General features: G+C 39.4%; 5 protein-coding genes and 1 long non-coding RNA gene across 10 annotated transcripts; all 6 read right to left on the reverse strand.

The window, feature by feature from the left end:
• Window positions 1-5,504: 5,504 nt before the first annotated feature.
• LOC121524186 lies at window positions 5,505-17,264 on the reverse strand. Its single transcript, XM_041809462.1, has 5 exons — window positions 16,981-17,264; window positions 15,976-16,082; window positions 14,591-14,704; window positions 14,240-14,353; window positions 5,505-6,473 (listed from the first exon to the last, which is right to left on the reverse strand). Exons 1-5 carry the CDS (start codon window positions 17,262-17,264, stop codon window positions 6,256-6,258), a joined length of 837 nt encoding a protein of 278 aa, XP_041665396.1. The 3' UTR covers window positions 5,505-6,255.
• A 938-nt stretch (window positions 17,265-18,202) lies between these two features.
• On the reverse strand, window positions 18,203-30,728 carry LOC121524187 (serine-rich adhesin for platelets-like). The gene is made up of 9 exons (XM_041809463.1): window positions 30,371-30,728; window positions 28,101-28,216; window positions 27,107-27,260; window positions 26,818-26,905; window positions 26,104-26,253; window positions 25,474-25,590; window positions 19,750-19,902; window positions 19,504-19,629; window positions 18,203-19,018 (listed from the first exon to the last, which is right to left on the reverse strand). The coding sequence occupies exons 1-9, from the start codon at window positions 30,466-30,468 to the stop codon at window positions 18,203-18,205; spliced, it is 1,818 nt and encodes a 605-aa protein (XP_041665397.1). The 5' UTR covers window positions 30,469-30,728.
• Window positions 22,346-24,895, reverse strand: LOC121523198. Its single transcript, XR_005993036.1, has 3 exons — window positions 24,851-24,895; window positions 22,514-22,651; window positions 22,346-22,389 (listed from the first exon to the last, which is right to left on the reverse strand). It is a non-coding gene; the product is annotated as an uncharacterized LOC121523198 (long non-coding RNA).
• Window positions 30,729-60,281: 29,553 nt separating the features above from the next.
• On the reverse strand, window positions 60,282-396,834 carry ptprua (protein tyrosine phosphatase receptor type Ua). Of its 5 annotated transcripts, none has more exons than XM_041808357.1 (31): window positions 396,599-396,834; window positions 297,441-297,569; window positions 231,547-231,818; window positions 216,961-217,042; window positions 206,827-206,942; window positions 201,345-201,516; window positions 197,817-198,110; window positions 180,566-180,886; window positions 175,344-175,453; window positions 166,739-166,940; window positions 157,969-158,071; window positions 151,856-152,135; window positions 144,498-144,534; window positions 130,784-130,922; window positions 126,989-127,018; window positions 126,423-126,541; window positions 123,209-123,396; window positions 116,346-116,418; window positions 113,400-113,476; window positions 109,225-109,242; window positions 101,204-101,240; window positions 93,645-93,742; window positions 90,379-90,495; window positions 87,749-87,903; window positions 84,326-84,461; window positions 83,430-83,579; window positions 80,877-81,191; window positions 75,231-75,356; window positions 71,257-71,414; window positions 68,083-68,218; window positions 60,282-61,335 (listed from the first exon to the last, which is right to left on the reverse strand). In XM_041808357.1, the coding sequence occupies exons 1-31, from the start codon at window positions 396,666-396,668 to the stop codon at window positions 61,273-61,275; spliced, it is 4,323 nt and encodes a 1,440-aa protein (XP_041664291.1). In that variant the 5' UTR covers window positions 396,669-396,834; the 3' UTR covers window positions 60,282-61,272. The 5 variants fall into 5 exon arrangements, with proteins under 5 accessions (XP_041664291.1, XP_041664288.1, XP_041664290.1 ...); XM_041808354.1 differs by having other exon boundaries at window positions 126,423-126,583; XM_041808356.1 differs by lacking the exon at window positions 126,989-127,018 and having other exon boundaries at window positions 126,423-126,583.
• Window positions 396,835-474,809: 77,975 nt separating this feature from the next.
• Window positions 474,810-478,106, reverse strand: LOC121523232 (stathmin-like). Its single transcript, XM_041808023.1, has 5 exons — window positions 478,034-478,106; window positions 476,243-476,286; window positions 475,986-476,152; window positions 475,701-475,892; window positions 474,810-475,617 (listed from the first exon to the last, which is right to left on the reverse strand). Exons 2-5 carry the CDS (start codon window positions 476,256-476,258, stop codon window positions 475,555-475,557), a joined length of 438 nt encoding a protein of 145 aa, XP_041663957.1. The 5' UTR covers window positions 476,259-476,286; window positions 478,034-478,106; the 3' UTR covers window positions 474,810-475,554.
• Window positions 478,107-493,554: 15,448 nt separating this feature from the next.
• On the reverse strand, window positions 493,555-504,400 carry LOC121524188 (homeodomain-interacting protein kinase 1-like). Its single transcript, XM_041809464.1, has 6 exons — window positions 504,391-504,400; window positions 504,061-504,233; window positions 503,641-503,834; window positions 502,321-502,500; window positions 502,100-502,223; window positions 493,555-493,743 (listed from the first exon to the last, which is right to left on the reverse strand). Exons 1-6 carry the CDS (start codon window positions 504,398-504,400, stop codon window positions 493,555-493,557), a joined length of 870 nt encoding a protein of 289 aa, XP_041665398.1.
• Window positions 504,401-524,143: the final 19,743 nt, after the last annotated feature.

The raw sequence follows: 524,143 nt of genomic DNA on the forward strand, positions 1-524,143 counted from the left end.
GTCTCATCTCTGCAGGGTGAGAACTCATCTACTGTGCAATAGGTAATGTGTGCAAACTCCATATTGAAGCAAACAGATGGAAAACAGATGGAACTGAAAGAGCAACACAGCTCCACAAAAGCAGCACATTGTGGTCTTTGCAGAACTAAATTTAAATTGTCACACAAGAGGACGGTTTAAACCTTTTTTCCCCCTGTGGGAAATCTAAAAATAGCAGTTACTAGCATTAAAGTCACACCATGCCACCCGGAGGACTCTCAACCAAAACAATAACATAATTCAAAGTGTACAGATAAGATTAATAACTAGTTTTCCACTGTGTAGCTACAGTAAGTAGGAGGTATTCTAAAGGAAATAGACTTACTATCAAACTTGTCACAAAAAGTGTTTAAAAATATCAGAGAGGGAAGCAGAAAGGTCCACAACACGTCTATAAAAGCTACTTTAAAGCTATCATTTGTTGATGGAGATGAGCAGATAAGTTAGCATTAGGCTAAATACCTATTGAAGAACATGCAAGCTGGCACATGGCTAATTAAGGGAGTGAATATTTCTGAGATCGAGACTGAGGACGTCATGTAAAATATTTTTAGATGGATTTTGATTTAACAGATTAGCAACATAAACATGAAGCAGCCGCTATGAGACGAACTTCTGCTTCAGCCAATAAAATCAAAGATTTTACTACACTTAATACTTTGTGCCACCATGTTGTGGCATTGAGGTCAGGATGCTGTGTGAAAGAAAAAGTTCATGAGTTGTAAATACGACTTGGAGAGATGTTCCATTAGCCATTTCTGGTCTGAAGTCTGAAAAACAAGTCGGAAAACAATTTATGATGACAAATTGAACTCAGTATAAGATGGTAAGACCCCAATTTTATTGAAATGCTAACTTTTAACGTGGTGTCTGATGGGACCTGACTGCTGGTTAGCTATTTGTTGTAATAGTTTGTCGGTGTTTTCTCTGGAGGGTGTTCAGAGCTGCCAACTTTCCAGGAAATTTAGAAGAACTGCATGCGCAGAGCTGGCCAAATTCTTTTTGGAGTATGCAAGCACACACAGCTGTTTTTTTTTTTCACCTATTAATTTATTTAACCTAACCCAAAGAGAGCATGGCACAGGGCAGAGCGTGGCTCATTTTGCGCAGAATTTACTATTGTGTTGATTAAAGACGGTAGTCTGAGACAAACTTCCTTTTTGAGTGTGTCTTGTTTCTTAGCTAAAACCCTTGGTGTAGTGCAGGGTACACACAGGTATGTGGAGTAAACCCATTCATTACTTTTAAGTCTCTAGTACACCCATTTCTAATTCCTTTCTGATGCCATCAGTCAGATTTTTGCTCCAGTTTTTTCCAAGGACAGGGTAAGCATGACTCACCTTACTTCACCCTTAGTTGTAAAGTACTCTCCTTGGTTGTTCTGGTGAGAATTTAAGGATAGGTCAGTCACAGCTAAAATAAAGTGGGTTGCACCTTGTAGTCCTATGAGATATATATAGCAATGCAAACAGAGCTGGCTGTGCTACGTTCTATCAGCTTGTTTCCCTCATCAGAATTTCACATTGACCCTTACTCCTTAAAGTCAAGCAGCAGAAGTTGCAAGAGCAGTCAACACAAACCGTTTATCCTTTGCTGGATCCCTACACTCATTACAAAGATATGGTACATAAATTAAGAGCACGCCCACTTCTGCATGCACCACTGCACCGCAGTCTTGAACTAACACAAGGGTTGAAATGTTCTCCCAAAAGCAACAAACTAATTGAAATGGATAAACGGTGAATAAAATAAATATCACAAACATTAATTTCTCTAAACTATTCATTAAAAATTTAACTGAATTACTGACTAGACCATTTTCTAAGACTATAGCTTAAAAATAACATACCCTAACCTAATGAAGTACCATATATCTCTTTAACTACAATATCTTCATGAATAAACCTGGTATCAAAGTAAAGCTGGCTTTCTCCAGTGATGTAAAGTAAATAAAGATGGAACATGGAAAATCTGAAAGACTTTTGTCTGCTTAAAACCTTCACTCTTGTAGAGTAATTAGCTCAAGTAAAATGCTGTAGCAGCCTCAAGAGCTCTGTTGGGGCTCATACACCAACATCTTACACATGTCAGGATTTATCTGCAAAAGTTAAGCAGTGCAAAGTTCCAGAGGTTTTAGTATTGGCACACACAGGCAGAATCTCCATTGTGCCATTTTGGAACCATATTTGCCATTTTATATTACCCAGAAACCAGGCTGTAAAACTTTTTAAATTCATTCATTGGTGACTATATGATCTGGTCAAGTTCACAAATATGGCCACAAAGAAGATCGTAGCCACAAAGATCCTTAAACAGCACTTGGACTTATGCCTGGATACCAAGAAAGAGGTGGATTGTTTTTGACTCCTTGGCCTAAAAAACTCAAATAAAAGCAAGTCTGTTTGTCTGATTTCTAGTCAGAAATACCAAATTGAAAAGCCAAGACCCATCTGTCCAGATAAATATCTTGTTTCAAGATACTACAAGCAAGAAAAAGTCCTTGATTATTAAAATTGGTATCAATCTGCTAATGCATGTAGCAAATATTGCTGACTGAGTTTTTTTAAAATTAGACGGCGATATCTAAATCTTTGTTTCAAGACACTTGAGCAATATTTGCTTGTTGCATGTCCACACATTTTTACTTAGTTCAATCAATCCAGACCTTATTTTTCCTTTTTGCATCTTGAATTAAAATATTATTCTGGACTTGTAAGTTAAATGTGGCTGACAGTTTTTTTGGCCTAAAAAGTGGAGAAATAAACTATGTTTGATTTCCATTGTTTTGACTCTGATTAAATGTGATGTTAAGAAGATCGACAGAACAATAAACTGACATCTTGTTCCTCGTTCCCCCCGAGATGAAAATGTTAGAGGTCATCTCTGCACTTGATACTGACCGCAGTAATGTGGTGAAGTTTTTTGAGTGCTTTGAGGAAAATGACCAGACTTGTCTAGCATTTGAAATGCTGGACAAGAGTCTCTATGACCTGATGAAGGCCAATCATTTTAAACCGATGTCTCTTCAAGAGATTAGGCCCATCACACAGCAGGTTTGTACTACAGTAAGACAATTTACGTCTAATTCTGGGTTCTGGTTTAGTTTAAATGGCAGATTAACAACCTAAATCTCCCAAAATAGTTGGTAAATAAAAACTGAACTGAACAAACAGTTTTGGCAACAACACATCTCCAAAAAGTAGGGATGGGAAACAAGCATAACTGGATATACAGGGAGCATTTTACAAAGGCAGAGTCTCACAGAGGGCAGGAATTTACCAGTCTGCAAAAATCTGCATCTGACAATTGTGGAAAGACTCAGAGAATCAAATATATTTCATTAAGGAAATATATTTGAAAGGACAAACCATTGAAAAAATGTTAAATGAATTTTTTGTATGTTATGCTCATAAATCACTGAACCACTGATCTCTATTCAGCAGCTCCTATAAAACAATTTTCTCCCTGTTTGTTTGGTCTCTGCAGCTGCTGGTGGCTTTGAATGCTCTGAAGGGTGTTGGTGTTATTCATGGTGATATAAAACCTGATAACATCATGTTGGTTGATCATCAGAACCAACCCTTCAAAATAAAATTAATTGATTTTGGCCAAGCTGTGAAGGCTACCAAAGCTTTTGCCGTGGGAGACCATACAGCCGGTCAGATACAGGTTTTATATCACATAGACATGTCACACAGCTCGTCTTTTGGTTTTTAAAGCTCTTCAGCATATTTCATCCTCTTGATCTCTTGTCTCTCCTCCTCAGAGCTCTAGAAGTCGCCCTGGGCCTGCCGTTTGATGAGGCTATAGATGTCTGGGGGGTTGCCTGTGTGTTAGCCTTCATGTACCTCAGAAACAACCTGTTTCCGATACACTGTGAATATCAGATGGTATGTTATCAACCTTACATGTAGTGATCGGTTTTTGCAGAATAGTCATCTGATGTGATCATGTTGATTTTGTGTGCAGATGAAGCAGCATCAGCAGAACTGCAGGCATTGTGCCGGACCATTGTGGTAAAGAGGGAGCTGAGCTGAGAGGCAAAGCTCTCAATTTACCGGTCGATCTACCTCCCAACCCTCACCCGTGGTCATGAGCTCTTGGTAACGACCGAAAGATGAGATCACAGATACAAGTGGCCGAAATGAGTTTGCTCTGGAGGTTGGCGGGCTGGGAGGAGACCATGTGGAAGACCCAGAACTCGCTGGAGTGATTACGTATCCTGTCTGGTCTGGGAATGCCTTGGGAACCCCCAGCAGGAGTTGAAAAGTGTCACTGGCAGGCATGAATATCACTCACCTTTCGGCGAAATTCGCAGTTTTGAAACCAAAATAGGTGACCCATGTGAATCATGTAGATCCGTGGGGAATTTTTTTTTTTTTTGGGGGGGGGGTATGGACAGGACATGGGGGTATACCAGAGAATATCAGTGAACTGCGAACATGTGCGCACGCCTAAAGGGAGCCTTGAATTCGATAAAAACATTCACTCTACAAGTGCGAGAGCATGGAAATATAGCATGAAGGGCCTCGCATCACCAGTTTTTTCTCTGGGAAGGTAGGGGAATACTGCTACCTGATTGGTTTGTGAAGTGTACAAGCAGTTTGCCCGTGCTGACCAAAGCATTCGGAAGCTGAAAAGAAGATGCCTCGCCGATTTGGAAAGTGGAATATAGCTAACTGAATTTGGTGAGTGATGGTTTCAATAATTTCAATATTTTCTGGTATATCTAAGTTACCCAGGAACTCTGTTGACATAGGCTTAACATTAGCTACAGGTAATAAATCACTAGAAAATTAAAGCTTGCTGAAAGAGGCATGGTGTCATTAATGCATAACGTTAGCTAACACAGCAGGAGAGATAACCAGGGCTTGACATTTACACCCGCCAACTAGCCAAATGCGGGTGGATTTCGGCCATGGCGGATAGCAGTGTGACTCTAACTAGCCACGATGGCAGTCAGAATTTATCAGTGTCACAACTAATGCTTCACTCTGACCATGCTTGTCTGTTAGTCGTTATGATTTAGGCTTGTTACAGAGAGGCCTTCAGCACATAAAGGCTCAAATTTCCCTCCAAAATAACTGGAAAGCCTGGACTCTTCATCTATTCATGCGTTTTTACGCAGCTCCAAGGGCTTTGATACTGTATGACACACAGAAACGCAACACTCACACACATTTACTGACACACACACACACACACCCCTACTCGTATTTGTCACTTTGCGGGGCCCCACGTTTTTTACCCAATTGTGGGGCCCACCCTTTCCTTTGGTCCCAGACCACTGTAAAAAAATCAGGCAAGCTTAAAAAAAAATAACAAAATTTTCAGTCACTTTAGGTTAGCCATATTCTAAACTTTTTTCCTGTGCTAATTTTTTAGACCTCTGTAAAAAATCAGGCAAGCTTAAAAAAAATCAACAAAATTTTCAATCACTTTAGGTTAGCCATATTCTAAACTTTTTTTCTCTGTGCTAGTTTTTTTGGTCACTTATGGGACACGTTTCTAGCATTTGTCACTTGTGGGATCCACTTCCACACACACACAGATATTTCTAGTCCTTCTACCTTTGCAGGGACCAAAAACTAGATGGAGATATCAGTTGTTTCTATAGGTTTTTTATTAACAAAATACTGCAAGGCTGCATCAGAGGTTTACATCCTGCATCTTCTCTCCTCACATTGGGTAGACAGGGCAGTGATGATCAAAAAACAATCACCTGCTGAACATGAATCAACTGCTGATTATTACTGTGAGCTTTGATTACAGGAAAGCAGTCTGACAGCTCCTTGTGTTGATAAGAACAAAATATAATAACATAAAAACATGATAACATTGGCAACTTTGACAGCTTTAGTATTTCAGATGCCCTTACTGGAGGTAAAACAGAGCACAAACATGTTTTCAGATGCTCTACAGTCTCAGATATATTAAGTAGATTCTGGAATAAACATTTTAATGTAAAGTGGTTATATTTATGAATACTGCAGCACATTCACTGAATAATTTCAGAAATAAATAGTCAGACTGAGTGGGAAGTTGATGCACCTGAGCTCAGTGTACGTTATAATGCAAGAATCTATTTTATATATATGAGACTTCAGAGAATATAAAAACATTTTCGTGTTCTGTTCTGCCTCCAGTAGGGCTATCTCAAATATTATAGCACTTCCTCCTACAAGCCTATCTTTTACCCTGTACAGAGAAACACTTTCACTCTAACTTTCTTCGCAGAGAAGCAATTCGATTTTTAACAAAGTACTTCACTGCCCTCCAGTCTCGACTCTTCAGGGCTTGAGGTTCTGCAGAGATGCAGCGCTGACAGTCCTCCTTCCCTGGGACTTGGTTCATCAGAATGAATTTCTTTAAATGGCGTTCTACTGCAGCACATTCCTCTGGTGTCCAGGTTCTTTTAACAACAGTTTGTTTACCTAAATGGGCATGAAAAGGACAAGTTACAGAGTTGTAAGAACTTTAACTTCTAACTAGAACTGAAACACTATCAGATTGATTCCATTGGTCATCCAATGAAGTACTGACTTGGTTGAGACCATACAGGACTGTCCCACAGTCAGGAAAAATACATAGTTTTACCAACCATTAAAGGTGTGTAAAAATGGGACTATCAACATCTAACAGTCAATTCTGGAGTGTGATGCTCATTTCTCTGGTGATAACTGTGGAAACAAGTGAAGTTTAAAAATCAATACATGCTTAACTGTTATTTGGTTCCTTCTATGGTGCCATAGAAACAGGCAAAATGCAAAAATCCAAGATGGCAGCGTCCTTGGAGGGGACCCTCCCTATGTATGAATAAAAGGCTTATTCTGAGTTAATTTAAAACATAAATTTAAAAAATGTGTTATCAGATGTCAGCACTAATTTAGATCAATCTACTTATAAATGTTATGTTTCATTTTAACCAAGCTTGTTTTGCTAAATGCTAATAGGCTAAATATTACACACTGCACCTTTAACTAAATACCTCTTGCACACACAACCCCCTAGGTGTCACAGAACTAAAATCTATTAAAGGCCAGGTGACGGAGGGCTTTTAAATAGCTTATCAATGGCTTAATCAAGCCCAGATTTCGAATATTATCCACCCCACTATGTGCTAATAAATGTTCAAAATGCAGAGTATTGTTCATTCATATGCAGACCAAAAAGGCTTCAGTTTTTGTTGTACTCCTACCAGGGTTACAACAGAACAAATTCTTGTTTTTTTTTCAAAACTTCTGACATGTCCCCTTTATCAAACTGATGTCCTTCATTTCCCTGTTACTACAAAAGTCACATAATTAATCCATGAAATAATTCATCAAATAGACACAGCATCTTAAAGGGACCCAAGTTAATCCCATGTCACTGTTCACCTACTGGGTGTGCAGTGTTTCCACTGCCATGCAAACATAATTTGCCCACTTGCCCAGAAAGACTTAACCTGGTCCCCCACACATGAGTTACAGTTGCGTCTACAGAGCAGCAGGTACCTGTGTAGAGTCATTTATAGATCTAATTATGGAGATGTTTGACAGAACTTATAATAAGGCTGTTTTTCTATATGAGGACTTAATATTGATCTAGAAAATCCTTGTGATTTGAGGTCATCAACTGACTTCATAAATTCAATGTTAAGTTTGAGTCTTTTTCCAGTAATTACATAACCAACAAGAATTACATCACAGAGTGCAGCTGTTATAGATAATATTTTTACAAATACAACAGCAGACAAAGTGGAGTGTGGGATACTGATGACAGATATGAGTGACCATCTGCCTCTCTTTGCTGTTTATAAAAACCATGACTGTACTGATATAGAAATCAAAAAGGAGATATTCAAAAAGAAACAGGTCACAAGCAGCACTGATGACATTAAATGAGGACCTAAAAAAACAGAAATTGGACATTTTTGGAAATATCGATAGGTTTATATGAAAAAAACTGTAAAATCCAATGTCTTGCCCAGAAGAATGTGACTGACAAACAAGTGATGGCATAAGGATTGAAAAACTCTTTCAAAAAAAGAAAAAAAAGTTATTTAGATTCTTTTTAAAAATAATAACAAAAGAGGCAGAAAATAGGCATAAGAAATATAAAAATAAGTTAGTATGGATAATAAGAAAACAATAAAAATACTAGCTACATGGGGAATAATAAACAGTATAATAAAAAAGCTATATATACTATAATAATAATAATATCTTGAATTTATATAGCGCCTTTCAAGAAACCCAAGGACGCTTTACAGGAACACATAGACATGGACAAACTATGTGAAGGTAGGATGAGTGTAAGGGTGGTTTAGTGAAGACTGTAGGCTGTGGTGAACAGGTGGTGCTTGAGACGTTTTTTGAAAATGTCCAGAGATGGAGCGCTACGAATGTCTGCAGGAAGAGTGTTCCAGAGGGTGGGGGCTGCAGCACTGAAGGCTCTGTCTCCATAGGTTCGGAGTTTGGTTTTGGGCATGGAAAGTAAGCCGGTGTCTGAAGATCGAAGGTTGTGGAATGGTGTGTATGGATGGAGGAGATCAGAAAGGTACTGGGGAGCCAGAGCATGGAGAGATTTGTATGTGAGGAGGAGGACTTTGTAGTTGATACGGGACTTGATAGGGAGCCAGTGGAGGTGGATGAGGGTCGGAGTGATGTGTTGCCAGGGTCTAGTGCTACTAGTCAACTTCTGGTGACCTCACATCCAATGCCTGAGTTACTTACTCCACTCTGCCGGGCCCGAGAAGTTAAATAGCCCTATTATACTTCAACAAATGGAAACCAGACTACAGAGTCAGAGCAAATTAACAGAATACTTAAACACAACAACAATAAAACCCCGAACAAAGCGAAGCGCGGCGTGAGCATTTAAGAGATCCAAGAGTCAGACCAGAGGCAGCGAACGCCAGCAGCACTGCAACAGCATTCATCCCCACAGGAGACTAACAAGCATGCTAGTGGAGTATTGGAGATGCTAACCGAACTAAGGAGCCTCCAACAAGAGAATAACCACTCTTTCAAAGACACTAAAGCCTCACTCGAAAGACTCGAATCATTGGTGAGTGCGATAAAACAGAGAATTGATATGCTGAATGAAAGAATCACCCCAACGAAGCAAAGGGTGAGTGAGACGGAGGACAGGAGCACACAGCAGGAGAGGACATTGGCACACCTGCTCAGAAAGGAGGCTAGTATAACAGCTAACATCAATCATTTGGACAGTGCTCAGAGATGCAATAATATCAGAATTTTCCAACAGAGAATCTGCGGAAAGAGAAAACATCCACGCATTTCTAGTTGACTTTACTTTCCTCATTAAAACTCCCTGACAATCTCGACATCAACATAGTGAGAGCTCACAGATCAGCTGCAACAATGCAGAGGGGCTGAGTGCCCCTCCACGACTGGTAATCATACGTTTACTGACTACAGAGTAAAACAAACAATATTACCGCAGGCTTGGGAGCAGTGGACCATCCGGTTCCAGAGTCTGAATGTCTACTTTGATCACAACTACTCAGTGGAAGTTCAAAGAAAGAGAAAACATTTAGAGAGGTGATCAAAATGTTGAAGAGGAAAGACATCAAGGCACACTGCCTTCACCCAGCCCTGCTTTAACTTTTTTTGGACTCTGGTACAAGGATCTTCGCTCTATCGGGGAGGCCCAGCCAACTCCGACTGAACTGGAGATCAACAAGGAGGTTTCTGACCAGGACTTACTTGAGAGGGATCAGCAGTATTTAGGATGGACAATACAGAAGGTACGAGGAAAATCTTTGGCTCATCAATCAATCCATGCAGGTACCAACAATCATTCAGAAGGGCACAAGAACCACCTTCATTATGACTACGGTTCCTTAACTCGCTTCAAGGTCCCCAGACACACACATTGGTGAGCACTTGAGATCACATGGTGAGACATTTGTTGTAATAGAGACATTAAAGAATAATGTTAAGTTTCAGGGCAAAATCCAGACTCCCCTCATCTTATTTTAGGTGGAGGGTGGAATGCTATAAACCGGTAAATGAGAATAGACCTGGTGAGAGGACAATACCTCAGGAAGCCACAGCGAGCATGCAGAAGAGCGATGCCCACCCAGCAACATGACAGACTTTTTAAGTGATGGTTTGTTGCATTTTTACTCATTGTGCACCACAGAGAAATTGAATTTTCTGCCCAAAGTACAGCAGGGTTGGGCTGACATAACTAATATTAAGGAGTCTGTATATTTTGTATATTTTCTTAGTCATCCCAATGGTTTTTTGGAGGTCTTTTTATCAAAGAGGGCACTTAGGGTTGTTTTTTTGTGTGTGTTTTATGTGATGGCAGACATGTTTAAAATATTTCACAATAAAATGTTTTACATTCACATGTATGGAAACCAAACAGAGTATGTTTTCAAGGGTACACAATAGCCACCCCAGTATCGATAGCTTTTTGCGTCAAAACAGGACGCAGAACTAGAAGAAAGCTCTAGCTCTCATGCACCTTTTCTGCCGAATAGGATGGACCTGGTTTTTCAGGGCAGGGCAAAGAAAGGGATCATTGCAATCCATCAGCTATTTGAAGGGTGTAATATTAAATTATTTGAAAGATAAATATGGGCTCAGCCATAAGGACCATTTCAAATATTTACAAGTCAGAAGCTATCTCATGTCACATAAAGATTGGGATGCATTAAGAAAAACACCGGCCCCACTGGAATCAAAATGAATTAGTTCCATCTTAGAGAAGGACAGCGTTAAAATAATATCAAAAGTGTATAAATGTTTGCAATCTTTTATAACAGGGAATACTTCAGAAATTAAGGAGAAATAGGAACCGGAATGAAATGCGATTATTGAGGAAAAGACTTGGAGGAGGTGTGTGAGAGAACCCATAAAATCACCAACAGCCCAGCCTGGAAAAAATTTAGTTGGAAACTGTTAATAAGATTTTTAGAACAGCCAATATTGTTTCTAAATATGATCAAAGAATAACAAATTTATGTTGGAGGGATCAAATTGGAGACCATACACATATCTTCTGGAAGTTCTTAAGATTGAAATCTTGTTTGCAAAGTATCCACTCAGAGATACTATCCATCTTAGGCATTGATTTAACCCTAGACCCTAGGTACTATATTATAGGCTTGACCCTAGTGGGATTGGTAAATAATCAGAAAAATTATGTATTGCATACACTCTTACTGATTGCATGGAAGATGATCACCTTATCTTGGCGTAACCCACACCCTCCCACAATACAACAATGGCATAAAAGATAGTGTCCATATAATCAATGGAAAAAATAACAGCTAAAACACAATTGAATTTGATTTTTTTTTTTTGAAAAGATGGAGACCTATAATTAACTATCTCAAACTATCAACGTGACTCCTCTATGTCTGTACTTACTACTAATTGAATGCAGGGTATTTATCCTGTTGAAGGATGAATGAAATGAGATTAGCCCACTTGCTCAATTACGAGTTGTTTTGCCTCTATTCACTTGTTTATTTTGTTTTATATGTACCTACATGTAGGCACATGTGTCTATGTGTTGGTATGCACACCTGTGTGTATTAGGGATGTAACGATATGAAAATTTCATATCACAGTTATTGTGACCAAAACTATCATGGTTATCATTATCATCGCATTGTTGAACTGTGCTCAAAATGTTCAGAAAGTACTGCTGCATGCCCACTCTGTAAATAAGGGAAAAGCAAATGTAATAGTATGAATTATAATCTGCAGAGCAGTGTCTGTTCAAACTGCACATGCACACCCGCTTCTGAGAGAGCTGCTGCTGCTTCTCCATGAATTAAGCAGTATCACTGTGAGTTTTTTAAAGTGTGGTAATCAAACACAGTTTTGACGATAATTAAAATTTGAAATGGTAACAATAACCACAAATTTTATCACGGTTTATCGTTATACTAACCTTGCAAAGCAGATGGACACGCCCGTTTCCTTGTTTTTCACTGGTGAATCCATCTTGTTAAGCACCCATCTGAAACGTTTGGGCCCGATTAAAAAGTGACAGGACCAATCAGCGACAAGGGGCAGTGCTTTCAGGCGCAGCAGAGTCGTGACGTTAACAAGCAGCAGCAAGAGCTGGTGCAGTTATGGAGGAAGAGATTAGCGTGGATGCTGCTAAAGCGCCAGTTTATCAGAACTTGACATTTCTTTGTTAAAAGAAGAACAAAGAACAGCAGTGAGTTGTTTCTTTTAAAAAACGACAAAAGTCGAGTACTTACATGACTACAGTCGCCATGTTTCGCGTTTATCCTTAGTAGCTGCACACGCGCAGCTTGATAACTGCTACGCCACGTGTTTTGTTTCTCTTACTGGCCCGTAGAGATCGAGACAGAACGCGTTCATCCAATCACACTCCGAGTTTTTTTCAACTCCTCTGCCTTTTCTCAGACGTTTCCTATTGAAGCTGTGTTTCACACATCCATCTGGCATGTCAGGTTATCGTTATACCAGTTATCGTTACATCCCTAGTGTGTATATGCATATGTACTTGTGTATATGTATACGTATATGGGTGCTAGCTTTGAATCAAGATTGGAAATTTGTTAACTGAGACCAAATACATGATGACCTATCTTTCCTTATTTATTTAATCATCTCTGTGAGAGGAGTCAGTTTATGGAACAAGCTGGACAGAGAAACCAAAGAAACTAAATCAAACTTCATCTTTAAAATTAGAATAAAAACCATCATGTTAAGAAGATCTGATGAGATCTTGAAGCAAAGTTTGGTTCTGTCTCTGTAGTATTTTGGATTCATTTTTTTACCTTCTTTTCCAGATAAAGTGTAGGTTGAATCCATGTTTCTTATAGAGGAAGTGAGGGCTTCTTTGGCCCTGCAGCTATTTGATTTAAAGTTTTTGTGTTTTATTATCTACATTGTTAATTACTGTCTGGTAAAAGGGGCTGATCATATAAGCTTATTCTTCTTTCTGCTCCTTTTCATTTATTATATTGCTTTTTGCTAGTTTGTATTGAAGTGCTTGCCTTTATTACTAAAAAAAATAAACACTGAAATAAAACAAAATGAAATTCAGCACAGGTGGGGCAGGTAAACTGAGTAGGCCTTAAGTAAGCTATACTGTGTTAAATATCAGAAGAAATTAGACTGATAAAATGATGTTGTCCAGGTTAAAGTGATTACAAACATGTTTCCAGATCTATGGCTCCTAGTTAGAATGTAGCTGAGGATCTCTGGTTTTAAACTCCTGTAACTGGTTTTTTAATCTGACTTACAGCCATGTGCTTTAGTTACTTAAAGCACAACAAAGATGAGACTGCAAATACCAGACTAACAGAGACTCAACAGAGAATTTCCCCAAAGCATGCAGATCATATATATTAATAGGAGTCATCAAGTGAATTTATTATTTATTTTCTGAAAGTGAAGCTAATTTGTGTATTTCTTTTTACTGCATCAGGTAGAGATAACTGTAAATCCAATAAGTTTAACATGTCTAACAACATTTTATTACATTGGGCATGTCCAAGATGGTGACATTTAGTGAGCTTTTATTTATTATTATTTTCCTTGATTCAGAGATTCTTAATATCAGTTAAAAACTTGGGAACAAAATGTTCAAAGCTGTTTTTATTTTTCAAGATGGAGGATTTTACAGATAATTAATAAATCTGTTTATCCCACAACTCACCACAGTTCTCCCAGCTTTAAATATATGCATATTTAGGGATATTCCTCCCTCACCTGTGGTTTTCACAGCCTTAAAACTTGATCATGTAATAGAAAGCCATGTAGCCTCTGTGATACCATGATGCAGATACCAGAGCTTCAAGCTTGTCTATAAATCACAATCACATTCACAATCCGCAACTACATGAAATTTAAATGCGTTTTCCTGTTAACACAGAGTTTGTGGGTTTGCATATCTGTTCATACACTATTCTGATGAATTTGCTGACTTTTGCAGTGAAAAGGAAATTATGATCAATTATTTCATTGGAAAACATGTCAGAGTTATTAAAAAAAACAACATATTTTGTTGAGAATTAAATTTAGTGGATATAGTTCCTGCACCTCTGATTGCAACAGATAGTTACAGGCTAACTTGGTCTGATAGAAGTTAGCTTTTTCACTGTACTCCATCTATCTAGCTTACTACACACTAGGCACTGAAGTTGCATATTAAATGTCGCACAGTCAAATAACCTGCCGTGTTCTTAACGTACCTCTCTTTTTTGAAAACCTTGTCTGGTTTTGGGCAGACGCTGTAGAGGTCCTCTCTTGTAGTGATGCGGTGCTGGCCTCATCTTCTGATTCCTGAGCTTCTGGTATACTGCCATCTGGTCAGAGAAAATAGTTACAAGACAGCTATAGACTAAAATATGAATATGAAGTAGCTCTTGGTAAGCTGGCTGCATTTTTGTCTGTCATGCATACCTCATTTTGTCATTGCGACAACTATAAAATTGTAGTAATAGAGAGTAAAGATTTCATATAATTTGTACATGGTGCCTGTGTCTTTAACAGATAAACAGGCAGAATTTGTCCATTAACCTGCCTGATTCTTCTTAGCTCACCTCTAGTTTTTGCAGAGCTTCTCTGGTTTTGGGCAGATGCTGCAGATGTGCTGTCTGGCAGTGGCGTCACACTGTCCGCATCTTCTGACTCCTGTGTCTCTGTAATGCCAGCAACTGGGTACAAAGAAAGGCCATTTTTAAAAGGAACCATGCAATGAGGAGGCCACTGAGACCTTGCAAGACAATGATTGCACTGACTGGGAAGTGCTCATCTCTCAGACAAGTGTGGAGGAAGCTATTGATGTTCTCACAAATCATATTATCTTTGTAAACACAGGGTTATTGTATTAAAAGTGATGATGATAAGAATCCAGGACCACTAACAATTTGAAAGACACAAAAAAAATTAGCCTTTGCTTCAGGACACAGGACTGAGGCTGAACTTATTTAAGGCAGGCTAAATAATGAAATAATACAGGAATTTTAAGACAAAGGTTTGCAAGAGACCAAAACCAGGGATGTCTTGAAAGGTGTGAAGACATACTGGCTTTCCAAACACCGAAGTCCAACATACGCGCAGCTTCGAACTGGAGTGGGAGGAACTGAGTACCAACCTCGTGTACAATGTGCCTGCTTACACTGATATTTGTAGAGTTTTCAACCAAGGGATATTGAGGGGTGCTCAAGAGAATACACGTGAATAAAGCCCCTGTGCCTGACAATATAAGCAGATGCCTTTTTGGAGCTCGACTATAACTGACACTGAAGGTAAAAAGCTATAAAACTAAGCATTTTTAAGAGTGTATGTATGTAGATATCTTGGCAACCAAATCAACGACAAGCTTATTTTGAAGAGCAGCAGTAAATGCTTTCACTTTCAGTAAAGAGTTTCTGGGCCAGTCAAAAGTATTCTGAGCTTTTCATGGATGCTTTGTGGAACCTTTACCAACCCTTTAACAACCCAGTGTGGTTTGGAGCAACAAGTGCTGAACTGAAACCCTTGAACAAGATTGTGAGGACTATGAACATCAGACAGGGACAGGAGCCTCTCTGCAGCATCCACAAGAGACTTACAGGAAGACCTCATAAATTGCAGTAGGAAACACATACCTAACACCCACTAGGCCCCCCATGTACTCTGTGCATCTATATAGTTCCTTGTCACTCAGACTAAAAGGATTTCTTCCTCTACCCTTAAGCCCCCTGCTAACAACACAATAACCTTTGCACCTACTTCTGCACCATTAAGAGGGCTGTTGTAGAAATGTGCATTTTTAAATTTATGAATAAAGAGTTATTTAAGGTCCTTTAAGAATTTTACAAACACAACATATTCCATAGATGACCTAAGTGATAACTGGTTTGTGTTTGTTGAATTTGTTTTATCTGTAAACTGTACGAACCAAGTTCCTCTTGTTCCCCATGAATAAATTCAAGAAGCTTACCTCTCTTTTTCGCAAACTCCCTCCTTTGGTTTTGGGCAAAAGTCCTTTCTTGTAATGACGTGATGATGGTCTCATCTTCCGACCCTGGCCTTCTGCCATGCTGGCATCTGGCAACAGAAAAAAGTTAAAATAAATAAACAAGACAGAACTAGCTTTCAGTAAGCTGACTGCATTTGATCCTTTTCTTCATGATAATTTAGTATATAGGGTGAGTCTATAAAGTCACCAAATATGTTAAAGCTCTAAATGTTGTGTGATATCATCTCTTTTCCCTATTTCCAAATGTGCATTCCCAATAATTGACATTAAGTAGGGGAACCTGCTGTCATTGTATAGCCAAAGAAGATATAGACCCAAACATTCTAATCAAATGACTGATAATTCATAACCAGTGTCAAAAATGCCTCACACATACCTTCCATGTCCTCTTGTGAACAAGCTTCAATTTCAACAGTCTCTGAAACGTGAATTGACAAAATACTGTATGAATGAGCTGGACAGCTGAAAGTGTAGTGATCCACCTCTGACAATCAAGAGTACAACAAGGGGAACATAAACAGCTAGACTGATTAAATAAACAGTTAAATTTAAATTGTGCCGTTATAGTCAAACTCTAACCACTACAAACTTGCCCTGTTCAAACCTCTTTCCATTAAAAAAAAAAAAAAAAAATTATATATATATATATATATATGATTATGAATATATGACTAAGTACCATTTGGATCGATGTGAATTTCATCCAAGCTCTTTCCTTTGTATTTGCCTAGCTTTCCCTGCTCCAATGCCAGAAGAACTTTGCTTATTTTGGCGAGCTGGAGGGTCCCCTCTGGAAGGCGGTAGTGCTTTCTGTGTACATCAATGTTATGCCCAAGGAAATCTGCCAGCTGGTCAAGTTCTGTGTTCTTCAGATTTAGAACAGTAGAGAGTGTTGCAATGTGCTTCCTGAGTTTTGTTGAGGTCAGAGCTTTGGGATTTTTGATATCACTACATTCATGCACTAACTGTCTTATGCAGTCAGAACCCCTGAGGTGGTGGACAGAATGAGGCAATGCAAACAAGAAACCATTTTCAGTCAGTACCCCACATTCTTCTCGCTTCTCAACCAGAGTATCAAGAGATTCCCTCATGAGTGGAGTGAGGAGAACAGGAACTTTCCTTCCTCTCTTTCCAACAATGGTTATCCGGACAAAATGTTTGCAAAGCTTCTGCTCAAGTTCTGTAAGGGCCAAGTTAACATCTTCATGCGTTTCTGATAGGTCTCTTGACAAGTACACAGACAAGGGCATTTTGGATACCTCTCCTTCTCTCCGTCGGTTGAAGAGGATAACTTGTGCCAGCGTCACTTTTGCCAGGTCTTTCCAGTTTGAGAAACCTCTTCTTTCAGGGCATCTAAGTGTTGCTGTTGTTTTTCAGACAACTGGGCATGAAGACTTTGGACATCCTGTGTGAATGGTAAGAGTTGAGGAGAATTCCACTTCGACTGGTCGAGCTGAATCAGTGCTTGGCTTGCAATGTCAAATTTCCAGCTTTCTTGGTATAGCTGTGCAAATTCCTCAGCGTCTTGGACTGTTTCTTTATCTCTAGCCTTCAATCCTTCAGACTTCTTAAACATGGCCAAAGCAAGCAAGCTGTGTCCAACTTTGCGAGCCAGTGATGGACATTTATATTTGCCTGTTTCATCACTGAATCCAGCTAAGCATCTTGCAGCAGTGACAACATGAACATACTTTTCAGGTTTTATAAGTTCTTTTATAGTCTTCGCTGGTGCAACTTTTTGCTGCCAGTATCAGCCTGCCAAGCTCCCTCAGCTTTTGTCGAATATGCTGGTGTTGGCTGATTACCCTTCGTTCTTCTTGAACAGTCTGTAGCCGTACTCAGAAGGTAGCGGTCTTTCTTTACAGCTATTGCAATCTCGTCTTGATTCATATCATTCAAGAACTTCCAGTATGCATCACTAAATCCAGGAGGAGCTGGTTCAGCAAAAGCACACAGTGTCTGGATCCTTGTTTTACCTGGTTTAGATGTCTTGTCCTGAGGCTTGAATTTGCAAACCTGAAAATGTCGCCACATGACTCGTTTGTAAACAGTCCATAGCAGTACACACAAGGTAGAAATTTTTGTCCCTCAGTCTTTTTCTTTGGCTGCTTGAATGGTATTATCTTTCCTTTCTGGCTCTCCAAAACTTCAGTGTTATGTTCAAAGTTTCCTTTGTTTATTATTAAATCTAAGTGCAGTCGTCTTTCTTTTTAGTTTTTTTGGAACTGAATGCTTTTGAAACGTCAATTTCATCATTGTGGCTACGTAACAAATGTCTTGACATTTTTTGAACTACTTTTTTACAATAAAAGCAGTGATGCTTCTTGTTATACCGTCTTGAACCATCCTCCTTCTTCAAAACTGGATTAACATAGACAGATGCATTGTTTTCATGGTTTTCAAGCTCATGCTCATCAGTACATGTTTGCCCCACCTTCTCTTCATTCATACAAGTGCTTTCAGCAGGACCATTGTTTGTTTCAAAGCTGCTGCTCTGACTGGAAGACTCAAACCCCCTCTGACTGGAGGATTCAAACTGGCTCTGGCTGGAGGACTCAAACTGGCTCTGGCTGGAGGACTTGAACTGGCTCTGACTGGAGGACTCAAACTGGCTCTGACTGGAGGACTCAAACTGGCTCTGGCTGGAGGACTTGAACTGGCTCTGACTGGAGGACTTGAACTGGCTCTGACTGGAGGACTCAAACTGGCTCTGGCTGGAGGACTCAAACTGGCTCTGACTGGAGGACTTGAACTGGCTCTGACTGGAGGACTCAAACTGGCTCTGGCTGGAGGACTTGAACTGGCTCTGACTGGAAGACTTGAACCTATCCTTACTGGAAGACTTGCATCTTTTTGGAATAGTAGATACTTTTTTCATATTCTTATTTGCCATGGGTATTTCCAAGCTGCAGTCACTGTCTGTGCTCTCCTCCATGGGACCTGGAATATACTCCTCTCCACTATCTGCACTTGAGGCATCTGATCCTACAAGAATCTTTTGCATCTTGAGAAGAAAAAGAAAACCTAAATTAATAACTCAACCTCCTCCCTCCCTTATACCAAATATGATTAAAATGTATAACTGTCTAGGCAGTTTAATATGTGTTAAAATTATGTTCATTCAGAGTGGTATGAGTAAAATTCAGGTGCTTTCAGTCAAGAAAATTCACATATTAAGAGAAACGCTGTTACGTTACATCAGACTAAGGAAGCCAAATTTAAAAAGAATTGACTTATAAGTTTATATTATAAAAAAAAAACACAAATCTACTACAATATTAGGTAGATAACATTAATAACTTAAAAAATTTAATAAAAATACGTTCATACATTAAACGCAACAGCGCAATAGACATGCTCATTGATGATAGTCTTTAAGACTGCATCATCCATAAGCATGTCTGGAACTTCAGTAAGGGAACTCTGTTTTAAGTTTGGGGGGCACGATCCTCAAAGTGATTACCCAGAAAAAGTAGCTAGGAGACTTACAGGATGGACGCAGCCTCTCTTTGGCCTTTGTGAAGCCATCTCAGACTTAGACCAAGTAGATGTGTCCTCTGTAATGTCATCACTTGAATTGTAGAGGGCATCAGAATATTTGGATACTTTTCTCATCTGTAAAAAGAGTGTGTGGTCAGCCTTTTTCACTAACCATCAAAATAAATGACAGTTGACAGATTTAGAGGGGAAAGGTCTGTCACTTAGTTATTGGCATTTAAAGTGTCAGGGTCATACCTGAATGCTTTTTGCCCTTCTCAGCTTTGGAACAACTTCAATGTCTGATTGCACATCAGAATAATCCTTTATAGAATCCTCATAATCGGTGTCTTCCACAATACTCTCATCTGAATCACTGAGAGGTTGACCGAAATCTTCTAATTTATGCATCTACAAAGAGAGTTGTGTTAGGAGGAGGTTATTTATTTTGTTTAGTTTTGCTAAACATTATGTTAGAAGAAAATATTCTAGTTATGTCACAAAAATGGAGTAAATATATCACAATTTGTTTGTCAAATGTTGAAGTAAGAATTAAAAAGGCACACCCTTGGCAGAAATGTACTGGAATGTTTCAGAAAATATGAATGAAAGCAATAGCAATATTTACAACTAAAATGGCAGCACCTACAAAAAAAAAACAACACCAAACTCACCAACTAGAGCAAAAGACATGTAATCATGACTATCTGACCAATTATATCGTTGCCTTCTTAGAATAATTGCCTAAGTCATTTTGACAAAAATGATTTTATTTGGAATAAATCAACTCCTTATGATGCTGCCCACCTCTGGTAAAATCGTCTACATCCTCAGTTTAACAGATCATGTGATTTTACACCTTCAGCATATTGCCTATGTCAGGAGTGTGACTTAGGCAGTTTTATTTCTGCCTAAGTCAAAAGACAATGTGACTTAGGCAATTGTACAAGCTTGTCAAGATGGCAGCTGCTTCAAGGAGGAGAAAAATCTACCAGGCCACAGAAGTTATTGCCATGGTTTAAGGCTCATCCCCTATTGGTAAGTGATGAGGTTTACCATAATACTGGCTAAGCTGTATTTGGCATAGTTATTTAGTCTTTTTAGTCAGCATTTTAGTCAACAAAATAGCTAGCTAAATAATGCTACCTAAAGCTTGCTAAATGATGCGCATGAACTAAGCTATTATACCTAGCTATTTTGGACCAAGAGTAGAAAGTGGAAATCCAGTTTTTGTCTATTTTTTTTCCACATTACAGTCTAACTGCTTGAAATGATTTTTTATTACTAATTACCAAGGATTGACATTTTAAATGTTTTTTTTTTAAATAATTTAATCAGAATGTAACTTTAACATAATATTAGAAATCGTATCACCACTTGACTGGTAATATAGTATGCCTGTTGTGCAGTGTCTGCACACAGTAAAATGAATTTTTTTCAGAATGATCACCCATTTGTGACCGTATACCGCAAAGAGTTAAAATGTTTTTCCTCTTTGGTAGGAGACGCTGGAATAAGGCTAAAACCTTATTACATATGCCTCTATGGGGTTCAGGTCAGGCCAGTTTGCTGGCCAATCAAGCACAGTAACACCATGGTCATTGAACCAGCTTTTGGTACCGTTGGCTGTGTGGGCAGGTGCCAAGTCCTGCTGGAGAATGAAATCAGCATCTCCATAAAGCTTGTCAGCAGAAGAAAGCATGAAGGTCTCTAAAATGTCCTGGTAGATGGCTGCGCTGACTGTAGACTTCAGAAAACACAGTGGACCAACACCAGCAGATGCCATGGCAGCCCAAACTAGAGGTGGGAATCTTTAGGCAGCTCACGATTCGATTAGGATTCATAGGGCTACGATTTAATTTGTAATCGATTATTGATGCATTTAGCTGCACTTGGGTTTTCTTACATTTCTGTTGTCCTCACTGTGTAAAACATAACAAAACATTACATTTTTATTTACAAAAATAGAGATAAATTAAATGTCCACTATCTTCAAATGGAAGACATGTGTAAACTGGAAATTTACAATTGCACTGAACGAAAGGTAGTAACATCATTTCCTTGTAACATTTCTGAAATTACAGACATAAAAATGTCTTTTTTCAGAGATGAACAGTTGGTAATCTAAAACTTGCTGTTACACACTGTGTGTCAGAGTTCCACCTTTTGTTCCTGCTATTCCAGTATTAAATATTGAAATTACTAATGATTATTGATTATTAGACATTCATAAAATGATTCAGAATCTTTCCCCCTCGCATCACGATGCATCTAAGAATCAATTATTTCTCCCACCTCTAGCCCAAATCATCACTGACTGTGGAAACTTCACACTGGACTTCAAACAACGTGGATTCTGGTCCTCTCCACTCTTCCTACAGACTCTAGGACTTTAAAAAGTGTGTTATGCTGTTTTGCTGTTCTGCTTTATTGCGGACAGAATTGATGTGTTCAATTGCCTAAGTCACAGAGGCATGTTCAAAATTTGCCCAAGTCATTTATTTTTCTTATGTTACAATTGACAAACATTGTTTTTAGTTGGTCAAAAGTCATCTGTTGTCATGACCTTGTTGAGAGAAAGAATAAAAAATATCATAGATTCAACAAATGGTGCAGTTTTTGTGTCTCCTGAAAAACTTGAAAAATTGACTTAGGCCATTATTTTAAGAAGGCAACGATATGTATGTCTCACAGAGTAGTTAGTAAAAGAGGTATTCAGTTTGGAAGGTGTTAAGCTTTAAGTGATAATACAGAGCAACAACAGAGAGGCTTTCAGGATGGTAACAGTCTCTACTCACCCTTTGTAAAGCCATCTCAGACTTGGACTGAGCTGAAGGGCCCTCTGTACTGTCGACTTGAATCGTAGAGATCATCAGAAAAATCTGGAACTTTTTTCATCTGCAGAGAGTGTTATGTTATGGAATGGTTATACATTTTAGTTTGCATTTATCAAAATCAATTAAAGATAAAAGATTATCGACCAATCAATAAATTATTGGTGTTTAAAGTGTCGGGGGCATACCAGAATGCTTTTTGTCCTTCTCAACTTTGGAACAACTTCATCACAGTGTGGACCCAATGGCTGGTCATTTAAACAATCCTCATCGGTTTCATCAGTGTCAGAATAATCCACCAGGGATGACCCTCTGATAGTAAATTCCTAAACATCATTAAAGAAAAATTAATCAGGGAGGTTGAGCATAACATATCTTATAAACACTGTGGTGCAGTTACCACAAGCAGACTGTACATGTTTCACTCTAACTGTGCTGGGCTGTTAGCACCAGCGCTCATGATTAAGCCATTATTTGCAATGAGGCTCAGGTAATAAGAAAAAAGCCTGTTTTTTCTTCACATGAAGGCACACATGCTGTTCGAATTAAAAGGTGTGGATTTGGCTCCTTTTAACAAGTTGAAAAAGTGCATAAGTGGCACAGTCCTTTAGCACAACAGTCCCTCAGTATCAACAAAAAGCGTGGTATATTCCTGGAGGTAAAAATATTCAAGAGAAAGAAAATTTTGCATATGTGATGACACTATTCTGATAAGCATAAAACTGTTGGCCAAGTACAACTATTTTTCTAGGAGTCTCAAACTCACAACATAAGAAAAGAGGCTGCACAGTTCATTTTCCAAAAAGTTTTCCTCATCATACAGCAGTTTAGAAAGTGTAAAATAAGTACAGGGAAAACTTATGGTAACTTTAGAAGTGAAAGGTGTCACCCATTGAGAAAAAAAAATCACATAAAGAAAGATCCACATAATGGGCCCCAGAAGGGTCAGTCTAAGAAGTCTCCCTATCTTGACATCTTAAAAGAAGCCTAAAAAGGGGTCTCACTTCAAAATATTTTCTTCATCATGCAGCGGCTAAGAAAGTGCATTATTTGTATTGTAGATACTTCAGTTTGGATGCTGTGAAGTGTTGTCCTATAGGTTAACAATCACTTAAAGAGGGGTCCATACGGAGGGCCCCATAAGGACACGAACTGAAACTTGTGTGTGTGGAAGAGAAAAGTTGGAAAAACCTTTTGTAGGAAGAGTACCATACAGGGCCCCATGAAGACATGATCTGAAACGTGTGTGTGTGAAACAAGTAGGCTGACCAAATGGAGATCAAACAGAGACTAGTCTGTCAAGTTAATAGTGCACCCTGTAAAAAACTCAATCACATTCATTCTTTCCATTACCTTTGGTCCATCAGCAGCAGCAGCATTCTCATCATCATCATAAACACAGGAAGACAGATTAACAGGAAGCGCAGCCATCTCTTCTTCTGGTGCTGGAGCCTGCTTGGATGTCACCTGGTGTTTAGACATAAAACAAGAAGACAGTGAGCTCTGACAGGAACCATGAGTCTGGACAATCTTACAGGGCACAAAGACATTTTAATCTAGTGCCCCATGAGGGTCAGTCTAAGAAGTCTCCCTATCTTGACATCTTAAAAGAGGCCTAAAACGGGATCTCACACCAAAATATTATCTTCATCATGCAGCGGCTCAGAAAGTGCATTATTTTTATTGTAGATACTTCAGTTTGGATGCTGTGAAGTGTTGTCCTATAGGTTAACAATCACTTAAAGAGCGGTCCATACGGAGGGCCCCATAAGGACACGAACTGAAACTTGTGTGTGTGGAAGAGAAAAGTTGGAAAAACCTTTTGTAGGAAGAGTACCATACAGGGCCCCATGAAGACATGATCTGAAACTTGTGTGTGTGTGAAACAAGTTAGCTGACCAAATGGAGATCAAATAGAAACTATTCTGTTGAGTTAATAGTGCACCCTGTAAAGAACTCAACCACATTCATTCTTTCCATTACCTTTGGTCCATCAGCAGCAGCAGCATTCTTATCATCATCATAAACACAGGAAGACAGATTAACAGGAAGTGCAGCCATCTCTTCTTCTGTTGCTGGAGCCTGCTTGGATGTCACCTGGTGTTTGGACATAAAACAAGAAGACAGTGAGCTCTGACAGGAACCATGAGTCTGGACAATCTTACAGGTCACAGATATTTTAATCTGGTGCCCCATGAGGGTCAGTCTAAGAATTTCTTCTATCTTGACATCTTAAAAGGGGCCTAAAAAGGGGTCTCACTTCAAAATATTTCTTCATCATGCAGTGGCTCAGAAAGTGCATTATTTGTATTATAAATACTTCAGTTTGGATGCTGTGAAGTGTTGTCCTATAGGTTAACAATCACTTAAAGAGGGGTCCATACGGAGGGCCCCATAAGGACACGAACTAAAACTTGTGTGTGTGAAACAAGTAAGCTGACCAAATGGAGATCAAATAGAGACTAGTCTGTCAAGTTAATAGTGCACCCTGTAAAGAACTCAATCACATTCATTCTTTCCATTACCTTTGGTCCATCAGCAGCAGCAGCATTCTCATCATCATCATAAACACAGGAGACAGATTAACAGGAAGTGCAGCCATCTCTTCTTCTGGTGCTGGAGCCTGCTTAGATGTCACCTGGTGTTTAGACATAAAACAAGAAGACAGTGAGCTCTGACAGGAACCATGAGTCTGGACAATCTTACAGGTCACAGATATTTTAATCTGGTGCCCCATGAAGGTCAGTCTAAGAAGTCTCCCTATCTTGACATCTTAAAAGAGGCCTAAAACGGGATCTCACACCAAAATATTATCTTCATCATGCAGCGGCTCAGAAAGTGCATTATTTGCATTATAAATACTTAGTTTGGATGCTGTGAAGTGTTTCCTATAGGTTAACAATCACTTAAAGAGGGGTCCATACGGAGGGCCCCATAAGGACACGAACTGAAACTTGTGTGTGTGGAAGAGAAAAGTTGGAAAAACCTTTTGTAGGAAGAGTACCATACAGGGCCCCATGAAGACATGATCTGAAACGTGTGTGTGTGAAACAAGTTAGCTGACCAAATGGAGATCAAACAGAGACTAGTCTGTCAAGTTAATAGTGCACCCTGTAAAAAACTCAATCACATTCATTCTTTCCATTACCTTTGGTCCATCAGCAGCAGCAGCAGCATTCTCATCATCATCATAAACACAGGAAGACAGATTAACAGGAAGTGCAGCCATCTCTTCTTCTGGTGCTGGAGCCTGCTTGGATGTCACCTGGTGTTTAGACATAAAACAAGAAGACAGTGAGCTCTGACAGGAATCATGAGTCTGGACAATCTTACAGGGCACAAAGATATTTTAATATAGTACCCCATGAGGGTCAGTCTAAGAAGTTCTTCTATCTTGACATCTTAAAAGAGGCCTTAAAAGGGGTCTCACTCCAAAATATTTTCTTCATCATGCAGCGGCTCAGAAAGTGCATTATTTGTATTATAAATACTTCAGTTTGGATGCTGAGAAGTGTTGTCCTATAGGTTAACAATCACTTAAAGAGGGGTCCATACGGAGGGCCCCATAAGGACACGAACTGAAACTTGTGTGTGTGGAAGAGAAAAGTTGGAAAACCTTTTGTAGGAAGAGTACCATACAGGGCCCCATGAAGACATGATCTGAAACGTGTGTGTGTGAAACAAGTTAGCTGACCAAATGGAGATCAAACAGAGACTAGTCTGTCAAGTTAATAGTGCACCCTGTAAAGAACTCAACCACATTCATTCTTTCCATTACCTTTGGTCCATCAGCAGCAGCAGCATTCTTATCATCATCATAAACACAGGAAGACAGATTAACAGGAAGCGCAGCCATCTCTTCTTCTGGTGCTGGAGCCTGCTTAGATGTCACCTGGTGTTTAGACATAAAACAAGAAGACAGTGAGCTCTGACAGGAATCATGAGTCTGGACAATCTTACAGGTCACAAAATTTTCCTCACATAAAAACTGCCTTTGAAACATCATGTTACTACTCTACTACTATGTGTAACTACTATCCATGTCCTCAAAGACACCTGACTTTATGATCCATTTCTATGTAATAATAATGCAGAAAATGACATAGAAGATTGGAATATTTTTAAGTTTGGAAAGCAGATCCTCTGCACCAACACACCACTTTTCAAGTGCTGGTTTCAACCTTGTGTAGACAGTTTCATTAATTTGAATGAAAGCGTGAATGAAAGGAACTTCCCATGTCACTATTTTTTCTTAGAAAAATATACTTTGGACACTGGTTTTACTATGACTCAAAGATTCTCATTTAAGAGACATAACGTTGTGTGAAGGGAAACTAACATCTTTAAAAATTATGTAGTGTAACCAATGCATGATCTAACAAGCTCACCTTTGACGCCATGGCCATTTTGAATCACCATAGTTGTAATCAAGTTCCATTCCTACTTCTATGTTCCTCACAGCAAACAGACACAAATGTGGCCTGTTGTTTACTATAACTTTGTTCATGATGCAGTTCGGATATTTGTGGTTGTCATTCACTAATCTTCCAAGGGAGCCGTCTTCCTTGGATGCATCAATACTAAAGATAAACAAAACAATACATCAAATAAATATAACCGTGATAAAATATATCTTCACAGTTTTATTAGAAGAGCCACTTGAGGTTTAAAGTACATTAAGTCTAATATTTTACTCATTCATTTATCAAATATTTAAACACGTTCCAGGTCTAAACAAGAACACCCTTATTGCTACTAAAAATACATCTCATATACGTCACCACTGGCTTTTCTTCCAATCAAACTCATACAGAAATGCACTCTGTGTCTCTGAGTAGTTCCTTGACTGGCATTCTTCTGCTGATATGAATTCACCTCTGTACTCCAACACAAAAGAACCTTGCTCGATTGGTTCGGTAGCAAACACTCCTCTTCCTATAATAACACAGAATTAAATAAACTTAAGTAAAAGTCACACCAAGTTGCTTTAACCTTTCTCATACAGCATGAAAAAAGTCTGTACACTGTAGCTCCCATGAACTGACCCCAGATTAATATGCCACCCCCCTCCTTTGGGAAGACCTGTGAGCTGGATTTAATTTCCTAAATGCTCTGGGGACATACTATCTCAAACAAAGAGATGACTTTATCTAGTTATTGGCCAGATTGAATTCATGATTGTCACAGGTCTAATGATGTACTTTTGTTCTGTGAGCATCTTCTCTGAATAGTTTTCTTTCTAAAAATGTTTAGAATGTGACATGACTTTTTAAATACGAGGGTTTTCTGTTTAACAGGGACCATCATGTGATGACCACATGACCTACAAGCCTGTATTCTGGTTCTCCGTTTGTATAACTACTTCTATGCATTAACTTAAAATGTCACTTCTGAATATGCCAAACAGTTGCACAGTGTTCAGACCTTTCACATTTTCATTACAGTCTTCTATTGGTCCAGCACTTACCTTAATGGTACTTGAATGTGCTGGACACTATACACAGCAAAATAAAATGAATAACTTTACATTTCTATATTTGATTTTACCAATGTGTACCTGAAACTTCTCTGATGGAAATCAGGCTCATTTATACATGCCTATACCTAAACGCATTGGATTTTAACAAGACAGCAGATTAAAGCCAGTAATTTCTATAAGATATCTTCTGAAAAGTAGCCTGAATCCTTCTTCATTCCAAATGAAGAGTGTTAATGAATGGTATTTAAAAATCTGTTGCTGTCATTTGCAGCTACCAAAAGGACTTCAGATCATACCTTTGATATTATTGATAAATCTCTCTGCAAACCATGGCTTGTCTCTCGCTGACAGAATGTATGAGATTGCATCTTCAACAGGCTTTATCCTGGCCTTCCTTTTGGACATCATGGCTCTGTGAAAATATTTTAATATCATTAAACAGCTGTGCAGCATGAGAAAACACATTGCTCATTAACTAATTTTGTAATTACAAGAACACATTTATGTCCCAAGGTTTATGATATTCGTGGAACTGTAGCTTTGCACGTCATTATTTATTTTCTCAATTATGAGAACATAGCATGTGGTACGAATATCGCTATCTTGGATTCATGCTTCAATTTTTGTGACTCACACAGATCGTTAACCCCTGAATAATGACATCGGTTGACTATTACTCAACGCTTGTTACACTTTAGGGGGTGGCCCGACCCCAGAAAGCTTACCTGAGCTAACCGAGCCTACCGCAACACTTTCCCTGACCAAGCCCAAGCCTCAGACCACAGTTAGCTTACCTGACCAGGCCCAGTGTTGTGCAAAGGTAGTTATCCCTGATAGAAAGTGTTTCCCCTGTCTGCGGGAGCGCGCACGTCTTAACAGAGAGGAAGTAGAGTGCTACAAGGCTGGGATTTCACACTACTGAATGGAAAAATACTATCATGAAGATTGTTGTATGTCTCTTTTAAGTGTTGTCGTTTTGTCAGTGATGTTTTGTTAAAGAGCACAAAACATATCTATCAAAATAAATGACTTTCTTCTTTGAAATTCTTAAGGTTGCCAAACTGTCGTACATTATTACACTGTGAAGCACCATTAAAAACGGATCTTAGAACGTAGTAGTGTTCATGTAATGCTTTATGTCTCTTCGTGCCATGGTCATACACTGAGTTTTGACTGCTCTTGGTGATACTTTTTCATCGACTACTGTAACGTACGATCTTCCAGAAGTTGTCTCCACACTTTCAAAACAATAGCACATATCCAAGAAAAATGTGAGAAATTGACCTAGACGTAAGACGGGTAAAACATCCAAACAAAAGCTTGTAAACAATTATAATTTTTAGAGACACTATTTGGAAGCTAAGTTTAAGACTCTGTCATCACCATTTGTAAGAATTTCTTAATCTGCATATTCAGAGCAAAAAAACAGAACATCACCGCTCCATCTTAGCACACTGGTCGCACCATTGAGGTTGCATTATTCACTTGAAATGGAATTCATAATAACCTGAATCCAGCATTATCAAACGTTATTTGTCAATACCAATGTTTCTTTGCATAATAAGACCTGGCTAAACCAACCCTTGGATATTGATTGTGTATTTTTATTACCCTTGTAATAAAAACAATTACCTTGATGCAATTTATAATGCAATGAGGGATACACTTTAGAGCAGGCTCAAAAATGAGGTCTGAAATAATTTGTATGCCCCTGTAACTCAGGATAGAAGTGAGCTAACCTGTTCAAACCAATATTATCAGGCTTGGTCAGAAATGAGCACAAAATAAATCTTATGAATGTTGTTCATGATTTGAGCATTCTGGAGGGGGGAAACACTTTATAGCAAGCTCAAAAATGAGGTCTGAAATAATTTGTATGCTCTGAATATGCAGATTAAAAAATTCTTACCAACGATAATGACAGAGTCTTAAACTTAGCTCCAAAATAGTGTCTCTAAAAAGTATAATTGTTTACAAGCTTTTGTTTGGATGTTTTACCTGTCTTCCGTCTAGGTCAATTTCTCACGTTTTTCTTGGAGACAACTTCCGAAAGATCGTACGTTACAGTAGTCGATGAAAAAAGTATCCCCAAGAGCAGTCAAAACTCAGATAACTTTTGTGCTCTTTAATAAAACACCACTGACAAAACGACTACCTTACTACATTGGCACAACAGGACCACAGTTAGCTTCTGACCAGGCCCGCGCCGGGCCCCGGGCGACAGGTAGCTCCTGACCGGGCCCGAGCCTCTCGCCCCAGGTAGCTTCTCTGACGAGGCCCGGCCGGGCCCCGGCGACAGATAGCTCCTGACCGGGCCCGTGCCTTCCGCGTCGCATATAACGTAAACCGAAGCACAGAGCTTGTTTTACAATGATTTATCTGGCTGTATGTGAAGTTTTTGACCACTAAAACATGACGCTACGTGTGATCGGATGCCCCTTTAAGCCTGCGTTGAACCCTGGACGATCGCTCTTAGCACAACAGTTTCTACCGTACATCACCTTCTATAGTAAAGTACGAGATGAGCGTTTCCGTAGAAATCGGCAACAACACGTTTATCAAATACCTTATCAGACATCTGTTCACGTAAGACGGCAAGTTGAAACTCCGCACTTCATGTATTGCAATCGACTCTTCCACCGTCTCCCAGCTCGGCCATCTCATGAATATTCACCGGGTTAATTAGCCATGTGCTCAGCCGGATATGCGTCATCAGCCGGATGACGCATATCCGGCCGAGCACATACGCTACCGTCTCCAAAGCTAATGGTTAGCAGCTAACTAGCTTAAGATAACAGAAACGGTCTTTCATATTGGTATCCTGGGAACAATGCTTTCTATATGCAGATATTCATCTGTTTAATGTAATAAATTAAAAAAACGTTATTTAAGTTAATTTAGAAATAAAATAAAAACTAGCAACCTATTGCTAATTCTAGCGCTAAAATAAGCGTCTATATCAAATGGCACAGTTTGTAGTAATAGTAATGTTGTAATAGTTTGTTTCTTGTAGTCCCACAAAACTCTATATAGTCAAAAACATGTAAATTAAAAATAGTATAAAACTGGAAACAAACTTACCTACTTAATTTGAGAAATTCTTCAGTTGGTACAGCATCGCTCTGTGATGTGATAACAGCATTTCAGCTCTCAAACAAATCCTGTAAAATCCCGCGAGACTATGACACTTAATGTTCAAGGCGTCTCATTGGCTAATATCACGCACACTTCAGGAAGTGTGTGTGTGGCTGCAGTGGCATCAAAAAACCTCTAGGGGGCCAGAGAGCAAACACACTTCACACACACATTTCCAGTTTTTGTCACTTTGTGGGCCAAGTTAGAAAAAAGCATGAGGAGCATCAGGGAAGGCTCCAGAGCCAGTTTCAAGCAGTAAACGGTCTGGGGCCCAGCATTTTGGCCCCACAAGGATTCATGGCCCCATACCGTTGGTGGGCTACCGGTGGTATGGCCCCACCAAGTAATAAAAACGAGTGCACACAAGCTAACGTGCTGGTAATGTACACTGAAGGTTTCTTTCTGTTTAGGGAAAATGTTTCAGAATGTTGAGGATAAACTCAGACCTGAACTTTATCCTTCTGCTTTAAAGTGCCTCTCTGTCTGTGGAGGATCTGCGCATCTGTGCCATTTCTGTGTGTGCTCCAACTGTGTGTCTCTGTCACTCGTGCCAGCCAGGGCGGGCAGTGTGTCTGAATATTGCTAGATTAATACTCCATTTATATTCTTTCTTTGTTGAGGGCGATCAAAACAATAAAACCTCCGCAAATGTGCGCATAATCGAAATGTTTTTAAAACCTTTGATACGTTTGTATTTTTATTTGCCATATAATAATTAACAGGTATAAATGACGAGAGAAACTCTGAAACTTTGAATCAGTTAACTGAGGCAGTGAGAAACAGAGACAGAAGGATAAAAGTCACTGATCACTTAGGAGTCAAAGAGGATTCAACTAAACAGTGATTTTTTTTTGCTTCTAATATTAAACATCAGACATTACAGTTGGTTAATGTTCTCCAAATGTGAGCCTCATGCACCAAATATATGTCATCTATTATTTAAACAGATATTTTAAATAATTTTAGAAACACATATGAAGACATTTCCACCATACAGTTTAAAGGAGAATAGAGCAGAGGACAGGAGGTTTGACACTTAACATTCTCTGGTGGAGATTTGTCAGAGTGAAAATTAGAGATGTTCTTGTAATCTACTGTAGTTGTTTCTACAAACAGCCAATTAACAGTATTTTATTAATAGCATAAACTTAATATCCATTGAACGCATAAAAATCTAAGAGTCTTGACTCTTAGATGACTGTCTCTAACAGTGAAGTATGACATATCTCTGTAGTGTGCTGTGTACAGGGAGAGGTGCTTTATTAAGAGGAGAGCTGATATTGATCATATTGATGAGGAAAGGTAAAGCATGTATGTCGTATCATACCCTTTGTACCAAATTTGGCATATAGCTCATAGTTTCCAAACACCAAAATTGTGGCTAATGGAAATACCGGGTGGCTAGTAAGTTTGCAAAACCACTAGCCACTGTGGCTTGTCAACAAAAAAAGTTAATGTCAAGCCCTGGAGATAACGTAGCTATCTTAACAAGCCGACTACATTAAAGTTGTGCTGTTGCGCATTTCATGAGAGAAGACGTCAGTCTCATTTCTTATATAGCATAATGTGACCATGTATAGATAGATACTTTATTATACATTCGTACTGTCTTGTAATTCTGCTTGATTTTTCTCTCAAAATGCATTAGATTGATGGCTCTGGATAAGCGAATGAAGATGGATGGATGGATGGAGACTGAGGAGGTTTTAGGCTTTTATAAGTCAGGAAAAATAAGTGGTTGTTAAATCTGTTTGTACAAATTGAGAGTGTATTTAAAACAAATCAGGCTTAATTCTTGAACTAACTTGATTTAATCACCTGATTCACCATTTTGAAATCAAATGTGACAAATGCAAATACAGATCCATTAATACAACAACGTATTTTATTATTCATATCATATTTTCTTAACTGAATCTTAAACATCTTGTATTTGTGCCTTACCTAGATGGTCTAGGTGGTCTACCTAGTCATAATGATTATAGTGCACTAATAATTAAATGACTGACATCCAAACATTTTGTCCTTATACATTGGATGATAAAAGAAGTGGAGTCAGCATCTAAACATGTATTTTCTCATTTTTTTCATATCAAGGATTTGATTGTTGTTTCTTGATTTCTTTTAGAAATCACAAGGTTTCAAAGTTTGTGGTGATACTGACCCATAGCCAAGGCTATTTCTTTAACTAGTCGTGAAAACTAAAGTAAACTTGTGTATTGTGTAGTTTTATTGTTACAAAATGGACCAATCTGTTTTTTTAAGATCTAAAATTGTCATGGTGTTTTGAATATGTGTTACCTAAATGAGTCAAATATGTAAACGAGTGCAACCAGACACTTGGCAGAATCTTATGTGACATAATGGTTTCAGCCTATCAGACATTTTTGGAAGCACAGCTAGACTTAGCTGGACAGTTAACCTGCTCCAGAACAGGCTAGTTCTTAAGTCTACATAACCATGGTTACTGCAGCTAAGACTCAAATTAGTCATGTTGATGGAAAAGGTTGCTATCAAAATCAGACAAACTAACTGAAGTAAGCCTTAACCCTTTATCCACTTTCATGGTATACTCCTCTGGTCAGACCCACAATGCCACTCTTGGCTTTGCAGAGCTTGAGGGACCTTGACAGATCCTGGTCCAGACCAGGATCAGCTCTGACCTGTCCGTCTGTCATGATATAAGTGTGAGTGTTTCTCTGGTTGCTGACGCAGAGAGCTGACAGGTCCAGCAGAGCAGACAGATTATTCGTCCATTCAGGTTGAAGCATTTTCTAGAACCTGAGAGGTTTGTATTTCTTGTGAGTGGGCGTGGCTTCAGCCCATTCATCAACACACCTGCAACATTCTAGAGCAGATTTTACCGCCTCATTTTTAATGCTTTGAAGCTTAATTTGTAAAGTTAGAGTGTTTTTTTTTCCTTGAAATTTGGCCTGGTGGTTCATAACAAACTGGCCTTTCATACAACAAGCCTAAATTACAGATTTATTATCACTTTACAGGGACTTTAATGGAAAAATATTAAAAAGGTATCCAAGATAAAGTTTGGCTTCATAGACCTAAGTTATTAAAACATTAGGGTTCAATATGTGGCAGATGGATTACTCTAAGTACAGAGAACAGCAGGATAGACTTGGAAACCTTTCTCAAGATTAGTTTTTAATCCTCTGCTTCACAACAATAAAACTTCCTGGTTATTTGTCACATGGCATGCAGTTGACAAATCAGGAGGACTAAATTTTACGTAAACCTGATGGAAACCACAGAGGCAGATTCAACGTATTTATGTAACTGTCAGTAGATACCTGAGAATCTCTTTTTAAAAAGTCATGTTGTGCTTCTGTTAACACCAGTGGTGTAGTGTGGGGTAAAGGCAGATATACAGAGTATACCAACTTATTTTTCAGTCTTCATACAGCAGACCCACTTCTAAAGAGAGAGTACACTGAGTAAAAGCTGAAACTGAGTTTTAGAGTCACTGAAGGACACTTTTAGCACTCTTTAAATGGCTACATTCTCAGCCTTAATTGGAAAAAAAAAGGTCTTTGTATCATTCAGCTTTAAAAAGAGAAGAACCAAAGATCTGTCAGAATATTCAGAATGTATGAGTACTGAATGTTTGTAAAGACAGTCTTCTGTCTGTACATTGCTAAACACAGAAGACTCTTGAAAGTGTCTCTGTCTGAATCATTTACACTGATTTACTAACAGCTATAGCTGCATACACCTTTGTTCAGTTTAGAACAAAGCAATCTTAATATGCATGAATAAATACAAGTAACACATTGGGCGGCTTGCTAACACGCTTCTACAGCAACATTTTGAAAAACTCAAAGATACACTGGCACACTTCCTGGAAGCTGTTTTTATTTTTCACAAACTGTCAAGCTGTTCATGAGCACGCAGCCATGCTACACACATTAGCCTCTGTAGCTGCAGGCAGCACTGAGTTACATGAGCATAGAGCTACCACCTACACCAAGGTGAAACTTCAAACAAGAAAACATGTTTAAAATTCCATAGTAGCACGCCAAAGCCACAAGATGTTTTCTTCCTATTGGCTGTGATATTATAGATATAGAAAATGAATGAAGGGAATAAACACACTGATGATTCTAGCAGTGATATTTGAGGATAAGGTAGTGATGAATAGATGTTTACCACAGAAGTTGAAATCACATTCCAGTTTCTAAGATAGTCTATGGTTACCATTTTAAAGAGTAACCCTGAACTCACAGTGATAATAGGCCCATTATGATATCATTCAAAACCCACTGAAATGAAAATGAAATTTCAAGCCATTTATTTGGACACAAGCACCAGATATGTGTTCATAATTCAGTATACATGGTTACATTAAAAAGGGTAGGTTTTCTGTCTAAAATCTTATGAGGTCAGTGATTCTCTACAAAATAAACAGTAACATTTCCATCATAAAGGCTTTTGAGGCTTTTATTAATGGGCAGATACTGTAGCCTATGTATTGTATTCACTTTAAAAGATAGAAATCTAACTTTTTAAAAGTTCTGTTAATTGTCAGTGTTGATATTAGAAAGTGGAAGTGTTTAGGAACAACAACTCAGTTCACTTTTTCACAGGAAACTCCACTGATTTTTGTCACAGTCTGACCCAACTCTCACTCATACTGTGTGAGCACAGGTCGTGCAACTATTAAGAGAGTCGGCTTGAATTTGCACTGAGTATGCCCAGCTTAAGCCATGACAAAGCCCAAAAACATTGCTTCCCAAAGTGTTGGACATGCCCCCCTCGTGGGCCTTAAAGGTACTACAGGTTGGCCACAAACAGACATTTACATTAAACACTGGAAAAGGAAAAGTTTGGATGTACAATACTATAAAAAAAGATTACCCCATTGGGTGAGAACCAATTGAATTAAGTTTTTTACAACTCAAGATAAGTCACTACTTGAGGCACAGGTGTGTTTAGGTCACACTCAGTCATGAAGTGCACTGTATGTAGGTATATGGAGCATATCCACTTAATTTTTCGTCTCCATTGAGTATACCCACCTCTACATGGACCACTGGTTGCAGCCAATGTATTGCAGCTCTTCCTCTCCCTAATAAACTCATAAAAAGGCCAAAAATCTATACCTTAAAAAAAAATAAAAGACTTTCAACTTAACTTCATGCAACTTCTAAAGTTGAGCTAAAAACTGCCATTTGCTTGTTGACAGCTGAGATAACTGTATTTCATAATTTTCTCTACAGTATCTTATGATTATCACTATTTATCTGATAATTCTTAATATAGTTTAGTGGCGTTTATTTCGAATATGTAAAAGCAAAACAATGAAAAATGGTCATATACCTTCAGTTCTGTGTCTACACAAACTTTGAAGAGAGAAAGAGATGAAACAAAACAATTACAAGAACACTTAATGATCAAGATTACATGTTCGAAAAGGAGCGGGAAGAAGTGCAAACCTATTGAATCCCACCCCTTCTTAATAAATTATAACAGTTCACATGGCATTTCAACAGCATCATCATTTAAAACAATATAAATAAGCTACTTAGAGCAACAATCTTTAAGTTGTGCCAAAAATCTTTCTAATTCAAAATAGGACTATTTATGTAAGCTTCTTAGTACAAAAATTGAACTGTATATCAATCTGTATCATAAGATTCTGACTTTTTTAACAAGATTTTATACGTTTTTTATGTTAATCTGACTAAAACTTTTGGGCTTCCACATTCCTACAGTCAGTCTGAACCACCATGGTAGAGACAGCCACTTGGTGTGCACTGCTCCCTGCAACCGTGCCCATCTCTGCAGGTGGTGAGTCCACAGGGAAGCGGCTCCATGTGGGTCTTTTGGGTTATACCCTTCTGGGCCCAATGGAGAAAAGCCTGGCCACCAAACGCTAACTGCTAGAGTGACCTGGACGTATCCCAGGTGGACGTGGTGGATGTTGTAATCGCTCTTTGTAAGGGCCCTCCTCCTGGACCAATTTGCCTTGGGAGACCCAACCAGGAGCTAAAACCCCTGACAACACAGCTCAGGTCCACAGGGCCACGCAACCCTCCACCCCCCATCTCAGTATGGTAGCAGTTCTCAGGGGTGCTGGACCATTGTGGTGAAGATGGAGTTAAAGAGTTCAGAAATCCTGAGGGAACTAGGAGTAGAGCTGCTGCTCTTTCACATTGAAAGGAGCCAGCTGAGGTGGTTCAGGCATCTGATCAGGATGCCTCCTGGGCACATTCGGCAGAGAAGAGACCTTGGGGAAGACCCAGAATACACTAGTGGATTATAAATCATGTGATCCGGGAACTCTTCCAGGTTGAAAAGTGTTGCTGGGGAGAAGGATGTCTGGGTTGACTTGCTTGGCCTGCTACCATTGCAACCCAACCCCAGATAAGTGGAATAAGATGGATGGTCACAGACAGATGGATGGCTAGATGGGCATCCATATATCAGAGACCACGGTTTTTAAAAATATCCCCCAGCCCCTTAACATTTCTGATATAATACACAACTCATTTTTTGAGTTTGATTTTCTGCCATTTAAAGGGTTAAAACCCTAAAAATGATTAAGAATGTAAGATTGTTCACCAGGACTGAAGTTGATTTACAAAATTTAACCCAAAAATGTTGGTTTAAAATTCTCAATAATAAAAGTTTTCAATGTATGTTATTGGGAGTGGACATTGCTGTCTTAAATGGCTTTAGCATTAGAAAATTAAAGTGATACCAGAGGGTTAAGAGGAGCTGTTATTTAAAGAGCAGAAGAAAATAGCTCAGTGTAACACTTGTCCCTCTATTTAACTCAGCTTTATAGCTCCATTGTGTGACTAAACCTCAGATCTTTGCTTACAGCCTGGGGCCCTTCAGGAAGACTATAACTAAGCCAAAACAGAATCTAATTGCTGTTACTGAGGGCAAGTCTTCAGTGTATGACTCATTAAGTTTAGTTTTAATGAACTAGTGTAGTGCATGATTAGGAGTGCAGGACAAAGACCCCGATGCCCCATCACATTAGTGAGCTTTAGTGTCTGACAATTTTAGGTCTCGGAGAGTCAGGGGAGTGGGTAAGGGCTCTCAGACACCAGACGTTTATTTTTGGAGGATCGGTATTGAATCTTTCAAGGTGATGAGAAGGGAACTTTTACTTCAGGCTATGAAACCGGCATCCAGGCCAGGCATCAGACTCCAAAGTGCTCTCACTTCAAATGCGTCAACAGCTGAGGGTAACCAAATAATGATGCAGTTTATGAAGGATTTATAGCAAACACCAGTGGAGAAACTTCAGAGCGAGGTTTAAAGATACTGGCGCGTTATTCATCAACCAATATGCCACAGCTCCTTCAGCTATCTCTCCTCATGCTGTGCTGGTTTGTGTCCTGGAGCTGTATACTCGCTGTGCACTGCTATCATTAGAGTGACAGACATGCATGGTTTCACTCAGCTCTCTTGTGCACATCAACATTTTACTCACTGGTTGCAGGAGTGTGATTGCAGAGACACAGCAATGTAGGGTTTTGATCCCAATAAGAAAAGCAAACTCTGCAGGGAATGAGTTTGAATGTTCAAATTGAGTTTCCTCCTAAATCAATATTACTGAATGCTTTGCTAACCTTAGAGATCTTTTTAAAAGATACAGCGAGAAAGATCCCCCCGGAGCTCCATCAGTGCATCCTGAAATCACTTTCATTAACAGTTCTTCACTGAAACATCAGCGTGTTAAATTAAAGCAGTCAGACATACAGCGCTGGAGAAGATTGCAGGAAACACCGGCTAAACTCAATCGCCGATGGCATCTCAGGATCAACTCAAGTTCAGCGTTCAAGGTGAGGATTCACAATTTCCCTGTGGAGAAACTCTCTTAATCTCCCTCTACCTCTCACTCTGTCTTTTTTAGCCATTTCCCTGCAGAGAAGAGAAACGCCGTACGTCAGGCAGTACAGGTTGTTCTTCCTCAATTCAGACCTGCTGAATAAAAAGATAACAAGAGCAAGAGCTGAGCACACAACCAGTAATCTGTACATCAGTAAGTTTCAGCATTGAAGCTACAGTATGTTGGATTTTCTCACAAAAATGTGTTCTTCAAATACACTACATGAACATAAGTATTTGGCCCTGCCTGTTAATCGATGAATTCAGGTGTTTCAGTCAGATCTGTTGCCACAGGTGTATAAAATCAAGCTGGGTTGGAGATTGCAAGCCAAACCTTCCCATCCAACATTAGTGCAGCTCTACAGCAGTGGTTCCCAACCTTTTATGTTCAGGTCCACTCCCTACTTGTATCTAAGAAAAAGCTGAGCCTCCCCAGGACCCACACGCAAAAGTTAAGCATCAATTTTAGTTGTTTCATTGACAAACTCCCAACATAACAGGCCTACATCCACTTAAGATCTATGTATAAACTTTTCATTTTTATGGGTGTGTGTTAGGGTCACTCAAGTTTAAAAAGTCCTTAATTTACAAGAAAAGTATATCTATTTTTTAATTTAAAAGTTGTTAAAGTGAAATAAAACAGAGAAGATATGAGTCATTTCGAGTCAAAAAGTCAAACATCCAACCATTATATTCAGTTTAGTTCCTTGTCAATTTTTTCTTAACACTGCTGAAAATGTAAGATTCTTAAAACTTAAAATTTTTAAATTTCATCCATCCATTTCCTACTGACTGGTTGCCAGTCATTCGCAGGACTGACATATAGAGCCAGACAACCAGGCGCACTCACATTCACACCTAAAGCCAATTTAGAGTCACCAATTAACCTAATGAGCATGTTTTTGGTGGTGGGAAGAGGCCAGAGTACCTGGAGAGAACCAGGCCCTGATCAGGAAGTGAACCAGGGACCTTCTTGCTGTGAGGTAACAGCGCTAACCCCTGCGCCGCCATGCAGCCCCCATTTTTGAGTTTTTACTGTCAAAATTCTAAATTTTTAAACTTGGAAATTGCAAGTTTAATAAATCTGACTTTGTTTTCTTATATACAAACAACTTTATCATTTCAAAAATTTTGATTTTTTCCTCCTACAAATGTTAACATTTTTGCTAAAAATTAAGATTCTCAAAATTGTTTTAATCATTAAGTTGGCCCTTAAGCATTATGTTTCTGATCTTGATTTTTTTTTTATCTTTTTTTTTAATTTGTACATCTAACTTTGGACTCACCAATCTGACTCCCAAACAGCAAAGCAGGACTCATGACTTCACAGTCCAGTGTCAGTGTGCTTTACACCACTTTATCTGATGCTTGGCATTGGACGTGGTGCTATGGGGTTTGCATGCAGTTGCTCAGCCATGGTAACCCATTCCACAAGCTCCTGTCATTTTTGTTCTCACAACGATGCCAGTGGAAGCAACAACTTTGACGTGCCCTGCACCTTAGCAGTTGTTGACTCCACTCTGATTTTACATGATCCTTCACTTTGGGGCTGAGTCGCTTCTATTTTCGAATAATGTCACTTACAGTTGACTGGAATATCCAGCAGGGAGGATATTTCAAAAAATGTCTTTATGCCAAGGTGACATCCATCACAGTACCTTGTGTAAAGTCACTAAGCTCTTCAGAACAACCCATTTAGTATCCCAAATGTTCGCAAATTGAGACTGCATGGCTAGGTGCTTGACTTTATACACCTGTGGCAATTGGTCTGATTGAAAAAAAACCTGAATTCAGTTATTAACAGGAGAGGCCAAAGACTTTTGTCTATGATTTAAGGTGGATCCGTGACATGATTTGAAGGAAAACCATATTCATTTTGCTTTTATTCCTTTGTTATATGTTCACTTTTAATAAACCTTTCTCATGTGCAGGTTGGAAATCTCAAAAATATTTTTTTTCACCAGTTCTGGTTGTCAAGGAGATCACTTCTGTTAATGCAAAACTTCTTCCATTATGGCAGCTCTACTGTCAGCATAGGTCAAGCACCAAAGAACTTCTGTTATGATACATTTGCATGATATTTACTCTGATTTTATTTTCATTTCCCTACTAAAATGATCATCATGTGCTCTTTCTTCCCGTTTGCCTTGTAGTCCTGCTGTGATCCATGTTTGCTGCTACTGCTGGTAAGCAAACACGTCACTGAGCTTTCTTCTTTCAACCCTCTGTTACTGTAATACGTACAACCATGAGCGATAAAAGTCATATTACATAACAGCTTAACTTTTCCTCTCCCTCTTGATACAGACAGACGCAGCCTGTTGGTAACATTGGTTCTTTTATAGACGAGCTTTTGTTTTTCCTGCCTCCTTTTATCTCCATGCTAACCCAAGTCCACAGTTTCAAAGTGAGGCCTACAGCAGTGAAGAGCCCTGTGCTTTCATACAGCTGGCCATAAAAGTAGAAGAAACCATTGATCATACCTCTGTGTGTTCACAGAGCCCTGCTGTTATTCACTGCCGCTCCCTCAGGTCTATTTCATGGCACTGCAATTTCTTTGAAATTGTGCTTGACAACATACACACACATTAAAACACACTCACACAGCTCCTTCATTTAGATAATAATAAAAACATCTCTCCTCTAAATGGTCGTTATTTTTGGTATCTTAATCTCAACGGAAACATTCGTCCCGGGGGTTAACTACTTTAAAAGACCAATTCACATCTTTGCTTGGTGATTGGCTATTGATTTTCTATCCTTGCAGTAAATTGGTCTGCTGCGTTTGCCCAACAGAGACAGAGGAAAGAACTATGGTCCTTTGCCATTTCATTTCTTGGGCCATTAGCACTAAGGGATTTATCAAGTGTAGTTCATGGACTGTTCGTCATGTTCCAACATGACATTGCTTCATTGTTTTAAGTCCATAAAACGGCTCCAGTCCAGCGATAGTTCAGAGGTGTAATGGTATGGAGCACATTATACGAGCAGGTATTGACTGGAGACTCCCACAGGAGTCAGTGTGATACAGTGGACATGAAAGGCCAGCTGTGGCATCAGACATACATCTGATACTTTGAAGCAAACACATTGATATTTTATCTCTTGCCATCTGAACTGAGCTCAGTAAGTAAGGATTTTGTGTTTGTGTTACTTCTTTGTTGTAACATTGCTTCGTGACTACAGGCAACCTAAAAAGACAAGTTTTTCCTTGCTGTGTCTATATGATAAGCAGGTGTTGCCATGCTGGTTTTCTCAGCTGTGAAAAGCAAACCACTTTGAGCAAAGTCTTCACTACACCATCTAACTTTCTGGCTGACCGCTGAGGGCAGCCCTACAGATGGCTCTGTCTGTGTCTGACTGACTGAGCGATGCTACTTTCAGGGCCCTACCATAACAGAGTTGGGTTTGCTTGGACTAAATGCTGTCAGTAATGGCTGCTTCCACTGTGGTAACTAGAGCCATACATACAGAGTTTTGCTATGAGCAGGGTTCAGGAGGGACTGAAAGCCCTCTAATGGCTGCCTCCACTGCTCCAATACCTTAGATTTAGCATTAGCCTCTGTTTCACCAGAACTGCACCATGTTTCTGTATGACAACGAATAAAAACAACCCTATAAGCTTTTCCTGTTGGGAAAGATGTTTTCACTCCTCTGCTGACCTGTTTCGGGACGACTATGTGATAATTAAGAGGGAAAGGGTAACTTCTTGTGTGAATGCTTGTATACAACGTCTGCTAGACGAACGGTTAGCTCGGTTGTAGCCAGACCAACACATTTCTTCATCACAGTTAGTGCTGACAACAACACTGAAAGCTTTCTGCAACAGAAGAAGATGTTGTGATTCCTAGGCCTCACTTTGGCATGATTATGTGATAGTTACGGGAAAAGAGTTAGTTGTTGTATAGGCTACAGCTAATGAGTTGTTGTGTCTGTGACTGAGCTGCAGCAGCGCTTTTGTTTGAACCAGACAACGTGCCAACCAAGCACAGAGAGCAACACTGAAAGCTTTCTGTGACAGAAAAAAAAGTTCTCCCTCTACTCCTGGTCTGTTTCGGCATGGTTTTCCTATCATGGCGGTGGGCTGGTCCAGTATTGTTTGGTGTTAGCTGTTAGTTTGGATGTCACAGTTGGACCGTTGCAGTTTACTCCGAGCTGGATCGCTGTTCTTGTTAAAACCAGAGCAGAGAGACACACCGACAGCTTGTCTTGTGCAGAGGAGAGGTTTTTGCCCGTTTCCTGTAGTGATGACTCCCCTTCATGCCAAGGAAAGAATAATTTTGGATTTTTCATTGTTTTTTTTGTTTGTTTGTTTGTTTGTTTTTTCATTTTTTCCTTTTGTTTTACATTTCAGTTTAGTTTTAATTTGTTTGTTCCTCCAGGTTATGAGTCTAGTTTAGTTTTTATTAGTTTTAGTGTTAGTTTTAGGTTTTTTGGCACCATACCTGTCAGGGCCGAGACCTAAAAAGCCCTACCACTTTTCATTTCATTTATTCAGTTCTGATGTTTGTATAAAACTCAAACCAAATAAGAATTGTGTGAAGTCTTCTCCAATCAAATCAGGGGATTTCACTCTCTTCAGGTTTGGGCATTCATGTCAGTCATTTTGCTGTTGTCAAAGACTAGAACTAAGGAGATTTTGTCTTTAATTCTATTTTATTTTAGTTAGTTTTCTAAGCACAGGTTTAAGTTTTAGTTAGTTTTAGTTTTCTTTTGAAAGCTTAGTTTTAATTTTGTTTCAGTTAACAAAATGTGCACAAATAGCAAAGAATACAGAGATCGTATTTACCCCTCTGTTCTCTAACTGCAGCTGAGTCGATTTGTGTGTCTGTCTGTGTTTAACCACTCAGATGCAGTAGAAGAAAAGCAGGAGGGGAGGGGGGATGAGGCCGCTCAGGGCTCATCTCCTCACACACAGAAGGAGACAGAGAGAGAGAGAGAGAGGGCAACATGTAGCTTTTTACATTTCAGTAACCACTTACTATAACTTTGGCTAAAAATAATAAACTACTAACAATCATGACAAAGTCACTCTGCCAGAACACACATTTCAGTCAGACATTTCCCCAGGCTTCCCAGGTAGTTGCGGTCAGCCATATACTAGGTTTTAACCTAGTCTTGTTTGACATGTTATCAATTTGTTGGAGGTGGAGGATGATGGAGGAGATTTTCTCACTGTCATTACAGGGTCTAAAAATTCAGTCATCCTTTTTAGGGATGTAATGTTCACAGAGGTCATGGTCCAGTTCCTACTATGTGGTCACAGCTCTATATGGGTGCAGTTCATCAGGGGGTAATCCTCCTCATTTATTAATTTTAACTGACAGTAGTGCAGCTACACTTTGTTCCATTTATCATTTAGAACTGTCTGTGGTAGCTGGTACAGCCTGTGATGTATTAACTACAAAAAACATTTAAAAAAAAATCCAGATAAAAAGATGCAAAATGCACAGAAATGAATAGCCTCATTATTAAGAAATTACAAAGTAAATACAACATTTAAAAAATGCAAATTTTAAAATGTGCATTCTTAGGCACTGCATCATGTTAATGGCTAATGTAGTATGCTGTGACTCCATTGCATTGTTTTTAGTAAATAGCATGTTAAGGGCTATGTGTGGACATGTATAGGTAGAGAACACCAATGTGCAATTCTTGTGCAAAATCATGAGTTGTGTTTGTCAGTGACAGACTCTCAGAGTAGCTTATGTAAAAATAGGTTGGATGGTTGTAACAGCCTGTGCAGAGCACTTCAGTGACTACTTGTAGGCACTGTTCTCTGCGTCTACATTGATTTTGAAATTTGTTAGCATTGCTAGTGTTTTCAACCCTCTGTTAAGGAGAGGGAAAAGAAGCCAACAGTTCTTGAAGCTCTGCTGTTATCACTATTATTCTCATTATTACCATTTTTATTGATAATGACACATGAACCAATCAGTATATGATATGAATTTTTTAAATAAGGCAACTGAAAAATATTATTATAGGGTTATATCTTAGAGCAGGGCTATTCCATTAGTTTGGAAGGAGGGCCAGTCTTTGAAAAAGGATCCAAAATGAAGGGCCAGAGAGATATTGCATCATGCGTATGCATAATAGTTTTATAACTTTTCAAACAAACTGTGTTAAATTTTATCTTCCACAATGACCCAAGCGTGCTTTCGTAGTCTTTGAATCTGTAGAAGGCTTCATTTCTTGTCACCTAAAATTCATGCTACTGCTAGAGATGCTGATTTAGCTCTCTCTTGTTCTACAAGCCTGAAAAATGGTGCAACATTGTTGCTCGTAACAAAATCTTCACACAGCAACATAGGAGACAACACATGATCATCACTTGCAATTTATGTTCTCTCTGTACGAGTAGAGTCAGGACAGAGTGTAACAGATGTCAGTGTTACCAGCAAACACAACTAACAGATAAATAATAATAAATGATAAGCTGGAGGGCTACAGGTAGGCCTATTTCATGCTCATTTATTTCCTTTGTTATAGCTGGGAAAGCAAACAAGTCATTCCTGCTGTTTAATGGTGATTTAAGATGATGCCCTACAGTTTACAAAGAAAATATCACTCACAGCTGGAGATTCTGTTGTGGCCTTGCTTGCTTTGGGAGTGTGTTCAGTCATACAACCAAAATATCAAACATGGCAGGAATCCATCAGATCATTCAGAAGCTGCTGGTTGGGCCGTGGTCTGCTGCAGCAGATATTATTATTTTCTTTCATAAACCTCTATAGAAGTCTACTCAAAGGACCACTAAAAGTGACCTCAGGGGCCTGACCTGGCTCCACTGCATGTAACTGAATAGCTTGGTCTTAGGGTGTGAATCTCTGTGCTGTACTGTGGCTGGATGACTATAAAATCTACCAGCCACAAACATTTTGTAAGCCACTCTATTTTAACAAGCAGCACTATTTAATGAGGTATATAATGAAAAAAAAATCAAGGCTTATAATATTCATGTTATGAGCTATATTGTTGCACAAATATTCTGAACTGTGGCTCATTTGAAACCTTGTTTTTCAACCAATTGTCCCGTATGCAACCATGCAAACATTTGCCCTGCTTCCTTCATGGACAAATTCATGAGCATTTTCCTGCTTTATAATTGTCATTATAAGACTCACTAAAATTAAATATTTTTGCTTTTTCTGCAGTCTCAAGCCAAAATTCAGGCATTGTTTAACTTTTTGGGCTTAAGACAGGCAAGACATTGGTTTAAAGACACCTTCAGCAAATATGTTAGTTGCAGTGGAGATCTACTCTTACATGATGCTGAGTCAAACCATCCTAGCACACAGCTGCCTCGCAACATTTGATATCAGCTCTGACACAGGAGAGAGCAGGAGGTAAGCTGTTTTAGTCACTGAGTGTAGGTCTGCTTGGCTTTGCTCATGAATTCAGTGGGAACAAGCAGAAAAAAGGGGTTTAATCTACGCTGTTTGACTAAATCACAGTTTTAGGTAAGGCTGCTTTTGTTTGCCTGCCCCAATGACCAGTAAGTTGAGCAATTTCACCTGACAGTGCTCACAAATATACCCACATTTGGCTTATGGAAGGTATTATTTTTCCACCCTGATGTGAATGCATGGAGGCAAAAGCTTGACAGACACAAGCCTAGCATTCCCCTTTTAAACCATTTAAGTGAGAGCATAAGATAATACTTTATTGATCCCCACAGGGGAAATTCTCTGTGCACACTAAAGAGGTTGTCCTCAGGCAATCAAATATAAATTCTGCTATTTGAGTTATTATTTACTGCTTATAAACTTGTGATATATCAACATCTAGCCCACTCTATCTCACACAAAATAATCCATAGAACAAAGTTTCTTGAATCTGATATATGAAGCTTAGTTCATACAGGACATGAAAGTCTTACACCCTGCTGCAATCAGCTGACTGAATCATTGTTTCCTGGCTTTCAAAGCCAATCACAACTGTTTCTCTAAACAAGGCGGTCCTTTTAAATGAGACATCCTTTTCACTGATACCTGCTTCACCAATGCTCTTGCAGCACTGCCACTTGCAAGACTTCACCTGTACCGCCCAAGCTTCCTCCTTTTTAGCCATTTTTTTCTGTTGCACATGCATATTCACTCTGGTATACCTAATAAATTGATCAGTGAGTGTAAATTCTTTTTAGTTTAAGTAGTGCTGTTGGAGGCAGCTGTGGATCAGCAGGTTGAGTCAGTGGTCTCTCAAGTGTGAGGTCAGGGTTCCATCCCCAGCTCGTGCTGTAGCATGTCAACTTGGTTTAGGGCAAGACATTTAACACCCAATTGCATCAGTGGCATGTAAAATTTTATGAATGGGATTAGTTCATTCTGGTGGCCACTCTTCATGGCAGTTTTTACTATTAGTGTGTGATTTGGAGTAGATGGGTGTGTATGGGTGGCCTGTGATGTAATCAGACAGTTAGAAAAAAATATTACACAAGCTTAAGTCCATTTATAGTTACCATTTTAGTCTAAAAAAGGCCAAATTACAAGTTTTAAATGCTTCAGTAGACTTCAGTAACTTGTTGAGCTATGTATGACACATACTGTATAATAAAGATGGCTCTGAATCCCATTTGAAATAAATATATATTCATGGATTTTCCACCTCTGGAGACAGTCTCTGCAGTCCAAGTGTGACAGAGAGGAGCGGACAGCCACAGCTAGAAAACAAAGTCTCAAGTTAGAGCGGATTTCTGGTTTCCATGCAGAGCAGAAAGAGATGATCTACAGAAGAGGCAGTCACTCAGTTCCCTCTAACTCTCCGTCCTGTTCTTTTACCTACTTTTGCTCGCTGGCAGATGAAAGGCCTCTGAGCCCCTCTGGAGCTCTTTTGATTTCTCTGTGTCATTCAAATGGAAGTGAAAGAGAGTCTGCAGAGCACCCAGCTCGTCTGCACACTGTGAATACCAAACCCCCATCACTATTCATTAAATACACCGGACTGCAGTCTTACCCTGCTTAGTATGTTTAGAGCTGCTGAATGGATGAAAAAAGAGGATTCAGCAGGAGCAGTGTCATTGTGTATTTGGAGAACATTTATGTTATTGTAGACTGCAGGACGAAATGTTGGAAACCATTCCTTTTTGCTCGTTATGCAGTCTGCTCGATACTTGGGGTCAGATTTAGAGGGCTGTCCATTTCATATTTAATTTCAATGTACATTATGAGCTCTGTTTTTAATGCGATTCAGCCCTTTCTTAAACTATATTTGTTGTGATTATTGTTTACTTGGTCTTTTTTCAGTGTTGACTGTAAAACAAACAGACTGTAAAATCCAACACTAAACACACAGGGCACTAAGATGGTACTTAGAGATGCAAAGTCTTTTTGTTGAAGTATTTTAGTGGAGCTCATTACTAATCCCGGTGGTGAAACATCCCTCCTGTGGTACCATGCTCTCATCTGCTCCATATGGAGAACAGGCATCATCTTTACTGACTGCAAGAGGGGAATTATTGTCCTGATCAGGAAGGAAAAAGGGTGACAACTATGGGGGTATTACACTTCTCTCAGTGCCTGGCAAGGAAATTGCTAAACAGGATCCATGATCCGCTACTCGAACATCAGTGGCCTGACCTTTAAGACATTACCCCTAAGAGGTCTTTGGTGGACAACAACCTGCCACTATACCCTCTGGAGGATTCTGGAGCTCCACGGGATCCTATCATCCTGCTGATGTCAGCCCTTTGTTCTGGTACAGAGAGTGCTGCAAAGTGTGGGGGCTCCACCTAAGACTTCTTCCCAGTTGATGCTGGGGTGAGGCAGGGGTGTGACTTGGCCCTATCATATATATATCCAGATCTCTGAGGTTGACACAGAGATAGAATGGTGTGTTTTCACCAAGCGATCCAGTTTGTTTCAGTTAGTTTGTAGTAGTTAGTTTCAGAACCTATGATTAGCTCAATCCTATTGATGTGAATTCATGTTATTATAGTGATAAATATACTTTATTTTTCTCAGATCTGTAACAAGTGTCAATCTTTAGGCCCAAAAACAATGCTTTATTCAGAAACATTTTGCATTGGTAAATGCCTAGGGGAGAAAGGAAAGTGAGCTGGCTATCGTTGTTAAAAAAAATAATAATAATAATAAATAAATAAATAAATAAAAGATCTTATAATCTTTTCAGACCAGTTAGTTGGCAGCCACATCTTGCCTAAGCACCACTTGATTGTCATTTCAGCATGCGTACACACCAGGCCTTTCAAACTTCCTATTGAGTGTTGCATTATAAGGGAGCCATAGTTGCCTTGTTTTACCAAGTATTTATGTCCACAATGGTACAGTATGTTTGCAGTATGTTTCTTGATGACCCTGAGGAAGACCACAAGACAAAATGTATCAATCTAAAAAAGCTGATCTCTAAACTTCAACTGTTACTGGAGCTGTCTGTTTCTTAATTGGTGTCACATTCAGACTTATGTTGTCTCAAAGACGTCAGAGAACTGGGTCCTTGTCAACACCTAACAAAACCATTGAACTATCAGAGCCCAAAAATCTCTCCAGAACCTGCAGTGGCACATAATCCTGCAGTTATTAGAGAAGCAAGCAAGCAACTTTATTTATGTAGCACATTTCATTATAGGAAAGCTCAGTGTGCTTTACAATGAGGGTTTAAAAACATCAACAATTATTTCCATAATAGAAGGCTTGTAAATAATCTCATCAGAGATAAGACAGAAATTAATCAGTTGGAAGCATGGTATCATTAAAGGAAAGAAAATGGGCACATGGATCACATAAACATACAGAGAAGTTATTTGTATGCTTTGGGGAATAGATATGTTTTTAGTGTAGTTTTAAATAAAGACAGAGTAGAGATAGACCTCATGTCTGCAGGGAGGTTGTTCCAGAGAAAAGAGCCACAGTAACTGAAGGCTCCTTCAGCAGCCTTTATTCTGATTCTAGGTATTGCTAGAAGACCATCACCTGAGGACCTAAGGGGTCAGGTTTGGTTATGGACAGTGAGCAGGTCAGAAATGTATTCAGGGGCTGATACACAAAGAGCTTTATAGACCAGGATTTTAAAAGGGATTCTGGATTGTATGGGGAGCCAGTGGAGCAGTCTGAGGACCGGAGTGACATGATCATTATTTCCTAGAGCATGTAAGGACTCTGGAAGCCGCATTTTGAATTAACCGTAGTTTACTAAGTGATTGTTTGAGTAGTCCGGCATATAGTGCATAACAGTAGACAGTTTTGGGTGATGAATGATCTGAGTTTGGATATGTTTTTCAAATGATAGGATGATGTTTTGGTGATACTGGATATATGGTTTTCAAAGTTGAGATCTGAGTCCAAAATGATGCCAAGGTTTCTGACATGCTCACTGTATGTCATGGATATTGAATCTAGATGCAACTGAAGATGTGTTCTTTTGTTTTTTGGGGCCAACAATAAATATTTCAGTTTTATCTGGGTTAAGTGTTAGGAAATTGTTTGCCATCCAACTGTTGACTTCCTGTATGCAATGTAGAAGTTTATTTACTGAACTAAAATCACCAGAAGAAATAGAAATGTACAGTTGTGTTTTACCAGCATATGAGTGGTATGATATATTGTGTTTATAAAGGACATCTTAGAGTGGGAGCATAAATAAGTTAAAAAGAAATGGTCCAAGGATTGAGCCCTGTGGAACACCAGATAAAACATCTCTTCAGCAGAATTAAAATTACCAGTTGAAACGAAGAACATTCTGTTTTGTAGGTAGGATGAAAACCACATGAGGACAGGACCAGACAAGCCAGAAGAACTGTGGAGTCTGTGAATGAGAACTTAATGATCTACTGTATCAACAGCAGCTGTAAGATCCAGTAGGACAAGGATTGAAGTTTTTTGTGTGTCACTGTTGATCCTGAGGTCATTGATTACCTTTATGAGGGCTGTTTCTGTACTATGATTGGTTCTAGAGCCAGACTGGTATTTGTCATGTATATTGTTGGTTAAGAGATAATGTTTAATGGTTGACTTGGTTGAAAACAACTTTTTCCTGAATTTGCTAATGATAGGGAGGTTGGAGATAGGTCTATAGTTATTTATGATTAATGGATCTAAGTTGTTTTTCTTTAACACAGGAGTCATGACGGTGGATTTAAGAGCAGTAGGACAAATGCCAGTCTGCAAAGAGCTATTATTCATGTTTACCATATGATTTATTAGACAATGAGAGACAGCTTTAAACAAATTGGTGGGGAATGGATCAAGACAGCAGGTGCTGGACTTATGACTCTGAATAACTTCCTCTAGAGTTTGTGAATTTGCCAGAGAGAAAGTGTGCATCAAGCCAATGGAAGTAAAACTATTTAGCGGCGAGACAGGATCAGTTGAGTTCCAGTGAGAATTTAAGATGTCTCCTCAAAGATGGGAAACTTTATCATGAAAGAAGATGGCAAACTCACCACACTTGGCATTAGAAAGGAGTTCTGGTGGGGAGGTTTTCAGTGGATTAATCAATCTGTCAGTTGAAGAAAATAGGAAGGTTGGTGAGAAAGGAGATTGGTTCTAATGTACAGTGAAAATGGCATTCTATAGTGTTGGAGAATTTTGATCTGATATGATAAAGTTAGAGATATATTTTTTCCAAAGCTGGAGAAATTCTTAGCCGGAAGATGAGATAATTAAGCCCAGCACTGTGGAGAATTGCTGCTCTTACTAGAAATAAGTTTAAAAAACAGAATGTTGTTGAAAACACAAGAAAGTGTTTACAAGCACATTCTTATTGTAGCCCAATTATTCCAGTCGACAGATGATTTCAGCTACTACTACTGCCACACAAATACCAGCTATAAAAAAGATGCTGTTGGCACAAAGTCAATTCATGCCTAATGAGTAATGAATATCTCTGTGGCTTAATGAATTCAACCAATTTGGTGTGGTTATATTATCTTATAGAGACAGGATTGAATCCTGCTTTGAACAAATAGCTTCAACGCAAGGAGCAGTATTGGTGTAGTTTTGCTAAAAAAGTAATCCATTACTTATTTACTCCTTGCTCCTGTTTTACAGGTAGTTTGAGCATTTACAGTAATGCCAGCAGGGTCCAAAACTAACTTTTTCACTTACCAGCCAGGCTGGCTTATAAGTGAAATTTCTTACCAGCCAGGCAGATATTTTACCAGCCAACCAAATAAAAATTGCTTTAAAGTGTTGTAATTTGCTATCAGTATTATTTAACATGTCATTTGGGTCTTGTATACAATTCTCAATCAATATTTTAAGAGTATGCACTAATACTAGCAAAAATGTATGCTAAAAGAGACAAAAAGTGAGTAAAAAGACCGTTATTATGCGTAGAACAACAAATGAACTTGCTTCTGTCCATTCTTGTTTTTATAACATCACAATTCCAACCCTCCTTTATCTGGGCTAGGCAAAATGACTCCAGAGATACTCTGACAGAGTTACTTAAATTTTATTTGTGGTTTATCATTTATTTATTATTCTATTTTTCTTAGAAGTTTAGTTTTCTTATGTTTGGTTTAGTTTTAAACCTTGTGGTCCATTTAAGAGCCTACAACAAATCAATGTATTTTTTTTGTATACAGTCTTCATTAACAATCTAAATGGACCAAAAAGAGACAATAGAAAAAAAATGTCTAGGCACCTTCACCACGCGGTTAATCTGTAGTCCAGACATGAAGGTGTATCTCCTGCTCTAACCACAGCTAAGAGGGACTGCTGCGTGAGGAGTGAACTGCCTTTCAGTGCTTTGGGACGGGGAGGCCCACAGCAGCTACTGCTGCTCAAGAAGCGCTACAACGATACATGCTTTCATGTCAGAGTCTCCAAAACTCTCCAGTAACACCGCTAGTCGCTAGAGGGGTCTGAAAACTCGCTAATATAGCGACAAAGTCGCTAAGTTGGCAACACTGCAAAGAGGTACGACAACACGATAACAAACACCTATCTGCCTCGGCACGCTGTGAATGACGTCATTACTGACGTACCTACATGACCAAAGATCGTCTAGGCCTGAAATACACATTACTCTGCCAGGAAACCAGCCGATACCAGCATCGTTCTCCAGTAACAAAAAAATCATTTTTTTGCTTGTAAAAAAATAACTCGCCAGAGTGGCCTTAAAAATTTACCAGCCAGAGACAAAATCTACCCGTAATTGGCGAGTGGCAAGTGTTAGTTTTGGACCCTGAATGCCAGTTATGAGATTTCTATTTTACACTAAATTTAATGTGATTAATGTAATTACTTTGGACCGTGTTACACCCAACATTTTTAATGAGCACTTTCTCGTAGTGCGATGTATAAAACCCCCAACAAAATAGCTCTGTCAATGTATGCATATATGTAGGATGAATTCAAATAAGGGACATGCAGTATTACATGACTTTTATCAGTGAAATGTCAGATTGAAACAGTGTGGTGTTCTGCCAGTGTATTCTCCCATTTTTAACCAGCTGGTGCTTTTTTTCCCCTGCAAATTAAACATACCCCAAGGCTTCGCATTTTGGGTACAATTGCAAAGAAAGCTTCAGTGGTTCATGAGGCATCATTCACTTATTACTAGTAAACACACACACACACAAAATTACCTCATTTGAAATTAACATTGGAACCAGCTTAAGGGAGAAAAGCTGTTAAAGCTAGCCTCTTTGCTTGGTATAAAACATGGCACATTTTGTGCTGTCAGTTATTATAGCTGTTGCACATAAGTAATGATCTTACAACCAAAATATCCCCATTGTGCTGAATTTTTGGACAAAAGAGATAGGAACACATGGTGAGATTTTGGTTTAAGAGCACGTCTGTTTGTTTTCCACTTACAGTAAAATGATCACTTAAGCCAATCATCAAATATCATCTATTCTTTAGCCACTAAACCAAACATCAATATCCTGCTTCTGACAATGTCCATCCCCTAACTTATTCCACCCTTGCTCATTTTTTAGGCTGCACATTCATCCGTTTAGACTCCTGTGTTCTCAAAGACATCAGAGATCTGGGCCCTGGCCAACACTTAACAAAACATCAAACTACTGGAGTCAAAAATATTCTTCCAAATCTTCTCTGGGGATGAGCAGAGTCTAGTTCAATAGAGTTTATTGAGTTCTCTTCATCACAGCAGAAAAAGTAAATTCAAGATGACACCCAGAAAATCAGCTCGCTTTCCTTCTACAAGTTTCTTCTTTTCAACTCTATTTGACCCCCCCCCCGATTTATAATGGTGTGTAGGGGGCGTTTGGTGCTTTACATATGTGATGGTGCAGCATAAATACATGTGATGACTCACTGGGACACCACATTCTAAGATGATGGAAATATATAGAAACACTTACAGATGAATCAGTCTCACACCATGCATGATGTTTACCTCCAACCCTTTGCAACATCCATTGTTCCAAAAAATATATGTATGAAAGTGAAACCATAAACCAAACTCCTTTGGGGGACCTCTGTTGTATTTACCTGTCTACTTTAAAAATACCAAACTAAAGGAAATGCACACCTTTAGCTCACTTCTATTACATTTTGACATGATCTTAAATACACGTTCTCACACCTCAGGTCCACATTCATCATCATGAGGGCTATGACAGCTGTGGATTTATCAAAAGTGAGGAGAACGGGGGGGTCAGAGTGCACAGCATCACTCATATCAGTCAGCTCGTTGCAGGTTAGGTCACCTCTGAAGCCCTGGGCCTCCCTCTGAGCTTATTGTCACACACTGAGGTGGAAGATGGAGATGCAGGCCCTGTGAACCAGAAGCCACCGGGATACAGTGAGGTCATTATTGACTTGCTCCCAGCCATTGCCTCGCTTCTTCCCTCCCACCTTAATAGATTAAGTCGTGGGCGGGAGAACGGTCTTGGTTTTTTTCTCATCTTCTGTTTTCAGCACAGCCACAGGCTACCCCGACTGATGTGCTACCTTCCTCCCAAACGACGTATTTGCCATTAACTGCCTGCTTTTATGGACGTTCTATCATCAGAGGCTGACATAATCAATGACGATTGCCGTACCGGACCAGACATTCTCTTTAAAAACACCGGCTTTCATCGTCAGCAGCTCGACCAGACTGAAATAGGTTTTTGCAGACCCTGCGCCACATTATTCGATTTGAGCGTGTAAAGAGATGAGAGAGGCTTCCGATCCACATGTGCGTTAGGAGCAATCTAATTTAATGCAATGTAAAGTCATGTCAGAGATAAGATGAATCCGCACAGAGATAAAGTGAGCTTAAATTGAATCTGCCATCAGTTGGAGAGAACACAGATATGTCTTTATTCAGCAGCAGGCTGTGCTCCACCTCCCAGAGTGAATTCGTGTCAAAATAAAGGAGATATTAATTGATTTCGGTGGCTGGAGACTTAAAGGGGCATTCTGCAGTTTTTGAACACTACTGGACTAAGAATGCCTTCCTATTCAAACAAAAGTCAATAAAAAACAGAAAGTTCAAGTTGCATCATGTGGAATCTTTGGACTTAAATGTCTGTATTAATTCAGTGACTACTCTTTTGTCACATATACTTGTTGGTTGAGTGTTCAAAAATAGAGAAATTCATAATATATAAAATTTGACAGTATGTGTCTCGTCATAGTGACTGTAAGAGCAAACATATATCTATGCAGATTTTTAATGTGGATGTGTGTTTAATATGGATTTTTATCCATTAGCTTTGTAAATTTGACAGGAGAGTACAGTAGAGGCTCAAATGTTAGGTGTAGTGACTACAAATCACTGTCAGTGGATATATTCATGCGGCTGCCTCCTTGGTTAGGCCTTGAAATTGTTTGAATGACATGGCATTCTAGCAATGTGCAGCATGATACTCACCCCTTATTTTCACCTACTTAAGGTGATAGAGGAGAGTCAGCTGTAAGTCCATTCATGCTTATGGGAATCGCTCAGACCAATGAACTTTCTTCCACTTGACCATGGAGTCACCCACATGCCTTTTGATGAACTTGTCCAGATTTAACCTGAGTTTTCTTCTAGAGTGGCTTTCTGTTTGCCATTCTCTCATAAAGCTTTGACTGATAGAGAACCAGGGAAATATACTTTTCGATAACCTTTTCTCTTAGTTTCTTGGATTGTTCTTTTGTTTTCATGGTGTAATGGTAGCCAGGAATACTGATAAACCTGGACAAAATTGGACCTGGATGAAACTGGATCTCTCTCTGACTACAATCACTTGAGAAACATTCACTGCACTCAGGTGATCTCCATTTTACTATTTTATGAGACTACTAGCGCTCATTGGCTGGACCTCTGGTGTATTTTCAAGTAGGTGAATATTTATGTAATCACTTACAATCCCCTCCAAAAGTATTGTAACAGTGAGGCTCAATTCCTTTATTTTTGCTGTAGATGAAAAACATTTGAGTTTGAGATCAAGAGATGAATTTCTACACTCTGTTTTAGATTTGGGTTTTGCCTGTGCAGACTGCATTTATGGTTGAGAGGTGTAACCAATATAAAAACCAGAGAGCTGTCTATGGGTGAAAAACAAGCAACTGTGAAGCTGAGAGAAGATGGAAAATCAATCAGAGCCATTTCACAAACATTAGCCACAGCCAGTACAACCATTTGGAATGTCATAGAGAGAAAGGAAACCACTGGTGTACTCAGTAACAGATGCTGAACGGGTAGACCAAGGAAAACAGCAGCAGTTGATGACAGACACAACTGTTTGTGACATCAGCAACAACCTCCAGAGGGCAGGAGTGAAGGTATCACCATCTACTGTTCACAGAAGACTTTATGAACAAAAGTACAGAGGCTACACCAGAAGATGCTAACCACTCATTAGCAAGAAGAATAGGAAGGCCAGGCTGGAATTTGCCAAAGAGTACAGGGACAAGCCTCAAACATTCTAGGACGAAGTTTTATGGACTAATGAGACAAAGATGGACCTCTACCAAAGTGATGGAAAGGCTAAAGGTTGGAGAAAGAAAGGATCTGCAGATGATCCCAAACATACATAATTATCTGTGAAACACAGTGGAGGTAATGTCATGGCGTGGGCTTGCATGGCTTTATTTGGGACGGGCTCATTAATCTTCACTGATGATGTAACACATGATGGCAGCAGAAATTAACTTAGAAGTCTACAGAAATATTTTGTCTGCCAATTTCAAGAAAAGTTCAACAAAACTGAGATCCTTCATCATGCAGCAAGATAATGACCCAAAACACACAGCTAAAACAACAAAGGAGTTCATCGGAGGCAGGAGGTGGAAGGTCATTGACTGGCCAAGTCAGTCTCCAGAGTTAAACACTATAGAGCATGCATTTAAGCTGCTAAAGAGGAAACTGAAGGGAGTAACCCCGCAAAACAAACAACAACTGAAAGAGGCTGTGGCAAAAGTTTAGTGATGTCATATTTGATGCAGTTACTGCAAGAAAAGGATTTACAAATACATATTAAGTCTTATTCACTTTAATCTATTTTAAGTTGCTCTGTTCCAATACTTTTGCTCACCTAAAAATTTGGTGCTCCGGAAAAAATAAAGCTATGTCCTAAGTTGTGTGTTAGATCCAGATGTAAATACCTGGAAATAAAAGCTGAAATTTTGATTTATTGTCTCAAATTCATCCTTTGATGTCAAACCCAAATGTTTTTAGTGTACAGAAAAAATAAAGGAACTGGGCGCACCATTACAATATTTCTGGAGGTTACTGTATTTTACAATACATTTTTTAAATGTAATTTCCATTACTTTGTAGAAATTTGTTTTCACTTCAACATTAACAAGGTTTCTCTATATTCTGACAAACATAGAGGGCATCCGGCAGTTATTGTGTGCATGCAAACAGGAGTCAAAATCCACTACATTTCCAGCCTAAGAATAATGATCTCTTTAAGAAACTGTACCTCAACATGGTGAGATTGTCAGCAGGAATTATATTGCGGTTGTCGCATCTTCAGACCTCCTGCTGATGCTATGCCAAAACACTTTCCAAGCTTTTGTATCTATTACTCGTTCAGACCCAATTCAAAAATAACTTTAAAAACACCACATCCCATCAGCCTATTTAGCTGCACACTATGAAAACCACAAGCCAGGTGTTGATTGATTACACAACTCTTAAACACTGCAGTCTGACATGACAGACATAAAGAAGAAGTCTTCCTGTGGAGCGTTTTAGCCTGAAACTAAACACAAACAGTAACCCACCACCTGCAGATTTGTTGTAAAAATCAGCCTGGTGTTGTTTATTATCATCTCAAAGTTTGCTAAAACAGCTCAGCGTGCATGCTCTTTTATGTGAATATTAATAACTTATGAGTTCAGCAATCAAAAGGCATGCATAAGTCTGTTTTGATTGCTCTCTTAGTAGGAGGGTGTGACAATGAAAAATGAAACAAAAGAGCAAATAATAAAGCATTCATGTGCAGAGCTGCAGTGACTGCAGGTAGCCCAGGCCTGAAACACTGCCTCCACTTTTTTAAGATTACTGGGCTTTATTCCCACCTTTATCCACTAATTAGATAATCTGCATGGTTGTGCTGATTGCCTGGAATGAATATAATATCCGTGTGTGCAGAAAATGTCCTGTGATTAATGAAATCATCAAGATAAGTGTCCCCAGATACCCACCAGCCCGCTTTCTGTTTCTCATTGCATTCAGTCATCCAGATAGTCTCAGTTCCAGCGCTTGAATGCAGCCTTTCAGCGTGAAACAATAGCGGCTACAGTAATCGCAGACACCAATGCTGTGACAATGAGGCTAGAAGAGAACTCTTAAGCGTTCAGACCAGTCTCTGAAATGAAAGAAGTAGCAGCGACTGCAGCAGCACAAGCAAATCTAAAGACCAGTGTTTTCTTTCCAGCAACATGTGAAGAAAAAAACGCATTTCCAGCTTTGTGTAATCTGACATAAACAGATGCTTTGAAGAGAGCTTTGTCTCTGTCCTTTTGTGCGCAGCACATAAAAGCAATTGTGCTTTTTTATCCAGTTTGCATTATTCTGCTTTTTGTCATATTTAAATGCAGTAAATGGAGATCTATTGGCTTCAAAGGACAAAGAGAGACTGTAATTGAACCTTGAAGACGACACTGACAGCCAAACAATATGCTCCAGTGTGACCTTTGAGCTCTCGCCCATCGTTTGACTATTTCTGGAGTTCATTTCTCCTCATGTAAGAAAACCATAAATCATTGGTGTCTTTTTTCCCATTAAAAAAGTGCACAGTCAGCAGATAGGCAGAGGGAGTAAAGTCTATTGATAAGAAAATGAGAGCAGAGTGCAAGAAAGGGTCAAACATTGAATCACTAGAGCTTATCAACCATTCATAAAACACAGAAACTTAATGTGACACGGCTTGTAGAGCGCCACGCACAGATTAAGAGCATCAGCCTCTCGATCAATGGATCATCAAGACCCTCCAGTTAAAGAGGTGGCTCAATCCTAGAGGCTCTGTTTGGTGCTAATGATAAAGAAGTCCATTAAAAATGCTAATTAAATGATAAGCATAAATTAAAACAGAGGTCAAGTAAATTAACTGTTGGATTTCTAAGCAGCAATATCTCTGAATGTGCTGAGGAGGGCATCAACATGTCTTCCATCAATGGGGCTAAAAGATACGGGAGCAGAGAGCAGCTGGAGCCAGAAAAGATGTAACATTTCTAAATCTCATAAACCATTTTGTTGTTTCAATGGAACATAAACAGCATATCAGATGTTGTAACCATATTTTACCATTCCATGAAAAAAAAAAATAGCTGAGTTAGAATGTGATAGAAGAAACACATTTAGAAAAAGTAGGAATGGGGCAATAAGAGTCAGGAAAAATAGGTGGTACTAATGAAGACCAGCTGGAGGAGTAATTTCCCACTAATTAGGTTAATAGACAGTGGATCAGTGACATGACTGGGTATAAAGGGAGTGTTTTAGTTTAGGCAGAGTCTCTCAGAAGTAAAGATGTGCAGACGTTCACCATGGCGTGGGCAGCTTACACATCTGGAAAGGCACTATCAGTGCATCCATCACAACAGCATAGCTTCACGGAAGAAGGGTCCAGGTGCTGAAGGGTCATGCCTGCAAACTGTTGAGCAGGTAGGATCCAACATCAGACAAGAATGGGACAACATTCCTTTCCAAAACCTCCAGCAACTAGTCTCCTTACTTCCGAGACATTTACAGACTGTTGTTAAAAGAAGAGGGGATGCTCCACAATGTTATGCATGGCCCTGTCTGTACTTTTTTTTAGATGTTTTGCTTCCATCACATTTTAAAATGAGCTTATATTTTTATGAAACAGTAAAATGTCTTAGTTTCAGCATCTGTTACGTTGTTTGTGTTCTGTTGTGAATAAAGTATGGGTTTATGAGATTTGCAAGTCATTGGATTATGTTTTTGTTCACATTTTACACAGTGCCCTAATTTTTTGGAACTGGGGTTGTATAAGCAATTTCCTCTAATAACAATTCAGTAATCAAGCACCAATTTCACTAAATATCTATCAGGTTTGACAGCGACCCCGCCAAAATAAAACACCACAAATCTTAGCTGTTAGGCAACAACATATTTTATTTATTTTCCTGTTTTATACACTATTTAGAAAATAAAACACATTGAATAAATACAAATTTAGAAAGCAACGGATCTCGCCGTATTCTCACAGCAACACATGGTTATTCTTACAGATCTCTCAGGACTAGCGGGGGGATTCGCATCACAGAATCCACCCTAAAGCAGACTTGGGCCACACACTGCGATGAAACACTTAAGACTGGGCATGCAGATGCTGAAGTGGTCCCCATTTACAGACACAGAGAGGATGAATTGGCACATTGATTAAGACGTAGAGAACATCTAGAAACAACCGGGGCAAGGAGGAAAAAATATCTATTTACAGGTGAAATAAATAAAGAGAAATTAGGTCCAAGACAATTTTACTGTACAGATATGTCCATCAGATATGACCGATGCTTTCCTTCACCCTCAATGCACCTTCAATCATCAGCCTAGCCCATGAGGGAGTTCAATATAGTACAGTACAACATGGGATGTTCACCAACAGCAGATTGCACCATTTACAGTGTTACAAACACACAAATATCAGCCAGCGGTTGTGATCAACTGCTATTCCTTTTCAGTGTTTGTTCATAGTAAGGCAGGACACAGCTAGACTCAATCCCGTCATTCAGGTGTACGACAGGAAGTCCGGCTGCCTTGACAGTGGCTTGGATAGAAAATTAACTCCATTCCTGTGAGGTGTCCTCTGGTTTGGCGATGTAAAGTGGCACAAAGGAGTACGAGTTGGATCAGAGCGCCAAGGAAAAGCAAAGAAAGAAAGGGAAAAAAAAGAAGGTTTCAGTAGTATGTTACAAGTTGTCCAGCAAGCTTTCTCTTTCGGTCTTTATGGCAGACAGCGTTTCATCCAGGCATGGAGAAGAACACAACCAGAGCTGTATACATGGACTACGGAGGCAGGAGCAGAGATCCGGGATGCAGAATCCAGGGTCTGGACCTTCTCCTCGTAGAGGGCCAAACAATAAGGGATTGGTGCTATCTGACCTCCAAGCAGTCCAGGTACTCCTGGGCCAGGTCATAGCAGAACCGGTACTGCTCCTGAAACAAGAACACAAACGTTTTATAAGACAACAGTAGCTAATTTCTATAAGCAACAATCCTTGGTAGGGACTTTCATTGGAAGCTTATTTCAAAGATGATAAAACACAGTTTAATGGTTAGAAAATGCTCTGAAAACAGTGACAACATAATTTTTTATATCTGTGTGTAACTGCATTTGATTGCTGAGACTCATGCTTGCACCACCAGTGTCTTGACTCAAATTCTCCTTCTTTCAAGCTCCCTGTCCAAAGTCCAGGCTAATTAAATACTAATGTGCCCCAGTTTGAAATGGCCCCTATACTGGTTTTAACAAATTGAAATACCAAACAATACACAACAGATGTTTGCCACAAAGATTTGGACCAAAGTATTTGGCCATACCTGTCAATTACTGAATTCAGGTGAATCAATCAGATCCATTACCAAAGGTGTATAAAATCAAGCACCTAGCCATGCAGTCTCCATTTGCAAAAACTGATGATACTAAATGGGTTGTCCTTAAGTGACTTCAAGTGTGGTACTGTCATGGATGCCACCTTTGCAATTAAACACTTGGTAAAATGGTATTTTTGCTTTATATTCCACAGTGAACAGTAGGTGATATTATTAGAAAGCAGACATGAGTTTCCATGTTTGAGCTTGCATGCAAGCCTCACATTATCAAGTTCAATGCCAAGTGTCAGCTAGAGTGGTTAAAAGTACATCCACACTGGACTGAGGAGCAGTGGAACCACACTTCTCTGTTTGGCGGTCAGATGGGTGAGTCTGGGTTTGGTGGATGCTGGTAGAAAGTTACCTGCCTGATTGTGCCAACTGTGAAATAAGGTGGGGAAGGGATAATGGTATGGGTCTGTTTTTCAGGGTTTGTGCAAGGCCCCTTATCTCCAGTGAAGGCCAATCTTAATGCTTCAAGTATACCAAGACATTTTGGACAATGCTATGCAGAGGTGGGTAGTAGCGCATTACATTTACTACATTACATGTGCTTGAGTCATTTTAAAAAAAATCCTACTTCTGGGAGTAGTTATTGAGCAGAGTACTTTTTACTCCTACTCCATTACATTTGTGATGAAAAAAATATACTTCTAATCCATTACATTGGGCAACACACTGGTTGCTACTTTTACTTGTCTATAATTTATTTTCATGAAGTATTTACACTCAGCTGAGCTCTCACAGCAGTGTGAGGTAAAATCCTCAGCACCACAGAGTAAACAGAGGAGTGACCCCTCCCCCTTAACTATTAACAGTTGGAGGTAATGGCTGAAGATGTAATACCTGCGTTTCCTTCAGAGGAGCATGTTTATCCCTGGACCAACATCAAGACTCTTTGCCTTTCAAATGACGAGGAACAACATCCACATAATGCGCTGCCTACTGTGTCTACCTAAAATGGTGGAAATCTCAAGCTTCAAAAATAGCATGTCAAATCCAAGAAAGCATGTTATGGTAAGTAAGCTAAACAAGCTAATGACTGCACTGCTGGTTAGCTAAACGTATACGTTCAAGTCTCTGTTTTAACTTGCAGACACAGTTGTGTCAGTGATAAATGATGTCATGTGTCCAACCACCTCTGCAACTCTGCCAAAAATTTGATTTCACATGGCATTATTTAAAGTTAAGTCATAGGTAACTGTTATCATGTCCGTGTGGCATATCTCCTATATCAGTGATTATATTTAACATGGTTATAACGTGGGGCTAGTAGGCCAAAGTTGTCTTTGGTTTTAATAAGTTTCAGTTTAGCTTGCCAATTTTTTTGAATCATAATCAGGATAAAAATTCATAAATTGGAGCTAAAAAGTAAAAATTAAATAAAAAAGGGCAAAAGTCAGAAATGACGCCAGTTCATAAGATTAATTTCATAAATGTGAGCCAAAAATCATGAATACATGATAAAGTAAATATGTGATTAAAAAGTAAGAACTGCAATGTACAAATTCATGTATGCGAGATTAAAATCGTCATGTAGAAATATGATAACTATTATGAGAGAAAAAGTCTGTTTTATCTCATTATATTGAATTTTTCATCCCATAATTGTGATTAACAAACATAATTTGACTGCTGCTTTATGTATAAAGTAAAGCATTGTATTAAGTATTAAGTTTTTATTTCTTTTACTTTTGGCAAGTTATGCTACTTTATTTATGACAATGTGCAGTTTACATTACTACCCCTGAATCATGTCGTAATGCAATACATTTTAATAAAATGCACAAAATGAAGTTACTCACTACCTGCGTAGTCTTTTAATCAAGTACTGTTTTACTCTTACTCAAGTACTCATTTCTATAAGTACTTTTACTTCTACCTGAGTAATTATTATTGTTAAGTACTGGTACTTTTACTTGAGTACTGTAACTGTGTACTCTACCCACCACTGATGCTATACTTCCAACTTTGTGGCAACAGTTTTGGGAAGGCCCTTTTCTATTCCAATATGACTGTTACCCAGTGCACAAAGCGAGGACTATAAAGACATTGTTTGATGAGTTTGGTGTGAAAGAATTTGACTGGCCTGCACAGAACCCTGACCTCAACCCCCATCAAGCACCTAGAGGATGAACTGGAATGAAAAATGAAAGCCAGGCCTTCTCATCAAGACCTCATTAATTCTCTACAGAATGAATGGACACAAATTTCCACAGAAACACTGAAATGCTGTGGTAAAGTCTTTAACGTACATGTCAGTCAGTTTTAGTGACTGACACTAAAGTAAGAGAAACTGATTCACAGCATACTAATGATCAACACAGGCTTTAGTTCTAGCTTTGGCCCCAGTCACTTTTAGAGTCAGAGAAGTCTTTTGTAGGAGTGTCAGTTCCCATAACAACCAGCGAATGTTTTTACCCGGACACCCCATTTCTATTTTCCCTTCTATTCCTCACTTAAACATGGACAAGGGACGAGGAATACAGGAGACTGAAAAGCCACTCAGATTGTCTTAAATAAATATTTCTGCATCAGTAATATCCATATCCATGATTTAAAGGTTCTTTGATTTAAGTCAACATGGGGGAAAAATATCTGGCTCACAGCTGTCAAAGGTTTGTCAATACAAAATACCATACCAGCATTTGTCCACATTCAAAGTAAAAGTATTAGATGTCATACAGTTGAAAAGGAGAAAACTGAAACTCACAGAGCAGAAAAGTGAATATTAACAGCTGCAGTGTGGAGGTTCAGTTCATCCAGTGCAAGTGTCCCTGGTGATTCTGACATATTTTAAAGTGTAATCATTTCTGGTGTCCTCATATGAGGACATCACATACTCAAAGGAAAGTAAAGTTGCCAACCAAACAAAAGCTCAAGTCTCAAAAGGTTGAAAAGAAAGTCCATCCTATAGTCAAGGATTTTACTATGCTGACAAAAATGAAGCCTGAGTTAACCTTTCAGAGTTTTCTGCAGAGTTTGTCATCTCAGAATCTTAATAAAAGCCTTCTAAGACCACAAAGGATTGACTTAAATATGTGTTTCACAGGCAGCCAAAATATAAAAAAAATGATTAAAAGCCATGAGGGGAAACAAAACTTGAATTATTCAGTAGAACAGTTTCTTTTAATTTCTTACTGCTTCCATACTTTATAATATGTTTTCAAATATTGATTAAATTTACCTGATATGCCCCTGTAAGCACCTTAAGGTCAATAAAAATATTGTTAAAGCTTATTTGATCTGCCTTTAACAGAAAGGAAAAAATTAATTCACATCCCCTGAACGTATTCTGAGATAATCATTTAAGAACAATTTGATAGATAGTAACCAGAGCTCAACATATCCTCTTCTGATGAGGTGTAGAGCTCATTTGATGTGCAAAAAAAATACTCATCACCAGCAGCGGCTGGTGAAGAGGGCACTACAGGACGGCCCCACTCCCCACAAGGAGAATGAAAGACCTTCCCTGAATGAGGTTTTTAAAGATTTTTTTTTGAAAATTATAAAAACATCTATATTTTTTCAATACAAGAGATAAATGCTGCTCAGGGACCACAAAATTTAGGTAAGGTTACTTTAAGATGTAGCTGGTCAAGTGAGGGTGATGATCATTTAGGGTAGGGGGCTGAATTTGCTCCATCGAAATTAGGGCTGGGTGATATATTGAGTGTACTCGATGTTTCCCAGCTTTTGCCACCCACGATGTATAAAATGACTATATCATGAATATCTGGGTATAAATTATGTGGAAGTTTTGAGCTGTCAGCATGCATTTCTCACTCGACTTTAGCTTCTCCCATTGTCCCTGAATGCATCTCTCACAGCAGAGAGCTCACTCTCTCTCCTGTGCCCATCCAGAAAACTCCTCTGCACATGCGCATCAGCGGCAAGAAGCAAGGAAAGAGGAAGGTAAACAGAGCAGCGTGGCTAGATAGCGGGGAGTTAGCTGACTTTTGAGACAGCAAGAAACAACGCTGGATCTGCAGCATTGAGCAGTCGTTCAACTTCGAAAAGGAAGAGGTCAAACTCGTGGTATTCGTTAAAATATGCTGCAAGATGTCTCCGAGACAAGGGCGGCAGTAACACAACACGTCGCTAAAGACATGAGCCCAGTGTTGTTGAAAAGACACTTAACCCAGGACACGAGATTTGCCTGGGTGCCTACAGTCATTCTTCTGTGTGTCCACTCTATCTGAATCCCCCTGACACCCCTACATGCATCATGAACCTGGCCATCTCCATGCGTAATTATGGATGTCTTTTAGTGCTGCACTAAGACCAAACATGCCAGCCAGTCATGAAATAGGACAGTCTGTGTCCAGATTAGGATTGACTGTTCAGTTATTAAGTAATTTTCACCATTATCAGAGGAATTTTTACTGTTTGAAAAGACCTGTAGTTAAATACGCCACAGGATTTATAGACCATGTCCCGTTTAAACGTAAGTGATCAAGACCACAATTTCACCTCTTGTTGACATAAAATTAAATCTTATGTAAATAAAATTAGTAGATATTAGTTTGGCATTACAGATTTATTACTAGACTTACTAGACTTTGTTCATGTGTTTTAGTCATGTGTTGCCTGATTAGCTGATGCTGATCACCATGCACCTGAGCTTCAGCTGTCTTCTTGATATACCTGGTGGTGTTGGCCCTCCCTATGAGCTGAGGTATCATTATGACTACAAATGGACGTGGCTTTGATACAAAGAAACAATGAAATCAATCTAATGAAAAAGTGTGTCTGTCTCTCTCTCATGTGGCCTGGTCATAGTTTAATAGCGGTTACTGGAACATGAGGCTGAGAAGTTTGTGCAGATTTACAGATGCATGTAACTTTTGCAGATGGATGCTCAAATCAAGTCCTTTAATTGAATTTTATACAGACATGCAGTTCCTGTCAAGGTCTTGATGAGAGCAGGTGCAGAAGAGATGAATTTCATTATTTCCAGCTCCATTTGAACATATTAAAAACTTTTATTGGAAAAGGATTGTGGGTTCTAATTTAGATTGACTTTGCCAAAGACAAGAAAACACACAAACATGCATGCACGCTTCGCGCGCCAACACACACAAACACACAACCACACACACACACACACACGTGTGCTTAGCACGCCAACACACACACAAACGCACAGTCTCTCCCATTCACTTCATATGGGATATATGTGGCTTTCTGGGGGACTGTATGTGGATGAGAAGCCACCCACAGTGTCCCTCCATCCTGTTAAAGCATTGTTTAAATGGGCTGCTTTATTGGAACAGCTCCATGTGTGTGTGTGATCAGAGCTTATTGAGGGCTGTATGTGTGTTAATCAGCGATGTCATCATCAAAGGGCCAGTGCTGCTGTTGCCATGGTAATTAATGCCTGCACGGGGGGGCACAAAATATCTTCCCATGGGCCTCAATTGGGCTGCAGGCTGTGAGTTTGAGACCCATGATTTAGACAAACAGGTGCATGGTCTAGTTGTTTCCTATTGCTATTGCTATATGCTGCACTGAGCTAAATATCCATGAACACAAGGGTGGCCTTAGTATAGCTTTACCTTTGGTTTATAGACTAAGGGAAGAAAAAAGAGCAGTATCAACTGAATGATTTGCTCAGGTGAAAATCAGAAACTTATCACTCCAACTCTCCACTGATTTACATCTTAACTAGGAGGCTTAGAGCTGCAGACAGGCTTGAGGAGTCCATGGATGTGGAGAGAGAATCTGAGTCTGTGTAGATGAATTCATGGGATTTGTTTATCATAGGAAAAACATGGAATATCTCCAGCCTTCATCTTTAAAACCTTTAATTTATTTTTTCTCTTTTAATGTTCCTTTGAAACACTTTTCATGCTTGTCCTCAAAAATCACTGTCAGTCTGCAAAAATGAAACAAATCCATAATCCGAGTGGGACAAAGAAGGTCAGGCACCTTTTACTTCAGCTATAGAAAAATAAAAAGATGCCTGTTTGGTTTTAACTGGTGTACAGTGATGCCTGATCCACTTGTTTGTAAGTGTTTATGTTTTGAGGTGACTGTGGGTGGAGCAATTTGTAACACTGTTTCCTTCACAAGTGATTTCACTCTGACTGAATGCAGAGTGTCAGATTATAACAAAACATCCCTGAACTGACACAAAATGTTAGAAATTATGGGTACAAACAAGATGTTTCCTTTTTGAAGAATGTTTGATTTTTTTTGTGACAGTGGCTCATTTGAAACCATTGTCTTCTATGTTTGTTATTGCTCCATTGTTCTGATAAATTATCCCACAATAATAGTTAAAAAAAATAAAAACGTCTCCTTTCTCACCATTGTCTCCACCATGTTTGGCTTTGAGTTTCGCAGGGTTTTGGCAGCAAAGAAAACGTCCACCATGCTGTGGTGCCGAATCATTTCCATTATCATGGTGCAGGCACAGAAAGTTCCGCTCCGACCTCCGCCGTTCCTGCTCCAAAAGAGACACAAACACACACACAGAGACATATAAATGCATGAACAAGCAGCATTAAGACATGAGTGACCTAATAAAGATGTGGTAGAGCAGCTCAGACGATCTCTCAGTGGGGGAGCTTTAGAGTGAAATGTCATAGTTTGACTGAGCACAGATCAAGCATGCTGTCAGAAAAAGGCCAACTGGCAGACTTTCAAGATGAATATCAGAGCAAAGTTCTCATTAAAATACAGGAGCGGGGATTTAATCAGATATGAGATGACTAACACACATCCTGACCTCCAGAGATCAAAAGGGCTAATGCTAATGCAGCTAATGTAAAGACACACACACTGTGGTGACTTTTTCCTCTCTGTCACACAGAAGATTAGTTTAATAGCTGCAAAACTATACCAGCTTTTTTAAACGTGACCATGGTTTCTAGAAAAAACAACACCAAGGTGAGTATTGTAAAGCCTTATGACTTCTAATAAGAACACGTCTACTTTAAAGTCCAAATATTCAGACATCCACACTGTCATGGATAATTTAGTCATATTTTAAACAGAAAAGAAAAAAAAAATCATAAAATATGTGATTCAAATGACATTGGAGATTCTGACTAAAACAGTTGGATTCCATTTACATGGACTAATGCTTAAAATGATTGAATTGTGCTAATATGTAAAATAAAAACTTAGATTGCTTCAGTTGATCATAATCAGAAACTGTCATTATGGGGCTCGATTTAACCATCACACTTTGCTGACAGACAACAAAATTGGTATAAGCACATCATGGAAGATGCTGCTCTAAAGCCTGATTTATGCAACCTCAGTACCCAAAAAGCTTGGGACACTGTGTAAAAAAATTGATTGCAATGATTAGAAAATATCCTAAACCATTTTTTTTTTCACAATAGAACAAAACTAGATATCAGATGGCAAAAAGGAGACATTTTACCTTTTCATGAAAAAATATGAGCTCATTTGTATTTTGATAGCAGCAACACATCCCAAAAAAAGTAGGGACAGGGCAACAGAAGGCTGAAAAAGTACTGTAAGTGGTACTAATGCAAAATAGCTGGAGGAGCATTTTGCAAATATGGAACAATATCATAAAATGTTCCCCAATGTAAATTTGCTTAGGCTTGAAATACTCCACCATCTACAGTACATATCATCATAGATTCAGAGAATCTGGAGAAATCTTGCGCGTAAGGGCCAAGACTAAAGGTCGGTATTGGATGCATGTGATCTTCAACCCCTTGGGTGGCAATGCACGATTCTGTACAGGAAATCACTGCATGATTTCCAGCTCAGGAACATTTCCAGAAATCACTGTCTGTCAACACAGTTCATCTTGCCATCTACAAATGCAAGTTGAAGCTGTATCTGATGCCTATTTCCTAGATTTCAGATGAGGATTGGTATAGATGTGTATGACACAATGCACAACCACAAGCTCACAGGTTTGGAGAGAGTTTGCGTGGAAGAACCTCACCAGGTTTTTCATAAAGCCACAGATTAAGAGCAGGCAGCTAAAAACCTCACAACCATGCTGGAGGTTATGTGGAGACCAAGAAAGCATATACACATGTGTTCTGGAGCTGTTCTGCTTTAAAACCCTTCTGGAATTCTGTAAATACTACTGTGAATGCTATAATGGGCTATGATATTCCATATAGTTGTGTTGTCATGTACCTTGGAAACACTGAAGACTGTGGGAAAAAGTGATCGATACTTGTTCGAAATCCTAATGGTGGCTTGTAAAAAAGCTATAACTAGAAACTGGTATAAGAGCTGAATCTCCAAAGAAAAAACACTGGTTGGAGATTATACAGGATATATATGTAACGGACAAGTTGACACACCAACTAAAATTCAAAGGAAATGAACATGAACTGATATGGAGGAAATGGACTATGTACATTGAAAGTGATACTAAAGAATGATGTGACTATGTAAGACTGAGAAGAATGCCTGAAATCTCCATGAAAACCTTTGTGTTTTTGTTGATATGTCTCTGGAAATGCAATTGTACTGTTTATGTTGTTGGAAAATGAGGAAAAAATAAAAGTTATAAAAAAAAAAAAAGTTGAAGCTGTATCATGCACAGAAGAAGACATATGTGAGCACGATCCAGAAGCACTGCTGTCTTCTCCGAGCCAAAGCTCATTTAAATTGAACTGAGATGAAATGGAAAACTGTTCTGTGGTCAGACAAATTGAAATTTGAAGTTCGTTTTGGAAACCATGAATGTTTTGTCCTGTGGACTTAAGAGGAAAGGGACCATCCAGCTTGTTATCAGTGCACAGTAGAAAAGCTTTCATCTCTGATGATATGGGGTTGCATTAGCGCTGTGTGGGCAGCTTACACATCTGGAAAGGTACTATCAATGCTGAAAAGCACATAGAGGTTTTAGAGCAACATATGCTCCCATCCAGACATCGTCTGGACAACACTAAACCACATACCACATCCATCACAACAGCATGGCTTCACAGTAGAGGAGTCTTTCACCAATAGAAAACAATTGGTGCATTTTAAGCAAAACATTTGGCAAAAAAGACCAAGGACTGTTGAGCCACTAAAATCATACATCAGACAAGAATGGGACAACATTACTCTCCCAAAACTCCAAAAACTGGTGTCCTTACTGCCAAGCAATTTACAGACTATTGTTAAAAGAAGAGAGGATGCTTCACAATGGTAAAATGTCTCAGTGTCAACATCTGATAGGCTGTTTAAGTTTCACTGTGAATAAAATATTGGTTTGTGACATTGAAAATTATTGCATTCATGCAGTGCCCCAACCTTTTTGGAATTGGGTTTATACCTATTCTAGCACATCTTACTCTAGTCTTTTGACTGTTTATTGCTCTTAATGTTACAAAAGTTATATTTCATAACCTATGTAGCACTTTAAAATACTCTGTATATGACTAGTGCAGAATGAATAAACGTGCCTTCCCTCGCCTAAAGAGTAATATCAACACTGGCCGATAAAAGAGAAAAAAGGTTGCATATCAATTTGTATGCAGGCTGACTCACAGGCAGTGTACGATGGTGCGTCCCTCTCCACACTCCCTCTGCCAGTTATGAACCTGAGCCAGGAGGCTAATGAAGGCTTTCTTGGAGTCGGGCACGTCGCGGTATGGAGACCAGCGCAGGAACTGGAAATGACGTACCACCAGCTGGCCTTCCTGCAGCTAAAAGAGAACAAAAAAGGGGAGAGAGTTTAGGGAAGAAGAAAAGTTAGTGAAGGTTTCTTGTCTATGCATTAAACACAATCATGTACGCCTTAAACTCATCAGGTATGCTCCATGCATCACAAGTATATTCAAACGTCTATGTGGTTATCAGCCAGAGGGGATTCTGTCAACACTTCAAACCTGCATGAGTTCAACTGCAGGGCTCCGTTCTCAGCTTGTAATTGGTTGTTAAAGTTTCACTGTGAAAAAAAAACACTGTAGCTCACATCAAAATGGCTGTTATTGGAACTGATCTTATCATAGACTAACATGCAATCAGAGCTGAAAGAATCGATAAGGAACAGCTGTAGCTGAAAGGCAGTAAATCCCTCAAAATCACAGTCTTTATCTGAAATGATGTGCTGAAATACAAAACTAGATTGTTGAACATAGAAATAAAGAGAAACTGAGCCAAGGCTTTCTTCTCTTGTCTTTTTGAAGTTATAACACATACTGGGGGGGGGGTTAAGATAACAGCAGGGGTTAACCCAAATTTCTGTTTTCAGCATTTGCTGGAAAGTATCCAAAATAATTTCAAAAAATCTGGAATTTTGACACATTTTTTGCTCTATCTACTGGACAAAGAAGTACCTTTTTGGGACAGAGGCTAGCAGTGTCTTGATCTGTGGAGTCTGTATCCTCGGTATCCTGCAGAGAGGCCATGTTGGAACAATTTTTGATTCTGTGATATTGTGTTCAAAGGGACTGTTGAGAGTGGGAGGGCATTAGCAAGGAGGGTTTTGGCCACCGTGAGGGTAAGGTATGGTGGCACAGGAGTTAGGAGGGTTTGTCAACTAGTGGAAACTTTTGGACAAGGACAAATTTGCTTTTGTAGAAAAAATAATCTATGGGAGATGACTGAAGGGCTGTTTTAGTCCAAGCATGGAAACTAACAGAGTCACTACAGTCTAATACGGGAGCTGAAACTACTCTAGATTGTTCAGACAACACCATGACATGAGAGCTGGGCACGTGTTCTTTAATCTGATGGTCTGTTATTATTATCGAAAGAGAACAGTATGGTTTACACATCTGGAATCATAAAAAACTTTCTAACATTGTATGGCATGAAAAATACGTAAACAAAGCAGTTTTCCAAATAATCCTGACATTGAGGAAATAACACACTGACAGCACAGGGCTGAATCATCATTCATATTAATTTTTAGCAGAATTAATGTATTACATCTTATCCAATTTAGCATCTTTGTTAACAGATTAATAGATGATGGAGTTCAATTTCTCATTAACTGTGCCCACCTCTGCCAGACAAGGGTGTAACCTCAGACAAACAACACATCATGTAACACAAAGTCAGAATAAAAACATCTAATCAGGATATTTCAATACGAGCAGATTTAAAAAACAAAAGGGTTTCATCAATCATGTTTGTTTCATTATCACATTAAGTGTCAAACAGAGCCGTATCTGCTCATTAAGAAGGTCTCAGGACTTAATGTACCTATTAATATAATCATGTAGGTGATATAGAGAGAAGCTTTATTATGCTGTATATCATTCCCACTGCTGGCACCGAGGTCACTGTTCAGAATTCTTTTATTAGTGCCGGGCTTCATTAACCCTCCTTAAAATAAATGAATTGATGTCGAGCCAGGGAATGCCTCCCACAGCAATGCGGAGCTGGAAGAGTTCTCTGCTGAGAGAGGACTTGAGCCAGCGCTTTTGACCGTATCCAACATTACAGCGGAAAAAACATGACATTTATATGAAAATTAAACATCTAATTAAAGAGCAATTCCGCTGTTGACTCGGTCAGCCTGACAAATCAAGGCAGCTTTGATTAATTCAGATTCCTTTTAAAACATAACGTTTGTAAGGACAATTATTGGCACTTACACTCGTTGACCACTTTATTAAGTACACCTGTTCAAAAACTCAATAATGGAAGTATCTAATCAGCCAATCATGTGGCAGCAACAAATGCATTTAGGCATGTAGACATAGTCAAAATGTGCTAAACAAACTCAGCAACAGGGTTAGGAATAGAGGTGATTTATTGAACATGACATGGTTGTTGGCGTAACATGCTCTGGTCTGAGTAGCTCACAAACTGCTGATCTACTGGGGTTATCATGGACAACCATCTCAAAGGTTTACAGAGAATTATTTGAAAACAAGAATATATCCAATGAGAGGCAGATCTCTAGGCCAAACATCTTATTGATGGAAGAAGTCAAAGGAGAATGACCAGACTGGTTTGAGCTATTAGAGAGGCAACAATAACAATTCATCAAAACCGAGGTAAATATAGGACTCCTGAGAACTCCTTATGTGAAATGCTGTTCAGTCCACCTATCAATGAGTCATCTGCATAAAACAAATAGCAGATTATTTGTAAAAACAAAAAAACAACAGCACTCTTAAATAACTACCTTGAGGCAGTCCAAAGTAACACGTCTCATTTTTTACACTATGTCATTAGAGAAAGCTCTTTGCCTCTTGTTCGTTCGGTTGCTTTCCATCCATTTTAATGTAGTTCCTTCTCTAAAAACAATAACATCAAAAGCCAAACTGAGATCCAGTAACGCTGCATCCACTTAGTGTGTTTTAACTAGCTCCCTTTTTCAATCTCCATCATTTGTATCAGAGCCGTGCAGATTGAATGACCAGTTCTACAGACCTGATGAAGCAGTTGATAAGTGTATGCCTTTCATGAGACTAAATAATGGCATACGAAGTGAAGGGTAAAGAGAACACAATAACAGTCGAGCACTCAAGAACTACAGAGCTTGGTCAAGGTGAACATGAAACTAATGTATTATATAAAATGAATTCAATATGAGAATTATCAGTCTTAAGTCCGTGTCTAGTTATTTTTACATTGATGTGATAATACTTTATACAACTCTGGGAAATAAATGCAAATACATTCTTTCAGGTTCTGCTATTTAAAGCCTTAAAGGTAAAATATGCTCATTTCTTTGCACTAAAATGTCTATACTGATCACAATACATTAACTATTATGTTATACAGTATGTATACAGTCATTTCTACGGTTTAGCACTTACATTATGTCAGATATCTTAATAGTGTCTTGTCAGCAGTTGTCATGGTACAGCATGTATACTGTTCCAGTGAAAATGGGAAATGCTGGATTTTGAAGAAAAGACTGCTACAGACAATTTTTTACACTTTAGAATTGTTACAGGATGTGCCTCCTTATGCTGACTGGGAGTTCAATCGTCTAAGCCTACCCCTGGAAGCGTGCCATCCTCTGTGTCTTACTTTTTGTATTGAGGACTGTGTTCATTAAAACTGGATAGGGTATATTTACTAAACCAAGGTTTGGTTTATTTGTTAAATTTCTTATAATGAGGGAGAAAGGGCACTATTGACCACTTTTCTCCCTGTATGTGAAATTCATCAATGAAACCAAAACATCCTTATACTGTGTCGTAAATAAAACATATGGACTTCTAATTTTAATGAACAGAATCCTTAATTCAAAACCAGCAGATGTAAGTGGAGCTGAGAAGTGCTGGTCTAGACTCTTCATATTGTGTTATTGTTTGATTAAGAGCCTCCTGGTGTCTTTTTTGTTTTAGTAAGCTCAGTGTTTTGTATTTGGGAAGAACATTTCCCAGAGCTTTCAATTTTATGTTTTCCTTTGGGTGTTTCAGTGCAGAAACTGATTAAGGGACTAAAGAGATGCCGTTTCTTACACCTAAACTAATGCAAAGAATAAGTTTTTGTTTGATTTGTAGCCAGCCTGAATAACTTGGGGTCTTTCTTTTTGGGCTGTATCAACTTACCCGAGTGATATTCTGCACCCCAAAGAGACGGATGATTACGTCATCATCAGACGTCCTGGATAAGAGCTCTACGGTCATCGGCCCAAACTGCTGCAACCCCGGTTCAGGCCAATACTGCAGACAAGGCTGAGGAGAGAGGAGGGAAGAAGCAGAAAGGAAAGGGATGAGGAAAAGGAAATGAGGAGACGAGGAAAGTGAAGGGATTGATGGAGAACAAAGAAACAGAGATGAAGAAGAGACATGAGAGGAAAAGAGAGGAGAGAGGTTAACAGGTCATTAGCCCACGCTGCTTGAGGCAGGACAATTTATTATGTCAGCAACCAGTGATGGTGAAGCTCACTAACAAGACACCTGAGTATTGACAGCAGAGACAATTAGCCTAAATGACAATGATTATCTACAAATAGCAACCGTAAATTAAATGAGGAAAAAAAAAACAACCCGCTTATTCCCCAGAACAATCCTTCACATGAGCAGCGGTCACCTAGCTTGAATAATGCATGAGCGGAAATCATTACCATTAGCACATTATAAATTAATGGAGTCGGAGACCTTGGCTATGCCTCAGAGAGATAAACAGGAAGTTAGCCAAGAGGTTGGTGCACGCAAAAAGCCAAGGTCTCCCGTCACTGCTGCTTCAGAGACGCGCCCCTCTGGCCACCAGGAAGGGAGAGGGGAAAAAAAGACACAGGAGAGTGGCGATGACACACTGACGTGTGCTGCGGTCACTTTGGGGTTGAGGGGACCCCTGGAGTAGGAAGTGATAATGGCATTTCACATTGACAGAAGGGTATTAACAGGTCACATTGGAAAGCAGGGGGAGATAAATATTTATGCATTCAGACAGGAGACAGGCAGCTCCGACTCAGGAGGGCAAACCCAGAGTGTCTGTTAATCCACTGGCAAGTTGCAGACGAGAAAGGAGAAGAAGAAGAAAAGAGTGACGGAGCAAGAAGGACAGGTTGCAGCTGACAGGCACGGCTGGAGATGTTGAGAGGGAATCCAACATGACACGGTGACAGAGAGGAGATAGGGAGACGGCAGAACCAGCCCACGCATGGGCAATTGTGGGAGAAATGATCAGAGCTTGTGACGCAGACACAGTGTATGCAAATTACAGGGATGGCCTAAATGAAGCGTTGTCGCTTTGTGGAAAAGAATAGGTTCAAGGAAATAATTGTTAGGGTTGCAGTTGCTAGCAATGATGAGTTAATTGCAATTAGATGAAGATCTTACATGAACTTATTGTATCTTAAATGTTATACCATTAATCCTTCTTTATTACATTTGGCTGACTACAAATACTCCCTTTTGGCCCTTAGCTGTATAAAAATCAACACTACAACTGAGCTTTCCATTTTTTAGATCTATTTTGGGGCTTTAATGCTTTCATTCAGATAGAGTCAGAAACTTGGGAGTGACAGAGTGGGAAATGACATGTGGGAACAGAGCCACAGGATGATTTGAACCCAAGGACAACAGCCTCTTCACACGGGGTGAGCAGACATAACCACTAGGCTGCCAGTACCCTGACACCACTGCTGTTTCTCTAGTGCCACATTGTAGGCAACACCTACAATGTGGCAGCACTTATAGCCTACTGATATAAGTAGGAGAAGGAGAATACCTGTGCAAGGAGTACTGGAGAGACGAGAAACAAATACCTTATTTGATCATCCATCCTAATGAAACTCAGTTTGTCAGTGATGTCTGTAGACTGTCAACAGACTGAAGCTGCCTTAAACAGTTTTGCAGTGCAGCCCCCCACTACAAGGAGGTATGATAGGGTGGTAATAAGAAGCTAACAGAATTTGAGAGGATGATTTTGGGAAAAAGAGTGAAAGGAGTCCAGGAGCTGTTCATTGCATGTCTACCCCACTTACTCTCCTTGTGCTTCTCGGCTCTCTAAACTGTCCTATTGAAATGAAGGCAAAAATTAATTACAAAAGAATAATAAAATAAAATAAAAAGGAGGCTGCAACTTTACAGAAAGTTATCACAGGATTCAGCTGATTTACCTTTTCTAATGATTTAACATGTCAGATACTGATGTGATTTTGCAAAAGAGGTACTTAGGTTTCCTTTTTATCCTTGATCAGAATTTTTGATTGTGCACACTGCAGAGAGCATCAATCATACAGCAGGTTTCAGTCAGTTTGATATTCATGGTTTGAAATGTGTTGTCTGTGTGTATCAAACTGGTGTTTGAAGGTTAATTTCAGAAAGGCTTTTTATCACTCTCTTTTTCTCCCATATAACTCTTTATGCTGTTTGTATAAGTCTGCGCATCCAGGTGCCAATCAGGGTAGAAAGATAGAAAGCATCATTTCAGTACAGACTTCTTTACATCTGTGCGCAATCTTGCTGTCAATAGCTGAAAATAGCAATGTGGCCCCTGTTCTACTCTGTTACATGGCTGCATAAACAAACAGGCATTATGAGATAGTTAGGTTTCAGTAAGAGCCATAAAGAGGGGGTCGCATGAGGAGAAAGATAATATATTATAATTTTTTTTAATTGCATTATTTCAGCAGTTATCTGTGTCTAGAACTACCTCTATAAACACACTGGATTGTCACATTTACAACAAAAAATACACAGAAATACAGTGGCTATAGAAAGTATTCACCTCCTTGGATGTTTTACCCTTGATTTTATAACTCAGTCACTGTAAACATAATTTGGATTTTTTTAAAAAAAAAAAAAAAAAAAAAAAAAAAAACCTCTAATGTCATGGTAAAAACAGATTTCTGCAAAGTAATGCAAAACAAATAAAAATATGGTAAAATACGTGACTGCATAAATATTCCCCCTCTTTAAAGTGACTGACCTAAATGGGGATCACCTAAGTGTAGTGAATGTGTCTCAAGTGATTGTATTGAAAAGACACCTGCGTCTGGAAGGTCCAGTCACTGGTTCACCCATATTCCTGGCAACCATTGCACGAGAAAGACAAAAGAACACTCCAAGCAACTCAGAGAAAAGGTTATTGAAAAGTATGAGTGGATGAAAAAAATTCCAAAGCATCTCCCAGAGTTCAGTTGAATTGACTATAAAAAAAAAAGAAATATGGTACATGTGTTAATCTGCGTACATCAGGCCGTCCTCACAAACTGAGTGACTGTGCAAGTAGACTAGTGAAAGAGCCCACCATGACACCTATGAGTTACAAGCTTCATCAGCTGAGATGAGAGAGACTCTGCATACAACAACTGTTGCCCTGGTTATTCACCAGTGAAAGCTTTATGGGGGAATGGAAAAGAGAAAGCCACTGTGAAAGAAAACTTGATTTAAATCTCAACTTAAGTTTGCCATAAGGAATGTGGGAGACTCCATGGTGAAGTGGAAGAAAGGTCTTTGGTCTGACAAGACCAAAATGGCGCTTTTTGGCCATCAGACAAAATGTTATGTTTGGCAGACATTGAACACTGCACAACACCACAAACGCACCATCCCCAATGTGAAGCACACTGGTGGCAGCATCATACTGTGGGGATGCTTCTCAGTAGCCGGCCCTGGTAAGCTTGTACAGATAGAGGGAAAAATGAATGTAAAATTGCAAAATTTAGGAAAGTCCTGGAGGACAATCGTATTTAGTCTGCAAGAGAATTAGGCTTAGGGGAAGATTTCTTTTCCAGACAATGACCCAAAGCTACAGCGAAAGCCAACAAGGTGAATGTTCTGGAGTGAATGAGTCAAGCCCAGACATCAATCCAAAAGAGAATTTGTGGTTGGACTTGAAAAGGGTTCTTCATGCCCAATCCACATGTAACCTGACAGAACTTGAGCAGCTTTGCCAAGAAGAATAGAGACTCAGTGTTGTAACTGCAGCCAAAGGTGCATCTACTAAATACTGACTTGAAGAGGGTGAATATTCATGCAATCACTTTTATTTACAATGCATATTTTTATTCAATTGACATTACTTTATAGGAATCTGTTTTCACTTTGACATTAAAGAGGATTTTTTGGTATAAAAATAAAAGGGAAAAAAGCCAAATTATATATACCATGATTGAATTATATATTCAGTAAAAGTGTAAAAAATCCAAAGGGTTGAATACTTTTTTTATAGGCACTGTGAGGGTGATAACTGACAATAACAATATAAAGGGTTTACCCCCTGCTGTTTTATCCACCCACTCAGTCACTTCGTCTTGGTGCTGGATCGAGTTCAGTGCACATTAATGTTTGTTTTTCTGCTAACTACCAAATGTGTCCTCACTGCTCTGTTATAAACTATAAAAGGATCATGGGCCTTCTGGTGTAAAACTTGTTGTCCATTCAAAAGTTTAATGTTCTGAAATCCATATGAACTGCTGCTACCTCCCATTTTAATTGATTAAACAGAAATTTTCATAGAAAAGTTTTTGACAACATTTTTTAGAATGACTTCTCTCAGCATCTCCATCTATGGCTGACTTCTTGCAACCCTGTCCTCCCTGCGCTGCATGACAAACAACACGTGTGATCAGGCAGAAACTCTGCCAAACCAAAAAACCTTGGCATAAAATTTGCCAGCAGACTCACAGCCTTAATGAGTACAAATATTATTGTGGAAGGAATTTAAAGGAGTTTAAAGGGCAAATGACAACTTAATTCTGAAATTGAAAAATGTCTTTTTCCATCCTGCTTCAGCTACATCTAACATGATCTCTGCTCAGTTTAATGAGGTGTGCAGGCAGAGATGTATAATGGCCATAGATGTCTGCTGCACAGATCTAACAACATGCTATCCTGACGTTATTTTTCTTTTCAAAACTTTACAGGATTGATATTTGATAAGCTCTGTGTCTTTTGCAGCTGGAGTTGTTTCATTCCTGTCGAAGTTGGGAAACACTTTTTTATTCTTTTCCAGAAATGAAAAGAGCTCCTCGCCTTTGAGAATACTTAGACGTAAAAGAAGGCTTCTTCTGATCTCTCAGGATGGAGGAATTGTTATTTTAAGACGAGTCTGCTGGCTAAGTAGACAAAATTTATGAAGGAGTGTGCCAACATTATGTTCTACATTACTGTTTTTTAATTTCTCTACTTCTGCTTTGGTCTGCAGCTTGCACTGATAAATTGGATCTGACACTCTACATTCCAGAAATCTCCTCCAGGTAACTCATGAGTTGCATTTTTAAAGGGAAAGCTGTCACTGTCAGAAGTTAAACCTCTGTTGGACAAACTACATGCATGCATGCATGAGTGTTGTCTGTGAATTTGCATCTATTTTATGACTTTAGATGTAATTGCACCGCAGGATAAAGACTTGCACTGCTTAAATGGTACCTAAATTCCCTGAGTTTTGGCCATGATGCATCCACTCTGCAATACAAAAAAAAATGCCTTGAGAATATCATAGACAGAGATGGGAGGGATAGGGCACAAAACACCTCCTCCTTCATGCTGACACCACCAGCTGCAACATCATACATAACGAGCATTGCTTGGTTCTGTAGCATGCTCGATGGCTAAAGCACCAGTGACAGTTCTACAAGAGAAATGTGGTTTGAAGTAGAGGACCACAGTGGTCCAGCACTATAGCGGCCTAAAATGTTACCACTGGCAGTGAGTGCTGAGGTAGCCAACATTGATGTCATAGAGGGGAAGGAAAGGAGAAGACATCTCTGAATGGTAGACAATGCCACTGTTTCCTCTTACCCAGGCAGAGTTGGACTGGTTAAGCTGGTTGAGCATCACCACAGAGGTGCACCCGTAGTCGTACACCAGCCTCCAGAAGTCAGTGGTGGTCCCCGGCAGAGGATGTGGCGTTACCACGAAGGCGGCTGGCCGGAGGAAGCTGTCAGCGAGCGCTGCGTTGATGTAGTTGCTGCTCTCTCCTTCAGTGGTGACCAGGAAGGCCAGGGAGCGGTCCGGTGGCAGGACGTCCATGCTTCGGTTCTTCTCACGGTTTCTGGGCATCAGAGAAATGCTGCATTCCTCCACGTCCAGGTGAGGAGTCACCGAGTTCAGAGTCTGAGGACAGAGCAGAGGGGAGATAAGGAGGGGGAGTGTGCAGAAAAGATAATCAGAAAGGTTGGCATGTTTGTGCATGAGAAAGAAGTGTTCAAATTTATGATGTAGAGATAAAATGAAAGACTGAGAATGGAGATTAAGATAAGAGGTGACAGACATAGAGGAACAGAAATGGGATCAAAGAGAGGTGGACAGACCCAATAAAAATATTCTCCACTCAAACAGCCTCACTGCCAATACTTGACAAGCATAACTATCTCCAATCATCACTGGGAAACTTTAAAAACAAGTTAATTATCAGTCATAACCCCCTCAAGGCTTAATGGATAAAAACACATTTTGCACAGCCTCATACATTATGAATAAGAAAATTATGAAGCAATGGGAAATAGAAAGGACTGTTTTCTAACTGGCTTCATTTTCTGAATGACTCCCTATCGGTTTGGACAAATGAACAGACCATTCCAGCTCATAACTGAAATATTGTGTTGGTAACAAGTTGCAATTATGAGGCTGTCTTATTGGACGTCTCATATGAACAGCAATGAGAGGGTCATTGTGCTGCTTTGGATAGAATATTTATATTGCTGCACAAGGTCGCCCAGACAACAACTTTGTGATGCTGGAAGTAAATGTACTAGGCTGAAACTTCACATAACAGATAAACACGTGTTCCTCAGCTTTTGTGCTGAGCAATAATGTAAGTCACGTCTAATGCAGTCAGCTTTAGCCATGACAGCCTTCTCTCTCATGCATTAGCACATTTCTTTCTACAGTTGGGTATGTAGCTTACAATGAACATACAGAGAAAGACACAGTGCATATGTAAAAAAGGAAAACATTAGATACGGACATATTATCCACTTTTAATAGATCTACCTTGAAACCCAATCTATACTTGCTGCTCTGGTTAGGGAAGAATTGGTGCTTAGACCTACCTGTAATTTCTAAGACCAAAAGATTATTACTCTTCTCCCTGTTTGGTGGGACTCTGAGGGCCTCACATGCTCGAGAAGTCTTGAAAGTTTGCAGATGCATCAGTTCTCAAAGATGTTTGCAAGATTTTGTGGGCTTCAAACAGAGTGAATACCAAAGTGTCCCAACGGGGCCCCCAGTTTTCAAAGTTAAAGCCCCCTACTTTAACTTTGCCCATAACTCTGAAATTTGGTGGGAAGTTGCAGCTTTGTTTGACTTATTAGATGTATTGTTCAATACAGAAAGCTTTGTGTAGGAACACACTGTTAATTTAGTCTGCATGCAGAGAATAAAATAAGGTAGACAAATATTAAAAATGGTATAATATTGTTAACTAGTGAACAGTGTAGGCAGAGACGGGGCATTGGACTGGATAGGCTGTAGGCAAAAATGCATAAGTATTAAAGTAACAACCTTTACTCCTCAGTGCTGTTTATCATTGTGATGCATAGAAATAGATACACATAAACTGTGTGGGTGATTATTTTCTTCAAGCTGTGATACTGCTAAAAGCACACTGGATTTATCATCAATTGCATCTATTCACCCTGTCTCCAGGTTCAATTCCTAAAACATACTGACTAATGATATCAAAGAGCAAACACAAGCATAGACTTGTCTTGCTTGCGCAGTTTGCTCTTGTTTTGTGTCTGACTGTGGAGATGAGCTGTCTCCACTCTTAGCTGCACAGAGCTGAGCTCTAATCCTGAGAACATGTCATTCCACAAAAAGATGAAGAGCTAGAGGTAAAGATGACACTTCTGATTGGTAGATTTTGAGTTCAGATTTAAGAAGTGGGATTAAAGAATGTTAGCAACGTAGCTATGTTACCTATGTAGCTCTGTATCCACACAGCTAATGTATCAACGTCAGCTATGTTTGCTGTGTTCGAATGTTTTCATGGAGGATAGGCTTTATTCTTATAAGCAGACTGTCTACTTGGCTTCATCAAAAATTGTATCATTAGATTATGGAGGTCAGGTTTTTAATTTTTTTCACTTTTGGTATAATAAAAGTGAGCTTCCTTGTTTTCTTTCAAAATAAAAGCAGGTCTGTATCCAAAGAGGACGTCAATTACCCTCAGTTTAAGACAAAAAGCATTTTAAATGCAAAAAAATGAAAGATTAACAGGAGTTTTGAAATAAATCAGGACTAAAAAGTCACTTGAAGTTATTTTGCCAACTTTCAACAGGAATTAATGCTGTGTTATAACAACTGGAACAAAAAGATATTTGCTGACATTGATAAAATCAGATTTCGTACCTGAAACTCCTCTCTGAGCTGTGATGTGTTGCTCTGAGAGTCAACCTTCAGCATCTCCTTATAGGTGAGAGCGAACTCATTGACCGGGATGGCCGTCTCTCCACACAGACACGCCTCGAGGATGGCATCATGGATGAAGACATACTGCTCCTGAAAGACAAGCACAAGGGGAAATAATCACAAATTTATCAAGCCATATAAAAAAACACTCCTTGCACTTATGGACTTCCTCACTATTAATTGCCCACTTAAGAGGAACAATGCTGAATTTAATTACTGCTGCTGAAGTTGGCTATTAGTAAAAACTGTCAAACATTTCTCACATTGCAGTGCCCACTCTTACTCATTGTTTTCAAGCAGAAAATTGCATATAAATGGGCAAAAAGTACAGAAATCACACATCAGAGGAGCCAAACACTGCCCACACACTGTGCTTATAAAGCGTCATGAGCTGAGCAATTAATGCGGACGCTGGCAGATTTGTTTTGACATCCAACCAAACAAAAGATCAAAGAAACAAGAGTACATTCAAAATGACAGTCGTTTCACTGTCCTTCGTCCAGCGTACTTAACATATTTAATGTGGCCTGGAAGGGTTTTTACGTATGTCCAATCTAGTATGCTTGTGTCGTACCATTTTATGGAACCTTTTTCTTTGACACATGCATTATATATCATAGAATTTAATTGTGATAGAGTATTTTAACATTCTGATATTGGAAACTGATGTTCTATATCTGATTATTTCTTCCTGTACTGGCATTTGTTGTGAAAGAACTTGTTTCAGAGGCTTTCGAATCCTAAAAATAAAAAAAAATTAGGGTGGACATCATGATAATGGTCAAACACCACGGATGAAACAGGCTCTTTAACTACAAAGTGGCCCTCTCACTCACTTCGGTCTGGATCATGTTGATTCGTCGAGAGCAGAGGGTCTTGACACAGTTGTAGATGTCTACCACTCCTTCACACTCAGCCATATCCAGCATGACATCCAGCACAATGTAGCAGCCGGTCCTGCCTGCCCCCATGCTGTTACAGAGGAGAGAGGAGAGAGATTGACAAACCTGAATACAACACTGAAATGAAAAAGTCTCTGCAGGGAGCCTTTAGTAATGATCAGGATTTTTTGCACAAAGCCAAGTGTAATAAGACGCTTTGTTCTGGAGAGAAAGAGGAGAAAGGCAGTGACCATTACGCTCCCATATCAGAGAAAAATCTAAGATGGAGTTTGAGAGTGAAAAACCTTTTAGTCAGGGAGCGGTAAGACATTTATAAACACTCTGCGTAGTGGCCTATGGCTTCCATGTGTGGGTCTAACACAGCGATGAAGGCTGGAGTGGGTGTTTGTGAATGCATCAGCCCCCTCTTGGTACGCTCTTTAAAACCCATCTGTGCGCCTGCGATGGGATGCTTTGTGCCTCAAGAACACATTTGTCTTCATAGTTGTTCCTGTTTTTTTCCAATAAACAGTGAAAGCATCTCCCCACAGTGCATCAATATTGTTGAGGCAGCCCATCATTTATGATAAGATGCTGAGGGATCCGTGCTTTATCAGAATTAAAAGCAGCAATGAGCTGAAGGAGAGGCAGATTGGTTTAAAAGTACTACCATTAAATCAATAAAAGATCTCAGCATCTTTGTTATTAATAAAAATGAGAAAACATTTTTCCTGTGAAATTTTAATTTCATATTACCGCTGATATTTTTACATTCAGACGCTGTCTGTGTTGCACTTAATTAACCTATCTGCTTAAGTTTGGGGCAAATAATTCACAACACAGTTAGGTAATGAAAAATAAAAAAACAATTTAATCTCTCATGTTTGACCTTTTCGATGTCCTTCACTAAAGTTTGAAAATTGGGAGACTATTAAACGCCATGGCTTTGTTAAAATTAAGTGAACTAAAAGGTGTTTTTGTCTCCTAGAACTCCACAATAGAAACCATCAGAGAGTTAGTGTCTTTAACCTCTTTAAACTTGGCATCAACAAAGTTCATCATCTGTTTTGGGCATTCATTCATAATGCTTGGTGTGGACACACCTTAATGCAGAAGAAATAGGAGAGTTGTGGTATTTGTACTTGAGAAGAAGAATTTGAAACATTTTTAATGGCAATTAATTACACACATACAAAAATATTTGGCTAAAACTGGCAAAAAAACTTCAAATATAGCCAAAAAGTGCTCAAAATAGGTTAAAATTGGCAAAAAGACGGGGCAAACATGGGGGGACAGTGGCAAAAATGGGTTCAAAGTGGCACAAATGGTCAAAAAGCTGAAATAATTGGTTAAAGTGGCAAAAATTGGATAAAAGTGCCAAAGATGGCTAAAAATGCCATAAAGTTGAAAAATAAAGGCAAAAATTGGCATAAAGAGGCAAAAATGGGTTCACAGTCACAAAAACAGGCAAAAAGCAGCAAAAAAAGGTCAGAAAGTTGCAAAATAGTGGCAAAAATGTGCATTAAGTAGCCAAAAGGGTGAAAAACATTTAAAAATTATATGTAACTGGCAAAAACATTGCCAAAAAGGTGAATAAACTGCTCAAAAGTGACAAAACAGCTGCAAAAATGGAAGTAGAGTGGCAAATATACATTAAAAGAGGAAACAATGTTGCAATAACATCAAAAAGGTGTTAAAAGGGGCAACAGAAGTAGCAAAAATGGGTGGAAAATGTGTTGAAAGGGGTTAAAAAGTAGAACAAACAAAAATGCCAACAATTGAACCCAGTTATAGTTTGACACACTTTTCAGGTCCAAAATGAGGCAGCTGTTAGCCAGGAAGCTAGCAACAGTGCTTCTGATCCAACACACATGCATTGATATCATCAAGAAATCACAAGTGGGGAGGGCCAATCCTCTGAGTTTTTCAAGGGTCCAAGCCAATTCTGTGGGGAGCTCTGCCTTAATCTTTAACAAAAAAAATTATTTCTTTGGTTAATCAGAGTAAACAAGTATAGAAAAGGATAAAAAATAGAGATATTCCTCTGTAGATTTCACCTACTACACATGTATAGATATGTTCCCTGTGAGCAAAACAGATGTTTCTGGTCAAATAAACATTCAACAGTCATACAGAGAACAAAAGCCACACCGATTCCTTGATCATGTTACAAAATGCTGCTTCATCTTTGTGACTTTATTCTATTTATGTGTGAGATATCCTGATGAATGCCTGTTTTTAGAGTTTGATTTGTGCTGCTGTCACTATTGTGTTCTCCACCTACAGCAAATATGCAGCACCGAGATACTTAGTTATTTTAGGGAAATTTATCAAAGCACACACTCATGCAGGAATAGAAAAGACAAAGTAAGGCTGTGGAGATACTTGCAGTTTAACCTTGTGTTCCTGAACAAATCCAGCTGGGTATTGAGTGCTGTAAATGCTGGATGAAAGCTCTGGAGAGCATGTTAGTGAGCACAGGGTGAATACAACTACCTGTATGGGATATAAACAACAAGCACGGTGATACTCAAAGAGGTTACAATGTAAATTCTAACACCAAAAGCAACCTGATATAGACATGAATAATCAACGGTGATATCAGATCGGCTGAGGTGACAGTGAAAAAAACCCACTGTCAGCTCCATCTGCACTCCGTTTCTATGACATTTTCCTTTATGCACAGAGATAACAGTCCCAGCGTTGTGATTAATTTGGTGACTATTAACTGGTGACTTTCAGCCAACTGTGTTCTTAGATGTCGTCATTACAGCAGCTTTCAACACAGAGAGTGTCCTTGCAAATGCCTAGAGTGTAGTTTATCATTATAACATCAAGACAGTGCCTATTCATCAGCCTAATATTTCATGAAAAGCTCAACTAATACAAACAGCCACAGTCATGTGGCCGAAAGTCACTAATTTACACAGTCACTCACTGGACCAAATCCTCAATCTTATTTCCATTAGTATTATTGGTTTTAAATCCAACCATATTGATTCGTCACCATCTGGTCTGACAGGCATATTTGTCTTGGTGAAATTTCAATAGAGCATTGTTTAGATGGGAACAACTGTGGACTTGGTTTACCAGTCTGTCATTATAACTTTCTGCCACTTGGCTTGTTTCCACTCTGCCTCTTAATTGCTCATACTAGCCGTGCACTCTGCATGTTGCATACACATTACATTATGTTTTAGGATGTGTGCAGACACAACAAATGGATGCAGAGGATGCATGACAGCCATGATGTGCATGCATACGCATTTTTAACAGCAAGTATATCTCCTGCCTAAGTGTGTTGAAGACCAAATAAAGACTAACATGATCAGGATCTTTGTCAGGCTCATTATAAGGTTGGAGGGTAAAGACAGTTACCTGCAGTGGACCACCACAGGACCAGCATCTGGAGGTGTTGAGGCTTTGACCCGGCGTAGGAAAGCCAGCAGGCCGGTGGCGTGGTACGGCACCCCATGCTCAGGCCAGGAGGTGAAGTGAAACTGGCACACCTCATGTTTGGCTGGGTAGCCCCTCTGGAGGAAACAGATGTTAATGAGAAATGTTATTTTTAGTTTGAAATTAGAAACAAATTACCATAAAATCCAGTGTACCAGACACACTTTCAATATCCACTTTTTAATGTGATAATTTGTCTATTGTCAGTCTGACTGAATGGACATACTTGGACTTGAGGGTCCCATATATGAGTGTTTTCCTGCTTTTGACACCATTTACATGCACACCTGGTCTTTTAGATCCCTGCATATGTCATAAACAGTAGTATCCCATTTCTGATTATGCATCTGATTAGCTCATGTGCCTTTGATATTCATTTTTACAACACAAACAGAAATTCTAAAACCCAAGATATAGACACCAATGTATCTCACTAACTTAACACAATTAAATGCCAATATCATGTTACAGATATGGTGTATCCAACTCATTTCCACCAAGTGAAAAAGAAAGTGACTACAAATACTTAATACTTCCTCAAGTCAGACTGGTGTCAGGCAATCACTGCCACCTCTTAAGACAAGGAAACAATGTAAATATATGCTGCCAAGACTTAGGAAAGTGGTGTCTTGCAGCCTGATACCCACAAACTCAATGTTTTCTCTTATCTAAATTTCCTATTAAATTCTTTCGTTGCAGACAGACATTGCTAAGCCTCAGAAGACAGTCCCTGTTGTTGCTGCTGCCATGTTTGTTTTGCTGGTAAATCATTTGGCCGAGGCAGTGCCTGTGCAAGGAGTTGGCAGCTTTCAGAAAGCTAAGTATACAAATCACTGTTTGTCATTTTCTTTCAGAGAGTTCTATTTAGTGAAATCAGGTTCTGACAAAAAGGCTTATGTCAATCATTAGGACTTAATCACAGACTTTTGAACTTATTGGGCAAAGTCTGAGTGGCATCAGCCATTTGGTTACTAAAGCGGGGCTTTCAAGTCCAATCTGAGGGAGCCACCATATTGAAAATTTGGTCTTAAATTAACTTTTGATCAACCTCAAGTGTAGATGGGGTAGACTGTTAGAGTCAAAGAGAAAATTAGGTACATTTGACATTTGTTTTGCCTCATTCATATACATCTGTGCTAATTTCATCTGTAGGAAAGTGAAACACTTTATTTTGTAACTGTTGGAATTTTGGAATAAATGGTCTCATTGTTTTGTTCTATATCTCCTGTTTTTCCTTGTATGAATTTGCCATTTATGATTTGGAAAACTTCATGTCCTACAGGAAAATGCAATGAAGTCTGTTTTCTGTTGGCACTACGTTGGCCTTCAGCTTCCTAACAAACAGATTTTGTTGTCTTGCAGTTACGTCAGCCATGCTCTTATTTAAGTTTTAGGCATCTAGAGGGTTAAGGATTCCCTTACCGGCCAGACGTGCCAAAAGCCGAGGCTTGAGAGGGCAGCCAGAGTTATGCTTGACAAATGTTGACACACGTGTATTGCTTGGCAGCCAAGGTCAAGCTAGATGGCATCTCTTTATTCTGGGTCTCTTGACTGCTGGTGATACATCTGGAGATTACTGGCAGTTTTCGGCACTACCATGGGCTTGTGGCAATCCTACTACCTGCCTGCACGGGACCTTCAGCCGTGCTTAGTTGCCAATTCCATCCCTTACTGTGCCCTTAAGGTGTGGCCTTTGTTATTTTTCCAACAGATTATTTTACCATGCCCCTGGTAATATGCAAAGACATCAAGCGTGAGGTTGAGGTTGAGGTTGTGTTCATCCTCCTTGCCACCCAATGGTGCCCTCAGGCAGGCTTACTCGCCATTACAGGCCATACTGCAGCCTAAATATTTGGCCAATATATGCCTAAAAGCTCTGCACAGTACTGCACATATTTCAACTTCCTCATTGAAACCGAAATGGAAAAACGATTTAAAACAGTGCTTGCCTTTTACAGCACCAACTATTCCAATGCAAATCGTTTCTGAACCAGGCAACAAACAAGTTAATTTCTGATGTGAAAAAAAAGCATTTAACATGAGTTGAGTATGTGATTGAAAAGGTTTTGCAGCCAGCCTCAAGTGGACACTAGAGGAACTGCAATTCTCTGCATGTACTTCATTTTTAACCACAGAATTTTCAGCTTGGTTCTAATACTGCATCTTTTAAAATTGGGGTATACTGTTGTGTAAAAAAACCACATTGATTTCTGGTTTAAATAAAAACCCCTCAGTTAAAGACAACAAGGAAACAGCGGAGGTGGGTAGCGCAACTCACAGGAAGTGTGTCTGTACTTTGCAACTATCACTCTAGGCTGATAGCTAAACGACCAGCTAGCAGTAGTATAAACTCCACATGGTAAAACAATGGTACTAAAAGAGCAAGACAGCTGTACAGAAACCTCATGTTGTTTTTGCAAAATTAATTGAAATTCTCATATAGGACAGACTGTGTCTTACCAGTGCATTTTATGATCCGGATTAAGTGAAACAAACCTCCATCTAAAACAGAGAAGCATTGTCTAGTGTGCAGCACACTGAGTATGACTCACCCTTTCCATGGCAAAGGTGCGTACGGTGTACTCTGCCAGTGTTTCTGTCTTCAGCAGTGTTATCTTAATGTCACCGTAGAGCTCAGTGTCATCGGGCCAATACTTACAGCACTTCATCTAGATGAACCAGAAACAGTTCAAGTTTAAAAGGGTTCACATGCACATGAAAGACAACAAATCTTCACAGCAATGGGCACTGATGTATACACCTGGAGACATATTTCATCCCCTAATCCCACTCTGACCTTTGCTAAATGTTTTGACTTTTCTACAGCCGCTCCAATCTTCCCCACCATCAGATTTCAGACATAAATGTGTTGACTCCAAGGTGAGATAAGATTTATTTTTATTGATGATTTCTGGAGGCATCTCTCTCTCTCTTTGGAAATTGAACTTACTGTCAGAGATGGTGTTATTTTCCTCTCTCTGTCCCCTACCAAAACCTTGAGCTTTTGAAGAGAGTGGCTTTTTATTTCTAAATTGATATAGTGTTTTCTGGGTGTCAACATTATCTTTCTCTGCTGGTTGCATTCAGTTTTCAAAAATTCTACTCCTTTCACCTACAAAGCCTGAACAAGATGATAGAGTAGCGCCATCGGGGATGGAAGTGGCACATGAACTGCCAAGTGAAAAGGTGAGATCTTAAAAAACACTTTTATCATACAGAGTTTTTTTTTTTTTTTTTTAGCTCTATACTGCTTTTGTTCTACTTTTGTTGTCATTATACATATTCATTCTTTCAGGAAATACACTTCATTTTGGAACTTGGCTGCTGTTCATTCACACTGACCATTTCTTTGGTACAGCTGTTTGACTGCCCATTAACACACATATCTATTCAATCACATGGCAGCAACCAGTCCATTTAGGCTTTGTGAATCTGATGCGCTTGAGTTCAAACCAAGCATCAGAATGGAGGAGAAAGGTCATTTAATTGCATAGCAAGAAGGTGCCTGGTTAGGGTTAGGTTTAGGACAGTGGTTCTCAACCTTTTCAGCCTGTAACCCCCAAAATAAAGGTGCCAGAGACCAGGGACTCCACTGCACCTGAAGGTGGTTAAACATAGCCATGCACATAAAGAATAGTCATGTGCAGACAATGCTGCCCATAAGGAGGGACAAAGGGGGAAGGTTTCTGGGACCCTACCAAACTGGAGGCCAATGGAGGTCAGCAAAATCATCGTCCATTATGAAGTTAAGCGGTGAAAACCATATTTTCTATTTCACCTGAATAATAACCACTCTTATCAAAGAAAATATCTTTATTTATTTATTTGTGTAGTGAATGAATGAAATGAAAATAACTTTGTTAAATACACAATTAAAATGGGTTGAAAATGGCTAAAATTGGTTAATAATGGTAAAAATGGTGGCAAAGGTGATGAAATTGGATTTTTAAAGAACATAAATGGGTTAAAGTGGCAAAAATGGGCACAAAAGTGGTAAAATGGGATTAAAAATTGGCTGAAATTGCTTTAAAGTGCAAAAAAATGGTGGAAATTAGATGGAATGGGATGAAAAATCAATATAACCTGGCATAAATGGGTTAACAGTGATTTAAATGGGCAAAAAGGGTTGTAAAATGTGGTTAATAGTGGCAAAAATGGGTCAAAAGAGGCAGCATAAGGCAGAAAATGTCAAGAATGGGTTTAGAAATGGCAAAAGCATGCAGAAAAAAGTGGTGGAAAGGGTTTAAAATTGACTCAAATTGGTTTTAAGTGACAAAATAAAAAGTGATGACAAAGGGTTAACATTTGGTTAAAATAGTTGAAAGTGGCAACAGTGTAATTAAAAAAAGATTCTTAGTTTTTTTAAGGCATCTGGTGACCCCCTTTCAGTGTCTCATGACCCTGGGGTCCCAGCCCCAGGTTGAGGACCACTGGTTTAGGAGATATGGTAGGGAGAGTAGGTGAAAGCAGGGCCTTTCTGTGTGGAGTAGCATACATTTGTAGGTGCTCCCAAACGACATGCTACAAAGGTGGATCTAAATACATGCTCATTAGGTAAATTGGCGTCTCTAAATTGCCTGAAGGTGTGAATGTGATTGTAATGCCCAATGACAGCTGGGACTTTCTCCAGCCCCCTAAGACCCTGGAAGAGACAAGTGGATGGATGGTTTATGGTGCTGTCAGGCTTTAATACTGTTTACATCAAATTCTGACCACATCATCTAAACATTGAAGCAGAATTGTTGCAGATTTAACAAACCTGCCCACACTCTTCTACTCTTCTTCTATTTTTTTGAACTAATGTGAAATGTAGCCTCAGTTTGGTTTTCTTAGCTGACAGGAGTGGGGTGGGACCTTCTGCTGTAGCCCATCTGCTTGGGCTACGGCAGGAGCCCAAACATGTTTTGCATTTGGAAAATGCTCTTCTGCACACTTTGGTTATTGGCTGTTTGTCACTGTTGCCTTTTTTAATCTCAAACTAGTCTGCTCCTCTGACTTGAGCCATCAACAAGTCATTGTGGTCCAGAGAACTGCTGCTCACTGGATATTTTCTCCATTTCTGACCATTTTCTGTAAACCCCAGAGCTGGCTGTGTTTGAAATTCCCAGTGGATGAGCAGTTTGTGGAATACTTAGACAAGCCCATGTGGAACAAACACCCATGGCATGTTCACAGTAAAATGTTCACACATAACCATCTCCAGGGTTTACAGAGAATGGTGAGAAAAAGAGAAAATATCCAGTCTTACTGATGGCAGAGGTCAGAGGAGAATGGCCACACTGGGTGCCACTTATGTCAGCTACAAAGAGGAAACTGAAGCTGCAGTTCACATGGATTCACTGAAATCCATGATAGAAGATTGGAAAAACATGCCCTGGTCTGATGAGTCTTGATTTCTGCTTCCACATTATGATGATAGGGTCAGAACATGAACGCCTGCCTGAGCAGTAACCAACAATTAATAAATACAAATAAATACAAAATTTAGGCCCAAATTTTCCTTTGGTGTCTTGAAATATCATTATATTCTGAAGTAATGTTTGCCATTCAGTTCTGCAGGAATGTATATGATAGTAGAGGACATGATGTTCCTCCACAGACCTTCGTAAACATCAAAGCTTTGACCTTGTAGCACCAAAGCAAAAAGAGATCACTCATGATCACACAGCAGCAGCTATTTCCTCCCACTACACAAAGCACAACAGCACTTCCTCTGATGTATAGTGAATGATAAAGGGAGCTCCAGGAAAGCACATTTCCTCCATTCATCATGGCAGCTGGCTCAAGAGGTCACAGGACAAAGGGAAAGAAAACCTACCCTGCCCACTTCAACCAGCTTGGTGATCATGACAATACTGAAGCAGTTCTCTTGCCAAACCATCCGCCAGAAGTCGTAGATCATCTCCTGCTTTGGGCCTGCGGAGGAGGAGATATACAGGAGAGGTATAGGTGGAGGAGTGGGTGGGGAAAAAAATGAGGAGAGGAGGATAGGGAGGGCGGAGAGATGAGCCATAAGTCAGAGAAAATAGCAGCAATAACCATCAATGTAGAGGTGCTGTGTAATCCATGCCAGGGAACAGAGTAACAATGTGTCATTCATGAACTATTGCCTGCTATGTGTTCTACCAATACTACAGAGGAATGTCATTTCAATACACCCACAAATCCTGCGCTGTTGTGCAAACAAGCTCCTGTATTGCCTTTCGCAGGCAGCGGTGGCTGACACAAATCACAGCCCACCGGAGAAGCTGACACTTTCATTGATTTCATTACACCTCAGCTTTGATAATATCACAGGGTCCTCCTTCATACCCACTCCTCTGCCAAACACAGTGCACCCCTTTATGAACAAGATGTTGATTCATCTCCACCCACATAGTTTGTTTAATAAGAATGTTATCTCTTCACTCGTACACAAGCAACTACATGACTTTTGTGAGAGAAGGTTATCAGCCTTCATATTTTAGCGTGCAGGAAACAGAGCATTACTTGTCGCTTTTTTATGATACAATTCCTTTATTTTACTCTCATTTTTGGCTGTATGCTTTAAATATACATAACATGATATGATAAAGACCAGAGATCAAAGCGTTCCTTTTATAACTGTATTAATCGCTTGCTATTTGTCATTTTAGGCGCATTGTAGTTGCACTACTGTAGTTGGGCAGCAGCTGGACGCGACTCACCTTCCTGTTCTCACAGTGATAGAAAAATGGACATGCACCTCCTTTAGAAGTCTAATTTCCCTAAAAAAGCAACCTCAGAGGAAGCCCAGGGGACAATACAAAAGTATTTTGCAACTTGTGATATTAAACGTTTCACTTTTTGCATTTCCCTTGAGATATTTTTGTTTAATTTCCTATCCATAGCAAGTGCTTTTTTCATCGTTAAGCCAATGCAATTACTTTCCCAGGTTTGGTTTTACCCAAACAGACAGAAGAATGTTCTCACTGAGAGAGTAAAAATTACAAAGTAAAGGCAAGAAAAGTTTGGCCTCTTGAATTTCTACACTCAAACCCTAAAAAGCTTAATCAATCCATCCACTTTCTACACCACCTATCCCATTTGGGGTTGCAGGGGGCAGGAGCCTATCCCAGCAGTCACTGAGTGAGCGGTGGGGAACAGCCTGGACTGGTGGCCAGTCAGCTGCATGGCTAAAAAGTTTAAATGCTGTCAAATTTATCAGGGATTGATGATGTAAATAAGTCATTTTGTACATGCACTCCTTAATATTCTTTATGTTAAACAAGGGTTTTGACAGGAAAAAAAAACACTTTAAATCTATTTCCTAGCTCTAAGTAAAAGTTTGTGACCAGACTAGCGTAGCAGTGAAGCACTCATTGAAATAATCATCTAAAAGTCAGGCTCAAAAATGTAATCTCTACTGTGCTCTCCTGATCATAATGTTCAAACAAAATCTTGCTGTATTGAAAATGGTCCCCACAATACAAATCCAGTATTAACACCAAGCGTCAATGTTAAAATCAGCATGATCACACTGATTTCCTACAGAATTATCCAGACAGCAACCAAATGATTTAATGCAATTCAGCATGACTCAAGATACAGTGCTTAACAAATTTATTAGACCACCCTACCCCTAACCAAAGTAAGGTTTATGCCACAGCTGCCCTAAATTAACAGCATTGGTAATTACCAAAATCATTTTTTATGTTTCTGCAATGGTTAATACACCAATATGTAGAAACTCTTGAACCCAAAGGATATTTTTAATGCTAAAATATAATTATTATAGTTATCCATGAATTTTCAGATGCACTGATTTACAAAAAAACTGAAAAAATAGTAAAACACATTAATATTTCTTGATTAATATGTCAAATTATAGTTATTTACTTGCATTCCTAAACAGAAAAATTAGTTTTAGTGGTTGAATGTCATCATGATTCATTTCTGATTTCTCAGAGAAGCCCAGTGAGCTGGCTCAAATTTGGGTGAATTCACTTTGAAATCCCTCATTCCTGTTCAAAATGGTAAAACATAGAGAGCTCACTGAAAATGAAAAAGTCCGCATTAAAGCACTTCATGATGCTGGATGGTCTTTGAGACAAATATGACAGGTGGTCTAATAAATTTGTTAAGCACTGTATCTCGGCACAACTTTTCCCCCCTACTTCTCTCTTTGTATTTTTCTTGCACTAAGGTGGGCAAGGAACAAGTAATGAGGGAGATGACAAGCATCAGGAGTGTAAAGCACCAAATTCCCTTATTTTTTCACTTTTTCACTCACAGAGCTTGCTAGCTTGCTTTATAAAGTGGAGATAGTCGTGTATTATTATCTCTTTCTGTGTTTAAAATATTTCATACTCTGTCTTGTGTCAACACTGATGCAAGACTATTTGTCTCAAAGCTGTCAAAAGTACTTAAATACAGAGTATCTCATTTCTGTTTGTCTGCATTCGAAATAAAAGTGTTACCTGTAATGTTTTCTACCAAACTGCAGTGATGCATTTTGGAACGTCAGCATGTGATGCTGTGTGATGCTACACAACGACTACTGCTTGCATGCTGTTAGGACATGATGTAAGATCTATAGATTTCTTCAAGTGTAAAATTAATCTGATCTTTTTTGATTCACTCTGGCAGAGCTCTGAGAGGTGAAGCAAAATTTCAAAATAAAAGCACCAAAGGCATTTTGGTTAGTTTTTCATTTAGTTCTCTAAAGCAGCGGATCTCAACTGGTCAGACATCAGGACCCACCATCACCTCCTTAAGAGAAATTGTGACCCAAATTTTTGAAAATAACCAAGCACTCAAATTCATCTAATAAAGAATTTGGCAGTTTGGACCCTAAATGGAATATACACAATCAATCAAAGAGCCAGGCCAAAATGATCATTTTCTTTAAAAAGAACATCATTACAAAAAGAAATGAGAGCATGCATCTATTTTACCTGATTTCCCAAGACAGGATGGAATTTGGATAATTTCATTAGGGATTTTATCAATATCTTGGAAGAACCTGCTTGTTATCCAAAGAAAAACAGATGAGGAAATTGTAATCTTGTGACAAACACTGAAATTTATTCATCCTCATAGGAAAACCTAGTATAAATGTGCCCTTAGGGCTTCCATACAGTAGACGTTTTAAAGGATTTTTTTCCCTGGCACACATTTCACGACCCACTTGAAAGAGCTTTGCGACCCACTTTTGGGTCCTGACTTACCAGTTGAGAACCACTGCTCTAAAGTGCAGGAGGGTTTTTGTTTTTGCTTTGAAAATGGCATAAATGGAAACAAAATCTAACTGAAATTAAGATATTTGATGACTGTGGTATTAATATCCACATTAAAAATGAATTAAAAAGCTGCTAATAAAAGATTCATGTTTTAACAGACTGTTAAACCATTAAATCATCATAAATTTGGACAACCTTGATCGAAATGACTATGGTCCTGACTAAATTAAATTAGCAGGAGCTGACAGTGTTGAATGGCTCTAACAGAAAGACATTGTTGTGATCCAGTGAGCAGATTTCAAAAGCATGGAGAGATGTTTGGGAATGTGACTGAGATAGAACACAAAATCCCTGAATGCAGTCTAAAAACGGTACAGAAAGCAGCACACAGGCCTGTAGAGGTCTTTGTCTCCACATATAAACAAGACAATGAGGTATACTGAGCCCTGTTTTCACATCCTATTTTTTTTTTTTTGTTGTGTTTTCTTAACAAGAGAAATCAAAAGCTTCGCGTTTGACTACAACCCCCAGGGCAAACATGCAGAGACCTCTGTAGACTGTGAAATACAAATGGGAGGAGGAGGAGTAACAACCTTACTTTTCTGTTTCAAAACCAGGCCATGATTGGAGTCAAACTAACACATTCTCTTTCCTAACAGCGAGATAACGGTCTCTTCAGCGGTGGACACAAGGTCGGCTGGTGGCAGCTGATGTGTGTTTTAAATCACACATGTGGGTGATTTCTCCGTTTTCCTTCATTTTTATTAACTTTTTCATCAGTACCTCCCCTGTTAGTGATGAAATACAGGTTCCTATGTGTATGTATGATATATGAGATGTTAATTTTTCAGCTTCATAAGGAGAAACGTGCTAAACGCACCGCCAGAGGGACACTGCAGTCATCTGAGACCGATGATGTGTGATCCCTGTGCCTGGGTGAATCTGTATGCAAAGCACAACATGCTGCCGCTTTGGACTCGCTCTTTCAGAGTGCGCTTGACATTTCTCCTCCTCGTCCGCCTCTCCTCTCATCCGCCTCCTCCCACCCTTCCTCCCTCATCTCTGGACATAATAGAGAGTTAGCCCAGAGCACCTGCTGCCTGCCGCACATTCACAGCTGCCGCAAGACTCGTCAAAGATACAACAAATCAACTTCTACCTGCAGAGCACCCGGGGCCCAGCAGCAATACACAGAGCACGATGGTGGGTGCATGCAGAGCGTGAGGTGCAGGTAACAGTTTTAATGATGCAGTACAAGTACTGTGCCCTATATGTGCATGTTCGTGCAGTAAATAAATAGCTATTACATCAGCTAAAAAAATTATTGTACTGTCGTTTCTGCCTTAGGGCGCTTTCACACCTATAGATCCTTTTCTTTGTTCTGATCCAGATGATAAAATGATTCGTTGTCGTTTTTTTCCTATGGGTCATTTTGTCTTCACACTGTACTATAGTAAAAACAGCCAGAGAACACCCCAAGGAAGGATGATCTTTACGCCAAACATGCTTTCCTAACTGTCTGAACAAATGGAGTGGGTAATAGCTGTCCTTTGCATAACCAGATGGCTCAGAAATGCTTGCAAGTTACTTAAAATACCAACAAAAAAGGTGTTAACTAGCACTGAAGAACAATCCACACAGAAACTTAGCCCAACTGATGCCCTACCTGCCCCCCCTTCAACTGAAATACATGGTTTGAAAGATTGGAAAGATGGGATCTTTGGCAATTAGAATATTTAAAATATGAAAACCACACAGTTTAATGGGTATTTATGGGCCAAATTTAGTGGCCAGTGACCTAAAAACTTTTTTTAAAGAGGGACTGGCAATGTAACATCTTAAAGCAAACTAAGTTAAAGTTATACAAAGACCCAATCTTGTGACCGCCATCATAAGCTGACATCACATGCCTTATGTGTGGTCTTTATCAGCTTGAAAGAGTTGGATCTTTCCTTTTCTAAAGTTGCTAATACATGTGAACTTGAAAAATACGTTAACAGGCAGGAACGGGAAAGCCCTTGCTGAATGGTTGATTGTTGGTCTTTCCAAACTGAGTCTGATACCCTCAAATTCCACATACTCCACGTATATTGCGTTTTGCGTGCACAGTGCCTTTGCTCAAAGGAGAATGCGCGACCTCACACACTGGAAGTGTTCCCGGGGTGCAGGCCTAGGCAGCTGGAGACTTGAGATCACAAGATCACAGGAGTACTACGAGTCATGCTAAAAAATTACTTAAACATCAGATTGTTTTGCCTTTCTGGGGTTGATTTGTCATTTAGACATGATTCCATTATTTTTTGCTTCTGCCATGGGTGAGTTTATCAGGAAGTTAAAATGTCAAGGGTTAAGTTAAAAAGCCTTTAATATCTCAGGGCATATGTAATAAAAGACAATAAAATCAAGCGAGTCAAGCGAGTGTGCCCTGGTGGCTTCTCCGTTTTTTGAACAATTTATACTTCACTCTTCAAGGGCACCTGGCTTTTACCTGGAGTTTACCACACGAGAGCATACGGTATATTTCTCCTTTATAATGTTTGTTTTCTACAAAGGATGTGCGGTCTCATGTACAAATCTGTGGTTTTCCACCTCAAAAGGTTACTTTTCTTCTTCAGTGGTGTCTCTGTGACCCACTCACCAATTGGTGACCTGTTGCTTGTGCCACAGGTTGTCAGAAGATCTAGTTTTTACATTATAGTGTACAACCCAGATTCCAAAAAAGTTGGGGTGTTGTGTAAAAAACACAATGCAATGATTTGCAAATCTCGTAGACCCATAGTTTATTCATGATAGAACACAAATAACATATCAGATACTAAAAATGAGATATTTCACCATATCATGAAAAATATGAGCTCATTTTGAATTTGATGGAAGCAACAAATCTCAAAAAAGTAGGGACATACCCTCTTCTTTTAAACACAGTCTATCAACATCTGGTCAGTTGCTGGAGTTTTGGAGAGGAATGTTGTCCCATTCTTGTCTAATGTAGGATTCTAACTGCCCAACAGCCCTGGGTTGTCTTTGCCAGATTTTTCATTACATGATGAGCCAAATGTTTCCTGTTGGTGAAAGGTTTGGACTGCAGAGAGACAGGTTCAGCATCTGGACTCCTACTGTGTAGCCATGCTGTTGTGATGGACACTGTATGTGGTTGGATGGGGGCATATTTTGCTCGAAAACCTCTGTATAGTTTTCAGCATTGATAGTGCCTTTCCAGATGTGTAAGCTGCCCACACCATAGGCACTCATGCAACCTCATAACATCAGAGATGCAGGCTTTTGATTATATGGGGTCATGATATTTGCACTCTGCTTTTAACTACACTTTATACAGTGACACAACTTTTTTCTTTTTGAAATTGGAGTTTTAAAATAACAAGATATTTTCTGTAAATTGAAGGAAAACTTTAATATTTGGGTTGTTTTCCAGGGAACAATTTCAGTCATACTTAGAGTAAAATTTCACTGAGCAGTCCCACAGGAATTGAACATATTGGCACCCTTCCATCGCTGACTAAACCGCAGAAAGTATTCGTGAGCAAAATGTGGAATAGACAGAGCGGGAGCGAGAAAGAGATTTTTGGAGGTTACTTTTGTGAAGCGGCAGAGCTGAGACCAAAGAGAAGGATGGGAAGAAATCAGAGGGGGATTACGAAGTGAGAAAAAAAACATATTCAGTGAATAAATAGGATCAGAGCTGGAGAGAATAAAGAGAACGTCTTTCTATCGGTCTCTTCTCTCCTTCTCTTCTGCCGCTCACTTTCTCTCTGAGTGTGTGTGGCTGCATGCCGCTCGGGGAATGCAGTCTATATGATGTATCAAACCAACATCACAGAGCTGGAGCGCCACACATGCAGATGGCAGGGAGGAGAGACACAATCGAGAGCGTCACACAGAGCGACAGTCAGTAGTGTTACAGTGCGGATTGACTGACGGGTACAGTCAATTGTTATGAGAGTTTTTCTCTCTCAAGCAGGAAAGGGAAGCTTTACGATGAAAACTCCAGATGTGAGTACGAGGCACCGCAGAATCTTTGTTGTTGACGCATTAATAATTCAGGAAAGTCATTTTCATACTGTCAGCTGGGTTCCTGAGTAAAGAATGCCACAAACAAACAAACAAACAAACACAAACATTAGCAGTCAAACACCACCGCTGGGTATTTTGCACTCACCTTGAGTTGCGATGAAGTGATTTGATCGCTGGTAGCCCTGTATGGCAAAGATAGAGGAGAGAAGAAAGAAAAAGAGATGGAGAAAGTTAATAATTACTCGAGTCCATGATGAAGTGAGACTCAGGGACCTCTAACTCTCATTTCACCCCTCCCATCCATTCTCTTTCTCCATTTTCAGCCTCAAGTCATCTCTTATTCATCTCAGAGCCCGGTTTGATGTCGGCACTCTGCTAAATTTCAGCTCTGAAGATATTTCTGTGGTCGCAATTGCTAATCAGCACTGTGCTTTCTGCTGATGACACTCGAATAAGAGAAAAAAAATACACAGGCATGTTTGACCGGCCGGATTCTGTGTGCTGCTTAGGCTCTGAGTTTGGCACTTGAATGATAATGCATAGAGAAATGGCATTAATTCAAGTTTTTCCCTGTCTGTCTCCAAGCCAGGTCATTACATGCAGAGTGAGGGGAGCTGCATTTCAAAGGCGGACCCGGCGTGTGGTGCTTTGCATGCAGCCAAGGCTGCTGATCAAAGGGAGATTGACAAGTGAGGGATCTTCAGCTCGGGCAGTAATTCTACCTGAGTGACACTGACTGATCTGGCTGTCTCCTTTCTGCCCAGTCTGGTATCAGTGCCGTTATGATACAGCCTGCACAGTCAGGTGGGCTATTAGCACTGTGCAAGCCTTTAACCATGCTAACCCTGTGCGCTGAATGCAAAGCAGCCAAGCATGATGGATGTAGAGAATAAAGATTAGCGCTGCCTCTCATCACTCACAGGTAAAGTGATTCCACTGTTGGATATGGTAAACATTTGTACAGATACTGTATACACATCATCCTCTCCCCTAATACCATAGCATACACACCACTTTCAGGCTTCTGACGATCGTCTATGCACGTGCCATTTTAAGCAGCTGTGGCTCAAAATGATTTTAAGTCAATGACAGCAGGAGGTCTGCTCTGTCTCAGATTCATCACAGTTGTGTCAGGTTTGCTTATGAAAATGTATCGGCATCTAATGGCATTTTATCCTCTGATGCACACACTAGATGGCTCTAAGATTCTAAAAACATATCTAAGAAAAACAAAAATGAAGACAATCAGAATCCTTCACTGCAACATCCATGGTTGAAACCTATCAACCATGTCAAACAAAAGGAGTAGATTTATAAAGTTTGACATTATGCTGGCAGTTTGCAAAGCATGACATAAATATTACAAAAAATGCATGGGACTAAGGTGAGCTGTGAGACCACCGAGAAGACATACAGTGATGTTTTGCACTATCTCAGCACTAAACTGAGTAAAAGCTAAACTAACTAAAATTATAGACTTAACAACATTCCATAAATACAATGGGGAAAAAGATCAGAGATTTAATGCGGGATTAGATTGTGTATAGTCTCGTTTTAGAAGTAGTTAAATGAACAGTGGCTTGCTTTAGCTGCATTAGCTTAAGCTTAATTTAACATAGCTATGCTAGCAAGTAATTACAATGACTACAAAAGCCAATGCAGCTAAGCAAACTTTAGCATAATGTGCTTTAGCAAATGTAGCTACATAGATAACATGCCTACATAGCTGCTTTGTGAGCTTAGCTTTAGGTACATTAGTAATGTAACTAAAGCTAGCATAGCTATAAAGATATGCAGATAACATAGATATGCAGCTTATGTAGCTGCTTTTTGAGCTTTCCTTTAGGTCCATAATCAACATAGCTCAATTAGCTACCTACCTCTGTTATCTACTTAACTTATGCAGCTAAGGGAGCTACGTAGGCCATGCTTCCTGTGTTAGAATGTTTCCATGGAAAATATATATATATATTTTTTTTTTTCCTTGCCAACAGACAGTTTACTCTGCTTTTTTAAAGCTATGTCAGGTTTTTGATTTGTAACTTTTGGTATCTAACCTCTTGGTTCCCACTGTTGAATGTATACTCGCAAACTTCAGGCTGCAGTCTATTTTAAAACAAGATCAGCACACCCAGGATTTCTTACTTAATCTAGCCCCAAAGCCCCAAACCATGATGGCCCCCTTCACCATATTTCACAGTTGGGATGATGTTTTGATGTTGGTGTGCTGTGCCTTTTTTTCTCCACCATCAAGGGTTTAGAGATACTTTTGTAACCCTTTCCAGCTTCATGCAAGTCAACAATTCTTGATCGTAGGTCCTCTGACAGCTCTTTTGTGCCAGGCATGGTTCACATCAGGCAATGCTTCTTGAGAACAGCAAACTCAAAACTGGTGTGTGTTTTTTATAGGGCAGGGCAGCTTTAACCAACACATCCAACCTCATCACATTGATTGGACTCCAGGTTGGCTCACTCCTAGCTCCCATTAGCTCTTGGAGAAGTCATTAGCATAGGGGTTAACATACTTTTTCTACCCTGCACTGTGAATGTTTACATGTTTTGTTCAATAAAGTCATGAAAACATTTTTTGTGCGGTATTAGTTTAAGCAGACTGTGTTTCTCTATTGTTTGGACTTAGACAAAGATCAGAACACATTTTGTGACCAATTTATGCAGAAATCCAAGAAATCCCAAAGAGTTCACATACTTTTTCTTGCAACTGTATCTGACTTAATCAATGTCCTTCTGTTGTCATTAATGCCTGCTCTGCTCTGGCTTTATTGTTGCTTCTCTCCCTGCCTCAGGCTTTTCTTGAAGGCAAAGGAAGACCAGGTTATGTGCAATGTTCCTGCTAGTTGCTTTCCATGGAGGCTTGTGGTAGAGCAGGGGGATCCCAGATCTACCACACCGCCTAATATAAATAACAGCAATAAGAGCAAATAAATAAGTGATAATAAAGAGAAAAATGTATCACTACAAATCATGTGTTTTTCTTGACCAAGTGGTCCTGACTGAGCTAAGGTCTGAAGCTCAGCAGTGGTGAGGTTGAGTCAGTCAACCATGTTTAAGTTTCAGCCTTTATACTCTAACATTAGCTTTTTCACATTTGCTGATTGGATTAATGCTTCAAAAACTATGCAAGTAGAGTTAATTTGTGAACACTGATGAACAAAATGTGCAAGTATCACATTTATTTTTCAGCAATAATCCAAAGTCCCAAAGAAAACCCCATAGCCTTTTTGTTTGATGGAACCTGCACAATGCTAAGCTGGCCAATATAAATACATTATCCTTGCAGCACATCATTGGTCTACACCCTTACACATTCACACACACACCAATGCACATGTATGTACTTTCCAGCCAGGCAGGCACACACATTACACTACATAACTGTCATGCCACAGAGGGGAGTTGAGATGGATGGCTATCAATATGAAAGAGAGCAGTGAGCCTCATTCCCATTGCTGAGTTTTCCAGGGCCAACCAGTTTCCTGTCTGTCACCTTGGTAACCACCCTTTTCCAACAGCAGGCAAGCAGAAAAAAATGAAGCAATGAGAAATCATAATATATCTTAAAGGAAAATAAAACATGCAGAGTTGCTTCAGAGATGTAGTGAGCCTATCAATGCTATCTAAGAGGACAAAATTTGTTTCATTTTCCAACGTTTAGTCAACAAAAAACTTGTGGCAAGTCTGTGACCTTGTTGTGTGCAAGTAAATGAAACCAGTGCTCAAATATATTATGCTTCTCAGAATCCACTTATCCTGATGAATCTTTTAGCCTTAATGGAAGCCACTCTCGTCCAGAGAGAGGGAATACCATAGAGATTTCTCAGGCTAACTTCTGTGTAATGAAAACTATCAGGGGTTTTTAAAACACCTGGTGTTTAATGAGTCCAACTGTGAGATCTAGAAATTTAAATGACTTCATCCTGCATTTGAAGCCATTAGCATTAAAAGTGAAATAAAAGGAGGTAATAAGTGTTCAACAAGATGCCAAAGCTTGAGTTCAAACCTAAAATAAACAGTAAAAAGTCAAACCTGACAACTGTTTTAAAGAGTAACTAAACTACACTTTTTATAGCTGTAAACCTATGTAAATGGGTATTTAGTTGATTTGTTGATCAATTAGTTTTCAAATTTTTGACATATGAGTACAAAATATTAAAATTGTACATTCTTTGTTAGAAACACTGCTCTCTACAAGTTGAATCCCAGTGGCTGCAACTGAATTTTTCTACTGGCTGATATGGTGGCAGATGGGATACCAGTTGTCGTCTCCACAGAGATTTATATAAGCTTTACCTTTAGTAACGCAGCAGCCAAAAGCTGAAATCCCCAGGTATCAGCAAGCTCCACCAATCAGACATTGCCATGATACTCTAGGATTATGGGGAGTGTAGTTCTTAATGATATCAAACATTATCCATGTTTTTCCTAAAATTTGTTTGAACTGACTGAAGAAGAGGTTTTTCACCTAAATTATATACATTCAAACTAGTACTGGATATTTCTCTCAACTTCACGATACAATGCATATTATGATATACCATGATTATGGATGATACACATGTCCTAAGATGAATTCACCACAGTCAGCTGTTCTTTGTTGTACAGGATACTTGTAAAGGTGTATTTTTACAGATACTACAACTTAAAACACTTAAACTCTGGTACTCAGAGATCATAGAAGTACATTAATATTTTTTTACAGCGTCAATCAGTGCTGAAGTGTGACAACACAATGTGGCTTGGTGTGGCAAGCTTCACTTTTGATGCTAGTGCTAATTAGCCTGCTGTCTTGTCACATGTAGATGGAGGTTGGTTGTGCTGATGCAGTATTTTACCTTGTTGTTGCAGAGCTTGCATATACTCCAGACCTGGTGTTTAAAGAAACCAAAACTAATCCAGTATCTTTGCTTCGGTCTTGCTGGCAGCCAAAAGACTTTCTCAGCCATATTACCAAAGGTTTGTTTTGATATGAAGCATGCGCTGCATCATGCAGTTAAATGTCTTCTGCCACCTCCTAGCTTTTTTGCTAACAGCACCAGGAATGTGTATTTTAAAACTGCCATCACAGCATTTGAGGCAATATAGATTCTGTAACATCTGTATTGATACAACAAGGAGCATGTTATTGTCATATTTTTTAGTACAGGCCCAGTACTACTAAAAAAAATAGCAGCTAAGAGCAAGCTCAACCTCTCATAAAGTTACTGTGACATTCTAGGATTGTGGGTAGTATAGTTCTTTCACCCAAGATTGTCAATAAACTGGATGATGTCATATGAACTTTTATCTTCTACAGGAAAAACATAACACTATTTTGCATGCAGGTAGCATGTTGTACCTTGGATTGTTTTAACATTCTGGCTTGATGTTAAATCTTATATTCAAATCTGCATTATTGTATTATGACTGCATTATGATGTTGTGGTGGCTGGTTGGGAAAAGTACAATGAGTGAGCCTTTGCCCTGTCCACAATGTCCTAAAAGTATTTTTTTTTCTTTTTTTTTGAAAAGCGATAGAAGCTGTATCTCAGCTGAAACTCTGGGATTTAGTTCCACTTTAAAAGAGCAGTTGAGTTTTTACCCCTGTGTTACCTTTCAATGTGATCACTGCTTAAGCAGCACCAAAATATTCCAAGACCTCATTTAGTGTGGAGCTGATTGTGTAGGTGGACTGGCTATTGAACACTACAAACAAAAGCTGTCCAAAAAGGCTTTTATCCACTTGATATCTTTGATGAAGCCTTTTGTTTTTCTACATTAAGGGTACTAATTTAAATATGTCCTCATTTTAAGGATATATTGTATTATCAAGCATCTCTGCCTCATTAGCTGAAGTTAGGAAGGTTTGACATCACTTATAAAAGTTTTTTGCAAATAGCCAAAGTACATTCAAATTAAATTGGATACCACTGTAAACTAACCCAGATACCAGTATGCCATTAGCATCATACTGGACTACGGTTACATGACTTCTTAGTTAGTTGTAACTAAAAGAATAACCAAATCCCATAGAGTCAGCTTAGGTGCATCTACCCTGGGATTTCAAAAAAAGCCTTCAGAATGTCATAGGGAGGGAGGAGGGATAAGCAACGCCAACGCCAACGCCAACGCCCAGCTCTACTGTCCCCTATCAGCAACAGCATCATTCAGTCTATGCTGCTTTCTAGATGTAATTACTATTCATAACTTCATAACCATTCATGGTAGACTTACCACAAGCTATGTAAGTGTGATACAATGATATATGGTCATGTAGAATAAAAAACATAGTTTATTAGCAATCTTAGGTAAAATTACCCGTAATCCTAGAGTGTCACAAGGATGTTGCTGATTGGTTGAGCAAGGCTTTACCTCTGAAACTTCCATTTTCTGCTTTTACTTGTGTATCAAAGAGTTGTTTTTCCAAAAAAGGTTAAACATCTGCTTCTAGTGAATTCATGGCCATTCTTTTTAAAGAGAAGCATTTTCAAAAAGGGAGAGATTGTTATATGACCCTGTAGAAGATATGACTACCCACACTACCCACCATCCCAGAGTGAGATATGTCTCTGATTGGTGGAGCCCAACCTTTCCTGCCACCTTCTTTGTTTTTCTGATATTAGTGAATTCACTGCCGTTTTTTTAAAATAAGAAACACTTAAAAAAGGGAGGCGATGATAAATGACTTTGTGGAAGACATGACCTAGTATGTTATCAACCTTCCAAACCTAAGAAAACAAACAATTAAAATATTGTTTATCCACAATATTTTCAAAAGCACTTCACCTCCCACCATACCTGAGAAAAACAGTGTTATCTCTGATCGGTGGAGCCAGCCTATACCTTAAAATTTGGTCCCTTGGCTGCCACTAGTGAAGTTAACAGTTGTAGAAAAAGTAGGTGGTAACCATTAAGCCCTGTTGCCTTCTGGCGCTACATATGTCGCTTGGCACCAGATAAGTCAGTGAAGCAGCACAAAGTTTAAATAAATTTATTGGGAATGATATTGCACTTTATGCATTTTAAAATAATTTTTGGTCACTGAATAAGAAATATTTTAACCTGACCAGAAATTTGTATTACCTTGCATATAGTACCACCAAAAGCAATAAGATTATTATTATTATTATTATTATTATTGTTATTATTATTTTAAATATGGCTATTCATATTGGATATTGATACTTATGTATCAGAATCAGATCAGATCTGTAAAAAAGTAGATCAGCCCATCTCTTAGGGTAGCAGCTGAAAATATTTTCCACAAGCTGCTGTCAATCCTCAAACAGCTTAAATTATATGCAAAATATGACAAAGCATTTTGATTGAACGATAATAAAATCCTATATCCTACACTAAGAGCCAGTATAGAGTAATCAAGAGAGTGAGCAAGCCATGACATCATTGATAAAGAAAGATCATTTACTGGAATTATGCATAATCTCATTTGAATTTCATTCAAAGGTTTGACGACTAAGCCTCCAGATCCTCACTCCTCTGAGCATCTTTAAGGGCTTTTGGAGGATTCTTAACATGGCATATTAGGAACTACTTCCTTTTCAACCAAAAACTGAGGACTCATGATTTAAGAGACATGAGATGCAACTTTTGTCACCTCCTGCAGCAGACTGCAGCACACGAGTCAGTGAGACTGATTGTGTCACTTTAGGTGTGATGTGAAAATCCCTCATCTGAAAGATGATGCTTGGTGATATTTGCTACTAGAAAAGTGCAATATCAGGCACTTTTGATTCTTGCACTTGAATGCATCATATATCTGTGTTTTTCCTCAGTTCGCTGTTATGAAATATGTTGACTTGCTGTGCTGTGATGTCATTAAACTCGGCCTTCTTCCATGGTTCTCTATCTGACCTAGTCTCCTCTCCTCTGTGGCGTAGGTCTTTTATAGGACAGTCTGTGGTTCAGCAAGAACTCCAGGCAAGCATCTGGCTACGGATGAGAGGACAGAGAGACTGCCGTACTAAGTTTGAAGAAAAAAATTAACTGGGGAAAAGTGATGGCTAAAGGCAGACAGGCTCAGCAGCTCAAAGCGATAAAAGGGAAGGAAGATCAGCTGCTGGTGGGAAGCCATGGAGGGCTGGCGGGGACAGCGAGAGGGGGCAGCATGGAAAAGGAGAAGAGATGGAAAGAGAAGAGAAGCAAGGTACTTACTTCCCTGTTTATCCGAATCTAAAAGATGCCAAAAGGTTGAAAACAGGAGGGCGGAAAACAGAGAAAGAGAAAGAAGGAAAGTAGGGAGGGAAACAAGAGCTAGTTATTGTGATTAAAGATCAGGTTAAGAGGGGGATGAAATGGTTAGAGAGCAGCTTGCCTTGAGCACCTGTGGAGAGAATCATGTTCAACAGCCTTTAATTCCCATGTTTCCATGCAAATGACACAATGTATTAAACTGCAATCAGCAGCTTCAATGCCGAAACCTTGGAACATGTTTGTGGCTAAGCATTCAGATTAAGCAGATCAAGCAGTCTGATGATCAGACAGGTTGTAAACAAGCCAGCAGTTTATCCAGATAATCCAAAGAACTTTAATTGGAGGCATAACAAAAAAGAGCACTGACTGAAATTCCTCCATGCAAAAAATATTGCTCACAAAATGGTCAAAGCTGCAGGAAGTGTTAACTTTAGTAACTGCTTAACAGTTTTGGTAACTTTACTGAAAGTTTTTTCCTGTCAAATCAGCTTGACAGAACTACCAGCTTGTTTGAAAACTATCCATTTGTCTGACTGCTTGTGGTTGCAACAACTACTCTGATCCATAAGACCTCCCTTGCATGATCAACCCCCAAATAAGGGCCAATAAAGGCTCAAACTGATGACAGGTTATCCTCAAACCAAACTCCTTCCTCCTACAAAAGCAAACAGAACTTTTGCAAAACAGTTTGGGGTTGCTTTGCAGACTTTTTTCAACAAGGCAAGGGAGCCTGAGCCTTGTGCACCAAGGGGCCTCAAGGTACAGTCATCATAGGTGTTCAATTGATCTGAGGGAATCTTTGAGTTACTTTTAATGACTATAACGTTTATTTCGGGTGAAAATAAGGAGCTGAGAGTGAATAAAATGGCATCAAAATGTATTTTGATTTTCCAAACTTCCTAGGAAGAACAATTTGCCCCAACAGCAAACTCCAAGGCCCTCAAAGACCCCCCAAAAATGTCTTCATATCAAGTAAATTACAGTTCAGTTAAACCATGTTGACATACTGAATAATGATAAATGGATGGTCTAACTTGTGTCCAGGTAAACTGATGTTTAATGGAATTCTTTGTTGACAAGTCCTTGTTCAGTTTTCAGTTTTCTGTTAGTTTACAAGTGTATAAAATCATGAAATTACCAAACTCAGATTTTCCAAGTTAAAAAAAGCTGCACTGTTTTCTTACAGTGTGAACAGTGCAAGACACATAAAATCTGACCTTTTCAAATCAGATTCAGGCCACTTTCGTATGTGGTTCTAAATCAGATACATATCTATTCTTTTGGAAGTTGACTACAGTGTGAACAGGCAAACAAATAAAAATCAGATCTGAGAAGAAAGATCAGAATTGAGCATTAAGGCCTGCAGTGTGAATGGAGACTATTTGTGTTTTCAGATCCTTTACTCATAAATATATGTAAAAAGAAGCTCAAAACACTAGATCAGAGTCATGTCTTGGATGCTGTCAGTGTGTTGTTTCACTCTGAGATAGTCTCTGTTTACAGGAATGACTTTTTAAAGTCTGTTTGGTAATGATAATATGATAATTCTGGACAAAAAACACAGGTACCTCCTTATTGTTCAAGATAATTTGATTAGGCTCTCCACTGCAGGTTAAGACAAACTGCTTATCTGTTTTGACTTTATAATCTAAAAAAGAAGGGAAGTAGCTATGCAAGGATGGAAAATAAGTGATGTTATATATGTTATATATACAATCATTATGTGTGATGTAATGATAACAAGCTGGTTGTTCCCTCTCCTCTTAAGTCAACAGGACATGGGACCCATGCTTTTCAAAAAAAAAAAAAAAAAAAAAAAGACAAAGAAAAAAAATCTATTTTTGATTCATCTGACCTCAGAACAGTTTTCCATTTTGTCTCAGGCCATAGAACATGAGAGGTGTTTCTGGACCGTGTTCACATATGGCTTCTTTTTTGCATGATACGGCTTTAACTTGCATTTGTGGATGGCACAGTGAACTATGCACAAAGATTTCTCCAGATTCTTTTAATTTTAAATACTATGTACTTTAGATGGTGGAATATTCAAAGTCTTTGCAATTTCACAATGAGGAACATTTTCTTAGTATTGTTCCACAATTTTTAGCCGCAGCTTTTCACAGATTGATGAACGTCTGCCCATCTTTACCTCTGAGAGACTCAGCCTCTCTAAAATGCTTCTTTTAAACCCAGTCATGTTACTGGCCTGTTGCCAATTAAACTAATAAATCGCTCCAAGCACCCCAACGTTTTTGGAACTGGAGTTGCATATTCCAATAATAGAGGAATCTATACTGCCTGTGATGATCATCAAGAAATAATTACTGAAGAGATGGTGCTTTCAGCTGAATTCAAGCCCTTTTCTGTTTACTTTCTTCTGATTCCTGTCACCAGTTTGTGCTTCCTGCCACTGAGTGGCTTTAATTGCAGTGAGTCGGCCCACTGTAACATTACACGCATATCCTCTATTATACCCATTAACATAAACATGCACTGTAATTACCTTTAAAGCAATGTTGCAGCAATTAGAAAGCCTAGGAATTAATTTGTTAAGTACAAAGTAAATATAAGCAATGGGGAAAGGAGGTTAAATGGAGTAAGCTCAATGAAACCTGTTTTCTTTTTCAAGGATGCTCAAGGATGATGAGACAAGTAAACTGGTTTCCTGCCTTCCCTGCACAAAAAAAACTGCCAGACAAAGATACAAAAAAAGAGAATTTGCCCTCCATATGAAGAAATTTAGTTTTTCAATTTTTCTGCTCAGCCGTTGAGCCATTACTTCCTGTGCTCATTGTCACGTTATCTTATTCTTAACAAATTACTGCTGCTTGTAGCACAAGTGTGACAGAAATTCTTTCATGAGCACTCAAGTACAAAAAGGCCACCTGACAAAAGGTGTAAAAACAGCAAACTGTGTATCTAAGAAGAATTTAATGTGGATGGAGCCACTTTTGTTTTCAATCTATCCAAAACAGACTGCAAGAAAAGGAACAAGTAATGATTTAGCAATAAAAAAAAAATGCAATGCCTTGCTGGTGCGGCCCAAGGATAATTATGTAAAACAGCACAGGAAGAAGAGGAAAGGACAAAGAAACCTTTCAGTTTAACCTTTAAAAAAAAGCAAAGTTCCATTTATCCCGACCTTGACGTCTTCAGTGAATCATTTGGAATCATTTTGCTGCTCTGTTGTGAGCCAGGGGTCTTGGCATGACATGCAGGCATTGCTGTAGATGGAATAGTTAATGACATAAAGGTCCTTGGAGCACTGGTACTAATGGAGCCCTCATGGAGCACTAAAGGGGATAAAACGGCCCTGCTGAGCTCTGTATGCTTTGACATACTGCTTTAACAAGCACCACCCACATACGCTGAGTCAGCCATCAGCTACTGATCTTCTCTCCACTTTAAATTTCCTTTTGTTCAGCAAACAAAAGTATAAACAAAAGCTGTAGCTCTGTATTCAGGGAGCAGACAAACTTGCGTCATTCCCTGCAATGAGGGTTTTAGTAAGTAGGTCCAAATGTGCATGTAAAACTGTTGAGAGAATTTCCCCATTAGCCTCAAGTGACCCTCCTATTGTAAGCCAGAAGGAGACTCCAGACCCTTGGTCTGCGCCGAATGAAAATGTTAGTTTATGTGATGCAAAGCTGCAGAAATTGGATCTGGCAGGAGTGTGCACTGCTGGAGTGACCAGAGAGACTCCCAGAGACACTCACTCAAGCAGAACTGTAGGTGAGATCAAAATATCTGAAGGTAGATGAAAGGATCAGCTGTGTTTTATTGGGTCCAATTGCAGTGCAATGTCGCCTCACCAAGGCATTTTGGTGAGCCATGAGGCCTGTTGCTCTCAGCTTATGGGCTCTTGTAAGGATCTGTGGAGTTTCTGCAATAAAATCTTACATCAAAGCCCTGCATGGAGTAGCGCATGTGGATAAATTCTACTTGTGGGTGAGATTTCTTAATGACTGACAGCTTTGAGGATCAGACTTTGACAATAGCTCAGGAGATGATCAAGCACCGATTCAACTTCGATAATAAAAGGGTACAAGCTGTTCAGGAGAAGTAGTTGGATCAGTAAAGACAGAGAAATAGTGGAAGGAGAGGGAGGAGGAAGAATAAAAGTGAAGATAACTTACATCTATGTAGTTGGCATTGACATAATCAGAGCTGGGGTCAGCAAGTAAAGAGTGGAGCTTGACTCGATGGCGATCATCTGAAAGGAAAAAAAAAAACACTTAAAGCTCAGTGATTATACAATAAAAAGACAAATTGTGAATAGCCTCATATGCACTTCTGAAAATTTAAGGATAGGCTTACTGAGAAAAAAAGAAATCTTAGTTGTTGTTTGTACTTGTGTGAAGTCAGATTAATGTATAAAACAGGTGGAGTGTTTCCACAACCCAGACTGGGATAAGTGCTGTAAGTGAGTCTTAGTGAAATTGCCAAAAGAGAACCATAATGTATTGTGGTGTTATGTAATGCAACATGAAAAGCACTGTTATATTTGTATCATCATATCATATTGTATCATATCATACTGAACTGCATCGCATTGCATTGCATCATATCTCATCTTATCTTATCACATCACATCACCTCCAATTTTATGAAATGGTAACAGACTGCTGGTGGATATGTTACATACTGTACCATATCTACTATATTGTATCTATTGTATCATATTGATTTCCACTGTACAATTTCTGATCATATTATAACAAACTATAAAGTAAGATGCTGAAGTCTATCTTTTATATTGTATCATATGTAATTGTTTCTATGTTGTGTCTTATCATACCAGGAGTACTGTATTGTATAACATCATGTTATATCAGATTGAATTGTACGACACTGTAACAACTGTAACTGATGAAATCATGCCACATATTATGCTGCATGATATTAAGGTGGATCTAATGGGATCATATTGTGTATCATTCAATTTGATCTAAAATACCATGTTGTACTGTACTGTATCATATCGTAGCTAATGTACTGTACCATATCATATTGTATTAGAATGGATCATATTAGACATTATATGTCGTTATATTTAACATCTGTTGTGCCATTTCTAACTTAGTTATTATAATGTCTCAGATTATACTGTACTGTCATGTCATATCAGACTGTCAAAAGGTATCTACTGAACTAAATCCAACAATGATATTGTATCGCATCAAATCATACTGTATATTGTAATGTATTGTATCATAATGTATTGTATCGTATTGTATCGTATCTTATCATATCATATATTGTATGCATCATGATGTATTGTTTTGTAATGTTTTGTATCATAAATATAAAATATAAAATATTTCATATTTCATATAAAATCTAATACATCACGCTGTCATATCTGACATAACCTTTGCGCCATTTCTAGCATATGTATCATATTTGTTTCAAATTATACTGAACCATGTCATGTCATATGTGACTGTTTTGTATCATACTGTATCAAATGTACCTAATGTACTGCATCATACTTAGGGTCAATCCCATTTCTACCCCTTGGCCCTTGTCTTAGCCCTTCCCCTTGGTTCTGCGCATTCATGTCAGGGGAAGAGGTACCCTGATTCTCTTTTGTATCAAGGGCTAGTGCTAAGGGCCAAGGGCTACATAACCCTTGAAACAAAGATTTTTCAGGACCACACTTGAAACCAAGGGGTATGATGAATTTCCAACCATGCACTGCAAAATGGCACAATGGAGGAAGGAGGTGTGTTAATGTTAATATTTTCTGCATTTATAAATGATTATAGAAAATACGACAGTTGTGTTTTCTCATATATTCAATTTGTAGTTACTAGGGATGGGAATTTATTGTATTTTCAGTATGTACACATGTAAACCAGAGCTATTAACGCCAATTTTGGCTCCCCCCCCCCCCCGTCGCAGTGTAGCATGGGAGGGTTGTGGCTGCGCCCCTCCCAATTTCGTTGAAATACTGTACCTGTACTTGTACTGTACTGTGTGTCAATGACAATAAAGGCCTAACTATCTATCTATCTATCTATCTATCTATCTATCTATCTATCTATCTATCTATCTATCTATAAATACTTGGAGAAGATCAACACAGAGATCCATAGTATGTTTACAAGATGGTTGAAACTTTATTGTCACCTCTGATGACACCTCTGATGTTAATCGGCAATATGTGATGATGAACAGCAATCAAGATACGATGCGGTACGGTACAGTATGGTACGGTACGATATAGTATGGTATGGTATGGTATGGTATGGTATGATACGGTACAGTACGGTATGGTATCAGCTTGAACATCTCTTTAAGTTCATAGTTTTATGGATTTGTCTTTTATGGATTTGTCTTGTGCTGTGTTTTTAATGCTATAAGATATTTTGTAAAGCACTTTGGTCACCTGTGGGGTGTTGTAAAGGGCTATATAAATTAAGCACATATACATTTACATTTTAGTGTTAATATCAAACTCACACTATTCTTTGCCTGCCATGACATGAATCTGATTCTAGCTTTGGTGGCTCAAACATGTAGAGCTGGACTGATCCTGTAGAGCAGACATTCAAGCCCTCCATCATCTTGTTGTGGCATTTTTAATAGTTGTTATGTGCTCATCTTTCCCAGGATTAGCCATGGTGACAACCCATTCAATGGACAAGTCCACAGCATCCTTAAGCTGGAATCAGTTCCCCTTTTTTAGGAATTTGAAACTGTCTTTTAAATATTAAGAGTTGTTTTCATTGCTGAAATTTTGCCTGGTAATAAATAACATGGTCTTCTGTTCAACAAAAAAAGCTAAAATATGTATTTTCTTAGTTTTACAAGGACATTAACCAAGCACAAATTACACTGCAAATAGAAGTGTTCTTTCTATGGAGTAACAACCACTAAACTGGGAATAAAATAATTATTGTGTGGCTCAGGCAGATGGAAGTAGTGTTGTTAAATGGTGATTAACTTTACAGTTTGTGTATGAAAGCCATTAACCTTTCAGTGTGCTGTAACCTGTACTGTAAAAGTGGAAACCTATTGACATAGAGCCAAGTAATAACAGCTTCAGTGTTTGCATCTTGTAACAACCAAGTACTCACGGCTGAGTAAGCTGTCGTGCCTTCCTTTGGTCTTGTCCTTCTTTTTGGTGACATCCCAGCCATCGAAGAAACTCTGCAGAGCAAAGCAAGAAAAAAAAGACAGAGAAGGTGTTACAAAGGCAGTGGGTGATGTGTCTTTGATGCACCGTGAAACTCGCATTGAAACAACTCTAAAAATGCAAGTGTTACCCTGAGGTTGTCTGAGTAAGTTTACTATTACAGCATCTTGCCAAGTCATCAGCAGACATCTGCCACAACATAGCGGGGAGAGACTGAGGCTGAGAGATGACACCCTACACTGAGAGACGGCTGTGGCCTTGAGACGGAGGAGGCCGCCCACTGCAGTCATTCTCATTCTTGTCACTATCTCAGGCTCGCTGATTGAAGGAGCCGGTGCTCTATAACACCTCAGTGTTAAACTGCTAAATTTCTGACAGCTGTTTATGACACCCATCTTGTAAATCAGTTGCTGTAGCACGATGACTCATTGAATATAAATCAATAGAAAAAGTAATGGGAGAGCAAAGGGAGAAAATAAACAAATGCAAGCACAGATGGACCAGGCTCAAGTCCTGTCATATTCGGATATATTGTAAGTCTTAGTCTGATCTTCTTGCCGTTTCAGATGGCACACCCTAACTCTCGGACTGATGCACACTGTCTCTCATCTGCAGCCAAACAATGCCCCAAGTAAATTAGGACCACCTGAGGCCCAGCAGAGTCACACAAAGCAAGCTGATCAGGGGATTATATCTGCTCCTGGATCCACTACAGGTAATGCCTTATCTAATCCTGTTAAAATAAAAAATTCCTTGGTAGAGCACCAGCACCAGATTGTTTTGGGGCTTTGGCATTCATCTCAAACTTCATAGGGGTTCACTTCCTTTTTTTTTTTTTATCTTTCTCTGAAGTACTGAACCCAACTCAACAGTTCATCACTTCACACAGTTTGAAATTCAGCAACACTAGAATAAGGTACTCGACATCAGAATAGTTAAAAGGTGACTAATGAACAATCTTCTGCTAGTTTACCTACAGTAAACTAAAACTGACATGGTTGCTGTTTAGCTAACTGAATGGTAACTAACCAGGGAATGAACAAGTAATCAAACACCAGGTAGCCAGGGAACTGATGCGTGACTAACTACTAGTTATCCAGGAAACAATTGAGTTCCAAATGCTTGTTAACAAGGGAAATGATCAGTAACCAGGTGCTGGTCAACCTACACTAAGTTGCCACTAAGTTGCCAAGTTGCTATGTGATGAATTACAACAAGAACTGGTAACTAACTACAGAACTAATATATCGAACTGATGGTTAACCAGGGAATCAACAAGTAATTAATTGCAAGTTAACTAGGAAACAAATGAGTCATGAACAGCTTGTTTACCTAACAAAAATCAACACAACTGCTATTCAATTAATGACAAATTAATTAACCAGGGAAAAAAATGAGTAGTTAACCGCTGGTCAAACTAACCACGAATTGGCATAGCTGTTGGTGAAGATGGGGTAATGTACAGATAATCAACCAGGAAAATAAAGTGCAACTAAATGCTGGTAAACCTTTACTTAAATAGGCATAATTGCTATGTAATCAATGACTAAAAATGCAAATAAACCAAGGAATGAATAAGTGATAAATTGCCAGTTAACAGGGCACTGGTAAGAAATTAACTGCAGTGTCCAGATGTGCAAGCCTGATTGGGACCATGTACTCAGACTCGGTGTTGTGATTGCAGCCTAAGATGCGTCTACTAAAAGGGGGTGGTTATGCACTTATTTTACCTTGCATGTTTTTGTTTAATTGACATTACTTTGTAGAAATATGTTTTAGCTTTGACAAAAAAAAAAAAAAAAAAAAAAGATTTTTTTGGTAAAAATATTTTAAAAAAGGCAGATTATATTGACCATGATTGCTTGAAAAAATAAACAAAAGATTAGAACATGCAAGAGAGTGAATACTTTTTTAGGCACTTTAAGGCCTTGTGCCTCTTCCTTAGAACTGACAGTGATGGAAACTGAATTTAAATAAAGTTAAAGGTCTGTATGATGATTGTTTAAATTAATGTCCATGTTAAAAATAAATTTAAAAAACAAACAAACAAAAAAAACATGTCCATAAATAACAAATATTGGATTAAAAAAAAAAAAAACATGTGCCTAGCTCTGGTTACCAGGCTGATCAAAAGTTAGAGACAGCCATCGATGGGCTTCAAAAGTCCACTTAAGGAACTCTAATAGGTTGACATTTCTGAGACTACCAGTGAGCTTGTGAGATGTTTAGTCTATGAGTTCCAGCAATATCTGGGCTGAATCGCTCTGGCAGTGACATACTTTCTCTCTCCCCTTTTTCTCACTGACTCTGGTTCCAGATGATGGTTAGCAACCAGAACACATACAGTATCCTAACCACACTGTGGGCTTGGCTCACTCACAACCCCCCACAATGCCTTGCAACATGTCTGATCAATGGCAGCAGCACGACCCTGTGGGAAATAAGGGTTATGAAGTCTGACAGCGGTGTGCACGCAGATCCCCTTCATCTTGTTTATCTCTCCAGGCGATGGGGAGCCAGACTGAGGAGTGAAAAAGCGACCTACATATTGATTTTGGAAGGGGGGAAATTTGTTGGCCCCTCAGGGATCTTAATGAAACAAAAAAGTGCATCTGGCTTACTGAAGGTTGGCGTGTGAAAAAAGGACTCATCACCACTTGTTTGAAGTGAAGGACGATATATAAAAGCAAAAGAGTAACTTCTGGAAGCATAATGAGTCCACAGAGCATCACAAAGTTCAGCATGTCTGCACTTCTTCTGTTATGCACATTAAATAAGGCATCAATTTACTACTTTTTCAATCATGTAAGATCCTCTAATGAAATCTCTTACAGTAGACAGTAGTTTGCAGTTACACATAGGCTTTGCACACCCTGTTAAGATAAAATTATGCTATCTGTAATGATGGTTTTGGGTATGTTTCTTTAAAAGTCAGAGAAAGTTTGGTCCAGTTATTGGGGCAAGTAGAGTTTATAAAAAATCCAAAGGTTCATGCCTTGTCAATACAGGGGTGCTCTTGAGAGGTCTTTCTCACTACGGCTTCATTACAGTACCATGTGAACACCAAGACATTCTTTGAACATGATATTGAACAAGATCTCTGATCTACATGCATCCTTTACTGAGCTCGTGAAGAAAGTGCAGCCTTTTTGAGAGCCATATGTCTAAGTTTTACTCCTACCCCTTGCCCCTTGTTTTACTTCATTTTTGCCTGACAGTATAGATTTTATTTTTTCTGGAGAGATGTCACAATCCTTCTCATAAAAGACAATGTTATATGGACAACTCAATAGTCACAGTTCCTCTGATCAGGGGTGTTGCGGGGATGAGAGGAAACAACTCCCCACACAGAAGTTATTTAAAGAGAGGTGGGCAGTGGACAGAAGTAGCCATTTTTGGGCAAATGACAAGAGAGGCGCCCAGCTATGGGACAGTTTGGGCCAATGAGAATGGCTCCTCATTCTACTGATTTTGAAGAATAGGGAAAAGGAGTTAATTGCCCCTGGAGAGTTAATGTAGCTGCCATATAGCCTTTATTGTTGTCATAATCTGGCTCACTGCACAGGTGCCCGTTACATCGGCGCTGAGTTAAATAAAAGGGAAGCTGCATTCATTATTTTCCACTTAATACAAAAGCTCCAATAATATGAATCTTCAACTAAGAAAATTATGTTGAGGAAGGCAAAAGCATTTAAGCAGCCTGTTTATCTTTAACCCTTTGAATACTCCAGACTATTTTCAGGCTGCTTAGAGAGGTAACCGGTTGTGCTGCCTGCATATAGCAACCTTATTTAGTCCAAAAGTCAGCTAACTCAAGAAATCCACGATAAAAGCACTATGTAGACAGAGACTTAAGGTCTGGTTTGCTCAGGGATCAGAACCTGCGGCTCCAAAGCCCTGCAGTGAGAACCGGTACTGTTCTGTCCCAGGAGTGAGAGATCAGGTTGTGGGAGTATTGTGCTCAAAAGAAGAGCTAAGTTTAACATCTGAGCTTTGCTTTTATACAACAGGGGGGAGAAGGGAAACGTAAAACTAGATGCTGATCTTGGACGAGTTTAAGGTGATATTACCTATGCGTCAAACACACTAAAGCTGTGTCAGCAGAGAGGATGATGGAGATATCGTTGCCTACAGCATGGAAAACTAAGACTAAGGAACTTTTAGTAGCATCAGTAAAGGAAGAGGAAAATGAGGCAAAGGGATCGTCAGTCATGGACTGCGTGGACCAAAAGACAATGTAAGCTCACATTGTATTGTTATTCTCAGCTGTGCCGTGACGTCTTAATAACTGATTAGAAGATTGTCGAGTTTAATGGTGAGATAGTGAATTACTACTATTTCTGTAGTTACTATAGATGCATTGTTGTTTACAGCTTTTGATTTCCAAATTTTTGGGCTAAATGAGTGTTAACATGGAGCTGCCCTTGGTGCTGAAGACTGAGACTGACTAAGTGAGGCACAGATAGGCTGCCTGTGAACAGCTGATTCTGCACTTTTCCCCCAGTGTACATTTTGAGTGATTGTTGTGTTTACATTATATTTCTATGGACAGTTTTTGAAAGGATTCTGGTGGATAGCACATGATCAGCAAAGAAATAATAGAGTTTTTGTTTGTTTGTTTTTTCTGTGGGTAATTTTGCTGAGCTGTAATTTGTACTGTAGAGATTATATTGCACATTGTTAGGTTGTTCTGTGTTGTTCATTTATTGACCTACTCGGTCTCCAAGTGTTCAGGTCAAGCTTATTATTAACATTTGGTTTAATGTTGGTTTAGATTTTAAAAAGGGCTGGTCTCTTGAAAATGCATGGGCATGTCAGTCCTTCACTGCCTAGATATCTTATTTTTTTCTAATTTACATCAGCATTTCGCTACGAAACCAACTGACCTATCCATAAGATTCCCCAAGCAAGGGCTGTGGAAATACATGATTTTTCCTGAATTGATAACTTGTTTGCTTCTCTTGTGAGTGTCTAGAAGTAGGTGGAGTCTGTAGTTAATGAGCGTTATTTCAGTTTAGGCCCTCCTGATATTCTTACTGTGGTTGAGCTACAATGGCATTACAGGGATTATTGGGTACATTTCTGTACCAGAATTAGGTGATGATGTTGTTAAAGGTCGATAGCTGCATAGCAACACTAGACTGTAGCCTCATTAAACTGTTTTGTTGTATCAATGGCTTTAATTAAGTAAGAGGCTAATATCAATTAATGCTTGTAGAGGGACTTCATAGAAGGCCGGGAGAAAGATGTGGATAATGGAGAAGAAAGCAGGGACAGTCAGCAAGATGAGGATGATGGCGGGGAAGCAGGGAAAATTATAACAAGATTTTTTTTCTTGGGGTTGTGAATAGGAGGAGAGGTGCATAAAGAACCACATTAGATGAAGACATACATATGCAGTATTAGAAGCATTTTTTTTAACATGGAGGTCAGAATGCTAAAACGGTATATTGTGTCAAACTTTGGGAATAGACTAATAAACACAAACTCTATTTTTGAAGGAAATTGTACACATTATTGTAATTTACCCTTAGTAAAAAATATCACACATTGATATAGGAAATTACAGTGCAAAAATAAGTTATAATGCACGGATATTCATAAAACGATGCAACATTTTTTGCTTGGCTAGCCGACTTAGGGGGGCCCAGTGTAATATTTTTCTGGGGGCCCAAAATCACTAGCTATGCCCCTGCTTTGATGATCTCTCAACAGCGATGGAGTTACTCTAATGACCACTCAATCCTCAGCGCTTTAACTTTGTCCATTTCTGCACTACTGCCGCTTTTTGTAACCCAGGCCAATTTACACATCTCTGTTTAAATCTTTATTTATATGTTTATATTTATTTTTTTGCATTACTGCCACTTTGTTGACTATGTATTGGTCCATTTTACATTGCCCTGTTTTTCTGATTTTGTCAGCTGATGAAGCAATGAGTGTCTTTGAGGAGAAGGAGAACATAGTGCCTAGCACTGCGACTTTAAACATCAGTTACATACCAGATTTTTGTTGATTTACATGGTTAAGCTGCATTAAGCTACAGTCCAAAACCACCCCAAAGGTGTTGGAGTGAATAAGAATCTGACACCTGCTGTAATGTTTAGACATCACAGCATTTTCACCCAAACAAACTGAAACTTTTAGTCTTTGGATCTACTTTCCCGAAATGCAGGAAGGTTTCTTTTATCCATGGTGGTCTGTGTTTCTTTGCTGTTGTTTCAACATTTTTTTTCATCCTACCACAAACAAAACCCAATCAAAGCTTTCTTAGAGATCTCTCTGACTTTATACAGAGTGAGACTGCACAACTGTGCTGGACTGTATTTTGGTTTAGAAAGGGATTGTTGTTTGGTTTATTAGAGGAAATTCAGTTATTATTATTTCAAGGTAAATGTGTGATGTTATATGGGATTTGCTCAAAAGGCTGACACTGTTGTTTTTGGGGTGGACTTTCTCCTCTTTTTCTTTTTGCCTTTCTTTTGTAGCATCCCACACTTCCTTCAAAATAATCTTTGTTTGAACCGACGCATACAGTACAGTACAACCCGCAGGGCTCTGTGTGTGCAGCCCACTCAAGAGTAAACCTTCTTCCTACTAACCTTGCAGGTTGAAACTTTAGTTTTTTTCAGTGAGTATTTGTCCCACTGAAACAGAGAATGGCCCTCCCAAAACTGCTGCCACAAAGTTTGTAGGAATAATGTCATATACCTTAGTATCATTCCTTAAATTGTAAATGACATTTGACATTTCCATCAGGGTTTGCTGCAAAGACATCTTGTTCAGTATAGTGTCATTTCTTACCTCATATTCTTGCTTGAAGCCATATCCCTCTGCTGTCTTCATCTGATTAATATGCTGGAGGAGGTCTGCCACCCTCACAGCTGGGTGGAGCTGACCTGTGTGATAGGGCGAGCTCTTCCTCCGACAGTGACGGTGGGGTGAGCCGCCCAGTAAGCTGCTGGACTCGTTGACGGAGCTGCGCTGATCATCTAGAAACATGAAAAAAGACTGTCAAAGGCATAGTTAGGGGTTTTCATGGATCACAGTGAAGTAGTTGTGGTCTTTCTGACCGTGCATATGTGCATGCATTATACTGTTTCAGCACTTTTATGAGCAATATTAGGAACTTTAATACCTGTGTAGTTGGAGTAAGGTAACCCTTATACTTTAGACTGCTTTGATATGGAAAAATGTGCCTTTTCACAAAAAAATTAACATCAAATAAAAGCTAATGTGTTCCATTTACACATTTAAAAGTAAATTAGAGTAACTGAATTAGCCATGGAGGGCTGGAGCTTGATCCGGGCCAAAAAAAATTAAGCCCAACACTAAATGAGTCTGTGTACATCCTCGTCCGTGCCCATCTCATGCCCTTCCAGTATATTTCCAAGTGTGAACCAAATTTAAACTCTGATTTAAAGTTGGCTGTTGTAATCTAAGTATACAAATGGAGCAGTGAGGATGATGAGCAGAAAAGCACAAATTAATACATGCTAAATGCACAGAGCTTATTGGAAAGCATCATATGGTTAACAGGGACTGCAGTGTTGTTCACACACCTCATTGGAAAACTGAGTTGCATTACAAATGTGTGTGCAATTGCTCACTACCCATCTCACATGTCCCCCCACCGCAGTGTATCACTGTGTGTCTGCTGAGTGGACTGGACTGGGGGTGCCACTTTTAACAGCATTTCTCCCTTATTATGTTAAAGCATACATTAAAAAATAGTGAAACTATTTTTCATAAATAAACTGCTTTGAGTGCAAATTTTAATCTAAATCTATTAATTTGATAAAAGTAAACTTTATCATTATTTTGTCATGGTTTGATTAACTCCTTATTGGGGGTTTTGATGTGTACCAAAATCTGGGTTTCACCACAGGGAGTTGATGTGATGACATGGCAAATTTCAATTTGGACCTGATGCTCTGCTATAATTCAGCTGTAATCACACAAGCTTGACTAAATTGTATGTACTTAGCAACAGTCTCAGTCTGTACATGTCAACATTTGAAATTTTATAAAATTCACAGTGTGGTCTACTGGCAACAGGAAGTAACTGCTTCTGTTTCATTACCTACCATTCCTATGTGGCGATCGAATTCCACTCAAATTCATTCAATAACGTCCAAAGACCTTCACCATGGACCACTATGCTATGCTACATCAAATGCTGTGGCAATGATAACTTTTTTCCTTTTTTTTTTTTTTTTTGCTATTTAATGTTAAAACCTGGCTGTATGAAAAGATGATCAGGAGTCTGACCCTGCAGGCTGGGTCAGGCAGGTTGTGATTTGAGCTGCCAATGCCACCGTCTGTTTGGGGTCATTCCTCCAAAAATGATGAGTGTCAAATGCTCAATTTCTTGTTTTTCTAATGTATTTTTGTGCACCAGATACTCAAAACAACTCTTTATTTTTCTGAAGAAAAACTTATTTCATTTAAATAATAGATGTCTTGTACCACTTAAACAAAATGCCAAGTTGACATTCTAGCACAATAAAGGCGTCATTGTTCAAATGTAGTCCAACTATGCCCCTATAATGACAGACAACCACCTGAACTGTACTCTTGCCTTACACAATAAGCTTCCTATATCTATATTTTCATTGTAGCATTTGTTTTTGCATATCTGCCTTTCATAGACATACTGTAGGTTTAACTCAGAACCATTTTCAGACCTAGAAAACACTTTTTAAAATGTCAAGCTGTTTTCATGACTTCTTCACCAAATCCTGTCTGTATAATTATGAACTCTTTGTCTCTGTCTGCCTCAGTGAATGTCACTGTGATTTGTGGCAAGTTTTTACCTTTTTATTATTGTTAGGAAAATTGTTTGTTGACCTGAATGCATGAAAAACTATTGTTCTTTTTCAGCTTCTTTTTTCAGCATGTATCAGAGAATACAGAAAAAGACACACAGAAGTCTAGACCAAATATGACAGGGAAGGTATTGCAGCTGCATGCTAATTGAAAGCATGCTATAAATACTGACAACATATGATGTTCTGATCATATTAACTGGCAATATAAAATTACATAATAAACTTACAAACACTATAATGCTTGTGATGTTAGCATACTGTAAAGGCCAAAAAGTACAAAGTACACATTATTATTTTGCGTCCTCTCCTCACTCCTATGTACCCTCTGTGTTTGCACACTGCCCTGCAGTCTCATGTCCTTTAAGGACATGAAAGAGGACTTTCTCTATACTAATTAGTAGAAATGCTCATTTAATTTAAGGTTAGGAGCACCTAACATTCATCAGCTTAAGAACAGAGATGAGAGCAATTCAATAATTAAAGAGTGTGTCAAGAATGCCATACAGGTTTCTCTTAGGAATTTTCTTAAGAAAATCTAAGGAAGATATCGGTGAGTGAGGCATAATGATTTTTGGTCACTAGTTTTCTGATTTCTAAATAGAAACTAGTCAAATATCCAGTTTTCTTTGTTGTACATGGGAAGTGAGCCAGAAATAAGAAAATTGCTTGAATTGCTAACTTGAAACAGTTAAGAAGGAGAACAGGGATTGACAAAGGGTCAACTGCAGTTAGAAATGACAAATTCTTCAAATGCTGCCCTTAGAGGATGATTGTCTTCATGAAAACACATGTCCAACTCTTAAGAGGGCCAGAGGCAGTACAAAATTAGGAAGAGGCGGCTGAATCAAAGATTTAAATGCAAGAAAAGCCCTGACAGTGTTGACATACTTCACTGTACATTGTGAACTATGCTCTTTTTTTTAATGTAAACATTGGCTGAAAAAGTCTAGGGGGCAGCTCAAGGAAAAATCAACGTTTCTGCTGAGATGTAACGTCTGACTGGCACTGTAGAATATTCAAATAGACAAGAGAGTTGCAAGGGATTTCTCTGTTGAGAGCACCTTATGGCATGGCAGAACAGATTGGATACATGCTTGCAAGTAAACATGGCTGAAGGTCAGGAAGGAGGAAGCTTCATCTCGCTAGACACTGTCTCTAGAGTACCCATATGTTCCTCGCTGTCTTACTTCGAGCGTTGCAGCCGTGGGCATCCATGAAGGAGTGGGCCATCCTCTCATCTTGCTGGAGAGTGCTCTGCTCCGTCATACTGCAGTCCAAGGAGCTCAGCTTCCGACTCTTCTCCTGCCTGTAGGACATAGCTGCCTTGTTTATGGCCACCTTCTTCCTACTGTAGAGATGCAGAGAGAGGCAGGGGATAGAAAGAGAGAGCGATAATAGAGAACAGGGCAGAATAAGAGAAAAAAACAGGCAAAGAGATAAGGAAGAAAGGAAAGGAGGAGTGGGGGAAGATGAGAAATTGGACTGTGGGGGGGTAGGTGCTACAAGATTGAAACTGGACAGGGGAAAAAGTGTGATTTTGTGATAGCAAAAGAGTGCCAGGGATGTATTGGGGTGGTGGTGGTGGTGGTGAAAGGAAGAGGACAAAGAGGACAAAGGAGAGGGGTCTACACTGTAGGATGTGGCGGAGAAAGCAATGCTGATTCCACTCTAAGATCCGGGACTACGAAGGGCAAGCAAGGGGAAGATGGCGTCAGGGATTTCAGGGTGAAAGATGGAGAGAGGAGTAACTTACGGGTAGTAAGGGTAAGAATAGAAGTCCCTTCTGATTAGCATGAAGGAGGAGGAAAGGAGAGAGACAGAGAGTGAGGAGAAAAAAAAGAGAGGTGACTATGGTTCATCAGAGAGATAAATGAAGATGCTCAGTGTGTGGGAATGTTTCTTGCAAGCAATTATGAAAGTGGTCCAAAGCATAAAAAAATCAGGAAATAAAGTCAGTGTCTTATGACGTACACCGAGCTGATACAGAATAATCTGCACTAGGTTTTGACTTAATTTTTTACCATGACCATTCATTTGAAAAAACATTACTGAAACCTTTAACTTCTTTCACATTCAGTTTCCACTAATGTCATTCTCAGAGTAGGGGCTGTGGCCCCCTGTACTTTGGAGAGCTTGTTGAATAACCAGCTAAAATGCCAAGTGTGTGCTTTTATTGTGAAATGCTGCCTCATCCAAATAGAGTCTCTGCTAGAGCAGTGGTTCTCAACTGGTCAAGCTTCATTACCCACCATCACCTCCTCAAACGGATAATTTGTTATTTTATTTTGGTATTTACACTGAGGTGTGGTAGAACATGTTCCTAAGGCTCCTGGGGGAGGGGGGGTGAAACTCAAAATGTTTTGACATAGCATACATTGGAGCAAAAACACTGCTTTTTGACCCATTTTTTGCAACAGTACCCATCTGTAGGACTCTGTAGGCACATATTAGACTTGTGATAGAAGAAAAGATGTAATGGAACAAAGATAGGACATTTCCTTCAAAATAAAGCCCATCATAGACTTTTGCTACGGATTTTTTTTCCAGGCACACATATTCAACCCACTGGGAATGGCTTCTATATCCTGTTTTGTGTCCCGTCCCACCAGTTGAGAATGAAGGGTCTAATGGATGCATACAATGCCTTTAAAATTATTCAATCTCTTGGATGTTTCACCTTTCATGACCATATAATTTGGCTGTTTTGACACAAAAAAAACCTCCCTAATGTCAAAGTGAAAACAGTTTCTACAGAGTAATGTGAATCAAATAAAAATAATTAATGCCAAATAATACAATACAATACAATACAATAACTTTACTAATCCCCAAAGGGAAACTCATTTGTCAAGAGTCTCACATGTTTATGGTAGAATTATAAAGTCTTATTGCTGATGGTATGAAAGATCTTCTATATCTTTCCGTCCTGCAATGAAGAGAGAGGAGTCGTCCACCACTGTTGTTTTTTTCGGTCATTTAGGGTGATATGAAGTGGATGATCCATGTTCCCTAGAATGGCCTCCACCTTCTTCATTGTGCATCTCTCTACCACATTCTCCAATGAGTTTAACTTGATTCTGACCACAGAGCCAGCTTTTTTCCCCAGTTTTTTCAAACACTTTGCATCCTTGTGTTTTACACTGCCTCCCCAGCAGACTGTAGCATAAAACAGAACACTTGCCACCACAGACTGATAAAACATCTGCAGCATCTTAGTGCAGATGTCTAGTGATCAGACTCTTCTCAGGCAAAAGAGGTTGCTCTGCCCCTTTTTGTAGATGAAGTCTACGTTTTTAGACCAGTCCAACTTATTATCTAGGTGTACACCTAAATATTGTTATGATGTCACCACCTCGATGTCCACGCCACAAGTGTTCGCTGTACAAATAAGTGGCTGCATAAATATTCACCCCTTCAAATCACATTTAGAAGATGTACCTCTGGCAGCAAACACAGCTCTGAGTCTGTGTGGATAGTTCTCAGTCAACTTTATTGGATTGAGGTCTGGGCTTTGAATCGCCTACTGCAGAACATTCACCTTGTTTTCTTGAAACCATTTCTGTGCAGCTTTTTCTGTATGCTTCGGATCATTGTTTTGCTGAGAAAAAAAATAAAATCTTCACCCAAGCTGTAGTTCTCTTGCAGACTAAATAAGACTGTCCTCCAGCATTTTCATGTAAAAAAAGCACCATTTTGGTCTCATCAGACCAAAGAAGCCTATTCCACTTGACCATGGAGTCTCCAACATGCCTTTTGGCGAACTCTGGTCAAGATTTAATATGAGCTGTCTTCAACAGTGGTTTTCCCTTTGCTACTTTCCAACAGATCTTTGACTGGTGAAGTACCCATGCAACAGTTGTGTGCAGAGTCTCTCCCATCTCAGCTGCTGAAGCTCGTAACTCCTTCAGAGTAGTCATAGTAGTCTTGTTGGCCTCTCTCACTAGTCTTCTTCTTGCATGGTCACTCAGTTTGTGCGGACAGCCTGATCTAGGCAGATTTACATATGCCATATTCCTTACATTTCTTAACTTCGGGGGCTGTCCAGTGCTTTGGAAAATTTTCGTATCCATCCCCTGACTTAAACTTTTCAGTAACCTTTTCTCTGAGTTGCTAGGAGTGTTCTTTTATCTTCATGGTTTGTAGAAATCTGTTATCACTTTCCTATCAAGAGATTATTATTATTATTACTATTATTTTTTTAAAGCTCAATGATATTGACCATGGGTCACGAAGTGGGTTGTGAGGCTGTTCCAAGTTAGTTGTGAATGTATGCCTGGAAGAAAATATTTTGCAAAAGTCTAAGATATATTTGTATCGATTTTTTAGGACACATCTACATTACTTTGTTGTCTGATTTTTTTCTCAAACCACCTAATTTTACTTTAAAAAGTGGTTATAACTGACAAATTAAAGAAATTTGGGATGCAATTTGCTTTTAAGAAGGTGGTTGGTGGGTTCTGACACTAGACCAGTTGAGAAAACACACTAACAGCCCAACCAAAGACAGAAAATCTGAATTTGAGCAGGTTAATGTTGACATCAACATCAGTTATCTATGAATGGGATTAACTGATACTGAAGATAATGTTTTTTTCAATAAATTTTAAATAGTCAACCGAGTTAAATCATAAATTTACGGTGACTGAACATACAGTAAAAAAAAAAAAAAGCAATTTTGCATGTTAACTAGTCAACACTCCTTTTTATGTGAATTTATCTGTATTTAATGTTTAGCTTCTACTTTGAAGATGAGATTTCTTAACTCCTCCTTTTTAAGAACATATTTAAATCAAAGTTCTTCTCATACATGCAGAGTGAATATATGCAAGAACGTCTGCTCCTTTTCTCTCCTGTGGATGTCTGGCTCCTTTTGTGCCTGTGAGATTGCACCGCTGAATCTTATCAGTCACCGCCTCTTTCCAGACATCCATTCATTTTCCCTCTATTCTCCAAGAGAAAATTCCTCGGGTGGAGAAGTTCCTCTTACAAAAAAAAAAAAAAAAAAAAAAATAGGCACAAACAACCTTCCTAACCAATTACTTGCCCATCCACTGGCACCTCGCAGCTGCTCGCCTCATGTAATTGAGTGGGCAATGGAATAACATGCCCCTTGATGAAATATTTCACACTCAGATGAGTGTTCCACCATCGCCCAGCGAGCGAAGGAAGAATACACTCCAGGTGCGGTGGACGACAGAGGTAATTTGCAGGTGGAATGCAGCCAGCGATTTCCAGTGTGAACTGGCTGCATTTGAATGTGCTCAGCCAGTACGCAGACCTTGAAATTAAAAGATGAGATGAAACACAAAAGCTGGGCTGCAAAAGCAGGGGGAGTTTAGGATTAATGCGCTCCTATTCCGCTAACTCTGCTAGTAATTCACTTGTGTTGCCAAAAGCTTTCCTCAACAGACCCTGGCTGCCAAGTGGGATAGAGATAAATTTACTCCTTTGAATGGGTGATGTAGGAACAATATGACTGTAAATGTTTGAATCTGCAAAGGTCTCATCTCATATCAGCAGACACAAAAACAATGTCACAGCCACTCACCCCTTCTTCACGATGATGACGATGGCTCCCAGCAGCAGAATGAGCACCACCAGACCACCAGCACAGGCCCCGAGGATCAGACCCATGTCCTCGGCATGCTGAGAAACCTCCAGAGCTCGCTTGGAGTCCTTGCAGGCAGCTGCAGAAAATGAAAAAGAGAAGAAGAAGACATTCACTGTCTGTGGATGCCAGATCTAAAAGCAAAAAGGAGATGCAGCGTGTCTGATGTCAATAATTCATTGCCACATTCATTCTCGCTTAATTACCACAAACAAACAAAACTATCGCCAAGAAGATTGGCAGCCTCTGCTGCATCATTATTTAAGTCTGCTGCTTGGAGAATGCGGCTGGATTTCTTAACTGATTTATGACACAAAAACATGAAAAACCCGCTCTTCTTTTCCCACAGAATGAGCCTAAACTGTGAGATCTTCAAAATGATCAAAGAGACACATATTTCAACATATGTAAATTATGTGCTTTCATTTGTTTGGGTTTTTGCATTTATGTAAATACAGTTTTAAAATGCAAAGTGGTGTTTACAGCAGGATTTAAGATAGCAGGTATTTATGACTAGTTGTCCATAAGATATAGGTATTGACCAAGAAAATGCCAATAGATTTTTTGCACATGATATCACATCACAACTCCAGATGAAGGGATTCCTGCACAGGAAAGTACTATCAAGCAACTAGGAATGCAGGATATTATCAGCACGATAATATTGGCAGATATTAGCTTCAAAACTTAAATATCAAATCGGCATATATGAAAACAGGGGCGTAGCCTTCATTTCAGGGGTGAGGGGGACAGATTGCTCAGGAGGAAGACGATTTTTATTAAATGATTTATTGAAAGATCCTCTTCCATTCAATCGCATCAAACAACCAAAAACACCTGATGATTACAGAAAAGCATGAAAGTGAGAATTTTATGAAATGTGCAGAATAAATGAAGAAAAAATGCCAAATAATTTGACCTAAACCTCTTCACAACTCTCAAAACCTTTGAAATTTCATAATCCTATGGCCTCTCCAGACCCATTTAAATTTGCTGCAGCATGGCCAATTTTCATTTGCTCAAATGGCCGAGTCTGCTCTGAATGGTCAGCTTCCACGCACCCTAACAGGCACCACCCGCACCGGTGCAGAGCTGTGTTTGTGATTGTTGTAACCATGGAAGTTAGCCGCCACAGCCACAACAAGAGTCTGCTGTCACTTGTGGAGAAGCAAGAAAGAAAAACACACAGCCTTAAATACGACGACAGCTAATTTGATGACAAGGGAATACAGTGCCGAGGTGGATTTGTAGCCGGTTTTGGCTCTGGACAACTTAGAGCTGAGTCAGGGAAGAGGACTGCCCACAGAGCTAACTAACGTTAGCCGCCGTCGCTAGCATTAGTTAGCGGCAGCGGCTACATTTAGCCGAAGTTAGCTGTTACTTTAGCAACAAAGCTGTCGAAGTCAGTCCACCAGGAATCACAACAGTACTGTAAATTGTCTCCGCCATTGTTATTGAAAAGGTGCTGTTTGTTAGCCTGTCTGTCTGCTTGCCGCTTGGCAACGAATTGGGCTCTCTGCTTAGTGCAGCTGAAGCCGACGCTGCAGTGGAAAACCGGATCATATGTTTCTCCACAAAACACACGACCCAATTTCACACAATTCACCAAATAAAGTCACATAGTTATGGTGTGTTTTAACAAGTTATAAAGCCGTGCATGCACAATAGTAATCTGTGTGGTCCAGTAAGGAGCAACACTCGCTCTGGTTGAGTTGTTTTTATACATCGATGGTAGTGTCGGGAAATGAAGAAAGTGTTCGTTGGAAAAATATTTAGTACCGTCCCACTGTCCATGCTCACTGCTCACAGAAAGACATGCAGCACTGTAGCCTACATGCCACGGTGCGTTCATGGCAACTCAGAAATATGAGTGCCAACTAGTTAAAATGAATTTAACATTATCCAACTCGGAATTACATGCCAGTAAGTGCGGGGACAGAAGGGGCAGGTATAGGAAGTGCGGGGGACGTGTCCACCGCGTACCCTGCGTCCGCTACGCCCATGTATGAAAACATATCAAAATACAGAATAATCAGTTATATCAGAAGTATGAATTATATATAGGCCTCAAACATCTGAAAATACAACTTTACCAACAGGTCAAGATTGTTCCAAGGGTGCCACACATTCAAAGAGGCAAACTGTGAGCCCTGAACATTTTGAATGAAGCCCCAAATGTAATTCAGTCAGGATCCGTTTCTCAAGAAACATGATCCACGGCAAAACATGGTTGCTCTGGGATCCCCCTGCCCTTCCATGCACCTAAGCATTAAGCAGTAACAACACTTGTTCCTGCTTTTTCCATGCCGTTAAGGCAGGAGGAAAAGCAACAAAAACCCTGAGCAGAGCAGGCATCAATGACAACAGAATGACACTGATTAAGTCAGATATAGCATAGAGGAGGAGCTTGGGTGGAGGAGGGTTGCAAGAGGAGCTTGACATGAAAGCGACAGACCATAGCCTGGCAAGAGCAGTTTAAATAAGGCAGTATGAGAGCAGTTAGCCAAAAGCATGCTTGGAGCAAATCAGCTAGCAGTCAGCTGACGAGGGCTTGCACGACATCAGCTGATCTCAATTATGGCAATGCTTGACTCTGTAGTCTGCCTGAACTAATGTTATACATTCACTAACAACTACCATACTGTCTATTTCCACGCTCCTAACTCAGTTCCTCTTTACTCAGTCTCTCTTTTCAAAGAAGATGCTTGGTACTCTTCATAATAACAAAAGGTGTGTATTTATCAGTATTGGTATCAGTATTGCTTAAAATAAGTTTGGAAATATCCACATAACACATGTCATCAAAAATCCATTATCCCTTCATTCAGCAGTTCAAATTGCCAAAACAATAAAATAAAAGCTACTTTTGAGTCCCCAAAGTAGTGACAGATCAACAAATAGCTCTAAAAGCTGAAAGAGAAAAATTGGCAGCTATGATTAAAAGCCTTTGTCCTAAATCTGGAGAGGCAGTCAGAAAACACTCAAATATAGTCAGTGTCCACTAAGCAATCTGGTTTGGTTCAGTACAGTTTGTCATGGATTGCCCAGTAACCCTGATCTTGTTTGTGCTTCCACAGTCGATGTCTTTCCAGTCTCGCTTGCTGTGATGAGATTGACTCAGACATGGTCTTTTGGCCCCCAAAAAGGAATCTGGCATTCAAATTGCAGTCAGCTGATCTCAGAGAGGCTTGTTCATGAATGACATAATTTTTCAGTCACTTGCACTTTGAGTTTTCTTTGCTAAATTGTCCATGAACTTTTCCTTCAATCAATGGAGATGCCCTCCACTGATCTCAGCTCTATGGCAGAGTGGCTAGATAGAAGCCTCTCTTGAGTGGTATGAAATGACCAGCTCAGCATGATCTACCAACCCCCCCCCCCCAAAAAAAAAATCACAAAATTGCAAGGGGGCTTGATAACAACAACTTTCTAACACCAGAAGCAAAACAAAATGTGAGGTCTTCGCTGAAAGAAAGTGAATGGAGTGTCAACTTTCTGCTGTATGTGACTTCAAGAATCTTAACATGTAAAAAGCAAATGAAGTGATCAGAGCACAATCCTTTTAAGGAGTTTTAGACATATGAGCTGTCCCTCCAAATTCTTGTTCCTTAATAGACACACAATAGTTCATAGTTCCTGTAGGCATGTTTAAACTGCTGCTTGCAGATCTCTCTCTCTTTCTCCCTCTACCCCTTTTGTTGACTGTCCCTTGATTTCACTATGAAAACACATGCCCATACATTTAGCCAGTGCTCTCCATGGGACTGAAACAACATCACAAAATCCATTAAACACACTGCACACTACACATACAGTAAGAGCCCCATCACAATATGTTTCAGTAAATGTAGGCTGGGTCAATGAGGCCGCACATTTTCTCATGCTGAGATACGTTTCCTATGTAAATTCCACCACCGTCCAGCATAGGCCCATGATTTGGAGTAAATGTCGGCCTCTAGTGACAAGATCTATTCCGTCAGCAGGGATGAGATCATATGAAACAATGATGCAATTTTTTAAGGTCAGGGATTCAACCTTGTTGTTCTCTCCAAATGGAAAGCGTATGAATACAGCGTTTGCTTAAAGTACAGCAAAGTCTTGGGAGTGTGTGTCAAAGTCTGTGCGGACTATCAGTCTCTAAATCGCTCACTCTGGAGCGTGCTCTATGGCGCTGAGCGCTCCACATTTCTTGTCGTATTTTGCTCCCCCAATGTTACGTATTAATTTAAGATAGGCTGAGATGTTTGCTCACAAAATCAGTTAGTTTACTGGCGTGCCTTGCATTTTGTGTTTGACAGACTGGCCGCTCTTCACGTCAATCACGTCACCACTGGGACGACTGATAGATACCGGTCATACAACTTTATTCAAATCACACATGATTGACAAGCATAGCTTCTGCAATTGCCTGGTCGATCGCGATCAACGTATTGGGCACCCCTGCCTTAGATTGTGAGAAAAAAAGATTCTCTGGTGGGATTAAATCAAGATTGAACTGTTTGGTCTAAATACTAAATGTTATGTCTGGAGGAAACCAGGCACCACTCATCACCTGTCCAATACGGCCCCAACAGTGAAGCATGGTGGTGGCAGCATCATGCTGTGGGGGTGTGCAAAAGTATGACCCTGACAACACAACCAAGACAACACAGGAGTGGCTTAGGGACAACTCTGTGAATGTCCTAGAGTGGCCCAGGTAGAGCCGTGACCCGAATCATGGAAAACCACTGAAAGACCTGAAAATGGCTGTCCAACAATGGTCCACATCCAACCAGATAGAGCTTGAGAGGACTTGCAAAGAAGAATGACAAAAAAAAATCCTCCAATCCAGGTTTGGTCTGAATGCACTGTACTCTTTGGGTGGGATTAAATAGGTTTGCCCTTATTCCCTTTTGTTTTCAAATGTGTCAAAAAAATAATTGTTTACATTTTATTCTATTTTTGCCTACCATTGCATGATTATTAAAGGAATGTTCTTTAAACTTTTCACAAATGTCCCTGGTGACTTAAGGGTAAAGTAATCTTTTGAAAAGATATCTTGGTAGTAATAGGTCAAAGGTCAAGGACATAGGGATCAACTTCATCTTGCTTTTTAACATGATATCTCAAGAATGCTTTTTGCGATTTTCTTCAAACTTTGCACAAATGCTAACCTTGACTCAAGGATGAGCTGATTGCATTTGGGGGTCAAAATCATGGTCAGCCCTTACTGATAATGTTTCTACAAATCTCACTACAATAGAAAACAGTGAGTGGATACTTCAAAGAGGATTACAACTGCTGTGATGATCTTGTATGTAAGAAAAAAATCTCACTACATAGAGGACCACCTTTGAAATATCATTTCATTCACCACAGAAGTATTTTAGTAGAATATATCACTAAAATACTTCAAAGGCTGTGACTCACTTTAAAGTCTGATCATTCATTTTATATGCAATAAGTTATGAATCAAAAGGGGTCGACGCTGTTGCAGATCTTGATGGCTTCCAACAATATTCCTGGCATGATATTTGTTGTGCACTGATGGTGGTGCTAAATCCAGCAGGCTGATACAAACAAGCTGGGCATGGAGTCAGCCATGTTAGAGGTCACCACAGAGCGAGTTGGAGCTTTCTCAGAGTAGCTTTTACCAGTTAAATAGTTTGAAAGGGAGTGCTACGCTATGCAAAAGCTACACCAAAATCAATGTTAGTTGCCTCAATGGAATAAAAGGTTTGAACACTGTTTCAGAGCACTGATATCAACAACATAAGAGAGTGCAAAGCAAAGCTAACCGTGTTTGGCTTTTGTGAGAGACAACGCTCTGGTTATCTTACACAACTGATGCCTGCTCTCATTCAGGCAGTCCTTTCCCTCCTACCCATTTGTCACAGTCTCAGCGCATTTCTGTCTGCATTTTCATCCTAGCAAGCCCAGAGCATGAAATCTCCCTCTCTGTGAATCATCTTGGACCCCTGCTGTGTTCTATCCAAAGGTGAAAAATCGCTAACAAGGATGAATGAATTGAAGGAGTATTTTTACACTGGTTGCAGCATGCTCGGCATTAACATGCTTTTTCATTGATTAGAAAACAAATAAGACCAGGAGATTAAAATAAATGCAAAGACACTGGATGACTGACTGGATGACTTTGAAAGCAATTGGATGACATGTCTGTATCCAAACAAAGCACCTCTTCTTAAAGTTAGGAGTGGGTTATTACTGTGTACTGTATGTGACTGGAAAGACAAAAAGATGTAAAAATAAATAAATAAATAAATAAAAAATCCAAACACAGAAGCAGAATGCTAAGTTTGGCTTGATTAGAACTGGGTTGGTGGTGAGTATGGCTGCTGGCTGTCATTTCAGTCTGACAGACTTGCCATAATCACAGAAATCATGCCCAGTGAGTCACTCCACTCCTAGGGTCTGATTTAGAAACTGGCTATCACGGTCACTTTCACTGCACCCAAAAAATACAGCAGTGACCATACAGGGGAGTCCACAGGGACGTATGTGTCATCCTAATTTGGCACTTCCTTCTGTTGGTTGGAAATTTGTCAGGCACAAAACAAATACATCCAGGCTGCTCTCTAATTAAGCCCTTAAAAAAGGCCAGAACTCTTCTGCATATTTAAAACAAGCACTGGCACTGCTATAGACCCCCAAACTTTTTAGACTTCAAAAAAAAAAACTGTTGAACCTTTTGGATGAAACCCTTATGGGTTTACTCCCAGTCAGTGGTGGACTCAGGAAGTTTGAGGGGCAGCGGTGGAAATGATAAAAGGGTACCTGTATATTGTTGTACGTGGTGGGAAACCTGTACACAAATAGTCGTCATACATATATAGTGAAATAGGTAGAAACCTTTGTTAAAATTTAATATTTTTTTAGGATTATGCCTACAACACCTCTGCACGAGGAATTCTTAACAAATAATTTCAAATTCAAATTATTTCACAAAAAAAAAAAAAAAAAAAAAAAAAAAAAAACCATTAAGGATAACAGCTTCAGCTTCAATTTGGATGTGACTGGCCATGTGGAATATACAATTACCTACATAGCATCTCTAGTTATGCAATTAACATTACTACATAAGCAAATGAAAGTGAGTTAACTTTAGCAACATGAGCTTTAGCAAATGTAGCTACATAGATAACATACCTACTTAGTTTACATAGCTGCTTTGTCAGCTTAGCCTTTGCTGTGTTGGCTACGTAGCAGCATTAGCTGCATAGCTCCGGTATCTACAGTATATTTAAGTTAGCTTTAGCAACGTGAACCTTAGCAACATGAGCTTTACTAAACATAGCTATAGCTAACATAGTTACATAGATAGCTTACATGACTACTTTGTGAGCTAAGCCTTAGCCATGTTATCTACATAGTTGCTATATCTATATTTAAGTTAGCTTTAGCAATGACATGAGCTTTGACAAATGTAGCACAAGCTAACTTAGCTACGTATATTATGTTGATATATAGCTTTGTGAGCTTACCTTTAGCTACTTCAGCTATACAGCTCTGTTATTTGTGTAGCTCACTAATCTAACGGAGCTTGGTTTGCTGTGTTACAATGTTTTCAGGGAGAACAAACTTTTTCCCTGTAAGCTGACTGTTTGCTTAATTTTTTAAAACATTTTGTAATACAAGCATGTATTTCTGTTCTGATATAAATGGTGTTTCAGATGTGTCTGTGAGAGTGGTCATCAGAGATACACTGTCTTGGAACCTACAAGCATGGTTTAGCTGTACTGCAAGCCTTAGAACAATTGCAGCTGGTGAAGATATCAGAATATCAGACTGGACAAAATGTCTTTATTATTGATGGAAAATCTAGTTTTGTTCTTCTCCTGACTGTTGAACTCACTGAGTGGCTCCACTGGTTGCGAAGGTGTGTATTGGTATGCCAACATCTGCTTGTCTGGAATTTGTGTGCTATGTTTTGTTGTTCTGATTGGCCTGTAATAAATGTGACAGAGGGAACATTAATCCAACCACTCTCTATGTTTTTACTGGTCCATGGGGTGTTCCCAGAATGTTGCCCTTGGAGATGAAACAGTCTTTCTGGTGTGTCAGTGCCTTGCCAAGTACAACCCCAATTCCACAAAATGTTAGGACGCTGTGTGAAATGTAAATAAAAACAGAGTGCAATCAAATGAATCTAAGAGCAATGTTATTTTAATGCTACATTTATTTATACTAATTCCCTCTATTCCATTACAATCCACGCTGCTAATGCTACATTACTAAAGCTATTTTAATTAAGGCTTTGCAGTTTCCTACAAAAAGGGAGATAGATGTATGGTCACAACCGCCATAAATTTGTCTTTTAGTTGTTGTTTTGTTGTTTCAAGTGTCGTTCTCCTCCTCTTGCTTTTCTCCCACACCAACCCTTACTTCTAGCCCTCTCCAACCCCAGTGCAGCTTCGGCAGTGAGCTGTCAACACGTTTGCTGCTTAGAATAGTCAAACAACACTCTGACTGACCTGGATGTGTGCAAAAAGTCAGAAAAATGCCCTAGAGAAGTTTAAGAGCCACTGTGCAATGAGACAGCAATTAACCACCTAGAGGTTTATACTGTATTTTTAAGTTAGTGGCCTGTCCATTCATTTATAATGTAATTTACAATGCATCATCATATGTTTTATCCATTCATTTTTATTTATGGCCGTTTTGAAACTGATACACATTTAGAAGGAAATGAATTTCCCTTGAATGTGAATCCATTTCAGATGAAAAAACTGTCCTGTGTGTAAAGGCCTTTCTGAAGGCTTTGCAAAAAATTGAAATGACCATCACTATTTAGGCTAATCTAGAAACCCATTAAAGGTTTCAAGAGCACTCCTCCTCAAAGTTGTGTCACACTCAGCAATCTGTTGCTTCCATCTGAACCTCTCTTTCTAAATATCACTATTTAAATTAACTAAATAATTCAATTTATTCAAAGTAACTGGATTCAAATGAAGACCCTGGCCTTGCTACAGTACAGCAAATAAACAAATCATTTCAGTATTTATGGTAAAAATCTTTCTCATTCAGCTGTCACACATTTTAGATGTTCAGATAAAAACTTAATGTGAATTTAATGGCTTCCTGTCAACTGAGCTGTCATGAATAAAAACCCTGCTGAATCTTTCAATTCAATTTGATTTGTTATGTACATGTCCTCAATGTTCTTCGGTGTCAGTCAGCTAATGTTGGCATCTGAGGACACGAAGACGAAAAAAAGTGCCTGAATGGTAGAAAATAATACAAACACTCGCCCACCTTTGTGCTGGATTCACAGCTGGCAGCATCTGTGTGTGGGAAGCCTGTGAGAGGAAATGAGAAGCAGCCAGGAACGGACCTGTGTGGCCCTCTGAGGGGACGGGAGCAGCATTAACATGTCCTCAGGCAAGGTAAGAAGAGGCAAGTTTATTTTTAGAGCAATGGTACAGGGTAGTAACTGCACCATAAACTGAAGTGAATAGTTTAATTACAAAGGAAAAACTAATTTTGAACAACAGGGCAGATACCGAAGTTTAAAATAACATTTCAGCTGATTGTTAATGATGCCATGTTTTTAAGGTACTCCTTTGGTTTCAGATTTCCACAGTGCCTATACTTTCTTACATATAACTGGAAAAACAGATCAAAGTTTGTCAAAGAGGTCACTTCTTCTACCAAGTAAGATGATCTTCTCTGAATCAGCAGTTATGTACAGTAAATCAGATTTGAGCATTAACCCTTTATGGAGCAAGGAACCATATATGGTCACTTCGGTCTACTTCCTTTGTGGCCTCCCCTCCAGCTTTAGGTATGACAGTAGCACCAGTACGATTTTTCTCGGCCAACATCACACCATCCAACTAATCAGCAGAGGCCCAGACCATCTCAAACTTCCTGTTACCCCCAGAACTCCCAAAATGCAGGTTTACATCTCTTTTAGACCTTAACAAAAGGCCCTGTAGCGCCAACATTATGTAATAATGCCCCATTATGTAATAACCCCAACCATAGGACTTAGTGTGGGCTCCAAGGTATGCCCTACCCAACTACCTTGCCCTAACTCTAACCACGTAGTGACTTATGCCTAAACCTAACCCCCCTTCAGGGCTCTAAACACCTAACCTTAACCCTAGGACTTAAGGTGGGCTCCAGGGTATACCCTACTACCTTGCCCTAACCCTAACCGCTTAGTGGCTTACAAAATGAGGCGTTATTACATAATGACTTGAAAATTTGTTACATTATTACATAATGGGGCATTATTACATAATGTGGTGCTACAGGCCCTTACATCACAACTTACCATGGTAAGTTAGCCTGTCAAAAGGGAAGAAATCGTATGACACCTCCATGCATCCCTTATGATGACATTTTTTCAGTAGCTCTGGTTCGAGGAAGCATGGTTGTTTTCTGAATCCAATTGTACAGTAGCATTCAAACAAGAAACATTTTTCTCAAGGTCAGCATAGCTTTCTGTCGCAGATTGACAACAAACTTCCAAGGAAAAGTAAGGGACAGGGTTGAAACATGGACATGTACTTGGAACTGACCATGTACATTTATATGATGTGACAACACTTCTAATCCAGATGTGCGCCAGAGGTGGGACCGCTTCAAACGTGAACCAAGAAGTGAATTTCTCCCTCATTGTGAGGAATTTATGAATGAAACCTTTTTTCCGTTTCGTAAACACAACTTACCAGTTTCTTTTTTAACTGAGCAGGGTCCTCAATTAGATATAAGAAGTAAACAGCAGAGATTTTTTTTTTCTCTAACACAGCGTACAAGGAATTTAAAACAAGTTTTGCAAAAGTGGGGTCCCTGCCAGAGCCTCATACCATATGGGGGAATCTGAGATTAACCCTGCAAAGTCAGGGGATTGTCCAGATTCCATGTCTGTGATCAGGCAGATTCACCTTGTGAAGCTCCAATCTGAAAAGACTGTGTCAAGTCTGAGAACAGATCGGACCAATCAGTGTCATTTGAGAAGAGCAAGGTTGTAGCTACGGTTGGGGTTTAGTTGTACTGCAAGCCGGTAACAGTGGCAGACGCCGGTGTGGCCATCAGCTCTGATGAAGTTACAGATGCATTTTTACTAGCACTAGAAGACATTTCTTTACAACAAGGACAGCAAAGAGCCACATTGGGCCAGTGGAAAAGCCACTTTACAGTGGAAAAGATGTTTTTGCTCTCCTCCCTACTTGCTTTGGCATAGGTTTGTAATAGTTACAGGCTGGGTTGGGTTGTTAGCTGGAATATTATGGCTGCTGATGGAGAGATTCACCCTGATCCAAATACAGTGGCAGTCTTTTCAGAATTGCACATTTCTTTCTCCTGAACCACTTAAGCATGAGCTTATTACACCACCTGGCTCCAGTAATAGCTCGCAACCACTGCAGTTATTGTAGCTAGTCCGCTCTGGAGCCTTGCATGCCCACTATATCAGATGCTTAGTTGCTCTAACTGGCCTGTAATGAGTGAAACCGACCAAATTTCCATTCCAATCACCCTTTGAGAATTTTTCTGAGAGGTTCTGCCCTTCCTAAGCATTTTCAATGAGTTGTTGTCCAGATGTTGTCCAATGGATGTGTGAAACAATCCAACCGGCATTCAGGTCATGGGACGGCGAAGTTCGAGAACTCCCGGTTTAGATTACTACATTTAATCCTTGGAATGCCTTCTCAAAGATTAAGAGGAGTCTGATTCAGTCTAGATTGTCTGGCACCAACATCAGTTGCATGTTCAAAGTCATCATTCTTCCCTGTTCTAACCGGTGACTGTTAATATGAGTTCATTTGAACAATCATAGAAGAGAACTGATCTTATGGAACGCAGCACAGATGTATATATATGCACAACTACAGTTATATAGTCTCCTATAATCCACCTCCTCCACTTATGTGACACCAAGGCCAACGATAGTAAAGCACAAGTCATTGATGCCATCACTCTACAGATAAGAAAGAGTTCAGGGAGAGGAATCCAATTTAACTGCCACCTTTCTCAAGAGCACTACAAACTTCAGACATAATTCAGCAGGGAGGAAGGAGGGGAATAACTCCATTTCACCCTCTGTCTCTCTCCCTCTCTCCCCCATTGTTTGAACTGAGAGGCTTCTATCAGTGTCTGTCTCTCAAGCAAACACTCCTGGTCGCTTCCTCTCTCAGGGAGGAGAAAAAAAAAGCAGAGTCTGGATTTCAAAGCCATCAGAGCCCAGGAGGGGTTTGCCAAAATGTCAGTGTCAGTGATTCGAGAGGAGCAGAGTGAGATGCGTGTTTGCTTTCACCTCTCCTCCGGTCTGTCTCTGTTGAGGGGGAGATTGGCACGGGGGGCTTCCTTTCTGCAGCACCCAAAACAACACTAAGTCCGTGTCAAATCCCATAAGCAGTGAACCTGATCCAGGATAACAGTGAAGACTCTGACATGCACCCTGCACCAAATCACTGGAATCCAACACTGGTTGTGATCACCTACAGAATCACAATTTCCTTTTTTCAGTGAAATGTCGGCCAGGGAAAGATAACCGGTGGCCTCTGTTTCACCCCGGCACGGCTGGATCATTTTTAGATTTCCAGCTTGCTATAACCTGTTTCTTATTTTTACATCCTCATTATGATTCACAATGCTTACATTTTATTCAGCAGCTTAATTGCTGAGACAAGGGGATACAGTGCTGCAAGACAGAGTTTAACAAAGGAGTCCACGGGGCCGACAGCATAGCAGACAGCTGTTAAACAAGTCCCCAGTATCACACTATTATCTGAACTTGTATTTAAAATTATCATTATTTATTAAAATTGTCTCATTTAGAGTCCCTGCACAAGTGAACCATCAATATAATAACATCTATTGCAACCACAATGGCCCATTTATATATCAAAACACTCACACAATCACGAAAACCTGAGCTTGGCACACGTCTAATAACCAATGTGATGATGACTTATTAGAAGTTTTGGGGGGAAAAGAGGAATCATAACTGCATCTTAAATATTATTTCTAAGATTCTGAATTTAGTCAAGCTTCATCAATCTATGTTTTTAAATATACTTGTCAATGGCAGCTTATTCTGCCATCGACAAGTATATACGTCAAGTGCTAAATGACAGTAAAGTGCTTCAGGAATGACTCAAAGCCCAAGTTCACAACAAACATCACTGACTGGAATTAAAATAAATATAAAAACAACTGCTGACCATTACTTTAGGGATATGCCAGCCAATTCAAGATAGACAATAAGAAAAAAACAACATCCATCATGTGTTTTCTTTTAAAACACATGCAATGTTTTTTGTTTTATTATTAAAACTACTAAGTTCCTCATTAATACTTCTTCAGCTGGCATAAGCTCCCACATTCAACTCTTATCTAAATATCTGCAAGTGAAGCACAAATTACTGTTATTTTAGTTTCAGGATTTCCTCTCTGTAACTGCATTACTACAATTAGCTGATAAAAACATCACAAATATAAAAGCCTAATTATTTTTAAATGCACTTGACTGTGCTTTTAAAGGGAAAATAATGGGATATATCCCGAAATATACATCGATTTATAAGTTTGAATCAAAGTTTAGGCCTCAATGAAATCAAAGCTTGAGATACTGAAAGATCCACAGTCATACAATTCACTGATGTGAAAATATTAGATGTACCAGCAGAAATAGAAAGATAGGCATTACCTTTGCGAGCGATCCTGATGCAGTTTATTCTGGTCTCCTGTGGGCAGAAAGAAGAGGCTTGATTAATTCGCTTGGCTGAATTCAGACACAAAGATGAACAGAAACATTAAAAATGCGAGCACAGAGCGGGTTAACTTTGTGTCAGAATCCACAACCTTGTCTAGAACTTGCACCACAGGCGGCTGTGTGTGTCAAAGTCACTCAGACCTTTGCTACGTGGAGGAAGTAATAGAAATTTCAGAGCGGATGACATCTCTGTGTGATATGAGACACCTGTGCTCCTCTTCACCATGTGAGGTCCCTCGACCCCCGGCCCACTGATTGACTCCATCTCTCCTCAAACCAGCCACCTCTATTACAGCAAGAGAGGGCCATGTTCCTAAATTAAGATTTAAGGAAGTTAAATCAGCCTTTATAGGCAATTATGCTAATCTGTGCTGTGAGATTGGAGTCAGAAACCTTTCACCTAAAACGCGTGCCAAATTACCTTTTTTAATTGGAAATCTGTTTCAAGTGGAGCTCCATCTCCTCTCATGTTGAACAGTGACAGATCAGCCATATTTACTCCCACTCTGGGGTTATTAAAGCAGCGTCAGGTAGTATGTCTTGTGTCACTCTGTCCTCTGTCAAGGTGGGCTTTTTTGGCCTTTTGGAACAGAAAGACCCAGAGCTTGTCAAAGTGGTAATTTAATGCAACTGAGCCTCCAACCTTGTTAAGAAGGATATACAGAATATTGTAGAGTCACAGTCCTTGGGGGAGACTTTCATCAAATTTGTTTGAGTATTGGATCTGCTTATCAAATCTGAACTATTTCTAATCCCTTACTGAATCCATGCAGGACCAGCTTTCAAGGTTTATGAGTAAATCAAGTTATAGATATGAAAATCATTACAATTCATGCAGAGAATCAGCATTTACATCATTCCTCATAGCCATCAGACTCCATTTATAAAAACGATTTCACTCTTCAGACAAAAGAAGTTTTGAGTGTTTTGTTGTTGTGATCCATAGATAATTTTTTAATGATTATTCATCAGCAAAATCAAGATCTTTTGTACCCAGCATTGCAAAGTCTGTCTACTCCCTGACTAGACAACAGAAGGGAACTGTTACTAAGTGGGTGCCAGTGCTGAATAAATATTTACTACTGTGTCTCTACTGCTACCGATCCTCTAACCCAAACCACTCCACAAATCTGTATTCCACAAATCTGCATTATCATGATTATCATGATAACAAAATCTTCATGTATAAAGGAAACAATCTCAAAAAAACTGGGACAGGGCTATGACATTTTACCATTGTGAAGCCTCCCTTCTTCTTTTAACAAAAGTCTGTAAGCGTCTGGGAAGTGAGGAGACCAGTTGCTGAAGTTGTGGGAGATGAACGTTGCCATTCTTGTCTGATTAGGGATTCTAGCTGCTCAACAGCCCTGGGTCTTCCTTGTGACAGTTTTCATTTTTATTAAACACTAGACGTTTTCTACTGGTGAAAGGTCTGGACTGCAGGCAGGTCAGTTCAGCACCTGGACTCTACTAATGCAAAGCAATGCTGTTGTGATGGATGAGGTTTGTGGTTTAGCATTGTCTTGCTGACACGGCCTCCCCTGAAAGAGACGATGCCTGGATGAGAGCATTTCCTGCTCTAAAACCTCTTTATACTTTTCAGCATCGATAGTGCCTTTCCAGATGTGTAAGCTGCCCACGCCATAGGCATTAATGCAACCCTATACCAACAGAGATGTAGGCTTTTGAACCGTGCGCTGACGGCAAGCTGCATGGACCCTCTCCTCTTAAGTCCACAAGACACAGCATCCACAGTTTCAAACTAGAAAAGCACTCTGAAAGCGCAGACCTCCGCCATTAGCCCTATCTCCCAATAGTGAAGAATCCTTTAAAAAATTCCTGGATCCGTACCCACGTGCCCCCCACCACGGCATTCGCCGATTACTCCCTCCTCAGTGGGGTAGACACGCGGTGAAGCAAAGCTTTGGCTTTGCTATGGGTGGACTGACATGGTAGAAGCATTACCTGCTGGTGCCAACAGATGCACTGACAGTCTCACCCATGGTCTCACTGGACGACTGGAATTCATGGCAGAGGGTGAATATTCCTCTATTCCTCTCAGCATTGTGAGTGTTCTCGCTACAATTCGCTGTCTTTCTCTCTGTTACGCTCCAAATCGTCTCCTCAACCGCATGTGCGTCTTTCAAACTCTATAAACTCCAAAACTTTGAATAGAAACACACCCAAAAATGCTGCTGGGATTGAAGTTACTTATGTCCGCCATCTCCTGGTGTAAAGTGGTAACAGCGCAGACCTCCTCCATTAGCCCTATCTCCAAACAGTACAAAATCCTTTAAAAAATTCTTGGATCCAGACGGAGATCCGTATCACTCTCAAAATCTAATCAGTTCTTCCTTATGCCATTTCTGACATTTCCTGAAAATTTCATGAAAATCTGTCCACAACTTTGAGTTATGTTGCTAACAAACAAACACACGAACAAACCCACCTGATCACATAAAATCCTTGGCGGAGGTAATAAGAATTTCAAATTTTGATTCGTCTGACCACAGAACAGTTTTCCATTTTGCCTTAGTCCATTTTAAATGAAAAAACAAAAACAAAACAAAAAAAAAACATGTTTTCTGGATTGTGCTGCATGTGGCTTCTTCTTTGTATGATATAGCTTTATTTTGCATTTGTGGATGAAACAGTGAATTGTGTTGACAGGCAATGATTTCTGGAAGTGTCCCTGAGCCAATGTAGTGATTTACAGTACAGAATCATGCCTGTTTTTAATGGCCCAAAGATCAGCATCCAATATTGACTTTTGGCCTTGTCCCCTGCATACAGAGATTCCTCCAGATTCTCTGAATCTTTTGACAATATTATGTCCTGCTGATGGTGGGGTATTCTATTTTACATTGAGGAACATTTGTCTGAAATTATTCTTCAATTTAGAAGCAGTTTTTCACAGATTGGTGAACCTCGGTCCATCTTTACTCCTGAGAGACTCTGCCTCTATGTAGGTGTCTTTTTATACCCATTCATGTTAATGACCTGTCGCCAGTTAACCTTGTAAGCTGCAAAATGCTACTGCTATAACTGTTCCAGTCTTTTGTTACCCTGACTGCTTTTTTCTAGATGTGTTGCTTCTATCAAATTCAATTATATTTAATGAAAAATATTATATTTTTCAGTTTCAACATCATATGTGTTATGTTCTATTATGAAAAAATGGGTTTATGCATTTTTAATTTACATTTGACAGTGTCCTATTTTTTGTGGAATTGGGGTTGTATTTCAAACTACTAAGATGATCTGACAGCAATTTGTAATGACTGTTAACACATACTTTATTGACTATCAAATTGATCAATCTGATTGCACTGCATATCAAGCTGATAAATATAGGACTCATGGTAGCCTGCTAGCTAGTTAGCACTTTGAACACTAAGCTAGCATGCTGCAATACAGTCTCTCTGAAATCTAACACAAAAGTCACATTTTTCAACATACTCAATGTACATTTTTGACAAAAATATTACAGATTTGCATAATCCTACATGAGTGAAAATGATGGGTTATAGATAAATGCAAAGTAGAGACAGAAAGTATCAGACCACCAACAAACAGACACTGGTTTGGAGAGCCATTAAACTTAGCATAAGAATTTCTGCTGTACTCTCCTGATCATTACATTCAAACAGAAATGGTCCTGCAGCATTGGGAAGGCTTCTCATGATCCAAATAAAATATTTAATCCCAGCATGTGACATCCATAAGGATCCATAGTTTGCTCCAAATCTACATGTAAAAGAAACCTTTTAAATTCACCCAAACAGAGCTCAAGCAACACACAACTTGATGCAGGTGAAGCAGCATATTTTGGTGTTTGCTGATCTGGAGCTGAATAAAAACACATCTGAACTCAACCCCTCTACCCAACACACACCAGTATGTCCAGTGAGTAAAAACTGTGATGAGTGACAGGTAATCCCAGCTGATAAGTGAGGATAAACACAGCAGAAGGCTCAAAATGAAATATCAGCATGCTGGCATTTTCATTTCTAGTGTAGTAGATAGCTGTAATCGATATTGAGTCAAACAGATATGACAGAGGGGAAAACAATCAGAGAAGGGTGTGCTTGTTTTTCTGCTTGTGTGTGAAATGACACTGGCAGCAGTAATCATGCATCTTTCAAGTGTCACTGAAGACGATCTGCCAAAACAATTAGTGTTTCAATCCAATGGCAGCTCATGGTCCACAGTAGGCCTTGCATGTCTTATTTATTCTTGGTAATTGTCAAAATCATTTTCTTTTTCTTTCTCCCTGAGCAGCACATCTCCCCAAAAATAGAAAAAGGATGGGAAAAAAATATTGTCAGAGCAGGGCACATGTGAATTAATATTTAATCACTAGCTTTAGATACTTTGTGAATTTTAATGTGGACTTTACTTTTTGTGTTAAAGATACAGTGTGTAGCATTTTTGCCCTGAAATTTCGATGAAAAAAAAACCCAACTTCTTCTGTGTTTCATATGTTTTTATTTGAGTTCCTACATTGGCTTAAATGACCCAGCCTGTTCATCACTGTCGTGGAAATGCTGGATATTCCTCGACAGATTGCTGTACAATAAAGTGGGAGCTGGTTGCTTCTAACGGTTGCGAGTTCACTTGCCCAAGCTCACCCCCAAAATGAAAAACTCTATCCCCCTAACCCCTGTTTAACTTTACTGTAACCTTTTCGTGGCCCCACTAGGCAGTTCCAGGTTGAGTAGAGACCAGACATGATGCTCAGGATGCCCATTTACATAGCTTAGTTATAAGAAGTCCTCTTGTTATTGTTCTTAGTGGGCGCTCCCTGGCAGCGGTATTGATACACTGTGTTTAAAAGACTTCCTCAAAATAGTGTAGTTTGAAACCATGACTTAAAAGCCAGTACATGGATGCCTACTATATCAAATAGAATGTTTAACATTGTTAAAAGTTAAGAAATATGCAGGAGTGCACGTACAAAATGACCCACTGAATTCCAATAATCATGTCCAACTCAGTAGTCTACTTGACTTATGGACTCTGTACATTAAAAACTGCAATCTATAAGATTTATTTATTGAAAATTGAACCAATTTCCTGTTTTGCAGAGTGAGCAATTGCAGAATACTTTGCAAGTAGCTTTCAGCATTAACAAGAAAGGCCACTTTAACTCCTTTTCTCCCTCATTATGTGGAATTCATCAATAAAACCAACAGAGTGGTTTGCATCAACAAATACCTTGACATGCCAGAGAGCCTGTTTCATAAATACCCTGAATAGGATATATTCCACATTCATTTGGGAAATCTCCCATACAAAATGTTAAAAAAAAATTCTTGGAGAGTAATTAGTCTGTCTGCCACAGTCATTACAGGCCAATCAGAGCAACATAGCAAAACAAGGTAGTAGATATGCACAGCTCTGTTAAGTAAGGTGAGCTTGGTAGGCTGACCCTGTCTGTTGTAGTTTACGAATGCTGGAGCTTGTTGGTGGATAAATCTCATGCCAATGGAGAAGGAGGAGTGCAAAAACATATTCCCTGCCAGGAGCTTTCAGTGTGGCTCCTGTGATATTTTGAATAAATGTGACCCAGTTCTAGTAAAACTGATGCTTTACTATAGCTACAGCCAAGCTAAACACTAAACCTGGCAGGCATTGCTATTGGCTTCAAGTACAACTAAAACCCACCCATAGGTGCAGTCTATGGGCTGGTTTCGGGCTGGAGCTCTGCAAGATGGATTTGTCTGATGATGGACATGGAATCTGGCCAATCCATCTGCTTTGCACAGTGAATTGACAAAAGCAAACATAAAATGACTCACGGCAGCATACATTGAACTATTCCTGCAGAATGTCATAAATTTGCAGCCACATTGTTTGTAATAGAGAGCATTTATTTAGATCTTGTGTGTGTCAAACTTATTGGAATATCCATCAGTGCTGGCATGGGTATTTCAAGGGTTAAACTACCTAGCAGCAACATCTAAAAATGGATGTACAAAATACTGTAGTTCCTCAAGTCTTACATGCCTATGTTACAGTGTCAAATTGTATTTGAAGGCTTTTAAATGCCTTCATCTACAGAAGAGAAACAGGAAGGAGTCAGAAGAGGGTGTAAGAATGGGAATTACATGCGGGAAATGAGCTTCAGGCCAGACTTGAACATGAGCAACTGCATACAAGATGACACTATACCCCAAGGTTGTCTGCGCCTCTTAAATATGATTTTTTACATAACAAATACAGCCTAGCCTAGTTTGAAGACAGCTGTGGTTTGAATGTTTTAAACTTTTATGATGTAACTGATTTTCCAGAAGGTTTAAAACCGCCTCAGCCTCACCTCTCTGTTTGTTTCAAGTTCAATCCAAAGTTAGTTTGAAACAACATTTTGAATAAGCCGGACACTATAGTCTTGACTCAGAAGCCCCCATCAGTACCCAAATGGCTGATGTCACTCATGCTTTTCAAGATATTTTCCACAGTCCTTGATAACTAGCCCAACATTGCATGCAGTGAGAAACAACAAAAGTTTTGTTGTATTTCTGCATCGGCCTCACTTTTGAAACCAGAGGCTACGTCCACTTTTTTTCTGCAGAGTGTACCACTCAGATAAAGTGTGTCGGCTTTGTCGAAGGCCACGGACTGGCTGTGATCTTCATCTTCCAGCACCCAGAGGAGTCTGGCTGCATCCTGTGAGGACTCTGACACTGATATCTGCGGCCAGGCAGGCGCAAATAAGCACCATATGGACCTAATGATTTAAACAGCATTTACTCCCACTGCTGCTTTGCACACTGGTCACACTGCTGCTCCTTATTCATGCTTCAGGGACTTTTTCCAATGCTAAGAGTTTCTTTTCAAGCCTGGGAGGCAGAGTTTGATTTTTCCCGGCAGAGAAAAAGATTCTAAAAGTTTGTAGAGAACTTGAACATGAGGGAATCTGAGTAAACAGTTTATTCTGGATGTAATTATCTCCCAAAATCTTTTTGGAATCATGTTGCCACTGCGACTGTGTGATGTTTGAGAGGGATTTTCATTTACAAACGATGCAACATCACCTACTTCGATTTAGCAGAGGGGAAACAATCGACCAAAAGCCATCCTGAAAATGCATTACACACATCAACCAATTGGATACAAATAAAACCTTGTTTATGCAGAGAACTGCTTCCCCTCTCCTCCAGTGCACTACCTCCTACCTTCTGAGTTGCTTGACACAAATCTAAATTGACTGCCAAGGTTGCTAAAACATTAAAGTAGCGTGTCTGAGCTGCAGAAACAAAAGCTCAGTCAGGCATTTTAATACTTCTTACCCCTCTGAAGTTGCTGGTGGCCTGAAAGTAGATGAGGTAGTTCTTCGTTGGGTCTAAAGGGCTGTTCCAGTAGCCGTTGTAGGTGTGGTTGTCACCCACGGTGAAAGGTGTAGCCTCGGGTAGACTGCTTGGAGCCAATTCGGCTGTGTAGTAGTGCGGGGCCCCTTTAGCCTGGGCTTCATTGTGGGAGTTTGGTGTTGGGAAACAATCGACAGAGCCCAGCTCTCTCCTCCTCACCTGACGGGATCCATCTTCTTCAACAACAACCACCTGGTAGGCACTGGAAGAGGGAAAATAAGTCAATTAGGACTCTATAGAGTACAAGCTGCAATGTAAGCAAAATGTAAACCAAATTTATGACAACCCTGATGTTAAGGATGGTTTCATATTAGTGCCCCAGTCTAGATCTGAGGACAGTTGACTCCAAAGTCAACTGTCAAGTCAAAGACACCATGCCCAAGTCAGCTTGAAGAGGTGATCTCCGGCACAATTCATGTGGACTTGGGGACCGTCAGCAGAGATGTGAATGTAGCTACTCATCAACAAGTGGAGCTATAAAGGCATTTTTAAACATCTCTTGTCTCTTCATATCAATACAGCATGGACCAGTTCGTTGGAAATGCAGAAGTAGGAATTAAAAAGATGGTCATTGTTGGTATCTTAAATATCATTAAAAACATCCATAGTATTGCTGGGAGTTCCAATGTCAGACACAATTTAGGTTTCCACCATCATGAAATTTTAATAATAACTGTACTAGATGCAGTTGTGTCCATAGGATCTGTCATGAGGTAAAAGTTTAAGAGTTTGATTTAGACTTTCCCCATAAAAGTAAATATTTTTGTATATTAATTGTTATCAAATGTCATTTTTTTAAAATATTTTTTTGGTTTTCACTCATTTATTGTCTCTTTTAGAAACCTTTAAGAGTGTCTCAGATCAACTAGTGCATGTGTTGAGGATGTAAAATCCACAACTAAAACTTCAATCCCAAAAAAGCTGGGGCGCTACTTAAAATGTAAAAACAAAAGAAAGAAAGAAAACAATGCAGTTATTTACAAATCTTACAAACCATAAAAAAGAGAGAACATAAAAACATACCAGATGTTGAAACTGAGACATTTTTACATTTCATTAAAAAAAAAAGAAAAAAAAAATTCACTTTGAATTTGATGGCAGCAACACATCTTAAAAAGGTATGAATGGGGGAACAAAACTTATATCACTTATATCAAGTGGTTCTGACAAAAAGGCAGCTGGAGGAGAATTTTGTAACTTCTTAGGTAAATAAGCAACAGATCAGTGACATGACTGACTATAAAAGGAGCATTTTAGAGAGACACAGTCTCTCAGTAGTAAAGATGGGCAGTGGTTTACCATTCTGCCAAAAAACTGCATCTAAAAATAGTTCCTCAATGGAAAATTGCAAAGATTATGAATCATCATCTACAGTACATGATATCATCAAAAAATTTAAATAATCTGGATTGATCTCTGTGACCGAGGGACAAGGTTGAAGGTCAGTATTAGATGGTCTTAATCTTGGGGCCCTCAGGTTGCACTTCATTAAAAACAGGCATAATTCTGTACAGTAATTCACTGCATGAGCTCAGGAACACAGAGTCCAAACTTTTCTGGAGCTGGGGCTTTTATTATGTTTTGTAATTGTGGTTTTAATACCACTAATCTAAAACACTCATATCAAAGTACGATCAAAACTTGAGTTGACTTAAAATATGCTGAGGGAAATACTAACCTTATATGCACAGTGGAGAATAATAAATTTTAAATGCCCAACAGTCCCACACTAACAACAGTTAGATCTATTTTAGCTAGTCATGGTCTAGTCTTTCTCATGGAGAAAAAAAAAAAGTAGTCAATAAACATTTTGGTTGTAGTTTTTGTCAATGAAATTAACATGGGCACATACAGATGTTACAAAAGTGAAAACAGAAACCATCATGCCAAATCTAAAAACGCCCTGTTTAAGACTTATCTCTGGATTTACCAGTGAAAAGACACACACAGTTCATATAGAACTGTAGCTAGCTGCAGTCACAGGCGTGTGCCTAAAGCAGAGCCTGAGGCTGAAGGAACAACTGTTCAGAAAACAGGACTATTGTACTCAATCACACAGTAGGTGCTGCACTGGACGGCAGGTATGTCTGGTTAAATTTGAAACACAGAGCCACAGAGCTGAATGTTGATGTGAAGGACAGCTACAACAAACAGTGAATCACTGTTGAGTCTTTCTGATTAGTTGAGTGTACCTGAAGGTTTGTTTACAGTCTGTCTTATTGTCTTACTGTTAGGGTCTTTTGCTCCATCATTTTTCTTTTTATCACTGTCATCTTGTCTAAAGACGTCAGCATTCACTCTGTAAATATAACACTAATTAACCGTGGGGATGACAGCCAAAACTACAATCCAAGATGTATAAAATCTGCTTTACCCTTGGCACAGTGGTTTATTCTAACAGTGCCAGTTCTTTAGAAGTAAAAGCAGAGTTGGATGCAAATTGTGGTTTGTGTTTATGAAAGCAATTACAGATATTTTCACTTGAAAAGAAATCAGAAACTACAAAATAAACATATTAATGAGTAATGTTCTTCCATTCCAAAGTACTTTCCAAAAGCTTTGTAGGACTAGACAGGCTTGCAGTCGCTTCAACGAAACCACAACCATATTTACGGCCTCTCTCATTAAACTACGCTGATTGGTCAAGTCATTCTCTGACCTGGAACACATTTGATCAGCTTGAAACTGCGAGATGTATCCACCTGATGACAGCTATTAAATTGGACAAATCCAACTGCTTTGCAAGGTTAAAAGTATATAAGCTGGCCTTTATATCTTGTTGTAGTTTCCTGATAACTCATGATGTCTGGGAGACAAGGCATCAGAGCATTTTGAACAAATTGAAGATGATCCCAAAAAGTTTAATTACTGTGCCAACAGCTTTTGGCATGCCATGCCATGCAAGGCCATGCCATGCCATGCTATGCCTACCACTTTAAATGCAAGCAGTCTACAGGCTCATGAAGCAGATTGTTAGGCTACAAGCCTTCATGTGTAATATGCTTTTAAGGTCTCCAAAATACAGGCTTAATGAGTAAGAAAAGGGACAGACTGAGCCTATGAGAGAGTGAATCCTTAAAGTCTGGAATAGAAATACTTCCTTACAAATGAAAATATGGATCAATGAGCAAAATTGGTCAATATTGGCAAAAGTCATTTTTGACTGTAAAAGGGTGTGAATCCTTAGTAGGACATCCCTGTTAGGATTTAGCGGTGTCCAATTTTTAATACCATTTAACCTTTCCCAAATTTCCTATGCTAAACATATTAACCTCACATGAATAACACTGTATAAGATGCAGCTTAGACCAAGTGTGTGCCGACATGCAGAGCCATACCCGGGAAGCACAGCATAGGCCTCTACATGAGCTTAAGAAAGTGCTGCTTTTACCAAGTCTGTAAACATAATAAGCCCGTTCAGCTTGTATAACAGGGATGCTGGAAGTGTAATAAAGTTGTTCATAAACCACTGATAAACAGAGTTGCATTAGGACAGAGGATCAAATAAAGATTGATCTCTTTTTCTTCTTGCACTGGGCACAATCCGCTCTTTTCCTCTCTATCTTGCTCAAAAGTTGTTTTAAAAATAATCAATAACTATAATCAGACACGTTCTAATTATGTTATGTGTGCTTAAAGTTAGATAAAGTTGGGCTAGTTGATCACAACAGCTCCACTCTTACAGTAATGAACACTGGACTGTGTCCAGGATGTTTGTCTTAATAGTGGCTCTGGAGCATACTCTTTTTCTCTGCTCTGACTGAAAGGACATCTTTGGATAAGATCTACGACACAGCTCATCTGGCACACCAGATAGATTTGTTTCACACATCCATCTGGAAAACCACTCATAGGCAGCGTTTGGGAAAGGGCAGACCCTTTAAATTAAAAAAAAAAAAAAAAAAAAAACTCGGAGGGTGAATGGATGAACATTCCGTCTGTCACATCTTTACAGGCCAATCAGGGTAACATAACACGCGACGTAGCCACTACTGTGCTGCGCCACTACCGAAGGAGTAAACTCCACAGAGAATTGCATAGCGCGAACTATGCCGACTGTAGACATGTCAGCACATGACTTTTGTCTTTGTTTTTGAAAAGAAAACAACTCAATGCTGTTCTTTGTTCTTCTTTTAACGAAGAAATGTCATCAATATCTGATAAAACTGATGCTTTAGCAGCATCCACGCTAATGTCTTACACCATAATTGCACCAGTCTTTTGTTGCTGCTTGCTTACGTCACGACTCCACTGCACCATAAAGTACTGCCTCTCGACACTGATTGGTCCAGTCACGTTCTAACCGGGCCCAAACGGTTCGGATGGGAGCTTTGCAAGACGTATTTGCCAGAGTGAGAAACACAGAAACGGGCCTATCCATCTGCTTTGCAAGGTTACAACACAGCTAAACTGTATTTGGATGTTTATTGCATTTCTATGGGCAGCACCCTTTATAGTTAGCCTTCTAAAAAGGGTGCCATTTTTGTTGACAGGTTCTGTATTTTACAGATAAGGGCTATATCAAGAGGAATTCAGTCGTCTCGTTAAGCATCTTCAAACACAGGCAGTGGTGCTGCTGCTGAAAACAGACACTCTTAAGCATTTATTATACACAAGCTCATTACACAGCAGTGTTAATTTCGGCGACTAAAACTATGACTAAAAATGTTTGTCGGCAGCGTTTTTTTCCATGACAAAAACTAGACTAAGGCTAACAAAAATAGATCTGTGATGACTAAAACTGACAAAAGTAAGTTTCGTTTTTGTCAGCATGACTAAAACTACACTAAAATATAATGTTGTTTTTGTTGGACATTCAAAATCTGTGTAATTTCTCCACTGTGGATAAACCGATGCACCTCTAGCAATTCTGCCTCTCAGCTGTAGAAAGCAGGGACCCCAGATTTGGCAGGGTGCATAGAACACACTACCATGACTATGTACCAGATTTAGACAAGAAAATAAGTGCTTAGACTTAAAGTATAAACTAAAATGTGAGGACTTTTTATGGACTACAACTAGACAAAATGTTTTGGAGTTTTCATCAGCTAAAACTTAAAAGGGTAGAAATGATTAAAATGTGACTAAAACTAAAAGACATTTAATCTCAAGACTAAGAATATGACTTAAATTGAAAATAGCTGGCAAAATTAACAGTTACACAGCTGTTTTTAATGAAGGTGATTAAAGGGATTGAGTGACTGTTTTAAATGACCATATTAGCACCCAAAAATACACTGTACGCACTGTTAAAACATACGACAACCCTAAACTTTTAATAGAGAGGTCACTTCAGCACTCTGTTATTTGTACAACTTCAACCCGAGAGTTTAAAGTTATCTCTTAAATCCACTGCTTGTCTTAAATTCCAATATAAATGTCATCATTTCTCCAGAGACATCAATATTTATGACCCTCTAAAGACTGTGGGTTTGTATAGTGTGGCTTTCACAGGATCTGGCCTCACATCCCCTCAAACATGACACTATCTCCGTTTCTGTTGGCCTTGTTATGTTTGAAGCAGAGAAATTCATTCTCCCTGAGTGATTGGAGTTTCTTTTCAGTCTCTCAGAGCCTGAAGCTTCCATTTTTCTCAACCTGCTTTCTAAATGAAATTGGAGTATGCAGCTTGTTACGTTGACACAACTGTCAACCAGTCAGCGTATGACTGGTCGCCTTGTGCTGTCATTCCCAAACTGTTTGACACGGCGATTCAGGTATCAGGATGAAAAGGGTACAGATGTCTCTTTTGGCTGTTGTTGCAGCACAGGCTCATCAGGAACAATCTGCTGTTGGATTTAGTGTCCTGATATAGCCAGAGCTGCATGTAGGCGCAGATATGTGGTAATTAAATACAAACTTTTCCTCTCTGGTTTGTCAAACATTCTTCTCAAAATGGTACATGCTGTGCTACACGCCTAAAGAACTATTTTCTGCTGTCTGGAGAGCGCCTTTTGACGGCAGCTATAAATATCACAGCGTGCTTGAGTGCTGAATGAATGCTGGCGTAGGAGTGAGCTGTGTATTAGTTGTACCTGACAGGAGCTCCTCTTGCCAGCGCAGGGCGCAGCAGCACAGTGATGGTGCTCTCCGACTCGCTCAGTGGAGACGGGATGTCTTCATAGTCAAACACTGGGGCTGTGGAGGGAAAATAACACGAGGAAAGTCAGAACGAAGCTCTCAAGAAGTCAGAAAAGTTGAAACAAAACAGAACAACTTTGTCCACGATATCCTAGAGAAACAATTGGTACCACTCTGAACGCACAAATAAGCAATAAATATTTAACAATAAATGAGCACCTAACTTCTCGTTAATTAGGGACAAAAATACAGTTTGTAGCTGCAATTTGACCTACACCAAACTGGCACTGAAACAACGAATCAAATCGGTAACCCACATCAAACTGGTTGAGTTACTAGGTAAGGAAATGGAGTTACTACCCAGATCACTGAAAGTAGCATCAGTTACTTTATAAAATTTGGTGTGTAGTTATGAGAGTGTAATAAAGCTTTCAGCTAGAACTGAGGTGGCTGGGGTGGTGGAGGTGAAGCTTTGCTAGCAGCAGAGTGGTGTGATTAGCACTGATGAAGCAGGGATCAGTAAGAAGGACATGAGACTGAACTATGATTGGCTAAGAGAGCTGGGAGACAACAATTATATCAGTCGGGCATATGACTTCCGTGTCCTGCATGAACTGATGCTAAGCTTATGTAGAAACTACGCTTATTATCGTTTAGGCCAGTGGTTCACAACGTTGGGGTCGGGACCCCCGTGGGGGTCGCCAAATGCCTTAAAAAAATAGAGAATATTTTTTAGATGACATAAAACTGTATATTTTAGCTGTTTTAATAACAATCTAAGCATGAATTACTTGAAAATAAATATATAAATATTAGATTTGGTGCTAGCACCCTGGATAACTGTTCCCTCATTTGGGAGCTGAAAGTGTGTCAAACTGTTATGGGTTGTTTTTTTTATTGGAAATATCTATTTCTGCAACTTTTAACCACTTTTGCCACTTTAGTCCAATTTTGCCTGATTTTAACCAGTTTTCATCACCTTTACCCATCAATTTTAACACATTGTTTACACTTTTTAATCGGTTGTTGACTATTGTTGCATCTGTTGACCCAATATTAGCACTATTAGCCCCTTTTACCACTTTTGACGCCCATATTTTCCCATTTTAACCACATTTCATTATTTGTGATGCCCATTTTTTGCCAGTTTAACCCATTTCTGCCAAATTTTGCATATTTTCCTGCCTCAGTTAACTCGTTTTTGCCAGTTCCAACCATTTATTTACACTTCTAAATCCCATTTCACCAAATTTGTTGCATGTTTTTGCCACTTTAACCCATTATTGCCATTCTTTTTTTATTTTGCCACTTCTAACCCAATTCAGCTACTTTCAAAATCCCATTTCACCACTTTTTCCACTTCCATTTTACCAATTTTAGCACTTTTAACCAACTTTTATTCTGTTTGTAAGAAAATTGGTTTATATTTTTAAGAAGAAGATACTTAGGCACAAACAAATAAAGAAAAGATATTTGGGATATTTGTTGCTTTGGCAAGAGTGATTATTATTTAGGTTAAATGTATGGATATCACAGCTTTACTTAAACATGGGCCCCAAGTTTGAATGTGTCCCAGACAGCCCCCCCCTATGAGCGGCCTTGTCTGCACATGACTACTCTTGAATGTGCATGGCTGTCTTCAACCACCTTCAGGTACAGTGGGGGTCCCTAGTCTCTGGCACCTTTATTTTGGGGGTTGAGAAACTCTGGTTTAGATTATTGATTCCCTGGTTTGATAGTTAGTTATTGACTCTTTGTTTTGTTACCTAGCTTAACCAGTAACTATGCTTATCTTTGTATGACTTCTTACACAATGTTACCAAAGATAACTGATGAATGAAAAGATGTTGCTGCACTTTTGCTGAGATATTTCAGTAGTTTTTTCCACCATAAAAACAGGGAGTGTGTTCTCTTTATTCATTACCCGCACACGTCCCCTGTGTGCTACAGTGTGCAGGCCTCCCACACACTGCCACTGACTGATGATGACTAGAAACAGCAGCCAACTACAGAGAAAACAAGAGGCCCTTATAATATAATTAGGGCAGATCTCAAAGCAGCACAACCCTAGAAAAGCTCTGGGGACAATAAGGTTGAGTGTTCCCATCTCTGTTTACTACCGAGAGTGAATTAACTGGAGTATGTAGTGAAGCAAATGGCCGCCCTGGTACAACAGATAAGCGGAGGCAAAAAAGGCTCCGGAGTGGAAGTGGAAGTGTTTCTGCTTCCGAAGGCAGAGGCTTTAATGCTTGTTGTTAAAATCTGCTTGTGTAACCTGTCAGCCAAAGAAAAAAGGAAAAAACACACACAGTAAAGTTTGCACACAGCAGCTGATGTTTTATTCTACAAAAAGGTTTCAAAGGACTGTGCACGCTCAGTGGTTTAATCCAGCATGAATTATGAAAAGACTAACAGTGCAACATTTCATTTTCATGCTCGCTACAAGAACTCGGAGCAGGAGCCAACGTCCCAGTGGGCTTATTTGACAGTGTAGCCAAGGGAGGAGCATGTGATACTGCAGGTTGTACATCTGACAACTGAGTCTGCATAGACCTCCTTTAAGAGCAGACAGAACAAGAACAAATTATAAGAAGGGATGGAGAGTAAGGTGCTCTTTTTAGGGCTGGACTGGACAGAAAATGGTTTTGCTGCTCAATACAAAAAGTCAAGAGTTCAAGTTTCTCCCACGCATCCCGCGCTGTTGTCTCATGCCATTAAGAACAAATGACTAACAGTTTGTATGGTTAAAAACACCATCTGTCTTTACACGCTGTTATCCTACCAGTAGTCTGAATATCAAGTTATAAAAGAATAAAGCTGGAGTAAATTGATTTTGGCTTAAAGCCCAAAAGGCCTTGCTGATATCTGAAATTGAACTGCTTTACTCAGTGGTTCTCCTTCTTTTAATGAGTTTGTTTGGAAAAAGAGGAGACTTCTGTGGTAATTTCTTCTCATGTTTTAAACCATGGGAAAGTACCATGGTAAAATTAAATATGCTGTATTTCTAATGATCAGTTTATTAGGTATACCTAATGAGATGCTTATAAATCTAATCAGCCTACGTGTGCATTTAGGTACGTAGAGTACCTAAAAAAAGTATTTTCCCATCAGATGTAACCCTTTAATTGATTTCATAAACCACTTAGTCAATAAAATATCAGTATTCCTGGATACCATTACACCAAGAAGACAAAATAACACCCCAAGTAACTCAGAGAAAAGGTTACTGAGTATAAGTCATGGGATGGACACAGAATAAATTCCAAGGCACTGAAGTGTTTAGTTAAATCTATCAAGAAATGGAAGGAATATGGCACTTGTTTAAAATTTCCCAGGTCAGGCCATCCTCACAAACTGAGTGACCATGCAAGAAGGAGACCAATAAGAGAGACCACCAAGACACCTGTGACTACTCTGAAGGAGTTACAAGCTTAGATGGGAGAGACTCTACATACAACAGCTGTTTCGGGGTTCTTCACCAGTCAAAGATTTATGGGAGAGTGGCAAAAAGAAAGCCACTGTTGAAGAAAACTCTTCAAATCTCATCTAGAGTTTGCCAAAGGGAACGTGGGAGACTCCATGGCCAAGTGGAAATAAGTTCTTTGGTTTGATGGGACCAAAAGAGTTCTTTTTTGCCATCAGAGAAGACCCTTTGTTTGGTAGACACCTAATACTGCACAACACCGCAAACGCACCATCCCCACTGTGAAGCAGGGTGGTGGCAGCATCATGCTGTGGGGATGCTTCTTGCAGCCGGCCGTGGAAAGCTTGTAAAGGTAGAAGGTAAAATATATTCAGCAAAATGGCAGGAAATCCTTGAGACAATCTTATGCAACCTTCAAGATTTGTTACACAGTTAAATTTTCTGAAATCTTTTATCTCAGTGCCCTTTTGAATTCTTGTGATACTTTTAGTTCTTTGAGATTTATTTTCTTGTCTTACTTTATATAATTAATCTCATTGTGACTTTGGCATAATGCTACTTCCTGCTTGATTACACAATGCATTTTAATTTTCTACCTATGAGCTGCCCTTTTTGAAAGGTGATTTATAAATGACGTTATTGTAATTATAACCAAGTAGGGCATGGCTTTACAAAGAGTCTCATCCTAGAAAGGGCTGGGCTTGACAGTGGCTCAATTGTGCACATTTCTGCCTACAATACAATAACATCTGCTGAATCTAGAGGATATTTTCTATTGAAAACATAAAAAGTTCATCATTCAAGGAGTCAAAGTGAGTTCCGAAGTAACATGAAACATATAAATGTCCATAATTGCTTGCTAGTTATTATGGCATGATGTTAGTAAACAAGGGGAGCCCCCACAGCTTCAAGTTGTGATTTCTATTACTCCAAAATGACTTTTAATTCCCTCTTTACATTTAGCATTTCTCATTTATCAACAGGCACATTTGGTGTTTTGGTCCAGCCTAATCAAAACACACTGCAAGTTGGAGAGATGATGTGACACTTTACATTATGCATTTATTGCTTATTGTTCATTCCTCCTCCCTAAAGGCACAGCTCTGGCAGTATACAGCCACTGGCAGTGAGCATGACTGTGGCCACTCTGCCCGCCTCTGCAAAGTCAAGCTGTGTGTTTTTATGTTTTCTTTTTAAATTGGCCTACGGCTGCATTAGTGGTTGACTCTCTTACTATTGACATGACTCTAGGAGGTTTACTGTAAGTACTTTTTACTACCACTGACATTATCCATGAATGTGTGGTTATATCACGCAGGATTTGTCCTTGTAGTTCTTCTATCAGATGAAACAGCTGTGTCAGGGTTAGTGCAATGCACAGCCCACTCATGACAAAGCATCCCCTGATCGTTGTTTGTTTTACAACCATTATAAACTCTGGTGTCCCGGCCAAAATCAAACAACCCAAAGCACAGTCATGGTGAGAGCTAGGGATGCTATTTTATGTTTTATATATATATATATATTTATATATATATGTGTGTGTTTTGTTTTGTTTTGTTCTTTTATATATATATATATATATATATATATATATATATTTTTTTTTTTTTTTTACACAGCACACCAACTTCATTGGAATTGGGGTTGTACATCTATTGGCAAAAAAAGGCATGATGTTTTATCTGGTTAACTAGCTTATGCATCATCTGCATCATAGCGCTAGTGTCTAACGTTTAAAATAGTGAATGCACTTGTATAGTGCTTTTGTTGATGACAACTCAAGGCGCTTTGACACCGTGTGTCACAGTCACCTGCTGATTTTTGAATATTTATTACCAAATACATTTTCAAACAGTCATAAATATACACACAAGTCAGCCAAACATCTATCTATCTTTCTATCTGCTCTCTGTCTCTCTGCTTCTGCTCTGTGCTTGCCATGCTCATGTGTGTATTCTACCAGTGAAGATGACAGCATGTCATTCTTTGGCAGTCGTACAAAAGGACTCCCACATATGCTGCATTCAGTTCCCCCAAATCTAGTTCAATAGTTTTGCCCAGAGAGCTCTGGGTTTTGCAAAACAGTTTCATATTGCACCCAGAGCTGTGCCCTGCTCACAGCACCTCAACCTCTACCTCTTCACAAAGTACTGTATTATTGGGATTTTCCATGAAACACACCTAAAAAGGTGAGGTTGTCTTATTCAGGGTCTAGACTTTTATACACAAACCTTCACAACAATAGATGAAGTCCCCTATCTGTATAGCAGGTGTACCACTTACAAAACCACATGTCACTCAAAGCTGCAGAGACAGTTAGGAGGTTTTTTCCACTGAATTTGTCCCAGTTGCATAGTGACAGTAACCTGAAATGCCAGATGGATTTGTTTTAAACATCCACCTGAAAAACCTTCAATACTACGCATTTGGGAAAGGGCAGAGCCTTTGAAAAAAACTTGGAGTGTGATTGGATGAATGCTCTGTTTGTCACATCTTTAGGGGCCAGTCGGAGCAACAAAATACGTGACATAGCCATGACCGAGGTGCGTGTGTGCAGCTACCGAGGAATGACGCGAACCATGGCGACTGTAGACATGTCAGTACACACCTTTTGTCGTTATTGAAAAGAAACAACTCACTGCTGTTCTTTGTTCTTTTAACGAAGAAATGTCGTCAATTTCTGATAAAACTGGCGCTTTAGCAGCATCCACACTAAGCTCTTCAGCCATAATTGCACTGGCCTCTTGTTGCTGCTTGCTTATGTCACAACTCTGTTGTGCCCGAAAGTACTGCCTCTCGCCTTCTAACTGGGCCCAAACGATTCAGATGGGAGCTTTGCAAGATGGATTCGCCAGTGAGAAACAAGGAAACAGGCATATCCAACTGTTTTGCAAGGTTATAGTGACAGTGTTTTTTATAACTTTGTAGTCTTTTTGACAACAACGTAGCTTAATAAGATGTGACATCAGTGAACCACTGTTTTCTATTTCATGGATGAATTTCATAATGAGAGAAAAAGCCATGATGTCTTTGAGGACAAAAGAAACAGAACCTAGAATAACTAAATAAAATTAGCACCTTTTGGAGGGATGGTGTTCTTATAAGTTTCTGAAAATCTAATCTAAACATCTATCACAGTGAGAAGTAGAGGCTAGAGAGCAGAGGAGACACAGCAATCCCTCCTCCTCCCTAACATGTTTTTTTACATCTCCAGTCAACCTGTGGACATTTTTTCCCTGTTCACCTCAGTTAACAAACTTGCGTGGCATGCTGCCAGGACACCATTTACATTGATAATGATGGTTAAAGTATTAACTATATGATTACCCATAGGTTCATAATTCTGGGATTTTTCACAGCACAAAGCTGGAAGGCATTGGCACTTTTAAGACACTGTTTTGATTTTCTTCCAAAATAAAATGGTCTTCTTGACAAAAACATTATTAGCTCTTCAATAAATGTGAGCTGCCATCCCACACAGTCCTGACATGGTCTAAACTAGCAACGTAAGCTGTTTGTGAACAAGGATTCCAACAAAATAAAAGTTTATTTTCTCTCAGATTTTCCAGGATGCTGAACGGGACATCAACGTTTTATATTACATTTTATTTATATTTCTTACCTCCAAAGGTCTAGCCATGTGAATATTAAAGTTGGGTTGTTTAAGGTGTTGAACAACACAAAAAGACAAAAAATCTGTTAAAAAAAAAAAACCAATATGTTTGACAATCTCCAAGCACCAAAGTATTTGATAGTTGCATCTCCTGATGTAAAGTGAAGGGATATCTTCTGAGGTATTCGAACAGCTTACATTCTCAATTCCTGTATGGATTCATTAAAAAAAAAAAAAAAACATGGAACCATCCACCCGCTAAGTCTCACTTTTGTTAAGGGAAAACATCAAAATGAGAAGTGATGTTCCAGCTAAGAAAGCATAATTATCAGAGCAGCTGCAGATACATTTTTATAGATGAGTGTTTTTCTTTAGATTTCCCCACAGACTCAGGATCTATACACGGGTCCTTTTCACTCACAGTGTCTCTATTTTTGTTTCTGCTGCATCTCCTTTGAAAGATAAACATATACGCACATTGACAGAACAAAGCTGTTTGCTCTCCAAAGTGAACATGTAAGGTTCACTATAATTTAGCTCTGATATTTCATCAAATATGGCAAAGCATGTCTAAAAGCTGGAAGCCTGAGTTTGTGAACATAATTGGTGTAATTTAAAGGAATAACTGATTGAATCAGAACCACTTCAAAAGAAGTAAATAACAAATCTGTACTCAAATATCTTTATGTTTTGTGGTTAAAGCTTCAACTAAAAGCATATTTAGTTAGGATTTTTTTCTTTTTACTTTATTGATGTTTTCAAAATGAAGTCCACATCATATAGATGCATTATCAAAGTGCATAGTTTAATTTAACTATTTTAAACTTTGGGGCCTTATCTTGAGGTCTTTTTTTGGACTAGGGATGGAACGAGATGTGACAACACAAAGGCATAAGGACATATCCTTGAGAATAAAAGCACATGACTTTTGCCACATACTTTTTTTCCAGACTCTTGTGACCCCCTAAATAATTTTTGACAGCCTACAAATATTTAAAATTGAGCTCACAGACGATGAATCAACATAAATTCTGTCTAATCCTGTCTTTGTGTCTGAGATTGTAATAAATAATTAAGTTATTATTTTGTGAGTAACACTAGTGCTAACTGTGACTTTTTTTTACCGTTTCTCATGTTGTGGGAATGATTAAGTGAAATATAAATGAAATCATCCAACAACGTATTTTATTCAGTACCATGTTGGTGTTTTTTTGTGCTCAGAAATCAAATAAAAGGAGAGAGGTTTAAAGTGCCGGCTGTAGTTTGGTCTGATTGAAAGGTAAAACCAAATTATACTGTGTAAATGTCAGTGCACCTGCCTGTACAGGCACACCTGGCTCTTAAAGGGGAATGAGAGATAGCGCTCTGATTTTTGTTTGTTTTTTTGTCTCCTGCCCAAATTGAATCGTAGTATAATCAAGGCCCATAATCCATCTTTTTTACGCTTTGCATCTTTGATTGTGCTGGATTGTGAACCTTGTAGATATTCACATGTAGACAGCCACGCAAATCACTTTGCACCATATGCTTTAGACTTTGTGATTTGCAGCATCAAAAAAGGGTCCTATGCATCTTAAAAATAAAATTTTCATTCTGTGCTCAAAAATATGCATGCACTTACACAAAAAGCACTCAACTACTCCTTAACTTAGCCAGCCATTTAAGATAAAACAGTCAGCCTCACCAGAGATGTTGGTGGTGATCTCAGTTAGCGCTGTCTGTCCAAACCCCTTGGCGGTCCTGGCTCGCACTGAGACAAGGTAGGTGGTTCCAGGATGCAGGCCGGAGAACATGTGGTAGGTCTCATTCCTCAGCTTGGACACAGTGCGGCGAGGCCCTGGGACGTTAATGCCAGGGTCTGACGACTCGATGCTCTGGTAGCTGATCTGGAAACAGAGAAAAGAAAAACATTTAAAATTCAAAAAGCAACTCTGACATTTTAGTCATGCTCATAACATCAATGCTATGTTGCTGATGTTTAGCAGGTACATTGTGTATCTCAATCACTATATAAATCATTCTATATCATAACCAACACAAAATCAGATGGGCTGAACTCAAACCGTTCTTTCTCACAGGCCAGACGTATACGTTAGGATGAAATTAGACAACGCATAAATCAATATGAATTACATTTTTTTTTACATCACCTGCTTCAAAGTTGTAAATTGACCGATTTATTTAACTCGCAGCCTTGTTAGCAATCATCAAAGTAGGAAGGGCTGAACTAAAAAAACAAACAAACAAAAAAACTGTGATTGCATTATTTTGACTCATATTGCATATGCAGTGTTAACTGTTGTATTGCAGGGACCAATCATGTTTATGTCATTCTCATTTTTGACAAGAAAAAAAACCCCACAAAAATAAGGAAACTAATATTTCTTGCAAACTATTCAAGGCAATATTGACACTTGAATTATTGCATGGCGTGTAGAGCATAACATGTTGCAAAAAATGCATTAAACTGATATTTTGACATAAAAGGTTTAAGAAATATTGCAGCCTCAAATATTAGCACTCTTTAAAAATCTGAGCCTTCAGATACTTTTTAACCACATTGTCTTGCCTGTATTTATTGTTTATTAAAGCTTGTAAAACATCAACCCTGTGGTGCCAGTCAAGCTCCAAACATGCTTTTATTCAGGACAACTTGGACTTTAAGAGTGTGTGTGCTGCAGTAATGTCACTTGAACTTTACAAAAGTAATGATTACCATGAAGACAAAGTAAACAAAAAACATGGAAATCAAAACTCAAAGATTTTTGATTGTGGCACACAGTAAACAATAATGACAAAGAGCATTCTGCCAAACTTGTTCTCCCATCACTTGAGGACGAAAAAGAAAAAAAATCATTCTGTGACCAAAAGTGTTCAAAATATTCACATACTATTTACTAAAAAAGGCTTTTCACTTTTATATTGGCAGATTATGAGCAATTTCTGAAAGCAGTTCCTATCTGCAGTGACGCAGAGGGCCACATCACAGGCTCTCTCCTCCAGCTTCTAAGGCCCCGTTCACACGGAAACGAAAACGCTATACTACCGTTTCGTTTTGGAATCGTTCCAGGAAATATCCGCGTAAACACGGAACCACTGAAACGACTGCAAATGCTGTAGTACATATGCCAAGCCTATATGTGGCGCTGTAACGCTGCCACGGAAATGCACCAGAGTAGAAGAAGAATATCACAGAAAACTAACACAAACTTCCATTTAGTTGCCCTTCTGGTTGTTCTCTGCGTTGGATTTAAGAACATATGGCGTATGCGTTTCGCGGTGGTGGTAAAGGAGTATTAGATGTTTCTGTAAAAGCCACAGCAAGCTCTGTTGCTTCTGCAGCATGAACACAACCGTGTTGTCCACTATTATTGTTTTGGCCTAACTCGCGCAGGCGCCTAAAGGGCGCTACGCTGTGTGTGACGTAATCGTTTCAAAAAAGATGCGGATAGCCGTCCACACGGAGACGAAACGGTATTCGTTTACAGATTTATGCACTCTGTGACCCGGTTTCAAAAAGTAACTTTTACAGTCACCCGAAACGCCGTTTCCATGTGAATAAAATGCAAGTGGAAGAAACAAATCGAAAATGGAATAAAACATGGATAAAAAGAGATTCAATATTGGAGTTACTTGTGTGGATTTAATCTTTAAATGCCCCGGAAAGTCACCCATGGTCCAGGCTAGCTATAAAAGCTACTGTATGGCTACAAAGGTATGGATAGCATATAAGAACGGCAAAACAGAGGGCTCACATGACCACTCTGACAACACTCACTCCAGTGGATGACAGAAGTATCATTCCTGACATTAAGCAACTATGCATTTTCTACGTCTTTTAAATAAAAGCTGCAGTTTACCACTGAGGTCTGAAACAATACTTGGAGGTAGGAGATAGCTTCAAAAGCTTTTTCTTTTTTGTTTAACCCTGCTATATATTAAACTATATGCAGGAGTGCATGTACAAAATTACCCACTGATGTACAGTGATCCCAGATTAATGTGGCAATAGGTACACTTTTTTAGGAATTTATGTTTTTTTTTTGTTGTTTTCTCTGTGCAAGTAACCCAGTCAAGGTTGACAATTAAGGGATCAGATTCCCTATAGAAAATTTTCAATCTTATGCTTTTATTTTGAAATTTTAACTGTGTCAAGCTTTGAGTACCTAACTTCCTATTGGGACAAAAAAGTGACTTAATTTTGAACAAAAATTCGGAAATTTTGGTAGATATTGACACTAACTTAATCATCGAAAAGGGACTTGGTACAGATTTAAAAAACAGATAAAAGGAGCAAAAGGAAAATATTAAAAGGGGAAAATTTTAAATTACAACATGTGGATTACTTTTGACTTCTCCACGGAGCTGTTCGTGAGTTTTTCAAGTAAAATGGTACAATCGTAGGAGAGGTGGTGTCCTTGGTTTAGATCACTGTAAAAATAGGAAGACACTACAGTGAGTCACATCCAGCTGGTGCCAAGCTACGATAGCTTATAAAACACAACATAACATGATTTTAATTCTATTTTAAAAACTGGATCTTTAATTTCTCACTTTAATCTTTTCCTGATTAACGGACCAACACTGACAGCCCTAACTCTAACATACAGTGTCTACTTTGGGTGGAATTCATGAAGACATTTTTCTGTGTTTAAAACCTTTAAAAGGTTAAGGATAGCAGATATTAGTCAGACGTTTCTGAAAATATTACATAGTTCTCTGTCTTGAGTGGCATTCCCGTGCAAGAAATATAGAAATGATGACCCAAGATGGCTTTTTATGGCACTGAAAAGCTTTTACAGCTGTTCCTGCATGAAATATTAGAGTGTAGACCAATTCTAAGGTAAAGAATTCAAATAATTATGGTACAAATTGTATTGACTGCACAGCCAACAGAAGCTGAGCCATTTTCTCCAGGCTTACATCATCTGACCGACTGACCAACATCCACATAACTCCAGTGAAAAGGCACTGAGGCCCATTAAGAGCAATATAGTTCAGTCACTTAGATTTGTGGCTTTAACCTTGGCCTGTGTTCAAATGAGGTCTTTAACTATATAATACCATTCTTTAGTCAGTGCTGTAAGAGCCTGTCGACTGTCTGTAATATGCTTTACACAGCCTATAGCTCATTTTTCACACCACCTGGAAGATTGAATTTAGATGGCATTTTATTTAAAGGCTCTCTCATGAGAAACGCCTCTCAATTAATCTTGAGACGACTGCAAAACGATGTCAACTCCCGGCGCAGATCTAATAAATCTCCTGCTGTGGTTAGCCACTGATAATCAGACTCGGGATGATTCAGTGTCATATTCTCGCTCTACATCTCTGTTAGCCTTATTTAACATGGATTTCTGGATTAGTTAACAGAGCAAAACCGAAAAAAACGTAATGATTACAGAGCATAACAAGAAGAAAAAAAGACCAGATCCTATTGTTAGGAATGTGGGAAGCAAATAAGCAGAGAATCAACCTTGGACAGGCAGAGCAACATGCTGCTTGGACTCTTTATTCCTATGTAAACTTGTAAGGTTGCAACACTGTGACCCAGCTGCTCTGCCCTGCACTGCTTCAGAAACAGACCCAGTGGGCAGGGGCATGCTCTGTCACAGGGTGTAAGACCGTGGCGTGGAAAGAAGACTGCAGACATGGACCCTGTGAGAACTGTGGGTTAGAAATACACAAGACCAGAGTTGTAATGGTATGTATATTAGTAACAAAAATGTCATGGTTTAGAGCATGTACTCATTTGAAAAATACATCTGAGTAGAGGCAAAAGGCAACCACCCATGGCAGTATCCTAGTTGTAGGAATGGAGAAGAAGCAGATGCAACTACATAAGATGATGGTAGCAAGATGACACAGCAGAGAAAGAAGACCCACTTGCTTCTTTACATCAATGCGAGTGGAAACTTTCAGTATGCAGTAGGGCTGTGTTTTGGCAAGAATCTGTCCATACGATATAGTAATATAAGCTTGTCAACACTAATAGTGTGAGTGTGTAATTATGGTTGCATGAGTGGAGACCAGCAGTAGCTTCAACAGGCATCCACTCTTTTCACGTTAGCCGTTAGCTATAATGCTATCACTATGATGTCTAGTTCTCAGAATTTGTTGTGTTGTCTGAGTATTTCACTCATGACATGACATATCTTGCAAACGACTTGACTCTTGTCTAAGTTTGCAACGTCTTTAATGTTTTGGAAGGCAAAATAAGTCCACATATCTGCTTTGAATGCAGCAGAAGCTGCTGTCATTTTGCCGGAGAGATACAAGTGACCAGCTCGCTCAGACAAGAAGGCCCAACGCAATCTCTTTGTCGAAAGAGAGGAGAAGAGGGAAGAGTCAAAAGGTTGAAGTCTGCTGAATGTGTTTCCATACTTTCTAACACCCCAAGTATACAGCGTGGTTCTTCTTTGGAAACGTGTTGCTAATCAACACCAGACAGCTTCACCCACCAGGGCAAAGTAAAAGAAAGCAAATGTCAACCAACTTATCCAAGCTGTTTTAAAGGCCTCAGGATGTGGAGTCAGGAGGATTTACCTTAGAAAATATATTGCATATGCAGTCATTGAGGACCTGTTCTTCAAGTATCTATCACAAGTGCTCAAAACTTCACAACATACGTCCCATCTTGTGTACACATTAGTTAGTCTATAGTCGTTAACTAACATATCCAAGCCATGAGTGAGTAAGGGTTGTTAGCAGAACCCACTGTTTACTTAATACAGACTGATGTTGTGTAACACTTAAAGCAATATCTCACAGTGATTACTCACTTCATCAACTAATAATGACTCATAATTAAACATTAAAAGGTGCATTATAATCTTATAGACTCAAAAGCTAATCATACATGCTACATTGCCTCAATAGGTCTATATTTGGTTTAGTCCTATATTTGAATGCCTCTCTACACCAGTGATAACCTGGGCCAGAGGCATAAAGGTGTAGGTTGTCCATTTGTCTGTATGTACATACATCTGGGCCATTATTGAAAACAAAGTATCTTAAGAATGCTTTGAGGGATTTCCTTCAAACTTAGCATTGATGTCAAGTCCGCCTGGAGTCCGCCTAAGGTAATTGACCCTCACGGTCATTCCTTGTGAATTTCATATCTCAGGAACACTTGAAGGAGTTTTCTTTCAACTTTGAAGTGACAAAAGGCTTCACACCTTGCTTGGGACATTTACAGGAGGGCTTTGACAGTCGATGTCTATCAAGCACAAATGGCTAATATATACATTTTTGAAAAATACAGTGCCTTTGATAAATATTCACCCCCTTGGATGTTTTACCATTTCACTGAGTGGATAAATCAATCATGGTAAATACAATTTGGCTTTTTGTTTTTTTTTTTGTTTGTTTGTTTGTTTGTTTTTGTTACAAAAACCTCTTCAATGTCAAAGTGAAAACGCATTTCTACAAGGTCATTTTAATTAAACAAAAATATCTCATGTAAGTAAGCTGCTGCATCAATATTCACCCCCTTCAAAGTCACTAAGTTAATTCAACAGAGTTTCACCCCCACATTTCGTTAAATGGGGATCAGCTGAGTGTAGTGAACGTGTCTCAAGTGACTGTAGTATGAAGACACCTGTGTCTGGAAGGTCCAGTCACTGGTTAGTCAGTATTCCTGGCTACCATTACACTATGAACACAAAAGAACACTCCAAGCAATTCAGAGAAAAGGTTATTGAAAAGTACAAGTCTGGGGATGGATACAAAAAAAAAATTAAAGGCACTGAACCTCCCCCAGAGTTCAGTTAAATCCATTAAAAAGAAAAGGAAGGAATATGGCACATGTGCAAATCTGCCCGGATAAGGCAACTACTGTATATCATTATTTACCTCAGTGTTAAGCACTGTGGTGGCTGCATCATGCTGTGGGGCTGCTTCTCAGCAGCCAGCCCTGGAAAGCTTGAAGAGGTAGAGGGTAAAATGATTGTGTTCAGTCTGCAAAAAAACTACGGCCTGGTGGAAGAATTATTTTCCAGCAAAACAAAGACCCAAATTATAGAGGGAAAGTTAATTGTTTAAAGATAAGAAGGTAAGTGTTCTGGGGTGGCCGACTCAAAGCCCAGACCTCAATCCAAAGATGCCCTATTCCCATGCAACCTGACAGAACTTGAGCAGTTTTGCAAAGAGGAATGGAGTAAAATTGGTGTGTCCATTCGTGCAAGCCTGATTGAGACCTATCCACACAGACTCTGTGTGATTATTGCAGACAAAGATGCATTTACTAAATACTGACTCTAAGGGGGCAAATATTTATGCAGTCACTTATTTCACACTACATGTTTTGGTTTACTTTACATTACTTTGTACAAATCTGTTTTCACTTTCAGGTATATTTACCATGATTGATTTAGAAAATCATAAAGGGTAAAACATCCAAAACGGTGAAAACTTTTCACAGGCACTGCATATATCTTGGATGTTTTGTTGCATTTTTCCAGTTAAACTGAAAACATAACAAACTGTAAAATCAAAGCCAAGGTATTGTTTAAACTGTGACCTCAGTGAACCATTACACTGGACTGATCTCACAGCTTTGTGCAAATAATCCATAAAGTTTATCCAGGTTTAAAGGGGAGCAGCCACAGGTATAACCAGGTACTGGCTAATGTTGATTCTCAAACCCTGATAATAGTTTCTGCCCTAGAAATGCAGTGCTGCATATTTAGAGCAGAAATAATTTGGAGGTTAGGGGCAAGGCCGCCTCATCTGTATGCTGAGCAAGGTTACAGCTCCGCTCAGTCTCCTTGGTTCCCTCAGCTCTGAGCTTGTGTTTGTGAAAGAAAACTAGTTTCTCTCCTATCAGGCGACCATGTGTTCATCTATTGTGGGTCTTCACATTAGCTTGCAGAGTAAAAAATCCAGAGCGAGTACTACAAAGGTCTACGGGTTGATTTAAGGCCATCAATAATTAATTAGAAACATTTAAATGTGCCCCCTTGTGGAGGCATCTCTTAGGCAAATAAGTAATTAGAGCAGTTGTCCCCCATGTAATTACAGCCTGAAGTCTGGGCCCTAGCTTCATTACCATATGAACATGTACAGTAAATCCCATGAACTGTGAAAAGTGGGTCCTCCCCACTCCACTGGCTCAGACTCATGTGTTCTACCAGCGTTAAGGCGAGAAACAGAAAAACAAGCCAGGGGGGAAATCACGCTCAGGGAGTCTTTAAAGAGAGCAGAGGAGACTTTGCCTTCATTTGAGTCATTATTCAGAAAGAGAGGGAGGATAAAATAGATATCAGCAAGAGGAAAATAACATCCTACACCTGCAGAGGATTAGTGTGATGTGAAAGAAGCCATACCTCCGCTGACTGTAGTGTTCATCTGGAAGCTATTTTTGATTTAGTCTTAGGCCTAGTCCACACATAGGATGTTATTCTTTAAAAAACAGTTTTCCCTCTGTTGCTTTCAAAAATACTTCCATCTGTAAAAGCTAAGTTTTCACAAACATTTGTGTCCACATGAGAGTGAAAAAGCACACTCTTGCATGGGCAAAGAGCACACTATGTCAACAGCAGTCTGTGAAGGAAAAGAAGCTCACTCAGCCATGTCCTTGACATGTGAACATTTTTACATTGTCCCTCTACAATGACCTCTCCATGGCTGAAGTTGACTTAACTGGTTCTCATCTGAGACCACCAATGCTGATGGTGGATTTTGTGTCTTCAGAGTGTTGAAAGAAGCAGCAGTGAACTCCATAGTCCATTCAGGTGTCTCTGTTTATCAACATAGTAGGAAAGCAACTGTGTGTGCATGTGGCAAGGTGTAAACAGTCTGGTTAGCAAAGTTAACCTTAGCACAAGTTTAGCTACCCACCACTGCCATGTACACGAAAAGTCACACACCAGTGCAATCAAAATGACCCCACAAGCCCTAAACTCTGTTTTTCTTGTCTTCAATTCTGTAGACATAGTTTTTTAAAAGTTTTTTATTCATGTGTGCATATTGACATTCAGTGTTCCCCATACACCTCAGTTAATGTACCAAAAGATTCGGCTGCTGTTCAATTTCACCAAAAGTTTCAAGTTAATGCATTGTTCAACTGTTAAGCTAATTGTTTTCCAACGCCTTAGCAAAAACGCATGCACACCAATCAGTAGCTATAGCAGAGAACTAATGTTGTTACTTATTGGAAACTTACAGCAGTTGTACGTGAATACCCAATCTTTAATATTAGCTGTGACTGTGAACCACACGTTTTCATTGATGAAATGAACACCAGCAAACTTTGGATTATCTTTTGCTTACCTAACAAGATGTCTTACCTCATACTGCGTGATGAGACCGTTGGGTTCCACAGGTTCCTCCCACTTAAGAAAGATCATATCATCCAGCGGGGTGAAGGTCAGGGACTCTGGAGCGATGCCGCCAGGAACTGCAGCAACACAGAAAAACAGCCTACTCTGAAACAAACACTCGGTTTGGGTCTCAAGTTAATGGACTCTTGGGCAGACACACCAGGGGGGTAAAAACACCGTTGACAGAGCAAAAAAAAGGCACAAAGCCAGGAAGGAAAGGAGGAGGACAAAAGAAAATCAGGATCACAGAGATAGAGCAGGGGGGTGATGAGAGGAAACGGTGGACTGGCTTGCTCCCAGCCCTCTGGATGAATTGAGATTCTGGCTTCTACTGTCTGATAACAGAGCACCACGTCTTGGAGGATGACAGCAGATTTTTCTTCTTTAGCACCTCACATACAGAAAACAGCAGACTAATCCAACCTGTGAGTATCTCTGTGCAAATTGTGGCTTAACTCAATGCATCTCTTTAAAGGTGGACTCCTTTTAAGGTGCATGGAGTTCTGGATGGTTTAAGAAGCAGTAAGGATAAATGACCATTATCCCCCTGGCATACAAATTTATTGTTAATGCAAAATAAGGATCTGCAAAAACAAATAACAAAGATCTACATTAATCATAATAAATATATGTTATTAAAGCTAAACAAGCAATGCTTTCCTACCCAACATGGGCACATTTTTACCACTATTCTGACCATTTGTTGTTTCTCTGCTTGACCCACCAAGACAGACTCTTTGCCTGAGCCATGTCTTTATAGTACTTCACAGGGAAACACTTGTTGTCAAACACTGCATTATTTCACTAGCAGTGCCACATTTTAGCAGCTTTTCTCCCTCATTAAAACAAAACTCTACATTTAAAGAAAGATGGTACATAATTGGTAAATAAGCTACTTTGAGTGTATTTTTTTAATTACTTTTTAATTCAAGACATGACCAGTGGAGCTAGACAGTGCATTTTTTGATTCGTTCAGTTGTGCACTCGGGGAAGTTCCCTGAAGTAAATACACCCTACAATGTCTTAAGGGGTCTTTGAGTCCCTTCAAGCCCAACCTGGCTTTTCCCTGAGGGAAGTGACAGGGATCCTAACCAGATCACAGGTTTCAGGCCACAGATGACAGCAGGCTGGTCTTGGGCATGGGCAGTAAAATCTATCCTTGACTATGTTTTCAAACCCTACATCAACCTGGATGAAAATTAGCGGCATGTATTTAGTATCATTGTCTGCTCTTGCGTCTTTTTAATGCTATTCTGGTGCTCTACAATGAACTAGCTGTCACCTCTGATTTATTAAAAGGTACCCAGGAGGCCTCAGAAGCAGGAGCTGAGGGCTGCACAGCACAGTGAAGGAAAATCCTGCTGTACCCATCAATCCTGACAGCTAAATCTGCTTCGACCAGGCTGCAGAGACACGGTGTGAGCAAAGCACTACACCAAGGTTTGATTGTTGAGCCCAATAGGAAGCAGACGAGAGGAACTGTCACCAGCTGCGGCTCAATTACTGTAGATGTGAGGGGGATGGCGGCTCTTCCTGTGACATGAGGATTGAGGACTGTCGGACTGACAGGGTACCATTCAGCGGCTCAAAAGGAACACTTTTCATCAGCACTGACATTCAGAATTTGCAGCAGAGCACTAAAAATATAATAGGGAACTCTTATTGGCACACTTTTTCTTCCACTATCTTACTGATAAAAACAAAAGAATACAATTTTAATATTTCTACATGATGTATGTTATTACAATTATGTCAAATCTCTCCTGCCTTGAAGACAGCAATTCTTAAATAGACATAATTTCTAGTGCTGTCTGTTTTCTTTTTCAAATCTCTTTTCTGCCTTTAGATTTAATCTGTTTTCTTTTAATGTTCTTTCCTACATTAAAATAAATTATGGCTGTTTCATATCATCCCTGTCACTCTCTCTTAGTCACTCCACTGGGTCAAGAAAATCCTTAAATACCATTCAATTACACAGAAAATACTGCTTATTCCACACAACAATAAGTGTGTGACATTCTCTGGGAATTTGCATTAGAGAGTGCCTAATCTGCTGATGTACACAGGAAAATATTAATTCAAAGATAAGCAAAATCATTTTACCATTTTGCTACCGGCCGTGGCCCAGGCTGATTAATGTTCCACCGGCCGCCATTTAAAAGGCTGATCTTCCATTTAGTTACGCTGATCCAGCTTATTTTGTAAGTCAATATTTGTGTGTTTTTTTTGCTGCTACTAGATGACTAGAGGCATGTGCACAATAATTATCTGGGCATGACGGGGCATGCACAGAAAAATAGAAATTCAAGAATTTCTGAAGCAGGAGCTGATAGAATGTGACAATAAGCATGTGCTTACAGAGAAATATGACCCTGTTTCCTCTCATGATGTGGCATTAGAGATGCACTCTTGTTTGTCTAGATAAACAAGCTGGCCACTTTATTAGGTATAGCTTTTCAACTGATTATTTGTGCAAATATCCAGTCATCAAATCACATGGCAGCAACCAATGCATTCAGGCATGTAGACATGGTCATGATGATGTGATGAAGTTCAAACAGAGCATCAGAATGAGGAAGAAAGGTGATTTTATTTAGTGTGCTATAGCTATTGGTGGTCTGAATACTTCACAAACTGCCTATTCACTGAGAATTTTCACACACAACGATCTCAGACAGCTAAAAGGATATTTCTGTGTCGTTTAAAATCAAACATGTCTTTTTTGACCGTTAACTTGCTATGTCTTTCTACTTTTCTACCAGTAGCAAGCTCCCCTTTATCTGTGGTTAAAGTATTTACTTTTGATTCACCAGAAGTTTCTTATTTTCCTTGAAAATAAAAGCAGGTTTTTATCACCTCAAGGGGCAAATTACCTCTGTTTTAAGTCAGAACAAATAACAAATTTAACTAGGTTAACAGTTTGTTGAAAAGACTTCTTAGATAAATTCTAACATTTAAATGAGCTACAATATATGGACAAAAGTATTTGGCCACACCTGTCAATTATTGAATTCAGTCGTCAATCAGAAGTGCAATGTTAATGCGTCTGCATACCAAGACATTTTGGACAATGCAATGCTTCCAACTTTGTGTTAACATTTTAGGGAAGGCTCTTTTTTATCACAGTCTGATTGTGCCTCAATGCACAAAGCAAGGACATTAAAGACATGGTTTAATCAGTTTGGTGAGGAAGAACTTGACTGGCCCACACAGAGCCCTGTCCTCAACCCCATCAAGCACCTTTGGGATGAATGTGAACAGACACTACAAGCCAGACCTTCTCATCTAACATCAGTCCCTGACCTCATAAATGCTCCACAGTATGAATGGGCATAAATTCCCAAAGAAACAACTAAACTGGAACTCCTACAGTCATTGTGTACATGCACTCCTGCATATTTTTTTTAAAGAATAACAGTGTTAAATATTGTAATTGACAGAGTGAGCTTTTAAAGCTGTCTCCTTCCTTTAAGTCACGACCACACTGGTGTGCCAGAACTACCTACTTTTGAAAAATCAATCTAAAAGTCAACATCACAAAATACCAGATGGAGAAAACGTACAAGACATAAATAAATGTAGTTACTTTGTTTATAGTTGACCCAGGTGGAAGTACAATTACTGGCCAATAAATCTACTCAGGTGAAAGTAAAATGAGATAATTTTAGATCTTTTTGCTCCATGTACTGAGTACTGAATAGCTTCTGGGGAGTTGCACAGTAAAATTCAATCTTTCATTATTGGCAATGACAATTCGAGAATATGGATCTCCAACCAGGCTTTTCAGGTAAAGTCACACCTTTCTATAAAGTGAAATGCAATAGTTGTTTAGGATGTAATGTATATTCAGTCTCTTACTATGTGCTACTGGCCTTTATACTGAAAGTCAAACAAATGTGCAGTGTTCTGTCATGACAGAAAGCTAGAACCTCCTCGTTTTGGCTTTTAGGTTTTCTTTTTTTCAGTAACTGTGTGTGTAATGAAGAATAATACTTACCCCCAAAAGAATTATTGATCTAAAAATGTACTCAAAACAGTAAAAGTACACAAAAACTGCCACTCAATTACAATAGATTGAGTAAATGCAAAAAGTTATTTACCACCCCTGCAAAAGTATCTCTTTGCATTCATTTGAAAATCTGTAAATCTAGAAACTGTGAAGAGTTGCTTCATATAATAAAAATAGACATAGACATTTTTTCATATGCAAAACAGTTGAATTTTCAACTTTTATTCATCCTAACATTGCTCCTGCAGCCTTGACCCTCTGGCTGGCACATCCACAGCAGACTAAAGAGCAACAGTGATGGGTGAAAAAATACAGCTGCCCTGGAGGGTTTCAACAAGCTCCTACTCTGAGACAGAACAGACTAAATTACATGCCGACTAAGATGCCACAAAATGCAGTCAGATGTAAGACTTTTCTGGTATATTTGGAAGACAACAACACATATGATTTATTTTGGGGCATACTAAATCTTTTCTCTGCCATGCTAAATAGCACGGGTGACTATGTTTGAAAAGCAGCCTGTGACGGAGCCAGTCAGTCTTTGTGCACTGTGCTTAGCCTACAGGCAGTTTTCTAGTGTTTGCATCCTGTTTGTCCTCATCTCTGCCTGTTGATTCCTGACTCTTTTACTAACCTTGTAAATGGATTTGGATGTCTGTTGCCTGACATTTTCAGTTTGTATCAAAATCTGTCAGTTAAAGTGCCTCGATCAGGAACAGCACAAAGAGCAGTGAGATCAGAAGGGAAACCTGAACCTAAAACAACAAATATGAAAAGTTATTGGTTTGAGTCATAAAGAAAGCTAAAATTAGTGAGCAGCCACTGCCAAATGCCATCATAGATAGGAAATGAATGGAGGCCCTGAGCAGATACACTCCCAAAAATTCTGTTTTACTCTGTTTCCCCATGGTAACAAGTAGGTTTAACTTTTCCCTCAAGATCAAACTTCATCTATCTTATCTTCTGATATCAACACTTTTATTCTCATGATTAAAACTTGATTTTTATTTTTTTGTGGTTAGATTTTTTGCTAAACTTCAGTTGTGATCAAAACTAGTAAAAACCAACTGTTTTCAGGATTTAACCCCCCCCCATATTTCCCTCTGCGCTGTCTCTCTTCAGCTGTCCTATCCAAATAAAGGCATGAAGCACAAAAAAAACACTCTTAAAGTGCACTCACTGTCCTCCTCGGTCTGGAAGGTGACCTCCCTGCTCTCCTTCTTGCCTTCTGGGTTGGAGAGCGCCAGTCGGACATGGACCGAGCGGAAAGGCGGGAGGTCTCTCAGGGTGAAGTGAGACGTGTTTCGATCCACAGATAGGCACTCTCTGACGGTGGCGTTGTTCCCTCCGCTGCCGCCTGTAGGCATGGAGTAGCGGTAGCACAGGGACAGGGAGTAGGTGTGACAGCGGGTCAGGTTGTAGCCCAGGGGCTCCCACTGGAGGGCCAGCTGCCGGGGTTGGATCTCTGTAGCAGTCAGACCCCGCAAGGCACGCATGGGCTCTGTGAAAGAGACAGCATAGGTCAAAGAAATAAAAAGCAAAATGAAAACTTGAATTTATATTTTCCCCCTCAAAATGAACTGCATCAAGTATTGGACAAAGTCTGAGCGCCATGACTCATAGGTTAGTGAAGATGTCTTTTGAAGCTAATCTGTGGACATCTAAACCAACTTCGGAAAAACCTAGAAACAGAAAGAGGTTGAGTCGAGGCGAGCCAAATTACAAACATTTATAACCACCTAAGACCCTGCATGCACATATGAGGACATTACATCTTGGCTTTTTTACAACATAGGAATGCTTTCTGCTATTAGAATTTTTTAGTAACTGTCTGGAATGTACATTGAAATTTAAGTAATTTGCTTGGAAAGTTTAGATAATCTGCTATGAGATTTTCAGGAATGTTTATGGAAATTGTAAGGAATTTGTATATTTTGGGGCAATTGCCTAGAAATTTAAAAGTATTTTCATGGACAATTTGGGTATATGTTTGTATAATTTGCAGAGATTCATTGGAACTTTTGGAGGATCATATTCATATGAATTTGGAAAATTTGTTTGGATGTTTGGGGGAATGTGGATATTTTCAGGCATTTCCTTGAAAATTTAGGAAAATTATTTGCATTTTTTAGGGAATTTGCTTTGAAATTTCTAGTTTTTTTCATGGATAATTGGGACATCCATCTGTAAATTTGTGATTTGTGGGATCTTTGGGAATGTATTTGACATTTTTCTGGAATTTGAGCAGAAATTTTTAAGGAGTATTGGCTTTGAAATTATGGGAAATTTTCTTAAAAATTCCCAGGAATTTACATGAAATTTTATTTGTTTTTAATTGATATGTTTGGCTTTCATAAGAAAGTTTCACTGAAACTTTTGGGGAATATTTTAATTGATTTTGGGATACTTTTTCATAGGATACATTAAAATATTTTTAGCAATTTTTACAGATATTTGAGGTAATTTTATTGAAATCTGAGGGAATTATGTGGATTTTGGAAAGGAAAATTTGCAGACATTCCTGTTCAAAGACAAGGCTGAGCTTCTAAACATATCAGGTCCAACAAATCCTAAATAAGTAGGAGGCAATAAATAAATAATATGTCCCAATTGTGCACAAGGTATGGAATATACTTGCTGCTTGATTCTTTGCTCTGCTGCGTCATAAGGGGATGCATCTACTGTTAATGAGTTTTTATTATGACCTCTGTTCTGGTGTGTGTTACAGTTGCAATGAAAAAGCAAAAATTAGGAAAAGAATATGGATGAAACATGGCTGAGATAAAGGTGTAGTGGTTGTGAGCTTTACAAGTATGTTGGTTGGTGATGCAACCCAGTCTGCTCAGTCACATTGCTTATAAAAAGCATCCAGGAGGCTGCAACATTACAGGACACAGTAAAACGATGTTAATAACATCACACTTTTGAGGATTATTTGGACAAAAAGATGGTGGTGACAAGCCTCTTTTCAGATCACATCCCCATGATCTTTGGAAGGACAAATCTGGCCAAACATTAGGGTTAAAATCATCAACGGTCAATCAGACTGGCAGTGTGTTTTCCTGCTTGCAGCTGCCGCACGTGTCCACTCTGGCACACACCATCCCAGCTTTCCAACCAGGAGCTCAATAAACTTCCCTACCATTGACCTCATTCAGTTTATAGTGGGTCTGAATCAGCACTGGACTGGGAAGAAAATTTGGCCCTGGCATCTTTTGCCAACTGGCTATTTACCCTGGTGGGACAAGATTAAACTACACTGTTTCTTCATGCCCTTAGTAAGTCTTGTAGATCAATACTCTAAACTACTGCAATGCTGAGTGGTAAATGACATGGGCAAATGAAATTATGTGTAGTGTCCCTTTCACAAACTCTCTTGTTGTCAAAGGTGAACATAGTGGAATAAATTTAAATAAAAAAAAAAAAAAGTGAGATTAAATCATATCGGCCCCAAAGTGCACTGGCCCACCAGGAAAATGCCCTGTATACCAAATTGCCGGTCCAGCCCTGCTCTGAATGTGCTGAAGATTTTTCTGCCTCTTTTGTTTGTTTTCAATCCTATTAATAATTTATTTTAAATGTTTATTGTTGTTTTAAACACATTTTTAGCCCTATGGATTCTATTTTTAACCATTTATTTCTGTCTCTTAAATACACCGCAAGAAAGCTGATGAGTAACAATTAGTTTCCTTCTGTGTATGTAAATTCCCAGTAAATTCCCAATAAAGTGAATCTTGAATCCATGATAGTAACTATTCAAAATAAAAGCATTCTGCAACTAGAAGAGCACTCAGAGAGCGCAGACCTCTGCCATCAGCCCTATCTCCTAATAGTGAAGAATCCTTTAAAAACATTCCTGGATTCAGACCGTGATCCGAATGACTCCCAAAATCTAATTCGCCGAATTCTCCCTCCCCGGTGGGGTGGAGACACAGTGAGGCAAAGCATTCGCTACGTGTGGACTGTCATGGCGAAAGCACCCATGGTCTCACTGGATGACTGAAAGTCATGGCAGAGGGTGAATATTCCTCTGTTCCTACCAGCATTGAGAGTTTTCTTGCTACAATTTGCTGTCTTTCTCTCTTTTACGCTCCGACTCGTCTCCTCGACCGGGCGTGTGTCTTTCAAGCTCTATAAACTCCAAAACTTTGAATAAGTTACTCATGTCCGTCACCTCCTGGTGTAAAGTGGTAACAGCGCAGACCTCTGCCATTAGCCCTATCTCCAAATAGTACAGAATCTTTTAATAAATTCCTGGATCCAGATGGTAATCCAGATCAGTCCCAAAATCTAATCAGTTCTTCCTTATGCCATTTGTGACATTTCCTGAAAATTTCATCAAAATACGTCCATGACTTTTTGAGTTATGTTGCTAACAAACAAACAAACTAACAAACCCACCCAATCACATAACTTCTTGGCGGAGGTAAAAATGAAGGGAGTTTCTCCAAATAAAAGCTAAACTGGAATTTTACCTTAAAAAGCACAAATCAGACAATTTATTAAGAGACACTAAGCATTCCAAACAAAACTTGTTTGTACTTTAAAAATCAGCACTTCAACATGGAGTGTGTTTGAAGGCTTTCAACACTGGAGGTTCCTGCTTGGTTCCTGTGAGACACTGGCTCCTAACCTTGGGTCTTGGGCCCAAAATTTGGCCTAATATCATCCAGTGTGTAGCCAGTGTAATATAAATTTATCATCTTTATGTGAAAGAGGAGAGTGAGCATAGGGATTTTAAGAGACTCAAAAGTATCTTACGATAGAACTTCTGTTTTGAGAAAAGCCTGTTGTGGCAGTTTGGACTTGTAATTAAGACATCTCAGAGAAATCCTGAGAGCAGACCTTGAACATCCAGGAGGAACTGCATATCCAATCCTGTCCCCCATGATGGGATCTCTTCAAACAATGTGGCTGGGTAGACAGGTGTCTAGCTACTTGTCTTTTACTAGATGTTGATACAAAAGTAGACAATCGATGAATACATAGATAGAAAACAATGTTTGGTTTATGTCTTGTTAGACAGAAGTACATGATGCTCTCCGCTGCAGCAGAGTTTGGGGATTTTTGCTGACAAGATAAGTGTATTTTTCACCTAAAAATCTTCCTCAGTACAGAATGAAAGAGAAACTCTGATGGGGGAAAGGAGACAGCAACAGTTGCAGCTGACTTTACAAGCTTACACTCTGGGGTTATAGAGAGGTGAACCAATGGAAAAAACTACATAAAGCTGCCTAAAGTTATAGAAAACACAACCTTTAATATTCCCTTCTCTCTGAACATGAGTGAGGTTTAAAAGGAGAGTCGTGCACGGCCTTGGCAGACAATCAATGGTAAATGGTGGAAGCCTAATTAGCGCTGTCATGTGTGAAAGCTGTGGTTGCTGATCTGCATGTCCCTGTCATGCCAAATGTCCAGTTTCAGGCACAGAGGGAGTTATTTCTGTCCCTCAGTATAGCCGGGATCTTCAAGTGTACTGCTGAGACATCAGATTAACCAAGAGGACAGCAATGCCTTCAGCAAGCTATAGACGAGCAGTGGAGAGCTGAAGAAGTCTGGAGGGCCGGACAGAGGAGGTGACAGCTACAGACGTCTGCTGCCTCCCTAAACACAGATCAGACAATGCTGTGTAAAAAAAAAAAAAAAAAGAAAAAAAAAAAAGAAACAATGTCATGAAGGAGACGTCGGCTCTGAGGGGATAGAAAGCAGACGTGGAGAGAAATGTCCTCGCTGATTTGAAAGACGTTTGGAAAAGAATGAATAAAAGGCTTTGTTAAGTCGTATCCTGAAATAAGATACAAGCTAAAACTTCTCCTTGCCTTAGTTTCTCTCAATCATGCAGCAATCTCAAAACCCATCAGCTATCAGTCAGCAATGATTTAGCTCCTGGGGCTACTTGCCAATATACCAGGGCTGCTGCTGCTGCTGCCTTAGGATATCTTTATAACTCAGGACCAATACCAGGGAAGAGACAGCATCTTCCACTATCCAAGTCCAAGGATCAGCTTCAAAAGAAATAAGGAGGTGTGAGAAGAGAGAGACGTTTACAACTACTACACTCTAATAGCTGCAGACTTTCTAAGGGTGTATGCTTCTTTGGCACAACTGTTTCATACTGGGCCTTAACATGATTGTCACTTCTCATATCTCCCCTGCTGTTCAGCTTTAACATAGCATTAGGCAGTAAACTGCTCTAAGCTGCTCTAAACCCATTTTGATTAGTTTTGCCCTTTAGACCAGTTCTTGCCACTTTTCGCCCCTTTTTTTCCACTTTTTTGAGTTTATTTATTTATTTATTTATTTATTTATTTTACAACTTCATCCAGTCATTTTTGCGTCTCTTGATTATTTATTATGTATTCTTTTGCCTCTTTTACCCATTTTTTTATAATGTTTTTCCAGTTTTTGCCACTCTTTAACTGATTTTCCGTCCATTTTTGAAAAACTTTTGCCACTCATCAAATCATGGATTTGTTGTTGCCCCTTTTAATGGGTTTTTGACATTTATTTGCACTCTTTTACCTCTTTACACTACTTAATTAGGCCATTTCAGCAATATTTTTGCCCTTTAATCTATTTACTTATTTTACCATTTTGGTCACTTTTTAGTGCTCAATTTTGCTATATTTGCAATATTTTTTCCACCAAACCCCTTTTAAAATCTTTTCACTACTCTATCTGGCCATTTTTGCAACATTTTTGCCAACTGTAACTGATTTTTGCCCCTTTCTGCAACACTTTACCACTCAGACCATTTTTGATTCTGTTTGCTGGTTTTCGTCTTTTTTAACCTGCCTTTTTTTGCCCATTTTAGCCACTCCTTTTCAGTTCTGATAAGGCTGTAAGTGCCTGCCAGGTATAACAAAGCGGGGCATTAAATACATCATTAGCCCGCGGAAGCCTGTTTATTCCACCAGGCTGAAAGGCTGATTATCAAGAGCTATAAATTTAATGATTTTCTTGTTAATCTCCTCACCTTTTGGTCATTGCTGCTGTATTTTTTAGCTTTGTCGAATGGCTTAAGTAGAGGCTGTTGATGAGTTTTCTCTGGCACAAAGTTTTGTTATCCTTTATCTTAAAAAAGTCCTTTTAGTCCTCAGGGTGATGTTTTTTTTTAGATGCAAAATTAAAGTGGTGGTGTTCAAGGCGTGTTTTCCTCCTCACATCACGTACTTTACAAGCGATGCAAACAGCTTATTTGCTGTCAAACTTATCCCTCACAGCCAACATGTTAAGTTTGTTGTTGGCGCACATCTGGCATCATTGCCTGCGCTTGATTATGATGTCACATTATCGGCCGTACAGATTGGCGTAAATTTCATTATCGGTCAATACCGATACACTGCCAATAATATTGTGCATCCCTACATTTTACTTATTTACTAATACTGTGTGACTGTGGTCATCACAGTCAGGCTCTTCGCAATCCGTCAGGTTCTTCACAATAAAAGTTCGTAAACATAGACATTAGCATTAACATAGGCTATAAATATGTAATAAATATGTAAATATGAGCACATTGGACATCAGCAAAAATCTGTCATCTATTTGTTATGGGTTATGGGTATCGAAATCTTGGTCAACTGACTGAGGTCCAGTTGTCCCCTCCATTATGACTTTTGATTTTTTGGGGGGGTCAGGGGTGGTGGTGGGAGGATTCAAAGCATTCTCTACAATGTAAAATTTTAGACAAACGGTGGTAATACTGTATACCACTGGTTTAATTGTATTGAGACTTGGATACCGTCAAGCCCCATTATATGTCAACAGGTTCCTCCAGACTCCTTTGCTCTCCAGGCAGAAAATGTTTGCCTGAAACATGATTGGATAATTCCTACCAGCACTCCAAACAGAAACTAAAACATTTCTGTCTCATGAAATCCGACCGTCTTCTCCAGATGTTTCACTCACATGCAGATTCGTGTTCACAGATAAAATTTGAAGTGAAAACCTGCAGTTAAAGGAACTCAAGAGTTACTTTTCTGATGTTACTTTATTCAAAATATCAGCTCACTAAAGCAGTCTGAACCAGCTTAAACCAGGTCTGCCATCAGCGGCCCGGTGGCTGAATGCGCAATTTCTGCTCCAGACACCATTACTCATCATTACAGCAGCACCACAGCAGACTCCATCCTGTCCTTTCCACCCGCCAGTCGTCCACCAGTTCTGCCTCAAACTGACATTCAGCTTGATTAGCCTAATCAGAGGGATTAGCCAGAGGCAGAGGCAGTGAAGAAGGGACAGGGAGGCCGCACAACACATGAGCACACACAAAAAAGATGAATGAGGGAGAGCCCCTTTGGGTTTGCACATTTCATCTCATCCTTCTCATCTTTAACAGCTGCCTCAGTGAGCTGCCACTAAGGCCTGTCCCCCCTGCCAGGAGCCAGGCTGGAATTATGATGGAGTACCAGTGCACACCCTGGTACTACCAATGAAACCACAGGGGCTTCAGACTCATGACATGCATACACTAAAGGATTCTTTGTAGCTATCTTCATTCTGAATTTAACCTTGGTTAATGAAATTGTTCACCAGCATTATGATGCTTTAATCAGATAACCATCTCTGTAGAGGTGTGGGAAGTATGAAGGGCCACCATAGCCCATAATTTCTACATAGTCTGGCTGTGCAGTGGTCCATCTACACCATGCACCCTGGAGCCAATCGCAGCCATTCAATCTCTGTATAGGTTGTTTTCAGAAGATGTCACATAACCCACCAAACTCCAGATGGGGGGCGGGAAGTGATTTCTGCATCAAGAAGAGCTACAAAAATGCTATGTTTCTGTGCTGTGAATGGCTGTGCCTCAAAATGGGTTTTAAAAAAAGAGAGCTACTTTCTACTCCCAAAGTTAGAGCATGCAAAGTTGAAAAGTTTAACAAGCTCACAGCAAAATGGCAGCAGACATGGATCAAAAGCCTCCGTCTAAAGTTGGCATCAGTGACAGCACCACTCGTGTGTATGTAGAGATCACTTTGTAAAAGATAAGACTGCCAAAATTTAGCTACTTAAAATTACATATCTGGTGAAGAGTGGAAATATTTAAAAAATTAATCACAATATCACTCAGTAGATTAGAGTTTGTTTAATGCTAGTGCTGCATCCATCTATGTAAAATTAGAGTTGAAATAGTAATATACAACAGTGATTCTCCAGGAAACACACTCACCCAAGCAAAAACAAGATGTAATCATTCAATGCTGCTTTCAGTCTGAGGTCAATGACTCCGTCACACATGAAATAGTTGTAAGTCTCCAGACTCTTGTATGCCATTATCTGGCTAGCCATGTAGGTGGAGGTCAGCAGGAATAAGTAACTTGTGATACTGATCACCTCCACTCCAGGCAAATCAGTAAACCCATGCAGGGAGGCATAATGTTATCCACAATATCAGTTAGGGCAGATGATTATTGGTTGTTTGTACGAGTAAACTGTGAGGTTTAGACAGGACCAGCAGACCTGCATCAGCAAAGTGTTCTTTGTGTTATCCTCATTCCTTAAATTCTAGAGTATATATTTTTACAGGACTGAAATTTTTGGGACTGACATATACTATATTGCCAAAAGTAATCGCTCACCCATCCAAATAATTTAAATCAGGTGTTCAAATCACTTCCATGGCCACAGGTGTATGAAATCAAGCACCTAGGCATGCAGACTGTTTCTACAAACATTTGTGAACAAGTGTAAAGTTTGGTGGAGGGGAGATTATGGCGTGGAGTTGTTTTTCAGGAGCTGGGCTTGGCCCCTAGTTCCAGTGAAAGGAACTTTGAATGCTTCAGCATACCAAGAGATTTTGGACAATTCCATGCTTTCAACTTTGTGGGAACATTTTGGGGATGGCCCCTTCCTGTTCCAACATGACTGTGCACCAGTGCACAAAGTAAGTTCCGTAAAGACATGGATGAGAGAGTGTGGTGTGGATGAACTTGACTGGCCTGCACAGAGTCCTGACCTCAACCCGAAAGAACACCTGTGGGATGAATTAGAGCAGAGACTGAGAGCCAGGCCTTCTTGTCCAACATGAGTGTGTGACCTCACAAATTCGCTTCTGGTGTCTCTGGAATGGTCAAAAATTCCCACAAAAACACTCCTAAACCTTGTGGAAAGCCTTCCCTGAAGAGTTGAAGTTATTATAGCTGCAAAGGGTGGACCCACATCATATTAAACCATACAGATTAAGAATGGGTTGTTACTTAAGTTCATATGTGAGTCAAGGCAGGTTAGCGAATACTTTTGGCAATATAGTGTATTTGTATGTTGGTATCAGCTAAAATAAATGTTTGAAAATTGGCATATTAGATAAGATATGACATTAGATATAGATAAGATTTCAGATTAGATATGAGCAAAAATCCAATTCATCTAGTTTCTACATTGCTGTCATTGAACCAGGCAGGGTATGACCTGGACTGGTTACCAGTCAATCACAGGGCTGACATGAAGAGGCAACCAACCACTCACAATCACAACAGAGTCTCATTTAACTTGATAAGAATGTCTTTGGACTGTGGAAGGAAGCCAGAGTCAGGTCAGGTCAGGTATTGGAGCATTTGCTTCTTCCTCACTCCACCGCCTCAACCTTGGCCCTGTGCTTCTCTGGCCTTCTGATGGCCATATTCCAGGCCTGCACCAGGCTCATGCTCCATCTCTCAGGGTATCCTCCCAGATGACCCCTCAAGGACAGACGTAGTCGACCCTAAGGCCAGGAAGCCAGACTACCCAGAGAGAACTCTGGGTAAATGCAAAATTTCCTTGTGGTAAATGCACAAGGAGAACATGCAAAATCCACCAGGATTCACACCATGAATGTTCTTGCTGTGTGGCAGCAGCATGAACTCCTGTGCAGCAAAATCCAGTATTCTGCATCCCTCAATATAAGGGAAAAATCACTTTTCTGTAGAGTGTACAAATCTGAAAAAAGTGTATAAAGCGTACAAAGCTGAGTGCAGGCTCCTCCAGAGCTTTAGTGACCTCATTTTCCTCTTTTCCAAATAATTCCCAACTAGTATTTTCACTTCCTGTCCCAGGCTATATCTGATTGATCCAAGATCCTGGATCAAACAAATCAGTAAGTCAAACATGGGGAAGCAAAGAGCATACAGTCAACTTTAAAATGAAACACCAGGAACAGACTACCAGTCATTTACCCAAACACTACATCGAAGTCACATGAAAACAGGAAGTGAATAAACAACAAATGAACCTGCTGTTCACTGTTGGTCGCAATGAAACTATGGCAAGGAGGGACGCCTTCACTGATGGATTATGTGGAACAGATGCAACCAATATAAAGAAAACTGCATAGTGTTCAAGGTTTTCTGTGTAATGCAAATGATATCGATGCCAATTCGACTAGCATCATCCAAACATTTCTCCCTCATTAGGTCATTTGATTTGATTGTATTTAATTCATATTAGAGATGCCTAAACAGAGCAGAAATCTGTCATTATCTGGCAACTTTTAATTAAAGTATTTGATCAATAGTTGAGATTAATGTTTGAAGTCACCAAACTTATCACCTGTGGCTAATGATCTGATGTCTCTGGCTGGAAGAAGCACTGTGTGTGATGTGTAGTGTAATCTATATCTGAACTGCCAGCCAACAAGAAGCAAACATGACTGTTGGCTTGAAAGTACCTCAGTCAACATGTCTGTCACTGCTGCTAGCAGAATCACATAGGCTTATTAAATTGCCAAACAGGTGCAACATTTATCCAGGATTTCATAATACTTATTATATTTCAATGTGTTTCCAGCAATGTAGACATGGCTTTTCCCTATTGTATAGTGGAATACCAGTCATCATGTCCATGTCACTTTTTTTAGCCACACAAAAAGCATGGGCACGGCAGAAAAAAACCCAATGTGCACATCATTCATTTAGCAACTGAAGCGTGGCTCGGTGCGACTGGCCACCCTCGACAATGGCCCCCTTGGGATTGCAATCCTCCGCACCAGTAAGTATGAAATGTCACACTTTACAACTGTCCAAAAAGAGGAGTCAGTGTGCTAAAAGAAATGGCTTTCTGTGACATATTAGGAAGACAAATTCATCCAGAGTTTTGTGTCACAGGGCCTCTGCTGTCTGCTGCTCTCTCCTCGGGGGATAAAAAACTTCAGATGTGAGCTATGGGAGTTGACAGGAGGTGGGCGAGCGGGAGACGCTGACGAGAGCGGATCAAAGAGTGTGGCAGGTGACAGGGGTGTCATGCTGTCTACTTGACAGAGTGGCGGGGTGCCTCTTTCAACCCGATGAACAACACGGCGGCTAAAACACGGATGAGTGGTGGCGAGAGGACCGTCTCATCTGGGAGCATGACACAAGAGCCTCGACAAGCTCTACAACTAAACTTTATGCTGCAGCAGACAACAGGGAGAGTGACATCTACCCTCCAGCTCTGCAGGACAAGGGCATAGGGCTTTACAGCACAAGTTCACACACCAGCTTTCAGCTAAAAAAAAAAAAAGCCAGGTACCCCATCTCTGTTCTTTTGATATAAAGGCTGAGGTGACCAAGCTATAAGGTGACATAAAACAACGATCCTAGTCTATTGTCAAACATCAGGCATGGTTGAACTGACGTCAACAGTGCCTATCCTGACTGACCAATAGGAACTCACATGATGGTTTTTATGCTAACCTCGCTAGTTTTCTTAGCTTTATCCCATTTAAACTTCAACTTCAATTTGAAGGACAGCCAGCCTTTGTTGTCCCCTACTTGACACATGGTGATGAGTCTGTCTGTTTTCTTATATAGGTCATTTTTGGAAGTCCGTCTTTTTAACCGACTTTAACAGACAGTAACGTTGACAGACACATCTTTATGAACTGCTAAAAAGGCACACAGTGGGTAGAAAGCTCTTTCTTTGTTTTCAATATCTCTTGTGTAGCTTTTGCAGTTCCATGTGTCATGTCAGTGATAGGAATAGTAGTCTTGGTGTAGCTGGAGTCATGATAAGGTAGGTAGAAGGGGGAGGTAGAGCATCAGCCTAATCTGGCAGGGGTGAGTGCTAGCCCCAGTCAGGGCATCCTAGCTCAGCTCCTCCCACCCTCTTACTAAGCCTGGGTTTGTTGAAGGTGGTAATGCTGTTTGGCCATGTGGTAAGGTAGGTAAGACAGCGAATGTCTCCATGCTGGCATGGTAGGAGGGGTCATGGCTCTGGGATGCTGGAGATTACTGTTCAACCCTCTGAAGATGTTGTGGGATTAGTTGGGCGCAACACAGAGGAAGGGGGCATCCCACTTGACAACCCTGGTTAAGTTTTGGCTTCTTGCCCACCTGTTGTCATGGTTGACAGGTTTAGGGACTTTGATGTGGTTTGAAATCATTTAAAACAGTGGTTCTCAATTGGTGGGTCAGAGCCCAAAAGTGGTTGCAGAAATTCTTTCAGACATTTTTCCCTAAATAAACTTGACTGAATGAAAAAAGTCAAAAACTTTGTTCTGATTTAAGGAGCAGATGGTGGGTCCTGAGTCTCAAGTTGAAAACCACAGATTTAGAGTGAGTGAAGCAAAAAAATAGTGTTAAGGTATCAAAAATCTGACAACCTTGCCTACATGTAGCTTGGAATAACTTATAGTCAAAAGTAGGGATAACCCTAAATAGTCAGATATTCAATATCTTCCTCAGAGCCCCATTGAACCACCAATCTCTCAATCAAACCTTTATTTATGAAACAAGGATCGTTCTATTCCAGCTAAAAAAGGCTGTTAAATTTCTATTTTTACAAAGATTTGCATGTTTTTTTTTTTTCTAATAGATCATGACTCATAGCCTAGCATGAATATTAGCTTACGGGTTAATGTGTTTAGTGCATTAATGAAAATAATTCAGGCACTTTTAATCCATCTCCTTTGTGTGTGCATAAATTATTCACCAGGATAATCTTAATTCAAGATGGACTATTCCATTTAGCATAGCCATTGGAGTAGCAGCATCTCAGCTGGCCTTTAAACCTCTTTATTTTATTTTCAAACAGCTTAAAATGCTAGAAAAAGGATTCACAAGTGTGGGAGCTAAAAGAACATATCAAGGATGATTGCAAAAAAAGATAAAATGCAAACTGTGTCAACAGATAGTGTCATACTACTCAACAAGTAGTACAGTGGCCTTCCACTGAACAGCTACTGTAGGTTATGAACATCAGTAAGCTATGAGCCTTCTGTATTATAAACAGGGATGTGTAATATGGTGATAAGGTCAGCAGGATGCAAATTAAAGAGTGAGAAAATGGATGGAACAAGTCTCATCATAGAATGAATCGTTATTCCAAGTCTACAACACACAGTTTATTTACCTGGTTTATCTTTTGTGTCAAAAATGAGAATATGGATCGAGAGCAAGCGGTGAAATCTAACCAATCAAATTCCAATGGAAACCCTTAGATAGACAAAGCCCTAATCACAAGAGGTAGTTCTGTATTTTTATATTCAACTGACAAATCAAATGATCAACTCTTTGTTCTACATAAAACTTTCCCTCTATCTCTATAGAAATCCCACAACCCCTTTCACTCTAAGTACGACTATAAACAAAGCAGAACTCGGCTCCTTATATAAATATGTGTTTTCATTAGAGCTAAGCCTTGGATAAATGGAAAGCATCAAATAACTTCCCAGCTGCAGTGAAAACAAACACTCCATTTGTTCTCTGTAGCTGCGGGCACAATACAAGATGTTAAGTGATGCATCAAAGGAGTTTGATGCAGCTCTGAACTCAGGTAAATCTCACAACATCAGGGCACCAAATGCTTCTGAAAGATGATTTCTCGGGCTATGTACTCCAAGAATCACCAGGTGGTCTACTATAACCTCGTTTTGTGCTAATAATTAAATCCTCAGTATGCATTGTGCTTTTATGGTCATGTAACAACTTATCAAAAGCCACCTGTCCACTTGCACTCTTTCAATTCAAATAAAAAACACATCACGATTTCAGACTGAGTCTATGTTTCCTATGGTGCTGCCCTGTATTTGAGCAAACAATATTGGATCAGTGCATAAACTTGTGTACTCGCCAATACCAATACCTGCATTTAAAACAGTATCGGACGTATTTCTAATACTGGTATTTGAATCAGAACAACCCTAACATTTTGCACTCTAATGAGCCATAAAGGACAAAATTGCTTACTGTGAAAAAAATTTATGAAAAAATAAATACAAGAATTTACCTTTTTTTTTATAATTAATCCATTTTATCAACTTCAGGCCTGATCAAAAGCACCAAAAAAATGAATATTTTGGGGATTTTGGGGACCTCTTAAAATATAAAAATATTCTGTAGCTTGGGAAATAATATTTAGACAATTTTAAATGAATGTTTTTCACAGTGGACTATTTGTCCTTAGGGTGCAAAATTTGAATGATACCAGAGGGTGAAAGAAAACATATCATACACCTTTCCCACCTTTAACATAGTCTCCTGAGGTCTGAATAAACTGTCTGTGCTGTGCTTTGGTCAAAACATAACATGGATCAAGCACCAGAGGAAGTTATAATCCACCTCTGAATAACCTTTCTCAGATCAACTTGTTTTCGTGTCTCTCTTTGAATGCACAAGCTCCTTCTCACTCCAACTCTCTCACTCTCCCATGGGGTGTGTGCTGACACAAGTTAAGCAGTTAGAGTACATGACTGTGGGTGGAGATCTATGGGGGAGATAGGAGGTGAGAGGCAGGTATTATCATAATGACTCCTTGACATCCAAAAGGGCACACATTCTTAACAGATCATCAGATTTCATGTTGTCTGATGTTGACAGACCATGGACAAAAGGGCTGGATTGGCTTATGTCACATTTTGTGGGTGGGTAGACACTCTTGATACCCAAATATGTGCAAAAAACTAAAAAAAGGCTTGTTTCATTGATATGTACCCTTTCACTATTTGTGTAATGTATTTAGAACAATGACAGTCACTACAGGTACTGTGGCTGCTACTAGAACTACTAAAACAACTGTGTTTTAGGAAATGTCTTTGGTATGTTATATCAATGTCTTTTTTGTGTAACTATTCTGACTTTATATAGCAAAAGGATATATTTCTCCTCTTATGCCAGATGTCTAGCTTTTCTGAAGTAATTGGTCTCCATTGCTTTTCTGTTTATATGCTCTGTTTATATGCCAACAGAATGCATGCACAACTGCCATGATGTAACTGTAACACCTCCTCAATAATGGTATATCTTGCAGGCTTTATGTGCTGCTGTCAGCCCAGTCTTTCTTTATAAATCCTATTGAAAACAATACCTCTCAAATATTGAAATTTCTTGCCCTTGTTAATGTGATAAGAATCGATTCAGTAAAGGGTGAGGAGATGTGTGACTAGACTTATACATCAATCAAATATGCATATGGATCACTCTTCACCTAACAGACTTTTTGCCATACAGTTACTGACAAAAAAGTATCTTATTCCCATTAAAAATGAAACACCAAAGCAGCTATTATTGTTGCTCCTGACCTAAAAGAGTTAAGAAAACAGCTGTAAGAGACAAAAACTGCACAGGAATCAGTGGCTGGCAATGCCTTCTTATATGTTATTTTTAGCCTTTGTCTTTAAGTTCTGCTAATCTTCTCACTGAAAAATAAATGCATCATCAGTTTTTATCAGTTCATTTTTTTTGTAACCATGGATGGAAAGAATAAAACAGCTATGCAGAAATACAAAGGCATGCTGAATTCGAGTAATGTGAGAATGATAAGTTTTAGCAGAGTCATGCATCTTTTGAGGCACATTGTGTTGATTGGGTTCAAGAGGTTAAGTCATTTCTTCAGCAAAACTGTCCTTTCAGATCCACAAATATGAGGATCTGCTTCCTTTTATTGATTTGTTTTTTCCAAATTAAATATTCCAAGGGTTTGGGCAGTTGGTACAGCACAATAAACATTTTAAATGTCACCTTGGATGTTGCAAAACACATTCTAAAGACTTGAGGCCATTTCTGGATGACAAACTTAATGGATTGATTCTTTTCATGACTTGTTGCATTGTTTTTAAGGGACTTCGAAAAGGTTGAGCAGTCTAAACCGTCCAGCAAGAGGAGACAGGAAAGCACAAGTAGAGGGTCTTGCTTTAGCAGACAGATGTTTCCATATTGGTAGAATGTAACAGAAAAGATGAACACAGTACTATTACACTTCCACAGTTATGCTTGTCATAACAAAAGCTCAGAGAGAAACCCCCTGTGATTGTATAGAATTCTTCCCAGCTCAGATGAATCAAGTCATTTCTAGGGAGAATTAATGAGGCGCTACAATCAACCTGTCCAGCTCAACTGAGTTTATTGTCTTCCCAGCCAGTCCCACCATACAACTACAGATCGATATCCAGCTTGGATCAAATAAATTCCTGCCCACTAAATCTTCCCAGAATCTGGGTGTCATGACTAATAAATAGCTTACCTTTAAGATTCACATGGTCCTGATTGCTCAGTCATGCCAATTTACCCTCTAAAACATGAAGCTATCAGACCCTACCTAACAGAGCATGCAACACGCTTCCTGGTACTGCTGCGCATTGACTATTGCAAATCATTACTGGCAGGCTTTCCTGCATGCACATTTAGACCTCTGCAGATGATCTAAAAAAAAGACGCTTGTAGCAAGTCTGGGCTCCAACCAACCTAGACAGCACATCACTCTTCTGTTCATTTCCAGTTGGAGCTCCGATCGCAGTACTTATTGCTTACAAAGCAGCTACTAAAACTGCTCCTGTATTCTGAGAATCCCTCTTCCAGTCTGGTGGCACCAACTCCTGAGTCTTTACAAGTTACTGTTTTTGGGTTAATAAGCGAAAATGCATTCTCATTTAAAATGAATGGGGCTGGCGGATGAGCAAAATTTCAAAGTATTTTTCACCAAATTCATGCCTCCAAGACATGTTGAGCACATTTCAGGCCATTTGGAGTTGATTGATACTTACTTTCAAGTTTTAGAGATGGAAAAAGAGTTAGTACTTTTGGGGTTAGGATTAGGATAAGCTTTAGAGGAAGATGTTAAAAACAGAGGACGTAGTGTATCAGAATCAGAGAATCAGAAAGACTTTATTGTCATTGCTGTTGGTTAATGACCTTTTGTTTGGAACTCACAGTCCAGCAGTGTATGCCTCCAGGGTTAGGGATAGGGTTAGGTAAAGGAATAATTCAAGTTTTGTCTTGCAAAACAGATCTCCAAGTCAGTTCAACTCTTGATCGGGAGGTACTATGAACTTGGAAGTTGTGTAGGGTTAGGGTTATGTTACACTAAACCTACCCTATACCGAACCCAGTCCTATCATTCCAATGGCATCATGTCGGTCATGATGATAGATCTGGGGTCAGTGTGTAGTTTGTCAGTCAAGTCACGGCAGAAATATATGGCTCAATGAATGACAGGGTTAAGTGTTATATATAACAATAAGGAAGTAATTCTTTGTGGCTTACCAGCACACTTTGTCCTGCTGATCAAAGGCGGTCCCGGTGCTCCTGTTCCCCCCTCTCCAGGCCGTGTGAGCAGGACACTGATGCGGTACTCTGTGTCCGGCTCCAGATGCCAAACTTTATAGGTGAGGGAGCCCACACCGTGTGTCTCTGTCCACGTAGACTGACTGGCCCTGTACTGGATCTCCCGCCTGATGACTGGCCCATCACCAACAATGGAGTTTGTGTTGAGCTGAATGATCAGATAGGTGGGGCCTGCCCGCAGGAGCTGAGGGGGAGCGATTGGTGTCGGAGGCACTGAAAGAGATTTCATTACAGAATCAAGGTTCTGGTGTTGATTATAAGAAATATTATTTGAAAAACAGGAAAGTAGTTATGAAATTTGTCCTCGAAAAACAGCTATGCAAAACTGTTCACTTAAACTGAAAGAGACACAGATTTCTAGCAAGAGGTCAAGGATTCATGTCATTGCCCTTCTCTTCTTTTTGTTCCCAGTTTAATAACATTATTTTGTGCTCTGCTTAAGCACTGAATCAGAAAAAAATGTTTCAATATCATCAGTTCTATTAGAGAGGGACCGAGGGAGAAAGAAAAAGAGTCTCTTGAAACCAGTAAATGTTTAATTTTCTCTCTAATGATGTTGAATAAGAGCTTATTTGCATGAATAATTGTATAACTAATTTCATCCTCTGCATATAAAAAAGCTTCATGGATAATGTAACCCTTATAAAACCAGGTAAACATCAAATTAATTTATTGTCTGCTGTTGTGTATGAGTGGGCAGAGGGGGCTGTAAACAGTGATTAAACCTGCTGGGGTATTTTGTGACATGATTTTTTAAAATATGATGGCATGATAAACATTGTTAGGGCCTGCTGTTTTGCTGTGGAAGAATTTAAAGGAGCACTATATATAAATTTTGTAAATTCAAGACAAGACTGAACTTAACCGGGAAAAAATTAATTTTGTTGCTCCCTTTGCTTGGAACGAATTGAAAAAGGACCTAAAACTTAATGATGTGGTCTCGTTGGATGATTTTAAGAGGATGTTAAATGACTTCAAGGCAGGAACATCTGGCTGGCTGTAGATGTTTTGCTTGATTTAGTTACGATTGTGGGCAATTTTGACAAATGTATGCTGTTTAATTTTATTACTCTGTGTCTCCTAATGCAGTTTACTTTTGTTTCTTGAATTCTGCTTTTTGTCTATTGGTGCATAATCTTGCTCTGAAAATGTGTTAATTGTTGCTGCCTTGATCAGGACACTCTTTAAAAAAGATTTTTAATTCAGGCAAGGTTTTCTTAATTAAAAAAAAATGAATTAAGAAAATCTAAAAGAGGTGTTTTAAGCTCCTCTTTTTTACTTCTGTCTTTTATTGCTGTAAATGGATGAAGCAGGACTACTGTAACAAATCTGCCACTACCATACACGAAGTACGTTGTCTAAAGCATATGGTGCAAAGTAGGGCTAGGCAATATGACCTATTATTTACACCATGGTATTTTTTCTTGCCCTGTACAATAAATGTGTTGTTATCACAGTATTGTGGTAAGAAGTTTAAAAGAGATGGTGCCTTTAAATGCATATTCAGGTGTTACACCCCCCTCTCCTCACCCAAAATTAAGTCTGTGGTGGAAAACTGAACTAATGTCTGAATGATTTTATATTTATTCACTTCTCTGTAATTGTTCCTGTAAGTTTCATTTCTCTCCTGCTGAGGTGTGCAAAGCTGCTACCGAGAACACATTCTAAAGCGGGTCTTCACATTAAATCCACTCAAGAAAAAACTATTAACTTTTGTTGTGGAAAAAAACCTTGATGAAATAGCAAGTTCATCATTTATTGAACTTAGAGTTTACACAGCTGCTAAAGACAAACTGAGTTGATCCACTGCAGCATGCAGCTGGTGGTCAACAGAGACGCTCTGCAGGGCCAGTACATTCACTTTATGGTGTTGTAATTACAGACATCATACTTGGAAAGAAAAGCATCTTTGTTTGCCTTTTTACTGTATTCCCCATTATAATTACAACATCACAAGTGGATGAAGTTTGATTAGTTACCTGGTTGTATGCAATGCTACATTGACACCTGCTGATGATTCAGACTGTTGTCTGTCACATATCACTCTATCACAGCAACAATTGCATTGGTTTAGCCTTGTGTGTGCACCACAACACAACTCATGCATTTTAACTGGTGATGACTTGAATTCCAATCCATCCATCTATCCATCCATTCATCCACCAACAATCAAACCAAGCCAATTTAAAACAGTGGTTTCACCAGTGGTGAAATGTAAAAAACTGCAGTTCCTCAGGTCTCCACTAGAGGCTGACTGCTGAAGCACCAGAAGTCACATACACCCCTCACGTTAAAATGCTGATCTTTATATCAGAAAAAAACATTACCAACCTAGTTCAGGGAATTATTTTCATCAGAAAAGGTAAATATTATGTTAAATAAACTTGGCACCAAAGTTTTCTTTGTTGTAACAATACTTCTTGGCAATAAATATTTTACCATTGAAAAGCCTATCTATTTATATTTTAAATGGTGCCACATTTGTAAGGAACATGCATTTGTGGGATGAGCAGCAGAGCTGAGTATGAGGATTGTGGCCATAAAAAAAATTGCCAAATCTTCGACAATGCCAAAACACTTATTTTGCTGTTGCTATTGACCCCAGGTGCCTGGTTGTCACCTGATTGTCAGCATACTATTTAACATACTACTGTACAAAGGATAGCTTATTTTGATGAGAATGAGGAGGGAGAACACAACATGTGTTTTGTCTCATCCCAGAAGTGCCAGATTTTGCATAAAAAAGAATTCACCCCCAACAAAATTTTGGAGAATGAAAGTGCTGAGTAGCAAGTGATTTTCAAAAGCCACTAGAAACATTGGTTGGTAAGAAGAGAACTTAATGTTAGAGGTACAGTGTATAACATCTAGCCTAGTAGCATAAAGCAGAACAAGCCTGGTGAAACTGAAACACAACATTTATAAGAAGGCTTGTCAAAATTACCCTTAAACCACCTTAATGTATAAAAATGTTTAATTTTCATTAACTTTGAATAAGCCTTTGTCATCTCCACAAACTGCTGGTTTTTGGTGTATGTTTCTACAGTACCATAGAAGGGACCAAATAAAAAATACATATTTGTTAAATTTCACTGGGTGCACTAGAGGTGAGTCTAGAATCTGACTGTTAGATGTTGCTAATATTTCCAATATTACACACTGCACCCTTAAGTCCAGGTGGGTAGTATAGTTATTATGTTTTTGTTTTTTGTGTTGTTTTTCCACACACAGGTGGCTTATTGTAAGTCTACCTTGAATGGTTATGACATCATGGCTAATAATCAAACCCACTATGAAGAAAGTTGTGATTTTTACTTCCAGGATTCCACTGTTAAGCTCTAAATGGTCTCTTCTGTGTTTTGGATTCATATCATGACACCTCTTGCTATAAGTAGATGAATTAAATCACAGATAATGGGCTTGTCATTGCTGTTTAATATTGCTTACCTCTGACAATGAGTTCTCCAAAGTTGGAAACAGTTGCACCCTTGGGTGACAGGGTGATGCAGCGGTAGAGGTCCTGCTCCCCACGCTGCGCCTCCACCTGGAAAGTGGCCATCAGCCGTTTGTGGCTCAACCGAGACAGCTGGGGATTGTCCAGCACCATGCCGTTTCTCCGCTGACAGTCGGACAAAAAGCAAACAGAGAGAAATGAGTCATGAGCACAGCAACCCAACCACACATGTTTACCTGAAGTCTATTCAAGTGATTAAAAACAGGCGTCCAGCTGAGAAGCAGACAGACAAAGACAAAGGACGGCAGGAATTAGCTTCATGGGATGGCAAGATAATAAATACGTGATAAATGTCATCGCTAACAATGGTGTTTTCGCCGGTGAGGGCGGTGACAAAGGCCTCCCAGGCTGCTGTTTGCAGCACGGACGAGCGAGCTGACATCTCCTCATCTATCGCCATGCTAATGTGTGAACGCTCCAGGCACACGGGCAATTGGCTCAAGCAGTGAAACAGGAAATCAAAGGCCAGCACTCGCAATAAGCTGCTCCAGGTGCGAGCCACAATATATGCGGCCCTCACACAGAATGAGCAGATGATTATGTAAACTGTCCCCTGCTCAGGCTTTTTACAAGTAAGTGGCTTTGACAGCTGCATGTTTGAATTGGTTTAGGAGGACAGAGCTGAGAGAAAACATGAAAATTAGATGTACAGCGGCTGGGTTCACCCGCCTAAAGCTGCAGGTGTTAACTCATTTTAACTTTCGTTATGGTTTCAGCATAATCTGTTTCTTTTTCATACAAGCTCCAAAGACTTTTGAAATTTGTTTTCCAACTCCTGCTTTTGTTTTCAATTCTTTTTTTTTTAAAGTAAATCTTCAAAAAAAATCACAAAGAAGAAGATTAATAGTTCGCAGAGGTTACGGTTCATTTTGTACTTCAGATTTAGAGTCACAGAGAAAAATTAAACAAAATGTCCTGAATGACTTATTCTAGGCTTCTGTGATTTATTTTGACATGACAGTAGTGCAGGAAACAGTTTGTTCCACCTTTATTCTTTAGAAACATGCCCCAATCCTAAAATGTTAGGATGTCATTTAAAATGCGAAAGAAAACAGAACACGGTGATTTCTAAAACCTTTTTCTTTTTTTCTTCTTTTCATAAAGAAATGTTTTCCTCTTCTGATGATAATATTACTCCTATTGCTACATCCATGCTAATCTCTTCACCAGGTACCACTGGCTGCTTGCAATTGCTTCGACTCATCCACATTCGTAACTACTGCCTTGTTCTACAACGCTGATTGGTCAGGTCAGAATTTAACTGCAAAAGGAAGCGTCTCAGTTTTGTGAGATTGGCCCAGCACTGTGCCAGGCCATGGTATGCAAGTTTCTCTGTGCCGGTATGTATGTGTGCATTCATCATTTGCCAAAATGCCAAAATCCTATCCTATTCTATCCTATCGTACCGTACCGTACCGTATCGTACTGTATTGCATGGTGTCCTTTTGTGATGAAACTGGTGATTTCCACCCCTGCTGATGACAGATTTGGATTCTGCCCATTCCATCTGCCTTTGAATGTTTTGTCTGCCAAGCATCTTTATTAAGATTTGGATGTAAATCTGACTGGGCTCGTAACACATAGATGTTAAGGATGTTAACATCATCTGAGAGAACCTGTGTTTAATGCGGGCCAGAGGACAGCAGTAGAAATTAGATGCTAATTGATGAAGAAACATTATGCTAACAATTTGTTTGGACTACCTAAATAGAAGAAAGATTGGAGAGGAGCAGCTCCAGACTGGTCCAGAGAGGACGTCCACAGTGCCACAGAGATCAAAGAGGAAACAGCAATTAGCAGAGTCGGTGCTGATGATTAAACGAGCCCCGAACAACAAATAGAGGAACAGAAGGAGGTAATGGTTTGTGATATATTTCTATTTTCTGCTCTTGCCAGGTTTTTTGGCTTAATGAGAAAGTAGGGAGGAGCTGCAGCAACTGGAAATTCACTGCAGCGTACTGTCAAATTACAAAACACGAACCTTTATTGTTTGTGTGCGCATTGCTGTGTGTATATGTGTGTGTAGCTCCGTCAACAAAGTCGCAAACTTTCACACTGATAAAAATGGCTCTTTCACATGCCAATGATCTTCAAAGGCTTCAATCCTGAGATGAGAGAGAGGGGTGTGTGAAATAAAAATCAGGGAGGAAACACTGGGGATGGATCACCAAGTAGAGTGAGATCTCATTTGCAAAGCGCCTTCCCCCTACCGCCATCATTTCAAAAGCACTTAGATGTGCAGGCATCAAGGCCAGAGGAAGAGTGCAGGCATTCAAGGATGGATTTTTGAAGACTAATATTAGCTCATATTCAAGCTAAGCAAATTGAAACTATTTTCAGGAGGTGGATGAGAGAAATTACCTCAGGGGCTTTTGTAAACTAAATGCCATAACAATCAAAAAGCTACAAAAAGCAGAGGCACAAACTTAATAATCTTCCCAAAGCCTCAGATGAATCATTTCCTTGCAACAACAAAACCATTAAAGCACAAACTTGGAGTCACAAACTTAATGCATTATTTATCAAATTACAATAAAATGGCTGGTTTTACACTGGCTGTTAACATCATGGCCCCCTTAGGACTTTAATGTCTACTGTGCAGGTCATCACCAGGTCAGAGGAGGCGGCTCCTGGTCATATTCCTGAGCTAATAATTTAAATGTGACTTTAAGTTACATTTAGTCACATTTAGTGACCGCTTATCCTGTTCAGGGTTGTGGGGGGGCTGGAACCTATCCCAGCTGTCATTGGGCGAGAGGCAGGGTACACTCTGGACTGGCTGCCAGTCAATCACAGGGCTGGTTTATAGAGGCAAGCGCTCACATCTATGGGCAATTTAGAGTCATCAGTTAACTTAATAAGTATGTCCGTGGACTGTGGAGGAAAATACTACCACTCCTATAACTCCCCTGTGTGCAATGGGTAAATGATGTGAAACTGGTCTGGAGAATGTAGCTTACATTAACAGTGCTACAACTGCTAGTCTACATCCCTCCTCGGAGGTTAGCGTATATAATTTTGCACTGAATATCGTCACTAAGTACCTCTGTTAGTAAGTAAAACCTGGCACAGCCACTTTATGCCCATTTTCTGGTTTAAAACAGTGCAAAATTGCACTGCTCCTACGAGATGCTATCAGTGCTATCAGTTCACTACTCTTTACACTGGATTTAGAGCACTATAGAAGGCAGTAGCCATTAACTGGGGCTGCAGAGGCCTCTAGTGGCAAGTGACTGCATTACAGTTTAGAAAGGGAATTTGACCAAGATTGCAGGCCTAAAATGATTTTTAAAAAAAGTAATTCTGGTGCTGAGTACCAAAGGATTAGGTGTTTAAACATTTAGCCAGCAAATTATATCCATAGATACTCCAGGGGACAAAGGGGTACACTATTACAGATGGTATAGCTTATAAGAAGTCGATAAGAGGGAGTTGTAAGTCATTTTGTACATGGTTTCCAGTAGGGATGTTACAGTTCACAGATTTGTACTTCAGTTTTAGGGTTACAGTTTGGCATGAGCAAAGGTGGAAAAAGTATAACAGTATTGTACTCAAGTAAACGTACATTTGATTTAACCAAAGTTTACTTCTGTTGAAGTAAAATTATTGACCCATAAAACCACACATTTGTACTCAAAAAATACAAGAAGACAAAAAGGCTACTCCATTACACTAATTTGGCATCTCCTGAATTGACATTAAAAATGAATACAGCAATAAAAAGCTGAATAGAATATGTACGTCCTGGAGCAATGTATGATATTCATGATTTATAAAGTGTGTAGTCAAGTGGTTGTTAAAGGAGAGAATGTGTAGGGGTTAATCATTAGAGGTGTAACGATTCATCGATGTATACTGTATAGATACATCGATTGGTTGATAAATGATCCAATCAGGTTAATGGAAAGTCAAAACATCGATCTAAATTGATGCTTCAAGCTATGTTTTTATATTGAAATTCCCACGCATGTCTGTTGATAGTTTCCGCCCCAGGGCAGTGTCCTTGACAAGCTAGCTAACTAACAGCGGTGGCTTAAAGTTTTGCAGCTGAGGGAAAGAGAATATCCTTTCCTATCACGGTTGTGTGGATATATTTCGGACAGACACTACTGTAAGACGGGTCTCTCCCTTTAGTTTGCAGACTACCTCTACATCTTCATACACATACACAACCATCATATGAGATCTTTCACACATTAAAACACTCGACTCATTATGGCTGAGGTAGCGCAAGTGCTGTCTGCATTGCGCATAAAATCACCTGGTATCGATTGGAGGCCCCTATATTGAATAAAATCGAAATCGTATCGTGACAGATTTTGTGGTATTGCAAAATATTGTATCATCCAAAATATCTAAATAGTACCTGTCACGATCCTCGTCTGTTAAGTTTATTTTTCACCTTTTTCGCACTTTCATGTCTGTTTCATTTTTGCTGGTTCTAATTTCTCTTTTCTATTTTTAGATCAATCACGCTTCATGCACCGCGCCCCCGCCTTTTCCTCTCCGACTCTCCTTACCTCTTGTGTCACTCACCTCGTCCCCTCCCTCTCCTGTTCTCCGTCCTGCACGCTGCTCCTCACACCGGTCCTGCATCACTAATTAGTCATAGTATAATACTCACCTGCTCACCCACCTCCTTTGTTAGTCCGTTGACCTTTCCTGTCACGTACCAGCTCTCTAGTTTACTCACGTCTTTGTTTTCATCTCGATCTCGACCACGCCAGCCCGTTTTGACTCCGCTCCTGCCTGCTGCTTATTCTGTACCTTTGCCTGTGAGTTTTGGAACTTCTGGTTTTTGACTTTGGACTGTATTAAAGAATCTGATTTTTGCCTCACGTCAACCTGTCTGAGAGTCTGCATTTTTGAGTCCTGCAATTCTGTGTTCTGGTCCATGGTTCTGACAGTACCAGTATGAAACTGGTAACTTACCCTCCTAGTCATGCTAATTCACCTCTCATGTGAGTCAGTAATGGACTGCAGCCTGCACTTTCAATAGAAGCTGAGATCCTCTACTTATGTATATCCACACATAGTCTTTAAAATGTATTACCATTGGTTATGTCTTTGACCCTCTCAGCTTTCACATGGTGCAACTGTGGCTCAGTATGTAGTCTTATGTTTATGTGTTGGGAAAGAAACTTAACCCTAATTTGTTCTCACTGCTTCATCAGTGGCGTGTAAATGGGTGTTGGACGCATTTGAATGGGATCGCCTAATACTGATGGCTATTTCTAAACAGGAACTTGCAGTGGTGCATTCACATCAATACATAATCCTATCAGCTAGAAGCTGCACATGTTTTTGTCTTAATCCTTTGTGTCTTCTCTTTACAGTCAAACTTTTTCTTGAATTGTCCGGAGGCTTTTGGCTTGAGTGTTTGAGAAACAATGATAATAAGAAAAGTCCTCTCACCTCCAGGAGGTAGGGATCAGACTCGGAAACTTTGCCTGTGGCGACACACTGGAACGAAGCATTCTGCCCGGCATTCACCTCAACGTCACCCAGCCGAGAGAAATGAGGCACCTTGTCTGTGGAAGAAGGACACACAAGACGCACATATACACAAACAAACACACAGTGAGGAAAGTGGCACATCTGGAGCCAAGCATCACTGTCCAAACACATTACACACACAGATGCGATCTGTAATTTATTCAGAGTTTGTACCACAACCACATATGTCGGCTTTGACACATGGGCACATACACATGCAACAGCCATGTATAATACACATGTAATATACTGAATATATGCATTAAATAAGCCATTACACCTTTAATGGACTTTCTTTATCAATTTTTAAAAATCATCCAGAGCTGTTTTTGTGCAGAACTTTCCAAATGCATTAAGAGAAAAAGCTGCTCATATGTTACACTAAATAACTTATGAAGACAGACTTTCACTTATTCTCATGTTTGCAGCCACGCAGAGACTGCTTTTGGGGGGCATGAAACACTCTGCCTGCATTTATCAGAAACAATCTAGTTTTATATTCTGATCTTTTTTTAAGCCTTTATCAAGGGAAGCCCTACTCCACTCAATCATACTAACATATGTCATAAAATATAAAACAGCCAAGGTTCAGATGCAAAGCTGGGTGAGTTTAAACAAATGAGTATATTAAAGATTGCTAGACTTGTCCTTGGATGAAGGCATGTAGTGAATGTAGAAAAACTGAATCTTATTAAATTGAAATATCTCACATAACATTTACTCTCCTCAGGCACTAATCATGTTTGAGTACTTCACTTATTCTAGCTTTTTGTTCTTACTGATTTATTTAAAGATTCCAAGAGCTGAATTTACTGCACCTGCATTAAATTTTGACATATGCATCTGTTGATGATCAAATAGTTGCTAGTGCCTGATTTACACTTGGTTTGTGAAAATTCACTGCAGCATGCTCCATAGCCCTGACTTTATGCAGACTCAAAATAAAAAAAAATAAAAAAAATGTAACAGTGCACCAAAACAACACAGATTTCAAGCCCTGTGAATGGTCTGGTATCGGGTGAGTTATTTCAGCAGACTTACTGTGTAGACCCTAAAGTAAAATACAGTGCCTTTAAAAAGTTTTTATCCCTTTGGCTGTTTCAGCTGAGATGAAAGTCACTCTGCATAAATGTTGCCCAGGTTCTTCATCAGTCAAAGCTCTATCGAAGAGTGGCAAAGAGAAAGTCACCACTGAAGAAAACTCATATTGAATCTCAACTAGAGTTGGTAAAAGGTGGAAGAATGTTCTTTGGTCTAATAAGACCAAAATGGTGCTTTCGGTATGTTTGGCAGAGACCAAACACACATAAACACATCCCAAATGTGAAGCATGGTGGTGGCAGCATTATGCTGTGGGGATGCTTCTTGGCAGCCGGCCCTGGAAAGCATGTAAAGGTAGAGGGTAAAATGAATGCTGCAACATATAGAAACATCCTGACGGATCTTAATCAGTCTGCAAGAGAAGTATGGTTTAGGAGAAGTTTTATTTTTCAGACAATGACCCAAAGCATACAGCAAAAGCTACACAGAAATGGTTTAAAGACAACAAGGTGAATGTTCTGGAGCATGATTGAGACTTATCTACTCAGACTCAGTGCTGTGATTACAGTTAAAGGTATATCTACTAAATACTGAAATACTGAATTGAGGGGGTAAATATTTATGCAGTCACTTACTATACATTACATATTTTTATATCATAGACATTAATTTATAGTAATATGTTTTCATGTTGACATCAAAGAGCTTTTTTTTTCTTTTTTTTTTGTAAATTGATTTAGTCAAAAAAGACAAATTATAATGACCATGACTGATTTATAAAGTCAATAAAAAGTGTAAAACATCCAAAGGGGTGAAAACTTTATATAGGCACTGTAAATGGTTGTGCTTTACTTGCCAACATCTGAAAAATATCATGGTTAATTTCCTCACTCATCTTTCAGTGGACAAAAAAAGCTGCAATAACTGCAGTATAATCAACTGCTGCTCAATATTTATTAAGTCCACCATGATACGTTCAGTTTCTGATATGATGGTGTCTTGTATACAAACAAAACAGACAGGATGTTGTTCAGCTCAGGCCCCTGCAGTTTGAAAATGCCGGACTGCACTGGCTATGTATTGAAATTGAGTCCTGCCAGTACGAAGAGCCCCAGCTGTGGAGACGGACCCTTAGAATCTCCTCAAATTTGAGTTAATGTTCTAATACATTTGGCCTTTTAGTTATCAGACCGTTTGCACTGTTTGACCTGTACTGCTTCTTGGGAGATTTTTTCACTGCTCAGTTGAACAAATTATATAAAAGCATGTTACTGACTAAATTAAGATGACTTTTGTTCTCTTTTAATCAGGTTACACTGTCACCTGTAGGAAGTCCCAGTACACAGCAAAGCTTAGTGGACTGACCAACCACAAAACCAGCTGATATATCAGAACATGAATGACATGATTGCTTTCTACGACCAAAAAAAAAAAAAAAAACAATAAAAAAAAAAAAATAAAATAATAATAATAATATTTAAAAAATAAATAAATAATAATAATAATCAGGTCAACTCTAAAAGATGTATCTTATTGTTTTAAATATTGGCAAAAGACTATTCTTGTTCTGTTGAAAAATAAATGTGCTTATTTTAAGCAGAAATTTCTCAGCATCCATCCCTTGTTTTTTGGAGCTGATTGTGTGCAGTGAAATGACACGCCTCACTGTTACTTAGTCATGCCAGTCTCCTCCAATATACACACACAGCATTACATTTGTTTGCTTAAATGTGTGAAGCACCATATGGCAGCCAATCGAGTCATAAAACAACAAAGTGCCACCATCTCGCAGTGTGCCATATTTTCAGGTAATTCATTTAAGGCATGCAGTGGAGTCTTTTATTGTAAACAATCACATTTGAATTTATAGATTTTCTACACCTCGTTTTTCCCCTCAGGTCCTACAAATGGGTTGAACTGATTTCTCTCCTAGCAGCTGTTTTCCTTTCCATCTGGCGGAATATTGGAATATTGCTATTAAAACATGGAATCCATGCTTGAGTAGAGGATATGAATAAAACCAGGACTCAGTTATCTCAACATAACTAAAAGTGACTCTTTTTGTAAGAAAACTTCACCAGGGACATTCAATGGGAGCAAAGTAAGCATATCTTAATTTAAAATCAACACCTTGTATCTTCTTTACTTTTAGGAAGTGTACACTTCGTTTCTGTTCTTTTCTCTAAGTCTCTTTATTTGGTCAGTTTTGTTCACTGTGCTAGAGAGGGTTACAAATCCATTTCTAAGTATTTGGGACTCCAGTGCCAGGTCAAAATTTCTCCACAGCAATATGAAAGACCAGTTATTGGAAACGTTTGCTTGCAGTTGTTGCCACCAAGGATGGCACAACTGGTTATCAGGTTTAGGGGGTGGTTCTATGAATCTGTTTTTGTCATTTTCAACGTTTTTTTTAGCAGCTAAGAGATGCAAACATTCATGCATGTGCTAATCATGCACTGAAACATTTAAGACACAGTCGGCATTAAAGGGAAGGCCCAAAAAACGTTACATCCTTTTGGCCCTGGGGGCGGGTAAACAAACCATTTACCCCAAAGCTGAGGAGTTGCTGTGTAACTTTCTGCACTACTAACTATAAAATACACATCTTCAATATTATATTTTAACTTTTTACTGGTCTGAAGCACAGGGCTGAGTGGGAAAACATGTCGGCTGCAGGCCATGCAGCGTCAACATGAACAAATGTGACTTTATGTCTTTCCAAGAGATTCAACAGGTAGAAATCTGGGAGTGACATAAGTGGAATAATTTGTTCAGTCATTTATAATGAATGGATAGCAATTCAACCCCTTCCCGTTTACTTCATGAAAGCATCTTTTTGTTAACTAACAAAAATGGCTCAATGTAGGACATTACAGCTTGTTAAAATTAGCATTAGTGTACTGCACTTTTTAAATTATTATGTTCTTCCCCTGGACATGCATGGGACAGAACAGCATCCCCCCACCCACAACCAAATGTGATCCCAACATGATTGTTGCTACTGAAATGAAAAAAGCAAATTTATCTGTAATGGTAATATTTGCTTTTGTTGCAAAAGCTTAAATACTGTAATTTGAAATGCCTTTTGAATGCTCTTGAGAAAAGGTATTTTCTATAAAAAGATGCATTTTTCCTCATAATTTTGCTTGTATACTAAAGTGGTACTTTAACTAATGATTGCTTGGCATCATGCATATAAAAGGACAACTTTTAATAAAAGCTGCTTTCACTGCTCACTTCAGATATTTAAAAGCATTCCAACTAACTAAGAACATTAAAATTATGAACTTTGTGGCACAGTGAATACTGATAAATGCAAAATATTTTCCAACTGTTTCAGCGGCACATCTATACCGCTGGTTTCCAGTGAAGGGGTTGAGAGGGGGACTGTGAGAAGCCTGCAAAAAATTAAAGAAAAGTTTTGCAGCCATAACAGCCTCCATTCTTCTTGCTTTCCATGAGATTGTGCAGTGCTTCACTGGGACTTTGCGCCCATTCATTCATTCATTAGAGCTTTTATGATGTCTGGCACTGATGTTGGATAAGAAGGCCTGGCTCCCAGTTCATCCCAGAAGTACTCGATGGGGTTAAGGTCAGGGCTCTGTGCAGGTTCTTCCACACAGAACTCATCACACCATGTCTTTATAGTCCTTGCTTTGTGCACTGGGGCATGGTCATGTTGGAATAAAAACTGTTGCCACAAAGTTGGAAGCATAGCATTGTTCAAGATGTCTTGGTATGCTAAAGCATTAAGATTGTCCTTCACTGGAGTTAAGGGGTCTAGCCCAAACCCTGAAACCAGCCCCATACCATTATCCCTCTGTGAGCTCTTCAGAATGACCCATTTCTCATCACAGATGTTTGCAAATGGAGACTGCATGGTAACAGGTTTGATTGCAACACCTGAATTCAATAATTAGCAGGTGTGGTCAAATATTTTTGTCCATATGTCTTTGGATCAGTATACTGTACTAAAAGCCCTGTACTGGTACAAATGCATGTACTTCTACAAACTACTGAGGCTAAAACAAGGATAAAAAGATTGACTTTTTCAGCATGAGAGGAAATGTCAGTTTCTTAACACAGTTTTAGTCTAAACACATATTTGTTAAGTTCCCATCCTGCCTTTAAATGTTGTGTTTCTGCCTCCTACTCTGCTGGAGAGATCTCTCAGGCAGTGAAACACAATGATAACATAATGAGAAAATAATAACCTCCATCGTGTTAGTGATATATCAAAATAAGACTAAATTCTGCTGTGGTGTAAACAGGATGTGGCTCCGGGCGAATTGTTTCTGCTGGGCACCAATGTGTTGGACTAAATTAAATTCTCTTACCCAGGCCGCAAACATTAATGCTCCGTTTCCACAGAAACCATCGGCAAAATCTGGCTGAGGACACGATGATAGAAATTACATCTCATATTTTCTTATTTTTCTTTTTTCTGTCTGCTGCCTTTACTGCACTTTCTCCGCCCAACAGGAAAAGTGCCGGGGTAAGACGTTTTCTCAGGTTATTTTGTCTGCAGGAAAGGAGGATAAACTTTCAAGTCATCTTTTAAAGACGCGCCAACAGCAGCAATTATGAAACAAGTAATTTGTGGATGAGGCAGCTGTATTAATAGGAAAATTTAATTTAAAATCAAAACGCCCGGTAGTGTGAATGTGTGACCTGTTAAGCCTTAATTAATGCCTCCAAACATAAACAGCAGTGAGGTAATTTAGAGTCTCAAAAGTACTCCGACTCTCTAAATGAATGATGCTGCGTCCTATTCCTGATGCAGGAGGGACTGGTTCTGACTGGAACATGTGTTCAGAATAAAGACATAGGAAAACAACACAAATGTCACACACCGACTGTGAATACAAGCCTAATAGTTGTTACATTTGGCTTGAATCTCCCCTGAGGGGGCAGACCATGATTCATGCTGCATGTGAGGGAATGTATGCCAGATTACTAATGTTTACTTACAGCTTTGTTTGTCAGTTTGTGTTCAAGCGTGGCTGCTGGTGCATTTACCAACTGTACAAGAGGAAATGTGGTTAAGCACATGAATGCACTTTCTGTATGAGAGGATGCGTGTTTCTATGCATGGCTGAATACACAGCAGATATGCTTTATAAGTCATGTATCTATGGTTTACATATGCCTGTAAAACAGCCCTGCAGGGCTACTGGAGCCTTACATATGAGCTAACAGACATGGTCAAGGTCTAAGAGCTTACATCTGCACCAAAGACAAACTCATGAACCATGATGTACAGTGGCCCTGAAGGTCAACTGCAAAAATCATATATCTAAATGAAAGATTTTTAAGTGATTCATTAAAAACAAAAACATTTAAGAAACACAAAACCATTTTATGAAACCCTAACCCCAAATTTAATATATATATTTTTGCATTTCTTAATTTTTTTGTGTTTGAGCTATAGAAAATTTATGGTTTATTTAAATTATTTTGTCTTTTAGAAAGATGTGTTGCCTGCCATGTTTTTTTTTTCCATAAAAAATTTGCTATGAGATGATTGTGACTCACAAAATAATCTTGCTTTTCAAATTAATTATTTTTTATTATACAATGGTTTCAGGTTTTTTTTTTTTTTTTGGTTTTTGTGTGTGTGTGTGTGTGTGTGTGTGTGTGTGTGTTTCAATAAATGCTTTTCTAATCCAGTATTTTGTTTTATATATTTTGTTTTTTGTTTTTTTCATTTTTGCACATCATGGTCACAAAACATTTCAAACTGTTTTTAGATTTCAACAAGTAATTTAAAAGGTGCATTTCACGAAACTGTTTTAGTGTGTCATGATATCTTTTTTGTTCTACAAAATGTTTTTGTATTTTCAGAACATTTTCTATGAATCTGATGACTTTTGGAAGATATTTGTTGTGTTTTAGATTTTCAATTTTTTTAATGAAATGATTGTGTTTCATAAAATATTTTAACTGGAACATTTCTGCTTTTCATGATATATCATATCTTTTGTATGTTTTATCAAATAAGTTTTTTGTTTCTTTAAATTCTTTTGTGATTCCTCATCATTTTTCACTTCCATGATTTTTTCTTTTTTTTTTTTTTTTTAATCATGAAATAAGTTATTCGTGTTTCTCAAAATGTTTTTTGGTATTTATCATAATTTTTTGGTTTAATAAAATGTATTTTGTTTCACTAAATATTTTGTTTTTTTTCGTGTCCTAAATATTTCTGTTCTCTTTAAATGTTTTTGTATTTAAGATTTTTCTTTTTTTTTTTTTTTTTTTTTGTGAATTTCAGGAAATGTTTTGGTGTTGTTCTTTTTTTAAGTTGTTGCTTTCTTGCTAGTTTTTCATACATTGAAGCATTTTGGACGTGACAAACATTTTTACTTTGAATCAAATTATCTTGAATATCTATTTTTTTGTTTGTTTGTTTGTTTGTTTTTTGTTTTAAATGTTTTTTTTTTTTTTTTTTTTTTTTTGTCCCTAAAACATCTCTGTGTTAGTTCAAATGTTATTGACTTTTTTCAGGGACTTTAAAATACATTTGTTTCTCTCCTTTTCTTTTCTTTGTTGCATTTTAACCAATTTTTCTGCAATAAAATCAAACATTACTGGAGTTCATTTAAAATTTCTTCTTGCTGTTGAACAATTCTGGGTACTTTTTTCTACAGCATAGCATTCAGAGATAGATCTTGTACATACTGTATGAAGTCTCCTCAAAACCTCAGTGGGAACTTTCCTACTCCACTGCAGATGAAGTGACAAAGGGCAAACTTTAGATGAGCTCTGGTTAGAGGAAAAATAGTAAATGAGATCTGGTTTTAGAGGAGGTTATTTCAGTTCCTCAGCCTGTTACCCAGTGAGGATTCAATGATTTATAATCTGCGGACAGTCTGATTTTTGAATAGAGCCAGAAAGGGATATCTGAATTTCATGAGCTCATAAATACGCTGCATTATCATTCATTAACATTTTCCCACATTTATGCAGCTTAAAACACAAAATTACGGTTTTCACTGATGGACAGTTGAGATCTAAGCTGTGTAGTTTGACAGATAAACAGATAAACCATGTGTCAGAGCAGCAGTTATCAGTGACTGCATCACTGTATTAAGACGTTGTTAATGTGTTACAGTACTGAAGTTGCATTAACATTTTTTCCCTGTTAAGGCTGAAGAAAGGTTTAAATTTGAAGTACCTTTTAGTGGCCAGTATGCTTCTAATACAGATGTTTCTCATAAGCCTTAAAGCTTAAAACTGACTTCCTTTGGATACCAAAATGGTCTTTAGGTTATCATACACCCACCACAAAATGTAAAAGGGCCACAGATTTGCGTTACTCCTCCCCCATTTTCCCTCTTTGATTTCTTCCTCTATCCACACTTCTGTAAAGGCACACATTTTCTTCTTCAAATTGGGGGACATGAAAAGTTTCCAGTGTTGCTCTCTGCCCTTGTTTTAATAAAGAAATGCTGTCTAGCTCTGACAAAACTGTCACTGTGGCGAAGCCCGAGCTAATTGCGCCGCTAGCAGCTGTTGCATATATACACACTCACAGTAAAACTAACCCTTTTCCCTGTAACAATCCCACACTCATGCCGAAGCATCTTTCACATCACAAAAAATGTTTGGTGTTGTTTTTCGTCTTTGTTTCATTCAGAAATGTGGTCCAGTTCTAGTAAAACTGATGCTATGCTAAAGCTACAAAGCTGCACATTACCACTGCACTGGAGGCATTTCAAACAGCATCAGGTCCAACTAAACCCCACCCACAGCTACTGCCTCTTTCTCCTCAAACGATGCTGATCTGAACAGTGTTCAATTCGGCACAAATATTCAGGATTGGAGCTTTTCAAGATGGATTTGCCTGATGGCAGGGAGTCTGGCAAACCCATTTGCTTTGCAAGGTTAGTCAAACATAGGCAAGTATATTGTTAAGATTGGTCATGATGAAGCCATATGTAAACAAATGCAAGGTAACACAGCAAGTTTATCCCAAGACTTAGAGATATAATCATGAACAGATAATGGGGGTGGAATGTGGTTAATAAGTTATAAAAAAAGAGCAAGAGTTAAGTATTTGTTTTCATTTGGGCCTCTTAAACTAAAATTAGACCACTGTGGTGCAATTAAACCCTCAGTGAATCAACTGGAGCCCAGCAAACAAATAATACATGACCAAAAATCATCTATAAATGAGTGAAATTTAATTAAACATTAAATGATACTGGATTTAGGTCAACTTTTTCCCATCAATGACTCATTTAGAATCTCCTAATTATGGAGTAATTATCCAGTCTGATATTCTGCATCATATCACAGCTGGAAAACAATAATTAGAACTGTCAAATGGATAAAAGCGAGCTAATAAAAAGCCAATAATGACCCCAAGTTTAACTGAATATTGTCTTCTACTAAAGCAGATGTTATCTCTTTCGGAAGTCAGACTGCATCAATGCAGCTTTTAATATGATGACTACTTCCAGCTCCATTGGACGCCTCAAATCGGCATGGGATCTAAGTATCAGCGTGGAAGCAGGAGAAAAGGGTCTTTTGTGATGGTTTCACAGAGGCTGTGTACCAGGATTGTAGGGAGGAAATAGCAAAGGTAACAGAACAGAACATCATGTAACATCCCCGGCACTCATAAAGCTCCTTGATATCCCTCTGAAGACAAAGAGACAAATACACCAAGAGAGGATCAGAGTACAGCTACAAGCTGTCCTTTTCATGCCGGTAACATCATATTAGCCTTAAAAGCACCCAGCTGGGAGCAAAGCCATCAGAGGAAAAGGTCAGCCATTTTCCCAGGACAAAAACAAAACCTCCCTCTGTGTTATTACAACCATTACAAATGACAGGTGCCATGTATATGTGCCTCAGTCAGTAGGATTGCATCAAGTCTTCAATCACCTTCAGGAAACTGCTGAACTCCAGGAGGTCAGGCGGTTTCCGGTTTGTTGTTCAGCTGGAAACTTTCCCAGGGCTCAGTAAAGGTCAGGAGGTAAGGTAAGGTGGAGAAGAGAGGGTACTTACTACAGGGGTAATTGAGCAGCACAATGTCGTCCAAAGCAATGTAGCCCTGTCGCTCCTCAGAAACGGTGGCTTCAAAGATGACCTGTGGAGACAATGGATGAGTGAGATGACTACACACTGTTACATCTTGAGTGACAAGGAGATTGACAAAGTGGGAAATTAGAGAGGATGGGATCCAAAGGCCTGTCGACATCAGGGATGCATCGATTTTTCATCAATTCACCAGAAGATTTAGATTGGGACTGAAACACTAGTCAGGGCTAGCTACAAAAAAGACAATTTTATTCTTAGCTAGGTAAACAAATATATTGTCATTATAAATTATGTAGTGACATTTTTGCTTAGAAACATAACGCAGCCATGGTCACATGCCCACAAAACTATATGTTTAAATTTGATGTAAAAAAATAATTTACTGTTTAGCAATGATTTTTGTCAAAAATATATCCAGTTTGATTTCAAAATGTCAAATCAGGGACTTTTAATCTGGAAACCAAAGGACTGCAACAAAGTTTGAAGGTTTTCAGTAACAAATAAATGAAAATGTACTAAAAGACAAGAATCTGTGGGCCATGTACAGTAGCTGTCTTTATTTTCAGTGTGGTATTCAGTTAATTTCTGAAATTAGAGGGTAATAACCTTTTTATATTTTGCTGCACCTATTCCTTTTCTATAGCTGCAGTGAATTGAGCTCTCAAAGCCACCATACCTTCTACTACTTTGCATTCATTCTGCTTTTCATACATCAGGCAAATTGTCTCATTTGCTGGGCCCCGCTTTGTTTGTACAAAGTGCAAGGGGATTCTACTGTAGTCATTTGTATAATAGGTTGTGTTTGCATGTGCACCATCAGTTGGATGCCAAGGTAATTCCTCCGAGTCTGGCACAGTCATTCTCAAACACACTTTTCTATACGTGAGGGCAGATGCGGAGGAGCTTAATGATGGCTCACAGCTCGGAGCTGAGTGAATCGATGGCAGTGGGTGCGTTGACGCGTGATGAATTGAAGAGTTAATCGGTCAGACGTCTCTAATGGCCCGACACAGGAATGAAAAATAAAAATAAATTAGTGGAAAGAAAGCCTTAGTCTGTTTCCATCTGCCAAGGCCTTTTGTGGTATTGATTGGCCCGAGGCACTTAAAGCCTGATGTATTGTCAACATTGCAATCTATTGCCTGTCTGTGTGCATGGTCACAGTCTGACTTCCATCCAGGCATAGCATAGATAACCACAGGTAGTGAGAGTGGGTAATTCTCACGTTGGCAGCACCACATACACACACGTGATGTAGAGGACTGACTTTCATCTCCCCGCCTGTTAATGCACTCAACCCTGAAGTTTGGAGTTTGTCGCGCTGCGGTTAAAAGTTGCTTGTAGAGGGAATGATTCGGGCTCTGCTGACTGTAATCACTGCTCAGAAACCCAGAAAGACTTCATCTTCACACTCTGGGAGGCCTTCGGATTCACTTTGAGGCCCGGCGTGAGACTTGCTCATTTAGATGAGTAAGTGAACATTTAGGCTGTGTTTAAAAACTCCTGCAGCTGCTGCATGCGCTGATGAAAGGGACAGTGGATGAGGAATAAAGGGATTTATTCATGTGTAGTGCACTGTACAGTAAAATCAAAGAATGAGACTTATTAAGGGACAACACAAGGAGAAGAGAGTGCAACATCCAGGCTTGCTAAGCAGTTTAATCCGCATACACCAGGGTACTACAGCAGTTTTCATGTTTTTGAAACCTCTTAGCTTGGAATATTTCTACACTATGTAATACTCTATAGTTAAAAGTATATCTGGTCAGTGGGGACAATAAGGGTGATAAATAATAACCCTGAGTGTGTGCGCACAGACCTCTTCCTACCCCTGCTTGAGTCGGGGTCCAAAGTCATAAAGTCTAGATCTGCCTCTGCTTGTTTACACGCACGTCATGTTACAGCAGGCTCTGTTGTTGGGAGATAAGGGGTAATAAAGACAGGGGCATAGCTTAGATTCTTGTGAAGTCAGAAAATTCCCTGTAAATATGTGATCATCTTTCCGTCATTGATAAGACAAGTGCATCAATCCAAATAAGTGAATCACTCTGTCTGTCTCTTAGTAAAAGTCGCTCACTGACAATCTTTCCTCCTTCCACTAATAATCTATCCAGTTCAAAAAAGAGTATTTTGAACTTTCAAGTATTTTGAAAGTGAACTTCATTGAGTCATTTTGTACATACGCTCCTGTTTATGTCTCAATGTATAACAGTGGTAAATGCTATCTTTTGTGGCAGCAGCCATAATAAGATATCATATCCTATCACATTGCATTGGTGGATGGACTGTATCTTACCATGCTGTACAGTATGAAATTGTATGGTTTTGTATCATATCGTAATGTGCAGTGTAATGTTCTATCAAACCGTATCATTTCATATCGCACCATACTGCACCGTACCAACTGTACAGTAATGTACCATACTTTAACATACTGTATCATATCTTGTCACATCATATCATGATGAAATGTTTTGTATCATACCACATCATGCTGTGTCATATTGTACTGTATTGAACTTTCTGGTATCATATTGTATTCAATCATGTAATATCACATTATAATGTATTGTGTTTTATTTTATTGTATTATGCCGCACTATTCCATACTATGTGTACAGTTAAGTATACTGTCTGTACTTTACTGTTTTGTATTGTAATTAATCATATTGTTTACTATTGTCTTGCAACAGATTGTATCGAATCACATTATGCCGTACTGTACCATATTTGTTCCATGGTGCACTTTGCTTAACTGTATCCTTGTGTTATGCCACATCATATCATATTAAATTGTATTGTATTTTATCTTACTTTGTGCTGCTGCATCATGTTGTACTGCAGTGTGCTGTACTGTATTTTACTGTTTTGTACTGTATCATATTGTATTGATCGTATCATACCATATTGTGTCATAACATAGGCTACCTTAACTTACCATATCGTATCGTACCATATTGTGTCATGATGTACCATATCGTATCGTATAAAATTGTATTGTATCATAACCTACTGTGCCTTACCATATTGGTTTTTACCGTACCATATCATAACGTACTATATGGTATCCTCTCCAATCATATCCCATCAAATCAAATTGTATGGTAACACACTACATCAAATCCTGCTGAATTGTATCATATGGTGCCGTATCCCATACGGTATCATACCACATCAAATTGTATCGTAACATACTGTACCATATTGTACCATATTGTACCTCACCCCTTGTTTCCACATACAGTATGTATGGTTGCAGATGTAAGTCAGCTGAAAGTGTGTTCATTCCTATGGGAAACTCTTTGTTGTCAGACCTGCCTGCAAAACTCCTCCCCTCAGTGTCATTTGTACTGTATTATATCATAAAGTGCCATAACTTATACCATATCGAATCATGCCATACCATATCATATCTGATCATATCATACTGTATCGTACTACATCACACCATACCGTATCATATTCTACTATATCAAATTGTAACAAACCATATCGTATTGTAAAGTACCTTATCATATAATAGTGTATTGCACCGTACCGTATCGTATCTTACTGTATTGTATCTTACTGTATCATATCGTACCGTATCACATCTAAATAGCGAATCAAATTGTACCCCATCTGGCTTTAATATAATGCAAACTTTAACACAGAATAACATTGTAGCATCATCTTCAGATACAACCTCAGCAGCAAATCAGACGAAGATGGGTGCTGCGTGAATACAGAGTATACAAAACAGCCTAAAACCATTTGACTCTGCCATAAAATGCTGAGATTTATTACTTTTATCAAGATGTTATTCTATTCAGGATTACATTCAGGAAAATGAGAGCCAATTACAGCACAGAATGGTGAGATTGGGCAATAATCTGCTGAGGAAACAAATAATACATGGTTGTGGCTCATGAGTTTCTTGTTTGTTTTTTGGGGAGGTTTTTTGTGCCTGCATGTGTTATTGATTTTGTGAAGATGTGTGCTTGATTTGCCTGTGCTTTCTTATGCTGCGGTGTGCCGAGCTGTCAGGGCCTCCATAGAGATGGGGATATAAAAAGATGTATGCAGAGAAAACAGCGAGAGGAAAAACACCTTGAACATGGGCAGTGGAGATAGAAAAAGGAGAGCTGGAGGTTTAAGCCACACGGATACTGTTTGCCATGGCAGGACTTGATAGCATCTTTAATATTTGATAGCAAAGTTTCACCATTCTTTTCCAATACTTCAACAAGTTGGAATGCGGGAAAATCTATTCAGGCTCAAAGATTATAAAAAGATGGATGGATGGATTCATTCAGTTAATAATGAGCAAGAAAAAAGGATGCCTGGAACACAGCAAAGGCACAATTTGTGAATCAAGTATGAATCAAGCTTTGGTTAACTGCAAACGGGAGGGGGTAGTTTTCCTAAGACGGATGGCTGTGTTAATGTAAGCGAGGAAAAAGCATGAGAAATATATCCAGGCGAGAAAGAAAGTTCTGGCACAAGAACGGCAAGTGTGGACAGTAAAGAGGAGGGAAGCAGGTGGACAGTCATATTCGATGTAAAAATCATGCAAGCATTTTAATATGCACCTCCTGCTGCATCGTGTTTGCCTCATAAAATTCAATGCGGGAGAATTGATAGTGCAAGGGAACAGAATCCATACTGCAGCCCAGGAGGCGTTGCAGCGAATACATAAAATCAGTGGTGGCAATAAAAGGGATTGCATTAAAACAAGATTTGCACAGTAATTAATATTTCAAGCTTTTAGTTTCCATTACAGCGCTGTACAAATTATTTATGAGTGCGCACTAATGATAAAGCTCTCAACTGATCTGTGGACGCCATCAATCTTCATGAGGAATTTGATTAACTTAACGACTTGCACGCAATCGTTTGAGGAATATGGTGAACAAATTTGAAACAATGTTCTCTTAATTGATTTCTTCAGCTTAGAATGAGGCCAACATGGTGGATCCATATTAGCAATATGGCTGTAAACACTGAAATATAAGACGTTGAAGCACCTGCCACCTCTGCAGCCCGAGGGAATAAAGTGAGGAGAGCAGTACAGGAGGACAGGACAGCATATGCTCACTGTTTTCTTTGTGACAGTGTGCATGTGTGAGTGTTTCCCCTGGCCCTGTTCAAAACTTGGCACTGTTGCATATTTACTAAAAGTGGATGTGGAGCCAACAGGAAGCATTCTGGAGGTCAAATGCTGGTCATGCTTCAAAATAATGCTAAAACATTTATATAAAACTTCTGCTGAATGCACTTCAGTTTAGACCAAGAGAGAAAGCAAAGGTATGGAAGGTTTTAAGTCCATATTAATGCTTCTGCAAGGAACTTTTGGAGCAATATGTCTTACATCTTTGCTGATTTTATCCTGAGCTTGCACAAACATACCCAGCTTTATTTGACAACTAAACTAGTCTGAAATTTCAATCTAGATACCAAACTTATACAAAGACATTTAACTCCAACAACTGTTTCCCTTAAGCAGGATGGAATTTTTTTTTTTTTTTAATTTCCCTTTTTCCAGTTATTTTTGTTGGTGGTCTCTTTTTTTAAGCTTACACACCAATTAGACTGTTTCATATTTCCACTAGAATAATACATTTTACATTTAGCTGGGAAACCTCCCATACAAAGTTTTTGGGAAGGGCAGGACTTAAAAAAAAATTCTTGGAAGGTGACTGGAACAATGTTCTGTCTGTCACATTTATGACAGAGCAAAAAGACAAAATGAGGCAGAGGACATGCGTAGTCTCAGAGCTTACCTGATCTAACACTACCGTACTGTAATGTTTGAATGGCAAAGCATGCCAAAGTGTACTGAGAGTCATGCGAAAACATCTCTGCTAAGAGAAGCTCTTTGCTCTTGTTTAATAAGGAAATGCTGCCCAGTTCTGCTAAAACTGCCATTATACTACAGTAGAGCTAGGGTGACGCATCGACATAATCAGCGTCACTGATGACATGAATACATCGAATCACATTCCATGCATGGATTCATCACTAGGAGAAAAATGGCTGCATGCTGTCAGAGACTAATGCTGCAGGTGGGCTTGTTGAGGGCAAAAATCCTCCCTTACTCTTACTCTTGAGTAACAGCATGATACACTGTGAGCTATACAGAGTAGAAACAGCACATCACAGTAGCACCACTGCTACGCTCAAGGACCTCAATAAAAAGAAATAATAATAGAAAATACATCCAGAGACAAGTTGAGATTTTTATCTCATTTGAAATTTCACAAGTTAGCATTTATGAATGTTTTTGTATCATTCTGGGTTTTCCTACAGACTGAAACTACTACCACTAAAACTCGTTTTTCTGTTCAGGAATGCAAGTAAATAACTATAATTTGACATATTAATCAAGAAATACTAATGTGCTTTACTATTTTTTCAGGTTTTTTGTAAAATTTTTGTAAAATTTGAAAATTCATGGATAACAACACTAATTATATTTTAGCATTAAAAATATCATTTGGGTTAAAGAGCTTCTACATATTGGTGTATAAACCATTGCAGAAACATAAAAACTGATTTTGGTAATTACCAATGCTGTTAATTTGTTACTTTGGGTGGCGGGCTAATAAATTTGTTAAGCACTGTATATGTTATTATATAACAATATAAAATCCAATATTCATCTGACATCTAAAATGGACCTAGAATAAAGATTTCAAGGTTTAATCTTCGATAAATTAATAAGTTTATATCGAAAATTCTTTGTTAAACAAAAAAGTTGAGAGAAAGTGACCCATGCAAGCATGTAATTACTCATGAATATTTGTTTACGACAGGCAGAACTACAAAAACACAATAAAGGTCCCAAATACTTCAGCTTCCACTCCAAATATATCAAATTAAGCTATTTGTGCCTTTGTTTACTTAAATATCCAAATCAGAAAGCACTGCTTTATAGAATACATAATGCATTAAGGGCAAAGCTTGAACAACAAAATCTGCTTAATTACCTGGTGTATCAGATTTAATTTGATAAATTTTTGATGTACAAAAGTCCTGTGGTGCATGTTAAGTGTCCCTTAGTAAATAATTTGTAAACTGCACTCTTCTGGTTGAAGTCATCAGGTTTTTAGGAGGAGATAAATCATCACCCTGAGGATACAGAGGGCCCTAACAAAAGTGTATCACATACAATTCATTTGGCTTCACAAGGCTAAGAAAGTTGATGTCTGCTTCATTATGGAAAAGATTCACTGTACTCCAATATTTGCTGTGGTCTAAGTTAAGACAGTTGGTATCTGTTGCATCAATTTTAGCATTTCCTTCCTACATCTACCTCATTTAGTGCTTCAGCCTGACAGTTGTTCATCACTGAATGAAATGCTTCTTTAACTGCACTCAATGGAAGATTTGACTACAAAATTCAACAATGCTCCCTACAAGATAAATTTTGAGTCTTAAAAAAGTGTCTGTTAACCCAAAGGTTTCTGCCTGACCAACACTTGAACTAAAAAATGTTCTAGTTTTCAGAACAAAAAACCCCATCAACAATAAACATTTCACACCCAGAAATATTGGCAATGCATTTTTAAACCTCATATCAGTAAAAAATGCAAAAGGCCAAAAAAGACTTCAGATCGCAGTCCAACATATCTCTGAAGCCGTCTGTCTTTCCTGAGGGGCTGTTGATGCTGGCTGATTTTTTTTTTTTTTTTTTTTTTTTTCTTTTTCATTTAATCTCGACCACCACCATCAAAACCACCCACACACAAACACAAACACACCCAGAAACACACTCTCTGCTCCAAGCTCTGTGAAGTGGTATCGCTCAGTGTGTGAGTGGAGCTGCTGCTCAGTGGCCTGTAGGGGCCGATCTGTTGGCTGGGAGTGCTGGACAGTGATCTTTATCAATGGGACTAGATGGATGAGTGGAGCCCTGTGGGGCCTGTGCTCAGCTTTGAGCGGGTGCAGAGAGCGCTGCTGAGGGAGGGCGACGCCTCCTGGGGCAGAGTAAAGAGCAGAGTAGCACTGAAAAGAGTCAAACTCCTGTCCCTCTTCACCCAGCAGAGAGTCACAGTTTGTTCATCAGGCTGATGTCAAACACTCCTCGCTCCTCTACACACCTTCACCTGCTTTATCACATGCTGCCGATCAGTCTTGGTCCAATCAGTAAGACCAAAAACTTTGCTCTAAAGGCTGGCCATAAGCAAGATGATTTAAGGTGACTTTAGGCCAGATTTGCCCAGGGAATTCCCAGCCTTTTGATCAGAGGCTTGTTGCAAATAAAAATGGTGGGGCAAGCAGACAGGGCAGCATCCCCAACAGGATCTTACAAACTTTTACAGCTAACAAACACAAATACAACAATATCTTTACCTCCACCACTATCTGAGGCCAGCACCATGTTGAACAAGTAAACCCATGCATCCCTTTCCCCAGCAACACTTTCCAACTCCAGTCAGGATATATAGTCCTTCCAATACATTCTGGGTCTTCCCAGTTGGACATGGCCAGAAGACCTCCAAAGGGAGGCACCAGACAGCATCCTGATAAGATGCCTGAACCACCAACTGGCCCTTTCGAGGAGCAGCAGCTCTTCTCCTTTATCTCTTCAGATGTCAGAAATCCTCAACCTATCTCCAAGGCTGAGCCACACCCCCTCGATTAAACTCTTTTGGTTGCTTGTATCCAGGATCTCATCCTTTCCGTCATCACCCAGAGTTCATGAACATAGGTGAGGGCTGAGAGGTGGATCGACCAGTAAATAGAAGGCTTTGTCTTACGGCTCAGCTTCCACTTCACCATAACAGATCGACACAATGCCTGCAGTACTGCTAACGCTGCACTGATCCACCTGTCAATGTCATGCTCCTTACCCAGTGAGCAGGACCCTGGCATACTTGAACTCCTTCACTTGGAGCAGAGACTCACTCCCTGGAGGGAGGATTAAATGATAAAATATCAGTTGAAACAAAATCTTTTTAAACTTTCATCCTGACTGTGGTTTCACGCTTTTTAAAAGCAATCAACACCCTAAAGTCCTGTGATGTGTGACCAGCCTGGAACTTTTTTATCCACTTTTCCACATACTTTTTGCACATATTGTAACTCGAGGTAGAAAGTGAGCCAATGGTCGCTTGTGAAAAGTTCACATCAAAAAGTTTTAAAATTTGTGGACTAATGCTGCGTTCGATTAACCTCAGAAGTCAGATGTCGGAACTGGGAATGACGTCACGTTTGTCTAAAATACCGCGTTTCCCAGTTCTTTGCGTTCTTTTCCTCACAGCCACGATGAGTTGGAAAAACGATGGATGCTGTTCTTGCATTGTTTTTAGCAACACTGACCAGATGACATTGACTGACACTGCACAGAGGTTCATGCATTACACGACTGTTGCTACACTACATGCAACCCAGGGTAGTGCTGGGTCTACAGTTCCTAAAAATGCACTGAGAAACACGTAATGCTTTGTGCCACAATATTGTGTCATCAAGGTCGGGCTGCTGTGTGAAAGAATGAGTTCACGAGTTGTAATCACAACTTTGGGAGACGTTCCATTTGCCACTTCCAGTTGGAAGTCAGATAAAATAAGTCATAAAATGAGTTACGACAACAAAAGGAACGTAGCATTACTCCAATATCATTTGTCTAAGGCTGACAATACAGTAGATGATTTTTAAATTTTGAATGATTTTAAAAACATGAAAAATAACATACCTAATCCTTTTAAACAAAGGCAAAGATATAAGCACACTAAAACAAGGTTCTCTTCAGGTGCACAACCAAAAAAGACTGAGTACAAAACAGATGATTTGGAACTCAGATATGTCCTTAAGAGTTGCCTGATTGCTTGGCACAGCAGTGTACAGGCCACAATGAAGGCATTCAAACACACCTTCTTCCTTAGCATTGGGGTTTGTGACAATTTCTGACATAGGAAACGCCCCCTCAACCATCAGTGGGGGTCAATCTGGCCTTAAATTGGGCTATAAATCAGGTACTGTGTGGCCAATCCCACAGAGACAAGCTAACTCTTAGCAATGTACTGAGGTTTTCTGAGCCGTACTCACTGTCCACTCTGGGTCAACGATCAAACTAGAAGGACAAGGTTACCATGGATGGAGTTAGGGCTAGGGGTAAGGTACCTTGTGAAAAAAAAACCCCAGCACCTACACTAAATAAAACTCAAGCAACACAAGCCTATTGGTGGATTAAGAACTGGCCTATTGCCTACAATGAAAGATATCATGAACATGAAATCTATGCCTCTTGAATGTGAGAAAAGGTCTTTTCCTTTTCCCCACTGAGGCATGTATGACCTGACATGCCAGATAGCCTGTTTCACATATCAATGAAATGGAAAAGATGTTACATCCATCATAGACAGTGTTTAGGTAAGACAGTTTGGAGGATGTCTAAATGAACACTCTTTCTGTCACGTTCATTACAGGCCAATCAGAACAGCAAAATATCTGAAGTAGAAGACATGTGCTGGCCTAGGGTTTAAACTATACAACTCTCTTCACCAGGCACAGTGTTGCTTGCAGTTCTGCCTCTTTCTCCACACATGACACTGACTGGTTCTGTCATTCTCTTGCCGGGAACAAGCTTGAAGCTTTGCAAGATGGATCTTTCTGATGACAGACAGGGAATCTAGCCAATTCTTTGGCTTAGTGAATGCAATCCCTAAGACTGCAACATCTCTATATAAGTGGTTGAAAACTTTGGGAAATTTGAGTCACAAGTCCACATTAAAGAGGTCAAGGTGGGTCCTGAAGCTAAGCCAGATAGAGCTACTATTTCAGAAAATTCAAACAGCTCTTATCATGGCTGACACTTAAAAACTTCTGGGTCATTTCTCTCAGTTAATAAGCTCCCTAACCAAAAAGAACTATCTGAATGTACCCCTGGTTTATTGTACAAATAAGACGATCTTTCCTCTGCCTGCTCTGCTGGCAGGAGGACTACAGAGAACAGCATGGTCTCATCACTCAGCCTGTGTGGACATACATCACCAGAGCAGTAGATTACATCTGTTATGCACGATGTCCAAATGGTAAACACTGCGGCGCTAAGCAAACTCCCCGCCTGTGCCTGGCTGCTCTGATTGTACACCTCGGCTTCTCCCTCTGAGAGCATCAACCCCTCGCCCGCTCCTCCTCCTCCTTCTCCGCCTCCTCTGCGACAGTGTGGCAGACAAACTTCTGACGTCCGTGCAGATACAGAGGAGAAGAAAATCATTACTTTAGATCAGTTTGGCTGTTTGTGTGAGGCGCCCAGGACAGCAGAGCTGAGGATGGTAAAGCGCAGGCTGTCCGCATTGATCTGTGCAGCCCTCTAATCTCATTAACTGGCTCTTGATTTATTGAGATGGGGCCTGGAGTGCGCCAAGGTTATGGAAGCAAACACCGAGCCTTCTCCCCCGCATTGAGGGTCGCATGAAATTGAGGTCAATTGACTGTTCGCAGGCCCACGCTCCCACAATCCCTTACACCAGCTATTGCCTTCTCATTAACGACTATTTTGGATGTGGTAGGGGGGGTTGAAGGAGGCATAAGGCCTGGTGGGAAGAAAGAGAGCATTAGGGGATAAATTATCGGCCGTAATGAGGTGAGTCAGGGCTGCATCCAGTCATCAGAATCTTACAAGCTACACAACAGCGCTAATAATGCAGCATCGACAATACAGGCATCAAACGGAGCTATTGATTACACTGCAGCACGCAGGTAAATTGACCAATAAATAAAGATACAATACAAACACACGCCCAGTGTAATTACACACCTATTGAGCCACTGTGATATACGACACAGCTGCAATTTGCTAATCTCTGCATGTTGTTTGAGTGATAGCAAGGCTGAAAGTTAGTATTCAGTGACCATTGAGCTGCTCAATGGAGCAGCTGCTGCTTTAGTGTATAGCTATGTGACTCATATAGCCTTTTAATATGCTAATTCTGGGAAGTAGTTTGTTTTGCATATTCACCATTCCAGTGCTTTAGTGATGCTACATATTGGCTGCTTACAGAGAGTATATCTGAAGTAGATACAGCCCTATTAAGTTACTCGTGTTGCATTTCTTTTCTCTGTTCTGTTTTTGGAGTTTATAGAGAAGAACATTTTTTAAGAAAGTTCTGGTAGTGTGCCTTCTGTCTTGGCTGACAACTTGTCGTGGTAAGAACTTGTAATTTACAAAGTAAAGCCATGCTTTAACCTTAAAGCCAATTGTATCATTGGATGAATGATAAAAAACACCCTCCAGTGGATCATGGGCCTAACGCATCAAATGTGATATAAAAATATATATCTGAAATGTTATGTCAATTGTGTGTTTTTTTTAATTAATGAACATCTCAGTTCCAAAAAAGGATACTTTTCTGGCTATTACTTAAGGTATCAGAGTCTACAGGGTTAAAGCAGAGGTTCTCAACAAGGTGTCCAGGCATCCCTAGAGGGGGCGCCAAAGATCTCTAAACATCAGCTCTGACGCTGTCAAAACTAAATGAACATACTTAAAAAGAAGAAACATACATAATGTATAAGAACCAACCTGAAAGATTTTTAAATGAGGAGAACCTGTTTATTCTTGAGCAAAAAAGTCAAATTTTTTAGAGATAAACACCCCAAATTTTGCAAATTTTAAAAAGTCAGAAATTGTCAAGAAAAACCTACATTTTGAGATTAGAAGCTTCAAATAATCAACTATCAAAATCATAAATTTACAACACAATAAAGTCACAAATTTACCAGAAACCAAACTGATAACAGTGGTTGGATTTTTATGTTTTCCACTTTAAAATCGCAAAACTTCAAAGTTTTGGTTCATGTAAATTTACATCTTATAGTCAGAAATGTATACTTTTTTTTGTAAAGTAACTTGTTAAACTTGAGCATTTCAATTTTCATGGAAGGTTCTGAAACACATCCATCTGGCATGTCAGGTTAGCAACCATCGTTTCCATAAAGAATTTCAAATTTTGATTTATTTAACCACAGAACAGCAGTATTTCTGGATCTGGTTAATATATGGCTTCTTTTTCATAATGCTACTTTAACTTCATTTGTAGAGGGCACAGTGAACTGTGTTGACAGACAATGATTTTTGGAAGTGCTCCTGAGCCCATGCATTGATAGTACAGGATCAAGCCTGTTTTAAATGCAGCGCCAGAGGGCTGAAGACCACTAGCACCAAATTTTGACCTTTGCACACAAAGATTACTCCAGATTCTTTAAATTATTTGATGGTATTATGTCCTGTAGGCAGTGGGATATTCAAAGACTTCACAATTTTTGAAACTGTTAAACAATTTTTCAATGGTTTTCTGAAAAATGTTGAACCTCTGCCCACCTTTACTTCTGAGAGACTCTGACTTTCTAAAATACTTATTTTATACCCAGTCTTGTTATTCACCTGTTGCCAAGTAACCTCATTAGTTGCACAATGCTCCTTCAGCTTTGTTTCATTGGTATCACATACCTTTACAACCTTTTGTTGCCCTGCCCCTACTTTTTTGAGATATGTTGCTGCCATAAACTTCAAAATGAGAAGACATTTTTCATTAAAAGGTAAACTGTCGGGGCGCAGGTGGCCTTGTGGTGAGATTTGCAAATCATTGCATTCTGTCATTTGCCCGTCCACGCAGAAGCATAACTGAGTCTTAGTACAAAAAATGTCACACACCCAAACCATGCACACTGGGTCTGTTAAATTCTATTTGTATGTACCGCAAAAAATTAATAGAAAGTGGCAAATTGTTTCATTCTGCAATGAAAATAAGCAGTGAAGACCAGCCTGTGGCTCTGTCACTCCTTCAAAATCACTCTGAATCCATCCATCCTGACAGAGTGCTTCATACAGCACCAGCTGTGCAAAGTTGGAGAGATGGAGGACACAAACTAGGCAATCAAAACCACATAATCCAGTGTCTGTTAGGTGACTGAGCAAAAAATGTATCCCTTTATCTAGTACATTTCCATGGTAGATATCCACATGATAAACAGGAGAATCACAGAGTTTGAAGTGAGGATTCGGTGTGAGAGAGAAAGAGAGATGGGGGGGGGCAAGCAGGAAATAGCAGGAGCCGATCTGAATCTTCAATAATCACACTACTTCCTCAGATGAGAAGTTTTGCCATGGTAAACCTTTAACTTCACATTACAAATATTGCGGCATAGTCTGCATCATATTTTGAAAGGTGGAGCGCTACCTTCGACCGCTTCCTATCAGCTATGCTTGTTTTGCTGATTCAGTGAGCTGCTACCGACATCATTACTCTCGTGCGAGAAATGCTGCGTTCGTGTCTGGCATGGAAAATTGACTACTCTTCCACTCTCTTACAGTAACAAGGATGTGTTTAGGTACCGAAACATGGTACCATTTGATTTTGCGTGAATTGGTACTCGGGAGTACCAATAGAATTCCGTCAGTACCTATAAAAGTACCGAATTAGGTACCCATCCCTAATTATGATACTCAGTGGCTCCAAATCACACTGTATGTCTACCGAACATCACTAAAATCACGTAAAAGATTCTTCTACCCTTATGTTTGTGTGGTAAAACCTTGCACACTCTATAACAGGTGAAAGCTCTTACCTGGTATTCACTGGGCCAGAAAGTGCTGACGGCGAGCTCCACCTGGTGCCACTGGCGACCCTGGGAGCCTGAGATATTCCACACCGCGCTTCCCTTGGAGCCCCCGTTCACCCGTATGTAGACCTGCAGATCCCCGGGGCTGTGTCCATCACGGCTGTACAGGAAGTAGCTGAACTGGATGCAGTGTGTGTCGTTCTCGCTGAGCGGGAGCAGAAGCAGCTGAGCGCGTTGGCCCCCAAAATGCTGCGATGAGTTGACCATCATGAAGGACCCTGGAGAGATGAGATGTAAAAAGAAGAAAATAATGTCAGACATATCATTTCCTGAAGTGTCATTCAATTACAGCTCGGTTATTAGCAGCAGACTCTCACAGCTAGAGAGTGGTCTGAAGATGAGTCATAATATACCGTTTGACCTTGCAAAGCACAGACTCTTCCTTTGAACAGTAACTGCTTTATCTACATCCACTTCACAAATAAGGGCTTCTTTTCAATTCTCACCTGCAAGACAAGCACTGAGAAACCTAAAATATAAAAACCACAAAGATCCACACTCTGAACTTCAGCTGTAACACCTCAGCCAGGATAGATATGTCCTGTTAGCCTTTGACCACCTTTATTTTTAAACCTGGTAAAAGAGGCAAGACACCAAAACTGACAGGCTCAAAGGTTGTTACCACGAATATCTCTGTGATTCACACTGGTTATCTGTCTGTATTCAGCCAGTCTCTGAGCCCCGTTTCCATCAGGTGTGCAGCACTGCCTCAGATGTTGTGTTAACAGAGGTGCAGAGGCTTTTACTTTGGACTGAAGTTCACAGAGTCACTGCAAGATGCCTGTTTCCTGCAGTGAAGAGAAACCAAGACACCAAGAGCACTTAGAATATTAGACAAAATAAAGAGCAGCACCCTGTCAAAGATCACAATTAAGAAGACACAAAATTTACAGTCCTGTGCATAACTTTTGGGTATGTTTTTGAGTCTGCATTAAGGTGTAGATTTGGTGAGCAGCCTGCCTGAGGACACACTGGATGAAGGAGGATTGACACAACCCAGGCCTTCCTCTGGATTTCCTTGCATTTTACCAGAGGCATGGTGAAATAATATGCTGGATAAATAACAAATCTTTAGGGCAGTGGTTCTCAACATTTTCAGCCCACAACCCCAAAATAAAGGTGCCAGAGACCGGGGACCCCCACTGTACCTGAAGGTGGTTGAACACAGCCATGCACATTCAAAAATAGTTATATGCAGACAAGGCCGCTCACGGGGGGGATGGGGGGGCATCTGGGACCCATTCAAACTTGAAGCCCATGTTTAAGTTAAGCTGTGATATCCATACATTTAACCTGAATAATAACCACGCTTAACAAAGCAACAAATATCTTAAATATATTTTCTTATTTGTGTGTGCCTTAGTATCTTCTTCAAAATGTAAAACCAATTTCTTAAAAACAGAATTAAAGTGTGTTAAAATTGCTGAAATAGGTGGGAAAAGTGGTGAAATGGGATTAGAAGTGGCAAAAATAAGAAAAGAATGGCACCAATGGTTAACGTGGCAAAAACGTGGCAAATTTGGTGAAATGGGATTTAAAAGTGGAAATAAATAGTTGGAACTGGCAAAAATGGGTTAACTGAGGAAGAAAAATGTGATTTTTTTTTTTCAGAAATCTGTTAAACTGGAAAAAAATGGGCATCAAAAACAGTGAACTGTGGTTAAAATGCAAAAACAGGCGTCAAAAGTGGTAAAAAGGGGCTAATAGGACTAATATTAGCTCAACAGAAGCAACAATAGGTAAAAATTGATCAAAAAAAGTGTAAACAATGTGCTAAAATGTGTTAAAACTAGTGGGAAAAAGGTGATGAAAACGGGTTAAAATTAGGCAAAATTGCTGTAAAGTGGCAAAAGTGAGTGGAAAGTGGCAAAAGAGTCCAAATTGTGCAAACATTGATGAAAAGTTGTTAATGATTGTGGCAAAATTGGGTAGGGAAAGTGGTTAAATAATGGCACAAAGAGATACTTTCAATTAAAAAAAAATCCATGACAGTTTGACACGCTTTTCAACTCCCAAATGAGGAAACATGTATTTAGGATGCTAGCACCAAAGCTACTGATAAAATGTTTTTCATTTTGTATTCTACTAATTTCATGGCTATAATTTCACTAAAATGGCTAAAATATACAGTCTGATATCTTTTAAAAATTATTCTCTATTTTTTAAAGCATCTGACGACCCCCTCTCAGTGTCTCACGACCCTCAAGGGGGTTCTGACCCATACGTTGAGAACCACTGCTTTAGGGTAGTGTATAGGGTGGAAGTGGTAAGCAGGGAGATAGTAGGGCAAGTCCCTAGTTGTGCTGTGGATATTTCAGGGGTCTGACAACTGAGTGATCTCTGGGTGTATCACCAAGGCTGAAAAAGCCTATAAAAAAGAAATGCTGTTGAACTTGACTTTGACTTGACTCTGGCTGCCCTCCCTGCTCTCTCCAGCCCCAGGTTGTGGCACTAAATATAGGCCTTAGAGATTTGATCAATAACAGTTGTTAAATATATAAACAGTTGTACAAGTAGAATAAAATGGTTATAGAGCAAGAAGACAAAGATAACAACGGGAAATATAAACAGAGCTATATGAAATGAACTTATACTGAGTAAATAATAGTAAAATAAGAATCAAAAATAGGCAGAGTTAAATGAAATGGATGTTGAAATATTTCTTACACAGACAGCATCCTGATAATTGGAATCTAAAAAACAAAAACGTATTAAATTGTTTCTGAAGCTCCATCAACACAGTTGTAACACAGTTTCATCTGGCTATAGCAGCTGCTTTAATCCAATATGGCAAGACACCTTCTGAATTTTCATTTTCACTACAAACTAGCAGTACCAAAGTCTGAACTAGAATGGCCATCTGAGGCGGCAGACCCATGCCTAAGCAGCGCCACTGAGGAACTTACGCTCCCATTGATTACTATGGTGTTCAAAATTTCAAAGTCCAAGAAAAACCAAACGGGTGCGCGGATCATCACCAAAATCTAATCGATTCTTCCCTGTCACTATCCCAACATTTCCCGAAAGTTTAGTGAAGATCTGACTTTCTGTTCTGGGGTTATCTTGTACACATACAAAGCAAGAAAGCAAGAAAGAAAGCAAGCAAGAAAGAAAGAAAGAAAGAAAGCAAGAAAGAAAGAAAGAAAGAAAGAAAGAAAGAAAGAAACATACATAACCCCCTGCCGATTTCAGACTGTAGACTGAGACCCTCCTTTTCAAATGGTCTTTGGTCCATATCAGAGTTTGATTGACAGCTTTTACACCAGCAAAAAAAAAAAAACTACACCAACATAGCAAAAATACCTGGGTTTGTTTCAGTAGAATCAGCTCAGGTGAGAAAGGACTCTAAATGTTGGGGATGACATGAACCAGTTAGTGCAAGAATCAGGAGTTTGACACCTGAGACCAGTTTTAAAGATGCCTGCACTAATCTGCACCATGCAGGGTCATTTTGAAGCACTGCTCCTAAACAAGCTGCCATTTTTGATGTATAACAGGCGTTCCTGTGGCAATTTGGTCAAAGTAAAAGTCTGACTCTTTTGGCCTGTCTGATGACTAAGATAGCAGAGCATGATGGGATATGACCTCATGAGCTGAAGTGTCTAATGTTCTCTTAAATCAAGTTTAAGATATCGTGGCTTTCCTTTTTATTTGACAGATTGAACCCATTCTTTCAAAGACGAGTGAATTTAAGAAACATCTCTTTCTTTGTTATTTCTCATGAAGATAAACACAAATAGACAGCACATCTGGCACCAGGCTGTCTGTGTTTATTACCTTGGACTGCTTAAATTGGCCTTGGGGATCACATCCTTCATCTCTCTAACTCCTAATCTTCCATCATCATCATCCTCACATCCATTCTTTGATGCTGTCAGCAGGAGGGACAACACATCCTAATTGCACACCTAACCTTCACATTGGCTGGGATGGGTGCATCAGCTGAAGACGGCCATGGTGTGGATGAGCACAGACAGCGGCATCGTGGGTAGTGTAGTCGCCTTGGCACTGTAGTAGAGTGAGATCGTAATCAGAGCTCTGCCTCTCGCCATTAATCACGCTGACACTGTTATTAGGCCATAATGGCAGCCGAGGGAATGCTTAAACCAGAGAGATGGCTGTAATACTTGCACGCTGACATGCAGGACACATATCAGCACTCACACCATCCCACTCACTCTCTCTCTTACATTCACAGTTTACAGGCCCAGAAAAAATCTTGCTGACCTTCCCAGGAGAAAGTGGCATCTTCTTTAACTTTTGTCATCTTTCTTTCATTTTGTCCTCATTTCCACCGCCTCCCTTTTCTGTCATCTCACTCATTTTCTCTTTCAACCAGCATCTTTTCATCCTAATTATCTAAACTCAAACCATTTTAAAGATAGTGACTAGAAAGTTGATTGATTTAAAGAAGATCGACCTCTGCATTCTGTTTCTAGGTAAAAGTAGAAATCAGAATCAAAGAAAGCATCACTGAAGGTTTTCATTTAATGGGTTGAGAAATGTTCCAGAAAGCAGCTGATGCTTTCAAGAATTTCTGCATGAAGAGAGCCAACACATCATCTTTTTAGTCTTTAATGCAAGGACGTTTTCTACTGAATGACACTATTTACGAAATATTAAGACAAATATATTTAATGTTTTCCTTTAAAGGCTAAGGTTCTATTTGCTCACAATTGAAAAGGTTTCAAATTTTAATTTTAAAAGTGAATCATCACTATTTGGTATGATTACTCATCATCACATTACAAAGTTGACTCTAACTTTAAAACAGCAATCAAATCAGTAAGTAAGAAAAGTATCTACAAAAAGAACGGTAGATACAGTGATGGAATCAGCCGCGGAAGCTTGTAACTTCAGAGTAGTCATAGGTGTCTTGGTTGTCTCTTTCACTAGTCTCCTTCTTGCACGGTCACACACTTTGTGAGGACAGCCAGATTTAGGAAGATTTACACATGTGCCGTATTCCTTCCATTTCTTGATGATGGATATAACTGAAAACAGAGGGATGTTCAATGCCTTGGAAATATTTTGTATTTAACCCCTGAGTGATACTTTCAAATAACCCTTCTCTAACTTGCTCAGAGTGTTCTTTTGTCTTCATGGTGTAATGGAAGCCAGCAATACTGATTAACCAGTGACTGGACCTTCAAGACTTCATGCTACAATACACATTCACTGCACTCAGATGATCCCCAATTCACTGATTTTGAGACTACTAGCATCAATTAAAGGGGCTGAAAATGTTTTTATAATACATATTTTCACTTAATTGACATTACTTTGCAGAAATCTGTTTTCACTTTGGCATTAACAAGAACTCTATAGGCACTGCATATGTAAGCAGTGATATTTAGTACAAGAAAATTAATCATAAAAATTGGTAAAAATAGACCTGTGATCATTGCACTTTATAAGTGTCACCTGAATAAATTTCAATCATATACTCTGTTATCAAAGTTTAAAAAAAGGAGTGTAAAATCCAGTCATGTCTTCCCAAGAGCTCAGTGTCTCATCATACACCTAGTAACTATTTAAAGTTTGTGCTAATACAGGAACAATTCTGGAGGCTGCTTTTTCCATGTTTTGTGAAATAAAACATTTAAATTCCAAACAGAAAGTGATTTTTCAGAATAAAAAGGTTCTATCTGCATAAACTTGTTCCCAAAAATACATTTGCAAATATAATAGAAAGTTAATTTAGCCCATTTAGAGTAAATTCACTATGAAAGAGAGTGGTACCACCTTCTAGTCTTTTCTGTTTTAGATACCAAAACTTTGATGCTCAATATCTAAAAACTGCCCAGAATGCATTCTTCATTTGATTCACAAGTTAAGAAACTAGGAGGCATGAATAGACTTAAAAATTTGCTTTCAAATGCAAAATAATGCAATGTGTAAACATGCACTGATCAAACGTAATTTAAATAGTTTGACAGCCCTAGTAATTATGTATTAAATAATTAGCCCAATAAACCACTAAATATAGTCATGTCTGTGGCTCTGCATACACGTTTTATGAAGGGAGATTTGGCAAGCCACTTTATTTGGAACACCTGTTCAAGTGCTAAAAAAAATACTTTCTTTTTATTTCACCTTTAATGTATATTTTGGGCTTTTTATGCATTTATTGTAGAGAAGGACAATGGATAGAATGAGAAACAGGGTTGAAAGAGTAGGGAAATTGGCCACAAGCCAGACCTGAACCCTGGCTACCTATGTACATGGGTTGTGACCTGACCACAAGATCTTCTGCCCCTGAAAAACCATCTAGTACAAAATATAATCAGCCAATCTTTCGGCAGCAACCAATGCATTAAAGCATGTAGACATAGTAAAGAAAATGAGCTGAAGTTCAGAGCATCAAAATAGGACAGAAAGGTGATAATAGTGACTTTAGCAGGATGGGTTAGTCTGATCATTTCACAAACTTCTGAACTGGGAATTTCATGCACAACCATCTCTAGGGCTTAAAGAGAATGGTTAGCGTTCAAGAAAAAACAGAGAGTGGCAGTTCTCTGGAGAAAAATGCCCTGCGGCCAAAACTCAGAGCTTAGTAGCCTAGTTGGTAAAAAATGTAATTGTTGGACTCTCTCCCATCTGCTGAACTTTCCCCTTTGGCATAGATTTTAATTGTTTTGTAAGCTGTTGTTTCATCTCTAATGTGGATGTTTCTTGTCATCTCAGTTGCATTGACATGTTTTTTATCAGTCTGTCAGTGTAAATAGAAAACAGGTCAAATGCCGGGTCAGATCCTCGGACACTCTGGATATGAATGGATTTTAAATGCATGCCATGGAGCCTCCTCAACCACTGTCTGTTGATCCCTTGGCTCCATCCTTTCTGCACCCAAACCACTGATGAGATGTCAAAGTGCCAGAAATACGCAGTGATAACAAGCAGCTGCTGTCCTCTGAGATCTCGACGTATTCCTGGACTATGCTGATATTTTCTTCTCCCTCACCTGCCTGCAGAAGAAGCCTGGGCATGCTCTGGCTTAGCCCCACTCACCTGCCGCACCTACACCTCAGCAGCTCCAAGGTGCAGCTGCTTTGATGTGCCGGTTCTCGGGGGGGCTCTGTGGCTAAATTGCTTTTTTCTTTAGCTATGAGAGCTGGACCTCGTCATTGTTGCAGGGCAAGTCTCCAGCTGTCCTTTTGACAGCAGGACTGCACTAAGAGAGTGAGTCAGAGACAGTGAGGAAACCTGATGCCATTTTTGTAACTAACACTAAATAAAGGCAAAACAATCCTCAAAAGAATCTCCTTCTGTAAGGTCCAGCCAACCTCTAAATCAGGTGAAGATGACCAGTGGGTTAAAAAGCAGAGAAAAAGCTACTTTGTCAGTATGGAGATTTAAAGACAGTACAGCTTAAAAACAGCAACAATGATCTGTGTAAGTAAGAAATTTAATTATCTCAACTCATGTTGCAAATGCAAAATGAATTGTTGTGATGAAGGCAAATACTGTTTTAATGTCATTCTTTTCTATTAAGAAATGCAAAAAAAAATGAGATGGTTTTTGCGAATAAATCTTGACAATATTAACACTTGAGTGTTTGCTTGATATGAAGAGTGTTACAGTGCCTCTAAAAATATTCACCTCCTTGGATATTTGACAGAGTTTATAAATCAATCATGGTCATATAAATTGGCTTTTTGACAAAAAAAACTAATGTACAAGTAAAAACAAATTTTGACAAGGTAATGCAAATTAATTGAAAGTATATAAGGTAAAAAAAAAAAGTGATTGAATAAATATTCATCCCCTTTAAAGTGACTGACCTAATTCAACAGAGATCTGACCAGTTGCTGCGAGAAGTCTGGCAATTAGTGAAATCACCTCAGTGGTGTAAATGGTACCTGTTTCTCGATGGTCCAGTCACTGGTTGATCAGGATTCCTGGCTACCATTACATCAGACTATACATCACCACAAACCACTGTGCACGGTGCTGGCAGCATCATGCTGTGGGGATGCTTCTCAGCAGCCAGCCCTGGGAGGTTTGTAAAGGAAGAGGCAAAATAAAGGAAATACTGGAGGATGATCTTATTCAGTCTGCAAGGGGATTGTGCCTTGGGTGAAGATTTATTTTCCAGCATGACAATGACCCGAAGCAAGCAAATAGTGACTTGAGAGTAGAGATGTTCTCACGCGTCTATTTCCCCATTCGGCTAAATGCGAAGTTAAATTCTGTTTAACTGACTAGTCTAAAGAGAAGAAAATACTTAGAAAAAAATCAGATTCATCACAGGGTGGTTTTGTTAGCAGGTGTAATGTGCTCCTCTTTACAGATAAATATTGTGCATTCATATGTGGCCTCATTTCACTTCAGTTAAGTAGTAATACATTCAGTGAGTTTAAATCTCCACAGCCTACCACTCTATTTCCACTTATTACTGAAAAACTGTCACAACCCACTGTTCCTAATACAGGCTAACTGCTATGCTTCACAAATTTACATCTGATGATGCACCAGCTAATCTGATACACAACCACTGAAACGTGGACATCCCTACTTGAAAGGGGTAAAAATGTATGCACCCACATATATTGCATTACATATTTTTGTTTAATTGACATTACTTTGTAGAAATCTATTTTCACTTTGACTTTATTTATTTACGTATGTATGTATATACGTATTTATTACCTCCAACAAGGAGGTTTTGTGATTGGGTGGGTTTGTTCGTTTGTTTGTTTGTTCATTCGTTTGTTAGCAAAATAACTCAAAAAGTTATTGACAGATTTTCATGAAATTTTGAGGAAATGGCAGAAATGGCAGAAGGAAGACCCCCCCCCCCCAACACACACACACACACACACACACACACACACACATTTCAGGTTGAAGGAATATTGTACCTTCTTTCAATTTGAAAATTGCTGTATGCCAGAATGCAATTTATACAGAACTTCAAGTAATAACCCAGCTTTAATCTTTACAGTGGGGCTTTCTAATAATACGTAGTACATGGAGAAAATCTAAGATGCTGAAATGAACTCTGTGGTCTTCACTGGCACCGCACAACAGCGGCACTCCTGTGCTCTTTGTGGCGCTTCAGTCTCCTGCCCTGATGTGGAGTCATAAGAGAGGAGGCTTGGACATTATCAGTATGACTGAATATCTTTTTCAGTCATTATTATTGCCACTTTATTACCCTAACATTTAAAAGTAGGGGACAAAAAGTCCCAGCGTGCCTTGCCCGTGTTGACAAGCATAAAGAGAGGAGCTGAGAGATGATCAGCTGAAGGTTAAAACACCAGCTCATAAACAAGCCCAGCCTCACTTTTTATTTCAAGTTGATGGATCAAGTCAACATGATTGATGCAGCAATTAGAGAGTTGATAAATTCATAAAGATATTTCAGCTCTGATAACCTTACACAACAACCTTAAGGGCACAGTGGCACATACTGTATCACGCACACGCCGCTTGGTGTAAGAAAAAACACCCAATGCACGGAATTTCTCCATAAATCCATAAAAGCAGATAAGGCTCCATCTATTTCTCCCATGACCCTGCCAAGGGCGCAGGAACATGCATTAAGAGATTAGGGGACGGCCTCGGCTCCCTGAATTCATATCGGAATGCAGGGTGGGAACCTGAGTCATAGGTCTGCCCGTTTTTATCACACTTACACCGAGAGGGGAGAAAAAAGGAGACAAGCCAAAGTGGAAAGGAGGGGCGAGGAAGTGCAGCAAGGAAAAAAAAGTGAGGGCGAGATAGTGAAAGCTTTTATCTTTATGTTTGTCCCCATCATTTTTCGTTAGCTTTCCTCGCTGCCATCAATAACTCTTTGTATAACTCAGGCAGCCCTATTCTACACCCTGATAACAGCATCTCTCCTCTGGAAAGGCCAAGCTGAAACCAGGTGCATTTTAATCAAAATTTTATCTAACATTTTCAACCTCCCACCACCACTTTCACCTCCACCTGCAGTCGCCGTGAATAACGGTGCACTGATGTTGATCGAGTCTGTGTGATCAGTGAGAGCGGACTGCACTATTTTCCTCGACCCTCCTCCTCCTCCTCCAGGGCATCAAGAGAAGGTCATCCAAGATTTTCAATTTCGTCTTTCAGATCTTCATTTGCTTTTTTCCTTTATTCTGTTTTTTTTTTTCCTGATATTGCATCCCGGAGCGGCGCTGGCCTCAGATGATACACCTCGTACCAGAGAAGTGAAGTGCGGTGAGCGTGGATGATTGGGAGGGCACAGATTGGTCTCGCTGCTTGCTCCTCTTTGTATCTCTGGCTGTAGTGTGTGATCTCCTCGGCTGGCAGGAACACTGGGGCTGCGGCTTGTTTACCACGGCCAAAAGGCAATGCAGATTTTGCCATTTACAGAAAGTGACACAATGCTTACACCGTGCAAATGGGAAATCTGCAAACCAACAGCAGCTGGTCATGAATGCGACACTGACAGAGCCTAAACCGACCCGCAAACAATACCAGTCTGACTGCAGCCGACAACTCAGAGCTAATGAACTCCCCAGGTGAGACTCAGGAGCCAGGCAGGAAACCTGGAGCCTGCAGACAACAACAACAGAGTCATTATTGTGTTTCTACTCTGTCGCTTCCAAGATGCACCGATTAGCACCACATACCGCGGAAATGTGCCAGAAATACACACTTTCACTCTATATGCAAACACTGTGTCAAAGGCAGAGGTATTGTCTGAGCTCCTGTTCTGTGTGTGCTGCAGGATTACTCATATATGCTCTTCTCCTGCAAAACACATTCATGTACAGGCCTAAAGAAGAGTCTCTTTATTCTGGTAACCTAACCACAACCAGACTTTTAAATTGCATGTAAACATGTTAGCCTGAATGACATTGTACTCTTGATTTTTGGGGGTTTAACTCCTGCATTTATTCACCTCAGTCAGCCTCAAAGTGATCTTAACGATCTGTGTATGCTACTGGATTTTAACCAGAAGTTAAACAGTATAAATGCAAAGCTTAGCAGAAATCATGCTATTGTTCAAGTATGCATCACTGTACTCTACAGCAGTGGTTCTCAACCGGTCAGACATCAGGAACCACCACTGCCTCCATAAGAGAAACCATGCCCCATATCTTTAAACAATTTCAACCTCTATAATTGATCTATTTGGATAGTTTGGACCCTAAATGGAACAAAAAATAGTCAATCAAAGAGCCAGGGCAAACTAGACATGTTTTAAAAGAAAATAATTACAGAAGGAAAGGCATGCATGCATTTCATTTTCCCAAGACAAGATGGAAATTTGAAAATTTCATAAGGAATTTCATCAATATCGTGGAAAAACCTGCTTTTCATCCAAAGAAAAGGAGATAAATAAGTTTAACTCTTGAGACAAACACTGACGTTTACTCATCATCATAGGAAAACCTTTAGAATACATTTATGTCCCCTTAAGGCTTCCAAACAGTAGACTTTTTGCCACATTTTGTGACCCACTTGAAAGAGCTTCTGGACCCACAATTGGTTCCCCGACCCACCAGTTGAGAACCACTGCTCCAGAGGGTATGAAGGAATAAAGTTAAGTGTAGAGTATGTACAAAATGCAGAGTTGCAAAGTTGTCCATGTTTTACTTTTCAACATACAATCAGTTTGCTCAACTGTTTTTGATTATTTGGTATGTGAGACATTTGAACATAAATCCCTCTAACATATATTCAGATATATACAGGTGCATCTCAAAAATTTGGAATGTCATGTAAAGGCATGAAAATGAATGCTTGGACTAACAGTAAAGACTAATCTAGGAGGACTTTTTATGGACTAAAACTAGACTAAACTGTTTTGAGTTTTTGTCGACTAAAACTGGACTAAAACTAAAGGATAGAAATGACTAAAACGTGACGAAAACTAAAATGCATTTCATTTAAAGACTAAAATGGAAAATAGCAGCCAAAATTATCACTGAAGAAAAGGTGCACAAGTAAAAGTGATGAGCTCAGCCTTCAGAGGACTGTCAACCAAAGCAGATTCAAGAACTTAAGGGAGCTTCACAGAGTCCTTGATCAAGTCCAGAGTCAACGCTGTCTGCCATCTACCAGGAGATTTTAGAACATTTCTTTCTTCCATCTGCTGAGAAGCTTTATGGAGATTCTAATGTCTTTATCCAGCAGGACTTCGCACCTGCCCACAAGGAAGCCAAAGCTACCAGAAACTGGTTTGCCGACCATGGTGTTAGTGTGCTCGATCAGTTAGCCAGTCTCTGGGGAACTGTCAAGTGGAAGGTGCAAGGCACCAGGCTCAACCTGGGCTTCATAACATCCCAGCAGTGGCACAGACTGAAGTGAAGTGGCACTGCTTTTGTGATGTCACCAGCCTCAGCCATATAATAACTGACATGCTACCAGTAACATAAAAATGGTGAAATTTGTAAATAAGTTCTCTAATGTTATAAATATGAGTGCAGGATGAAAGGTAAATTTGAAATTCATATTTCTATTTCTCCACTATAACACTTGTTTTATTATTTTTCAAGCTCAACATTTATATCTGAAGTTGGTGGTATTACATGCTGTTGCAAAATCCTGGTAAAAAATCCTTCAACCCAATCCTCTCTAATGTCTTGCTAAGGTTATGTCGAAAAAGCCTTAGCAGCACTGTAACAGCGTTATAATGATAATTTCTTAGAGCAAGACAAATTAGAAAAACATTATTTTCCACAAAGTAATCCAACCAATTGCTCCGTCTTCTGATAAAACATTCAGAGGTTGAACTCTACAAATGGCTGCCATCAACAGTGTATTTGACTCTCGCCAAGTCTAATTATTGTCTCTAAAACCACAGCACAGTTTCAGCCAGACAAAATGTCACAGGAGATTTGCTGCTTCTGGCCTTGGTCCATGAAAAGTTTAGTTGTGGTCAACTTTTCCCAGTGTCAGACTTGTTGACCACTCTCACTTCAGCTCCCTTAAAATGATGCTTTGTAATAAAAGATGGATTCTTGCTCTGACTTGCAGGATGGATTTGGGGTATCCTAAAAAATAAATCTGATCCTGATCCCAACTTCAACTCTAAACACTGGTGCAGAGTCGAAGCGATGGCTGGCTGACAGACGGCAATGGATGGAGGTGGACTTGATGTGGGGGAATCTTTCCAGTGTCAGAAATCAATAGTGCATTAGCAGCCGCCCAGCGACAACGTGTGGGCCGACTATCCTCCCTCAAACCACTGCCAGCTCTCCTCCCTCCTGCTGCATCCTGATATATACCACCCGCCCTCAGCCTCTTCATCTCACTGCTGTGATCTACTGTTTGTTTCATCTTGCCGTCCCGCGGGCCTTTTGGGGAGCTGCTGTTCTCTTTGCTGTCTCTTCATGCCAGCACTACTCGCTCTCTCTGCCCTATTTCTTCGAGGTTTTTCTGGCCATTTCGTAAACAGAGCATGTCATTCCCGGGGTCCTGCGTCTTCCCATTGCTCTCTCATGTTGGGGACAATCAGGGCTGCACCGAGGCATCCTGGACTAATAGGTGCAGGAGCTGGGAGCGATTCCTTAGGGAGCCTCCTGGCCTGAAGGGAGTGATTCAGAGGGTCTTTTTCAAGTGCAAGACTTTAGAGTGCATCGATCAGCATGCATCATACTTGAAAAGGCAGTAGGAGTCTTTATATAGATAAAAAAATAAGATAATTTCAGACCAACACCTCAAGGCTTCTTCCAGCAACCAGGAAAGGAGTTTGTATAACAAATGGAAGAAGCCTGCATATAGGACTTGATATGGACCAAAAATCCAAAAAAGATATCTGTACCATTTGATGTTGACTGACAAAATTTGGAAAAGAAGGACAAACTGGTGTGGAATGAGGGAATCATTCACTCCTTTTAGCTGTTTTTTTTTTTTTTTTACTTAAGTCTGCATAATGCAATTCAAATTAGCATTCAACAAGATTTTACATCATTCGTGCAGGAACATCTAGATGAAGTTGTATACATTTCTTCAATGAAATTTGTCAACAATATTTTTTTTCCATGAAATCACAAGATGATGCCAAGCAGAAATAGGAAATTGATAAAGTCGTACAAAAGCAGGTATTGTTTCGTTCAGGCTACTAAGATTAAAACAATGTTTCCTGGTGGGTAGACATTTCTTACATTTCTTTTCATTGACTTTGTCAACATTTTCTATACTCTTAAATATCATGTGTTTCTACAACAGTATGTTAGGGCCACTCAAAAATGAATATCTGTAAGTTTTACAAAAAAAGGTAATCTTATTTTGGAGAAAAAAAAAAGTTGAAGAAATGTGAGATTATAAAGTTGCAAGGTTGCAAGATACCAAACACTGAATTTTCTTAGTTTTTTACATTTTTTTATTTGAAAATTTGGACTCTGTAATCTCTAAAATACTGGTTTATAAAGTTAAATATATCTGACATTTAAAGTTGTAAATTGACAAGAAACCAAACTCAAAACAGGAGTTGGGTAGCCTCAGTTTATAGAAATGTTTCTTCTGAGTTCAGATTACAATGACAATGTGACGATTCTTGGCTTAAACTACAAGTACTTCTTCACTGCTCAGTCTCAGTATAAGGTATAATTTTTTCAGGCTCTCAGCTGCAGGACTCGTAACCTGGCACACCAGATGGATTTGTTTCACATGTCCATCTGGAAAACCTCTCATAGACAGCGTTTGGGAAAAGGCAGAGGTTTTGAAAAAAACTCAGAGGGTGATTGGATGAACGTTCTGTCTGTCACATCTTTACAGGCCAATCAGAGCACCAAAACATGTGACGTAGCCACTACAGAGGAGTAAACTCCATACTGAACTGCATTACGTGAACCATGGCAACTGCAAACATGTCAGTACATGACTTTCTTTGTTTTTATTTTAACAAAGAAATGTCATCAAGTTCTGATAAAAACTGGCACTTTAGCAGCATCCATGCTAATGTCTTCAGCCATATTTGCACCAGCCTCTTGTTGCCGTTTGCTTACATCACGACTCCGTTGCACAAAAGTACTGCCCCTCGCCGCTGATTGATCCTGTCACTTTCTAACGGGGCCCAAATGGTTCAGATGGAAGCTTTGCAAGATGGATTTGCCAGTGAGAAACACAGAAACAGGCGTATCCATCTGCTTTGCAAGGCTGCTTTGCAACCGACTTCTTTCAACATTATAATCCCCAAAATTCTAACATTTGGTCCCTGTAAATTTAGGACTTTTTACACTCAAAACATCAAGTGTATAGCGTTAATGTTAGGCATTGATGGCTGTTCTGCTCTGGGTTTATATGTTGGTTATTTCTTGTGTTTAATTATTGAACATTTGAGCTTAGGTTTCTATCTTATATGGTACACAGGTATCCCTTTACCTTTATGCTAGTTTTTATAGATGTTTTGCTCTTGGAATTATTGCTTTCACATACACTGGTGAAATAAAATCAATATTTACAGTGAACCTATTTTTTTCTGTAAAACAATCCATTGATAATCCAAACACATGATCTGAAGCTCTGGTTTGATATTCCTTTTATATTTCATCATCTTTGAGTTGCCAAACATCTGCTGTGGTGAAAACGTCTAATGGATGTGACTGAGGCCATTCAGGGCGAGAAAAACAACACTTTCTTAAGAAAGAAAGCATCTCCTCCTGACAAACATTATCATCGTTTCCATGATGAGGCCCTAATGGTCGTGTTTACGGTGCTGAGGAGAGAATGCCATAATGTGACAGGCTGAAGAACAGCTTGGACCTTGAAATTTCTCAAACATCAAGCTGAACAAAGAGGTGAGAGAACAAAGAGACTCACAACATGTTGTAAGAGCAAGGCCCATTACACAGTGTAACAGGAGGACAAGAAGTCAGCCGCAGTAACCTGAGGTAAGAGGAGGAAGGGGCTGATCGATAAATTCAGGTCCAAAAGAGTCGCTGGCTTCCCTGCTGCTTGGCAAAGACAAACAAAATCCTCAAACCCATCTCCTCACAGATAAGGCCGCTCTTTGGCTGTATTTGCTCCTCACTGATAAGGTGAGAAGAAGTGAAGTTTGAGGCCGGCAGCCCAAAACCAGATTTTCACCCACTGGTGCAGTGAAGAGTAGGGCTGGGAAATATATCCAATTTTTAATGTATATATAAATATACTTTAAAGTGAGATATAGGATAATACTGATTATATTGATATAGTTCATGTTGATATTCATTTGGAGAAAACAAATGTCAGGCCTAATGCTCAGTAAAAGGATTCTTTACTGTGAGAACCAATGGCAGTCATTTTCATTTCATTCCAATTATTTTATTTTTCAATGAGCATTTTTATAGAATAGAATACCAGTAATTGTCATTGCACAATGCACAATGAAATGACAATAAAAGGTATACTATTCCATTTAAAAACACTCATGGGATGCATGGTATTGCAATCATGATAACAGTTTTAGCAGATTTTACCTTCAGCTGATGAGAAAATTTCTTCCCCATTTAACAACAGACATATCAGCTATCAACAGGATAATGCACCATGTCACAAAGCTCAAATCATCCTAAACTGGTTTCTTGACAGTGAGTTAACTGTACTCCAACCTCCACAGTCACCAGATCGCAATCCAATAGAGCGACTTTAGGATGTGGTCAAATGGGAGATTCACGCCATGAATGTGCTGCCAACAACTGTGCAGCAACTGTGTGATGCTATCATGTCAATAAGGACCAAAATCTCTGAGAAATGTTCCAACACCTCGTTGAAACTGTGCCACAAAGAATTAAGGCAGTTCTAGAAAGGTGGTACTAGAAAGGTGTACCTGATGAAGCAGCTGGTGAGTGTATTTTCTATATTGCCATTGAGCTAAAAATATATTTTCATTCTTGAAAAATCTCCTCTGCTCACTCACTGCGGGCCAGGAAACTTAAAGCTTTAAGAAAAGCAGGGCTTGGAGGAGGGGCCCCAAGACCTGCAGGGTTGGATTTGAGTTGCCCGTATATATGAGGGGGCTGGCTGTGAAAGATCCCAGGCCTTCACATAGTTTGAGAGCGATCAGTTTGGCAAACCCTAACCCTAGCCCAAAAAAGCAGGGCTTGGAGGAGGAGCCCCAGGACCTTTGTGATGGGTTTAAGTGGCCCAAATAAATATAAGGGAACTGGCTGTGAAAGATCCCAGGCCTTCACATAGTTTGAGAGCGCTCAGTTTGGTGATCCCTAACCCTAGCCTTAGCAAACCCTTAAATATTTTAGATTCTGAGGCTCTGAGGTTTATCATCACTGATGTTAATGCTCACTGCTAATGCTGTCACTGCTTGTATGAACACGTTGGATAGTCTTCTCTGTCTGCACTCAGGCTTAAACACTGGTGTTTCCTTTTTTACCAGGCCATTCTTAGTCTATTTCCTTCCTTCTGACCCTCATCAACCAGAAGTGTACAGGAACTTAGGATTTCTGATCCCAGGATTGTTTTCTAATGTCTGTTCCAAACATCAGGACTGAACTAGGGGATAGGGGTTTAAATGTGCTTTTCCCTTTGCGTATAATAAGCCCAAAGAGCAGAAACTTAATTAGCTGATCTCATTGGGCACTCTAAAGAAGAAGGTAAATGACTTAGAGGCAGACACATCTGGCTGCAGATGTTCTGCTTTGTACTTTTATAATTGTGGTTTAATTTAGACAAATATCAGCTCACATTGTTATGTTTATTTCAATGTATTCATGTAACTCACATCATGTTTGCTAGTTTCAAATCTTTTAGATTAAAAACATAATAATTTCAACAATAGCATCCTGATCAAATACCAGTCAAATAGTTTAAGAATCAGTAAGTTTATAATTGGGTTTTGTTACAGTATCTGTCATATTGATGAATATAACAAGTATCACCATTTAACTTAACGACACTGAGATATGATTTTGGTCTGTATAGCCCAGCCCTAGTGCAGAGCTGCAGCATCTGTGTGAAACAGGATGAGTAAAGTGAGCAGAGGACTTGATCTGCCAGGCTGGATCAAGGCCCACTGCAGGTCCCACTCCCACCCACCTCCCCACACAGTGTGGCAGAGATAAGGGCCTATCTGTTACAGTCCCACTGTGTGCCAGTGGCGGATATGGAGAGGTAAAGTGCATCTGGAGGGGAGAGGGAACCATCTGGTCGGGATCACCTTGAAGCTGCAGAGAGCAGCACTTCTTCTCCCTCCACCTGGTCCTTCCTTGAAGCCCTGACCCCCGCAGTATAATGTGGGGCCGAGGTGAGCATGGGCAGGAAAATGCTGAACTGCTGGATGTGGAATTTGAAAGAACTATGGGTGCCTAGGAGTTGACAGAAACAGTTATTGAAGTGTTTGCCTGATGCAGGGTGTTGAGGCAGAACACAGATTGGAGGATTGTCTGTTTGAAGGTGCTGACAGCTGTGATTCGGTGCCAATAAGAAAATACTCTTACTATCTAAGAAACTCTGAAGGTGTTTCCTACAGACTGTCATTCACTTGAAAATCCTCTTGATCTACATTGTAAATATTTGATGAAAAAGTTAAATGAAAAAAATGATGCATTATGAATGAAAAAGTAATAGTAAGAAAACAATGAAAAAAATTTAGCAAACTAAAGTCAAAACTCTCTATAGAGGGCACGTACTGATGTCACTTCTATGCAGATGACTGTCTTTTTCCTTTATAAGATCACTTTGAAAAGATAATGCACTTTTAACTAGCATGGAAACCAGTGGGTTTTTTTTCTAATATTTAGCACAGAATGTTAACTTTTTCAGTAGTATTATTTATCCTAACTCCCAAAATCCACATACTCTGCATGTGCTGCATACTAGGTTTAGCAGTGCTTTCCACTTGGTGCTCTAACAACAGACTCGAGATCTCAAGATCACGGAAGAACTGTACGTTTCTAAAAACATTAGGAAGTCAACTCAAAATCAACTTCTCTTTAACAACAGCACTGCAGTAGCTCTGCGATCCACTGACCAACCGGTGACCTTTTGCTTGTGCAACAGGATGAGATGTAATGTCAACATAGTAAAGATTTACCATCCCAACGCCTATGCAATGTTGTATTTTAATGTTGATGCCCACTGACATCTCAACCTAGCTTCAAAATACCAAAATATCCCCTTACATGAGCATTAAAATTGAGTCAACTATAAGTGAGTGGGGTAATGACTGCAAAGGTGTATGGTGTGTAACTGCTCAGCTAATTTCATAGTTGAAGAGTTCTGAGATTCATCTGGCATTAATGTAAAAACTAAAGATGTGTGGCAGCTGCTTCATGGAAAGAGTTTTCATAGCTGAACAGTTGTACGCACCAAGTCCAATGCCAAGCTTCGGATGAAGGGGTAAAGCACACTGACACTGCACAGCAGTGGAAACATGTTCTGTAAAATGATGAATCACTGTTCCCAGTTTGGCAGTCTGGGTGTGACATTATCTGCCTGACTGCACTGTGCCTACTGTGAAGTTTAGTGGAGGAGGGATAATGGTATGGGGCTGTTGTTCAGGGTTTGGGCCTAGACCCCTCATCTCCAGTGAAGGCCAGTCTTAATGCTTCAACATACAAAGACATTTCAGACAATGTTATGCTTCCAACTTTGTGGAAACAGTTTGGGGAAGGCCGTTTTCTATTCTAACATGACTTTGCCCCAGTGCACAAAGCAAGGACTATAACAACAAGGTTTAAGGAGTTCAGTGTGGAAGAGCTTGACCCTGGCCCACATAGAGCCCTGACCTCTACCCTATAAGCACCTTTGGGACGAAGTGACACAGATTGCTAGCTAGGCCTTCTCATCCAACATCAGTGCCTGACCTCATAGATGCTCTAGATACTGAATGGGCACAATTACCCACAAAAGCACTCCAAAATCTCTTGAAAAGCCTTCCAAGAAGAGTGGGGGCTGTTAAATCAGCAAAAGAGGGACAAACTCCATATTAAAGTTCATACATTTTAATACGTCATTACGGTCCTTGTTGGTGTAATGGTCAGATGGCCAAATACTTTTGTCCATTCGGAGTGATCCATTTCAACTTCTTAAAGTGCTTTGAATGTTTGAACAGACAAGCCTGCCTTTCCTTACCATAGTAGGTGTCATGATTCATTTTTACTGGTTAGCAACAAAAATGGGATGTTGCATTTGAAAAGTTATTGTCAATTTATTAAGTCTTATTTTTTTAATTTCAAATGTATTTCAGTACATCACCCAAAAATCTGTTTTCATTTATTTTAGATCTACATTGGAGGGGAAAATGTAAGAAAAATAGTTTTAAGCTTCTACAGTATATCAAACCAAGTAGATGAACTTTGAGCTTGTGTGAGTTTAGTTTTAAACTATCCACTGATTAAATAAAAAATATGACAAGATATTTATTAAATTTCTAATCTCAAGCTCTCCTCAGGCTTTTGATATATTCTGGGGGGTTTCAGTCTGTCTGCAGGGGGCACACTAAGGCTGGCTCCTCATTCACTGAGGCCCCATCATATAACAATGTGTCAGTAATCTCCAACCGAAACACCGTTGGATTAGAAGGGAGAGTGGTTTAAATTTTAAATGTGCCATTCAAAGGCAGACCGTTAACTGACTATGGGGCCTTTCAAATCCCTTTTGGGACTGAAGTAACGGACTAACGGCTTAACGTACCCCACACACACTCTCACTGAGCCCATAAGTTATTCAAATACACCCACGCCTCAATGCCATTGGCTGCCAAGAGCAACAAAAACAGCCAATAGCCCGGCTGGGGGATTCAAATGGTCCAAACAAAAATCAGGCCTTTCTTCCAGTTCATTTACCATCAATGATTCACGCTTACACACAAACACACACCCACTGCTGCTCATTCAAAGTCATCCCTCTGACAGACACAATTGAAAGGCATTTGTAATCCCCGTGATCTTAATTCATATCCTATGAGGCTGCAGTTTTAATGGTACAGCTCCCAGCAAATAAAGCCTTGGAAATTGAAATCAATAGTAATAAATCAGCATAATAAGCATCTCCACTGAAGATGGAGAGAAAGCGCACGCTGTTCTCAAATCTATCATTTGACATTTATGAGCGGAACTCTTAATCCTCGGATCTGCTAACAGTGAGAGAGGAGCTAACCATCTGAATACAGATCAGGAGGAGGAGAGCACGCTAATGTCCAGAACGAGGCTGCAGAGGCTGATCCTTCACCTGCAGCAACCTCGGGTCTCTAATTACAAGCAAACAGAGATGAAAATCCTGATGAGGGCTAAGGGGGAAACATGCACAAAGTTTACAGCAATTACTTTAATTATTTGCCCTTCGCAGTAGAAGAGGAGCTAGCAGGTTTGGAGCAAGGTCATGACTGACTGCAGATAAAAGGAACCCTACAGCAATTAGTGATGTGTCAGTGCTGAAGTTTCTGATCAATTCAGAGAGCCAACTTTACTAAAAGTGACCAATCCCACCAAGTCATGACTGTAAAAGTAACAGCGACAGAGAATTCAACACAACAGTTCACTGGTCATTTGATAAGGTTCACAAAATCTAACCAGCCAATCACGGGACAGCAGATTTTGCATGTCTCTGATGCATCATCATGAAAAAATCTGCTTCTTAATGAGTGCCTTTTTTGTAATACATGCCTTACACCCATTTCAGACTTGGTGCTTTTTTTGGTGCATGCAGCAGTAGCAGATGTCAGTTCCAAGTTGCACCTTGATGGCTTCTAGCCAAGAAGCAAGTGTGCTGTCTTTTGTCACTGCTATCAAAGCTCTGTCTTTCTTTGTTTTACCTCAATATAGCTCCCTGCAAATGCCTTGGTTCATTGTTTAACTGACAATAAAAGCATTCTGTTTTACTGAGGTGAGATTCTCACTGAGATGCCAAACAGGACTTTTACTTTGAAAGGCACAAACCAGATGTGTACTCATACTGTGTTAGTTTACAATAGTTGAAGTCTAGGGAACAACTTTATAAGACCAGTGCTTGAGTGCTTTTCATATCTGTTTTGGCAAAAAGAGTTGGCTGGCTCAGTGAAAATATAGGCGAGTCCTCTATTCTCTAGATTCTCCATGTGTGAGATGTGGCACAGGCCGTCTGAAAGTCCTGACTTCTTCATGCAAGCTGAAATGAAAATAAAGCCAAGATGCATCCAGTGTGTGAAGGTGATAAGGTGGAGTTATTGATGAATCTCCACGAGACATGAAACATAAAGCCTAATGTCCAGACAAAGTAAAAGCCCTGTTTGGCATCATACTTGCATGTGTTACATGATGGCATCTCACAACAGCACCATGCTATGGTCTCTGCTGAAGCAAAATTGTAATATGTACAGGAAAGACAAACCTTTATTGATCCCTCATTGAGGGGAATTTGGTCATTAAAACAGTGCAACGGGAGAGGGACAAGTAATGAGCAATATATAACAAAAGTAAGAAAGAAAATGTACCAACAACACTTAAATATGATATAACAGAAGAACAGCAAAAAGGATAACATAACAGCATCATTTACATATCTACATGTGCACATAATACTTTTGGAAGGACCAAGACCCCCCCTCCCAACCCCCACCCTTAAAGGTGGAGTTTATTTAATTGAATTGTATTTTCTATAAAGCGCCAGACCACAACAGAAGTCATTTAAGGATACTTTCCCTATAGAGCAAGTCTATACCTCATCCCTTTATTAAGCTGTAAACCCAGGAGAAACACTGAAAGGAAAATACAGAACACAGAGTGTATCATATTGATGTGAAATAAGGGCAAAATAATTTCGGCTTACATTACACATCTGAAAATAAAAATTTAAAGTGCTAATAAAGAGCACAGAAAAACCGCACCGTTTGGAAAAATGGCTGCAACATCTTTGGGACTGTTTGAGTATATACAAGTGTTTTTATGCATATTTATAAAAATGCACACTGGTTTTCTTTCTGGAGCCCTCCAATATCAACTCCAATGTAGTGGATGCAGTCCAGCATCCATTACGCACATGTTAATAGAACAAAGCCAACACATATATATATTTGAAGGTGTGTATATCGGCCTACATGAGTTTAGGAAAATTCATTTTAGCAATGTGTATCCCTACTTGAAAGGACTGAATGGATTGTGTGCAAAGCTCAACCTGCATAGTGGTTAAACCCTACACCACCAGATAGTTTTAGAAAGGTGTGATGCTATTCAAAACTGAATATGTTTTAGCGACTACACCCCGAAAACCAATCCAATGCAGATCAGTCAATCCAAGACCACTTTAGTCTGAGATATGAGACATCAGAGTATCATCAGTATGCACTGAGACACGTCCACAACTAACCTATGGGTTACCGTGTGGTAACCAAAGGCCAAAATGGATGGTAATGCATGGTAGAAAAAGTTCCAGAGACTGGTGTTCTCTCTGATTACATAGTATAGGCTGTTTATATGTTCCTTTGTTAGTAGTGTTCCTTTGATACAGTCACAACATTAGCTGAAAGATGCAGAGCTGCCAGCCATATTTCCTCTCCCAGAGCCAGTGTGGTGCAAGGTCACAAAGAGAACCAGTCGACAATAATGCATGATCAGGTGAAGAAGCAGCAACAGAGGCATCCCCAAGACAGCCATCTCATCAGTTTTATTACTCAGAGCAAGGTTTGATTTAAGACGACAGATGTAGAACAACAAATAAAAGCCACAGACACGAGTTCTCAGCCATGCAGTCAGGGTAATTCGTCGTCTCTTTTCCTCTCTTGTCTCTGTGTGCAGTGCACTGCAGATGAACTTAATGCCAACAGCCCCCGAGCGCAGTCCCAGAATGCCTGCAGAACAATAGCAGTGGTCGTGGCAGAGGCTGTTAGAGTTGTGACAGCAAAGCAAGTGGCTGGAATTGAGCGGGAGAGGATGGGGAATACTGCTTTGTGTGGGTGTGAGTGTGTGGAAGGGTTCAAAAGGGAGAGCAGTGAGTGCCGGCTGTTGCCCTCCTCTTGGGGGGGTGACAAGAGGGTATGGCGGGGACACAAAAGGTCCCAACAGACTGGAAACGAGGTAGCCAGTGAAAATCCTCCACACACATCTGATGACACACACACAAGCATTTTTACACAATCCCATGACAGCACCCCCCAGCAGAGCACGAGAGAGAGGAGGGGAGTAAACTGGAACTGGGTCAAAAATCCAATTAATCCGTGACAGGAGAGGCGGTTTGGAAGACACTCAGGAGAGAAACCACAAGAGACTGTAAACAATACACCACTGACCTCTGACCTGTGTGTGTGTGTGTGTGTGTGTGAGGGAGAGAAAGGAGAGTGTGTGGTTATGTAGTGAGTGCATTCATTTAGGATCAAGGTCAGGCTGTGCTTGTTGTTCAGATAGCAGATATAACGCACCATTTGTGATTATCTATATACAGTCTTAAAGGAAACTAACTGACTATTATCAATTGAACCTTGAAGTATGGATAGAGGTTGTGTACTTCACTGATACGAATACTATATTTAAGGCTTCTTAACCATCCTAGTCTTTGTTAATGACATTAAAAATGCTACAACGTTCATGCCGTATTTGGTGCCTATGAGAAGTAGTCAAGCCCTTGGATGTTCTACCCTGTCGCTGACAAAATATCAATCATGGTCAAAATATACAGTGCTTAACAAATTTATTAGACCACCCTAACCCTAACCAAAGTAAGGTTTATGCCACAGCTGCCCTAAATTAACATTGGTAATTACCAAAATCATTTTTTTGTTTCTGCAATGGTTAATACACCAATATGTAGAAGCTCTTTGATTGTTATCCATGAATTTTCAAATTGACTGATTTACAAAAAAATCTGAAAAAATAGTAAAGCACATTAATATTTCTTGATTAATATGTCAAATTATAGTTATTAACTTGCATTCCTGAACAGAAAAATGAGTTTTAGTGGTTGAATGTTATGCTTGATTCATTTCTGACTTCTCAGAGAAGCCCAGTGAGCTGGCTCAAATTTGGGTGAATTCAATTTGAAATCCCTCATTACTATTCAAAATGGTAAAATGTGGAGAGCTCACTGAAAATCAAAGAGTCCGCATTAAAGCACCTCATGATGCTGGATGGTCTCAGAGACAAATATGACAGGTGGTCTAATAAATTTGTTAAGCACTGTACATACAAATATTTTTTGAAAATAAAAATAAAAAATCCAACCCCTTCAAGTCAGTATCTAGTAGATGTGCCTTTGGCTGCAATCCCAGCAGGTCTCAATCAGGCTTGCACATCTGGACACTGCTAATACAATGCTGATACATTGCTAAGGCCAGTCTGTGGTCTTTTACTGGCACACAGCTCATGATTTAGCACAAAAATCCCTATACCTGTTGTTTTTTGACAAGTATGCAAACAACTTTTTAACAACCGCAAACTTTATAAATCATAAATTTCTCCAAACGCATTTTTGTTTTGCTCTTTCTGGTTTATTTATGTTATGATTTCAAGTCAGGAGACACTACTCATTCCTATGTTGACTTTTCTTTTGCTTCATCTTGGTTTGCACATTTCTGCTTCATATTCCATCTCCAACAGACTGTACCAACTATCACAGGTAGTTTTAATCAACACAAAATGGAACAAACTGGAGCTGTCACTAACAGCACTTCAACGTAGCAGCTGTACTATAATCAATATGTCTGGCTAATTCATGATGAATCGGTCATACAAAAAGAAAAATGAAATACTAATTCATTTCAATGCAGAAATTCTCAAATTTAAATGAAAGCATAAAAGTCTTGGTCATAATGGAAAAGGAGAGAAAGCAGGAATATGTGGACAGCAGGGTTGTCTTTCAGCGAGATCTGGAGGTGAGATGTTAACTGTCAGTTTTAGTATCTGTCAACAATAGCATGCTAGCTAACGCTTGCCTCAGGGCGAGAACGTTTGCTGTTTTTTGATAAACCATCAATGTCTCCTTGTAGAGTTCTCACTCTGTGGCTGTTGCGGTTTAAATCCGTCTAGATCCAAGTTTTAAATCCTCACCATCCCACTGTTTTTTTATTAATAGGAGGAGAAATTTACCATTCTCACATTACCAGATCACTTGGCCACACACTGGCCCCCAAAAAGGGCCCAAACCAGATTAATCCTTCAACTAAGGGATTGGTAATCTGTGTGCCATGCCTGAACTTCAAACTTGACTTTTTTAAACATCTTTTACTGGACCTGTTTTAGTCTGAATTATGGAAAATCAGTATAAAAATACAGATTGATCTCAAGACTCAAACTTTGACTGTAATTTGTTTTGTTCATTTGTATTTTTGAATGCAGGTGCTAAATCCAGAATAAAGTCAAAGTTTAAACTCTGTGCCCTAATAAATTTTCTTGTGGCCCTAATCCCCTTGAATAGAGAATTTAACCAAACAAACGGGGAGTGTTATTTTTCCTATCACAGCCACGCTTGCTCTAATCCTTCTACAGCTCTGAACAAATCCCTCCTCCTTTGGGGGGGTACAGGCGAAGTTTGGAGTCTGGTAAGAGGGAGTGAAAGTGGGGAAAGTGCATGTTCAGGTCCCCTGGGGATCCGGAGATGTTAATGTGGGGCGAATGGGCTGCGACAGTCGGGTGGCAGCAGGGATGTCAGCAGGGCTGTGGAGCAGTGACTATGGGTGAGAGGTGTCAGCTGAGAAGATAAATAATGTAAGGCCTGCGGGATGTAATAGCAGCTGTATGATTCAAGCTAGTGACGCTCCTGGGGATGCTGCATTCTCATGGATGACAAAACCCACAACCATCTGACGTTTCCACAGTCAGCAGCCCGGCACACAGACGAGGAGGGGGAGAAAAGAGAGAAACAGAGAGAGAGAAGAGACACAACAGCAGTTCAGATCTGGCTTTAAAGTCAGCTTGTGCTTTAAGAGTTACTCTTCACTAAACAATAAAAAAAAAAATCACTGTCGTACTTGCAGAAATCATAAAAAAGCAATAAAAACAGAGGGAAAATCACAGAAATTGAGCAGAATTATCAAACAGTAGAACAGCAGAGCTCTACTTTTCAAGATGTCTCAGAGAACCAAAAACTTCAGTGAAACTAGATCTGTCTGACAAGATTTAAACTAAATTTTTGGATATAAGGATGATTCAAGAAATGCTTACTCAGTATGTGGGGTGTACAGGGCTGAAATTCAGCAAATAAACCATCTTGAATCAAGGCTTTATCTTGAAAACTAAAAAGAGAGTACACTGAGCTGAAAAAGGAAGGTTTCTTATAAAAATGCATGTAACAAAGCCTCATATAACTTTCTACTGGATCAACAGCCCATTAGCGCAGCGGCATGCTCGACGGTAACCCTACTCGGACAAACTGCCCGAGATGTGTTGCTAGAGACGTTCCAGGGATTTTGAGTCAATCTGCGCTGTAGATGGGTTAATTGCGTTAAAATTTTTAATCAGATTAATCACGATGATGGATTAATCTGCATTAACGTGTTGATTTTGACAGTCCTGCTTCATACGTTTCTTTATGTATTCTTCATTCTTGTTTACTTTTTATAACTTAATTTGCATAAAACTCTTAAAAACAAGGGTTCACCTTTATCTTTTTAATTTTTGTGTGACAGCTTTAAAACAAAACCTATCTTACTGAAACATTAATTTAATTAATTATTGGCCAGACTTGCTACTCTGCATATCGTTTCTAAAAACCTGTAAGTCTCAAATGAAACGCTAAGTCTTACCAGGCAGCTGTAAATGTTAACACATTACAACTTCAAATGTTTACTACTTCCTATTAAGACCAAATGAACCTAAAGACTATATTACCTTGACTGAAGACAATTCTTCCCCTCTTTTTGCAGCGTGTCATGAAATATTAAAGCAGGCTGCATTACTGGTCACTCACTATTTTTACAGCAGGTGTCGTCAATCATCTGTCAGAGTCAAAATATGTGCAAGCTTTCCTTTCAGTATGGATTTACCCTTGAACCTTTGACCGTTCACATTTGAAACATGATTACTTCTGTGCCTCCTCGCTGCTTTGATTTTGTCAGCTGTCAGTGAGAAACATGTCACTGCCCGCTCTGTTTGGTCTCCCTCACTGAGATTTGGGTCCTGTAATAACTATGAAAGTTTTTATATTTGGTTGTTCAGAAAAAAAAATCAAAATCGGACTGAGCCTGTTGGGACTGGCTGTGTTTGTCTGTGGATTTGCAGAGACTTAGCTGAGTAATAGCTTTGTATTGTTGCAGCAATAACCTCGGCTTGGATAAGAACGCAAGATAAGCCGGCCTGATGCTGACAAGACGTCCAAGAGGAAGTAGAGGAAGATGCAATCCCAAATGAATTATACAAAATAAGGAAAAAGTTAAAAAATGCTTACACCAAGTCTGCGTTTTCAATTTATTTCTAAACATGTTTTGAATTGTTATGGAAAAAAGCTCATTTTAGGTTAAAGCAGGACTTCAGACCTCTCTGGGACAATCTGTTGACTTTGTTAAAAAAAAATCAAAATATTGACACAGCATGACTGAATGTTTTTTAATATATTTATTCATCTCTCGATGCCTGCAAGTTTGAATTCCTGAGCAGTTGAAAAAGAGTTCATGTGGGAACAAATGTGAAAGCGCTAATGCTGACAAAAACGTCATTAAATCAGTTCGATCACCATAAACTCTGGAGTGTAGACACTCTTAATACCTATTTTTTCCCTCCTTACAAGTCAGCTGCTTCCTTTAAACCAAACAGCGATATAAAACGCTGGAACACGTGTAGAAAGTACAGCTGCAATTATCACACAATGCATGCACCCTACTGTTATTGAAATTTTCACCTATTTCTTCTTATTCCAAGCCCCCACTCAAAGCTGGGACACGTCCTAGGGATGTTTATGATGATCTAGTGTTACATGTGAAGGCCTACCTGAACATCCAGGAATCATCTAACTGAATACACTTAATAATAAGTGAAAAACTAGTAAAAAGAGGTATAACTTCTCCAGCCTCAGCTTTGGTTTTAATAGCACAGCAAGCTGCTACAAACAATCATTAGCCTGTTAGCACCAGTTAGTACAGGCCATTTGTAATGATACCAGGGGAGAAGATTAGCCTACGAATCACTGCTGCATATAATCAGATTAAGTTTTGAGGTAGGTGAAGGAGTTTTTGAGCCATCATGGATAACATCAGCTACAAGAGTGGAATAGATGGATGGCAAAGAGCAGCATGTTGATAAAATGACTGTTACTACCAACTCATGTATGGATCTAGTCATATGTTACTGTTAGCCACTTTTTCTCTAAGTAGCAAAAAGATGTAACAATATTAACATTTCATATCACAGATATAATTATCCATAATATTGCAGTTAGCAGCTAAAGCCAGTGAGTGCATCCACCCCCACAGTTGGAGTTGTTTTTTTTTTTTGGTTGTTGTTTTTTCCCGCCTTAAGCCCACAGTGAAAGGTCCTGCATTTCTGGTGCATTATCCTGATTTGCTTTGTTCTTATGACTTGGTTATCTCACTGCTTAAGTTCTCCTTAGGCCTCCTTGCTTGTCTGTGTCCATGCTCCGACAGATCTGGACAGTGACAGAAGAGCAAAGGAGAAAGACAGCATTGTCTCCTCGTACCAGAAATGTTTCTTTACGTCAACCAGTGGATGCTTTATTTCCATTCACCGCAGTAAATAAAAACCTTTTTCATAAGTTGTCTGACTTTAATTAGGGTGAAATTAATTCAGAAGGGATCGTTGACCGTCCCAAGCTGTAGCGCATGCGTTGTTCAGGAACCATCTCTATGGAATGGATCTTTATGGAGTGCAATGTGACCTAAAGCATACCTTTCTGCTGATCTACAGACAGCTCCTGGCATTAATATCCCTTCAAGGACCTTCTTAATCCAGACGCAAAAGTGGTGTATACAGAGCTTTGACTTCACAAATCCACATTGCTAAATCCATGATAATATGGCTATTTATGTTTTTTGTGATGAAAAACTTAACTATCTTAGGGATTTGAAACCTCCTTATGGCTCTGACTTGGTATAATTAGCTTGATATGAAGATACTCTGGTACTTTTTTTGAGTGGTTTCAGCTCAGCAGGGGTTTGATATGACATGCCTAGGAAATTTCCTTGGCTACCAAACTTTATTTTCAGGCTAACTTTTTTTACCCTGGGTGCTTATTTAAACTCCACATACACATCTGAAATATTGATTTTCTTTTATATATTTACCTCACATCTGATGCACAAGTTTGTCCATGCCTCGAGGCCCCTTGGTGCTCCAGGCCCCAGGCAGCTGCCTACCTCTGCTTAATGGTAAAACCACCAATGAGGATCCAGTGCTGAAGCAGGGTGTTACAGCCTCACAATAAATCATTCACTGAGACGTGTGAATGATTTGGTGACAATGCTGTCATCCCTTTACTGACAGAATCCCACGAACACATTGAGGCCTGTCACTGTAAGACAAATAAAACAGCTACATCCCTGACTGGATAAAATCAGGACTCAGGAAGGGGTGGAATAAAGGAAGACTGGACCAGGGAGGAAGTAGGAGGTAAGTAAAAGAAAGAGGAGGCAGTTTGAAGGACCAAGAGAGGGGCTGTAAAGTAAAGAGAGGTAAAATATGGAGGAAAGAAAGGAGCAGATGGGTCAACAAGGGGGGCTGACTGATTAATCTGAAGGGTGAAGAGACTGAGAGAGAGAGAGTGAAGGAAGGAATAATATGTGAGGAGGTGAAGCTTCTACTCGTTCTCATTTCTGGGGTCGACTTTGCCTTAATCAAGGCTCTGAGGCCCCCGCGGGTGCAGTCTAGGCCCCAGGACTGTTGTGCTGCAGTCTGCAGAGGGGTGATCAATCAGAGCTGGTGGCCGCCACGCAGATGCTCTGTCGTACCGGTAACTAACACACACACAGAGGAAGTGAAGGCGACAGTGATGAATGAGGAAATGCTCAGACAGTTTAGGAGGCGCTGACTCTCCTCATCTGCATAATATAGTGTCGCATGATCTCACCTCACTTTGTGCCTCCTCGTCCTCCTTTAACTTCAGTTTTCTTTTCTTACAAACTGGAGTCATCGGCAACTTTAACATTAGGCAAAGGAAGGCAACTGCCTGGGGCCCCATCCTCCAAGTGACTTTAAGATATGGTTGGATTTCAACTGGCAGTACCAATCCAATCCAACTGTTCTGAAAACAGTAGCTCATGCATGCTGTTTTATCGAGCAGCAAGGAAGAATTGAGCTCCTTTTTAACACTAGCATACACCATGGCTAAAGTAAGCAAAATATAATGTTAAACAAAACTGTATCTGATCAGTGCATAAACATGTGTAACTACTGAAACCTGCATTTTAAGCAGTATCTAAGATGTTTCTGGTCCTGGTAACAGAATCGGAACAACTCTGATTTTAATCATGCAACACAAAAGATTAATGCCAAAACGCGTACTCAAAACCAAAAGGAGCAAGAAAGGGTGAATTTTGAATGTGGTCTTTTAAGGTCCGATCACTGGTTAATCAGTATTCCTGGCTACCACTACACCATAAAGACAAAAAAACACTCTAGGCAACTCAGCAAAAAGGTTACTGAAAAGTAAAAGTCTAGATCAGGCTGTCCTCACAAACTGACAGACCATGCAAGAAGGCAAGCTTCAGCAGCTGAGAGAGTCTGAATACAACAACTGCTGCCCAGATTCTTTACCATTTAAAGCTTTATAGGAGAGGGACAAAGAGAAATTCACTGTTGAAGAAAACTCAGATTAAATCTCAACTAGATTTGGCCAAAAGGCATGTGGGAGACTCAGTGGTCAGGTAAAAGTAAGTTATTTGGTCTGAAGTGATGAAATTAGGCTTTTTGGCCACCAAACAGTGCACATCCCCACGAACACACCATCCCCACTGTGAAGCACAGTGTTGGCAGCATCATGCTGTGGGGATGTTTCTCAGCAGCCGGCCCTGGAAGGCTTGTAAAGGGAGAGGATAAAATGTATGCACCAAAATATAGAAAACCCTGGTGGACAATCTTATTCAGTCTGCAAGAAAACTATGGCTTAGAAGAAAATTTATTTTCCAGCAAGACAATGGCCTGAAGCATACTGGAAAGCTACACAGAAATGGTTTCAAGACAAGGTGAATGTCATGGAGTGGCAGGTACAAAGCCTAAACCTCGATCAGATAGAGAATTTGTGGCTTGACTTGTTCATGCCAACCCTGTGAAACCTGACAGAGCTTGAGCAGCTATGCAAAGAAGAATGAAGTAAAATTGCAGTGTCCAGATGTGCAGACCTGAGAGAGACCTATCAACACAGACTCAGTGCTGTGATTGCAGCCAAAGGTGCGCCTAGAAAAGACTGACTTGAAAGTGGCGAATATTTATGCAGTCACTTATTTTAACTTACAGATTTGCATGAAATCAACATTACTTTGTGGAATCTATTTTCACTTTGACATTAACATGTTTGTTTTTGTATTTCTTGTGAACAAAGACAAGCTATATAAATAAAAGTAAACAGTTTTTATAGGCACTATATGCCCACTTAGGGCTCACTTTTTTAAGCCCGATTTGGGGCAAGATTTGCCTCCCCCCATGATTGTGGGGGCGTATCCCGAGAGAAGCCTCATCGCGAACGACTATTTCCCTGAATAATCCTAATGTGTGTGGTGTCAACACGATTGTTTTACTACTCCAAATCTTATTGTAGCCTCCAAAATCCCAAATCGTAAATATCAAACACATTTGATACGAGTCTAGGTCGTAGTGCCTCTGACAAAGTACCCACAACAACCAATGAGAGTGAGCAGATGGGGTAGCGTCACAGCAAGATCATAAGTAATTTCACCGCTCACAACCATAAACGCAGCTTTAACTTAACTCCAGCCTTTCTCATGTTTTATGATTTTTGCATCACCTGTAATGCCAGGGCAGCCTGTTGTGGAGGGACAACAAGAGGGTATCGACAGACATCCATGTTTGTTTGATTTTTTCCTGAAGTCACATGATCACCGAGGTCATTGGCAGGTTGGCAGCTGTGTGGTCTCCAGTGATCTGACAGTCTGGCTGAGTCATTTAGTGTGTGCGTTCAGAGGATTAAAGATAAAAAATATTTTGAAATTGTCCTTTTATCTGTGGTCTACCACGGTTTTGAAATTGTTTCAGATTTAAAAAAACGTGTAGTGTGTGGCCGGCCTAAGTCATCTGCTTTGTTGATTTGATTGGCCCATAATAAATGAAACAGAACATTTGACAAATACCCCTAAAGATCTTGAACTGATGGATGAGAGACATATTTTATGCCATCTGGAATGTTAGGTTATTACTAAGCTAGGAGACTAAACAATGAAGGGAAGATAGTAACAAAGGAAACATGCAGTTGTCAGTCATTAGGTGGCATTCTTGAACCCACGGGATTGATGGTAGTCTTACTGTTAGTAAATCTTAAGTCTTTGTAAAATCCTAGACTGTGACTAAAATGAGTATGCCTCAGAGAGTTGCTGATTCATTGTCTGCAGGAGTGAGTCAGACATAAGTCTTTTAAAAGTGTATTAAACACTTTGTCTGTGGAAGGCTTCAGTTTATGTTGCTCTCATGCATCCGGTGGTTTCATTCCATTGAATTTCATCTGCCTCAGGTAAAAAACAAAAATCAATCCACAAGTTTAATAATTAATGTAGTTTATGTTAAAGGCGGGCAAATCAGTTTTCTGACAATGTATCGACAGAACACTTTAGAACAATAAACTAATATAGTAACAGAAAACAAAGCTACCATTTCCCTTAAGAAGAGTTTATGAATTAGTTTTATTTTGACATTTAGTGCTTTAATCCAGAAGTAATGTTTATATTGTTTGGCAAAATGAAACTCCTCAATCCAGCCACTGCTTCTGTGCATTATTTGTCTTTCTTTGTGTTTATGACAGTGTGTACTGAAGGAGGGCTGCTGTATAAACTCGGTGCATTATAGACTCTATTAATCACAACAATGTTCTGCACCTTGAACAATGACAAAGCTCAAAGTGCTGAGATGAAAAAAAAACTGAACTGCTGAGCTGAGATGGAAAACAAAAGAAGGCTGATTTCAATCTGCCACACACTGAAGACTTTCAGAGCACGCTGGTTAAATTTAACATTCAGAAGACTGCTCTGTCTTTAATGTTTATTCAATGATTACTGCATACTTCTTTGAAAACAGGCAGGATATAAACACAAACACTACCACAAAAATCAGCAGCAGCAGCAGAAACATTCAGCTTTACAGCTGAATGCTTGGCTAATGTTGGTGTTTTGGCCACAGCTTTACCTTTAGAGCAAACTATACAGTATATGCATTACATGAGAGAATGACAACCACGTCAACTACATTATTCAGTTTACTACAAAAAACTCCACTAGGGGTCTGCATATGATTACCTGTGACACTTTTCTCCTTTTTTGGGCTCATTTTTTAACATTTTTTCCTTGAGTTGCAGGAGAGGCAAATATCCTTCTCCACCTTCATCAGCGCTTGAAGCTGACAGGTGCGAGAAACAAAAGCTCTGTTATCACAGCTGCAGAGATGCACCTGCAGGCTCTGAGATCACACTTTATATTTTCATTTTTTTTGACATGAAAGTTCCTTCTTCCTGCAAAAACAATCTAACACTTCTAGAAAGCCTTTCACCGTAGTGGAACTTTCTTCAATGATCTTTTTAGCCCTATTTAGACTGAAAGAGTGAACAGAAGACAATAAGACCTGCGCATATTTAATACTAATTCATTACAGCTCCTTTAGAGATATGACTCATGCAGCATTCAAAGACCACTTGAAGGCAAAAATTACTCAAAAAACTAATTTGATTTGCAGTGCCAAGAGAAACTTTTCTGACTTTTAATTACTTTATCGCTCTCATTTTCTCTATCTTTATGGTATTTTAGTGGAAACCAGAGAGAAGTACTGGAGATAGTGCCAGAGCTAGACATCGAAAGACAGAAAAAAAGAAAAAAGGGTGGGGGTGATGTATTGTGGGGATGTGGACTTTGCTCTGTCTCTGTCAGGTCTTTTTCAACAGGCTTTGAAGTGGCTGAGTCCGCAGTGCCAGGACGAGGGCGGATACGGACCATGGAAAACAGGATTACAAAGCCTCTCTCGTCCAATTAATTATCCGCCTGTTTGGGGAAATAATGTCTCCTTATCTCCATGTGCCATCGCTGCAGAAGTCTTCACCCTTTCTGATGGTTGGGGAGTTTCAAATCCAACTCTGGAGGATATCAGAGGGTAGAACGAGACCGTCTCCACCAACTCAAACTCAGTCTAATCAGGAGGAATGGTCCCTCATCCAATTAAAACGCTTCAGAAAAAAAATTTCCATCTCAGATTCATCTGAGCTGTTATTAAGAAATGGGAGACTTAATTGGTTTTGTGAGGAATTTAAAAGTGCTTTCATACCTGGATCATTTGGAGAAGTACATCCCAAATAAGGGGGGTGGGGGGCCTGGTGGATTCTCTTATGGCAATCTATTCTAAAACAACAAAAATGAGCCAAGATTATCTAGAAAAGGTGACTTCTGTTTGTATCCTGGAGCAGTTTATTTTCGATAAGAATACAACTGACCCAAGGATAGAAGCAAATCACTGCATGACTAATTAAACTTCAGCAGTTATATTAGTAGCAGCAGCAGTATTAGTAGAAATACAGCTACTAGGCAATTTCAACTACAACTGATTATAAAATTATGAAAATTATACTGGTACTTTGTAATCCAATAAGGTCCTTGCACTTCTTTTGGTGCTCTGGCTCTAATTAAAATTTTAAAAAAGGCTGATATTATTCACCGATCATCACAGGACTCAACAACATCGACTAGGCCTTCAGCTTGTTTATTTCACAAAATTTTGTCCAGTTTGTAGAAAAATGGAAACTTGTATTTATCATCACTAGAACCTCCACTTTTACCAAACTGGTCTACATTTTTACAGAGCGTTTCTGTCAACACTGCTAAAAGGGGTTTGAGAGCAGCCATGTTTACTGTTGACATTATCCACCTGTGGGTTCCATTGCCAACAACAATGTTACAAAAGATGCTGACCAGTATAGTACTCACAAGTGCCTATTTTTCAAAGTAATATTATATTAGATATTGGTAGGTTTTGTTAATAATGGAGACTTTTTTCTACATTTTGGCTGCTTTTTACATAATGCAAACGGTGCACTTTTTGGAAACTCCTTCCAGGTTTGATATTTTTAGTTGTGTTGATTTTAACACCTATTTTAGTCTTAGTCTTAAGATCAAAACGATTACGGTGTTAAAAACTCTGGCAGCAGTAGGAATGAATGGTCTGCAGTAGCGCTCCTTCTGTGAAGGTGGGTGTAACCGTATTTGGCTGAAGGAGCTGTTCAGAGCTCCAACAGGATCATGTAGAGGGATAGAGGGGTTTGGTTGACCAAAACGCAAAAACATGTTAGTAACATTTTAGTCCATAAAATGTCCTTAAAATCTGAGTGAAGGCATTTGTTTTTTTCAACTAATCACTTCAGCCAAATGGATGTTAAATCACTACTTTAATTGATTTTAAAATGCACAGATGAAAATAGTGATATACCTTGAAGGGCCTATAAAAAGTACTCCTCACCTTGGAAGTTTTACCCTGTAATTGATTTTATAAATCAATCATGGTCAATACAATTGATTATTATTATTTTTATTTTTTTTACGAAAAATACAATATAAACTAGGGCTGGGAAATTAACTGCAATTCAGATTAAATCGCAAACGTTGCAAAAGTTGCAATATTTCTAAAACTTGAAATGTGTCAAAATAAAAGTTTGATATCAGACATTTATGCACACTGTGCAAACATTCAAGTATCTTTAATAATAAAAAATCCTGCTTTACTTGTTTATGTTTTATTTATTTATAATCAGATGACATAAAATTATCATCCCTTCAAAATAGGAATCAGAACCAAATTTGCAAAATGAGAAAAAAAATGCAATTAGATATTAGTTTAAACTGTTTTGTCCAAGTATATTCTATCTAATATTGTGAAGATTACAATTTAGAATGTTTTATTGCTTGTACTTATTGAAAAATAAATAAGATAAGAAACCCAAAAATAATTGCATATTGCATATTGAATCGCAATTGCAATATTGAGAAAAAAATTGCAATGACATTATTTTCAAAAGTCATTCAGCCCCAATAAAAACCCTCTTCAATGCCAAAGTGAAAACAAATTTCTACAAAGGAATGTCAATTACTCAAAAATATGTAATGTAAAAATAAGCCATTGCATAAAAATGACCCCCCTTTAAATCGACTTACCTGATTCAACAGAGGTCCAACAAACTGGTGCTAGAAGTCTCATAACTAGTGAAATGGGGATCACCTGAGTGCAGTAAATGTGTCTCGAGTAATTGCAGTATAAAGACTCCTGTGTCTGCAAGGTCCACTCACTGGTTAATTGGTATGCCTGGCTACCATTACACCACGAAGACAAAAGAACACTCCTAGCAACTCAGACACTTTACAGCATATAACAGTGCATTTTGCATTTTGAAGACTGAGAGGAGAAAGTGGCATGTGTGGATGGGATTACCTTTTTAATCCAATAAGGAAGACCTCCATTTTCAAAAAACACTCACCAATGTGTTGACTTGGCCTTAAACAAGTTCAGGATTCCAGTAGTCTTTTAGAAATATCTGCTTGCCCCATGTAGTGACTCTGGTCCCCAAGGCTGGTTGCCTGTGTTCAACTCCTTCGCCGTATGTCATTTCACACTCTACCTTTTCGTTTTTCCACCGTCCTGTCTCTCCAGTTAAGTGATGAAACCCCATAAAAACAAGCTCATTAGACATGTATACAGTGGACACTAACAGAGAAACATTCACAGAGACTGCCATGGTCACACATTAAATCCTAACACCGGTCCAGCACTAAAATCCCCTCTCGTTGATGCACCAGTTCACAAGTTTGTTCTTTTTTGTGAGTGCTGACAGACATTTAACAAATGAGCTCATCTGCCTAAATGTCAATGATGCATTTTGACCTCTCTGCTGCTCCAAGACAACCTATGACTCATTTTGTTGGTGGGCTTACCACCCGATTTACAACACTGCAGTGTGAAAACAAAACAATCCACGGGCAAAAATGCTACAATGAATCATTTTATCACCTGAATTGGAACAAAACAAGTGAGCTATAGGTGTGGGAACACCCTCAGAGTTGTTTTTCTTTGAAGTAAAGTAAAGTAAAGTGAAGTGGTCTACCAGCTCAATTTTTTTTTGCTGAAGAGTTTTAGGTTTTGTTTGTGCAGCAGCATCTCTATGATGTCTTTGTTCTCCTTGTGGAGCTCTGAGAGCGAGGGAAAGCAGAAGGCTATGCTTATCTATGCCAAGGGCAATTCTCAAAGTCATAACCCTCCATTCGTTGTTTGACTCTAGCCTAGACTAAAACTGCACAGCAGCAACAATGATACAAGAGAGCCTGTAGCTCCGGCCAAAACACTGCACCAGTGTGGGCGGCCCAATCAAAGTCATGCATTCTTCTCGGTGGGAGCTGCAACCCCCGGTTAAAGATAGCAGCACATCCTGGAGTCTGGTAAGCCCTGCTGTGTGCAGATTCCTTCCACTTCTCTGTCTCTCTCCCTCTGACTGCTGCTCCAGGAGAGCATGTCAGTTCATCTAAACATAAAGACATGCCAGGGGGAAAGCCGAGACAACCCCCTTCCTCTGAAGCAACCTGGTGGTTCCCATGGGTGCTCCTCCCAACATCACTCCGAGTGGTCAGCAAGCCTCGTAGCTGTTTGACTTTAACAGGCAACTAAAGGGTGATTCAAAGACAAGCAGGCAAACAAGAGCAAAGAGAGAAATCTCAAGTATTTGTCGACCTGTCAGTGGTTGGCATGCAAGGTCTGGATTTAAGAGGGAAGGCTTGTCGGGAATTGACTCTTGCAAAAACAAAACGTCCAAAAGAATATCCTGCAAACAAATATATCCAAGCACCACAAATCTTAAGAGTAACTGTGAGAAAAGGATGGGGCAACAAGAAATATGCCACAAAGTTTCTAATAAACGGAATTGTTACAGTTACAGAAAAACTCTACAACTGAAGGTAGAAGTACAGTGGTGGGTCAAGAAGAAAGGGGAAAATTATGGAAATGATTTACTGTCACAAGTATTTAGGCATTTTACAATATGACAGAGCAGCAGTAACTCTTCAAAATCTGTGTTAAGCTGGGTCTGCTCTGGCAAGACCAAAGCAGAAAGTCAACCTCATAGCAAGGCAATGCATACTGATGAAGAATATGCTCTATGCATCCTTTAGGAACACCTAAAGTCCCTGGTGGGAACTCTTAACTTGGTGGGTGACTACACTCACGGTGCACATGTGTCAGGGAAGTTAGCTGCCCTACAGCATCACACCAATCAAATCGTAGCATGGCATCAACACGACCAATTGAACCAACTGGAGACCTTGAGACTACCCTTTAGAGTGCCGATAACGACATTAGTCTAGAGGCAGAAGAGTCAGAGTTTTTATAAAATAAGAATTTACTAAATTGCTACAATGATGGCAAAATAAAACAAAACTTAATGACAGGAACACTCCAACACCAGTGGTATTATGAAAAGAAAAAAAAGAAAGATGGAGTTTTAATGATGTGAATAATGGGGATACTGTACTGCTAGTGTGAGTTTAGCATCGCCAACTAGCCACTTTGTGTGGTTGATGGCTTCATTGATACAGGACCATGATTTACATAGGAATATTCTTCTGCAAATAGGGCGAGTGATAAAAATATTCCCTTCTCTCTGCAGCTGTACAAGTGATTGAACTGGCTATTTGGCTGTGTTTGGATGTTTTCAATTGTGACTGTGATGCTTCAGTCTGCTTGTCTGGATTAACCTGTGTGTGAGAATAATAATACTTAAATTGTTTTTGTTCTATTGTGGTTGCTTGTGTGCAGAAATGAGCTACTTCTTGTCATATTAAGGTAATATTATGTCTGGTTTTGGGTTTGTCGAGTGTTGAAACGGGGTTTGTGTGTTCGATTGCTCTTACATAACTTGCAGACAAGAAGATCCAGAGACAGAGAGTGTCATGCCAGTGTCATAAGTATAATTTGGCCATACAAACTTTACATTTGTATGACTGTGTGTAAAACAGGAGCTTACAGTGCATCGTCCTAAGTAAAATACCCCAAATTTGACCAATTGCCAAGCCACAGCTTTCAAACACCAGAGAAGCTGGAAGCAGAAAAGTACTATTCTTCTTAATGTAGTTTCCAATTAAATGCATGTCTAAAGAGCAAATTTTGAACAGCTACAGTGCCATGAAAAAGTAACTGCCCCCTTTCTGATTCCTGATGTTTTTACCTTTCCATTGCACTGTAACATGTTATCAATGCTTTTGAAAGCTTAAGATCTCTGCAGAAACACCTGTGATCATCTCAAGTTTCTCTGTTTGAGGTGGCTCACTTCAGACAGTCAAAAACATTTGTGCTAAATAGGCCAAGTTACTTAATGTTACTTTTATGGCTCTTAAATAAACCTCAAATCTAATTAAAACTGTGTAGTAATAATGCCAACAGCTGGATCTCTGGTATCCATTGTAGAGAGAGACATCCTTACACTAATGTGTCTGCAAGTGGGAAACAATGGCAATGGTTAACACTGCAGCTGGCAAACCAATTCCAAAAAATGCACCTATTAGTTATTCTGAAATCTAAAATCTAAAATAGGGCAGGGTAACAGAATTTTCATTGTTGACGAGGAATGTTTTAAAAACAATGGGATCATTTGAGCTGCCATATGAGCTTACCATCAACTAAATGTTCTTTAAGTGTCATATTTAAGTGATAGCAAGTGGGAAAATACTATAACAGAAGCTGATAATTGGCAATGACAGGAGCTATTTAGCAAATCTGAACAATGCAATTGGTGTCCAACATAAGCCAGTGGTTGTGCAGCCAGAATATCCACCCAGCCATTATCTATCCTGCTGTCCTGTTTGGGCTCGAGGGGGGCCAGAGCTTTTCCCAGCTGTCATTAGTAGAGAGGTGGGGTACACCCAGGACTGGTTGCCTGCCATTACAGGTCTGACATACAGACACAAACAACTGGGCATGCTCTAACTCACACCTACGGAGAATTTGGTCACATCGATTAACCTAACGAGCATTTTTTTGCTTTCTGGAGGAAAGCCTGAAAAGAGCCAACCCATGCAAACTCCACATAGAGGCCCTATAGGAAAAGTTGACGTGTCCAGTTTGTGGACATTTTCAACACAATAATATAAAAGCAGATCCCACAAAAAGACGCAGTAGATAAAACTCACCGCCTCTTTGGGGTTTCAAAGTAAACACAATACAGAAAAATAAGAGGTCATCATTCAGGCAGAGTAAGGCCAAATCTTTAGCACTACTTTAACAGCTTTTAAAAGAAGCCAAATGATGTCTTTCAATTCCCAGGCAGAGCTTTCACATTCGGATGTGAGCGTCTGTGAGTGGAAATATTTCCTTTGACATCATCATCTTCACTGCCAGGCTTATTTCCCAGGATGCCTCAGCTTTTTCAAACACCAAGCACAGTGTCGGATGTTTAGCAGCACCATTTCTAATTTTAATCCTACAAACTTTCAATTTCACCGTTGTTGAGATGAGCATGTGGGAATGAAAGGGAAAGAGATAGTGACAAGCACTCGTCATTGGGCGGTCAGCTACAAGACGAAGAAGACGAAGAAGCCAATTACCCGTGTGGGGAAGCCGAGCGTGGGGAAGAGTGTACCGGGACTGCCTGTTCCAAGCCCGATAACCCTCCTGTGTCATTCTTCTGTGTCAACCAGAATTTTATCTGCTGCTTGGAGGGAAAAGAAAGCCACCACATGGCAACAACATCCACCCAAAGAGAGCTGAAAGCAACAGAATTAAGAGCCAGGCAACCACAGGGGCAGTTGATACACAAGTGAGCTAAAAGGAAATGGAGAAGCTGGAAATTCTAACTCACATGGGGGGATTTATTACGCACACTATCAGGAAGGATAAGGAAATTTGAAACAGGGAATTAAAAAGTAGGACTAGAGCAATATTTTGGTATGTGTCTGACAATACCGCCTCTCTGTTTTTCATGTAATCCATCTCTGAAATGACATCATCATCCTCACTGCCAGCCTTATTTCCCACGATGCCACAGCTTTTTTTCAAACACCAAACACAGCGTCGACTGTGATAGGATGTTAAAGGCAAATGTCGCTTGTACCACTCGTAATCTTTGGAGGATTCTTGATCTCGACTGGAGAGAAGTTCGGCGACTGGCGGGAATAAGAAATGATCAACAATAAACTTCAAAAACTCTGCCGGGAACCTACTGCCTGTGTTCAGGATGAAATAAAACATTACATCATGTCTGCTCCCGCTCTATTTCTGAACAACTTGTACAACCTGAACATGATTTTTCTCTGTTTGCTGGTTTAATCAAAGAGTAAAGATTCAGGGAGGAATGTCTGCATAAACAAAATTAACAGCCTCATTCTAATTAACCCCCTGACATTTTTAGTATTCACCTCTATAAATTGCAGCAGTAATGAGTCCTCAAACATGGATTTGATTTTGCATTTTAGTGCTTCCAGTTTGCATGGCTCTGAGTTTTCATTTAGATACCTGAAATTAGGTCCGTAGAAAACACACCATTTGAAGAATGTAACATTTTTTGTACAACATAAAACACACATAAAATGTATCCATATTATAAAATAGAAGCTTTCTCACTCTTATAAAAAGCAGTGACTAATAAGAGGGCAATCTCAGAGGTAATCGCCAATCATGATCTATCATTGTGTGACATATGGCTTGAATATAGTCTGCTTGTGTGGTCTGAACTTGCCTGTTTTTATATATTGAGATATGCATTATTTAGGGCATGGCTGATATGACCCCTGCCAAGCATGATAGCTGAACACCTCAGCCTCAACTCCGTCTCTTGTGTGCAACTTGCACTGCAGACCCTGACGCAACATAAGGCAAACTGGGTTGATGATGGTGCATTATTGTTGCTATATAAGTGATTGTGTCTGCTGCAGGTCAATTTGAATATATAGGGGGAAAAGCATTTTTTAGATTTTTGGGGGGTCAGAGGCTCACATTCCTGACCAGCCCAGCCCCTGGTATTGTTCAGTGTTGAGTGCTATTGTCAGTCTGAACAAAAGCTAATGTTGAGAAAGCTCCCACTCATCTGTTTTCTTCAACATGTAAGCTTTAGAATGGCTATCACTCTTTAAGACAGCATTCAGAGAGCAGAGCGCTGAGGGACCCAACACTGGAAAGACTGGGGAGCATGGGGGAAGAATCATTGCTTTTTTTTTTTTTTTTTTTTTTTTTTTTAAACAATGTGAGCAATGGGAAGGGTCAGGGTTGGGGAATAGCCCAGCCCAATCTGTCAAATATTAAAGTTTTACCAAGACTGTGGCATGCTTAAATATACAGAAGCAGAAGTGAGAGGGATCTGGCTGCAGACCATACATTTCTGACATTACAGACTAAGCAACATTAAATGTATAAAACAGAGAAAAAAGTCAGAGGTCGAATTTGGGATTAAATTATGTATAAACCCATTTTAGAAATAGAAAAGCCAGCAGTGGCTTGCTTTAGCTTTGGCAAAAGCTAACACAGCTACATTACCTACATAAACACATTACATCATTAGTCAATGTAGCGAAGTTAGCTACAGCAACGTGAGCTCTAACATGGACAGCTAAAGCTAACAAAGCTATGAGTATATATCTATGTAGCTTACATAGCTGCTTTGTGGGCTGCGCCTCAGCTACATTATCTATGTGGCTCCATTTCCTACAGCTAAGAAAGCTTTAGCAACATGAGTATTAGCAAACATACTCAAAGCTAATTTAGCTACACAGATGACAAAGATATGTAGCTTACATAGCTGCTGTGTGAGCTTCGCTTTAGCTATGTAAGCTGAGTAGCTTGTGGTTATCTAAGTAGCTTACACAGCTAGTGAAACTACATAAGTTATGCTGGTTGCATTTGAATGTTTTCATGGAGGATAAGCTTTTTCTCCTGTAAGCAGCCTGTTATTAGGTTTTTCTGGTCAGGTTTTTAACTTTTAACTTAATTTAACTTTTTGCTTTTATTTCAATTTTGAGAGGTTTTAACCCTTCATATGAAGCATGATTATTCAATCCATACCAGGCACAACTGCTACCCTCTATCCTGCTATTATTACTGAACCCAGTGATGGGTACCCAGAACATCAGGCATGGTTGCATTCCAATCCATGTGTTCCATGCCCCAACTACACATGCCTGGGACTGCCTCTTCAAGTCCACTAAGGCATGGTGCCCAAGTATGCTACACTTGCATTGGCACACTGACCAAATGGAACCAGATTTTGGGGTCAACTGCACTTCCCTAATATGAAGCCACACTAAGATGTTTACTTCAATTTAATCAGTTAACTTGGTTCAAAATGAACAGAAAATAACAGTAACATTAATGTTGACACCTTATAAAGTCTGATGGTCCACCCCATGTGCTGCCTCCTCATATAACAAACTTTTTCATGTCATATATCACTACGAAGTTCTGATTCTTCTATCCCTGACCCTTTTAAGATCCAACCAACACAGCAGTTGCAATCTATGCATCTACTACACCATCTGCAAAGAAAGAATGAACATGTGAAGATCTATTGTACTGTCCTCACCATAAAATAGTAACAAAAATGGTCCTAGCATACCGTAAAGACTCCCCATGATCCTGATGTTTACTTTAGTACGTTACATCCATAAAAATCAAGGGATTACTTTAGATCCACAAATATTATTGATAAAGTATTGTAAGACGTCATGCTAGCTAAGATCCAAAAGAACAGAATCTCACGTAGATCAATGGAACAAGCAGTTTTTCACAATAAAAGCACCCAGAGTGGATACCTGCATTTTTAATAAGCTCTTTAAAGTGCCAGATGTTAAAAACTCTTGCTAAGAAAATGACACAAAGCAAACTAAATGGAGGTTAAAGGATTTGGTAACTGTTTGTTAATTAAAAATTCACATTAAAATCAGTTAAAACCTTCACACAAATCATTAAGGATTGATGGATGTGTGCCGTGCTTTGGTTACTACAAACTCTGTGGGTACTGGGAATCTGGACTCTTTAATAATAGTTCTTATCACATTATGCTCATCATAACGAGGAGGAAAACAAACCTTAAACCACACTGTTGAGAATATCTTGAAAGAAATGTCAAAGACAGCAAATTGCTGGTATTTGATGACCCAAAATGAGAGTTGGTTGGAAGATTTCTCCCACTCGGCAGGTCAGGGGAAGTGTCAAAGCTTCCCACAGGGATAAGTGAAGTGCTCACATGAGACGGGGACAGGGAGTCTCTGAGGCTCAGTCAGATATTGGGGACATGTTGAGTAAGCTCTCTGATATAACATCCAAAATAGGGCATACCCCTGAGTGAAGTGAGAGGAAAGCGGTGCTTAGGTGAAAAGAAGCCACGATGCGTAACCGTCAGCCTCCCCCCGCTGTGTGAACCAGCAGCCTGTGGCCTGAGTCCACTGAGTCAGGCTGAAGGAAAGTTGCTCTTTAGTGAAAGTCTGTTTAATTACCAGACAGAGTATCAAGTGAAACTTCAACCTCCCTCCAGACGTGGCAGCTTCATTATCCTGGGAGGATTGGTGGTTTTACGCTCACAGGCAGTGTCACAAAAATCATGTAGAATCAGCTGAAATACTTTAACGGTGCATTAAAGGCCAGAGCTCCTCAGTGATGTTAATGTGAAAATATCCTCCAGAGGTTTTTGTCTAATTCAATTTTAAGACAAGGTGTGATAAAGAACAGAGCGACTCAGACTGGGGTACCAGGGTTTTTTCTCTTTTAATCTAGGAAGTTGAAAACAAATCTAACCTGGCATCAAACCAGGCAAAAACAGACAAACCCAATATTTTTAGTGGAAATGCATTTGGTTCTTTAACACAAGATCTTTACTGTCACCCTTTAGAACTCAGCACTAAAGAAAACCCAACTGAGAGCCTTAAATCTAATGTTTAAGCTACACTACTGTTACATTTTCAGAGCTGGGCACACGTGTCTATTGTTAGTTACTGATATTAAGTTTTTATTCATTTTTAATTTGGATGTTAAGTTAAAATGACTAATTCTTGATTCCCAACAAATTCCCTATCTTACATAATTAGGTCCTTTTTCCGCACCAACTCAAACCTACTGTGCACTGTACGTTATTATCTGACATCTTACTACTATAACTGGCTGCTTCTCTGTCTGTCTTGATTTGCATGCCACACCACTGCTTCAATTGTCTGTGCGACTTTTTAGAAGACTTTTTGGGTTTTCTGATTCCAAACTGGTGCCATAAAAAATCCTAAATACAAAACCTAGGCTTTGTCGTAGTTTACGAAAGTTAGAGCTTGTTGGTGTATAAAACTCTTGGCCAAGGCCAGTTCTGAGAAGTGCAGTCGATGTGGCTCTTTTCTCCTGTTTCAATGTCCAGATGTGCTCAAACTGTTGCTAAAGCTACAAGATAATAGCTTCAATAGTAGCAATCACTTCTACCAGCTAGCAAACTCATGCCAAAGCATGTCTGGTGAAGAGCGAAAACCTTACAGTGTGGTTCTTTGCTGGTGTTTTAATAAAGAAAGGTGCTACAGTTCTGATAAAACTGCTACTATAGTGTATGTACACCTGCGCTAATGGCTAGTCAGCATTTGTGCAAAGCAAAGTTATTAAATTAAGCACTTCTAAAAGTTTTCATTAATAAAGTTGATCTTTTGAGCTGAATGGCCTTGAAAAGTCACACATTCCGCTTTGGTACTTCAAAAATGTTTGTGTTGGGTCTCTCAGGAGCAGAGGTCAGAGATTATGTGGTATCAGCAGATGCTTGTTAAGACAAAGTTCTTTGAAGGGTTTTTACTTTGTTCACAAGTTCAGTCAAAAACTTTCCCCATGTATTCTCCTTTTTCCTGACTTTAAAGCTCCAGAGGTTTTGATCTGGCTGGAAAATATCACTTATTGTGCATTATTTAAATGGCCATTAGTCTGGTAAGCCTCATCCTTCCTGCGCACAGCTCTAGGCTTTCATTAGTACATCAGTTATCAGCCCATTATATGCAAATGATTCATCCTGACTCTGGAACCTATAATATATAATATATCAATTACGCTGACAGGGAGACAGGAACAGGGAGAGGAAGCAAGGGGATATGGGAATATTTCCTAAAGATAGACTGGCTGTACTTGAGGAGGTAGACAAGTTTAGAATGAAACTAAAATTAGGCAAAAGAAAGAAGAAATAATTGACAGTGAAAGGAAGGAGAAAGAGAGTTTGGCTAAGACGAGTGTGCATGGCAGCCACTAAATCAAAACAGCATAAAACTCTAATGGGACCTACTAATACCTCATTGTTCCTCTGCCAGCCCCAGTATGTAAAAAAAAAAAAAAAAATGCCTCAGTGACGTTTAACTAAAAGGAAAAACATGATCTTATTCTGATATTAAAAAAATCATTAAGTACAATGTTTCCAAAAAAGTTTTGGAAAATGTGATTAAGGGTGCTTTAACATTAGGCATGATTGCTTTCCTCCTGTCCCACCTGCTGGTTTACTTTCAAATTAGTAGCATAGTTCTGTAAAGTATGACAAAGCAAGTGGTGGTGTGCAAACAGTTGGGCTGGCATAAATGGTTGCACTGCAACCATTTATGCCAACTTTTATTTATGCTCTGTGCAGGCAATGGAGACCATCCTGTAGCAATAGATTTTTTTTTTTATTGTTTTAATCTGAATCCCCAACAAGAACCCTCTACCTACTACCAAATCTACTGTGCAGCTCAGAGGAGGAAATCAGCCTGTGCTCTGCAGATACCATGCTGCTATTTAACTGAAACTTAGGGATGAGTATAGAAAACCAGTACTGAGATGGTACCAGTACTAAAACATCAGACCAAATTACAACACAGATACTGATACTTAATTTTAATACCCTGCCATCCAATAAAAGGTAAGAAACACATTATGGAATTTGATTTATGTGTTATGTTACACACATTTCCATTTCTCTTTGACCGGCATCTAATAAAGATATACTGTACTGCCAAAAGTATTCACTCACCTATCCAAATAATTGAAATCAGGTGTTCCAATCACTTCCATGGCCACAGGTGTTTAAAATCAGGCACCCAGGCATGCTGACTGTTTCTACAAGCATTTGTGAAAGAATGGGTTGCTCTCAGGAGCTCAGTGAATTCCAGTGTGGTACTGTGATAGAATGCCACCTGTGCAACAAGTCCAGTCGTGAAATTTCCTCACTCCTAAATATTCCACAGTCAACTGTCAGTGGTATTATAACAAAATGGAAGCGATTGGGAACTACAGCAACTCAGCCAGGAAGTGGTAGGCCACGTAAAATGACGGAGCGTGGTCAGCAGATGCTGAGGCTCATAGTGCACAGAGGCGGCCACACAGATTGCACAGAGTCAATCGCTACAGACCTCCAAACTTCATGTGACCTTGAGATTAGCTCAAGAACAGTGTGTAGAGAGATTCATGGAATGGGTTTCCATGGCTGAGCAGCTGCATCCAAGCCATACATCATCAAGTGCAATGCAAAGCGTTGGATGCAGTGGTGTAAAGCATGCCATCACTGGACTCTAGAGCAGTGGAGATGCGTTCTCTGGAGTGACGAATCACGCTTCTCCATCTGGCAATATGATGGCCCAGCCTGGGTTTGGGGGTTGCCAGGAGAACGGTACTTGTCTGACTGCATTGTGTCAAGTGTAAAGTTTGGTGGAGGGGGGATTATGGTGTGGGGTTGTTTTTCAGGAGCTGGGCTTGGCCCCTTAGTTCCAGTGAAAGGAACTCTGAATGCTTCAGTATACAACGAGATTTTGGACAATTCCATGCTCCCAACTTTGTGGGAACATTTTGGGGATGGCCCCTTCCTGTTCCAACATGACTGTGTACCAGTGCACAAAGCAAGGTCCATAAAGACATGGATGAGAGAGTTTGGTGTGGATGAACTTGACTGGCCTGCACAGAGTCCTGACCTCATCCTGACAGAACACCTTTGGGATGAATTAGAGCTGAGACTGAGAGCCAGGCCTTCTCATCCAACATGAGTGTGTGACCTCATAAATGCGCTCCTGGAAGAATGGTCAAAAATTCCCATAAAGACACTCCTAAACCTTGTGGAAAGTATTCCCAAAAGAGTTGAAGCTGTTATAGCTGTAAAAGGTGGACCAACATCATATTAAACCTTATGGATTAAGAATGGGATGTCACTTAAGTTCATATGCCAGTCAAGGCCGGTGAGCAAATACTTTAATCAATATAGTGTATTTCTGCAAATCATTTATGATACCCAGACAGCTATCATTCTCCAGCTGACTTTCAATACATGTTTTTTTTTTTCCCCTCAAAAGTATTGATTCATGCACCAGGCACCGGCACAGTATAAAAAGTATCTATTTAACATCAGACAATCTTTGGACCTTTGGCCCTTAGCTATTATGGGCATGGAAGCATAATAAAAGTGACTCCTACTCTGTCTCTCTAATCCCAGCCATTACAAACTGTAACATAAGAGCTCATATACAAAGGCACCGCATCACACTACGCTGCTCTTGTAAGAAGTGCAAGTGATGTTTGAATTATTTTATTATTTCAGGTATGCAGGGATATTTATGAGAGGATATGGAAATGTAAATGCCAGTAAGCAGCTTAACCTGTGTAACACCTTTATCACAGCTGGAGCTATTAGCTACAACACTGTGCTTTGCTGTACACTTAACATAAGTAGAGGAAGGCACTCGCACTCTTACTCACATTCCTCACCCCATAACTGTTGACTTATATAACACAGACATCCATTTGCACTTACATTGTAGACTTAACTCTGGAGTGATATTTCCATAAATACACATGGAGTGATGCAGAAAATAAAAATATGTCAGAGCAGTACAAACAACCCCTGCTTCCCAGACTGCTGCTGTATATTTAGATCAACAGCCAAAAAAATATATACATGTTATGATTCATATAAACATTTATTTGAAAAAGTGTCTGCCCTGCTGCTTTGAAAATACTTCAGTGTGGCTTTCTAGGCTGCGTATATTATCTACAAAAGAGAGAAACGCCAGTGGGGATGCAATCATACTTTGCATTCAAAACAATAAATTGGCACAAATTTGGGCAATGAACAATAATTTAACAAATTAGTGAACAGCTAAAGTGTGTTCCTTCCTCTACAATGACTGTAATAACAGCAACATACAGCGAGTGCACTCACTTTGCAAAGTGTCTCTGTCTGGGGCTTTTACACAAGATGTGAGCAGCTTGGTTTGTCTTCAGCCCAGCAATGTAGCAACTCCTTTAAATAAACATTTAAAGGTGTGTTTTGACTCATGATTAGGTTTTTTTAAGCCCACGGAGGCTTGGGCTTCGGTGTTGACTGAAGTCAGAGAAGCAACTGTAAACTTCATAGCTGCTTAAACTCACTGTTACTTCTGCAAAAGTTAAATCAATGCCAAGCATGCAATTTGCATGCAGTGCTTTTGAGTGCACATCCACACCTGGACACGTTATAGTTGTGACACATCTTAGCAGGTGAGAAATGAAACTTAAAACTATAGTTGAGCAGGAAGACAAAACCATTTTTCTGTGGTCTTTGCTCAGGCATAAGTTGTGTATGGCATCAAAAGTGTTTTAGGAGGAGAAGGGTAGCTGTAATATGCTTTTAAATGTGTTACTATTTAATTTTGTAATACCATGAATAACTGTCCAACTATAAAAGGAAAAAAAAAAAAAGATTTAATCACTGCATTTATAGCAGCCAGTGTTAGATTCATTATGAGTCTATGGTGCTTATACTGCTTAATGAGAACAGAGATAAAGCATCCAGAAAGATCAGTAAACCTGCACTATGTGCAGCCTCATATTACTCAGGAAGAGAGAGAAGAGGCTGTTTATGCAGTGGTGAGACCTGTTTGTTAGGAGAGTCACTTGCTGTGCAATGTGCTGTTAATACCAGGTATTAAAAGCTCAAGCAAACACTGAAGGGCATATAGGCAAAGCTAATAAATAATGCAAATCCACTCTAAATGCCTTTCATAAACTGTGGAGAGCTTAGTGAGGCCGCTGAGATTGACCCCCTTGTTAGCATAGGACTCCAGAGCCAGATTCACAGACGCAAAACTGAAACTGAAAAAATGAGTTTTTTAAGGACACAAAGAGGGAGTCTAAGGTAACATTTAGACAGTCTAGGAGCCATTTTGGAAGCACATGGAGAGCTGTCTGTGAACTGCTATCAGTCTGAGTTAGTTGATGATGGTTAGCATTCCCATTTCTAGCATGTTAAGTGTCATTCCTTTTGGTAAATGTGTAATCTTATATCCATTTTTTAGTCATTACATTATGTAAGATTTTTTTCAACTTGAGCCTTGAGATAATACAATCTCCAGGTAATTAAGAAAACATGGTCATTTACATGTATATGGAATGTCTTCTGCGCAATATGAACAAGCAGTTGCACCATGATTTTCAACAGTAGCTTGTTTTCAGACCAAAAAAGCAATCCATTTTTTTTATACATAGCCAATGTTAAGACTCCAATCTCACAGAGCAAACAGATGAATGTGCCTCACTTGTATATTCCCGCAGGAAGAGTCTTTCAACTCCTGCCAGAAACCCTATCAGCACTGTCATTAAATCGTCTATCTGCACTCAGATTCTCCTGACATCCCGACAAAAATGCTCAAACCAAACTCCCTTCAAGAACACATCGTCTTAAAATGTTGTTTACTCTCCTTATCTCCCTGGCAAACCTGTCTCACCATGTTATTTCAGTATCTTTTGGACCCTTTTTGTGCAATTAAATCACAACAAAAGCAGTGACGGCTGAGGGTGGGGGTTACCATCATATTTCTATTGGAATGAGCCATGTTTATGACAAGCTTTTTTAACTGATATGACCTGCATCACACAGTGCTCTGTTTACAGGACTGTCTTTAAAGTCACGGTCATTATGGACGGGCTGACACATTATTTTTAAACCTTCATATCATACAGGCTGCTGTGACAGATGGCTCCTGTGGGTCTGAAGAAGCACACCTTTATTAATAATGCTAACTCATGCTTATGATTGAATGTGACATGTTTTAATAAAAAAAGATTTAAAAGTCACAGAAAGAAACTGTGCGAAGTGAACGAATGTGGCATGTTATTTTTGATTGAGAATAAGATTAAACGTGTTATTCTTGAGGTTCCTCATTATCTGTGCAGAAAATGTCACACTTTGAGAAAAAAAAGACTAAACTGCTAATAATTCCCATGTCAAAGCTCACAAATGAAGACTTTCTCTGCTCATATTTTAATCTCTTTCAAAAATGTGGCAGCACAATGTTCACACCGCCATTAAAAAGTCTCGCCTATTGAATGAAGTGATGATAGTGGTCAGCTGCAGTTCTCCAAAGACAATGGTGAATCAGATGAAGCCTGTGTAATCACACTTCTGTCTCACAGCATAATAAGCCAATCAGCATGCGCTGTCACTGTAATTTCTATAGAATACTATACATGGCTGGTGCACAAGGATAAAAAGTGTACATTTCCCTCTTGACGGTGGATAATTCAACAACTGTGTAATGCCTACGGTCCAAACTTGAAAAGAGAGCACAGAAGTTATAGATGGCTTTGGGGCTGTCCATTTTTTCTCAACTGCTGAGTGCAATTTCACTATTTGCCCAGAGCCTTTATCGTCCAACGTGCCACAAGAGGATAAGAAAGCAACAGGAAAGTAAAGTTCCACATGGAAAAGTCGGGAAAAAAAGTTTTATCGCTTTCCCCCAGCCTATCTCCTTAATCTACCCACAATACATTGAGTTTTCTCCTTCACAATATATTTCTCCATCCTGTTTTCGTTTCTCCGGTCTCCCATGGATTGCCCGTGGCATTTAGAGGGCCAATTCAGTCTCCACACACACAGTTTATGTCCCCCCTAAAGTCTGATAAAAGAAAGTGAATTTACAACCTCAGAGGAGTCAACAGTTGCTCTGACAAACTTCACTTTTTCAGGAAAAGATAAAGATTCCCAGTGTTACAGGCTCCTATACATTTTCCAAAAGAGTAAATGTTTGTTCTGCTGCAAACTGAGACCAAACCAGGTCTTAGTAGCCAAAGCATGGCTCACACTTTTTAATGCTTAACAATCACAATTAAGTTTATCCATTTTCAAATTGGGCATTAATGTGTAAAGAGATAATCATAAACATTAACTTTCATCAAAATTAGGTTCTATTTACAGCATCTTTAAGAAGAGCATAAAACCTCCTAACTTTGAAAAATATAGTAGTTGCTGGGCCTGGTTGCATCACAGTCCATAGCCAATCAGCAATTAGCTTCATTTTACAGGACGTGGTTAAGAGGTGAAAAAGGACATGACTATTGTACTTGAGTAAAAGTACAATTACTCTGGTTAAAATTAACTTCAGTTAAAGTAAAAGTACTTGTCTATAAATCTTTTTAAGTAAAAGTAAATAGTATTTATTTTAAAGTTTACTTTTAAGTTCTCTTTTAAGAAAAGTTACTGAGGAGATGTACATTAGAATAAGATCTTTCCTTATTGGCCATAACAACAAAAGAATATAATGCTGATACAAAGCAGGGCTGTACAGTGCAACATATATGTCGCAAATGCTACGAGAAAATTGACCAGTGCTAAGAGGTTTTCACTCCTCATCGCACAGGTGCTATGACGAAGTGAGAGAGGCGTATGCATGCCAGACGTGCAGATAAGACTTAAGGTTTGACTTGTTGCCCCAAAAACTTCACTCCACTTTGATTTGAGATTTGAATTTCATGCCCAGTCCATTTATTTCTTATTTCTGATACATTTTAGACTCAAGCAGAATGTTTTTTCCTCTCGTCAAGCACAATCCTGTGTGTCTGGAGTGCGAGCGGCCACGCTCCACAATGGTGAGAGAGTGACTGCAGCTCTAACAGACGGGGTAGTCTCAAGGCATAGTACAGGTGTCATTATGTTGAAGAGGAGCACTGCTTTAATCCCAAGTTTTATTTTAAGGCACGTAGGCTAAACGATGTTCAAGACGTGTTTCTACTAGCTTACTTCTCTGTTAGCCTTGTCCTCTCCAATTATGCACTGACGGTCGCAGTGAGTTGGCTGTCAGTGAGAGGACAGAGCTCTCAGCGCAAACCTCTGATTAAAGATTAATGTATAAAACAATGCATTTTTTTCTCCACTAATATCATAGCTGCTGCTGTTTTGTTAACAAGACAGTACGCGTCTGAATTAAGCATACAGGTCCAATATGACATGGACAGACAGACAGCAGTGTACGAGGGAGAGAGAAACAGGAGCACGGAGAAGTAGATTAATACAGCCCCACACTGCATAAACTTTGTGTGTATTGTTAGGGTAAAGACGCGACTTAGAGATAGAATTTTTTAAATTACCATTGAACTCCAACAGTACCGATGTTATGATTACACTGTTAGAGAGAAAAGAGTGTCTGTTCATTTACATTAGCTCTATAAACATCAGACCCCAGTGTGATACTACAATATGGACCAAACTCTTACAGTGTTTAATTAATTTCTACTAATGTTAGGAATACTGTCCTATTACTCTGAGTATCAGTAAATATATAAGGGGTATTGAAACTATGGGCTGTGGGCCAACTGTAACCCTTGGTCCTTTTGAATTGGCCTGCAAGAAATCCATTAAAAAAGGCCCACATAGAACATAAAACTTTACTATATTTCTTAGTTTGACTAGGAATGCACAATATTAGGGTTTATACTATATGGGGATATTTACAAATTAAATTTAGCCGATATCAATACCAATATATAAATGTAGATTAGACCTAACACGTAAGTCCTTTAAAAACAGTTAAAGGATGAACATCCTGAAGTGTTTCTTTAAGAAACACTTAAGTCTCTAGAACATACTAAAGTTTAAGTTATAAGGATGAACACAGAAAAAGACTTCAGCTGTCTGTCAGTCCTGCCAAAAGTAAAAAAAAAAAAAACAAAAAAAAAACATGATGAATATAAACAAAAGGATTCCAGTAGATCCAGCAAATTCAGCAGATTCCAGCCAATCATATTGCTCTACTCATCTTCAAGCACCACACTTCTATAAAGTTAGTCAGCTCCCAGCAGTTGGCTCTTGTTTTGTGTCTGAATGTGGAGATGAACCATCAGCATCTCTCTTCTCTGTGATTGACTGTTTGCTTTGGTAGATATTAATGAAAGCTGTAATTTAGGCCATTTTGGTTTTGTTTTTCAAGTACATTCACTTACTAGGCATATATTTTGGTAACATATTGGTTTTGGAGATGTAACAAACATTTTATATATTGTGCTACAGGTTTTTTGTTCTGTGCTACAAGATTGTCAACCTCTGTAGCACCACCGCTATGGGCAAAAAAAGTTAATGTACAGCCCTGTAAAGTATTTACCCCTTGGATGTTTTACCCTTTAATTAATTTTAGAAATCAATCATGGCCACTAGATGCCATGTTTGGTTGACACAAACACTGCACATCATCACAAACACACCATCCCCCACCGTGAAGCATAGTGAGGGCAGCATCATGCTGCAGGGATGCTTCTTGGCAGCCCGCCCTAGACGCTTTGGAAAGATAGGGGATAAAATGCGACAAAATATAGGAAAACCCTGGAGGACAATGTTATTCAGTCTGCAGGAGAACTACCACTTATTTTCCAGTAACACACTGTACCAAAGCATACAGTGAAGCTACACAGAAACAGTTCAAAGACATCAAGGTAAATGTCCTGGAGTCAAAGCCCAGACCTGAATCCAAGAGGTAATTTGTGGCTGGACTTGAAACGGGCTGTTCACACTCAATCCCTGTGCAACAAAATCAAGGTTTAAAATGATCACAAGTTTACTCTTGTCTTCAGCAAATCATGTTGTTTTATTATATGAACATAGTCAACAAACACCAGGAGCAGTCTTGCAAGTACGAAATAGGAGCTGGAAACTAGTAAATAAAGTAGGGAGAAAAGGAGCCCACGGTTCAGCTAGACAGATGACAAAGAGGAAAACTGGAGGAGGTGAGCAGACAGTAAGAATGCCACTTTGACCTGTCCTCCCCTTTGTATCATGGAGCAAAAAAGGTGGACAGAAATCGCTGCAGCCCTTAAAAACTATGCTGAGTTTCCTATAGCTTGCTCTAGCCAAAAAACACCCCATTTTCCAACATGACTTTCAAAATAACAGCATAGAAACCAAGTAAATATTGGATACTTTAATTGTGGAGAACTTGTTGGAGTTTTGTTTTCATATAATTAACTTGGCTACAATTAGTTGGGTTTTTTGGTGGAAGTAACAAGTGACAGTATTTACAGCTGTGCCAACCACCACAAGTCGCACCCACAGCATGCTTCTTTTAATCATCCCCAGCTACTGTAGTAGCACACCTACTAGTATTTATGGCTAGGCCCTTCAGCTGTTCATAGTTCATGCTTAAAACTTCAATAACGAGACCCTACACTGAAAACAAACTTATGAAAAAGTCACGTGATCAAGAGAAGCTGCTCTCTGTTAATGTGCCATTTAAATGCAAAGAGTCATTTTGCCCTGGATCATCACAGCCAGCAGTGTTAGAGAGAGAAAAAAGCAGAGCAGGGACAGGCGAGAGGGCAGAAGGTGGAGGCAGAAAAAAGAAAACATAGTTTGAAGTTCTGCTCTGCAAATGAGGAACACTTTCAAACCCTGAGAGGGAAGTTTGAAGGAAGAGGAGCCTCAGGAGTCTGCAAAGTTTCACAAAGCTAACGGTGCATGTTGGGCTGCTGCTGTGATAGTCTTTCTGGCTCAAAGGTGATTTATTCTGAACCAAAGCTGCCAATGATGATGACTTTTTTTTTTGCCTGGGAGCCAAATCATATTTGCATTCAGTTCCTGTTTGAAAAGGTGGGGATGAGTGTTTGAAGAAATCTCAAAGCAGACATCATGTCTTTGATTGGATAAATGTGCCGCGTCTGGGTAAGGTCTTATCTTCTCTGGACTATAACGTCTGTTTCTGCCAACATTTTAAGTGGCACGGAAAATGAATAAAAAGAGCTTTTCTATATTTGATTTGTATGGCAATATGCATTTAAATTCTCAACCATCTGCTTAAATACCAACAACTAATTAATGTTCTGTTTTTCCTTTCAGGTTGTCTTTCTATTAACTTCATGGGAAATGTTTCACTTTGATTTACAGGTGGTTATTTTTCCCAAGCTGACAAAGATTAACTATCTAATGTTGTTTAAACAAACTGCAATGAACCCCACATGGCTACACTACGTGTGCTTAATTAAACACTGAACTACTTTCATTCACAAAAGCATGTGGCACAAAGAAAGATGCTATTTGCAAAAGACAATTTTTAAGTATGCCCCAGTCACATGTTTTGTCACCTTTAATAACCTTTGAGTGACATCAGCGGATACTAATACTGATAATGGTCATATCTATTGTTCTGATATAGCAGCTGGATTAGCAGTTGGTCAGTCTACTTAGCCTTGCAGTGCACTGGAATGTCCTACAGGTGGCAGCGTACCCTGATAAAAGAATCACTTAAGTAATCCTTATTCAGTCAACAACATCCTTTTACTTCTTTTGCTCAACAGAGCAGCACAAGGAGTCCTGATAATCAGTTCTCAATCCATCAGGGAATTTTCTAGAAATAACATGAATTAAATTTTGTATACTTTTTTTATCAGGATTAGTTTTTTGACCAGTTCTCAAAGGGACCCTAGTGCATCAAAGACCTAAACATGGCCACATGGCCATTGCCTGTAGTGGGTTTAGTTCAACACAACTCCAGGAAAATCTCCTTAAAGCTTCAGTGAATCTGGCTGTTCTGATCCAGCAGTTTAATTTACCATTAAAAGAGCAGCAGAAACACTGCCCACCATGCTCAGGTATTATGTCTACATTCCCACATTGCTCCAAATGAAAAGAAAAAAAGGCATCTCACATCCTGCATTATGGTTCTGACAAGCTGGCTGAGAGATTCTGAAGAAGCCCAGTGGTTTTAAAAAAAACCCTGCAGAGCTGAAGGGCGTAACATGTTCCTTTTTAGCTGTAATGTTTCATGTCATTGGTATTCCACTGGCTGCTGGACGCAAATCAATACTATTGAGCTGCTGGTGCCCAATAAACTAAGTTGTTGTCTCAATTGCAGTCTCTTTAGCGTCTCAGAAAGAATTTAAAGCCCTTGGAAAAACTCGAGGTAGAATGTATACTTTGCTTTAGAGGTCCTCGTGGAAATCTCTGACCTTGCATATTCTCTGTGAGCTGCAGGGTAAACACAGCACGTTAAGAAAGATCTGTCTTCAACGCTCTGCCAAACATAACCAATGAAGCTGACTTCATACTCAAGACGAGCAGGTAAAGTCATTTTTCCATTCTAACAAATACAGAAAGCTCCCTCACAGCTTGACAGCAAATCAATTACACTTCCCTGTACTACATATTGATGTGATGTTCAACAGGGAAGAAAATGTACAACAATAAACTTTCTGTTTGTGTCTGTGTCTTGTGTGTGCTTTTAGCCCACCATTTTCATGTAGTCCATTTGAATAGCATCCAACCGTGCCGTGCATTTCAGAACAAACCGCTCCCATTTTAGTCAGTCTTTGTCTTACCACAGCACATATCATGGTCTGTTTCCACTGTAACCAGAATGCACAAGGCATCAGGTCAACAAAAATTTTATTAACAAAAACCTTATTCAGACCACCGTTCATGTAGTAGACTGCAAATCAGACTACGGTTCACGAGTGTAGTTGCACTGAAAGTCGGTAGCATTGGCTGCATTACAATTAGATGAGATGTAGCTAATATATAGTGGCACATTTTATCTGGACAGCATTTCTTTTTTAAAAGAGGAACAAAGAACCACACTTAAAGAATTTCTTGACAGAGGATGTTTTTAGAATACTCCTGACTAGCCTAAGCATGAGTTTGATCCACCCACTAGCTCCACAAACAGCCCCTGCCAGCCTGGCTAACATTACTTACCAGAGCTGTGCATGGCCACTACCTCATATTGCCTTGTCACTCTGACTGACCCATGCAGAATGTGACAGAACGTTAATGCCATCATCCTATGAGAATATTTTTCAAGTTCTGCCCTTCACAAACACTATGGGTTTCCCAGATGGATGTGAAATTTCTCTGCAATAGATATATGAAACCGTCTAGTGGTGTTGAGAATAACATTTTCCATGATGATGTGAACTATGCTGCATCGATGCAGAACCAGCTCACAATCAATGCAAACTTCTTGTGTTTTTTAACCTGTCGCTGGACCTATTGTAAACCTTAAAATACAACCAGTTTCCCCTCCAAACTTCCTTCTGGAACTTTGTCCCATATCCACACAGGATCTCTGGAGCTCAGTCAGAGTGACCATCAGGTTATTGGTCACCTTTCTTACTACTGCCCCCGATTGCTTAGTTTTTCTGGGCAACCAGCTCTTATGCTTAATGTCTTCAATTTGTGTAAAGATGTTTTACAGCTCACTGTTTCTAATTATGTTGCCTCATGAAATTTTTGCTTGTGTTTTGGTTTTCATTTTGTGAAACATTTTATGCTGACTGCATTGTGTATTTTGCTTTCAAAATAAAGCTTAAATTAGAAAGTATGTATAAATAACAAAGAAAATAAAAACACCTTCCAACATATTAATCAGAATATGATATTTGACATGGCTATTAATCCCACCTTCATCTTATGCTCTACAATCTGGACTTCCACTCATCGGAGCGTGTGCTCATCCCGACTGAAATTGACCTTCTCTAATGGATGAAAAGAAGATAAAGCATTGCCTTTGTGGCGCTGCCAGCCCCTGAGGAACACCAGGAAGTGTAATCAGCAATGACCCATGTTAGACTCCACCAATCCCGCCGAGTTCCTTAACATACCCAGCATGCCCCAGGGGAGCCGTGCCTGGAACAGCGGAACAAGCTCTTGATAACTGCGAATGAATTATGAAATCCCGGATGTCTGTCAGCTCTTTCCACAAATTGCAACAATTTACCCGAGCCAGCAGCCTATAACCAGAACGGTGCACACTTCTATAAGTGTTTCCTCACAGATGTATGGCTGCACTGTAGAAAAACAGGCCATTTTAAATAGACACATATATGTAAAATGTCAGCGCTGATTGGATGCAGGCCACCTGTGTAGATGCATGACAGGATTAAATAGAAAAGCAGCGAGGGAGTGAATGTGGGAAAACAAGCTGTCAGGGGTTTGATGATGGAGCACAGTCCAGAGAAATAACATATTTGGCATAAATCACGGAGAGAACCTGGTGAGCGTGCAGGCACGGAGACTGCAGGTCCATTTTAGCATCTGAAAACATTCAACTAGAGAGGAAATAACACGTGCTCAAACTTTCTTTAACACACGATGAGAGCCTGCTGTGATTTCTGGTGAGAGCAGCCGGATTTCACCGCAGGTCAGCGATGTGTAATCATTATTCGTCAGCTTCTACTTTATTTTTAACCAGGGTGATCTTGTTTTAAGAATTTCTTGCATCATCCACCAAACTTGCTGCAGTTTGTAGAGGCTGTAGAAATGAGACAGAGCAGAGTGCATCTGTAGTTTATTTAAAAGAGATTCCAGCTCAGATGGGGGGGCATAATAAAATTCCAAAGCTTGAACGACTCATCTGATGGCAGGAAATAAACTTTTTTTGCAGGAAGTCTGAGGCTTTTTGTCTAAAAATTGATTCTTTGTCAAAGGTTCACTAATTTCAGCTTCTAAAGGATGTGTTATTTTTCTTTGTTAAGACTCAAAGTGCAGGTTTTTGCTCTTTGAGGAAAAGTTTTAGTCACTGCTGTTTGAACAAAGGCTTCTTTTATGAGCTGTTATTTAGCACATTAACTTTTCTAAGGGATAGAATCAAAGATATAATACATGGCACTTTATCTGAGTCTTAAAATCGACTTATTTACTGTAACATGATTTTTACTGCTTCTTTTTATACACACAGCAACTTCACATTAGAGTGCAACAGAAGGCACAAAAATTAAATTCTGTCACCCTTTCAGTTCTAAATTGTTTATTATTGAATTCAGGTGATTCAATCAGACCTGTTGCCACATTACCTAGCCATGCAGTCTCTGTTTGCAAACATCTGTGGTATAAAATGGGTCATTCTGAAGAGCTCTGGGACTTCAAGCGTGGTACTGTGATAGATGCCACCTTTGCAAAATTTCATCCCTGCGGATTTTCCACAGGCAACTGTAAGTGATATTATTAGAAAATGGAAGCGTTTAGTAACAACAACTCAGCCATGAAGTGGAAGAAAATGCCAACTCTCTTCTGATTCCCTAGCTGAGCAGTTCTGAACTACCACTTGCATAAATGTAAGCATAAACACTGTATGATGGGAGCTTCATGGAATGGATTTCCACGGCCAAGCAGCTGCATGCAAGCCTTACATCACCGAGTTAAGTCATGCGTCAGAAGGAGTGGCATAACATCGATACTGGAAATGTGACCTGTGGAGTGACCAATCATGCTTTTCTGTCTGGGTTAGCGGATGTGAAAAGATCGTTACCTGTTCGACTGCATTGACAATGAAGTTTGGTGTAGACAATACATCACTCCAGTAAGACTATACCAATTTAACCCCAATATTCCTGATGTGTGCATTTAATGTGGTGACCAGAAGGGGTCTCTGTTAAACCGCATGTGAGAGTGTCCTTTAATATTTTGTTTCTGGAAAAGTGTTTTAAATATAAGCAGCAAATTTATGGGTAAAGAAGTTCCTCTTAACCCCAAAATATGGATTCTTAATATCTACCTGGATGTCAGTGCTTAATGTATGTTTCCTTGGGGCTGAAAGATAGTGTGTCCCAGTGGTTGAAAGGAATGAATTTTTATCTTGCTCTTGAAATGACCAGCTATTCTACAGAAGAACAAACTTGACAATTTTTAGTGTGTATGGAACATTTTATTTATTTATTTATTTATTTATTTTACAGTAATGGCTTATCAAATGAGGAATCGTCATCATGGACTGATGAAGAGATTTGAGTGTTTATAGGGTTGCTGTTTTATATGTTTTTGTCTCATTTTACTTTGTATTACTTCCTTTATTTTTCCTTAAGAAGTGTGTCATTTGACAACTTGTATACTGTGTTTTCTCTTTTCATAAAACAAGACAATAAAAAGATGTTGTTATGTCATAATCCTCCACTAAACTGTAAAGTTTAGTGGAGGAGAGATGATTGTATGGGGTGGTTCTTCAGGGTTTGGGCTAGGCCCTTTTCTCCAGTGAAGGGCAATCTTAATGCTTCAGCATACCAGGACATTATGGATAAAATACTATGCTTCTAACTGTGTGGCAACAGTTTGGAGAAGGCCTTTTTCTATTCCAACATGACTGTGACTGACTATAATGACTGTGAATTTTTGATGAGTTTGGTGTGGAAGAACCTGACAGGCCCACCAGGGCCCCGACCTCAATCCCCCCATGCACCTTTGGGATGAACTGGAATGGAATGGTTACACTATTCTTGCCGTGATGGAGGGGTAGGGTGAGGTGCCAAGGCTAGGGCTGCATGGCCCTTCAAATTAAGATATTCTAGAGGCACGTTGCAAACCGAGCATTTTGGAAAATCTCCCAGATGATTTAAAGTGAGCATTAAAATAGGAATGAATGGTAGAGTAAGAATTTAGCATAAAAAAACAAGAAAGTCTACCAGACCAGGCAAATTCAAAGTCATACCTAATGAGATGTTTAGTGAGAGTATATCCAGTTAATGGAATATGTAAACATCTTTCTTTTAGGAGCAGCTCCCACACCATTAGCAGATAATAAAGTTCTGTTGCTCTTTATCTTGGACCAAACCCTTTATGATTGTCCTGCTGTTTGTACTCGGAAGTTATCATCGTCCCTGTTTGGACGCTCTGTAACTGACAGACTCCTGCACAAACAGCCCCATTCAGTTTTCTGTAATTTTGTTTTCATTAAATGTGTCATTATTTTATTCAGAGCTGCCGTAATGGCAGTGCAGCACATAAAAGCTGCGGCAGGCCTTCTTTATAGTAGACCAGCAAGTTTTTCTGTGATGTGTTTTTGTGTTTATGACTATTTCTAGACCACACGGTAAATATCATCAGACTCTCAGAGCTTCTCTGATGCATGTTTGTTTTAACAACACAAATATTTGCAGATACCTGCAGCAGGAGCCCGACTTCAGAGCTGAGATAGTGTTTTAATGACAGTCTGTCTGCTTAGAAGAGGAAGGCTGGGAAACTTTCTCTGCTGCATTTTAGTTTCTGGTTTCTCTTCTTACTGCTGCTTCCTTATGAAAGTCAAAGGGCTTTAAATTTGCTTCTGGGGGAGAGGAAAGGTACATCCTGAATCGGTCACCAGTCAATCACAGAGACAAACAACCAGGCACACTCACAACTATGCACAATTCAGACTGGAGATTGCTTGCTATTAACAACACATACGTGGACACCTGATGACTACCATAGGTCCCCAGTGCTGGTTTGACGCATCAGCTCTGTATGTCCTCAAAATTTAAAGTGACATGAACACAAGATGCAGTGTGCACAAAGACAAATCGGGCTTGTAGCATTAGTTAAGGCAGACCACTGAGTCAAGTGCTGCTATAATTGAGATCAGCTGATCTCACACAAGCCCTCATCAGCTGATGGCCAGCTGATTTGCTCCAAGCACGCTATTGTTCTCATGTTCTACTCTGTGCTGAAGATCTCTCTGCAAGCTGTAGCAGCAACTCTCCTCTACCCCAGCTCCTCCCTTATACTGCTTCTGACTTAATCAAACAGGTCCAAGTTCTTAGAGACAAATTGATACATCAAGTCCACAGTTCCCCACATTTTTGTGATGTGTTACTGTCACTGATCAGAGACAAACATATTTGTCAAGCTAGTGGAGACAGATAATCCTGTTTTGGAGATCAATGTAGGCTATAAACTTCTGAAAATAATGGGATTAGGAATGTAATGAGGTTGCACTTTCATAAATTTTTGCATTAAATAAATATCTGATGAGGGTAGAGCAGACGCCCATATACAGAGGCTATAGTTCTTAATGCACTGGTCGCAGGACCAATTCCCGGTCCCTGCACTGTTTGGTGCATGCCATCCCCCTCCTCTCTCCCCATATTTTCTCTGTCTTCAGCTATCCTATCCAAATAAAGGCAAAAAGCCCCAAAAATAATCTAAACAATATATATCTTAGGATATTGTGACACAACAAAAAACTATACAAAGGGTCATTCACAAGGACTCCTTTTGTCTTTTTTAATGACCACGTCAGTCAGCTGAAAATCACTAGCTAACACAGGCACTAATTAAACCAATACACCAGGATGTTTAGGCTGGGCACAGAGGAAAATGTTGTAGAAACAAAGTTTAGATGATGTGTTCTGACAACCAGTCATCAGTGAGCTGATCTAATGTTACTACTGTATCGGGATATCACTATTATGTTAGTTCAAACCTCAGAATTAACATTTAAGCAACCTCCATGTTTACATCCAGCACATCAGGTAGTTTTAAACAGCCCAAGCTCTCTGGTGTGCCCTCTAGTAAAAAGCGTCACATATAGCAGGGCTTGATAAAAACTTTCTATGGGTTTCCTAGGTAGTAGCCACTCTGAGTTTTTACAAGCCCTAATACTGTTGCTGGGAAATAACGTTGAATATAACCATGACATGCTTAAATTTACTTGAACTGGATTTATGATGCTTTGAAATGTTAATGATCACTGTAGTTCCCTCACTTTTCAGGATTTCTCCTCATCTGACCTGGAGAAAACACAAACTGAAAAAGTTTGCAGTCTCACTGCAATAAGCATCTAATTTACAAATACAGTCAAGCACAGTTTTGGTGAAACACAAGTGGCAGCACTGATTAATTCACCCCACCAAAGTAGCTAGTGGTTGTCAATGTGATACCAGTCATGGATAAAATCCACTCACATTGTACGGATTGTTGAGTGTTGATGTCAAGCCCTGCTGCTACCTGACAAGAATGCTCATTAAACAGCTGAATGCATACACCTACGCAAGATGAAAGAGCATATATCTCCAGTTTTAGACTCACCAGTTAACCTAACGAGCACTTCTTTGGTCTGTGCAAGGAAGAAAAAAGTCACCCATGCATAGGGAGAGCATCCAAAATCAACACATTACAGTCAGAATCTGAACCAGGACACTTCCTGCTGAGTGGCGCTAGCGTTTACCACTGTATTACCATGCAGCCCTTATGTATATATACTAACCTGGAAGATGAACGTTCTGTCAGTGCTGTTCTTTGTTCTTCTTTTAATAAAGAAATGTTGTCAAGTTCTGATAAAACTGACGCTATAGCAACTTTCTCCGCAGCGCCCAAAAGTACTGCCCCTCACTGATTGGTCCTTTCACTTTCTAACCGGGCCCAAGTGATTCAGAAGGGAGCTTTGCAAGATGGATTTGCCAGTGAGAAACAAGGAAATGGGCGTATCCATCTGCTTTGCAAGGTTATATACATGCATGTTTTGTTTAGGTTTTACTCATTAAAGCATGGGCAATTGTTTGTTTTAATCTGATGGTGTTATGGTTGCACTTTTGGTCCACATCCTTCCCTTGTCACCTGAATTGTGGTATGTTTGATGAGACATACAGTTAAAACACTTGCGTTGTCGCCACTAATCAAGAAGTTGCTTCTCTATTTCTGGCATGCACCAAACTTCATGCATCATGTTACTAACAAATATCAGGGTTGTGCTTTTGTTGTACTTTCTTCTTCAGTCAGTTTACTTCCTGGCAGGCTGTTCTCACATAACAATCCTGCTCAGGGGGGCACAGATGACCTTGCAGCAGGGTTGTACCCCAAGTAAGGAATCAGGCTTACAACTGGCACAATAATGTGTGCCAGCCTTTGGCGTCACAAAGGTTTTTTCACTTTTGACTGTGATTAAGATTTGCATCTACCTCTAAGAAGATCCGGGGTAGGATGAGGCCAGTTGTAGGTCCTGATCAGCTGCCAGTCAAAGTCGTCCTCTTGGCCCTGTCGGTACTCACACAAGCCAGGGTCGGAGTCCTCATCAAAGGTACAGCCAGCTGAAAAGAAAGACAACATCAAAGTCAGATAAGTACAATTAAATCAGTGAATTTTGTTGAGTTTTACCAGGAGAAAGCAGGCAGAGAAATGCATCACTGACATCTCAGCAATGATTGCTCAGTAACATCCCAGCAGGCTCACTGTAAATGTGATAATCCATCAAAAAGCGGATCATCCTTACAGCTTTAAAGTAAATTGCAGCTAATGGTTGGTACCAGGCAGTCATAGGGTGCTACCTATCACCTACTTCCTCAAAATCTGCTGCCATTTGGTGCAATTAGCCGTGTGCTGTGAAAATGACACAGCAGCCACAGGTCAGTGCAGATAAGCAGGAATAATGGGCAGCGGTGCCACAGCAAAGGAAGGGGGTTCTTCAGCTGATGGAGGACAACAACAGGCCGGCTCTCAGGCTGTGAAGGTGACTCGACCCCGTCTGGCCCCTAATGGTTCCTTTCACTAAGCTGCCATTATCACACAAACCACGGGCTTTTAAAGCCACCAGACTGGTTGTCAAAGTTAGAGGGGGCGTGAAATAATGTTTGCTTGTTTAATTGGTTAGAAAATTCACACACTTCTGAAAATCTGGTAATATATAGGCTGGGCATGGGGGACAGAGATGTCCCCATGCCCACAATGTAGGTGAGCCTTATGACTGTGGAGGGTGTATGCATATACAAAAGAGTGATGCATTTTATTTCATATTCAATCTTAAACTGGAGCTGTGGTTTATTTTCTTAGTTGATTAAATGGATTAAAGGGTTGTACTCATCCAAGTGCAAAATGTCTTAAAGTTTAATATTTTCAAAGCCAACCACTGCCCAAATGTTGATCTTTGAGGGAAATGTAAACCTGATTCGCCTTGTAATAATTCAAGACAAGACTTTTGAAAGAAACACTGCACATCAAGACATACTGTCCTTATTAGATTGACATTTTTATCTTTTTTATGTTAATGTTGTGCAAGGAAACAGTCGATTAAAACACTGTCAGGAAACTTAAGAAAGAGATTCAAATGTGGGCTGTCATTTTTGTTCAGTGCTATCTGGGCGGTGATTGTTCTTCTTCCCACATATTTCTGATTGTTTAACTTCATCTATAATTTAGTAACTTCTTACTTATTGTTCTCTTCACTAAATCTACACTCAGCCCAAAGTTGAAAAGGCTGTAAGGATGACACTTGTGAGACTGGCTCTTGCATAGTACTGAAAGTAGATAAACAGGGCTTTGTGGAAATTGGTGTCATTCTCAATGTTGGAAGTCATTGATCGAGTCAGCTGTTTTTAAACTACTATTTAAGGTCTGACAGTTTTATCCTATTGTCTTGAATTATCTATGAAACCAGGTGGCACAACACATCCAACTGAAACCGTGTCTTCAGGTAAGGATTTTACTTGGCCTGCCAATCGGCATCGGTGCATAAAACTAATGCCAAGGCCAGTCAGGAGACATGCAAAAATGTTGTCTCTGCCAAGACAAGCTTCCAGTGTGGCCCTTTGCTCTTCTTTGGAAAGAAATGTGGTCCAGTTCTGATTAAACTGCCACTTTTCTACATCCAGCTAAATCCAAGCTAGTTGCAACTGCAGCAACAGCCATTAGATAAACCAGAAAGCCCCACTCGTAATGATTGCAAACTCATGCCTAAGCAGACCAGGAGAAGAACAAAAACTTCTTTCCCATCATGAAAAGCTGTTAGTGTTGCTCTTTGCCCTGTTTTAATAAAGCATTGTTGTCCAGTTCTGACAAAACTGCCACTGTGGCTACATCCAAGCTAATGACTCCACTCGCAGCCATTGTATACAACCAATCACACAGCTCTCACAAACTCTGTCAACCTGCTTCTGCCAAGCAAAGCAGTTTGGCAGAAGAGCGAAAACATCCTACCCATCATGAAAAAATTTAATGTTGTTTTAATTCTTTATTTCATGCGGAAATGTGGTCCAGTTGTGGTAAAATCAATGGAGGTCACTGGAGGTGGCCATTGCAGATGGCTTTTCAGTACAACTAAGCCTTGCAAGTAGCTATCACCTGAAATGACACTGATTGGTCTGAACAGTGTTCAGTTCGGCGCAAACACTGTGGATCGGAATTTTTTAAGATGGAATTGCCTGATGACAGAGATGGAGTCTGGCAAATCAATCTGCTTTGCAAGGTTATCTCCTCTTTGCTGCATTAAGCATCATACTTATCCTGATTAGGGATGGATCCAGTGGTAGCCCCGGCCAACCTGGGCCACCTGAAATCTGATTGGCCACCCCAGAATTCTTGATAATGACTTGCTTTGTCAGTCACTAATGCTATCTGAAGGCTAAATAATTAGCATAGACGAGCAACCATTCTCCTTTTCTTTGTTATTACATATGCACTGGAAAGGCAAAAAGCCTCCACAGTAAGATCTTTTGTATCAGTACCATGCACAGTCATTTTATGAGACAAATCACACATGGTCATGTGATGCTTTCTGTGTCTAAAACGTGATATGCAGAAAACAGACAGTGCAGACGGTATAAGCTTTTAAAATAACTTTAACTATATATAAAAGATATACTTCAACCAAAATAAATAGAAAGAAATTACAGATAGCCCAATAATGTTAATCTGTGATGTAGGATGTTTTATTCTCCAGTATACATTAATGTACATGGCGTTGGTTTTGCCAACTTTCATACACAAAAGATGAGGCACATCAGTATATCAAATTAGCCCTCATCCTTGGGTTTTCTGTATGTGGCTCTCAGTGAAAAAAGTTTAGACAACCCTGGCTTTTTTCTGTGGAAAATATATTGAAAAAAAAAAAAAAAAAAGAAGAAGAAAAAAAAAAAAACAAAGTTAAAATAAAATAAAAACCTAAGGTTAATATGACCTGTGGTTTAATGGATTTAAGAGAAAAAACTGCACTAAAAAATACCATTAAAAAAAAAAAAAAAACAATTAGAAAAACCAATGAAGACCAAAACCAATGTCTAAATAATACTGTACATATTCTAGGGATACACTACAAATAAATATAACCAAAGAAATGACAACACAGTGAGAAACAACACCTTGTTTGCACCAGCAGATCTTTCCTTTTGCAGAGGGTAAATAGTTTGAGCACCTTTGTCCTTGTGTTTGCAGCTTGTGCAGAGTTTTGCTGCTTATCTGACTCCAAACCAACTCCCATCTATCTCAACATGCCCTGAGCCCTCTGTGGTCCCAGGACCCTCTTCACTAACAGATCGTATTAAGGCTTGGCAGCAGTGCTGCTGCTGTTAAAGAGCTCCTCTGACTCCCTGCCAGCTTCTGCTTAATAGTATCCCGTCTGGCCTACTCCCCCAAATGTTGCTTTTGTGCTTTGTTGAGACACTCCATCTGTTTTCTTTAGTAATGTATAAGTTTTGCAACTAAAGAATTATTGCATGAAGCAATAAACTGCTAAGAAGACTAATTTTGGAGCGCCGCTTTCAGTGTTCTTGCTGACAAACAAATACCACCATCCCCAGCACCCCAGCCCTCTTCCCCTCTGCCTGAAGCCAACCAAGAGTTTCCGGGTGTGTAAGCAGATCAGGGTTTTAATTGCCTCCTGTGTGAGGGCTGCTTGTTGTGCAGCATGCGCGGTTATCTGAGGATGAGAGGGCTGAATGGTGGAGCAAGCCCTGCAGTGAAGGCCCGCCTTTCATCCATGAGCCTCTAGCTCCAAGAAGAAATGTCACCATCAGACACGTCCCAATGATTCCCCTCATTAAGACCCATCTTTCCCAGCCTCCTTTGCGGTGTGCCCAAATGAGCTTCCCTTGCAGCAGGAGGGCGAGCCCACGTAATTAGAAAAGCCACGTGCATTCTGCTCACTTCTCAATGATGTGCATGTGTATGTCTTTGGTTGTGTGCTTGTTTGTTGTTTTCATGTGTGCTTAAAAACAACTAAAATGATGCTGAATCTGTCAGTGTCAGACAGGCGAAAGACTGCAGGAAAGAATTACTTCTGTTCATCACAGCAACAGGGGATCTGGCTAACCTGGGACTAAAGATTGTTCAAATTTCAACATTATAAAAACTTGAATGAGTGAAAGCCACCTCTCAGAAAGCTAATTGCTTATCAGAGACGATACGCAGCTCTGTTCCGCACAGTCCCTGAGCAAAGCACCACCATGCAGAGCACCAATAACACCCAGAGATGTGGACCGTGAGACTGGAGATAACTTCAGTGAGCCGCTGTCACAGCTGACAAGCTTTTCAGGAGGAGAACAAAGAGAGAGACATAAATAAATGTGCAGCAACCAGGAGCCCTCCTCTTTGAAAGGTATGGAGAGCTAATTTGCCAAACAAGACCGCAGCTTGTCTTTAGATACCATGCCTGGGATGCGTTATCTGTGTTTGGCTTGTCTTCGTGTCTCTGCATATTCTCAGTCCTTTCTTCTGTCTGGCAAGGGAAATATTTTCTTAACCAAGAAAGTCAAAGTGATGCTTTTCTGTTCCTCTGCAGACAGACTGCAACCTTTTCAATTGAGCTTGACAGGAGATTTTTTTAGACTAACCAACTAGAGGGAGAACAAAATCCTTGATTTGTAATTATCAGAGCCAATTCAGTTAGCTGGAATAAAACCAGTACCTCTGTACACAGATTTGCTTCAATTTCTTTGCACAAAGGTACAAAAGAGGTGAAAAACTTTTTAAAGACATCCTTAACTCTCTATCAGAGATGACTCTTTTGATCAGGAACAGCTATCTGCTGATTTTTACTAAAAATATGTCATCAGTACAACAAATTTAAAGCATCTAGTCGCAAATCACCAAAACTGTGTGTACGGTGTAGTGTGATATAAAAGCAAATTAGATAGCAAATAAGAATTAAACACATCAGTACTGTTTATCAAGATTAACCAAAATACAGCACCTTTGACTGTTGGCTTAAAAAATCTCTGTCATTTTGTCCGCTGACCTGGATAAGTCAGCCTAATCTAATCAATCAGCATTGACATGGGCGAGGAAAAAGGAAAGAGGTAGGTGAAAATGCATCAGGAGTTTCAGAGAGCAATATTTCCTCATTTTTATTTACTTTCCTTACCCAACTGAACTTGTTAGCTTCCTTTCCAGTAGGAGATAGTGCCTTAAAAATATCCATCTCTGGTTTTGAAATGTATTTTGCTCTGAACTACATAGCACCACTCTGCCTTTGCCTGTCTTTAAAATAAACCAGTAGCTGTTATATTCTATACAAGGGGAGCCTGAAAGTCACAGCATAGAGAATTACATTTTAAACTGATGCAGTGTGAACACTGAGTGCACAATATGATATGACATCTTGCATGTAGGACACAGTGATAACAACGTAAAATATATGCATCAGTTTCCTCTGATCGTTCATATGCATGGGTTAGAATTTGCTTTCAGGTGCTTACAATTTGCCGTTAGGTCTGTTTCTCATAGATTCCTTACTCTGCATGGGAAATGTTGCATGCCATCTGCAAGCCCTGTTTTGTGTGTATGCCAAAGTTTAGAAATGAGACCCCAGGTAATTCAATACCAATAAGTTTACTGGCAACCTCGACAATATGTTCTAACTTCTCCTCCTCAAACCAGGAGATGATGGCAAAGGCCAGAACAGATTCCATCATTGTCATTAGTTCTGCACACCGCAGACTAGTTGAGCTTCTGAAGAAAGTGCAGTCACTACATCAGTATTCTGATTACACCCATGACAACACCCTGGTACGTATATCTAGGAACATGCTCCATGGTCCATCTCTTTATTACTAGCAAAGCACGGCAAATTGCAGAGAGGACTTCCAGGTATACGCTATACTCTGTAAAACTTCACCACACGTGACAACTACCAAAACAAGGACAAGAACATTTTACATTACATCACACACTCTTCTTCACCTTTAGTGGGCAAGGAGAGTCACTCTCCTTTCCTTTCTCCACCTATGTGACAGCTTTTTTCTGACGTTGCTTCAATCAGGACAAAATACAGACCAAACGTGGACACTGAAAATTAACTTAGAGTGGCAGTGTCACAGCTGACCCCAGACATGAGATCTATGTGCAATTCAAGCTCAAACTAGTCACTAAAATTATTGCTTGACAGGAAGTAGAAGGTGTGACTGGGGCTGTGTGTTTAACATTAATCAATTAAGTGTGATATCTAAAGTGAGCTATGGGAAGGCTTGAAAACATTTCCATCTAACAAGGAAGTCTGGAAATCTGCTCTGTGTTAATTTGGTAACCTGTGTCATTCATGTTCACTTTGAGAATTTTGTATCCAATATTTTTTGTTGTTTTCTTTTTTACTCAAATCATAAATCTGCTGCCATATTTCACCAGATCCAAACATGCAGCAGATAAAAATGTGTTTTCTTTTTTTAAATGAGACTTCTGATCAGAGTAATCCTCTGTGTGCTGAGGATTTGGGGATTTTACTTAACAGCCGGCAGAGCGTGCAAAAGACAGCGAGGAATCTCATTAATACAGCTCCTAATGATGATCTAAATACTGTTCCAGAGGCTTCCCTGTGATATGTTGGAAATCCATTGGGAACACCCAACATGTGTCATTTTCCTCTCACTTTCACTTTCCTAAAATTTGAAATAAGTCAAATATGATAAGGTTATGGCTATTCAATATTATCCACCAATCTCAAGCAGCACAGGAAAAGGGAAGGGAAAAGCCACAACCACTCACTCCTTCATGCAGTCAACAGTTGTATCATCTAACAATCTGTGCTGCTTTTGCAGATTTTAGGCCTTCATCAGGGTTATTAGCTAAGACACTGTAAACATATACTACCGACGCAGACATACGTATCTCCTAACCCAAAGTATGTATGTATGCATTGTGTTGATAAATTCCCTGTCTATTTTAGCTGAAAGACGTGCATGACTCAAGGAAAAAGTAGGAGAGCCCTCTATTCTCTAGATTCCTCACATTTGAATTGTGCACATCTTTAGCAGATTTTTCGTGGCTGATGAGCAGAGATCAGACAAGGTCAGAGAAAGTGAAATCACAGTATCCAACCAATCATCAGTGGCCCAGAGTTTCTCAAGTGTCTCTTTCAGTCCCACAGGAATAGATTATCTGGCTTGTGGGCTTCATCATCAAGGCTCAAGGAAATAATAGGTGAGCACTCTATTCTTTAGATTCCTTACACTTGAGATGTGCTCATCAGGTATGCAAAATGTGGTGCTTATGCAGGCTGTCTGAAAGCCCAAACTTGTTAACATGCAAACCAAAATGACAATCAAGCTTTGCCCATATTATTCAACCAAAAAAAGAGCAGAGAAAATCGCACAGACTGGCAAAAATAAACTACTACACAACTGACTTCATATGGCAGATAATTTGATCTAGACTTTTAACCCTGTGTTAATTAACCATTTCTGTACTCTGCAAAGTAAAGATATAGACATCCTTCATCAGTAATCCCCAAAGGCCCTCTGGTCCAATAAGAACAGAGCTTTTTTGGCAGGTCTGTTGTTCAGTCAGGAATCCAGAAAGTTTTATTCCATAAGTGCTTAAGACCCCGAGAGAAATAGGACACCCCAAAAAAACTGCAACCACTAGAAATTCAATTAGACTCTAGACTATAAACTGAGTAATGGTGGTGGCAAAACTCTTAGCAAATATATGAGTTTCTTTCTCTTAAAAGTGAGGTTTTGCTTTTGTAATTTAGGTGCAGCAACCCTTTACGAGAAGCCTTTCAAAAGCAGTCAGGAGTTTAATACCTTCTAGTGCCCACAGAAGAGTTAATTGAATCCTATTAATGGCGTTTCTTTCAGTATCAAAGTCAGGAGGTGGCAGGAGGGGTATAACTCTGCTGCACAAAGTGGCTGTGAGGCAGCCAGAAGAGGCCCTGGAGGGAGATTAATGGGAGGAGGTGTCGACTGGCCTGAAGTGCTTGCACTGGACCATAGGTACAACTGTCCGACCTCGCCCGCTTCTATGCTGAAGCCTGACTAATAGCCCTGCGCAGCAGACGCATCATAAATACATTGTGATGGAGAGGGAGGAAAACAGCGGCCTCTTACATAGCATTTATCCTGGAGAGGGAGAGATAAATTAGAGGGGCGAGGCAGGGACCGTGGGCCGGCTGAAGAGCTCCTCAAACTGAAGGAGGAGAGGCAGAGAGGGGCGGGGATAATGAAAACAAATCACAGATAGAGCTGAGCGTGTTTAACAGAAGGACTCATGGAAAAAACAGGAGTTATGTCTGTCTCCTAAAGCTTCACAGTGTAAAACACAGAGGGGCGTTATCAAAGTAGTCTGGGATGAGGACTGGTGTCTACTGATCACACTGATCCTTCAATCATACTGATTTAACCAGAACACTCATTTGTGATCACCCTCACCCAAAGAGTGATGATATAGTGTAGGGAAGTGCAGCAACTGATTCTTACACATCAATTGAGGCAAGATTGAAAGATTTATTTTACTATCTCATTTCAAGACCCTGAATAATCAAAGATGATGACACCTGGAGATGTTGCAACACCATTTTTTTTCCTTCCTACTTGAAATTCTAGAACACTACTACATCAGCAAGCTTCAATAGGAAATGTCTGAGAAAAGGCAGAGGCTTTGAAAAAAACTCAGAGTGTGATTGGGTGAATGTTCTGCCTGTCACATCTCTACGGGCCAATCAGAGCAACAAAACACACGGCGTAGCAGCTACTGAGGAATAACGCAAACCATGGCAACTATAGACCTGTAGTACATGACTTTTAACTTTTTTGAAAAGAAAACAACTCACTGCTATTCTTTGTTCTTCTTTTAACGAAGAAATGTTGTCAAGTTCTGATAAAACTGGCGCTTTAGCAGCATCCACGCTAATCTCTTCCTCAATAACTGCACCAGCTCTTGCTGCTGCTTGTTAACAACACGACTCTGCTGCACCTGAAAGATGGATTCGCCAGTGCAAAACAAGGAAACGGGCGTATCCATCTGCTTTGCAAGGTTAGGGTAGGGCAGCATCAGGTTTTCATCATTCTAATAACATCACTTGCAGTTGACTGTGGAATATCCAGCAAGGATGAAATTTCATTAACTGTCTTATGCAAAGGCGGCATCCATCACAGTACCAATCTTGAAGTCACCGAGCTCTGCAGAATGACCCATTTTGTATCACAAATGTTTGCAAATGGAGACTGCATGGTAAAGTGTTTGACTTTACACACCTGCAGAAATGGGTCTGACTGAATCACCTAAACTCAATTATTAACGGGTGTCGCCAAATACTTCTGCCCTCCACAAAGATAGAAAATAAACTGTAACATCAGTGTCAGCACCTTCATAAAGGTAAGCTAAATAACCCTACAATAGAGCCAGAAATCTACCAGAAACAAGAAAAAAGTGATACTGAATCAGAAAACCTCAGTGAAAAGTTGTAAAACCTTTAAAGAAGCCACAGGAAGAAATATTCTATCTGGGAAATACAAAAATATTGCCTTGGCTTAAAATATTCCATCATTCCAGGACTGCATTTTTGAATTTTGCTTTTTTCATCCTGATGTTAAAGAAAAAGATGAAGTTGAGTTCTGGGGTAGTGCTTCGCCTTGTGGATAAGACTTTTTTTGTTTACTGTTTTAATTCAGACATGAAGCCCCAGTCTTGTCACCAGTCGCTCCTTTTATCTATATTTTTTAATCTGACTTAAACTTGACTGGGCGAGACCTGACCTGAAATCTCCCTGCGTTGATAAGACTGCTCTATCTGTTAAGCTCATTTTCCCATTGCATTAAAGTGAATTCCTCCGGCAGACCTGGTGATATTGTGTAACCGGCAGCAGAGCTCTGCTGGCAGCCCTTTAATCAGAGCCGCTCAGATGCAGCCGCTCTGTTGGGACTGAGGATCCAGGATGTTCTGCAGCTTCTCTTGTTTGGTTTGAGATAAAGCTCTGCTGCTGCGTGATTTGCATTTGAGCATGTGCAGGCAATGCATCAGACTTGACAAGTTTACTTACAGATGGGGAGGGAAGAGAGAGGTGGGGGGGTTGAGATAGGACGCCTTACAGCTCATCAATAGTGAGCCAGTGGAAGAATAATTTGAGCAACACTTCGTCATACACTCCATTAAAAACAGCTAGTGCATTTTCAGAAGGCCGAGCAAGCAGGAGGGCAGGAAACAGCGTGAGAGATGAAGACCAGGGGGAAGAGATTAAAAAAAGGAGCATTTGCCAATATATAAGGAAGTTTTTGATTGACAACACCAAAAGCAATATGCAGTTTCAGACAAAAGTCACCAAGAGCCAACACTGGCTGTATATAAACTTGACCTTTCTGAATTGAATTTGATGCTTTTCAACCTGAAACTGCATTGAGACCAAAATAATACCATCATAAGATCAGAAAACTTGCTGAAGGTAGGATGTGTGATGCTGCACAAAAAATATGTCTACACAACATTAAAAATCAGTAGCAGGCTACACGATAGGTCTTCAAAGATTAGACTAGTTACTTTGCCAACATGCACAGAGCACCCACCATCAATACTATGCCTCATGCAGCCACGATCTTGTTCATACAATGCTTATACAAAGTACCCCCCCAACCAACTCTCACCCCCCCAGGATGTTTTGCCCTTTTAGTGATTTCATAAAACAATCATGGTCAATTTACTTTAGCTTTTCAATGAAAAATCCTTTTAATGTCAAAGGGAAAACAGATTTCTACAAATAATATCAATAAAAAAATATGCAATGTATAATAAGTGCTTGCATAAATATCCATCCTCTTTAGAGTGGCGGACGTAATTCAACAGAAGTCCAGACAATTGGTGCTACAAGTCTCACAGTTAGTGAAATGGGGATCACTTGAGTGAAGTGAATGTGTCTCAAGTGATTGCATTAGAAAGACACCTGTGTCATGAAGGTCCAGTCACTGGTTAATCAGTATTCATGGCTACCATTACACCATGAAGACAAATGAGCACTTCAATCAATTCCGAGAAAAGGTTATCGAAAAGTAGCGTTCAGTAAATCCATCATCAAGAAATGGAAGGAAAATGGCACATGCGTAAATCTGTATATTAGGCCTCCTCACAAACAGACTGAACGTGCAAGAAGAAGACCAGTGAGAGTCCATCAAGACACCTATGACTACTCTGGAGTTACAAGCTTCAGCAGCTGAGATGGGAGAGACCCTGCATACAACAACAGCTGCCCAGGTTCCTTACCAGTCAAAGCTTTATGGGAGAGTGGCAAAGAGAAAGCCACTGTTGAAGAAAACTCAAATCAAATTTCAACTAGAGTTTGTTTAAAGGCATGTAAGAGACTCCTTGGTCAAGTGGAAGAAAAGTTATGTGGTCTGATGAAACCAAAATGGAGCTTTGTGGACATCAAACAAGACACTACATTTGGTGGACACCAAACACTGCACATCACTACAAACACACCAATACCACTGTGAAGCACAGTGGTGACAGCATCATGGTGTAGGGATGCTTCTTAGCAGCGGGTTCTGGAAGATTTAAAAAGGTGGAGGGTAAAATGTATAATGTTGCTGAACTTAAAAAAGGCTGTTCACACTGTATAAAATGGAGGAGGCTTTATGCAGTCACCTATTTTACATTACACATTTTTATTCAATCAGCATTACTTTGTAGAAATCTGTCTTCACTTTGACATTAAAAAGGTTATATCATCATATTTTTTGGAAAAAAAAAAATCCAAATTATATCGATGATTTATAAAATCAATTGAAGAGTAAAACATCCAAGGGGTGAATATTTTCATAGGCACTGTATGCCCAATGAACTCAACATTTGCCTTTGGTCTCCAAAATGTTAATTTTTCCATGGAGGGCAAAAGTCCTTAACAATTCTCTCAGGGTTCTAAAGATATAGAAGATGAAGATGTTCAGAAGAATGGCTTGGAAAGCAAGGGATGAATGGATAGGCAACACAAAAACAGGATGCCTCTGGCCTCAGCTATCACTGGTGCAGAGGCACAAAAATAAAGCAGGACTTTTAAAAAAGTTCATCCATTGTTCAAACAAACATGGCTGACAGCAAAGATGTTTTCCAATGCTTGTTGTTAGCCAGCCATGACTTTCTGAGGCTCTTAAATAGAGAACCCCAGAAAGCGTTTTTCCTGCCTGCATGAGTCCATCAAGTTTAAGTCTTGGTCTCCCCCTCTCACATATTTCTTATTTATCTAAAAACATCTCCATGGGAACGGTTTCCAAAGAAAATCAGCAGCAATGCTTGATCTACAATAGCTGATATTCTTCTCAGTTTTATAAACTCGCTGCCCATAGCAGGACAAAATATGAATATTTATTGGCTTACAGTGTTGACATCATTTAGGGCTTTCAAGCAGACCCTCAGGTGCTCATGTTAAACTCTGACTGATGAATTCAGTTGTCACTCTATATTTATGCCAAGTGCATGTTCTTTCAGCAGAGCCTAAAATCAAAGACAAAGCTTGGGTTTTATTAATAGCTGAGAGATGCACAAGCAACACCAATCTTGAATTTAAGACTGATGATAAATTCAGCAAAAATGTCTTTAAATTCTTTTGAAAATTTTTAAAAAGTTTTCACATGCTTTAATGGTTGACTGTTAGCAGTGTCTCCATCTGCTGGGTAATAGCATCACATGAAACTTAAAAAAGAGATATCAGGAAGATTGGAGAGTAGAGAGGAATTTAAGTGCTGTTCCTGCTTTATCACAATTCCCAAACCTATTTATCTTTAATAAATTCAAATCAAAGTCATGTGTTTCCAATATTGGACTACACATAAACACAACTTCAATCACAGCTCCACTCCCAGATTCAGAATATAAAAACATACCTGTGGCAGAGCAGAGTGGCTGTATCTACTGAGACTGTGATAACCCACGTGAGTAAACAGAAGCAAGATCAATCAAAATGTACTTGGCTGTGCTACACCTGCAGTCATTCATCATCATTTATCATTATATGGGGATTTGACTGGAGATACCCAAGCATGTTATGACTGATGGACTGAATCGCTAGGCTCTTGCGACCTTTACAAGACAGTAAATGTAGAGTAAATGATCCAGTAATGGCTATATGTCTGTCCAAGCTGAGGCGGACCCAGCCATGAGTCTCCATTAAAGGAGGATGAACTATGTCTCCTCTGGACTGTACCCATGTTTCTCATGCATAAGCTGTCCTTTTCATCACTGTCTTCAGAAGCATGAGTATATCTCTAATGGAAATACTTAAGACCTTAGAAAGACACTCTATATTACCCACTTATTTATAAGTAATGTAGCCGTTCAGCCATTCTCAACGTCCACGGCATAAAGTACACCCGTTAAACCGCTTATCATCAGGACAGGATAAATCCGGTTGAAGACAAATGGTGTGAAACTGAATCACAGAATGAAACTAATGTTAGCAGTGCTAGCACCACCATCCTTTTTTTTGCAGATTAACATCCACATTCCTGTACTCAGTGTCATCATTAAATTATTTGGCCATATGTGAGTGTAACCTCACACAGCCTGTTCACAGCTGCTATTCCTTAACATGTTATCATTATGCTTATTATTATCACATGCTTCATTATAGCAGCCTTTAACTGGAACTACAGTGATCACCAGTGACAGGTGAATGTGTTACAGTTAAGACAGAGCATCTGACCAGGTTTTTAGGCTTGAAATGATTCAAAATTTTAAGAAATGGGTTATTTGAATTGTAATTCTAGTACCAAGGAATCCTTATGCTAGCTAATAGCTCACATCCAAAGCCATTTGGAGATCAGCTTCAACATGACAGCTTTTTAGTAGCTAAGGGCAATCTGGTGAAGTTCAAAGCAGGCAGCTGGGTTAAGTGACTTTGAATGTTTCAAGCATGCACATGCGCATGCATGGGCAACCTGTCAGCGTAGAGTAGGTAGAGATCTGTTGAAAGGTCAATGGAAAGAAACTTTGCATGATTCCATGCCAGCAACAAGTTTGATCCTTAGAGCACAGGTAGTCTAGACTTTATGTCTGAGCACCCCATTTACAGAGGATGGACCTAGGTTCAAACCAGGCATTTTTCCCAAATGCCACCTCCCACTCTTTCTCCTTAGTTTCTTCTGAACTCCCTCCACTTGTGGTAGGTGGAATCACCGATAAAATTTCTGCCATGGAATTGATTTTTAAAGCACCATCATCACCGGTTTAAATGCATGTGTTGTGTTATAGTGCACATGAGGTATAACCAATGCCACTGATGGAGTAGAAGAGTAATATGTGACAGACAACAGCACAACCTGAGTCAAGAGCAGCCAGGTAACAAGCCAAACGTCAACCATTTGTGTCAGTGTAATGAACATGCAGCACTGTAAAACATGTTCTCTCCTCCCCAAGTTTGATGTCTGTAATAACACCAACATACAGCGAGTGTACTCACTTTGCACAGTGTCTCTGTCAGCCTGTCTGGGGCTTTATTACTGTGGCGATTTGTGTAATAACAGTTCAAACAACTTTTTAAAGGTATATTTTAGCTCATGACCCACCATGATGATTCAAAGAAGTGAACTATGGTGTTAAAAGCAGCTGTAAACACTGTAGCATCATACACTAACCAGTAAATCAATGACACACATGTATTTCCTTCAATTTCTTCACAATAAAAGCATGTAGTTGTAATTTTGCTCAAGTGCTTTCAATATAAAGATCCCCATCAGGAAATGTAGTATTGTCAACAGTAGCCTGACATACCTCAGCAGGAGAGAAATGAAACTTAAAATTGCAGGTACAATAAAGAAGTAAACAGATTTTTAGAAATGTTTAAAAACTGTTTTCTGTGATCTTATGCTCAGACGTGAGTTGATTACACCATCACAGACTAGTTTTAAGCCTTATTATGAATTAATATGCATTATGACTTTTGTTTTTGCAACACTGTGATATAGTACCATTACCACAAAGTGCAAAAAAATACTGGATATTAATCTTAGGCCATATCACTCAGCTTATAAACTGATTATATCCTACTTATACTGAGCTTCTCAGTATTTAGGGTAACAAATCTTGCACCCATCTTAAATCTGAGTTCCCTCAAACTGCATGCAGCACTTTCCCTGATCATATTTGCAGTGGATGGCAGTCTTGGCACTGCAGGGCATATGCTGTTGTGTGAAATTGTTCCATTACTGGTCCATGATGGTTCACGTCCCTAACTGCGTCTTGGGGAAAATCCCAGAAGCCCAGGTCGGCCGAGGCCAGCACTTTCCAATAATGTTTTTTATCAGTATTTCTAAAGGGGGGAGATTTTTACTGCCTCACAGCAAAATGCAACAACAGTCTTACCTTCAGGGGTTTGCTGGCTTGGTGAGAACAAACAGTTTAATGAATCGTAACAGGATGGAAAAGAATTTGTTCCTGCTAGAAGACTAATAAAGGGCATTGATTGGTTAATGTGCTTTAAACTGAGCTAGTTACCTGTTTAGAAGAATTCTTGTTTCAACAGTTTTTGTTCCTGACCTTATGTGACTCAGCAGCACAGACAAACTGGTCCATATGCAAGGAATTTAAATGGTCAGTTGCATTATACACCAGGAAGCTCGGTCCTGGCTATAAGAGATAGACTTCACCTTTTGTCAGCATTGAGATGCTTTAAAAAGCCTCTTCCATTGGTTTATTTAGATTGAAAAGGAAGTCAGCAGACAAAGCAGATGCTTTTCATTAGAGCAGGCTCTCTGCTTTCATTTCTGGTTTAATCTTTCCGTCCATCCACTCCATTGAGACATCAATTACAGGGCTCAATCTCCCGCAATCAGAAGGTGCACTTTAAAACCTATCAGCACTGCTTATCCAGTTAATGCTATTGTCAGAGACATCACGAGGAAAAGCGAGCATGAATAGCAGCTGATGAACAGACACAGAGTTTGTCCGATGAGGCTCAAATCGCTCTAATTAAGAAGACGAAGAAGAGTTTGTCTTCAGTACCTGCACTGGTCCTGTTCACTGAGGGGGAACAGAGGATGGGGGGGTGACGGATACACTCAGCTACTGTTGCATATGAAAATTTAATCAAGAGTGCTGGAGGAGACACTCTTCTCCTCATGTGGTTTTAAGTGGTTATGTCAAGTCTTTTTGTCCCCGGCAAGAGAGAAATATTAATTCCAGGAGTGACCTAAATGCATTAGTTGAAAGCTTCAAATCTCTGTTTAGTAGTGATGTATTCAAATTGAAAACTTTTACTGTCCAAACCCATAAAGTCTACCTTCTTCACATAATGAATGCTCCTTAAAATGTGATAATTTCTTTCAGAAATTCACTTGAAGTTGAACCCATCCAACCCTGAAGTTTTAAAAAATGTCTAAAATATTGCCCACATCTCTCTGCTGCATGTTATTTTCAGTTATGATAATGATGTGCATAGATTTACACAACATGCACGACTGCATGATGTCCCGAGAAGCGACCGCCCGTTGGCTTTGATGTCGATTTCCATACAATCAAATGGTAAAAATAAAACGCTCTGTATCGCTGCAAGCAGACTGAAGTCAGTCATGTGAGACTGCAGCACCGCTGATTGTGATGGTTATTTATTGGCGGCTTTCTTCTTCATGTTGGCCACAGAATATTTTACGCTTTCACAGTCCTGGTATTCACCACGGGTGGTTGGCCACAAGAACAGAACGCTCAGTACATTTTTATTTTTCATTTTTAACACTCTGGTGACAAAAATAAAGTAGAAAAGAAAATATGCACAGAAAGCCAGGCCGATAAGATGCTGGGGTTCGAGATCACACAATCTCTATCCCTTCTCTGTCCTCAGAGCCCCACAGGCCCTAACACGGCGGCTGCAGCTCATCCCCAGGGTGCTCCAAGCAGCTGCGGGGCCCTGACCTCCATTACAGAGACGGCGCTCTGACTGCATAGCCTCGCTGCTGTCCCCCGTCCCAGCAGGCACAAAGCCAGACAATACACTTAAGCAAACCTCACTGTGTATATGCAAACAGTGTGCAAGTGTACAAGTTATTTCTGAAAGCGGCTCCACAGAGAGGTAAGTTTCTTCTAAGAAAAATCCTCAGATGTTATTTCAACTTTCTGTAAAGAATGCAAGATAACTTGGTCAGTTAGGCACTCAGATCTGTTGTTTGAGGCAAACATAGATTAGAAAAACACTTAAATAACAGAGGATTTATGCAAAACAGTGTTAAACACTGGCTAATCACATTGAAGCTGTCTCCTACTTCCAAGTCATGGTTCCAGATAAAGATACTCCTAGGCGGCTATTTCCCTATTTGGCTAAGCATACATTTAAACTGCATTTAACTGACCAGTCTAAAAGGAAGACTTAGTCAGAAAACAGTCAAATTCACCATTGGGTCACTGTGTCAGTGGGTATATGATGTGTTGCGGATATGCTGAGTAGAGTAGCTAGCTTCTAACTTTAGCAGTGTGGCTAAAGTTAGCAGCCAGCTCCACCAGCATTCGTCCCTCTTTGTAGAATTATGCCACACTTAATGTGGTTACTCATCACCTCAGTTGAGTTGTTATGAGTGAGTTTAACCCTCAACAGCCTACATGCAACATTATTTCAATTTTCTAGATCAGAATACTGCCTCACTGCGCCGTTCCTAAGACATGCTAACTGCTAGGCTTCTCATGTTTACGTCTGGTGAAGTTTCAGGGGAAAGATCTGGCAGGACGGCAGCTGCCATTAACTGAGGGTGCAGCAAGTACTAGTGATGGGAGGCTTCATCACAGTCTTAAAGGGCCAGGAGTCCAGGCCTGTATTTATAAAAAAGGATGGATAACTAGTGTAACCAGGGCTTGACATTAACTTTTTTGCTCACCAGCCATGGTGGCTAGTGGCTTTGCAAACTTACTAGCCACTCAGTATTTCCACTAGCCATTTTGGTGTTTGGAAACCACGAGCTATATGCCAAATTTGGTACAAAAGGTATGATATGACACACATGCTCTACTTTCCCTCATCAATATGATCAATATCAGCTCTCCCCTTAATAAAGCACCTCTCCCTGTACACAGCACACTACAGAGATATGTCATACTTCACTGTTAGAGACAGTCATACTAGAATCAAGACTCCTAGATTTTTATTTTCTTCAATGGTAGTAAGTTTGTGCTAATATTAATAAAATACTATTAATTGGCTTTTTTATTAGGAAAAAAACTACAGCAGATTACAAGAACATCTCTAATTTTCACTCTGACAAATCTCCACCAGAGAATGTTGAGTGTCAAACTTCTGCTGTCCTCTGCTCTATTCTCCTTTAAACTGTATGGTGGAAATGTCTTCATATGTGTGTCTAAAATTAATCAAAATATCTGTTTAAATAATAGACGACTTACATTTGGTGCATGAAGCTCACATTTGGAGAACATTAAACAACTGGACTGTCTGTTGTTTAATATCAGAAGCAAAAAAAAAAAAAATCCCTGTTTAGTTGAATTCTCTTTGACGTCTAAGTGATAAGTTACAAACTTTTATCCTTCTTCCTCTGTTTCTCACTGCCTCAGTGAACTGATTTAAAGTTTCAGAGTTTCTCTCGTCTTTTATACCCGTTAATTATGGATATATGACCAATCATGATACAAACGTGTCAAAGGTTTTAATAACCTTTACATTATGTGCACATTTGTGGAGATTTTATCATTTAGATAACCCTTAACAAAGAAAGAATATAGATGGAGTATCAATCGAACAATGTTCAGACACACTACACACCCTGGCTTGCATGAGTGACAGAGACACACAGCTGGAGTGCACACACACACAAACGGCGCTGACGCGCTGTGCTTCCATGGGCAGAGAGAAGCTTTAAAGCAGAAGGAGAAAGTTCAGGTCTGAGTTTATCCTCCAACAATCTGAAACATTTTCCCTAAACAGAAAGAAGCCTTCAGTCCACATTACCAACACGTCAGTGCGAGTGTGTATCAGTATATGCATGAGTGTCGTGTTCATGAGTGTCATGCAGCATCAAAGCCCTTGGCGCTGCGTAAAACTGCACGAATGGATGAAGAGACCAGGCTTTTCAGTTATTTTGGAGGGAAATTTGAGCCTTTGTGCGCCGAACAGCCTCTCTGTAAGCCTAAATCACAACGGCTAACAGACAAGCACGGTCAGAGTGAAGCATTAGTTGTGACACTGATAAATTCAACCCGCCATTGTGGCTAGTTAGAGTCACACTGCTACCCGCCATTGTCGAAATCCAAGCGCATTTGGCTAGTTGACGGGTGTAAATGTCAAGCCCTGAGTGTAACTGTCTCATACATCTTTGATATCCAAATTTAACTGCTTAGTCAGTTAGCCACATACATCTATAGTTTCAGACCACATTGATATAGCAGTGAATCATTCATTTGACTGAAAACTCTATAAGTCCACATTATTAGATACATCTCTTTGACTTCATTTGATTCACAAATCTACGTACTGGTAAGAACTGCTTCATATTGTCAGTATAAACATGCAATTAAGATTCATTCATTGCAACTTGTCTGAGGCCATCGTCCTCTGCTGGAAAACTGTGGATTGCTCCCTCCAGATGGGGAATGAGTCCTTGCCACGAGTGAGTCTTTGCACCTAGTGATGGAGTTCAAGTACCAACCATGATTAAAGAAATGTAATCACTTGCACTTGGTCTTGAAAATATCAAACATACCCATTGTTTGTGACTTACAACATCCAAAAAAACCCCAAGCTGATTGTTGCTTTTCAAATAGGAGCAAAACTCAGCCCTCATGGTGTCATGTTCTTTGTTTTATTGAGCGTTTAATCACACCTGGCTGCCACTCAAAGCAGACTTTTGCTTTCTAGTGGGGATAGAAATAATCACATTTCTCTGTTTTATCTAAGAGTAATGTTTCACATTCCATTAGTGAAACTCATTTTTACTTTCTGGCCAACATCATTTAAATTGTGATGCATCCAGGGACTCAATATGATATTTTTTTAAGCACCTTGTTGCATCTTGGCCAAATAATTGAGCCGCCCCAGCAGGTTGGTACATTATGGCTCTGTTGCTGAGTTTAATGTACTGAACATATGCAGAAATACTGCCCCTTTGAGAGCCAACTGTCAAAAAGTTTAATAAAAAAACATGAGGCACAAAGCAGCTGTTACCACAATAGCACTTAAGAAATCAGCACACACTCATGGCGAGCACAAACAATATGCTAAACTCACATAATAGGGCGCTGCAGCCACGGCGATGAGAGCCCCTTTTTTGAAAGAGATCAGCACTCCTCGGAGAGAGTCGCACTGTCTTCGCCTCGACTTAATTACAGCTCACACCTCCTCTCTGTGAGCGCTGAGGAGAGGAGACAGGGCTTTGATTCAGATGCCCCAAGGAACACTTGATCCTTTTCTTCCGGTGGCATCATTTACTTCCCCTCTCTAAGCCCCTCTGTCTCCTACTCTCACTTTTTATTCCTTACTTTTTTTCACCCTACTTGTGCGGCGATTATTTATGCATCTTTCTAGTAGCAGCAGAAGGTTACAACATTCAGAAGAACTGTAAGGCAGGGACACACAAGAGGCTTTACATCACATTAGAAGCAGCACTATGTATATTTAAATGAGCACTTGTACTAAGAAGCTTAGCTGGAAGAGTGCTGTCCATTACTACAACAAAATATTACCCAAATGTCCAAGATGCGGACATAATTGCTCTTTCATGAGCTGCTTAATTCCAGCACACAAGGAAATAATTCCTGCGGCTATTTAGAGTCACCTCAATTTCTGCAAGAATTAAGCAAAGAAAGAAGGTCGAAAATGTTTATTCTCATCAAAAAGCCTCTAAATGCTGCTCTTTTCTTTCAAAGGGCACCACACAAAGCAGGAAATTTCATGCCAATAATTGGAAATTAATAGAGATTTACCTTCTGAATAAATAATCATGCAGCTGGTTTTTTTAAAATGCTTTAGCATGGTTAACTAGTAGATGGATGAGAAATTAATGTCACTCAGACTTTGTGAGCAATGCTTTTGGTCTGTTGAGGAATTAAATGCCAGCCTGCAGTAAATGGCTAATTTCTTTCACTAATGCAACAAAATCAAAATAAATTGATTACAGTGGTGCCTCATCTAGAGAATAAGTGTGCATGTTAAAGACTGATTTCTAGCTCTTCTATTTTTCCTGAAATTTCTATGAAATTAGACATATTTCATCAAGATGTAAGCTTTTTTTGTCTCAGCTCGCGCAGAAAGTGAATTAAACAACATTAGCAACGGATATAAAACAGTGTGCTTTAAAAGAAAGTGGCATACTATGATGATAGTAGACAGAAAGTTTACTCCCACAAGTGAAATTTGCTTTTCTTTAAGCTACATTTGAACAGATCATGATGATGTTTTATTTACGCCCACCTTGGGCTAAAGGCCGAAAAATAATGTATCTGATGTTCTCACCCCAAACTCAGTTTAGGATGCATTTTCTTTCCTGCTTTAAACAAGTTTTGGTTTGTTTTTCTTAATGAAATTAAGTGACATAAAAATGATAATGCCCTTAAACAAAGCAATGACATCACGTTTGCAATACGAGCAAAAATAGTTAGCTCATTCTGTCTGAAGAAACTGATGAAGCCTAGCGTTACTTCACGAAAGTCATACACCAGCTGGATCAGCTGGTAGCTAGCCTCACCTCCCCCACTCCAGCTGCCTCCTTTATAGCTTAAAGCTTGTTGCACCCTCATATTCAGATTCATGCTACTATGGATTAATTGCCTCGGAAATAATTTAATTGTTTTCAATACACACTGTCTTATTTATGGAATTATTTATTACTTGAATTTGTTGAAAAATACATAAGATTAACCCAAGAATAATTGCATATTAAATTGCAAATAAAATATTTTGGGGGAAAAATCGGCAGTAGATTATTATTGCAAATCATTCAGCCCTAGTTTATTGTATTATGGTTTTCAGCATGAATTAAATACACTGGTACACTGAATACACTGGGCAAAACCTCATTTCTCCATTTTTCATGATTTTGATTTCCGTTCTCATAAACCAGTGTTATTGGACCCTTTACATCTGTCAGTGGGTATTAACCCATTTTAAAGCTATATTAACGGTTAAAAAAAATGCTGATTATGGACATTCATTATTATATTACTGGAAAAACAGTATTTTTTTAATTCCCCGAAAGTGGGGATTTTGGAGCTACAAGGTTTTGGCTGACACCAGCGATTTTCAAGTAACAACAAAAAATAAAAAAATGAACCGAACATTGGAAGGTGAATCTTTATCAATAATGTCACCAGTAGAATTTCTGACACAGAATGGTTTCTTCCTGTGTTGCATTTTCACCCTGTACATGTGTGGAGTCCTGCAGCTTCCTCCAAAGACATGCTCATTAGGTCAACTGGTGTCTCTAAATTGTCCGTAGGTGTGAGTGAAACTGCTTGTTCGTCTCTGCATGTCAGCCCATGGGCCATGGGTGTAGCACAAGGGGAAAAAAGGTACTGATTACCCAGGCCCACAGCAGAGAGGGCCTGCAATGAAAAGTGTTTTGTTTGAAATTACTGTCATTATTGAATCAAAAGTAACTAAATAAGTCAGTCAACATACTGACATTTGTAAAATACTGGTGGTGGTGGTTGGGGGGGGGGGGGGTCCAGATGATATAGTCCAATGTAAATTCAATTTTAACCATAGTAACAATATTGCTCATAAATGGGGACATTGCAGTTAAAAATACATTAAAAAGCAGGGATATTTGTAATTTGATATAACATTTGTTACTTGGCTAACCGGTTAAAGGGGGCCCTGTGTTTTATTCAAACTGGGGGCCCAAAATCCCTAGCTACGCCCCTGTGTCAGCCCTGTGACATACAGACAAACAATCTTTACGAGTGACCCTGAAAGATATGCAGCAGACTTTGTAAAAAGCGTCAATCTCTTAATATTATTTTAGAAGGGTCAGAGTGTGTTTTTGAGTGGTTTTTACGTCTTCTAATAACACAGGAATAAACTAGACTACTGATAAGTACCACGGTCACAGTACAGCACTTAAAGAATAATGATAGCTGTCAACAGCACAAAAGGAGATGAGTCAACAAGTCAATTAAAGGGCTCAGTAACATGCAATTCAATCTAAACACTGCCCTTATTTACTTCAACATAAACCATAAGCTGCAGCTCACAAGAGAACACTGACACTGTGAGTGGAGAGAATTAAAAGGGGGAGATTTATTGTCGATGAATCCACACAAGTTCTTCTTTCACACTGAAGTGAAAGACAAGATGTCGAAGTCCTTTTTGCTGAAGCGTGCTGCCTCTTTATGTCCTTTTCAACAAAACAAGGCACTCACAGAGCATCAGCCTCGCATTACCTAAAAGGTTCAGAGGTCAAGACCATCACATTTAAAGTACGGGGAGGGTCAGGCTGAATAGAAAACCCAAAAAGCGCTCTGAGTCATCCTGCCAGCAATTATACACTGTATGCGCTACCAGTCTCATAGAGGAAGAGGGAGATGTGCAAAATTGAACAGTCCCATGATGCATTTCTAGGACAAAAAACCCTGAATGACAAATGGTGAGGACAGGATCAGGGCCAGTTGAAATAAAGCCACAACACCCCGCTGTCATAGGGCTGATGGGTCAATGGCCTAATGCAATTTCTACAAGTGGGAAAAAAATCAAATCTACTCTAACAGGATTGTAGCAACTGATGTAATAACTCCAAGATAACAATATTTCCTCAGAGGGTGTATCATATTCTGCTATTGTCTACTCCAGAGGCTTAGGGTATGATGGCTTCTTTACATTTTTCTCCACAAAACAAAAAGTTTCTTCTTAGACACCCCGCCGTACAATAAAATAGAGATGGCAAGCAACTTTGAGAATAAGCAGCAACTGTAGGGCCATTAAAGCAGCAATATGTCACTATTCAGCCTTAAATAGTTGTTTTAGAGTCCGTTAAATTAAGCAATCACACAAGAGGGACTGATGTTTCACTGAATACTATCACTGCTGTGTTTCAGTCGTAGAAGTGGAGGCTGCAGCAGCGACAATATTCAGAACATCTTAATCTCCAATGTGATATTGCTTTATTTCAGGGTATATAAAAAAATCTGACATCAGCTGTAATACTTTTGAAGACATTTTTAAGACCTTCTTCACCTTATCGCAACAAATTTCTAACTGACTACATTAACAGCACGGTTGTGAATATGTTTTATGCTTCAAATGTGGCCACAAAAAATGTGATGTATCTTAATGTAATATGAAAATGAAACTTTTGTAGCATTTTAAGATTAGTTTAGGAGGAAAAAATGACAAATTAATCACTTGTTTGATGAGTGGTCAACAGGTACGTCACTTTAAATGAAGTTTACGCAAATAATTGTAAGTCATCTTTTCATCTCCCCCTTAGTAAAGGATGGTCCAGTGTTTCCTAGGTTACAGGAGATATTAGAGGAAGTCATGAAGCTCCTTTCCTTATCAACTAGAGAATTCGAACAGCCTTAATCATGGCCGACACTAAAATACCTTTAGGAACCTTCCTAAGCAAAATGAACTATTCGAACAGACACCTCATCACAAACTACCTGGCTGCTGCCTTCTGTCGACACATGAATGCTAGCGATGTCAGCATTAGTAGACTGAGACCTGCAAGCATTACACTCTGCACAAGCGCCACCACGAAGTGACTTTTATTTCCAAAACTTTATCAGGCATAGGGCTCAGCCGTGGCTCCAACTTCTTCTCCTCCATCCGCTTCCCAGAAAACTCAAACTTGCATTTAGCATTCATTTACCTGCATACATTACTGCAGCTAAATAGAGGCATAGTGAGCGTTGAGCATGCACTCAGCTGCAGAATAACGTGAGTTTTGGCAGAGTTCCAAAACAGTTGCTCCAGTGACTAAATACTAAATATAAAACACAAAAGCAGAAAAAAATGCCCAAAACCTCTTTAGATGAAAGTAAAATAATGCATTTTAAAAACTACATATTCTAAGACTTTCTAGTCTTGCGTTAATTATGTTTTAATGCTTTGTCAAAGCCTTAATTCTGACTAAATTGATTTATCAACTTTTAAAACTTTTGTAGAGCAATCTGCAATGCCAGCCCTTACTGGGTGAAAAAACCTCCTTAAAAAAGAATGGCGGTAAATGGGAAAGAAGAAACTGTACCATTTTTTAAAATGTGAAAAATGTGTAGTTTAATGGTTATTAGGAAATGTATCCACTGGCCAGTGAGTTAAACATAAGGTTTTTCTGAACAGGGATCAGCATTGTATTCTTCTTAAATAAACAATCAGTGCCTGTTAGACTCTCTCTCTCCATCAAACTGGATAAATGAGCCTTTCTCATGATCAGAAATGACACAAACTGATAGCACAGAGCTTATGTTTGTATTTCAACCATGTTAAATGAGTTGGATCTTAAATTTTAAAACAAACATTTGTGAATGTGTGAGGCAGGGAGTGTGACTTCGTACTGTCACAGAGCTATCACTGGGTTAAGGCCGACTTGGATCAGAATGGGAAATTTGGCACCTGCCACCAGGCAAATGAAGGTATTTTGGAGCAGTGTCAGGTGAATTTGCCAAACCTGCCAGCTGCAGGGTCATGTTAAAAAAAAAAAAAAAGTAATGTAACAGTGATTTTAAGACAGGAAACAGCATGAACAAAAACCCAACCTTCTGCTTATTCCTACTAACTTTATGAGTACAGCCAAACAGATCCATACACTCATGGACCAAAGAGTCCTATATAGTTAACATTCCTGTGAGAAACCTACCCATTTTGAGCCCTGTAAATAAAAGGTACATTTATTCTCTTGTTGACCCTATTCTGTATATGCCTAAGTAGTTCAAAAACATCCTGCTGTTCTTAAACACAGGGCATTTGGAAATAGCATTATTATATGTGAAAACAAAATCACACTCAAATTTTCCAGCATTTTCTTTGATTGTGATATCTCGCCAAGTGTAATAACTTTATTTGAATAGTTCTTGTCTTTGACATGCAGAGAAACAAACATAAATTCATTGTAATGTCTCAAAGTGGCTCCCTAAAATGAGGAAGTTCATCTAATTTCAGGGAACTTTTGCTTGTAATTTCCTGAAATAAGATTTCTAGATCATGTTAATGAGGCCTACTTGATTTGTAATTACATATTATTGAGAAGAAATTAGACTAATGCACTTGCTAAGATTTGAGGTTTTGCAGTAAAAATATTTTCACTGTGCCGTATTCATGCAACCAACAAAAGATGGTACAGCACATTAGGAAAGTTTTCACCATGGAAACTGGCAGCTAATTTAACTGTTTATAGAAGAAAGACAAGCAAATAACTACTTTGCATTCACTGTGTTAGAAAATTTCAGGGAAAAATGTTTTCACTTCATGCTTTTTATGCTGGAACAACAAAGAAAAACAGTCAAAAACATGTTTTCCTATCAGACCCATGAAGTCACTATGCATTCATCGCAGAAAGGGAAACTGAAGTATTATTATTTTTATCACGTTTGGAGGAAAAACAAAAACACAAGGCTTTCTGATCCCTCTGGTATCTTTAAAAAAGGAACATATCTCATTATTGTGGTTAACATGAGGGCTGTGTGCAGCTTAATGAGTCCATGATGTATTATCTCTCTGTACTGAATGCCCTGATTGCAAAAACAGCTCATTCACAAATATTTGGTGTCCTTATGTATTAAATGTTGCTAATTACAGGCAAGTTTGACTGAAAATCACAGAAAGACTTCAGTTTGTAGCTTATGCTCAATATTTTGCAGTGCTCATTTTGCCAACTAATTTGGTTCAGTTTTATTATACAAAGAGTTGAATATTTTTTCTCCTATTCAACTAGGCAGCTAAAATTCTTAATACAGAAAAACAAGTACACTTTTTACACTCAATACTTCACCAACATGAAACACTGATGACATATTTGCATTAGGGTTGTCAGTTTAAATACATTAGGTCTAAATAGTACACATTTATCTTTAAAATCCCAATAATCGCATGCTAATATCTCATGTTAGTGGCACCCTAAGATGTTTGACAGCAGCTAGATGCTACACAGTGTCTTCCTGCTGATACTGTCACGTGAAACAAGGACACTGCTACTCTTTTAATGCCTCATTTTGCAGTGTACAAGTGGACAATTTACAAATCTGACCTCGTGATATTAACCATTTGTTTTTCAATCCGTAGCAAATTTTTTTTTTTTTGTCACGAATTTGCAAATGTTTATACTTTCAGTCTACCAGAAAGTTCTGAAAAGTGTAAATGCAGTCACATTAATGTGGAACCACTGGACTTCACTGAGTCATTTTGTACATGCACTCCCACACAACTAAAAAACTTATATGTCAGTTAACATGGGTTAACATTAACATTATATGGGTGTTTTACATTCATATCATAGATGTATACATTTGGCTAAATGAATTAAATCAAAAATAAATGTCTAAAAGTCACATGAAATGCCACTCTGTGATTTCATATGATTACCAAATCAAGAAACTGGTGAGCACTGCTTCACACTGGACTCTGTTTTGGAATGCCTGATAACTGAAAATGTAAATATCGCAAGCAATGGGCTAAAACCTTATATCTCTGCTTTTTTAATTTTGAATTTCTTTCATAAATCAGTGCTATTAGTCACCTTTTCTGTCATTGGACTTAAGCAATTTTAAAGCAATATAAAATGTCAAAAAGATGCTGACTATGACCATTCAGTGTCCAGAATGTGCATTAAATTTTAAGTAATTTGCTTGAATTTGCTAATTTTATTGCTAATTTCATTTGTTTTTCTAGAAAATTGCATTTAGTTTTATTTACAAATGTATTTGCTGATTTTGGGGAAGTTGATTGAATTTTATTTATTTATTTATTTGCTATTGGGGGGGTGGGGGGTGAAATTGTCATGGAAGTTTATAGAAATGTATTTGTAAATTTTGGGAGGGATTTGTTTAAAATCTCTGGGAATTAGTTTCAATTTTTTTAGGAATTTCTATCAAAAAAGGCTTGATCATGAAGTTCCACTTAAAGGTGCAGTGTGTAATATTTAGCCAAGTATCATTTAGTGGAACAAATTTGGTTAAAATTAAACAGATTTGTAAGAAGGTCTATCAAAATTAGTGTTAAATCCCCTAAATACAAAAAATGCTTTAAAAATTACTCAGAATAAGCCATTTCTTCATACATAGGGAGGGTCCTCTCCATGGATGACGCCATCTTGGATTTTTGCATTTTGCATTTTGATGTTTCTATGGTACCACAGAAGGAATCAAATAAATTACACACACTTTTTTTTTTTTTTTTTCAAATACCACTTGTTGCCACAGTTTCCATCAAAGAAATGAGCATTGAATCTGGAACTGACTGATGGGTGTTGATATTAAATTTCACAAACTGCACCTTTAACCATTTGGGGATTCTTTAGGGACATTTTGGGGATTCCTATGGCTTATTTTGAAAAACCTTTTAAGAAATTCATAGAAATTTTGTTTTTTTCTTTGAGATTTTAGGAAAGACGATTTTGAAAATATCCAAGAAATTCTGAACTTACAGTGGAAACAAAGCTCTAATGCCTATCCAGTGCTGGATCTGCTGCAGAATTAGGACCTTCAGGAGATTAACGGACATCATCCTCAGTAAAAACTTCTTGTTCAAAGAAAAAGCTGAGCTTTCAAAATTATGAGGTTCTCTGAATCTTATATATGTGTGAGAAACTAAAAATGCATTCCAAACAAAAGTACAGCTCTCAGGAGGTGAAACAGGATTATCACTGCTTCACAGTTTATTGACTTTCTCCAGACATGTTTCAGTGAAAAATCCTGCAAAAACTTGACATATTGCACTAGAATCATCTGTGAGCTGTGTGACGAGACGAGGCTATGCTCTAAAGTTGAGCCTGTAATTATCACAGCTGGGTCTTGCTCTATTTGAAATGATGCATTCAATAGACTGGCCTTGACATCTTCACAAGTGCCAACAGAAACCACGACAATGTCCTCTCTTCCTCCTGACGCTCTGCACTGACTGATGATAACCTCCTTCACAGGGCTGTATAAGCTTATAATGAGGTGCTTAGCTGTGGTCACAGAGACGTACAGATCTGATATGCAGGCCTGTCGAGTCACTGGGGAAGAGTTTAAGGGCTGTAGAGCAAGGGTAAAGAATTACAAGGGCTGGGAATTTGTGCTGCATATTAATCGTGGCCAATATAGGGGCCAGTGCCCACAGCCCGAGCGGCCATCTGGGCTGAGTTAGAGAGCAACAGGGACTGTGTGGAGGTTAACTAGAGCTTGTGTGAGTGAGTGTAGAGTGAGGAGGCATGCAGCTCTCCATACACATGGGCATAGGTGCAGGCATGCGCAGAAGCTTCCCTGTCTGTCTTTGGAGCATTAAGCATGGAATGAAAGTTTATGATGTAGTAATATCCATTATGACACTTAGGCTGCTGTTCAGATAATATTTTAAAGCTCTCCATCCATCATTCGGCCTGGACCAGTGGGGCCCCCTCGACAGCCCACATCCCATCCTTATTTAACATTCACATTCTCAAACAGCTGCCAATATTTTACAAGGAGAAGCATCCCGGCTGGGTCGCGGAGCAAACACATCAGTTTGTTCTTCATTTAGCACCACTTGGCATCTGGCCTTTTTAACACAGGATACAACGGTTTAACAAGGCTGGCAAACAGCTCTAAACAGAAGGCAATAAAGTCTAATCATAAAGTGATCTTTAATCAGGGCACGCTTACAGGGCAAAGCTATAAAAAAAACTCTGTTTTTAGGGTCAACTGTGAACAATTAAGAGTTTATACGCAAGCAACTGTCCTTTAAGTTTTATCCTTCCAAAGTACAAAACAAGTTCTGTACACAAATGCATGAGCCAAAGCCATTCAGATCCTTAAATTTAGGCTCTTTCACATGGAACCTGTCATTGAGAATTATAAAAAAGGACTACTACTGGATACACATGCTTTAGACTTTAACACAGTTAACCTGTAAGGAAGACCTTCCTGTTAAAAGATACCACTGTAATTCATATTCATATGTCTAACTTTCAGTCAGGCTGAGGTCTAAAAAACAAGGTCTGGGTTACTGTTGAACACTATGTGGAGCTGCAATCCCGGTAATTCATTCTCCAACTCTTCAAACAACATGTTTTTACAGTAAAATCTGCGCTCCAAGTATCTGCAGAACAGTGAACTCATTTTGATTTCATGGATGAAAAGGTGTTAAAAGTGCCCTTCAGGGATTGCTTACAGAGTGAATCAGGAAGGGACCTTTTAGCAGATTGTATCCCTCATTATGTGAAATTCATCCATGAAATAAAAGTGTTTCCTTTTTGTATATACCTTATTAAGAGCAGTTTTTGTTGAACAGAGTCCTCAATACAAAACTAAATGTAAGAAACGGCGCTGGGTGGGTAGTGCATCTCGATACAGCTTGGACATATTCAATGGAGCTGCACCATTATAAGGGAGCTTGGGCAACAGAATGCAGAATAATCTTGATGAATCCCAAGTAAACAGAACAAAACATGAATGAAACAGTAGCAGAAGGGCTGCCTTCTCGCCCTTATGTGGCGGTCTCAGATTTAACATCCAGTTTCTATTGTAACAATAAACACACTGTGTCTGCTAAAGCCAGCAAGAGAAAGCCACTGATGAAGACAGCTCACAGTAGATCTCAGCTTAAGTTTGCCAGAAGGCATGTGGGAAACACCATGGCCAAATGGAAGAAAGTTATTTGGTCTGATAGGGCTTAAATGGTGCTTTTGTGCCATCAGACAGGACACTATGTTGGCAGACACCAAACACTGTTTATCACCACAAACACACCATCCCTACTGTGAAGCATGGTGGTGGCAGCATCACGCTGTGGGGACGCTTCTTGACAGCCAGCCCTGGGGCACTTGTAAAGGTAGAGGGTAAAATAAATATGACAAAATACAGGTAAATCCTAGAGACAATCTTACTCAGCCTGCAAGAGAACTACGGCTTCGGAGAAGATATATTTTCCAGCGAGATAATGACCTGAAATATATAGTAAAGTTACACAGATAGGGTTTCAAGACAACGAGGTGAATGTTCTGGAGTGTCTAAGCCAAATCCCAGTCCTCAATCAAAAAAAGAATTGGATCGGACTTGAAAGCAATCTTGCTAACATTATAATACTAATAATTTTAAGTTTAGTTTGCTATTTGTTTACATCAGCTAACTAGCATTAATATCAAGTTACAAGTTAACACAAAGCTTGTCTAGGAATGCAAACTGGAATGAGTAACCTATCTTATTTACTTTTTTGCAAAATAAGCACTGTTTTGCTTGGTGACACTGAAAATACTTTAAAAATCTTGATAAGTTTCAGAAAAATAAAACTAAGTCCAATCAAAGAAACGTTTCAAATGAGAGGAAGCACATGAAGTGCTAACGTAGTACAACCAAAGAGGACGGGCCTTACATGAGGTCAGTTACAGACAGAAAATGATTTTCAAATTATTTATAAGGATGCTAAGAAACTAACTTTGCTTCTTTTAAGAAATGTATTTTTGTAAAAACTTTTAAATTGAAATTATGAATCAAGATAACTTGCAATAGCATTTACACAGAAATAGTCAGTGTTGCTGCAGATGGTCTTAATTGCTTAAGTAGGTCATTAAGAGTCTTCATTATTACTTTCAGTCTGTTCAAATCTCCTCAAAGGATTTTAAAGTGAAAACAAATTAGTAAAAAAAATCCCCTGACTGGCTCTACACAGCTCTACCAGATCTGATGTAAACTTGTGTGCATTTGGAGACTCTGCGTCCTTTCAAGGTGAGGTAGTGGGCATCTTGCCAATGCAGCCCTTTACAGGGAGTGCAATAAAAGATGTGGGTCACCATTCGTCCATATGTCTTCCATAGCTCAGGTTGTCTGTGTCAGTGGGTGGCACATAGAGAGTGACCTCCCATTAAACACCCAGCCTCTTAACGGGGGATCAGATTGGCTCTCATGCTTCATGCAGTGTTAACATTATATCAAGCTACCAACTGGGAGAAACACATTAGTCTCATAGAGGTAATTACAAGAGGAGAGAGTGAAGAGCTTTTGTACTATCCTGACGCCCTGTGCCCATAAGGCAGGGTGAGATTAACCATCCTGGAGGAATTCCAAATACTGAAGCAAACTAATTTCTATAAAAATTGGTTGCACAAAACGATGAGGTAGTGTATTATCCTGAAAATATCCGACAGTTACAATTTTTTTTTTTTTTTACAACTAATTTTTAGTTGGATGATGAACAGAAGTGGAATTCTGTCTGATTAAATGAAATTTCCGTGGATGCAGATTCATTACCTCAAGAGTCCTCACAACAATGGGTGGCTAACAAAATACTTTGTATAATTTGAAGACTAGTCTGTTCAGTCTTACTTAATCGATTTTGGTGCCATTTGTGCCTTTAAGAGATAAGACAGAGAGGAGAGAGAGAAAATGTTAGGAGAAAAATGTGGGGAAAAGCATTAGATAAATGTTGATGATTGGACTTGAAATGATTGTGAGGACTCTTCTATGAAAACCTTTGATTATAAAGATCTTTGATTAAACCCTCTAGTCCTTTGACTCCCTAAAAACAGGGTTTTCATATTCATGTAATAATGAAAAACCACTGCACACCAAGAAACATCAAAACTAACCTAAATGTTGATGCAAAAATGTCTCTTTTATTCCAAATTAGTGGAAACTGCTCTTGCATACTGAGTACACCTAAAATTATTCCCTTTTCGCATTGACACTCAGCTTCAGCAGATTGACTTCAGGTAGTAAGCAGCAATATGGACTTACCATTTCTAGGTTTTAAAGAGGAATGTTTGAAAAAGGGAAAATATCCTGTGAGCAGCAGTTGTGTGGACACAAAAATGCCTTGGTGATGCCAATATGGACCAAAATCTCTGAGGAATGTTTCCAACACCTTGTTGAAACTATGCCAGGAAGAATTAAGGAATTTCTGAGGGAAAAAGTGGGTCAAACTTAGTACTAGCAAAGTGTACCTAATAAAGTGGCTGGCAAGTGTATACTTTGCTGTCATGGGTCTAATATGATTGGCTTACCCTGATATTCTCACACAATTAAACCTAAATACTCAGTCTTGCAGACCCCTGAGCATCTGGTGTCGTCAGATGAAGGGAGACAAGAGTCTTGTGCTGAGCAAGCTGAGCCCCTTTAACATAAAAAAAAAAAAAAATCCTCATTTTGTCATAAACATGCTTGTAATTGAAACAATGATGCACTATCACCAAAATAAACCTTGTGGAGTAAAAGACTGAGTGATGAAGAGCCATTCACAAAAAAGTCAGTGCTATGAAAATGTCTCTTTATGTTAGCCGTGGTAGCTAGGGACAGTTTGAGTGCCAGTTTCCTTTCCTCCATCCTTTGTCATTATTTAATCGACACTTAAAAACACATTTCCCCTCACCAAGCGAGGCTGCAAGTTGGTGAGACGGACATCAGCTGATGAAACACGGCAAGGTTAAAGATCTTCCCTACATTCACAAATGTTTAAAAATTAAGAATCTTTATATTTTTGCACTTTGAATGCTTGGGGTCAGCTCTAAACATATCATATGTTTACATCAATGTTAAACAGAAGAGGATCCAGGATGGAGCCTTGGGGAACTCCACTTGGAATTTTTGTCAGCTCAGATGTGAAGATACCTGTTGACATTAAGAGGCTCTATCTTTTAAGTTAAGATGCAAACTACCTTAACTGCAATTAAATGATAACCATCAATACAAGATATGTAAATATGACAAAACATCGTGAATAGGTGATTATTTCAACATACATATAGCATCTGCTTCATACTGAGATAGAATTATTGGTACTTTAAAAAATTATGACAGCCAAGGATGATTATGGTGAACTCGAGTCACCTAACTACATTGTTCAAACTTTCTGAAAATATGAGTTTCAGCAGCAGAATGACCCCATGATCCCATTTTTCCTTTTCCTCCAGTGAGAGCACCAGAGAGACCCCGGGGAACGACAGAGTCAGCAGAACCATGAGCAGATGGCTTCAATCAGACACCAGGGCATGGAGATGGGACCCTCAAAGTCCTGTGGAGCGCTCATGGGTGATAATGACCCTCGACTCCTTGTGTAGTAGAGTGTGTCGGCAAGTGGGTAAACTAGGGAGAGGAGAGGGAGCCAGGAGTGCTGAACCATTGAGGAAATGAGCCAGGGTGATGGGTAACCAGGGAGCCGTCAATGTGGCCTTGATCCTGGCTCCTTCAAAACTAACCCCAGGGCCCTCCACCACTCCCAGCACCCCTGGGTCCCATTAATCACCACATGGAGGCACATTACTGATCTTAACATTTCCCTTCAAGAGCGATTCATTCCCTCGTTTCCCTCTTTTCCTCAACAGCTTTCATCTTGCCGAATCAGCTGAGCTTCTCTGCCTCGGTGTCTCTCTCATCTCTGAGTGTGTTTGTGTCTACCCTGTGAAGAGAGGGCTCAGTATGTATTTGTAAGTGAACAAGACACAGAAAGAAGAAAGGAGCATGCTCGAAGGACGGTAGCTTTAATCTAATCTTGGAGAGTAATGAAAAAGTGCATTAGCACCAAGTCTCTAAGGGGCTAATTGAGCCTAAACCCCCTCAGCACAGGTTCCACAGAAGCCACTGACCGCTTTCTTGGCTTCATTCAAAAGCAAATGGGTTGGAAAAAAAGTGCTTTTGTAAAGCTGGAGTCTGTACAAATAAGCATGAAAAGAGAACAAGAAAGTGTTTACTTTACCGGCTTTTCTTCACACCTTTAAGATCTAACTCAAACTTTATACTTTTATTTTGCTGGGAAAGGAGCAGCGACGGAGCGAGATAAACACCGTGCAGCCTCTAGGCTGTTTGTTACATACCGTGGATGTATTTTTATATCAGGACAATCTTTTGTAAATTGTTTTCAGAAGAAATCAATAGATGTTCCACTCCCTTGGCTCTTATTAAATGACATGAAATGGCACATTTAATGAGTCCGACGGAGAGCAGTGAATTCAAACAGTTGTACCTGCTTCAAATACAAATACACATTTGGAAAAACTCCACTGTTGTTCCACATACTGCTGGGAGATATAAGGGCTTTGAACTCATTGACTTCATTTCCCCTCATCATATCGTTTCAATATGTGAATCTGTTCTCATCTAATTCAAGCACAAATATTCAGATTTCTATGTCTACACAGTCTTGTTCATTTCAGACACCCAGCCTTTCAAACTGTGCATTTTCCATTTTTGAATGATTGCATTTTCAGACAGTAACTCTGCTTTTTACTGATTCAATTAAGTGTGTCTGAGAACAAGTTTGGCAATTTACTTTTAACAAGTTGTATTTGATACAGAAAGCATGACAGAAATTAAGAACGGGCCAGTGTATCAGCTGATGTGACTTTCAATTCCTAACAGAGAAGTTGGAAATTAGAGCTTGAGGGGCCAAACAGCCCCATGTACAGCAGCTGTAGTATTTGAAGTGGGTGGTCTGGGCTTGACTTTGACCCCTAGTGCTTTGCCAAATATAATTTCCATCTATCTCCAGAAACCACAACAACAATTTTCCCCTGGACTCCCAAAACTAATAAAAACTCTGCTGAGTTGTAGCTGTTTGTAGCTCTGTAAAAGGGACATGAAGTTTGGTTTCACTGTTATTGGTAAAAAATACATCCTGCTTATAATATACATGTTAACCAAATATGGTAGAGTTAGCTGTTTCCGCTAGCAGCACTGGAGCATGTGATAAGTAAGCTAAAAGGTGAAATTATGATCCCCTGGTCTATTGTGAGTCAGTTTAACCAATTCTTAATGTTCCTAATCACTACTGCCTTGTTTCCCCAATACTCTTGAATCTGATGTAAACCACAGTAACCTCAAGCATTGATAGTATTGCATAGAAAAAGCACTGCATAATCGGTGCCTATGATACATCTCAGTCAGGTGTAAACACCCTTGTCTTTTAAACCCACAGTTTCTATCAGAGGCAGGATAACATCATGGCGACCTCCCACTGACATCAATTATCTCCTTCTCAGACTTGAAAAGGCACCCCAGACGACAGAGACAACATTTCAACAAGTTTTCTCAGTTTAAACTTACAACATGACAAAAAAAGAAGATCTTAATGTTGGTTTTCATGATGTACCAACAATCTGCTTTGCTACTTCTGGTGTTTCTGATGCTATTTAAACATCATGGATGAAGAAAATGCCTTTTAACATCATATTTTTTTAAAGCTGCAGCCTTGTGTTTATTTTCAGTTCTGTTCTTTATTACTGTTAGCGCTGAAGCTTTTTTTATCGCTGAGTCTTCCATCCCAAACCCTTTTCTTTGTGAGCAGAGAGCTGGCATCATGTGAGGTTTAGAGAGCACAGCGGGTGCTGGCTCTGAAGCTGCAGCTCTACATAGCTCGGCCGTTTGGAGAGAAAAAATAAAAATAAAACTAACATTTGAAACTTTGAGGTAAAAAAAGAAAAAAGGGAAGAGGAGGAGAGATCAAATGAATCATTCATGGGCAAATTAACTGTTACCAAAGATATAAGAAGATGAAATCAATGAAAAAGAACAAATATACTGTAAGAATGAGTCATAAGAGGATAGTTTAATCAAAATGACCTGTGATACATAATGTTTTAGTTAATAGGATGTTTGCTTGTAAGGTCTGCTCCAACAAAGCAGTCCAGTTTGATTCAGTATGCTTACCTCCAATTTACACATACTCCGCCTGCACAGCAATCTGCCAATGAGCACACTGCAAAGCTAATGCCTCACTTTCTAGTCAATCTCTGCAACTACACTAGACTCCCATCCCGTAGGGCCACTCTGCTCCCCTTGAGACACGGAAAGTCTATTTTCAGCGCTGGCTGATGCCAAATCCACAAGCAGATTGATCAAAACAGCTGGAAAACCCTGCAACTTATGGCTGACTTCTTAACACTCTCACCGAGTAGCACAGGCCAGTGGGTCACAGAGCTACTACTTTGCCATCAATAAAGAAAAGTTCACTTATGAGAAGGAAAACGACAGAGTTTTACATGAAACCACACATCCTTTGTAGGAAACACAGACCTTTTTACTTCTACAGCAGTGACCCATGGTAGAAGTAAAAATTAAAACATGGAATCATGTCGAAAGAAATGACAAATCAACCACAGAAAGGCAAAATAACTTGCTGTTTACATAATATTTCTGCATAAACTCACAGTTCTTCCATGATCTTGTGACCTCAAGCTGTTACACTGCACTCAAGACACACTTCTAGAGCAGAGTTGCTAGGTCGGTGTGGGAAAATTAGCCCAATGGCCGATAAAAACTGGCCCAAAACCAAGTAAAACATACATGGCTTGTGTATGTGCAGGCATGCTGCTTCTGTGTGTGGCATGTATGTAAAATTGTATTTATGAGCACATCTAATAAAATTCAATTCTAATAAAACTATACCTGGGACAATACTGTGTGTAAGGAGATGTCAATTTATCTAAGAGGGTTGCTAAGTTATTCATATTCCTTAAACCAGATAGGACAGGGTTATGTTCAGGAAATGCTAACCAAAATACATGTGTTAATATATGACAATGATGCAAGAACACCTCAAGACAAACAGATGTCTTATCCATGCACTGATGTCACACTGTCACATCATCACACTCACAGACAGGAGGAGAGAAAATGAGTGAATGACACACTGTGGTTTCAAGAAAGCAGTGACAGGAAGACTCAAGCAGGCTTAAGAGGGAGGAATGTCTAAAGTGTGAACAAGAGCAGAGGGCGGGGAGTGGGAGAGAGGAAGAGGCACGGTTGGGCCGTGTTCATCCCACATGGGAATATGTGACGGAAAGACAGGATTATAAAAACAACAAAAACAAAAGGAGTGTTTTAATGTGTTTGTACTGTTCACAGACAAGGGTTTGGTTGTGTTTAGAACAGGAACTTTTAGTAGGAACATGTTTGAGGACAAGAGCAGCTCTGCCAAACACAACAGTGACATGCTGCTAATGAGCATCTAATTCAAAGCTTTCAAACGACGTCACACACTCATGGAAATGCCACATGCTGGGCAAGAAGCTTCTTACTGTGGTACACTATATAGAAGTTAACGCTCTCAGTGGCCATCTGTGGTTTAACCACTATATTTAATCTTTTTAACAAAAATAAGTTGTTGTTAACTGGATGTGCTAAGTGATGAAGGGACAAACCCAGGTTATGCTTCCAAAGCCATCTGGCTTCAAACCTCTATGGTGAGGAATTTTTGGCTCATCTGTTTGGGGCCTCTACAATGGGGCGACTGTGGCTCGGGAGGTGACGTACTAACCCTTCTTGGGTTTTTTCCTTAGTTTGTGGTGCGTACTTTTTAATTTTTAGCCCCCTTTCCCTTACCCTTATCCCAAACTTTTGGTACCTAAACCCTAACTCTCTTTGGGTTTTCTTTAGTTTGTGGCCTGTTAAATCTAAATTTATCCCTGCAATAATTTTACTCATAAAATTCTGCTGTTGTGAAAACAGCCACTTACCTTTACATCCGACAGCAAGTGGAAAATAAATGTTATGACAATATAAGTCTCTTCCTGCCCCACAGTAGACGTTGCCCCATTGTAGAGGTCTGCAGCCGAATGCCCCACCATAGAGGTCTGCAGCTAGATTCTCTTGGGTTATTGTCATTAGATGCTCCACTGCTCACAGTGCTAAACCCAAAGTTTTAAAAGGGCCCCAAGTGTCAAAAGGTTTCAGTTTAAATTATTATGTCATTTTTTCTGCAGTTGTCAGGTGATATTAAAATGTGTTGGTTTGAGGAGATCAATAAACAAAGCGGTTACAGTAGTGTCACATTCTAGCAGCTTCATTCATGCAATAATCACATTGCAAACATTACAAAGTCAGCATCATTTAATATATAAAACACAGAAAAGGTCAGAGGTCTAGTCCGGGATCAAATTATGTATAGACCCAGTTTAGAAATAGTTACACAAACAGTGGCTTGCTTTATTTTCAGCTAACATAGGTATGCTAGCTACACAGTTTATGTTACTACTTAAGCCAAAGTTAGCTTTAGCAACGTGAGCTTTAGCAAAAGTAGCTTAAGTTAATGTATGCATAGAGAACATAAATATGTAAAGAACACAGCCACTTTGTGAGTTTCGCTTTAGCTACATTAGCTATGTAGCTTGCACAGCCTACAGCTAGTTTTTGTCCTGTACACAGATTGTTTACTCGGCACTATCAAATGTTTTGTGATCAGGTTTTGCAGGTCAGGTTTTTAACTTTTAACTCTTGCAATCCTTACCCTTACCTTAACCCCTACCCTATTTCTAAACAGAAGTTTAAACAATTTAATTTTGAAATTTTTAGCATGTATTTCACTTCTGAAAGTTAAGGCATCTCAGATGAATGGTTTATCAGAGTGGCTGTCAGAGATGTAGAGTCTGCAGCAATCCCCTTTCGGACTCTTAGCCACAGTTTTGTTCCATTCTGGCAATAAATCTCATCCCTCTGAGGAACACCTGATAAGTACTACTGATCTTGATATAGAGGGCTGGCCTATTTCTACAGCGAGCTGTGCACATCTCTCAGCCAAATAGACAGGATTAAGAGTAAAGACGTATTTACCTTTTTTGCACAGAAATATATGTCTTTATTGGTAGAGCACCGTATGTCACAGGGATAGACAGCATGGTTAAACTTGTCAGTGTAAAATCCAGTATGAAATTTCTGTGGCCAATCTCATCTCATTTTTATGAAGTGCTTTTATTCTTAAATTTCCCAAAATATACAGTGAGCTGAATCACATGTACAGATGTGAAACTCAAGTTATCTGAGCTCCAATTTCCACATACCCCCATATCCCCTGGAGAATCGTACTGCGGCACAAATCGCTCCCTCTCTAGTCTATCAAAGCATTTCCACAGCCGGTGCTCCAGACTTGCAGCAGCACATGCCTGGAGTGGCACTCCACTCCACTTCGTTCAAAATGCGCTGCAGGTCTATTTTAAGTGCCAGCCGCTGCCAAACTGCATCAATACCCGTCGATAAGAAAGCACCAAAAAGGAATTTACAGGCGTAAAATATCCGGTTCTTTCAAAATACAACACAGTGTTTTCCTGATCGCAAATCATCACTATATCAACATTACGTCTCATCCTGGGTCACTGAGAGGTTTATGGGTCACAGAGCTGCAACGGCGCCATTGACAAGGAAAAGTTAACTTTTGAGGATATTTATCCAAATAATTTTACAAAAAAACACAGATCCTTCAAGCAAAAACATTAACCTTTTAACTTCCTAATGTACACACCCAATGCCAGGAGTCTGTAAAATCGTTTGCTGTTGACATACTATTCCTGCGCGAACTTGCAGTTCTCCCGTGATCTCTGCCCACTGATCAGGGCTGCTGGATTCACTTCCAGTGGGCGAGGTCACTCTCCTTCAGTCAAACCTGCAGCACTTTGATGCGTGGTGCAGTCCTCCTATGTGGAAATTGCGGGTAAAATGACCATTATCCTCCCTGAAACAAGCAGACTTGGAAATTGAAGTAATTTTATCAGCCCTGGGGGGTTGATGAACCAAGCTGCAGCAGATGTAATTAGTAACAAAATCACAACTGACAATCATGTTGACTTTTTGGTTGGAAAAACATGGTTTTAATACATTTTGAATACTCAATATGCTAAATTATCCTAAATTATGCTAAAATGAGAATAGTCCTCCATATATCTATCAGTTCTAGTTGCTGTCTTGTTTTCATCCTGAAATCAGCGAACAAACCTGCATGAGACGGGAAACACTGCTACTAATCCCTCCATCTCCTTTTGATTAGAGACATGTATTTCAAATTAATTTCTGCCTTTGACTAATCTTGTTGGTGTACCCAAGCAGAAAGTTGAAGGGAGTAATTTGCACCACCTGAGCAGAGAGTTTAGAGGTAAGAAGCTGCTGTTTATGTAGTCCTCTAAGAGAAGCATCAGTGTCTGCATGTCTCTGATCATTTTTCAAAAAGCTCTCTACCTTCCCAGGAGTGAACACTGCCCCAAGTGGAGGAGAGGTGTCTTTGCTAATGTCTTATCATCACTGCAGCATTCTGTTCATTCACAAGTGCTAATTAGTCATACGTGAAGTGGAAGGTAGAAAAACAACAGCAGCCACATGAGGATGCAGGTGTTTGCTTCGCAGGGTTATTCAGCGTTCAGCATCAATTCAGACTGCAATTCTTCACAGCAAACACCACCGTCTCGTCTCACGTGTGAACGGGTGGAAAGATTGAGAAGAGGAGAGGTGGTCTCAGATGATTCAGCCCCCCTGTGCGCCTCCAAAATGTCTCTAATTATCTCCATTTACCCCCCGCCAACCTCTGCAAACCTCGCACAGCCTTCCTCTCCTCAGACCCCCACTGTGCAAGAATTAGCCCAACCCCACCCTTTTCCATCTGAGCCGTGAAAAACTGTGTCTAGACGACACCGGCCCCCTTTTTCCTCCCTTGGGTTTTCTCACCCCACAGCTCATCAGAACGGAAATGAGAGTAAGGAAAAATAAAACAGGAAGAGAGAGGAGCGGGGACGAGCCGAGATGTCTGAAAGAGTGATGAAACCTGAGATGTTTTTCATGCAACGGCGTGTCACATCTTTGTGTACAAAAGGTAATTTACTCTGAATGGAGCAGCATGCACAGAGATTTAGGGGGTACGCAATTTCTCCAGGTAGGTGAAATGACTCGGGGGGAGGCAATGGGCCTTTTGATGTACTCTGCTCTGACGTTTATGGGGAGCAATTTGAAAACGCATGCATTTATTCAAACACAGACAGATGGATATCACACACAAACAATCTGACACTACCAAAGTGTGGAAACACATCCAAAAGGGTGAGAAGACACTGCCTGAAGGCACATATGCACAAGTCGTCACCCAGATGAGAGTTTGCATACATAGAAACTTTCATCAGTGAGATGAGAAGATACTTAGCAGCTGATAAAAACACACTGGCATATAAAAAGAGAGAATACCCCAAGATAGACATCAGCAGACCTTACAACACCATGGAAAGTGCCTCAGCAGATGTAATGAAAATGTCTCATGGGATCAGCCAACATGTTGATTTTGAAAAATGATATGATCATATGATTATATAATGACACGCCAGATGGATTTGTTTCACACAACCATATGGTAAACCTTCCATAAACGGCGTTTGGGAAAGGGCAGAGGCTTTCAAAAAAACCCTGAGGGTGATTGGATGAATGTTCTGTCTGTCACATCTTTAGCAACAAAGCACGTGATGTCCTAGCCCCATTGCGCCACTATCGAGGAGTAAACTCCATAGAGAACTGCATAACCATGGCGACTGTAGACTTGTCAATACACGACTTTGGTCAATTTTGAAAAGAAAACAACTTATTGCTGTTTGTTGTTCTTTTAACTAAGAAATGTCGTCAAGTTCTGATAAAACTTACATTTTAGCAGCATGCTAATGTCCTCTACCATAATTGCACCGGCCTCTTCTCGCTGCTTGCATACATCACAACTCTGCTGCGCCTGAAAATACCACCCCTCGACGCTGATTGGTCCTGTCACTGGGATAAATAGACTCTGTAAGGCTTTATAGACTTTGTCAGATCCTAGGAGGTGGAGCTTGAAAAAACTGACGGTCAAACCATGTTCCTTTTTTTCCACTAAAAATGACACAACATTACCCGGCAGCTCCAGAATGCAGGCTGATGATCACACAGGTTTCTGATGAAGTTTTAAAGCGTTTCTAAAAGAGGCAAACATCCCATAGCTCTGCTTATTGTGTCATTTTATTTGCAGACTAATATCAGCACAGAGGCGAGGAGGGAAAAGAGCAGCCTTCGTCCAAACATTTATGGAACTCAATAAAAGCTGTGTGAATCAAATCAAGGTGGGCTCAGATTGCTCACAGCGGGTTCATTAAGGTAACAATGCTGCTCTCTGAAAACTAGTTTCTTTTGTTCCTGGGAAAAAAATATTCTGTTATAGAGAAGCGAAACATTTGAGTTTTTGTGTTTGTTTGAAATAAACAGAAGTGTGTAATTCTCCTGAGCAGTGATAACGCACAAAGAGATAAAAGGATGATTCAGGTTTATTAAACCCCAGCTGGTCTTCTTTTTATACCACCATTACATCACAAGGTGGGAGAAAGATGTTTAGGGAGTTAACACTGAGTCTCAAATCTGTAAAGAGTCAAAAGACGGGATGGGGATCACTTGGGTGATCCACAGCACAAACCAGGAGCTTGTGGCAACCCTTCTGCCTGCCTGGACAGTACCCTAGGCTGTGCTGACTCACCACATCCACTCCTCAGTCCTTTGTTAATTTTTTTAGAAGACTATTTTCTCATGCCACTGATAAAATGCAAGAACTTTTAGAGCGTGACTGGCTAACACACAACATCTGTGTCTTTTTTAAGCCTCAATCTTTGGCTAAAACGTGCCTAAAAATTCTGCAAAGTACTGTACCTCTGCCAGTATCGTGTTGCCAGCCCAACCTCTAATTCGTCACAATGTAAGCTTATGTTGCTTGTTAGGTTATCTTACTAGCATTCGTCAGGCGCATTCAACAGTGGATTAATATATTCTATCAACAAGATAATAAGACAATTCCCCATACTGTCATATTTTACTTGCTCTGGCTGCAGACTCCTAGGTGCTGCCTCTGCTAACTGCTTTTGCAATCCTCCTCCACCCCAGCTCCTCTATTATGCTACATCTGACTCAATGTAATTCTGCTGTCATTAATGCCTGCTCTGCATTTTTTTTTTTTTTTTTTGCTGCTTCTTTCCATGCTTCAAGCTTTCTTTGCACAGGAACTTGCTGTTCCTACTTCCATGCAGGCTAATGGAAGGGCAGGGAGATCCCCAAACAGCCATACCGCCAAATATAAGTAACAGCAATAAATGCATAATAATAACTGCTAACAAAATTTAAATGCTATAATTGAAAATTATGAGTATTTCTTGACTAAGTTGTCCTGATTGAACTGAAAATATTGTTACATGTATTAAAGAGGCTATCTTGAATGGAAATGAATATGGTGTACCCTGAGATTTTGGCTTGATCTTAGGTGTGCCTTTGGCTGGTTAAATTCAATTCAATCCATCCACATTTTCAACATAAAAAGCTCTCCTACTTTAAGTTAAGGGGGTCACATTTTGTAAAAGCCTACATTTTACAAATGTACACTCAGAAAATTTAGAAATTTTGAAAGAAGGTTGGAAGAACAAAGCAGGGATCAAAATAATCTGCTGTCTGTCTAATTACATGAAGCTTATTCATTTCAGGGGTTCTTTTTGCATGTGTGGAAAAAGCTCTAAGAGGGGAAATCTTAGAATAGGAACAAGCATACTAATAAAGATAGGTGATTACACAAAGATGAAAAGAAATATAAACCATTCTCACTGTAAGAACTGATCAAAGTTAAACCTCATGGTGTATGCATGTGAATGGTTTAGGAAGCTTTTCAGAGAGGAGCTGGTGACTAAAAGTCATGGCTCCAATAATGAGAGCTCTGCATGCTTTGTACCCTCAAACAATAGTACAGTCTCAGGCATAGAAAGCAGTTTAACTCAAGCGTTTGTCGCAGCCAGACAGGTTGACATTAGCAGACGAAGACGGAGTCCCAGGCAGCTGAAGATTTGAAAAACAAATGACAGCTAGAGTCTCCGCTGCAGTTAGTCGCAGCATTTTCTTCCAGAAAAGCCATCTGTGCCGTTTTTCCAATTCAGAGTTTACAAAAGTCTCTGTCTCATAAGTTCATCCTTCCCTTAAAAAGAGAACCTCAGGTGCCATGGAGGAATAATGTGATTCAGACTCTGTCTGCAAAACAGATTGCTAAAACTTCAAATTGAGTCCAGAGACAATCAACACCAATACTTCTCCTAACTTTGGAGGCCATAAGCTTTCACTAGGGCTGGGAAATAAGGTCCACTTTATAATTTTTTTTTCCCTGTGGTGTTAGGTGTGTAAAGATTGATTTAACCCACTCTGATCTTCTCAGGAGGTGACTGTTAGATAAATTAAACATGTTCTGTACACTGTCACATGGAATGGAACAACAGCCAATCAGGAAGCAAGCTGACCAAAGAAGGAAGCACAGTGAACACAGCCATAGCAACACAAGTAAACCTCAGAAATCAGAAATTGATAACCAACTTGTTGATTTGTGGCAACAATGCTAGTGTGAATACAATGTGTCCTGTAAAAGCAACCATAATTTAACTGACAAGGACGAGAGCTGGAGTGAAACTGCCACCACAATGATGTCCCTAACTGTTAGCAACATTAGCTTGTTTAAGTTAAAACCACATTGGACTACATTACATTTCTTATTTTGAGAATAAAGACTCTGGTTGTTGGTGTATGAATGCGATAATGTGTAGTGGGCTGTGTTGGTCAGTTCCTTGCACACCACACACTATAAAAACAAAACAATTGAATCTGTTGTTAGGTCAGAGATAGATATGGCTTTATTTAAAGTGAATGCGCCAACTGACACAATGGTTGCACCACTTAACATTTGCAACTAATTTCATATTAAATAGGCAAATACTTTGACACGTGTTGTTACTTTGAGTTTTGGTAGAAAGTGGACATATATATATATATATACATATATATATATATATATATATATTTTTTTTTTTTTAATGAAATGAAGAATTTTATGGTAAAATTAAACATAGCAGTTCAACCCTGGTTGTACCACCTTACACCTGGAAAGTGTAAGTGATACCTCACTAACTAAATTAGAAGTAAAATGAATGTTTTTTAGAGCTTTAAATAATCTTATTCATTCCATATAGTGACACTAATTTCGAACAAAACAAGCAAATACTTTGACGTTACTTTCATGTTTGGTAGAAAGTGGATACATATACATATATATATATATATATATATATATATATATATACACATATATATATATATATACACATATATATATATACACATATATATATATATGTGTGTATATATATATATATATTCATATGTTTTTTTTTTGTTTGTTTGTTTTTTGTTAATAAAATGAAGAGTTCAATGGTTAGATACATTTTAGAATTTTACATTTGCTGTACCACTGGACATGGAAAGTGCACTCACTCACCTGTGACTGAAAAGAAATGTTTTTACCTTTATTTGAAAAGGATCTACAAACCATTTCACTTAGCCAGTGTCAGCTGGAGTCAAATACTGTATATGATAAATCTTAATTTCAAAATAAAATACCCAAGGTTACAGTGGCAGTGGCTGACCTTAAGAACTTGCAAATTCTGGGACAAAACTCTTTCGATAATCTTACAAACATTAAAATGTTACATTTTAATATCTTTTTTTTTTTCAAAGTATTCTAATTTGAGCTTGTTGTGATAAAAACCCCATTTAATAGTGTTAGTATTAGGGCTGTGTATTGGCAAGATTGACTGGGTAATGATTGGGTAATTATGGTTGCATGAGAAGATGCCAGCAGAACCTTCAACAGGCTAATTTCAGAGTCTGTTGAGAGGCATTCACTCAATTCACGTTAGCTGGTAGCTGTAATGCTGTCATGCAGATTTGTTGTGTTGTCGGAGTATTTCACTCTGGCATGACATACTGTATGTTTCAAAAATAAATAAATATGTCATGCACTGACTCCATTATGTGTGGGGTCTCACATTTCTATTTCTAAAAGATTTTCAAAATCTTTCAGTTTGTGCCAGGCTTTAGCTGAATGGTGATACATGATCCATACTTTGTTTTTTTTTTCCTATGAAGGAGTAACAAATGTTTGCCAAAATCCATAATTATGAACCTTAATGTTATCACAATTAAATCTAATGATATAAACATGTTTGATATAACAGCAAATAAGGAAGTCCTTGGCTTTGTTCAATACTGCCTACTGTATACTACTGTTTAACACAGTATGCAATATCAATGTTGCAATATTTTTGTCTTTCAGTACTATATATTTAAAAAGGGCTTTTACCAGATAAATGCAATGTCACAGGGAGTAGGAGGCAGAAACACAACGAAACAATAAGTGATACTACATGGTTTTTTTTTTTAAATTTGAACTAAACTCATTTCGTTAAGACATCATTTCTAACTAGCCTATGTTTGAAGAAATATGAAATCCACCATATCAACCCTGTACAATAGTACTAACATACACTGCTGTGCACACCTGCAGCGGCTCCTCTGTGCCATTGAAAATCCCTACATGCAGCCACGGCATCAACAAGCACAGGCACGAGATGCAGCACGCCGCAGGAGTACTCATAAGAACAGCCTTGTGTAACTGAGAGTGTACCTCCAGTGTCATGCTGGTGCATCCACGACAGCAGCGTCACAGCCTGTACATCTTGCAATGCAGAGGCACAGTGTTCGGTACTCTGGCTGCTGATATCAGACAGACTTTTAGGGTAAAGTAATCATAGAAACAAGAAAACTGGCAGTTTTGGTTTAGTGGCAGCCTGACACGCTTCAGGTCATGTGACTCCTTGCCAGTTCCACCTAATTTTCCAAGTGTTTCTAATGTTTTTGCGCATGTCACGAGTTAACCTCCAAGTTTTGATGACTAAAACCATCAATTATCCTATATTAGGTATACTGGGAAATACTGATAAATAAAAATAATCCAAAATATCAAATAAATAAATAAATAAATAAATAAATAAAAAATAGAATGATGATTCCCAATGTAGATAACACATTTAAAATAGGTTATCTTGTAGTCAATATGCATATTACTATTGGTGTCTTCTCCTTTAAACACTCATTTCTATTCCTAATTTCTAAACTTAATGCCCAGAGGTTTAATATCCAATTGTAATTGTTTTGAATCAATATCATTATAAACTATATCAATATAAATAATATTGTCTTAACCTTTAACACCTATCAACAAATCTGAAAAAAATCTTTACATTACCCAGCCCTAGCTTACAACCTAAAAAACATGATCACTTTCTTCCAAATCCCCGTGCTTCATGAAATATTCACTTGTTACTGTCGGCAAGATGGCTGGGCATTGCAGGGTTATTTAAGGGCAGGGTATGAGACGCCCCCCTCGAGGCTCCGCAGGTGCACAATGTCTCACGCCCTCAATTAATCTCTGTCAGCCCTTGGTCAATGTGACCTGTGCCTGTCCTCGCTCATGATGGGGTTTAATGGGAGTAGGTGGCTTTGACTTGGCCGCCATCATCCACTCAATTTATGGATATCCTATAGGAGCTTCTGTGCTGAGCCTGAAGGTGGAGCAAGGTATTGATTTAGTGTTCAGAGATGCAAGCACTGAATCAGACTTTCACAGAGTTAGTTTAGAAGTCTATTACTCCGTGCTTTTGGTGTGTAGCCTCTGCAGAGGATGACAAGGAGAGCTGGAATGATGTTAGAGTTATGATTTAATAACCTCACATCTCCTTCTCTTTATCTTTTTTGGCCCAAAGCAGTCACTTACACTCACATTTGTTCAGGACTTAAATGCTGCTGCCATGGGTCACTAATCTTATTCAATCAAAAGCAGCTGTGGTAAGACCCCCCCGAATTTTGTAATAGCTCTCATTAGTTAAAAAAGGTCATCAAATATTTGAACCCTTGTTAAAACCTGGGGGATGAAAGCTTGTACACACTACACAAAGTGGCATAATATTACATTCTGAAACAGGGGAGAAACTTGTGGTGTCTGTCTGTGGCTACTCCAAGCTACGTGACACAACATGCCTGTTCAACCAGCACTGGAACAAAAAGGAGCTCACTTGGAGGAAAGTGAGTGAGAAGGTCGGGTTGCCTGGTAAGATGTGAAAATATTTGTCTGTCACTTGATTTCAGCCTACTGCAAAGTTACAAGCACTGCCTCAGTTAGTATAACCCCATCAGGCAAGCTCATTTTTCTTTCACTACTTGACACGTTTGTATGTTTGTTGACGTTTGTTGACAACTGACTGGAATGGCAGATGTGGGAGAAGGAATCCCCTGCCGTCTCATGTCTTTTTGGCACTTGGATACACGCGATCTGATGCCCAAGTAGAGTGAGTTATTCACACATTTTTTTTTTTTAAATAAGCGAGTGAACTCCCTACACCCAAACTTTTCAGCCTGCACTGCTCTAAGTTATGTTTTCAGACCACACTGGAAACTGTGACCAGCAGGTAGAGCTTGTTAGACGGTAGAGCTTGTCAGACGGTTGTGGGTTTGATCCCCAGCTCTTGTAGTCACATGTTGATGTATCTTTGGGCAAGACACTTAACCTCACTTAGCTCACATTGTTGTGTTAGTGGCTGAAATCTGTGTATGGGTGTGTAAGAATCCATAGCGACCTCTACCATCAGTGTGTGACCTGCGGTGTAAAAGAAGTCAGACGACTACAAAGACAATACAAGATCAAGTATATTTATTTAAAGATGTATAAAAATGGGTTCAATACAATAGATTAAACAGAAAATAATACAATTGATATTGCTATTTTGTCACTGATTTCTGGATTTTAAAAAATGAACCAAAAGGTCGAGGTGATAAAGTATATTTCTTTGCATTTCTGTTGTCTCCAAATTAAAACTGGTATGAAATGTCAAAATGGACTTAATTTTATTTTGAAATGCAAAATAATAACATCTTAAAGACTGCATTAAAAATGGGATTTATTGTAATCAAATATCAAAATTCAGGGGTCAAACATGATTGAAACATTACACTGTTTGACAGATCTAGTTTGAATTTAATGTGAGGAAATGAAAACTAAGGTTTTGGTGAGAATGTTGAATAAATACAGTGGTTCAGATGAGAAATGTGTCTGTCTAGCTATATAAAATACACAAGTTGCATAATTTAACTGAGCTAATGTTATGAGACTTATTGGCTTAAACTCATTAGATCATTTGCACTGTTTAGCCTGTTTAATGGGCATGATATTCTTTCAAGCTGGTAATTACTGTGCTGTAACTTTCTCGGAGTTACTTCAGAAGTCTACTACTTCCTACATGTTGTGTGTAGCCTCCACTGTGGTTGAGAGGGAGAGCTGAAATGATGTTTGAAATAATTAAATAACCTGACATCTCCTTTTCTTCATCTCCTCACGTCTCAAAGCACTCACGTATGCTTGCATCTGTGCAGCAATGGCTGCCCACCATCATTAGGGAGACGCCTGCTAAGAACATAAATAAACAAGATCAAGGAATGAGGTCAATGAATTAAGTGAAGCCCCTGTCATGACTGCATTGTCTAATGCCGTCTGAAGACATTTAGCTCAGGCCATGCCTGAACAAAAACAAGCCATCCCACCCTGTCACGCATTAATACACACTGGGGCTTTACAGTACACAGTGTGGATAGTGAAGTAATAAATGTTTTCTTTGTGTGCATGGAAGGCGTACTGTATCTGTTATCTAATGCTGACAACACAGGATGCCCTAGGGGACTTGATGGAAAGTCTGTGAAGGAGAAACAGAGGACATTTCTCTGGGTAATGATGTATCCCAGTGTTGGGCACAAGACCATGTCCTTTCTTCAGATGGAGCTACACCACGTAGAAGAATTAAATCATGGTTGTCACTTGAAGGAAGCTCTGGACGCCATCGCATCCCACTAATGGCCCGCCCGTGGGAAAGGCCATGAGGCAGGCAGCATAACGATGGCAAAAAAGATAAATAAAAAAATACATACTGCATCATTATCTCTGGGTCTTGCTCTCTCCTGCTGCCTTGCTCGAGGTTGTACCCACGGTTGCACGGTCGCTGCTGTGCCACCCCGCAGATACCAAGCCTCATAGCCGGGCAATGCCGGGTAACACTTCACCTCGTGTTAGTATCACAGTAAGATTCAAGCAAAAGGTTGAAACGCTGGTCGCACGGCCATCGTCGATGCATCGCCCCGGAATAATGTAGCACACATGTGGATCTTTTTATGCTTGTTTGCAAGTGCTTTGGTGGGTATTAAGAAAAAGAGAAGGAGAGAGAGGGAGCTAGAGTTGCCAGGACGTGCAGGTTTTATAAAACAGACAGTGGATTCTCTCTGTGTGTTTTCTAATCCACTTATGTTTACACCCTTAGGCTATCACAGAGTGAAGTTCCAGAAGGCAGCATTGCATTAGGCTAACCTGCCAGCTAATGCTTTATTCAGGCAGTGAGCCCCAGACACAACAAATGAATCAGTCACTCTGAGAGATGAAACGCATAAATGCATGTGGACCACATAGTATGCTCGAAAAGAGATTACTCTCTCTTTGTTCAACATCTTGAAGTTCATAGTTTCCAAGATGGAGAATTTAAAACCCTTTTGTGGATTCATATCATATAGGAATTTTGTAAATCAGAAAGGTAAATCAACTATGTCTTAATCTGGTTGTGTTCTTTAAACAGTAGACAGATGCATGGAGTTGTAAGCACTGGGAGCCCCTCATTCCCACTTCAATATGAGAGGTGATTTATGACAATCTCTGATGCCAGTGGCATCCACCATGCAGCCCATTAGGAGAAGGACAGCATCTTTTCTCACATGATTGAAGATAGAATATTTATCCCCAACTCAACAAGCATGGGTGTCACCTTTGAGAAAAGCCAGATTTCAGCATTAGGAAACAGCAGACAAGTAAACCTAATCCTATTGCTAGACACAACTTGGTTTGCAGCTGACAAAAACAAGATTCAGTCTTCCAGAGACGGAAGTCTTAAATGAAGAATTAAATGAGCTTAGAGTTAGAGCTGCACAATTAATTTAATTTTAATTGTGATCACAATTTTGACCTTCCCATGATGAAAGAAACATGATAGGGGCAATGGTATAGCTCAATTGTTAGAGCAGGTGTTTGTATACAGAGGCTATAGTCCTCAACGCACTGGATGCAGGATCGATTCCTGGTCTTGGTACTGTTTGGTGCATGTGTTTCCCCATATTTCCTCTCTCTTCAGCTGTCCTATCCAAATGAAGGTAGAAACACAAAAGCAATCTTCAGAATATACTTGTTGGATTTACAAAATAACTGGTTGGGTTGTTATGTAATAAAATCTCACCATATGGTAATACTTCGGTATCAAGTCCTCAGCACAGTTCCTTAAAATTCAGTTCCCATGCTGTGAGTTCACTGTGCAGTTTTCCACAGCACAATCAGTACAGAAAGTCTACAGCGGTATTGATCAGTACTCTGTATCAGTCGATACCAAAAGCTCTGGTATTGGAGTAGGAAAGGAAAAAATGGTATTCAAAAATTACAATCACATACTACTCACAGTAACGTGAGCTTATGGATTTGTTACTTTCCACCCCTGCCTAAAACACACTTTAATGTAATGTCATGACACTTATCTAAATTGCTTATATTCTAAGGATCTCAAAATTAGTTTCCAATGTTGGATGGATATTTTGAACTTACGGGACATAATAAAAGTTGGGGTTATCTTGGCATTGCTTCTTTAAATGTAGGGCTGGCCTAAATCTGCAGTTAATGGGTTGACAGTTTGTTTTTCAAGCCAGTGCTGCATTTCTCTTTAACTCACAATGCGGAGTTGTTCAGTACTTATTGGCTTGGAATTCAATTAGTGGATTTAATTACAGTAAACCTGACACACATTACTTCTTTCAGACACCAGAGTATTGAACACAAGTGATTGGTTTTGGTAATTGCTGACAAGAGGCATTAGTTCTGATCTACCAATTTAGACGATTTTGATGAAAACTGGCTGATAACGATCAGTGGCTATTCAATTGGAGCATCTCTAGGGAAAATCCCACAGACTTGGACCGTTATAAACCTTCAGGGGTGAACCATTCCACAGAAACAGTCCTTACAAGAACAGTGAATGATTTGTTATTGGCTGTGACTCTGGGGATTCTTAAACAACAACGTGTTCTCTGAATCCTGTGCTGTTAGGCATGGGGTGCCACAGGGGTCTGTATTGGGTCCACTTTAGTCATCCTATCTGACACCTTTGGGTCAAATTTTGTGCTCTTTTGGATCTTTTTTCATTGTTATGCAGATGATTTACAGTTAAATATGTCATTAGGCCTTCAAAGCAGATCAAATAAACTTGGGGCTTGTCTTGCTGCAGTTTGGAGCTGGTTATCATCCTGCTTCTGAAATCTGCTAAGACAAAAATGATGGTTATTGGACCAGCTGGAGCAGCGATACTCAATCTCACCCTACTCTGGAGCCAAATGAATGAAAAAAATCTTTTTGCAAAAGCCAAAACACCCATTTTCACATCTGACCTCCTTCCATAGTATTGTATTTGTGTTTCTGCTCTTTTACAATACGGGTCAGTTCATAATACAATACCCCATCAGTAAATTTACTTGAAATTTACTTGAACCTCATATATCCAAAATCACAACTCTTCAGGGAATGGAAAAAATGTTGTATTTTTCAATTAATTTAACACAGCGAGTCATAGTCAGCATATTTAGTTCACATGTCTGATTTGAACCCAAACCTCCTGCACAGGGGGCCACGGCATCAAACCAGTGATTTATTTTGATTGACATGACTCATTGGGAAGCATATTTTTCTACCATAGGACCCACGAGACTTGATAGCACATCTATAAATTCAAATTGTATTGATTGGTTGGGCTAAAATATGCAGAAGAGTCTCTTTAGACAGTTAGGTTTCAATCTTCGACTCAATATAAGCAGCTGGATCTGTATGGTTGCCCAGGTCAAGGCTGCCTAACAGTGGACAAAAACAGCTCTCTTATGTGAATTAAGATCCCTATGGAAGATACCAGTGCTGTTAAAATGGGAGCTGTATCTGTCATAGGAGAAAAGATGTCTGCAGGTCAGAAGGTCTTCCCCGGGTTGGCATCCAGGAAGTAATCTCACTCATTTGCCCCAGGTGAACATTATCAGATGCTCCTGTCAGTGCAGAATGGGAGTGAGACTGGGGACGCATAGAGCTAAGAGGAGCTCAGTCTGGCGATATAAAGCGTTTTCAGACCCTCCGGCTAGATTCTGTAGTAGGGCTGAAGTGGATTTCTGAGTAGAATTAGGGCCACTTAATCTCTTTTGTCACTGTTCCGCAGAACTCAGCCAGGAAACAATGGCTCTTTAAGTAAGGAAAGGGACTGATTTTCCACATTAAATTCAATAATGGCATTCAATGGTTTAATTATTTTGCACCCGAAATAACAGAAAAAATGAGCCAGTGTTTAAGCTGGCCAAATCCCATGATGCAGATGAACAAATTAAAGAAAGTTCTCACTTTTCCTGCAGTGTATGAAATGTAAATTCTGTTACATGCATCATAAATTCCTTCATCTAACATTTGTATTACACAGCCAAGGCTCTGGATTCTTCCTATGCAACACTTCTGCACCAAATCACGACATCCTTCTGGTCTCATTGTTACCACACCACCTCCATTCTTCCATTCACAAGCATTCCCACAATCTCCTATTACAGGCCTGCAGATGCTGTGTCTCAGCAGTGATTAGCATGTAATACTAGGCCGGTGTCTTGGAGACGGACCAAGCTGCAACCCATCGGGAATGAATGGATGCGATCTCCCGTAATCCCGGATCATCCGGGGCCTGATTGAGGTAAGAGCCCGTGCATCTCTGTGCATCGCCCTTTCTGTTTAGCTACCCAGACACATTAATGCCAGCCATGCATGGGAAACAATCAGCGCCCGCGGACATAATCCTCAGCCAAAGCTGTGTAAATACGTCAGCACAGCTCAGAAGGGGGGTTATGATTGCAGAGTCACATACCAAATGTGGGAGATACAGTTTGGGCATTCATGAATCTTTAGCACAGAAAGTTTCCAGGTCGCTTTGTGTCTATCAGTTTTTTAAATGATTCAGCTCCATTCACTGGCCTTTTAATTAATACACCTTGCGAGTACCGAGTTGGACCCCCTTTTGCTCTCAGAACTGCCATTACTTTTCGTGGTATGGATTCAACAAGTGGCTGAAAGCATTCCTGTTTGTACATATTGACATGACAGCATCACACAGTTGCTGCAGATTTGTTAGCTGAACATAAATGATGTAAAATCTCCTGTTCCACCACATCCCAGAGGTGCTCAGTTGAATTGATGTTTGATAACTGTGGAGGCTGTTTGAGTTCAAGGCATTCATTGGGTGGATTCAAGATGCCATTACAAAGCGTGATATTTTTTCTCTCCTGAAACATCTACTATGAACATCTTGGAGAGAAGGCACAAAGTGATCCCCCCAATGCAGTGGCAAGATGGGATGAGAAGCAGCAGGGCAGATGTATGATATTATTGGCTGAATATCGGTAGATGCCAGCTAAGAAGATTTCAAACAATATATCAGCTGTAATATCATATAAATGTACAAAAAAAATTGTGGAGATTCCTGAAAGCAAACCAAACCTGAATCATCTGAAGTATTTCTCTTCATCCATCCTCATTCCTTACACTTTAAAGTGTCTTTTAAGGACTGATGTTTTTATTCCGAGCCACACTTTTCAAACTGCAACCGCTTTAATGATTTTGTAAATGTTGGCTTATCATATATTGGTGAAAAAATATGATGCATCCCTGCTAAGCTGTGCTCTCTTGCTTTTTGGCAACACCAAAACACAATGCAATATAACTAAGGGGTTCCAAAAGCAGGAGTCTGGACACCCCAAGGTTGTATGACACCTATGGAAGGGGCACGAAATGCATCTAAAAAAGCAAAGAAACATCTGAAGTGATTTTGGATGTTATAGTATGTCCACTACAATACAGATGTACACATAAAATGAGTTCAATTACAAAAGTAACTCAATAGTTATTAGAGGAGATTCATGCTTGAACAAAAATAACGTGTTAAAAAAAATCTGTGAAATGTACATTTTCACATGACAGGAAAAAAGGGTGTTGATTAGGAGTATGTGGTATGTCTGCTCAGTGCTACAGTCTATACCTGCAGATTACCTGTATTCTACTTCTAGACAGTACAATCAATTCCTATTTAAAATAGTTTAATGGTTGTGGTTTTGTTTTATTCTGTTCTCCTGTGAGAAATGGAAAGGCTTTTAAGTAAGTGTGCATGGCTGTGCACAACACTGCATGGTAGACACCACAGGTCTACATGCATTAGTTGCTGTCATGTGATTAGCTGATAAGATATTTGCATTGATAAGCAGTAAAACAGTGTACCTAGAAGAGTACATTTTTAATGCAAACAGACATGCATAGAGGGTTTTACATGGGAATTCATGCTGGGCTGTGTCAGTGTTCAGGGGGGAGGTGTACTTTTCCCACTCTGTCAGCACTCTGCTTTGACAGAGCTGTAAGTGAAAGGACAGGGCAATATTACTGGCTGTTTGTTTGGCGCGTTTCCCCGTGTCCCTCTGTCACTCTAGCTCAGCATCAGAGCGCCTGACTGAGATGCTCTGACGGCTCCTCTGTCACATCAGCAGCGTGGCGGAAAGGCTGACTGATGGCCGGGACAGACAAGAGGTGCGGGCTGCTGAGTAGGAAGCAGCAAAGCACAAAAACATGTGTGTCTTTGTGAGGATTAGAAAGCCCAGGGAGAAGAAAGAATAACTGTGCGTGAGTGTGAATGTGCATGCATGCACAGTAGGAAGTAAGGCATGCCTTCAGCTATTCCTGTTTGCTTCTATGGCTTGTAGTTCTGGTGGTTGGAACATGCTGGAGCTTGGGTCAAGAATAAAAAGAGAAAGCTCATCTCTGTTAGTGGTTTGGGTTGAGGGTGGTCATCCAAGCCAAACACTGCTGATCAATTAGCCACAACATGCGTCTAATGAGCAGCTGATCCTGTAGGGAAGCTGCCAGCGGAGGGCTTTGCGTGGGAACCAGCGCAGCTACCAGCGTCTCTGCCTTCATGTGTTATTCATACAGACAGGGCAACCAGCACTGCAGGGATGCCAAGTTTGTGTCAGTGAAAAACTATTTTTAAAACTTATAAAGCCACTGTATACATTAGGCTTTAAAGCAGCATTAGGGGGCTTACTTTTATTGATCTCTACTGGCATGAAGGAAGACCTGAGGTAGTGCTAATAGAACGTATATAAACTATAAAGAAACATTGACTGACTGTGGCTGCCATCAAATAACAATGTGATGTCTAGAGGTAATATGTCACCATGCAAAACACTTTGATTAATACTGTAATGAAATGCTGCTTTGTCACTGTCTTTCTCCAGCCTGAGAACAATGCAGTTTAGCTTTCGAAGCTGGAACTCACTCATTGCACCATCCATCAATGAGCTGAAAATGCCAGGAGCTGGGGGAGTGGAGGGGAGGACCGACGGAGTGGGAATGTCCAAAAACAGAAGGCGGGACTGAAAGTGAGCCTGAAAGTCAGACGTCTATGTGCCTGGATGAGAAACTTGTAAAGCATTGTTTTAAATGAAAATCAATGGCATCATTTATGTGTTAAATAATGTTAATATTTATTTGGTTTGAACATATTTACCTATTTTTTGGGCCCCACTTTACATGCATAATTGTTTTTCATACATAGATACTTGGGAGGGCCACCCAAGTGTATTTGCAAACCATTATTTCTTTCTTTTCAACTAAATGCACAAGAGAGTGGTGTACACTAGGAATTTCCAAAAGAAAATGCACTAAGAGTGACATTCATATTTAGTATTCAGCTTCTTATGCCATCATTCTGATATTTTCTGTAGCTGCTTACTTCCACTCCTATACTCCTTTGTCTTTATTTTACAGGGCAGACATAGAGAGATAGGAAATATGAGGAGAGAGCATGAGAAGACATGCATTAAACAGCACCAGGATCAGGATTCAAACCTGCCACCATTGTGTCAAGGAAAGTAGTCTCTGTATGTGGGCACCTGCTCTGCCAGCTTCCCATGTTTGCAGGTTTTTAAAGTGGTATGACACATTCAATCAAGAAGCAGTCGTGTGCCCATATTTTCTACCACTGTTAGAGCAGGAAGAGACCCAGGCTACGTTCACACTGCAGGCCTTAATGCTCAATTCTGATCTTTTCTCAGATCTGATTTTTTGTTCATCTGTTCACACTGCAGTCAACTTCCAAAAGATCAGATACTTATCTGATTCAGAACCAGATATGAAAGTGGCCTCAATCTGATTAGAAAAGGTCAGATTCAGTGTAACTTGCGCTGATCACACTGTCAGAAAAAAATCAGTTACGAGTCACATGTGGGCAAAAAAATCTGATTCAGGTCACTTTTAACTGCAGTGTGAACATAGCCAAAGGTGAATAGTATCTACCCTCAACCTTAACTATGGTGCACCTAAAAGGACAAAATAGCTTGTGATCAACACAACTATAAAAAAATGGCTTTTGCTCTACTGTCTGAGTCCATTGACAATAAAAACATCTTTAATCATTATGGATAAGTAATTCTATTTGAGTGGAATAGATGTCAAAAGAAATAAAAAAGTCTCAGAGATCAAAACTTCACTATGACTTTAACATCAGTGTGTTTAATTAGAGTTTGATTGTTCTTCCTTTAAACTGCAGATCAAACCATAAATCCTTATCTATCTACTCAGGTTTTCTCCAGGTATCTGGCTCTTTGATAGAAAAACCTGGAGACTCTAAACTGATCACAGACATTATTGTCTTCTTGTGTCAGCCTAGTGATTCATCCTGTCTCCCAATTGTGCGCCACTAAAACAAGAAAATAAGCAGAAATCATCCTGTTAGAGCTAATTTAAACAAATTGCAGTTTCAAAGCACGGTGGAGTTTTGAATTTATGTACATTCAGGCTGTATGCTACAGCAGCCCTACATCTATGCATTCTTTTTACTCTATTTTCCCATGAAAACTTATTTCCACTTGTTTACTCGCAACCTTTTTTGTATTTTCTCATGTGACAATGCTTTGTGACAGAGGCCAGCTTTGTTATCTTGAGATAGCAAAATAATTGATTCAAGGTCTCATGAAAACAATTCAATCCAAGTGTGTATCATGGAAAAAATATTCATTTAGACTCTCAGAAGAATGACAAACATTTAAATACTTAATAAGTGAAACCCACCTGCCTACGTTATTATTATGACTTAGCTTGCTTGTTATCAGATATCTAGCCTTTCTTTAGTGCTTTACATTTGTCATTTTACAAAATCCTGAGCTTTTTTGGCTTAAACTAGCTACTGTAGCCAAAGGAATATGTTTTGAATAGACCCGAGGGAGCTTCAGAAACAATCTTGTTTTATTCTTCCCTTTATCAGGCTGCTGAGAAATATTACAGAAGTAATGGACACAAGTCATTTCCAAGTTTTTTTTTTTTTTTTTTTATCACCTCCACTTTTATCATTTAAGTTTTGTTACCTTTACCCATCACACTCAACATCTTTTGTTTGTCGAGCTATCCAATGCATCACATTTACACTAGATGTCTTAATCTTGTTTTTGTCCCCTCCCTGGATGCAGATAAACGGATAAAAACACTCCCGCTTATCTACGAGGACAGGAGAGACTGAGCCCTGAGGATAATAGGCACACATCGCTCCGTGTCTCTGTTCATTGTGGCAGCAAGAGGAAAAATGAGAGTTAAGACACTCGAGAGACAAATTCTTCAAGTAGACGGATCGCTTCTACAAATACACCCGGTCCCCCGTGGAGGAGCAGATTCCTCTGAGAAGTTGCTTCTCTAAAGATATTCGCTCAAATTTACCAGAACATCAGAGGGAAGGGGAGGGGAGACGGGGAGGGGAGACGGGGGGGGGGCAATAACTGCCCTCATAAACCTGTCTTTACTTTGGAGTATTGACTGGAATAATCCCACACAGTCCCTTTCAAAGCAACAGGCTGTGGGGTGTCTAGGGATCTCTTTCAGCATGGGCAGCCTACTTAACCATATAAGACATCCCTTCTTACCCTTGAGAATGATTATAATTAGAGTCTATTGTATATGAGTCATTTAGAGTGTGGGTAATTTATTTTGAAAGAGCGATGATATGCCAACTATCGCCAAGCAGATCCCTTTCCCTCGTCCTCCTTTAATAGAAGCACTGATCATGGCTTTGTTAATGATGCATCAATGATTACTGGTCCATTTTTTACTTTTTCAGACATTCAGGGGTAAAAAAAAAAAAAAAAGCTGCAGGGAGTGACAAAATACCAACAATTTTCTCATTTTCCACTCTCCACTCGATAAAGGGAAGTCTGTGATCTGTCAACGCAGCACTGTAATTATCATCCATTTCAACAAGCATGCAGAAACTTGACAATTAGCTCTATATGACGTGACAGCCATAGATTATATACTGTGCCACTCTAAGAGAATGCATCGCTCCAAATTTTTGATAATCAGTCTTATTCATGGCTGAAGGTCTGTGGAATGGCCTTGATTGCATTGTACAATAACACAAGTAGATGTGATTGCAGAGTGATTCACAGAGTCACTTTAGTCTTTAAAAGAGAAGTGGGTACAGCAGTGGAGGCACAGGGTCCTTTTACCCTCCCTCATGCAGCACATTGGCACATAAATCCAGAAAAGTTGGGCACAGCTTGTGTAAATGATGTTTGCATTGTAGAACAAGGCAAGTAGAGATAGGCATATTCATCATATTACTGAATAAAAACAAACGCTGTAAATAAATCGCCTGTAAATAACAAAAAGCTAACAATTAAGTGATATATGGATGCACTGATCAGGCTTTTTGCAATCAGTACGATCACCTCTACAGCCGATACCTCAACAGATACTGATCTTATTCAGTGTTTTGATAGAGCAGCTGGTTTAGGGGTTAGTCCACTTAGCTTTGTAGTGCACTGAGACTTCCAACAGGTGGCACTGTAACCCGACAAAAAAACAAACAAACAAAAAAAAAAAAACATCCTTATACATTCAACAACACTATTTTACTTCCTTTGTTCAACAGAGCAGTACAAAAACCTCTGAAGAGCAATACAACAAGTATCCTCCGATAAGGACCAAGGTTACAATAGTTTTTATTTTCATTAGTTTTTATTTTTATTTTGTTTTCAATTTCTGTGTTCAAGTTCAACCTAGTTTTAATTATTTTTTCTTCCGGTTTGCTAGTTTAGTTTAGTTTTGATTTTGCAAAAATGCTAGTTTTAGTTTTTGTTTTAGTTTTTTTTTTTTTCGGATACATGTCAGGACTTAGTGAATGTCACACATTTTTAAAACATATTCAAACAGGCTACTCTTCACTTGACATTTATTATTAAAAGATGATGTTGATGAATAAAACTCCACCGTTTGAAGTCTTAACCAATCAAATCCTGTCATTTTACACTCCCCAGGCTTGGGTGTAGGTGCCAGTCAGTATGGTTGTGTCAAATACTAAAACTAAGGATATTTTTGTCTCTATTTTTATTACATTTTATTGTAGTAAGTTTTGTAAGTTACACCTATATATCCATGCTCTAGCAACCAAGGCAAAAGTGGCGCTCAAGTTTGGAGAATTTTAAGTTCAAGTTTGGCAGCAGCAGCTTTACCATTAGACCAGTGTCTCCAAGCGTATTTCTGTTCCTCATATTTTCAGTAAAAATGGGCTGATAAAAATCAGTTGTCCATCAATCAAATAATCTGCTCTGGATATTTCAAAATTGGTAATTTTCCCTTAAACTAAAATGACCAATCCTTCAAAGCATTCTTCGATACCCCATTTACAACAGTCGTCTGGATGGTTGGATGAAAACAGAGGGATGGAAAGACAAACCTGAAAATATGATTCCTTCAGCACGAAGGAAGTAGAGGCCAAGTGGATAGATGTTTGCCAGACATACAACCAGTGTGTTGTGTGCATATATTTTCATGTTCAATCAGTATTGTTATTGATTTTTGCAAATTCGGGGCATTTAAAAACAACATCCATCTACTTTGAACATTAAATGTTCAACAAGCTTCTTCTGAGCCTTAATGTAATCACCTGAACACAAAAAGACATGAAGAAATAGTTCACAAGTCAGAAACAGATGAAAGGCATTTCATCATCTTCATAAGGTTCATTTCAATTTAACCATGCTGTGAGGTTTCCATCAGAGAAAATTCATTCCTCCTCTTCATCATCTGAGAAATCTAGACTTTCATTGACACCAAAAGGTCTCTGTATCTTCTCAAATCCTGATTTCCTTTTCTTATGTATGTTGCTTGATACATCACAGTGAAATATGTCCTTTTTGTCCATTTACCTATGTATTTATCCATGTATTCCACTTGCAATTACATTAGAGCTTAGGCATTAGCATGCTGTATTATTCTGCAATTTTACTGAAGCTACCACCATTTTCTCCAAGGGCGCTACATTTCTAAATGTAGCCCTGCTCAGATTGATATGATTAAAAGTATTACGAATGGAGCACATATTCTCTTTGTATGAAAGGCAATGGCTTCCATGTTTGATAATAAAAAAAATTATAAAAGGAAGTAACAAACGAGCGATCCATCAGTCTGACGGTGGTGACGTGTCACTGTACTCTGCAGACATGCAGCCTATGGGTGAGAGCTCGTGTCCACACATCATCAATCAGAACAGAGCTGTGAATCTTCTTCACGTTCCCTTCAAGGTCAAGCTGTACAATCCTGGAAAAACTCTCCACTCCAGGACACAGTCCGAGAGTTAATCCATTCATCATCACTAACCCTGGAGCAGGCCAGCAGACAGACCCACTCAGCCGTCCCTCGAGAAACAGCCCCAAAGTCGCCGCATGCCTACCTCTAAGACCGACTTTTGGTTTGCTGTGCTACTTGGAGGGCGTCACTTTTGGGAGGACGCTCCAAAAACTTTGCTGAGCCCATCTCTGAGTCAGAAGGGGGCATCTTAAATGCTATGCACAAACTGCTCCCTGTCTCCTCCACCTGGTTCACAGAAACCAAGACCTCCCTGGGGGCTTTCCAAGTCTTGAAAGAAGGCCGAGCCGGCAGAGGGCCAGGAGAATAAATAGATTGCTCTCTCCTCCTTTCTCCTTCTCAGAGTGTTAGAGATACTCAACATGGATATTTTCCACATGGGGAATGATGTAGTCCCACTTTTAAAGTGAACTTATTTCCCTTAGCACTAAGTGTAGCCGCACAATAAGGAAGACAAATCAGAAGTGATTCCTGTGCTATCTTGGCAAAGCAGCATTTCTCGCCAGGACGTAATGGTCTCTGAAATGAGCCTCATGCCGTATCGCACATTAATGAGACGCCTCTCTATGTGTGTTTGTTCTGATAAACATGGACCCAGAGATGGAGCTGCGCCACAGGGACCACATGCAGCTGCAGACAGTGTCGCTGCTGTGTTCAAACAGTGGACAACAGCCTCTCTATCCTTCACGCAGTCACTAAGTAGCACGCTCATCTTCTTCCTCTGCTAATCTGTCTGGCTCTTCATTCAAAGCTGAGGACATTTTAGGGCTGCACAATAAGTTACAATTTCCTCCTAATCATAATGTCAGCTTTTGGAATAAACACAGCAGAAATCTGAATTTACGGAAGCGAATTATTTATGCAAACATGCAGTACTTTTGCTCAGCATGTGCACGTTTCAATCCCCAATATAACCTGACTGCATGAGCACTGAGAATTTTATGATTAAACCGGCTACTACAGCCAGTGGAATATGCTTTAAAGACTGCAGGCAGACCTGAAGGAGCTTCAGCCACAGCTACTACCATCTCCTGCTGTTGCTAAGTAAGTGCTGCTGTTTCTACATTATGTAATTTAATCATGTTAAAAAACATTTTGGTTGTTTTGATATGTGATGTAATCATTGATGTTCCCAGGCAAATAATTTCACATCCAGTTAAACGGGAATTGTGTTCACATTAAAGTGACTAGTCTAAAGCTAAGAAGACACCCAGAAAATAACCAAAATCAAGCACAGCAGCAACATGAAACTGGTCAGATTGCGCCTATCATGCTGAATACAAGTCTAACCTGTAACTTCGGTCTCTGGACTTAGAACTGTGCTAAACAACACTGTTCCAACAAGATGCAACCAGTGCTGTCACTCCATTTTTGTTCACACCTGGTAAAAGAGAATAACTATGGTAGCCATTAACTGGAGTAACAGGAGCTACTAATGCTTGCATCAGAATGTCAATTAAACATCTGGAAGGTCCAGTCACTGGTTAATCAGTATTCCTTACCACCATTACACCATGAAAACAGAAGAACACACAAAGCAACTCAGAGAAAAGGTTTTTTAAAAATATAAGACAGGAGGTGCAACGAAGAATTCCAAAGCAATGAACATTCCCCAGGGTTCAGTTAAATCCGTCATCAAGACATGGAAGGAATATGTTACATGTGGAAATCTGCCTAGATCAACTTTAATCAAATCACAACAAGAGTTCACCAAAAGGCATGTGGGAGACTCCATGGTCAAGTGGAAGAAATTTCTTTGTTCTGATGAGACCAAGGTGGTGTTTTTTGGCTATGCTTGGCAGGCACCAGACACTGATCATCACCAAAAACACACCATCCCCACTGTGAAGCATGGGGGTGTCAGCATCATGTTGTGGGGATGCTTTAAGCAGCCAGGATGAGGGTAAAAACAATGTGACAAAATATAGGAAAATCATGAAGGACTAACGTTAAGCTAGCTAACAGTTCACATACTTGGATGTTATTAAAGCTTCCTTCTTATACTATACAGCTGTTTTAAAATCATATCACATGTGAAAATGGATGAAAACTGGATGGTTAACACACAAATTAAGAATCAAATAAATTTGGATTAAGATTATGCTAAAGAATAAATCTACTACATTTTGTGTTTCCCCTTTATTTCTGACCATCTAACAGCCAGTGTGGCAATTGAAATATTAAAAAAAAAAAAAAAAAAAGCAAAAAGCAGCAAACCCCTGTGGTTATTATCGAGAAAATTTGTATTTATTTGTTGATTTCAGGCTTGCTTTTATGGCACGAAGGTCAGCAGAATTAATATAATAATCATTCATATTCTTGTGTTCATTTATGATTTATTTGTGACAATTATTTCTGACTTGTTTCTGGTCAGACCCAGGGGTGCATACCTGTGAATCTTTTTTTTTTTTTACTGGAAGATAAGTTCATAAACTGCAAGAAATTCCTACCAGTTTGGGAACATTTTGTCCTTGCATCAATGTCCCTGTGTGAACACTGACCAAAAAAGAGAAGTTAAAGAAATTAATCCACAATTCAGAGCAGATTAAACCAACTTTAAGTTTGAAAATGCCTCTTATGTCCAAAAATTAAATCACAGTTGTCAGAGCCAAATGTGAATTCTCTCTGCAGCCTATAGAAACGCTCTTCATCTTTTAAATCACAGCATAAAAGAAAGAAAAGATATCACAAAGTCTTTTTTTCCAGTATCACTCAGCCCTAAGTCAAATTGTTACTGAGTCACAGGAAAATGTATGCTCTGTTATTTCTTCCTCTATCTTGTACTTTTCCCTTCTCTTTGTTCACACAGTTCATTCTGCAGCAATCTCTCTCGTCCATTCTTGCGCTTCAGTCTCCTGTAGACTCTGATAATGAGAGAGTACGGTTTTGCTTCCCTGCTCTCGTTTTCTCTCTGAGTAGCATACTGCTTAGCCGTTGCGATAGGGGGTTTAAATCCTCCAGCGCAACCCGCCGGCACCGCTGCAGCTACCCACTGGGCCGGAATAAATCCAGGAGCCTCCAGACTCGCCTCTGAATGGGCCCACGCCCCTGACAGCGAGCCCAGAACAAACCTCCCCTATGCATCAATCCAGCAGCAATGAACCCAAAAGGCCTTCCTCTGGGAGGTTTAGCTTCCCTCCCTCCCCTCGCCTTCACAAAGGATGATTTCAGCTGCCTAATCAAGTAGAAAAAAAACTTGTGCCCTCCTCCCAGTTCCTGCTCCTCCACATCCTCTCCTCCTGCTCCACCACGCACATTTCACATGCCAGTGATTTTTTGTTTTTCAGAACATGAGCAGACGAGGGCCGTTGCTTGAAAAACATTTTCTCCCAAGCATATTGGAAATGTCAACATCATTAAGACCAACTGTCAGATTTAGTGACAGTGTAAGGACCCCTACCTACCTAATCATTAGAACCTCACGACAACTCTTTAAAAAAAATCGGCTTGTTTTCCGGTCCGTGCTCTGTAGGCGCACGCCCCCGTCTGTGTCTGTGAGGACTCAAACACCTGAGGTAATGATCTCAGTGACAGAATCAGGCAATTACTGGACATTTTTATTCAGTCCTGGGGCGAGGTCAGAACTCACACCCACACGCTTTCTCACTCCTTTAACTCTCCCCCCGTTTTTAACCACAGAGTTTGGACCTATCGAGCAGCCCTGGTGCCCTCTGGTAAACCCTGCTGACTAAATCCCCGAGCAAAGTCTTATCTCACACCAGCAAAAGTTCAGTCGAATGGAGTCAAGAGTCTAGACTTCTACACCACATTACTGTTTAAATGCATGCATTAGCAAAGCTAATAGCTACATTAGTGACAAAAAGTATCAAATCAAATAAAATTAGTTCAAAAGCAAATAATCTATAGTAGCATGAATCTGAATATGAGGGTGCAGCGAGCTTTATACTATAAAGGAGAAGGCTGGGGTGGTGGAGTTTAAGCTTTGTTAGCAGCAGCAGTGTGGTGCACCAGCATTAATGCAAGCAGGGATTAGTGAGAAATATGTCATATTTAAATACGCCGCTGTGCTGAGAGAAAGAGCTGTGATTGGCTGTGGGAGCTGGAAGGCGATAATTGGAATCAGCTGGCTATCAGCTGATCATAGGAGGATATATGACTACCATGCCCTGCATGAACTAATGCTACGCTTCATTTTCTGTGTCCGCAGAGTTCCATCCATGTCAAAGTTTTCACCCACTGGGTCAGTTTCTGACGTGGAGCTATTACCCATAATTTCCACATACACTGGCTGTGGTAGTGCCACAGTTTTGCGTCGACTGAAGGCGAGCAACCTCGCACACCTGAAGCATAATCCTGATCAGCTTGAGACAAGAGGGGGAACGGCAAATTCACACAGGAATAGTATGTCAATGGCAGATTATTTTGCCTTCTGTGGTTTTCCACCTAGAAGTTAACTTTTCCTTGTCAACAGCCCCATTGTAGCTCCGTGACCCACTGACCTCCCCATAACCTTTTGCCTGCACTGCAGGATGAGGTATAATGTTGACATAGCGATTTACAATGGGAGTCGTACATTGTGTTGTATTTTGAAGTAACTGGATATTTGCATGTTTGTCTGGCTGTTTGGATGGATCTGCTCTACGTGGATCGATGCGGTTGGCAGCCGCCAATGACAAAAATAGACCTGCTGTGCATCTCCAACAAAGTAGTGCAGAGTGGCACTTCTGGGACACGCCGGAGCCCGACAGGCCACTAATAGATCACGTTCACAGCGCAGCTGTTTTATGTGGAAACTAGAGGTTACACAGCTCAGGGTAGCTTGAGCACAAGAGCACAAAGCACAAGTTCATTTTGCAGTGTTTCCCCAAGGTTTACAGCCTGGGGGGGGGCAGACGGACACAGACAGTCACAAACAATTAAAGGAACCATGGTGTTCATGTGTTCCTTTTAATGACAACTGTCAATATAACAAATTTATAGATGGCCAGGTCTGATTTCCTGGTTTCCTTTCACAACTGCTTGTTTATGCTGTCTACATCCTAGACAGAAAACTGAAATAATCCCCTGTTAATCTTCTCTCTCTCTCTCTCTCTCTCTCTCTCTCTTCATGCATGTATGAATGACAGGGTTGGAAATTAACTTTTTTGCCTTCCTGCCACATCAGGAGTAACTTTAGGACTGTATTATACCAATATTAAGTGTAAAGTTTACCTATGCTGTCAAAAAGGCCTCCCCACATGCAAATGAGTCTGACATCTGAAAGATTTAACAAATAAATAACCAAATAATTATTTAAGAAACAGTTTACTGTAACATATAACATATTTATGAAAGGTATTTTGGTAAATGTGCTTTATGATGAAACTTGTTTGTCCCCCACTGACTTAATCTATACATTTTCTCTTTCTTCATTATTATTATCCACACACATTGCATGTCTTCGTCTCCTCCTGTTGTCTCTATGCCTGTGCCATCTTTTGTCAATACTCCTATAAAGTTTGAAGAGTTTCTGTAGTAATCTGCATGTGGACGAGGTTTATCTAAGAGTGTAAATAATGATCATAAATATCGCCAACAGTGTCAGGCGCTGTGAGAAACATGCACAAGAGGAATGAACAAAAACGATAGTCCAGCAGTTTACTGATCCCAGATAAATGAATTTTAAAATGACAAAATGATCAACAGGTGACACGCAAATGGGTCGCTCAGTCATAGTCTAGAACTGATCCCCTCCGATATTCACAGCACACCTGCCCCCCACACCTGTGAGGGGCCGTGCGTATATCTGAATGAGAAGACCAGGAGGGAGCTGGTGCGGACATGAGCCCAACTGTCGCTGATTTTAACCACGTTTTCCACCAGTTTGTCAGTCTGCAGCGTGATATATGGGTGATTGCAGGATTTTCCTGCATTATAAGTGTCAGACTTGTCAGGAGAATTTAATAAACTGTGTGCAATTGCTGCAATCTCACATCGAAATTCAGTGCTCTTTCAACTATCTCGGACGTAAAACAAGCAGGACATCGGTTCATGTAAAACTTTACTAGATAAACCAGTTAAATTGGAGAACTCTCTCTCATGATACTTAGTCAAAGCATCTCAGCACACATCTGAACCCATCTCAGAAGGAGGAGGCTCTCAGGTCAGCGAACTTGCTCAGCTCTGGTCATAGAGTCAGAAGAAACAATCAGAAAACCAGGACTCAAAAATTACATGTATTCGTGTAAACTAGATAAGTAACATTGGGCTATTTAGTTTGTTTAATAAAGGGACAAGGTATAGACCTGCTCTATAGGAATGACTTCTGTTGTGATCTGGCGCCGTATAGAAAATACAACTGAATAAAATTAACTCAACCTTCAAGGGGGGCGGAGTGCCCCCCTGATATAATGGTAGGGGAAACACTGTTTGGTCATAAAGAGAACATTGTAAAAACACTTGTCTGACCTGCTCCAGAATAAGCAACACAGACAGAATGCCGTGGGACAGACTAATGGAAATGGCAGGTTAGTGCACTTACTCCAAACAAAAGCATAATACTGGAGTCAAGCAGAGCTGAGAGACTGTAAACTGTAAATATCAGCAGAATAATGAATTAAGTTTAATCAGTAAAGTTAAATCCATGAGTGAAACAGTAGATTTTTAGAAGCAGCATTAGCAGTGGTATTAGTGGAATATTAGTAGTTAAACAGTGACAAGCATGGGTATTTAAAGAGATGACACAACAAAGGTAACAAGTAACACACAGCATGTAATTGTTAGAGAATTAGTAGCATTAGTAGGAGTAGAAGAAGTATTAGTAGAAGCTCTAACAGCAGAAAATAAACAGCTTTGCAGCATCTTAACTAGATTTAGTACCATTCAGCAGCAAAAGCAGCAGTATTAGTAGCAGAATTAGCAGTATTAGTTCTGATAATAGGGGTAAATACATGTAGTAACTTCAACTAAAGATCCTCATGGTAAAGAATGGAGAAGGTCACATTTTTAGCATCTCTTCACTAGAGTTAGTAGTACATGTTTTAGAGGAAATAGTAGTTGAAGCACTGGCATGCCACTAATGACAGAAACAGGATTATTAGTATAACAAGCTTTTTTACAATTTGAGTGAAAGAAGCAGCAGAAGCAGTGATGTTAATGATGGTTTAGGAATGCTAGTGGTACACTCATGAAGCATACTTGGAAAGCAATCAGAGACACAAACATGGGAACGAATCATCAATGAGCGTGTCTGTTACTGCTCTGGGTATCAGTGTGCCTTTTCTCCCACGACTGTAAGGCAAGTTTTGTTCCAGGGCATCCTTTTATCTACGCTCTAGTAAGCAGTGTAGTAAGCAACAATTCAAGCATGCCTGAGGCCCAATTAAACACCAACAAATCAACTTAATTAGGCAGGAGACCACTAAGCAAAGGATTTACAGTAAAACAGCCCAAAACAAGCTGGCCAACCTTGGTACAACAAGATTTGCTACATAGTGGGAGATGTTTTAAGTAACCCAAACTTCACCCATTTGGTTCCATTAAAGCTTTAATAGCAATGCTCTCACAGATTCCTGTAATCCTTCTACTGAGGATTCATAGCATGGTTCCACATTATGGACCAGGAACTGAACACAAGTTTTCTACATGGAGTGAGAGGAGAGGGGGAAGCAATCATGCATGTTGCACAGTGACAATACATGGGATTAAAGTCATATCAACAGTGACACAAAAGCTTACTTCAAATGAATGCCCTTACTAGTGTAGGACTTCAAAATTGTATACCATGGTTATGCCATCAATTTTGTTTAAACCCCTCCATTTGAGGCCTTGCATTTTTTTTCTATCCATAAGAGCGTAGATTGGGCCCAAAAATTCCAGTTTCGCACAACCTAAGTCCATCCATGGTCTCTCGAAGCCCAGCCTGTCCGATTAACTGAATGTATGGGCCTAACCTGAGTTAAATTTGACATTTTGTTTGCTTCTATCATTACAGTTTTCAACAACAGAGATTTTTCATGATAAAAATCTTAGATTAGATAATAATGGCTGCAAAAGTGAAGCATTTTATAGCAGACATGGTCTATTTATGGTTTTGTTTATCAGAACAGTGAGGGTGTAGAATAGAAATATGTGCAGAAATCAACATGCACTGAACCCATGGAGATTTTTGGAAAGCATCAGTCAGTTAACAGACACTGTAGTCTGCAGTGTTGTTCACTCACTTTGGTAAACTGAGTTGCATTAGAACAGATGACCAATTTAAGTTTGTGCACCATGCTCTATCAATCACCAGTCCTCCACTGCACTATTTCACTGTGTGCTCATGGAGTGGAGCAGGTTGGCAGCACTACTTTTTAACAGAAGTCCTGCCTGTGAGGAGGAACACAAGAATGGCAGGGCTGCTGTACTGGAAAAGCACTCCCTGATCCAGTGTGCATCTTTCATTCATTGCCACTTGAAGTTACAAAGTTAAGACTACTCAGAGTGGTACGAATGTTTGAAATTAAAATATGTGAAAGACTTAAAGTCCACATATTTGACCCCTTTAAGACAAGTTTATATTGGTCTCAGAGGTCCCAAAAGCATGCCTGTGAAGTCTGTTGCTGAAAAGACAATCCAGCACTGGATTTTTGCTTGTCTAAAAACCTCTCTGTTTAAGCCCTGCTCAGGATGAGCTGTATCTGTGTCTGTGGCTTTAAATGTTGATGAGCTGCCCCTGACCATGGTCTGCTCAGGAAATGGATGTGGCCTAATGAATGTGGCTCCTCATCTCAGCTGGCTGCGGAGATGAGGATCAGGAGAGGAGTGTGGAACTTTCTTCCAATCGGGGAGGGCCAATCGAACCTGGGGGCGGTGCTAACTCCCCACATGACATCATGAGGGGAAAATCTGAGAACAGCTTGTTTCAGCACACATTTCTGAAAGGTGGACAAAACGGGGTGTGGGTGGGGGGGCTGATTCTTGGGGGAACTGTGGACAGGCCAGGGGCACATACTTTTTTTAGAAAAGCCTGAAAAAGTGTATGTTTTTATAATATGTGACCTTTAAGTGAAATTACAGTGGATGAGGAAAGTAAGTTTACCTAAATGTACAAGAAAACTGAGCTGACATAACTTAAAATGACTAAGTACCTGCCAACAAAAACTGTTTTTCAGTGAGTATTATTTTGGTATCTTAATTTGCTTAATTAATCTAAAGTGCAAGAACTAAAGTGCAAGGGCAAGACAGGACAAGTTTGAATCTCCTAAAGCTTGACCCGGCCTGGGCGCCTTAAGGGAAGGAGCAGAGATCCTGGCTTGACCAAGAAGCCGGCCACATCAGGCTCAGGCAGACAATCTAATCTCTACTGGGCATTACCTTACTGCAATCTTATTTCTATATAAAATTTCAGAAAGTTGGACAAAAATCCAAAATTGTGTCCTGAATCCAGGATTTTGATATCATATCATGAGTTGAGTGTATCATTATATATCAGTAAAACATCAATTCTTAATTTAGCATGACTTTATTCAGTATAGGTCTGAATTACATGTAATTCTCAGCTGACACTGACATGGTACAGTTCATCACAACATCAATGACGGATTAAACCATTCTTAATCTTAGGTAACCTAAACAAGCCATATGGCTCCATATAAGTCCATTTAACACTCCATATACCCAGCAGTGCAGTGGCCTGTCTTAGGTTGTGGTATAAAGACCACACTAAACCCTATGCTGACACTAGTTAAGTCCTAAGTTGATGCACCACAGTTCATCTCAACTAGAGCTTAAAGTCCAAACTAACCAGAGTATCGTCACGGGTATGTTTTCCCTTAATTTGACCAATCAGTGAAACCCATTCTATTGTTGTTTGTTACAGTGCTGCTGCTTTTCTGTCTATTTTACATTTAATAGGGCCATCTCTTCACATAAGCTGCATAAAAGAGGACTTGAAACCAGCAACAGAGCCCTTAAAGTCATTATGGAAATGTTTACAGATGTAATAGAGGCTCATATTCCAAAGTAGTTTCATACAATTCAAGGCTAACATCTTATTGCAACCAAAGGAGTCACCACCGCCTAGACATTAGACTGAATGCTGGTTCCACTTTAAACACTGTTGATATACATCTTGTGATCAGACTGCACTTCATAACTCAGCCTCTCCTCCTTTCTCTGCAGACAGAAGAGAAAACAGCTGTCACTTTGGACAGGATCCCTAATCTGCCTCCTATATTAATTACTCCCCCCCTCCCATGGTGCACTCATGCGTACGCAGAGTGAGGCTAAGTCAACTGTTACCGTCCTTGGCTGCAGCCTCTGCAATGAAGAAGTGACTTGCTCGATTACCATAAAGTAAGCACGGCCGTAAATCACTTTCTGGAGAGTAAAGAACTCTCTCCCTCCTCTGGTCCTCCTCCTCACTTCTCTCTCTGATTGGCAGCTTTAATTAACAAGCGGCCGGGCAGAAAGTGGGTGACAGAGTTTGGTGAGTGGAAGAGGGGGGATAAAGAGGCAGAGAGAAGGGGGGGTTGGGGGTGAACGTGGAGATATGAAAACAATGCATAGCCTAGTTTTGTCCGCATATAATTAGAGATGTCTGGGATGTGCTGCAGAGCTGCGTGGGCGTGGCAGCACAGATTCAGGCCGAAGCAATTTATGCACAAACCGTCCCTCAGGAGTGACAATGACAAACATGTCACGCATTGTTCTACATTCATGCATTCCTCTGTCTTGATAACAACATGAGGGGCCCTTTAACTGCTCTCAGAGTAAGTGGGAGCTGACAACATGAAGTTTTGTGGATGCTCAGTACATACGTGGTGACTACATCAAGAAGGAGGGTAAAAAAAGAGGACAATGGGAGGCAAATTTGAATAACTGAAAGTAAAAAGTGACCTCCTTCTTCTAGCAGCTGAGTCATGAGTCTATTTAAACCTCTCACTTCAAGGCTGAAGCTTGGCTTTTTCATGTCCCAAAGGTTTAATACTTTTACATTACCTTTGGGTCACATTATCCATAAGTACAATATTTCTTTTTAACAAGAATGCTGACAATAGTGCGCTCTTCCAGCTCTTAAAGCCCTGCAACTACAATAAATTAGCAGAACTTAATAACTGCCTAAGCACTGACTTCCTGAATGGCATGAAAGTTAAAGATAATAGTTAGGTCACTTCACTTCAGATCATGTTTTAGTATCATAGTTTTTGGATGGAGATATAATGTACCTAAAAGAAAAGACAATTTACTTCTATAAAGTTAAGTTTAATAACGATGTCGTTCTTTAAATTGGCTAATGCAAAAAATATGAATGCAGTCTCCTCTATTGATTTTGTTGTATCCATCTATTTATTTCCACTCTTCCAGTCTTGGTGGCAGTAGTCTCCACAAGTCTACCAGACATCCCTCTCCAGCAATGCTTTCCAATTCCTCCTTGGGGATCCCATGGCACTCCCAGGTCAGATGTGGTACATCGCTCCAGAAAGTTTGACGTTTGCCCTGAAGGCTCCTCCCATTTGGATGTGCCCAGAAGACTAGGGACACACAATATTATTGGCATCATTTTGGTTTCAGCAGATCCAAAGTTCATTATCACATCTGCAGATATGAACACTTCTGTATTTATCAGCCATTTGTAGGAATACATTCATGGTATTTTAGATGAGGCCAAAGTCCTGTTTTTCAGATTATTTTATGGGCATTTTGTGACTGAGAATCAACCCCACGTCCGGTGCGCTAAGGACTATAGCCTCAGCTTAAGGGTGCCTGCTCTACCAACTGAGCTACACCGGCACCCCTGATTTTTTTTTGTTTGTTTATCCTCAATCCTTGAACTTTACAGTGTTTAAAGGTCCGAAAATTTCGGTCTGAATGCATTTACCATACAATCCTGTGCATAAGCCACACTTTTGCCACTATTTCTCATACAAAAAATTGGCATGAGATCTAATGCAATTGAAAATTCATCCCCAGCTTAGAAAATGCAAAAGTACATAATGATACAAATCATGCTCGCAGGGGGCTGGTGCCACTTTTTTACTGCTTTTCCCCATCAGTAAGTCATTGCTGTGGATTTCTAAACTGTTGAATAAGTAAACCATGTGGAGTGCTGGTTTGACTGAGAACACTTCCCAGTAAGGACATTTGGTGACAGGTGGAAGGCATGGCAATTCGTGGGCAGTGAGTCTGACCTACAACTGCAGGTTTAAAGCTCAGCTACCGTAATAAAGCAAGTAGATGTGCAGACTCCATGCTGCAAAAACAGATGGTACTAACAGAGCAACACAAAATTTAAATCCTTTGACAAGATGACAGTTTGAACCTTTTTCTCCTGTGGAAGATCTCAAAAACAGACAGCAGCTGAAAAAAGTCAATATCATGCATCCCTATGGAAGACCTCCATACGAGTTCTCATGTTCCAGCAAAGACCAACGGCCTCAGATTCGGAGGTGCTGACCCTCATCACAACCACTCTGCAGTCTGCTACAAATGCATCAATGTCTGCTGGAGGTGTCCAGCTGAAGAAGCTAACAGACCAGCATCATCTGCTGAAGAACAAATGAAGTTACAAACAGAATTGGTGACAAGGTTGGACCAGGAAGGTGTCTGACTTGTCCCAAGAATCCTTAGCAATCACAGACGATCAATGAGCCTGGGAAAAATTGTGGCAAAATTGTACGATGTGCTTTTATTTTGAAAGAAATGTCTCCATCTATGCAGTGTCACACCTGTTCAATCACAAGTTGCACAAATTGATGAAACTGCTGCATTTTCATTAAAAACATTCAATCATGATTGGAAAATCAAAGAACGTGGGTCCCGATTTGTCATTAAGGAGGTGGCAGGGGGGTCCTGACACTAAACTTCAAAGCTCTCTAGACTGATTTTCATCAAAAAGTTAAAGTATTTTGGTTTATTATTATCTTGCAAATCCTTTCCATTAAGTAGGAGATCAAACATCTTGATTGGCTTGATTGTTTCCTTAGATGCTCTGGTGCACAAAGCATCAAACGAAGCATCACTGGAGTAAAATCAAAAGTGCTGGCTAATTTTAGCTTTTTCCTAAAAGATTTACTGTACTTAAACCATCAAATAAAACTTAGTTGTATGAACTGTAGTTTTATTTTTGCATAAATTGTACAGTCTTGTTATCCACAGCAATTTCAGTGCTTAAATGTGGATTCAGTCTTCAAAACCGGCATCAGTTTAACTCCATGAGTAACCTAGTTTCTGCTCAGCGTCCAGAGCCGGTGCTTCTCCCTTGGCAGAGAGTTTCTTTTAGTTTCATAATACATCAACACCAGCAAGGAGCGTATACTCCAAACTCCACCATCGCAGCCTTTTGATGCAAGATTCTCCTGCTCTAATCACTTTTCTAGGTCAATATACAGAAGGTTCGAACTGAGTCACAAACAACATATGTCTGCTGCAGCCGTATGCAAGGGCAAACAAAGTAGATCTGTTTTTGAGTGTCTGCTCAGGTCATTTGAGCATCATCCCAGTGTCTGGGTCGGCCTCATCATCCTCTCTTAGCCTATTATCATCGTGCACAGGCTCGTTGACCTCGGCCGCGGTGCCATCTGCTCACACTCCATTGATGCTGAGATTAGGGGTGTGGTTCAGGAGGGCAGAGGGACACACATGTTTGGTGGCCCATCTGAAGATGCCTCCCCTCCCTGAGTCGCTTTCACCGCGGGCGGGCCTGCTGGATCAGACGACGGAGGGAAGATGAAAGGTGTTGCTGGGAGTTGCAGCACAGAACGAAAGCCGACCACCAGCTGATTTCCATGCTGCTACTCAACAGCTTCCACCAATGTAATCAATAACCCCCCCCCACCCCCATCCTGTTCTCAACTCTTTCTTTTCCTCTCACAATTCTTTAATTCCTATCCCAGGAAAAGTGTGGGTGCTGCAGGTGCAGCAGTACCATCTTAAATCAGGCAAATTAGAGTCCTCAGCTATAAAAAAATTTTCACAAGACAGAGTTATAATACCTGCAGCAGGTTAATACAACTGTAGATCAGAGCTTTCAACCTTTTTGGAGACACTGAGGTAAATGAGTTTTCAACATAATCAAAGTAACAAAATTTCCTATCAGACAGTCTGCCAGAACTAAATGTAAACTGTTTGGACACACTGCTCAAATACAAATTTTTCATGGTAGACATGAATGAAAATCACAGTGGGAGTCTTCGGAATGATAATAAACTCCACTTTCTTATTTTTGTCATACAGCTAAAGTATACAGCTGATATAGGCAGATTTTTATAGCCAAAATATCAGTTGTAAATATCGGCAGAAATGTCGATATCTCTACATAACTGATATCATACCAATAATTTTGTGCATCTCACTGTGAAGTTTTGTTGTTGCTGAACTGTACATGCTGTTCTTATCAGCAAAAAATAATCTTGATCATTCAAAATAGTCATTAAATTGTTTCTTTATGAAGCACAGGGTATGGTGTCATCATATCGAAAGACTTCCAGCATCTTCTCTTCCTCTTCTTTCCTCTGCTTCCACCCGAAGAACTGTACCTGCAGTGTAGGTTCCTTCCTATTGAATCAATGATTCAATGCCTCCTGTTAGGTGAGCTTATAAAACCTACAGCATCACGCTCCAGGCTCTGGCAGTGATACATCTCATAAAACAGAATGAGGATCTTACTGGTATATATCTCCGATGATTCCTGGCTAGGCTAACAGGCTCTGCCATGAATGCAAAGATGCTGCATGCTCGCTCATTCCCATGCAGGGCGAGATCCCTCAGTCTCTTGCTCATGAATGTAATCCTTTACGTTTATCTGTCTGGGTTCAGAGGCCGCAGAGGCCAAAAATTTTGTTCTTTGTACTGCAGACGGCGTTTGGAAGGCAAACATGGCAGATGCTTGCCCAGGTGCTGCTGCATTTTAAAACTACCGAAATACTGCCATCGTCCGAGTCACAGCCAAGGTGACCACTCTGAGCAGAGGCCAAGAGAGGAAGTAGGAACGTGAAAGAGAACAAGAACTTTATGTAAGAGAAAGGTAAGATAGTGTTTGTGCCTGCGCTGATTTAATCTAATTTCACCGAAGTTTCTGACACATACAGGTGCACACTAACACAGTTAATTAGTCCTGATCAGAACAAACTGATAAATGTGAAAGTCTAAGCAACTTTAGAAGAAGTGATAGCAAAGACTGAAATCTTCCTCACAGTGCAGACTGTACAACAAGTTCTAGCTGAACAGGTGAGGTAGAGATTATTTAACACTTGAGAAAAATAACAGAGCTAGTGTCAATATGGTTTGACAAAAACATGATCAGTGTCTTCTTCTTTGTTCATCATTAGTGTTTTTTCCCAGTAAGTAATGTAAAAATGCTCCCCTCTAAAGTACCCTGGTAATAATTAAAGCCTTGAGAAACAGCCATTCACTAGAAGATTGTTACTTTACATCTGCTTATGATATACATGACAGCAGTGTGTGATTTATCAAGTTTAAATAAATTGACTTGAGCTTGTACAGTGCTGTTTTAGTCATTGAGAGAATTGGGGGTAAGTATCTTGCCCAAGGACACATCGACATATGACTTTTAGCAGCTAAGGATCGAACCCACAACCTTCTGGTCCGAGACAATAGGCCTGGGCGATATGGCCTAAATATCATATCATGGTATTTTTCTTGCCTGTGACAATAACAGTATTACATCACGGTGTTGCAAAATTAAAAAGAGATAATGCTTTTTAATCCAAATTCAAGTCTTATTAACCCCCTTCTCCCCTTAAAACAAGCCTTTGATGGCATACTCAATATATCTCCAAGCATAGGAACACAGAAAACATTTTTTTTTTTTTAAGTCTCTCTAGGTATACTCCTGACTGCACTCCAAGTTTCGCATTTCATCTCTAACTTGATGAGGTGTGTTAAGCTGCTAATGACTTGAACACGTTTCCTAGTGAAGGCGTTCACAATAAAAGCGTTTCAGGAAAATAACTGCCGCAGACTTTTATTTTGAAGAGCTTGACAGAAGTAATGTGTTTAGCATTGAGTTAGCTTAGCTTTGGCTGCCTACCTGAGAATACAGCTAGTTTACAGCAGCTTTTCTGACCTCATTTAACATCACAGCCTGGATCTTTAACTCACTGTGGACTTAGAAAAGAAAGTTGTAAGTTAAAATAGACTTATAAACGGTTGTTTATGCCGCTGTAAGAGGAAGAGCTGCAGTGCTGGCCTCTGAGACCAGCCAAAGCAGCACTTAGCTTGTGTTAAAACCCCAGGCAGGCTGACAGAGACAGCACACTGACTTAGCTGCGGTACAGCCGCCAGACTTTGAGAGGAAAAAACCATGTGTTTTTGCCTGCTAACTCACACTGAGGCAGATACGATTATGTCTTTAACAAGCATTATCGCGATTGGTCGGTAGAGTCCAAATCTCTACCGTAGGCCAAATTTATATCATTTATACCATCTACTGCATATACTGCACAACCCTATGGGACAACTAATTCTACCCTACTCATTCACACTTGCTCCAAGATTCTGGCTTCTCACAATCACTTAATCAAGATGAAATCAAAATGTGAAAAAAGAAGAGGAGAGATGCAATTTTTAAGTAAGGAAACAATCTGATTGTAAGCAGAAATAAGGCCTACAGTAAAAATAAAAACTGATATATTAACCACATATGTATAGTAAAGCTGTTAAAAGGGCATAAAACTGCCAAAAATGACATCTATCTTTACATCTGTACCTTGAAAATGTCTATAAATAAGTAAAATTTACCACTGGATCACTGTACTTTTTAAAATCTGTGGCAACATCTAACTACACAGTAGAGCAGTGGTTCTCAACCTTTTCATCCCGCAACTAGTCATGTGCAGACCAGGCTGTCCATAAAGAGGGATAAATGGAAGTGTGCAGCCAAGCTAGGGGCCCATGGAGGTCAGCAAAACCATGGTCCATTGTAAAGTTAAGCTGTGATACCATTTATATTTAACCACTCTTATCAAAGAAAAAGATATCTTATTTTTTTCATTTGTTGAGTAAATTGCCATCTTAAAAATTAAAATCCCTTTTGTCAAAAAAGAATTAAAATGGCTTAAAAATTGCTAAAATGGGTTATTAATGGGAAAAAATGTTGGAAAAGGTGGTGAAGTTGAATTTTAGAAGTAGCAGAAATGGTTAGAAGTGGCAACAACGGGTTAAAGTGGCAAAAAATGGGCATAAGTAGTGGTAAAAGGGAGTTAAAATGTGGCTGAAACGGCTTTAAATTGGTTAAAAATTGGCGGAAGTTTGGTGAAATGGGATGAAAAATTTGTATAAACTGACAAAAAAGGGTTAACTGATTGAGAAAGAATAGATAGATATTACAGAAATTGGCTAAACTACCAAAATTGGGCATATCAAATAATGAACTGTGGTTAAAATGGGAAAAATTGGGTGTAAAAAGAGGTTAATATTGGCAACAATAAGTCAACAGAGGCAACATTAAGCTTAAGTGGCAAAAATTAATTTAGAAGTGGCAGAAACAGGCAGAAAAAAGTGGTGGAAAGAGTTTGAAACTGACAAAAATGTGTTAAATGGCAAAAATATGTTAAAATTTGTGGGAAAAAGTGATGAAAAGGGGTAAAATTTTTGACAAAATTGGTTTAAAATGGCAACAGTGTAATTTAAAAAAATATTCTTCGTTTTTTTAGGGCATCTGGAGACCCCCTCTCAGTGTCTCGCAACCCCCAAGGGGGTCCCGACCCCAAGGTTCTGAACCACTGCTGTAGAGGATATTTATTCTACATGATGTCATATTAATTTACAAGAAAATGCCCTTAGCACTGAACACTGCAATTCACCTTTTTAATGTGTGTGTTTCATCACCTTCCTATGGCTATAGTCTTTGAGTCATTAGTTTGAGACCAAAATAGATGTAAAACTGCTTTGAAAGTCCCCGGGGAAACAGGAAGTTTGAGATGCTCTTGGCCACTGCTGATAAAACAGTAAATAATCAGTAATCAGTAATAAACAGTAATAATAATAATAATAATAATAAGTAATAATAATAAAGTAAAACAATTAACTGCACTAACATGTACTGTGTATGAATCTGAAGCCTTCAGATAGCATACCTATCTGAAAGGCTCATGTTTACTTTTTATTGTTTAGTTTTGTATAACAAAGAATAAAGAGTTTGCTCAGTCAGAACTCTACGTGGTGTTATTGATGCCAAGGGCTGCTCCATACTGTAATCTGACTGGAATAAATAAGGAGCTTTAGTGTAAATCCATCCACCTTTTCTTTAGCTTTTATAAAAAACAGTCAAAGTTCTTGTACTGCTGCTAATGGAACCGAAAAAGGCTGTTTTGAACAATGCTCTGAAGACCTCAGGATGATCACAATGGAAGTCAAGTTACTCTATATGCGCTATTTTCACACCGGTTTCAAAGGACGCTCTCTAGCCTCACAAAGGGAGAGAAGACAAAGCAGGGTGAGGGAGTGTGGGCATTCAGGGATGCCTTAGAACACACTCCACATCACAGATTGATGAAAGATAACAGTGTGGAGCATCGGAGGGAGTTTTTTTCTTTCCTGCTGTATAGAAATCATTGCTCTAAGCACACAGACATGGCAGCTGAGATTGATGATATAGAATCCTGTTGGTTCAGGCTGAAACTGTGCGCTTGCATTACAGATGAGTTGGACACAGTGATGAGATATGCAGGAGCATGACTGTTCTGTCCGTTTAGTCCTCTCCTGCTCTCCGTCAGATTCCACCGCCGCTGCCGTTACCTCCTGGATTTGTCACTGCCACTGACAGCCAGCCGTGAATAATCTTTATGAATATTCCTCTACCGCTCCTGCTGCTTAGCCCACGGTGTGTTTACACTCTGCTGCCGAACCAATTGTCCAAGCTATTCCCTGGCCATGAAACCTGTGGTCGGACCTGTCACAGCCGATGACAAGATGATGCGAGTCACACCGTTGGCAGCCGACAGGAAACCAGCACCGCACATTCAGCAGACAGGGTCCGAGTTGAGCCACAGGATGATTTTGTGTCGGCGCTGTCACATGTGTCGCTCTTGATTGAGGTGACATCTGGGGCCTAACTGTGAGAGTGGCATTTCGCTCGCTTCCTTTTCTCAGAGCTGCTTGATGCCAAAAGCTATTTCTTTTCCTCTCTACGACCTCGTTTTTATCTTCGCCCTCCTGGGCTCCCATAGTCAGTCCCTCGTGTCATTAATGTAGAAGACCTTTTTGCTGATAAACTCAAGTTGAATTAAGTGCCAAACCACAAACTTCTTATATCTTCACATTCATTTCTGTGAGATATAAAAAGAGAGAAGAAAGTCATCGATATGGAGCACGGCCCATGGTATGCAGGTCCCTGGGCAGCTGTAGATACCACCCCTTAAAAAAAGTAGCCGTTTAAAGTTATCAAACCTAAGGGCCTCCCAGTGTCCCTGAGGTGCACAAGAGATATTAAAAGTTTGAGAGAAACTTGCAAGAAAAAAAGTCAACTTATTAAATAAATAATTGGACAGATCCCTCCACGGAGCGAACAAGGGCACTGCAGCAGCACCCGCTCACCCGTGTCAAGGTTAGCGGTGACCCTCCTGTGCACAGCAGGGGAGGTTATGCAGCATGAGCAGCAACACCTGCGTGTCTGCCATCACCACGGGGCATCTTCATCACCGCCTTCTTCACTTCCTCCCCCTGTAAGTAAATCTGGATCAATGCCACTTTTTGTGACTCAATGTTGCCCTTTCCTGGAGGATCAAAACTTTGTAACAGCAAACATGAAGTGTCAGATCTACACCGTGAGGATAAAAAAGAAAGTATAGAGACAGGGGTGATGAGTAATACTTCTCCCTCTCAGTCTGCAACGGCTTCAAAGGTGATTTTCTACGAATAACCCCGAACCTCATCCGTGCCAGGGTTTGTGGATGTGCAGAGAAGCTATCCTGTCATAAAGATGAATAAGAATCAATGACCTTTCAGTGATCCGCCCTTTCTCTATTGATACCAATTTCTGAATCCATCCACTCGCAGGCTGGCCGCACACTAGACTATTCTATTCCAGACTTCAGGTCAGACTTGATCAGGGAGGCATGTCCTGATTCGAGTCATGTCACAAACAACTATTTGTGCAAATCATTGTTAAGTGTGTGGCAGCATCTGTTTTGATATATACTGTCAAGTCCCAATGTTTGTGGTAAACGGTATCAGTGCTTGTTTAAAACCCAAATTAATACCTCTGCAGGTGCGTCATTTAATCCAGTGTCAAAACACTTTGAATCTACAGAAAATAAAGCAATGTTGATTACAGGAGTGCTAGAAGTAATTTACAGTTGAAGCATTGTTTTCACACCTTACAGGTAAGTAGAGTTACATCAGAATCAAATGATCCTCTGTCTCCTTTTTTCCTCTTTCCCTCTTTGTGTAATAGCTCCAATGCTCTCTAATCCCTCTTCATTAAGAGGAAATATGAATATAATAATCCATAACTATTATCATATGGTATTCAAGAATGCAAAGTAATCTTTCCATGAGTTTCCAAATAAAGAAATAAATAAAGATCAGCCTGAATTATATTGATTTCCAAATTGCGCAACATTGGCGAGCTCAGTCCACAAGTTCCCTTTACAGAAAGCTTATTAATGTTACAGACTTCCGTAGAACAGATCCGATAATCATCTACATTTCACATAAAAAGGGGATAAAATAGGTTTAAATTAGGGGTGCACAATAATTATCAGTACTGATAAATTATCTGCAAATATTGCAAATATTTTATAGATTTTCATTATTACAATAATTAAGGATATATTGATAAAATCCACAGATAATTAAGGCATTTTCTGACTCCCTCACAAGACTACACATTCCGAAACAATAGGTGGTGTCACAGTATTTGGCTTTTCATTAAGCCCCAGAGACGGAGAAGACTCTGCTGCACCGAGACCACATAGCAGATTAAACATAACTATAGGCTTTACCTGGCTAGTGTGAGAGTTTTTCGGTGTTTCAGAGGATAACACAACTGTGTTAGGCTGGCCACACATTACAGGATTTTAAGCCCGATGTGGGCCTTCCCCGACAATAGTGGGAGCGTATCCCGAGAGAAGCCTCATTGCAAACGATTGTTTGTCTGAGTAGGCTGCATGTGCGTGGTGTCAACACAATTGTTTTACAGCTCCAAATCGCATCGTAGCCTCAGAAAATCCCAAATCGTAAGTATCAAACACGTTTGATATTTACGATTCTAGGTCGTAGTGCCGCTTTTGAGTACCAACAACAACTGATGAGAGCAAACAGACTGGGTAGCGTTACAGCAAGATCATACGTACTTTTAACACTCACAACCGCTGCGGCCCAGAACCAACCCCCTAGCGGCCCAGCCTGTGGTCGTGCCAGAGATGCAGAAGGGCAACCTGTTTTCTCAAGTTTTCATAAATTTCCACAGTATTTCATACTATGAATGCAATACTTCGCATAGACTAGCAACAGTCTACCTACAATGCACTGCATTGTTCTGAAGCGTGACTAGCAATGCAGACAGAAGTAGCCAAAAAATACTGAGTATAAAGCACGTCCTTTTCAACTGTAGCTACAAGTGTGCAAATTTAGTTTTTATACACTTAAAGATATACCTGGGTAAGATGTGACCAAAATTATTATTTACAGTATTTCATTTTATTTTTTCTTTCTATTTATTTCATTCTTATTGAAGTGGAAAAATACATGTCTACTCCCTCAGGTTATGTTCAAATACAGCTCTGTTGTTGTGTTTTTATGCACTTTTTGATGTGCTTTTGTCATGCTGTAAAATTTTAAATGAGACTGTGAATAAAAAGAGCAAATTTTTCATCAAATTGATCTGTATTGGCTACAAATTTGACATTACCAGCTGCTTACTGTGCGCTGAACATGTCTGATCCAGCTACGTTTCTTGATTTTAAAATTTGGCCCTGTTGAATTTGTAATTGAATAGCTCTGTTATAGACCATCAGGAGTAGGAAATCATTGGTTATTAGTTAAAAAAATACTTGCTAGGCCATGCTTGGCATAAAATTGTGTTGTAATCATTGACAGGATTGAATTTATCACAATGAAAGCCTCTTCACACACAGCGAGTGGCACTGCTGGTGGATGGGGACACATATTTTTAAGGAGTTTATTATAAACATGCGCTCAATACACAGCACTTACTTCATGACAGCAATTAAAGCAATACTGTGGTAATTTTTCAATTCCCAGGGATACAGTATTACTGTATTACTACCCACTCCTTGGTGGCTGAATGCTTTTGTCTATATAGTGTATGTACTGTTGATCCCTGCAGGGTCTGAATGAAATGAAAACAGCGTTATATAAGAGCGTGTTTGAACCACTGTACTGTAGAAAGACAATCAGTCATTTAAATCAAAATTAAACCAGAGTTGTTTTTTCTCACTGGCTTGTACAGTATTGACATTTATTACTTCAGATTCATATCAACATGTCTATACTTTTCATGCATGTATCAGCTGGTGGATGCAAGGAACATCAATCAGAATTCTAACATCAGAAATGTTATAGCCGTTTGTACACTCTGGCATGAACTTGGCAAAACAAACCCCCCCTCTTAAAAAGCTGTGTTGGCTCCAGAAACTGAGAGGAAAATGTAAAGAAGGTTCTTTAGCTCTGACATTAGTGCGTGGTACCAATATGAAGCACCAAAATGTGTGTCGGTATCAGACGTGTTAGTCACTGATTTCAGTACCAATCCCTAGTTTGAGTCATGGCTGGAGATGGACAATATAATATGGACAATATACAAGATTCTATTCAAAAATGGACCTTGATTTTGCATCTTTGAAACAAATACAGCATTTTTCCAGTCATATATTTTATCGAGTTTCTTAAAACTAATGTAAAATCCTGTCACGTCTTGTTCTTATGAACCCAAAATCATGTCTTGTCTCATAAACTAGGTGTCTCATCTCACCCCTAATTGAGACACAGCTGCACCGTTCACACTGAAGGAAAACCGGACAATCAAAAGGACACTGGACTGCAGCACATCACCGCCGACTATGAGGATGCACAGCAGCGTTTGAAGGTGAATCAGTTCAAGGCTCATTCCTTCAGATTTGACAGGGTAAGTGTTGCTGTCTGGCTTGATGATATTTCCTTCTGTTGGAGGAATTAAGAGACAATTTTCTGTAGACAGATATTGTCTGTCTTCACTGCTATCAGGTAAACTGCTGCTTTCAAAGCATCAAACTCACTCCTCATTCTCTGCAGACAATTTGAGACGTGATCCCGTGAGTAAGGTAGACGGAACACTTTGAGTATTTCAGAAATGTTACAAAAAGAGAGTTGAAGAATCTCTGGCTTAAGTGTCTGTTTTTGACTTTCTAGTTGTTGCTGCCACAGCGGCAGGTCCATTCAGTAAGAATAAATAATGATAAGAGCTCTCTGCATACCTTCAACTCACAGCAGATTCCAACATCCAGCAGCTGAAGAGTTCACCACATGTGAATTTATTCCTTCAACTATTTCCCTGATTTCATGAGGCGTTCCATGCAGCACATCATTATAGAGCTTGTTGAAATAAAGCTTTGTAAGCAATGAAATGAGTCACTGAAGGGAGAGTGAGCAACGGCAATCACAAACACAGCAGCTTACTTTAAAGTACTCCAAATTGAATCCCAACGTCGACATTCTCCAACACAAGAGGACGCCTAAAAGTGAACAAATTAACTTTATTGTCTCAATGTGTTCAGTGATCAGCTTGACAGACAGCGCGATGCCTGCTGGCACGCTTCCATCTGCTCGTAATGATTTGTTGTTGATGTGAAGGAATTTAAAAAAAGACGACACATTTCTAACACCTGGAGAGGCGACGCCAGTTCTGGTTCTTCTCCCAACAAAGACGCCTTGTGGGTCCAGGCCAAGGCCGTCTGGCAGATCTGTCAGCTCCATTTACAACGCGTGATGAAGACAGGCACGCATGGGCAGCAGCAGCTCTGTTAGATTAGCTTCATAAACAGATTGCATAAGGAGATGATGGATGGAGATGGTCTGATTGCTACTGCCAAAAGTGACCAACATCTGGCATCATCTGGAAGAAAAATCCCTGCATACATGGCATGATGGATTTGCGAGATAGAAAGAAATGAATTGTCATGCAATAAATACATATTTACAAATCAAAATAGGGAAATAATGATAGGTGGTGTGATTTAGAAAGTGATCCATGTGGCTTGTTGGATCTCCACTTACTGACCACTTCATAAGGTACACCTGTTCACCTGATAATACATGAAAAATATCCAGTCAGTCAATAATACTGTTGAAACCAATACATTTAGGCATTTAGACATGGTCACCATACTGTGCTGAAGCTCAAACCAAGCAAAGAAAGGTGATTTAAGAGACTCTTGTCTGGTGCCAGACAGGCTGATCTGAGTATTTCACAAACTGTTGATCTACTGGGGTTTTCATCTCTAAGGAAAACAGTCCTTTACACCTCCAGATAGAATACAAGATCTCCCTGCTCACCACTCAATGTATCCATGAAATCCTCCTCCTTCCTCAAGGACTTACAACACAAACCGCCACAGAAAAAAGCCTCTGCTCCAGAAACACAAAGCGGCTCCATCCTCCCGGGACTTAACTATACACCATAAGAGATCAGGCCTCCTGGTCTGCTGCTACATGGCTGTAGAGTACCCTCCCTGACCACTTGAGGGTGCCACAGTTTATTGAGAGATGTAAAAGAAAGGGCTAAAGAGAAAAACCTACAATGCAACATTTTTCCTATCTGTGAAAGGTCTTCCAATTGCAACATACACTGCAATTCTGCCTGAAAATGCACCTGCAGTTCCTTTTATGTGCATTAATTACATTCTAAATTAAAAAAAGTTTTTTCTTATCTGAGGACTTAAAATCATATTCCAGTGTCAACTATGACACACCAGATCAGCCTTCAAAGGAGAAGGACAGGTATAAATGGAAAAAGGTAGAGCAACATGTTTCTTTCTACAAATAAAACTGTCACTTGTTACATTACTCTCAAAAATGCACACAAATCTAAATAGTTTTTTTTAACCACTCAAATCCAAACAAAATAGCCCAAAACACGTTCTTACAAAAAAAAACTCAGTTTGAACGATTCATAACTGTATCATAACGATTTTAGTTTGTATGACTTAGCTTCATTTTATCAACCTCAGAGCAGACAGAGCCCTGTGCCCCCCCCCCACCCCCGCTCTTGGTGCTCACCCCAAGTGGGTCCCAGCCCTGGTGTTAAAAACCAATGACCTAAACCATTGGTTAAAAACCTAAGGAGGGGCACCAGACTTATTTAACAATGAATGACTATAGCATCCTTTTTACACTTTTTATTGCATTGCAATTAAAATAATGAAAAATGGAGCTACGAGGTTTTGGCCCAACGCCAGCAATATTATCATTATCATTAACATTATTATAATAACTTTTGAATCCAAGTTATTGATATTATGATAAGAGTTAATGACTCCTTAAAGACATTTGTCACTCACTGTTTGGCCAATCTATCGTTACCTCATAAATTAGTGTTTGCTGCTGTGTCGGCTCTAATTCTCCCATGCACAAACAAATGCACAAGACATTGCTTCCCTCTCTCTGCCTGCAGCGCACAAACATCTGTCCACTTTCCTGCTTTAATTTTAGCAAACACAGTGGGGGCACATATCATGGATTTTGAAAGTCTGACAGCCCACTACTATCATTTTATACTGTCATTTCTCTATAACTAAACAAAACAAAGTTCTGCATGAGCTTTTACAAGAAAGATCTGTTTTTTGGTCGCCAAACTCTAGTCTGCATCATGGGAAAATGGTTGTTGATGAACATTTCTACTCATAATTTATGCTAATCATAAAACCAATGAAATTTTAAGTGAAACTATGGCAATGTCAGGTGATGCAAAAATCATGGGACACAACAAATATGTTAATAAAGGTGTTGCTAATACTTTTAATGATCAATTTGTGCTGATTTTATCAAGTCTGTCAGCTCTTTTACCTTTATGAGTTTTTCTTTATTATGTACAGATTTGAGACTTGTTCAAAATGAAGGTTGTTCCAAATAAAATAGAATCGTCATGATCATTATTAATTTTATTTATTATTATTATTGTTATTATTATTATTATCATTATTATTATTATTATTATTATTGTGCAATGTTACTTTTAATGAGGACTGGTGCAGATACACAACAAGAGGAATGATAAAGCAGAAAGGTTTGTATTTCAACATATACAGCAAAGTTTGTCCTCTGGAGGAAACATTTCCTTTCCAAAGCTCCTCTCTTAGAGAAAATTGAGTCCACATACAACCTGACCTCTCCAACAATGAAAACAGTAAAACTTTTAGTCCTAAAATACAAACCATCGTGTTGGAGTTTAGTCTGCCAAGTGTGTTGGCTCACTTCAGCTGTGATGATTAACAGTAACAAACTGTTGCACACCTTTTCTAGTTTTCTTCCGCCATAGTAAAACTCTGCGAGGGAACAGAATGAGGCTACTGGTGGCAAACAGCAGAAGTAATTAAAATTTCACAAAGGCCATCAGAGGCAGGTGAGGAAAGGTCTTATTGGTTTCCATCTCAGCCAGGCCTCTTCACTGGCTCTGACTGTCCGTCTGGCTGCTTCAAGTGTTTTCACGCATTTGCTGCTTGACTGCTCAATTTAAAGTGAAGGAAAACAGGCTTTAGTAGGCTGCTAGTGATATGCAATTCATGTAATGTGCTTCAGAAAGGTGAGGACTGGAACGTGGGCTGCAGTTAATCATTTAAAATTGGTCATTTTTATCCATTTCAAGCTTAATTGCATCCATTTTTCTTCAGCCAAAGCGACAATTATAAGCCGAGTGTTCGGTTTGTTGCACCTGAATGTGAATCCCACAGCTCGGTGGGCTTGTAACTGTCCAGTAAACAATGTGGAGTGGATCAAACTGACAAGTTTTAGTGATTTTTTTCCCTGTATAAAAATGGTGTGAAAACAGCCCTGGCTTCTTTGCCATCTCATTACTATGAGCTACAATTATATGGTACTCATTTCTTGAACACCGTGTAGATGTTATGCAATTCACCGTTGTTTCATTAAGGAATCTTGTGTTATTTCCTCCAGAACAACCACATTTCATCATTGCCTTTTGTGTGAGCACACGCTCCATTTTCTCCACTTACAGCCTCCACTTTTGCCCCAGGAGAGCCGTGCGTGTCGGGCTATTTTCTGTTGGATTAGCATCGATACACACCAAGCACCATCTCTACATCCTCCCAGCAGACCCGTGAAAGCCCAGCTTCCTGTGTCAGCGCCAATTTCAGTGTGGTCTTTTACAGCTAAACTCCTTCCGACCTCTGCCTTGTTTGGGGCTGCGTGTCAGCGCCGCTCAGTGCTGAGGTTACCTCACATGGTTTCATTTAAGGATCAACCCTCCGCTATCACTCTGGACATTTTTGTCCGTAAGTGTGAATTGTTCTCTTTCATTTTAAGTCCTAACCTGTGTCACTGCATATGGCGTGATTTTGTATAAAGATTTTTCTCTTAATAAATTTTGAAATTCCAGTGTTCTATTTCTTTGATGGGCCTATAGTTTACTGTGTACAAAACCTGCATCCTGATAAACCATAAAGGACAAAAATAATCACTTTCAAAAACTGATGAAAAATATTACTGACAAATATCTTCCCACTTTTTATGGCTTAAATCTTTCAGTCTTCTTAATTCCGTATCAAAATTACCAAATATTTAATATTAAATAGTCTGAGGGATTTTAACCCATTAAATGTCAGTTGAAAACAAAAAGTCACTTTGTTTTTGTATTATTAAAAAAAAAAAAACAGAAAATATGTTATTTTCAAAAAAAAAAAAATAAATGTGAGGTGGCTGGGAGATTTTTTTCAAGCAGAATCCTGGATATTTCAAAGATAAGCAACAAAATTGATGTTGATGAATCATTAGTTTTTATGTCAGATTTAACTATTCATTTACTATTCTACTAAGCCATGCTTTTCCACCCATGATTACACAGGAGAATTTTTTAAATAAGCAATAAACATGCTCCCATGTCATGAACTTGTCAGAAACTGCTCCAGCAGTCATCAGCACAGATAACAGACTAATGTATTCACAGCTGTGAGCCTGAATGGCGGACTAGACTGCAGGGTTTTAGCCATCGGCTACAGGCAGGATTGGTGAGTTTTGTGAAGGTTGGCTTCACCCTTAATGAGGAAAATAATCATTTTATAATCAGCAATAGTAAACATAACAAAGAAAACATTTTAGAACTGTCCATACACTATAAAAGACAGAGTATTTCACAATTAACATATGTTTGATTTATTGGTAAAAGTTTGAATAAAGTCCTTTTCAAAATAAAACTGTGTGCTAAATTAGACTTCATATTGATTGTATTAAAAATCCAATAGAACAGTCTATTTTAATCAGCAAACTAGTGTAATCTGGGGCTGAATTACAAGACATTTCAAAGCATCACAATATATACTGTGTACTGGGATATAGCAAAAATATATTGTGATATCAATTTTAAACCCTATCGCCCAGCTCTAGGTGTCACTGTGATGTTACAGAGCTGTTTACAGTGAAATGCGCATTAAACTTGGTGGCTTAGTTAGTTTGTGCTGTTTAAAGCAGAATCAGGAGAACTACTTCAGTTGGAGTTTTATTTCTTTTGTTTATCTTGAGTCTCAAAAATTTTAAATCATGTTGAAGCTCTGAACTATAGCTATATTTTTTGCATTTAAGAATCTGTCTTTTTGTTGTTGTTGTTATTTAGAGCGCTTTGTCCGGAGTATGTCAGGGAGCCATCCTGCAAACTGGCTGAGTAATCAATCTAAATCTATAAGCTATTTCTTTTTTTTACACTGTGGAGCTCAGTGTCAGCAGGTAATTTTGCTGCTTTTTATTGCACTCAAAGATGCAGATGACTTTGGCTGTACTGTTAAAAAATACATGTAGCATGTAATGCACATGTAACCCAAAGACATTACTGTAAGTTTTTCATTAGTGTATGGCTGTATTTGAAAAAACACAATGCATCCTTCATTTCTGATAAATATCAAATGTTCGGTCTGTTTCTAATAAAAAATAGACTACCAATACTAAAAAAATTAGTGATGCACGATAAGTATTTCTTTTAACTGATACTGATAACTGATAATTTCCTACTCTTAAAGGCTGATAACCGCTAATAACCGATATATTTTTTTCAATTGTTGATTTAACAAAAGAAGTTTATTTGATGTGTTTTTGCACATCTGTGAGTAAGAAGGGGTTAATATTTAGTGAGCAAAGATATTTATAACTAACTTTAACAAATATCACTGGTGTTTTTCAAAAAACAAAGAACTATTCTTACTTTAGAACTGTACAACATACACAAACAACTGACATAGGTTTTCCCCATAAAACCAAATGATAACAGGCTGTTATGCTGAACAAATGGAGATATTTGGGGGTCTAGGTTTTTAGCCAGAATTAAAGCTAGCTGATTTTTTACATAAAGATTAAAAATATGCACTGACATAAGTCATATCAGATACAGCTTAAGAATGTAAAGTCCACTGTGGTCTGTGGCTAAACTTCTGTTCCTAACGTCGATCAGACTGAATGAAACCACGTCAAACAGAGCAGGCAGGTACACATCTATGAAAGTAGCGATGGATCAGGAGACTGTCAGACTGATTTTGTTATTATAACGTTGCGCCTTTTGACTCTGGCAAACTTTCTGCAGTTTTCAATGCCTGCTTACGATCAGCGCTCTGCCTGTTACTAGCTGTTGACTCGGTCCTAATGCCCACGGCTGAGGCTAGTGGCTGCTACCGCTTCGTTTTAACGTTGTTAGGATGATGACTCTTAAATGACTTATAAGATCCGTCAAGGACTTCTTTCTACTCTTTGCGACCTCTGCAGGGCAAATTCTACACACACGGTCGTGTTATCCTCCCCGTAAATACTGAATAACGCCACCGTGTTGTTAGCATTTTAGCACAGGGGCTGCTTCCTCTTCTTCTCTGGTGCTTATCGGCAGGTCGTGTACTGCGGTGCCACCTGCTGTTTCGGAATGTGTAGTCTCGTGAAAAAGAAAACAAACGCTAGCACTGCCGTGCTGACAAAAAAATATATGTTATCGGGGCTCGCCGTCATGATATCAGACTTAACGGAATGACGTAATAATTTCCTGTTATCGGCCCGATAATTATCGGCCCGATAGTTATCATGCACCCCTATAAAAATTTATATATATTTGTAGTACAGGATGGAATTGGTGGTTTTTACAGTGGAAAAAATGTAATTCTTTTTCTCAGAGTCCAACAGAAGTCGGGGTGTACAACACGGCATGCTTCATCTCTCCAATTACACATTCCAGAGATGAAACTATGGAGCCGAGGTACCAAACCTCCACATGCAGCCACTCCACTCTAATCCTGGAGAATTCTTTTTGTACAAGACAAATGCAAAGCGATGGCAGCACTGCATCTGCTCTTTAAAGCTGCATGAAACAACCTGTTGAAACTTCAGCACCCACACATCCTCCTACATGATGTTCAAGAACTGCAGGGTTCAGTATGTGCAGATGTACTCTCTGAGCTGTGCACAAAAATGTGTGAGTGTCAAAAACACGACAACCTAACAGCAAACATCCCCAGTTTGCGTCATAGTCTCTTCCCCCCATCCTTGTTTCCTGTCTGACAAAGGCTTACAGCTCTCTTCAATGATGGCTTCAAGAAGAAACGAAGCGTTTGATAAGATTTCCTCCAAAGATCACCCCATCAGTCTTGCCAACAGATGACTCACAGCCGGTGATGCAAGACCAGTGAGTCCTTGGGCTTGTTAGCTTATTCTTACAGCAAATATGGGGTCATTTGTACTTTGCATTTACCTCCTTCTGGGCATTTGGACACTGCAAGTTGACTGCACTTAGTATTGAGCCCGCACTATGCATTAACAATATGTCTCCAATGACCAACTGCAATCACAATTCTCTCTTGCCCACCTCATATGCAAATAAAAGCCCATACATCATTTCCCTAAAGTACACTGCTATGTGCAGTGAAGCTGCTGGTGTTACATATGAATGAGGACAAAATAGCCACAATCTATAGGCAAGCAGGGCATCTTTAACAGGCTTTCTCCCTCATTTTGTCATAAACATATTAAAATAACTATGCAAGTCAAGTGATGAGTGAGTTGTTAGGACACATGTATGTATTAGGACACGGTGTGAGCTGTCAAAAAGCAAACCATCTTCAGTGCGCATTGAGACACAGCCTCAATGAACATTAAGGATTACCACTTAGTAAAAAATGGACATTAATCTGTCTTAATGCAAGGTATAGACAGGGTCACAGCCTGATCTAAATCTAGCACTTTTAACACACTGATGGCAAAGGTTGATGTCTAGAGTGGCCATATTGACTAATCCCATTCATGCATATCCATGCTTATTCGCATGCCACTGACACAGCACACTGAGATGAAGAGTCTTGATGAAGGACTGATTGCAAGAGCTGTGGATGGAAGGCAATGTTCCACAGCTACTCAATATACAGCGTCTATAAAAAGTATTCACTCACTTGTGATTTTTTTATAAAAGGACCTCTTTAATGGTGACGTGAAAACAGATTTCTGCATAGTAATGTCAAAAACAATATGTAATGTAAAATAAGTGACTGCATAAATTTTCTTCCAAGAAGCATCCCCACAGCATGATGCTGCCGCCACTGTGCTTCACAGTGGGAATGGTGTGTTTGTGGTGATGTGCAGTGTTTGGTGTCCCCATATCTGATGGCCAAAAAGCACAACTTTGGTCTCATCAGACCAAAGAACTTTCTTCACTTGACCATGGAGTCTCCCACATGTCTTCTAGCAAACTCTAGTGGAGATTTAATATGAGTTTTCTTCAACAGTGGCTCTCCTTTTGCCACTCTCCCACAAAGCTTTAACTGGTGAAGAACCCGGCAACAGTTGTATGCAGAGTCTCTCCCATCTCAGCTGCTGAATCTTGTAACTCCATCAGAGTAGTCATAGGTGTCCTGGTGGCCTCTCTCACTACTCTCTTTCTTGCATGGTCACTCAGTTTGTGAGGATGGCCTGGGGGATGTTCAGTGCCTTGGAAAAAAATCTGTATCCATCCCCTCACTTATACTTTTCAGTAACCTTTTCTTTGAGTTGCTTGGAGTGTTCTTTTGTCTTCATGATGACCAGGAATACTGCTTAACCAGTGACTAGACCTTTTAGAGACAGGTGTCTTTATACTACAATCACTTGAGACACATTCACTGCACTTAGGTGATCCACATTTCACTAATTATGAGACTACAAGTACCAATTGGCTGGACTGTGGTCAGTCACTTTAAAAGGGGTTATGCAGTCCTTTATTTTTCCTTACATGTTTTTGTTCAGCTGACATTACTTGTCAGAAATCTGTTTTCATTTTGATTGAATATATCACTTTAAAACATGTGGTGTTGAAAAAGTGTTGATAAAAATGTGAAAATAAAAAATCTAAAGAAACAAGATGCTTTACATCAAACATCTGATCAGTGAATGAATTCATAGGATCAATAATCTGCCCCGGCCTTCAATGCCAGGCTTCAGAACTTGATCGGTTCTTGGTGTACTAAACAGATTTCAGTCGTACGAGGCTCAGGCCAAAGACACTAGCAGTTGGCACTACTGCTGTGTTGACCAGTGTGCAAATCATTTCCCACAAGTGTCGATTGTTGACAACAGAAATTATTCTCAACAAATAAAATGAACGCATGCCAGCTGGCTGTGAGACAGTCCTCTCTGTTGTTTTTTGTAATCTCATAAGACTGTTGGCTTGTTCCATTAAATCATGCCAACAGAAGTCAACCTGATCCTGGAGAGCAGGGAGTGGCTCAGAGCACGTCTGTTCAGCAACTGCGCCTGGTGGCTGTGTAACTGATACTCGTGAAGCAGAAAGTATTTATATCGGAGCTGCAGCACTCGCACCAGTTGCAGAGCATTCCTGAGCTGCACTTCAACTTGACTCTGAGTTGAGAGACTTTTTTTTTTTATCACGCTCCACAGTGTTCCTGAAAAGACGAGGTTCAGAGGCCTCGGAAATCTTCAAAAAACTGCTTGTGAAAGTCGCCATGGGCAGAGTGGAGAAAGGTTTGAACTCGTGTTTCGCACAGGCTTGGTGGATTTCAGGTATTATGGCTGAAAAATCTCACTCTTCCTCTCTGAGAAGAACTCTTAAAACCATTTCCTCTTGTCTATCAAAGAGTGAGTGATTCACCAAGAATATGTGGATCAGCTGCCAAGTGCTTTTATCAAGAGCACAACACTGAAATTACTTATTCATCTGCACAGTTTTGTTTGTAGCAGCAAAAAAAACAGTTCTCTAGATTTGTTCAGCTCACATTGTGGCTTCTAATGGCTGATTTTGCAACTAAGTCGACCAATTTATCCCCTGAATCAGCAACTGATTATGCTCGATCAATACTATTAACATACAGGCAAGACAGTAGCACATGCTTCAGCAAGAATTTAAGAAATAATCCTGTTAAGGATGATTTAACAAAGGGAATTACACAACACTTTGGTGCAGAGAATGCTGCTGAGGCTTGAATAATGAAAATGTGACAGCCATGGTTAGGGCTGGGCTATAAACTGACATTTTAAGACATGTGGATATATTTTAAAATGGTAAGAAAGTAGTGTAGACTAAGTTACATTCAAATTACATTTCTTCTGACATTATCTGGCGATTGGAAAGTGCAGTACTAATAAAATGTTCTGATGCAAAGGCATAATGCATTTGAAAAGTGTGGTCTAAATTGAAAATCTCATTTATTTAATTTTATTTATTCTATAAAATTAAGGAGCATGTGTATTGTTAATCAGAATAAGTGAGATTGAAACCTGTTTGACACCACAGCAACAAAACCCGAGTCCTAGAAACCCAATACTGGCCAATCTACTGTTTTTAATGATCAAACATGGCAGGAAAACTCCTTCACAATGCCTAAATTGCACAATTGTGTGGGCAATTGGAAAAGTGTGTGGAACTGGTGAGGAGCAAAGGAAACTCTCACTACTTACTAGTTCCACCAACTTTTGTACATTTAGACCAACAACTGTCCAAAAGTGGGTGGAAAAATGTGCACATTTCCTCCCTTTACCTCTTGGTCCAAGTGTTGCCCACATATTTGTGCAATTTAGATATTGCTCTCTCTCTCTCTTGTAAGATTATGACTGAAGACCATAAAGCCACTGTATGTGTTGATACCTTGGATTGTTAAATAAGGGAGATTCTATCATTTCTAGAAATTAACATTTTGAAAATCCCAATGTGTGGAGATGCTGCAAATGTTTTTGTTCAATTTAGATGATGTGAAGGATTTTTTTTTGCAACTTTTGACCATTAAATTCAAAATTTGCCCAGAAAACGGTTTCTAGGACTTCTATTTTCTTGCTATGGTATCAGATATGTAGTAATAGTTTCCCTCCAATGCTCCTTACCAACTTTACCCACCTTTCCAAAGGCCCTCTGTCCCTTGTGGTGAACATTTTAGGGATGAAGATCATCAAGTTTTTGTACTTTTTGATCCCTCTGATCATTACAGTAATGGATTGTTTTACTTGAAACACATGAAAATTTTGACAATCCAAACATGTAAATGTGAGAAGGACCTGGATGCAGTCAAGGACCTCCACTTCATACCGGAAGTCGGACGAACGCCGCCATATCTCGTCTTCTAATACCGGTAGTCACTTGAACTGAATGTCTTCTTTGTTGTTTTCTTCGTGTGTAACTGCCATATAAGACAAAAACTCGCATATTTTTCTTCTACTTGTATTTCCTTATGTGGCTGACTTTTCTCTATTAATATGGCGGTGACACATGGAGAAAACAACGAAGAAGACGTTCAGTCAAAGTGACTTCTGGTATTAGAAGACGAGATATGGCGACGATTTACCAACTTCCTGTGTGAAGTGGAGGTCCTCAGCTACATCCAGGTACTCTTGGTATATGTTGCCAGCATTGTTGGACAAAAGACACATGTTTAGGAGTTTCCTGCAACTTTTGATCATTTAAAAAGAGACATTTTCCAACACTGGGTGTCTATGACATTTAGTCTGGTTGCTGTGGTACCCAAAGTCTAATATGGTTTCACTTTACAAGAATCACATCAAAGTTTATCATTCTGTTTCCCTTTCTACCTGCCTGCTCCACCAACTTTCCAACTGTTGCCACCAGTCTTTAAACTGTACAAGAGTACTTTCTCTCTGTTTGTTCAAAATAGGAGTCATGATCAAGTTTCTGTACGTTTTGATCCCTTTGATCATTACAATAATGGAGATTCTATAATTTCTGAATAGCTTAAAATGATGGCAATCAAAATGTGTTTTGGTCCACGTGCAGGAAAATTACCCAGTGATGTGTTTCTAGGACAACTGCTTGCAACAATGTTTGATTTTTAACAGATATCATATTAAAGGTTATTCTGGCAGCTCTACCCACTTTTTCAAATGTTGCCAACACAGTTGTGCAATTTTGGCAGTGCTCTATCTCATTAGATTAAAATTATGACTCAATATCATTATATTTCTTTACTTTTCTATACCACTGATGATCAAAATAATGTGAAACTTTTTTTTTAATTTGTCTAGGACTATTTTTTGTGTCTGGGATGTCAAACAGATTTCAATATTGTTCAGCTTGTACTTGACTCATATCAAAGTTTATGACTCAGAGTTTGTCTTACTCATCACAGCTCCACCTACTTTTCCAAACGTTGCCAACATATTTGTGGAATTTAGACAGTGCTTTCTGTCTTTTTGGTTAAATGAAGAAATGAAGAATGAAGATCATCAGGTGTCTGTAGTTTTTGATACCACCAATCATTACAATAATGCAGATTTCATCATCTGTATAAATATTCCCTGTTTTTTTGGACAACCTTGACAGTGTACAGGAGTTTTTAATAATTAAAAATGAACATTTGCCCAGTTTTGGGTGTCTAAGCCTTCTGTTTTTGTTGCTGTGGTACTGGACAGGTTTGAAAATGGTTTACTTTTTACTAGAATCATATCAAAGTTCTGTTATCCTAAAAAACATTTGCTTTTTCTTTAGAGAAAAATGTTGACATGTGTATTGTGCTTGGCCACTCAGCTAAAGAATATAGAGGTATTATTTTAGTCCACACCACCCAGCCCTAGTCATGATGCTGACTGCACTGGACAGAGAAAGACAGAGAAGGAGGGAGAGTGGAGAGAGAGAGTTTTAATGCATAATAATGCCTCCACTTTCCTTTTTTCAGAACTTTTTTTTTTGTTTAACTTTGCAGATTTAATCTTCAGAGGGGATGCCCTCAGAGGATATTCACCAATAGGCTGCCACTGAGTCGTGTAATGAAATGATGCTGTGATTATACTCAAGAGGATGCAGGAAATTTCATATTTCATGCCCAGTGGAATATCAGCGTTTCACTATGTGCACAAAGGAGGAAGTTGACACTGCAGCAGGAGATTTTCGCACACTATGTGACAACTTCTGAAGTTCACAGACACCCTCAAAACAGCAGAATACAACCCTGACATGGAAATATGTGAGCAGACATGTGACAGTAAACTTTGAATCACCAGCTCAAACAGCGTTGTTATGTCAATGTGCGTAAAATGTGCGCGTTTCCCTCCGCTTACCTGTTGGTCCTTCCATGCTGTCTGCGTAGATCCTGACGGCCAGCATCAGTAGCAAAGCTGCTGAATACATGTTGGCAGGAGAAGTAAAGTCCAGCTCGTTTATTGTCACCAGAAGAAAATCCTAACGCAAACTCCAGCAGCAGCAGCGGCAGCAGCGGCGGCAGGACTAAGGAGAAGTTGTGCGCTCAGCTGCTGTTCATCGCCGGATCCCTCTGCCTGCCTCTGTGCTCCTCACAGCCCGCACAGGGAGCATCTGATCTGATTCAAAAAAAAAGAAAGCCCCCCCCTCTCTTCTTCCTGTAACGGCTCCGCTACTTTTTGCACTGTCAAGCGAGAAAGTGGGGCGCGGGACTGCGGGTCTGCGGCGCCTCCATGTGGCCAGGAGGGGGATCTCATAAACATGGACGCACTATCTTCTCATACACACCACACTGATACGAGGAACAGGTTCAAACCAGATACGTTTATACTCTTGTTTTATAAATAAAAACACAACTCTTATGCTCTTAATGAGGATATAACAGTTTTAAAATAGTAAAGCTGAATTTATTTAAACGAGGGTCAAAAATATGGACTTTTTTGCACTGGACCTATTTCATTGATTTACAATTGAGTGATTACATATCTCGAAAGATTTTCAGCATACTTCAAAGACTAAGAAAATCTTAATTTTATGGTTGTAACCATGGGCTGTACAAAATATTGGAAGAAGCCTGAGTGACTCAGGCAATTTGGTTACTGAAGGAGGTTTTTGAGCCAATCCACAGTGGCCACTATATTGACAATGCAGTGCCAAACGTAGGCTGGCCACGCACTGGACAATATCAAGTCTTAAAAAAGTTCAAAATTGTTGGAGTCCACAGACATGAGGACAGCTTTTGATTTTTCACTGTATAATCCTACAAACACAAAAACCAGACAACTCAGAGACCACACACCTGCTGTCTCTGGTAAAGATTTTACAAAGATTCTCCTCACACAAAGATCTCACAGAAACTTACATGATCAAATATGACTTCAGAGCACAGATGGCCTAGTGCAGTGGTTCTCAACTGGTGGGTCGGGACCCAAAAGTGGGCCATGGATCTCTTTCTAGTGGGTCACAAATGTGTGCCAGGGGAAAAAATGAGACAAAACTCCATGGACAGAAGCTCTAAGTGGGCATACAATAATTTCATACATGTATTTTTGCTGGTTTTCCTATAATTACAGGTAAAATCCATAATTTTCTCAAGATTCCTACCTATTTATCTCCCTTTTGTTGGGAAATTAAGCTGGTTTACCCAAGATAACAAAGAAATTCTTAGAGAGATTACCAAACTTCCATGCTTTTTGAGGAAAATGGAGTATAATAACATGTATTCATGCATATCTTTCTGCAATGATGGGCTTTTCTAACATGTTTGTTTTGTTCTTTTTGTTCAATAAGTTTTTACTTAGGTCCAGATATCAATATTTCTTGGAGTGTTCTGTTGTCTTCATGGTGTAATAGTAGCCAAGAATACTGATTAACCAACATTCATGAAATAGATAAAGTTTTTTTGGGGGGTGGGGGGGTTCTCTTAAGGAGGAGGTGGTGGGTCCTTATGCCTGACCAGTTGAGAACCACCAGCCTAGATCTCACTCCATGTGTAGCAACCTGGTTCAAGTCTGGCCTTTGGCTCTTTCCCCGCATGACTCTCCCCTACTCTCTCACCCCTGTTTCTGACTTAATCCACTGTCCTCTTTCCAAAAATAAGTCTGAAGATTTTGCACCACGTTTTGTAGTCATAAGTATTCAGACAACTGGTTTGCTTGGTTCATGCTTTTAAAGTCTTGTAATAACCCATCCATCCATTTTCTATACCGCTTATCCGGTTGGGGGTCAGGGGGGTGCTGGAGCCTATCCCAGCTGCCATTAGGTGAGAGGTGGGGTACACCCTGGACTGATCGCCAGTCAGTCTTGTAATCAGAGGTGTCAAGTAACTAAGTACAAATACTTTGTTACCTTACTTAAGTAGAAATTTTGGGAATCTATACTTCACTGGAGTAATTGTTTTTTAGCCTACTTTTTACTTCTACTCCTTACATTTTAAAAATAGCCTCGTTACTGCTATTTCATTTCAGCTTGTTTTCATTCCGGCTTGTCATCGTTAAAAAAAACACAAAAAAAACCCAGAAACCTATCCAGATAAATTGCGCCATCCGAATAGAGTGAATTTGATTGTGGTTGGTTGAAAAGTATAAACATAATACCATTCCGACATCCTATCAGTTTGTACACGATCCATCGCACCTGCGCACGACACAAACCACGTCACATTCCAGCAAGGAAATATCGGACGTATGTAGCCGAGTATGAAGATGTCTGTGGCAGAGACTCAAGAGAACTCAAGCGAAATGTCCCAACCAAGCACCAGCTAGAAGGTTGGTAGTACACATACATGTAGGCAGAACCAGGACTGCAAAAAACTTGGGCAGGCACTGATGAGCTCCATAATGAGTCACCACTAATTAGCAAACTCACATTTTTGTTTCAGGGATGAATTTAAAATATTGCTGGAGACAAACAGTTTTAAAATAACGGCACATTCCAGCTTCTTGCTGCAGGTGCTCCCAGAATGTTATGCAAGTTGCTTACTGCTTTAATTCGGAAGGCATAGCCAATAATAAATTAGTCTTTTCTAACTCATTTTAAGAAATTCATTTATTAAACAGAAACAATTATTTACTGAAGGGGTCGACTGTTATTGTTTTTCTTTTTTTTTTTCAGGACCAGTTTTAAAACCAGATTATTAAAAGTTCATGAAACTGATAACCGATATTTTGAACTGGTATTCATTTATTATGATGTTCAAAATGTACTTAATGTGGAGAAAATAAAATTGCATGATCCAAAAAAAAAAAAAAGAAAAGACAATGAACAACTTAGCCTTATATGTATCAGAAAGACAGACGGCACAGAGCAACATAGGACTGGCAGGAAAAAAGGAAGTGATGATAATTGTGTCAGTGGCACCCAGGCTTAAGTATTGATTGGATGGTACTCGTAGCATCTAGCCAATCAGACTGTGCTGTATGCAGGACATTTGAGAGGGTTGTGGCCTCAGACTGCTGCTCTCAGACCTCCCTTCTTGCAGACCACTGCTGTGGGACACTGCCATTGTCAGGATGGCAGTGAAGTAATTTGCTGGTCCTGTTGTAGAAGTAGTTATGTGAATGGTGGCTTACTTAGCTATATTAGCAACACAGCTACATGTTATTACATAAGCCAGTATAGCTATGTTGGCTTTAGCTTTTGCGTATGAGCTTTACCAAACATAGCTAAAGCTAATGTAGCTACATGAGCTAGCAAATGTAGTATAAGCTTACTTAGCTAATGTAGCTTTGTTAACTTTAGCCTTTGCTACATTAGCTTCTAAAGGGTGTTTTCGTGGAGGACATGTTTTTTACTGTGAGCAGAAAGTTAAGTCTGTTTACTTGAACTTTTACAATCTGGTTCGGCAGATCAGATTTCAACTTTTATCCTACTCTTTAGCTTAACCTTACTGATCTGATTTAATTTCAAAAGTCTCAGTATGTATTTTCATCCTGAGAGTCGGTGTCTCACAGTAGTGGACTGTAAGAGTGGGCGTCTGAGATCAGCTGTTTGGAGTTACACTATCATGGGATAAGTAGCAAGACTGTGGAGAGTGAAATTAAAGCCAGAGGCAAAGAAAGACCTTGCAGAAGAGCCAGAACACACTTTTTGTTTAATTAATTTTGCAGATTATCAGTTAAATGAAATGCTGAGACTGATAATTGTCAAAATGCCAAATATCGGCCTCAGTAATCAGCCAGGAGGATATTCATTTGACCCCTAGTTTACTGTTTAGTCATGTTGAGAGTAACAAAGTAATCATTTGAATACTCTCCAATACTGTTTTACTGTAATGAGAATGGTAATGTGTTAGTTTTGCAATTCAAGTACTCAGTTGTTTGTTACCTTTTTTTCATAAAAGTTGCATGTCATTAAAGGAAAGCTGCCCTTCATTTTTCCTTTATCATATAGAATATCCCTGAAGCATCTGCACTGTTTCTGTTTTTCTCCAGCTGTGTGCCAGCAGACGGTAAACACAGCTGTGTCAGTGAACGCATATGGCTAGCTAACTGAGCTAAGGGGATGTCAGAGGATGGCATTACTCTGTGGAATTAGTGGAATAATCCTCAATATGGAGACTTTTTTTGGGATGAGAGGGACAAAAACATCCCAGCAAAACAGAAGTTAAAAACTCTCCTTGTTTGTTGGCAATGCTTCAGGGTCCTTTCAATAAGCTGGGCAGAGTGTAAAGCACAAAGCCTATGTGTAATACTGTATGGCTCTGTCCTCTTTGTTTTCAGATTGTGAGCATATTAAAGAGTTGATAAAGGTTATCATACAGGTTCATCCGTCATTTATCAGGCTAAAGGCCTGAACTAGACAGTACAGTCCACATGGACAAAGGCAGACATACAGCCACCTGTGGGTCATTACTACAACTGAATTTTAACAAGAGTGAGATCTAAGGTTTTGGTAATGCAGCAGTACTTCAACACATTTCTACTCTCAGTAACCTAATGGGTTCCTCTGAAAAGTGACCAAACCCAACACTGCTTTCAAGTAAACCCAGATTAAGGAGCACAGCTTTTATCAATGTTTCTCTTTGTGTTATTTTGGGTCTTGATTAAAAAGAAAAAAAAAAAAAAAAAAGTACTATTGCTTTTATTATTATGACACTCCTAACACTGGTGACATCAGCCCCAAACTCAAAATAGACCGATTTATAAAAATATTGCTAATTTGTGTATTGGACAAGTAAATCTGGTGTTAATTAAGGATTACAGTATTTGATTATTGAGTCAAGTTATGCAAATTGTTGTCTTATGCTGAATGTATTGTGCCGCCAAGTAGGCGATAGACAGGGACATTATGTTTTCAGGATGTCAACCCACTAGTCCAGGCCATGTAATATCTCCAGACTGCTTTGAGAAATTTTCTTCAACTTTTCACAGATTTGTACTCTGTTTCAAAGATGACCTAAATACTATTGGCAGTACATGGTCACAGTCACTGTGACCTCACATCTTGTATAGATAATTTGAGAATGCTGCCGGGATTTTGGTGAATTCTGCCACAATCCGAGGTTATGGAGGCCAGAGGTCTCTCCAACCTAACATTTTGTGAAGTTGTAGCAACTTCCGACTAAACTGTAGATTCTATTGCCTTTTTAAGTTGCTGTACTTTTATTTTTTGCTTTAACTCTTTTTAATTTTTCTCCTTGACCCAGTGCACCAAACTAGCTCGGTAATCCAGACTTTATGGCGAAACATGCCTTTAAATCACACCACAACAAAAACCACCCCATCCTAACCCACTGCTGTACTGTCACTGTTTTGTTCTTGTATACCTTTACTGAGGTATATAACAGCAGGCAGTAGTTCTAGTTGATATGAACCTATGTTTTAAGTGAATTCATTTATTTGTTTATCAAGCTACAAATATAATATTTGATTATATTGTGGTGATCCAGGAAGTAGTCGCCTGGAGCAGGGACTGCTGGGATTGTTGGTACAGGGGAGTTCGCTATTCTGACGTTCTATAATGTTCATGTTTGATTGTGGAGTTGTAGTTGTGCATGCTTAGTTTGTTGGTTCATGTTTTTTGGGGGAGGGTGTTCTTTCGAGTGTCGCACCATGAGTGAGGGGGATGATGGTGTGGACTACCTTGCTTGTATATGTGTGTAAACCTGTGTTAAAAAAAAATAAATGAAAGCTATTCATGCTCAGTGCGTAAGGGCTTGTGAAACGCATTCAGTTTGTCTAGAGCCATTCCTCATCACAACTTGCCACAATATAGTACTGTGCAGAACATTAAGGCATGTTTGAGCCAAAAATTGATGCTGGAGTAAGGCGAAGATTTGGCAAGTAAGCTGCCTCAGGAAATTGACACAACCCTAGTTGTCCTCTGGATGTCTTTGCAAATTACTACCAAGAGCATGGGAAAATAATCTGTTGAAAAATAACAAAACCTTTATTTTTGGGGCAGTGTAAGGGGTGGATGTGGGAAGTACGTACATTCTAGGAAAGTGTTTCCCAACCATTTTTCCTTGGATCCACCTTTACATGTACCTAAGAAAACTGTCCCCCCCCCCCCAAGAGATAAGAAAAAGTGACACCCTGCCATCAATAATCAACATAGAATTTAATTGATTTAATCATTACACCCTAAAAAAGGTCTAGGTGCAAAGGCCCAGACAAAAAAAGATGCCGTCGAGCTTGACCTTGGTTGCCAAGGGACACACGTGTGTCGAGATGTTTCGAGCTTGACTCTGACATCGCCCCCCGAGCCCCAGGTTGTGGCAGATCAGGCCCCTTGATGAATCCTAAGCGCCCTACATGCCTTAAACTCATGCATATGACTGTACATAAATAAAATAGGTTCACAAGAAACAGCATATTGTTTCTGTCCTTTAGTAAACAACACAGTAAGAAGCAATGTAAAACAAGATGTACACAGAGAGAAAGAAAGAAACTCCCAGGAGCTTAGCTGTATGTTTTCTTCTGCCTTTCAGGACCTCTTCAGCATCAGAGCATGCAGCAGATGACAGCTGATATCTTCACACACATTTTGTCTGGAGCCAGAAACCAACCAGAGGATCAACTGAATACTAATGACTCAGAAGAACTGCAGCATGAGGCTGTGATTTTAAGACAGAGATTCATTAAAGATTATGCAAAGATTATGTAAAAGAGCTGATGGCCACTGACTTTACAAATGATATAAAGGAAGAAAATATTATATAATATGAATTCATTAATGTCCCATAAAGTTGAAAATATGTTTTGTAAAGGTATTAACAGCTCTTTAAAGGTGTATTTCAACTTATGACTTGCTTGTTTTAAGTGCCTCATGAATAAGAAAAAAGCAGCCTGTGGCATTAAACAAGTTCAGGTCAGGGGATTGATTTTCAGTCTTGGCGCACATCTCCCCCATCCCATCTCACTTCAGCGGTTCAATCAAATAAAAGCAAAAATTTTTATTGAAGAAAGAAATATATGTTTTGTTCTCTGAACTTCAAACACTAGTAAAGCTTTTTGTTTCCACAGTTGTAGGAAACATCACAGGGAATATAAACAAATTAGGAGTGTACTTCCGGTCTATGCTTTTCAAAGTAAAAGCCTGATCTAGCATTTCTGTGGAATAACTCACCTTGATTGTGCACAATGCTTTTATTCTTCCTTTTTCCCAGTTCTACTATACAATGAATTAGGTCACTTGTAGGGAGATTTGTTCAGGTAAAACTTCAAGGAAGATAAAGCTGTGACAGCAGGGAGATACAGACAACACCAAGCACACACACCTGTGCAAGCAGTAGTGGGCATACACAGCAGCTGCACCCAGCAAAACATCCAATCTGAAACAGATATAAGAGACTTGGAAATGTCTGGTGAGGCAACGCCAAAACAGGGGTTGTGCATGGGGCGGTTGGAGTAAGTTTGTAGTCAACAGGTTTGATCCACTTTTTATTTTTTAGACGTTTCAGTGCCAAACATATTTTACCTTTGACAACTTCAGCACACAAGGTAATCACTGTATACACTGTATACAGATCAGAGCTGCATAACACAAGACAATGTTTTTTTCTGACGTCAGAGGCTTCATTTTTACAAATGTATGTCAGTGTTTTGCATCATTTTTTGTGAAAAACTGCCTGCTGTCAAGTCCTCAAAGCTGCAATGAAAACTTCAATTACAACAAAAAGGAAGAGAGAAAATTACCCAACAACACCCAAAATGTGCTACTTTTACCAAGAGTAAGCAATGAACTCTTTTTGTCACACAAATGTTTGTATTTGTGTTTGCAGTCTGAGAACTATTAACAAATCCCTTTTGGGCAGACTTGCATCGAGAGAAAGCGGCTCTGAGGAGGACAAAAGACGACGAACAAAAGGAACAAAATGAAATCCTGCAACCGATTGTCCACCATCTGACAGTAATTTGCACTTTAATATATCCATGTAAACATGTTTGCATATGAATACATACAAAACAAGATGCAGAGTTTTTTTTTCTTAACTCTTCCTTCTAAAAATCAACTTCCATTACCACCTAACACTTCATGATGACATGCAGCCAGTGAGTGAACTGAAGATGAACAGCATAAACAACAGAGTAAACAAGATAGAGTTAACAAGAATGCTGCACTGCTGCAGTGGATGAGGTTGTGTTTGAAGGTATAGTGTTTGATTTCCCGTCTAAAGTTTCAGTTTAAAACAACATGGCAGAAATGCATTAATTTCAGGTATTTTCTAACAATGGAACAGTCTGCTGACACAGAGCAAGATAGACACTTAGTAAGACAAAAATAAACTGCTACTTCTAGTAGTAGTAGCAGTTGTATTTATTCAGTCATCAAGTTTAATGACTTGTAATAAATAGGGCTAATCATCATCATGATTAATCTGATTAAAAATTTTAACGCAATTAACCCATCTACAGCGCAGATTGACTCAAAATCCCTGAAACGTCTCGGGAAACACATTTCAGGCAGTTTGTCCAAGAAGGGTTAACGCTGAGCATGCCGCCGTGCATGTGCAAATAGACCGTTGGCCCTCTCGATGGGAAATTTGAGTAGAAAAAAAGTCTAAGTCTAAACAAGACGGAACAGTGGACTGCCATAAAGTATTATGCACATTCCGCAGGAAGGAGTTTTCTTTTCACCAAAGCACTTCTAGCTTAAAATACCACATTAGCGCGAAGAATATGTTTGTCGGGGAGTCTGCTAGCACTTTGGCTAACGTGTCGCCAAGCTTGCAAAATTAAACACAATTAATATAGATTAAAAATGAATGATATTTAATCATGATTAATCAAAATTAATCCACAGCAACCCTGTGATTAATCTGATTAAAAATTTTAATCATTTGACAGCACTAGTAATAAAACACGTTTTTAAATCTCATAACATGCTAATTTTAGGCAAATTTTAATTTTTTTGAACATAATAATCAGCCCATTGGTGATATGTATGGCTTGTTTTTGCAAGTAATCTATGTAATTGGTGGTCGTTTTAAAGGTAGATCACAACAGTTTCATACATAACAGACAGTAAGTGAGTGATAAGATGTAAGGCATTATTATATATATCTGGATTTATACAGAACTGCTACTGATTATTTAAACAAGAACATACAGTCTGCACAAAATTTAAAGCAACACATCTCAAAAAAGTTGGGGCAAGACCATGTTTACCATTGTGTAGCATCCCCTCTTTTTTTAACAACAGTCAGCAAACGTCTGGGCGGTGAGGAGACCAGCTGCTGTCCTCCCAACTCAAATGCCGCTGGTCAATAATAGACATGTTAACACTAGAAAGGCCAAAACCTACCAGAACAACTGTGAGAGGTCATTTTGACTGCTAGATTATTAAAGATACCCAATACAAACAGAAAGACAGTATATTTGTTACATCAGGATGTCTTTTCAAAATGAAGTAACACAGAAATGTACATTGCAACTAACTCATGTAGACCATTTTTCATTATCATTTGTCATCACATGCAGCACAGTGTAATCTCTATATGAAAACACCTATATTTAAATTTAACTTATATTAGACAAGGCCGCTCATAAAGGGGGATAAAGGGGAGAGCTTTCTGGGACCCAGCCGATTGGGGGGGGCTATGAAAAGTCAGGAAAATCATGATCCATTGTAAAGTTAAGCTGTGAAAACAATATTGAATTTTTAACGTGAATAATAATTACTCTTATAAAAGCAACAAAAAATAACTTTATTGTTGCTGTAGAACATTGTTGCCTAGTTTAAATGTAAACTCCTTTCCTTTAAATTGAATTCCCTTTTTACTAATGTTGACAATGTCTGTAGGCATACTGAAAAAAATATTTGGAAAGTAATGTTGGATGATGTGCACAGATGTCAGGATGCTAGAGAATTAAGTACAAGGGAACTGAAATTACTTTAAGGGGAAAATAGTGAAAAAGACAAAAATGGGTGAAGAGAGACAAAAATGGATCAAGAAAGGTAAAAGAGGTTAAAAATTGGCAAAAATGGGTTAAGAGAGGCAAAAAGGTCCAAAAATAGTGAAAGGTTAAAAAGTGGCAAGAAAAATGTTTAAAAGAGGCAACAATGGGTCAAGAGAGTCAAAAAGAGGCAAAATGGATGGGAAAATGGTGAAAAAGTGTTTAAATGGCTACAATGGGTTAAAGATGGAAAAATGTGAGAAAAAACGGACAGAAACAGCGATGAAAAAGGGCTACGGAGTGGTGGGAATAAATTATCCCAACATCAGAACCCAATAACCTCACTTCACAACTAAATTAAATTACTGTTAGCCAGGACGCTAGCACCGATACTGCTGATCAACGACACATGCACTGATATATCAATAAATCACAACTGGGGAGGGCCCACTCACCGGGCTTGTCAGAAGCCCTGACACTTCTGTGGGCAAGCCTGCTAATAGAAAATATATTTTGTGGGTGGAATTGTCGTCCTGTCCCCCTGGAGAGTTTTTGCATTACTTTTTCAATAAGTGCTGCAGCAATGTTACCACCTACTGTCATCAATTTGACCAGTATTTGCACTCTAATGCACAAAGCCCTTTGCTCAGTTTTTTGTGAATAACATATTCATGCTGTTAGTTAATAAATAGTTGAGTTAAACTTAGTGCTGTCAAAAGATTAATCTAAGGATTTCTGTAGTTAATCACAATTTGGCACCCCCTTCTTAATCACATCCTAAAATACTACTATTTTGCCTACAAAATCAATTTTTGTGTCATTTTGGATATTTCTACCATCTTAACCTAAGGCTAACTGAGTTTTGATACAACCCTGGGGATTGTAGTTAATTGCGATTAATGCGATTAATCTTGACAACCCTAGTCTACTACATCAAAGGAGACGACACTACACCCTGGAGAAATGTTCCAAGCTAAGCTAAAGCAATACAGCAAGACACACTTGCTAAATCAAAACTTACTTTCATTTATTATTGTTGACTCAATTTTTGATATTATAATTACCATTTTGTTATCAAGTTTTTGTTATTGTTGTTTTGTATCAAACCAATTGTTGCATGTTTCGCTGGACTTTTCAGGAGTAAGACAATGACCTTTAATTTGTGAATGAGGTTAATCTGGTTTATGAAACCATGATTTCTTGTGCTGATGACAGCCAAAGCAGGATTTTCTACAGTTTCTCTCCTTAACAGCTGGATAGAAGTGAAGTTTTAGTATGGTCTCACTAAAATTATCATTCAAACCTGCCCTTGATCAGCACCACAGAGCGAAACATTTACCCTGATTAATAACAGCCTAAAACCTCCAGAGCCTGCCAAATTAAACTACTAAACTATAGATGTCATCAGATTTTCTTTGCCTTTTGAGCAATTTGTTAACATTTTAGTTAAAAAATACATTTTTTCAGAAAAAAATCAGGGACCAACAGTATTGTAACTTTTAATTCAGCAAATTTAAACAAATATAAAAATAGTCAAAATGTGTTAAAGTAATAAAATCTTAATGGAGCAAAAGTCAGCAGACATGCGCCACATAAACCTTGCATGCACTGTTTTCTCTCCTTTATTGCACCATCATGAGAAGGCTGAGCTCAGCCAGTCAAATTCAAAACAATCATCCCTGAAAGTCACCATGCCCACCTCTGACACTGCATTTGTTAGAACCCCTTCAATATGGCATAATGACTAAATAACCCGCCTGTGAACATACATCATACAAAGTCTTAATCATCATCCAAACCCCCATGGATCTGAACTTGAACTCCTTATCTTTGTATTGATTGTGACTGGAGTAAACTCCTCCATACCGTCTGCTGGTAGAACGGCTGAAAAGTTACTTAATGACCCAGCTGCTGCAGGACACTTTCATCCCCTTGGCCTTCGATTCTCCTCTGGGTCTTTCCAAAGTGACAGGGCCACAGTTTAAAAGTCTTTGGATAAATAACACTGTGTGATGGCCACCCAGGCTTTTATTTCCAAAATTATCAGCCCACAGCAGGATGAAGTGCAGCCAACTCTTCCCTATACCTGTTAAATTTGTGCAGCGGCCCAAATCCTCTTGGCTGTGGCTCCGTGATGGCACGAAGCCATCCTGCTGCTCACTACTGGACTACTGGCTGCTTCAGAGACGAGAAGAGCTGGATCAAGACTCTTTATCACCTCCTGCCTATGAAATATTGATTTTGTAGCCTCTGGGCTTTTAACTTGTGTCTGGGAGATATTTATTTCTTGGAGAATGGGAGTGGGGGGCATATTGTGAGCTTGCTTCATTTGCCTGGCTGCAATAATTCAATGTGAATTTTTAAACTATTGGTAGAGGTTGATATACGGGTGTCAGTGATATAGAGCTCCACATGCCCTTCAGATCTAATAACTTCCTCTGTGCTTACGTTAACAGCTCACTCATAAAGGCCTTATATTACATGTTATATAACAAGTTAATTTGCCCGTATTAATATGGCTGTATTTCATGTCAGCCTTGTCACCTGTAATAAAGCTGAAACTATAAAGGTGTTTAGCTCTGAGCTCCACTTTGCAGTCATCAGTGGGCACACAGCAGCAATAAAAACACAAATCAATTACATCTGCAAGGAAGCATCCATTTTCTTTGACATGCTTTAAAGATCCTGTTTTGAATATGGTTTTTAATCTGTGTCCTTCTGCTTATTACCCTGAAACCATCATATCAGAAAGAAATATTTAGAAAAAAAAGACTCTTTAATGTCAAAGTGAAAACAGATTTCTTTCTACATTCCAAGTTATGTCAGTTAAATAAGAATATGTAAGGTAAACTTAGTGACTACATAGTTATTCACTCCTTCAAGTCAGTATTTAGTAGATGCACCTTTGATTGCAATCACAGCACTGCATTAACAGCCCTTTTCAAGTCCAGCCCCAAATTCTCTTTTGGATTGAGGTCTGAGCTTTGACTCGACCACTCCAGAACATTCACCTTGTTGTCTGTAAACCATTTCTGTGTAGCTTTCACTGCGTGCTTCAGGTCATTGTCTTGCTGGAAAATAAATCTTCAAGCTGTAGTTCTCTTATAGGCTGAATAAGATTGTTCTAGGATTTTCCTGTATGTTGGCTCATTCATTTTACCTTCTACCTTTACAAGCTTTCCAGGGCTGGCTGCTGAGAAGCATCCCCACTGTATGATGCTGCCACCACTGTGCTTCACAGTGGGGATGATCTGTTTGGTGACTGCCAAATATAGTGTTTAGTCTGATGGCCAGAAAGCACCATTCTGGTATTGTCAGTCCAAAGAACTTTCTCCCACTTGACCATGGAGTCTCTCACATGCCTTTTGGTGAACAGATTTTATCTGAGTTTTCTTCAACAGTGGCTTTCTCTTCAGTGGCTGAGACTCTCATCTCAGCTGCTGAAGCTTGTAACTCCTTCAGAGTAGTCATAGGTGTCTTGGTGGCCTCTCTAACTAGTCTCCTTCTTGCACCATCACTCAGTTTGTGAGGACAGTCTGATCTAAGCAGATTTACACATGTGCAATTAATCCTTCCATTTCCTAATGATGGATTTAAATGAACTACCGGGGATTTTTGATGCCTGGACCAAGTGTCTTTGTAGTACAATCACTTGAATGATCCCAAATTCACTTATAGTGAGTCTACTAGTTATTTTTTTGTCAAACAAGCCAAATTATATTTACCATAATAGATTTATAAGTTAAATAAAAGGGTAAAACATGCAAGAGGGTGAATGCTCTTTAGGCACTGTGTTTAACATTAATGTGGTTCGTCTTCATTTTATATAGATGTTTCAATTAAAAAAACGTTCAAATTTTATCTTTAAAAAAAGCATAAAAGTGATCTTTATGTCATGCATTTGATGCACATCAGGGGCGACTGTGCTCCTTTCCTCCCTTGAATGCACACAGCTCATGTTAACCCAAAAATCCACAGCTGCAGTTATTTTAGTTTACATGTGGACTGATTTAATACAAGCTGAAAGGTAAATGAAGGGCTGCAGAGGAAGCTTTTGAGTGAGCGGATGCTAAGCTGCTGTACTGGCACTTTTTTACCATACAGTGCTTGTGTCAGGCCTTTAGCAGTGGTTTTATTATCCACAATATGTTCTGTATACAAGCCGCTCGCTTGATAAGTCACAGGCCATTGTAAGGTCTGGGCTGTTTCATAATTCATCAGGCAGCAGAGGAGCCAGCCTTTGTTTCCCCTTGTTACTGATGAATAGACTTGCATGGATCAGATTTGCTGGTGTTTGAGAATGAACACTGCCTGTTGTTCGTTTTTAGGTGTTCTCACTTTAATCCACCATTTACTAAAACAATCACATTGAATTTGCTTCCCCCTGCTCCCCAGGGATTTTTATTTTAAAGGGTCTGCAAAGATTTTCTCTTGACAAAGCTGAACTAAAACTGTGAACTCTTTATAAACCTCTCCTTTCTAATGCATTGAAATATTTCAGCTGCTGATTCTTCCCAGCTCATACAGCACAGTGAGAAATGATGTTCTCCATTATGCAAGCATTTGGCATTCAGAGCAGTTGTGAATGCACCTGTTCTCAGGGATCAGTGTGGGTGTGTAGAAGTAATGCAAACGCCTGGGGTTGCAGGATTGTAGGAATGTTTGGTGAGTTAACTGTGGTCACTACACCAGCACTGTTTGTACAGTCATGGTCTATTTTCAGCATTGTTAACTGTGTATCGTCCATTCTCATTCAGAGGCCATTGGAGACAGCTTGTACTATAAACCATGCAATTCACTATATGCATGACTGGATTTGAATCAGTTCCAGTCATTGTCAAGTTGAAAATGTAGAAATTTCAGAAGAATCCAACAACCAATTTTAAGGTCTCTCTTGGAATGGATGGATGGATGGATGGATGGATGGATGGATTGATGTACTGATGAATCAATGGATGGATGGAATGAGAACGGATGGGTGGGCAGATGGATAAATGGATGGATCAATTGATGTGTGGATGGATAGATGGATGGATGGATAGATGAATGCATTAATGGATGGATCTTTAGATGGATAGATGATTGGAGATGCAGCTTAGGCCTTCCAATGCACGTGCATTGCAGGAGATAGGAGTTCTGCACAGTTTCATGGAGACAAGTTTGTGTACCGAGCACTTTTTCTTCTTCCAAACCTTAACTTTTTCACAACTGTTAGAGCTACTGAGAACTTCACATGCTCCTTCCAGTTTCCAGAGATGCCCACTGTTGACTGGAATTTAGCCTCCACTGATCTGTTACAAAGGCATCAACACTGACAGTTAATGCATTCACTCTGCTGAAGATTAACCGTGCATCTTTATTTTGGCATTAAAACCTATGACAGCTTGATAGTCCGCCCAGGACCGAGAGTTAAGACCCTTATTTACACAACTGCTATGTATAAGTATCCCATCATTAATCATTACGATGTTATGATTCTTTGATTCTAACCATATCAAACACAAAAACCACAATGTACCTGACCACCAGCGAACAGACACCTATTAGTAGTCATAGTTTTGATTCACTCTAGCGGAGCGTCAGAAGTACATTTTCATAGGAGAGGCAGCACTTCACAATAAAAGCCCATTTTGTTGGATTATTTAACAAACGCTTTAGAGTACAGGAGGTTATATACGCTCTTTATTTTCCTAATTCCAAATTAATAAAAAATTTAACAAAGATGTTAAATGATTGACAGATTAACAAATGTATGTCGAACTCCACCAGTTGCCTCCCAGAGTCATCGATAGATAATGTTGTTTGAGGGTATTCTGCATTATTTGCAGCAATAAAAATACTTTCTACAATTACTGATAATGAATTTTTCATCCAGTTCTCTTCTGTGTCAACAAAAGAAAGAATTCTCTTAGATAAGACTGTAAATGTCTGCTTTTAAAAATGTGCTCACAGTTTTCATGGTCAAGCTTCACCCACATCTTTATTCTTCTTTTTTCTCATGGACTGGTCAAAAAAAATCCTCTTTTCTTTTAGTAGCAGATTCTGGTTGGTCAGGGATGTGGCACTGATTCTTCGTCAAACTGTGCAGCTTGGCTTCAAACTGCAGCAAGGAGCGTCCTTCAATGTCTGAAAGAGACGAGACCAATGACATTTGCTTTTCTTATTATTTTGAATTGTAAAATCTCTGCAGCACTCCAACATTCAATGGACATAATTCAAATCTGTCTTTGGCACTCATCCTGAGTTGTCCTTGAAGCTCCATCCAGCCTGAGTATAATGTGTAAAGCCTTGAAAATTCAGCTGAATGTCCATTTTGCTATCACTTCAGTATTACACACATCATTTTATATAAAGACATTGCATTTATTAGTGGTTTTTGTTTTTTGAGGACTGAATCGAGTCTCTCTAGGGGCTGGAATGTTTGGTTCTTTTGCTCTGAGTGAGTCAACAATTTACAGAGAATTACAGGAAAATTTTTGTGATATAAATGTTTTTCTTTGAAAACTGTCAGACAGCATCTTAAATCACCATGAGAACAGCAGGACTGCCTTTTTGATGCACCTTCCCAAAAATAAATGAAGCAAATCAAGCACAAAAATAGGCCTACAGACCTTGTTTAGCTGCTAGTTGTGTTTATTGAACTAAATTGTAGGAAACTTCATCATCTAGTCTGAATAAAGCTGGAAAGGCTCAGTTCAAACTATTGAAATGGTCTTGAACAGTTTTTCCTCAAATTTCCACACACTCTGCCTGCACCACCTGTTACTAAATCATGACTGTGTCAACATTACAGCACAAGCTACAGGTCCCCACTTGGCCAGTGGATCAAAAAACAACTATGGCAACATTGATGATGACATGTCAACTTTTGAGGTGGTAATTACACATCCTTCCTAGCAAATATAAACATTTTAACCACCTAATGTATGGCAGTATGATTTGCGTGTTAACCGAATCACAGCTGGAATCTCGGAATTGGCCATTAAAATCGGAATCTACTATGAAACACAAAATATCGTGGAAATTGGCTTAATTTGATTGAGATGTTTCCGTGTGAAAGCAGAATGTATATCTGTAGGGAGAACGTTCCGGTGGATCAATGCGTGGCACGGACCATGCATCACTTCACAAACACTCACCCACCCCACTCACAAGTAAGATAAGCGTTCACCTGAAATGTCGTAGAGCGAGTGAGGTGTGTCTGTGCCGGGCACACAGCTGTGACTTCAAACTTGTACTTACCCCTATAGACATTTTACAAAGGCCTGTAGGCTATACGATGTTACATACAAGTATAAAGTAGTAGAATTCCCCTGTCACAGTGAGTGTACTGTGTTAGAGTGACAGAACACTCTGTAGTAACTTCTGCCTAATAGGTTCATTCATAAAATACTGCAAATTTCTCTTTATTGAGATTGTAGCACTGTTTTTTGGGTAACAAGCCAGTTCATGTCTGCATTTAACATACAGGTCTGATATGAGACGGACAGACAGACAGACAGGAGTGTATGGCGAGAGATGAGGAGGAGACAGTTACGTTTAGGAGTTGAACAATGCAGCATCTTACTGTTACATATTTTGAGAGTAAACCATTTAACTTTAATGTCACCTTCTTATTAAGTTATCACCAACACTAGAGGGATCATTTATAAACATCAGTGCAATTTGAAATATGGATGTACTCAAACTCTTACCATTTTTAACTAATGTCTTTTGTTTCCTGTTATCTTGAGTATAATTAGTTTGTATCAGGGTTGTCCAAGCTATGGCTCATGGGCCAACTGGGGACTCTCAATTAGCTTGTTGAATTAAAAATAAATTAAGTGCAATTCTAATTAGTGGACATTTTATTCACCAGCATAATCAGGACACTCTGATGGCAAAATTTGTGTAAAAGTAAAAAAATGGAATTCAAAAAGAATAGAACAGATAAAATGCTTTTAAAAGGTCCCTACTAATGTAGTTCCCCATAGCAGAAGCCAAAAAAAATATGGAATAATGGACAAATCAACCCCTGAAAAGCAAAACAATCTGTTTACGTACTCTTCCTGTGATCTTGTGATCTCCAGTCTCCAGCTGCTCAGGGCTGCACTACACTCCCCAGCACTCCAGGAATGCTCTCAGTTGTCAGAGCAAAGTGCAGTGAACCCGGAATGTAGCGCACGCGGAGTATGTGGATTTTGAGGGTTGTTGCATCATAGATCTTTGGTCTGAACTGGGAGAACTAGTTATTTTTGGTTGCTGGATCAATTGCGTTTTCACTGCAATTTCACTGCTCCAAGGTTTGAAAGAAAGTGAGTCAAGTCCACCTATTACAAGGATTTAGCTTTGTTTTTTTGTCCAACAGAATTGGATCTGTCCAAAGAGAGAATTGTTTTGGGTCAGCCCCTCCAAGAAATCCAGGTCTGACCTCAGTTTATGGACACCAGAGTTTCACCACATCTATCACATAACACATAGACAGGTTGTAAAACGACAATGGTGCAGAGTAGACATAGAAGTGACAGCACAGAAAGATGCCCAAAGCTGTCATAAAAACATTTATTTAAATGACATCAGGCTGAAAAAACAAACAAACAAACAAAAAACGGTGAAGTCTGGCTTCCCTTGGAGAAAATGTCATAGGTCTGACTATGTATACTTTCTTTTTAATGGCCTTGCAATTATTAAGCATAGAAAATCTTACATTAACACTCACACAGTTTTTCTGGAGTCAAGCCAGAGTCTGATAGGGACACAGACTGATAAATATGACGTTTTATGCGGGAATTCTCCAATGAAAGTTTCATACTGAGGCTGACTGTATCTTTAGCTTGTCCACATGTCCAGATCATTCTGCCTACATCAGCAGAACATCAGAAGTCAGTGTGTAGGAGTTAGCATGAAACTTTAAACCAGTTATATAATCCATTACTGTACATTCAGCACCATTCAATATAACAAGGTATCGACATAGCTTTGATGTTTGGTCATTTTGAAAGGTGAAAAAAGCCAAGGAAGGCACTTTTGTGAGCAATTAAGTATGTGTTTCCTCTTCAGTAGTTGCAGCTTATGACATTTTCAGGACTAAAACATCCAATTCAACTGAAATAAGTGAACTGTGTTGAATCAAAAAAGTGATTTATTATGAGATGGTACTGCTGAACTCCTTGACTTGTTATTTAAATGTGAAATGGAGCAATACATAAGCAGCCTTCAGCTGCCAGACTGAATGACATGTTGAACATTTCCTCTGACTTTAGACAAAATCCATGCATCTAAAAATGTTTTCTTAAGCAAACTGCAAAAAACTCACAACACATCTGGCATTTCTGAGCTGACCTTTCATGAATAAGCAGCAAAGTTTTCAGAGTGCAAAGTGAGACATAATCTAAAGCTTACAGCCATCTGAAGCTCTCTGAGTGTGACTAAAAGCCCACTCAGTCTATTTTATTTAACCAACAGTGTAATTATGAAGCATTTTGTGAACACTGTTTTCATTCCCACACATTAATTTTCCAATAAACCTGCGCTAGCTTTGCGGGGGAATTTAATCAGTGTCAGAAGTACAAATAATAATAGTGTGTTTGGGAAGAAAAATGTGCGGGTGGTTATCAAGTGTTATAGACTGTTTTTTCTGAATGCACTAACTGCTTATAGGGCCTGAGGTGATAAAGAAACATGAAAAAGAACAAGTACTTGGAATTAATGCCAACCCCTTCAACAAAGCAAAGAATGCATTTGACTTATAGACAAAAGGTCCCCAGGGTGGGTATAGTCCACAGTGGAAACAGAACGAGCATTGGTGGTCAATATATATATATATATATATATATATATTTTTTTTTTTTTTTTCTTTGACAAAAAAATGTTCCCAAAAATTCTCTTTAATGACAAAATAAAAAACATTTTCTACAAAGTAATGTCAATAAATAAATAAATGTAATGTCAGTATTCAGCAGAAGCACTAGGTCTGTGAGGATAGGTCTCAGTCAGGCTTGCACACCTGGACACTGCAATTCTACTTTAATTGTCTTTGCAAAACTGCTCAAGCTATGTCAGGTTGCATGGGAATTGGGCGTGAAAAGCCCTTTCAAGTCCAGCAAAAAATTCTCTATTGGATTGAGGTCTGGGCTTTGACTCGACCACTCCAGAACATTCACCTTGTTGTCTTAAAACCATTTCTGTGTGGCTTTCACTGTATACTTCAGGTTATTGTCTTTCTGGAAAATAATTCCAAAGCCAAAGTTCTCTATTCGACTGAGTAAGATTTTCCCCAGGATTCATTTCACCCTCTTCCTTTACAAGCCTTCCAGGGCTGGCTGCTGAGAAGCATTCCCACAACATGATGCTGCCACCACCACTGTACTTCAGAGTGGGGATAGTGTGTTTGTGGTGATGTGCAGTTTTAGGTGTCTGCCAAACATATCATGTTGTCTGTTGGCCAAAAAGCTTCATTGTGGTCTCATCAGATAAAACAACTTTCTTGCACATGCCTTTTTGCACACTCTAGTGGAGATTTAATGAGTTTTTTTCAACAGTGGCTTTCTCTTTGTCACTCTCCCATAAAGCTTTGACTGGTGAAGAACCCGGTCAACAGTTGTTCTATTCAGAGTCTCTCCCATCTCTCTCCCATGTGCAGATTTGCACATGTGCCATATTCCTTCCATTTCTTGACAGATTTAACTGAACTCCAGGGGATGCACAGTGCCTTGGAATTTTTTTTTTGTATCTCCTGACTTTTGCTTTTTTGTTTATATTGTGTATAGGTGTATAAATGTTTGACACAACAATAAATCACGACTAAACTCTTTATCTTCCCGCCCACACAGCTATGCTCTGTCCATATTAATGCACTGTCAGCAGTTTAGATCTCTGTGGGAGTGAAAAAAAACAACAGAATGAAATGATTTGAATTATTTTAAACCCATATTTTATTCACAATGGAACATAAAAAAACATATGTTGAAATTAAAACATTTTACTATTTCATTAAAATTATAGCTCATTTTGAATTTGACGGGAGCAACTCAAATCACTGCAAATAACTGCATGGTTTCAGGAACACTTCCAGCAATCACTGCCTGTCAACACAGTTCACCATGCCATTCACAAATGCAAATTAGAGCTGCATCATGCAAAGAAGAAGCCATATGTGGACATGATCCTGAAACAATGGCTGGGTTTCCATTAAAGTTTTTCGCAAAATAAAAGTGATATGTCTAAAATTTCTACTAATTACAATTGCACTTTGAATGTGTTTCCATTGAAGGCAGTTTTGGGCATGAGCCTCGTAATTCTCGCAAAATCTCATCTCACGTGAATCTACTACAAGGAAGCTGAACGCTTAAAAACTTGTTGGGTGTTGGTACGGTTATGATTACATCTATAGTGGTTGCCTTACCAATTCTTGGCAAAACACAAAGGCAAGGGATGATAGTTCAGAGGCAAAGTCCATATGTATGGCAAAAGCCACATATAAGGGTGTAAGTATGATGTTAGGAAAAGTCTAGTCTCCACCTTTGTCCATACATACTGCGCCATATTGTCTCGGAGGGAACTGGTCATGTGACACCGTATGTCCTGTGACTTGTAAATGTGGAAAAAGTGTTTCCATTACACTTTTGGGATATACTTCTATATCAAAATGTCTAAAAAACCTCCTCACGAGAGCGTAATAACTTCTTAGCGATATTTGAGAGGTTTTTCGAAATGCAGGTGTTTCCATAACCAGTTTTTTATTGTGCTATTTAGATTTTGCGCATTTCTAAGGGTAATCGAAATGCAGCAACTGCCATCTTCTCTGGGCCAAGGCTCATTTAAAACAGACTGAGGCAAAATGGAAAACTGTTCTGTGGTCAGATAAATCAAAATTTGAAAATCTCTTTGGAAAGGATGTCTTTTTGTCTAAAGAGGAGAGCTTGTTATCAGTGCACAGTTAAAATGCCTGCATCTCTGGTGGTAGGGGGTCGTATTAATGCCTATCATATGGGCAGCTTACACATCTGGAAAGGCACTATCAGAATTTCTACTGAAAAGTAGAAAGAGGTTTCAGAGCATCATATGCTCCCATCCAGACAATATAAAGCAGGCCCAGTTCTATTGAGCACCTAGAATCTTACATCAGACCAAAAGGGGACAAGATTCCTCTTTTGAAAGAGGACGGGTTGCTACACAATGGTAATATGTTCCTGTCCCTACTTTTTTGAGAGGTGTTTCTGCCATCAAATCAATATCAGCTAATATTTTTCATGTGATGGAAACATGTCTCAGTTTCAACATCTGATATGTTGTTCATGTTATATTGAGAACAAATCATGGGCTTATGAGATTTGCAAATCATTATGTTGTTTACAATTTACAAGGCCTCCCAACTTTTTAAAATTTTGGGCTGTAAAATTATTCATTCAAAATGCATTATTTTCCAAAGTTGAAAGTTCAAACAATGACAGAATACTAATGTAAACCCACTAAATGACAACATGCATATTTGAAAAAGGTACCCTCTTGTTCGCCACAGACACTTCCTGCTGAAAATAAAGTATGAGTCAGCTGGTGTTTAAAGTGTAAAACAGAGCCAACTGTGCGTATTTGCACAAATCAAACACACCCTGTTGTTTTGACTGCATCTTTCCCACCCTGAGCTCCCTCCTGCATGCAGATCCACAACAAGTATGAGCCAGCCCTCATGATGAATGTCTGAGCCCGGCGCCCTCAACCAACACTTCAGCTGGAAATATTGGCCATGTCCAGGGACATTTTTTGTTGGTGTGTGTTTAATGGATCCAGAGACACAGACTACTGATGCCTTATAATTCAAATAGAACAGCATGTGAATTGCAGTGTGTCCTAACACTGTAGTATTACACAGCTACTAATCACTTTTAATGGAGTTTAATGGCATTAAAGCGACTCAGCAGAGTACACTGTTGTAGTTGCAGTGAGTAACAACAGACTGTGGGCAACATATGGCTAAAGACTCACAGTTAATTCTTTATGGAATAAATTTAGTTTCTGTCACATTAAGACATGATATTCACTAACATGTTTACATTGATTTAATCAGTCAAGGAACAGTTATACTGGTGGCAATTTACACATTATATGCAAATCAGTCAGACATAGAACCTTCATGAGACAATTTTCCACCTGATTAAGATGAGAAAAGTGCTTGGACATGAGACAAAGCACGTTCTTGTTAGTGATGAAGGTGTAATTTATGAGCAAATAAATCAGAAGCTCAAAGGTGGCATATCATACACCTTCTCTACCTGCTAAAGCAGTCCCTTGTGGTCTAATGAAACTTCTACGTCATGCTCAAAATTATGTGTCACCAGAGGAGATTATTTCCCCTTGTCTATCCCAAACCGGCACAAGTACAGATGCATGCTTCCATGCCAGCTTATCAGTGTGCCCCTTGGAGACACATGTTTTACAAGTTTGCATATACTCCCCTACCAAAACATGCTTTCACATTGCTAACCCTTCTATGTGAATGAACTACACAGATGTAGCTTTGTATGCAGACAAAGAGCTAACCCAACCATTTGAGTGTAACATGTTTGTATGTATAACATTCCTAAAATCACTTGCCTGCACGTCCAAAGAAAAATAAAACATTCTCATATTTTGATATATTTACACTCGGGGCACAGATGGCCTAGTGCCCCATGTACGTCATGGGCAGCCCGGATTCAAGTCTGGTGTGGGGCTCCTTTCCCACATGTCTCACCCAATTCTCTCATCCCTGTTTCCACCTCTATCCACAGTCTGTCCCTATCAACAAGACACAAAAAAACCCCAAACATATACTGTATTTTTAAAATATTTAGACTCAAGATGATGGCAACAAAGGAGCAACACTTAAAGAATTTGACTTCTTAGGGTGCACGACCAAATCAGACACATCAATCTGAAGAGTCAGCACTAAGATATATATTATTTATGGCTATTTATTACCTGGTTTGCAAATGCACAAGGCACAAAAGCATACCTTTTTTTAAACTCCTTCTGGCTGAGAAAGACAGTGATTTGAAATGCATTGTTACCCACCTACTGATTCTTTTTTTTTTTCAAATATTTATCACACTTAAATGTTTCAGATCATCAAACTACTTTTAATATTAGGCAAAGATAACCCCAGTGATTACAATATGCAATTTTTTAAATGATGGTTTCATTTATTAGGGGAAAAGGCCATCAAATCCTACCTGCGAGAAAGTACCCCATACATAATAACTGGTTGTGCCACCCTTGGGGGCAGCAACGGCAAGCCAAAGTTTGTATTAAGTGGCAATGATTCTTTCACATTACTGTGGAGGAATTTTTGCCCTGTCTTCTCTGAAGAATTGTTTTACTTGTGCCTGATTGGCCTGTTTAGGGTTATGCAACAGCAACCCAATCAGATTCAAGTTTTGACTTTGACTAGGCTAATTATACCGGACTAACCAGACTATTTTTTCTTTATCTATAATCAATTAAGATAATTATTTGGGTTGAAAAGCTAGTTAAAGCCATCCAATTTTATCCCCCTGTTCATATAATTCTGCTTATTTTTTTAAAGGTCACATATTGTGCAAAATACACTTTTTCAGCTTCACATCTTAAAGCGATTATCTTAAAGATAATCCGATATCCCTTTAAAGCAAAGATAATTGGAGAGGCACTTCTAGCACACACCAGAGACAAATTGCAGTGCATACTGTGGAATCATTAGCATTATGTGGATGGGATGTATAGTTATAGGGGGACTTTCTCTTCCATCTTGTGTTTGGGTCCAGACATGCCGACATTTTCACATGTCCTATTGCAGTGGTTTTTTCAAATCTTTTTTGCTCAAGACACACCCAAGATTGAGACAAAAGTTCAAGGCACACCATAAAAGATGGCCTCTTTAATATGTGCTACAGTATCTTTAGTTGTATTATTGTTGCAGTAATAACATATGGTTGTAAAAATTCCCACAGCACACCCAGACTAACCTCAAGGCACGTTGTATGAGGACCCACTGTCAAATAGAAATTGCACAGAAATCTAGTGCAACATTTTAGTTCAGTCCAGGATGTTTTGTGAGCTCTGATGGTCAAAGATTGCACTGTCAACTGGTCAATTAGCAACAAAACTAATGACTTTTGCTATAGCTCTACTTTTTGTTAGAGCCTAATTAGACCAAACAAAGAACTGTCAGCATGTACAAAGTAAAGGCTCTCTGATCCTCTCATGCTTTTAGACCCTTGTGTTATACCATAACAGCTCATTAATCAGGCTATAAACTAGCAGAAAATGCAGCAGGATGGTGTTGACAGCTTATAAATTAGTTGTATAATGGGTTTTGTCTGGAGGAAATCAAACAAAAGCTTATATAAGCACAGGTCAAGTTATTAAATTTTAAGGGCACATGGACAGCAGCAGCTGGCAGCAGACCACTTCAAATATTCAGCAGCATTCAGAGACAGAAAATAAATATCATACAAGCAACGGCAGCCTGGAAGCAGAAGTCGTGGATGTCAGAAGAAAAGTGCAATGACAGAGCAAAGCCAGGCCAGGATGAAGTTTTACAGCATCAAAGCGGCATCAGCACTCGTCACAGAGGAATACTAATGGAGGACATGTTGCCTTGGCTTTAAGCCTGAGTGGCCCCATCCTTAGCTCTGCTCTACCCGCCATCAGCCCCCCCCCCCGAAGCTACCAGGGGGCCACCGAGGCCGGACAGGGCGCTGAGGCGGAGGGCTGCATCATGCATCTCAATGCAAAGCAGGCGCGTCGGCTTGTCAGCCCCCTAGAGCCGACTCACTCCACCCCGTCTGACACTCCAGCACCCCGACCGGTTCAACACTCGTCAGCATTTATTTTCATAAGCAGAGGAGCGAGGAGCTGTCATAGTCTAGGAGAAAAAAAAAGACTAGTTCTTTTCTGTTTGACTCACACAGACGTACAGGACCAAAGGGTTGGAAGTTATAAAGAACAAGTACTTTGTTGGGAAACTCATGTGGTGAGCTTTTAGCTTGTTAGAAAAGACTCGGACAAGTACTATTGCCTTTATCTGACCTTCACAGGCAAACAGGGCCATCACAGGACAGATTTTTATATCATATGCACAGCTGAGTTCACCTACTTTGACTGCTCTTTATGGGTCAAGGGGCTGACAAGATTAATTGTTTTAATCTTGATTTAATAAGGTCCACAATAAACACATACATTTTTTTCAATCGCAATTAATTGCATGATTTTTTTTCCTCATAACCCACTTTAGTTAAGCCACTGCAGCATCTTTCTGCTGCTACAGTGATGTAATATGTCCATAAGTCCTTAATGTCTCATTTCAGTCTAAAAACTCCCAGACAGCTCAGTGAACAAGTCAAAAGTCATCTGCTTCATGTGTTTTCAAACATTTTCCTCTTAACTGTCCTCCTTTTTCAGTCCACAAGTTCCTTTTTCTGTGGTTAAGTTCATGTAAAGTCTTTAAAGCAAGTCTGTTTCCAAACAAGAGGGGCGGTCACCCTTAGTTGAGGACAGTAGAAAAACTTTCAAAATGACACAAAAACCGATATGAATGCAAAACAGTGGAATTTTAAGATGCCATAACAAGGATTAAATTAACAGAAATACTGAGATTAATCACAATAAATGCATGTATTTATTTTTGACTGACCTTATTTTTAGCTACAGTACCTTTAATGTGGATATTGAATTGGAAAATGAATATCAATCCAGTAGAAAATTCGACTGGAACTGAAAAGGGCTCTTCATGCCCGATACCCATGCAACCTGACAGAGCTTAAGCAGAAGTGGGTGAATATTCAGGAAATCATGTATTTCATGTTTTAAATATTTTTATTTAATTGCCATTATTTTGTAGAAATTGGTTTTCCAGTTGACATTAAAAAGTTTTTGTTTTTTTTTGTCAAATTATATTCACCATGATGAATTTATAAAATTAATAAAGGGTTATCCAAGGTGGTGAAAACTTTTTATGGGCACTGTACTTTGAGGGGCTCAGTAAATACGTGGCCAAAATGCAGCAGGTGCTTTTATTGTGAAAATCTGTTTCACCTACCCATGAGTTGCACACTTCTGGAGGTCGGCCAGGGTGAATCAAAAATGTGTAACAGAATAAACATTTTCACAAGATATTTTGATTAAAAAAAAAAAGTCCCTAGGCAGGACCCCAGGGTCCAACATTAAGAGGGAACAGCCACTTCAGACTGGGTGTGTAATGGTCACATCTTGGCAGCATCACGCCTTCTTTTTAATTTCACATTGCATGTTAACAAGTCGAGGCTTTCAGACTGCCTACCTTGCAAAGCTGATGGACTGGCCAGATTTCATGTCTGTCATCAGGTAGATCAATCTTGCAAAGCTTTTATTCCACACGTTTGTGCCCAGTCTCATTTTACGAGGATGAGGCAGTAGCTATGGGTGGAGTTTAGATGCACTGCAAGCCAGTAAACAACAGCTCCAGCTGTTAGCTTGGATGCCGCTTCAGTGGCAGAAAACACTGGACCAGATTACTTTATTAAAAGAAGACCCACACTGAAAACTTTTCTTTGTGTTTTTGCTCTTCTTAGGACCACTTAGGTTATGTGGTTCATTCCCCGTGGCTGTGGGTGCATACTTTGTCACATGAATATTACTCTCATAAATCTGACTGACAGATTGTTCATCCAATCACCCTCCAAGAAATTTTTTAAAGGTTCTGACTTTCCCAGACACCATCTATCAGGTGTTGCTTGGATAGATGACAAAATATCCCATGCAATTGAAATGTGAAACAGTGTCTGGAGAGTCAGGTTAAATCTGACAAAGTACAACAGAGCTGGTTCCAAATCGACCAATTAGCTCGTATAAATGCGCCCTAAAACATACAAACACACTAAGACTAAATAGAAAAAAAGGATCAAACAAGTCAAAAGGCAGGATCATTTGTAAGTAAAAACATGGCAGATTCTTGTACCATTAGATTTTAAGAAGGGTTCATTTCTGTCTCATCTTTTATGAGACAAACAAGGTAAGTGCTTTTGATGAAACTTTAATATTTTCTGGCAGGGAATGAACTGAGCAACTTTTCCTGACAAATACAGGCTAAACGTGGTTCTATGGGAGGTAAAACTTTAGGTCAGCTGTGGTTAAGAATTAAAAGACAGAATAAGATCTTGTATGATCTTAAACAGTCTTTTAATTCATAAATATTCATCCTTACATTGTGATCTAGCATCTAAAAACTTAAGCCTTGTTCTAAGATTTCAGACAAGGCAGACAAAAAGACCGACAGGTTATTAAACATCTCTCCTGTGGAAAAGAGTCAACTTTTAGATGAACACAATGCAAAAGATGAATGACTAAAATCAAAGACTTGATTCTGTGCACAAAGAAAATATAAAGTTCATTTTAATATAATATGAAACTGCTTTAGTTTAGGTCTTACAAAATGCTGAAAATTTTCTTTATCCCAACAGCACACACTACACACAAAGTGTCCCACTAATGCTGCGCACTTCGGAGCACATTGTTCTCTTTCAAGTCTGTTTTTGGGTTTCAGTGGCATGTACTGGGATCTCTCTCTGGTGCACGCTAGAAGTGATTTTAACAAAGCAGATCAACCCAAACAGGAAGTAAGAACCAAAAATGCATGGTTAAATTAAAAAAAAAAAAAAAAAAACATGTGAAAACAGCCAAATGTGGGACACAGAAAATATAACATCTAAACAGGAAGCAAAAGCAAATCAACCACGGACAGGAAAAATAACATGCTGATTGTATTTTGCTTTCTTTATTCAAGTGTGACCTTGTGATCTCATGACCTAGCTGCTGTGTGTTGGGCTTTTGGAAAAACCCAGTGGGCAAGAGCATGCACCATAGGTCAGACCAAACCGTGGTCCAGATGGAATCCTCTAAAAATGTATTCTGTGGAAACTGGAGGCCACAAACCTCTCTATCATGAAAAAAATGATGCACTCCAACTAGATCTTTAGCAACAGCCAATGGGCATCATGGCAACAATTGACTACACTCAAACAAACGACAGGCTGTAGATGCTGGTGAAGTCTTACCCATCATTTCCACTGACTGATGCCTGTTTATCTGTATATGATAGATGAATCCTAGTGACTGATGCAGAATGCATTCAGATCCCTTTCACTTTTTCATTTTTCTATGTTGCAGCCCGATGCTACAGTGGGGAAAAATAAACATTTTCATTCTCTTTTCTCTCTATTCTTTGCAACAACACCAAGAACCAAGAACTGAGCTTCACAGATCCTGTGTGGAGATGGGGCAAGGTTCCAGAAGGACAACCATCACTCCCTCCACTGATCTGGACTGTATGGCAGAGTGGCTATGGAGGCCTCTCCTCAGTGGAAAACACATAAAAGCCTTCTTGGAGTTTGCCAAAAAAAAAAAAAAAAAAAGTCCATGTGAAAGCAAAGCAGGCCTTCACAGGTGTTTCTGGGCAACCTGTCGACAACGTAGGCCTGGGCGATTATTTGATCGCGATTAATGATCACGAGAAATTTCAGGTCGATTACGGTGATCAGCTGTGAGCATATTTACTCGATCACACATGGCGGAAATGTGCATGGTTGCAAGACACATATAATTCAGTAGTTGGCGGTAATGCAACGCTTCGGATGCAAACCGCCATAATACTCCATAAAGAAGTAGAAGGCGGCCATGTGCGTGACAACAGCCAATCAGAGTCGACCTTTTCCTGCTCCACTTCTGTTTGTAAGTTGCCGGAGATGTAAACAGAATGATGACCTCCTGTGCATGGCAACCCTTGTTGATCCTCGCTTCAAAATCCACTACATCCAGGCTGACAAAGTAGAGGCTGTGAGGGCAAATGCTGTCTCTCAAATGTTGGACGAATGGAAGACATCACAGTCTTGGGCTACTACATCAGCAGAAGCTACAACTTCAGCTACACCAATGAAAATACAGAAGAAGACACTTGGCAGCTTTTTCAAGAAGCCCTACTCAATCTCTACTTCTGGTCTAACTGACCAGCAGGCTGCTGAGGCAGAACTAAACAGTTACCTGCAAGCGCCAAATGCAGACAGTGAAACCAATCCGTTGGCATGGTGGAAGACCCACTCCACAACATATCCCAGAGTTAGCCTATTGGCAAGGCGGTACCTCTGTATTCCTGCCACCAGCTCACCCTCAGAGAGGGCTTTTAGCACAGGGGGCAATATTGTGTCCTGCCACAGGGCAGCTTTAAAGCCAGATGCTGTAGACAGGCTAGTCTTTCTGGCAAAAAACCTAAGCCTAAGTCCTAAATAATGTGCACTAGATTCAGCATGTGTGATGTTTACAAGTTTTGCACATTTTATTCAGGTGGTTTGTAACATGTAAGATGATGCACATTTGAAATAAGCAATGATGTTAACAGGGCATGTAGCATCATAACTTGAAAATGATAATGTTTATATTTAAAGGTGTCTTCATTATCCCTGAGGGGGCACTTTGTTTATTTTGTATCTTGTATACCTCCAAAAATACTCAGGACTGTAAAGTAGTGCACTGTTGTGTTATATTTTTCTACATTCATTGCACTATTGAGTGAAAATTGTTCTTATATTTTCTATATTTATTTTATTTAATTTGCTTTGTTATTTGCTTTGTATGTTAATATAATGTTGGGTTTACTGTTTTAAATATTGACCATGAGGAATGTTGTTGTTTGCAAAAGGCATTTGATTGGAGTATTCAATGCTGCTAATTTTTATTTGCTTAGATGTTTGTTTTGTATTGTGTTATATTTTTACTTGAAACTAGCTTATCTGTATTGTTATTAAAGATTATGCACATTTGCAAGTAGCAGTGACGCTAACAGCATATGTAGAATCATAACTTGAAAGTGATAATGTTTACATTTTTTCATTATCCCCGAGGGGGCAATTTGTTTATTTTGGGTTTTGCATACATGCAAAAACACTCAGGACTGTAAACTAGTTCCTGTGTTATTTTATATTTTTCTACCTTTTTTTTTTTACTGTTGAGTAAATTTTTTTTATATTTTTCTTTGTTCATCTTATTTAATTTGCTTTGTTATTTACTTCGTATGTTAATAAAATGTTGAAGTAATCTCTAGTTTCTTTTGTTTTCAGTACAGATGCTTTAAAACTGGCAGTTTGAAAACAAATTAAAAAATCGTGATAATAATCGAGATCGGACGATATGAAAAAATAAATCGTGATCATTTTTTTTGCCATATCGCCCAGCCCTACGACAACGTCCTGTTTAATAATTTCTCCTCGAAAACCATTTTCATGGCTGTGCTACAAAAAGGCTCATTTATAAACACAGTTTCATACATTTTGCATGTTTTTCTGAGTATACCAAAGTTTCCAGATCGTGTATGAATGTTGTTACAGACACACAATCCACACTACATAAAACTTCAACCCCTCTGTCCCTTTGACCTGGCAACCCATACCTCATTCAAGGAGTGAGTTAAACTCTGCACAAGTGCACAGGACAGATGGAAGCTGCCGTGCTAAAAATATCATTTGTATGTACTCAAAAGTTTAATTTGTGGATTAAAGTGCCATTTTAGCGTAGACTTTTACAGTGTGATTGATGGCACTAATGCTATAATTTATCATTCATGTGGAAGGTGAAGGAAAGAGATTTAGGCAATTATTTAAATGAAATATTTCTTTTTCCTTTGCAATAAAGAAATACAATTTCAAGATGAATATGTGCCCGCCCCTTCTGTATTTTGAATGTTATAATTGGCAGCTTGTTCACTAAGTAAGCACACTGTCACAGAATCTCTCTTAATTCCATCACAAAAGTTTAGTTCTTTTAATTTGATTGTTTTTTGTCAGCTTTGACACTTCTCTGTTACTTAAATAAATGTGGGGTTGCATAAAACCACTATGTGTCCTTTACAACAGTGCAGCTGCATTCAAAGATCTTCTGTAGGCACCAAACCAAACTTCTAGATGCTGTTGTTCTAAGAACGTAACATTTCCAGCTCTAATCATGACACTGGCAGCTCCTCCTAGAGTTCCCCACCTTCATTGTAATGGCAAAGTGACACTGCTGCAGCCGTGAGCTTCAAAAACTTGAACATAAAAGGCTTCAAATGTCACATGTTCCCCTCAATCATCCACAGATGGAGGATTAACAGCTTAAAAACTCTTCATCCCCAAGGAGATGGCTGACTTTTACTCCTCTATCAGTCTGGTGCAGCTCAGCAGGAGGAGAGGCCACAGTCTTCACCTGCCACACCACATCGGGTAGTTTCTTTATTTTCTGTTTCTCCCTGCACTTCCACCGCTGTAATTGCAATATGAGATGGTACTTTGAGCCGAGGCCATTCTCATCAGCACTGAGCAATTACATATGCCCCGAGGGGTGCTGATAAAAACACACTCTGAGAATGAACTCGGCAGTGCCAGGTGATGGCGGCGGTGAGGCTACAGCAGGCCCATATTGAACAGAAAAAGGGCCAAAGCGACGTGGAGGTGAATACAGATCAGGCCCATACAAACCGAGTCAGACCAGACAGACTGCGGGCAGCAGACAGCTCACGGCTTCCAGACCGGGACAGCGAGCTTTGTCAGTCCGCTGACCTGTGAAAGAAGCAGCCTCCATCTCCCTCGCCTCATTATCGTGACCAGCCAGGTTGATCCAAAGTATTACTAAAAAATCAGTCCCCTGTGTATTGTTCCTGTGGAAGCATGTGAATATACTTATTTCTAAAGATGGACCAGTGGGAGTCACAGATTTAAATACAGCTTTTTCTTTTCAGTGGTTTAATTAGGCAAACAACTCCTTTCGTAACAAATACAAATAATCAGAAACCCCTGACGTAATTTCAGATTGAAAACTTTTTATGGATAAATTCTTTAAAACTGGTCCCAAAGCAATTTAAGAAAAAGTCTTAAGGGTGCAGTATTAGTCCCTTTTATTTCTATGTGTTTTGTGTGATTGTTGTGGCCTTAAAATGTCTGATTTTTGGCGACGTGAACTTTTGAGGGTTTGTTTTTTGATGCCAGACTTAACAAACAAAGCAAAGAAAAAACACTGAATCCTCACCGTGCAAACAGCTGTAGGCTGAGCTGATAGATAGATGTTGCAACCCCATTTCCAAAAAAGTTGGGGCACTATGTAAAACAAAAAGTATGCAGAATGCAGTGATTTGCAAACGTCATTAGCCCATATTTTATTCATAGTAGAACATAAACAACATATCAGATGTTGAAACTGAGACATTTGACCATTTCATAAAAAAAAAAAAATTACCTCAATTAAAATTTTATGGCAGCAACACATCCCAAAAAAGTAGGCATAGGGCCATGTTTAACATTGTGTACATCCCCTCTTCTTTTGACCACAGTCTGTAAAAATCTGGGGAGTGAGGGGACCAGTTGCTGAAGTTTTGGGAGAGGAATGTTGTTGCATTCTTGTCTGATGTAAGATAGTAGCTGCTTAGTGGGGGTCCTTTTTGCTGAGTTTTCCTTTTGTAATGTGCCAAATGTTTTCTACTGGTGAAAGATCTGGACAGCACGTAGGCCAGTTCGACACCTGGACTCTTCTACTATGAGGCCATGCTGTTATGATGGATGCAGTATGTGGTTAAGCATTGTCTTGCTGAAATATGAAAGCCCGTCCCTGAAAGAGACTTTGTTTGGATGAGAGCATATATGTTGGTCTCAAACCTTTACATACTTTTCAGCATTGATGGTGCCTTTCCAGATGTGTGAGCCACCCATGCCATAAGCACTAATGCAACCCCATATTATCTGAGCTGCAGGCTTCTGATCTGTGCGCTGATAACAAGTTTGGCCACAACTTCCTCCCATAATCCTCCTGCGTGGATGTTTACATCCCTGGGGTGAAAAGGTTAAAGGTGGGTCAAACGCAGCCTGCAGTGATGAGTGAGGAGACAGACCCAGGTCTGCTTCACGGCAAATTTTCGATGTAAAAAGCTGCCTAATGGAAGTCTGGATGAAACAAAAGTTGTGTGTACATACTGCAGTGATGAACTGTCTTTACGCCGGAGCACAATGAGAGTGAAACATCTAAGCTGATTAATGCGATCAGTAATGGGTCACCAGAGACTGCAGACCACTGACATCGTTGATGACAAGGGGCTTCAAGACATCATTCGGGTCGTCTCTGATGACCCGTACCACAGTACACCTACGAGAACTACTGTCACAAGAATCTGTGAACTGTATGACAGCTAAAAAGGCAACTAAAGTGGAGCAGCTGGCCTGAGCTACATTTATTACACTGATGAGAGACTACTGGACATCAGTCAGCAACTTCAGCACACCTGATCGTTCACATTACAGCAGAAGTTATTTTGTATCTGATGTGGTTGTCTTCTGGGGTTGTTTGCAGTTTATGAATATTATTGCTCAGTGAATGAAGACACTACAAACCACAAATAAGTTTAGAAACTCTAGTCTGTTTAATATTTCTTCATTTGAACACCATACTTGTACTGATTTATCTCAAACAAAAAAATGCAAGTAAATAGTATTTTAAATGTTAATTTATAAATAATATAATAATTTTAATTGCAATAATAATAAGAAGAATTATTTTTAGTAAAAAACAATTTTAAAGTGCTGTACATAGACATGGTACAAAGAGATATGAATGCAAGACTCCTTTTATATTAAAGCGTAATTGTTGTTAGCCTTAGCAGAGACTGTAAGAAACTGTCCAATGTCAATGACACAGTTTAACTCACTGATCGGTTTTTGTTTTTTGTTCACAGCTTCTGCATCTGCTGAAAACTTTGCTCCAGAAGTTGATTGATGACATCTTTGTTGTTTAAAGTGTTGCTTGGGTGTGTGACTGCACTGTATATTGCTTCTAGTTGCTGAGAAAGGGGGAGTCATGTAGTTTATTGGCCCATTACTGGTAGTGAGACAGAATTACATTCCATTTGCATTCTAATTTTGTACAAATCCTCTGCTTGTTCAATGGGCCTTAGTGAAATGGATGCACAGGTGTATAATAAACAGAGGACATCATTATGCAAATGAAGGAAATATTATACCCAAGAGTCATAAAAACGTCTGTGCTGTGTGTGGTGGGTGGGGGGGAGTCTTGAAAAAGTGGGGCGCTGCTCTGTTTGCTGCTTTACACAAATGTCATTAGAGTCAGATTAGAGGGTGACGGGACAAAGGGGAGTGAGCCGGTCTCTGGCTCTGATCGCAGACTGATGGCTTTGGCATGGGAGTGAGTGTGTTATACAAAGCTGGGCGCTGATTTCACAGAAGATGTACATGGCTTTTAATAATCAGATTTATAGGGCACAAAGCAGCTCTAATTGGGTTTAAATTTTAGCTAATTGGCATTTATGGAGAGCCGCTCAGCAGGAAAGAGGGATGGCGAGGAGAGGCGGATTGTGAATGATCAGCCTCAGCGGAGCCGCTACGCTTGTAGAGGCTGTCTGTCAGCTCTGTGACTCACACATTAACTCCTCCATGCTGAAATAAATAAAAAAGAATAGCCAAACACTCAGTGGGAGACACAGCAGTGCTTAGTGAAGAGCCCCTTGTTAGCATTCAGACAGAAAAGAGTCCATTAAGGTTAATTTTTAGTCTCTCCCCAGAGCTAGCTTAATAGAAAGGAGTGCTAGCAGCTACTGGCTCTGAGCTCCGACACAAACAGTGTGAAAAACTTATTCTGCATCGAACTGTGTGCATGAAAGCAGCGTGAAGGAGCCTCCTCAGACTTCACACCCTGGGGCGGCCATGGCGCTGCTTCCACTGACTTTAAAGAACCTCGTACTGTCGCCACAGTTCATGAAAATATACACTAAACTCCACACAGATTGCTTCCTCATAGTTTGTATTAAAACTATCAGTCATGTTGTCAGCGTTTTCTTTTAACACATTCATCTTCATGGTCACAGTTGAATTGGGGTGTATTAGTCTTTATTTTAGCCCGTCGTGTTCATGTCGGCGGTGTTCATACATCTCTTTATAAGCAGTGCAGCGGGGGCCTAAAGCCTGCGTGCTCAGATGTGATGAATGGCTGCCAAAGGCTGGCACGGCCTTCTGATGGATGGGGTGGGCGGTATGCTAATGCTCTATTGTTTTAAGGCTTTCGCCCATCGTAACTTATGGCATTGTGAAAGCCCTTCACCGCACCCGATCAATTTATCACAACCCAAAAAGTTTAGAGTCAGACATAAAGGGAGCAGGGCAGAGGAGTGCTGGGTGATTTAAAGTCAAACGTGCAGCAGGAGAGCCTGCAGAGTGATGCAGGAGCTGCTGGGATGCTGATGCACCATATGCTTCGTGGCACGTGTTAGCATAACATACAGCCCGGACGTGTAAAATGGTTATTTTGTTTGTAGAGTGCAGAGCACCTAGCTGAGAAAACATCTGTGCTCGTGCCTCTAGGTGATAACACGGTGGATATATCATTAGAAAAATTAACAGGAACAAGTTTATTCATCAAACAGGGCCTCTTTTATCAAATGTAGGAAAGAAAACTGGTTGTCACTCAAAGCTTGGCATTTATCAGTCTAAACAAAGGTGAAGGATTATGCTCAAATTCCATGCTGGGTCACGTAAGTCAGCGTGGATCCATACTATTGCAGTGTTCAGACAGAGCTTCACAGATTTATTTTTTATTGATTGATTACATCAGAATTTTACATTTTTTTCATTGCACTCCTCCTCTGCCAATCCTAGTAGGCTGTGCTGCTGTTAAAGCCTCCATGTCACTGAGCCACGGCCTGAGGCATCATGTTTTGGGTTTTCTGTCTGTTCTTCCCTGGTACTGTACATCCATCTGGGCCATTCTTGAACTCAATGTCTTGAAATTGCTTTAAAGCGTTTTTTTTTTTTTTTTTTCAAACTTTGCACAAAAGCTCACTCTACTAAGGCGAATAAGGGCCACTCTGATAATAAAAAACAAAAACAATCTATTTATTTTCAAGAAAATAAACACTTTTTTTTTTGTCTATCAAGTCATAGAGACAAAACTCAGTTTAAATAGTCATACATTTACAAAATTCAAAACACTGATTGGATCAGAGTCATTTCCCGGATGCTGTCATGTGTCGTCTTCTGAATAGCCTCAGTTTACAGCAATGTGTTGACAAAGTCCTCATGCTAATAATAATGTGATTGTTCTAGGTTCAGAATATTTCCTTATTGCTTAGTCCCAGTAAAAGTATAATTTGATTAAGCCTGCAACTGCTACACTTAGACAAGGCAAAGGATTTCTTCTGGTATGATTTTACTTTGATGGATGCACGGGATCAGGTGTGCCACATATTCTCTATTGGACGGAGGTCTGGGCTTTGACTCGGCCACTCTAGAACATTCACCTTGTTGTCTTTAAACCATTTCTGTGAAGCTTTTGCTGTATGCTTCTGGTCTTATCCTATATTTTGTTGCATTTATTATTCCCTCCACATTTACAAGCCTTCCAGGGCTGGCTGCCGAGAAGCATCCCCACAACATGATGCTGCCACCACTGAGCTTCACTGTGGGGACGGTTTGTTTGTGGTGATGTGCACTCTTTTGAACGCCGGGGGATGTTTAGTTTCTTGTTTGTTCTTTTTTTTTTTTTTTAATCGTGACTTATGCTTTTTTAAACCTCTTCTCTGAGGTGCTTGGAGTGTTCTTTTGTCTTCATGGTGTAATGGTAGCCATGAACACTGATTGACCAGTGACTTAACCTTCCAGACACAGGTGCATTTAAATTGGACCTCCTTGCTACTCAGTGGAAAAAGCGGGCTCTAATATAATGATGTAAGGATAACCTGAATTTTTCATAGTGAAAATAAACCAACCCAAGTGAAACATAAAACAATAAATCATTTAATCGTCCTCATCAGAACAGGATAATGAGATATGGATGCAATAGCCCTAAGTTTCAGCTGCGTTCGCCCCAGTGAGTCTGAACAGGAAAAGAATTTGAACCCATCAGGTTGTCATCTCTTCATTTTCAGTGTCAATGATTTACCTGCACAGGAACAGGAATAGTCCTGAGGGATGGCCTCTCTGTCCTTGGCAAGCCTCTGTGACATTTATCCTTGTCAGTACATCTCTCTCCTGTTTTACACCTCTCATTATCACAGAAATTTGGCAGCTTAGGGAGATTTGAAGCATGGATCCACTGACAGTAGGAGATTCACAAATACAAATATAGTTTTACATGTCTGTGGTGGGACACACAAGAGGATACCGCTGCTGATGATTGGCAGAATGACACCTGTCAACCAAGACATTTTGCCTACAGTTTCTCACTGAAATACTTTCCAGGCATCAGTGTTAAAAAAAAAAAAAAAGATAGACCTACCACCTGGTGCTTTTATGCCTCCACAAGGTATACAGTCATTGGACAGTAAGAATGCAGTGGTTGCTCGAATGTGTTCATATGCTTAACATCACCAAGGTAAAACTGTGTCTGATAAAAGACATAGCTGCTTTGAAACACAATGCTTAATAGAATGTGTAGCTCTCAAGAAGCTACAATATGGTTCAAGGTAACTGTGACCTTACATATTGTGAAGGAGCAGTGACTTCTGACTTTAATGTGGTGTAATCATGTACTCTATAGGTGCCATAAACAGTGCAGGCACTCTAAAACAATATTCCTCATTTCAAAACCTCAAGCATGGCCTTGAGATCTCAGCATGGATGCTAAGGTGGAGAATCATCAACCTCCTATACAATAGCCAGCTTTGTCATCACAAATAAACTGTCTGATTGGAGTAGCATTCGCTCTTGGTTTCCTCTAGTACAAAACAAGCAGCAACCTTGAAAAATGAAGCAGAGGAAAAGGAAAAATCCTGTTGTCCCACCAGTATCAACTTGAAGCTCTCTGCGGGGGGGGGGGGCTCACGTTTGTGTTGTGGACTGGACAGAGGAGTACTTTCATGGAGCTGAGTGACATGGAGCAGCAATTAGTCGTTAGCTTGTTAGCTTGGATACAGCTCTAGCTATGTGCCAAGTGCATTTCTGTCCTCATGGATATGTGTCTGGCTGCCTGTCTCAAACCTTCACTAGGCTAGATAATATCACAAACAACTTGGAAAAACATGCAATTTTATGGAGAGGAGGTAGTTCTTGCTCCTGTCTACCCCAAAACTTGTATGTATCATAATGGTCAGATGTGTACGCCAGGAGTGGAACTTTGGAAAAATGTACCATGGTCTGAAAAATTAACTGCAATTTTGGTACATTAAAATGGCATTGCTGGTGTGAAATCCTGCACTGACGTGGTACATGCTAGGACAAAAACAATGACGTACAAAAATTCACATTGAAAAAAAAAAGTGTCTGGTGTGTCGGTGACTTTAGTCTAAAATTAGTTTGAGATTTCAATGGATCTGCGCCAATCACTTACAAAATTGTTAAAAAGCTTAACGTACTGCTACAAGTTAGAATAGTTTAGGAATTTACGTTAGTTTTTGTTTGTATTTCATTTTCCTTTTTTGATTTTAATTTCAGTTGTAGTTAGTAGTAGTTTGATTTAGTGAAAATGCTCCTTTTTTGTTAAATATTTTATTATTTTTTGTGTTTTCAGTAATATGGGATACTTATCAAAGGCAAGACCCAAAAGAGACAGAAAAGTCATGTAATGTTAAAATTTTGTCATATAAGCTACTCTTCACTTCTTATTTAATTCATTCAATTTGATATTTAAATTCAACTCAAGACCTAGAGTTACCATTGTGTAAAGTTTTAACCAATCAAACTGGAATTTTACACTTCCCAGGCTCATGCAGCTGTGAATGGAGTTGGTGGTCCAACATATTTAAAGGGAACCGTGCATGATCAGACAAGTTCATCTTGTTGGATAGGTTTTTGTATCTCTTGTATGTATATTGAACTAAAAAACTCACTAGATATCTGCCTATTAAGTAATTTGAGTTTATAAACTCACCAGGAGGCCGCCATGTTTTGGTCCACGCTGGCAGTCTGACGTCACAGTTCCGCAGTGCCTCTCACCATTCCTCTGCAGTAAGCTGTTTCAGACTGGCAGCCACTGTTAGGTCTGCATCTCAGAGAGGCTGCACGTCTCACGCTCGGAGAATTTAAAATTTGAGGTCTCTTCTGTTTATGTTTTTGCACCATGAGCAGTTATCTGTCAATCTAGATAGAAAAATGATAAATACAGAGCCATATTTACCTTCTTGTAGCAAATATTTACATCCACATTTGTACAATGTTTGAAATCAGTTTCTTGATGAACCAGATTAAGGTTACGAGCTAAAATGCATCCAGTTAATAAAGTTGTTCCCCAAACATCGAGTAAGTAGGGGTTGCATGACTTTAGAATTCTTTAGGTTGACTGCCACGTGATTAAAGTCACATTGAGGTCGACTAGTCACTGATGACATCATTAATAAATCCACAGGAAAAGGTTAAAGGTTAAATTTAAGATCAAGGAGAATTAAACACTTGCACGTTATATTTATTAAACTTTTCTTGACTATCATTTTACTATATTTTTCCAACATATCAATCGTTTATATTTTTACAGTGTAATTTCATGACACATCACCCGTTGCTGAAAGTGGCTCCTCCGCATCTTGTAGCAGGTGGGTGGGGTGGTTCTGAGATGCCACTCTTTTATTGTCTGGGATGAACTGAAGATGCTTGAACCTTGGATCTAACATACAGGCCACAATGGGGATGGATTCGGTCAGCTCATCAGACTCCAGCTTGAACCTTGATTCCAACTGCTGCCTGACCGTATTCTTGAAATTACACACAGCTCCGAGGTCGGACGCATCGGCGCACAGGATGGTGTTGGTTGCATTGAATATCACTGGATATATGAAGGACAGTCCCACATGCAGCTTGCCACACATTATTTTAGTAGTCTTTGCCAGGGGTTGTAGGATTGGAATTAGTTGTTCCAACAGCTCCCACTGTGATGCTCTCATGGCGAGTGACTTTTGAACGCTGGGTTTGGTAACCGTCTCATCTGCAAGTACAAACTGTACCGCAGTCCTCTGTTCGAACAGCCGTTGGAGCATGACAAATGTGGAATTCCATCGGACGGCACAGTCAGTTTGGAGTTTGTTGGCTCTCATGCTGAGTTGTTCCTGGTGTTTCTTTAGGGCACAGGTAGCCAACGGCGGCATGTCGAAAGTGGCTGACAACTCTCCTTGCTGCATCAATAGCCTTCGCCACGTCAGGTAAGACCGTTGGCAGCCGTGTGTCTCTCTGGCATCACAGATGTGCACAGCACGTACATCTTCAGCTCCCACTCAGCAGTAATGTAATGAGCAGTTACCGTAATGTAAGGCTCCATGGTGGTGGACGTCCACAGGTCCGTTGTGAGAGACACATGCTGGTTTTTCATTTCTTTCCCCATGGTTTCGCGCTGGCTGCTATACTGGTGGTTGATAGTGTTCCACAGGATGTTGTAAGACGGAACAATGTAGCCTTGCTCAAAAAAACGCAGCATTTGTTTGAAGCCTCCTCCATGCACTGCTGCCAAAGGTCTAATGTCTTTGACAATAAAATCCAGATGACTTGCTGTCGTCGATTCTCTGTTAAATCAGGGCGTCTGGTGAGGTCATGAATTGACTGCTGTTGAGAAGTCTGGGGTCGCTCCTCGGCCAGCGTTAGTGGGTGCCGTTTCAAATGTGTGTTGTTCAAATGTGTGGCATTTGCAATGTTTACTTTTCTGCTAGCCATGTGCTGGGTTTTCACACTGCCAGCGTCATCATCATCAAAAAATCGAACCAGGACATTTAGAATTTTGTCCATGCTTCTGTCTGTGGCTTCATCAATATTAAGGGAAAACGTGCACTTTCTTAGCTTCTTAAGACAGGTTTTTCTTGAACTCCGGGGAGATGCCATGAGCAATCAAATAGCTGGCATGCTGCCTTGACATGGACAAATTTGAGAGGGCAACTTTATCCTCAGCAATTTTTTTACACAGATTAACTAGCGGTTGGGCAATTGAAAACGACAAATCATGCTCTGCTATGAATGAGCCGACACGTATTTTTAAATCAGCAACGTGGTTGGTCATTGACGCCGGTATTCCGGCCGTTTCTACTGTTCCGGACAGACGTGTTGTAAACGCGGTGGCACGGGCTGCAGCTTGATAGCCAGGGTCCAGTTTGTGCCTCGACAAGACTTTTTTGCCGCTGGTGGCGTATAGAAGCCTCTTGGAACACAGCATGCAGAAACATGCACCCGGTTCTCTTAGTTTTCTGCACCAGCTCTCCACAACTTTATTTCTGGTGACCCACCTTTTAGGACAGTGGTTCCCAACCTTTAACCCATTGACCCCCCCCCCAATATTTAAGAGCTGCTTGTAAGACTCAAACCCCTTATTCCTCCGTTCCTGATGAAAATCATTGCCTTTTACTAAATTTAAACTTACAACTAATGTTTCTGATTGTGTAATGATGGTTATTAATCATGACCAGCATGTAAGAAACTAGGAGTTCTCTTTAAAGATGTTTTTTTATTACATAATTATCAAGTGTTAAGCTTTGCCCTAGCTCTCTTTTCAAACACTTTCTAAGCACTAATGTCAAACTTCTATCTCTGATAAATGCTGCTCCACACAACCATGTAACTTTTCTGCATCATGAAGATGAAACATTATCTGAAAGGTTTGGGAACTTCCTCTTCTTAGCTCTTAAAAATGTAAATGACTGAACAAACTGTCATTATACCAGGAACAGCACGTACAGGAGCTGCTCCTGTCATACACAGAGATCTCTGACTTCACTCGCTTTATTTCAAAAAGTGAAAAAAAGATTGACATTTCAATATAATCTGCCTGTGAGGGAATCAATGCTAACCGTGACCACATCCAGGACAAGTGGAAGTCATTTCAGTGGTAAATTCTGGACCATTTCACAGCTTTCATTTTTACAAGAGAATATGCTGCCTTATTTCTCATGAATTCATCCCCTCCTAAATCTCACTTCTCTTTTTATTTATTCATTCTCTCCTTAATCTTTATTCTTTTTATGTATTCACCGCAGACATCCAGATCCCAGCAGATAAATACTCCTCGTTGTGTTCGTAACGGGTGCTAATTTGCATAACAAGAACATGATATGTGACATCAAAGACATTAATTGACTGAAGCTCTTCCTGATGAAAAACTACATTCATCCCTTCCCTCCTCCTCGTTTCTCTCTCCTGGCGCTGATTCAGTGTCTGTTATGGGATTAAAGACCTTGAAACTGAACAAGAATGAATATAAACACAGATAATAACCTGGAAAATCCATTCACTGGAGCAGCTGTGACCCTTGATTTTCTCCCGGACTCTGCGGTAATCTCTCGCCAGAGGACGGTGAAGACTAAATAGGCTGCTCATGCCACCACTGCAAACAATTTATTCAGAATAACTGGTGATGTAATTTCTAAATGCAGGCATGAGTCTCTAAATCAGTCTGTGTTTTCTGAAAGCAACCCTGATAAGCATTCTCTCTCTCCACTGGTAACATAACCTTGAATATTCAGTTTATATATTTTCCTAAAGGACAAAGTCAGGCAGGAGACTCTGGGGAAGTTTTTTCTCTTTATTAGCAAAAGATGTTGAGAAATTTCCCCCCAGCCTGTGCACTATACGATGGAGAAAAGTGTGCCCGTATATGCTGTTTTGTATGTGCATTCTGTGATAAAGTAAATGGTAATAAATGTGCAAAATCAAATTTTACCTTTTGGATAAACTAAGGAACTTGGACAGAACGGATAAACAAATGTATGGTTTGATTTTTAGAATAAAGCTATCCAAAATATTAAAATTATTGATTTTAACCACTCTCAGTTTCAACTACATCCTAAAGTTAATGGCTCTTCCTTGTCAAATTCTTTAGTACTTTGTAGAGATGTGCAATGGTGTGGGGGTACCTGCAGAAATGGGTATACTCTCAACACATGCACATTTTTTTTGCTCCAACCAATGACGAGCAACCTCACACGCAGGAAGTTTTTCTGGAGTGCTGCACAGCACCACATTTGCCCTGAGCAGTTTGAGACTAGAAATCACAAAAGAGAGTATGTAAACAACAGATTATTTTTACTATTTGGGGTTCAGTTCTCATTCATTTTGACATGATTCCATGATTTTATTGCCTTGGGTAAGCAGTGTTAGGGGTAACGTGTTACAAAGTAATCCGTTAGAGTACTCATATTACTTTTTGTTGTAACGAGCAACATAAAGCATTAGTTTTAATCTGTTATCCATTGTTAGTTACATTTTATAAAAAAATAATCTGTTCCAACAAGAAAAATCTCCCATTTTTTCTCTTCTGGCCACAAAAAAGGAGTGAAAGAAAAAAGAGCCCTTTGAAGTATTTTCACTCTTTGTTCTTCTTTATTTCCAGTATGCCAGAAGGTAAGCACAGCTTTGTCAGTATGCTTACATCGCTAGCTTATTGAGCTGGTGAGATGGCAGAGAGGACAGCATTACACTGTGGAATTATCCCCTTATACCCCTATGTTGGATTTTTGGATGAAAGGGACAAGAACAGCATCATGGTGAAATGTAAATTTAAAAGCTCCTGTTTTGTTTTCACTTAATTGGCTGTGCAGCCATTCCAATTACGCACAGTTCTCACACACAGTGTTTGCGTGATTGTGTATGCCTCTCCACAGTTTGTGTCAGATTGTGAGTACATTAAAGAGCCGTAAAGGTTTGTATATCTGTTTATGGTGTCATCAGGCTGCAGAGTCACAGAATATGGGCCGTAAATTAATCTGTTCAATGAGAGTAGAGTCTACGTATTCAAGTTAGTAACACATTGGATTATTTTTGCGTTACTAAATATTAAAACCATTTAACCACTTGTTGGTTGTTTGCAGTTGTTTATGTTGTTTTTACAACCGATAAGTGGTTAAATGGATTTAATATTTAGTAACGCAAAAGTAATCTAATGTGTTAGTTTAAGAAGTAGGTAACGCAGCACTGTAATAAATACTTTTCTCTGTGTACAACGCCGTAATCTCACGAGTTACTTTTAAAAGTAATGCTACCCAACACTGTGAGTGAGTACATAAGGAGATTAATATGTTTATTTTTTTTCTATAAAGGATGTGTTGTTTCATTCAAAAATCTTTGGTTTTCCATCTCAAAAGTTAACTTTTCTGTCTTTTCTATGGTTGGCACTGAAAATAGACCTTGCATGTACTAGGTATGGCTATTAAAAAAAGCAAGACTGAAGCTGGAATGCAATTTTATTGAACATAAACATTTACAATGTCTTTCTCCTTCTATATGCTCCCCTTCTGCATCAACACGCTGCTGCATACAGGTCTTCCACTGATCAAGTGCAGTAGGTCTTCTTCAGACAGCTGTCTCAAAACCTCTGTATATTTCAACAAGTATTTAGTGTCGTCAGCATCCTATTTTACATTTAGACTAATAAAAAAAACAATAGAAATACAAATTTTAAAAATAAATGCATTCAACACAACCACTATTGTCAACAAAATTGGCAAAATTCAAACATTCAAACATTTTACCTATTACTTTAAATGAATTACTTGGTGAGATTGTGCTAAATCGCTCAAGTAAATTAACTCTGATATTATCCAGTGTTTTTTTCGCTTTCTTTTTTGCTTTTGTCATGCATGAGTGCATTGAGAAATTAATAGGGAAACATTTTTAAAAGGATGTTCGATGTCATGTTACTCCTGTGGTTTTCAATCCCAAAAACAATCTTTTCCTTTACCCGGCATCATGCTACCTCTGTGACCATATGGCAGCATGATAAACTGTTGCTTGTGCTTGGATGGGACTTAATATTTAGAACTGCAAACTAATAAGTGATGAGATTTACAATCGGTAATCCATGCATTTTGTTGTATTTTGAAACTGACTGGATTGCTCTGTACGTTCGTATTCCTGTGGTATTCAATCTGCTCTAAAAGGACTGATGCATCTGATTAAAAAGAGCCCACATCAATGGAGTAGAGCAGGATGATGGTGGTGCTTCACAGTGGAGACGGACCAGGGCACCTGCAGTGGAATTGCAAATACTGACTCAAAAGAGAACAATATGCATTTAATTCGATTTGGAATTTGCCCCCTGGAAATATCTGTAGTATTTTGAGAATTTTTGACATTACAATGTTTAAACAATGCAATATCCTTTTCTTTTACATTTGATCACTCAGCAAAGTCCTAAAGTTGTTAAAAGAAAAAGCATTTTAGCAGTCTTATTTATGTTTTTATTTTTTTAAAGAGGCATTTTTGCTGATAGCCTCTGCTACCTGGACCCAGCAGTCTAAATTTTAATCAAAATCTACTGCTAGCAGAAATAAAGAGAGGGTACAGTGGTGGGGGATTAACTTAAGAGAAAGCACCACTAGTAAGTAACAAAGCAGTGATACAGAAGAATAAGATTTTCTTTGAGTTCTACGATGTTTATGAGCCAAAGCATACAAGTATGTTAACACCTCCACACAGACATGCAGAAAGGTGAAGGATTTTGATTGATAGCTGCTTAAGTGGTCCTTCTTTCTGCCTGCACTTGTCAGCAAGGTCTTCATTTAGTCCCATTAGCACAGAGTTTAAATGCTCGGGGATAACGTGTGTCTATTGCAGATAGAAGAGGAAAAGCGAGACAATACTGCAAATACTTGGTTTTCTTTTTTTGTGCACATGGCTTCTTTTTTATGGGTGAGTACAAATAGTCAGAAACCCCATTTTTTGGAAGTGCTTTTGTAATCAATGCTAGCATTAACGTGTTAACATTTGATAACAAAATACGTATTGGTTCTGCTGGTTTCTCTGTACAGCTGGAAACTGTTAGTGCCCCAAAATTCTGTCCTGTCACTTCATTACATTTTTGCATATTTATCCATGCTTACAAATCATTGCCACCTAAAAAAGAATCATTAACAATCAGCATTTTGAACCTGAAATAAAATTTAAAGTCTACACATAACCTTGTTCCATCCAGCTATGTTCTCACAATAGTGATCAAAAGAGAGCTATGCTTGTGGGGTGGAAAACTCTGACTTCAGGATCACTTACCTTGAATAGCATCCTTATTTAGCCCTGTAAAACACAGTGAGGCTACATCCTTTCCTGAAAAAGATCTCACGTTCTCACCCTGAGCGTCACATCTGAGGAAAACAGCTGTTGTGTGAATACTGAAACAGAAACGGATGAAAATTTGCTTTAGTCTATGCAGAATGAGCTCATCTTTCTGCAAAATCTTTCATTGTTGGACCTCAGCATATGCAGCTGTTGTTAGTTTCATATGTTCTCTATCTCACAGTGAAAACACACAACACAGAGAAATGAAGCAAGTGGGATGTAGATAATTTAATTTTCAAAGCATTGTTGCATGGCAGGTGATACATGTTGCATGAATCAGTTTTGTAGTACAAAAAGCAGACACTTCTATATGAAGTGAATTAAATATAGATGTTGCTGAGTCACTCTGAGCCTCCATCCGGCCGCTCTGCTCCCTCTCAGACTGGAATTAATGACTCATGACTTAAAGTATGACTACCCCCTAGCAGTTACAGTCCCTACCCAATTATACATATACTTGAAAATAAAAATACAGTTGTGAGTCAAAAAGAAAGGTTCTTCACCTTGACCCAAAATGTTATCTGTCCATCCTTGAGTCAAAGTGGTGCTGTGCAAAGTTTGAAGAAAATCCCTGTAGATATTTATGATATACAGTATCTCGTCCACAAGCAGAGTACACACAGGAGGCCTGATGGCCTTGGATCTCCAAAATTGAATCATTTGATCTTTGAGTCAGAGTGGATATTTGCACAGAATTTGAAGGAAATCCCTCCAAGAATTCTTGCATTCTATTGTATTCAAAAGGGAGAAAAACATGAGGACCAAAAACATTGGCCTTGAACCTCTTTAGTCTAATAAGTTGACTCTTGAATCAAAGTGGTGATTTGTTAACCTGGCATGCCATCCATCTGCAAAACCACTCATACACAGCGTTTGGGGGCAGAGGCTTTGAAAAAAACTTGGAGGGTGATTGGATGAACGTTCTGTCATATCTTTACAGGCCAAACAAAACACGTAACGTAGCCACTACCAAGCTGCGTCCCTACCTTAGAAGTAAACTCCATAACAGCATAACGCAAACCATGGCGGCTGTAGACATGTAAGAAAAGAACACAACACAATGCTGTTCTTTGTTCTTCTTTTAACGAAGAAAAGTCGTCAAGTTCTGACAAAACTGGTGCTTTAGCAGCATCCACGCTAATATCGTCTGCCATAATTGCACCGGCCTCTTGTTGCTGCTTGTCTACATCATGACTCCGCCACACCCGCAAGTACTACCCCTCGACGCTGATTGGTCCTGTCACTTTCTAACCCAAACGGTTCAGACGGGAGCTTTGCAAGATGGATTCGCAAGTGAGAAACAGTGAAACGGGCATATCCATCTGCTTTTTAAGTCATTTGTGCTATTTGCAGACAGTCCCATAAAGGGATAAACATGAGGCCCAAAAACCTTGAAATTTGACCTCCAAAACTGTATAAAGCGATCCTTAAATCAGAACATGTGTTCAAAGCTTGGATAAAGTCCTTGGAAGCATTCCTGAATTATGGTGTGCACAAGCAAGCAGAGGTGGAAAAAGTACATGACAGTTAAACTCAAGTAAAAGTAAAGTTAGTCTGGTTAGAATGTACTTAAGTTAAAATAAAATCACTGGTCTAGAAATCTACTCAAGTAAAAGTAAAATATATTTATTTTAAAGTTGACTTTAAGTAATGAGTAGCTACTGAGGAGTTGTACAGTTAAATATGATCTTTCTTAATTGCAAGAACAAGAGAATAGATCTCCAACAGGTTGTTCTGGTGAAGTCACACCTTAATCAAGTATGTCATGACATAAATGTGAGTGTTTCTCTGGTGGCTTATACAGAGGTGACAGGTCCAGCAGAGGAGATAGATGATCCATTCAGGTTGTGTCATCTTTATTCAATTGCATTTCTCATAAGTGGGCGTGGCGTCTGCTCATTCAACCAGCATGCCCACACCATCATGGATCATATTTTGCTGCTTCATTTTTCATGATTTTGAAGCTTAATTTCACAAATTTAGAGATGTTTTATTTGACTGAAATTTGACCTGGTGGTTTTTAACACTGGCCTGTCATACAACAAACCTAAATACAGATTTTTGTTTTTTACCACTTCACAGGGACTTTAACAGCCACAGGCACAACTGACAGCAGTGGGAGCTGCCGGAGCCTTAACAACATAACACTGACAACCACAATGTTTATGAGTTACAAAAAATGTATTTGTTGTTTGTTCAAATTCAGAAGACTAGTTTCACAAGTTCAAGGATACAAGTTATTTTGAGACTGTCAAAATCCACTAGTCTAATGAAGTTTGACTTGACATTTGGTCTGTTTTCTTGTCATTTTGACTTCATTGTCAAAGTGCAAAGAATTGTTTCCTTCACTCCTGGCCCTAATCCTGTCCTGTAGATTTTGGATCCCACATGTGGACAAAGCGTGTCCTCGTTAAACTTGGTTAAACTCTGAATCTCAAATACAAAGGATTCAGATTCTGGAATTAATTTGTAGAGCAGAAGGCGGACCAGTAGCTCTTTAGCATTAGGGTTTGTTGTTTGAATTCCTCCCTGATGCAAAGCGGATTAGACATTTTATAGGCATTTCTGTTATGCTGACTGTATCTATAGCCTTGATATTTGTAAGACCTCAAAAACCAGTGTAGTTTGTCAGAGTGGCTTTTTATATGCAGTATGAAAAAATTACTTGATCTTTTGTTGAGCTGTTAAAATCACAATCAAGGGGTCAAAATATAGGCCGGGTGACCTTGACATTTATCTGATGATATCTGATATCAAACTAATTCGTCAGAGTGGGTGTCTGTGCAAAGCTTGGGAAACCCCTGAAGCAGTCAACACAAGGGTATAAAGACTGGCATATGGACAGAGGTATGCATAGACGTATGGACAGACGGCATGGATGACAACATGAAAATATAAAGCCCTTGTCCCCTGGGTGTTGCTGGTGTAGAGAAATAAAAAGTGAAGTGGAAGACACGGACCATCTGGAGCACTTCATCTTGAATTAAACTGAATTTCCTGTCTTACAACAAGCCACAGGAACAGTGTCCATAAAGTGTTTGAATGTGGATCACATTTACTTTTCATTTTTCTCAAGATAAATCTTTATCTGAAACTTGCAGATGTTGCCTGAGTATATTTGGATACACAAATATTCACCCAAGCGAGCCGCGCTTGATGTAATTAGGCATTCTTCCAGTTTAATCAAGTAATCCTGACACCAGATGCACACGTCCTCTCTTCCTCGACGTCTGAAAGCAACTCAATTTTCAGGCGAGAAACATCAAGCAGCCTATGAAGCTCCTCTCTTCATTCACATTTCTGTTTTTCCATTTCGAGCTCTCGCTATCACAGTGGCTCACGGTATCTACGACTCCTTCCACCTCTTAGAAAAGCAACTGCATATTTCCCACACAGGATTTAGTTGACTTTTCCACAGTGGCTTTGCATAAATAAACTCTGGAAGTGATCCCTGAAGGTTCATCATGAAGGGATGAACTGAGAGAAAACTCAACAATCAGTTTTTATTTTTCACAGTAATAGGAGCAAATTGCAGTAAAAGCGCTCCGTGCCTGAACAGTGGGAGAGATGTGAGGTGCTTAACTGTGGGTCATCTCCTATAAGCACCGAGGCGTTTGGATTAGCTTCTCCCACACTGTTGGGCTGTGGGACTGTTACATGTGAGAAGTATGCGTGACTGGATGATTGTGTAAAAACACATACACTCATGCTGTAGGCCTCTTTGGATGCACTGTGCTGTTGATCAATATGTGTGATACAGCTTGGTGTGCAGGGATACTTGGCTTGCTGACACCTACACAAAAACCAATGCTTACACAGACAGTAAAACATCCTCCTCCGCTTGACTTCACTTATTTAACATTTATATCAACACTTTGCTAAACAGCCCTGATGGATTTACAGCACAGATAACCTGAGAGGCTCTTTCAGGATACAGAGTGCCACAGATGTAATCATGCTGATATTTATTTTGTCATAATTTATTGCAGAATAAGATTTGGTGATTGGATTGGGGTTTACCATCGGGACTCTACAAACATAATTACTGACAACAGTTTAGTCTCTACAATAAATCACCATGCTGGACTGTTGGACATTCAAAATCCATGATATGTCTCCACTATGCATGTAAGGTATATCAGTATTTTCATCAGTATATTTTAAATCAATTAAAGTATTGATAGTGTATTAATTTAAGTGTTTTACATACGATATAGCTCATACGTCACAGCTGTGCCAAGCTGGAGAGATGGAGAGCAACTTTTTAATTCTGCTTTTGTTTAGAGGCTATAGCTTGGTTCCCATTACAGTTTTTTGCAAAATAAAAGTGATATTTCTAAAATTTCGACAAAGTACAATGTCACTTTGAATATGTTTCCATTTACAAGCGTTTTGGGCATGAGCCTCGTAATTCTCATAAAATCTTATCACACGAGTATCCACTGCAAGGAAGCTGGACACTGAAAACCTGTTGCATGTTGGTACAGTTAAAATTACATCTACAGCAGTGAAAATTCTGAACAAAAGAAGAAGGCAACGGATAACAGTTCAGAGGCAAAGTCCCAGGGCTTGATGTTAACTAAGGCCACCGTGGCTACTTGTTTATAAAAAGTTACTAACCACTGAGCATTTCCACTGGCCACACTTATTTACTATGTGTTACATTCCAAATTGGGTATGTCTGGTATGAGATAAAACACATACTCCATTTCCTTCTTTAATGGATACTAAGTTTATACTGTTATTAAACTTTTAGTTAACTTCATTAAAAAATCTGAAATGCAGCTGTTTCATCTAATCTAACCTGCCACAGCTGAAATCCACCTGCATTTGGCTAGTTGGCCAGTGTAAATGTCAAGCCCTGCAAAGTCCGTATGTATGGCAAAAGCCATGAATAGGGGATATAAGTATGATGTTAAGTCCACACAGGTACACACGTACCACGCCATGTTGTCTCAGAGGGAACTGGTCACGTGACACCGTACGTCACGTCCTGAGACCTGTAAATGCGAAAAAAAGTGTTTCTGTTGCATTTTTGCAACATATTTCTACTTCGAAACGTCTGGAAAACGTCCTTATGAGAGCGTAAAAACTTTGTAGCGATATTTTAGGATTTTTTTGGAAATGTAGGTGTTTCCATTACCATTTTCTTTATTGCGCTGTTTAGTTTTTGCACATTTATAAAGGTAATGGAAATGCAGCTTATTAGAACAAACTTATGCCTTCATCTGTTATATTTACATGTCTGATAGCCACACAATACTATGTACATAATATAGTGTTTAAAGTGAGGTGCAAGAGAATCTGAATAACTTGGACTGATGCGAAAATTAACATATATTAGAATATTTTCAGATTATGGCAGCACTGGAGGTTAATTTAAAAATTAACTAAATTTAACTAAATACATTTTTAAATTAAATTGAACAATTTAAATGTGTACATCCAACACAATTATTTGTTTGCTTTTAATTGTCAGATGTGTTGTATACATTTAAATTGTTTTGAATTGAACAGCTTTTTTCACTCTTTTTCCTCACATTGTGGGCATGCACAGGGTACAAATTTAATACAGGCACAAACATTTTCATTAAAAAAATGTGGTCTATAGGCTACTATAGGGACGAAACTGAGGCGTAAGCGTCAGCGTAAGCCATGTAGGCAGGGCCGCCCCTGGCCAAAGTGAGGCACAAAAATGAGGCCCCAACCCCCCCCCCGACACACACGTGATTGGAGTTTCTGCAAGTATGAGGTAGCGCACACTGCACGCACTTCATTGATCACAGATGGCATTGATTTCCAAAAGTAGATATCTTGAGGGTTGATTTACTAACGTGACGGCCACGTAAAGTTTTTGTTTGGTCAACATTGTCTATACATTACCTCGATCGTATTTATCATACAAACACTGGATTGATGTGCAGAGAGAGAGAGAAGAAAACAAACGCTCAAAGTGAGGCCCCTCACGATGTTGAGACATTCCACTGCATATATAGTGGTGTAACTTGGTGGACGTCACACAATAAAATTTTCATGCGTGAGAAATACCAGGTGTGGCGGGTGAGAGTGTGAAAAGGTTAAAATGTGTGTGTCACACTCTAAATGCATGAGACTTGAGAGCCATGTAGCTAAAGCTAACAATAATGTAGCTAGGTAGCTATGTGGTCTAAAGCTAAGTTTGTTATAGCAACATTAGCTTTAGCAAACATAGATAAAGCTAGTGCAATTAATGTAGCTATGTAGTTATGTGGTCTAAAGCGAAGTTGCTTTAGCAAACATAGCTAAAGCTAACTTAGCTAAGTAGACAAGCAGCTTATGTAGCTGCTCAGTGAGGCTTAGTGTTAGCTACATAGCTTTGTTGTCTAAGGCTAAGTTAGCTTTGGCAACAAACATTAGCTTTAGTGAACATAGCTAAAGCTAACTGATGTAGTTAACATAGATATGTAGCTTACATAGCTGCTTAGTGAGCTTACATTTAGCTAGTTAGCTCAGTTATCTACATAGCTCAGGCAACTAATGGAGCTACATAAGTTACACTTGCTGGGTTAGAATATTTTCATGGTACACAAGCTTCTTTCCTGAGTTAGTATTGTCAATATGGTGTCTGCCTTTATTGGGCTTTAAAATACTCATTGAGACTTCATCCATGTTTTGTACTGCATATCTTATCAGGCTGCACATTGTGCCCTCTAGTGGCTGCTGAAAAAAGTACTTTGGAAGCATGAATAATATTTAAATATTTTAATAGAGCTCAGAAACTTCACTTTAAAAAATGCCTCCATCAAATTGACCTGTGACATTTTTTTTTTTTGATTAGCCACAAGTCAAGTAATGACAGTTTAAATGATTTAGTCCTGCAGTGCCCGCCTCTGTAGAGTCACCGCAGACCGAAAGGGTGACTGGATCATTTATCTAAAATACTGATATTGTAAATAAAAACAACCAAACAACTTTTACATATTGGAAAGTAACATTTCCTAAAGGTGTTAAAACTTCAGCAACTTACTGAAGTGAGAAAAACTTTTTGGCTGAACAACTTACTTTTGCTTGTGGCCCTGAGAAGTTGCAGGAGTTTTGGCTCCTTCCTGTTTCACTGTTTTAAGCAGTTTCAGTGGGATTTGGGATTTGGGGGCCACATGCTTTGTGGAGGGGTCAGCTGGGAGATAGCAGGAGCGATAGGGCATGGGCCTTGGGCAGGCCTGGACATTGGCCATCAGGAGGCCGGAGCAGTACATGGCCAAAATGAACGTGGCCAAGTGTCAGACTGGCATATGTCCTATACCTGACCTGCCCTGTCACATTCACATAAACACTGTTCACCAACAGTCAGTGCTGATGTTACTAAAGAAAACTGTGGACATGATTTATCACAGGATTGCACAGCTTTTGTGCACAATGACGCTTTACAAATGAGTCAAAAAAACACTTTCTAAAGCTGAGTATATCTGTCTGTATCAAATCTAAAGCCTAGCTCAGACCAAAGATTAGATATTAGAGGGATTAGATATTGACATAAAAAAATCTTTGCTCTTTGCTTTGATATAAAGAAATTCTGACCTGACATGCCAGGATGGGTTTGTTTCACACATCCATCTGGAAAACCTTCAATACCAAGCGTTTAGGAAAGAGCAGAGGATTTGAAAGAAACTCGGAGTGTGATTGGATGAACGTTCTTTCCGTCACATCTTTATGGGCCAATCAGAGCAACAAAACGTGATGTGGCAGCTATCCAGGTGCACGTGTGCAGATAACCAAAGAATAACGCAAACCATGGCAACTGTAGACATGTCAGTACACTACACTTTTGTAATTTTTGAAAAGACAACAACCTACTGCTGTTCTTTGTTCTTCTTTTAACGAAGAAATGTCGTCAAGTTCTGATAAAACTGGCGCTTTAGCAGCATCCATGCAAAGCTCTTCCGCCATAATTGCACCGGCCTCTTGTTGCTTCTTTCTTATGTTACGACTCTGGCGCGCCTGAGAGTACTGCCCCTCATCACTGATTGGTACTGTCACTTTCTAACCGGGCCCAAACAGTTCAGATGGGAGCTTTGCAAGATGGATTCACCAGTGAGAAACAAGGAAACAGGCATATCCATCAAACAAAGTCATTGACATCTATCAGTCTTGAAAGGGTTAGAAAGCCATGTGTCATGCTTTGAGATGCCAGCAAACCCTGGTGAGAGCCATTATCCACAAATGGAGAAAACTTTGAACAGTGGTGAACCTTCTCAGGAGTGGCTGACCTACCAAAATCACTCAGAGCACATCAATGACTCACAGGAAGTCACAAAAGATCCAAGAACATCCAAAGACCTGCAGGCCTCACTTGACTCAGTTAACGTCAGAGCTCATGACTCATAAAACTGAGAAGTCAGCACTCAAAAGATGTCCGTCCAAGCAGTGCTGGTTTTTGGGTAAGGCAGTGCTTGCTTGCAAATGTTGCAATTTTTCTTTTGAATAAAGTTTTGGTTGATCTTTTGAGTGATTTTTCATCTGCTGAAGGATTTTTCTTGCTATGAAAGGATGAGAAATCCCATTTTACCATAAGCTCATACATGTGGGTTAACAGTAGAAATAAACTATCCCTACTTGGATGTTTGAAAACTGGTCATCATTTCCTTGGTTGCTCCATGTCACACTTTTAAGATGGAGTTGAAAAACTTACATGGAAAAAAATCTGTCATAAAATAGTGAGACAGCACTAACTTATGAGGACACAGTAAACCGAGAGGAAGAAATGTGTCAAAGCTAAATAAAGCAGAAAAAAATCCCAATTACTGGAAGCTACAAAGTTTCTGCCTTGGTCAAGTCCCTGCTGATACCTCCGAGCATCCTAACATCCTTTTCTTATCGGTCTGCATGTTCAACCACCTGCTACTTTTACTATTAACACCATCTTTTGCTACATTAAAAACTCAGTCAGCTCTGTAATAGTATTTTCAGGTTTATAGATTATCATTCCTCCTCGTGTCTTTATCTCACTCGTCCTCATCTCTGCTGATGTGTGTTTCTCAGCTCTAATGTGCCTCCTCTAACCTGCCTGCCTCGCCTATCAGCACACCGTCTCCCCTACCCGTAGTCCCCGCCTCAGCCGGGGCCCATTTGTTGTTTCCCCACAGACATTTTCATTAAGATGATGTCAGGATAGACTCGACTCATTCTGCATTATGTTTACTCAAGGAGATACAGGCGCCGACGTCTCTCTGCTTTGTTGTGCTCTCAGCAGGCTGAACATGTCTCTCTTTAAATAAACAGAAATTATTCTAAAACATCCAAATAGAAGATGATAGGATGAGCATGTGGCAGAAGGATGATAAAGTGCGTGTTACATCACAGATTTACTTATTTATTTTTGTTTTAGAATAAACAGCTTTAGTGCTGAGGTTACACTTGGGGTATCATTGGACAATTTAAAGGAAGAAGAAATGTGTAGCTACACAAGATTGCAATGTTTACCTAGTCCGATTGAATTAATTGTTATTATTTTGAGTATTTTTCAGTTTATCTTTTCTTGTGAGAATTATCAGCCAACTGATTTAATCTGGCATGCATAGCCTATTAGAATTAAGGGCAGCAGTGTAGCTCTATGGATAGGTGCCAACAAGTAGAGCAGGGCTATTCAATTAAAAATTCAGCTGGGCCAAATTTTAAAATCAAGAAATGTAGCTGGGCCAGACGTGTTCGGCCCCCAGCAAGCAGCTGGTAATGTCAAATTTTGGACCAATGCATATCAATTTGATGGAAAGTATGCACTTTTTATTCACATTTGCCCTTTAAAATTTGACAACATGAAAAAAGCACAACAAAAAGTGCCTTAAAACACAACAACAGAGCTATATTTGAACATAATCTGAGGTAACAGACATGTTTTTTTTCCACTTGAATAAAAATAAAATAAATAGAATGAAAAAATAAAATAAAATTCTGCATTCCCAGGCATATCTCAAAGTGCGTAAAAGCTAAATTTGCACAGTTGTAGCTACAGTTGAAAAGGACATGTTTTATACTCGGTATTTTGGGTCTTCTTCTATCAGCATCGCTAGCCACCCTACAAAACAATGTAGAGCATTGTAGGTAGACCGTTGCTAGGCTATGTAGAGTGTTACTTTCACAGTCTGAAATACGGTGGGAATTTATGAAAACTTGCAAAACAGGTTGCCCTCTGCATCTCTGGCATGACCACAGGCTGGGCCACTTGGGGTTTGGTTCTGAGCAGCATGTGGCCCCCGGGTCAGTAATTGAATAGACCTGAAGTAAAGGGTATAGACCTCAATGCACTGGCTGCAGGATTCATTCCTGGTCTCGGCGCATGTTTGGTGCATGTCTTCCCCAATTCCCCCCCCAATACATTTCCTGTCTCTCTTCAGCTGCACTGTTAAATAAAGGCAAAAAAAAAAAATCATTGGCCAAAAGGTGGCTGCCTTCAATTATACCTTTGTAATGTGTTTAAACTCTATCATATCCTCCTATGAACAAACTATGTTTTATTTATCAATTAAGAAAAAATTCTGATGTAGAAATGTAATCAGCTGATGTATCAGTTATTGGAATTTTTTATTCCCATATATTTCCAAAAGCTGGTTGGGGGAAAAGTTTGCTTTGCTTTAACTTTAATTAAGAAATGACCAGTTCTGATAACACTGCCACTATATCAGCATCTAATCTCTTCATTGGCTGCCATTGTTTATCTGTTTGCAGTATAATTAAACCATGCCTGTGGCTGCTCCCTCTTTCTCCTCAATGACAATGACTGGTTCACTCGTTCTCTGGCTGGGAATAATCGTTTCAGCTTGAAGCTTTGCAAGATCCGTCCGCCCCATGACATACATGAAATCTTGACAGTCCTTAGGCTTGTCGAGGTTATTATCAGTACATTAAGAAAACCTTTCTGCAACCACATGACCTCTCTCTGTGTTTCACACAGAGATGAGGTGATAAATAGACTTAGGGGAACATATTTGCAGACCAGTTAGCTGGGATTAAGGCTGTGAGGAGGGACAGAGCAGAGAGTCACACAGAGAGCAGAAAGAAGGGCGATGACAGTAATGGATGAAAAATGTGTGTCAGTGTTGATAAGTTTTAAAGTTATTTTGGATTTTAAGGTTCTGTGAGTTGTCACCATGGGTTGGTTGTATGTGTTTTGAAATTATTAAAGATTTTGATTTGATGACTCATCCTAAACTTGTGGGAGGTAAAACAGATTCATAAAGTTGATGCAACCAACACAAAACATAATGAAGTCAATACTCAGCAGCTTGGATAGATTTCCATGCTTTTCATCTTTTTTTAAAAAATTCACAGTCCCCATAGAAGTGAATTTTTGGCCCCCTGACTCTTTCTGAAGTACTACCAGCAGGTCAAGATTTTGTTTTTATTATACTGAATATGTACCAAAAATAGTTTGCTACCAGCATTCACATTTTACAAATGAAGATATCTCGATTTCTTTTTACTTTGCTAAATGTTTCCACAACTGTTGCATGACTTATGATGAAAGATGCTGCATGTATTAAAGTAATTTCAGTTTGTCAACTATTTTGGCCTATTACTAAAGTTCTGCAAATGTAATGACATCCTCATCAGCCTCAGCTTTTTGTTAATTTTATAACTAAACAAAAAATACTGTTATGGCAAAATAATGGTTTAAATATTTGCTGTGACAAAATTCTCACCACACATACAATAGTAAGTACACCACCATGGGGGCTGTGATTCAGAGGAGTCAGTCATCTCTTAGGTCAGGGGTCCAGTTGCCAGCTACTGTGGCCTAGTGTGCCTGTGGAAACATTTAACTCTGCTGCATCAGTGGCATATGAATGTTATATAAATGATGTGAAAGGGATGGCTCCCAGATTCATTTTTACTGCAGTGCAGCAGTTTGCTCTGACTGACAGCATGGAGCGATGCATTTCTGAAGCGATGTGTTTTTGGTGCAATGTCTTTTTGTGGTGATTTGTTTATGGAGAATGAATGTGGAGCATTTTGTATCTGCGGGAATGTGTTTCTGGAGCGATGCATTTCTGTAGTGATTAGTTTCTGTTGCAATTGTGTTTTTGGTGTGATGCATTTCTGATGCAATTTCTGGTGCCATGGTTTTTGGTGCAATAAATGTCTTTGGTGCTGAATTTCCTGAGCAATGTGCTTTTGGTGTAGTGCGTTTCTGAAGTGTAGTATCGTTTCTGGAGAAATGCATTTCTGGAGCATTGGGGTTTTGTTGTAATACGTTTCTGTATCAATGTGATTTTGGTGCGATAGTTTCTGGAGGAATGGGTTTTTGTTGTGATATGATTCTGGAGTGAGCAAGCATCTTTTGTATGAATGTGTTTGTGGTGCAATGTGGTTTTGTTTGATATGTTTCTGGTGCGTTTCAGCCACAATGTGTTTCTGGAGTGATTGGTTGTGCTACAGTACATTTCTGCAGTGATTTGTTCCTCGAGTGATGCGTAGCAGAGCGTATCCCTGAACAGCTTGAGATTAGAGATAACATACAAAAGATGCACTAATTATGGAACCTAACTAATCCTGATTAATGCATTAATTCTTATCATCCTTTTTTTTTTTTTTATAAAATTGCACTTGTCATGCTTTATTGTCTTTTTCAGCACACTTTGGTCAGCCACTGCAGCATCTTCCCGCAGCATCAGTGATGCAAAATAAGGCCTGCACTGCTCCCTAATGTCTCATTTCACTTAAAAAAATCCCTCAGCTCAGTGGAGAAGTCAAAAGCCATCTGAACCTTGTGTTATTAAGCATTTATCTTTCTACTGTTCCATTATTTTCTTTTCAATCCATAAAAAAAAATTCTGTGGTTAAATTCATGTAATCATCTTCAGTCTTCTCAGCATTGCTTATTTTCCTTTAAAATAAAAGCGGTTCTGTATCAAAACAGGAAGTCAGTTACTCTTAGTTTAAACAGAACAAAAACCCAAAGTGATATGATATGTCTTTTATATAATTAGAATATGGAAAGTAGTTTATTAGATATGCCTTTAATGAAAATCAAACAAAGAAATATACCTGAAGATTACCAATGAACGTCAGGTAGCATGGTCACACATTAAACCATAACACCAGTGGAGTGTGTAAAGCCCGATGCACTTATTCACAAGTTTGTTTATGTCTGTATTTTTAAGTGTTGTTAAATTGATAAAATTCTCATTTCCCAAGTGTTAATTAAAAAATTCCTGGCCTCCAAATAAACCAACTCACCTTGTTGTTAGGTTAACTGGCTGGCTAGTGTGCATAGCAGTGTTTGCCTCCACAGTTAGAAAGGCAGGCTGTGACATAATGATGCAAGGGCAGCTCGTTGTCTGTGTGTGTTTTGGCCTCGTTACAATATTTCTGTGTGAACACAAAAGGGCCCAAAGGAAAAATACTACAAAGAATAATTTCATCTGGATAAGCACAAAGCAAACAAGCAATATACAAAGGTCCAGTCTAAGCGCGAGGCCCGGTGTGCAGATGCTGTTTGGTCTCATTCTAACTTGTAAGCACACCTCTGAAAAGGTGTCACAAGCCAAAACCATGGCAATGACTGCAGCAAAAAGCAAGATAAATGAAGGTTCTTTTTCAGAGAGTAAATTGTTCTGTATTTCCTTTTTAACTGTTAATGCATGTGATTACTCTGCAGGTTGTGCACCATTAAGCAGTAAGTCATAATGGCTGCCTGGTCTATACTGTCAGTGCTGCAGAGAAATCACTGAAAGTGTAGTTCTGCAGTGGACCAATTAAAGCCAGTTTAAACGTCAAAGTTTGTGGAGCTAACAAAGTGTGTGTTTAACACCGACAACAGTCCTCTCCTGCTGTGTGTATCAGTAATTATCAGAGCTCTTGTGCATACACAGCTTTATTGAGCTGTCATGCAAAGGAGTGTCTGGGGTCACTCCTGCTGTGGTAACCAAGCCCAATCACAGAGGGTCATTACCGGTCATTTGTCTACAAAGTGGGCTCGATTAATCATGTTTAAGCTCCACAGTTGGGCACATTAACGGTGCATTTCACTTTTTATCCCACACATTCCCTTTTTCTTCAACCATGTCAAGCCTCAATAGATTTTACTTAATTACTCTCTTCTGTGCTAGACAAGCAAGGCAAATCAGGCATGAAAAACCAGCTTTCTGACAAGGACTTCAGCAGCCCAGATATTTTTTTATGTCACTTCTTTTCTTGTAGCGATTTTCAGACGACTGCCAGGCTTTACAGTGACACCATGATTGCCGCCTGCATTACACGCAGCATGTGTTCAGCCAGGTATTTCTGTGAGGAGCCAAGTGTGAGGCTCTTATAGTGGCTTATAAGGTTTGACAGGAATCCTGCAGGATTTAAACAGTATTTTATATTTAATATGAAAGCTGGAGAGACAGCAGCTCCCAGCTGGGACTTACAGGAGGTTGGAGGGCTTTTAAGGGTTTAGGGTGAGCGATACTTTACTTTTAGTTTCCCCTTTATTAAAAAGATATGCTTGGCTAAAAACAGAAACTAAAAGGCCAGTTACAAAACAGTGAAGTTCCTTGAATGGCCACTAGAGGTTTGCTTCAAAAGTGAGCCAATGTCCACAAAATCTCATGTAAAAATAAGAGGCATTACATTTTTGGGTGCCAAATAATATCATTGGTTGAAGCTGTGTTTTTATTATTGGCACAGCCCTTTTTCAGCAAAAAATCAATGCAGATCAATGTTTCCTGTTCTCATCATCATAGTTTGATTACTTTTGAAGCTTTGTATGTTGTCCTGTGTATGAACTGTGCAACAAAGAGCTCTTAGCAGCTCTTTTTGAGGGCGCAGAGGAAGAAATTTAGCATCATCCTACATTGAGGAGTCAGAATAAGTGGGAGGCCTCCACTGCCAGTAAAATACCACTTTTGTTGTCATTTTTTCACTTGCCCCGTGAGGCTTGGTGTCAAGCACCTGGTGGGGAGGTTGACCTTTGACACGCTGCTGCAGGCACTAAGGGCAGAATTTGAGGTGTGTCATATGATGTGATGCTGCTTCACCAGTGTATTTTGGGCTTCTGATGGTGTTCTGTATAAGTGTAACCCGGACCTGTCTCTTAATCAGTGAAAGCGTCAACAATAACAACGACTTTCCTCCTTTCAAATACATAAAAATAAACCTGACTAAAACACGTAAGTGGCAACTGAGGCTGTCAACTTCTCCCAGTGATTTGTTTCAGAAGTATGTGATGGATCATGGAGGTTTTTTTTTAATATTTCACGTAAGAAATAACATTTTTATGTTCATGTTTATCCAATTTGACTTGTTTGACAATATCCACAAGACTTTTAACTTGCTGAAATCGTGGAAGGAACATTAATGTACTGACTGCTTATCACTCCTGGATCTAGTTTGACATCAGACTCAATTCACACACCAGGATCACAGGTAAGAGGCTTTGATCTGGGCAGACCTAGCTGTATGAAGTGTTTCATATGCATTCACTGAAAGCTGCATTTGTTGTCCTATCATCAGCTATGTGTGTCCACATTTATCCAGTACAGTGCCTTTAGCTACTCAAACATTAATGTTGCTGCTGTTAAATCAAAGTCCGGCCACTGAGTTTTTGTGTGGAGAAGTCATCATAATGAGTTTGTAGACTCTACAGCCGGAGCTACAAAGTCTTCCATCTTTAAAGTCACATGTGTGAAACCACACAAGACTCAGCTATTTTAAGACCATCAGCTATCCTTTTTCCAGTTTAGTAACTACAATAGTTATTTGATAAATTTAGTTTCATTGGTAGAATTGATGCTGCTTCAGTGCTCATTCTTCAACCTTTTATTTATTTATTTAAATACTGATATGAAATAAAATAACCTTATTATTCAAATCTTAATTCTGAGACTGGTTTGGCTCCTTTTTGGTTGTTGTTCCTAATAAAAAAGATTCCTAAAATTCATCTTGAATATTAAAGTCATGACTGTGAAAGCAGTTCAGCCAAATAGAAAATCAAATGTAACCTGGGGTGATCTCAAAGTTTTCTTTCTCTGCAGGTTTTACCACAGCATAAGGATTTGCCAGAGAAAGGTTTGTTGAGATGTGATCATGTGACCTCAGTATTTAGTCCATCAGCTTAACAAGGCTGTTAATCAGTGAAAAGCCTACAGAGGCAGAGAGTAGAGGGGAAGTAGACCTTGACTGAAGTTTTAACTAGTAAAAGAATTTTTTTTTCATCTTTCTTTACAAGCAGTCCTAATTAAATGCAACCTTGCTTACTTTCTCGCATCTACAATTCCAAACCATTGATATACAGTACAAGTATTTCATAAGTGTTTATCTGGCTGACTCCATCTTCCTTACATCTCTGCCACTCAAAAACAGCTATAAATGAATCTACAGATCTTCACTAAGAGAATACTCTGTATACTTTTCATTCATTGCACTGTGCACTGTCATAATCTGAAAAAAAGAGAAAATAATGAATTTGTGACAAAGTTACCCACTCTTTCTATTTTGACATCCTTCCTACATCTCATTTGTAATTTTGCTTCAAATTTTCTTGTGTGATGTGTACACAGGATTTGAAATATTGTGGATGACTTTACTATCTCTACAACTCGATCTGTAATTTGGCTTTTTGAAAAAAGAAACTTCTTTAATGTCAACGTGACAACAGATTTCTACAAAGTGATGTCAATTAAATATAAAAATATGTAATGTAACGTAACAAGAGTGACTGCACAGATATTCACCCCTTTTAAAGTGACAGACCTAATTTATCAGAGGTCCAGCCAATTGGTTTACAAGTCTCACAATTAGTGAAATGGGATTACCTGAGTACAGTGAATGTGTCTCAAGTGTGTCCTGTGTCTGGAAGGTGCAGTCACTGGTTAATCAGTATTCCTGGCTACCATTACACCATGAAGATAAAAGAACACTTCAAACAACTCAGAGAAAAGGTTGTTGGAACGTATTGGTCAGGGGATAGATACAAGACAATGAGTCCACCACGACACTTGAAACTACTCTGAAGGAGTAACAAGCATCAGCAGCTGAGACAGGAGAACCACTGAAAACAACAACTGTTGCCCAAGTTCTTCACTGGTCAAAGCTTTATGGGAGGGTGGCAAAGAGAAAGCCACTGCTAAAGAAAACTTCTATCAGATCTCGAGTAGAGTTCTCCAAAAAGCATGTGGGGGACTCCATCGTCCAGTGGAGGAAAGTTCTTTGGTCTGATGAGACCAAAATTGTGCTGTTTGGCCAGACGTGTTTGGCAGACACCTAAAGCACTGCACACCACCACAAACACATCATTCCCACTGTGAAGCACATGGTGGCAGCATCATGCTGTGTGGATGCTCTTTGGGAGCTGGCCCTAGAAGGCTCGTAAAGGTAGAGGGTAAAATGAATGCAGCAAAATATAGGAAAATTCTGGAGGTTACTCTTATTCAGTCTCAAATCATATTGATCATGATTGGTTTATAAAATCAATGAAAAGGTAAAACAACCAAGTAGGCGAACACTTTATAAATGGCACTGTACATTGCGAGCTGTAATTCAGCCCGCAGCTGTAAAATCAGACTGGAAAAAATCTACCTCATCTTTACCCAGTTATGTTCTGCCACCTAGTAACTGAGCCAAAGTGAGAACACAGCAGAAAATAGTGTGAACAATCTTCCACATTAAAGATGAAGGGGTGGATGTCACTCACTGGTACATAACCATGCACAATCTCAGTTCATGTATCCAAACCGCAACATTGTTTTACTCATAACCGGAATTTTCTTCCTCATGTTAAAATTGTTAACATATTGACTATGTTGTTCAATTATGCTTCTTTTTCTGCCTTTCCTGCATGTAGTCTTCTGGTTTCTGTATGCAGTGCATTTCTAGTAATCAATACTGACTAATCAAGTTGTTTGTTGTAAACAGAGATAACACTCTGTGTCGACAACAAAAGGCAGAACTTTGTCTGCAATGACAACCCAGGCCCTCCTGCTAATATTTCTGATTTATTTGTCCTTACAAACAGATATCAGCATCGAAGTACTGCCTCCCTCACTGAAACACATCAGACAGGATTGAACGAAACGCCGTTCAACATGTATGTTTTCTCATTGTGTCATAGAGAGATCTGACCGAGCTTGATTTTTTTGCTTGAGTGAGCACAAGTAAGTTGCAGTATTTAATTTACAGTCAAGTGTTGAGCTATGATTCATCAGATAAATGGTGCCACTCCAGGGAAAAGAGAAATGACCTTCACATTGTAGATAGAAAAAAGCCATACATGGTGTCTTTTAAGCAGTTTTGTGGTACAGAAGTCAAATAGCTTTTTTGTTGTAACGAGTAATGTGAGGTGTTGTGCAATTCAAGTAGGTAATCATTAGTTACCTTTCATAGTAGTAATCCATTGCTGAAAGAAAATTCTCCAATTTCTTTTCTCCTCTGTGACCACAAAAAAAAGAGAAAGAATAAAACATAAGTTCTTCAAGGCATCTGCACTGTTTGTCTCTTTTTCTTTCCTATCACACGATTGCCATGTTGTGGCATGCCAGCGGAGCTGTGTCAGTGCGAGCAACACGCAAGCTCATTGAGCCAGTGAGATGGCAGAGAGAACAGTCCGACACTTAGAGCTGACACTTAAAGAGCTTAAAAGATGTTTTACTTCTGTTAGTGGTGTTATCAGGCTATAGAGTTACAGATTATAGGCTGTTAACTCGGCAGTTCAATTACAGTATAGACCCAATCAAAGACAGATGTGCCGTTGCTATGTTGTTTCAGTATTTGGTAAAGCTACTCTATAAAACTACTCTAATGCATTAGTTTTATCAGCATTTAAAGTAGTACCAACAATAGAATCCCCTCTGCAGTCAGTTGATTTAATGCGACCTCTTCAACCCTCCTCCTCCCCAGCCCTCCAATAAATCTCATCGGTGTCCAGGTTCAGCTCCCTCATGCCGTCCTGCATCCCTTCGTTTCCACCTCCACGCCGTCTCATTGGTGTCCATGTCAAGCTCCGTGCATCTTACATGCTTTCATCACTACTTCCAATCTCATCTGTGTCTGGGTTAAGCTCCTCGAAAATCCGCTCCTCAGAAGTCTCTTACTCATCTTATCCTACTCCTTCCATCACCACCAGGGTCTAGAGGTCCTCACTACCCCTTCAAGTTCATAAAGACATCAAGATAGAGTCTGTTCCTCAAAGATATTTCACAATTATATAGACAGAATTTTACTAAACACCTTTTATGGTGCTAAGTTAATTTTTGCTGACATACCACCTTATAAAATAAATGGTTCAATGCTTCCTCATCTGTTTAATTACAGTGGCGTTGTGTTTTTTCATCACATCATCAAAGAGTTTATCTTAACCAGGGTTTCCTAGTATTTCACTCTAAATTTATTATAAATTTTGTGTGCCGGATGCCCACCACATACAGCAGGTGCCCTTATCATTATTTCCTGACCCACAAACATCCTGAGACTGCTGGAGTCTCATTATATTAAATTCTTGGACCACAAGGACAAGAGCCACAGCATGATGAACCCTATGATCAGTAGCTTGTGTTTTATTGTTTTCATTGTGCCAAATATTGAACTGTTTTCATCTGCCTAGTTTGTTGCCATGTTGTTATCATATATTAGGAGCTGCAGAGGTGATCGCAGCTGGTATTCTGTTAATAATCTGCAGAATTACAGATAATGAGCCATTAACTCGGCAGAAGAGTGACTTCAGAGTAAACATGGTCGAAGGTGGATGTGCAGTCGACAGCGTGCATGTTTGGTCATGAAAACAGCTCTAACATGTTACTCACTATAAGGCAATTGCATAAAAAGTTATTTTCCTGGCAATAATCTTTTTGCTCTGCATTCTTTTGTGATATTGTTTCTCCATTTTTTATTATTTAATTTTTTTTTCATAAATCAGTGCTACTAGTCACCCTTTACAACTGTCAGTGGGTATTAACAATTTTTAAAGCGATGAAAAGTGTCAGAAAGATTCTGATTATAACCTTAACATCAAATTAATTGATAAAATACAGCACTGTTTTCATTCCCTGAAAAATGATGATTCTGGAGATATGAGGTTTTGGCCTGACGCCAGCGATTTAATTTCACCCAGTACTTTCTCCCTCACAATCAACATGACAGCTCTGAAGTTCAGTTTTTGAGTCTCAAAAACTTCTCTTTATCCAAAGGGAAAAAAACATGAAATTATGAAACTGTATGATTGTTTAGGTTTCAAAGACTCATGGTCAGCAGCTCGAGGACGTTCAGTGAGTGATGTAACGTAATGTTACTGATTCAGGTTAATGAGGTCATCGAGAGATTTGCTGCTACAATCTTCAGAATAAGGTGTTTGTGAGGAAAAAGACTGAGGTTTAATCCGAGATTTAAAGGTAGTGTTTATTTGAAAAGATGAGAGGGAGAGAGAGAAAGGACAGAGCAAGAAGGAGAAAAGTAAAGACCAGCACTGCCCTCTTCAGGAATTTTGAAGGGATTACAAATAAACCCTGAAATGTGGCAACAAAAATGTGAGAGAAAAATTAGGAAATGAAATGGTCACCTCCCCCATCTCTGAATAAAATTAAAGTTAAATTAAAGTTCAGTTTTGAATATATAAATTAAGCAATCAGAGATGCTTGTGCTGTTTCAGTTCAATTAATTTACCAGACTATATTTGTTGTTTGTCTTCTAATATAGTACTTGTAACACTTTCGTCCTTCTTTAACAACAAAGGTTACATTCTTCAGAACTTTAAGACGATGCAAATGTTTAAGGAACTCTATGTGCTAAAATAACATGTCTGTGTCTGTTTCCCTTTTGTTACTTATGCAGTACTTAGCAGAACTTCTAGGCATGGGTGGGCCAAAAACTGAGGATAAAGTAAGGTGCGGATGTGGTAAGTAAGCCGCCTGAGGGCGCCGTTGGGTGGGAAGGAGGACTGACACAACCACTGCTATGCTCTGCATGTCCTCGCATATTACCATGGTTATGGAATGACCCCCAAAATAAAGGTGCCAGAGACCAGGGACCCCCACTGTACCTGAAGGTGGTCGAAAACACCCCTCAACATTTAAGAATAGTCATGTGCAGACCAGGCTGTCCATAGGGATAAAGGGGGAGGTTTCAGGGACCCAGCCAAACTCCGGGCCCATGGAGGTCAGCAAAACCATGGTCCATTGTGAAGTTAAGCTGTGAAAACCATATTTTGTATTTGACCTGAATAATAACCACTCTTATTGACAAACAAATATCTGTATTTATTCATTTAGCCTTCTTTAAGTGAAACTGTTTTGTTAAATACATAATAAAAAAAGGGGAAATAAATTCCTAAAATTGGTTAACAAAGACAAAAATTGTGGAAAAGGTGGTGAAATTGGATTTTTAAAGAACATAAATGGGTTTAAATTGGCAAAAATTAGATAAAAGTGGCAAAACAGGGACAAAGTAGTAAAGGGGATTAAAAGTGGCTGAAATGGCTTTATAGTGCACAAAAATTGAGGAAATTAGGTGGAATGGATGGAAATTTGATATAAACTTGCAAGGATTGGTTAACTGTGGTTAAAATGGGCAAAAAGTGGAGTAAAAAGTGGTTGAAAGAGGCAATAATGGGTCAACAGAGGCAACAATAGGCAGAAAGTGGCAAGAATTGGTTTAGAAGTGTCAGAAACAGGCAGAAAAAAAGCTGATGGAAAGGGTTTAAAATGGACAAAAATGGGTTGAAGTGGCAACTATGTGCTAAAATTCACAATATTGGTGTTAAAAAGTGATGATAAAGGGTTAACATTTGGTAAAATTGGTGTAAAGTGGCAACAGCGTAATTTAGTAAATAACCTCCTTTTTTAAGGCATCTGGTGACCCCTTCTCAGTGTCTCGCGACCCCCAAAGGGGTCCTGACCCCAAAGTTAAGAACCACTGGCCTAGGGTACTGTGTGGGCTAGTAGTAGGGTTGCCACAGGTCCTGGCCATGCTGTGGATGAATGTCCCAAGGGCCCAAAACATGTGTGTCAGCATACCAAGCTTGACTCTGGCTATCTTATATATTGTAAAATAGATGTTCTTTTGTGTTTTCTAGTAGGCAAAAAGAGGATTTGAAACAAGTGTTTGATAAATGAATGATGAACCAGCTAACAGCTACGTCCCTCTCTCTCTTTCCCATTGTCATTCTTTCTGATTTGGTGACAGTTGATGATGTTTAGTTCATCTTGTACACATTTTAAATCTGAACTTTAACAACAACAGGTGACCTCCTGGGTCTGTAAAACAGATTTTATGTTGGTCTTATATCATTGTTACTTTTTGGATCAGTGAATGTGTGAGGAATCATTAATCAGGCTATTTGCTGATTTTCTGTGTTTACAGACAGACGTGATTCAGGATTACTGCTGAAAGACAAACGCTTTGTCTCACAGTGATTGACACACTGTATCAATCACTGGGATGGTACTAAAACATACAAGACATACTGGTTAAAACTGCATATAGCTTGAGTAAGAATGACCACTTAACCGTCCAGCCATTTTTGATGAAACTGCCTACCATCAAGTCAAGAAAAGTTGTTTAAAAGAGACTCACGTCTGAAAGCAGTGCACTGTTTCAAATGAAAACACAGAAGAATTAGCATGTTTAGCATACTGGGTCTGTAAAGGGAGCCTTGGTTGTTGGTGTAGACAATGATGCCAGCCGTAATACTGGGCCTGGCCATGGCTTGACTCCCTGTCTTTATAAGAGGAAATATAATATTCTCACCAGAAAGTTCTGGACCTGAATGCCATCTCCAAATATTTTTAATTTTTGACAGAGGCAAATGGGAGCATGAGCAGGTTCAGCACTTCACTGTGTCAGTCTTGGCCCTGCACTGTTCTGGCCTGCACCAGGCCCATGCTCCATCACTCCGGGTCTCCTGCCAGCTGGCCCCTCTGTGATGCATGCGGCCGCACCCGACATCTGGACCATGCACAAGGTGCCTGTAGAAGCACAGCTGCTTCTCCCATAACCAGCAGCTGACCCTTCCAACTCTTGTTCTCCTGAGCACGTCAGCATTTGGACACATGATCTTGCCAAGGATACCCAAAAAATATACAGAGATGTCATCACAAAGGAGTCCAGCTGATGCCTCAGGCCATCAGTCAGCATCCAGGCCTCACAAGAGTATAGTAAGACTGGGAGTACCAAGGACTGAAAGACTCTGACCTTTGTCTATATGCTTGGATACCGTTAGTGACAGCCACCTTGCCAGCACCTTGCCCCATGTACAGGGCCAAATCTGTGGTTGATCTCAGCCTCACAACAAGCGGATCACGGATTACTCTGCCAAGGTAGGTTCACAAAGATCACAGCATCATCACCAAAGATCGTTGATCTGGATATCACCAAATGACAGTCCACAGTTTGCTGCCCCATAATCCGTCCAATCGTCCAGTTCAGAGGTCCAGAGAACAAGTTGCCTTACAGTGACAAGCTAGGCTGGATCAGGCTACCTGAAAGAATTTTGACAGATTTTGGCCCTATAGTGTTGTCGGCCATCGTCACAAGTGAAGCCTTAATATGAATGCTGGGAACAACAAACACTCTTGTTAGTGTGACGTATTCAACGATGTGTCTGAGACACCACACAACCCTGGTTTAAAAAAGTCAGAACATTTCCTTCATCTTCAGTCTAGTTTGACAACCTGGCCTGATGTCAACGTGTGTCTTGACAAAAATAAAAATATGTAATGTGAAATAAGGAACTGCATAAATATTCTCCCCTTCCAGTCAATATTTAGAGGATTCACCTTTAAGTCATTTTCATTCACTCAGCACTGAGTCTGAGTGGATAGGTCTCAGGCAGGCTTGCACATCTGGACACTTCAATTTTACTCAATTTTTCTTTGCAAGACTACTCAAGCTCTGTCAGGTTGCATGGAGATCAGGCATGAACTGCCCTTTTCAAGTCCAGCTAAAAATTCTCTATTGGATTGAGGTCTGAGCTTTGACTCAGTCACTCCAGAACATTCACCTTGTTGTTTGGGAGACTGAGGGTCAGTATGGTCGGTCGTCCTGGATATGGAAGGTTGGGGGTTCAGTCTTCAGTCTGATGTGTCCTTGGGTAAGTCGCTTGACCTCAGTTTTCTCCCTCTACTTTGTTCAGTGGTGTGTAAATGGGTATGGATTTGAATGGGATAAGCTAATGCTGATGGCAAACGCTGCCTTAAGTATGTGAATATGGAGTGAAAGGGTGTGAATTAGTAGGTGTGACCTGCAGTGTAAAAGAAGTCAGATGATTAGACAAAGTGTAAATATAATCAATAACTACATTGTAGATGAACACACTGATCAAGAATTAAAGATTGTTATTTTTATGAAAAAAATATAAATCTGCATAAATTTCTTTTCTACATGATTTATAGTGTTAATGCTGGATTAACAAACTCTTTTCAGATGCTATTGGGATGTTTATATATGTTTAACCATGTTTTAAACACAAAGCAGAGGTTGAAAAATCAAAATTCACACAGAAATCTTCAGGTAACCTCACAAATGTTAAGGTTCATGAAAACCAGCTGCATAATAAAACAGAGTCTCTTTCATGTCTTTGAAGTTGTTATCCTTGAGCAAAATAAAAACCTTTAAATCGGATCTGTCTGCAGTTACACCCTCAAAATACTGCCTGCATATTATCACATCAACAAAATTAATGCAGCATGATAGTCGCAAATCCATTTTTTTGTCTGTTGTCTTGTCTGTAAGGGAAGAGCGTTTAAGGAAGGCGTCATGGGTAGTATAAAGCTGCAAGATTACGGATGATGAATCAGGATTTTACCCACAGTTGAGTTTGTTAAAAAACAGTCAGGCACAAAAACAGAGGGAGCCATCCTTCAGGAAATATTTGAGGATCTAAAAAAGATTTTGCTTTTCTGTTTAATAAGAGGAGATGCTCTGAAACAGAAGGTATTTCCTTCCTTGGCCGAGGCTGTTTGGACATAAAAGCAGCACTCAAACGCTGACGTGGAACTAAACAAACGAGCACACATTGCCTACATCAGGGGTTCTCAAACTTTGTCAGGCTAAAGACCACACAAAGCATCAGCCTCTTGTTCAGATCCTTTCTTGAAAAATTCTGAAATGCTGCTCTTAAACCTCTGTGTACTCTTCAGCATTGATAGTGTCTTTTTGGAGGTGTTAACTGCCCACATCAAAGGCAATAATAAAACCCCATACCATCAGAGATGCAGGCACTGATAACAACCTGGTTGGTCCCTTTCCCCCTTAGTACACAGGACACAGCATTCATGGTTTCCAAAAAGAATTTCACATTTTGATTCCTCTGACCACAGAACAGTTTTCCATCTTGCCTCAGTCCGTTTTAAATGAGCTTTGGCACAAAGAAGACAGTGGTGTTACTGAATTGTGTTCACACATGGCTTCTTCTTTGCATGACACAGCCTTAACTTGCATCTGTGGATGGCATGGCCAACTGTGCCGGTTAACCAACTGCAAAATGCCCCATCAGCTGTTTTTCATGAGTACCACTTCATTTTCCACCCTGTTGTTGCTGCTTCCCTGCTTTTTTGAGATGCGTCGCTGACTTCAAATTGAAAAAGATTCAAAAATAAAAGGTCTCAGTTTTAACATCTGATGTGTTGGTAATGTTCTATTGTGAATAAAATATTGGTTTATAAGGTTTGAACATCATTGCTTTCCGTTTGTATTTACATTTTACACAGCACCGCAACGTCTGAATTGGGTTGTATTTCATTCAGGGTGTATTTGTAAAGAGTCTTTTAAATTTTCTGTTGGTGTTCTTTTTAGATATTGTCAAATCTGGAGGTGGTATGTCGCCTTTTTTCAGCAGTTCAGCAGCTTTCTGATATATTGGTGTCATAGTACCAGCATCAACTTTTTTCTACAACAGATCTGCATTTAAAAGGTATAAACAGTATTTTGTTGCATTCCCCTCCTCCTTTCCCTACAAATTTCCGTAAACCAGACTCCTGGGGACCCCAAAGAAATGTGATCAACCTGGACATAGGTGAGGGTAAGATAAGATGAGATAGGAAAAAATAATAAGATAAGATGACATGAATGTGATAAGATAAAATAATAAGATGTAATGAGATGAAATAATAAGATGACATGAGATGCAATATAGAATAGACAAGATAATAAGATAAGGAGAAAAAATAAGATGAGATGAGAAGAGAAAACAATATGATCAGATGGGACAATGACATGAATGAGATGAGATGACATAATGTGATAAGATTAAATAAGATCAGATGAGATATAAAATTAAGATGAGATGAGATAACCAATGGACTACACTGGTAATGTACTGAACATTTGAGCTGTTAGCACAATAAACAGCTGCTGGACACAGACCCTTAGTGACATAACTACTGTGTCTAATAATTACTCAGGGCAAACTCTTGAGGAAATCTTGAATCTTGTTCTCTCAACTATTTCAAGATCAAAAAAACACAGCAGCCTTAATGCATGCCTCTGCCAGACCAACATTTAATGTCATTTAATTTATCATTTGGATCTCTACTGTCCTCTCCTGATTATAATAATCCAACAAAAACAGTCCAGCTGCACCAGAAAGGTCCCCATGAATTAAATAAATTATATCAATAATGACACATTGTTTTACTTTAAAGTTTTTGACATAGTACAGTCTTAACTCTTGCAGCGCTTCATGTAGTTAAAGCAGAGCACCAGGGTTAGAAACACACATGCTGTCCCTCAGAAAATGATGTTAATGCAAACAGAACTGAACAAAAATCAGAGATTTCTGTCTCCAAATGTGTCCCCATGTTAAGTTAAAAATCTTGACATTGTTAACTATATATTATTATAGATTTTTGTTGAGCTCTGATTAAATGTTAGGAATTTTGGTTTGAACACTACATCATTTGACGATTCTTATTCATACTAAGTAAGGCTCCTCATTGCTTATACTGCAGGCAAATTATTCCACTTGATATAATGATATTCAGCTCTTTATTCTTGCATGCTGATGGATGGGCTACACCACCTGTTTCAGGGCAAACCTTGAAAGAGCTAACAGTAGCTAGGTCATCTTGAGCTGAAATTGAAATTAATAAACTTAGGTTTCATAAATATGTATGAGAAAATGCAATTGACCATGCTTCAAAAGAATAATTTTAAAAAGATTTTGGACAGCAGATCCTATTTTTGTCTTTTTGTTCGTCACCAAGTACCAGACTCTTGTTTGTTCACTTCTTCTCTGTTTTTTAGGATACTCTGAGATAAGTTTCACACTTGTATGACAAAAGATGTAATTTCAGCAAGTTAATATTTGAATTTTCATTATCCAGAAGGGGAGCATTTTTCAAAAAAGAGGCTTTTAGCCAGCCCAGGGTTTTGGATCTTGGTCTGAAGCTGGCCACCAGTTTAATAGTTCATTTTAAATGCATTCTCACTTTAACCTGGCAAGCCAGATAGACTTGTTTCACACATCCATCTGGAAAACCTTGCATAGACAGCGTTTAGGAAAGGGCATAGGCTTTGAAAAAGACTCAGAGGGTGATTAGATGAACGTTCTGTCTGTCACGGGGGCCAATCAGAGCAACAAAACACATGACGTAGCAGCAAACGAGCTGCACCCCTACTGTTTTAGAAAAGAAAACAACTCAATGCCGTTCTTTGAGCTTCTTTTAACGAAGAAATGTCATCAAGTTCTGATAAAACTTTCGCTTTAGCAGCATCCACGCTAAGGTCTTCCACTGTAATTGCACCAGCGTCTTGTTGCTGCTTGCTTACGTCACCACTCTGCCGCCCCCAAAATTACTGCTCCTCGACACTGATTGGTCCTGTTACTTTCTAAGTGGGCCCAAATGGATCAGACAGGAGCTTTGCAAAATGGATTTGCCAGTGAGAAACATGGAAATGGGCGAATCGATCTGCTTTGCAGGGTTATTCTCACTTACTATCATGTAATCATCCACCCTCCACATCACCTGGTCATATCTTTCCAAAAGCACTGCTCCACTCCCCCACTGTCAGCCTATCATGTTGCTGCTGTCTTTTTAAATATGGCATGAATACCGAACACTTTTGTTCATTTAGTGTGGAACTGATAAGAAAGAGTTTTGTGTTTTGGCATATTTCCTTTGAGTTTAAGACGAGCCAAAGCATTTTATTCTCCTAAACTTGGACTTCAATGTCTATATTGATCCCTTGGTCCGTCTGGAGAACTTCAGAGGTCTAATGGAGTCAAATCTTTTCTTGGTTTGTCTGTGTTAATGGTAAGCAGTATATAAAGCAGACAGAATAAGCCCTGTCTCCATCCCCTTCAACATTAAAGCGCTGTTTACATATTCAAACATCAATAACATTGATCCAACACAGACAGACGCTGATCTGCTGGAGGCCTGTCTGCTGTGCATTAAGTACAGTCTGATGCTCACATTTAAAACTGTGATACCTTAGGTTCCCAGTGTAGGACTTTCTCTTGTAGTATTAGTAGTATTAGATTCACCTGATGTGTCCCTGCTCCTACACTATGGTTGCCAATCAGAGGAGAGCTCTGATATTTCATACTAATCTAAAAGATTATGATCACTTTGATATACAGAATCACATTTTAAAGTTACTGTTATACCCATGTATGCTGAAACTCAACATATGTAGTTTAATCAGAGGCATAAAAACCTTGTTTATATATTCATGAATAAACTGGACTAGTAAATCAAATAGAATTTATTTTGCTGTTGTGGTCTCTCAACCAGAAAATGCTTTTTTTTTTTTTGTTGGTTTTGGGTTACTTTTGGGGATTTTATTAATTATTTTGAAATAAACATAATATAATTCAAATGACATGACACTGTTTGAAAGAGAGAAATAAAAAGCAATTTATTTCAATAACCGAAAAATAAAATGTGATGAATACAACCGGAGACATGCAGTGCACAAATAATCCACCAAGGGGCAGAAGGTATTCCCTGTAGCACCTTTGTATGTCACAGTCATGTGTGACATAACAAAAATGGTGACAACGTGTGGGTTTCCATGGACAGTTTTCCAATCATTAATAGGAGATGAGGCAAGTGCCAAGGTCTTGCTGATACATTAGCAATAGGCCTTCTTACTAAGTTGAGGCATTATAAAATGACTGTATTTACATGCATGGCTTATTGTGTTCATAAAATCATGTTGAAAATATAAGTTTTAAAAATAATTTTGCATAAGGGGATTTTACAGATCTTCATACAGAATTCTGCTTTGCATTAAACAACATAGCTCCTTTTGTATAGTAGACTTTGAGGTCCCAGTAGCGTAAGTGTATACATTTAAAGTAGAAACTTAGATTGGATAACCTATATGTTTATGTTTTATATGCAAGCTGCTGTAGCACATTGCTATGATTGTGGAACTGTTGCAGCTTATGAATGGAGAGTGAATGGGTATGAATGACCTACGGTGTAAAAAGCACTTTGACTATTTAGATGACCAGCACTACACAAGCCCAAGTCCATTTATTTACTCTTTCTGTGTCACCTGCACATTCTTTTCTTTTCGTAATCAATTTTCACTGAAAACATGTCAATTCAGGCAAGAAACAACCAATACTTTTGGTAAATTTTGGATAGTTGGAATTAAAGATGTAAACATCAGCAAAACTGTTGTATAAGAATAAGAAAATGTGTTCTTAAAGGAGGCCCTATATACAGATCATTCAGGAAGTATTCAGACCCCTTCTCTTCTATTTTGTTATGTTGCAGCCTGACTAAATTCAGCTAAGTTCATTTTTTCTCTCATTAATCTACACTCAGTTCCCCATGATTAAAGAGTGAAGACAGAATTTCAGAACTTTTGCAAATGTATCAAAATTAAAATAAAAAACTCAAATATCACATTGACAGAAATATTCAGAAACTTTACAAAAAACACTTGAAATTTAGCTCATATGACTGGAGTCCACCTGTGGTACATTAAATTGATTAAACATGATTTAGAAAGGCACACACCTTTCTAAAGAAGGCCTGCACACTGTATATTAGAGCAAAAACCAAGCCATGAGGTCAAAGGCACTGCCTTCAGGGCTCAGAGACAGGATTGTTGACAGGCACAGCCCAAGGTACAAAAATAGTTCTGCTGCACTGAAGGTTCCCAAGTGCACAGTGGCCACTGTTTTCCATTTACAACCATTCTTGTTTTATGTTTGGTTTTTGTACTTGCTTAAACAGAAGGCAAGTGACTTCCTGTTTAGATTCTGGCTTGCTTTTATTTTGAATGAAAAAAAAGAACTTCAGGTACTTAGACTGTAACATGAACTAAACCATGGAAAGAGGTAAATGATATCATTTTGACTTGTCTTCTGAGATGTCTGAGTTTTTGAAGTAAAAGGAGACTAGCAATGGTCGACTCATCTTACATCACTCTGCCTGCAGGGAGATGCTGATGTGGCAAAGTGTACTAAAAAGGACAATAAAGCATGCAATTAAAAACGAATGCTCCAACTGTGGATCTTAGTTAACCAAGATTAATCTCAACAGCTATGATGTTTATTCTTCTTTGAGCTCCTGATAATTGAGGTAATCTGAATAAAATGACTGTAATTGCTAAATGGTAGATGCCATATTTTTGTGAAACCCCTTAAATCAAAGCTGAAAGTCTACACCATATCTGTCTTGTTTTTATTTCAAATCCACTGGGGGGTAAGAGAAGCGAAATAACAATTGCAACTGATTGCAAAGACTTTCACAAAATCACCAGCAGAGGGAGACACAGACCACAATTTTGTAACCAGGTCCACAGAATCAGTGTAATGTAAAAACATTAAAACGCTTTACCGTTTCAAAAATTGATTTCTGTAGTTCCTTAAAGCATAACCAGCTGTATCGTGTGTTAATTAGGCATTATTTATAACAGGCATCTATTTTGAGAGAAGTTTCGATTCAAAGTGGATACTTGGCAATCTTGTTCTCCAGTAGGGGCAACATACATCTGAGCATCATTATGTAACAACCCACTAGAGCTATCGGAAGAAGATTCAATAACAAAAACATGTTTAGTAATTTAAAAAACTGGGTTAACACACTTTTGCATTGGCCTCCTTTCTGCAGAAGGCATCATCAGCTCCTTATCAAGCTTTAAATGTAACTAACAGGATACATGGAGGAAAAGCCAAGGGAAAAAAAGGACACATTTCCAAGTCCTCCAGATTTAAATCCTACTTCTCAAATCCTTACATGAACAGCAACTGCATTAGCTGCTCATGCTTCACTGTGATAATTAATTAGAAAGTTTAGGAGACAGTTGCAACAGTAGGCAGCAGATTGTGTTTGCATGTTTTTTTTTATTTGTTTTAGTACAACAGTTCAAGTCAACTAGCCACTGTATCTATTGAGATGCCAAAGTGTATTGCTCTTTTGCATTCCATGTGTAGACCCCTATTCACTGATATTCATGATGTTAACCGTTTTCATGTCCAACATGTTTGATTTCACAGCTATACAGCAAGAAGTCATGTGCTTTTTAGACAACTCCATATTTTTACAAAAGCGAATAAAAGCAGCGGCGGCACGAAACATGTGCAGGAGCAAAACTAGCAGAGTCTGGGTAGCAAAGCCGCACTAACACCTGCATGTATAACAGCCGACGCCTTGATTCCAATTGTGCTACTTTTTTTTCATTTTCAAATATACAGGAAGTGCTGAGAACAGGTGTGATTCACAGGAACAAGATTCACTATGAAATAGGCAGGGATAAAAGACCTATGCATAGAAACATGCTTCCTCAAAAGGGATAAGTACACACTGCTATTTTCAAAAAGGGCAGAAGCTGCACTGACAAGCTACATATCAAATGGATTAGACTAAACAGGTGGGGGGGGGGAAACTATGCACATGTAAAACCAGCGCAAGTACACTTATAGCAGGAGAATTGAAAAATTCACAAAGTGGAACTTGTATTTATTTCAAAAAGGTGGGTAGTGAACACAACAAAAATACTGGCCAAAACAAAAAATAAATCAATCTTTGGATACGTAAAAAACCCTGTACAATCCCCCGTTGGTAACTTTCAGTCTTCCGAAGTGCCCTCTTTGGTTTCCTTGTTCTTTCGCACCTCTTCCAACTTCTTATCCTAATAAAGAAAAAGAAAATCAAGTTCAAGATTAAGGTGAAGAGAAACAAACTCAAAAGTTTGGTGTCATCTTATAAACCGACCTTCTCCTTGAACTTCTCGTTCATGGCTGCCATTAGTGCTGTGCGGTTCTCTTTGTTGGCCTCCATCTTCTGATTGAGCTTCTCCTCTGCCATCTTGCTGAAGTTGTTGTTCTCCTCCATAGCTTTCTGTAGCACCTCCTTTTCATGCTCGCGCTTCTCAGCTAAGTGCTTCAGAACCTCGGCTTCATGGTTCTGCAAAAGAATGGCAAGTTAAAAATTGGAAATGAGCTCCTCCAGATTTCAAATTTAAACACTGGATCAAAATTTTAAGTGAAGCATCTCTACCTTGCGTCTCTCCTCTGCAGCATCCAGCTTCCTCTGAATTTCCTCCAGTGACACGTCCTTCGCCTTTGGAGGAGACAGCGGGAAGTTGGCGTCTGGGGCAGGAGAGGCAAGGATGACCTCAAAGGCTTGGCCTGAGGCTCTCTTGTCGAGCTCCTTAACCTGGATGTCTTAACACACAAAAAGGGAGATTTATTTAGATAAAGTGAACCATTATAAAGCATTAAATTGATTTTAAATTACTTAGGGATATAGCTTACCTTCAGAGGCTGCCATTGTAAGAGTAAGCTGCAGGTCAGTCAACCTAAAAAAGGAACACAAAGTCAGATTACTCTTACTATTTAATTTTGATCAATTCAGCACATGGCACTAAAATAAGTGACCTCTAGCGGATGTTTTACTCTTCTATCTAAAAAAAGGCACATTGATAGCACCTTGTGGCCATTTAGGGCACTACAACCAACCACCGCCCATCAATCCAAACAAAACGGCTCTGGTATCAATGACAAGCCATTGTTTATCTTCCAACTTGGGGCTGTAACAACATTCACATCAATCAGAGGACCTGCACGGCTTCATCAAAAAACACAGGGGAGGGGAGGGCTTTACTAGGGCCTTACATCAATGGCATTAAATGATAATCAACGACACAAGCCACATTTGGTTGAGACAAAAGGCTGTGATCAGGGTGGGTAGGGCTGGTAGTGCCAGGTGCAGGGATAAGTCTGCAACTTAGCCTGACAAAACACAACCCAAATGCAACATCTGAGATGAGATTAGTGATAAATGAAGCAAAAATGCAAGAGGGAACGATCACCAAGAAGCACCTGTTCCTTGCAGCATGTGTTTGAGCCGCAGGAGGGAGAAGGAGGGAGGAGGAGGAGGGGGACACAAGTGTACAAAAACAGTCGACTTAACACACAAGGCAAGCTTGAAGAATTTGATGCTTGTGCTCAAATTTAATGCAATAAAACTAATCCAAAAAGGTTGCTCCATCTCCACATAATGTTTTGTTTTCACACTGATGTGGAGGCATTTCATCAGGATGATAGCAGCTGAAACAAGTCAAGGTAAAAATTAAAAAAATACACCTAAAATATGCATATCACGAGAGGAAAATATCAAGTATCATCTTAAATATAGCACAAGAATAAATGGAGAAATTGCATCAGTTGTCATGTCAAGTGGTTAATGTGAGTCAGACGGCTGGTGAGTAAAAAGACCCCTCCCCAATTCTTCAATACAGACTACCAACTTCCAAAATTAGATATCTTCAACAAGCATGGTGTTAGCTTGAAACATAATGCCTTAAAAATGCCACCAATCTTAAATTAGGGGTTTGGCATGTGCCCACACCTTGCCCTGCCAATTTTACACCCACAAATGGCATTTAGTGAGCAGACTTCGCCTTGACAATGCCCTGGCTGACAATGGAAACATATCCTTCATTAAAATTCAGTTTTCAGTGAGCGTTTTCTTCTGTCGTTAGCTCCAGCAGCATCAAACAAAGGCGCTTTTGACAGCAACGTGTCTGGCAGCTGCAAACAAAGACGAGCTTACGTTAACGTTACCACAGTAAATGTCGAGTATCTGGAGCTTTCTTGTCACTATGGCGTTCCGAAGGGGGGGTTAATAACAAAATATGTCTGCCACCTGCAAATTTACAGACATGAAAAGCAACCCTTGCCCTTTTTTTGTTCCGTCGGTGCCAACTGTGCCAGTGTCTCCCACAATACAAAAGGCTCACAGCCCGCCAAGCAACCACAGACAGCGAGAACAACCGTCCTTTCAGTCTCAGTGGAACCGTTGAAAACAGCAACGCCTCACGAGGACGAAAATATCCACCAAGAGCCTACCCGTTTCTTCACGTGCCAGACGAAAAGCAGCATCAAAGCGTCCAAAAATACAGAAATAATTAGATATTAAACTTTGAATCGTCTTTATCCCACACAACTATCATTATTTAGCAGTTCTGTTAAACGGAGACAAAAATACAAAATTCCTGCCGCCTTATTTCGCTGTAAAAGAAAGATGCTGTTTGTCACACCCACCTTAACGAGCTGTGGATGCTGTGCTCCGCTCTCACACAATCTGCCGCGAGCCCTCTGTGCGCGAGCGTTCCAATCGCACACATAAATGGACCAAAACGGGTGCCGTCATCCCATTGGCCGTTTGTCATTGGTCGGCTCCTCACACCCGACTGCGTATGGGAAATGTAGTTTTTTTTTCCCCTAATGAACCGATTTGAACGAGGGATATTTGCAGTTTCTATCCATCTAAATTAGCTGAACATGTTTGCCAACAATAGGAAGCACAACGTCGAGATTAAACTCTAAAGTACAGGAAACATTTTTGGGGAAAAATGCCAAAAAACACCCCCCCATTAAAATAAAAACGGACTTCCCTCAGAGTCAATGTTATCTTATTTCTTGTAACAATCATTTCCTGATAAGCCTAATGTTTAACACTATGTCTGTGCATATTTTGTGTTTATTATTTTGTATTTTGTATTTATCTATGTATTAAAATGAGTCAATCAGCATTTTTTACTTCTTTGTTTATTACTCATAATGTTTTTGGTTATCATTAGGGTATTTGTAGGCTAATTTTATGCCCTTTGAGTGATGCTGGTAATACAACAAATAATATTTTAGGTCTTTCTTTTAGAGCTGCTGCATCAGCCTGACCACTTATTACTAATGGATGTCACCTGTGAGTGACTGTTGATTTGTTGTTTGTTTGTCTAAAGGCACAAAGGAAAGGCTTTGCCTTAAATGTTTGTGTGGCAAAAGGCAATGTTTATGTTGTTTGAGTGCTGTCCTGGAGTATTTATCTTGAGGATTCGGCTTCCACACATGGGCCTGAAGGAGACCATGGCCTTCCAAGACAGTCTGGCTGCAGACCATTTATTTCTGATGGCCACTCTCACAGACCATTCAGTTGAGTACATCTCAGAACAGAAATGCACATATAAACTTAAGAAACCAGAATAAACTTCCACTTTTGGTTAAGTTAAGGCGGGGGGTTTCAAAGGGTGGAAGAGTGAGCCTCCCCAAGAGAAAAATAATTTGTTCCTTGGCCCCCAGTCTCACAAAAAATATGAAGTATGAACACCTATATTTTCAAACATGTATGTCTCATTTTCATGTGTTTTTATTTTATGATTTTTATATTTTTTAATTTTGGTCTGCATGTTTTTAAACATCCATCTTTCCCAGGCAATCAGTTATTTAGTATCAGTGATGATTGCCGATATTGCCTGATTGTTATACTTTACGCTCTAATTTAGTGCGAACTACGAGTTTGCATCTATGCAGCTGATGCAGGATTGCATAACTGTATATCATCCTCCACTTTCTGCCTTGCCTGGGACTCACTTTTGATCAGTGAGTCAAAAACCTGCACTTGCAGAGGCTGTCTAAATGTTGCAGTTACCAAGCCAGATGGATTTGTTTCACACATCCATCTGGGAAAGCTTCAATAGGAAACGTTTGAGAAAATGTAGAGGCTTTGAAAAAAACTTGGAGGGTGATTGGATGAAAATTCTGTCTGTCACAGCTCTACGGGCCAATAAGAGCAACAAAACGTGACGTAGCCGCTATCAAGCTGCGCTTGCGCAACTACGAAGGAATAATGTGAAACATGGCGACTATAGCAAGTAAGTACTCGACTTTTGTGGTTTTTGAAAAGAAAACAACTCACTGCTGTTCTTTGTTCTTCTTTTAATGAAGAAACATTGTCAAGTTCTGGTAAAACTGGCGCTTTAGCAGCATCCACGCTAATCTCTTCCTCCGTAACTGCACCAGCTCTAGCTGCTGCTTGTTTACGTCACGACTCTGCTGCGCCTGAAAGTACTGCCCCTCGTCGCTGATTGGTCCTGTCACTTTCTAACCAGGCACAAACAGTTCAGATGGGAGCTTTGCAAGATGGATTCGCCAGTGAGAAACAAGGAAATGGGCATATCCATCTGCTTTGCAAGGTTAGCAGTTACCTTCAGTGACCAAAATTCCCTTAACTTCTTGTCAAAAAATTACTCTGGTTTGGTCACTAGACTTAACGCTTTTGTCTCAATGTGGCCCAAGGGTTTCCACAGCCTCATCCTGTCATTAGCGTGTACATCGTTGCTTATTAAATACTGTGGCCATTGGGCATCATCAGAACCAAATTAGGAAAATCAAAAGTTAAATAGTAGACTCTAGTATAGTCTCTATATTTACTATACATCTGTCCAATTTGCCCCCTTCACAGTGAATGTGAGTGTTCTTATCCCAAGTTTCCTTGTATACTTGTTTATGCTTACACAGCAGTCTTGTCTCGGGCAATATGATGAACACATTGACGTATAGCAGCAGCGGTCAAACACAGCCAATAAGGTGTCTACATATATTACTGTATGTCTAAGGCAGAGCCCACTTTACTTAGTAGAGCTGCGCATGCCTACAACCTAAACTTTTCTTGTCTCTCTGATTAGCCTGTAATAAATGTGAAGGACAGAACTTTTGTCCAGTCACCTTTACAGATTTTTTTGAAAACTCCTGCCCTTCCTGAAATCTTTGTACATTAGGTTTCACAGATAAGATAACACAAGTATTTTTGAAAAACAAACCTTTATGTTCCAAAATACTTGATAGAAAACTATCAAAGAATTGACATTTTGCAACCTTAGTGTATGAAATTTGTCCAAGAGAGGGTGACTTAGCTTCCTCTTTAAATCCTGTGATGCTATAGTAGCCAATCAGGAGTTCTTGGAGTTCCCTGACTTCTGGAAAGTATTAACCTTGAGCAGGGAGTTTTTTCAGGGTAAAATATTGTCTAGCAAACTTAATTTAGACCCTAGTTCCTGTGGTGGAAACACAAAAACTTCCCTAAAAGTTTCCTTTGCCTTAGGGAATGTACCTGCAGTGGAAAATACAGAAATGTTTTTGTTGTGTTTGGATCATTTTCTCTGATAAATAACAGAATTACATATAGATGTTGCAGGCAGTGAAAAGAACCTTGAACCTTGGTAGAGCTTCTTTGATTTACATCTTGACCTCTTAAACCTTTGAGGGATTAGAATGAGATGGGCTATAAGGGCGACATGATAAGATCAATATTATCTTAGTATTTAATTTGTGACTAAAACTAAAGATGACACGCTGCTGTGGATCAGAGTTTAAGCCTCCACTCCTGGCACAATGTTTGTCGTAGACTTGCAGACAGCAGAAGGCCTTAGTGCAAACAGTCTTAGAGGAATCGATTCGGAGCAGTCTGCTGCAGCCCACAGCTGACTTTCTGCTGATACATGTTAGTAGAATCAGCACACACAGCCTTAATGTTTAAGTTAACAATGCTGAAGTAGCAATAACAGTCGGTGCATGATTTAAGGACATACTGCAGCATTTGGAAGAAACAATGTGCTGAAGCAGGCCAGAACTGAGTCAGGAGTGTAACAGTAGTCCACTGTAGACGATTCATGATATTGCACAGAGGTAAAAAAGGTCCAGGTTAAAAAATGTTGAGCGGTTGGAGCCCAACATAGTAAAAAAACCTGTCTTGTATGAGAAACTGTCCAATGATGTCAGATTAAACGAAGTTTACAGTTTACAGTGTCTCACTAAAGTCTCACAATAGAACATAAACAACATATTAGGTGTTGAAAGTGAAATATTTTACTTACTTCATGAAAAATACTAGCTCAGTTTGAATTTGATGGCAACAACATATCTCAGAAAAGTAAAGGCAGGGAAAAACGCTCGAAAAGTAAGTGGTACTAATAAAAGACAGCTGGAGGAGCATGTTGCAACCAATTAGGTTAATTTGCAACATGTCAGTAACATGGCTGGGTGTAAAAGAAGCATTTTAGAGAGGCAGAGTCCCTCAGAAGAAAAGATAGGCAGAGTTGCTATGATTGGGTGAATGTTCTGTCTGTCACATCTCTACGGGCCAATCAGAGCAACAAAGCAGTATAGCCGACGTAACTGCTAGCAAGTTGCGCATGCGCAGCTACTGAGGAATATCGTGAAACATGGCGACTATAGACATTTAAGTACTCGACTTTTGTCGTTTTTGAAAAGAAAACAACTCACTGCTGTTCTTTGTTCTTCTTTTAATGAAGAAACATTGTCAAGTTCTGGTAAAACTGGCGCTTTAGCAGCATCCACGCTAATCTCTTCCTCCATAACTGCACCAGCTCTAGCTGCTGCTTGTTTATGTCACGACTCTGCTGCGCCTGAAAGTACTGCCCCTCGTAGCTGATTGGTCCTGTCACTTTCTAACTGGGCCCAAACGGTTCAGATGGGAGCTTTGCAAGATGGATTTGCCAGTGAGAAACAAGGAAACGGGTATATCCATCTGCTTTGCAAGGTTACAGAGCTGCACCAATCTCTGAGAAACTGCATCAAAAATTTACAGAACAATTTCAGAAAAAATTGTTCTTCAATATGAAATTGCAAAGAATGTCCCACCAACTACAGTACATAATATAATCAAAAGATTCAGAGAATCTGGAGAAAACTCTGTGCAAGGCACAAAGCCAAAGGTCAATATTGGATACTTGTGATCTTTTGGCCCTTAGGCGACACTCCGGCATGATTCTGTGCTGGAAATCACTGCACAGGCTCAGGAACACTTCCAGAAATTATTGTCTGTCAACACATTTGGCCGTGCCATCCACAAATGCAAAGAAGAAGCCTAATGTGAACACGATTCAGAAACACTTCTCTGGCCAAAGCTCATTTAAAATGGACTGAGGCAAAATGGAAAACAGTTCTGTGGTCAGATGAATCACAATTTGATGGGGTGTTTTGGAAAGCATGAATGCCATGTCCTATAGACTAAAAAGGAGAGGGACCATCCAACAGTTATCAGCGCACTGTTCAACAGCCTGCATCTCTGATGGTATGGGTTACATTACAGCCTATGGCATTGGCAGCTCTGGAACAACACTATCAATGCTGAAAAGCATATGGACGTTTTAAAGCAACAAATACTCCCATCCAGACAACGTCTTATTTAGGGAAGGCTTTTTATATCCCAGCAAGACCATGATAAACCACATACTGCATCCATCACAACAGCATGGCTTCACAGTAGAAGAGTCCAGGTGCTGAACTGGCATACCTGCAGTACAGATTTTTACCAATATGGCGCATCATAAAACGCAAAATCCAGCAAAGAAGTCCCAGGATTGATGAGCAGCTAAAACCCTACATCAGACAAGAATGGGACAGCACTCCCAAAACTGGAGCAACTGGTCTCCTCACTTCCCAGACGTTTAAAGACTTTTGTTAAAAGAAGAGCAGAGGCTACAAAATGGTAAATATGTCCCTGTACCTGAGATGTGATGCTGCCGTCAAACTAAAATGAGCTAAAAGGTATCGTAAGGTTGGAAGTTTTAATGTCTGATATGTTGTTTGTGTCCTATAGTGAATAATATATGGGTTTATGAGATCTGCAAATCCTTGCATTCTGTTTTTATTTATGTTTTACAGCGTCCCAACTTTTGGAGTTGGGGTTGTGCATACCTCTCTGCAGCAGCAGTGCTGCAAAAGACAATGAGATACATTTATCAAGTACAAAAGGATGTTGAAGTTTTCTGAGTCAGAATCAGAGAGGAAAGCAGAAACCTTGCCACTTTAAATAATTGATTTCAGTTTGTCACTGAGAGTTGAGTTACATAATGCCATGATATTCATATCAAAGTTTAAAACTATGTAGTGTAACTGCAGCCTGAAATTGCTAAAAAATTGTGCCAGATCAATAGGTAATAGATTACATTTTCATTTATTATTATTAATTTGCAAGCTTTTTATTGCTTCATTTATAAAGAGGGACAGTGGATAAAGGCAGAATCAGGGAGAAGAGAGTGGAAATGCAGTAAAGTAGCTGCAGCCTTGGCTTAAACTTGTGCTGCCTATGTGCATGTGGCATGACCCAACCACTTGGCCATCTACGCCCTATAGGTGAGGCTTTTTACTCTGATATCACATTTAAATTGAAGAGGCTATTAATGGTCTGGACTGAATAAAAATCATCTTTACACATCATTGCCCTCTGTATTTCAAAAGGAAATCTGTGTTGTAATACATAAAATGTATTTTACATGTAACAATCTCTTCACTATAGTAGAGTAAACTTGCCTTGTGATTTTCTTTATTTTTGACCAAAGAGTCCAAATATAAATGCTTCAAATATATAATGTGACAGTCCACAGAAAAAGAGCTGCAAATCTTTCATTAAAGGCCTGTCTTAATGTTCTCGTTTCATGCAGGCATCTCCGTCCCTTACTCACTCATATTCTGACACATAAAATATCATTCAATAAAGCGCTCTGTCCCTTTAAATCTAATAGTCAGAGATGTTCAACCTCCTAAATTTAAGAACCTCGTGTTCATCTCCAGCTGTCTTCCTATTTTATTTATGTGAAGATCCAATTTAGCATTAAACTGCAGATTTTAAGTGATATCTTCTGCCCTGACCGTTCATGAAGCTCTCTCCACCAAAAGTGCCAGGCGTTATGTAAATGCCAATGCTTGGACTGACTTCAGCTTCAATCGACCTAACTCAGACTATTTGATTCCTGACTATTTTTAGCCTAACGTTATTCTGACGACAGGAGGAGCAGATCAGAGTTTGTTCGCTCACAATGATGCTGTGCTGAAAATATTTGTAACCACAGGGCCTACAGTTAGATCTATTTTTATTGTTGCCGTGCTGATGCCGTTTCATCTCATGATTAAGGCTGCTGATTTATATTGTTGTTGAAGTGACTTTCAGTGGGATGTTTCTGTGCTAAGAGAGAAGTGGAGCCATGCTAGCATCCTCTCCTCAGTTGGGTCATTGAGTGGTGATCTAGCGGGGCTGATCAGATGGTCGAAGACGTCCTGATTCAGCCTCCCACTTCACAGATAACAGCGCTGTGCATGGTTTCACAGTCTGAGAGGAAACATAATTACTCATGTCAGCACTCAGACATGATTCTTCATCGCCCCAGAGGTCATGAGTGTAAATCTCCAGGGTTAGGGTGGGAAAATTGGAGAATAAAAACATGCTCACACAGATAAGAGGCAAGGTGCCTTTGAGAAGAGAGGAAGCTGTTAATGCAGTCAGTGTCTAAAGGCCTGTGCAGCGGTCAACATGTGAGTGCAGTTTTATGGAGGGCAGATGTTAGTGCAATGGTGTGCATGGAACATGTGAAATGCAAACTGACTCCAAATAGCTGAGGAAACATCTGGCCTGCAGCTATGTGCAGTTGGGATATGAGGACATTAGCAACAGATACTTATGATGACAGCTAATATTAACAGGCTGATCTTTTCAGATAAGAGGTAAACAAACACACTAATATGTATGGAAGCCTGTTTCTGCAGCTTAAGCCAAACTAAAGTGGTGATTATTTATACATTTGTGTACTAATCTGATTTACATAATCATTTGTAAATCAAAACATAACAAATAATTTAGAGAAAAAAAGCAGTCGCATAAATCTAAATTAATATTTAATAATGGCTGTTTCTCCTGAAATAATGACTTTTTGAAATTTATATTTACACTTTCAATCTTAGTTATGACTGTGTATCTCATAATTTTGATTTTTTTTTCCTGCAAAATTCTGACTTACATGCTAACAATTTAAATTTCTGATCTCTTAATTGAGATTTTTTTTAAATCTCAGAATCATGACTGTCTCTTTGGCGTTTATCTCCTAAGTAAGACATACCATCTCAATATCAACTTTATTTCATAATTTGATTTTTTTGTGTCTTCTAAATTATGAAGAAATATCTCATAATTTACACTTTTTTTTTAAAATCTCAGAATCATGACTAAATATCTCATACCTTTGGTTTTTATCTCCTAAGTAAGAAATACCATCTCAATATCAACTTTACTTCATAATTTGATTTTGTGTCTTCTAATTATGAAGGAATATCTCATAATTTGACATTTATTGTCTTAATTTAGATGTTTTATATCATAAAAATAAAATAACTTTATTTGTATCCCACTTTTGAAAACAAAGGTTTACAAAGTGCTTCAACATGCAGAAAGAGAAAGCAGCAGAACCTAAATAAAGCATAAAGACAACAAAACAGCATCAGATTACCAAACAACAGCAAAAGAGCCCTGAAGGTAAGAGAACTCAAACAAAACCAAAGCCGAAACTTCATATTAAAGCCGAACATTACACTTACCCAGACGTCATTAGTACTAAAACATCCCAAGAACTAAGACATCCTAAGACATAAAAACAAGAGTACCCAGCCAATAAAGGAACCCAACTACAAAACCACAAAGCATCAAAAGGATGAAAGAGAAAACCAGTAAGATTAGCCAACTAAAACATGAAAATAATGGTTGATAAGAAACTGAAACAATACCAAGAGTGAAAGATGTTCAAATAATTCAATAATTCAAAAATATACATAGTTATATTAGTAATAGTAATAATTATAACAATAATAGAAGGGAGATAAAGAGGCATAGAGATGAATAAAGACACAACAAGATCAATATGAAGACAAAGACAACATCACATAAAAGTAAGTCTACAAAAATGACTTTTAGGAAGTGATTTGAAAGATATCACTAATCTGACATGCATTTTCTCCTCAGACAGGCTGTTCCAAAGTTGAGGTTCCCCTATTGCATTCAGATTTAAGTCTCCACTTTGGAACGACCTGGACACCCCCCACCTGAAATCTCTATGACTGCTGGCTGGCTCATAGGTAGTCACTAACTAAGAAATGTAGCTTGCAGCCAGACCCTTTAATGCTTTAAAAGTAATAAGTACAATTTTAAAATCACTTCTAAAACTAATGGGAAGCTAAAACTGGGATGATGAGATGTCATCTGTTAAAACAAGTAAAGGCCTAGCTGCTGCATTTTGACCCTGAGGAGAGAAAGTGGATTTTGATTTATTCCAGGAAGAAATGAGTTGCATTAATCTAGTCTGGAGAAAATGGGGGCATTGATTAGTATTTCAAGGTCTGACCCGGTAAGTTTTGTTTCTTCTTATGAAGAACTGAAAGATATCTCACACAGTGCAGGGCTCCAAAAATATAATTATTTATTGCACCAATGTGACGTTTCAAGCAGAATTGCTCTTCATCAGACATGAGGAAGACATTGATTATGTCAATGATTCTGATGTGAAAAAAAATGACAGGACAACTTTGTTGATTTTTGCTGTAAAGGTGAAGCCAGAGTAAAAAAAAAAGTCCATGGTTTCTGGCTGTACTGGACTGGACTGGACTGTAGCAGTGTTAATTATGGCAATTTAAAATTTTAGTCTAAGTTTTAGTCTTTAAATGAAATGCATTTTAGTTTTAGTCACATTTTAGTAATTTCTGTCTTTTGCAGTTTTAGTCTAGTTTTAGTTAATAAAAGTCCTCACATTTTAGTCTTTACTTTTAGTCCAAGCATTTTTTTTGGGGGGGGGGGGGAGCTAAATCTGGTACCAAGTCATGGTAGTGTGTTCTCTGCACCCTGCCAAACCTGTGGTCCCTGCATTTTACAGCTTAGAGGCAGAAGAGATACAGATGTATTGTTTTTTGACAGATTTACCTAAAGTGGAGAAATATAACGGATTTCTGAATGTCCAACGAAAACTACATTACATTTTAGTCTAGTTATAGTCATCTAGATGATCTTGATGAAAACTAAGCTTAGTTTTTGTCAGTTTTAGTCATCACAGATCTATTTTTGTTAGTCTTAGTCTAGTTTTTGTCATGGAAATAAAAGCCGTTGATGAATAGTTTTAGTCATAGTTTTAGTTGACGAAATTAACAATGGACTGTATGAGGTGGATGGAGTTTTGGGTGTTAAAAGTATTATTCTGTATTTGTAGTGGTTGGGTTGAATGAAATTTTGAGCCATCCAGCAGTTGATATCATTTAGACAGTCTTTGACAGCAGCTGGGCTTCTAGGGTCCTCAGGTCTCAGGGGCAGGTCTATCTGTGTGTCATCTGCATAGCAGTGACAGGAGACTTTGTGATTACGGATAGGTTTGCCAAGAGGCAACACATAAAGAGAAAATAAAATCAGACCAAACCCAAAAATTAATATCACCACCTCATGATTTCAAATTTTTTTCCAACAATATTCACAGTCTCATGATTATGACTTTATGTCTCGTGATTTAGATGTTTTATCTCATAATTTTGAATATCTCATGATTTTAACGTTCTAATCTCTAAAAAAATGTGACTTTTAAATCTTTATTTTCAATCTTGTCTAAATGTAAATTCCAGTTTGTGTTTTTTTCAACATTTCCTAAGTTACATGTTTTTCTGTTTTTAGTGGCAAAAATTGGCTGCCACTAGAACTCTTCCAAGAACACATAGATCCAGAAAAAGATATTCAGATCGCTATATGCTTGTAACGTTAGCATGACGTTATTACCATTGTTGCTATTCTGTCATGTTATCCAACAATCATTAACATCAAATAACAAGTTAGTGTTAACGACAAATGAATTATATAATGCTGGTCTAGCAAGGTAGATTGTAGGCTAATGAATAATCAGGTTTATCTAATTTTGTAAAAACAAATTCTTTGGTGTATGAGGACAGCTGACATGGCCCGGCATCACTGGCAAGACTTTCTATGATTATCCAATAGATATATTAACAGAGAAGTGGCTGAATGCTGAATGTTAGCTTTCAATCTTATAATAGCTGACGGGTTATTTATAGGAAGTATGGTCTGATATCTGTCTGGATTTTCATTGTTGTTTCTCATTTTAAGAGATAAAGTAAAGAAATGTAGTCTGAATCTTGACATTTAAAAAACTATCCCTTTTAAGTTTGGAAGTTTAAATGACTGTGGGGATTGTTTCACTTTGGGAGGCAGTCTCAAGTGGCCATCTGAAGTACTGCAGTCCCTTCCATTAGCTTAATTTTCAGTCCATGAGGTTCACCGTTATCTTTTTTAACATTGCTATCATTTAAAATAGCACCAGGTAGAGTATAGTTTGCCCATGACGTGGCATTTCTATTGATCACTAGGAGCCTGTCGAGGGCCATTTCTGTTCACTCCCCGTCGACTGAGGCCAAGCCGCCTCGTCTTAGTTAAGAGGAGCAGATGGTGTTCTCGGCCTGCCAGCATCAGTCTCCCTCACTCCCTGGATCTGTGGGGCTTCACAGGACAAAGACGGGCAGATGAGAGGGAGATACACAGAGATGGGGAGGGCCGGGGGGAGGCACAAGCTTGCTGTCTGTCCGAATAGTCCAGTGGCAGCACCAGCCAAGATCTGCAGATGTGTGTGTGGGCGAGGATTAGGATCTTGGGAGTGTTTCGTCTGCGCCTAGGGAATCGAGGTTTAATTTTTTTGTTTGTGTGTGGCAGATTATCTTATACATTCAGCCTTGTGGCCAAGATATAAAAAGGAGTAGTATTCAGGTCATTGCTTTGATTTAGGAAAAATGGGTTCTTGATTGTACATTTGCATTTTTTTTTAGTTTTCCACGATGAAAGAAACTGAGCAGTTTGACCAAAATCTGCTTGCTCCTTGATTCTTACAATTGTCAGGTTCAGCTGACATACTCTGGTAATATTTTACAATAAGGTATATAAAAATTGGCATGGATACTGGGTAAAAAATGAGTAACTAACTGCTAATTAACCAGGGAAAGACTGCTGTGATATTCCACATTACAAAAGGGCACAAGAAAAGGAGAAACTAAGGATTTGGTGATCTTTTTTTTGACTTTCTAACACTTGATGATTAGTTGGGGCCAGTGTTCACAGCAGCCATTGTTTTTACTGGTAGACCTCATTTCTGATGCAAAGTCAGTGTAGTCCAGCATTTTCTGAAACAGCCTCAGCATCTGCTGCTTTTTCACCACTCTCATTTCTCCCTGTTCAACTTTTGCCACAGCGCCACACTTGTAAATGTCACTCCTCCTTCACTGGCCAATCAAAATCAAGAAGGAGTGGGACCTACAAGACAAGCTTTGTCAACAACAATGGCAGAAGAGAAAGTGATCTGAGAGGTCTTGACGGTAGGTTCCATGGCTAGGGGTGCTGATGATGCCAGGACATGACTCCTATATTGTTTTTATGTTTTTATGGTGATTTTTCCTTGTATAAGGGACAAAATTAGGGGCACAAACCAGTTTTTAAAAATTACTTGGCGGGGGATTGGATGAACATTCTGTCTGTCACATCTTTATGGGCTAATCAGAGCAACAAAACATGTGACGTAGCTTCTTTGCTACCAAGCAGTAAACTCCATAGAGGGCTGCATAACTTGAACCATGGAGGCTATGGACATGCCAATACACAACCTTTATGGTTTTTGAAAAGAAAACAACTCAATGCTGTTCTTTGTTCTTCTTTAAACAAAGAAATGTCATCAAGTTCTGATAAAACTGGTGCTTTAGCAACATCCATGTTTATCTCTTCCGCCATAATTGCACCGGCCTCTTGTTGCTGCTTGCTTACATCATGACTCCACTGCACCCAAAAGTAATGCCCCATGACGCTGATTGGTCCTGTCACTTTCTAACCGGGCACAAACGTTTCAGATGGAAGCTTTGCGAGATGGATTCGCCAGTGAGAAACACGGAAACGGGCGAATCCATCTGCTTTGCAGGGTTATGGTACACTAGCAGTTACTCATTTGCTCCCTGGCTAAGTGCAGGTTAGTTAATTTTTATTTCCCTGGATATTTAGCAGTTAATCACTCATTTGTTTCTGTTTAACTTGAGGTAAGTGCTCAAATTTGCTCTCTTTGTCTGCCAGTAAGTAACTCATTTGTTATCCAGCATCTATTTTTCATTTGAAATTTTCGGTGTTCCTTATTGTATAAGCGTCACTTCTGCTTTGCCTGCTTTGCTGTCACTATTTGAAATGTTGTGCCATGGATGTTGTCCGACACCATGCACAGGGTTAACTGCATGCAGGTTTTTAGAGCTTTATGATGAAAAAGGGACAAGTGGTTCCATGTTGGGAAACACGGAGGGGTTATTATTAATCTGTGCACCTCCAACAGGGCTGCCACTGTGTCACACACTCAGATGTCAGCAGCTGATCCACAGGAAGCATTCCTCCTTACACAGCCCAGGAGCGGGACCCTCCTTTCAGAAGCACTCAGCCATGCTGCTACTGTGCTGTGGCTGGAGCTGACCCATTTTCAGTCCACACAAACACAGAGTGGGCCACCTCCCCGCTTTCCCCCATCATGAACACTGAGGATCCAATAGAAACCAGATCAGGGATTTTGGAGGGAAGATTCTTTCATAAATGGTCATTTAGGGCAGTAATTGTCCAGATAGGAAGCCTGGCAGGCGAAGTATTGGTCCCAAGGGCAGAGAAGGATGTTGCATGAGTGTGCAGGTAGCCAGAACAAAGTAATTACACATATCCCATTGAGGTTCTGGTATGGAAAGCACTGATTAAGAAAAACATTGACAAAAGCAGTTGATAATGAAAAGTGATGACATACAGCAGGGAGTTTAACCCTCTGAGTAATCTCACAGTGATTCACAAGGAACACATCAGCCCTTTTATTTAATATTTCATGCAAGACGATCCAGTCTGTTGTCGGTTAGCATGATGCTAAATCCATAGGGCAGTCACGTTCAAGTGTAGCGATAAGTTTTATGTAACTGCGCGTTACATAATCACCAACTCAGCTGCTCTGGGAGGCTGCGGGCTGTCTAGAAGTGGTTTCAGCATCTCTGCCCCCACCCCCCATTTGTTCTGCATGTGTGTGTGCTTAAATGAGTATGACTGTGTGACGTATCATCACGTGCACAGTCTACTGGAGGAATATGTTGTGTTGTCAAAACAAGGGGGAAACTGTGATCCTCATCTGGATGAAGATAGGAAATATAAACCCAAATCTAATTTATGAAAACATCGTTGACCTTTTATTGGGATTGTGCTCTTTGTCAAGACCATCAGTTGGTGAATAGGAAAATAGAATTCAAGAAAAAAACACGAGGCATGTTGGTGTATTTTTTATGCTTTATATGCATATGCCACGAGGCAAGTCAGTGCCTGGGGCCTCATATTAAGATGAATGTTTAGGATGTGCAATCCCGCTACTATAGTCATGGTCCTTTTTGAGGGGCTACAATGGCTCTTTGGGCTAAGTGCACCAGATCAAAGTGAGTCCTCTTAAAGTGCTTTTGTTTGCCACCAACATGAAACAGATTGTAATATATACATCTGACAGCATTAAAAAAGGATCCGTGCTGACATAGAACTTATTCTTAAAGTAGAATGCTTTGTCAGAAACCAGAAATAACCGTAAATCTCTTATTTCAAAGACACCTGACCCTACTGCCAAAAAAAACTTCACTCTACAGATCAAGAGTCTTGCTGATCAATAACATCCTTAGGAGCCATCTCTAAACCCACGCAGGATTAAGACCTTTGTCCACAGATGCTGATTTTACTGCTGGCAGTGAGCTGCCAATGAAGAAGATCACACTGAATGTGAATCAGTGTCAGGTTTTTGTATAGCTGATTGATTCTGATAGGGGTCATTTGAGGTAATTTTACATCTACTACTGTGTTGCATTTGTCTGTGCTGACTCACTATCTCACCATCAGAGACAGTGAGAGCATCTCTCTGTGCTTCCTTGTGGGGCTCTTGAATCGGAAAGTTTGCTTATCTTATCTTAGTAAATTATCAGAGATTTTCCAGTTGCCTTTAGTTTGTAGTTCAAAGCTTTTTAGTTTTTCTTATGATATCAGTCTGGTAGCCTTTGTGTTTTAATTAAGGAGAGTCCACAGTCTCCCGGAGAGTTTAACTGTCTAGTCAGCTGTATAGCAACAGTGGTTTAGTTTCTCTTTTCCTTTGTGCTCTTACAACAGGAGCTTATTGGTTGTGGCTTGTTAACACGTTGTTTGGGTCTTCCCATTCCCAGTTAGTTGTTTATGATTTTAGCAGTTATCCTTCTGGGATAACTGGCACTCTCCAGTCTAGCCAAACTTTAAGCCAGTATTGCCCCCTCTGATAATTGGGAAGGCATGTCCCGGGTCAAGGTTCACAACAAGCAGCTGTTTCTACAACTAATCCTCAAGGGTGTGGTGGCCACACGATTTTTTTTATCTGCTATGATATCAGATTGATTCCAGATTGGTCTACCTGGGGCGGAATACCAGCAACAACCAGTGAAAGCAAGCAGTGTTTCCAACCCGATGTTACTAACTTTAACATGAAGCTTTTACTGCGTCTAAGCCAGAATTTGCCCCCTTATTTTCCCTTGTTTATTGATTTTTGGAGCAACTGTAAAGCACACCAGGACAGCCAGCCAAGGATTTCAGTTGTCCTTTGTGTTTCTTTTCCTTCTGAAGGTAAAATTGATCACTCAAAGTTCTACCAGATCTTGTGTGTGGGGAATCTTCACTTTAAAACCATAACTTCAAACAGGGTGTGTGTGGCTGAACATCTAGTGCATGTGCTCAGAGGATTATCAGATGAAAAATCATTTAAAACTGTTGTTAGTATCTGCCATCTGGGAAACAAAGACCGCATGTCAATTTGGAAGCCTGGGTACAGTACTGGAGTTAAACAGAGGAGCAGAGGACTGTAAACACCAGAGGGACACATCTTTCCTGAAGCCATTGCAGCACTTCACACCAAATGTGAAAAAGGCACATTTTCCTTCTTCAATGGAGGAGACTGAGTGAAAACCACAGGGGTTCTTATGATGTGGCACAGGTCCTCCATGACCTTTTCTCCCAAGTCCCTTCCATTGCCATTGCAGCTGCCGTCCACTGTGTTGCTTCGTGCTCCCAGCTTCACCTGAAAGTTTGCTATCGCCTGGTCGATTAAAAAGAGTTTTCTTCCTTCCTTTGACCGCATCCTGGCAGGAGTGCTACAGAAAAGCCCACCAGTATCCAGAAGAATGATACCAGCCCTGCTCTCATCCTAAAGTAGATTCCTTGCTGCCACAGACTTCACTTTCTTGTGACGCACCCAACCAATTGAAGAAACATTAATGGACTCACCTCTGCTCACTCCTGGATCTTATTGGACAACATGCTCTAATCAAATGCTGTGATCACATGTAAGATGCTTTGCCTGGGCAGAAATAGCTATAGGGTGTATTTCATGCACATTTGTTAACAGCATCATTTGTTGACTTGTTGTCTCGACTTATGGTTGACTTTGCTGTGTCTATTTATATCCACTATGGTGCCTTCACCTACACAAACCCTAGTGTGACTGCCATTAAATCAAAGTCCAGCCACTGGGTTTCTGTGTGGTTAGGTTTGTTGCTGCAAGCTAACGTCTCTTTCTTTCTCTTTGCACTATCTGGCCTCTCTCACCCTCTCACACATTCACCACGCTTTGCTTGTTGTAGTTTAGTATTATGATAGTTATTTGTTGTTATAAATTATAAATTTATAGACAAGTTGGCTGTGATTATTGTGCAAACACACTGTAATAGCTGCTGGTTTTGAGGTTCTGTGTTCAATTTCACACACATTTATTTAGAAAACAAAAAGTATTAGATATTGACAATATTAATATTCTAGTTGGAACTCTGAGACAGATTTACTTCTTTTTGTTTGTAATTCCCTGTCTTTAAGGTGCTGCCCTGTTATTTATTAATCTTGATAAATAATTGTGTTCATTTATATTAATATTTATGAAATAGTCATTAATATTTTAACAAAAACCAAAATCTAGCATTAGTAGCCCCACCATTATTCTCATGTCTGTGGTCTCCCACACTTTTTAAAACCGTTTAATATTTGAAAATCCTCTACTGTGTGGCCATCTTAAGCAAGTCAACATAAACATCCTTCTCCCCAGCTCTTCCTCAGGGAATCCCCTTGAATGCAAGTGGATGTTTAAATGGGCCTCAAAGACCTTAAAGGGATGTTTCAGCTGGGGTTGCACACCATCCCATATTAGCTGGGAAGAGCTGCAGCTTCAAACCACATTGGTTTGTCCCCAGTGGGTTGGCCCTTGTCCTGCATATCGACACTTCTTTACATCTCTGTAATCCTTGAACAACACTTTACTGATTTTAGATCAGCTCTGACTCAGCCAATAGCCCACTAAACACTGATTATATCGATCAGGTGACTCCTGTCATTCAATCACAGCCCTTTACATGAGCATCAGATTCACCTTCAGCACCAACAGTAATGAAATAGGTGTTTTTCATGGTTGGCATTGTTTGGTCTGCTTAAGTGTGGATACAAGTACAGTTAAACTGTCAAAAAGAAAACAAGACTGTCACAACAGGCAAAGAAGATGACAGTAAAGCCAGTTAGCAGCTACTCAGTGGAAGCCTTCTGCACTTTCTGCACTCCAACCTGATATTTATCTTGTGTATTTTAAGGTTTATTGGTCAAAGCCATTACACTTGTCTAAGCTCTCCTTCAGGTTGCATAAAACATCCCTATTAAGGAATCCTTTTGTCTCATTATCAGTCGTGTCGTTTCTCCCTGCAGCCCCACCCGGGCCCACCACCTTGCCCTCTGCCTCCCTTAGTCCTGTCAGCTCAGCCTGCACACAGTAGTCCTGTTTTAGTGTCTCTCCTTAATATGGACAGACAGCCGGGCCTCACGCTCACTCTAACAGTGGACAGTGAGAGAGACGAGGAGACGGCGGCCCCACAGAGGATAACAGAACAACAGTTCATGTCCCTGTACAGTAGTTTGTGCAACAACATCAGAGAAACATCAACCAGGGACAAAGCAAGCAGCAGTGGTGATATTGTCTTCAAATGACTGGATAAATAATGCATGATAGCTGCATACAGCATAATGGCTCTTTGTTGGCTTTGCTGCATCAGCAGTTTTTCAGAGTAGACATTTAAGACTGAATAAGAAACTAGCAGACAATAATTGATTGTTTACTCTCCAGTCTCCAGTATTTTTCACTCAGAGCTTGGACACTTTTACATGCATTAAGGTAATACAGCCCAACAGCAGAAAACCATCTTAACAAGTGATAAGTTTCCCTTGGAGCTGGAGCCAGGGGCGTCATTGTTTGTCAGAGTCCAGTAGGTTAGAGTGGGGTCAAGGAGGTCCTGTGGCAAAAATGGGAAGAATAATGCCATTGTCTGCAGTTTGAAACTTATGTAATCAATTGTATGAGGAGTTTACTTAGCATTTTTCTAGATGCAAAATTTCCTGTCCTCTTAATAGCTATTTCTTGTTTCAAACCATTTCCACCTGTTTCTTCTGATTTAGAGTTAATAGAATTACCTACTCATTCTTTGACTGAAACTCATTAAGCTTTTTCAGAAGTGAATAGAAATTCTAACAAGTCCTAACTAACTTTTGATAGCTAGTCAGAGGGTTAAACCAGCCACATTAGGTATTCCTGTACATAGGGAGACATCTTAAAGCATACATGAGCCTTGGTCTTCCAAATATGCTCATCAAACTACAAAAAAAGAGGCATTTTCAAGTACTTGTTCTGTTTTAAACACCCCATTTGGTTGAAAGTTCCCAGTAAAAACCATAATAATAACATTTTCTAGCTTTAGCCCATTCAGTAGCTCTGAAGAAAATGAGCCTTTGCTATCATAATGCTATTTTATGCTGACATTTCAAGGATTCTTAACTTTCCATGTACAAAATGTGCACTACACTGATTACTGTTTGGAGTCTGCTGAAAGCAGTATTCATCCAGTAAATAAAATGCACCTTTTGCTGTCCAAGTGAGGGCAGGGGTGGATGGAGCACACCGTTGAGGCTTTTCCACTACAACGTTCGGCTACTGAGCCAAAAGCTACTTTTCCATCACCATTTGAGCCAAGCCGCTCCAGCAGCGCTCAAATGACCACACCCATGAGCAGGGCCAAAGCAAGCCAGCCCCACCTCCAAGCCCACCACGCTGATGTCAAAGGGGTTCCCAGGGTGCGATTTGCTGGGGGGAATTACTCCTTTTGCTACTGATACAACTCTTAAGTTGCAAATTGCAAAGATTGACTAGAGAGGGAGCAATTTGCTTTGCAGTGTGCTTTGCGGCACAGGCGGCGTACAGTGAAATTGGAGGTAAGTCTGTGATTACACGCTGCTGTGAGCTGATTTCATGCAGCTACTTTAAGATTAGGTTGAACTCATGTTTAGAGTATGACATATGGTATTACCAGGAGAATAGACCCAAATTGCAATATCATTTATCTTTATGTTACAAAATAAAAAATGTTTATATAAGGTTTAAGAAAATACTGTGAGAGTGAATAGGCATGATACCTGTGGCTAGAGCTAAAAGGCCCTCTACCGAGTTAAGCTGCAGCCTGGGGTGTTGAAAAATAGACCCAATTTGACTGCAGTTCCTGCGGTGCCCACTAGAGGCTGGCTGCAAAAGCCACAAGTCCCATACATACTCCATATCAAAATATCAATTTTTACAGTAGCAATTATCAAGTTTACAGCCTGGTTCAAGAAGCTATTTTGGTCAGATTAGTTCATGTCTTCATGGGCACACTGTATAGGGTAAGGCTTGGCAATATGAAGCAAACAATACTTTATAGCTGGATGTTAATTCATACTTTACACGTTGATATTTCTGTATAGAAGCAAGTAAAACAAAGTCTCATCTAAGTCAAGTCCACATGGGCTGAAAGTCACACTTTCACTTCCATCTGCCCAATGTCAACATGTACATAAAAAGAAATGTATATAACAAAATAACTATCAATTTGTGAAAAATAAATGAATAAAAATAACCTTGAATTAAATCGACTAAAGGTATTCCTTCCAAGTATTTTTTTATCTCCTCAAGAGAAAAGTCCATGATGTTCCAGAAATAATCTCTTATTTGACAGTCAGTAGGATCAATTCCCATTTTAGATCTGCTTTTAACCTCTATTTTTCAAAATTCAAGTCAAGCCAGTGGGCCTCTTAGCTTCCAGTTTCCCCCTTTGGTTGACATGTCTTTGCTGCAAGTGAGACATGAATACTTGAAAATGGGAAGCAGCGTAGTCTGAAATAAGGTGAAATGTAGACGGTTATCCTTTGATGTCCTCCTCCATATTTATGCTCAGGATGAATATTTCATTTCAGTGTTGCCCTGATGTTTCCCTGTAGTCTACTGTACCCATCCCAGGCACAGCCTGTGGTGAAAAAAAGAAAGTGTGCCCTCTTGGGAGAGCTTGTTTTCAGCACAGTGAGAGCAGTCTTAACCTGCCCGAGGCTGGAGGGGCAGGGTATTACTGAGAGAGGGAAGAGGAGGGTGAGGAGGATAAGTATGTGCAGTATGAATTAGGGCTGGGTGATAGAGACCATAATATATCTTTACATTTCTTTTTTAGCTAAAAGGTGATACCTGATGTGTATCTTGATCTCTCTGTGCCTAGAAATAAAAAAATGGTTAGTACATGAATTTTAAACTTTAAAATAGTTCTAGTTAAAATATAATAATATTGAAGACATGGTAACAAATAGAAGTCCTAGACACCCAATATTTGAGCAGTCTCTCACTTTTTATTATCAGAAGTTATGAAAACTTACAGTATCTAAACTGTCCAAATGATACAAAAGAGAAATAAAAAGTTATGAAAGCACATAAGAGGGTTTGTCAAATTTTGCTAACTTAAAGGGCACCAAAGAGAGCACTTTGTCAAATTGTGTCTGATGAGAGGGGGATTCTAGAGGGTACTTTGTCATTTCCTGCCCACTTTGAGGGAGCCAAAGAGGGCAATTTGTAAAATGTGACTATTTTGAGAGCACTGAAGAGGGCACGTTGTCAAGGATTATCTAGAGGGGATCCCAAAAGGCATTTTGTCAAGTTTTGACTACTCTGAAGGCACCATAGAAGGCCCTTGTCAAATTTTGTCTGATAAGAGGGGATCCTAAAGGGCACTTTGTCAAATTTTGTTGACTTTGAGGGTACCCTAAGGGGCACTTTATTGAATTTGGCCTACTTTGAGGGCACCATGGATGCCCCTTTTTAAATTTTGTCCAATAAGAGGGGCTCCTAAAGAGGCACTTTGTCAAGGATTGTTTAGAGGGGATCCCAGAGGGAACTTTATCAAATTTTGACAACTTTGAGGGCACTAAAGTGGGAACTTTGTAAATTGTTGCTTACTAGTAGGTCACTGAAGATGGTGCTTTGTTAAATCTAGCCACCTAAGAAGGCACGTTATGATGTTCATCTTCTATAGAGGCACCAAAGAAGGCACATCAATGTGTTCATTTTCCAAAGGGCACCTGAGAGGGCCTTTTATCATAATTATCACCCATATGGGCACACTACAGGGCACTATCACTATTTTTTCAAACATTAGAGCACCAGAGGAGGTGATGCTCCTCTGCCCCCCTCTGAGTCCACCAGTGGTTTATACTTATTGACAGGAACAGCTATGCATTGCACCACCTATCCATAGGTTCAAAAATAACCTTTTCTTATGTTTATAGTTTATATGAAGGTTTGAAATAACTTAAATCTTACACCAGTCTTCTAGTACGTGTAAAGCGTTCTGTAAAATATGGTTGACTTGGTGTTTTGAAAAGTGGGATGATTCAGAGAATGACGAGTAGAGGATTATACCAGCTGTTTGGTGTCAAGAGTGTACCCTCTGAGATCAGTGACACTTTAGTTTGTCAGTGAGCAGGGATCATTTCTGCCATCCAACAATAAAGCATTAAAAACCATCTCATATTATTTTACAAATCCACCATTCACATTCCTAAACATAAACATTCCTTATGTTTTTTTTTACAGAGGTGTACTTGGTATAATCATGACAAAGATGTGTGATCTTATGCAGGACGTCCAACCATTTCTGTAGTGTGCCCCTGCTATAAATTTCATTTAATGTTTACTAAAAATAGAACTAATATGATAATTCCTCATTTAGACTAACCATTTCAAATCTTGTGGTCAGTATAACTTGTTATGGTTCTGATTGTAAACAATCCTTTTCTAAGCACTGAGTACTACTACTTCCTGTTTTTAAAATGAATGGGAAAAAAAACAGGAAGTATTATCCTAAATCTCATTTAAAAATGCAAAGATTTATCTTTAAAACCTGATCTTTTTCCCAGCCCTACTAAAGATAAGGAGCGATGCAGGGTGGGGACTTATGTGGGACTGCTCAGTGCTGAATCAGGGCTTGTTACCATCACAGGCTCCTTTGGGACAGTGATGTCAGCCCCGGGACAGAGAGGAGGGGAGGAAAACAAAAGGTTGAGAAGGACTAGAGGAAGGCGGAGGAAGAGAGGGGAAACCACAGGGGGATTGAAAAAAGACCAGCAAAGATGATCCACAGATGGCAGCAGAATGGGCGGGATGTTAATGGACAGCTGTAAATCTGACTCTTTATCCCCTCTTAATGAAATTATCTCTATTCTAAGTCTGATGCTCCTTATTGATTTCTTGTCATTATAACTGGCTTTGTGGAGAGGTAATAAAACATTTTCTTATGTTACTTCACTGCCCTTACTTGGAACAGGTCTTACAGGGAAGCAGAGATAATGAAATGGACATACGCTCTGTTTGTGGGCTCGTGAGAGATAATCATAATCCCAATCTGAGGGATCAGTATTATCCTAATATAATCGTACCAACATCCACTCATATGAGCCAGATGTCTGCATGTGAGAGGAGTGGTGTAGCTGTTCTTAGCTCTCAGTTCTTAGACGAGGCAGTGATTTCATGTTGTTAATTTAAGTAAGTGGCATAAAGCTGTCTGTAAGTGATGAGGCAACATACATTCCTGTAAAGAGGAACCCTTGTTGAAATCCTCTGAACTGCAAAAGCAGTTTGCAATAAAATCTTTTAAGAAAGTTTTACAGACATTGTCTAGGAAACATATTTTCTTCCATGAAAAGCTTTCAGTTTGTTGCTCTTCTTTTATTTACTTCTATTATAGCCATTTCTAAGGCTTTGAGACTCCAGTCAAACACCATGAGAGACATTATCCACAAGTAGAAAAAACTTTGAACAGTGTTGAACCTTCCCAGGAATGGCTGGCCTACCAAAATAAGTGCAAGAACGTACTGACAACTCATTCAGAAGGTTACAAAAAAATCACAAGCCCTTGCTTGCAGTTTTTGCTGCCAAGGATGACCCAGCCAGTCAGGGGCATAGCTAGGGATTTAAAGCCCCCAGAAAGAATATTACACAGGGCCCCCCTGAACTTACTGGCCAAGCAGCAAATGTTGCCTCGTTTTTAAAAACATCTCTGCATTTTAATGTATTTTTGAACCATAATTTCCCCATGTATGAGCAGTATTTTTACTAAATTTACTTGTATTACTCTGCAGCACTGGGCCTCACCATTTGGACATTTTTAAGGGAGGAGCAGGGGCCCCCAGTATTGTATTTTACTCTATTAGATACTAATTTCAGTCTGTTGACCGATTCATTTAGTCTTTTTTGATTCAATAATGACACCTAATGCTAAGGCACAATAAATAAAAACACGTTTCATTGCAGGCTTCTTAAGGGCCCCAACCTACTGTGGGCCTGGGTAATCAGTACCCCTTTCCCCCCAGTGCTACATCCCTGCAGCCAGCCATTAGTTTTAGGGGGCAAAGACTTTGTCATGACTTTGTTTTGACTTTTTTTATTTTGGTTATTTTTGTCTAATATAAAAATTTGTTTGAAGGTCTGGAACATTTAAGAGTGACAAATATACAATAAATAAAATAAATACGAAATCAGGAAGGTGGCAAATACTTTTTTACAGCATTAAATATATAGAACCACTATCATGCTAATGTTTTGTGTTGCTTGCTGTAGGTCCAGTCAGTTATGTTAAAACAAAAACATGGTCTTGAGCTTCTTCCAAGTCTCAAAGTAGTGTCATTTCAAGGAAATACTTCACAAGCCTAATGGAAGTAATGTATGGATTCTTGGCCAGTTGGCTAATGTCTGGAGGAGTGAAATCTGACAACACATGCATGATCTGTTTCCAACCAAGTGGTTCCATTGGTTTCAGTACAGTTTGTAACATTTTTCCAAAGTTAGCCTTCATCCTGCTGGTATTTTAACTGCCAATGTCCATCCAGCTTTACTTGTTGCAATGGAAATCCGCATATTTCTAGACAAATGTATAATTTCTTACTTTTGGTTCCCAAATCTTGAATTAGTGTTTAAGTTCAGTATCAATGGTTAGAAAATATATTTTAGAATGACTTTACTGACTTTTGTTGATACTGACTTTTGTTGATGATCACTACATGTAAGGTTGACAACATACCATCTGATATTCGCAGTGTATCGGAAACAGGTTGTTTCTGAGGTACATGAAGGCTAACACACAGGCAACCCCCCAGACGTCTATAGCCTCATCAAATGGCAGGCCCAGGACGACTTCTGGAGCTCTGAGGAGGAGAGACAAGAGATCAAGAGGATGAAATATGCTGAAGAGCTTTGAAAACCAAAAGACGAGCTGTGTGACATGTCTATGTGATAACAAACCTGTATCCGATTGGCTGTATGGTCTCCCACGGCATAGCTTCGGTAACCTTCACAGCTTGGCCAAAATCGATTAATTTAATTTTGAAGGGTTGGTTCTGATGATCAACCAACATGATGTTATCAGGTTTTATATCACCATGAATAACACCAACACCCTTCAGGGCATTCAAAGCCACCAAACAAACAGGGAGACATGTTTTTAAGGTTGTTTTCAGTGATTCATCCTTTCTAATATTTACAAAGGACCGTATTTTCTGACTGCTACTAGAACTATATAGAACCCAAGTTCCAAAAAAGTTGGGGCAGTGTGTAAAATGTAAATTAAATCAGAATGAAAAAACTTACAAATCTCTAAAACCAATATTTTATTCACAAAAGAACATAAACAACGCATCAGATGTTCAATCTGAGAAATTTTACCATTCCCAAAAAAATAGGGACAGGGCCAATATCATCTCCTCTTCTTTTTTTCTGTGGGTTCCAGAAAGAATTTTAGTTTTAGATCCATCTGACCACAGAACAGTTTTCAATTTTGCCTCAGTCTATTTTAAATTAGCTTTAGCCTGCCAAAGACAGCTGTGTTGACAGGCAGGCCTGCCCATGACATTGGTTGGGCTTCTGAAAAACCAACTTAACCAATTCTCCAGTTGTGACTTACTATCAGTATAAGTGCATGTGTGATCAATAACATTGGTGCTGGTCTCCTAACTGTTAGCCAGGAGACCAATCCCAATGCCACTGATCAAACAGGCATTAATATTTTTAATGAATCACAACTCTAAGGTTCTCCATTTGTGCCACTTTTTGACCCATTATTCCAACTGTTTCTCTCATTTATGCCACTCTATAACCCCTCTTCACATCTTTTCCTGCCAATTTTCCTCTTCGACCATATTTAGGCTACTGTAGTACAGTTTTTGTGTATATTTTGTTTTTCCTGTTGTCTCAGTTTACTTAGCTATAAAGTCTGACATTACTCAGCAGTTTAGTCAGTGCACCCATCCACTTCTCAGAGAAACTACCTCTGTAAAAGGCTCCTTTTATACCCAGTTATGTCTCTGACATTTTTCCAGGTAACCTAATTAGTTGCAAAATGCTCTTCCATCTGTTTTTCATTAGTATCCCTTACTTTTCTAGCCTTTTGTTGCCCTGTCCCTACTTTTTAAAAAAGCATTGCTGCCAACAACAATTTGTTCAGTTAAGCTTTGTTTTACAATTTTCACACTGACCTAACTATTTGGGGGGATTTGGCTTGTGCATTTAAAAGCTGAACTAAACCAGAACCCAGAATTAGACATAAATTGTCTTACTGTAGTACATACCTGCTGTGCAATGGGCCGAATCTCTTGAAGAGACATCGGTTTAAAACGATTGGCCTTCATCAGGTCATAGAGACTCTTGTCCAGCATTTCAAATGCTAGACAAGTCTGGTCATTTTCCTCAAAGCACTCGAAAAACTTCACCACATTACTGCGGTCAGTATCAAGTGCAGAGATGACCTCTAACATTTTCATCTCGGGAGAAACGAGGAACAAGATGTCAGTTTATTGTTCTGTCGATCTTCTTAACATCACATTTAATCAGAGTCAAAACAATGGAAATCAAACATAGTTTATTTCTCCACTTTTTAGGCTTAAATAACTATCAGCCACATTTTACTTACAAGTCCAGATTAATATTTTAATTCAAGATTCAAAAAGAGTTTGAGTTTTTTAAGCCAAGGAGTCAAAAACAATCTACCTCTCTCTTGGTATCCAGGCATAAGTCTAAGTGCTGCTTCAGGATCTTTATGGCCACAAACTTCTTTGTCGCCATATTTCTGCACTTGGCCACTTTGCCGAAGCATCCCTCGCCAATGAACTCCAGGATCGAATAAATTGATTTTCCATAGAGGAAATGACCTAGTTTTAGTTCTATGGAGGATAAAAATTGTGATTATTGAGAGGACATGTATATATTTCTAGCTGTTACATTACAGAAATCTGTTTTTAAAGTAATGTTTACATTCTCTTATTTCTGTTATTTTCTGCTGTTACAATAATTATATTATTGAACGCTGTTGAGTCTCACCTTTCGGCATGTTTGTAAAACAAGTGAGTTCTCAGTGTTGATAAAGAATCTTTGAAAGAAAACGTTCAAAACAGTTTGTTATCGTGCTCTCAAAAGTCTGCTCAGTCTCTGTCAGTGTTGAAAATGAACTCATCTCAAGCCTTCAAACTACTTTAACTTTAAACGTTCCGTTCTGTGACGGCATCACAATACCACAACAGTTCTGCTGATGATTCTGTTCCATTCCATTCCATTTCTAAAAACACACAAACAATAACCACGGCCACATCCAGAAGAAAACAATGTTTTAATTTAAATAGCATATTAAATTATGAGACCTTCTGTTCCTCATACTGTGGAGAAATGCATTACATCATGCATACAGCACTGTGAAACAGTATTTTGCCCCTCCCTGTCTTCTTTTTTGTATATTTGTGACAATTAAATCATTCAGATCATTTCAATATTTCTATATTTCATAATTTCCCTAACTTAATCTCAGCTCATTCATATGATTGACTCCTTTTTTAATTTATGGTCAGTGTGCTTCATTTAAATGAGATTATTCCTTGGTTCTGATTTGAATAGCAATGTTGAATTATCAAAATCTGAGATTCACAAAGGTTTTTTTTGCTTTTTTTTCTGGACACTGCAATTTTACTCTATTCTTTGCTGCAAAACTGATCAAGCTCTCTTAGGTTGCATGGAGAACAGCCCTTTTCAAGTCCAGTCACAAATTCTTGATTGGATTGAGGTCTCGGTGTTGATGTCGCCACTCCAGAACATTTACCTTGTTGTCTTTAAATCATTTTTCCATTTTGCTTTATGCTTTTGGTCATTGTCTTGCTGGTAAAATAAATCTTCCCCTAAGCTGTAGTTCTCTTGCAAATGAAACAAGATTGTCCTCCATGATTTTCCCATATTTTGCCACATTCATTCCTCTACCTTTGCAAGCTTTCCAGGGCCGGATGCCAAGAAGCATCGCCACAGCATGATGCTGCAGCCACTGTGCTTCACAGTGGGGATGGTGTGTTTGACACAGGTGTCTTTATTCTGCACTCACTTGAGACAAAATCACTGCACTCAGGTGATCCCCATTTCACTAATTGTGAGACTGCTAGCATCAGTTGGCTGGACCTCTGTTGAATCAGGTCAGTCATCTTAAAGTGAGTGAATATGCAGTCATTTATTTGACATTAAATAATTTCATTTAATTGACATTCTAGAAATCTGTGTTGACTTTGACATTAAAGAGTTTTTTTGTCAAAAAAGCCTAACTATATTGACCTTGACTGAGTTATAAAACCAATGAAAGGGTAAAACATCAATTTGCTAGGCACTGTGAGGCTGTTTTAAGGCTTAGAATATGTTTATGCATAACATAATAATATAATTAAAGACATTACACGTCAAATCCTGATAGTTCACTGTGCTTAAAGTGTGTGAATAAACATTCCTGCAGAATATAGGCTAACAGTGAACTCACTGACTCCTGAATGTGCAGAGAGAATATTGATGAAATGAAACATGTATGGGGGCCGTCCTCCCTCAGATGCTGCCTTTACAGATAACCAGTTAGAAGCAGACTTGAGCTGAAGACAGCAGAGAGGTCAGGATTTGTGGGTGGAGAGTCTGTCCTTTTCATGTCAGTTTATTTTTACCGTACATGTTCGAGAGAGGAGGAGAGGGGAGTGATGAGCTTTTAAGAAAGGCCAGACATGCCAGCCCTCACAGAAAGCACCACACAGTGTTCTTGCAGAGTGACTTGGTCTCCGTGAGAACGAGGTCAGGCTAATGCTCATCTCATCGTGGTGGGAGAGAGTGATGCCAGGCTGAGCTGTCTGACAGAGAGCTTATGGAGGGAGAGGAGCCGAGCTACCCCGCTGTGTTTGTGTGTAATGCCAGGCTCACGCTGCCAGTCTCCGCCCCGTCACTGATGGATGATGTCATATGTCTGTGTGAGCATGAGCGTGATAACGGCCTCGTGAGACATCGCTGGACAAAGACTGAAACCACTGCCAAGCTTTGATGCAGTAGCAGAGAGGAGCAGAGAGGCTGAAAAGACCTGGTGGAGAAATTATGAAATTGGCCCAATTTTTAGCCCAATAGATTTGCTGGGTTTCAGCACCCCTCATTTCCTGACACATTTGGTACGCTCCATAAATTGAGGACAGATTAGAGTGATGTTTTGGTTTCGCTTACTTAACTCGAGTGATGCTTGGCTTCAGCTCAGCAGCCTGTTCATAGATAACAAAAAGAAAGGTCAAATAATTGTCACACTGCTTCAAAGCTTTAAGCTAATTATTTTCCGCCTTACAGTCAGTTTTGTTTATGGAAGAATGGGTCGTCAATTATTTCATGTTTGGTCTCAGCAGTGTAATCCTTTACAGAGATCAAAACAAACAATGTCAGGCTGTCCCTCAATACTACTAATGAGTTTCTGAGTTAAAATAAGGCCTTCTACATGCCCAAATTCCAAAAAAGCTTGGACATTGTGAAAAAGGTGAATTTTAATAAAGCTCAGTGATTTGCAGATCCGTTTTGGCCTTGTCAATCAACTGCACATTAATTCTGAGTTTGATGCCTGCAACATGCTCCAAAAAGGTTGGGATAGTGTGAAGAAAAGCCTTAGAAAGTTGTGGAATGCTCAAAAAACACCTGGACCATTCCACAGGTAAGTAGGTTAATTGCTAACAGGTGAAAGTACAACAGTTAGGAGTAAAATGATCCCTGAAAGGTTCAGTCCTTCATGGGTTTGCAAATACTCATGGGCAAATAGTCCAACAAGTTTGATTTTACCATCTGCACTCCTGATTATCATCGAAAAACTCAGAAAATCTGGAGAAATCTCTGCACATAAAAGGTGAGGCCTTAGCCAACACTGACAGCCTTTCACCTTTGGCCTCTCAGGTGGCAGGTCATTAAAAACCAGCGTCACTGTTTACAGCACTGGTTCTCAACTGTTGGGTCTCAAGACTAAAATGCATGACAGTCTGGCTGTAGATCGTTTATCTCTGGTTGCCATTCTTCACCTGAGACACCATAAATCTCAGAATGGAAGTACACGCTAAAACTTCCTAAATAATACTGGATTCAGTTTAGGGTTAGGAAAAGGGTTAAGGTCACAGTTAGGATACTGCAAGCTAAAAACCTGATCTGCAAAACCTTATAACAAAACGTTTAATTAAGCCATAATCAGTTTGCTTACAGGAAAAATGCTTGTCCTGGAAAGAGTAGCTTATGTTGCTGCGTTAGCTGTGTAAGATATGTACGCTACAGAGCTAATGAACCTAACATACAATTTGTCATTAACGTAACTAATGTAGCTAACGCTAAGCTCCCAAAGCAGCTATGTAAGGTAAGTTGGTGCATTATCTGCATCACTCAGTTAGCCTTAGCTATGTTTACAACAGCTCACATTTTTAAAGCTAACTTAGCTACACTGGCTTTTTAGTGACGTTAATTACATAGTTAGTGTTACTACGTTAGTGTAACCCACTTAAATAAATATGACATAAATAAATTTAACACTGAGTAAAAAGTGCTAAAGCTTGGTTAAAATGCATGTTTATTAGTTAAAGAAGCTACTTCTCTCTTTAAAAACAAAACTATTTACAAGCTAAAAGGCATAAATAACACCAATGTTAAAAAATATGTGCATTTAATCCATCTAAAGTTAGTTAAAAGCATTCAGACAGCACCTTTAATGGGAAATGATTAAATGTGTGGCTGCTACAAATTTAAGTGACGCTTCCCCTTTAAGAAACGGTGGTCCTCTGCCTGCGTGCAGGAGTGCAGTAGAGACACACGCAGAGAAGAGAGAGGCTGGAGCTAGTCTATCCTACAGGAAAACTAGCTAGCAAACACTTTGAGAAGAGTTGTTTTAAGACTGAACTTTATAGCTACAAGGTTGTGAATTCAAGAAGAATGTTGTTGAGTTAAGTTAAACAGTTTTTGGTTTTTGTTTACTTTAAAACTTGCTGAGAGAAATAGACTGTTTTCCCGTCGTGAGTGGAGAAGTAACGCCCGACGCAGGAGACAAGATGGCGAGCCAAACCCGTGGACGACGTTTCTAGAAGCAAGAATTCTTCATCCTGCTAGTGGGAATCCGCTGCTACGGTTGGACTGTTGGTGAATTCGCTGCCAGAGTGGTAGGATCATCAAATCCTTTTGTTTACTGAACTGAATTTAAGGAGCTAACTTGAACTGAACTGAACCAAGAGGATTACTTTGAACTGAGCTGAACTGAAGTTGAGACAAAAATTTTGAGCTAATCCTGAACTGAATTTGATTGTCGTGTTTATGCTGTGATCTGTTCATGATTACTGTTTGTGAACCTGGTATTATTGTGTTTAATTTAAGGGTGCTTTCACATTAGGCCCAGTTGATTTGAACCACACCGCAGTACGAATCCCCCCCCCCGCTGGCTCGCTTTCACACTAGCAACATCAAACCGTAAAGGAGGAGAAAGAAGAAGAAGCTACCATGGCAACCACTGGGGTCATGACCTGAGCAAAGATTGTTTTTGTTTTGACCTGGCAAAAAGTCCATTCTGCAGCCAAGGATGATTTAAAATCACTTTTTAAGTTGCCAGCAACTTTTCTCTTCGTATCTGCACATCTACATGCAGCTCAGAGGATTAAATGGGCTCGCACTGTGCAGATACAGCAGTTTCTGAGGTGATGGGAGACTTTAATTGCCTTTGCATCTCATCTTATTGACTCTAATTTGTGTACATCTGTAAGGTGAGTCACAGCAGACCGTTTATTGACTGGTTTCTGATGATTTCCGACCTTTATTGAGGAAAAATGTGAACAAACTGCCGCGCCATGAAAAGAAGTTTAGCTTTTATGATAACATCGTAAAGCTGATATGATGCTCTGTCCCATATACGAGCGCGGTTGCATTCACATCTCATCCGAACCAAGACAGAGTCCACTTGAATTGCGCCCGAGACCACCTCCCCAACCAGGCCCAGGCCCTGTGCCCGGGCTCAGTTCGTTTGCATTCACACTACCAAAACGAACTGGACTTTGGGCTCAAGTGCACTAGGATCCGGGACCGGGCCCCTAGTGTGAAAGCACCCTTATTTTCATGTGATGTATCTTCTTGCCTGTTAAAGAAGGAAAGGGACAGAGTTAACTCAGGAGACTCAACTAGACTCATAATAGGAACAAACCTTGAACCTAAATAGAAACACTAACTACTTACAGACCGGTCTGATCTAAAATAGAGAACCTGAAAAAGGGAACAAAAGTGACATTGAATTTTTTTTTTTTTTTTTTTCCTGTTTTACTCTACCTGCAGGGACATTATAACAAGTTTAAGACAGTTTTTCTTAGTTGAAAATAGTTACTTGGTATTCTGTGTAAGATTTCGGTAAAGTGCTGGCTTTTGCATTTAAAGTATATGTCACTGTACAACACTGTGTAATTTTTTTTTACTGTTTTCCCCTCTCAAACAGAACCTAGAACTGGTCCAGTAGCTAAACCCAGACACATAGTTGACATAAGTGCTACATTAGCTTTAGCTAAGCTACCGAAGCTAAAGCAAGCCACTGTTTATGTAAATATTTCTATACATAAAACGGGTCTATACATAATTTAATCCCAGATTAGACCACAGACCCTTCCCCTATTTTATTTATGAAACTCTGTTTAGTCTGTCATGTTTGCAATGTGGTAATTTTAGAACTGTAACTGACAGACTTTGTTTCTGAATAAAGTTGATATTTTTTTCTGAAATGTATAGTCTGCAGCCAGACCCGTCTCCTAAAATGTGGATTATAGAGCCCTTTAAGTGATTCGCTAATGTGTTTCTGGATAAAAAAGTCCACAGAACTCTTTTTAAACAGGTTTGTTTTGTGCTATCTCTGATTTATCCCATTTTATACTGTATGAGGCCCAAACTGTACCCAAACTGTACTATTTGTCTTTAAATAAATCTGACTGGTTGAAAATATCAGAAATTAGGTTGCAATGCCTCGACTTTTTGGAACATGTTGCAGGTGTAAAATTTCCCAAAGGCAAAAAAATTTGAGCAGTTTGAACAGTAATTATCATGCCCTTGTGCTGCATTCAAAGAAAACAGACTGAAAAGGATTTTCAAAACACTATATTCTGTTTTATTAGAGTTTTACACAATGTCCATATTATGGGGGGATTGAGGTTGGCATTACAGATCTTACTTAAACAGCTGTAGGTATAGTATATTTAATAGGAGCTGTTAGTAGCACTCGGTTCTCCGTCTCTGCTGGATATTTGGGACAACGAGTTAGAATAAAAGGATTAAGAGAAAATGATGGCGATGAATGTGTCATGAACATGTAATTCACCAGACACTGGCTCATTGACTTCTGGGAAACAAAGCTCAATGGCAGGGAAGAATAAAGAAATTATGGATTGGTCCCACAGACAAAAGATACTGAGAAGTATTGGGATTACAAAAGTTAAGTAATATATTTTGCAACCCAAAGGTGAATGTGCTTCAGGTCCCTACACTGTGGAACAGCCTCTCCCCCTGCCATCAGGTCTGCCCTTTTATCCATGCTTCTATCTTAATAATATTTCCTTCATTGGTTTTGGTAAGAGACAATTGCAATATCAAACGTTCTTCACCAGTAGCTCCATTTAGAGATGTCTCTGTCACTAGTCTTGCCAAAGCATGCTGTTGAGACAGAGACTGTACATAGTTTCAATCAAATTTGCTTTTCTCCAACATTTTTGTTGGTTTGTTTTTTTATCTACTGTGGTAACTACAGGGCAAGGTGTTGTGTAATTATTTCTTCCATTTGACCTGTAGACTGAGGACCTGCTGCTCCTTATAGCTGCTGGGCAGGCAAAGGATCCACATCACAGATACAGGAAATTACTCTCCATGCTCCGTTTCCTTCTCCAACAGTCTCTGATTTAAATGAGAGAAGCCTAGAGGCTGTCTATTCTCTCAGCTATGTCATGTGACTGCAACAGAAGCAGACATTCATTTGTGACAATGAATCATGGCATTTTCAATACAGGGGCCCATGTGTTTTATAAAACTTCAGATTTGTCTTGTCTCTTTTTCGTCTGCACAAATTCAGGTGAGAGTTGAGGCTGTTTGGTGATCGACACTGCCGTTTCTGAAACTTACCAAAAGAGGTAAAAAGAGGTATGTGTTCTAATTTTGTCTGAGAAAAATCATGTGAAACCACACACACATACATATATATATATATATATATATATATATATATATATATATATATATATACACACACACACATGCACATGCCATCTGGTTGTCTGCAGGAACAGGTCGTCTATGCGGATGCAGTCTTGAAGAGGGGTTGCTGCTCATAATGGATGAAAATGGATGGCAGATGGTGGTTGATCCATAGTTAAAATTCAAAACTGATCTTTGAGGGTAAGTGGTGAGAAAAGGTGCTTACCAGCTCAAACTTTGACATTGTTTCAGTCATGCTGATCATGTTTTATCATGCTTTCATTGACTCAATTATCATTTATTCTTTTTCTTCTGTGTCATGGTTTAAAAGGCAGAAAGAGTCAGAGTTCTAACCCAGTGTTACTGTATGACCCCCACAGTTACAACAGGTGGTAACTCTATTTTAAAGGATCAATCCCACCCTTTAATGGTGATTTCCAGCTTCTTCCCCCTCGAGGTTTATAGTCTCATCTAAATGCAGTAAGTTTGTCCATATCAGGGCAATTTTTGAGAACGTGACAGCTAAAAAACACATTGGGTGGATTTTCTTTGAAACTTTGCACAGAGGTTCGCCTTGAATCAAGGATGACCTGGTTGAGTTGTGGAGGTCAAAGATCAAGGGCCTCATGCTCATCCCAAGCTCGTGAGTGCAACAGAATATGTGCTTTCACTGGCGACATGACTGCTCAGCCGGACTGAGTGGTAAAATACTGAAACACAGCTGTCTGATCTATGAGGAGTGGATGAAAACAGGAGAAAAACAGACTACTGTCTGCTCAAGATAGGGACAATTGGACTTGACAGAGATTTATACCATTTCCGAAAGACACAGTGGACCGTTGACATTAATATTTGGTCATGAATCTACTTTATGTGGACCTGATGATTTCAAGAACACAAAGCGGAGCTTGAAGGCACACATCAGCCTGGTTCATCCCTGATGGATGTGAAACTGAAAAGATGTTGAAGTTTTTTGATACAAAGCTTTAGATCAGTTGTTTCTCTGTATTTCAGAGAGTCATTTACTTCTTTTACTTCACATATAGATCGCCCTGTGGTTGGGGTACAGTTCTCAACATGCACCTCTAAATACTCCTCTGCCCTGACTGCAGATGACACTCAGGTGTGCTGCAGGTAAAGAAAGGAGGAAAACTAGAGAGCCAGGGAGAGAGGACAGGCCACAAACCAGGCAACTGGACCCCATCTTGTGACTAGAAATGCCATACACTGACATCACATTCCTTATATGTGTATCTTAACCGTGTTAAATGAGTAGGATCTTAACTTTAAGTGTCGTTGATGACTACAGCTCCTGCTCTCGTAAACTCAGGAACACAACACCAGCCCTACATTTGACCACATTACTCAGCAAGTCTGAAAGAAAAGCCACCGCTGTGTTTTGAGCAAACATCATCCAGTCCCAAGGCTGGTTCCTTCCAAATAAGGACATGGTCACTCCAGAGAGCAGGGAGTGACATTGGACTGCTCTCATCAATGTCCCGTAGGTGCCAGCAGAAGTATGAGTGTCTGTCTATGTATGTCAGGACTGTAATTGACTGGCCACCAGTCCCAGATGTACCCCACCTCTTGCTCACTGTCAGCTGTGATCAACTCCAACCTTCTGTGGCCCTGAATGGAATAAATGACATAGGAAATGGATGGATGAATGAATATTTTTGACCAGAAATTAGACATATTTAGTGTGCCTACAAAAAGTATTCACCCCCTTGGATGTTTTATACTTTTATTGATTTTATAAATCAATCATGGTCAATAAAATTTGGCTTTTTTGGAAAAAAAAACTTTACATATTTTCCTTTAATAGTTCATTACTTTGCAGAAATTTGTTTTCACTTTGAGATTGAAGAGGGTGTTTGTCAAATAAGCCAAAACATATTGACCATGATTGATTTGTATAATCAATAAATCAGTAAAACATCCCTGTATATAAAAAGAATTGACTTTCTGCAGTTTAGATGTCAAACCTTCAGCAGGTCATGCTGCTAGAAATAAAACCAAATTTGTCTTCAGCTAAAAAATATTCCATGCATACAAGGTTGTTTTGGTGATGAGCTGTACTGAGGCTTTTCCAAATTAAATTATATATTTTTTTACTGTCAGAATCATTATTATTTATAAAGATGATTAAGGATGAGTGTACAAACTCAGACATCATGAAGAAATGAACCACCCATGTGATTCCTCCAGCATAAGAATTCAAAAATACTGGAATTCTGGCCTTTAAAGCAGCAAGTTAAGGTATTAAGGTGGGTTTAAGCATTGCAGTTACTCTGGTTCCTGTCATTCTGCTTTCTTTCTCTTTCACTCTCTCTCCCTCTCATGTCTTCCATCTTCTCTTCCTCTCTCCATCTTTCCTCCTGAGGCTCCTGTGTCAGAAGTGGCACGTTGACTTCCACGTGAAGGCTTTTCTTTTCACGGGGCCGCTGCCTGCCTGGCATCCTCTCTGTGACCCGCGTCTGCACGGCCTTGGCGGCGGTCTTATCGTCTGCCCCCCCCCCCCCACCATTTTTTCCCTCTCTTTCTCTATATATTCTACAACACCCACATCCCTCCATCACAGCAGCTGTATTCTCACTCACTGCCGGGTCATGGGAGGTGAGAGGTGAACAGAAATGGAAAAGGAAAGAGTAGTGGGATACCTAAATGCCCCTGATGCCATTCATTCACTTAGCTTCGATTGATAACAGAACATTAACCTGTCCGGAGAGGAACCACTATACATTTCTGTGAGGCAATTACACGACTATTTCCTTTAGGGAAGCCATACAGCTAACCGCTCATGCCATGCTATTCAATTATGTAAGAAGACAGAGAGCCTTCCTCTGCTGCCTCTGTTCTGTGAAATCAGAAACACACTGCTTTATTATGTTAGCATGTTAGGTTGTTAATGTGTGAACTGTCAGCTTCACTGTAACAGATAAGCATTAGCATTCATGAATCACAAGCCACTTCATCCAGGCCTCTCTGAAGAGACTGACCTCTTGTGCCATGCTCTCTTTTTCTTTCTTTTAATGAAGTTATGAGCTATGTTTTCATCATTACTGTGTGATTTTTCGTACAGTTTGCAAAGGTAATTCATCAGATCTATTGACTGTAATTCTTACTTTATTTGAAACAAAGAGTCCTTGCTTCACATGGGGGGTGGGGGGGCTCTGAACAGGAGGCTTCCTCGTTTCCAGCCATTTATCTAGATTATGCCGAGAACAGTTGCTAGTTTGGTACCGAAAGTAATGTAGCTTTTAAGGTTTGATAAATGCAGATGAGGCGCAGTATTCCAACTCACTCATTTAGAGGAGAAGCCTGCAAAATCTTCTAAAGCCATATTTATGCTTTTGCATCTAGCTGTAGTATAAACCATAATTCTGTGTCACAAATCACTCCCTTTCTAGGCAATCCCTCTGCAAGCTTTTAGTGTGATATGAGATTTTGGCCTTAACGCTGCAAACTGTGGTAAAATCAGTATGTCCTGGCACTGAGAGAGGAATCAACATGAGCAAAGGAATCCTGACAGTGATCATTGTACAACAAGCAACGTTCTAACATACCCAAACCCTTAAAAGTATGTCTGAAACACATCTTAACACTCTGCTCAAGGGCATGATGGGAAAACTCAGACACCCAGATTTGAAATTGCTGTAGACAGCGCTTAGATCAATCAATTATTTATGGAATTGGGCTAACACTAAATGCATCAACACTGTTAAATAACTCCAACAATGGAGGTCTTTTACTCAGAATAGAGTTAAAATTACACAGTACATCTGACCCAAAAGTCCATCTCCATTTGATCAATGTGAACACAAATGTCCTGTGTCAGTTTAAAGAGGTGTTCTTGAGCATCATTCTGTAAACTCAAGCATGGTGAATGCTTGAATGTTGGGTAAACATCAGCAAGTGGACTTGTAAAGGCAGTTCTTAAAGGGGGCATCTTTTACCCATTTAAGACAAGCTTATAATGGTCTCAGAGCTCCCCAAAACATGCCTGGGAGGTTTGTTGCTGAAAAACACTCCAGTATTGGAATTTTGTATGTCAAAAAAACCTCTCTGTTTCAGTCCTGTTTCTACATCTGTGGCTTTAAATGTTACTGAACTGTCTGACTCTGCCCCTTGACTACACTCCTCTTAGGAAATGGATGTGGCTTAATGGATGTGGCTTTCCTGATCCTCCTCCTCAGCTGGCAGCTGAGAGGAAGATCAGGAGAAGAGGGCAGTACTTTCTTCCAAGCAGGGAGAGCCAACTGAACCTGAGGGAGGGGCTAACTCCCCACATGACATCATATGGGAAAAATCTGAGATTGGATTTCGATTGGATTTTTATGGTACTTGAGGGGATTGTGGACAGGCCAGGGGCCAGCAACCTGAGATTTCATAACACCTTGGCAGTGCCATAGGCTGATTGCCTCTAGGCCACACTGTACTGATGTAATTGTTCATTGTTTTATAGGTCTTATGCTGTATTGTAATTTTTTGAGATAGTGAAATTTTTGCTTTCATTAACTAAGCCATAATCATCAAAATTGAAAGAAATAGAGACTTAAAATTTCACACATCCTTAGCTAAACAAACAGAAAAAGGGGGTGTTTCTCTAGCTGTTTTAATATTATTTTATGTCTTGAGTCACACTGTTCAGTAATTTTCTGACTTGTGGTTAAAGAGATTGGAAAAACTTTAGATCAGACAATTTACTGGTCAAACTATGAGCTAGTTAGTGTGGCATACAACTACCTGCACCTTATGTGAACACATAAACCCACGTTTGTAACAGTTCCTACTGTTTTCCTGTGGCTGTAGGTTTTGGGAATGCAGACAAAAAAAGCCACCACCCATCCTCCTAAAATCAGACTGACTCTCTAAGAGCCCTGTGCATACTCTGTTACTCTGTGTGGACAGATATACGGCCTGACTGCTCTGCAGTGTCTTGGTAAGCTTGCTAATGTGTTGATTTGACATTGTTGATGGTGGGAGGGGTTCAGTGGAGGGTCAGATTAAACCACTTCTTAAATTTGCACCTGCTCAAGGATAGCAGGGCAGCACACCTTGTCATACCCTGCTGACATCATACACATGCCTCCTGTCCTCTTCACAGCCTGAGTCTTTAGATCAACTCTTCACCTTCCCTCATGCTCTAAAAAAACCTGACTGCATACAACCAGACAAGGCCTCTCTCAATGCTAGGTTACCCTAGCAACAAGCTACGTCGAAACAGTCTGGGTGAAGGAGCCACATCAGAGGAGAGGAGGATGCTTTAGACTGGAGGTGGAGACTAACAAGGATATTTTAGCAAAAACAGTACATCTAAAATGGGTTACAAATGTCTGTTTTTTTTTGAGTAAATGGCAAATATTAAAGCAAAATATATGCAGCAGAGGCGCTTCTATGCATTTAATAAATAATGTTCCTGTTACATAATCCAAGGAAGTCAGCTACAAACATAAGGCATCACATGCAAGAGCTTCAGTGTGTCTGCTGGAGAAACAAAGAGCCCTCGGGTGCATGGATGGTCTCATCTCCTGTCTGCAGGGATGCTGGGATGCAGCCAGAAAAACCAGTCTGCATGACCACAAAGGTCCACTCTGCACTCTCACACCACTCATCTTTAACCTCCACTTTCACAGGTTACAGGATCAGCGCTCTATTTGAGTGAATTTCACCATAACTAATTCAATTTTCATCAAAAACCTCCTGCTGCTCAGTGAGCATCGAGACAGCGCTGGGCGTGTCCAAGCCCAACTCCAAACCGCCTTTAAAACTGCACAATATGAACAAGAATGAGGCGCTACAACCCTTAATTAATCAACTCAATCACAGTTTTTAAGTTTAATAAGGCAGACATGCAAATTTTGCAACATTTCAGGCGTTTTCTTTGTACCAGACATAACAAAGAAATTCCCATGTTGGTGTGTGAGCGTCATGTGGGTTGAGTGATAATTTAGTGAATGTCGCCATCTGCTGCACAAGCATGGGAGCTGCAGCGTTATGTAACGAGTTTACTGACTTGTCTGCTCCAGAAAGGGGCAGACAGAGTGCATGTCTCGCCACGTCTCTGCTTTCGAGTTCTCCTTTTATGTTTTTACTCTTTAGGAAAAGGACAGAAAGATTACTGCTGTTTCAGACGTCTTTAATTCAAGGTCAGGCCTTTAATGAAATCAATTAAAGCTTTTGGTTCTGGGCAGAAAAAACAAAACTCAGAAATTATATACTTAGCATTTTATATACAGCTCTTTAGAGCTTCATATGTCACCTTCAGTAAAATATACATCTAATTTCAGGAGGAAGCATCTGCATGTGTAGGGTTTCTTTAATCACATCAGTTATCTTTGTTTTTAAATATATTTACCCATATATCTACTCATGTTTGTTTAGAAGGTTTTATGTTTGTTTGAATAAAAGAGCAGGGATGGACTTTTCGAATCAACGGTAGTATAAGAAAGATGCAACTTTTCAAATAAAATCCAAATATGCTTTTCTTAACTTGAGACTGTTTTACAAGAGGGCATATAAGGGCAATTCAGGATTAGGATTTGCTATTGTTTAGGTTATTTTCTGATACCAGTGCTGAATGGATATTTTTTAAACAGTGTCGGTGTCTTAATGGTGCCAAGATCAATACTTTTAAAATCTCTGTAAAGTGAAATCCAGACTTTGTGTCTTAACACACTAGATACATTGAAATGAAGTTGCTGTAAACATGTGAAAACACTGAGATCTACATGTGACTGAATTTTGGATTTGGACAGAGGTTTTTCTCCTCTCTTTCCTTGGTTTTATCTGGGCAGGGCAAATTTAGAGACCCACTATGTCACCAGTCCCTACAGAAAATTATCCCATCCCCTCTAACGCTACAATGATTTAAAATCACAGAGCAGCTAATCTCTGTACAGTCTGTAGCTGATGTTACTGCCTTCATTGAAAGTTAAAGGGATATTTCGGGATTTTTGAAGTTGGGTCGTGTGAGGTATTTGGCTATAGTGGTGGCATTAGCCTCCAGTGATTTCTGTGAAAGTTGCTCCTGTGGTTATTAGGAGATCCGGGGCATAGGGGCTATAAGTGGGAAAGTTTGGTCAGGGCTTGACATTAACTTTTTTGCTCACCAGCTACGGTGGCTAGTGGTTTGCAAACTTACTAGCCACTCGGTATTTCCACTAGCCACAATTTTGGTGTTTGGAAACTATGAGCTATATGCCAAATTTGGTATAAAGGGTGTGATATGACACACATGCTCAACTTTCCCTCATCAATATGATCAATATCAGCTCTCCTCTTAATAAAGCACCTTTCCCTGTACACAGCACACTACAGAGATATGTCATACTTCACTGTTAGAGACAGTCATCTAAGAGTCAAGACTCTTAGATTTTTATTTTCTTCAATGGATATTAAGTTTATGCTAATATTAAAATACTGTTAATTGGCTGTTTATTAGGAAAAACTACAGCAGATTACAAGAACATCTCTAATTTTCACAGAGAATGTTGAGTGTCAAACTTCTGCTGTCCTCTGCTCTATTCTCTTTTATACTGTATGGTGGAAATGTATTCATATGCCTGTCTAGAATAAATTTAAAAATCTGCTTAAATTAAAGATGACTTACATTTTGTGCGTGAAGGTCACATTTGGAGAACATTAAACAACTGTACTGTCTGTTGTTTAATATTAGAAGCAAGAAAAAAATAACTGTTTAGTTGAATTCAGTTTGACTCCTGAGTGAACAGTTCGGAACAGTTTCGGAGTTTCTCTCATCTTTTATATCTGTTAATTATTGAGAAATGACTAATCATTATGCAAACGTATCAAAGGTTTTAATAGTGTTTAAATTATGCTCACATTTGCAGAGGTTTTATAATTTAGATCGCCCTTAAAAAAAAAAGAATATAGATGGAGTATTAATCAAACAGTGTTCAGACACACTACACACCCTGGCTCGCACGAGCGACAGAGACACACAGCTGGAGCACACACATACACATACAGCGCTGATGCGCTGGTCCTCCATGGACAGAGAGAGGCTTTAAAGCAGATGGAGAAAGTTCAGGTCTGAGTTTATCCTCCAACATTCTGAAACATTTTCCCTAAACAGAAAGAAGCCTTCAGTCTACATTACCAACACATCAGTGCGAGTGTGTAGCAGTATATGTGTGTCATGCAGCATTGAAGTCCTTGGCTCTGCGTAAAAATGCACAAATGGATGAAGAGACCAGCCTTTTCAGTTATTTTGGAGGGAAATTTGAGCCTTTGTGTGCCCAACGGCCTCTCTGTAACAAGTCTAAATCATAACAGCTAACAGACAAGCATGTCAGAGTGAAGCATTAGTGGTGACACTGAAAAATTATAACGGCCATCATGGCTAGTTAGAGTCACGCTGCTACCCGCCACGGCCAAAATCCAGCCGCATTTGGCTAGTTAGTGGGTGTAAATGTCAAGCCCTGTATGTGGTTTAACAAGTTTTACGTAAAGCTAGTCTGTACACTGTGTGGACAATGTACAAAGCACTTGATTTCTCCCCCAAAAAAACCCCCTCTGTGTCAGGCACTAATTTACGATGAAGCTTTTGGCATTTTGAGAAAAAAAAAAACATTTTCCTCTCAAATTCTTGCTGGACCCCCAGTGTGCCTGGGCCTTTGCCCATAATGCCCATTGGATACTCCAGTCCAGCTGGTGACTCTAAATAAATTGCCTGCAGGTGTTAAAGTGAGTGTGAATGTTTGCCTGTCTCTACATGTCAGGTCTGGGATTGATTGCTGACAAGTCCAGGCTGACAACCAACTAAAGCTGGAATATCTGCAACCCTGGATATTTGTCCACTGTGTATATTCTATCAAGTATTGATAGTGCATTAACATGAGTGTTTAACATTTATATTCATTTCACAATATGGCTAATAGAAAAGACTAATTTCAAAAAAGCAGTGAAAATGTAAATTTTTGGTAGCAAAAGGTGAAGATGATTTTTGACATTTCATTGGACTTTCTGTGATTTTTTTTATTAAAGTGAAATGAAGCATTAAGGAAAAGTGATGTACTTACAACTCTACCTCCCCAAAAGTTGGGACACTGTGTAAAATGTGAATTTAAAAAAATGCAGGGATTTGCAAATCTCATAAACCCATATTTTATTCATAATATAACATAAACAACATATCAGATGTTCAAACTGAGACATTTACCATGTCATGAAAAATATCAGCTTATTTTGATATTGATGGCAACAACACATCCAAAAAAGTAGGGACAGGGCCATGTTTAGCATTGTGGGGCATCCCCTCATCCTTTAACAACAGTGTGTAAACACCTTGGAAGTGAAGAGACCAGTAACTGAATTTTTGGGAGAAGAATGTTGTTCTATTCTTGTCTGATGTAGATTCTAGCTGCTCAACAGTTCTGGGTCTTATTTGCAGGATTTTTGTGTTATGATGCTATTGGTGAACAGTCTGGACTACAGGTAGACCAGTTCAGCGCCTGGACTCTTCTACTGTGAAGCCATGCTGTTGTGATGGATGCAGTATGTGGTGTAGCACTTCCTTGAAATATGTAAGAGACGATCATATATGAAAGAGACGATCATATGCTGCTCTAAAACCTCTGGATATTTTTACAGCAGTAGTACCATTCCAGGTGTGTAAGCTGCCCATGCCATAGGCACTAATGAAATGCCATGCCTTGTGAGCTGATATCAAGCTAGATGATCCCTCTCCTCTTCTCCTCTGGACTGGATGATTTTGAAAAAGAATTCCAAATTTGGATTCAGCTGACCTCAGAACAGTTTTCCATTTTGCCATTTTTAACTGGCTTTGGTCCAGAGAAGACGGCAATATTTTAAGTTCACATTTGGTTTCTTCTTTTGTAATTCAGCTTTAACTTGCATTTGCGGATGATATGGCAAATTTTGTTGGCAATGATTTCTGTAAGTGTTCTTGAGCCCATGCAGTGATTTCCAGTATTGAATCATGTCTGTTTTTAATGTAGTGCTGCCTGAGAGCCCGTAGATCACAAAATTCCAATACTGACCTTTGGTCTTGTCCCTAGCACACAGAGTTCTCCAGATTCTCTGATTATTTTAATATTATGTTCTTTAAATGGTGGGATACTCAAAGTCTCTGAAATTAAAATTTTAGACAGTAAGACACTCTGCCTTTCAAAAAGGCTCCTCTTATACCCAGTCATGTTTGCTTCAAATTTATCCAATTAGTTTCAAAATGCCCCCTGCTGTTTTTTTTTATTAGAACCACTGAATTTTTCAGCCTTTTGTTGCCCTGTCCCTGCTTTTTTTGAGATGTGTTGCTGCTATCAAACAATCAGGTAATTTTTTTTTCATGAAATGTTAAAATGTCTTGGTTCAAACATGTGATATGTTGTTTATGCTCTAAAGTAAATAAAATATGGGTTTATGAGATTTGTATGTTTACACAACGCCCCAACTTTTCTGGAACTAGGGCTTTTATTTACTTGCTATGGTGGCAGAGAGACGCTACAGTGGCTTATCAAAAGTGTGCTGAAAGGGACAATGGATGCATTAATGTGATTAATACCTGAATTAATCAGGATTAATGTATTCATGCTCATAGTCCTGTAACTGACATTTTTTTGTTTATCTACTCAATTAGTGAAAAGTTTTCATATTTCTTACAAAAACCCTTAGATAAGCTGTGAATTTAGTGGAAGAAAACAGAAAAATGCAACTCCATAAGCAGGTGTTTCTAGCAGGCCTTTCTTTAGTGTCAGTGTTGTTCTTGGAAAGGTAAGAGCGCTACATTTATACAAAGGACAATATTGAAGACACAGATGTAAATGTAAAGCTTGAGGGTTTAATATGGCATTTTTCACCACCAGATAGAATCGACACTAGGGATTCAATCCAGCTACATAAAATATACGCACCACTAAGAGATCAGGACACTACAGAACACACCTGTGACTCATGAACCCGCATACAAGTGTTTCTCATCCAGCTTCAGATAGACTGTCAACACTTTGTCATCAGTTTTAGTACAGCATGGAGACAGAGGCTGGGCAGCAGCACATTAGGCTGTCTTTGTTGCATCAGTTAAAACACATCCACATAAAGACAAAGCTACCGGCAACACATCTTCAAATAGAGACATTACAGAACATCATTTCTCTGCAGGTACAGGATGTGATTAAACCTGGTAAAGGCAGCATGTATGACACGCATGGGTTATACTACAATACAGTATATTTACAGTCGCAGTGAGTGGATATCTGGGCTCTCCGTGCGCTCTCCTCGCTCCTCGTCTTGCATCCTATTCACAGCTCTGTGTATGTGTTGATGAGTGCGAACAGACTTTGTCTCTGCAGAGAGTGTGCTATCGTTTTCGTCACTCCAAACACATTGTGTGTGGTGGCGGTGGATTTTTCCCGTGCCTCAGTCAGCATATGCTGCAGTCACCATAAGAAGCATGAGCAGCAAAGAAAAAGCCAGCTGAAGCTTACGTAAAACTGATGCTTGTCCTGACAGAGTAGGGTTTGCAGCTGCAGAGTTAAAAAAGGGTTTCATTTACAGTGAAGCAGTCAACAGTTGGTGTGATACCTCCTTTACAAAATGAGGACATAGAAGTAGCCCAAAATGGTCCATAACAGTACGTCAGAGAAAGAACACAACACTAGTTTGTCGGTTGTGAACTGCCATGAGGCACATTTTTAAAACGTTTGGAAATTAAGACTTTAAAAGCAGCAAAACCAAAAGTATATCAATGACCTTCTTAGTATTCTGATAAAGCAGTGTCAACTGCTGGCAGTGGGTCACTGTTCACATATGCCGAGGTCAGACTACACGTTATAAACATGTAAAGAGCCGTGGTCACAGGGTTTCAGAGCCTGTCATCCCTGAACATCAGTGGTTTAATCCAGTGCAGTGTGCCAAATTTTTGATGCCTCGTGACCTTCTTATGGAAAGTTTTGCATTGTGGGATACAGGTGCATCTCAATTTATAATATCACATAAAAGTTCATTTTTTTTCCAATAATTAAACCAACACTAAAACCTACACATATTCTGAATTCATTGCACTCAAAGTAAAATGTTTCAGGACAAGCGCTTCATGCTTCCATATGCTGAGAACATTTATGGAGATGCTGATTTCCTTTTCCAGCTAAAATTGGCTCCTGCCCACAGTGAAGCCAAAACTACCAGAAACTGGGTTGCTGATCATGGTGTTACTGTGTTTGATTGGCCAGCCAACTCCTCTGACCTGAACCCTGTAGAATCTCAAGAGGAAGATGTGAGACACCTGACTCAACAATACAGACGAGCTAAAGGCTGCTATCAGGGCAACCTGGGCTTCATAACACCCCATCAGTGCCACAGACTGATTTGCTCCATGCCATGACACACTGATGCAGTAATTTGTGCAAAAGAAGCTCCAACTAATTACTGAGTACTTAAATGAGCATCATTTTCCAGAAGGTCAACAATTTTGTATAATAAATCATTTTTGGGTTGATGTTTTGTGATTTTCTAAAATTTTGAGACAGTGGATGTTTAATTTTTGTGATCTGTAAGCCATCTGTCAGCCCTTTTATATAAGACTTCTATGAAT

The sequence above is a fragment of the Cheilinus undulatus genome, linkage group 16, assembly GCF_018320785.1.
Source record: "Cheilinus undulatus linkage group 16, ASM1832078v1, whole genome shotgun sequence".
Lineage (NCBI taxonomy): Eukaryota > Metazoa > Chordata > Actinopteri > Labriformes > Labridae > Cheilinus > Cheilinus undulatus.

Coding starts and splice junctions, on each gene's coding strand:
- LOC121524186 (XM_041809462.1), bottom strand. CDS start 17,264: ATGCCCTTGTCTGTGTACTTGTCAAGAGACCTATCAGAAACGCATGAA. Junction 14,705..15,975: donor GGAGTTTGCGAAAAAGAGAG/GTAAGCTTCTTG, acceptor CTTTGTACCCAG/TTGCTGGCATTACAGAGACA. Junction 14,354..14,590: donor AAGCTCTGCAAAAACTAGAG/GTGAGCTAAGAA, acceptor TTCTCTGACCAG/ATGGCAGTATACCAGAAGCT.
- LOC121524187 (XM_041809463.1), bottom strand. CDS start 30,468: ATGAGATGGCCGAGCTGGGAGACGGTGGAAGAGTCGATTGCAATACAT. Junction 28,217..30,370: donor GTGAACAGATGTCTGATAAG/GTATTTGATAAA, acceptor ATATTTTCACAG/AGCCATGATGTCCAAAAGGA. Junction 25,591..26,103: donor CTGCTGCTGATGGACCAAAG/GTAATGGAAAGA, acceptor TCTAAACACCAG/GTGACATCCAAGCAGGCTCC.
- ptprua (XM_041808354.1), bottom strand. CDS start 396,668: ATGTATTCAGCAGCTTTGCTACTGATGCTGGCCGTCAGGATCTACGCA. Junction 71,415..75,230: donor GGGTGCAGAATATCACTCGG/GTAAGTTGATAC, acceptor GTTCTCTTTTAG/CTGCAGGAAGGCCAGCTGGT. Junction 68,219..71,256: donor CGCACCATCGTACACTGCCT/GTGAGTCAGCCT, acceptor CTTTTGGAGCAG/GAACGGCGGAGGTCGGAGCG.
- LOC121523232 (XM_041808023.1), bottom strand. Junction 475,893..475,985: donor CTGCAGAGGAGAGACGCAAG/GTAGAGATGCTT, acceptor ATTCTTTTGCAG/AACCATGAAGCCGAGGTTCT. Junction 475,618..475,700: donor ACGAGAAGTTCAAGGAGAAG/GTCGGTTTATAA, acceptor TTTCTTTATTAG/GATAAGAAGTTGGAAGAGGT.
- LOC121524188 (XM_041809464.1), bottom strand. Junction 503,835..504,060: donor GCCTGGATACCAAGAGAGAG/GTAGATTGTTTT, acceptor GTTTCTCCCGAG/ATGAAAATGTTAGAGGTCAT. Junction 502,224..502,320: donor ATACAGCCAATCGGATACAG/GTTTGTTATCAC, acceptor TCTCCTCCTCAG/AGCTCCAGAAGTCGTCCTGG.